At 41.1% G+C, this 576,716-nt stretch overlaps 7 protein-coding genes, 4 non-coding genes and 2 pseudogenes across 51 annotated transcripts; 8 read left to right on the top strand and 5 right to left on the bottom strand.

Annotated features, from left to right (window-relative positions):
• Positions 1-24,400: 24,400 nt before the first annotated feature.
• Positions 24,401-66,267, top strand: TEX15 (testis expressed 15, meiosis and synapsis associated). The gene is given in 10 exon segments (XM_022571402.3): positions 24,401-26,275; positions 34,581-34,746; positions 45,010-45,247; positions 47,597-47,743; positions 48,606-48,768; positions 52,904-60,231; positions 62,073-62,131; positions 64,603-64,889; positions 64,892-65,230; positions 65,233-66,267. Coding segments are annotated over 10 exon segments (9,480 nt in total). The 5' UTR covers positions 24,401-26,136; the 3' UTR covers positions 65,847-66,267.
• Positions 66,268-84,666: 18,399 nt separating this feature from the next.
• On the top strand, positions 84,667-119,470 carry PPP2CB (protein phosphatase 2 catalytic subunit beta). 2 transcript variants are annotated; one of them, XM_022571146.2, is made up of 7 exons: positions 84,667-84,787; positions 104,279-104,488; positions 106,349-106,522; positions 107,802-107,891; positions 108,005-108,166; positions 110,036-110,154; positions 114,660-119,470. In XM_022571146.2, exons 1-7 carry the CDS (start codon positions 84,686-84,688, stop codon positions 114,730-114,732), a joined length of 930 nt encoding a protein of 309 aa, XP_022426854.1. In that variant the 5' UTR covers positions 84,667-84,685; the 3' UTR covers positions 114,733-119,470. The 2 variants fall into 2 exon arrangements, with proteins under 2 accessions (XP_022426854.1, XP_089759866.1); XM_089903740.1 differs by lacking the exon at positions 84,667-84,787 and adding an exon at positions 101,640-102,931 and having other exon boundaries at positions 103,037-104,488.
• UBXN8 (UBX domain protein 8) lies at positions 106,068-157,017 on the bottom strand. Of its 33 annotated transcripts, none has more exons than XM_089903718.1 (12): positions 156,899-157,017; positions 153,605-153,727; positions 151,944-152,014; positions 145,265-145,387; positions 143,072-143,209; positions 141,584-141,625; positions 134,797-134,871; positions 125,596-131,946; positions 115,684-118,019; positions 113,121-113,182; positions 107,978-112,030; positions 106,068-107,256 (listed from the first exon to the last, which is right to left on the bottom strand). In XM_089903718.1, exons 1-8 carry the CDS (start codon positions 156,984-156,986, stop codon positions 131,779-131,781), a joined length of 828 nt encoding a protein of 275 aa, XP_089759844.1. In that variant the 5' UTR covers positions 156,987-157,017; the 3' UTR covers positions 106,068-107,256; positions 107,978-112,030; positions 113,121-113,182; positions 115,684-118,019; positions 125,596-131,778. The 33 variants fall into 33 exon arrangements, with proteins under 33 accessions (XP_089759844.1, XP_089759858.1, XP_089759860.1 ...); XM_089903732.1 differs by having other exon boundaries at positions 107,978-110,762; XM_089903734.1 differs by having other exon boundaries at positions 107,978-109,517.
• LOC115803231 (U6 spliceosomal RNA) lies at positions 137,806-137,912 on the top strand. The gene has a single exon (XR_004023916.1). It is a non-coding gene; the product is annotated as a U6 spliceosomal RNA (small nuclear RNA).
• Positions 157,018-171,758: 14,741 nt separating the features above from the next.
• On the top strand, positions 171,759-217,781 carry GSR (glutathione-disulfide reductase). Of its 3 annotated transcripts, XM_022571145.3 has the most exons (13): positions 171,759-172,070; positions 187,969-187,995; positions 190,572-190,660; positions 192,196-192,265; positions 195,364-195,511; positions 198,502-198,556; positions 203,717-203,816; positions 208,096-208,182; positions 209,649-209,807; positions 211,368-211,479; positions 213,174-213,305; positions 214,395-214,528; positions 216,841-217,781. In XM_022571145.3, exons 1-13 carry the CDS (start codon positions 171,774-171,776, stop codon positions 216,988-216,990), a joined length of 1,560 nt encoding a protein of 519 aa, XP_022426853.2. In that variant the 5' UTR covers positions 171,759-171,773; the 3' UTR covers positions 216,991-217,781. The 3 variants fall into 3 exon arrangements, with proteins under 3 accessions (XP_022426853.2, XP_089759828.1, XP_089759829.1); XM_089903702.1 differs by lacking the exon at positions 187,969-187,995; XM_089903703.1 differs by lacking the exon at positions 208,096-208,182.
• A 14,496-nt stretch (positions 217,782-232,277) lies between these two features.
• GTF2E2 (general transcription factor IIE subunit 2) lies at positions 232,278-300,333 on the top strand. Of its 5 annotated transcripts, none has more exons than XM_022571140.2 (8): positions 232,278-232,386; positions 236,695-236,864; positions 255,373-255,464; positions 261,617-261,724; positions 263,317-263,499; positions 269,055-269,148; positions 298,453-298,568; positions 299,821-300,333. In XM_022571140.2, exons 2-8 carry the CDS (start codon positions 236,699-236,701, stop codon positions 299,935-299,937), a joined length of 876 nt encoding a protein of 291 aa, XP_022426848.1. In that variant the 5' UTR covers positions 232,278-232,386; positions 236,695-236,698; the 3' UTR covers positions 299,938-300,333. The 5 variants fall into 5 exon arrangements, with proteins under 5 accessions (XP_022426848.1, XP_089759833.1, XP_089759834.1 ...); XM_089903706.1 differs by lacking the exon at positions 232,278-232,386 and adding an exon at positions 232,424-232,894; XM_089903704.1 differs by lacking the exon at positions 232,278-232,386 and adding an exon at positions 232,944-233,513.
• On the bottom strand, positions 242,380-243,878 carry SMIM18 (small integral membrane protein 18). Its single transcript, XM_089903742.1, has one exon. It carries the CDS (start codon positions 243,371-243,373, stop codon positions 243,077-243,079), a length of 297 nt encoding a protein of 98 aa, XP_089759868.1. The 5' UTR covers positions 243,374-243,878; the 3' UTR covers positions 242,380-243,076.
• LOC115803245 (U6 spliceosomal RNA) lies at positions 254,705-254,811 on the bottom strand. The gene has a single exon (XR_004023927.1). It is a non-coding gene; the product is annotated as a U6 spliceosomal RNA (small nuclear RNA).
• An 8,187-nt stretch (positions 300,334-308,520) lies between the features above and the next one.
• Positions 308,521-497,615, bottom strand: RBPMS (RNA binding protein, mRNA processing factor). 2 transcript variants are annotated; one of them, XM_089903741.1, is made up of 10 exons: positions 496,952-497,615; positions 418,150-418,227; positions 415,207-415,245; positions 413,880-413,942; positions 384,061-384,211; positions 335,466-335,593; positions 324,644-332,766; positions 322,594-322,663; positions 316,212-316,313; positions 308,521-310,372 (listed from the first exon to the last, which is right to left on the bottom strand). In XM_089903741.1, exons 1-7 carry the CDS (start codon positions 497,015-497,017, stop codon positions 332,635-332,637), a joined length of 657 nt encoding a protein of 218 aa, XP_089759867.1. In that variant the 5' UTR covers positions 497,018-497,615; the 3' UTR covers positions 308,521-310,372; positions 316,212-316,313; positions 322,594-322,663; positions 324,644-332,634. The 2 variants fall into 2 exon arrangements, with proteins under 2 accessions (XP_089759867.1, XP_022426851.1); XM_022571143.2 differs by lacking the exon at positions 324,644-332,766 and having other exon boundaries at positions 308,712-310,372; positions 496,952-497,613.
• On the top strand, positions 405,080-407,133 carry LOC111173476 (geranylgeranyl pyrophosphate synthase pseudogene; annotated as a pseudogene).
• LOC149744441 (uncharacterized) lies at positions 443,233-480,410 on the bottom strand (annotated as a pseudogene).
• Positions 497,616-527,133: 29,518 nt separating the features above from the next.
• On the top strand, positions 527,134-527,206 carry TRNAW-CCA (transfer RNA tryptophan (anticodon CCA)). The gene has a single exon. It is a non-coding gene; the product is annotated as a tRNA-Trp (tRNA).
• Positions 527,207-553,789: 26,583 nt separating this feature from the next.
• On the top strand, positions 553,790-553,897 carry LOC115803233 (U6 spliceosomal RNA). The gene has a single exon (XR_004023918.1). It is a non-coding gene; the product is annotated as a U6 spliceosomal RNA (small nuclear RNA).
• Positions 553,898-576,716: the final 22,819 nt, after the last annotated feature.

Raw genomic sequence — 576,716 nt, 5'->3', positions numbered from 1 at the left:
AATCTCTCTCTTGCCTGTTCTATTTGCCCTGAGGGCGACAGACTAAATCCGAGCAATAAATATAAATGAGTAAGTCTTGAGAAATGTGCTGGTAATCCTTAGACTTTCCCTTTGTGGAGTGCCCAAATTTTATTGTGCCTGACCATCTAGATTGGGGGTTCTCAAAATGTGGTTCCTGGACCATCAGCATCACCTGGGAATTTATTAGAAATAGAAATTTGGGGGCCTCAGCTCAGACATAATGAATTGGAAACTCTGGAGATGGGACCTAGGAATCTGTGTTTTAATAAGCTGACCAGGTGATTCTGATACATGTTAAAAGCTGAAGAGCCACTAATCCTAGATCATCAGGGATAACATGGTTTTTTCCCTTTGTTAGTCCATTGCTTCAATATAAATACCAATTACTCATGTGGGTATTACTGCCTATGTGTACTCCAAGAATAGGCAGTTTGTGTTATTAGTATTACATTGAATGGTACCCAAAATAAAATTGTTGGTGGCTTTCAGAGTTCTTTTCTATTTCCTTGTCTTTTCATCCTGCTGAGTGCCTGGAACAAGGTAGCTGCTTGTTATATACTTGTTAAATGAATAACTGCCTCCCTTCCCTTCCCAGAAAGCAAAACCACATTCTTTTAAAATTTCTTTTGGATTCTTTCTCTGCAGGAGCATTAAGTCTGAAAGTGAGGTTCCCAGTTAAGAGCACTTCTTTCTCCTAATAGTGACACTGGTTGAAAGAGATTGCTAATACTAAAAAGAAAAAGTGAAAGAAAGGAACGGTTGTTAATGTAGCTGATTGGATGCTTTCCTCAGCATTATCTACCAGTAGATCTCAAACTTAGCTTACCTCAGAATCACCTGGAGAACTTGTCCAATCACGGATTGCTGGTCCCAACTTGCAGAGTTTCTGATTCAGTAGGTCTAGGATCTGGCCAGAAGATTTTCATTGCCTGTAAGTTTCCAGGGGATACTGATGCTGCTGGTCTATGGACTGTAATTTGAGAACCACTGCCCTTGGCTCACCAAGACCAGAAATACAGGTAATTTCATGAATGTGAATGTTAGTTCCTGGTGCTTGCACACCAATGATCTGTAATCTGTAAAAGTATATATACTTGGATAGCAAACTTACTGAATAATATTTTTTTCCAGAGGTCTCTGTTTAGGTCTTCTTTCTCAACATGAGACTTCTTTTTCCAGACTTCTTTAAAAACTGATTTAAAACTCACCTGCTTAAATAATTGAATTTAATTGAGTGGAATAGATTCTTTACCCAAAACTTGCCACACTGATCACTTCGTTTCTCTGCTTTTCATCTCACGATTTGTCAAGAGTTTAGCTAAGCTACTGCATGGTATTGCTGCCTCGGCATTCATTTGGTTTGGCCAAGCAGCCTGCGGTGACCTTAAACTGACACTAGCCCCCTCATGCAAGTGCATGCCCTAAATAGTAGCCCTCAGAGTCACAAGCACATGCAGGTTTCTGATAGAACTGCCCCGACAGTCACCTGTCCCCATTGCCTTCCCCTTTTGTGCCCATGTGGCTTACCAAAACCCTGCTCTTTTGGTTTGAATTGATCAATGCAGGCTTAGCCCAGGAACCCCAAAGCACTTCACACACCTACCCTGATAAAGGTGTATGTTTCAGGTCCTGCTTCTTTCTGTCTGCACTCTGCCTTGACCTCCCCATGTGGTTTCTTGAGGTGTGTCGAGTACTTCCGTTAGGACCTGTAAATAATAAACTTCTTTATTTCATTTCCTCTTGTGATCTGTTGTTGAACCTTGGCTTACCACCCGGTACCCTGTGCTCCACTTAATTAGTGTTGATTTGACAAATTCATAACAAGCTTACCTAGTTTTCCAAAGTAATTTTATACCCAAACATGTGTTGCTTGTTTATCTTCTGGAGTTGATGTTTGTTCCTCTATTTTCTGTTCTCTAATACAACTTCCTAAAGGATGGGAAAGTTGACATTGCTTTCGGATTTTTTTCTCACAACTAAACACAGTTTTCTAGACTTGATTCCTTGTCACTTGAATTCTTACACAACATGTTCTTAGCATCTCCTGAAACAGATTAAAATGAAGTGGAACTCAGGCTTTTTTCCCCCAACTCTTTTATAAGCCATTTTTTCTTGCTAAATTGTTCTAAAGAAGAAAATCTGAAATAGGTCAACGAATACAGAATTCTTAAGTTTATTGTTGTTTGGTTTTTTGTTTGTTTGGTTTTTGGTTTTTTTGGCCACGCCATGCAGCTTTTTTTTTTTTTTTTTTTTTTTGCGGTACGCAGGCCTCTCACTGTTGGGGCCTCTCCCGTTGCAGAGCACAGGCTCCGGACGCACAGGCTCAGCGGCCATGGCTCACGGGCCCAGCCGCTCCGCGGCATGTGGGATCCTCCCGGACCAGGGCACGAACCCGTGTCCCCTGCATCGGCAGGTGGACTCTCAACCACTGCGCCACCAGGGAAGCCCCCATGCAGCTTGTATGTGGGATCTTAGCTCCCCAACCAGAGATTGAACCCAGGCCCTTGGCAGTGAGAGTGCAGGGTCCTAAGCACTGTATGCCAGGGAATTCCCCAGAATTCTTAAGTTCAATAAAAACTTTGAGTGTTTCAGCCATACCCACACAGATCAAATGCATACATCCTCTGCAGATGCAAGTCAGAGTTTCTATACTAGATAGGTTCTAGTAGAGGAAAAAAGTCTTGAAGACGCATCTAGTTCTTCTCTTAATAGAGTATCTCCCGTGAATTTGTGGAAAGGCTTACCAGATCAGTACCTTCTTTGTTACAACCTGTGGTTGGTGTTGCTCAGTAATTTCACTGTCCCCATACCAGTTTTTTTCCCCTGTTCCAGGGGTTTTGTTTGCCACTGTTTTGCTATTCCAGAAAGCCTGGATCAGCTCTGCAGGTGTCTTTATGTTAACATCCTTCCTTGAGCAACTTTCATGATCAAATTAAAAGAAAATTGGAAATGTTTATATTCTCATACATACTTGTTTTTTAGACACGCCAGTCAAATTAACTTACCAGTTTGCTTCAGATTCTTACTGATGTGTTGACTTAAAAATTATATTTTAACTTACTGTAATTATAGTAGATATACAGATGCCACTAATCATTAACTTCCAAATATACATATTATCCATATAAGTATTACTAAATATTTCATACCATTTTTGATATTTTTTAAAAAATAAATTTATTTATTTTTGGCTGCGTTAGGTCTTCGTTGCTGCGCACAGGCTTTCTCTAATTGCGGCGAGCAGGGGCTCCTCTTTGGTTGTGGTGCACAGGCTTCTCATTGCGGTGGCTTCTCTTGTCGAGCATGGGCTCTAGGCACACGGGCTTCAGTAGTTGTGGCACACAGGCTCAGTAGTTGTGACACACGGGCTTAGTTGCTCCGCGGCATGTGGGATCTTCCCGGACCAGGGCTCGAACCCATGTCCCCTGCATTGGCAGGTGGGTTCTTAACCACTGTGCCACCAGGGAAGTCCCAGTTTTGATATTCTTATGTGACTGCTAGCTCACATTATAGGATGAACCATCACTATCAAATTGCTCAGAATTTCTACTTCCTAAATTATTTGGCATTTCATTTTTATACATCAGTCTCTCATCCTTATTACATTGATACTACATGACTACGCTTACCCCCGACTGTTTTTTTTATATTGTATCCTTTTATTTATTGGGTCTCTTGGGCAGTGACACTTCATTAAAGCACTTGAGTAAAACATAGGCAAATTAGTAAAGGATAAGATTTTCTTTTGTTTATACACTGACTTTTAAAATGTGTAGTAATGGTATTTTCAAAACTGGATCTACAATGTCTGTTTTAAATACTTTTTTGTATTCTTGAATGTTTAACTTGGAGAAAAGAAAAAATCTAGAATTTGAGGTCAGTCCAAAATTTTGCTGGATGTTTTCACTAATAAAAAGTACTTTATCTTAAAAAATGTGTAGCATTTTAATGTATGGCTTAGTAACATATAGATATTACCATGTAATCAATAGTATTATCCTGAAGTCAAAGCATAAGTAATATTTCAGTAATATCCTGAAATGAGGGCATAAGTAGTATTATCCTGAAATCAACATATAAACGTGAAGCTAATTATAACAAGGTACCAAGATTTGGACTAATCATAATGGTGCATATAATCAGAGTTAAGGTTTAAATGCCTCTAGAAAGAAGCTTAAGAACTGGTTGGGATAGCATAGTGGTTTAGAATCCAGACATCATGCCTGGACTTGAAAACCAACTTCACAGTTGAGTAACCTTAGGCAAGTGTTTTAAACTTTCTGAGTCTCTGTTTTCTCATCAGGAAAATGGGAATAATACTACGATCAGTGAAAATTAAATGAGATACTGTATATAAAGTACACAGAGCATGGCATGTATCACAACTGTTTACAATGACTGTTAACTAAAATTTTGGTATAAAACTAGCAATGTTGTTTAGTGTTTTGTGCTGTATATGAAATCCAAGAGCCTGCTTATCTGCTGTGTCACAGTGTCGTTTTCCCTACTAGGTGGCTAGTGGTGAGCTGATTCTGAATAGCAGATGAGAATGTACTGAAGGGAAAGAGAAAGGCTTAAGTGAGAAAAGAGGAATGAGAGAGGAGAAGAGAATGCAAGGGTGTAAGAGAGAAGGCACTGAGACATGCAGAAAATCAACCCCTCCTTCCCCCCAAATGAAACAGGAGTGAAAGGCCAGCAGAAATCAGGAAGAAAAAAGTGGATGAAGAGGACGATGAAGAGGTGATTCTGGAAGGAACTTCTGACCGTAATTCTGTACATATTTCTGCCTTTTTGTTTTTTTGTAGACATTCCTTTGTCATTTTTCATGTATGGACTGAGTCCTGATCATAACCATATGACGGTACATTCCATTGAAGAGTGGTAAGTATTTCAAGTAATGGTTTCACTACTGCTATTACTTATAGTAGTTACTTTTTTTTAACACACCTGGGGTCAGCTCTTCCACTTTATGATTGCCATAAATAATTGGCAATAAAAAAATACCTGAAGAATCTGTGTATTTTTTCACTAACTTTATAAGGAACTATAGTTGGTGCTGGAGATAGAAAAATGGGTAATATAGTCCGGTGGAGAAGACTGGCCCATACAAAACTGACCTTAATTTAGCATAAGTATTGAATTTTTGAATCAGTTGGCAAGTCAGGCCAGTATGCAATTATTGCTTAGAACATTTGTGGTAATCAAAGTTTGGAATTGTCTTTTGAACCAGTACATACGCAGAATGAGAAACAGTTATTTGGTATCCAGATTTTTTCATTTTTATGTATTTTGAATCAAAAGTGGTATTGTCACATTTGGTCACCCACATACTAATCAGATGGGTTTTAAATGATATTTAGTTGATTCTAAAAACAAAACATCTCAGAGGATAGAAAGTGAACCAACTGTTGACATTTAAAAAAACAGAAGTGCCATAGTCATAGACAGAAGTACTCTAGGGAAATACATTTTCTTAGTCACTTGAAAGTTAGTGGAGGGATCAGGGCTGTTTAACTTATGAAGCTATCAAACTTTAATGGCATCAGCTTGCATACAGTATACAATTTCTTGCATATACATGGAACTACAGAGAAAATGTAAATAAATAGAGCCTGAAAGTGGTAGAGAGAAGGGTAGGTAGTACAGTTTACAATATAGCCTTAAGCTTTACTGAAACACAGATGAGAAGAGTAAAGCTTAGGAGCAGACATTTAGTGAGTGGTAGAATCAGGACAGGAAACCCATGTCTGCTGATATCTTGTATACTATATCATAAATACTGGTGAAAAAATTCTTTTTCAAACAAGTTCCATAAAATTTAGAAGGAAAGTGAGAAGTTGGATTAAGTCACAAGAGGGTGAACTCTCTAGCCAGGTTACCCTCAGCTACTTGTAACTGGGGCTGACAATTTAGATTTTTTCCCTTATATTTTAACTGGTCACTGTGATTAGTTCTAGACTTTTTTCCATTTGGGGAAAAATTGCTTTTTCAATGTTAGTAAAGTCTTCAGAACAAATCTGAGAGCTTCTCTCGGATTTTTACTTGGTAACATTCCATAATATATTTATTAAGATCACCCCAAGGCAGTAAGATTTTATTCTCCCCGAATAGTTCAAGTTAGTAACGTTTTACTCTAAATTTCTAGGAGTTTAAAGATGTAGTGCATTCTAACGTAAGGTATTTTCTTTGGATACAGCCGTGTCTTTCTGGGGAAGTGGTTGATTCGGGCACTGATTTCAGAAGCACACAGTTCTGCTTGTCTAAAATCTTTTAAACCTAAGTAAAACAAGTATGAGAAGAGCAGAGCTCTTCTCTTGGGGGTTGTTGCTTTGTCTTTTCTTTCTTTTTTTTTTAATCTTCCTTGTTTTTTTCCTGTAGTGAGTCCAGATACCTACTAGAATTACTGTGTAGCTGTTAAAAGCCCTTGTCTTGATTTAGAATAATGCCCTTCAGGGAACTAGGACTCAACAGATGGCTCATCTTCTCCAAAAGGATTTGATAATCTCCACATGGTGCTCTTTCTAAAAGATTCTGAGATTTGGCAATGGCAAAGTAAACATGATGAGTGGAAAAGAAATGATAAGATAGACCTAATGGCCATGTTTAATAAAATTAGAAGCAAAATAAAACTATTCTTGAACCTCCTTTGCTATTTTATTTCTAGTTTTCTATTAACTTTATGTGAAGAGGGTGGAGATGATCCAGAAACATTTTTTATTTAATAACTTCCACCTTCTGTGTATAAGACTGAAGGGCAGTTTAAAAAAAAACACAACAACTTTATGATTATCATTGTTCTGCATTTAGGCATTCCAGATGTCCCTCTCTCCTCCAGAGCTCCAAGTCACCTATAGCTAAACCTCAAGTTAAAGAACTTGAGAGAACTAAGAATAGAACTTTCTAAGTGACTACAATGAAGTCGAGCTTTCTTTAAATGTGTATGTTCACAAAGCGTTGACATTAAACCTTTTGAATAATCTCTATATCTAATGCGATATGTGACACACAATAATGGTTTCATGGATGTTGAATCTGAAATCAATAAGAACAAATGGTCTGATGCTCAGCCAGGTGCTCCTGCCCAAATTAATGGACAAATAAAGGTCCATAACATCCTTTAAGTGAAAGAAGGCAATTATTTAATAGATAGTTTTTTACTGATAGCAGCTTAGGGGCATTCTCTGCCCCTTCAACAAAATTTGGTTTCAAGTTTCCCAGCCCATGACAAACAGTGTATTGTTTGACTTTACCTCTCTAACTCCCTCCACCTCAATTCAAGAGACATTTATTGAAAATCTGTTTGTATGAAGTTAGGTGTTAACCTTTGAGTCATTAAGCATACTTTTTTTTCATCTGAGCCTTTTTGCTTCTCATCATACAGATCATAATCCTTTACTCTCTAATGGTCAGTTCAGCTTGACCAGTGGGAGATCTTCTAAAAATCCTCCAGTATTCATGTTTTCCCTCTTAGTGTTCTATGTGTTTATTGTGACCTCAGAAGGGATTTCTCCTTCCAGTTTTCTGTCATCATCCAATTCCTTTCCATGCGCCTGGACCTTTTTGCTCTTGGCCTCCTCAGTGTAGTGCTTCATTTCTGCTTGGAAACGCATTACCAGAAACTGCCACTCTTATGGGACTGCAGACGTTCTCGTAACCTTTTTGACTACCATCTCTTTTTTCCATGCCTCCCATTTCATCTCTCCCCTGCTGCTTTTTTATCTTCACTATAATCTCTACCCCTTTCACGGTTGTATTTTTTATCAGCCTCTTGGCATACTTTGTATCATTATTGAAGCTGGATTTGCCCATGGTCACTCATTCCATTTCATTAATAATTTTCCTAACATTCTAGATTTCCTTTCCCCTGAAATGCCTAGCAGTGCTAGAGAGTATCATGATTAATTCTACTGTATCCAACCTGACTTTTTTTATATTATGTTCTCAATTAGGGATCTAGTCTTGTTTCCTTAAAAAATAACCATTTATGTTGGCACCATTTAATAAATAAGCCATCTCTTTCCTAACAATTTGACACCTTTATTATGTATTAATTTTTCACAGATACTTAGATTTATTTCTGGACTCTGTTCTGGTCCTGCTGTCTATATATGTCCTGAGCCAATACTTCATCATTTTGATTATAGTAACATTATAATAAATTTAATAACAGCTAAGGATATTGGCTATTCTCAGGCAGTTACTTTTCTGCATGCATTTTTTTAATGGCCATATTATTTTATTTATTGATTGATTGGCTGCATTGGGTCTCTGTTGCTGCACACGGGCTTTCTATGTGCAGCAAGCAGGGGCCATGCCCCGTTGCGGTGGCTTCTCATTGCGGTGGCTTCTCATTGTGGTGGCCTCTCCTGTCACGGAGCACAGGCCCCAGGCACGTGGGCTCAGCAGTTGTGGCACATGAGCCCAGTAGTTGTGGCTCAAGGGCCCTAGAGCGTAGGCTCAGCAGTTGCGGCTCATGGGCCCAGTTGCTCTGCGGCACGTGGGATCCTCCCATACCAGGGCTTGAACCCACGGACTCCCAACCACTGCGCCACCAGGGAAGCCTCTGCATGCAATTTTTTTTTTTTTTTGGCTGCAGTGGGTCTTCGTTGCTGCACGGGTTTTCTTCAGTTGCGGCGAGCGGGGGCTACCCTTTGTTGCGATGCATGGGCTTCTCATCATGCTGTCTTGTGGAGCATGGGCTCTAGGCACGTGGGCTTCAGCGGTTGTGGCACCTGGGCTCAGTAGTTGTGGCTCATGGGCTCTAGAGCGCAGGCTCAGTAGTTGTGACACACGGGCTTAGTTGCTACGCGGCATGTGGGATCTTTCCGGCCCAGGGCTCGAACCCGTGTCCCCTGCATTGGCAGGCAGATTCTTAACCACTGTGCCATCAGGGAAGCCCCTTGCATGCATTTTTAAATCTTTTTTTTTTTCTAACTGCAAAAAAAAAGATCTTATTAGGATTCATAAAGGAATTGTCTTAAATATGTCTTTTTCCCTCTTGATCAGTCTTAGCAAAAGTATTTAAAAGGTATTTTTGGCTTTTACAAAAAAATAATTTTTGTCTTTTGTTCTTTTTCTCTATTATAAGTTTGTTTTCTTTCTCTTAATTAAATGAGACTTAATAATAAAGAGTGAGTTAAAAGTTATGAACTCTGGGGAATTCCCTGGTGGTCCAGTGGTTAGGACTCTGTGATTTCACTGCTAAAAAAAGTTATGAACTCTGTAAGAGAACATGCTACTCAGCAGATTGGGAGAGGTAGCAGTTATTGAAAAACTAGATGCCATTGTTTACAAATCAATGAGTGAGACTCTTCACCAAACCAATGATTCCTCCATCTTATTTGCCTAGAAATTAAAACATACATATGTAACTTAGGTCTAAAGTTAATCAGTATATTTATTCTTCTATGTAATATAGGGTGTTAGAACAGTCTTCACTCTAACCCTCTGAACTTAATATATTAGAAAATATAAAAGTAGAAAGTAAAAAGGAAATTACCAATAACCCAAGCCATAATTATTGTTTAACTTTTGTTATATCGTCTGCCAAGGTTTTTTTTCCTTGCTGAATTTACTTTGTGACGCATGGTATTTCCTTCCAGTAGAAACAAGCCAGTTCTTCTTCCTGATTAAAGTGTCTCAGACTGTCTCCTCATGCATTCTTTTTAGTGAAGAGTTGTGTGACAACCCAAACTGAGTTTGAAGTTACATGTTTACATTAAAAAGCTGTTACTGTGCATAGTTCTTATTGTGGACAGGTAGGGATGCCAAGAACCATTCCTTTCCAGGCACATTTCTAGTGAGAAAGGATTTTTTTAAACTTTGTTGATACTTTTATCATCTAATCCCTGTATCTTCAAGATTTTGTTACTTGAATAAAAGCACTTACCTCTGAACATTTTTCTTTTACATCCTAGTTTATAGTTGCTATTCTTTTAGCCTTAATTTTCTTTCTTATACAAAATACCGCTACTTTCTATTTAGCATTCGATGAACTAGACAATTCCAACAAGAGACAAACATCGCTTATAAAAATGTCAAGTGTGTTACAAAAACTAAATGATACAAATAGCCAAATAGCATTAAGAGTTGGAAAAGGACTTGGAACATTTACATGACAATAACAACCACTCCCACAACAAAAGCAAGCTCTCCCCCATACTCCTTGGGATGTTACCTGGATCTGTGAGAACTCTTCAGCATCTGATAGCAAAGTTCATATTTTTCCATCAAAGTGAATACTCTGCCTCTTTCTGAAAGATGTTACACTGTTCTTCCTAGATATTCTGATTCCTATCAAAGTTGCTGCCTCATGTAATAGCATTATTTTTTTTAATTGAAGTATTGTTGATCTACAGTATTGTGTACAGCAATAGTACACAGGTGTACAGCATAGTGATTCAATATTTTTGCAGATTATATTCCATTATAGGTTATTACAAGTTAATGGGTATAATTCCCTGTGCTATACAGTATATCCTTGTTGCTTATCTATTTTATATATAGTAGTTTGTATCTGTTAATTCCATACCCCTAATTTTTCCCTTCTCCTTCCCTCCCCCTTTCCCTCTCCCCTTCGGTAACCACAAGTTTTTTTCTGTATCTGTGAGTCTGTTTCTGTTTTGTATATATATTCATTTGTATTATTTTTTATGGAAATATGACATATAAAAACTGTTACTTTTTAACTTTTTCTTTTAATCAAACTAATACGTGGAATTATTTAAAAAGTCATAGTACTAGAGATGTATACTGGAAAACAGTTGTCCATTGTCCCACTCTCTTCTGTTCCTAGTTTTACTTCCTAGGGGCAGCCACCTTCAACTCTTAACAGTTACTCTCCTGGGTATTCCCCTCCACACTTAGAGATAATATGGTTTCAATAGTATTTCTTGATTTATCAATTATAGAAAGTATCCACTGACTTTTGTCTTTATGGTCAATGAGAACAAAGCTCTTCCATCCAGCTACCACCACTCCGCTACCTTCCCCCATTCTTCCAACATAAAATTTTTTGTTAGCAGTCAATGCTCACATTGTTATGATACAGATATTGTTTACTACAGCTGTGGCTGTCTGTTCTCCGTAGGATAATCATTGCTTTTTTTAGCCTGCTTTTCTATAAGTCTAATAATTTTTTTCTGCAAATGTACCCATAACTTGTCAGTCTTGTTTTTATTGGCTAAGACATATAAGTTCCTTTTTCTTTTTGACCAGGAGAATTGTCTCTTAGAGCCTCCATTTTTCTGCTTTAGTCTAGACTGGTGGCTTCCTAGAAGTTATGTGCCACTCTCATCCATCCTAAGATTACTACCCTGTTTGGAACCTTTCATTTTTTTTTTATCCCATGTTATCTTCATTTTAGATTCATTCTCTTTTTTTTTTTTTTCCCTAAAGCACATCTTATGGTGGCTTTCTACAAAAGGGTACATGTTAAATATATATGTATTTTAGCCCTTCCATACCTGCAGAGGGCATTCTCTGTAGTACTGACATTCTGTGAGCCAGGAAGAGCAGAAGAGCTAAGGATTCCATAACTTTAGTATGTTGTCTCTTTTCACCCCAGCCCTCTTTTTCCTGATGTTATTGGACTTGTGAAACTTTAGTCCTACCAATAAGACCAGCTGGTTTCTGGTTGCACAATCCATGTCTCTTTTTATACCAATTTCATATTCAGTGGTGATTATAGCTAAAACTATCAAAGACAACAGTATTTGATCAAAGTAAGTATCATTTGTCTATTGATAAGATTATTATATAATTCAGTATATGATATCAGTGGTCGTATTAGAGTTTTGATCTTACCTTCTCTACATGTCACGAGATCAGTGAATTTTAGAACATTGAAATGTTTTCAATTAGGATGAACACAGAGTAATTATAACTATTTTTAGGGTTATGATTACTTCTTTAACAAACTTAAAAATTAAGATTGATGTAAAAATCTGAAAATGTAAAACTCACTTAAATCATTAAAAGGTAAGTTTTTAATATACTAACATAATTCTGGTTGTACGCAGTTCCTCCTGGAACATTTAGGCCTCTGTTTGCTGTCAGTAATGGGCTGGTCAGGGTGAAGCCTAGTATAATACTTGAAGAAATGTATAAAGTATAATAGGTACAGCATGGAATGGTAAAGGGAATTGGGATTATTGAAAAATAGTACATTTTTAGTGGTTAGATTTTTCTTTTGGCAGCATTCAGCTACCACTCAGTTGTGTAACTGTCATATTTTTTCTGTTTCTGTCATATTTTTTCTGTTATAGATTGCTACTTGATATAATATCGACTATTAACCTAATAGTGATCTTTTGGTGGGGAAGATAAAAATACTACATTCCAATTCATATTGACTTTAATAAATGATTGAAAAGCATGGGAATTTGAAAAAATGTTTCCTGGAATAAAAATAATACAGTAGTTTTATCAGTCATCAATCATGCCTACATAATGGATCACCATGAATGAATGGTGACGAGGAGGAAGGATATTACTATAGGTCTGTTAAGCACAAGTTTGTCTAAACCCTTCTGTATGTACTTTTTTCTAGCCTCAGTTGTTCACCTGTGTAGGATTGAAAATTTTCTATGGAGACTCTGCAAGTTTGTTAACACACCTGAGCTAATGCTTTGCCTGCTGTCATATTTCCACTCTTACAGATTATTCAGTTTTGCATGTTTTTTTAAAGTTTATATAAATGGAATCATATTTTAATCTTTTGCAACTTGATTTGGCATTCTGTTTCATATGGTTGGGGTTCATTCATTTTCATTCGTGTGTTGTATTTCCTGGTATATATACTACAGCTTATTTATCTGCTGGTTGGTGATAGACGTCTCAGTTAGTTGTTCAGTGACAGTGCTGCTTGGAAGATTACTTACCTTTAGGAATACATGTGCAAGAGCATCTCTAGGGCAGTGGTTCTTAGAGATTTTGGTTAGAATCGGCTGTTTCCACCCTAACTTAATCAATACCATAGATTTCCTACTGATTTGGAATACCAATAATAGCATCTTAAAAAGCATGGGAAAAAAAAAAAAAAAAAAAGCATGGGGTTTTCTGGTCTTTTTCCTGACCACGGTGTTCCATTGTTTATTATTGAGTCAGTTGCACAGTTTCAAGTTGCCTATTATTCATGATCCCTTCTTTCTTTTTAATAGAATCTGGATTTGAGTGGTAGTGTACCTAGCTAATTATAATTGCTGTAACTATTAAATAAATTTTAATATTTAATAGTGCCAGTTTTCCTCCTCTAATTATTTCTCAGAATTTCATTCTGTTTTTTTCTTCCATATGACCTTTAATATTATTTTTGTCAACTTCGAGATTGAATCAACTTTAAAGGCTTAATAGGGGAAGATTTTTGCATATTCAATATAATACATACTTCTGCTCAAAGATAAAGTGCATATTATGCTTTTAAGCAAAACTTTTATAACCCTCAGAGTTTTTTGTGTGTGTGTGGTTTTTTTTTTTTTTTACAAGTCTTCATGTCAGCCCAGTCCATTTTTAAGTTTATTCTTAAGTATGTTATATTTTTTGTTGCTATGGGGAGGGAGTGAAGGGAGTCTTCACTAATAGTGAAGGAAGTCTTTTCAATTTTTAAGAGGATATACATTTACAAAGATAAAAATGAAAAGGTAATAAAGACAGAAACTGATAAATCTCCCTCCTCCCCATTTCTAAATCATCTAATGTTCCTTTCTCCACAGGCAACTACTTCTTTTGGATAATTTATGCACATTTAACCAAGCACTCTTATATTTCTATTTTTATTATGGAAAATGCAAACATACCTGAGAATAAAATACTGCAATGTGCCTGTTTTTAAGCTTCAGCAATTATAAACTATATATGTTTTAAGCAAATTCAGATACCATATTATCTCTACCTTTGTTTCCTGTGGGTGTGTATTAAACCAACTTCATTTATTTTAAATCAACTTACTGAGAATGCAGCCTAAGGAAAAAACATGAACGATATGAATTAGGAGTTAAGATACGTGAAGAATAAAGGTAGAAGTTTGAACATAGTTAACTAAAAGTCCTGTTCTGAGGAAATAGAACAATGCCACAGCAATAGTCAAAGATAAAGTTGCTGAGAATTTCATATAACTGTCAAAGATATGAAACCTTGGATACAAAAAGTCCATCAAATAGTTAGACTAGGGCTTCCCTGGTGGTGCAGTGGTTGAGAGTCCGCCTGCCGATGCAGGGGACACGGGTTCGTGCCCTGGTCCGGGAAGATCCCACATGCCGCGGAGCGGCTGGGCCCGTGAGCCATGGCTGCTGAACCTGCGCGTCCGGAGCCTGTGCTCCAACGGGAGAGGCCGCGGCAGTGAGAGGCCCGCGTATCGCAAAAAAAAAAAAAAAAAAAAAGAGTTAGACTAAAGCATCATTATGAAAATGCAAAACCCCAAAGAGAAGAATTTAAAAGCTGCCAGATAAAAAGATTGCCCATAAGTGAATGACAGGCAATTTCATTGACAAGAGCAGTGAAGGACAGTAAGTAGTGGGATAATGTTTTCAGAGTATTGAGAGAAAATAGCAGGCAGCCTAGAATTTTATACCCAGGAATATTTAACCTGTTGTAACATGCTGTAAGCATGTCTACCAAAAAACATTTATCACTCAATTGCAGAAGATTTAAAACATTCCCTTAAAAAATTTTAAATCAAGGGAAAAAAACAATGATGCCTGCCATTATCACATATTTGATGTATGTTAGAATTCCTAGCCAGCAAGATAAGGCAAGCGCAAGAACTAAATGGTATAAGAAATGGAAAGGAAGAAACACAACTGTAAGTCATTATTATATTGTCCTTCATTATTCGTAGAGGATATAGTTGTTAATGGAGAGAAATTATTAGAATTAGTAGGCACTTAACAAGGTTGCTGGATAGTTCATATGCAGGAATCAGTTTCACTGAAAGTCAGTTTGCCTCATTGTTGAATGCATTCAATCTGATGCCAAACTGCCTGGCTTTGAATTCCAGATTCAACACTTTCTAGCTTTGTGTCCTGGGGCACATTATTTAACTTCCCTGTACTTGTTTTTCTAATTTATAAATAAGGGTATCTCATAGGGATATAATGAGGATTAAATGGATCAGTCAATATCTAAAGCACTTAGATAACTGGTAGCTAGTAAGTGTTATAGATAAATGTTATCCTTTGCTATTATCATTATCATCAACACCATTTAAAACATATTAGTGAATAAAATGTAAATCTGAAAAATACATGACATGGTATACAGTGTAGTAATTTAAAAATTATAAAGTATCTTGGAATAAATTCTTTAAAACGTGTAAAACCCTCATGGAAAAAATTGTAAAACTTTGTTGAAAGATATTAGTGATGAATAAGTAGAGAGATATCATGTTCACAGATAGGAAGACTAATATAACAATGTCATTCCTCCTAAAATTGATCATTGGGGACTTCCCTAGTGGTCCAGTGGTAAAGAATCCACCTTCCAATGCAGTGGGTGCGGGTTCAATCCCTGGCTGGGGAGCTAAGGTCCCCCATGCCTCGGGGCCAAAAAACCAAAACATAAAAACAGAAGCAATATTGTAAAATTGATCATCGGTAGGTTCAATGAAATTCTAATTAAAACCTAAACAAGATTCCTTATTAGACAAGCTCATTTTAAAATGTGTTTTTAAGAGCAAAAATGCTTCAGAAGAACAAGATTTGTTTTTTTTTCTTTTGGCCATGCCCCGACGTATATCAAGATTTATTATGGTATGGTGTTGGTGCAGGATACACCAACCAGTAGAACAGAACAGAGACCATAGAATTCCTGTGTATATAGAAAGTTGATTTTTCTCAGAGATGGCATTATAGATAAATAGGGAAAGGAAAGATTGTTCTAATCAATGCTACTACAGTTTGATAGTCATAAGAAAAACTGAGCCCTACTTTCTTACCTTAGACAAAAATGAATTTCAATCAGATTAAAGACTTAAAGGCAAAACTATAAAACTTTTAGAAGAGGCTATAGGAGATTATCTTAATGACCTTAGGGATAATTATTTCTTTTTTTAATTTTTATTTTTTTATTGATGTATAGTTGATTAACAGTATTTCAGATGTGCAGCAAAGTGATTCAGTTACACATATATATCTGTTCTTTTTCAGATTCTTTTCCATTATAGGTTATTGCAAGATACTGAATGTAGTTCCCTGTGCTATATACAGTAGGGCCTTGTTGTTTATTTTATATATAGTAGTCTGTGTCTGTTAATCCCAGATTCCAAATTTATCCTTACCCCCCTTTTCCCCTTTGGTAACCATAAGTTTGTTTTCTACACCTGTGAGTCTATTTCTGTTTTGTAAATAAGTTCATTTGTATCATTTTTTAAGATTCCACATATAAATGATATTATACGATATTTGTCTTTCTGTCTCTGACTTCACTTAATATGATAATCTCTAAGTCCATCCATGTTGCTGCAAATGGCATTTACTTCATTCTTTTTTATGACTTATTTATGAGTAGTATTCCATTATGGTATATATTTATACCACATCTTCTTTATCCATTCATCTGTCAGTGTACATTTAGGTTGCTTCCATGTCTTGGCTATTGTAAATAGTGCTGCTATGAACATTGGGGTACATGTACATGCGAGTTAGAGTTTTCTCCAGATATATGCCCAGTGATGGGATTGCTGGATCATATGGTAACCCTATTTTTAGTTTTTTAAGGAGCTTCCATACTGTTCTCCATAATGACCACCAATTTCATTCCCACCAACAGTGTAGGACTGTTCCCGTTTCTCCACACCCTCTCCAGCACTTATTGTTTGTAGACTTTTTGATGATGGCCATTCTGACCAGTGTGATGTGATACCTCATTATGGTTTTGATTTGCATTTCTCTAATAATTACAATGTTGAGCATCTTTTCATGAGCCTATTAGTCATCTGTGTGTCTTCTTTGGAGAAATGTCTGTTAAGGTCTTCTGCCCATTTTCTTTTTTAACATCTTTATTGGGGTATAATTGCTTTACAATGCTGTGTTAGTTTCTGCTTTATAACGAAGTGAATCAGTTATACATATACATATGTTCCCATATCTCTTCCCTCTTGCGTCTCCCTCCTGCCCATTTTTTGATTGGGTTGTTTGTTTTTTGATAATGAGCTGTGTGAATTGTTTGTATATTTTGGAAATTAATCCCTTGTCGGTCACATCATTTGCAAATATTTTCTTCCACTCAGTAGGTTGTCTTTTCTTTTTGTTTATGGTTTCCTCTGCTGTGTGAAAGTTTTTAAGATTAATTAGTTCCCATTTGTTTATTTTTGTTTCCATTACTCTAGGAGATGGATCCGTAAAAATATTGCTGTGATTTTATGTCAAAGAGTGTCTTGCCTATGTTTTCCTCTAGAAGTTTTATAGTATCTGGTCTTAAATTTAGGTCTTTAATCAATTTTGAGTTTATTTTTGTAAATGGTGGTAGAGAATGTTTTAATTCATTCTTTTAAGTGTAGCTGTTTAGTTTTTCCAGCACCACTTATTGAAGAGACCATCTTTTCTCCATTGTATATTCTTGCCTCCTTTATCGTAGATTAATTGACCACAGGTGCATGGGTTTATTTCTGGGCTTTCTATACTGTTCCATTGATTTCTGTGTCTGTTTTTGTGACAGTACCATACTGTTTTGATTACTGTAGCCTTGTCATAGAGCCTGAAGTTGGGGAGCAGTCCTCCAGCTTCATTCTTCCTTCTCAAGATTGTTTTGGCTATTCGGGGTCTTTTGTGTTTCCATACAAATTAAAAATTTTTTTGTTCCAGTTCTGTGAAAAATGCCATTGTTAATTTGATAGGGATTGTGTTGAATCTGTAGATTGCCTTGGGTAGTATGGTCATTTTAACAACATTGAGTCATCTAATCCAAAAACGTGGTATATCTTTCCATCTATTTGTGTGGCCTTACAGTTTCCTTCATCAGCATCTTATAGTTTTCAGAGTACAGATCCTTTGCCTCCTTAGGTAGGTTTATTCCTAGGTGTTTTATTCTTTTCGATGCAGTGGTAAATGGAATTGTTTCCTTAATTTCTCTTTCTGATATTTCATTCATAGTGTATAGAATTACAGCAGATTTCTGTATATTAATTTTGTATCCTGAAACTTTACCGAATTCATTGATGAGCTCTAGTAGTTTTCTGGTGGTGCCTTTAGGGTTTTCTATGTATAGTAGCATGTCATTTGCAAACAGTGACAGTTTTACTTCTTCCTTTCCGATTTGGATTCCTTTTATTTCCTTTTCTTCCAGTTGCTGTGGCTAGGACTTCCAAAACTGTGTTGAATAAAGGTGGCAAGAGTGGGCATCCTTGTCTTGTTCCTGATCTTAGAGGGAGTGCTTTCAGCTTTTCACCGTTGAGTATGATGTTAGTGGTCTTTGTTTTGTTTCTGGCCACACTGTGTGGCCACACCTGCGCCCCCTGCAGTGGAAGTGCAGATTCTTAATCACGGGCACACTGGGGAAGTCCCTGATGTTAGTGGTCTTGATGTGGTTCCTTCTTTATGTCTTCAGCTGCAGAAGACCTTTCCTGGTAGGTTCCAGTCTTTTTTTACTGATGGTTGTTCTGCAGATAGTTGTGATTTTGGTGTGTGCTCCTGAGAGGAGGTGAGCTCAGGGTCTTCCTACTCCACCATCTTGGCCACTTTTGATAATTATGTCTCAAAGTTGATCGAAAGTGAAAAAGAAAGCACCAAACATAAAGGAAAATTTCATAATTTTGACTACATTAAAAAATTAACTTTTTCTCTTCAAAAAGTGAAAAGGCAAGTTTAAAAAACGTAGGGGAAATTATTTGCAACAAGTATAATTGGTGAAGAGTTAGTGTCTCAAAAAGATTCCTTACAGATACATTAAATAGAATAAACAGCTTTATAGAAAAGTGGGGGACTCCCCTGGTGGTCCAGTGGTTAAGAATCTACCTTCCAACGCAGAGGAGTCATGTGCGATTCCTGGTCAGGGAACTAAGATTCCACATGCCGCGGGTGCGGAGCAACTAAGCCCATGCACCGCAACTACTGAGCCTACATGCCACAACTACAGAGCCCATGTGCTGTGGAGCCCGCGTGCCACAGCTAGAGAGCCTGTGCAACGCAACTGCTGAGCCCATGTGCTCTGGAGCCCACATGCCACAGCTAGAGAGAAGCCCACGCGCTGCAACAAAAGATCCCACGTGCCAGCAACTAAGACCTGACTCAGCCTAAATAAATAAATAAAAGGAAGGAAATTTTTTTTTAAGTGGGAAAAAACTTAATCAGGCATTTCACAAAGGTGAAAACACAAATGACCAATAACCCAGTAGAAGATCAGTCTCATAAAAAACCAGAGAAGTGCAAACTAACCACAGTGAGATATTTGCATCAGATTGACAAAAATTAAAGTTTGCAAGTATCACGTGTCAGTGAGGGTATATATACTCCTGGTGATAGTATAAAAATCCAGTATACTAAAATATTCAGAAAGCAGACAACACAAAAATTAAAGTTTTGCTATGGGAGGAAAATTGCATCAACAAAATTAAAAGACAGAAATGTTGCAACACTTATGACAGGCAAAAAACTAATTTTTGTGTATATAGAGTCCTTATAAATCATTAACTGAAGACCATTTTAACAAAAAAAAAAAGCGAGAAAAGGATTGGAACAAGTGATTCACAGAAAAAATAAACAGGATGACTCAGTCTCGCTAATAATGAAAGAAATGCAAATTAAAAACACAAAGTTTTATTTTTATTTACAAAGATTAGTTTGAAAAAATACTAAAAGAAAATTTAAGAGGATATTTTTAAATTTATCTTATAAAAATGAAAATTAATTAAAACAATAATAAAGGTCAGGTTAAAACAGATGGGTTGCTAAGAGACTAAGAGAACACCACCTGAGAAGCAGCTGTAAAATCAGGATTATGATGTCACAGAAGTCAGGGCATTATTTCAAGTCAGCGTAGTGTTTCAGGAAGAGATCGGTCACAAGTTTCAAAGATAGAGAGGCCAAGTAAGTTATGAGCCAGAAACGTACTATGTGGATGAGAGACTCACGTGGAAATCATTGGTAACAAAGATTGCTGTTTACGTAGAGTAATGAAGGTGGAAATCACAATAGATTGAGGAGGAAGTAGGAGGTGTCATAGATAAGGGCAAATCTGTCTGACCCTGGCAAGTTTTGTGTGTTTTGCTTTTTACTTCATCAGGTGAGTATGTTTAAATGCTGTAGGGCTGGATACAGAGAAGCAAAGTGGGTAGGAATGAAATTCAGAATATGGTGGAGAGATAATTGAGACAATGGGAGTATAGAAGAAAAAGCCGCAAAGTGGAAATCATAAGACCTAGTTTGGGCTTCCCTGGTGGTGCAGTGGTTGAGAATCTGCCTGCCAATGCAGGGGACACGGGTTCGAGCCCTGGTCTGGGAAGATCCCACATGCCGCGGAGCAACTAGGCCCGTGAGCCACAACTACTGAGCCTGCGCATCTGGAGCCTGTGCTCCGCAACAAGAGAGGCCACGATAGTGAGAGGCCCGCGTACCGCGATGAAGAGTGGCCCCCGCTTGCCGCAACTAGAGAAAGCCCTCGCACAGAAATGAAGACCCAACACAGCCAAAAATAAATAAATAAATAAAATGTTTTTTAAAGAAAAGATTAACTTAAGACATTAAAAAAAAAAAGACCTAGTTTTTATTGTTCCAATTCTTTGATACTTAGTTATTTCATTTATAACAGGGGTTGGCAAACTTCTTCTGTAAAGGGCTAGATGGTAAATATTTCAGTCTTTGTGCACCGTAGGGTCTCTGTCATATTTACTCAGCTATGCTATTCTAATAGGAAAGCAGCTATAGACAGATAGGTAAATGAATGAGTGTGGCTATAGTCTAGTAAAACTTACTACAGACACTTAAATTTGAATTTCATATAATTTTTCAAGTGACATGAAATATTATTCCTTTTTTTTTTTTAAAGTCATTTAGCTGTGGGCCCTACAAAAACTAGTTATGGGCTGGATTTGACCCATAGGCTATAGTTTGCCAACCCCTGATCTATGAAGTGAAAAGTTGGACTAAAATATATTTCATTTTGACATCATATTGTCTTAATTGGGGGATTCTTTTTTTTTAATTTTGCCTCTTTTTTTAACATCTTTATTGGAGTATAATTGTTTTACAATGTTGTGTTAGTTTCTGCTGTATAACAAAGTGAATCAGCTATATTCATATGTATATCCCCATATCCCCTTCCTCTTGCGTCTCCCTCACCCGCCCTATCCCACCCCTCTAGGTCATCACAAAGTACTGAGCTGATCTCCCTGTGCTGTGCAGCTGCTTCCCACTAGCTATTTTATATTTGGTAGAGTATATATGTCAGTGTTACTCTCTCATTTCATCCCAGCTTACCCTTCCCCCTCCCTGTGTCCTCAAGTCCATTCTCTACGTCTGTGTCTTTATTCCTGTCCTGCCCCTAGGTTCATAAGAACCTTTTTTTTTTTAGATTCCATATATATATGTTTGCATACAGTATTTGTTTTTCTCTTTCTGACTTAAGTTCACTCTGTATGACAGACTGTAGCTCCATCCACCTCACTACAAATAACTCAATTTCGTTTCTTTTTATGGCTGAGTAATATTCCATTGTATATATGTGCCACATCTTCTTTATCCATCCATCTGTTGATGGACACTTAGGTTGCTTCTATGTCCTGACTATTGTAAATAGTGCTACAATGAACATTGTGGTACATGACTCTTTTTGAATTATGGTTTTCTCAGGGTATCTGCCCAGTAGTGGGATTGCTGGGTCATATGGTAGTTCTATTTTTATTAACTGGGGGATTCTTGACTTAATCTCATTAAATGCGTATGTAGTTTATCATATGTATGATATGATTTAACCTTTTTTTTTTTTTTTTTGCGGTACGCGGGCCTCTCACTATTGTGGCCTCTCCCGTTGCGGAGCACAGGCTCCGGATGCGCAGGCTCAGCGGCCATGGCTCACGGGCCTAGCCACTCCGCGGCATGTGGGATCTTCCCGGACCGGGGCACGAACCCGTGTCCCCCGCATCAGCAGGCGGACTCTCAACCACTGCGCCACCAGGGAAGCCCTGATTTAACCTTTTATCAGAAGTAATTCTTACTCTTAAACATTTAGAACTCTGCTGAAGAACTTAGAATTTATGTGTTTGTGACTCAGGTTTCAAGAACATTATTTATTCGTCATTTATTTATTCATCAGGAACTCTTTCCTGAGATTACTGGAAGAGGGATGATCTTTGCCATATCTGCATATCACCGTTAGAATAATGTCTTTAATATTTTATAATAGACTTATTTTTAACTTAAGTATATTTTGGGATGGAAAATAAGTAGAAAATCTGTATTATTTGGAACAAACCAAAGGTAATTGTAAAAATAAAACAGAACAGTGTCATTTGCCAGAAAATCCTGAAACTGAGTCATTGTTTTTGTTAAAAAGAGATTAGCAAACTTTTAGAGATGTTAAAGGTAAGTTAACAACAAACTGATTAATGTGGAAGTTTGAACAGGAACTGAAAAAGAAACTTTCTCATGCTTCATGTAGCTACAGTCATCTTGAGTTGCCTTATACTAGGAAACCTTTTCATAACTGATAGCAGTTGAGTCTTATTAAAGAAACTCTAGGGCTCTCTAAGTGGTTCAATTGAAACACCAAGTTCTGTAAAGTTTGTTGTTTTTTTTTTTTTGCGGTACGCGGGCCTCTCACTGTTGTGGCCTCTCCCGTTGTGGAGCACAGGCTCTGGACGCGCAGGCTCAGCGGCCATGGCTCACATGCCTAGCCGCTCCGCGGCATGTGGGATCTTCCCGGACCGGGGCACGAACCCGTGTCCCCTGCATCGGCAGGCGGACTCTCAACCACTGCGCCACCAGGGAAGCCCAAGATTTTTTGATAGTAAGCGGGTAAAAGATTTTGCAGGTTTATTTAGTAATCTCTAATCCATAACCAGTGGTCTCAAGCATTCAGGTCCTTAATTTTTAATGATAGTTTTAGGAAACTCAGTACAAATATTCTTTTAAGATAAACTTTAAGAGGCTTAAGTGTTTAGACTGGCTGTTTGACATAAAAGGGATTTATTCCTTTGCTGCTAACTTGCCTCTGAAGAATGTATTAGCATTCATAATGCAAGCAGAGTAATGCACTGCAAAGGAAGTTAGTGACATGTTGATTAACTGAGGTTAATTGGTTAATTGCAGATCGAGAATTAGAACCAATATCACTTGACTTCTAACCTAGTTATCTTTACAATACTGCTTCTGGACAAACGGTCCACCTTATAGACTTCAGGATATCACTAACAGTTCATAATAGTGTGCAGTTGTTTTTTACCGGCTTCTGCAATCATGTGAGGTATGGATACAGTTAGTCTCAGAGAAGTTAGATATTTTGCCTAACAGCATAGTTAATTAATAGTAGAACCAAAATTTGAATCATTATGATCTTTTACCTAAAATTCATTCTTCATCTGTTATTTGGGTCTAAGCTTTCTCTTACAAGCTTAGACTCATTCTGTCACTCCCAGAAATTCCCAAGCCCTTTTCCTTTCCCCTTTAGTTTTTTAGTTCCTTTATACCTTTTACTTCTTGTCTTCTGCCCTTATGAGTACCTCCAGGACACTGTTAAAAGGAAGCAGAGATAGTGGTATCCTTGTTTTATTCTAAATTTAAAAGGTAGTGCATCAGACGTTTACCAGTTTGCTATAAATTTTCGGCAGATACCTGTCATCAAGTTATGAATGTTTCCTTTACTAAGACTATTTTTTAAATTATAAGTGAATTTAGAATTTGATTAGGTGCTTTCTCTTCATCTGTTGTGATAGTCACTTGATTTTTTTCTCCTTTAATAGGTTTATGTAGTAAATGAAGTATACCCATTTCCTGTTATTAAATCTCTCTTGCATTTCTGGGATGTACTTGGCTTATTTATGATATAGTAATATCGTTTTCATTTTTAGAATCAATTTGTAACTACTAATTTAACTTCCTTTTAGTAGTAATAGGATGATGCATTATTTTAATTTCTTCTTGAATCAATTTTAATAAATTTTTTCCTGGAATTTATTATTTTGTGTAATCTTTAAATGTATTGACTTATAGTTCATAATATACGTGCTCTTAGGACCTATATGAATAGATGTTTTAGTTGTTGGGGAAGCTTTCTCTTTTTGGTTTCTTTGTTTGATCTTTAGTTCATCCGTTTTAGTATCTGTTAAGGACCTACTAAGTTCAGTGTCCTGTGCATTAACTATTCTTGAAGCTTTTAGTATTGATTTTTCCCTTTACTGTCACCTAGAATAATCCAGGACCCCATAGCACAGCCATAGAATGAACTCCCTGGATTCAAACTTTGTGATTTCATTTTTATACATAGAAAAATAAATAATATATATAAATACATAGATAATGGTTATAGGACTATTGTATATATTTTGCAATATATAACATATTTTTGCACATATATATAAAAATAAATAACATAAATAAGTGGTTCTGGGACTGTGATCTATAAGCGTGAAAAAATATATAAATTTGTTACCACTTTAATGTGGCTGATTTGTTTGGACTGAAGTAAAAGGGGTATCATTCCTACTTGAAAGATTATACTTGAAAACTTGCTGGGTACAACTTACTTGATGAAGGACGTTGAATACCTTGTTCCCTGAATATTCGTCTTTCATCAGACGATTTTTAACATAGCTACTTTGTGGCTAAGTATTGCACTGAGGAACAAAATGAGTCAATTTCAGAAGTCTTTATTAGTAAATTCTACTAGAGAAGCATTTTTTAAGGAACCATGTAGCTGAAATATCACCCATCTTACTGTAGTTAAAGAAAATACTGATTGTCACAGCACGAGACTCTTCAAGTATAAAGTATATTTAACTGATGGCTGTATACCTTTGCGTGCAATAGGTATAGAACATGATGAATTGAAGAGTTTTTTTGTAATAAAAGTTATTCTAAGTAAATTTTTCTCCCTTTTCCACCTTATTAAACTTGCACATGAACATGGCAGTCTTGACAAATATCTCTGGAGCTAGTATATGTTAAGGGTATTCTTGTTAGTAGGCTACACCACTAGTGTCTGTCCACGTGACTGGATGAGAGAAAGGCTGATTTTCTTCGCTTTCTAGAGGTCTTGGTTGGTTCCCGGTTCTGATCCATGTTTGATTGCAAGATCACCTTTCATAAAGGGTGAAGGAGTGGGGATTGTGGGGAATAATCCTTTGTGAACCTTCGATAGAATCTTTTCCTTTGTGACCCTTATGTAGAATTTTGGCACCTCTTAATTTGGATTGTGATCTAATGCTTGAACTAAGCAGTTGATAGGTATCAGGAGGCCCAGGAAACATATTATGAAATGGTATGAAAAATATATCTTTGCATATATTTCTCTGTGTGTGGGCACCATAGCTTTCCTTTGATATCCAGTATGAGTTCTACTGGAAAGGTTAATCAATGTGTGTGTATGCTTGGGGAAAAGGGTTGAAAGGAGGAGGAAGGAAAAGGAATATGTTACTAGTAGTATAACAATATATGATGTCTTAAACCATTGGTAGTAATACTGTGGAGCAATAGCCAGTGAGTGATAGTGACTGTTTTAGGCTATCAGTTGTAGGGATAGCCATGCAATAGTTGGTTTAAAACTTTTATAAGTTTCTCCCAAAGCCAAAGATACTAATTTAGAGAATATCATTCAATTCACAGAAGTGTATAGGAAAAACACTTTAAAAAATAGATCCTTGGCAAGAGCTTAACCAAATGTTAACAGAAATTGTTGTTTGGATGTTATTAAGCTTTTCGGAAACACACAGGCTTTAAATTGCAAGGAAAATGTATATTAGAAACTACAAAATAAATATTTTTATATTGTATAAAACCCAAAATTGTTAATTCATTTTCCCTTTTGGGTAACCTGCCAAATTGAGATTGAAATCTGTTGTGAGTGTGACCAAAAATATATCTTTATTCAATTTCATGTAATAACTTTTAAATAGTTTTACTGCCATTGCCTCTTATGTATTTATTGACCTTTTGTTTAATAACTTTGGGTTGATTTTAGGCCACCAGCAAAATGGAAATGAAAAAGACTGCTAAATACAAGATGCCATGGAAAATGAACTCAACTACTGAACCTTTATTTGTTACTGGTATAGATGTCAATCCCTTGAAAAAATTCACCATTCCCAAGATCAGGAGGACAGCTGAGAAAGGTAATATTTCTATGGAAGATGGGATTATTTCATAACTGTTACTACATTTCTCTGATTCTTAGTTTATGCTCGTCTTCTTTTTTGTGTGTGTGTGTTACGCGGGCCTCTCACTGTTGTGGCCTCTCCCGTTGCGGAGCACAGGCTCCGGATGCACAGGCTCAGTGGCCATGGCTCACGGGCCCAGCCGCTCCGCGGCATGTGGGAACTTCCCAGACTGGGGCACGAACCCACGTCCCCTGCATCGGCAGGTGGACTCTCAACCACTGCGCCACCAGGGAAGCCCTCGTCTTCTATTTTGACTCTACATAAAATTAGGTTGACTCTACATAAAATTAGGTTAAGTCAGGCTTTTAATTCCTTAAATACACATGTACTTTTGGTTCCACACAAAATAAAATAGACACATGTCTCCTATCCCTCCCACTAAGTACACCTAAAAACACTGGACGTCATGCATGAAACAAACATAAGAAGACTTTGAAAGGTGGAGAGAAGAAGATGGATCAGTGTGGGACCCTGGGAGTTACGGAATGATGTAGCATTAAGTTCTCTGGATTTTCAGTTTGTTTCCTCCACATCTCAGGTTGGGTGACCACAACCCAGGAATGCCAACTTTTACAGACACAAAAAGCCCTAAGAAAAGTCTGTTCTGTCTTGCCAGGGACTGGGAATGGGGTATCCTAGAATGACAGAAACCTATTTGACAGTGAACATACTATTCCTGCAAAACACTAGGGGGAATAAAAAGAAATAGGCCCTATACCTTTGTCAGCAGAGGCTAAGTGGAGGGCCTAGACTTCCACCTCTGCCTCTCCCCTTCCACCTGTGCCTCTCCCCTTCTTGGAACTTCATACGTTCCTTTCTCTGCTATCCCATGCCCCTTCAGTGTCAGTGAGTTTCCACTCTTGCCTTGTGGTGATGAGTTGCCCCTTCTCAGTGGGAGTAGAGTTAGTGAAGGCCAAGTGGGGAGCCTAGACTCTGTCACACACACCAGTAACAAAGCATCTGTCCCCCTCCCACAGTGTCAGTGGAGGCTGAGTCAGGAGCATGGACTTGCACCCCTTTCTCATGGTAACAAGACAGCTGCCCCCTGCCCCCAACAAGGGTGTCCGTGGAGACCTTGTAGAGAGCCAGGACGTCCTGGGTAAAGAGTCAGAGTTTTCCCCACCCCCAGCCTTTCCCTACTGGCACAGTCCCTTGCTGGCTTAGTTTTAGTAGAGGCTTGTTAAACCACAAGATTGAATATGATCTAGAGTCTCTTAACAATACCCCAAATGACCAAGATATTTTAAAAAATCACTCATCATACCAACAACCAGTAAAATCCCAACTCAAATGAGAAAAGATGAATCAACAGATGCCAACATCACAATAAAACAGATGTTGGAATTATCTGACAAGGCTTTTAAAACAGCCATCATAATGATGTTTCAACAGGCAATTACAAACACTCTTGAAACAAATGAAAAAATGGAAAATCTCAACAAAGAAATGGAAAATGTAATAAAGAATTAAGTAGAAGTTTTGGAACTGAAAAAATACAATAATTGAAATAAAAAACTGATTGGATGGGTTCCAGAGAAGAATCAAGAAGACTTTGGAAAGAAGCAGTGGATTTGAAGATATAATAACAGAAATTACCCAGCCTAAACAACAGAGAACACATCAAATTAACCAAGCCTCAGGAACCTGTGGAATAATAATAGAAGACCTAATGTCTTTGTCCTCAGAGCCCCAGAAGTAGAAGAGAGCATAGAGCTGAAAGAGTATTTGAATAAATACTGGCTGAAAATTCCCCAAACTTGGCAAAAGACATAGACCTGTACAATCAAAAGGTTGAATAAACCCTAAACACGATAAACCCAGAGAAGTCTATGACAAGGCACATCATAATCAAACTTCTGAAAACTAAGAACAGAAAAAATCTTGAAAGCAACTAAATGTTACTTATAGGGGGAAAAATTGAATGACAGGAGATTGCTCATTAGAAACCACGGAGCCCAGAGGAAGTGGCACAACATTTTTTAAGTGCAGAAAGAAAAGAACTGTCCCCAGAAAAAATATTCTTCAGGAATAGAACTGAAGTAGACATTCTCAGATGAAGTAAAACTAAGAATTTTTTATTGGTAGATCTTAGTTTAGAATGGCTAAACAAAGTTCTCCAAATAGAAAATGACAAAAGAAAGAAGCTGGGAACATTTGTAATGACGGAAGAACGAAGGAGAGTAAAAATATAGGGAAATACAATAGACAGTCCTCCTCTTGAGTTTTTTAATTATGTTTGACAGTTGGAACAAAAAGTATGACATTCTTCAGTGTGATTCTTGGTATATGTAGAGGAGGTATTTAAGGCAATTATAAAGTGAGATGTTACCATTGAAGGGAACTGGGTGAATAGGATATAGGATCTCTCTCTATTATACATCACAACTTCATATGAATCTGCAGTTATCTCAGAATTAAACGTTTTTTATAAAAACACAATAAATAAATCAAAATGCTGTTTTAAAAATGTTCAAGTAACCCACAGGAACTGTTGAAAAAGAAATCTCCAGGCCCAGATGGTTTCTCTGGAGAATTCTACTCAACATTAAAGAAAAGAGCTAATACAAATTCTTTACAATTTCTTCCACAAAATAGCAGAGGAGAGAATAATTTTATCAGGACAATATTAGCCTGGTACCAAAGCTAAATAAATGTAATACAAAAAAAAAAAAAGAAAACTACAGACCAATATCCATCATGAGCCTTGACACAGAAATCCTATACAAAATATAAGGAAATTGTATTTAGCAAGGTATAAAATCAATTATATACTATAACTAAGAGAGTTTTATTCAAGGGATGCAAGGCTGGTTTGGTATTTGAAAGTCAGTCTGTATTCACAGGATAAATAATAGTAATCACGTGATCATATCAATTTTTGCAGAAAAAGCATTTGACAAAAAAATCATTCATGATAAAGACTCAGCCAACTAGGAATAGAGAACTTCCTCAGCTTGATAAAAAGTATATAAAAAATACCCATAGCTAACATCATGCTTAATGATGAACAACTGAATGTTTTCTCTGTAGGGAAAGAAGGCAAGAATGTTCTCTTTTACCACTCTTACTATGAACATAGTACTGGAATTTCTAACCAGCACAAAAACTCAGGGAAATGAAATAAAAAGCATAGAGCATAGAAATTAGAAAGGAAGAAATAAGACTGTTCCTGTTTGAAGGTTACACAATGGTCTACATAGAAAATCCCAAGGGACCTACAAAAAAGAAAAAGAAGAAAACCCTGGAACTAACAAGTTAAACAGGGTCACTGAATACAAAATCAAAATACAAAAATAAATTGAATTTCTATATACTAGCAAAGAACCCATGAAAATCAGAATGATAATACCATTTCTAATAGCTCAAAACATGAAATACTTATGTATAAAACTAATAAAATATATACAGGATTTTTATGCTTTAAACCACAAAGTGCTGATGAAAGAGATCAAAGAAATTCTAAGTTATTGGAGAGGTATACTTTGCTTATTTTATTTATTTGTTTATTTATTTATTTTTTTTGCGGTACGCAGGCCTCTCACTGTTGTGGCCTCTCCCGTTGCAGAGCACAGGCTCCAGACGCACAGGCTCAGCGGCCATGGCTCACGGGCCCAACCGCTCCGCGGCATGTGGGATCTTCCCGGACTGGGACACGAACCCGTGTCCCCTGCATCGGCAGGCGGACTCTCAACCACTGCGCCACCAGGGAAGCCCTACTGTGCTTATTGATTAGAAGACTCAACATAATGAAGATGTCAGTCCTCCACAAATTTATCTGTAGATTTATTGCAGTTTCTATCAAAATCCCAGCAAGACCTTTTGTAAATAAATAAGCTTGTTCTCAAATTTACATGAGAAGGGACTTCCGTGGTGGCCCAGTGGTTAAGAATCCTCCTGCCAATGCAGGGACACAGGTTCAAGCACTGGCCTGGGAAGATTCCCACATGCTGCGGAGCAACTAAGCCCCTGTGCCACAACTACTGAGCCTGCGCTCTAGAACCCGTGAGCCACAACTACTGAACCCACAAGCCACAGTTACAGAAGCCTGCGCGCCTAGAGCCCGTGCTCTGCAACAAGAGAAGCCACTGCAATGAGAAGCCCGTGCACCACAAGGAAGAGTAGCCCCCTCTCACTGCAACTAGAGAAAGCCCACGCGCAGCAACGAAAACCCAACACAACCAAAAATAAATAAATAGATTTTAAAAATTTACATGAGAAGACAAAGAAACTAGAATAGCGAAAACAGTTTTGAAATAGAAGTGTTTAGAATTACTGTAGCCAATACTAAGGCTTACTGTGTAACTACAATAATCAAGACACTGTGGCATTGACAAAGATAGACACAAAGATAGACACTTAAATCAGTGGGACAGAATGGAGATTCCAGAAATAGACCTACACAAATATGCTCAATTGGTTTCCTTGATTTTTAACAAGGGTATATTGAGTGGAGGAAAGGTAGTCTTTTCATCAGATGTCATGGAGCAATTGAAAGCTATCCATAGGCAAAAAAAAAAAAAAAAAGAATTTCACCCTAACTTCACACAAAAATTAATTCAAAATGAATCCCGGGAAACTGTAAGACTTTTAGAAGAAAACATCTCCAGGATCTAGGGTTAGATGAAGAGTCCTTAGCATGATGCCAGAAGCACAATCCAAAAAAAAAAATGTGGTAAACTGGACTCCATCAAAATTTAAAACTTTTATTTTGTGAAAGACTCTGTTAGGAAGGTGAAAAGACAAGCTACGAGTGGGGGGAAGCATTTACATATCATAAATCTAACCAAGGACTCTCATCTAGAACATATAAAGCACCTTCAAAACTCAATAGTAAGGGAAAAGAGAGTGTTACATCCAAACAGAAAACAGGTAAAGACATGAACAGCCATTTCACTAAAGAGGTGTGGATGGCAGATAAGCACACAAAGAGATGCTCATCATAGCCATTGAGGAAGTGCTAATCAGAACCACAGCGAGGTGTCACTTCGTGCTTGTTAAAACGGCTAAAATAAGAATAGTAATGCCAAAAGCTAGGAAGAATATGGGGAAGCCAAATCAGTCATGCAACCGATGGTCAGGTAAGATAGCTCAGCCCCTTTCTGAAAAACAGTTTGATGGTTTCTTAAAAGACTAAACATGCAACTACCATATGACCCAGCAATTGCACTTTTGGACATTTATCCCAGAGAAATTGAAAACTTAAGTCCAAACAAAAATGTTTATAGCACCTTTATTTGTAATAGCCAGAAATTGGTAATCACCCTGATTTCCAGTGAGTGAGTGGTTAAAGTATGATGCATCCATACCATGGGATACTTATCAGCAGTTTTAAAAAATGAGTTACTGGAACAACAACAGCTTGGTTGGATCTCAGAGGGAATATGCTGAATGAAAAAAGCCAGTCTCCACAGGTTGAAGTACAAAATTCCATTTACAAAACATTCTTGAAATGATAAAGGGTACAGAGATGGAGAACAGATTGGTAGTTTCCAGAATTGAGAGGAAGAGAAGAGGTATGGGGTACCAGTATGACTGTATGTAAAGGAGTAGCATGAGAGGTGGAAAAGTTGTGTATCTTGATTATAGCGGTGGTTACATGAATCTACACATGTGATAAAATTGCATGGAACTACCCACACACACATAACTGCACATAAAACTGGTACAATGTTAATGAGGACTATGGATTATACCAGTGTCATTTTTCTGGTTTTGATATTTTATTATAATTACATGAAATGTTTCCACCGGGGAGTTTGGGTTAGGGGTATACAGGGCCTCTATAAGAATGTTGTGTGATCTATATTCACTTCAAAATAAGAAGTTAAACACAGGCATACATGCACAAAATCATATCTCATATCTTATGAAATGATCAAACTTTGTAACAATTAAATTGTTACAAATATTAAAGCGAAAATTAGTTTTACTTGGATTTTATTTTAATTTAATAATAGAATTTAAGATGGGAAGGGAATGAAGAATGAGGTTTTTTTGATAAATAGAGTATTGTAATATTTTGTATTAGTTTTGCCATTGTAACTTATTCTGTTGATTGTTAAATACAAAGGACTATTTATGTTAATTAGATTCATATACACGGAAATTGGTTTAAATTATATATATCGTTGTTCCTCATTATTCACAGGTTCCATATTTGCAAATTCTCCTACTTGCCAAAATTTGCTTGTAACCCCCAGCATCAGTACTCAGCAGCAGTGCTTTCACAGCCATTTGCAGACACGTGCGAGTGGTGAAAAATTTGAGTCACTTGATGCACACGTTCCTAGATGAGGCCAGATGAGACGGAGCTCTGCATCTTGTTCCAGCTCTCATTATAAATAAGTGTCCATTTAGCCACCTACTTAGTGCTGTGTTGTTTGCATTTTTGTCGGTGATGTCTGCGTTTAAAATGGTCTCCACCATATCATGCTGAAATGCTGTCTAGTGTTCTAAGCTCAAGGAGTCTATGATGTGCCTTACAGAGAAAATATGTGTCACAAAAGCTACACTGTAAGGTAAGTTATAGTGCTGTTGACCAACAGTATGGAACCTTCAGGAAAAGGAAGAGGAAATTTGCCAGTTGGTACATCAAGCCTCTCCAGAAAGTGTTAAAGGAACATGTGTGGTTCCTTTCCTGTGGAAAGGATAGAATCTAAATTTATAGATTCATGAGATGACCACCAATAAAAAGCTTGTGACGGGCTTACCTGGTGGCGCAGTGGTTGAGAATCTGCCTGCCAATGCAGGGGACACGGGTTCGAGCCCTGGTCTGGGAAGATCCCACATTCCGCGGAGCACCTAGGCCCGTGAGCCACAACTACTGAGCCTGCGCGTCTGGAGCCTGTGCTCTGCAACAAGAGAGGCCGCGACAGTGAGAGGCCCGCGTACCGCGATGAAGATTGGCCCTCACTCGCAGCAACTAGAGAAAGCCCTCGCACAGAAACGAAGACCCAACACACAAATAAATAAATAGCTTGTGGGCAGCATTGTTGTGAGGCAAAAAGCCACAGAGACTTACAGTCATGGTCCCCAGGGGCAGGAAAATGTTAGGTCCCTCTTGGCTAGTGCTGGCTGACTCACACATTTCAAAAGGTGATAAGGGATGCAGGTAGGCAGGTTCTGCAGAACAGGAGGCTGGGGGAGAATTTTAAAGACACCTGCCAAGTGTTATACAGGAAAAGGTTATGTGGCAAGTTTCCATCCCTGATGAGACTGGCTTGTTTTACCGGGATGTTGGCAAACAAACTTACTGCAGATGGCATTCCAGTTGTCAAAAATGTGACCAGAGGCTGACAGGAACCTAACCCTGTATTTCTCCTGAGATTAATAGTTCAGTGTTCACTAATTCACTCTTGGCAGCAACTTTAATAGACTATACCTTCGCCAAATAACAAGAATCAACTGTATTCCCCAGTTTCCTCCAAGTCCTCTTCCTTGAGGGTTTTATTCTTTTATGCATCTACTTAATATAGCAATGCTTAAAACACTGCTTATTGTCTTCTCAAAGTGTGCCTCTTAGTCATGCCACCACGTCAGCCAAGAGTTTACAGCGATGTTCTGGTATTTTTGCAAGTCAAAATAACCAGTTTACTAGTATATAGGTTGCCTTATTTGGGGGAAATTCAAGAAATATTCATGCACTAACAGTAGCCACCAGGTTTGTGTAGCACTGTATGTTATAGAGTCTGTACATCTTAAGTTGAAAACAAGTCACCTGAATTCTAGTACTATCTAGTATATCTGCGTCAACTTTTAAGAACTCCCTATAGATAGTGGAGAAAAGCAAGTTTCATATTTTCATTTATACGAGGTATAGGAAGTCTGTATTACTGTTATAGAATCTTAAATATAAATGCCTCCAGATGGTTAAAGAAAATTCCAAATATTTTTAAATTTTGTGTCTTATATTGATACACAGTTGTGATTGTGCAGATGTACAATTGTGTCATTTTATTATTTATGTATTTGGCTGTGTTGGGTCTTCGTTGCTGTGCACGGGCTTTCTCTAGTTGCGGCGAGTGGGCTTCTCATTGCGGTGGCTTCTCTTTGTTGCGGAGCACAGGCTCTAGGCACGCAGGCTGCAGTAGCTGTGGCGCACCGGCTCAGTAGCTCCGTGGCCTGTGGGATCTTCCAGGACCAGGGCTCGAACCGGTGTTGCCTGCATTGGCAGGCAGATTCTTAACCACTGCGCCACCAGGAAGTCCCAACGGTGTCATTTTAAACACAAATAACCACTTGCCCTTTTCTTTATTTTTAGTTTACTTGTCACCTTGTTGCACCAATACTAGAGAGTATAATTTCCTACACGATACTCTTAATCAGTGCCGGCTTGATGTAAGCTGTGACCTACAGTCTTCCTGGCAGTTTGGAGATACAAAACTGATTCACAATGAAGAGCTGGAAAAAAATTTTACTTCTAAGAGGTAAGTTACTGTGACCTAAGGAAGTTTGAGATTTTGTTTGTTTTTGATGTGAGGTTTTATACGAATCTGTTATTTCTGCCACTTGAGATTTGATAAGTATTACTAGGAAAGTAAGTACCGAGGTGTTTTATTCCTTATTTTGTTGCCATCTCATAGCCTTCTGTAATAGTAAAAAGCTAAGTGTGAGATTTGGTTAGTAAGTCCTGCACATTAATGTAGCCAGACTTCAGACACTCCCTTCTTTTTTAATCTTTGTAAGTTTTTCAGAAGCATACATCAGCACATTTATTAAGGAGCCATTTTGTAGATCCTTGTGCCTCCTGCATAATATAAAATAGCGCTTAAAATATTTAGAATGGAATTTTTTTTCTTGACTCAATCCTTCAGAGACTGAGTTGGTGTTTTAATTTGGCAGAGTTGTATCTGGCTATTTCCAACTACTCCACTAGAGCCACAATTTCTGACACTTTTAAAAAGTACCCCTTCTGGTTTTTGGGAAGGCACATTCCATTATGTTAGTTAATTAATTAATTAATTAATTTATGAATTATTTTTGGCTGCGTTGGGTCTTCGTTGCTGCGCGCGGGCTTTCTCTAGTTGCGGCGAGCGGGGGCTACTCTTCGTTGTGGTGCATGGGCTCCTCATTGTGGTGGCTTCTCTTGTTGTGGAGCACAGGCTCTAGGCACGTGAGCTTCAGTAGTTGTGTCACGCAGGCTCAGTAGTTATGGCTCACGGGCTCTAGAGTGCAGGCTCAGTAGTTGTGGCACATGGGCTTAGTTGCTCCATGGCATGTGGGATCTTCCTGGACCAGGGCTCGAACCCATGTTCCCTGCATTGGGAGGCAGACACTTAACCACTGCACCACCAGGGAAGCCCCATTATGTTATCTTAGTAAGAAAAAATAAGAGCACATGCAGAGTTCTCATTGTAAACATTTTGTATTTAATACGTTTAGATCTTGTGTGAACACAGTCTTAGCATTTTCATTTTCTGAACTTGTCTCCTTCACCATTTTGCATTTTTAACTTAGAACATAACTATAGTTTGATGGACCTACACTTAGAACTCATTTTGGAATGTTTTTGGTCTCTTTTTTTTTGTTTTAGAATCAATGCCTCTTGACTCAGACATGCTATCCCACTTGTTGTCTGTTGGGGAGAATTGGTGAGAATGACAGAATTAGTTGATGGCATATTTTTTCATCTAAAAATCACAGTTTTGAGCAAAAGTAGAATGGACTGGCTATACGCTGCCCCTTCCAGATTGAAATAGTAGTTTGATCAAAAATGAATTCCTGCATTGTTCCTTGATTTTGGTTATATTAGGCATTTTTAAATTGTGTCCTTTTTCATAATGCCCCCTGACACTTAATTTTCAACCATTTATTTCTCCCTGTTAACATTACAGAAAAGTTAGAACAACTACCCAACAATACAAGACTTGATAGAACATTCTGAATGACTAATGTGTATAGGATTTATTGGTTTCTTAGGTATCTGCCCAATTAGACAAACTCATTTATCTCCCATAGTACTTTATACTCGTTTTACACGACTTACCACACTATGTTGGTTTTGTCTGATTCCCTTACTACATTATGAGTTTTATCTTATTTGTTTGTTGTGTCCATAGTATGGAACCGAGTCTGGCAACACAGTGAGCACTTAACTGTTAAATTAAGTTACATTTTTATTTCATTGTTTTAAATCAATGAAGGTAGAAAGTATCCTTAAGTAGCCTTAGGCACAGGTAAAAAAAAAAATAAAAGGAAAAATCAGAATTGGTTAGCAGAAGAGAAAAATAGGATGGAGAGATGAAAAGAGAAAGTATTAATAACATTGACTGCCTCTAGCTTTTCTTTTTATTGTTCCCCTTAGAGGAGTTTATAAATCTGTGATCTCAGCAAAAGCAAGTAGCTCCAGAAAGATACCAATCTCCACTTCTTTGTTGTTGTTGTGTTGGCTGTGCTGCACAGCTTGCGGGATCTCATTTCCCCAACCAGGGACTGAACCCAGGCCACACAGTGAGAGCCCAGAATCCTAACCACTAGGCAACCAGGGAACTCCCCAGTCTCCACTTTTTATCCACATTGCACCTACCACTTCTTAAGTGTGAAATCAGCAAAAACACGTTAATCATCTAAATATCTGTGTATTAAGTCATTCATTGAGCATTTGAGTGCCTACTGTGTCAGATGTTGTATTTGATACCCTCAGAGAAAAATGAATGTTTTCTCCTCAGCCTTAAAGAGTTTACATTCCAGTGGAGAAGACATACAGCTAAATATAAAATAACGTTATAGTAAGAGGTAGGTGCATAGATGAGGGATTGAGTATTCTTCGTAAGAGTCTTGAGAGATGTTCTGAAGAGTTAAGAACTTGAGCTGGTCTTAATGGGTAAAAGAGAACTGAATTCACTTCTTCTTAAGTATATTGTGCTATTTGTATCAGTTTGACCCTTTTTTGTTTTAAGATAACTTACCTTTAAACATTTCAAATTTATGTGAAAGGGTATCATTTTAAAACTTGTCAGTACCTATCTTGACACTGTGGTTAAATTTGTACTTGGCATCTCAGTTTACATTCTACCCCAGATGAGTGGACTGAGCCATCCATGCTTAATTTCATCTACTTTTATCAATGATTGGTTTGGGGAGAGGGTACAGAACTAAATCAGTTTGGGCCAGTGACACACTGAGGACAGATTGGCTTGTGGGCGGGGGGGGGGGGCGTCTCTGGAAAAGAGAAGCCAATCTGCTGTGAACGAGGAAGCATGTTGCTCACCCTGTTGATGGCAGCACTCTTGGAATAATGATAACACCAGTTGGATGACCCTCGAGGTGATGACAGCAAAACAGAGAGATGGAAAAAACCTGAATCCTTGAAAACATCTGGAGCTGTGGAATAGGTCAACTGATAAAGGCTGCCTGATTTCTGAATTTCTTGTTGTAAGAAGTTAACTCGGGACTTCCCTGGTGGCGCAGTGGTTAAGAATCTGCCTGCCAATGCAGGGGACATGGGTTCAAGCCCTGGTCTGGGAAGATCCCACATGCTGCGGAGCACCTAAGCCCGTGCGCCACAGCTACTGAGCCTGCGTGCCACAGCTGCTGAAGCCCATGAGCCTAGAGCCCGTGCTCCACAAGAGAAGCCGCCACAATTAGAAGCCCGCGCACTGCAACGAAGAGTAGCCCCCGCTCTCCGCAACTAGAGAAGCCCGCACGCAGCGACGAAGACCCAACGCAGCCAAAAATAAGTAAATAAATAAATGTATATAAAAAAAGAAGAAGTTAACTCAATTTTAAGCCAGTTTGAATGGTTTTCCATACTTGAAGTCGATAGCATTTAAACTGGCATTGAACTTAGTACTGGTGTTGAACTTGGTACTTCTACTTGCTAGTGGAAGATTCTAAGATATGGATTTAACTTGGAAAGAGGGCAATAAGGATGTCTCACTGTTCCTAAATGGGAAGTTGATGATATGTGGGGGCACAGACCATATATTTTATGAGGCTGTGGTTTGGGGGGAACTTGTACAAAAAAAATTCAGGATATTGAAGTGCCCTGCCCACTTCCTGCTTAGATCCAAGAGGCCTTTAAAATTCAGATTTGGTTAAAAAAAAAAATCCTTTGTACTTATGGCCTAGTTTTACAGATCAGCTTTGCAAGATTAGCTTGAAGTAAAGAATTCATCTTTTCCAAAGTTAGTGTGAATATGGGTTTGAAAGAAAGGAGATTTAACAAGAGATAAGTATGAGGCAAATCTGAAGTAAGTATGAGGCACAAATCTGTTGCCTTCATCCTTTCCCAGATACCTCCTTTTAAGCATTTTCTACCTGGTAAATGGAACTACTCAACTTAATGCAATAAAGATATATTTTAAATGCAGTCTGGGGAAAGAAATGGATAGTTTCAAATTGTAATGCAGTGGGTAATGACCATTCTAAATTCAGGGCCTTGGGAAATGGGAGGGTCTCAGAGGCTTGTTGCCAGGAGACTGAAATTCCTAATGACAACCATTGTCTAAACAAGATCATGCTATGGTTCCTAGCCTTTGGAATTTTGAGGGCCAAGAATCCTAGCTATTTCTTTCTAGAAGGATATACTTTGTGCTAAGGGCCAGTTAACACTGACCATTGTGTCATTCTTCACTTCTCTAAATTTAGTTGTGGTTACCCTACGTTTTCTTCACCAATTTATTTTTCGTGTAGGTAACCTAACCTTGTAACCATATGCTGCCTAAATGGATGTTGACTATATGAGTCTACCTCCAGACCCACTTTAAGGGAAGGCGTATTACTCACATCATTGATCTGAAGTTAGATGCAGTAACTCGATGAGACTGGATTGTTCCCATTTTGTGAGGTGGATTGACCTGCTCAGTGTGAGCATAAGCATTTTTGAAAGTGTAAGTGTTGGAAGAAGGGTGTGACTAAAGGAGAACCAAACGAGTAGACTGCAGCCTCCCTAATAGTTCTAGATTGTCTCGTGTAATTAGTCTAAACTATTCTTTGTCCCATTCCCCTTGCCTTTGTTGGTTTACTGATGTACAAGCAGAGTCAATATGGTTCAGTATAACACGGTATGAGGCTTTCTTAGAAATCCTGGGAAGGTGAAGTCAGTGTCTCTATTGGTGTCTGTGGGCAAGGGAGCAGGTAGGCCTAGTTGCTGCTGGCAGCTCTCTTATGACCACAAGAGGAGCCAGGCAGAGATAAAGATAAAGCTATGGACAGCAGTGTAGAGAGTCAAGGAAAAGAAACTTGAGTTCCTAATATTGTTGAGGGACTAAATAAGTTCAGATTCTTCCTGTGGTAGCCAGCATAATGCTCCCCCAAAGATGTCCACACTCTGATCCCCACAACCTTTAACCTAACAAAAAGGACTTTGCAAATGTGATTGAGGTCACAGACCTTGAGTTTGGGTTTTTATTTTGGGTAATCTGGGTGGGCCCAATTTAATAATATGAGCTCTTAATCATAAAAACTTAAGAGGAAGACAGAAGAGTGAGAGACTGAAGGAAGAAAGAAAAGTATGAGAGGGATTCAGCTTGCCTTTGCTGGCTTTAAAGATGCAGAAAAGGTGTTATGAACGCAGGTATTGTCTGGAATTTGGGGATCGCTTTTGGCTAACAGCCAGCAAGGAAGTGGGATCTCAGTCCTCCAACTGCAGGTGATTGAATTCTGCCAACAAGGAAAGAGATCCTCCCCTAGAGCCTAAGAAGGAAACGCAGTCTAGATGACACCTTGATTTTAGCCCCATGAGACCCATGTCAGACTTACGACCTACATAACTGTATGTAGCAAATCCTGTATCTCCATTTTTGGGGGGCCATTTACTGGAGGTTTACTGTATTTCTTTGGTGGAGTCACGTTTCCCTGATTCTTCATGGTCCTTTAGCCTTGCATAGGTGTCTGCACATTTAAAGAAGAGACTTTATGGACTGACTTTGCTACGAAAAGACTTTCACCTGGGGTGGGGACATGCCGGAGAGTGCTGTGACCCTGGGTTAGTGCTGCAGGTGCCAAGTGGAGGGGCATGTGGTGGCTACATGTCTCGGGGATGATGGTGTAACTCAGTAGATCAGGCCATTGGGATCCACAACATCGACAATTTGTGTGGTCTTTGGCAAGCACTGCCAGGGGTCTGCAGAGGTTACAATGGCTGTTGGGGTTCTCAGCAGCACCTCCAGGTCCATAAACTAGGGAGAGGACCAGAGTAAGCAGCAGTAGTGGCCCAAGCTGGTTTGTATGCACACACTCGGCTGTGCGGGCCAGTTGCAGGTGCCTGAGTTGTGACAGGGCTGGTTATAAACACACATGTATAGCTGCTTTACAATGTTGTGTTAGTTTCTCCTGTACAGCAAAGTGAATCAGCTGTATATGTACATATATGCCCTCTTTTTTGGATTTCCTTCCCATTTAGGTCACCACAGAGCACTGAGTAGAGTTCCCTGTGCTCTACAGTAGGTCCTCATTAGTTATCTATTTTATACATAGTATCAATAGTGTATATATGTCAATCCCAGTCTCCCAGTTCATCCCGCCCCTCCTGTCCCTCTTGGTATCCATATGTTTTTTCGCTACATCTGTGTCTCTATTTCTGCTTTGTAGATAAGGTTGTCTATACCAATATTTTCAGATTCCACATATATGCATTATCATATATTCCACAAATATACGATACTTGTTTTTCTCTTTCTGACTCCCTTCACTCTGTATGACAACCTCTAGGTCCATCCACGTCTCTACAAATGACCCAGTCTCATTCTTTTTTTACAGCTGAGTGATATTCCATGTGTATCTGTACCACATCTTCTTTATCCATTCCTCTATTGATGGACATTTAGGTTGTTTCCGATAAACATTTTTTAAAAAACAAAGAAAAAATTTAAAAAAAGAAGACATAAACTGTATATCAACAAACCCATAAAAATTGAAGCTAGGCCCGCTTTCTTAGTGTAGCAGAAAAAGCCTTGTACTAGAAGCCAGAGACCAAATTTCTACTCCTGGTTCTGCCACTACATAGTTATGTGATCCTGGATGAGCTATTTTGACATCTTGGCCATTGTTTTTCTCATCAGTGATACTTATTTAACCTTTGGGGTCAGGGAGCCCTCTGAGAATTTGATGAAGCTATAGCCCCTCTTCCCAGGGAAGTGCACATCAACACAGAGCTTTGCACAGAATTTTAAGGTTTTGGGGCTCCCCACAATAGCCAACCTGGGACTTTTCCTGTGTAAGTGAACCCCAGGTCAGGAACTCATGGACAGGAGGATCATTACAGCCTCTTCCAGCCTAGTGGACTCAGCTTTGTGAATCTGCGAGCAGAAGACGATGCTGAGGAATTTACTTGAGAAAAAAGAGGAATAAGGAAGAAGAGGAGCAAAAGGAAAGGAAAAGAGAAGTTCTGTTTCTTAGTAACTCAAAAAATATCTAAGAATCCACTTGTTAGATGAACACTTACGTGAATTAAATGCAATATAATTAAATTTCATGTTAGAAAGGAAAATGTAACATGTTAACTCATTTTAAAGTTATACTCTCTTGGGAACAATACGATAACTTACAGTGAATAAAATAAAGAAAGGAAAATGGAAGCAAAAAGCATTTACTGTAACTAAACGATTATCTCAAAATGTGATTAAATACTTAGAATTCTATGATTAAAAAGAAATCAAATAAACACACATGTAGCAATGGGGGCCAGGGCAGATATCAAGGCAAGTGCCAATGGCAGGTGCACTGACAGCTTTGGTGTGGTCCTGGCTGTTGGTGTGCATTACTATGACTGCTGGATCTTGCCACGGACATGTAGCTGTGGAGGCCTGATGGGGGCCAGGGGTATCCATCACTGTGGAAGGGCTAGCTGCAGGTGAGCCTAGTGGTGCAGGCCAGTGACAGAAGACAGGGCTGGATGTGGGCCTACATGCTGCTGTAGGGCCTTGGTTATCAGCAGGGTCTTGCCATGGTGCACACATAGGAATTTAGGTGCTTTGCTAACTTATATAACATCTCATCAATATGAGTTTTATCTAAGTCTTTTACATTTACAGTTGTCCCTTGGTACCCATGGGAGATTGGTTCCAGGACCTGTCCCAAATACCAAAATCTGTGGATGCTCAGGTCCCATAGTTGGTTCTCCATATCCACGAGTTCTGCATCCTCAGATTCAACCAATCATGGATTGTAAGTTAAGTTTGCAGTCTATGGTTGGTTGAATCCATGGATGCAGAACCAACCGATACAGAGAGCCAACTGTATATTTATTGAAAATATTCTGTGTACTGGAATTCCCTGGCAGTCCAGTGGTTAGGACTTTGTGCTTTCACTGCCGAGGGTGCAGGTTCAGTCCCTGGTCGGGGAACTAAGATCCTGTAAGGCACGCACGGTGGCACGGCCAAAAAAAAAAAAAAAAGACAAAAGACTATTTGGATTCATTTTACCTATTGTCTCTGAAATGGTATTGTTGAAACTCAGAGCTGCTGTCATTTAACAAGTTAACATAGATCCTAGTGTCTGAATAACTTTGAAAGTCAACCCTTTACAAACCTTTTTAGACCTAGAAGTAGTTCTAAAGGCTAATTTTTAATTGGTAATTTTGATTATGTAAATCATATTTAGTCCTAAATTTTTTTCAAGTGTAATTCTGAATATAAATTGAAAAGTACAAAGTTTTTAACAGTATTATTACTAACACAAACCTCCAGGGAATATTTTCTACTTGAATTTATAAAGGTTTTTGGAGCCCTGGATCGGATCTTTATTAAGTTGTATTTTTTTCATTCTACTCAGTCCATTAACAGGATATAATGTTCAGCCAATAAGATGACTAGGTAATACAAAGAATTATTTGGTCCAGAATGTCAACGGCACCACTGCTCTAGGGTTTACTTTACAGGCATACCTCGGAGGTATCACAGCTTCAGTTCCAGACCACAATAAAGAGGTTCACACAATTTTTTTGGCTTCCCAGTGCATATAAAGTTATGTTTACATTATAGTGTAAGTATGCAATAGCATTAAAAAAACAATGTACACACCTTAATTTAAAAATGCATTATTGCTAAAAAATACTAACCATCATCTGAGCCTTCAGTGAATCATAGTAGTAACATCAAATATCACAGATCACAGATCACCATAACAAATATAATAATAATGAAGAAGTTTGAAATACTGCGAGAATTACCCAGATGTGACACAGGGACACAAAGTGAACAAATGCTGTTGGAAAAATGGTGCCAATAGACTTACTTGACGCAAGGTTGCCACAAACCTTCAGTTCCTAAAAAATGCAATATCTGTGAAGCCCAATGCAGTGAAGTACGATAAAATAAGGTATGCCTGTATACATCTTTATCACAACACACCTTCACATAATGTGATTCACGTGTGCTGTAAGAACCTTACAACCATATATTTTGATTTCCTCCTTCCCTCTCATGCTTTGTGCTTTTGTTGTGGGAGTCCTTCCAGATCCCAAGAAAAACCACATGAGAAATTAGGAAAACAGAAAAAAGTATTGTAATTCTTCTGTGAGAATTAAACCTTAACAATCAACATGGAGATCTTAGTGGTTTACAGAGTCTAACGTCAAGCTAAAAACAAGAGCAGGAAATGATGACGGTGGAGTTGAAAGTTAAGGCTGACATTTCCAGAACTGAGAGAAATGGTCATGATCTCATCGGTTAGTCTTGCTTGTTATTGTTGCCATGTGTTTTGTTGCCATGGGCCTGTCTACTGTAAAGGTGAATTATTTTTGCAAATAAATATGAATACACTAATGTGCATAGTATACTTATACAAATTCTTTGAGTGGTGTTCCAGGAAATAACAAATATAGGTAGCATGTGGTTTTCAAGAGCAGTTTTCCTTTTGTGGTATGCACATTACTTTCTCGATTCTGTAGCTTCTCCATTGCTGATAATCTTTTGGAATCACACTTGTGTCACAGTGGTTGAACCTCTCTGTCCTTATCACCTGCCGTGGTAGTTGCTGCCGCTGCTGCTGCTCCTGAGCGGGCCATTGTAGAACTCCCTTCCCTGGTGCACCAAGTGGAGGAGAAGGATAGGTGTTTTATATGTTTCAGTGATTCTCGTGGAATGTGGGTAAAAGTTCAACAGTGTCTGTACTTTAGATTATAACCTTTTCTGAGAATGATTTGTAATTTTCATAGTGCCAAGATAGGAGCCTGTAATCAAATTCTAGCTTGCTTCTCCCAGCTGTGACCTAGATCCCTGGAGAATAGAGAATGGCCCTAATAATTGACCATGTATAAGTGTATTGTCTATGTGTCCCTCTCTGTGTATATTTAAGAAACGCATGTCCTTCCCTTTGTAACACAAATAAGAACTTTAGCTCCAGAACTTAATGGACAAGAATTGGCACGACTCTGTCACTTTACTATTTTGGCAAGTTTTAACCCTCTGAACCTCATATTTCTCATTTTAAAAATGTGTGTAACAATGACAATAAGTAATAATAATAGCAGTAATTCAATTCTTGGGGATTTGAGAACAAAATGCATGTAACGGTTAAGTCTTAACAGTGCTGGGGACATTAGCATTCAGGAAATGTTAGCCCTTATTTCCATTGGCCTACACAAGCAGTTATTGAACTATTTCCTGAATTCTTTCCTTAGATGATTTTTCAGCCTAACTTGTTACCATAGGATAGTTACCATAACTGTAGCAAGGTAGCTCAAGTATTCATCTTCTCCTTGAAAATTCTGTTGATGTTCTCATTTAATTACACGCTGTTTGCTTTAGGTCAGAGATGCGTGGGAGTGGAAGACACGGCAGAGAACTTGAAGAACATTTCTGCTTTTTAGCACTTCCTCAGAGTGATGTGGCTGAGATATATCAGAATGGAATAAGTACCAGAACATCTACATTGAAGATACTAGGCAACCCTCTTCTTGGAATTTATATATTTAGACATGTTGATGTGGCCTTGAATTTTGCTCACAGTAGAAGCGTTACTGTAGAAAGTATTATAATTTTTAAGGTTGGTAGCACAAAACAAATACTAAATATTGTATTCAGTTTGCTTTAAATTGACCTAAATGTATTTTACTTTCTTTTTTTTGTATTTTACTTTCAATATGAATTATTAATGTTTTAAAGTTGCATTGTATAAAATAAATATTAATTATTTATTACTATCAGCATCATCATTTGAAATTTTCCCCCTTTTTTTTTTTTTTGCGGTACGCGGGCCTCTCACTGTTGTGGCCTCTTCCATTGCGGAGCACAGGCTCTGGACGTGCAGGCCCAGCGGCCATGGCTCACGGGCCCAGCCGCTCCGCGGCATGTGGGATCCTACCGGACCGGGGCACGAACCCGTGTCCCCTGCATCAGCCAGCGGACTCTCAACCACTGCGCCACCAGGGAAGCCCCAAAATACATTCTTTATATATTATGTAACTTGCTTTTTTCATTGATTATAAAATCAACATTTTCCATGTCATTAAATAAATATTCTTCTGTAATATCCTTTTGAACGACTACATAGTATTCCACTGTACAACTCTACCATAAATTTGTGCAACACATTTTTTAATGTTGGAATATAAATTACTTGGTTTTCTTATTTTTGTACTTTTAAATAATACTTTGATTATTCATGTAGGTACATTTTACACACACCTGTGATTATTTGCTAAGAATTAATTGATTAATTCCTATGTATCAAATTAGGAGTCAGAGGTATGTGTACAGTTTCACAGCTTTCGATATGAAATGCCCAGTTGTCCTGAGAAAGGTGGTACTAATTGACATTCCTTTCCACAGCCTGTGGGGGATGTCTGTTATCTCACATCATCACTAACTCTGTGTATTATATTTTTTAAAAGATATTTGCCAGTCTTAATATGTGATAGTTTCTCATTGTTGGTTCAGTTTTTTATTCTTTTTCATAGTTATTGCTGAGCTTAACATTCTGCGTATATTCATTGACAGTATTTAGTGAACTGCCTATTAATATCCTTTGCTAGTTTCTTGGTTTTTCCTTTCTTTGTTTCTAGTTGATTCATAAGCATTATCAATTCATTAAAGTGAATGTTGAGAGCTAGGCTTTTCTGTGTATAATGTTTTATCACTTATTGTTTTCTTTTTTAAATAAACATTTTATTTTGTAATAAATTGAAATTTACAGAAAAATTATGAAGGTAGTACAGAAAGGTCCTGTATACAATTTAGCCAGCTTCCCCTAATGCTAACATTTCATATAACTATAACACCTCTGTTAAAACTAAGAAACTGAAACTAACAGTGTGTATGTCAATTATATCTCAATTTTAAAAATGATAATAAAATAAAATGAAAAGAAGCTAACATTGGTACCGTACTATTTAATACAGACTATTCAGCTTTTGCCAGTTTTTCCACTAACGTTTTTTTCTCTTCCAGTATCCAAGTACAGGGTACCACATTACATGTAGTATTGTTTTCAATTTTGAATGGATTATTAGCATATTAAAAAATACAAGTGATAGAATTGCTGACTTAAATAAAATTTGTGGTTGTTTTCATATTAATTGCACTTTTTCCCCACCTTTTATCACTTAATTAGTTCATGGTTTTTAAAATTTTTATACTCATTTGTTTTCGGTGTACAGAAGTTTTGGAATATTTTACAGTGAAATTTGTTTTTAGTTCATGGTTTTTTGGCAATATGCTTAGAAAAGAATCCTCACCTGGAGGTTAGATATTTGCTTGTATTTCTTTCTACAGTGTTTATATTACTTAAATGTTTACCTTGTTTAGTATTTATTTTGGTTTATAGGTTGAGAGGAATTTAATCTTTTTCAAGTCCACACCATTTATTGAGTAATCTGGTTTTGCTTCATTTATTTCAAATGATGCCTTTAATATCATATTATGTTTTTATGGATGCTTGGACTTACCTGGGCTTTTTGTTTTGTGCAGCTTTTTCCCCCTCTCTGCCTTTTTTTGTGGTAGTACCGTTCTTTTAAAAAGTATTTAATATCTGGAAGTGCATGTCACCTTTCCTGTTCCATCATTTTCTATTTCTGACCCAAATTTTTTTCAAAAAATTGTTTCCAAAATTTTATATGTTATTCTTGTTTAGTCTTCCAGGGAAGTTTTTAAACTAAAACTCATTTCTACAAATGGATTTTCTGAAATTTTTATTGGAACTACTATAGTCTTTGAGTTTAATTTAAGGGGGAATTGACATAATTACAATAAGTCATGCCATTCATCTGGGACATGGATTATCTCTCCATTCGAATTTCTTTCCTTAAAAAAGAAGCTAGCTTTACTTTCCTAGTATGAGAGTTTAAAGTGTTTTGGTATATTTTAATTTAACTTCTTTTTGCCTTTTTTTTTCCAGGTTCTTTTTGGAAAAGTGAAGAAAATTCAGCCTTCAGTGGATAAAAACAAAGTTTCTTTGGATCCTTCTCCTAACTTTGACTGCCATATGTCAAGAAGTGTCCCCTCTTTGAAAGATACCATTGAACTACAAGCCTACAGTTCAGCAGTATGTTAACTTTTTGGTTCATTTGACAACTTGAAAGTCACATGCCTCACACTGTATGATACAAGCCTTAAAACAACTGCCCAAAATATTAAGTGGAAATCTCTTACTTCATTCACCATAATATGACCTAAATAAATAGATAGTAAAAGCTGTTTTAATATTTGTGATCTCAGAACATTAATAAAGAGGCTTCAAGATTTACAGTAAACTTCGTTCTAAGTACAGTGGCTGCTTTTGTTTAGATGTTTCATAGATTAATTCCTAACTTGCAAAACAAACAAGGCTACTTTGAAATGTTATTGATCTTCGCAAAAGGAGAAAAGGCTTATGTATTAGTCATTACATGGTAGACTAATTACTACACAGTAATTTTCTGTCATATGTTGCTGAGACACTTAGTAGACCTTTAATCTTTTATAGAAGATTAAATTATGTAATACATACTATATATAATCATATATATGATTCAATGAGGATAAATATTTTAGAAATATGCTCCCACATGTAAGATGTATTAAGCTATTGTTATTTTTCTAATTGACTTTTCCTCCCAAATAAAATATAGTGGTTCCCAGCATATGCAAACCATTGAAGTTTTAATGAAAAAATACTTTTTTATTTAAAAACAGATTGTGTCTGTTTCTGCTGATACTGGAAGCCTATCAAGGAAAAAATACGCTGTGGGGAAAAAAATTCCTCTTCGGGAAAACTAGGGTTGAAGAAGCCAGGGAGAGTGGGGCTGCATGGAAGCTGATTAATAAATAACAACATGCAGTTATCTAGATTTTTTAAAATAGGAGCTTATTCAAGTCTGCAAAAATTAATCAGCATAAAAATGTTCTCTTCCTTCTTTATCTTTTAGGTATACTTCTATGAATATAATAATCTTTCAAAGCCAGTAGATAAACCTAGGCAGTGTCTTCCATATGCAATAGTAACAGTAAAATTTATTGGTCGAAAAGTAAATAAAGGACACCTTATGACATCTTTGAGACTCCTCTCAACAGGATTTCCTAAGAGGGCTGGTAAGATGCATATATTTTTCTACTTCAGTAGCATTTGTGCTGGTCTTACAACTTCTGAATATGATTTTCTAATACATTATGAATATCTAAGCAAAATAGTTGTGCTCTACCTATTTTCGATTTTATATATCTAGAATTACATTGCAGCTATTTTTTTTTTCTTTTTCTTTTTTTTTTTTTTTTGCGGTACGCGGGCCTCTCACTGTTGTGGCCTCTCCCGTTGCGGAGCACAGGCTCCGGACGCGCAGGCTCAGCGGCCATGGCTCACGGGCCCAGCCGCTCCACAGCATGTGGGATCTTCCCGGACTGGGGCGTGAACCCGTGTCCCCTGCATCGGCAGGCGGACTCTCAACCACTGCGCCACCAGGGAAGCCCATTGCAGCTATTTTGGTTATTTCTTTTGCTCAGTGTTATGTTTGTGTGATTATTCCACGCTGATATGTATAACTGTAGTTTCTTCATTTTCACTCATATATTTGTATACACACATACACACACACACACCATATTATTCAATTTTGTGACTATACACTATTCCTCTGGGGATGTTTTGACATTTTGTAGCTTTCTTCATATTCCAAATATTGCTGTTTTAAATGTTCATGTACGTATCCCAGTGCATATGTGCAAGAGTTTTTCTATAGCGTATACATCTACATCAGGAATGTGCAACTTAATCCAAAGACAATGTCAAACAGTTTTCAAAAGTGGTTGTGTCAGGTTACCTAATTACTCTACATCATTGCCAGTACATTTACTTCTTTTTTTAAAAAAATTAATTTATTTATTTATTATTTTTGGTTGCATTGGGTCTTTGTTGCTGCAGGTGGGCTTTCTCTAGTTGCGGTGAGCGGGGGCTACTTTTCATTGCGGTGCACGGGCTTCTCATTTGCGGTGGCTTCTCTTGTTGCAGAGCATGGGCTCTAGGCGCACAGGCTTCAGTAGTTGTGGCACACGGGCTCAGTAGTTGTGGCTCACGGGCTCTAGAGCGCAGGCTCAGTAGTTGTGGCGCACGGTCTTAGCTGCTCCACGGCATGTGGGATCTTCCCAGACCAGGGCTCAAACCCGTGTCCCCTGCATTGGCAGGCGGATTCTTAACCACTGTGCCACCGGGGAAGCCCCATATACTTTTAAAAAAATGTTTCTGCCAGACTCACAGACTTCAAAAACAACTGTATGATTACCAAAGGGGAAAGGTAAGGGGGAGGGATAAGTTAGGAGTTTGGGATTAACATATACAGACTACTATATATAAAATAGATAATGAACAAGGACCTACTGTATAGCACAGGGAGCTCTACTCGGTATTCTGTGATAACCTGTGCGGGAAAAGAATCTGAAAAAGAACGGATATATTTATATGTATAATTGAATCACTTTGCTGTGCACCTGAAACTAACACAATATTGTAAATCAACTATACTCTAGTATAAAATAAAAATTAAATTAAAAAAATGTTTCTGCCAGCCTAGTGAGTGTGATATGTTATCATTATCACCTCCAAAAAAGAGACTCTTTACCCATTGAAAGCTCTCATGTCCCTTTTTCCCTAAGCCCCCCACGACCCCTACACAGTCACTAATCTGCTTTCTGTCTCTATAAATGATCCTATCCTGGCCTGGCCATTTCATTAAGTGAAGTCATAAATAGTAGCCTTTCATGACTGGTGACTTTCACTTAACAGTGTTTTCAGGCTTCTTGCATGTTGCAGCATGTATCAGTACCTCATTCCTTTTTATGGAAAAATATTCTGTTACATGGATACATTACATTGTGTTTATCCATTCATCAGTTGACCATGTGGGTCACTTCCACCTTTTGGCAATTATGAATAATTATGCTAAGAGCATTCTTGAACAAGTTTTGGTGTAGACATGTGTTTTCTTTGCTCTTAGGTGTATAGCTTGTTCCTGAACCTCGGGGCAAAGTGTTCATCTTTCCCCAGTAAATATGATGTTAGCTGTGGGGTTTTTTTATGTCCTTTACCCTGTTGAGGAAGTTCCCTTCTATTCCTAGTTTGTTGAGTGTTTTTATCTTGAAAAGGGCAATTACTTATCCTTTAGAATCTTTGCTATCTAAAAGGTTTTTTAATATGAATCTTCTCGTGTATTTAGTGGGGTTGGACGTCTTTTTGTGTTTGTTGACAGTTTTTACTTAACCTGTGATTTTCTTGTTTAAGTACTTTGCCCAACTATCTATTGCATAGTCTTTTTATTAATCTTTTGAAGATATCTGTATATTCTTTATGTACTCCAATATATGTGTAATTATGTACTAAGTTTGTCTCATTCAGAATATTCTTTTCACCAGTTTATTTTTCTAAGTTTTACCATGGGTTTGACCTATTAAAATATTTAATGTGTATGTAATTGACATCATTTCTCATTTTTGGTTTTCTGACTTCCATCCATGCTTAAAAAGTACTTTCCTAGGGCTTCCCTGGTGGCGCAGTGGTTGAGAGTCCGCTTGCCGCTGCAGGGGACGTGGGTTCGTGCCCCGGTCCAGGAAGATCCCACATGCCGCGGAGCGGCTGGGCCCGTGAGCCATGGCCGCTGAGCCCGCGTGTCTGGAGCCTGTGCTCCGCAGCGGGAGAGGCCACAACAGTGAGAGGCCCGCGTACCGCAAAAAAAAAAAAAAAAAAGTACTTTCCTATCCCCAGGATTATAAAACTATCCCTCCATGTTTTCTTCCAGTATTTTTATGGCTTTATTTTTTAATGAATTTTGTTTTATTTCAGTATAAGGAGGTATAGGGATCCACCTTTCCTTTTTTTCTGTCCACTCCAGCTTAAGCACTACATCTCTATATTTTCTTTTTTCTTTTTTAATTTTATTTTTTATTTGTTTATTTTTGGCTGCCTTGAGTCTTTGTTGCTGCACGCGGGCTTTCTCTAGTTGAGGCGATCGGGGGCTACTCTTCATTGCAGTGCACGGGCTTCTCACTGCGGTGGCTTCACTTGTTGCGGAGCACGGACTCTAGGCACGCAGGCTTCAGTAGTTGTGGCACGTGGGCTCAGTAGTTGTGGCTCCCGGGCTCTAGAGCGCAGGCTCAGTAGTTGTGGCGCATGGGCTTAGTTGCTCCGCAGCATGTGGGATCTTCTCGGACCAGGGCTCCAACCCGTGTACCTTGCATTGGCAGGCAGATTCCCAGCCACTGCACCACCAGGGAAGTCCCACATCTGTATTTTCGAACATATTTCCACTATAGCTTACTCTAATTAAAAGGATAATCACAATAGTTGTATAATTTAGAAATCTTCAACAAAGCTACTTTTTAACATTCTGTGAAAAAGAACTTCATGGTACATTCCCAGTGATATGATTATAACTTCATATATTGTTCATGAGCAACTTCTCATTAATAATCTGTTTTAACAATGGTATTTTCATGGTATTAGTTAGCTATGAATGCTTTGTGAACATTTTACCTGCTAAATATGTGTTTTTATAAGTTCCTTTGTTATTACATTGAAGTGCTTTATGAAATTTTAGGAATAAATCTCTATAAATTATAAAAAGAAAATTTGCTTCTATTTTCCAGGTTTTTATTTATATTTATTATTTGCCAGAATATTTATTTCATAATGGAGCAGGGGTAGTGGTTTGCTTTGGCTCCTGGGAAGGATTTTGTGCAGCCTTTTTGATCTTTTCCCCCTCCTGCTTCTTTACCTCGTTCCTCTTTCCTTTCCAGTTTTGTTCTCCTGTGGTAGAGGGAAAAGAAGCAAGGTAACAGTAGGTGGAGGGAGACAATTTTACCTAATAATGTATAGGTTCTATTATTAAATATCTGTGTATAGGAAATTAATCTAAGAATTACCTAGTCTGTGAGCAGCATGGTTTTATTCCTAGTTAATTTTTCTATTTCTTAGTATTTGTCAAAATTCAAATTTTTCATGGCAAGTACTTATAATGGGTCTATAGGGCAGAATTTCATGCTATGTCATTTATACTTTATCGGTCGGTTACTCTTCCTCTTCTCTTCTTGCTTTTTCTGCTGAGAACATACTTTAATCATTAGGTTATTTGATGGACTTTCAGTTAAAACCGCTTATGACATAGTTTACTTGCATTAATAGAGTTGCCTGAAGAAACACTTTTTGTTCCTGTTTTTCCTTATTTTCTTATTGTTTCCACAGAAAGAACATGGTCTCTGAATAACTGTACAGTGGCCAAAAGAATTGGAAAAGGAAAAGATGCTACTGTCATCTTTGAGCATTTCAGGAAACCTATAGATCCATTTGTTCAGGAAAACTGTTCATGCAGTGCACTAAATTCAGAGATGAATCCTTACAACTCAGATATTTCTAACTCCCATGGAAATGTGCAAAATGAAAACATTTCTGTACTTGAAGCGTACAGTGGACAGATGGAGCACAATTCAGCAGAATGTAGAGACACTTCTCAAGTACATGCATGTGATTCAGGTCCTTCATTTACTCCCAGTGTTACCAGAGAAAGTGTTAATAATGATGACCTCTTAAATTTGACACATCTTAAAGATGTTTTAAGTGGTTTTGCTCCTGCTTTTCCCCTTCATAACAATATTGGCTCAAGCACAGTTATTACTTCAAAACTCATCAAAGACCCAAGACTGATGAAGAGAAAAGAAAGCATGGGAAAACATAATACTATCACAGGTTTAAATGAGATCTTGCCATTGGAGAAGAGTTTAGGTTTTGCTAATTCAGAAATAAACCTATCATCTATGCCAACTAATCCTGCCTCACCATCTGAAGTCATGCCTGGTGATCAGACTGTTCTTACTAATTATTTGGATGCCCCTTGCTTCAAAATTTCTTTGAATGAGTCACAAACCCAGGCTCACAACATGGGCTCTAAGACCTATGACTGTACAGCGCCCAGTAAAATCACCATGACAGAACAGTGTGAGAGCCACGACAATTCTTCCTTCCCAATGTGTGTGTCAACTGTAGTCTCAGAAGTTGAAATCCAAGAACACAGTGGAGAAAAAGCTCAGAGATCCCAGCAGAGAAGCAACATTCCACTTTTAATTGAACAAAATAGTGAGCCACGTGACTCTTACGAATCAGTGAATACTTGTACAAAAGTATATAATAGTGACGTCTCTCCAGAACCACAGTCTTCTAACTTTAAAACTGTATATCAGGCTGTTCACCAAATGCCTACGCTTTTTCCGCTCGAAAGCAAAGAAAACATACGTGAGAACATTCAAGATATTGGAAAGATGAGAAACTTCACTGGGCCAGAAGACAATTCCAAACGTGAAGAAAAGCAAAATGTATGGAAAGAAAGTGATCATTCTTTTACTAATAAAACAAAAATCAGTCCAGTAGATAGTTACATTTCTTTGCATCAAGACGACAAAGAGAGTGAGAATCTTGATTATTTGGTGGAAAATTGTGATCAAATATTAATTACTCAAGGGTTAGAAAAGCCAAAATCTTTCTCATCTACCACAGAGGAGAAGTATGAGCTAGATCACCTAGTATTGGAAATACAAAATCATCTTACTCCAAGACTGGAGAACCTTTCACAAAAGCATCCTCAGCACTCTTTAGAGTACAAAGATAGCGTTCATACAAGTTTTACCATTTCTCAAAAACGAATGGAACTGAAATTGGAAAAACCAGATCAAAACTGTGTTAGCGTTATGACTGATGCTTTGCAGGAAGCAAAAGACCTTCCCCAGGCCAAACAACTGCCAGCTGTTACTTCATCTCATGACATTAAAACAGCTCATAATGCAAATTGCAGCATAGCTAGAGAACATATATGTGTTAAAAGGAGAAATGGAAATGATCCAGTGTCCTTAGCGAACAGTGAAAGAGACTGCAAAGAAAATTCTCAAGTTAACAGTAAAGGTCAAGATCACACTCAGTTCTGTAATTCACAGTTGAACAGTGATGTGCACCTGAATGTTGATTGCAGAGAACAGAGAGATAATGATAAAGAAAACCAGAATGAGGCTGAAGTGGAAGACATTGCTTTGTCTACAGAAAACAACATAGGGAATATACATGGAGATGAGAAGCAGAGTTTTCATGCAAACAAAAATTTTACCACTGTAGATGAAAGGAGGGAGAATAAAGATTACAATAGCATAGAAATTCTGAGTTCTGAAGAATTTTCTACTACATTTAATTTGACTTGGGGAAAAAAACATGTGTCCACAGAATCTACATTGTTAGAAAATGAAGGTACCGTAACTGCCATAAACGAAAAAGATACTGGAAGGACTGTAGAGCATTTGGTTTCCACAACATTTCCCCAGGTTGCAGGTTCTTCAGGGCATGTAGCCTCACATGCTGTAGTTCAGGTAGCTGATGCTCCAGTGCCGGCGTTAGGCACAAATCTCGAAGATCACCGAAGATACCAGTTTAAAGAAACTTGTTCTTCTGAGGGTCCAGATTTTGGTTTGTTAGTAAAATATAGGGTTTCTGATTGTGAAACAGATATGGATAAAAATCAATTACACAACTCATTTCATCAGTCAGTAAGTGACAACTCAGCTCTTCAAAGCATCAAATTGGATAATGAGATTGAAGTAGGATCAGAACAGAGTGACAGTGCTTTTCTATTTAAACAGGATGCTCATAGCCATGGAAATGTACTCTATGAAGATTTCGGGGCCTCATACGAGGCTCTGAAGTCTCGCATCGGTTGGGAAGGTCTGTTAGGAAGCACTAATGGGGAGACAGAAGTTTTGAAAAGCACCACAAGGAGGGAGAATAGCGATCAGCATTGCTCTGAGGAAAGTAGTTTTTACTTCTCTACAGCAAAAAACAAAGCAGAGCTCTTCAACCGAATTTTACTTCCTGATCTAGAAATTAGGATTACTAATGTATTTATGCAAGGATTCAGTCCTGCTGTTGAATCCCTTGCATTGAAAGATAATTCCTGCAAATATAGAACTGAAGCCATAAAATCAGAAATAAAGGAGGAGGAGGAAGAAGTTCCACGATTTGAAATTCATTCCCAGTGTTCTGGTGAAAATTCACATCATCCATCGGAAGGTGAATTTGGTAATGTAAGGCAAGAATCAGGACTAGTGAGTAAATCTGAAACCTCACTTTCTGAAAAGCAAAACAAGGGACCTTTGCTTACTGAACCTTCTAATGTCACAACAGTAAATAACGAAAGCAGGCGTTCCTTTACAAAGTCAAAAACCAATTGTGATGATACTGGAAGTAAAAAGGACACAGAATCAAGAATTAGCCAAAGAAAGCCACATACACCTTTTAGGGACTACAGTATACCACATAAAGATTTACGACATCACAAAATTTGTGGGAATAGGAGGAGGCTAACCAGTCAGGACTTGTTGGAACGTTTTTCTTCATTATCCCAAGGACGAACTGAAACCTCTTCACGGTCAGAAAAACACATTAGGAGTGTCCCGGATATTCTAACTAGTGAAGCATCTTTATGCAAAAGCAGATGTCTTTCCAGAAAACTTGACAGAGCTGTTCGTCACTTAAAAAAAGCTCACAGAAGAGTTCACACGTCTTTGCAGCTTATAGCTAAAGTGGGAGAAAAAAGAAAGGGCCCTTTACCAAAAGCATATGCAGTAATATGCGATAATTTCTGGGAAAGTTGTGACCTTCAAGGTTATAGTTCTGTGTCTGAAAGAAGATATTACTCCACTAAGCAATTTTTGTCAAAAAGAAAATACGACAAGCCTGGAGAGAAAAGGACTTTGGGATTTGAAGTTGATAAATCATTAACTCATGTATCAAACCACAAGTCTTATAAAACAAGTGGAGAGAGAGTCACAAAGTGCCTTTCTGAGAAAAATGTGTCCGGTGTCTCCAGAAGTCCCACCACTATTCGCATGAGAGGATATTGTGATCGAGAGTATCCTGAATCACAGTTAGCCCTCTGCTCCAGGTCCCAAAGTACAAGTCAGTCAGCTTATAGCACTAGCAGTTTGAGAAATCCCAGATCATCAGAACTTCAGCCCTTTTCTAGAAAAACTGGGTGTCCCTCTTTCCCAGACTGCCCAGATGAGAAACTAACTAAAAGAGAAAATCAAGTCGATGCAGAGTTTTTATCTAACGTTAGTAAATATGAAAAGCTTAAGAACCATTCAGCACATGGTAATATTAAGGGTACAACAAAAGAAAACAATTCTGAAGCTAATGAAGTAATAAGTAAAAGGAATTCAGCATCTTTAACTTGCATAAAAGAAAGCAACGTAAATTTTAGTGTGGACAAAAATTATGATGCAACTTGTATAGCCCACACAAAGGTGAAAACTGATACAGTTATTTCAGTCTTAGAATCAGGTGTGACGCATGTTTTTAATATTGATATCAACAAACCAAATAACCTTATTTTATCTGGTTATACAAGAAACCTGGAAGTAAATTTTCCTATAGAAAAATGGACAGCTCCTAATGAGAGCTCCAAACCAGGCATTATTACAGGAAACTTCCTTATGGACCCATTAAATCTAACTCTGATAAAAAGCAAAAAGTGTAACAGTATTCCTCAATTGTTATCAGCCACTCTAGTGACAGACAGTGAGGGAGAATCTTCACAATCTTACCTGAATAAACAGGGCATTTTTGCTGTAGATTCTTCAGCAGTGTCTACCATTGTACCACACTGTCAACAAGGATGTGCTGGAAAGGAGCTGCTAAAGACAGAACATTCCTCTTCAAGTAATTGCTTCCGCATAGACGGGAATGGAACAAATGTTATTGAGAATTCTGAGTTGGATTTCACATCAGTAAGTGAAGAAAGTAAGGACAATATGAGGAAGAAACTATTTTCCCATGATAGTTTTCTGCTCTTAAAAGATAACATAAAGGGTTCTTCTTCCCCAAAATGGATTGCAAAGAAAGACATTCAGGACAGAAAAATGTGGAAAGATAAACAAGCAGAGAAAGCAAAAGATTCATTTCACAAAACCATGGCTGAAGGATCAAGTGTTAAGACTGAGTACAAAAATCAAAAGAATAAGACATTAGAAGAATCCTCCTACTTAAGTGAGAAAACAGTTAAAGACAACTTGATCGATTCTCATTTAAGCATTAAAGGTGCTACTGAGGCAGTCTCTTTGAGTAACACTGCTTCTAATCAGCTTAACAAAAGAAAGAAAGAGGAGGGAAAAGTTAGTCATGACTCTCAGTCTGACTCCACAGTGCACTCAGGAAGAGCCTGTAATTCCAAACCAGGCATTAAAGGAATGAATCATATGCCTCTTCTACATGCCCACTCTGAAACCTCCAACGTCTCTCCTCCTCCGAAGATGCCTACATCATACATGAATGAATTAAAAGAAGAACACTGCTTAACTAATAATTTGGCTCCTATAGCTAAGATAGCTCAAATTTTGAAGAGGGCAGATGAAGCATCATCTTTGCAGATTCTACAGGAAGAAACTAAAGTTTGTCAAAATATTCTCCCTTTATTTGTTGAAGCTTTTGAAAGAAAACAAGAGTGTTCATTTAAACAAATCTTGATTTCAAAAGACCTGTTGGTAGAACAAAACCTGTGGTATAACTGCAGACGCAAATTAAAACCGTGTGCTCTTGACTCCTTGGTAGAACTTCAAATGATGATGGAAACTATTCAGTTCATTGAAAACAAAACAAGGCTCTTAGGAGGTGAGCCAACATTCCGAAGCTTGCTTTGGTATGATGAGACATTGTACAGTGAGCTGCTTGGCAGACCACGTGGGTTTCAACAACAATCCAATTTCTATCCTGCTTTTCAAGGCAGGTTAAAATATCATGCATTCTGTGAGTTGCAAAACTATCATGATCAGTTGGTTGAAGTGTTTGAAGAAACCAAAAGGGAAATCAGTTCATACTACATGTTCTTAAAATACAAACGACAGATTAACGAGTGTGAGGCAGTAATGAAACATTGTTCTGATTGCTTTGACTTTTCTCTTTCTGTTCCATTTACCTGTGGAGTTAACTTTGGAGATAGTTTGGGAGACCTAGAATCCTTGAGAAAAAGTACATTAAATCTGATCAGTATATATGGGGACTCTCCCCCAAAAGATTCCTGTCCAGGAAAACAAGACCATCTATGGATTATTATAGAAATGATCTCCTCAAAAGTTAATTTTATCAAGAGCAATGAGGCAGTAAGTATTAAAATATCTCTTTATGGTCTGGAACATATCTTTTTTGATGCTGCAAAAAGTCTTGTTTGGAAAGAAAAGAGAGAGTCTTTCTGCAAAAAATACTCAGGAAAGAACAGCAAAGAAATACTACTCAAAATAAATCAACATGCTTTTTCTAAGTTGCAGAAGATATGTGATACGTTGTCTAAAGGTTTAAGCAGTGAACGCATTTCCAGTACTGGGCTTGAGAATACTATGATTGCTTCCAGAAAGCCAAATGCTCTAGTAAACAAAGCAACAATTAGCATAGAAAACTCTAGGTTTAACAGTACTTTGCTTTCACATCCAGATATCTGTTGTATTAGTGAAATATTGGATCAAGCTGAATTTGCAGACTTTAAAAAACTACAGGAACTCACTTTGAGATGTACCGATCACTTAGAAATTTTAAAAAAATACTTTCAGTTACTGCAAGAAGATAACATAGATAATATTTTTATCACACAAGAAAATGTTTTGGACATGGTGAAAAACCACAACCATGAGGCAGTAATTTTAAAACCTGCGGCCATTGAAACCTATATTGAAATCGTCATGCTCTCAGAAACAGTTCACTTTCTTAAAAACTCAATGGCAAAGAAACTAGACAAACAGAGATTTCGAGGTATGCTTTGGTTTGATTTGTCACTTCTTCCTGAACTGGTTCAGTGCCAAGAAGAAATGACTTCTTTCTCATTTCTTAAAGGTAATTCAACAGATTGTCTTTGGAAAGTGATAGAGACTGCTATTTCTGAACTTAAGAACGATCTGGATATTATCTACAAATTTAATGAAGCTGTTAATTGCTCCTATGCTCTTCATTTGCTCTCAAGAGAACTTGAAGAACTTTCAGAAATAAAAACACTTCTAAAGAAGTCTAAGTATTCTCTTTCCACATACATTGACTTTGTGCCATGTATAGCATCCATAAATTACGGAAGCACTGTGACAGAGTTAGAATACAACTACAATCAGTTTTCCACCCTGCTCAAAAATGTGATGGCTGCCCCTCGGAAGGACTTAGGGAAAATGGCCCATGTTATGAAAGTCATGAAAACTATTGAAGATATGAAGATAATATGTGCTAAAAATGCTAAATTAACCATTTCCTTTATCCTGTGCCAAATGCGACATAACAGAAAGAAGACTTTGCACCTGGAGAGAAAGGAAGAAATGAATATTCATGTAAAACCTAGGAAGAATATCAACAAGTCCAGTACTTGTGTGAAGGTGCCCGCAGTTTCACAGTGCATAATGAAAAACGTTTCAAATTCCTCTAAAAAACGACCTTTCACTGTAGACAAGTGTGAAGACCCTCAGGAACAAGAGGAAAATACTACCGTTTCCAGTTGTAAAAAACAAAAGGTAACAAATGTTTTAAGCGAAACCTATGTAGGTATTCTTTTTGAGAACAAGGCTACTCTTTAAGTAAACAAGTACGTAGTTTGCAGAACTGTAAAAATTGAGGATGCTTTAAATACTGCCTTGCAAAATGAATTTACTAACTGAACTATTGGATTAAACAATCCATATTATCTATAAAATGATGTGAATGATTTGTATATGTGAGAGATAGCCTTGCAAATGTCTACTTCAAATTAATTGTTTTATTTAGAAAACACTTCTAGGAAGGGTGTGAATTTTAATAACGGCTAAAGGAAAAGTACATATTATGAATGTGAGTTAAGCAAGTGACCAAGTATTTATTGAGTAGCTTCTGTATAATGAGGCTATACTTAATGTTGTGGATATTAAAAATTGACAGTGGAGTCTGTGTTCTTGACCATTATCATCCACACAGAGAAATAGTACAGATTAAAATAGATGATTATGAAGGAGTTAGTCCTGCATAAGTACATTTTATTTAACAAATTTTATATAGCATTTATTAAATACTTGGCAGCATTCTAATGAATGTACAAACATTAGCTTTTTCTATTCTTCACAGAATGCTTATGATGTAGGCACTGTTATTATCTTATTAAAAAGTACAGAAACTGAGACATAGAAAGGTTAAATAACTTTCCCAAGGTCACAAAGTTAGTAAACGGAAGCGCCTACATATAAAACAAGGCAGTCTAGCTCCAGAGCCCATATTAATAATTGCCCCTACTCCACCCTCAGAGACTACTCAAAATTTTTTGAGAATTTCTCATTTCAGAAGTGAAGAAAGAGAGACCTATACGCAAAATGAAAAGTAGGGTTCTTTCTCAGCTTACTCTAATTGTATTCGTTAGTTAAACTTTAGTTCTAGAGACTAGGAAACAAATCATTTATTGCACTGTGTTTGTGGGAAAATGCTTAATTAACAACCAGTTTATAAACATACTTCCAAAACACAAGAACAACACAAGTTGTGTACTCCACATCAAGAGTGAAATGAGGGTATTACTAAAAAGGTGTTGTAAGTATAGAGAAGAAAAGCAAAATTTTTTAAAAACAGAAATTTATTCATTGATTTCACAGAAGGACACAGATCAAAGCTTTACCTTAAAGGAAAAAATGTTATCAGATGAAGGTAAAAAAATGAAGAGGGTATCCAAGCTATGGAAAATAATGTGACCAAAGACACAATGCTTATTGGCATTATTTGAGAAATGAGTTTAACATTAAGTCTGGAACAAACATTTTAACTTAGTGGACAGAAGTAAGCTAAAGATAGAGAAGCATATCGTTTCAGATAACAGAATGTTCTAAATATAGGCCTGAAGAGTTTGAACTTCGTTCTGTACGTATTGAAGGGTAGTGTCCTGTAAACTGTTTCTTCAGTGATTTTAAAGAGTAGAGATTTTGAGCATAGTTAGAAGTAGGAAGTCATCTGGGTCTTAGAAAAAGGTGCTGTTTTACAGAATAGGAAAGGAAAATCCATACTTGACAGACATTACTTAAAAGTGGCACTGAGTGACTGGTTGATTAAAAAGGGCATAAAATAGGAAGCAGTCATAAATAGACGTGTTGTAAGATGTGGGTAGAAAGAATGTTGCAGATTGCTTTTTTAAAAAGTTTCTCCAAACATTTATGAAATATGGGAAGTCCAGCAGAGTCACTGAGTTTTGAAGGAGAGGATCATTAATGAATATAGTTTCAGACAGTGCATTTTAGATGATGACAGAACAAGCAATTGCAAATGTCTGATAATTAAAATAATAAATATTGTACTTTAAACCATCAACAATGTACGTTTTCTCTGTGTTTTTTAAACATAGGTTAACATGAAAGATGTCACAAAAATCAACAGAGAAAAGGCAACGTTCAAGCATCCAAGGTAGGAGTTGCCATCAGCCCCGTCTGAAGAAAAACTAAACAAAATTGAGCACATATTAAGGAACAAGACTAAAACCTTTATTTATTACCTCTGTTGGGTTATACATGTAACTTAGGGGAGAAGAGTTAGCTAAGGAGGGAGAAGAAGGTTCAGATTATGCAGTGTCTTAGGTAAGGCCTAAGGAGTTTGAATTTCATTCTGTAAGGATTGAAAGGTAATATCCTGTGAAATGCATTTTCACAGTGATTTAAAGGGTAAGGAGATTCTAAGTACAGTTAAAAGTAGTAAGTCAGCCAGGGCTTAGAAAAGAGTGACACTTTACAGAATAAGAAGGTAAAAGTCGTATTTGACAGACATTATTTAATGAATTGATGGGGCTTAGTGACTGGCTTATTACTAAAAAGGACATAGAATGGGGCAAATGATTAGATTTTTTTTAAACTTGCGGATTTTATAGACCTGTCGAATTTCAAGACTGGCTAACGAGATAAAAATTGACAAGTTTTATTCCTAAGTGGGAGCTTAGTCAAACACACTCACATATTATAAGTATACTACTGTTTCATGAAAGGATGTATTAACACCACAATATATAGAAAGAACATGATTTCAGAATAAAGGCTAGTTCTTTAAATTCTTTTTGAATTAGTTATTTTTATTAAAAACCCACTACATTATTTATGTTTTTCTCATTTTGACGTGAAGTGGCACCACTGGACTTGTTGACCATCTCTTGTTTCATTCAACTCTGTAAGATTTTCAATTTATGACAAGCTTCATTTTTTACCATCTTTTTTTCCATCCTATGAAGGAAAATGAATAATATGAACTAAAAGAAGATAAGCATTCTCATTTCTGTCTTATTTGGTTTTGCTTCTCTAAGTATAATCTTTAGGGCTTCCCTGGTGGCGGCACAGTGGTTAAGAATCCACCTGCCAATGCAGGGGACACAGGTTCCAGCCCTGGTCCGGGAAGATCCCACATGCCGCAGGGCAACGAAGCTCGCGCGCCACAGCTACTGAGCCTGCGCTCTAGAGCCTGCGAGCCACAACTACTGAATCCCGTACACCTAGAGCCCATGCTCTGCAACAAGAGAAGCCACCACAGTGAGAAGCCCGCGTACCACAACGAAGAGTAGCCCCCATTCAGCACAGCTAGAGAAAGCCCGTGCACAGCAACGAAGACCCAACCCAGCCAAAAATAAATAAATTAATTATTTTAAAAATTAAATATGATCTTTAATTTACTACATTTCTAGAATCTTTTTCCTGGCACAGATGACTCTTTAAATAATTGTGTAGTGGCATAAGGCTGAATAGGCTATCAGAGGCATAACATAAACCAGTTCTGTAATCATCTTAGTTTTGTAACTAAGATGATTTGTTTCACTTAGTTTACAAAACTAAGTTTTGTAAGTGCAGGTAGTATTTGCTGCTCAAAGAATCGAACTGTGCCTCAATTAGCAGGAAAATGAATTCTAATATAAGGTGCCATGGTCGTGGAAGAACATCCTCTAAGAGAATGGGTAAAAGGATAGATCACACAGGCAGCTGTCAATCTGTAAGGTTGAGACATCACTGAAACATCATTGGAAATGTGATAAAGTCAAAATTGTCCTTTCTGGAAACTGTCAAAGTATTCTGTTGGGTTGGATGATGATGTAGGTTGTCATTCAAGTGCCTTTTAAGGAGGCTGGGTTAAGTAAAATAGGGGCTTTTAGTTTCGTGAGTGGGATACACAAATTCTAGGCCAAAGGTTAATTTCTCTTGACTGTGGAGGAATGGTTACTTCTTTCTTTCAACATGTTCTTTTCCACTTGTAATTTGAAGAATTTGATGAGACACCAAAAAAATATAATTGCCCTGGAGACCTGCATTAACTCTCTGGCTCTAGACCTTCAATAATGAATGCTTCGTTCACCCTGATTGAGACTGTCTAGATTTAGATAGGAATGCCAAGGATATTCACTTGGCAAGAAATTTTTGAAGTCTGCTTTTCCTACTCTCGACCTTGAACAGACAAAATATCTCGATACTTTGTGACAAGATAGTCTTTTGGGGGTAGGGGTCACAGCTAGTGGTTTCACCAGCTATATATGGCCATTTGCAAGTAAAGAAGATTGTCAATAGGTTGGAGGTATATGAATTAGAAACTACTGCAAAAAAATTGAAATCAGGAAGTGTCCAAAGCATAACATGATTTATTACAATATTGGCAGCACTCGGTATTTTCAGATGTATTGGAAATATATTTGAAATGTGGAATATATCACCTTCAGCAAGAAAAGTATCTAAATTCAAACCAAGGGAGGAAAACTGGAGAAATATGTTTCTTGTATAATGCCAATACAAAGAGGAAAATGTGAATCTTAAGAATTCTTTTCCTAAATAAAATTTTCAAATCTATATTTATATTGAAATTTTGTGACTCTGTATATTTAAAGTTGTTTGTATGTGTGTTACACTTAATAGGACTATGAGATCTCATCCCAAAAGTGAAAATGAAATAGGACCAAGTTCATCTGACAATCTGAAAAGAAACCATGTCTCTCCAAAAAAAGTTGAAATTCAGCTATCACTACCTGGCTCACTTTTACCTTTAAAGAACCTAAAAGACACTTGTATGTCAAAGTTAGAGGGCAAAATAGATTTAACTAATATTTCATCTGCTACTTCAGAAGATTTCGGTGGACAACAGGGAAGCTTAAATAACATGAAGGAAAGAAATGTAAATTTTAGTGTTGCTGAAACAAAAAGTGATAAGATTGTTCTCCTTTGGCAATTTCTGACCAAAAACGTGTAGATGGCACACTTTCAAAAGACCAGGAGATAACTTCTCAGAAATTTCTTAAGAATTCCTCAGATCCTGCAGAGAAATCTTGTCTCTCAGACATAAAACCAGAAACTGATGCTTCTCTTCTGCCTAATGCATCAATGCTCTCAAAGCCTATTTTCTAATTTGTGAGGGATATCAATGCCAATTTAGAAATGCATGACACTGACTTTGAACCTCAAGATAATGAAATATTAAATTCATCCATTAAAAATTCTAAATGCACCAGTTCTCCAGAACCCATACATGTCCAGAACAAAATTCCTGTTCTGCAAATAAAACACAACCTGCAAAAACTGAGTCAAAAGAAAAACATAGGAAGGATACATTGAATTCCAGTACTACACCTGTTGAAGCATCTGAGAACATGACCCTTAATGTGAATCAAACAGTAGAATACTCTTTTTCTGAACAATAGAATTCAAAAGTTTTAACTCAGAATGCTGCCACATATTGGAATGAAATTCCACAGTCTGCATGTACCCCAGTATATAATTCTTCTGAGCAGTCATTTGGAACTTCATATCCTTACTCTGCTTCGTGTGTTTATCATTACAGCAGCAGCAATGGCAGTTCCATTACCCCGACATACCAGGGAATAACATCCTATGAAGTACAGCCACCTCCTTTTGGGATGTTGACTGCAGTTACAAGTACTGTTCAAAATACGCATTCTAATCTTTTGTACTCTCCATATTTTGCTTACTTTGCTGGGGAACGACAAGCAAATGACTTTGTGCCAGTGAGTGGACATTTCCAATCTCAAATGCCTGTTTACAATTTTCAGCAGCCAGTTTTTTCACAGTATGTTCACTATCAACCGGTCACTGCATACCCTTGCTCTCCTGATTTGAAGGTGCTTCCAGAAGCTCCTTGGACTTAACGGTGAGTTTCACAAGTTTAGTACTTGCTTTGTAGAGTTTTCACTTTTATCTTTGTACATTTATGTAAGTGGAATTTACAACAGGTGGTGATAGATGGCACATTTTTCTGTGTAGACTTGCAGAATTGTTTAAAATCAGGCAGAGTTGAATTACATTGTCAGTGGAAAACTAGTTGTCAAAGACTGAGAAAGAAAGAATTGGTAATATCACTAAATATGTCCTTCAATAAAACGCAACTTCAAGGAATAATAGTTAAGTAAATTATAGTTATTGAAATATGCAACCATTGAAGGGTTTATAAAAGTTTTTAATGACAATTTTAAAAACTATATTGTATAAATTTACTTACATAAATAAAGAAATGCGTAGAGATACGGAAATAAAGTACACTAACATTTTAACTTGTCTCCCTGTGAGTGATAAAATTTGGAGTTTGTGGAGAGTGTTCATTATTTTCTAGATTTCCTATTGTGAACATACATTTTTTGTTAAATGAAGGAAAAAAATAGAGTAAATAGGTGGAAAAAGGAACTTCAATCAGATAATACAGTATCTAATAACAGTATTCTAATATAGTATCGTGGCATAAGTGAATGGAGTTAATTGAAATGTGTTAGTAGAACAACTTGGTAGTTTGCCACGGGGACTTGAAATATTTTCTCTGTAACACAATTCTGTTTATGGAATATCGTGATTAGAATATAATTTTTAATTAAATTGACATGTATATTTACCATAGTTAAAGCAAAATTTTAAAACAATTATTAATAATTCTGCAAAAACTACATTAGCACCCAAATATTCTACCAACAGAGGTAAAATGTACTGTGTATAAAGTTAATCATCTCTTAATGTCTTAAACAGAGAAATGCAAGGAATTTCTTTAAATTGAAAAGTTGTTTCTCAAGGAAAATCAGTTTTGTAGGTTGTGTGTGTCTGTATATATATAAGGTAAAAAATACCACATGCAAATTCAGCCAAAAAATATTTTTAAAGCTTTGATTTGGCTTTTTGCCTCAACTTGGTATTAACTGCAATATAAAAGAAGGAAGAAAACCTATTAAAACCAAGAAGGTTTTGTATTCATTAAAATATTTAGAGAGTTCAGTAAATGTGCTGAATTGTATTTTTTAAAAAGTTCTTTCTCAGTCCTGGGTTATCTTACAAACTAATAAGTAGAAAAAATTAATTGAATTAATTAATTCCTTAGTCTGAATTGGACAAGAAGCAGGCTGTTAGTATAGTTCTATTTCTAATTAAGAAACCTTTTGACAGCAGCATCTCTACATTGGAGTTGCCACTGGTGCCCTATAACCTATGGGATAAAATTCAAATACTTTAGCTTGGAACACAGGGCCCTTGACAGCCCTGCATAGACAGCCGCATTTCCCACCACTTCCACTCTGTATTCAAGCCACATTGAACTTCTTACTGTTCTCTCATGTGAGAATGCCTCTTCTACTTCCACAGTATTTTTTTTTTTTCTTCCACAGGATTTTTGTGTGCATTTCTCACATATGAGTATTTTGTGGTGGTGTAATTATCTATGTATCCTTTCCTTTCCTCCCTGCCCCACTAAATGAGTTTAAACAGGACTGGAAGTTTTTCAGCTAAATCATAGCCTGAAGAAAAACTATAAAGGAGGTGAGAAAGCAGGGGCAAGGTATATGACTGCTTTTTCCTTTTTGATTAACATATTGCTGTAGCTGCTGTAATGATAAGCGCACCAAGCATAGTAGATGCGGCAAACCTACAAATTAAAGACATTTTAATTTTTGAAATAGGAAATCTTGAATGAAATTGTTTCATAAAGGTCTCATGGTTTGAGCTTTCTTGTGTTCTTAATAATTAAGCTGTTTGTGATGCTAAGAAAGCTATCTGGAATCAAATCCAGCTTTGATTCTCAAAAATTTTAATTGTTATTTCTTTGGTTGTATTACAACGAACTACATCCTTCTGAAGATGTGAAAATCCCTATGACCCACTTCCAACTGCTGTGCTCATGATACTTGTATTCAGCACCATAATGGAAATAAAGGAAGGGCTGAGAGAGCCCTGTGTGCGGGCCACATTACATCCTTATTCTGTTTAATTCTCACAAGATACGTGAGAGAGATGCAGGGATGTTATTGCTCTTTTACAGATGAGGAAAATACTCTTTGGAGAGCCTTAAATACTGCAATACTGTTAAGTTTCTTGGGATCCCATGGCTAGTAAAGAGCAGATGTGCAGTTTGAACTCTGATCTCTTTGGCTCTAACTTAACTGGGTTCTTTCCACTATCCTATTACGTACCATCCGTCTGCTTCATTAATTCATCTCAAATCTTTGTGCTTTTTTTTTTCTTCCAGTTTCACGGTATCAAGAACCCCTTCAGCCAGGACATTGAAGATAGTTCTTTTGTCTACTGAAATAAAAGAGGTTTAACAAGTTTTTCCAAGTACTTTTTACTTACATATTTTTTTATTTTAACATTTAAAAATAAACGTAAATGTGGTAAATTATGAACCTTATAGCCCTTGATAAAATGTTTAGATGCAAAAGTGTATCATATAATGCAATAGGAAGTCAATTTCTGGCATCTAAAATACCAAAATAATTTCCATGCAGTTATTGTAGCGACTCTGTACTAGGCTATTTTTCAGTACCTACCTAGCCTTCAGAAACATTAAAAATATTGTGAAATTTATTTTTTTTGAAAAGTTGCTATCACAGCTATTACAGTTATATAAGATTTTATTTGGGATTATTCTAATGGAATAAGGAGAGTAAATGTAACATTTAATATGATTAAGGGTAAGCAATAGTAGTAAAATCTTCAAAACAAGATTTTTGTCTCATATTTTTTGATGCATTGTTTATGATAGTGTCGTGCCATTTGACTTAGATTAAAGTAGGATTTTTTTTTTTACTTAGACTGATCATTAAACCAATAATTTTATAATTCCTGACACTTTATGTAATTTACCATTCTGTGTCTAATGCGACAAATTCCTTTAACTTCAATATTTTCTTTTTTTTGTTTGTTTGCTGTACGCAGGCCTCTCACTGTTGGGGCCCCTCCCGTTGCGGAGCACAGGCTCTGGACGCGCAGGCCCAGTGGCCATGGCTCATGGGCCCAGCCGCTCCGCGGCATGTGGGATCATCCCGGACTGGGGCACGAACCCGTGTCCCCTGCATCGGCAGGCTGACTCTCAACCACGGTGCCACCAGGGAAGCCCAATATTTTCTAATTTTTATTTGAAAAATATATTTTAATAGGGAACTAGGTTTACATATTTTCAGTGTTTGTCCTTGAGGAGAGATTTTTAAAAAATATTTATGTTTGAAGCAGTTTTAGATCATTATATTGAAATTAAAGCACTTTTAACACCTTTTTCCATAAGGGCCCTTTCCACAAGATTATTTTTTTTGTATTTGTATTTTACAATTTAAACGCTTCTTTTAGTGATTTTATAGCAGATAATAGGGAATTATGTCTTTAGCTTATGCCATTAGTGTAGTTGTATTTCAGTAATTTAAATAATGCAGCACAAATACAAGTTTTTTAATGCTGTGATCATAGATTTTTTTTTCCTTTTCAACATTCCACGAAAGTAAAAAGTGTTTGAGGCTTCCCTGGTGGCGCAGCGGTTGAGAATCTGCCTGCTAATGCAGGGGACACGGGTTCGAGCCCTGGTCTGGGAGGATTCCACATGCCGTGGAGCAACTAGGCCCGTGAGCCACAACTACTGAGCCTGCGCGTCTGGAGCCTGTGCTCCACAACAAGAGAGGCCGCGATAGTGAGAGGCCCGCGCACCACGATGAAGAGTGGCCTCTGCTTGCCGCAACTAGAGAAAGCCCTCGCACAGAAATGAAGACCCAACACAGCAAAAATAAATAAATTAATGTAAAAAAACAAAAAGAAAAAAGTAAAAAGTGTCAGTAATAATCATCGTTAAACAACAGGGCTGTAGTGTGTAACCGTGGTCTTCAGCAACCTCTCTACCCACCAGCAACCATTCCTAGTTTCTGTAAGATCCAAGTCAGAAAGATCCCTCACAACTGGATAGACTCTCAAGTGCTAGTGGGCCCTAAAATGTGATAAGAGATTTACATTGGCTAAATCTGAACAGCTAGGTAGCAAAGCTTCAGTGTTTTCGCAGCCTTTTTGTGTTAGCAAACTTTTTATGTTATCTAGTACAGGCATCCAAAGAGAGTGTGATTCAGCTGCATTTATTATAGAGTAGCTAATTTTTCAATTTAGAAAAACACTAAGATCCCCCAGGATAAGCCTCATTAATCACATTAACCAAATAGGATGGAGTCCAGAGTACTTTAGGGTTCTTCTCTAACAAACAGATCTTAAAAGGGGAAAGTCAAGCAAAGAACTGCAACTGAACAAAACAGGAATTAGAAAAAATACTACAGAATTAAAGCAATATCAAAATAACATATTTTTTTGTCCAGATAGTTGTTTTATTTGGAAATATTCTGTAAAAATCAGAACTCCTGAACAGGTATTAAAGCAGTAATAGCAACTATTATTCAAAGAATGACTTTGCCTCAGCCATTTGTTTTATATTTGGTTATGGAAAGATATTACGGGTTTAGTATTAACAATGTTTCTATTAGGTAAACCGAAAGTTAAATATTCTAATTAAGGATGCTTGCTTTAAACAACTTGCAGATTCTGTTGATATTGTCTTTGTGATGTTTTTATTTCCTGAGTTTTATTTTCTTGAAAGAAAGATAATGAAAAAAAAAAACCTTGTAAATATTTAGTTACATTTTAAAATCTGCACTTTGAAATGGAACATGGGAAAATGGAGTGTTTTTTCCCCTCAAGTATGTGTCTTGGTTCTAAAAATTAAAAAAAAGAACAAATTAAAATTTGAGTGAACGTTATTTTTAAAAATACCTGCTTGTCTGTAAATATTGTTTTGGAACTTGAAGAATTATCTGAATAAGCTGAATTCCTTCTAGTCCTTCTAGTTTCAGGGGTTTTTTTTTCTCCTTTTGTGTTTCTTGACTAATGAGCAAATATACGGATAATCTTTTGTTTATACGTATACTCATTATAAGAAAAAGAGTCCACAAAGAACTGAATTTGATTAAATAAACTGCTGGGACACTCCATCCACTCCAGCTGCTTCCACCTTCATCTCCTTCCTTCCTTTCCCCTGACTCTGACAAGCTTCATTCCTCCCCGGAGTTTCATAGGACAAGCCAAAGTTCTTGCCCTTATGCCGTTCTCATTCCAGTCAAGAGAGACAAGGAATAAATATGTAAGTACAGTAGTTTATTTCACATCGTGAGGAGTGACATACACAAAACAAAACGAAGTAATAGAGAATTACTGGATGATCCGTAAGCTGAGATGTTCAGGGGAGCCTCTTTGATAAGGTAATCAAACTAACTTTCATATTCATGTATTTCAGTTACATCAGTCTGCCTTCTGTTAATATGCATAATGTAAAAGTGCCTCTAAAACTTGGCTTCTGAATCTAGCCAAATGTAAGGCTGTACTTCCATTTCCCCAATGAGAAGATTCCTCAAAACAAGTTTTTTGGTAAGCTGAAATATATAAACTTTTAGAGATATAAATGAAATGTTTAAATTTCAATTGTATGTTATATAAAAATACTTTAAATTCTTCTTTTTTTAACACATAGAACAGTTTCATTCGGTGTCCTCTCATGCATCTTTGATATCATCAGAGCTTTTTGGAGCCCTATGACAGAGTTTTCCAAAGCGTATCATCCTCACTTCTAAATTCTTTGAGATGTATGCTTTTTAAACCTGTGAACGTATCTAAAATTACTTTTGGTTGAAGTCATTTCGAGCTAATTTCCTCCCCAAAGACCTTCCTTAAAGTAATGGGCTTAGGTCTTCAAAATAGAGTAAGGCTCCATATTCTTTTCAATGGGAGTAATTTTAGGAGAAAAATTAACTTACATTCAGGTGTATGTGGTACTTTAAAGCTATTAAAATTTTTTACAGGCATAGTTTGATTTCAATTCATACAATGTTGACATTGCTTGAGTACCATGATAAACTCCCAATTATCTGTGCAGTTTGAAAAAAAGGATTGTGGAGGAAGAAAATTAAGTTATTCTTAGAAGACAAGCATTCTTTAAACTAGATCTGATGGATACAATTCTAGGAGCAGTGACTGCAAATTCTTTTTTTTTTTTTTTTGGCTGCGTTGGGTCTTCGTTGCTGCGCACAGGCTTTCTCTAGTTGCAGCCAGTGAGGGCCACTCTTTGTTGCAGCGCGGGCTTCTCATTGCGGTTGCTTCTCTTGTTCCGGAGCACAAGCTGTAGGCTCACAGGCTGAGTAGTTGTGGCTTGCGGGCTTAGTTGCTCCACAGCATGTGAGATCCTCCCGGACCAGGGCTCAAACCCATGTTCCCTGCATTGGCAGGCGGATTCTTAACCACTGCGCCACCAGGGAAGCCCCAAGTAACTGCAAATTCTTAGTTAGCAGTGCTAATGAAGAGAAACTGAGAAGTTAAGTAGTCATTGATTAGTAATGCCATGTGGGAATAAGATTTAAAAGAACTCATTAGAGAGAGATTAAGAGAGGAACGTTTTGTGAGGATATAAATTTTACTCATTTCTTGGGGTGAAAGATTTGCTGTCTGTTTTTACTGTTACCATCTTGTTTCTGAATCTTTTAACCGTTAAAAGAATCCCTCTGGTATTTGTAAGAAGCCTCCTTTGAAATATCCTGTGGAACCCTTAAATCTCAAAATACACTGCATTCTAATTTGTTGTCACAGGAAACTCCATTTATCTTAGGATTTGTAATTCCTTTCATTTTTAAAGTCTATTTTCCTTTGTTAGGTAAGAATAATTTAGAGCTATGACAGATTTTTTTTTTTTTTGGTCACACCATGCAGCTAATGGGATTTTAGTTGCCCGACTAGGGATCAAACCCAGGCCCTTGGCAGTGAGAGCGCAGAGTCCTAACCACTGGACCACCAAGGGATTCCTTCATTTCTTTTTTTTAATGTGAGAATCTATGTTTTGAGAAATCTGGTCTAGTTAATTGAGCATGGTTAATTAAAGATTGTATTCACTTAGCAATTACTGAACATATGATTTGATTTGTGTTAAAGGTATGCTATTCTGCTTGTGTGTGTATCAACTAATCTTTATATCAACGCCATAAAGGAAAATGTTAATTCCTTATTTTATGAATGCATTCATTCAGAAGGCCCTTCAAGATATTTTGCACCTCAAGTCATGAACATCAGTTAATATTTTCAGTATTGTTGGTTTGAAAAGAATATAAGATTTGTCTTAATCTCTCTCCTTTGACATGTTACTTGCTTTTTAAATTCCAGCCATCAACTTGTGAACCTGATACATAATCCCTTCTTTTAAATTTTGAATATAGAATGTGCAAAGAGCAATACAGTAATTTGAGATTTTTCACATTTGGTTAAGAAACAATTTCTCTATGTGCATACAAATAATTCTAGTCCCTTGGCTAAGATTATTTTAGTTATATTGAGAAGTGAATGTATTTTTCTATTGGGAGTTACGCTAAATCAAGTAACTAATGACTCCTAATCCACTGATTCTCAACCAGGGTGTTTTACAACTGCATCTGAATATTAATGAAAAAGACAATTTTCTCAAAATTGACTGTGCTCCCACTTTCTTCAAATGCTATCTTGAAGCTTATCCTCCAGTAACCTTTGGTGAAAGGCAGGCTGTCTACCTTCCATTCCTCCTTCCTTATTTTCAAAACTATCTCAAGACCATTAATTTCTGTGACAGTTTCTAGAGATACACCCACCCTCTTAACCTTTCTTACAGGTCAACCATTAAAAAAATGTTTCAAATATGCCATCTATTGAAAAATGCACGCGTAGAACCTGCTGAGTCAGCTAGGCTACTTTTGTGGTCTTCCACCAATTTTTCAGGGTAAAATATTAGGTCAGACTAAAAACTAATTTTCTTACCCTGCTTTCTGGGTTCTTGACCCAGGAAACTGCAATAATGAAAAAATTTTTCCTATAACCGTCTACTGGTATCCATCAAATGAGAAAGTAAAAATAATCTGTTAATGAATGACATTTCATCATGAGTGTTTCTTTTGGATACAAGTCAGAGTCAAAAAAATTCAAAGAAAGATTTGAGGGTGAGAATGACAATAGTTTGTTTACTTTCATAAAGTCAGAAGTGAAAATCCATTCCATTCAATGTAGATACAGTACCAAGTTACGAACAACCAGTTTTTATGGAGCACTTTCTGTTGTTGCTGGGCTTAGCTGTATGATTGGACGTTTGGAATTGAAAAATCAGTGAGACATTTCTCGCTTGGAAGGTCTGTGTAGAGTGAGAGAGGCATGCAAGAAACCAACCGTGAAAATAAAGTGAGGTGTGATAGATGCTAGTGCTTGGTGTACAGGTCTTAAGAGGATTACCATATAATTAATCATATAATGAATCCGACTGGATTTAGGAATGCTTTTTATGAGTAAGACAACCCTAAGGTGAGTCTTGAAAATCTGTTTGAGTTATACATGCTGGAAAGGTGAGAATAAGGTCTTTAGATGGAGGAAACACATACGAGAATATAACATAAAGCATTCTACTGATACGGCATTTGTGGGTGTAGGTATCATGGGGAAGTGAGAGGGACATACAGCACACCCCCCTCCCATGGGATGATTTAAGTTGATAAAGAGACATGGTAGGGGGCTTCCCTGGTGGCGCCCCCAGTGGTTGAGAGTCCACCTGCCAATGCAGGGGACACGGGTTCGATCCCTGGTCCGGGGGGATCCCACATGCCGCGGAGCAACTAAGGCCGAGCGCCACAACTGCTGAGCCTGTGCTCTGGAGCCCGCGTGTCCCAACTGCTGAAGCCCACGCGCCTAGAGTACGTGCTCCGCAGCAAGAGAAGCTACCACAATGAGAGGCACACGCACCACAGCGAGGAGTGGCCCCCGCTCGCCGCAACCGGAGAAGGCCTGTGCGCAGCAGCAAGGACCCAATGCAGCCAAAAATAAAATAAATTAAAAAAAAAAAAGAGATATGATAGACTTCACATTCTTGAGGGTCTGTCAGTGTAGGGCAGTGACTTGGCATCATCCCTTGGCCCAACCCTGGGTTTGCCACAGGAGTGAAAGGAAGTACAGGCTCATCCCACAGAACGTATCCCTGGTTAAGGTATTCCTGGCAGGGCTCCCTTTTTATTTTTAATTGTAGTGACACGAAATTGACCATCTTTTTTTTTTTTACATCTTTATTGGAGTATAGTTGCTTTATAATGTGTTAGTTTCTGCTGTACAACAAAGTGAATCAGCTGTATGTATACATATATCCCCATATCCCCTCCCTCTTGAGCCTCGAAATTTACCGTCTTAACCATCTTTAACAGTGCAGTCAGTAGTGTTACGTAGATTCACATTGTTGTGCCACCAGTCTCCAGAACTTGTATTTTACATTTTGCAAAACAAACTGTAAACCCATTAAACAGCAATGCCTCCTTCCCCCTCTCCCCCAGTCCCTGGGAACCACCATTCTACTTTGTGTCTCTATGATTTCGACTACTCTAGACTCCTCATAAATGAAGTTGTACAGTATTCATCTTTTTTGTGACTCACTTATTTCATAATGGCCTCAAGGTCCATCCATGTTGTAGCATGTGTCAGAACTTACTTCCTTTTTAAGGCTGAAAAATATTCCATTGTATGTAGAGACCACATTTTTATTCATTCATTCCTGATGGACATTTGAGTTGCTGCCACCTTTTGGCTATTGTGAATAATGCTGTTGTGAATATTGGTGCACAAATATCTTTTCAAGACCCTGCTTTGTTATATTCCTTGATATGTTTTCAGCCAGTTTAATATTGGAAAAAATATTTATGTCCCCCAAGCTTTTTTTTGTTTTTGTTTTTGTTTTTTTTTTTTGCAGTGCGCGGGCCTCTCGCTGCTGTGGCCCCTCCCGTTGCGGAGCACAGGCTCCGGACACGCAGGCTCAGCGGCCATGGCTCACGGGCCCAGCTGCTCCGCGGCACGTGGGATCCTCCCGAACGGGGGCACGAACCTGTGTCCCCTGCATCGGCAGGCGGACTCTCAACCACTGCGCCACCAAGGAAGCCCTATGTCCCCCACGCTTGATGTAACGTTTTAACAACGTGATGTATAGGAAAAGTCTTGGTCGAAATACATAGAATATTACATTAGGATCACAGACATTTTTTTTTTTTTTTGGCCACACAGCATGCGGGATCTTAGTTCTCTGACCAGGGATTGAACCTTGCACCCCCTGCAGTGGAAGTGCAGATTCTTAACCACTGGAGTGCCAGGGAAATCCTTACATTTTTAAAAGTGCTCCGAGTGTCAAAAACAGGATAGGTGTCTTGATATCACAGTTAATACTCAATGTGAACCTTTCTCAACTACTGTATGTTTGTCCGAAAGGCTTTTTCACCACATTTAAAGCTTCATGTGTAGCCCTTGGTTTGCATGGTGTGTTATGAGTCCCATACCAGATGAGAACACGTTAAAGAAAATTGTGGAGAAAGAAGCAAAGCAAGTAAGACAGTGATTATGATAGACAAGAAGATGCTACTATAATCAAAGCTAATGTTTTTTAAAACCATATTGTTTGGTGAACAGAACGCTATATTTTAAGCATTTTAGATTCAAACATGATAGCTTGTTATTTATACAAATACTAAATACAGTATAATCACCATTTAGTGAAAGAAGTTAGAAACAATGAAATGTACAGGACTATAAGAATATATTTATATGAGTATTAAGTACATAATACTATATATTTTACATGGATAATTTAAGTATATATACCAGAAACATTAGAGGATACGTTTCAAGGAAGAGAAATGAAACTGTGTATCAGGGATGAGAGGGGAAAACGAGTTTTTGCACAGACATGTTCACAATGTGCCATAAAATGAAAGGATTAATTATACTCGTGCATCTGAGGCTCAAAAGAAAGTGGAGAGTTAATTTCCATAGCAAACTATGAAAGAATATAAATTATATCCATGCATTTAAAAAATTGTCATGTAACTATGGCAACTTAAAATTTATCTTTTAAAGTGTTAAGATGACAATAAGTTAAATATAGTTGTAACCGAGACTGTAAATGTCATAAGTTCAGCTGTCAAAAGATGTGTTAAAAACTGTTTAATAGTTTTTTAAATTACAAAAGACATTTTAAAACTTAGTGTGTTGCACTGTTCTACACTGAGTGCTTGTAATTCAGTTAAATTCTGACACTACATGGAGTTAGCACAGAGCCCACAAGAGAAGTGCAAAGGCCTACACAAGACTGTCCCCACTTGAGGCTCCAGCCACAAGCCTCAGGTGTACCCTAACTAGGCTATAACTTTGGAGGTTCCCACAACCCTTTCAGGTTCAGTAATTTGATTGAACAACTCACAGGATTCACTGAGACATTATACTTAGAATTACAGTTTTACTATAAAAGATACAGGTCAGGAGCAACCAAATTGAGAAATATTCTTTAGGAGTGGAGGAATATGCAAAGGTTCTACGTCCTCTCCTGTGGGATCCAGGCATCTCACCCCACCACCACATCAATGTGTTCACCAACTTGGAAGCTCCACAGAGCTGGGGTGACCAGAGTTTTTACTGGAGTTTCGTTAGAAGCATGTGTAATTAAATCCTTGATGACATGGATGAGTTCCATCTCCAGCCCTATCCCCTCCCCTAACGTCAGGCTGACCCAAAGTTGGCTGACCAGTCACAGGGTTGGTCTTTCTGGTGACCAACCCCGATCCTGAGTCACCTACCTCATCAGTATAACAAAGATACTCCTCTCACTCTGGAATTCCAAGGGTTTTGGAAGCTCTGTGCCAGAAACCAGGGTCAAAGACCAGATATATTCTTTACTATTACCACTGTTGCTTATAAAAGATATAAGTGGAATTTAAATCTTATACTCTAACATTGGACAAAGAGTTACCAATTGCCCTGTAGAAAAGAAGACTGGTGATAATACCGATAAGCAGGGACTTCCCTGGTGGCACGGTGGTTAAGAATCCGCCTGCCAGTGCAGGGGACACAGGTTCATTCCCTGGTCCGGGAAGATCCCACATGCCGCGAAGCAACTAAGCCCGTGCGCCACAGCTACTGCGCCTGCGCTCTAGAGCCCGCGAGCCACAACTACTGCGCCTGCGCTCTAGAGCCCGCGAGCCACAACTACTGAGATGGCAATTATTGTTTAAATGGCTACCAAGTTGCTGTTTGGGATGAAGAAGTCCTGGAAATAGTAGCGGTGAGGGTTGCTCAACACTGTGAATGTTCCTAATGCTGTTGAATCATATGCTTAAAAATGGTTAAAATGTAAATATTTTACCACAACATAAAAGTTGCCCAAATAACTTGTATTGCAAGGGAATTTTAGTATAAAATGTACAGTAAATTCTATATGTCATTTATGTATGTCTATAAAATACATAATAAGATATCCATGTCATCTTGGGGCAGAGGAGACTTTTTAAACAGCCTTAAGCAAAGTTATTGACAGGATGGGTGGCAGGGTATTACAGAACTTGGAGACCATCGGCTCTGACTACCTGGCTTCATTTCCCAGCTCCAAATGAATGAACTTGGGCGAGTCACTTATTTTCTCTACCTCAGTATCCTCAGTTAATTAATTGAAACTCTAATAGCAACTTCTTCATAGGGGTGTAGTGAAGTGAATAATCGAGGCAATAATCTAAGTACTTAGAATACTGCCTGACAATAAATACTCTTGTTAGGAAAAAAAAAATTTTAACTTCTGTATGGAAAGACTCTTACAGACAAATATAAAATCTATGTAACACACTGTAAAATATTTGGAACATATCAAGCAGCCTGTAAATAATAAGGGTGTGAAAAAGCTAGTAAAATGGTGAACACGATTCACATACACAGTATAAACGTCAAAAAAAATTGAAAAATTTCTCAATCTGACTAATTGTTTTAAAAAAATCATATGAGGGACTTCCCTGGTGGTCCAGTGGTAAAGAATCCGCCTTCCAATGCAGGGGATGCAGGTTTGCTCCCTTGTCAGGGAACTAAGATCCCACATGCTGTGGAGCAACTAAGCCCGTGCGCCACAACTGCTGAGCCTGTGTTCTAGAGCTCGCGAGCCACAACTACTAAGCCTGTGCACCTAGAGCCCGCAAGCCACAACTACTGAGCCCGTGAGCCTAGAGCCTGTGCTCCACAACAAGAGAAGCCACCACAATGAGAAGCCCGTGCACAGCAACAAAGAGTAGCCCCTGCTCGCCACAACTAGAGAAACCCCTCACGCAGCAACAAAGACCCAATGCAGCCAAAAATAAATAAACAAAGACAGTTCTTTCAGGGCTTCCCTGGTGGTGCAGTCCCTGGTGGTGCAGGGACGTGGGTTCGAGCCCTGTTCCGGGAAGATCCCACATGCTGTGGAGCAACTAAGCCTGCCCCACAACTACTGAAGCCTGCGTGCCCTAGGTAGGGCCCACATGCTGCAACTACTGAGCCCGTGTGCTGCCACTACTGAAGCCTGCTCACCTAGAGCTTCTGCTCCAAAACAAGAGAAGCCACCACGGTGAGAAGCCCGTGCACCACAACGAAGAGTAGCCCCCGCTCACTGCAACTAGAGAAAGCCCACGCACAGCAATGAAGACCCAACGCAGCCAAAAATTAATTAATGAAAAAAAAACAGGTCTTTCAGTTCCAGTTTTATAAATGTCTAAGGGAACTTCTGCTCCAAAAGAACCAGACCCAGGACAGGACACATTTTTCTGAGGCTTCAATGGTATTGCAAAAGTAGGATAGGTCTCCATAGATTTCCAAAAAAATAAACTAGTGTGAATTTAGTCTAGAATGAGAAAACCTGGGGCTAGAGTGGAAAGAATCTGGTGAAGGTTTGAGAAGAACTGGGTGCTAAGGACAAAACAGCTGGAAACTGAGGCCACAAGGCCAAGAGCCAAGGCCTGAGGTGAACCAGCAGGGAGCCTGACTAAACAGGATGGCAGGCAGATGAGTGAGCTGGCTGAGACTGGATTCATATAGACATGCTGCTGTAGGGACTCTGCACCTTGAAACAGCAGTGAGGTGGGGGAACTGACACTCTCATTCTGAGCCACAACTCTTGCTGGAGTGGCACTGGGTTAACGCTACCAGAGATATAGAAGCAAGCTTTCTAGAGGAAAGCCTCCCAAGGAAGGCAAACAGTACTTCCACCAGATCTGTTCAAGCCACTATGAGTAAGGTCAGCAGAAGCAAGAGAAACATCTTTAGTCGCTTAAGAACTGGCAGTGTTGGCATTGTCAGACACACAATATAGAATAGCTAGGTATTGGGTGAACAAAAGGGGGGAAATGGGTCAAAAGGTACAAACTTCCAGTTATAAAATAATTAAACCCTGGAGATATAATATATAGCATAGTGACTATAGTTACTTACACTATACTGCATATTTGAAAGTTGCTAAGAGTAGTTCTTAAAAGTTCTCGTTACAAGAAAAAAATTTTGTAGATTCATGTGGTGATAGATGTTAACTAGACTTGTAATCAAGCAGGACCCTATGGGGCCTTCCTGGGACAGACCCCTCCCCCTTGTCCTCTGCTTTACCTCCTCTCTGAAGTACCTAGATAGCAGTATCTGATGCACATTTCCCAAGTTGTTTTACAGGTGCTAAAACCCCACCACATGGAAGAAGTTAACTACCTGATGACCATGAGAACATAGCCCCAAACCTACTGGAGTCTGAGTATTGATTGATAATGTTAACCCTTGTGACACCACCCTGTTACCTCACCATCAACCAATCAGAGTACTGTGCACGAGCTGATCACATACCCTGCAACTCCCCTCCCTCACCTGGCCTTTAAAAAATGCCTCCCTGGCAAATTCCCTGGTGGTCCAGTGGTTAGGACTCTGTGCTTCCACTGCAAGGGGCATGGGTTCGATCCCTGGTCAGGAACTAAGATCCCGTATGGCAAAAAAAAAAGCCTCCCTGAAACCGATCAGAGAGTTTACGTGTTCTGAGCACTAGCTGCCTGGACTCCTTGCTTGGCCCTGCAGTAAACACTGCACACACCTTCCTTCACCACAACCTGGTGTCGGTAGGTTGGCTTTATAGTGTGTGGGTGAGAGGACCCAAATTTGGTTGGGTAACAGACTTGTAGTGATCATTCCACAATATATACAAGTATCAAATCATGTTGTACACCTGAAACAATATAATGTTCTATGCTAATTATATCTTAATTAAAAAAAATAGCCAGGTATAAAATGTGTAAAGATAAAGAACTCCACTGTGCTAGGGAATTTGAACCAAGTCTCCTGAGGGCAACCGCAAAAAAGGACAAAATATTGAACATCACATCTGCACTGATTCCTTTATCTTCAGATAATTCCATCTCGTAATTCCCTGGTGGTCCAGTGGTTAGGACTCCTTGCTCTCACTGCCGGGGCCCGGGTTCAATCTCTGGTCCGGAACTAAAATCCCGCAAGCTGCTCAGTGCAGCCAAAAGAAAAAAAAATTATTTTTTGATACTTTTGAAAAGGTTTTTTTAGAACCATGTTTCTTGAGCAGTAGGGTGAGAACACCTACTATGATCTCTTTATTAACAGTGATTTGTAGTTTTTAAATTCAAAGAAAGCATTTCCAAATTGACCCTGTCTTTTAAAATCTCATCATTATTGATTGAGTTTCTGTTGCAGAGTTCCATATATCAATTTCTTTTCTTTTTTAGATAAATAGACTTTTTTTAAATAAATTTATTTATTTATTTATGGCTGCGTTGGGTCTTCGTTGCTGTGCACGGGCTTTCTCTAGTTGTGGCGAGCAGGGGCTACTCCGTTGTGGTGCATGGGCTTCTCATTGCGGTGGCTTCCCTTGTTGGGGAGCAAGGGCTCTAGGCGCGTGGGCTTCAGTAGTTGTGGCACGTGGGCTCAGTAGTTGTGGCTCGTGGGCTCTAGAGCTCAGGCTCAGTAGTTGTGGCGTAAGGGCTTAGTTGCTCCGCGGCATGTGAGAACTTCCCGGACCAGGGCTTGAACCCGTGTCCCCTGCATTGGCAGGCGGACTCTTAACCACTGCGCCACCAGGGAAGTCCCTCAATGTTTACATATTTTAAAATAACCCAGACAATTGTGTAGGAACAAAATCTAAAATGTAATTTTAAGGCAAAGGGTTGTTTGCTGGAATTAATGATTTAAGAATTCTGTGACCAGAAGGGAAGAGGTAAACAAAACAAAAATACAAACACTTCTGGTTGTCTCTTTGAAAACAAAGAAATTTAGATCTGGTCTGCAAACCTAAGATTAAATGCAGCGTTGCATGACAAACGATTAGCAAGGATTGGAGAATAATGGTTATGTTCCACAGCAGAAAACACACCACATATACATATACAACAGAAGCAAAGAGTGAAGAAAGAAAGATTTTAAGAATTATAGTTTTTATCTTTAATTAAGATGGCTTCATAACCAAAATACTGAAAACTGATATTATAATCACCAAGAAACCTCCAGCTTTCCGTACTCCCGTCCAGACTGCAGAGGTCACGTAACACAAATGGCAAGAGTGGAAGTCAGACAGACTGTTTCCTCATCTGTAAAATGGAGGGTAACAACAGCCCCTGGGTCATAGGATTATTGAAGTACTAAATACATTCGAAACACTTAGCAGATAAGAAGCACTCAAAAGCATTCTTACTTGCTCTACAGCATAACCTGACTAAACATTTCAGAAGCCCTGTTCTCGCAAACTCACCTGTCTACTCTCAGCTCTAAGAGTGTTCTTGCACATTAATCCCAAACACATTTGCTTCTATGTCAAGGACCTCCCTCCCTAAACACTATTCATAGTTCCCATTTCTCCTCAAGGTATACTTTCTGTTCTCAGATCCTCTGTAGGAACTCCAGAAATACCATTCTTCCTCTCATTCTCATTCTGAGCTTTCCAGGTTTACCTGAGATGCAGCCTCCTTTCAACATTTACAGACTAACCTCCTCAGAGACTGCAAATCTGTTGCAATCATGCAGGTTCCCCTTCTGTTCAGTACTGTTTCACCATCTTTTCATGTCCTGTCCTTCAGTTGGTTTGCTGCTATTTACAAGTCACTTGAGAACAGCTCTTTCATCCTTGTTTCCCACCATATGACTTATTTCTGTTGCTACGAGTATTTATAGCTTTACAAGCTGACCACGGTCTTTCACACATTTGTCCTCTGCCACTCTCCAAAAAAACGTTTCTTTCCTCTTCTCCAGGCAACTTCAAGGTTTTGCCTGGGGAGAAGGTTCAAAATTCAGTTCGAGGGCTTCCCTGGTGGCGCAGCGGTTGAGAGTCCGCCTGCCGATGCAGGGGACACGGGTTCGTGCCCCGGTCCGGGAAGATCCCACATGCCGCGGAGCGGCTAGGCCCGTGAGCCACGGCCGCTGAGCTTGCGCGTCCGGAGCCTGTGCTCCGCAACGGGAAAGGCCACAACAGTGAGAGGCCCGCGTACCGCAAAAAAAAAAAAAAATTTCAGTTCGAATGCCACCTTTCTAAAGCTTTCGGTAGCTGTTGCCTAGGAAGGATTAGGCAACGAACACGGCTCCCATACTGTACTATTGGATAAGCACTTGTAGACTTTAATCATCACAACTTAAAAGATAGGCCTCGCCGCGCCCTTTTAACAAATGAGGAATCTGAGGCTGGGGGCGATCCGGTGATTGTCCAAGGACATGGCTAGGAGGCTGGCAATGCCAAGAGGGAGTCCTTGCCTTCTGATACAGGACGTTGCTTGCCACTTGGGTTCAGGCAACATCCTGATAGAGGAAGTATGCTTGGTTAGCACCTGCGCTCCAAGGGACCTGGCAGTTAGCAGTTGCTCGTTAAATGTTCGTTGAATGAACAAATCATCAGAATTCAGTAAACACTGCATAAACGCGGTGAAGAATGCTGGAGTTGGAAGGGACACATTGATACCACAGAGCAATCGGCTCGTCTTTCTGATGCTGAAAGGGAGGATTCGAGATGTCAGTGCTGCACAGCTAGCTAATGACAGAGCTAAGACGGAAAGAATTTATTTATTTATTTATTTATTTATTTATTTAATAGATACGGAATGCCTGCTATAGGAGAGTGCTAGACTCTCGGGTCTATGTGGTCGAGGAGAGACACAAGCTTACCAATTCCCTCCTCAGAGCGCTAAAAAAAAAAAAAAATGAGAGAGAGAGAAAAGAGAAAGCACTGCAAGAGAGTAAGGTGGGGACAGAATTCCCAGAGAAAAGGATGTGAAGGAAGAACCTGGAGCGCTTGGTCCGGACCCGAAGTGGAAAAGGATGGTACAAAGTGGAAGAGCGAGAAAGCGGCGCGACCCTCGGCCCCTCGGCCCGTTTCTCCGCCGAGCCACACGGGGGCGCTGCACCCCTCCCCGCGTCCCGGGCCCCGGCGGCGCCGCCTGCTCGCCTTTTCCCGGCGGAAATGCCCGGGCGATGACGGACACCCGGAGGGAGGGGAGAGAAAGAGCGAGAGACAAGGGGCAAGGGAACCGGGAGCGGCCGGCGGGCGGGAGGCGGCGGCGGCAGGTGCCCATCGTCCGGCGGGAGCTGCGCGGAAGCCCCGCACCTCCCCGCGCCCTTCACCGACTCCTGGGGCGCGCGGCCCAACGGGCCAGGGCGGGCAGGGGTCTCCCGGAGGCCGTGCGCCCGGAGCCGCCCGCGGGGCTTGGGCGGGGCGCGGGGTCGCGCTCCCCGGCTCCTTCCTCTCCCGCTGGGAGCTGGCGGCGGCGGCGGCGCCGGGCGAGGGGAGCGGCGCCCGGGGCTGGGGCGCGCGGGGGCGGGGAGGGGGGCGGGAAGCAGTGGGGGAGGGGCTCGGGCCACCATGGACGACAAGGCGTTCACCAAGGAGCTGGACCAGTGGGTCGAGCAGCTGAACGAGTGTAAACAACTGAACGAGAACCAGGTGCGGACGCTGTGCGAAAAGGTAAGAGAGAAAAGGGGCGAGATGCGGGCGGGGACCCCGTTCCTCCTCCTCCTCCCCCTCCTCTTTCTGCCCTCCCCCCACCCCCTCCCGGAATGCCTGCCCTGTGTCCGGCGCGCCGGTCCGGGGACCCGCAGGGCTGCGTCTCCGGTTTGGGCATCCTTCCCCGGGTGGGGTCGGGCCCTTCCAGGATCCCCGGGAACCCAGCCCACGATCCGGACCGGACACTCCCGGTCCTGGCCTGTGGGGTCCGGGGTAGGTGGGCGGGGGCATTGTGGCACCCGGAATCCACGCCCTGAGTGTGATTGGGGTCGCCAACGCTATTGTGGGGGGACTGCTGACACCCCAGCATTTTCCGTGCGGACTAGCCATCCCGGCGCTTTAGCTGGCCGGCAGATGAATCTCGTGCGGTCTCGAAATTGAAAATGCACCGAAAACGAACCTGGGTGTTGTGACTATCAACGCGCTCGGTAATACACCCAGGCTTTTTCTCAGGTGACTCGGGCCCATCAAAAATCGGTAAATTGGTATGCGTGAAGCATTTGTTTGTAGCGAGGTGGGTGTGATGACAGACTGTGATTTTTAAAATAGAACTTGACTTTAGTTGAGACAGATGGTGACTGGTCTTCACGTTGAGAGGCTCTTTGGAAGCAAAAAATTGTTGATTTTCAGAAACAAGACGGCAAGTCTTAAGTTTGGCAACAGTGCTTGCCTGAAATGTTTAATGGGGTATGTGTTTTTCGTGCAGGCTAGCACTTTTCAGAAAGTTATTTCTATTATATGTAAGTTTTTTTTCATTTCCAGAAAGTAATAAAATATGCAGGTGGTTTACTGTTTACAGTTGCTGTTGATAGTGTGATCTGAGACAACTTTCTGAATTCTGTGTGCATTGTTTTCTTAACCACTGTAATTATTTCGGACTTTCCATCTTACTTTTCTCATTCATCTTTTATGTAGTTTGGACTAAATTTTTATGTAAGAAGGTCCTATGTGAAGGAGTAACGAAGTTATTTATTTTTTAATGTTTTTGGGTTTTGGGGGAGGGGGTTTAAGCCAAAATCCGTAAGACTTTCTTCATAATTGTGTTTGGAAGTCAGGATGCCTCAGAAAAGCACTAAAGAAAGAAAGATTTTGTCATTATTATTTATAGGGTACCCTTAAAATTAAGCATCTTAGGAATGGAGGAGTAATAGCTAATATTAAGTAGTTAGAATAATGTTTTTTAACTACGTGTAATGTTGCTTAGGGTCTTTATGTATTAAATAACTTTTTTTGAAGTATAGTAAATTTACAATGTGTTAGTTTCAAGTATACAACAAAGTGATTCAGGTTTTTTTTGAATTTTTGAATTTTATTTTATTTATTTTTTTATACAGCAGGTTCTTATTAGTCATCCATTTTATACATATTACTGTATACATATTAATCCCAATCGCCCAATTCCTCACACCACCACCACTCCCCACCCCCCCCCACCCCTGCCGCTTTACGCCCATGGTGTCCATACGTTTGTTCTCTACATCTGTGTCTCAATTTCTGCCCTGCAAACTGGTTCATCTGTACCATTTCTCTAGGTTCCACATATATGCGTTAATATACAATATTTGTTTTTCTGACTTACTTCACTTTGTATGACAGTCTCTAGATGCATCCACGTCTCTACAAATGACCCATTTTCGTTCCTTTTTATGGCTGAGTAATATTCCATTGTATATACGTGCCACATCTTTATCCATTTGTCTGTCGATGGGCATTTAGGTTGCTTCCATGACCTGGCTATTGTAAATAGTGCTACAATGAACATGGGGGTGCATGTGTCTTTTTGAATTATGGCTTTCTCTGGGTATATGCCCAGTAGTGGGATTGCTGTGTCATATGGTAGCTCTATTTTTAGTTTTTTAAGGAACCTCCATACTGTTCTCCATAGTGGCTGTATCCATTTACATTCCCACCAACAGTGCAAGAGGGTTCCCTTTTCTCCACACCCTCTCCAGCATTTGCTGTTTGTAGATTTTCTGATGATGCCCATTCTCACTGGTGTGAGGTGATACCTCATGGTAGTGTTGATTTGCATTTCTCTAATGATTAGTGATGTTGAGCAGCTTTTCATGTGCTTCTTGGCCATCTGTATGTCTTCTTTGGAGAAATGCCTATTCAGGTCTTCTGCCCATTTTTGGATTGGGTTGTTTTTTTAATATTGAGCTGCATGAGCTGTTTACATTTTGGAGATTAATCCTTTGTCCATTGATTCATTTGCAAATATTTTCTCCCATTCTGAGGGTTGTCTTTTCGTCTTGTTTGTAGTTTCCTTGGCTGTGCAAAAGCTTTTAAGTTTCATTAGGTCCCATTTGTTTATTTTTGTTTTTATTTCCATTACTCTATGAGGTGGATCAAAAAAGATCTTGCTGTGATTTATGTCAAAGAGTGTTCTTCCTATGTTTTCCTCTAAGAGTTTTATAGTGTCCGGTCTTACATTTAGGTCTCTAATCCATTTTGAGTTTATTTTTGTGTATAGTGTTAGGGAATGTTCTAACTTCATTCTTTTACATGTAGCTGTCCAGTTTTCCCAGCACCACTTATTGAAGAGACTGTCTTTTCTCCACTGTATATTCTTGCCTCCTTTGTCATAGATTAGTTGACCATAGGTGTGTGGGTTTATCTCTGGACTTTCTATCTTGTTCCATTGATCTATGTTTCTGTTTTTGTGCCAGTACCATATTGTCTTGATTACTGTAGCTTTGTAGTATATATAGTCTGAAGTCAGGGAGTCTGATTCCTCCAGCTCCACTTTTTTCCCTCACGACTGCTTTGGCTATTTGGGGTCTTTTGTGTCTCCATACAAATTTTAAGATTTTTTGGTTCTAGTTCTGTAAAAAATGCGATTGGTAATTTGATAGGGATTGCATTGAATCTGGAGATTGCTTTGGGACAAATATCAACAATATTGATTCTTCCAATCCAAGAACGTGGTATATCTCTCCATCTGTTGGTATCATCTTTAATTTCTTTCATCACTGTCTTATAGTTTTCTGTATACAGGTGTTTTGTCTCCCTAGGTAGGTTTATTCCTAGGTATTTTATTCTTTTTGTTGCAGTGGTAAATGGGAGTGTTTCCTTAATTTCTCTTTCAGAGTTTTCAGCATTAGTGTATAGGAATGCAAGAGATTTCTGTGCATTAATTTTGTATCCTGCAACTTTACCAAATTCATTGATTAGCTGTAGTAGTTTTCTGGTGGCATCTTTAGGATTCTCTATGTATAGTATCATGTCATCTGCAAACAGTGACAGTTTTACTTCTTCTTTTCCAATTTGTATTCCTTTTATTTCTTTTTCTTCTCTGATTGCTGTGGCTAGGACTTCCAAGACTATGTTGAATAATAGTGATGAGAGTGGACATCCTTGTCCTTTTCCTGATCTTAGAGAAAGTGCTTTCAGTTTTTCACCATTGAGAATGACGTTTGCTGTGGGGTTTGTCGTATCTGGCCTTTATTATGTTGAGGTAGGTTCCCTCTATGCCCACTTTCTGGAGAGTTTTTATCATAAATGGGTGTTGAATTTTGTCAGAAGCTTTTCCTGCATCTATTGAGATCATATGGTTTTTATTCTTCAGTTTGTTAGTATAGTGTATCACATTGATTGATTTGTGTATATTGAAGAACTCTTGCATCCCTGGGATAAATTCCACTTGATCATGGTGTATGATCCTTTTAATCTGTTGTTGGATTCTGTTTGCTAGTATTTTGTTGAGGATTTTTGCATGTATATTCATGAGTGATATTGGTCTGTAATTTTCTTTTTTTGTAGTATCTTTGTCTGGTTCTGGTATCAGGGTGAGGGTGCCCTCATAGAATGAGTTTGGGAGTGTTCCTATGCAAATTTTTGGAAGAGTTTGAGAAGGATGGGTATTAGCTCTCCTCTAAATGATTGATAGAATTCACCTGTGAAGCCATCTAGTCCTGGACTTTTATTTGTTGCAAGATTTTTAATCACAGTGTCAATTTCATTACTTGTGATTGGTCTGTTCATATTTTCTATTTCTTCCTGGTTTAGTCTTGGAAGGTTATACCTTTCTAAGAATTTGTCCATTTCTTCCATCTTGTCCATTTTGTTGGCATAGAGTTGTTTATAGTAGTCTCCTAGGATGCTTTGTATTTCTGTGGTGTCTGTTGTAACTTCTCCTTTTTCATTTCTAATTTTATTGATTTGAGTCCTCTCTCTTTTTCTTGATGAGTCTGGCTAATGGTTTATCAATTTTATCTTCTCAAAGAACCAGCTTTTAGTTTTATTGATCTTTGCTATTGTTTTCTTTGTTTCTATTACATTTATTTCTACTCTGATCTTGATGATTTCTTTCCTTCTGCCAACTTTGGGTTTTGTTTGTTCTTCTTTCTCTAGTTTCTTTAGGTGTAAGGTTAGATTGCTTATTTGAGATTTTTTTTGTTTCTTGAGGTAGGCTTGTACTGCTGTAAACTTCCCTCTTAGAACTGCTTTTGCTGCATCCCATCAGTTTTGGATCGTCGTGTTTTCATTGTCATTTGTCTCTAGGTATTTTTAAATTTCCTCTTTGATTTCTTCAGTGATCTCTTGGTTATTTAGTAACATTGTTTAGCCTCCATGTGTTTGTGTTTTTTACGTTTTTTTCCCTGTAATTCATTTCTAATCTCATAGCGTTGTGGTCAGAAAAGATGCTTGATTGACTGAGGCTTGATTTGTGACCCAAGATGTGATCTATCCTGGAGAATGTTCCGTGTGCACTTGAGAAGAAAGTGTAATCTGCTGTTTTTGGATGGAATGTCCTACAAATATCAATTAAATTTATCTGGTCTATTGTGTCATTTAAAGCTTCTGTTTCCTTATTTTCATTTTGGATGATCTGTCCGTTGGTGTAAGTGAGGTGTTAAAGTCCCCCACTATTACTGTGTTACTGTTGATTTCCTCTTTTTTTTTTTTTTTTTTTGGTATGCGGGCCTGTCACTGTTGTGGCCTCTCCTGCTGCGGAGCACAGGCTCTGGCGGCCATGGCTCACGGGCCCAGCCGCTCTGCGGCATGTGGGATCTTCCCGGACTGGGGCACGAACCTGTGTCCCCTGCATCGACAGGTGGACTGTCAACCACTGCGCCACCAGAGAAGCCCTGATTTCCTCTTTTATGGCTATTAGCATTTGCCTTATGTACTGAGATGCTTTCTGTGTTGGATGCATATATATTTATAATTGTTATATCTTCTTGCATTGATCCTTTGATCTTTTTGTGGTGTCCTTCCTTGTCTCTTGTAACGTTCTTTATTTTAAAGTCTATTTTATCTGATATGAGTATTGCTATTCCAGCTTTCCTTTGATTTCCATTTGCATGGAATATCTTTGTCCATCCCCTCGCTTTCAGTCTGTATGTGTCCCTAGGTCTGAAGTGGGTCTCTTGTAGACAGCATATATATGGGTCTTGTTTTTGTATCCATTCAGCAAGCCTGTGTCTTTTGGTTGGAGCATTTAATCCATTCACGTTTAAGGTAATTATCAATATGCATGTTCCTATGACCATTTTCTTAATTGTTTTGGGTTTGTTTTTGTAGGTCCTTTTCTTCTCTTGTGTTTCCCACTTAGAGAAGTTCCTTTAGCATTTGCTGTAGAGCTGGTTTGGTGGTGCTGAATTCTCTTAGCTTTTGCCTATCTGTAAAGCTTTTCATTTCTCCATCAAATCTGAATGAGATCCTTGCCAGGTAGAGTAATCTTGGTTGTAGGTTCTTCTCTTTCATCACTTTAAGTATATCATGCCACTCCCTTCTGGCTTGTAGAGTTTCTACTGAGAAATCAGCTGTTAACCTTATGAAAGTTCCCTTGTATGTTACTTGTCATTTTTCTCTTGCTGCTTTCAGTAATTTTTCTTTGTCTTTAATTTTTGTCAATTTGATTACTATGTGTCTTGGCATGTTTCTCCTTGGGTTTATCCTGTATGGGACTCGCTGTGCTTCCTGGACTTGGGTGGCTATTTCCTTTCCCATGTTGGGGAAGTTTTCGACTGTAATCTCTTTAAGTATTTTCTCGGGTCCTTTCTCTCTCTCTTCTCCTTCTGGGACCACTATAATGCGAATGTTGTTGCGTTTAGTGTTGTCCCAGTGGTCTCTTAGGCTGTCTTCATTTCTTTTCATTCTTTTTTCTTTATTCTGTTCTGCAGCAGTGAATTCCACCGTTCTGTCTTCCAGGTCACTTATCCGTTCTACCTCAGTTATTCTGCTATTGATTCCTTCTAGTGTAGTTTTCATTTCAGTTATTGTATTGTTCATCTCTGTTTGTTCTTTAATTCTTCTAGGTCTTTGTTAAACATTTCTTGCATCTTCTCGATCTTTGCCTCCATTCTTTTTCAGAGGTCCTGGATCATCTTCACTATCATTATTCTGAATTCTTTTTCTGGAAGGTTGCCTATCTCCACTTCATTTAGTTGTTTTTCTGGGGTTTTATCTTGTTCCTTCATCTAGTACATAGCCCTCTGCCTTTTCATCTTGTCTATCTTTCTGTGAATGTGGTTTCCATTCCACAGGCTGCAGGATTGTAGTTCTTCTTGCTTCTGCTGTCTGCCCTCTGGTGGATGAGGCTATCTAAGAGGCTTGTGCAAGTTTCCTGATGGGAGGGACTGGTGGTGGGTAGAGTTGGGTGTTGCCCTGGTGGGCAGAGCTCAGTAAAACTTTAATCCGATTGACTGCTGATGGGTGGGGCTGGGTTCCCTTCTTGTTGGTTATTTGGCCTGAGGCAACCCAACACTGGAGCCTACCTGGGTTCTTTGGTGGGGCTAATGGTGGACTCTGGGAGGGCTCACACCAAGGAGCACTTCCCAGAAGCTCTGCTGCCAGTTTCCTTGTCCTCACAGCCACAGCCACCCCCTGCCTCTGCAGGAGACCCTCCAACACTAGCAGGGAGGTCTGGTTCAGTCTCCCCTGGGGTCACTGCTCCTTCCCCTGGGTCCCGATGCGCACAGCACTTTGTATGTGCCCTCCAAGAGTGGAGTCTCTGTTTCCCCCAGTCCTGTGAAAGTCCTGCAATCAAATCTCGCTAGCCTTCAAAGTCTGATTCCCTAGGAATTCCTCCTCCTGTTGCCGGACCCTCAGCTTCGGAAGCCTGACGTGGGGCTCAGAACCTTCACTCCAGTGGGTGGACTTCTGTGGTATGTGTTCTCCAGTCTGTGAGTCACCCACCCAGCAGTTATGGGATTTGATTTTGCTGTGATTGCGCCCCTCCTACCGTCTCACTGTGGCTTCTCCTTTGTCTTTGGATGTGGGGTATCTTTTTTGGTGAGTTCCAGTGTCTTCCTGTCGATGATTGTCCCGCAGCTAGTTGTGATTCTGGTGTTCCCGCAAGAGGGAGTGAGAGCACGTCCTTCTACTCCGCCATCTTGGTTCAGGGCCAGGTGATTCAGTTTTACATATATATATATATTCTTTTTTAGATTCTCTCTTGTATTAAAGGTTATTACAAGATATTGAGTATAGTTCCCTTTGCTGTACAGTAGGCCCTTGTTGTTCATTTATTTTATATATAGTAAGTGTGTATACGTTAATCCCAAACTCCTAATTTATCCCCCCCATCCACTTTGGTAACCATAAGTTTGTTTTCTGTGTCTGTGAGTCTATTAAATAACTATATGTTGACTCAAGAGGATTTAGCTCTGTAAATAGAACTGCCAAGCAAGTGGTATTTTTGTGTTTCTGAAACAAATTGTTTACTTACCGCTTCAAATTCGACGTTCGGTTTTCTTGCATGATAAACTATAACTTCATGTCTTAGAATATATGTTTTAAATCGATCTCTCAGGCTATAGTGTCAGGTGAAATAGCCAGTTCTGAAATTAGCTGAGTCAGTTAACCTCACTGTGAACAGTAGATGTAGACTTGAAGTTAAGGGCAAAGTTGGTAGTTGAATTGGTTTTACCTTTGACTCTCTAATAATTTTAAGATGTCTTCCTGGAGAAGAATGTTGTACCCCTGCTCAGTCACACTTGAGCCTTAACCACTTGAGCAAGCTTTCTGAATTTGCCCAGAGAGATTCTTTTAACTTCAGCTCCTAAATAAATTGGACTACCCATCTCTAGGACCTCTGAGGCATATTTCAGCTGGTATCTTATCCACTTCTTTCTTTGTATACTCGTACTTTTCCATTAAGCATGATTTGTTTAAGTGAAAATCTCCTGTCATTCATCTTTGTCCTCCACCCCTTTGATGGGGTTGCCGACGGGCTGGAGAAGAGTGACGGTAGCCCTTCCTCGCTACCCCCCTGAGCAGTGCTTAGTGCGGCAGCCCCCTTCTAGCAGCTGTGGTGAACCTCTGTGGTGTATATTTTCTGTCTTCTAGCCTTAGTCTAAAGTTCCATTTCATTTCCCTACCTCTACCCGCCTTTTTCCTGCCAAGTGCAGTGTTTGTTTATAGCAAACTCTAGTAGGCAGCCTGAGTTCAAACCCTGGCTCCACAGCTTGATGGCTGCCAGTCTCTGCACCTCTGACTCCTTATCTAAGACAGGGATGATCGTACTTGCTGATCTCCTGGGGCGGTTGTATTAAGATACTACTGGTGTAAAGTGCTGACCAGAAATTAGCAATGAGTATTAAATGAAGAAAAGCTAAAAATAAAAGTAGCTATTTTATCTTGTTTTAAATGTCATCCTATTTTTTTTTGGAAAAAGATGCAAAATAAGTAGAAGTGTTGATATGACTTCTCTGTGGAGAATGTACTTCAAAAGAGGTTTTCTATAGAGTGGTTCTAGAACTCTGAAAAATGCAGTTTCATTATATCTTTTTAAATTTTTATCATTATTATTTTTTGGCTGCGTTGGGTCCTCGTTGCTGCGCGCGGGCTTTCTCTAGTTGCGGTGAGCGGGGGCTACTCTTTGTCACGGTACACGGGCTTCTCATTACAGTGGCTTCTCTTGTTGCGGAGCACAGGCCCTAGAGCACGCGGGCTTCAGTAGTTGTGGCACGTGGCCTCAGTAGTTGTGGCTCGAGGACTCTAGAGCGCAGGCTCAGTAGTTGTGGCGCACGGGCTTAGTTGCTCTGTGACATGTGGGATCTTCCTGGACCAGGGCTCGAACCCGTGTCCCCTGCATTGGGGGCAGGCATATAGAAAAAATGTAAGAGACAATAAAAAGTCAAACCTAATTGTAAATATCTTTTTGTTTAATTCTTTGTGACTAGATTTTAGGTTTTTTTTTTTAAGTAACATGATTTTTTTGGAGTCTGTTAGAAATACTGTTCTATAGAAAGGTACATCATTGTGAGGGTGATTTCTCCCTCAAAATTAAATTCCTATTCTAGCTCAGATTGCCTAAAACGTGAAGGAGTCAGCTGAAATTAAGACCAAAGTGGCACTGGAAAAAGCCCTGTTTTGAGGTAGTGGCAAAAATAAAACCCATCCTAATGCCAATTGGAGAACAGCTACAAAAAATATGGGTATGAATGATAAGGCATGTCTGGCCTTCAAGGTTAATTTCTGTCTACGGAAAAACTGTTTGCATAAAGTAGTCAAGGCATGCCTTCCAAGAAGGCGACTAGCTCTTAACATGAACTTAAATTAGCAGTCCAGCTTTGGAGCTGATTGCACATTTGACTCGTCTTACGTGTGTAGAGAGATTGCTTCTGCCATTTGTTTCTGCAGCAGCAGTATGCACAGTGATTTAGAAAGAGAGTGTGCCTGGAGAGCCGGTCTGGCACTGCCAAGGACATTCTGTGGCTAGAACTTTTTTTTTTTTTTTTTTTTTTTTTTTTTTGCGGTACGCGGGCCTCTCACCTAGATAGCTCGTCTCTTTCTACTATAACAAAGAATGACATGATTACAGTGGAATATGAGGTTACAACCCAATTTTACTGACTGAACAAATCATCATGTTCCGTGCTTATCTAAGCCAACCTTTCATAGCAGACAGGTAAAGTAACTAAAGCAAACTAGACTAACATAAACTACTGCTAATGACTAGAAAACAGACCTTTTAAAATCGATTCATCATTTCTCAACTTTACATATGATGTGTAAAATCATGTTCATAGATAGAAAAAATGAAGATACATTATAAACGTTTCACATGGAGTAGTTTTATTTGCAACATGTGCCTTTTATTCTACTTTGAAGATCTTGCAGAAAGTTTTCCTTCAGTGTTTTTTTCAGGACAAATGCTCTGAAGGACTTGGTGAATGAAGTCCTCTTTGATGAAAGGAAACCAGAATACCAGAAATTGAAGATAAAATTAATGCCAAAACAATCACTGCACTTTAGACTATGTAAACTATATTTCTGAACTTAGATTTTCTAAGAAAAATGGCATTAAAATCACTGTCATCTTCAAAGAAGGCTAAGTCAGAGCTGCAACAGCATTTCACATTTAGTTTTGGGGTTTTCCTCATATATATATATATATTTTTTTTTAATATTTTTTTATTTATTTGGCTGTACCGGGTCTTAGTTGCAGCACACGGGATCTTTAGTTGCGGCATGCGGGATCTAGTTCCCTGACCAGGGATCGAACCTGGACCCTCTGCATTGGGAGCCCGGATTCTTAACCACTGGACCACCAGGGAAGTCCCTCCTCATATTCTTTTTTGTTTGTTTTTTTTTTTTGCGGTACGCGGGCCTCTCACTGTTGTGGCCTCCTCTCCCGTTGCGGAGCACAGGCTCCGGACGCGCAGACTCAGCGGCCATGGCTCACGGGCCCAGCCGCTCCGTGGCATTTGGGATCCTCCCGGACCGGGGCACGAACCCGTGTCCCCTGCACTGGCAGGCGGACTCTCAACCACTGCGCCACCAGGGAAGCCCGCTCCTCATATTCTTAAATTGAGATGTAATTCACATCCTATAAAAGTCGCCCTATAAAGTGTACAGTTCAGTGGTTTTAGTATATTCATAATGTTTTGCAACCATCTCCACCATATAATTGCAGAACATTTTCATCACCCCAGAAAAGAAACCCCCTGCCCACTAGCAGTCACTCCTCATTCTCCCTTCCCCCCATCCCCTGGTAGCCACTGATTTACTTTCTGTCTCTATGGATTTGCCTGTTCTAGACATTGTATATGAATGGAATTATGTAATACGTAATGTTTTGTGTCTGGCTGGAGATTCTTCCATGCTGAGCATGTGTCAGTACTTCATTTCTTTTTGTGGCTGAATAAAATTCCCTTATATGAATATGGCACTGTGGTTGTTTTTATAATTAAGTTATTGCCATCTGGAATTTGTTTTGAAGTTTAAAAAGTTATTTTTTTCAGATTGAAAAAGTAATACATATTTGTTTTTTAAAAATTTGAACATCTCAGAAATGTAGGGGAAAAGCAAATGCTCTCAACTGTTGCACCCACCTTCCCTGTCCACTACCATCCTGCCTCAGAGGCAAACATTAGGTAGTTTTCCAGGCCTTGTTCTCTGTGTGCAAAAAACATGGGTTTTGGGGGGTAGGGAGGATGTTTGTGGTGTATTGTTTTCATTAAAGTGGGATCACAGTTATACTAAAATCTTTTTTTTTAACCAAAACAATCTGTCTTGGCCTGTGTACATACATACAGTTCATTCTTTCTTAATTTCAACAGACCATATGATTTATTCTTGTGTTTCCAAGCTTGACATTGCCTGGCATACAGACTCCTGACTGTGGTTGAACTGAAAGAAAAGGTTTATTTCTTTGTATTGAAAAAAAAAAAAAGGTCAGTTCTCATTTATGGAAGAACCTTGTAACTGTAGGAGGACAGGCCACCCTACTTACATTAACCTAGCCCTGTAGGATTTGGAACTTCATTTAATCTCATCTGTTTTGAAGATCACTCTGTTCTATGGCTTTCTTTAGATGAATTTGCCTAGGAGTAAGAGGTAGACTCTAATGTTTTATAGCAGACTATTTATGTGTAAATAGAGGGGAAGGAAAAGAACTTGTATACTGGCTCTGCCAAAACCAAATACGGTAGCCTTTTGGGATTATGGCTCTGGCAGTGGGCACCAACACAAAACTAAAAATAGAAAGTCACCTGTTGAGAAACTGGGGAGACTTGACATTTATATATTCTGCATTCTTAAAATGTGGGTAGAGGAAAAATAAAGTATTATATGTGAATGTCATTCCCAAAGCTTTATTTTTCTCAATTCTCTTCCTAAGATAGATTTGACTTTATAGCAACAAGAAAGAATTTGTTTTAAATGGGTGAGAAAGGAAGCAAGTTTGAATGGATAGGTATACAGCGACGCATTAAACTTGCTGGTATACTGTTAAGCTTTATGCCTGGATGTGTCTGTGCCGGGTGGCGTTTACCATCACCACAGTCCTTCACTTCACAGTTTAAACTTGGTCTTGTCAGAGTCTTAGAGATAATTAAACTTTGGGTGCTAAGTCACATTAAAAAGCACTCGTGAGAATTATATATAGAATTACACGGTGTACAGAAAAGAGTGTAGCAGTCCTAAGACCACTGTATGTAGAAAGGCCTCATTTCAAGGTTGTCTGGTGTCTGGAAACTTGGATTTGGGGAGGCTTCCCACCATTCCCTGTTAAGCGTGGCTCACTGTGCCTAAACTGTTTATGCAAACAATGTGATTTATGCGGAACACGTGCTTTTCTTTTGAAGTCTGGAGTTTTGGTACATGCTAGGCAGGGGGTATCCATGTGACCAGCTCCCCTTTACAAATCCTGGGCACGGAGCCTCTAATGAGCGTCCCCGTGACTGACGGATTTCACACGTGTAGTTTCGGCTTGTTGCTGCAGGTGTTGGGCTCACTCTCTCTAGCTCTGCTGGGAGAGGACTCCTGAGGCTTGCGCTTGATTTACTCAGGGCTGTGCCCCATGTGCCTTTTTTTGCTGATTTTGCTTTTTTGCTGTAATAAATCATAGCCATGAGTACAACTACGTGCTGAGTTGTGTGGACCTTCTTTTATGAATCACCACCAAACCTGGGGCTGGTCTTGGGGACCCCTGACACACAAGGGTTTTTACACTGAGAATTCCAAGTATCAGATGAACTGTATACTTACTTCTGCCAGTCCAGCACATTCTTTCCTTGAAGGCAAGCCAGAGTGATCTCACAGTAAGATCACTTTACAATAAAGGGTGTTAGCTATAAGTCAAGTGTTTAGAAACATCAGGAATCTGTACAGTAAAGATAAAAATATTGGAGGGGGGCTGGCTCTGGCCTGACAAAGTACTTCACTGTTATGTAGATAAAAGCTTAGGAAGTATTATGGTAAAGCAAACACACACACACACACACACACACACACCACACACACACACACACTGTAAATCACATATCTTAACCCATCCTCATAGTTTTATAAAACCTGTGCTGGGTTAAGATAACCATATATCCTTAAAAGAACAATTGTGGGACTTCCCTGGTGGCGCAGTGGTTAAGAATCCACCTGCCAATGCAGGGGACACAGGTTCAAGCCCTGGTCTGGGAAGATCCCACATGCCACGGAGCAACTAAGCCCGTGCGCCACAACTACTGAACCTGTGCTCTAGAGCCCGTGAGCCACAACTACTGAGCCCATGTGCCACAACTACTGAAGCCCACACGCCTAGAGCCCGTGCTCCGCAAGAGAAGCCCGCGCACAGCAATGAAGAGTAGCCCCCCGCTCACCGCAACTAGAGAAAGCCTGCCTGCAGCAACGAAGACCCAATGCAGCCAAAAATAAATAAATTTTTTTAAATTGAATTGGATAATATTTACATTTTGGGGCTTTTTATTTCTATATTTAAAGTGAGACAGTAATGATAATGTTCGTATATGAAGCAGGTTTCCTTTTTAGAGTTGGAACCATTGGCTGAGTTTTTTTTTAATTAATAATCACAGAAATAGACATCGGGTCCAATTGAACTCTAATGACTTACGCTCTTCAGTTTGATTTTTTTTCTGAACAAAATTGGGAAGCTATCTTATGAATAAACTTGGTAAAAATGCTGTTTCATTTGTGATCTTGGACATTTCTGGCCGTTTGCCAGACCTTTAAGGAGATGCTTGAAAATCTCTAAAATTTCCTTCAGTTCTAATTGGAATTACACCTTGTAGCAGCTCTGCCCTCATTCTCGCCCCATCCCAGTGACTGACTGGGCAGCAGGGAGCATGTGTCTCAGCTGGCCAGTGAGAATTCTGGGAAAACTTTGTGAGATGGATAGACTAGACTGGCATGTGCCCTTTGGCCTTTTGCCCCTTCTTGCTGAGTAAGATACCAGATGCAGTGCCTACAGATGCATCATCATTTTATGACCATGAGATGGTGATTCTGTTTACTAAGGATGGCAGAGAAGGTGAAGGGAAAGAGTCTGCTGCCCCAGTGGTCCTTGAGAAGCTGCACCAACCCAGCGCTGCCTATGTCCAGGCTTCTTGTTACATGAGAAAAATAAACCCACAGTTTATGTCTTCTCTTCCCCCCTGAGAAAAAGATACTTCAGTAACATGATGATAATAAAATAATGTATTTTGCCACACAGCTAAGAATCAACCCTTAGAGAATTTGAATTTGGAAAAGCATAGCTATTTCCATATTACACATGTGGAAGGTAAGACTTCACATTTTAGAGAGACACAGACTCACAGATACCTAGTCTCAGTGAAGAAACTGAAGTGTATATAGGTCTTAGGGTTACACAGTTAGATTTCAAATGGGAGAACTCATTTTTCTGGAAGACTTCTGCACATACCTCATTCTAACTAATTATAGGCAAAGAGAAGAAAAATATGGACTACACTGTTCATAACTCTTGGGAAGTTTACGAGGCTAACTTAAGCAGAAATGTCATTTGCCAGAAGAATGTTTAGTAGCCTAGAATCAGAAGGCAAGCTGGAGAACCAAGCTTGGAAATTTTGCAGAAATTGAAGAGAGATTGGAGCCGCAGTCAAAATCATACCATAGAAACGATTTAGAATGCTGGAGAGAACACCTGTGTGGGAGTAGAACTTGCCTTTGTCTCTACTGCTTAGAGTCACTTCAGGTTAAAAGTCTGGGCTAGGTGCATCCAGTTGGCATAGATGAACCTGGAGGTAGACTGACTTTCTTTGTGATTCTAACAGTGTGTATACAGACTTTCGTTGGGATTTTGTTTTATGTATTCTAACATCAGTGTTTTGGATTGGTGTAATAGGACGAAATAGTCGCTGAAAGCAAGTTGAGGTGAATGATACATGTCTTTGTAGTAATGTGAACCGACTTACCCTTATCTTTCATCTTACATCTTACATCTTACATGTAGGTCAACAGAACAGATGCATTAATATAATGATTTCCAAGCTTTTTAGTCTCGTGACCCCTTTTTACTTTTAAAACTTAAGGAGATCAGTATAGTAAGTGAATAAAAGTTTTTCAACAAAACTTCATAGTGTCACTATTACAAGTTTGGGAACTAATAAAGCCATCAGTGTAGAAAATCTCCCTACCTAGACTTAAAAATTAACTTTTTGATTTAAAATACAGAAAATATAACTTTACATTTTAAGTCAACTGTTATAAAAATAGTTTAAAACCTTCTTTCATTTAACAGTTTAAACAGTGAAGGCTAATTCAGAGCTTTATATTCTCAAATGCTTTCATATAAATAGTTTTCTTGGGCCTCTCAAAAATGTGACCTCTTAATTAGGATTGACTGAATCAATTATTTTTGAGGCATATTGTAACTTATTCTACAAATATCTGTATACTACAGATGTCAGTATTATTGTTATCCTGTGTGCTGTAAATATTTCCCCAGGCATTTTTCTTTTATCTCTTTCTGTAAACAGAAGTTTTAATTTTGTTTGGTTTGAGCTCATCAAAGCCAGCGTGTTTGAGATGGAGAGTTTACCTGTTCTTTTTATCTCTGGTGCCTGGCCTATAATAGACACCTGACAGATGTGACATGGATACATGAACCTTACTCTTCAGGAATATTTTGATATGTCACGTGATTGCGGTGTATGATGTACATCAGAGCGAGTGGTTTATCAGCCTCCTGACTTGTCCTGTGTGGGAACTATATATTAAGTAATCTTTCCTCTGTTTTTGGTAATACTTCCTTTAGTAGGTTCTTTAAGTAGGGTGAGCTTGTTAAAAATTCTTAACGTTACATGACTTGAGGATTCTGTTTTAAATATTTCTGGAAAATGTTGGTTATTTGCTCCCATTTGACTTGAAAAACAAATTACCTGATGCTTGCTAAGCAGATGACATAGTGATCTTACTCACTTTTAAGCTTGTTGCCATGACTGTTTTCCAGTTGTTAGTTCCATTGCGGGAGGTTATGTTGCTCTTGAAAGACCTCTGCTACTTGTTTTCTCAATCTTCAGCCATTATACTAGGATCCTTTTAACTTTGGGATTTGGCTTCTATAAATTGGTTTTTGGTTTTTTTCAGAGATTTTTTTCTTTTTTTAATGTGGACCATTACTAAAGTCTTTATTGAATTTGTTACAGTATTGCTTCTGTTTTATGTTTTTTATGGTTTTTTGGCCACAAGGCATGTGGGATCTTAGCTCCCCAACCAGGGATTGAACCTGTACCCCCTGCATTGGAAAGGCGAGGTCTTTAACTGCTGGACTGCCAGGGAAGTCCCTATAAATTGGTTTTTGTATTAAGGACTTTTTGTCTTTAACCCCAGTTCATTAATGCTTTGGGCTTGACTTGAAGGACTCTGCTGTGAAAGTTTGGTCCTGTGATCTGAACCAGCTATTTGAAGAACCTAACATGATCGTGTCTGAAAATTGTTAGAGCAGTTTTCTTGGTGTGGAACTCCTAGACAGTTTTTCTTGTTAAACAGGGGATCTTGTAGTTTTGTGACTTGCCTTTTTCATTTATATACCAGATACCCATTATATCAAATATACTTCTATAACATTCTTTTTTTTTTTTTTTTTTTTTTTTGCGGTACACAGGCCTCTCACTGCTGTGGTCTCGACCGTTGCGGAGCACAGGCTCCAGACGCGCAGGCTCAGCGGCCATGGCTCACGGGCCCAGCCACTCCGCGGCACGTGGGATCTTCCCGTACCGGGGCACGAACCCGTGTCCCCTGCATCGGCAGGCGGACTCTCAACCACTGCGCCACCAGGGAAGCCCTATAACATTCTTAATGTCTACTTAGTATTCCATTCTGTGGATGTTTCATATTTGTTTTCTTAACTATCCAGTGTACATTTATAGTTTTGTTTTTCGTAAAAGCAGTCATTCCTTTACTTATATCCATACATATTTATCTGATTTTATTCATAGTGTAGATGCCTAGAAGTGGAGTTGCTTGGTCCAATGTGTAACCATGTATCAGTTAGCGTTAGGTTTGGTTTGTGTAACAGAAAATCCAAAGTAATAAAGGCTTAACCAAGGTTGCAGGTTGTATTTCTCCATGTACAGGAAAATCTGGAGATAGGCAGTCCAGGGGTGATAACTCCACTGAGGTATCAGGAAACCAGACATCTTGCTGTGTTAGTTTCCTGGGGCTGCTGTAACAAATTACCACTAACTGGGCGGCTTAAAACAACAGACATTTATCCCTCACGGCTCTGGGGGCTGGAAGTCCAAAACCTAGGTGTCAGCAGGGCCACGCACCCTCTGGAGGCTCTAAGAGAGAATCCGTTATTTGCCTCTTCCAGCGTCTGGAGACTGCTGGCACTCCTTGGCCATGTCACTTCAATCTGCCTCTCTCTTCACATGGACTTCTCTGTCCGTGTGTCTGTCTCAAAACCCCCTCTCCCTCTCTAATAAGGGTATATGTAATTACATTTAGGGCCTATTGGGATAATCTAGGATAAGTGCTTCCCCCAAGATGCTTAATCACATCTTTTTCATACGAGGTAATATACACAGGTTCTGGTGATCGGGAAGAGAGTATCGCTTTGCAGTGTGTTTCGTCAGCCTGCCACATCTTCCAGCACTCTGCTTGCTCTTCCTAGGGAGCAGCCCCTCTTTATGGTAGAGGTGGCTCCTGGAGTCCAGCCATCACATATACATTCTAGGAAACAGGATGCAGAGTGATGAAGGGCACATCCCCTTTTTAAGGAAACTTTCTGGTTCCCACATAACACTCCTTACATCACACAGACCAGAACTTAGTCTTACAGCCATTTGTAGTTGCATGAGAGGCTGGTGCTATGGACTGAATATTTGTATCTTCTCAAAATTCATAGGTGATGCCTGATCCCCAGTGTGATGGTACTTGGAGGTGGCGCCTTTGGTAGGTAATTAGGTCATGAGGGTAAAGCCCTCATGAATGGAATTAGTGCCCTTTATCAGAAGAGACGCTAGAGAGATGACCTCTCTCTCTTAATACCATGTGAAGAAGGCATACACAGCAAGAAGGCGTCCCTCTGCAAACCAGGATGAGGGTCCTCACCAGGAATCGAATCAACCGGCACCTTGATCTTGGGTTTCTCAATCTTCAGAACTGTGAGGAATAAATTTCTGTTGTTTAAGCCACCTAGTCTGTTATTTTTTACGGCAGCCTGAACTAAGACAGCTGGGAAATGTAGCTTTTCAGCTTGGAGCATGGCTATCTAATTGAATACAATGAGTTTAATTATTGAGAAGGAAAGGGATAGTGGATATTGAGGTTAGGCAGTCTTTGCCTCAGATCAGTTTACATTTTGTTAGCTTTCCAGATATGTGCATTCCTGCCTATAGGGTATGAGAATAGGCATAGAAATCCCATGCCCCTTAGTTATTACCTCTCGGCCCTAGGCAACCCTAATCTTCTGTCTCTGTAGATTTGTCTGTTCTAAACAATTCACGTAAATGGAGTCATACAATATATGACCATTTGTGACTGTCTTCTTTCACTTAATATGTTTTCAGTTATAGCATGTGTCAGGACATCATTTCTTTTTCTTTTTATTATTGAGTAATAGTCCATTGAATGAATAATACCATATTTGTCTGTTCATTAGTTAATGGACATTTAGGTGGTTTCCACTTTTTGGCTATTGTAATGCTGCCATGAACATGTGTAAACGTAAGTTTTCATTTCTCTTAAGTATATATCTAGGGATGGAATTGCTGAATCACATGGTAATTCTATGTTTAACACCTTGAGGAACTGTCAGACTGTTTTCCATAGCAGTTGTACCATTTTAGATTTTCACCAACACTGTGTGAAAGTTCCAATTTCTCCACATCCTCAAAATCACTTGTAATTCTTTTTTATTTAGCCATCCTAGTAGGTGTAAAGTGGAATCTTGTTGTGGTTTTAGTTTTATGATTTTATAATACACATTCAGGTGGTTTTTTCCTCCAGATTTTCTTTTAATAGACAAGAAATGATGCCTTCAGATTTGTGATAGGAGCTTCCCTGGTGGCGCAGTGGTTGAGAGTCCGCCTGCTGATGCAGGGGACACAGGTTCGTGCCCTGGTCCGGGAAGATGCCACATGCCGCAGAGCGGCTGGGCCTGTGTGAGCCATGGCCGCTGAGCCTGCGCGTCCGGAGCCTGTGCTCCGCAATGGGACAGTGAGAGGCCTGCGTACCAAAAAAAAAAAAATTTGTGATAGAATTTTTTTTTTAATTGTTGATTTCATTTTTTTTTAACAGGCTAAGGAAATTTTAACAAAAGAATCAAATGTGCAAGAGGTCCGCTGTCCTGTTACCGTCTGTGGAGATGTGCATGGTCAATTCCATGATCTTATGGAACTCTTTAGAATCGGTGGGAAGTCACCAGATACAAACTATCTATTCATGGGTGACTATGTAGACAGAGGTTATTATTCTGTGGAGACTGTGACTCTTCTTGTGGCATTAAAGGTATGGTTGATGAAGTTTATTTATTTATTTTTCAAGCTTTAATAGGCAAAAGGCAAGAGTGGCGGCATTGCATATCACCTGTTCTAGTTTATGATCCATTCACTTTATAGCCCCTTAAAATAACACTTCATTTTACATCTTTTGAGAGAGAGACATGAAAAAGATACATTAAACCTCTCCTGCCTACTTCTGGTAAATTATTGTTGTAGGTAATCCATAGCTGAAGTCTTGGAATCATTTTTAGTCAACTTATCCCTCATATATAGTCAACTAATAAGTTTTTAAAAAATTCTTGCCTTGCAAAATCTGTTATTCCTGTCTTTCTATTTTTACTATCATACAATGTATATCTTCATCACTTCACACTTTAATTAGTGCAGTAGTGTGGTAGCTAATATTTCTGCCTCCAAGATCTGACCCCTCCAGATCCACCTTGCATATGCTGCCAGATTAAACCTCTCTCATTTAACATTCATCTTGTTACTTCGCTGTTCCCAACTCTTCAGTGATTCTGTGTTACCTGCAGAATCGAGCTCACTCTCCTTGGCTGGAGTCTAGTAGAGTCTCCTCTACTGTCTAGCCTGAATTTGCTGCTAGTAGTTGGTAGCATAAACTCTTTGCCTCAGATCAGAGTATTTCAGTGCTCTGGCTGTCTCCAAATATTTACCTGATTTCCCCAAACGATTACTCTGTCTTTGATTTCTTACCCTTCTGCCAAGACTCAGCTCAAGTCCTACTTCTTCCATGAAGCCTTCAACCACCTTAGCTTTACTCCTTCTACTCTAAATTATCGTAAAATGTATTCTCCCATCCCTTATTTATGTTACATAGTGGTGTATTGCCTTGTTTCTCATACTTCCTTAAGTGAAATTAGTCCCTAACCAGCAGAATTCATGTACTATATTTGTGTGGACCTGGTACTAGATTTGAACTCTGTGCTTACTGCTGGACACATAACAGGTGCTTAGTGAATACGTGTGAAGTATGCATTTGCAGCTTTTTGGTTTGCAGAATCTGATGCTTTTTTATACTTCTTATCAGACACATTGCTAACCAAAAAGTATGCCATAAAGTATGTCTCTATGTTCTGTTATGGAAAGGAAACTATATAAATACATTTGAAATCTTGCCCACATTTGGCAGGGCCTGTTTTGGGGTTTTTTTTGACATGTCTAAAATTTCTTTTTCCCCCCCCAAATTGTCAAATATTTAATTATTTATGAAAATTTTTAACAATACATGTGCATCATAAAAAGTTGGTTTTCAACATAATACTGTAAAATATACAGGTTCTAGGAAGTGAACTAAAGCATAACAAAGATACATTTAAAAAAGTTATTCATTCCCTTCCTACACCTCACCATCTTCATCTCCAGCCTGGCAGGGCCTGTTTTTGTGTTCTGTTGGCAAATACATTCTTCTGTGGGAAATAAAAGGGAGGGAGAAGTTAGTCTGTAGAGAGTTTGTCTTGGGTCCAGATCTCTTTTGTGTCTGTGGAGCATTAAAAAGTCATAGTGTTCTGGAAAAACTAAGAAGACTAGTGATAATTTGAGTATGAAAAAGATATTGGAGACAAAGAGTCAGATACGATTTTATTATAATAAAATAGTTACCAGTTAATAAGGATTCCAGTGAGGGGAGTATGGATACACAGTATGAAGAAGGATGGCCATAAAAAAATACTTCAAAGGTTAATCAAGAGGACCTGGTGATGAATGAGAAAATTTTTTATTCTGAAAAAATTTACATTTAATCTACTAGCAGACTGAAGGGCCATTTAAAGAAATGGGTCAGAGGTTAATGTGCTTAGCATAGCACTAGTAAAAATACTTCCATGGGTTTCTTTGCCTTTTCCTTCAGGTGCGTTACCCAGAACGTATTACAATCTTGAGAGGAAACCACGAAAGCCGACAAATTACCCAAGTATATGGCTTTTATGATGAATGTCTGCGAAAGTACGGGAATGCCAATGTTTGGAAATACTTTACAGATCTGTTTGACTATCTGCCACTTACAGCTCTAGTGGATGGGCAGGTATGTATGTGGGGACAGATACAAGTAGGAAAAGATTTTCTATTAGTACTTTAGGGTCTAGATTGACATGACATTCTTTCTGCATCTCCTTGGCCTTCTCTGCCTCTTTCCCTTATACTTAAAGTTTCAGAACAGGGAACTGGCTAAGTTTTATACACGTTGAGACCAGCAAGTTCTTCCTTTCATCCTCTCCATCTTCCTGCTTCCCTTTCCATCTATTGATATATCTGTTTATACACCATGTGTTAAGTGACATTTTCTGATTCTGAGTAGTAGGACAGATCTACCTCCTTGGGAACTTTCACAGTCTTCTACTAACGCTCATGAAATAGAAGTCATTTCTAAATGACCAAGTGGAAGTATAGTGTAAACCAAAACTTTTAGATGTAAGTAAGGGATGAAATGCAAGGAAATGCATTTATTTATAAATTACATTTAACTCGAAGAATGAAACAGTAAAATAAACTTGGATTAATTAAAAATAAAAGCAGAAATAGATACCAAAAATACATAGTTGATCAATATGGCCCAAAGCAGTTTTTGAAAAGTCTATTAAAGAAATATAATAGTCAAAACTCATCTAGAGGGCTTCCCTGGTGGCGCAGTGGTTGAGAGTCCGCCTGCCGATGCGGGGGACACGGGTTCGTGCCCCGGTCCCGGAAGATCCCACATGCCGCCGAGCGGCTGGGCCCGTGAGCCATGGCCGCTGAGCCTGCGTGTCCGGAGCCTGTGCTCTGCAAGGGAGAGGCCACAGCAGTGAGAGGCCCACATACCGTGAAAAAAAAAATATATATATATATATATATATATATATAAAAATAAAAATAAATCCGGTATAAACATTGAGAACAAAATAACAAAAATATTTTTTCAAACTCTTAGAAAACTGAAAAACTATTACAACCAATAACAGGAATCAGTAGGGTCTTTACTGTAAGAGAAATTTAAAATTTTTATATGTCAGCAGTAACCAACAGAAAAGTTAATGGTGGGTCACAAAGCACGGAAATCGCATTCTAGAGAAAGTGGAAATATACTATATAAAATACCTAGGATTATAAAGAAAAAAGAAGTGTATTTTAAATGTTAACAGCTTTCTCTGATCATGCATTTTTTGTTTTTTTCCACTGTGTATTATACATTTTCCACTGTGAATATTATTAAATGCTATTTTGAAAAGAAAAGCTACTAGGATTGACATTGGTAACCATTATTTACTCTCCATTAACTTTTAGCATTTAATAAAACAAATTCATTTTCTTTTTAAATTCATAAACAGATATTCTGCCTCCATGGTGGCCTCTCCCCATCCATAGATACACTGGATCATATAAGAGCCCTGGATCGTTTACAAGAAGTTCCACATGAGGTAAACTTAGTTTTAATGAAAAAGAAAGCAATATAACCACATTGTGGTAACCCTAGATTAGTTAAATATGAATACTCATAACTTACGTCGCATACTTCCATTTTCTTTGCCAGGGCCCAATGTGTGATCTGTTATGGTCAGATCCAGATGATCGTGGTGGGTGGGGTATTTCACCACGTGGCGCTGGCTACACATTTGGACAAGATATTTCTGAAACGTTTAACCATGCCAATGGTCTCACACTGGTTTCTCGTGCTCACCAACTTGTAATGGAGGTATGTCCTTTTCTTATAGGATGATGATCTCTGTTTCAAATAAATGTCTCTCTAATAAAGCTTCATGACTTAGAATGTCAGAAACATTCCTCCCCATTACCTAAATGAAAGGAAAAAAAACTTGGCTGATTTTAGCAAGTAGGGAAAGTACTAGTTGGCCAAAGCGAAATTATATCTCACTTTTGTAATTAATTTAGACTTCAAGAAAAATTGCAAAAAAATAGTAACAAAAAATTCCTTTCTGTCCTACACTCAGATTCCTAAAATATAAATATTTTAATATTTGCTTTATCATTCTCTCTCCCTTCCTATTCCCCTTTCCCCTCACACATTACTTTTTTTTTTAGCTGTTTGAACATCAGCTGAAGGTGAGATCCTCCTTTACATCCAAATTTCCATGTGTGTTTTGTAAAAATAAGGACTTTCTCCTAAATAACCACAGTATAGTTATCAAGGTCAGGAAATTTTCATTGATATAGTACCATTATCTAAGTGCTTTATTCAGGGACTTCCCTGACGGTCCAGTGGTTAAGACTCTGTGCCTCCACTGCAGGGGACACAAGTTTGATCCCTGGTCAGGGAACTAAGATCCCACAAGCCTCGCAGCACGGCCAAAAAAATAAAATAATAAAAAAAATTTTTAAGTCTATAAACGCTTTAGTTAAATTTTTATTATCTCACCAATGTCCTTTATAGCAGAATTTTTTAATAGCAAAATTTAATAATGTGTGTGCACCTATAATCTCATCCAGGATCATGCTGTATTCAGTCCCCTCGGATGTGGAAATTCCTCAGATTTCCTTTGTTTTGCATAATCTTGACATTTTTGAAGACTACAAGCAATTTTATTTTGTAGAAATCGCCTTCATTTATGGTTTGGCTGATGTTTCCTTATGATTGGGGATGTGCGCTTTTGGCGGGCATATCACAGTATGAGGATGTGTCCTTCTCGGCACATCGTGTCAGGTCATGGGATCTTTCCCAGTGCTGGTGCTATTAACTAACTTGGATCACTTAGTTAAGGTGGTGCCTGCCACATTTCTCTACCATGATGTTACTATTCTTTAAACATTAAAGGAATATAAATAGAATATAATCCTTCCAAACCAGTAGGGAGTGGCTTCAAGATGTTAGAGAAAATTTCACTAACCCAACAGAGGCAGAAGGGGTAACAGCATGGTAATAAAGAACGTAGATTTGTACAGTAAAGATAAACCTCATTATAATCATAAGGAATGTGAATGGATAAAAATTTTTACTTACCTAAAATACTGAGAGTCTCAAATTGGATAAATAATCAAAAAATTCACCCATTATTTGGGATTTATCTAAAACATGATGATACCACAGACTAGAAATAGAGGGATGGAAAATGGTGTATTAATACATCATTAGATAATTATCCAAAATATAGTTAATAATATGAATCAGAAAAGGCTGTAAGACAGTAGTATATTTAGAAATAAAAAGAGGTATTTTGCTGATGAAAAGTGGCCCAGTTATATAGGAGAGAATAATTCTAAATTTTTATTTACCTAGTAATACAGTCAAAGTACGTAAAGCAAAAATTGACATAATTTATGAGGAAGAATTGAGACATCTTCCATCATTGTGGGAGAAATCTGAATACACATCCTAGCCTCGATCTCAAGCGTAGATTAAGCAGAAAAAGTTACTAAGCTCCATAGCTGAATCTCAGTGCAGGTGTACATATTAAAGATGGACACCACATAAGGTAACACAGAAGACTGCATTTCCACAGAGAATACTCGTGTAACTTTTGAGTTTAGTTTTCTAAACTTAGCTATGTCAACATTATGATTTTATGGTGAAATACTGATTTTTTTTTTTTTTTTTTAAATGCTGCAGGGATACAATTGGTGTCACGATCGGAATGTGGTTACCATTTTCAGTGCACCGAATTACTGTTATCGTTGTGGGAACCAGGCTGCTATCATGGAATTAGATGACACTTTGAAGTATTCCTTGTAAGTAATTTTAAATTTTAATTGTATGTAATCACTTTCAGAAGGAAAATTGCAATGTGGATTATTAAAGTTAGAGGTAGAGGAGTTTTGCTTCTGGAATAGCGGAGTGAGGAACATGGCAAACCCTCTCCCCAGTAGGAACAAACACTGGACTGGAAAACGTTATTTTAAACAATTGTTTCAAGTGTTTGGAATTTGTCCTAAATGTATACAGCAAATACAGAAACACTTATTCTGGATCTGCTAGCTCTCAGTATAACACCAGAGTCTGTGGAATTTGAGTCACGAGTGTTTCCTCCTGTTTCCAGATCCCCTGTACAGAAACTACACTGCAGTCGTTCTGTCCCGGGTGGGTGTGGTCAAGAAGATGGGGCTTCTCCCCTCCCCCAGTTCCCAGTCCAGGGCTGTTGTTTCTCCCCCCTGGGGGGCAGGTGCCAGCATATCTCACCTGTCCCAGTCCAGGGTTACAGAGGCTCTGCTCCCAGTGGGTGCAGTCGGTCAGGCTGAGACTCCCTTCCCCTCCCTGGCTCCTAGGGTGGAGGCTCTGTTCCAGTCATGTGTGGCAGGCAGAGAATGCTGTCTCCCCAGTTCTTGCCTCAGTGCCTACTCTAGAACAGGGGATGTCACTAAGAAGTGGGCCATCATACCTGCCTGCAATTCCGGAACAGTGGCATAGAAGTTCTGTTCAGAGAGAGATGCAGAACAAAAAGTTCCTTACCTCTCTGCCTGAGGGGGCTGACCTTACTTAGAACAGAGGGTCAAGAATTGCACGCCTAAGTATTTTGTTGAAGACAGTGGGTATTATGGTGGAGACCAATGAAGAAGGCTCTCATAGCTCCCATGATACTAGTAGCAACAAGCAAAAGAGGAGAGCAAGGAGAACTTTAACAGGTAAAAGCAGGGAAAGAGATAGTGAAGAAGAGCTTTCCTGAGATCATCACAGTCAACTCTGGGAGACAAGATGGCTGTGCACGTACATTAGGCTGTACCCACACAGGAGCAGTCAGACACATCATGGTCAAGATGTTGAGAGTCTAAAAGAAATAATCTTGAAGGCAGTAAGAGAAAAATGACTTACAAAAGGGAACCTCAATCGAATAATCAGCTGACATTTCCTCAGAAAGGCAATGAAACATACTCAAAGTGCTGAAAATAAAAACCAAGGTCATGTCCAGCACAACTTCGGAATGAACACAAAAGAAGGGCATACCCAGATAAACAAAAACGGAGGGAATTCAGTGCTGGCAGACCTGCCATACAAGATATACTAGAGGGAGCACTTCAGGCTGAAAGCAAATGATACCAGAAAGTAAGTCAGCTGCACACACAAGGTAGTAATAGTAGAAGATGGTAGAATTGCACCTTCTTAACTGATTTAAAAACCAGTTGCATGACACAGTAAGGATATACTTGTAGTATATAATTGAACTTAAAAGAAACAGAATATATAGAAATGCAGTCGTAGATTTGATAGTAACAGCACAGAGGAGGTGGGTGGGAACAAAGCTGTACTAAAGAAGGAAGTAACGCCAGATGGTAACTTGAATTAAAGGAAGAATATGAAGAAAATACAAACGAGAAGGTTATTTAACAAAATCTATAAATATACACTCACTCTCCTTCTCTCTCAGCTTCTTCAGGGTCATAAGAGTATATAAAATAGTAATTATATATTATAGTAATAATATTAAAAAGTGTATATAATAATTTTGGGGGTTTGTAACATATACTGTGTATAACAGCAATACCGAAAACGGGGAATGGAAATGGAAAGGAGCTATATGCTATCTAGGAGTAAATACCTCTTAAATCACTAGAATTTATAAATCTGAAGTAGAATTTCATAAGTTGTGTATTCTGAGTTCCAGAGCAACCACTAAAAAAGAAAAATAATGGTAAAGTTATTAAAGGAATTTAAATACTATGTTAGAAAATATTTTACTAAAAAGAAAGCAGTTAAAGCAGAAACCAGTAAACAAAGAAAGGCATATTTAAAAAAAGAAAAGAAAATGGCAGGTATAAATCCAGTCTTATCAATAACACTGAATGAGTCATCAACACAATGCAATCAAAGGGCAGAAGTTATCAAGTTGGTGTTTTTGTTTTTAAATATCTAGCTTTATAATGTCTACAGGAAACATAATTTAGATTCAAAAACAAAAATAGGTTAAAAATAAAATGGTGAGAAAAGATACATCATGCAAATAGTAACCATAAAAGTGCTGGGCTGAATATACTAATACCAGACCAAACAGATTTCAAACCAAAAACTGTTACTAGAAATAAAGAAGAACGCTTCACAATGATAAAGACTCAGACTATTAGGAAAATATATCATAAACGTATGCACTTAACAATGGAGCCCTAGAATATACGGAGCAGAAATGAACAGAACTGAAGGAAGAAACAGACAAAAATAGCTGGAGACTTTATTATGCCACCTGCAATAACAGAACTAGACAGAAGATCAGCAAGGAAATAGAAGACTTGAAAAACACTACAACTTTACCTAACGTCTGCAGAACACTCCACCAGGCAATAGCAGAGCACAGAGTTTTCTCAGACGCACATGGAACATTCTCCAACACTGACCATGTGCTTGGCTATAAACCCTAAGCCTTAGAACATTTAAGATTGGAGTCATACAAAGTATGTTCTCCAAACACTGTGGGATGAAATCAGAAATCAATAACAAAAGAAAAACTGGAAAATATACAAATAGGTACAAACTAAGACACTCCTAAATAACCTTTGTGCGGGGGGGTGGCCAAAGAAGAAATCACCAGGGAGATGAGAAGATACTTTGAGATGAGTGAAAATGAAAACACAGTGTACCAAAACCTGTGGGATACAGCGAAAGCAGTGTTTGCAGGGAAATTTATAGCTGTAAATGCCTGTATTAAAAGTCAGATAGAATTAGAAGTTGACAATATATAACCCAGAAGAGGGCTCTCACCAGAACTCACCCATGCTGGCACCCTGATCTCCAACTTCCAGCCTCCATAACCTAACTGTACACCTTAAGGACCTAGAAAAAGAAGAGCAAACTAAACTCAGTGCAAGCATATGGAAGGAAATAAAATTAGCAGTGGAAATAAAATGAAATTGTACAAAAACCGTAGAGAAAACCAACGGAACCAAAAGTTGTTTCTTTTTGACAAAATTGAAAAGCCTTAACTAGACTGGCCAAGAAAAAAAAAGAGCGAAGACTCACATTACCAAAATCCCCACAAGCCTTACTGAAAGAAGAAGAATTGTAAGGGAATACAATAACTATATGGCAACAAATTAGGTAACTTGGATAAACTGGACAAATTCGTAGAAAGACAAAAAGGAAAACTACCAAAACTGACTCAGAAAATCTGAATAAACCTATAACAAATGAAGAAATAAAATTAATAATTTTAAGACTTCCTACAAAGAAAAGCCCAGGCCCAGTTGGCTTCACTGGTGAATTGACCAAATGTTTAAAAAGGAATTAACACCAGTCCTTCACAAAGACCTACAAAAAACAGAAGAGGAGGGATTACTTCCCAACCAATTCTTTAAAGATTGTATTACCCAACAACAACAACAAAAAAGATTGTATTACCCGACTACCAAAATCAAAGACATTTTAAGAAAACTACAGACCAATACTCTTTATGTGTATAGACACAAAAATCTGCAACAAAATATTAACCAAATCCATAAGTATATAAAAAATTATACACGGACCAAGTGGGATTTAGCCTAGGAATGCGAAGTTGGTTCAAAATATGAAAATCACTTCTTGTAATAAACCATATTAATAAAGGACAAAAACCACATGATCTCATTAAGGCCAGAAAAAGTATTTGTCAAAATCGAGCACCTTTTCACAATAAAAGTATAGTTGACCCTTGAACAACATGGGTTTGAACTGTGTGAGTCCACTTGTATGTGGATTTTTTTTTAGTACTCTATAAACACTACAGCACTACAGGGGCTTTGGAACCACAGGTAGGGAGGAACCGCGTATACGGAGGGCTTGGCTTTAAGTTATACTCGGATTTTTAACTGCAGAGGGTCGGGACCCCAACCCCGTGTGGTTGAAGGGTCAGCTGTACTCAGCTAGTCAAAGAAGGGAACTTTCTCATCCTGGTAAATGTCATCTACAGAAACCCCACAGCTAATTACATCATTCATTCTTAATAGTGAAAGACTGAATGCTTTTCCTCTAAAATCTAAAACAAGCATGTCTGCTCTCTTTACTTCTATTCAACTGATAGTAATACTACAAACCGTTTATGCCAGACATGAACCAGACATCTTGTCTGCCTAAATCTTCACCGTGGCTCTGTGAGATAGTTTTGTGAAAGAGAACACCTGCAGTGACCTACCCAGGGTCACTCCAGTCATAAAGAACACAGAAAAGGTGGGAGACGAGGACTGCTCTTTCTACCTCGGTGTCTTGTTCTTTATTGATTCGTTTGCCTGCAGCGTCAAATCCTTTAACCATTTGCTTTCTTTTTTGCCATTTATAGCCTTCAGTTTGACCCAGCACCTCGTCGTGGAGAGCCTCACGTGACCCGGCGCACCCCAGACTACTTTCTGTAAATTCCTCCAGGGAAAACCTGCCTTTGTATGTGGAAGTATACCTGGCTTTTTAAAATATATATATTTAGAAACAAAACAAAAAAAAGCAACAGTAATCTATGTGTTTCTCTAACAAATTGGGATCTGTCTTGGCATTAAACCATATCATGGACCAAACTGTGCCATACTAATGATGAGCATTTAGCACAACTTGAGACTGAAATTAGTTCAACACTATGTTCTAGATCGGTCGGTCTTAACAGTTTGCCTGCTGTGTTTGTAGTAACCATTTTCCTTGGGACTGTTAAAGCAAAAAAGGTAACTAACTCCATCTCCTTTTGCACTTACTTGGAAATTTTAGTTAGAGTGTTTAACTGGCATGGATTAATAGGGTTGGATTTTTATTTTTAAGAAAAATTCACAAGCTAACTTCCACTTAATTCATTACCGTGTATTTTATTGAAATGTATAATTAACTGAAAAAAAGATTCTTGGGAGTACGTTGTCATAACATTTAAAGAGATTTCCCTTCCTTTAAACTAAATTACTATTTTATGTTGATCTGCATATTTCTGTATATTTGTCATGACAGTGCTTGCATTCTATTTGGTGTACTGAGCAAATAAACTTTCCATTTTAAACAAAAACCTGTTGATTTACTGTGGTACACTTTAAATGAAAGTTTTAGTCTTTTGTAACTTCGTATGAGATCTCTTGACCTGTAATAAATAGTTGTGTTGAGGTACTTTAAATGTAGTGTTCTTTGTTTAGGACTTATTTTCAGAAGAAAAAAATTTTTAAGAATACCTGGTGACTCTTTCTTAGGCCATGAAAGACATTCTTATTTCTAAACATCATTTCATTAGGTAATTTGTATTATTCACATTTTAAACTATGGATGATATGCTAAAAACTGTATATCATATGGCTGGGTAGAATCTTTTAAAAACCAAAATGTTATTTTATCTTTACCTTTTGATCTAGAAATGAGAATAAATTAACCTCCACATAAAGTTTAGTACAAGTCGTAGTGCTGTTTAAATGTACAGCATGAATTCCGGATGGCAGAAGAGAACATGCTGAGTCTGCAGGGGGGAGATGATGGAAGACACAGAGGAAAACTAAACTCTTTTGTCTTTATATAAGAAAACAAGATGGTAAAAATAGGTATAAACATCTCAAAATTACAATCAGCGTAAATGAACTGTATCCTCTAGTTAGAAGACAAAGGGTAAGAGTTGGTTTTTTAGAAAATCCAGCTATATACCTGATTACAAGACACACACCAGATGCAAAGTGACTTGGATAGGTTGAAATTAGAAGATGGGATAGACCAAGAAAAGATACTAAAAGGAAAACTAGAGTAGCTATATAAATATTAAAATAGACTGAGGCAAAATTTAAGAGCATAGAAACAATACAAATAGTTATCGCATAATTCTAAACCTGAATGCATATACCAAAATAGCCTCAAATATGTTAAAAACAAAAAGCCTTACAAATGCAGAGAAAGCTTGACAAGTTTTCATTACAGTGGCAGATTTCAACTCTCTTCTCTGTTATTATAAAGTAAAATACAAAAACTGGAAGATTTGAACAACACGTTTGAATAAGATTGATATAATAAACATATACATCTCTGTATCCTAACAGAATACACATTCTTGTCAAGTTTATATGGAACGTTTATAACAATTGGCAATTATTAGGCCATAAAGCAAGTCTCAAAAACTTTCAAAAAATTGACATTCTCTATGGTGCAATTAATTTAGAGGTTAATAGCAAAAATATAGAAATACCTATATATTTTGAAACTTCAAAAATAAGGGTGAAAGAGGAAGTAAAGGAAATTTAAACTTCCATAAAACAGAATTTAGAAAAACTGGTTATGAAAATACATATAAAATTATGTGGATAAACTAGAATAGCCAAAACTATTTTGAAAAACAAGAACAAAGAGCATGTTCACTTCCCTGTGTCAAAATTTAACTTTTATAAAAGTACAGTTTTCAAGACAGTGTAGTATAGGACTTCCCTGGTGGCACAGTGGTTAAGAATCCACCTGCCAATGGAGGGGACACGGGTTTGATCCCTGGTCTGGGAAGATCCCACGTGCCATGGAGTAACTAAGCCCATGTGCTACAAGTGCTGAGCCTGCGCTCTAGAGCCCACGAGCCACAACTGCTGAAGCCCACACACCTAGAGCCTGTGCTCCTCAACAAGAGAAGCCACCGCAACGAGAAGCCCGCGCACTGCAATGAAGAGTAGCCCCCGCTCACCACAACTAAGAGAAAGCTTGCACGCAGCAACAAAGACCCAACGCAGCCAAAATGTAAGGATGGACATAGAGATCAATGAACAGAATTGAAAGTCCAGAAATAAATCCTTACATTTATAGTCAAATAATTTTCAGCAAAAATAGCTAGGCAATTCATTAAGGGAAGGATTGTTCAACAAATGGTGTTAGGAAAATTGTTATATGCAAATGCAAAAGGATGAACTTAGATGCTTACCTCCCATCATACACAAAAATTCACTAAAAATGGATCAAACTTTAACAAGAAAATACAGAACCTCTTTGACAACGTGGGTTAAGCAGAGATTTCTTAAATAACACCAAAAGAATGGTACACAAAAATTTTAAGTTGATAAACTGCACTGTGAAAGAATTCAAAACTTTTGTGCTTCAAAGGACAGAATTAAATGAAAAGACATACACTGAAAGAAAATATTTGCATCACACATCTGATAAAAGACTTGTATCCAGATTTTAAAAGAATTCTTACCACTCAATAAGACAATCAGAACATGGGCAGAAGATGTGAAAAGACATTTCACCAAAGAAGATACGCAAATAGCTAATAAATACATGAAAAGATCAACATCATTAGTAATTAGGGAAATGTAAACTAAAAACAATTGAGATATCACTTCACACCCATTAGAAAGGGTATAATAAATAAGCCTTTCTTATTTATGAACAAATAACAAATATTGGTGAGAATGTGGAAAAGTTGGAACCCTCCCACATTGCTATTGATAAATGTAAAATGGTGCAGCCACTTTGGGAAACTTGACAGCTTCTTAAATGTAAAGTAACTATGACCCCGCAATTCCACTCGTTCATAGCTACCCACGTATATGGTTAAAATACATGTTCAGGGCTTCCCTGGTGGCGCAGTGGTTGAGTCCACCTGCCGATGCAGGGGACACGGGTTCGTGCCCTGGTCCGGGAAGATCCCACATGCCACGGAGCGGCTGGGCCCGTGAGCCATGGCCGCTGAGCCTGCGCGTCCGGAGCCTGTGCTCTGCAACGGGAGAGGCCACAACAGTGAGAGGCCCGCGTACCGCAAAAAAAAAAAAAAGTTCATACAAAGACATACATGCAAATGTTCACAGCAACGTTAATTATAATAGCTGAAAGCTGGAAACATTCTAAATGTCCATCAACTGTTCAGTGGATAGACAAAAATGTTATACAATAGTAAACCAGCATTAATAAAAAGTAGTGAGCTGAAACATAATACAACATGGATGAACTTCAAAACATGCTAATGAAAGAAGCCAGACATGACAAACTACACATATTCCATTTCTATGAGATGCCCAGAAAAGGCAAATTTATGGAGAAAGAAGGAGATTAGCCCTGGGACTTCCCTGGTGGTCCAGTGGTTTAGACTCCACGCTCCCAACGTAGGGGGCCCAGGTCCGATCCCTGGTCAAGGAATTAGATCCCCAATGCCACAACTAAAAGATCCTGCATGAAGCAACTAAAGACCTGGCGCAGCTAGCTGAATGAATGAATGAATGAATGCCTGGCCAGTGGGAATGGGAATTAACTGTAAATGGGCATGAGGGTTCTTGTTAGAATGATGAAAATGTTCTAAAACTGGTTTATGGTCATGATTGCGCCTTTTGGTAAATTTACCAAAAATCTTTACCCTTGAAATGGGAATATTTCATATGTAAAATATACCTCAATGAAGCTGTTTACAGAAACAAAACTTGTGCAGTGCAACCAAACCAGGCTTTACAGGGAAATTTAGAACTAAATGCTTGTATTGTAACAGAGGAAAAGCTGAAAATTGAGCTAAGTGTTTACTATTCCATAAAAGTTAAAAGGTTAAGAGCAAATATCGAAAGAAAAGATTCAAAAGAAAATATCAACAGAACCAAAGTTGGTACTTGAAAAGATTAATAAAATGAAGGAAAACATTCAGGGGCACAAACAAAAGCATGAATTTGCAGAATAAAAGAGAAGTGATTAAAAAGTCTAGAGGGTACTATGAATAATATTTGCCAATAAATTTGAAAACTGAGCAAAAAAGAAGTACTGAGCAAATTACTAGGGTATTTTGACCTTATCAAACTGACTCAAGAATAAATGGAGGGGGGCTTCCCTGGTGGTGCAGTGGTTGAGAACCCGCATGCCAGTGCAGGGGACACGGGTTCGAGCCCTGGCCTGGGAGGATCCCACATGTCGTGGAGCAGCTGAGCCCGTGTGCCACGGCTGCTGGGCCTGCGCTCTGGAGCCCGCGAGCCACAACTACTGAGCCCACGTGCCACAACTACTGAAGCCCATGTGCCTGGAGCCCGTGCTCCACAACAAGAGAGGCCACCGCAGTGAGAAGCCCGCGCACCACAACAAAGAGTAGCCCCTGCTCGCCACAACTGGAGAAGGCCTGCACGCAGCAATGAAGACCCAACGCAACCAAAAATAATAATAAATACACTTAAAAAAATTTAAAAAATAAATAAATGGAGGGCTTCCCTGGTGGCGCAGTGGTTAAGAATCTGCCTGCCAATGCAGGGGACACGGGTTCGAGCCCTGGTCTTGGAAGATCCCACATGCCACGGAGCAACTAAGCCCGTGAGCCACAACTACTGAGCCTGCACATCTGGAGCCTGTGCTCCGCAACGGGAGAGGCTGCAACAGTGAGAGAGGCCTGCGCACCACGATGAGGAGTGGCCCCTGCTCGCCACAACTGGAGAAGGCCCTCGCACAGAAACGGAGACCCAACACAGCCAAATAAATAAATAAATAATTTTAAAAAAAAGAGAAATCTAAACACTACTTTAAAAAAAAACACTACATAGAGAACAGACCTGTGGTTGCCAAGGGGGAGGGGGGGAGGGGAGGGATGGACTGCGAGTTTGGGACTAGCAGATGCAAACTATTATATATAGAATGGATAAACAACAACGTCCTATTGTATATTCAACATCCTGTAATAAACGATAATGGAAAAGGAAAAAAAATGGAGTCTTACTACTGTTACTATTAAAGAAACTGAATCACTCATTTAAATCTTACAAAGACTACACTAGGTACCAATGGTCATACTAGTGTTATTCACAATAGCCAAAAGGTGGAAAAAACCCAGATGTCCATCAACCGGCAAGTAGATAAAGAAAATATGGTATATACGTACAATGGAATATTATTCAACCATAAAAAGGATAGATTCTGATATATGCTACAACATGGATGACCCTCAAAGACATGCTAAGTGCAACAAACCAGGCACAAAAAGACACATATTGTTTAATTCCACTTATATGAGGTACCTAGAATAGGCAAATTCACAGATACAGAAAGTAGAATAGAGATTACCAGGGGCTGGGGAAGGAGGGAAGGGGGAGTTACTATTTAATGTGTAGTATGTTTGCAATGATGAAAAAGTTCTGGAAATTGTTGGTGGTGATGGTTGCACACCATTGTGAACGTACTTAATGCCACTGAATTATATACTTTAAAATGGTTAAAATGGTAAATTCTGTATATTTTACCACAATAAATTTTTTTTCTTTTTAGAATCAGCTTGTTATAGTCACACACGTAGGAGAAGAAAAAAAACAAAAACCTGCTGGGCTTTTGACCAGGATTGTAGCATCTATCACTTTGGGGAGAATAGATGTTTTCACATGGAGTCTTCCACTCCATGGAGATGGCATATACCTCCTTTAAGTCTTCCTTAATTTCTCTCAACATCGTATTATACTATTTGGGGTATTATATTTTGTGTATAAATCTTGCCATCTAGGGCTTCCCTGGTGGTGCAGTGGTTGAGAGTACGCCTGCCGATGCAGGGGACACGGATTTGTGCCCTGGTCCGGGAAGACCCACATGCCGCAGAGCGGCTGGGCCCGTGAGCCATGGCCGCTGAGCCTGCGCGTCCGGAGCCTGTGCTCCGCAACGGGAGAGGCCACAACAGTGAGAGGCCCGCGTACTGCAAAAAAACAAACAAACAAAAACTCTTGCCATCTAATCGTATTTCATTTTATTTATTTATTTATTTATTTATTTATTTTTGCGGGTTTTTTGTCTCTGGGGTCCTACCAACCTCAACACTTGGAATCCTACACATGTTGGAACCAGGAGAAACCTTAAAAATCATGTAGCTATTGCCTTCCTCCCACCTTTTCCAGAAGGGTTGATTGTGGTCCAGTTTTCATGTATTTGCCAACAATTTCAATCTTATGTCTCCAGCCACAATTTCTCCTCTGAACTCCAGACCTAGTTAGCTGCTTCTGCAGCCCCTCATCCTGGATGCCCCATGGTACCTGAATCTGAACATGTCCAGAACTGGGCTCAGCACCTCCCCGACCTGGTCCTCCTCCAGGCTCCCCTGACCTGCGTGAAGAACATCACCACCACCCCCTGCTGCCAGGGCCACAATTTTGGGAGGCCCCTTGCCACCTCCTATGGCATCCCACCGCCAATCAAACATCAAGGTTACTAGTTTCTTCTGCCTAAATCACAAAATCTCTCCAAGTCCCCTCTGCCTCCTTAAGTTTAAATGTCCCATGGCTCTCAATGGACCCCTGCAAAAGAATCCTCATTAAATCCCCCAAATCTGCTCTTTTCTTGTTCCAATCCATGTTCCCTGAAGCCAGAATGCCTTTAAAAAATGCTACTTTCTCATTTAACTCCTTTGTTGATAGGCTTCCAACAGCTCTACTTTAAAAAAAATTAGTATTATTATTATAGTTAACACTTATTGAAAATTTATTACATCCTAGGACTTGTTCTAAGGACTTTATACATAGTAACTCAGTTAATCCTCACAACTCTAAATATCCCCATTATACAGATGAGGAAACTGAGGCTTAGAGAAGCACCTCTAAGGCTTTTGCATCAGCTCTTTCCCCATTCTTGACTCTTTGATCTGGATGACTGCTATTCAAACTTCAGATGGATACCTTGGGGAGCATTCTAGGACCTCCCTCACTAGGTCAGGCCCTCCTATGACACACATCCCAGTTTGTAATTATATATTGTTTTGGTGATGGAGGATCACTGGATTGATGTCTGCCACCCCAATCGGCTTTAAATTCTATGTTTTACTCTTCGCTGTGTCCACAGTATTCGACATGTAACAAACTCTTGCTCAGTATTTGTGAAATGGATGGATGAAAAGGGTTTTCAATCAGAGGGGGAATGTGGTCAGATGTGCTTTAGAAGGATTTCTCTAATGTGAAAGTTTGGAGGTGGTGAGACCCAGTCACTGCCAGCCACTGGATTCAGGAGTGAAGAGGGTTGTCTGGAGGAGGGGAATGGCCACAGGGATGGAGAGCAGACAGTGAACCTGGGGAGGGTTTAGGAGGAAGATAGGGCAGGCCCTGATAATTAAATGGATGGAGGAGAGGACAAGGGAGGGGTCAAGAGTGACTCCCACGTTTCTGGCTTAGACACCTGGTACCTTGACTCCAGGTGGGGAGCACCTGGGAGGAACGAGGCAGGTGGGGTTGGCAGAGCAGGTGGTCCCTAGACCAAGTCAACAGAAACATGGAAAAGTTCTCAAAATCTTTGTGCCCAAACTCCTCTGTGCCTAAACTCTATCTAGTTCGGTCCTGTGTACTTGTCCAGTCTCACCCCAGACTCAGGGCACGTAGCCCACAGCTCCTCTCCCAAGCTCCACTCTTTCTCCTCGCAGGGGGCCTTTGAGACTCAGCTTCAAGAACATCTCCTCTGGGATCCCTCCCCAGTCCCTCCACCCCTCCCTGAGATTAACATGTTCTCTGCTGTTTCCGAGATTCACTGTATCAGAAATGTTTCTCTGCCTATCTCTCCTATTTGATTTTAAAATGCTGTTGTAAAACATGATACCATTCTATTGTAATTTCTAATTGTTTACTGATAATAAATAAAAATAAAAGTGATTTTTAAAGTATCGTGCTTGCTGCTGGTGGGAATGTGAATTGGTACAGCCACTATGGAGAACAGTATGGAGGTTCCTTAAAAAACTACAAATAGAACTACCATATGACCCAGCAATCCCACTACTGGGCATATACCCTGAGAAAACCCAAATCCAAAAAGAGTCATGTACCAAAATGTTCATTGCAGCTCTATTTACAATAGCCCGGAGATGGAAACAACCTAAGTGCCCATCATCAGATGAATGGATAAAGATGTGGCACATATACACAATGGAATATTACTCAGCCATAAAAAGAAACGAAATTGAGCTATTTGTAATGAGGTGGATAGACCTAGAGTCTGTCATACAGAGTGAAGTTAGTCAGAAAGAGAAAGACAAATACCGTATGCTAACACATATATATGGAATTTAAGAAAAAAAAAACGTCATGAAGAACCTAGGGGTACGACAGGAATAAAGACACAGACTACTGGAGAACGGACTTGAGGATATGGGGAGGGGGAAGGGTGAGCTGTGACAAAGCGAGAGAGAGGCATGGACATATATACACTACAAAACGTAAGGTAGATAGCTAGTGGGAAGCAGCTGCATAGCACAGGGATATCAGCTCCGTGCTTTGTGACTGCCTGGAGGGGTGGGATAGGGAGGGAGGGAGGGAGGAAGATGCAAGAGGGAAGAGATATGGGAACATATGTATATGTATAACTGATTCAGTTTGTTATAAAGCAGAAAGTAACACACCATTGTAAAGCAATTATACCCCAATAAAGATGTTAAAAAAAAAGCAAAACATTTGCACCTAAAAAAATAAAGTATCGTGCTTGTATCCAGTAGCCATATTAAAGACACTTAATTCTTTTTTTTTTGCGGTACGTGGGCCTCTCACTGTTGTGGCCTCTCCCGTTGCAGAGCACAGGCTCCGGACACACAGGCTCAGCGGCCATGGCTCACGGGCCCAGCTGCTCCGCGGCATGTGGGATCCTCCCGCATGTGGGATCCTCCCGGACCGGGGCATGAACCCGCATCCCCTGCATCAGCAGGCGGACTCTCAACCACTGCGCCACCAGGGAAGCCCAAGACACTTAATTCTTATACTTAGAAATTACTTTGGATTTTTTTAAATTACAAAATCATGTTGTCTGTGAATACAAAGCTCTTTTCTTCCTTCCTAATCTTTGTGACTTTTCTTACATGTTTCATCATTGTATTAGCTAAGATAACCAATATTTCATATTAGCTGTAGTTTTTTTTGGAGGTGTTTATCCATTACCACTGTTTTTTTAAGGCAACATACAGTTGCGTGCTAATCTTTAAATCCAATTTAGGGACTTCCCTGGTGGTCCACTGGGCAAGACTCCACGCTCCCAATGCAGGGGGCCCGGGTTCAATCCCTGGTCAGGGAACTAGATTCCACATGCATGCCACAACTAAGAGTTCACATGCCTCAACTAAAGATCCTGCATGCCGCAACTAAGACCCGGGGCAGCCTAAATAAATAAATATTAAAAAAAATAAATCCAATTTAACACTCTGTCTTTAACCGGGGGTATTCAGACTATTTACAATTAATGTGATTATCAGTACAGTTAGGTTTAAGTCTATCATCTTGCTCTTTGTTTTCTATTTGTCCCATACATTCTTTTTTTCTTAATTCTTCTGGATTAATTAAGTATTCTGTATTCCATTTATCTTTTTAGTGACTTATTAGCTTACTGTTTTGTTACTCTAAGTGGTAGCTTTAGGATTTGTGGTATACCTTTAACTTAACACAGTCTATCTTCAAGTAATATTATACCATGCCACATACCGTATAAGAACCTTATAATATTTCTGTTTATCCCTGCCCAAACTTTGTGCTATTGTCATACATGTTGCTTTTGCACATATTAAAAATCACAGGGACTTCCCTGGCGGTCCAGTGGTTAAGACTCCACGCTTCCAATGCAGGGGGAACAGATTTGATTCCTGGTCGGGGAACTAAGACCCCACATGTGGTGCAGTGCTGTGTGGTGCTGGGGGGGGAATGGGGGGAAGAGAGACCAAAAAAATTTTTTTTAATGAGAAATAAAAATCACATAGAACGTTACTGCTTTTGTTTAAACAGTAGATTATTATTTAAAGGGATATAAATAATAAAAATCTTTAAGAATTTTATATATTTAGTCATTTAAATATAGACTATTTCCAGGGCTCCTCATGCCTTTGTTTAGATTCATATTTCGCTCTGGTATAATTACTCTTCTGCCTTAAAGATTTACTTGTAGTGCAAGTCTGCTGGTGATGAATTCCTTCAGCTTTTGTATGTCTTAAAAAATATTTCTCCTGCCTGACAGCCTTTTTGGATGTCCAGTACTGCACCTGGCAACTGAAATCTGATTTTTCTTTTTTTTTCTGCCAAAATGATTTTTTTGGCCATGCCACATGGCTTGTGGGCTCTTAGTTCTGCATCCAGGGATTGAACCTGGGCCCACGGCAGTGAGAGCACCAAGATCTAACCACTGGACCGCCAGGGCATTCCCTCATGATTCATTTTTTGAAAGATATTTTCACTAGGTATACAATTCAGTATCACTGACAGTCTCAGAGCCTCAGGCCTATGGAGGCCTCAGATTCCACTAACGGTGGGCTGGCTGCTGTTACCTTGTGCTCAGGGCAGGGGCTGGGTGTTAGGCTTCCTGTGTCCCTGTGCCCCCCTCAGCTTTCCATGGTCCCCACATACCTGTATCAGAGAGAGGGTCCTCCTCCATGCTCTGACCCCGCCCCAGTTGTAGACAGCTGTTGCTTGTGGCTGGGTGCTAAACTCGTGGTAGGAGCAGGTGACACGCTGTTTGTTCCAATTTGGCCTCAAATCTCAGGCAGGCCCTTTGTACTTTGGCTTCAGGGGTGAGGTTTTCTTGGCATTCCTGTTCCTCCTACCTGTGGCCTCCAAACTCGGGCTGATAACTGTGGTGGGTCTGGGGTGCTTGTTCTTTGCGCCACCCGTAGCAGGACAGCCATCATCTGGTATCTGTATCTGCCCCTCCCCCAGCAGCAGAGACTTTCCGCTTCTACCCTTCCCCCAGCAGCAACAAGTCTTCGCCTGCGTCCTGGAAGAGGAAGGTGGGTTTTGCTTTTACTGTTTCTCTAGAAACAGTAAATCTTTGCCAGTGTCCTGTGGCCACAGTACCTGGTGTACCACCCCCAGCACCTTAAGACTTCGGCTCTGCGGGGGAGAAGGATCCGGGGAAGCTAGTGGGGCTTTGAGCTTGTTCCTGCACAGGCACCAATCACCTCCTCGTTTGCACGGAGGTCGGCAGTGCTCTCTCTCCTTCTGGCGGACACCTGGTGAAGGCGGAGGGAGGGCGAACAGCTTTCAGGTGAGTGGGAACCGCCTTTGCGTCTGAGCACTGGCTTCAAGGCACATGACCTGTGCACTCACAAACAGCCCACGCTTAGAAGGTCCTTGCGTCTGGTTTCATGCTCTGCTGTCACCATCCTGAAGTCTTCATTTTTGAGCAAGGGTTCTCGTATATTCATTTCGCGCTAAGACCCACAAATTAAGTAGCCAGTCCCGTTCCAAAGTGATGCAATAGCCCACGCTTGGCTTTTACAAATGTTAAAATCTTAGCTAAATTTTTCTTACCTGCTTATATAGCAGCTACCTTTTCTCCCATTGATGTGAGACAGAAGAGAGTCTGTGTGCCCCGTCTCTCCTCTCAGTGGATTTTCCCTCTTCGGAATTCAGTTTCTGTGTCTACCTCGCAGCCTCAGTCACCTGAGGGCTCAAAAATGTGACGCTTTTGTCTGTCATCCAGCCGTTTCTTGTCAGGGTGGGAGAAACATTTTTTGCAGCTTTCTAAGTGGATTTCTTCAGATCCTAAGTGGAAGTCCAAAACTGCTGTATGGTTTAGAACTTGCTCTTTTCAGGATCTCAATTTCAGCTAGCGGAACAATGAACTCATTAAGGCTAGTCTCTTCCCCTACACCCCACTCCCCGCCCCTTTAAAGAGGAATGTCACATTTCTTTTAAAATTTCCTTCAAAAAAAGATGGCTTTATGCTTTTTATTTTCTTTTCTCCCCACAACAAAATACGCCTTAGTGTCACTGTCAATAGTAGAACAGCCTGAAATGACATTTATAGGTTGTTTCGATAACAGGCATCCATTGTATCATTAAACCCAATTACTCAATTGATCTCCCACATCGGTCCATGACAGTGAGGGAGAAAGTTACGACGTGAGGCAGGAACAGAGAGGAAGAGTAATAAAAGTAGGGGAAATTCTCTAAATAAGGATATGTGGCTTGTGTGCTAGAGATAAACAGGTTATAGAATGCACTCCTCACCATGCTGACTGCACACTATTTTTAAATACCCGTGCCAACTACAAATTGGCACTTGCCATCTACCTCTACAAGGATTAAACCATGTGCTGCTGCAACTGCTGGCTTTCAACACCCCCTGAAAGGAGTTCAGCGTGGAGAGCAGGAATGAGGCCCTCTGCGCTCTGGGAAAAACTGGCGGAACAGGTCTTCAGAGAGTTCGATATTTTCAGGAGACGATTTTAGGAGCCCAATTCTTGCATCTCCTCGTATCTAGAAAAGCACTGAAATCCCTGATGGTGACGTCTGCTCCTCGTGACAAGCTTCTGCCAAAACGCGTGCTTCACCGCACGCACCCCGTCACTAAAGTCACGGGGAACACCGACCTCCCCCCGCCTCTCTGCCATTACAGTTTCTCAGAGCTCCCTGAAATGCTCTCTCTCCCTCCTGGGCGATAGTTCTCATTTTGCCCCAAATAAAACTTAACTCACAACTCTCAAACGTTGTGCATTTTTTTTTTCAGTCGACACTCGGAATATTCTTTAGTATATTTAAGATGTAGGTCTTCTAAATTTTTCAGTATTACTCCTTCACTGAAGGATATTATTAAAAACAATAATAAACAGGCTAAGCTGAAAGAGGATTCAAGTTACTTTTCCCTGGGGCTATTCTTTTAAAAAATCTAAAGCTATTTTAAGTCACACCTTTCTCATATATCACTTGATGAATTACAAGTCTGTCCCCTTTTTTATCTTAAGCTATTGATATCTTTAAACATCTTATCGTGGAAAACTATACAAAAGTAGAAATAAGAGTATAAGGTACCTCAATGTACCTTTTACTTAGCTTTAATATTTATTCATCGATATCCCCACATACTGTCCTCTCTCTCACCCAACCACAATACCATCATCACACCTAGAAAAAATAATTCCTTAATCATGTTTCTAATTTTTCCAACTCATTGCACGAGGACTACAGTATAAAAGAATAGTATTATTAACCAAGAATCTAAAGATTTAAGGCATCTGTAATTTCCCTAAATTCAGAGCAAGAATTAGCTTTTGTCACCAAGGAAACAATTAACCATCTATTTTTAGCCCTTTACCTGTACACATGGCTGATAGTGTTTTTTCTTTGTGTTAAAGAAAAACGTATTGCCAGGCAAAGAAATGGCCCTAATGTTTTTGTGTTAGAAATTGGGGAGTGGGGGGCTAGAGGAACCTTTATTCCACAAATTTTAGGACCTATTTGTTAATGACTGAAATTTTAGCTTTTTAAAAGATAACACAGATCTTTTTAAAATGGCAATAATTCTTTTCTGTAGTCAGTACCCTTGGAAATGGATGTGGATGGACAACTGAAAATAGAGCCTGTGATCAGAACAGGTAAATACGGAAATGTTTGGATTTTTTTCTTTTGCATTTCTATTTGCATTTGAGTCTATTTCAAAGAATTCTTTGAAAGGAACCCTGATAAAGAGATATCAACACCTAGAGGAACCAAAGAATCTATCCAGAAAAGTAAAAGTCATTCCTAAGGACATCTTTATATTGTTGGGGGAAATGCCCTGAATATTTCTTGTACTAGTTATTTATTGCCACATAACACATTTCCCCAAAACACTATAGCTTTACACAACGTGTATTACTAAGGACATCTTTATATTGTTGGGGGAAATGCCCTGAATATTTCTTGTACTAGTTATTTATTGCCACATAACACACTTCCCCAAAACACTATAGCTTTACACAACGTGTATTACCTCTCCCACCATTTCTGAGGGTCCGGAATCCAGGAGCAGCTTAGGTCTCTCATTAGGCTGCAGTCAAGGTGTCGGCCAGGCCTGCAGTCTCTGGATATGATTGGGGCTGGAGGATTCTCTCCAAGCTCACTTGCAGAGCTGTTGGCAGGAGGCTCCCATTGCTTGACACGGGGTCCTCTCCATCGGGCTGCGAACAGCATGATTCCGTCAGAGTAACTGATGAGACACAGAGACAGAGAGAACCAAGAGAGAAGCAGCTGTCCTTTGTAATCTCACCGAAGAAAGGACATATCATTATTTCCGATTAATTCTGTTGCTCCTGTGATCAACCCTGGTACATCGCAGGAGGGAACAGCAGGAAGAACAGCGTGAACACCAGGACACAGGGATCACTGGGGCCATCTGGGAGGCTGGCTCCACAGCCCACCCCCTCCCAAGGGACACAAAAGTCTCAACCCACTACGGCATCAGCTCCAAGTCCAGAATCTTACCTAAATCAGGTCCAGGTGAAGATGGAACTACGGGAGTATATGTAGCTCGTAAGCCCAGCTCTCAAGCAGTTCCTCCAGATCTGTAGGCCTGTGAATAGAAACGTTATTCCCCCTCCCCTTGCCCAGTATAAATGCTGCTCAGACAGCATGATTCCTGCTCAGACAGAAAATGAACGGCACACAGAAGTTACTGGTTGGTGAGCAGTTCTGAAATCCAGCAGGGCAAGTGTTAGAAATTCCTTGACTAGAACTCAGTCCTCCTGCCAGAAAATGACTTTCCAACGGCTCTTGACTTGGCCTTCGGAGGCCTCGGACTCACCTTCCGAGTCATTCTTTTACTGGACAGGTTTACAACCGAGCCAAGCCGTTTTCTCAGCTTGCTTCCCAGCAGTAGAATTTGGGGGGTCCACAGGCCTCTCTTCATTTTCACTTCTCTCTTTCAGTCCAAGCTGGCCAGGTTACCGCTGATGTATTTTTTTAAACTTTGAATCATCTGTGAGTCTTATTCTGAGGCATCACCTTTGATCTGTCTCAGATCTTAACAAGGGATTTTACATTTACACTCTTGGCTTAATCTTTAGACTGTGCTCTAGATTTAATCTTCACTCTGAAGGCATTTAATTTTGCATTATTTGGCATCTTGCAAACCAGTGAGCCTGGTTCCTCTTTAAGTCCCTTCTTTAACTTCTCTCTTTGCTCACACATTTTACTATAAGCAGCAAGAAGAAACCACTGGTATTTTCAATAATCTGGTTGGGAATATATTTAGCTAGATCTCTTAATTCGTTAGCTCCATTGTCCACTTCCCACATAACTGCACAAGCCCCGGTGCTGTTGGCAAGCTTCAGTTCCATGCCACACAGGCCTCTCTCCAGGAGGCTGCCCGCAACACGACTTCTTCCCCCATGTGAGTGACCGGACAGACAGACACCGAGACAGAAGCCACAGTCTTGTATAACCTAATCTCAGAGTGACACACACCATTTCTGTTCACTTTAATTGGCTGCACAGACCAACCCTGGTACAATGAGGGAGAAGAGCACACCAAGATGTGGCAGCCAGGAGGCAGGGATCAGCGGGGACCACCTCAGAGCCTGCTATCACATTTCCTAAGTAGCGTAATTACTTGGTAATCGGTTTTTCCAAAATGTCTAAAAATATGAGGTCTTTTGTTCTTTTTTTAATCGATGGCACGTAAGCATAGAAAAGTCTGGCAGAACCAGCAGAATCGTAATGTCAGTCATGTTTATTTCTGGCTATTGAGATTATGGGTGATTTTATTTTTGTTTCTGTAACTTGGTTTCCCAATGCTTTTATAATTAATTTATAATCAGAATTTTTTTTCATCTTTTTCAATGTGGAATATTCCAGAGACAAAAAAAGGTAAAGGTTGAGACAACTTATTATTTTCAAACATTTTGTATGAAGCATTACTAGACACTAGGTATTTCTGAAGGGGAAAAAGGATATAATCCTTGCTTTTAAGGAATTATGTATTTAGGAAGACAAAAACACAGCTATAATACATGTAATAAATTCTACAGAAGAGGAATAAAGGAGCATTAAATAAAGGGCAATACACAGAGGAGCCAACTTAAACTGACTCCTTAAGACAGATGGGAAAGAGAAAGGGCGTGGCTAGAACAAAGAGCCTTTATACCAGCCTTGGAGTTTGGACTTGGCATTACAGTGCGTGGATGCACCATTACAGGAGTATAAGCAGGGAAATGAAATGACCAGATATATTTTAAAAACTCACCTACACTGGTTTCATTGTTTTATCTTTAAAAATACTGATCCACCTGGAATGTTGTAAATGTTACACTTCAGTGCAAGACAAAATGAAATAAATCTCAAACATTAGTTAACATTAATACATACAATGTTTACTATCAAAAAGAACTTTAAAGCCTTAAAAGAGCTTTGACATGCCTTCAAAGTTTAATTTCTAGAATTACAGCAGAAAAAACATTCCGGCTGATAAGACTTTAAAGAGCTTGGCTGAACTGTGAAATGTTCAATGTGGCAAAACAGACGGAAGAGGCAGAAACTGACAAATGGCATCAGCTAGCAAAAATACAAATGAACGAGCACCTTACTGTATATATTTCTATCTCGTTCTCATTTGGTACACTGTAAGATGGCACACTCCAAAAATTATTATATGCAGAGAGCAGTCCTTTTCTAATCCTTTATGTCCATATATTTCCATGGAGATCAACATTAAAGTGTTTACTGCCTTGAGTGCAATCAAGGTATGGCATGATTTTAATGTGAATCCTTTATTGTCCTGTAAGGTCATGGCATAACTGATTTCATGTAGAACAGGTGGTTCGCATTTCTTAACTAGTTGCTCTCTTCTTTCTCTTCCACGTTGAGTACAGTATCCACAGTTATTCCTACGTCCTGCAGTGACCAGCCTCTCTCCACTTCCAGAGTCCTTCTGGGAAAGGAAGTGGAAAGGCTGTATAGGGATGTGTGGTACCCACTTTTCATCATCCAGTCAAACAAGACCTAAAAGATAAAAAGCTTAGTTATCAAATACTGTACAAAATTGTGTCCCTCTAGATCACCATAATATTTTACGATTCTTTCATTGTTAAACCATGCCCCTAGGAGTCATGAAACAGAACTTTCATACCTTTCAAAGGAACTTTCAAGAGTTTAAAGGAAAAGAGCATGCCATGAATTTTGAGATGTGAATGACCTTTAATACCTGTTGTTTCAGAGAAGGCCTAGGGACTACTGGCACCTACAGACAGCAGAAGCATTTAACAATTAGGAAAGCCCCAACCAAACAGGAATGGAAAGATTATCCAATAAAAAGGTTAAGAACAAAAGGTTAGCATTTGGGAAAAAAGTCATTTAGATTATAATCTAAGCCAACAGTCCACATCGAAATCACCCAGGAACTGTCACAACAGACATGTCCACGTCCCAGAGACTCTGCCTTTTGATAACCCAGTATTCAATGGGCCATCCCTATAAACGTCACATTTCCTTTCATGAAGATTCCCTTAGTAATTGTCCAAATTTCCACTTATTATTGCCTAAAAATAATGCCTGCTAAAGGATGGTTTGTTGCTTTAGGAAGAAAGCTGAATGATAGAATGTTCCCAGGGGATGGTGGTGTATCAATTATAGATAATCCCTGACTTCTACCGCCATCCATGTACCTACTGATATTCCATGTAATAAATGTGTACTATGTCATAGAGTGCCATAATTTTCCAATACATGAATATGCCTTCTTTTAACCAATCCTTCCATAAACACTTATACCTTTGACCATTTGTCTTATTTCCAAAGAATAAGTTCTCATAAATGGAATTACTGGGCCAAAAGATGTATTTTAAAATATATACTGATAAATTATCCCACAGAAACAGTGGTCTGACTTACATTCACATGAACAATTAATAAGAATCCCTGTTTTCTGCACACACTGCCCAAAACTGGGTACTATTCTTTTTGATCTTTGACAACTTGATAGGTAGAAAACGGTATCCATTTTAATCTGCATTTTTCTGATTCTAAGTGAGGCGTAACATTCCACTGAGGTTTTTTTTTTTTTGGCTGTGTTTGGTCTTTGTTGCCGCGTGCGGGCTTTCTCTAGTTGTGGTGAGCAGGGGCTACTCTTCGTTGCGATGCACGGGCTTCTCGTTGCAGTAGCTTCTCTTGTTGCGGAGCACAGGCTCTAGTGTGCAAGCTTCAGTAGTTGTGGCTCGTGGGCTCAGTAGTTGTGGCTCATGGGCTCTAGAGCGCAGGCTCAGTAGTTGTGGCACACGGGCTTAGTTGCTCCGCAGCATGTGGGATCTTCCCAGACGAGGGCTCGAACCTGTGTCCCCTGCATTGGCAGGTGGATTCTTAACCACTGCACCACCAGGGAAGCCCACTAAGGTATTTCTTTTCCTTGATTTACATAAGCTCCTTATAGAAAAAAATAACTTTTCCAAATTTTTAACTTGATGAACTTTATAGAATTTAAAAATTTTTATGTAGTCAAATCTGTCAGTATTTTCTATTATGGTTTATAGTATTCTTGACATAGAAGGTTAAATGTAACAGTAAGGATAGAAAATTAGTTAAATAATAACAGAAATTTTTAACACACACATAATATGTTCAAATGCACTTAAAAGTAGAAATACACCCAAATATTAGTAATTGGCTTTGGTGCCAGACTGCAGATTAAAATTTCTTTCTACTTTTCTATATTTTTCAAATTATTGCTAGTGAACACAGTATTGTTTTCAAAAGAAAAAAAGAAGTCTATTAGAACAAAAAGGAACAAGCTTTAAAGAATGACCTGAAAACTACATACAAGCAATGGGGTTTACGTTAATAATCCATCAGGGATAATAAGAACAAAGTTAATACCACCTGCTTCCAAAAGCTTTGAAAGCATCTTACCCACCAAGCTGTGAAAATGTAATTAAAACAAAAAACAAATAAAAAAAAGGAACTGAAAAAAATCTGAATGCAAAAATCACAGTTCAAGAAGGCTCAGCATACCTAATTCTCCAAATTTCTTCCACATAGAGTACATATAAATCCCATTTACCAGGCCTTCCCTGGTGGCCCAGTGGTTAAGGATCTGCCTGCCAATGCAGGAGACACAGGTTCAAGCCCTGGTCCGGGAAGATCCCACATGCTGCGAAGCAACTAAGCCCGTGTGCCACAACTACCGAGCCTGCACTCTAGAGCCCACGAGCCACAACTACTGAGCCCATGCGCCACAACTACTGAAGCCTGTGCACTCTAGGGCCCATACTCCACAACAAGGGAAGCCACCGCAATGAGAAGCCCGTGCACCGCAACAAAGAGTAGCCCCTGCTCGCCGCAACTAGAGAAAGCCCGCACACAGCAACGAAGACCCAACACAGCCAAAAAATAAATTTAAAAAGAAAAAAAATCCCATTTATCCTCACCTGATGGGGGTACAGACAACTTATAACACCTCCTCCCTGCATGGGAATAAACTATTGCCAAATTCAACACAAATATTGCTCCAGGGCTTCCCTGGTGGCGCAGTGGTTGAGAATCTGCCTGCTAATGCAGGGGACACGGGTTCGAGCCCTGGTCTGGGAGGATCCCACATGCCATGGAGCAACTAGGCCCGTGAGCCACAACTACTGAGCCTGCGCGTCTGGGGCCTGTGCTCCGCAACAAGAGAGGCCGCGATAGTCAGAGGCCCGCGCACCGCGATGAAAAGTGGCCCCTGCTTGCCACAATTAGAGAAAGCCCTCGCACAGAAATGAAGACCCAACACAGCAAAAATAAATAAATAAATTACTAAACTCCTACCCCCAACATCTTCTTTAAAAAAAAAAAAAAAATTTCTCCAAATATGATTCTCCTCACCTGTGAACTGCAAGACTTAAAAAACCTTCTCCTCAGGACACGCCCACTTGGACATCGAAGAGCAACAGTCACGACCTGAGGAATAAAAATGTTCAAATGAGAATTCCAACCACTGCTCTTTGCAATTCCAAAACCACTACTCCTACGAAACACCTGTACACAGTTCTAAGAGCTCACAAGAAGTTTTGTAGGAATTTAGCTCTGAGAGTTGTACACAAAAATTAAGGTCCAGATAAAATTCACCCTAAACACAGAAATAATTCTTCTAAACCTGAAAAACATCTTCCCACTGATTGAGGAGACCAGTGACAGAGCCTTCCAGAGAGGACACCGAGACGCAAGGCTTCTGTCTGCCAGACAACATCAAGACTGCAGCCGGGCTCTGAAAGTGACCTACCAAACCAAGAAGATCCAGGGACACTTCAGAGTCTGCAGACAAGACAAACACTAGACTGGAAGGAAACAAAAAACTACCCTTTTCACTCCAACACTGTAGGCTGTGCTCCATGCCTACATCATGTGCGCAAATGAGAGACAAGCCTGGAGCCGGTCCTGGTTGCTGGGGCTGCAGGAGACCCTCCTCCTGGGAGCAGCTTTGTCCGTTTTACATGTTGAGTTTCCCCACCATCTTTCCTCTGATAAAAAAGTTAAACAGCTAAAAAGAGCTTGCAACGTGCTAGTATATTAAAGGACACTCTAAGAAGAAAAGAGTGAGAGGGACCAAGAGATTATCACACTAAGTGGAGTGAGAAAGACAAATACCATATGATATCACTTGTATGTGGAATCTAAGTATGATACAAATGAACTTACAAAATAGAAACAGACTCACAGACATAGAAAACAAACTTTATGGTTACCAAAAGGGAAAGCAGGTAAGGGGAGGGATAAATTAGGAGTTTGGGATTAGCAGATACAAACTACTCTATATAAAAGAGATAAACAACAAGGTCCTACTGTATAGCACAGGGAACTCTATTCAATATCCTGTGATAGGGCTTCCCTGGTGGCGCAGTGGTTAAGAATCTGCCTGCCAATGCAGGGGACACGGGTTCGATCCCTGGTCCAGGAAGATCCCACATGCCGCAGAGCAGCTGCTGAGCCTGCAAGCCACAACTGCTGAAACTCACACGCCTGGAGCCCATGCTACGCAACAAGAGAAGCTGCTGCAATGAGAAGCCTGTGTACCGCAGCGAAGAGTAACCCCCGCTTGCTGCAAACAGAGAAAGCCCACGCCCAGCAACAAAGACCCAACTCAGCCAAAAATAAATAAATAAAGCCAGAAAAAAAAAAAATCCTGTGATAAACCATACGGAAAATATGAAAAAGAATACGTGTATATATGTATAACCGACTGACTTTCCTGTACACCAGAAACTAACACGACACTGTAAATCAACTATACTTCAACTTAAAAACAAGAAAAGATGACGATTTAGTTATTAATTCTGATGTTCGTTATTTACTGTTAGGAAACCCTTTACTATGGTCAACATTATCCCAACTGTCCTGGGAGTTCTGTTGGCAGCACAGTTTGCAGAAATGGTGGTGTTATAGCAGCACCCGCCACCCTTCAGGAAAGCCATGTTAGAAAATATTTCTATTCAAGTAGGTAAGGTGTTTGACTCATACCCAAATCAGTGCAATCTTTAGCTCTGTCACTACTTCTACTAAAGAAAATTTTATAATAAAACAAAGAAATCACAAACTAACAATCACTGATTAAAAGCCAATTATGTTTATTTTTAGAAACAATAAAACTTAACTTTTACAGTGAGGTTTTGTTCAAACTTTAATGCTCTGATAGGATACTTAAAGCCAAATGCTTTAAGAAAAACTAAGGTTAAAATACAGTGAGTCAGGACTTCCCTGGTGGCACAGTGGTTGAGAGTCTGCCTGCCGATGCAGGGGACACGGGTTCGTGCCCCGGTCCGGGAGGATCCCACGTGCCGTGGAGCGGCTGGGCCCGTGGGCCATGGCCGCTGGGCCTGCGCGTCCAGAGCCTGTGCTCTGCAACGGGAGAGGCCACGGCAGTGAAGAGGCCACAGCAGTGAGAGGCCCACATACCACAAAAAAAAAATTTTTTTTTAAATTATAAAAAAATACAGTGAGTTAACATTTTCTATTATGATTAAATACTTAAGAGAAATGAACTATCGTTGTTTGAAACCCAGCTACTGTTCTGTTATTACAATTACTGTGAAAGGTGGGTGTCCAATTTCTCCTAAGATTACTGACAGTCTAGTGGACTGGCCTATGAATGGGTAAAAGGCCTGGACACAGTGTAAATTGGAAAGTAAATCACTGTCCCAAATACAGATTATTAAATGAAATCTAAATGAAAAGTAGCAGCAATAATTAAAATGTAGTTCCCTTTAGAATGAAATAAGATAGCATACAATAATGAAAATAGTTGCTATGGTATTATGGTAACAATATGATGATTTACAAAACTATTTTCCAATTATCTTAAATTCTATACTTATTGTCTTTTCAATTTAAAAGTAGAAGAGTAACATATGGTAACTATTCCATTGTGAATTCTAGACTACCATGAGTTAATTCTCCCTGTCATTTAAAAAAATCTTACTGTATTATTTTAGAACTCTATGGATAGTTGTAATACGAAATACATAACAGGCACTTAAAAAAATCAGGGTATAATGCTTAAGAATTGCATTATGTTTCGGATTCCCCACTCCCTTATCAGGAATTCATGTTAGCCATTAGTTCACTCATCTATTAGTCTGCTCCTAAGTCCAAGCAGGCTTCCACTATAACAGGAATTTTCTCATATGGCTCATTATTATAGAGCCACAGCTACTACATATACAGAAACACACACACACACACACACACACACACACACACACAGAGTGAAAACTTCATTCTGTTCTGATAACCTTTAAAATGAATGTTAGTCCCTTCCCGAGCAACAAAGAATTATAAAGATGTCCCTCACAGCCACTATGGAGAACATTATGGAGGCTCCTTAAAAAACTAAAAATAGTGCCCGCTTCGGCAGCACATATACTAAAATTGGAACAATACAGAGAAGATAAGCATGGCCCCTGCGCAAGGATGACACGCAAATTCATGAAGCGTTCCATATTTTAAAAAAACCTAAAAATAGAATTACCATATGACCCAGCATCCCACTACTGGGCATACACCCACAGAAAACCGTAATTCAAAGAGTCACATGCACCCCAGTGTTCACTGTAGCACTATTTACAATAGCCAGGTCATGAAGCAACCTAAACGCCCATGGACAGACGAATGGGTAAAGAAGGTGTGGTACATATACACAGTGGAATAGTACTTAGCCATAAAAAGGAAAGAAATTGGGTCACCTGCGGGAACATGGATGCACCCAGAGACTGTCATACGGAGTGAAGTAAGTCAGAAAGAGAAAAATAAATACCGTATAACATCACTTATATGTGAAATCTAGAAAAATGGTACAGATGAACTGGTTTGCAAGGCAGAAATAGAGACACAGAGAACAAACGTATGGACACCAAGGGGGGAAAGTGGCAGGGGGGTGGGGATGGTGGTGTGATGAATTGGGAGATTGGGATTGACATGTATATAATGATGTGTATAAAATAGGTAACTAATAAGAACCTGCTGTATAAAAAAATAAAATTCATATATTAAAAAAAAAGATGTCTCTCAATGGCCTATACGGGAAAAGAATCTAAAAAAAGAGTAGATATATGTATAACTGATTCACTTTGCTGTACACCTGAAACTAACACAACATTGTAAATCAACTATACTCCAATAGAAATTAAAAAAAAAAAATGTCCCTCTATTCTGTGGGTGACACCACACATTTAATGGGCCTAACTAATAAGGAAATAGAGAATTTCTTGAAAATTATAACCTCCAGTATTCCTAAAAGTGAAATTATTCTTTTACATATGGACTCATGAAATAGTTGTGTAGCTTGAGGGTTAAAATATATTAGTTATGATGGGGCAAGCTTTTTTTTTTTTTTTTTTTTTTTGCGGTACTTGGGCCTCTCACTGTTGTGGCCTCTCCCATTGTGGAGCACAGGCTCCGGACGCGCAGGCTCAGCAGCTATGGTTCACGGGCCCAGCCACTCCACGGCATGTGGGATCCTCCCAGACCGGGGCACGAACCCGCGTCCCCTGCATCGGCAGGCGGACCATCAACCACTGCGCCACCAGGGAAGCCCCAGGGCAAGCTTTATGTATGATGATATATCATGATTATGATACCAGAGCAAAGTTGCAAAGTTGGCCAAATACAAAATGGTACTTTGCAGAAATCCAGAAACAATATGACTACATGCCTTACAAACATCCTAAAATCTTGGGTAACTGTGGCAAAGCACTTATTGCCTACTCCAAGTGTGCCTTTTTAACTTTGAAAACACTTCTTTAGGGTGATAGGGTGAAGGATGGGTTAGAAAGGTACACTCCCTAAACTAGAATGCTTTCTTTTTCTTGTTTTTAACTTTGATGATGACGATGACACTCCACACTTAAGGTCTACTTTCACTATTAGGAAACAGTCAACCACAAGGGAGGGGAAAAGCCAGGCAGATGTCCAGAGGGACCAGGCTAACTGCCCAGAAACAGGTCATTAGATCAAGAGTAGGATAACAAGGTCAATGAGAACAGGAGCGTTATTGAAAGAGGGACTGGGACACCGAGACTCATCCAAGGAGGTAAAACTAATGGCTGGTGAATGGTTAGCGGGAATTAGGAATTTATGCTTTGAATTCTTAGAAATCTGAGCAGTAGCAACTGCACAGGTGGAAAATGCCTTGCCCAATGATGATTCTAATAGAATCAAAATCTTCCAATACTTATTTGCTTTTCTTGATTAGTGTAGAATACACTGTAAAAGTATCAACCAGTATCAGCTATATATAAGCAGCACTCTTCATAAAGCTTCATTACATAATATAAAGTTGCTTGTACCTCATTAATACTATATATATATATACACACACACAGTACATTTAACTATATATATACTATATATACGGTGCATACATTTAACATGTGATTTTCAGGTAACAATTATTTACCTTAATTTTGTTGACTTTATTAACCAAAAAAAGAGCAAAGAGGACCAAAAATCAGAGCAGAGCCAGAGGAAGAGCAAACAGGAGCAGGGAGAAGAAAATAGGGATCGTACTGCTCATAGCAAAAATAAAGGAGAAGTTCTGGCATAGCCAGAGGGCCAGGGCTCTCCCAGCAGGGACCTTGGAAACTCCTGCCTATGGCTTCAGCTTCAAGTGAGGAGACGGGAGGAGATCTCATTTAGGTTCATTCCAGCTCTAAAATTCCATTACTCTGACATACACTTTACTAAGTGTAGCACAAAATGTCATCTACCCAGTATGGGAAAAGGGTAGAAAAGAAACAAAGTGGAATAACTATGAATAACTCTTATAAAGAGGAGAGCAACATCAAATGCCTCTGGGTGGAGGTCTCTTGAGGTCTCCTAAAAGGGCACAGACCTGAGATTCTGAAGAACAACACTGTCCTTCTACCTATAATCACAAAAAGGTACAATTTCAAAGGATTCACTGACAATCTGATGTCTATCATCACCTTTGGTGACAGACTGCTGTCCTGTAGGAGTAACATCATGTGCTTTGAAGCCCCAGTAACTTCTTAAAAGGTGTTCCCTGTCAAACTGAGCTGTACTTAATCACTCCTGTATTGTAAGTGTTTATTATGGATACCAACCCAGAGCTTAAGGAGAGGTGAGGGTGCAGGAGGCTCAGGACAAACATGTCATGGGTATGGATTTGATGGGTGTAACAGGGAGGAATTAGACGTTTGGTTTTTCCTTAAATTGAGTTTCTCCCGGGGACTGTGATTCTCCTGAGGATTGATCGCACACTTCATTGTCTCTATTTCTGTATGACTTTCAGATTTTCCTCAGACATCCAAAATACTAAACTTAAATGTTGCAAATGTGTTGACAAAAAAGAGACCCTCCTACGGCTTTCATGGCTGCCTCAAAAATGGTTTTCAGGGAGTGTAACAGTCGCTGAGCCTCAGGAAATGGAAAACCATCCAGCTCTCCTTTGCCTAAGCCACTTCGTGGTTTTAAGGACACATGTTCCCGTACATTAGAGACTGTCTGAAACTGAGCTGGGCAACCGCAGGAAGGCAGCATAGATTATGACAAAGTTGGGCAGAGGGCAGCTCAGTGCAGGGGGCAGGGCTCAGTCCAACCCCGCTGTGCAAACACCAAACCAGCCTTCAATTCTAACACCTACAAAGTAGCTGCATTCTTCATTTTCTCTTTACGGGGAAAACTACAATTTGAAGTCATCTGCCTATTTTGATTCTGTTTTAATAGGTAACTCATTTGCTGACCTAAAGTTTTGGAAAAGCCCAAGTATCCTATCTCTGCCTGATGAAGTGGGAGGGCTTTGAAACACAAGCTCGGCAGACGGCAGGCTTCCAAAATAGGACTCGCGATGAGGAGTTTGATATTATCCCATATTCAAAACAAGATCTAATCATAGTGCAATCACATAAGCACTGTGCTGTCTCTCCTCTCTAAACCCAAGTTTATTTATTTATTTTTTGGCCACACCTCACGGCCTGTGGGAACTTAGTTCCCCGATCAGGGATCAAACCCAGGCCTCAGCAGTGAAAGTGCCGAGTCCTAACCACTGGACCACCAGGGAATTCCCATCTAAACCCAAATTTAGATAAAATGTACTTACTTGATATTAAAGAAAATAGAAAATACATTTAATTTTCAAAGAGAAAAAAAATAAGCTTACTTCTTCAGCTATTTCAGGAGGCTCCTCAGGTAAATCAAGAACCTAAAAAAAGGTAAGTATTTAGTAACAGGAATGTAAACAGTTTGAAGAAGAAAAAAATAACCTCAACATGAAGAGTTCCTTTCGATATAGTGTTTGGACATATCGTTAATGAAATATTTTCTTTTAATATATATTTATAAAACATTTACAGTGAGAATGAGACTCACTTAATGAACATTTTTGGATAAGCAACTTTGTGCTAACAGCAGATCATAAAAGCAGGATTTGAGACGATAGCTACCAATCTATACACATTTAAAAACTCCGTGTTTATGATGTTCCAAGACATTAGACAAAAATGTACTATTTACAGAAACAGAGGGTAAATATTAATTAAGTTCAATAAAACCCCCAAATTATTTTGGTTCATACATATACACAGTAAGATGAGGGCATATTTATTTTTCTTCACCAGCATCTTCTAGGGGACTGGATAACCACCATTCACTTTGGTTGCTTTCATGATTTACTCATGTTTCCCTATTTCTGTTAATCTATTAAAAAAACAGATGTACGGACCATTTTCTCTCATTAAAACACTTGTTATGAACAATTTCACCTCCCCTCCAGGGATGCTTTTTATTTTTTAATACCATAGATTCCATGTTTTATAACATTTTGTCTAACAAACATTAACTGCATTTATTAAATAAACCATTTGTTTTTCTTTGGTATAAAAAGCGTATGTGACGGTCAACCGAAGGTTACCATCAGCATGAGATAATCTGTGCTATTAACAAAAAGCAAAGAATCTTGAAATTTTAATTAGTCCTATGGACTAAATGTTAGACATAGTTCAATGATCTGATTCTTACTCTCAAGCTCCATGAAGGGACCAGGAAACCTCAGACTGAAAAGCAATATGTTAGAAACTACTTTTAGGGACTGGATAGCCTACTAGCTTTCCCTAAGACTCAATAAAAACAGACTTATTTCAACCTTAACCAGCTCCAAATCATAGTCAACCTAGGGATTAAAGATTTGAGAGAAAAAAAAGGACTGATAAACCTGGGCATCATTCCAAAGTGAACAGTTGCTAACTCATTCCCTAGAAGGGCCGCTGAGGACAGTGCTACACTCATGTTAATAATATTAGCCACTCACTAAATATGACTTCATTGTGTCTTACCTACCCATAGGAATATTTCCCTTAGTAAACATAATACTTTTCATTTCTATATAATTTAATTACTTCCTCAAAGAGAACTATTTTCTAAATTTATCACCATTTAGCTTCCTAGATTCCTTCTAAAGTTTGGCTCAGAACATTAATATTAAACAGGAAAAGTGATTCTTAATGAAGCTGAAGCTTAATGAATCCAGATGCAGACACCATCTGGATTAAAAGCCAGTCCTAATCTTCCCTCAGTATAACACTTTCACCCACAGAACAATACTCTTACTGCACGCGGATACAGCTCAGTGAGCAGGCATTAAGTAATGAACCTCCTTCTGCGTGGGCTGTTCAGCGGGTGGTGAAACTTTGGTTACAGGCTTAGGCAAGTTCCGTCTCTTTGCTGCTTCTCTGTTTGATGTTTCAGAAGATGTTTGACTCTCACTTTCAAGCACCAAATCTTCATGACCCTGGTCAAAAACAAGACAAGTTCTAAAGAGATGCTCTCTATCGACTTTATTCTATTCACAATGGTTATTTCTTTTACCCTGATGGCATTTCAGTAAAAAATATATAATTAAGTCATTATTAGACCCAGAAATTTAAAGCATTATCTCCTTAGACCAAAAACACATGGAACTTAACTAACATCTCATAGAAACCACCCTGATCCAGCTCTGGGGCTCCCTCTGATAGTACAAGGCTGAGAGGGACTGTTCCATTTTAATTGACCCCTAAGTTTTTCAGTAAGAAGAAAGAAGAAAACCTGAATATCCTTTCCTCCCTGCAGTAAAGGAAGCAAAGCAGTGCAAGAGACTGTGTCTTTAAAAGGCTGTGAAAATAGAACATGTGTGTAAAAACACAGGTCTATGCACGTGACCAGGCAATACTTCCATAGCTGCGTGTGGCCCTAGTATCTTGTTATATATAAATATATTTTAGCTCTCAAATTCAAACTTTGATCTTCCATTTGAATTAATCACTTTAGGAGGGATAGGATTTTATTCCAGAAATCTTAAAGATTACTTTTTATTATCTATTAAAACTTTTTCCTTAGCAAGATAATTCACTTAAATGTCAAAGTCTCAAATATATACTTATTAGTTCAATAATGCCTTTCTTCTATATGTACTGACCTTTGAAAAGTTCTCTTTATCAAACTAAAAATGGGCACCATTTTGGTGGGCTGTTTACCCCATTCCTTTATCCTAAGAGAATTTGTTGGAAGGAGCATGGGGCATGGGAGTCAAGAGATACTGATACTAGGGCTTCCCTGGTGGCGCAGTGGTTGAGAGTCTGCCTGCCGGTGCAGGGGACACGGGTTCGCGCCCCGGTCCGGGAAGATCCCACATGCCGCGGAGCGGCTGGGCCCGTGAGCCACGGCCGCTGAGCCTGCGCGTCCGGAGCCTGTGCTCCGCAACGGGAGAGGCCACAGCAGTGAGAGGCCCGCGTACCGCCAAAAAAAAAAGAGAGAGATTGATCCTGAACAATTAACTGGCCAAACTTAAGCCGCCTCACTGCAAAACTAGGGGCTGCATCAACAATGGGTACACTTTCCTTCCTAGAGTCTCAGGTCATAACACCAACAGTCTACTCGCTCCCTGACTTTCTTTTGTCTCCATTAATTAGGTTAAAATATATACTAGTAGTACCATGGAGACATAGCCTAAAAGCAAGGGGCAGAATGACTAATTCACACCGTGACCATTTCAGAAAGAAACGTGGCAGGCTAAGGTCAGGCTGTCAACGTCTAACATACAAAACTAACAGAAGACAAATGCAACTCAGAAGCGAAGTCACCACATAGAGTAGTTGCATTTTACGTTGCCGTCTTTCACATTAATTTTATTACCCACGCTTGATTGTTTTATGACGTATTTACCATTATGAAATGAACACAAACACTCTGCTTCACTGTCAGAATCCTGCTTACCTCTACTGGATCATTTTCTTTACAAAATGGTGAAAGGTGCAGTATAAACAGAAAGCAAAACAAAACAAACAAAAATGTCTTTGGGACAGAAAGGATCTTACACAAAAAGTCTGCGGCCAGTTCTAAAACTGAATTCCTTTATGAATAGCCTTTTTTTCTCTGTAAGAAAACTTAACATTGTAAACATCCATTAGCAAATGACAAAATTCATACTCAATGCCAAAGGAAAAAAGAGTCAAAGGTCAATTTGGCTTTAAAAAAACAAAGCTAAACATGATGAATATTATGAGAGCTTATAATACCTTAGAGATCTGAATTCCCTCAAATGAAAGATGTGATTTGGTCAACAGTCTTCTCAAAGACTGCCTTCTGTTAGAGCTTTTCGAGGATCTAAGTTATATACTCTTTAGACATCAGAAACCACTTAAACACATGTGACATGCTAATATGCTAAATAAAAACTGATATACAATCATTATAAATAAAGACTCCTAAAAATAGACTGGACTAATCACTTGTAATTTTTTAAAAGTCAACACATGCTAAAGAAAACATAAGCAGTAGCAGGATTCGAAATATAGTATTTTCTAACCCCAAGTTTATGACCATTGCTTAACTTCCAGGTTTCACCCGTCATATGATAAAAGCGTTCTTCCAGCTTTTTCAATTTCATTTCCTGGTGTGGTTTTAGAACATTCTCTATGTATCTGCGGGCCTGTTCCAAAAAACATAAATTAGGTGGTGTTACTATACATTAACATTCCTAAGATCTTATTTACGTTGTCTATAATGTTGTAAATAAGAACCAAGTAAGAAACGGTGTTTTCACACTAATTCAATTTTGCCAAAAAAGCCACATCCTCCACTTCTGCATCACTCTCTAAAAATCTGCATTCGTGTTTAATGCAAATAAAAACAAATGTTCTACACTTCTGCTTGTATGGCAGTGTACCTATATATCCTTTAATGTGTTTTCAATGCAACAAAAAATTTACGAGGGGCTGGAATACAAAGATGTAGAGGACAAGGCCTTTGACTTCCAGGAACTTAAACCCAAAGCTGTTTGCTCACGGCATGATGCCTAAGGCATGAACTGGTTTGGAAGAGCATTAATTAAATGTTGCTCGATCATGGTAAAGTAGAAAATATTTTTAGACTCAAAAGACATGGAGATTCTGGTTTTAAGATGACAGAGTGAAATTATTTCTGCCTCCCCTGCCTCTTGAAAAATCACCCCAAAACAACCAAGGGAACAAGAAACAGAAACCCTAATTCCATCACCAATGAAAAACAGAGAAACACTATAACCCCCAAACCACTATATGTAAGGACAGATAGAGGAATGATAACTGATCTGAGTGAGAAAACTGCAACCTAGGTGCTTGCAAAGGATGACAGCAACAGGAAGCCAGCCGTGCACGCCACAGACTGGAACAGCTCAGGAAGAGAGACACCAGGTTCCCTGGCGGGGACACAGGTTGAGGGGCAGAGCTAATATTGGGGGTGTCGGAGGAAACCATGCATCAGCCAAGTGCTACCAACCTGAGTTCTGGGACTCTAATCAACAGAGTTGGTAAGAAGCCAGATGAGAAATTCAGGCAACGTTTTACTGGGACTCCTGCTGCAGCACCTGGGAGCGGGAACAAGTAGCAGGTTCCCTTGCTCACTCCCTGGGGCAGGGGGGTGAGCTGGTCCCTTAAATAGGGTGAGGGGAGGCCTGGAGGGGCGCTTAGGTGGCCTGCCCACCCCCATGGTGGTACTGTGTGCAGGGGTCACGAGCAGTACCCTGCTTCTGCTCCTGGCACCTCAGGAGAGGCAGTTGGATTTTGACCTTTTTGTATCTTATTGTTCATAATTTGTCTCACTGCACAGGCATGCTGTTATTTTTAGTCCCTTATAGTTTCTTTGGATTCTGTTGCTTTGTCCAGGGGCAAGAACTGCAGTAAAGGGTCCCAGGTCCCAGCCTGTCTCACAATGAGTTTGTACTGAACCAAGGATTAGGACTATTCCAATTCCTTGCATCTGAGTTTCTTAGAGAAAAGGCGGGAAAATTATAAAAGAGTTATTGGACCCCCAGACCCACTACTCTACCACACATCCAGGCATGAAGGTTTATTCTCTGGGAATATGAACCAGAAAGGCTGCTGAGTCACAGATCCAGGCCTAGTGGAGGGCAGGAATGCAAACTAAAACAGAAAGAGCACATGAAAATGCTCCCACTGGAAGGTGACACTCCCCAGCCCTTCCCAACTTGACTCAGATTGCGGGCAGCCAGGCCTTAACAGCGCCCCCCCCGCCCCCCCCACCCCCACCCAACCTGGGAGAATGGAGATGCATTGTCTAGAGGAGGTGAATTGCAAAAGAGAAACCCGGAGATACTGACAAAGCTAACTTACTCCTCAGTAACCCTACAGTTAAATTGGTGTCTACCCTATATCAGCAGACAACCCATCAAGCTTTGCTCCCATACACAGAAATTCCAATTAGCTTGATTTTCCTTTTTCTTTGAAGTAAAACACAAAGTTTGATGACATTTTACAAATACTGACACCATCAGTTAGCTTTTAGTGTACGATTCTTAAACTGAAAGGACGGAGCCAAGAATTACCAGATGATTAAGGAAAGCCTCCGACGCGAAAAATGGAGACTAGAACTAACAAACAGAAAAACGGAACCTGAAAAACCACACTGGAATTTTGAGGCTAATGGTGCAATACTTCAGAATTCTGATGATTTTCAACCTGTAATTCTATACCAAATCAAACTATCAATAATGTGTCTGAGGAGAAAAGTCACCTTTTTAGAATCCAAAGACTCAAAAATGTTAGCATCACCAGGCACATGTCTGCCCAGGCTGGGCACTTCACCACGTACACAGATACACTGTGAGATACTGATTTATTAGTTTCCCTTTGTCCAAAGAGAGAAGACAGAGGGTTAAAGTTTTTAGACTTTTGCCAAACAGAAGAATCCCAACTTTTTTTTTTTTTGAACCCTCAGGAATTACAGATGCCAATTAGTATATAATTGGCATATAGATGGAATTATAGTTAACTAATCCATCTCACATGCAAATCTTTAAAAATGAATAGTAACTTCCACAGGAAATAACATTAAACATTAGAAGCTCAAATATTTACGAGAGAACTTCTTACAAAAGATCTGGCAAGGACACTTTCCTTGCTACTGAATTCAGATCAGGGTAGTTACAGATATATTGAACAGTAACTACTCCCACCCCCTAACAAATATATAGGCTTTTACTCTTGGGATCTTCTTTCAGCCTTCACTTGTTTACTTAAAAAAGGAATAATCTGCTCACCAGAAAAACAAGTGGTAGATGTCAAAATTTTAATGCCTTTGTACCTAGGCCTTTGTAAAGGGTTTGTGTTTTTAATATTTAGGTAAAAGTCCACGATGAGTCTCCTCTTTTACAAAGGTCAATCATCAATCTGGCAACTGCCCAAATGCTACCTGACATTTCAAGGTCACGAAAATAACTGTTAGATAATCATCCATGGTAAATGCAATTCCTAGCTAGCAAAACCAAACTTGGATGGGATGTAGCAAAAGCGGTGCTCAGAGGTTAAGTTACAGCTGTAAATATCTAATTAAAGAAGAAGAAAAGATACCAAATCATTAACTTTACACCTTAAAAATCTTGAAAAAGAACAAATCAAACCCAAAGCTAGCACACAGCAGCAAATAATAAGGAAGAGATAAACAGAGAATAGAATAGAAAAACAACAGAACCAATGAAACCAAAAATTGTTTCTTTAAAACGATCAACAAATTCCAGAAAACTTTAACTTGACTAAGAGAAGACAACTAAAATCAGAAATGAATGTGGGGAAATTACTATCAACCTTACAGCAATAAAAAGGATTATAAAGATGTACAATTGTATGCCATCAAATTAGATAACCAAGATGAAATGGACAAATTCTGAGAAACACACAATTACCTAAACTAACTGACTCAATATGAAATAGGAACTCTCAACAGACCTAACGACTGTGTCAGTAGTTAAAAACCTCCCAACAGGGGCTTCCCTGGTGGCGCAGTGGTTGAGAGTCCGCCTGCCGATGCAGGGGACATGAGTTCATGCCCCGGTCCGGGAAGATCCCACATGCCGTGGAGCAGCTGGACCCATGAGCTATGGCTGCTGAGCCTGCGCGTCCGGAGCCTCTGCTCCGCAACGGGAGAGACCACAGCAGTGAGAGGCCCGCATACCGCAAAAAAAAAAAAAAAAAAAAAACCTCCCAACAAAGAAAAGTCCAGGACCAGATGATTTCACCACTAAATTCTATAAAACCTTTAAAGAAGAATTAGCACCAATCCTTCTCAAACTCTTCCAAAAAACAGACGAGGTGAGAACAGTTCCTAACTCATTCCATGAGGTCAACATTATCCTGATACCAAAGCAAGGCAAAGACACTACAAGAAAATTAAAGACCAATATCCCTATGAATACAGATGCAAAAATCCTAAACAAAATACTAGCAAACTGATCCAACAGCTTATTGAAAGGAGTATATACCAATGCCAAGTGTAATTTATCTCAAAAATGCAAGAGAGTTTGACATAAGAAAATCAATTAATGTAATACATATTAATAAAACAAAGTGGGGAAAAAACCACATGATCACCTGAATTGATGAAGAAAAAGCGTCTGACAAAATTCAACACTCTTTCATGATAAAACTATTTAGAAACAAGGAATAGAAGGGAACTTGCTCAACATAACAAGCATCTAGGAAAAAAAATCCATCGCTAACATCATACTCAATAGTGAAAGATTAAAAGTTTTCTAAGATCAGGAATAAGACAAGGATGCCTACTTTCATCACTACTATTCAACACTGTTTAAAGTTTTAGCCAGAGTGATAAGGCAAGAAAAAGAAATAAATGACATCACTTTTGGAAATGAGGAAGTAAAACTATCCCTATTCTCAAATTATACGAGCTTATACATTAAAAATCCCAAAGAATCCACACACAAAAACCACTAGCACTAATAAAAAATAAGTAAAATTGCTGCACACAAGATCAACACACAAAAATCATTTGTGTTTCTATACACTAGTGATGAAAAATCAAAAAAGAAAATTAAGAAAACAATTGCATTTATAATAGCAACCAAAAGAATAAAATACTTAGGAATAAATTTAGCCAAGAAGGTGAAAGCTATGTACACTGAAAACTACAAAACATTGTTGGAAGAAATTAAAGACAGAAATAAATGGAAAGATATTGCATGGTTATGGATTGCAAGAATTAAGATGCCAATACTCCTCGCAGCAAAGAAGACTTAATATCATTAAAATGTCAGTACTACCCAAAGAAATATCCAGATTTAAGTGCAATCCTTCTCAAAATCCCACAGCCCTTTTTTGCAGAAATGGAAAGGCCAGTTCTCAAATTCATATGGAATTGCAACAGGCCTCAACAGCCAAAACAACACTGAAAAAGAAAACCAAAGTGGGATGACTCACATTTCCTGATTTCAAAACTTACTAAAAAACTACAGTAATTAAAATAGTATGGTACTGGCACAAGGATATATATATATAAAGCAATGGAATAGAAGTGAGGGCCCAGAAATAAACCCATATATCTACGGCCAATTGATTTTCAACAAGGGTGCCAAGACTATTCAATGGGGAAAGAATAGTTTCTTTAACAAATGCTGTTGGGACAACTAGATATCCACATGAAAAAGAATGAAATTGGACTCTTATCTCACACCATACACAAAAGCTAACTCAAAGTAGGTTAATAACCTAAATATAAAAACTAAAACTATACACTCTTGGAAGAAAATAGAGGGGTAAATTTTCATGACTTTGGATTTGGCAATGGATTCTTAGATATGACACCAAAAGCGTGAGCAACAACAAAAATAATAGATAACTAGACCTCATCAAAACTAAAAACATTTTGGGCTTCCCTGGTGGCGCAGCGGTTGAGAGTCCGCCTGCCGATGCAAGGGACACGGGTTCGTGCCCTGGTCTGGGAAGATCCCACATGCCGCGGAGCGGCTGGGCCCGTGAGCCATGGCTGCTGAGCCTGCGCGTCCAGAGCCTGTGCTCTGCAACGGGAGAGGCCACAACAGTGAGAGGCCCGCGTACCGCAAAACAAACAAACAAACAAACAAAAAAAAAACTAAAAACATTTTTGTGCATCAAAGGACAATAACAAAAAAGTGAAAAGCAATCCACAGAATGGGAGATAATACTCACAAATCAGATATCTGATAAGAGTTTAGTATCCAGAATATATAAAGAACTCCTATAATTCAATAACAGAAAGACAAACAACCCAATTTAAAAACAGGCAAAGAACTTAAACAGACATTTCTCCAGAGAAGATATACAAATGTCCAACAAGCACTTGAAAAGGATTTCAACATCATTAGTCAATAGGGAAATGCAAATCAAAACCACAATGTGACACCACTTCGTATGCATTATGATGAGTACTGGGGGGGTGAGGGATGGAAATAATAAATGTTGGTGAGGATGCAGAGAAACTGGGACACTCAGAAACTGCTGGTGGGCATACAAAATGGTATAGCCAGTGTGGAAAATAGTTCAGCAATTCCTCAAAAAGTTAAAATATAGAATTACCATATGAGCTAGCAATCCCATTTCTATGTATATACCCCAAAGAATTGAAAACAGGTATTCAAATACTTGCACAAAAATATTCACAGCAGCACGATTCACAATAGCCAAAAGGTGAAAACAATCTAAATGTCTATCAGTGAATGGATAAACAAATTCTGATCCATCCATACGATGGGATATGACTCAGCCATAAAAAGGAAAGAAGTACTGATATATGCTATATGGATGAACCCCAGAACACATTATGCAAGTGAAAGAAGCCAGACACAAAAGGTCACATGTTATATGATTCCGCTTGTATGAAATATTCAGAATAGATAAACCCATACAAACAGAAAGCAGATTGTTGGTTGCCAGAGGATGGAAGGAGTGGGGAATGGGGAAATAAATGTTTAGTGGGTATGGGGTTTTCTCCTGCGGTGAAGAAAATGTTTTGGAACTAGACAGGGGTAGTAGTTGCACAACACTGTGAATGTTCTAACTGCCACTGAATTATACACTTTAAGATGGTCACGTCATGAGAATTTGACCTCAATAATAAAAAAAATCTGAACACAAACACATAAAGCAACAGACCTAAATTTAAAATGCCCCAGACATTTTTGTATTCTCTTTATATACTCTCTGAAACGTATGCTTTACCTTTTCACCCTGTGCCTCTTGCTGTTTTTTCCTCACAAGTTTTTGCCTTTTCTCATTCTTCTCTTCTTCTTCTAAGACATCAAAACATATAAGTACTTTTTAATTCCCAAGTATCAGTACGTTGAATGTTATTTTCTCTGAAAATCTTCTGTAGATCTTCACATTTTGGGAGAGAAAAGCCTTCAAAAAACAGACTGTATTTTTCAAATAATGAAAATGAGATACACACAGACAGTTGAAACAAGGAAATCTGCAAGAAATTTCTTTCTGTAAGAAAAGGTCTATTCTGAAAACTAAAATTCTCTGACATGTATTGTGTGTTACAGTTTTGGTGAGGAGACTTCAAGAATAATCATGGGGCTTCCCTGGTGGCACAGTGGTTAAGAATCCACCTGCCAATCCAGGGAACACAGTTTCATGCCCTGGTCCGGGAAGATCCCACATGCCACGGAGCAACTAAGCCCATGTGCCAGAACTACTGAGCCTGCGCTCTAGAGCCCGCGAGCCACAACTACCGAGCCCGTGCCACAACTACCAAAGTCCGAGCGTCTAGAGCCTGGGCTCCACAACAAGAGAAGCCACCGCAATGAGAAGCCCGCACACTGCAACAAAGAGTAGCCCTGCTCACCACAACTAGAGAAAGCCCGCGTGCAGCAACGAAGACCCAATGCAGCCATAAATAAATAAATAAATAAATAAAATTTAAATAAATAAACAGTAAAACAGAACATAATGCACCAAATTCACTATTGGCAAGCTTCTTTCTAATAGGATATAAGAAAGTAGACATCAGTTTCAGGATTCATCTGTTCTGAGGTGAACTACAATATTGTTTTTTGTTTTGTTTTGTTTTTTTAATAAATTTATTTAGTTATTTATTTTTGGCTGTGTTGGGTCTTTGTTGCTGCGTGCAGACTTTCTCTAGTTGCAGTGAGTGGGGGCTACTCTTTGTTGCGGTGCATGGGCTCTAGGCACGCGGGCTCAGTAGTCGTGGCTCGCGGGCTCTAGAGCGCAGGCTCAGTAGTTGTGGCACACCGGCTTAGTTGCTCCATGGCATGTGAGATCTTCCCAGACCAGGGCTCGAACCCGTGTCCCCTACATTGGCAGGCGGATTCTTAACCAATGCGCCACCGGGGAAGTCACTACAATATTTTTTTAAAAGGCTTCTAACACAACTTTTACTTACCACAAAACAAAACAAAAATAAGAACAAGCATGGTTTCCTAAAATTAAGAGCACTTAACTATACATACGATATAAGTGCGTAAATAAAAACTGCCAGAATGGAATGAAAAATAAATTATCTTTAACTCTTAATCTTAACGATAGATATATTTACCATTTGTAGAACAGTTTACAAGCTGTACGTACCAAACAGCAGTTAAGATGCACAAACACACAGACAATTTAAAATTAGCAAACGTGCAGAAATGCTATAGTTTCAAATGTATATACAAGAAAAAAGTATAATTTCTCATAAAAATATTGGGATTTATAGCCTATCCAAAATTGTAACTAAAGTTGTAATGATTACTCTACCTTGAAATTACACAGCACAATTTAATGGTAAAATGATTCTTATTGTGCAAAGTTCTAGAATAAATAAAGGAAAGAAATTTCGGTAGAAAAGTATAAAAGGGTAGCATAAACAATAAACTTACCTTTCAGATAAACTTGGGAAGATTTAAGCAAGTTAACCCATGAGGTAGTCACAGAAATAATTAATGTAAGGAGAGTAAGCAGTAAGAAAATCCGGCCACACAGCAAAATTAGATCTTTGATTCCTTATAAAGGTTAAAAAAATACAATTAAAATTCAAAACATTTTTCTTGATACTAGGTATTAACACATTAGAAGATCATTTGTACTGGAAAAGTACAGTAAAAGTTAAGGTATGCAACTGTCTTAAGATTTTTCATATAGTCTCCTTTGGGTGCCAAAATTCATAATGACTGTCATTACCAGAGCAAGTTTTCAGAAAATGATTCTAGAACATCTTATGTCTCAGGAATATAAGGAGAATTCGAGTGATTGGCTACATTATAAATATATGACTATCAATAATGCATAAATTCTGGTTTCCCTTCTTCCCAGAGAAGGGAAGAAAATTATCCACATAATTGGGAGTTAAATTGTGATGGTATCATCTTATTAAATTATAGTTCTATTTAAAAATAGTCACTCTCACTGAAACAGCAAATTCTTATTTCTGACAGTTAAATTATGGAACTCTGTACTTCTCTATTTCTCAATATTTATTCTATCATATGTAAATAAAATTACTAGATACATGTTTGCCTAGAAAAAAAGTAAAAAATTTGGTTTTGTATTACCTTAAGAACCAAGATGAAAATTAATCAGCAGAAATGTAACAAGTACCTACTTTGTGTAATACAACTTGCCAAATGGTGAGGGAGTGTGGATATAAAGTGGGATGAAAAATGGTTTCTACCCTCCAGGAATGTTTAGTTTTGTTTTATAATTCTCAAAAGTTACCAGACAGACGTACAGAGGAACCATCTTACCAATGTGATGGGGGCTGGCAGTTAGCCAATTAACTGAAAATTAAAGAAGGAATTATATATACAGACTTAATTTTTAACTGAAAACATATATATATATATATATAAAATCCTTTTTTAAAAAAAAAAGTAGTTTCAAGTTGTTTAGCAAAGTTTTTTTTTTTTTTCTTTTGCATTACAGCCCTTCCAACCTTTGCCAGCATTACTACTGATTCAGGTATTGCTCAATATGACACATGATTAAATCTCAGGTAACTGTGGTCATTTCAAAAGCAATTTGACACCTAGAGTATTAGTATTTAGAGAAACTGTTGTGTTATAGGATTTATGTTCCATATATTGCTTTTTGTTCTAGCAAGCAATTTCAAATGTCATATGTGAATACAAAAGAACTAGATTAACGTGTGCACCTCTCAATTAAAAATTTTTAAAAGTAAGTTGAGGTGTTTTGTTTTGCTTTGTTTATACCTGTTCTCAAGAGCCCATATGCAGGGCACTTCAAAGGATAACAAACGTGAGGAACCAGCATTAAAGTATTTAGCTTAAGTACAAGTAAAAATGTATCAGCAATGAAGGCTTTTACAGAGTAGAAAAAGACAGGAATCATTTTTCAATACATGTCCAAAAATATAGCCCAGGTGAATGAACACTCCTCTTCCCTTTGGTAATTCAATAGGAGGAGATGGAGGGGAGAAGGGAGAGGAGGGGAGGAGGGGAGGAAAGGGAGGAGGGGGAGGAGGGGGAGGAGGGGGAGGAGGGGGAGGACGGGGAGGAGGGGAGGAGGGGGAGGAGGGGAGGAGGGGGAGGAGGGGAGGAGGGGGAGGAGGGGGAGGAGGGGAGGAGGGGAGGAGGGGAAGAGGGGGAGGAGGGGAAGAGGGGGAGGAGGGGAAGAGGGGGAGGAGGGGGAGGAGGGGGAGGAGGGGGAGGAGGGGGAGGAGGGGGAGGAGGGGTCTCTGGTCTCAGGAAGTTCGTTCCCCTGTGGTCAGAGCTGATCATGTGAACAGATCTCCTTCTGCAACCCTGAGTAAACACCTTCTCATTGACTAGTGACTCAAATATTAGTGCAAATGTAGAAGATTCTAGATGAGCAGAGTAAGGGTGAATTCTTTAAGGTAAGGGAGCAGGTAAATTCTGGAATAAGTGTGAGTTTAACATTTCTGTATATCATTTGGATAAAGGTCTTGTTAGATTCCAATACTGCTTGAGACTTCTGGAGAATCTCTGTAGATTTTTTGAAAAGCATTTTATTTTAATTTCTTATTTCAAGCAACATTCTGGGTACCTGACTTCTTGGGGGTGGGGAGAAAGAGAGGAAATATACAAAGCTCGGTTTCATCACAGTCTCTAATTTTAGGACTGAGTTTAAAGAGGGAAACAGACATGTAAACTGATCAATAATATGTCCAAAAATGAACTGATTCTCCACTGGTCCACCAGTTTCCTTTCAGTTTTTCCTTTATCACTGGCACCACCAACAACTTGCGGTTGTTCAACTCCACATGTAGGAGCCATCCTTGAATCTCTCCTTTCCCTCACCCGCATCATTAATCCATCAACAAATCCTAGTTGGCTAATATCCCAAATCTGTGCACATTTCACCTCCTCTGTTATCCTAGTCAGGCCAACCATCAAACAATCATCACGACTTCCCTACTTCAGAAGCCTAAGATGCCTTGCAGCTTCCTTACAAAACATTCTGCACACAGAACCCAGTGACCTGTTTTAAAACCTTAGGTAAGTCCCTTAACCTCCCTATATCTCAGTTTCCTCAACTGTAAAAAAGGGATTATAATAGTACCCACCCTCTGATTGTAAAGCGGATTAGATGAGATAATGAATAAACACTTAGACTTTGGTTTACAGTACGTGCTAAATGAATGTTTCTATCTTGAGCCAATCTCCCTCTTAAGTCAGTCTCCTTGATCCAGCCTCAATTTTCTTCATCCTTTTCCTCCAACACATCACAATTCCTTTGTCTGGAATGTTTTCTCCCGGCTTTTCAAAGTGGTGGTTCCTATCATCATTTAAATCTCTGCTTAAATTCCTCAGTAGGCCTACATCACATCAACCTGTTTATTTCCTCTTGAGCATTCAACACAATTTGAAAGTCGTGTATATGCTTGTTCATGTGCTTTCTGCCTCAGTTCCCTTTCACGCAAAACCTCACCAGACCTGGAGAGATTTTTTGCGCCAAGGGGAGTCGGCCGCGCCAAAGGGAGTCAGCCTCCCCAAGGTGAGTCGGCCTCCCCAAGGCGGCGGAAGTCTCGCTCCCCCCAAGGATCCGCGCCGGAAAAGGGAGGCAGGCGCGGTGCAGCCTGGGAATCGTAGTCAAAGCTGCCTAGAGGGGACGCGGCTGGGAAACGGAAATTCTACGCAACGTTCACGGGACCGTCACCTGGGTATGAGCACCAAGAGGGAAAAGCCAACACTTACCCAGATCTGGGATTCCACGCTGGAGCTCCAAACACAAGAGCGGGAGAGCAGCAAGGAGGAAAACGCCAACAACGCCACGAGAAGCCATAGTGGAGGGCGCCCCGCTTCCGGGCGGAAGGCCCGCCCCTTCCGGTTTCTCCTCCCTTTGAAGGTGGAGTGGAGGAGCCCTGCCTAAGGGAGGAATTTGGGGAGACAGCTAGACTCTAAAGTCAGGTCTTTGGTAGGACTGAGAGAAGACCAGGTTTTTGAACTAATAATCTGTAGCCTTAGAACAAATACAGATCACCTCCTTACGTCACGTGATGTCCAGGGGAGCCGGCCTTGCTGGCGCCCGTCTAACCTAGTTCTATGAAAGCAAAACGTGGGCTCCGGTGAGGCTGGCTGCGCCTGCGCCTTTGGCCATGGGACTCTGGAGACTGAGGAAGAGCTCAAGAGTAAAATGAGGGGCTTCCCTGGGGGCACAGTGGTTGAGAATCCGCCTGCCAAAGCAGGTTACAGGGGTTCGAGCCCTGGTCCGGGAGGATCCCACATGCTGCGGAGCAACTAAGCCCGTGCACCACAACTACTGAGCCTGCGCTCTAAAGCCCGCGAGCCACAACTACTGAGCCCATGTGCCACAACTACTGAGGCCCGCGAGCCTAGAGCCCATGCTCTGCAACAAGAGAAGCCACCACAATGAGAAGCCCATGCACCGCAACGAAGAGTGGTCCCCGCTTGCTGCAACTAGAGAAAGCCCGTGTGCAGCAACAAAGACCCAACGCAGCCAAAAGAAAAAAAGTAAAATGAACCTGAAGAGAAAGGGCACTGGGTGTTGACGCTGTTGGGGGCAGCCTGGCCCCTGGGCCTTGTGTCCGTAGTGGGTGATTGTGGGCTTTTGGGTCAGACAACTGAGCACCACTCTCTGCTGAAGCACCTTCTTTATCACCGCAACGATCCCTGGCCCCGTTCATGGTCTCTAGTACCTGAGGGAAGATGACTCAGAAGTGGGGCCTGGCACCGAATCCTGGAGACCCACTACCCCTTGCTCCGCTTCTCGTCAGTTTTGCCAGCAGGTGTTACTGTTAATGACTTAACTCAGCCTCACCGTTCTATTACCTCATTGCCATCCCATGATACACCTCTGGTGCTTCTGCCAACCTGCAACGCAATTAAGCTACAGAGATCGTCACAATTTGCAAGATTTCTTGCTTGAAAATTCATTTTCTGACCTAGCCATCAATTTTCTCACCCTTCAATTTACTTCAGCTAACATTTATTGAGCCCCACAATTTGGTACAGAAGGACTCATGGAGACTCAAATATGTGTAAGTTACTGAATTTGTCCTCAAGAAGCTCAGAAAGTCAGTTTAGTGGGTAAGAGCCCTGTAAACAGATATGTACAGTGCCTGAGTGTTGTGATTAGGATGCGCACAGGGGTCTGTGGAACCCTATTCCCAGCGAGGCCTTGAATGCTTTCCTGAAGGAAACCATGCCCAAATTGTGCTGTAAAGTTTAGGAATTGGGGAAGGGGGAAAAAGGAAGAATGGGATTGCAAATTTAGGAAACTGTGAATGCAGAGGAACAAGCAGCAGTTTAAAATATTGCAGTTCCAAGTTTGAGTGGAGGTGCATTAGTTTGGAGCTAGGACCAGAGAGGGCTTGGCTTTGTGTGTAGGCTAAGAACTTTATCCTGGAAGTGAAGTTGCAAGATATGAGCGCACAATCTCAAAATCAGTCGAGGTGAAGTAATACAAATTCTAACATGACATACCAATTAAATAATTAACTATATTGACTCATTCAGAGGTTCTCGTCTACATGAAGACAGGAAAGAAAGGAAGTTCTTCACCTCTTAAACGTCTTCATTTTGGTATGATTTCCTCCTTTAGGTATTTTTCTTCCTCTTTCTATATTCCTAGTATAATCTGTTGACACCAATGAATCTCTGTCAGGACAATAAAGTGGCGGCTCCCACGTACTCCAGATCTGCATGGGGTCTTACACATTTCCCAAACTTTGTTGATTGTGAAGTCTCTTCACTGCATTTATCTACTCTTACCCCCCTCCCCAAACCACCAAAATAACCTATTCATCTAAAACCAAGTTTCTCACTTACTGATTTAAGGGAGAACACTGTTGTGACATAATCTCTGTAGTGACTCAGAGGGGAAGTCAAGGGTGATTTTTATAGGGTTTTTGGAGTCTAGGTTGGAGTAGTTTAAGGTGGCCTTTTCGATGTGGGGACCTTACTAGGATTGGACATAGTACATGGTATAATAGTTTAGGGCTGCTGGACACAGCAAGATGAGGGACTTGCAGTCAGATCTGCCCCCTTTTTGATAAGAAAGGGCATTTGCCCAGTTGAGATCAATTCAACTTCTCAGTGCCTGAGAGGGAAGCTTTTTATCCAGATTAGCAACCTGTTGTTCAGATGAATGGATTTTCAGCAAGCTTCTAAAGCTAACAATGAAATTATGTACTGATTTACAGCCTGTCCTTGTTGGCAAGAATTTCCTGGAACAAGCAGTAAAGTTATGTTGATTTAAGGTCATAGTTTTCAGTGATCATAATTAAGCCATGGGTTATAGATAGCTCAGTTCTCACAATAAAATCTTATGAATACCTTGAATACTGTATAAGAGGAAGGGACTTTTAAATCTTGATAGTTTATATTAAATCATTTTCTATTAACATTCTTCAGACACAAATTTCACATTTTTTTAAATTTAAGAAGTGATGCTACTTGTTTTCTTTATGTATAAAGAAATAGGATTGTCAACACATTTTTAATTTACTTTTGGCTGCACTGGGTCTTCATTGCTGCACACGGGCTTTCTCTAGTTACGACGAATGGGGGCTACTCTTCGTTGTGGTGCAGGGGCGCCTCATTGCGGTGGCTTCTCTTGTTGCAGAGCACAGGCTCTACGTGCACGGGCTTCAGTAGTTGTGGCATGCGGGCTCAGTAGTTGTGGCTCACGGGCTTAGTTGCTCCGTGGCATGTGGGATCTTCCTGGACCAGGGATCAAACCCATGTCCCCTACACTGGCAGGTGGATTCTTAACCACTGTGCCACCAGGGAAGTCCCACATCTTAAAAATATTTATTTATTTATTTATTTATTTGGTTGTGCAGGTCAGTTTCAGCAGGTGGGCTCCTTTAGTTGCGGCTCCAGGGCTCCTTAGTTGCGGCACATGGGCTCCTTAGTTGTGGCATGCGAACACAATTGTGGCATGCATGTGGAATCTAGTTCCCTGACCAGGGATCGAACCCGAGCCCCCTGCGTTGGGAGCGCAGAGTCCTACCCACTGTGCCACCAGGGAAGTCCCGACACATTTTTAAATTACATATAATCATATTTGGTTGGGGGGGACAAATGTTAATTAAAATGTAGCCTGAATTGTATGTATTAAGTGTATCCAAACTGCTTTTGTGACCTAACATTTGGAATTTTTGCATTAAAAAAATCAACTAGTAAAGTTTTCCTATATCTTATTATGAAAATTTTCAGACAAAAAAGTTGAAAAAAATTTACACTAACTATCCATATACCCACCACATTTTATTATATATATTGTCACATGTCTATCAATCTATCCATTCATCAATCTGTCTTATTTTGATGCATTTCATAGTTGGAGACTTTAGTACACTTCCCCCAAAATACTTCAGTGTCATATCATTAACTATATTATGTGCATATGCATATTCATATGATATGTATATTTCAGCATGTATGTCATTAACTACAGTGAAATGCACACATCTTAACCCTACCATTCCTTGAGTTCCAATATAAGCATTGTTAAAAGATAAACTAAAACATGTTAAATTTTTTAAGAGTTTATTTGAGCAAACATTGATTTGAATCAGGCAGCATCCAATATAGCAGATAGAAAGGAGCTCTGAGGAGCTGGGGCTGTATAATGAAAGACTTTTCTAGCCAGAAGGGAGCAGGGACAAGGAAGTTATTCCAGGCAAAAAAGTGGGTTGGTTATTGCAAGTTTACTTTCCTTTAGGGGATGGCAGGGGTCCAACAAGCAGATTACCTAACTAGTGCTGATCAAGCGATTCCATTTCTGGGAGAGCCCAAACTAATTAAGTTAATTCTGCATTTGCTGGTGTGGGGTTTAGCATAAGCAACTCCATTTTAGGCCTCTTGTCTTGTTTCTTTTTTTTTTTTTTGTCTTGTTTCTTAACAGCATATACTAGAGCAAGATAAAAGATTTTGTCCAGAAAGTAACCACTGTTTTGATTTTTTTTCCACCATAGATTAGTTTTGCCTCTTCTAGGACTTCTAGAAATGGAATTATACAAAATGTGCTGTTTGGATTAGGCTTTGTACACACATCATAATTTTTAAAATCTTTTTATTTTGAGATAATAATTATAGGTTCACAGAGGGTTATAAGAAATAATACAGAGAGATCACATGCATTCTTTACTCAGTTTCCCCCATTGGCAAATCCATGCATAACTATAGTACAATATCATAAACAGGAGATTTATATTGACACAATCTACCAACCTTATTCAGGTTTTACCGGTTTTACATACACTCATTTGTGGATGTGTATTTAGTTGGATGCAATATTATCACCTGTGCTGATTCATGTGACCACCACCAGTCAAGATACAGAACAGTTCCTTCAGAAGAGTCTCTTGCACTACCCTTTTATAGCCACAGTTACTTCATTTTCTATCCTTCACTAAACCCTGGGCAACAACTAATCTGTTCTCCATCTCTTTGTCATTTCAAGAATATTATGTAAGTGGAATCATACAGCATTCATTAACTACAATGACATGCACATATCTTAACTGTACCATTCCTTGACTTCCAATATAAGCATTGTTAAAAAGACAAACTGAGGCATATTAAAGCTTTTAATATTGGCCTTTGAGATAGCTTTTCCTTTTTTTTTTTTTTTCCACACCTTGTGGCTTGCAGGATCTTAGTTCCCCGACCAGGGATTGAACCCAGGCTCTGGCAGTGAAAGCGCCGAGTCCTAGCCACTGGACCACTAGGAAGTTCCCGAGATAGGCTTTTTTACTCAGTATAATCCCCTTGACATCCATACAAGTTGTTATGTGTATTCGTTTTTATCGCTGGGTAGTATTCCTTGATATGAATGTACCATAGTTTGACTAACCACTCACCTTTGGAGGACATCTTGATTGTTTCCAGGTTTGGCTATTATGAATAAAGCTGCTACAACCATTTGTTTACAAGTTCTTATGTAAACTTAAGTTTTGATCCACAAAAGGATCAAATTGATCCATAAGTAACAACTTCCTGGGAAAACAAAGACCAACACTTTTTAAATTCAGACATTCAATATCACAATGTCAACCATTAAATTAAAAAATTACTAGGCATAACAAGAAGCAGGAGAAGGTGACACATAAGCAGAAGAAAATCAATGGAAACAGACTCAGAAATGACATAGATGATGAATTAGGAGACATAATTTTAAAGTAGGCCAACAAGGAAAAATGGTTACATCAGAGTGGTGAAATTATGGATGATTTTTTAAAACTTCTAAATATATATATAAAGAAAAGTTTTAAATATTAGCATATTATGTATCTCTAAGTACTATAATGTTGTTTAGCATATTTTAAAATGTCATATATCCTTTTCTAATTTAATGTTAATGTTAGATTGTTCCCAGTTAATTTGTGTAGCCCTAGTTTATTTTCATTTCCACATAATGTTCCAGTATAAGAACATGAATATCTATTTTTCTGATGATGGACATTTATTTCCAAGAAAAGAGAAGTGATAAAGACCAAATTTAGGATACTGATTACCTCTTAGGGGAGGAAGAGAGGAAAGAGGATGGGACAGGGATAGATATCTGGAGCTATGCAGTGTGGTAAGACTTCATCTCTTAAGCTGAAAGGTGTGGATGTTCATTATTCTTTTTTTCCCTTTTTAAAAAATTTAGATATAGTTGATGCACAATATTATATGTTATAGGTATACAACATGGTGATTCACAATTTTTAAAGGTTATACTCCATTTGTAGTTAGTATAAAATTTTGGCTGTATTCCCTGTGTTGTACAATATATCCTTGTAATTTATTTATTTAATACATAACAGTTTGTACTTCTTAATCCCCCACCCCTATCTTGCCCCTCCCCGCTTCTCTCTCCCCACTGGTAACCACTAATTTGTTCTCTGTATCTGTGAGCCTGTGTCCTTTTTGTTATAGTCACTAGTTTTATTTTTAGATTCCACATATAAGTGATATCATACAGTATTTGTCTTTCTCTATCTGACTTATTTCACTTAGCATAATACCCTTCAAGTCCATCCATGTTGCTGCAAATAGCAGAATTTCATTATTTTTTATGACCGAGTAGTAGTATTACATTGTGTGTGTGTGTGTGTGTGTGTGTGTGTGTGTGTGTGTATCTCATCTTCTTTATTATCCATTCATCTGTTGATGGATTCTTAGGTGGTTGCTTCTATATCTTGCCAGTTGTAAATAATGCTGCTATGAACCTTGGGGTGCATGTGCATGTATCTTTTTGAATTAGTGTTTTTGGTTTTTTCAGATATATACCCAGGAGTGGAATTGCTGGGTCATATGATAGTTCTGTTTTTAGTTTTTTGAGAAACCTCCATATTTTTTTTCCACAGTGGCTGCACCAATTTTCATTCTCACCAACAATATAAGAGGGTTCCCTTTTCTCCTCATCCTTGCCAACATTTGTTATTTGTGGTCTTTTTGATGGTAGCCATTCTGACAGGTGTGAGGTGATATCTCATTGTGGTTTTAATTTGCATTTCTCTGATGATTAAAGACGTTGAGCATCTTGTCATATGCCTGTTGGACATCTGTGTGTCTTCTTTGGAAAAATGTCTATTCAGGTCTTCTGTCCATTTTTTAATCGATTTTTTTTTAATGTTGAGTTGTCAGAGTTCTTTGTATATTTTGGATATTAACACCTTATCAGTCATATCATTAGCAAATATCTTCTCCCATTCAGTAGGTTGTCTTTTCATTTTGTCAGTGTTTCCGTTGCTGTACAAAATCTTTTAAGTCTAATTAGGTCCCATTTGTTTATTTTTGCTTTTGTTTCCCTTGCTTTAGGAGACAGATCCAAAAAAATATTGTTATAATTTATGTCAGGGCGTGTTCTGCATATGTTTTCTTCTAGAATTTTTATGGTTTCCCATCTGTCAGTTAAGTCTTTAAAACATTTTGAGTTTATTTTTGTATATGGTGTGAGAAAGTAGTCTAGCTTGATTCTTTTGCATGTAGATGTCCAGTTTTCCCTACACCATTTATTAAAGAGGCTGTCTTTTCCCCATTGTATATTCTTGCCTCCTTTTTTGTAGACTAATTGACTATGTAAGTATGGGTTCATTTTTGGGCTCTCTGTTCTGTTCCATTGATCCATGGGTCTGTTTTTGTGGCAGTACCATACTGTTTTGATAATTGTAGCTTATTAGTATAGTTTGAAACCAAAGAGTGTGATACCTCCCACTTTGTTTTTCTTTCTTAAGATTGTTTTGGCTGTCCGGGATCTTTTGTGTTTCCATACAAATTTTAGAATTATGTGTTCTAGTTCTGTTAAAAATGCCATTGGTATTTTGATAGGGACTGCATTGAATTTGTAAATTGCCTTGGCTAGTATGGTCATTTTAACAAGATTAATTCTTTCAATCCATGAGCACAATATATCTTTCATTTGGTCTTCAATTTCTTTCATCAATGTCTTATTGTTTTCCAAAATACAGGTGTTTTACCTCCTTAGTTAGATTTATTCCTAGGTATTACATTCTTTTTATTTTTTTTATTTTTTTATTTTTTGCGGTATGCGGGCCTCTCACTGCCTTGGCCTCCCCTGCCGAGGAGCACAGGCTCTGGACGCGCAGGCCCAGCGGCCATGGTCCACGGGCCCAGCCGCTCCGCGGCACGTGGGATCCTCCCGGACCAGGGCATGAACCCGCGTCCCCCGCACCGGCAGGCGGACCCCCAACCATTGCGCCACCAGGGAAGCCCTATATTCTTTTTGATGCAACTGTAAATGGGGTTGTTTTCTTAATGTCTCCAACAGTTCATTGTTAGTGTATAGAAACACTTTGTATCCTGCAGCTTTACTGAGCTCATTTATTAGTTCTAATAGATTTTAGGTGGCATATTTAGAATTTTCAAAATATATTATCATCTGCAAACAGTGACAGTTTTACTTCTTTCTTTCCAATTTGGATTGCTTTTACTTCTTCTTGTCTGATTTCTAAATTACTGGTTCACTTTCCTTGCTGGTAATTAGTCTGCTCATATTTTGTAATTCTTACAGATTCAGTTTTGGGAGAGTGCACATTTCTAGGAATCTGTCCATTTCTTCTGGGTTGTCCATTTTATTGGCGTATAATAGGTTGTAGTAACCTCTATGATCCTTTGTATTTCTATGGTGTCAATTGTAACTTCTCCTTTTTCTTTTCTGATTTTATTGATTTGGGCCCTGTCTTCTTATTTCCTTGATGAGTCTGGGTAAAAGTTTATCAATTTTTTTTATCTTTTCAAGAACCAGCTCTTAGTTTCATTGATCTTTTCTAATGTTTTTTAGGTCTCTATTTAATTTATTTCTGCTCTGATCTTTATTATTTCTTTCCTTCTACTAACTTTGGGTTTTGTTTGTTCATATTTTTCTAGTTCCTTTAGGTATTGCTATAAAATTCCCTCTTAGAGCTGATTTTGCTGCAGCCCATAGATTTTGGATCATTGTGTTTCTATTTTCACTTGCCTCTAGGTATTTTTTAAATTTCCTCTTTGATTTTTTCAGTGACCCATTGGTTGTTTAGTAGCATATTGTTTATCCTCCATGTATTTGTTCTTTTTTGCATTTTTTTTTCTTATAGTTGATTTTTAGTCTTATAGTGTTGTGGTAGGAGAAGATGTTTGATATGATTTCAGTCTTCTTAAATTTATTGAGACTTGTTTAATCTGTTACTTAAGCCAGTGTTTCCCTGTTGATTTTCTGTCTGGATGATCTGTCCAGATATATCTGATAAGGGGTTAATATCCAAAATATACAAAGAACTCCAACAACTCAACATCAAAAATCAAACAACCTGATTTGAAAATGGGCAGAGGATCTGAATAGACATTCTCCAAAGAAGAGATACAGATGGCCAACAGATACATGAAAAGATGCTCAATATCACTAATCATCAGGGTGATGTAAATCAAAACCACAATGAAATATCACCTCATACCTGTCAGAATGGTTATTATCAAAAAGACAACAAATAACAAGTGTTGGCGAGGATGTGGAGAAAAGGGAACCATTGTGAACTGTTGACGGAAATGTAAAGTGGTGAAGCCACTATGGAAAACAGTGTGGCGTTTTCTCAAAGAATTAAAAATAGGACAACCCAGGCTTCCCTGGTGGCGCAGTGGTCGAGAGTCCGCCTGCTGATGCAGGGGACATGGGTTTGTGCCCTGGTCCAGGAAGATCCCACATGCCGTGGAGCAGCTGGGCCTGTGAGCCATGGCCGCTGAGCCTGCACGTCCAGAGCCTGTGCTCCACAATGGGAGAGGCCACAACAGTGAGGCCCGTGTACCGCAAAATAAAATAAAATAAAAAAATAGGGCAACCCTATGATCCATCAATTCCACTTCTGCATATTTTTCCAAAGAAAACAAAAACACTAATTTGAAAAGATATATGCACCCCTAAGTTCATTGCAGCCTTATTCACAGTAACCAAGATAAGGAAGCAACCTAAGTGCTCATGGACAGATGAATGGATTAAAAAAATATATATATAATGGAATATTACCCAGCCATAAAAAAGAATGAAATCTTGCCATTTGCAATAACATGGATGGACCTGGAGGGTACTGTGCTATGTGAAATAAGTCAGGCAGAGAAAGACAAATATTGTATGATTTCACTTTTATGTGGAATCTAAAAAACAAAACAAATGAACAAACGAAACAGAAACAGTCATATACATGGAGAAGAAACGGGTGGCTGCCAGAGTGGGAGGGGATGGGGAGATGAGCGAGATAGGTGAAGGAGATTTAGAGGCATAAACTTCCAGTTACAAAATAAATAAGTCATGGGGATGAAATGTACAGTGTAAAAAAAAAAGTAATTACAGAAATCATAATACATATTTAGATCCAGAATAGGTATATTAGTGTTATTTCTAAAGCTTTTTTATGATCTCCCCCACCCATATTCTTTGAAAATACATTGGTAAAAAATTAGAGATCAAAAGGGTGAAAGAGCTAATCAGTGCATGTGTGATTTCTCTCTAGACGTGTCTTCTAAGGTAGTAGCCCATTTTCCAACAAAGCAGACTTGCTGTTTCCCTTGGAAAGATTCCTTCCTCTTATTGTAAAATTTGCTTTTTGTTAATCTCACATTCAGTTATAATTATTGTTGTCTGTCTTTTCAGTGTTTATTCGTTGCCTCAATATTAAACAATGAAACTGCAATTTAGTAATCTTTATTTAATTCCTTTTCTCGTATTATATTTATCCTTCTTATAAATGACTGAAATTATTTTCATATATGCGTCATGAGAAATACATTTCATTGAGCAACCTAGATGTGCAAGCTTCTTTACGTATTACTATTTCCTGTACAGACTTCGCAGATCGTCTGTAAACAATCTATAAAAGTACTTCTATAAAAGTACCATTTCCACCTTCCTTCTAACATAATAGCTCTTGACCTGTAACCTTAAAAGAACACAGAGTTGTAATATCAGTGAGTTACTTATGAGACATGAATACATTTCCTATAAATTACACTTTAGGAAAAAATGCAGAGGGAGGGACTTCCCTGGTGGCTCAGTGGCTAAGAATCCGCCTGCCAATGCAGGGGACACGGGTTTGAGTCCTGGTCTGGGAAGATCCCACATGCCATAGAGCAACTAAGCCTGTGCGCCACAACTACTGAGCCTGCGCTCTAGAGCCCGCGAGCCGCAACTACTGAAACCCGCGTGCCTAGACCCTGTGCTCCGCAACAAGAGAAGCCACCGCAATAAGAAGCCCACGCACCGCAACGAAGAGTAGCCCCTGCTCGCCGCAACTAGAGAAAAGCCGGCGTGCAGTAACGAAGACCCAATGCAGCCAAAATTTTTTTAAATAAATAAATGAATAAAATATTAAAGGATCTAGAACAGTGTGTGGCATTTGCATCATGTAATTATTTTTTAAAATGCAGAGGGAGACAGGCTACAATTTTTTTTTTTTTTTTTTTTGCGGTACGCGGGCCTCTCACCGCTGCGGCCTCTCCCGCTGCAGAGCACAGACTCCGGACGCCCAGGCCCAGCGGCCATGGCCCACGGGCCCAGCCGCTCCACGGCATGTGGGATCCTCCTGGACCGGGGCACGAACCCGGGTCCCCTGCACCGGCAGGCGGACTACCAACCACGGTGCCACCAGGGAAGCCCAGAGGCGACAATTTTTTAAATGAAATAAGTGATGTTCAACATTTTCTCCTTCAAAAAATACCATTAAAAAAAAAATCTTGGATCTTGTATTTTCACCATAGGACAATATCTTTGATGGTTTCTTTCCAGTAATGGTTAAGAGAATAGGCTTCAGAGTCAGGCCTCCAGGATTTGAATCCCAGCTCTGCCATTCACCAGCTGTGTAATCTAATACAAGTTATTAAGTCATTTACTCTCTTTGAGCCTTAGTCTATTTACAAAATGGGGGTAATAATAGTATTTATTTCTTGGGTTGAGGAGGAGGTAACAGAAAGCTCTTAGCATCGTGCCTAATAAAGTTCTTAAGGACAGTGCTTAGTTCAATCTATACTAATCGTTGGCTTATTATTTTGACAAATATTTCAGTGTCTTTGTGGAAATCACCTAAATTTGTATAGTGTTCAAAAGAAAAATTTAATGATGGAATTATTAAAATGTGAAATAATCCCTTGGGGCTCTGCTGTCCCTCACAAATCATGCTAGTTTATAATGACGTCATAAGACTGCACACTTGAATGATAACTTAGTCGATTTTCATTCTCAGCATTTAATATCCTGAAACTACCTCTTATTAACTACATTGACTAAATTTTTACTTTAGCTGATATTTCTTTGCTTGAAGAAGAGAAAGTTTAGATACAGTCTGAAGTCTTCAAGTGTTGGGGATATGGCTACCCGTTCCCCTTCCAACCTAAGTCAGAAGTTCAAAGAGGAAAAACATTTACATGAATGTAAAATATTATAGTCCCAAATAATACCTTATGAACCTTTGGTTTCAACATATTGCATGGGATTATGTATTTAATGAAAATGTTGATGAAAAGTTCTTTCCTCTGTTAAAACTAGCAGAGACGTAGACCTCCTTTCATCTTCTTTATGTTTGCTTTATGGCATCATTGTCCTTCCGTATCTCCTGATTCAAGACTTGTCATCTTTGACTCATACCCTGTCAATTTCACTTCCTTATGTCTGTCCAATCTGTTTCTTCCTGCCTGTTCTCAATACTGCCACCTATTACCTTTGCCTCCTACACTGCCAGTTTCACCATTTCCAATCCATTTCATCTATTTCCAGGGAAAGACGCCCCTGAGAAATCTCCAGAGACTCCTTATTGCCTCTGGAGTAATGTCTAAACACCTTACCCTGGCTACTAGCAAGGCTTTCCAGGACTCCACCCACCTCCCATTATCCCCTTTAAGTTGCCGACAGTTCAGCTGGTCGGCACTGCTCCGCTTACTTCCTCCAGTTACTGCTAGCTCATTTCCTCCACTGTAAGCTATTCTTGTTTGACAAGCCTGTCTCCTTTTTGTCAGCCTTCCTACTTCGCGCGAAGAAACTGACTCTCAGAGGGATTAAGTGACTATGACAGCACCTGTGGGGGGATATGAAACCAAATTTCTCTGACTCAGACTCTTTACTCCTAGATACTTGTGCATATTTCTTAAGAACAAGGATATTCTCTTATTTAGCCACAGTACAATTCTCAAACTCAGGAAACTTAACATTGATGTAGTATCATTATACGTTATACAGGCCATACTCAAATTTCACCAATCATCCTTTATAGGAAGATTTCCCCATGCAGAATCCCATTCAGGATCAAACCTTGCCTTTCATTCTCATAATTCTTCAATCTTCTTTAACCTGGAATAGTTCCTTAGCCTCGTTTTTTTTTTTTAAGTTTTAAAAAATTTATTTATTTATTCTTGGCTGTGTTGGGTCTTCGTTGCTGCGTGCGGGGTTTCTCTAGTTGCCGCGAGCAGGGGCTACTCTTTGTTGTAGTGCGCAGGCTTCTCACTGCGGTGGCTTCTCTTGTTGCGGAGCACTGGCTCTAGGCGTGCAGGCTTCAGTAGTTGTGGCTTGCGGGCTCTAGAGCTCAGGCTCAGTAGTTGTGGCGCACGGGCTTAGCTGCTCCACGGCACATGGGATCTTCCTGGGCCAGGGCTCGAACCCGTGTCCCCTGAATTGGCAGGCGGATTCTTAACCACTGCACCACCAGGGAAGTTGAAGCCTTGTTTTGTTTTCAAGGCATTGACAGCTTTTAAGGAGTACAGGCCAGTTATTTGAAAATTTCCCTCAATGTGGCTTTTTCTGAGTGTTACCTCACGAACAGACTCAGGTTATGGATTTTTAGCAGGAATATTACGTAAGTGAAGTTGTATACTTCTTACTGCATCATATCACCAGGCACACGATGACAGCTGCCTCATTCTCAGCAATATTCACCTTTGACCACGTGGATAAGGTGGTGTGTGGCCCACTGTAAAGCCACCATTTTCCCCTTTGTGATCAGTAAGCAATCTGTGGGGACATAGTCTGACTGTAAACAACCTTTTCCTCATCAAACTTTCACCCAGTGGTTTTAACATTCACTGATGTTTAATGACAGTGATCACTATGATAGTTGTAAAGTGATTTTTCTAACTCTTGTTTAGTCTACATTTATTACATAGCAGCCTAGTGGAAGGAGGATCTTTCCCTTTTTTCCCTCTATTACTTTTTAATCAGGAAAACAAAACAAACAAAAAACCTAAAAAAATAACTGGATACCATTCTAACTGGCATGCGGTTGGTCCCCCTTCCCCTTCAGCGAGCTGGGCCTAGCTTCTGAGACCCGGACCTTTACTCCTTTGCCTCCAGTGCTCACAGCCTTGTGGGTGATGGGCGTCAGCCACACAAACTGACTGACTTACTATTTTGTTGTGCAATTGGTTGCTCCAGATATTCTAAAATGACACCCCAGTCTCTACAGCTTGGGAGGAAAATGCTTTAGTGTCTCCATCTCTACGCTATCTTTATGCTTCATCTGTGGAACACAAAAACATTTGTTCCAAAGCCTCCCAAATTAAATGTGCTGAAAGCCGGGGTGGGGGGTATTTAAAATGTAGATTGCTGGGGTCCTGCTCCAGAGGGTCCGATTTAGTAGATCTGGGTTAGGGCCCAGGGATCAGGTGGTCTGCGGATCAAACCTTGAGAAACATCACCCTCAAAATGATGGTGGGCAAGTCTCCCTTCCTGGAGAAGTCGGCGCCACTGGCAACTCCCAAAGGGCCCGCTAAGAAAAGGCTGGGGGAACAAAAGGGGGCGTTCATCCTTCCTCGCCCCATCAGCCTTCAGAAACGTACATTCGGCTGATGCCACTCGGGCGCGGGGACCCAGATGCTGGGGTGAAGACGGAAGCGGAGAGTTCCCAGAAGAGAGACCCTCCCTTGGAGCAGGGCGGGCTGGCTCGCGCACAGCGGGACGGAGTGGGGCGACTCCCCCTGCCCCGGTCCGGCCAAGCCGTGTAGCCCCATCGCCAGCCCGCCCCGCACGCCGCCGCGCGCCGGCTGAGTGCTTAGTCACCGTGAGGCTGCGCCGGCCCCCGCGCACCCTCCTCCTTCCCCGGGCCCGCCCACGGGCCGCACCCCAGCGGCGCGCACTTCCGCGTGCATGGCCCTGCCGGCCCGGACTCTGAGCGCGAGCGAGGGGCTCGGCTGGAGGCAGGCGGCGCGCACCTTCTCCGGCTACGCGCCACCTTGGGCCCGGGCTGCCTGCGCCTTCTCCCGCGCCATGGCGTTTAGGCACGGGCCGCAGTCTTCGTGCCCGCCGCCCGCCGCAGGCGTCGCGGCCTGCTACGACTACCTGGTGATCGGGGGCGGCTCGGGCGGGTTGGCCAGCGCGCGCCGGGCGGCCGAGCTGGGCGCCCGGGCCGCCGTGGTGGAGAGCCACAAGCTGGGCGGCACTTGCGTGAGTACCCGCTCGCTCCCGGCGCTTCTCTTCATGCCTGGGTTCCTGCAGCGCCGCGTCCCGCCGTCCCGCTTTGTCTCAGCCTCTCTCTGCAGGAACAGCCTGTGCCCTTGCCTAGTGCGACCTCCCCCGACTCCCTGAGGATGGGCCCCCAGCTCTGCGCTGTCCGCTTTCCCACGCGGGTCGGAGTTAGGATCCCAGCGGGGTTTGATGAGACAAGTGTAAAGGGGCTTTTCCGCGGACCCCGAAGCTGAGCCTGCGTCTGTTCCAGCGCAGGTATCATAATAACGCTGGCCGGAGATGGTGAAATCTAACATAACTTTCCTGCATCCTCACTCCTCAAGGTGGAAGGGTTCCATGCTCGATCTCATCACCAGATCCATGAAACATAAAACTGCATCTAGAATAGTTGCAGCTGGTCTGAGCCTCTGTGGGGAGAGGGGAAGGGAGGATGGAGCCCGTGTCACTGAATTAGGATCCCGGTCCTCTCCCTTCAGTTTCAAGGGCAGAATTTTCAGCAGCGGTTCTCACTGTTGGCTGCACATTGGAATCACCTGAGGAGTTGAAAAAATTCTGCTGCCTGGGTGCAGCCTCGGCTTTGGGTGATTCTTAATTGCAGCCAAGGTTGAGAATCACCAACTACAGTTGACATTGATGTAGGATTTATCGTTAAATGACTTTACAGACCTTTTGTTTTGTTTTGGAGGGATTTTAAAACTACCTACCCCCAAAAGAGGGTTGTAAATCCTGCGATTCAGGAACTATTACTTTAAAAAATAAGTTTAGTTCCCAAGTTATTGGTGTGGGCTCTTCTGTCACAAGACTTGGGCGAGGTACTTGCTGTTAGTATTAAAATGTTGTATCCGAGTGTAACCTGGGCTTGGGCATGGAGTTCTCGAAGTTCCTTTGAAGAGGGATGCTTAAATTACACTACACTGGGAACTCCTTAAGGGCAGAAATGGGTTCATATGTTTGCAAACTCTCATCGCCTTAACAAAGAGCTTGCTCAATAACCGTATGTGAATGAAACTCAAAATTAACAGCTGTGAAAGGGCTGTCTCCAGTGTCCCGTGCTCACTTTTTAAGTTCAAAACGGAAGCGGGAACGAGGAAAGGAAAAATCCCTGTTAATTATCAACTTGCACCTTGACACCTTAGTCTAGACAGACTCTTAGGAGAAGTCTGGCTCTGCAGAAAGCAGATGGAGGGGTGCCACTAAGAGGCCCCCCGGGCAACTGGTGACAACACTTGATAACTGCTCATCTTTGTCCCTCTCTACTTTTCTGTTTTCCTCCTTCGCCATGTGTGTCATAATCAGCTTGTGGCAGCCTTCATCGTTGCCTGGTTCCACTGGTATTAATCAAGGAGGGGCTCACGCCATTTTTAGGTTCCTGTTTAGAAACGTGAATGCTTTAAGAGATCAACTACTTCCGAGGGCAAATAAAGGACAGCTTAGGAGTCAACCATTTACTGCTTCCTTATGGAGTGCCTGGCCTTGCTTATCTCATTATGCTGCAACTTTTAATTTTTAGTAAGCATTGATCTCTTGGGGTAAATCCCCTATTTAATATTTTTATTTCATTCCATTTGGGCTCTTCTCAAACTGCCTTTTGGTTTTGAATTCAAGGAAGGATGTAGTATGCCTTAGAATATCAGAGAAGAGAAAACCAACTGATAAGACCTGCTTAGATTTGTCTCAGTATTCTAGTTATCTGGGTTATCCACAGATGCATTAATAAACTTCTTAGTGCAGGGATTTCCAAACAGGTGTTAGGGAAAATTGAGGCATTCTGAAGCACATTTCATTTGTTGCTGTCTTCACTTCTCCTCTAATGTAAGTGCTAAGTGTTTGATTGGGGCTGGTTGAGGTAAAAGGGTAGATACCAACATTTGTAAGACAAAGGTCCCTTCCCTCAAGGAATTTGCGATAAGGTGGGGGGGAAGCAAAATGTAGACAGTCAACCCCAGAGTGAGGGGGTCTATGTTAATTGCTGTTATGGTAGTTGAGAGAAGAGTGTAATTATCACTTCTGCTTGGGCACATTGGATAGTTTTGGGATGGAGATAGTATCTTTGTGAACTTGAACTGGATGAATATCATTTTTTGACAGGGTAGGTCAGGGGCAGAGGCACAGAAGCAAGGTATGTTGTGTAATCAAATTTGACTGGAGGGCTTCCCTGGTGGCACAGTGGTTGAGAGTCCGCCTGCCGATGCAGGGGACGTGGATTCGTGACCCGGTCCGGGAGGACCCCACGTGCCGCGGAGCGGCTGGGCCCGTGAGCCATGGCCGCTGAGCCTGCGCGTCCGGAGCCTGGGCTCCGCAGCGGGAGAGGCCAACAGCGGTGAGAGGCCTGCGTACCGCAAAAAAAAAAAAAAAAAAAATTGACTGGAGCAGAGGGCGTCTCCTATAAAGCTGATGGTTAGGTGGTAGTAAAAAGGTAGAGTTTCTGGAAGCACAGTGAACTGTGGAAGGGCTCTGAGCGGGAGAGTGACACAATAAAAGTGGCTTTGTACTGGAGATACCATTGAGAAATGTCCCTTGGGAAAGTCAGAAGTTTCTTTACTGTTGACTCTCCAACCAGGTTTTTTTTTTTTCTAAATGTTAATTAATGCATCTTAATTCTAAAGCTTGGTAAAATTTTTAAGTTGCTGTGGATACAAGTTTTTGTTTTTAGCCTTCCTCCATGAAAACTTAGACTCATGGACTGATGGAGTTGGAAGTGATTTTGGAGATCTACTAATCCAGTCTGACTATAGTTGTTTTTTGTTTGTTTGTTTTTTAATAGGAAGCACTTACATAAGCTTGCTGACTTAATTTTTTTTAGAGTAATGACCATTAAAAAAATTCTTCTATCACTATCATTTTTATCAAGAACGATTTTTTGATTAAAAGTAGGAAGCTTATAATTTCAAGTAAGGGATAGCCCTTTATTTATTTAACTCTTTTTTTTGTGGTGGGGGCTGCCACGCAGCTTGCAGGATCTTAGTTCCTCCACCAGGATCAAACCCGTGTCCCCTGCAGTGGAAGCAGAGAGTCCTAACCACTGGACTGCCAGGGAAGTCCTGACTGTCCTTTAAATTGAATACTTTTAGCTTTATAAAAACGGAGCATGGGCCCCATTGCTTTCATTTCATTAAGGATCCAACTTACACAAATCCTTATAGGAATTTAGAAGCATTGTTCCAGCCCTGGACCCTCATTTTTACCAAGGAGCAAATTGAATGTCAATTAAAATGTGGTTGAAAACAAACCAAGTGTAGAATAACCTATGGAATTAGCATAGGTTATTAGCTGTGTTAATTAGCAGCCAAACCATGCCTTCTGTGTAATTGTGTGGAGTAATTTATGATTTGATGAACATTTTTAAGCATTCTTCTCAGCTACAGGCGAGGAACCTTCCTACTTCTGCCTCTTAGGAAACAGTCATTATTTACTTTAAAAGCACTTATCTACTAGGTGGGTCTCCACTTCAGAGCTCCTGATCTAGTAGGTCTGGAGTGAAGCCCCAGCAGGTGTATTTTTAAAGAGCCCCATTCTGATTCTGGTGTACCTGAGCCCAACTCAGCGCCAGGGGTTTCATGGGGAGCAGGAACTGTGTGAAGACTTTAACCCTGTGGAAGCATTAGAATGAATCTGGAGAACCCTGCACAGTTGTGGGCATCAGATGGTAATGAGTTTGGGCCTAGAGTCATTCATTTCCTTGTTTCATAATTTCATGCTTCTGGAGTAAGAGCCTTCCATGGGGGTCTATATGGTGTGACTGTTTGCCTTGATCTCCTGACTCCTCCTCAGTTTTCCTTTTCCGGAATGCTTTTTTTTTTTTCTCTTCTGTGATACAATGGAGTAGGTCCCTTCCGAGCAAACAGGTATTTTCAAGATGAGTGACCTGTGTTGGTGTACCTGAGAGTTCACTTTTCTTTGATGGAGTTTATCACTTTAAACTGTTAAGAAACTCAGGTATGAAATGACTTTGCTCTGTATTGTGTTAGGGGAGGAAAAACTTTCTCTCTTCCCATTTATGTTCAGTAGCTGGGGCCTGCAAATTAAACAGAAAATGGACAGATTATGGGAGAGAAGGTTTATTTCATATGCACACATGAGTGTCACAGAAAAGAAGTGAGAAAAAAAGGAACTCTTAGGCCTGGGAGCTTAATGCCAACTTAACAAAGGGTGACAAATTGTGGAAAAGTGACTAGACAGAGGAAAGGGGGCTTGGGCTTCTAGAGGCGGTAAATTGTGGGAAGGTAAATATATGGGGGGAAACTAATGGAAGATAAGGGTTACTTTAATAAGGTTTTTTTGTGCAGATTCATCTCAGTGCTACCTTTCCATCTCCAGTGATAAGGGTTTTTCTGCTGCTGGTACAGGATAAGGGTGGGAAACACCTTCATAAAGGGAAATTTAAGCTTTGCTTTTAGGTAGAAAGGGGGAGAGCAGAGTTCCTCCTGTGTCTGCTGTTTCTTAATTGTCTTCACCTCAAAATAATTTTTATGTCAAAGGAGCATGTTTTGGGGTGGCATATTCTGATCCCCTCAAGTTCAGAGTGAAATAAGCAATGAGAGCCAGTACTGCTACTAAACTTCTGATGGGTAAACTAGGTCAAGAGGCAGGTGTAGCTCTAATAACATTCCACTCTTTTTTTTTTTTTTGGCCACATCGCGTGCAGCATGTGGGATCTTAGTTCCCCGACCAGGGATCAAACCTGCGCTCCATTCAGTGGAAGCATGGAGTCTTAACCACTGGACTGCCAGGGAAGTCTCCAACATGATTCCACTCTTTTTTTTTTAATTTTTGGCTGTGTTGGGTCTTCATTGCTGCATGCGGGCTTTCTCTAGTTGTGGTGAGCGGGGGCTACTCTTTGTTGCGGTGCGCAGGCTTCTCATTGCAGTGGCTTCTCTTATTGTGGAGAACGGGCTCTAGGCACGCGGGCTTCAGTAGTTGTGGCACGTGGGCTCAGTAGTTGTGGCGCACGGGCTTAGTTGCTCCGCGGCATGTGGGATCTTCCCAGACCAGGGCTCGAACCCGTGTCCCCTGCCTTGGCAGGCAGATTCGTAACCACTGCACCACCAGGGAAGGCCCAGATTCCACTCTTAAATTACTCTTTATTTTTCTGGATCAGGCAAAAAATTATAATAGTACTAGGTTAGGCATTAAAAAAGGGAAACTGAAAGAAATCATCTGTTTTTCTAGGATTCAATTAAAAATAATCTTTTAGTGCCTACTGCGATTAAGTAATTTCTGAGAGCAGAAAAATACATGAGTTAATTTTCAAGTTCAGTTTTTGGGAGTCTCCAAAAAGGTAAATATAGGCATAACTCCTAGCACTTTGCAGGTTCTGCTTTTTTTTTTTTTTTTTACAAACTGCAGGTTTGCAGCAACCCTGCGGTGAGCACACCTGTTGGCACCATTTTTCCAACAGTATTTGCTCATTCATGTCTCTTTGTCACATTTTTGTAATTCTTGCAATATTTCAAACTTTTTATTAATTAATTAATTAATTAATTTTGGCTGTGTTGGGTCTTCATTTCTGTGCGAGGGCTTTCTCCAGTTGCGGCAAGCGGGGGCCCCTCTTCATCGCGGTGCGCAGGCCTCTCACTATTGCGGCCTCTTGTGGCAGAGCACAGGCTCCAGACGCACAGGCTCAGTAGTTGTGGCTCACGGGCCCAGTTGCTCCACGCCATGTGGGATCTTCCCAGACCAGAGCTTGAACCCGTGTCCCCTGCATTGGCAGGCGGAGCCTTAACCGCTGCGCCACCAGGGAAGTCCCTAAACATAACTTTTATATGCACTGGGAAACCAAAAAAATGGTGTGACTCCTACGATATTCACTTTATTTCGGTGGTCTGGAACTGAATCTGCAATATCTCCAAGGTCTGCTGGTACAATGCTTCTCATGATCAAGTGCAAACCAAGAAGAAATGCACAGATGGCCCAAAGCCAAGGTGAATTAGAGCCTTCTGGGAGCTTTGTCTCTGCTATTCAGGGCGGTTCAGTTCTCTGCCCATGTAGATACGGGAAGAGTCAGGTTGAGGAAAAAGTTCCTTCTGACTTACTATTCCCTTTGCCCCAGGCCTGTAGGAGCATGTGTTCCAGTGTTCTTTCTGCCTGTACTGATTCTGTGGTAAAGACTGACCCACTTCTTGTGGTACAGGCGTACAGCTCTTACTAATAAGGACTGATCACCAGACAAAACCTTTCTTTTCCTAAGTTGCAGTATAATTGACACATAACATTGTATTACTTTGAGGTGTACACATAATAATTCGTTATTTGTATATATTGGGAAATGATCACCACCTTAAATGTAGTTAGCATCTGCCACCATACATAGTTACGAGTTTTTCTTGTGATGAGAACTTTTAAGATCTGCCCTCTTAGCAGCTTTTATGGACAGCTACATGTAAAAGAATGAAATTAGAACACTTCCTAACACCATACACAAAAATAAACTCCAAATGGATTAAAGACCTAAATGTAGGACGAGACACTATAAAACTCTTAGGGGAAAACATAGGAAAAACACTCTGACATAAACCACAGCAAGATCTTTTTTGACCCACTTCCTAGAGTAACGGAAATAAAAACAAAAATAAACAAATAGGACTTAATTAAACTTAAAAGCTTTTGCACAGCAAAGGAAACCATAAACAAGACAAAAAGACAACCCTCAAAATGGGAGAAAATATTTGCAAATGAGCCAACAGACAAAGGATTAATCTCCAAAATATACAAACAGCTCATCATCAAAAAAATAAACAATCCAATGAAAAAATGGGCAGAAGACCTAAATAGACATTTCACCAAGGAAGACATACAGATGGCCAAGAGGCGCATGAAAAGATGCTCAACATCACTTATTATTAGAGAAATGCAAATCAGAACTACAATGAGGTATCACCTCACACTATCAGAATGGATACTATCAAAAAATCTAGAAACAATAAATGTTAGAAAGGGTGTGGTGAAAAGGGAACCTTCCTGCACTATTGGTGGGAATGTAAATTGATACAGCCACTATGGAAAACACTACGGAGGTTCCTTAAAAAACTAAAAATAGAACTACCATACGACCCAGCAATCCCGCTACTGGGCATATACCCTGAGAAAACCATAATTCAAACAAGAGTCATGTACCACAATGTTCATTGCAGCACTATTTACAATAGCCAGGACATGGAAGCAACCTAAGTGTCCATCAGCAGATGAATGGATAAAGCAGATGTGGTACATATATATAATGGAATACTACTCAGCTGTAAAAAGAAACGAAATTGAGTTATTTGTAGCGAGGTGGATGGATCTAGAGTCTGTCATACAGCGTGAAGTAAGTCAGAAAGAGAAAAACAAATACCGTATTCTAACACATATATATGGAATCTAAAAAAAAAAACGGGTACTGATGAACCTCGTTGCAGAGGAGGAATAAAGATGTAGACATAGAGAATGGACTTGAGGACACGAGGTGAGAGGGGGAAGCTGGGACCAAGTGAGAGTAGCATCGACATATATACACTACCGAATGTAAAATAGTTGGATAGTGGGAAGCATCAGCATAGCACAGGGAGATCGGCTCGGTGCTTTGTGATGACCTAGAGGGGTGGGTAAGGGAGGGTGGGAGGGAGGGTTAAGAGGGAGGGGATATGGGGACATATGTATGCATATGGCTGATTCACTTTGGTGTGCAACAGAAACTAATGCAGTATTGTGAAGCAATTATACTCCAATAAAGATCTATTAAAAAAATAGTGACAAGCCGTGTAAACTGCAAAGTATTGATATAATGATCTTCTTTTAAGTGAACATTTTTGCTTGCACATAAAGTATTTTTATGAATGTGAATCTTTATTATTAAAATTTAGTGTCTTATTTTTTCATTTAAAAATTTTTATATCATTAAAAAAAATTACTTTCCATTTACAGTTATTACAAAATATTGACTCTATTCCCCATGTTGTACAATACATCCTTGAGCCTATCTTACACCCAATAGTTTGTACCTCCCACTTCCCTCCCCCTATGGTCCCCCTCTCTCCCTCCCCACTGGTAACTACTAGTTTGTTCTCTGCACCTATGAGTCTGCTTCTTTTTTGTTGTACTCATTAGTTTGTTGTAATTCTTAGATTCCACATAGAAGTGATGTCATTCAATAAAAAATACATCTATGGAATACATCAGTGTTATTAACAATAGTCACCGTGCTGTACGTTACATCCCCGTGACTTGTTTTTTGGGCGGTACGCGGGCCTCTTACTGTTGAGGCCTCTCCCGTTGCGGAGCACAGGCTCTGGACGCACAGGCTCAGCGGCCATGGCTCACGGGCCCAGCCGCTCCGCGGCATGTGGGATTTTTCCGGACCGGGGCACGAACCCGCGTCCCCTGCATCGGCAGGCGGACTCTCAACCACTGCGCCACCAGGGAAGCCCAAGTTGTTTGTTTTATAACTGGAAGTTTGTACCTAGCAAAAGCCTTCTTGATCATTAATGTCACAGTGAGCTGTGCTGTACACACCAGTTGGAGAGGCCAGCAGGAGGAGCGGGGGCTTTGGAAGAGGCCTGAGAAACAGGCCACTTGGTGGGTTGTTTGTATTCATCTAGGCCGAAAACAACTACTCAGCGACATGTAAATCAGAAACTAACTTGGAGGTGATAGCGTGTACTTTGGTATTATAGTGTCTGTATCCCCAGTAGGCTGAACATGCTTTTCTTCTTCTTTTTTTTTAATGGTAAGAATACTTAACTCGAAATCTACCCTGTTAACAAATTTTGAAGCATACAGTACAGTATCGTTGACTGTAGGTACAACGTTGTACAGCAGATCTCTAGAACTTACTCATCCTGCTTACCTGAGATTTGGGGCCCATTGATTAGTAAATCCCCATTGCCCTCTCCCACTCCCTACCCCCCCAGTCCCTGACAACCACTGTTCCCTGTTTGATCCTATGAATTTGACTATTTTAGATACCTCATATAAGTGGAATCACGTAATATCTGTCTTTCTGTGACTAGCTTATTTCACTTATATTAGTATGCTGTTCCAAGGTTGAACATGCATTTTTATTTTTTTTAATGTTTTTTGACAGTGTAATGGTTTTATTCATAAAGTTCAATATAGTATTTTAAGGCAATGTCGTTTGGTGTTAAAACATCCTTTCTTATATGAAATGAGCATGATAGTAAAGAGTTGTATGTTTTAAAGTAGGTATTAGCAAGTAAAAAGTTGATAGCCTGTGTCAGTCTGGTGATATTTTGTTCATAAATCGAAAAGTCTGAACAAAGATGAGCAGACAAGAGTGGATGTCGTTTATGGGTTTGACTTGGAAGGAAAACGGTGCTGGGGAACTGAGATTATCATTATTGTAATGATTGTCGTGATTTTCATTCCTTTTGTTCCTCATAAACAAGGAGCAGCATTAAGTAAGGACTGTTTTCAGAAATGTTTGGGGATTACAGAACCAAGTTCACCTGAATGTGCTAAACCACATATACTTCATGTACTACAGCAGCTTCAAAAATGTTTTTCATTTTCTTCTCAGTAATACTGGCTCATTGTAAAAAGTTAATATAGAAGTGAAAGTCCCTTCTATTTGAACGTGAATTTTTAAATGGACATTTACTAAAAGGAGATCTCAGTTTAAGGAGCCCTGCCATTAGTTCCTTCAGTATTGACAAGGATCCCTCAAAACCAGAAAAGAATCCTAATTTGTTTCCTGGGTTGAGAGTTTCATAAAATGCGGCACGCCTGTGTTCATAAATGCCAAAGAAAGGAGTGATCAGAAAGGGTAGGGTTAGTTCAAGCAGGCAAATCCAATTATTGAAATTTGTCTTTTGATTTACCTTATTTTTTTTTTGAATTTTATTTTATTTATTTTTTTATACAGCAGGTTCGTATTAGTTACCCATTTTATACATATGAGTGTATGTATGTGATTTACCTTACTGATTGTTTAATCTTTTGCATCAGTCTTAGTAATACTGCTTTGCCGTCTGCCTCAGGACCCACTAAATCTGCAGGGCCAGAAAAGGAAAGACTTCCTCTTGATCCCTCAGAGTTGCTGTTTCTTTGCGAAAGGTACCTTGAACAAGTAGCAGCAGAGAATTTTTCTGGTAGAGTGGAATTAAAGGAATTTTACAGAAATTCTAATGACCTTCCGCGTTTGTAAGTGGATTTCAAACAGTCATAATTAGTAACCATTTATTCATTGGGTGTTACAACATGAGATATTAAATAGGATATGGGATCCCAGATCCTTTTTCTTTTGAGCGGGGGAAGCAAGAGATTTGGGGCCAGATATCACTCAGTGGGTGTCAGGTGGTAGAGAAAACTGACACTCCAGAGCTGTGTCAGAACTGACACTCTTGTAGCTGTGTCTGGGTCTCCCCGGTTGCCCCAGAGTAAGAGTTCATTGAAGTTTGATCCCTGGGACTGGAGATTTCACATTCATCTAAAGTTCTGCTGAAATAAGAATTGAACCAAAATAATTTTAGTTCTAACATTTGAATATTGTATCAGCTCATTTTCTTACTTTAGATTCTGCCTTACACAGAATACTTTCTCCTTCTTTCTTTCTTTGTCCCTTTCTTTCTCCCTTCCTTCCTTCCTTTCTCTTTCTTTCTTTCTTTCTTTCTTTCTCTCTCTCTCTTTCTTTCTCTCTCCCTCCCTCTCTCTCCCTCCCTTCCTCTCTCTCTCTCCCCTTCCTTGCTCCCTCCCTCTTTCTTTCTCTCTTTTTCAAGGTAGATGCCTTCCTGGGCTAACCTTTATCTGAAATTTGAAGGTAAAGACATGGATGTTGAATGTTTAATACGTGCCAGAGTGTGATATTGGATTTATAATAAGAAATATGTATTTGGTCTTTGTACCCATTTCTAGCACAGAGTTCCTGGAACCCTTGGAATTTACTACATGCTGAGGGGTAAGGGTGTCTGGATATTGAACCACACCTGAGTTTGTGTTAATGAGGTGTCTTCTGGAAAGAACATCAAATGGGGGCTGGTTGGTAGAGGAGCCAGCCATGTGATAGAGGGTTGGAACGTCAGCCTTAACCCCCTGCCCTTGGCAAGGCGAGGACAGTGTCTGGAGGTTGACCGTCACCAGTGGCCAATGATTTAGTCAGCCGTGCCTATGTAACGAAGCCTTCATAGAAAACCGAAAGGACAGAGTTCAGAGAGCTTCTGGGTTGGTGAGCACATGGGGTTTTGGGAGGGTGGCCTGTATGCCCAGAGAGGACACGGAAGCTCCACACCCCTTCCCACGTACCTTGCCCTGTACATCTCTTCCATTGGGCTGTTCTTGAGTTACATTATAACTTTTTATAATAAACTGGTAATCTAGTAAGTAAAATGTTTCATCACATGTTTCTCTGAGTTCTGCGAGCCACTCTAGCACATTAATCAAACCCAAGAAAGGGGAAGGGGTCTTTGGAACCTTGGGTCTATAGCCGGTCGCTCAGAAGCACAGCTGACAACCTGGACTTGTGGTTGGTGACTGAATTAGGGGCGGGGGGGATAGGACAGTCTTGTAGGACTGAGCCCTTCACCTTTGGGATCTAATGCTGTCTCCAGGTAGATAGTGTCAGAATTGAGTTAATTGCTTGATTGTGTGGAGAAATAAAACACACATCAGAGTTAGTGTCAGAATTGTGAAAGGACATGGGCAAGTGGTGTCCAGACAGCATCTTGCTTGATAACTGTTGGTGTAAAGCTGATAAATACAGGGGTCTTTATCTGTTCTGGTCAGCAATACCGAGCCCCTAGAACAGTGTCTTGCACAATCTGAAAGAATGTGTTGATGAACCAATACTGTTTTGCTTAGTGAATGATGACTGGTCATCTTCTAAGTGCTCCTTCCTCATATCAGTCCTGAACTTGATAGGAACCATTAGGCAACTCTGTGATGGGAAACAGAAAGGGGGAAACCAGAGGAAGGAAGCTTCCTATTGCTTAAGCACAGGTGACATTCTTGACAGGTGAGGTTATAAATTAACCAGTGACATGGGCAGTGTGCGGTTTTTACTTATCTGGGCAGAATTGAAGGTAAGAGCGCCAGCCCTAGGGAAGTGGAGAACCTCTGAATTTTGCCACAGGTACCATCAGACTCCTCACGTGTTCTTTCCCTGTTTGGAGAGGCCCCCGTCCTCACTGTGAGCCGGTGCTGGCAGGCCCACGGAACAGAAGGATTCTGAGCACTAGATTGGAAGAGGGAGTTCTCAGAGATGGACCATCAGTTTGCAGAGGGAGGCAGAGCTGCAGGAGTCTCTCTGGCACTGGGTTGTCTCTGTTCCTATGGCTTATTGTTGGTGAGTGCCCACCTAGAGAATGCGGGCTCTGCAGGGGGATTTGCCAGGTGGAAAGCATGGTATGCTGCAGGTCTTAGCTGTGTGCACTCCTGGGAGGTCAGAGCCCTGACAACCCGTGACCCTAGTGCCCCATTCTGGAAGGCAAGCTTTCTTTGCCATCTGTTGATCTGTTTCTGAAAGGGAGCCGGCCACCGGGGAATTTATCTCCTCTGTTTGCCATACGGCTTTTGTACCCATGGGGAGCTGGCAGACTGCAGGAATAATTCAGAGGGGTCAGTGGCATCACCACACCTATCATGAATTAGAAAAGAGGTGCTTTACATACATTATCTCTGATCTTCGCAAAATCTCTGGAATGTAAGTATTATCATTCCTATTCTATGGAATGGGAAATTGAGCTCAGAGGGGTTTAGAAAGCTACCCACCAACTTCCAGGAAGTGAAGGATTCAAACTCTTGTCTGTCTGACTCTATGCCCGAGCTCTCTTTCTGACAACCTAAAGCAACCTCAGCTGGAGAACGAGACGGAGGCTTGAACAGGACTGCACAGAGCTCTCCACCCCGGCTTCCCCAGCTTTGTAGGTAACCAATTGTTCTTTTCTTCCCTTCCAAGTCAAAGAGCCATCTGATAATCAGTTGTGTTGCGCTGAAGTGTTCGAGGTTTCTGAAACCCGTCGGAAACCCTGGAGGCCTATCACTAGGAACTGCCAAAATAGGAGGAGTGCTTCAAGGTCAAGGGCTTCCATTCAGCCATAGCCCCCGGACCCAAAGTGTGCTGTGCTGGAATACAGATTCTCCAGCCCCCGAAGCTCACAATTTTCTACCACCTTCTTCCTCTGATTTCTGGCTGAAGACTTGGCAATTTTAGGGAATGTGGCTGATTCTGCTGCTGTCTCTTGAGCCAGCATCTTGGATAGGCTGAGCACCTCTCCGAGGTCAGGACCGTGGGCTCCATGAGAGCAGGGACCATATCCACTGAGTGCTCTGATTTGCATAATGCCTGACAGCAATGAGTGAGCACTTCATCAGTACTTCTGAATGAATGAATGGTCGCAAGTTAAAAAGTTCAGAAACTTCTAAAAAATTAACGTTAGTCATACACTTGGCACCAGACCTGTGTTCTTTGGACACCAAGAGAGCCCACCTCTTTCCTTATGGTCATGATCAGCAGAGCTTACAGGCACCTGACATAAGTTATGTCTAGAAGGCATTTGTTTCCATATAAAAGAAAAATAATTGTATTATAAAAAAATATTGAAAATAGACAAGAGAGATCAAAGAATCACCCATCTAAATTCCACTACCCAGATAAAATCATTTTGGTTTATTTCTTGGTCTAAATGAATTATACAGTAATGAATGACATTATAAAAAGTATTTAGAGTAAAATATGAACGTTTTCTCCCTCCCCAGAGATGACTGCTAAGAACATGGAATATTTGCTCAAACTGTTTAAATGTATGTGTACATTTGCAATTATATATAATGCAGATTGGAACATGCAGAACAAATTGTTCTGCAGCTTTCTTTTTGTCACCTAATACCCTAAGAACACCTTCTGTAACAGTAAATAGAAATCTACTGTGTCCTTTTAAATGGCTGCAGAGTATTCCATAGGCTCAGTGTACAATAATTTCCCTGTAATAATGCTTCCGTACTGTTGGGTAGTTAACTTGTGTCCAGTTATTCACTGTGACAGCACTACAGGGAACATCCTTATACATGTATCTTTGGATGCTTGAACATAACATGTGACTCTTTCTGTGTAATAAATTCCTAAATTTAGAATTGCTCAGTTCTAATGGTATGTGCCAAATGGTATGTGCAATTTTAATCAGCCTTACTCTTTAAAAAAATATTTTTTAATTGTATAAGTTTGACATGTAACATTGTGTAAGTTTAAGGCGTACAGTGTGTTACTCTGATACATTTATAGGTTGTAATATCGCCCATGTAGCGATATTTATCATATTACATAATTACAGTACAATGTCATTGTCTAAATTCTAATTAGTGTTACTCTTAACCACAATTTTTTTCCAAGTTATTTTAGGATGCGATCAAAAGGAAAAAACAGATGTAAACAAAAATGTGTGTATAAACATATACATCACAGTTTACAAGGACTGTTGCAAGGAATTTTTTTCTAGTCTAAGGGGTATGAATACTTACTTTCTTAAACAACTGTCTAATTTTTACGTGAAATCTTACAACTACTTGTGTTTTCCTTTGTGTGTAGGCTGCCAGAAGGCTGAGTCAAGTTTGTGTCTATCTCTAACAAGTATATAAGCATGGAGATAGATCAATAGCTAGCTGGCTAGATAATAGCATGGATGAACTTGACTGCTTGATTCATCAGTTGTCCTTTGATCTTGAAAAATAATGTAGTTTTCCACTAGAGATTTTCTCAAAGGGGACATTCTGGGTGTTTTACCCAGCATAGGCCATGGTAAGTTTCCCAGAAATCCTTTAGGACAGTTGCTCAAATGGTTCAGTTGCCTTTATTCAGCTGGTGGGTCCTCTCACCTCCGTGCTGCTGTTTCTCTCTGCTTTGTTCCTTTGGACCTGTGCAAGCTCAGGCTTTGGCCACCTCCTGACCAATTACCATCCCTGCAGAGCATCCCCCTCCCCCGGAAATGGAATTGTCCTCCCTCCCTCCCTCCTTTCTCCCCTCCCCCTCCCCTCCCCCTCCCCCTCCCCTCCCCCTCCCCCTCCCCTCCCCCTCCCCCTCCCCCTCCCCTCCCCCTCCCCCTCCCCCTCCTCTCCCCCTCCCCCTCCCCCTCCCCTCCCCCTCCCCCTCCCCCTCCCCCCTCCCCCTCCCCTCCCCTTCCCCCTCCCCCTCCCCTCCCCCTCCCCTCCCCTTCCCCCTCCCCCTCCCCCTCCCCCTCCCCCTCCCCCTCCCCCTCCCCTCCCCCTCCCCCTCCCCTCCCCCTCCCCCTCCCCCTCCCCCCTCCCCCTCCCCCTCCCCCTCCCCCTCCTCTCCCCCTCCCCCTCCCCCTCCCCTCCCCTTCCCCCTCCCCCTCCCCTCCCCTTCCCCCTCCCCCTCCCCTCCCCCTCCCCTCCCCCTCCCCTCCCCCTCCCCTCCCCCTCCCCTCCCCCTCCCCTCCCCCTCCCCTCCCCCTCCCCTCCCCTCCCCCTCCTCCTCGTCTCTTCTCAACTGCTTTTTTTTTTTTTTTTTTTTTGCGGTACGCAGACCTCTCACTGTTGTGGCCTCTCCCGCTGCGGAGCACAGGCTCCAGACACGCAGGCTCAGCAGCCACGGCTCACGGGCCCAGCCGCTCCGCGGCATGTGAGATCCTCCGGGACCGGGGCACGAACCCGTGTCCCCTGCATCGGCAGGCGGACTCTCAACCACTGCGCCACCAGGGAAGCCCTCAACTGCTTTTCTTGAGAAAATACTCATAAGTAAAATTCTCTGCCTCCTCATACAAGGAAAGTAATGTTCCTATGTTTTCCAACTCTAATAGAAAAAAGGAAGTAGCTGTAGAGTGTGACTTAGAACTCAAGGAAGTCTCCTAGGTTGATGCTTGGGATTCATCTCCTGCATGTTTGTTTGATGATTTGAGTTTAATAATCTTAAAATATGTGCTTTTTATTTTTTTTCTAGGTGAATGTTGGATGTGTACCCAAAAAGGTAGAACTTTTACTTCTCCTTCCTTCCACACTCCTTTGACATATTTGGTAAATCATGATCAGAGTAAGGATGTTTTCAAATGTGCCAGTTAAAATTCTTGCTGCAAAAAATAACTGAGAAAGCTACTAAAAGGGCTTAAACAATAGGATAGTTTTTTTTTTAATTTACTTAATTAATTAATTTATTTATCTGGCTGCATTGGGTCTTCGTTTCTGTGTGAGAGCTTTCTCTAGTTGTGGCAAGTGGGGGCCACTCTTCATCGCGGTGCGCGGGCCTCTCACTATCGCGGCCTCTCTTGTTGCGGAGCACAGGCTCCAGATGCGCAGGCTCAGTAGTTGTGGCTCACGGGCCCAGTTGCTCCGCGGCATGTGGGATCTTCCCAGACCAGGGCTCGAACCTGTGTCCCCTGCGTTGGCAGTCAGATTCTCAACCACTGTGCCACCAGGGAAGCTCGATAGGATAGTTTTTATTTGTATTTTTAAATGTCATTTATTAAGAAGCCTGGAGGAAGAAATAAAGAGGCCTGGAGATAGGCAGCTTCTGAGACTGGCTTAGCACTTAAGGATATCTGAAAGAACCCTGGCTTCTCTCCATCTTTCCACTCTGGTATCCTAGGTGTATGGTCAGTGGTAACCCCTGCCCCCTCATGGCCACAGGATGGCTCGTGGACCTCCAGGCAGGGTGTCCTCACCCAGCACTGCCCCTGCAGATTGCTTTAGATTCTCCTGGCCAGGATGAGCTACCCCTGCAGGGGAGAATGGGCAAGTGAGTGGCATTTTCAGCCAGGAAGAAAGGAGGGAGGGGCTGCTGGAGAGATAACCACAGAAATACTAGCTCCTGTATACTAATTGCATCATATATACAAAGGAAATTCATCCTGGCCATGAACCTTGTGGTTAAGTTCCCATAGTGACAAAGTCCCTGTGGGAACACAGAGGGGAGATAACCAGGAATGGAACACAGTGTCTGGTCTCAAGCTTCTGATGGTCTAGAAGGAACAAAGACCAACAAAATGTTTATAGTCATGGTGTAAAAGAAAAGCACTGTCCATCTGCAGGGGATAACTTTTTCTCAATAGAAGATCCAGCCAGGAAATAAAAAAGTTTATACCCCACTGTAAGCCCAAGTGCTGATATGACCAAGACCAAGTAGATGATGGTGGCAGATGGATGGATGTCCCTCCTACATGTGGCTCTGGTTAACTACATGGAACCTGGGTGACTTTGCACGGAGTGAGGTGTTTGCCTCAAGCCATCTGGTCTTTCACCTGCTCCAGGGCATCTCTGAATCAATTTTTCCCAGAGAGACAAGAATAGTTTTTCTCCTGGAAAGACGTGTCAAGATTGTCATGGGTTTTTTGTTTTATTTTGATGTTAGTAGTTTTTGTTTTTAAACAGAAATCTATTTCCCTATAAATTATCCAAGTTAAAATCATATAGCCTGTGACGTTGGGTATCTCCTGGCCACTCTAAAATTGCATTTCTCAAGTTGCTTGAATGATGTTTCTGAGGACAGTATTTGGATACCATTGTGGTAAGCAGTTGATAGAATTGCACCTCAGTTAAAAGAATCCAGCACAGTCATCAATTTATTCTTCTTTAGGCATAAAGGGAGGAAGGTACAAAGAAGGAATCAAAGGCTTGTCAAAAGTCGTGGGACTTCCCTGGTGGCGCAGTGGTTAAGAATCCGCCTGCCAATGCAGGGGACACGGGTTCGAGCCCCGGTCCGGGAAGATCCCACATGCCACAGAGCAACTAAGCCCGTGTGTTACAACTACTGAGCCTGCGCTCTAGAGCCCCCAAGCCACAGCTACTGAGCCCGTGTGCCATGACTACTGAAGCCCGCACGCCTAGAGCCTGTGCTCCTCAACAAGAGAAGGCACTGCAGTGAGAAGCCTGCGCACAGCAAGGAAGACCCAAGACAGCCAAAAATAAATAAATAAATAAAAGTCATGTCTCTGGCGTGTCTGACAAAGAAGATGGTAGTTTGTCATCTAGAGTTCTGGATGCCAATTTCAATTCAGTTCTCATGATGATCAGTTGGTTTACAGATTACAGGCTACATCCCACAGGAGACGCAGCTAACCTTTGAGTTCCACATGTCTGATTACATATATCCTTACAGGGACACGTTTGTAGTTAATAGGAATCCATTTTCTTAAAGTTTCCAGTGCTCAATTTTATCTAATAGTTTCCTTCTAAATCTTAAAGTTACAGATGCAATTCTATTTCTTAAATTGAGCACAGAAGGCAAGGCTTAAAGAAATTTGAAACTTAAAATGAATGTAAGCAGTAGTAAATTTGAATGGAAGAACTGTGAGACATAATATTCTGCTTTTACAGAGTATATAAACTGGAATTCAACAGTAGAATTAATTTCCCCCAACATTTCAGAAGTCTCACTATGAAATCTATCTGGTCATATTTCTGAAGTTTCTCTTTTAAAATGTTTAGTTTTGTTTGTAAGTTAAAGGTCAGTATCTTTATCTACTATTATATAGTTACCTTTCTGTAGAAAAAAATTTCTCTTTTTTCTCTGGACTCATGCACTACTGTCTTGGGTACTTTTTTTTATAGGTAATGTGGAACACAGCTGTCCACTCTGAATTCATGCATGACCACGTTGATTATGGCTTTCAAAGCTGTGAGGGTAAATTCAGCTGGCGGTAAGTGTAAACGCTGAGAGGGCTCTGTTTACAAACGTACATTTTTTCTTTCATAGTGAAGTAAGCCATAAATTTTTTGAGGGTGTATTATTGTGGCAAAATGTATATAACATAAACTTTTGGAGGTAAAGGATATGTTTTTGGCATTGATTGCAGTGATGACTTACTTGTGCATATACTTATCTCTAAACTCATCAAGTTGATACATTAAATATGTACAGCTTTTTGTATGTCAGTCATACATCAATAAAGTGGTTTTAAAATACACAACACAACATGAAAGGTTCATTTTAGCCCTTTTAAAGTTGTCAATTCAGTGGCATTAGGTATATTTATATGTGCAACCATCACCAACATCCATTTCCAGATTTCCACCATGCCAAACAGAAACAGTGTACCTGTTAAACAGTCTTCCCTTGCTCCAAACCCCTGGTATCTCTATTCTGTTTTCTGTCTCTATGAATGTGACTATTCTAGGTACCTTATACAACATCTGTCCTTTTATGCCTGGCATATTTCACTTAGCGTAGCACTTTTAGAATTCGTCCATGCTGTGGTATGTGTCAGAATTTCATTGCTTTTTAAGGCTGAATGCTGCTCCCTAATATTTATATACCACACTTTGTTTCTTTATTCATCCTTCAATGGACTCCTAGGCTTTTTGCATCTCTCGTCTATTGTGAATAATGATGCTATGAATATTGGTCTACAAGTCCCTGTTTTCAGTTGTTTTGGGACTATCCCTAGAAGTGGAATTGCTGGGTCATATGGCAATTTATATTTAACTATTTTTGAAGTTTTATACCTTTTATTTATTTTTTTAATTGAGGTATAGTTGATATACAATATTATGTACGTTTCAGATGTACAACATAGTGATTCACACCTTTTAAAGGTTTTACTCCATTTAGAGTTATTATAAAACATTGGCTATATTTCCTGTGCTGTCCAATATATTTTTGTAGCTTATTTATTTTATACGTAATAGTTTGTACCTCTTAATCCCCCGTGTTTAACTTCTAAAGGAACTGCCATAAACTTTTTTTTTTTTTTTTTGGCCACGCCTTGCGGCATGCAGGATCTTAGTTCCCAACCAGGGATCGAACCTGAGCCCCCTGCAGTGGAAGTATGGAGTCCTAACCACTGGACCACCAGGGGAATTCCCTGCCATGAACTTTTCTAGCCATAAATTTTTTTTTTAATTTTAGCATATTCATTCATTTATTGAGCAAATAATGAGTGGCCACCATATACTAGGCACTGTGCCAAAGCAGCTCTCCTTGCCTTCTTTGCAGAAAGAAATTTATGAACCTTGCGTGCCAAGTGAACATTCTCCAAAGAGTAGAATAAGGGTTCTGCACATACGGAACGCAGACGGACACAGGGGAAGGTGTGCCTGTCTTTAGAGACACTCACTCCCAGGGCTCTTATGGACAGTCTGATTCTCTGCTCCGAGGTGTTCAGGGTCAGAGGCCCTAGTTACAACTGAAAGAGGAGAGTCCAGATCCTCAGTACTGACTCCGGTTTCATTGCAGGGTTATAAAGGAAAAGCGGGATGCCTACGTGAGCCGCCTAAACACCATCTATCAGAATAATCTAATCAAGGTGAGCATGCCAGGTTTTGAACTTTGAGAAGAAGCTGTTCTCTGCCAGAGAACCAAATCTGACCAGACATAGCCTTTACATTTATCTCTTGTTTCTTTTCTTTCTTTTGTGATTACTGTGTTTTTTTTTTTGCGGTACGCGGGCCTCTCACTGTTGTGGCCTCTCCCGTTACGGAGTACAGGCTCCGGACGCGCAGGCTCAGCGGCCATGGCTCACGGGCCCAGCTGCTCCGCGGCATGTGGGATCTTCCCAAACCGGGGCACGAACCCGTATCCCCTGCATCGGCAGGCGGACTCCCAACCACTGCGCCACCAGGGAAGCCCCTGTGATTACTGGTTTTGATATTGACCTGTAAGAATGTAAGTCGGACTCGGTAGGCCAGTCTCATTTCTATTTCTACAGAAAGTGGGACGTATGTGCCTAAGTCGGTGAATCAGGTCTCACCTGATGCCTGCCTGCACCTGTCTGACCCTCCACTTAGTTCCAGAAACCAAGCACATAAGAGCCTGATGATGTAACAATGTGCCAGTTTATGGATTAAAATCAGGACCATTATCTGGCTGGAAACCTGCCATAGCTCGTCTGCTGAGAACGCCCTCGTCCTTGGTGGCTAAATCTACTCAGGACACCATGTTATGGTTCAGAAGGACGTTTTTGGGAATGAAGTCCAATCAGGAAAATTGGGCAAAGGTGTGTTTGCCTTCAGCTAATGTATGTTGTCCTTTGCTCTGCTGAGGCTTTTCCCACCCTCATGCTTTGATGTCATTCCTGTTCCACTGGACTGTACTGAAGCACCATCCAACTCTCCTTTTTCTTTATTTATTTTTGGCTTCGCTGTGCGGCTTGTGGGATCTTAGTTCCCCAACCAGGGATTGAACCCACACCCTTGGCAGTGGAAGTGCGGACCTCCACTGGACCTCCAGGGAAGTCCCAACTCTCCCTTTTCTTGACAGTGTGACTCCCAGCACCCTTAATTGGTCTCTGTAGTCTCACCCTGCAATTTCTAAGACATCAACATAGCTTAGGTTATACTAGATCAGTATATTTGGGACGGTATTTGGGCCACTGTAATCTCATTAGCACGTGTTTATACACCCCTTTTTAGGGTGAGTTACTTGTACAGATGGCTGACCTCATAATTTTTATATTAATTCTTATCATTCATTGGGTTTATTTTTTCGGAGGGTGATATTTTCTGACCTTAACCCCCAAATTCAAGGGGAAAGTATTTGGTCTTCAGACCCCTGTGCACTGAGTTCAAGAGATTTTAAGGTGGCTAGACATGAATATGAGATGCCATTTGCTATACTACAACACCCAAATAAAAAAAAATTTTTTTAATGGAGCTAGCTTAAAGTACTTTTGCAAAACAGATAGGAAAATTACTTAGGAAATAGCATTTTTTAATACTCAAAAATCTTGGTGTGTAGCAGAATTGACCATGACCTTATGGAAAAGGAATCACAGGCAATCCAGAAATTCGGAATAGGAAACTTTCTGTGAAATATCCTAGGAAATGAAAATAAAAATTTCATCAGTTTCTTCCCCAAGCGATTACCCATATTATTGCCACTCGACTCAGTCTCCTTTTTGTCTAGCACCCGGTAGGAAATCATTACCTCCTGAAGGAAAGTTTTTCAGGAGCCTTGTGGCCTTTGGCATCAATCTTGATTCACCTTGACTAAGCAGGGCACCTGCAGAACACGCCTGGAGGGCTGATTAGAAAGGAGGAAATAGCTCAATTCAGAACCAGGTGTGTTCCAAAAGGTTGCAACGCTCCATTCTGTGATCGTGCTTACAGGATCCCATTATCCTTGTGAGTTGCCCACATTTCTTGCCAGTATGTGTATCCTGGCAGGCAGAAGCTTGCTGGCAGTCCAAACTCAGGCCCAGGCACAGAGGCTGCCAGGAAGAGCAAATGAAGTCTGAGTTCTCGACACCTCTAGTGTAGAGCTTCACGGTCATGGAATTTTGTGGTATTCTTCCCCCCTTCGTTTGAGCAAACAGAAACATTGCTTTTCCCTCCGTTGGCCAGAGTATTTCCCTTTGGCCTCAGCTCCCTGCACCTTTATCCTTTTGTTTCCTCAGCCTTCTTTCTTTCCTCCAGACGCATCATTCCTCAGGGTGTTTTCATTCTAAGTGAGGAAGGCTTTCTCCTTCAACTCTTGGGGACAAAGATGTAATCTGCTTCCTTGTGGGAATGACTTGCATACATTTTTTTTAGTCTCTGGGTTTTGGCCCAAGATAGTCCCTTTGTTTTTTCTTACTGCATACTTCTAGCATCAAATGGCAACCCCCAACCTAAGTATCAATTAACAGTCAGAAGTTCTGCAGAGACTCGAACGTTCGAGAGTTGTCTTAGCATCAGCAAACCATAAATCACAATCCTCAGTAGAGAATGGAAAGATGTAAGAAGTTGCAGCAAGTTTTGTTGTGTGGTTTTTTTGTTTGTTTTTTGGGTATTTTTTGACCGTACCACACGGTTTGCAGGGTCTTAGTTCCCCGACCAGTCCTAACCACTGGACAGGGAATTCCCTTGTTTTATTTTTTAATCTTTTTCTTCTTCTTTTTTTTTTTTTTTTTTTGCGGTACACGGGCCTCTCACTGTTGTGGCCTCCCGCTATTGTGGCCTCTCGCGTTGCGGAGCACAGGCTCCGGACACGCAGGCTCAGCGGCCATGGCCCACGGGCCCACGGGCCCAGCCGCTCCGCGGCATGTGGGATCTTCCCAGACCGGGGCACGAACCCGTGTCCCCTGCATCGGCAGGCGGACTCTCAATCACTGCGCCACCAGGGAAGCCCCTCTTCTTTTTTCTTAATTTTATCAAAGTATAATTGAATTACAACGTTGCGTTAGTTTCTGCTGTTCAGCAAAGTGACTCAGTTATACATATATTTTTTTTCATGTTCTTTTCCATTGTGTTTTATCATAGGATATTGAATATAGTTCCCTGTGCTATACAGTAGGACCTTGTTGTTTATCCATCCTATATATAATAGTTTGCATCTGCTAATCCCAAACTCCCAGTACTTCCCTTCCCCACCCCTTTGTTTTTTAATCTTAAGAACAGGCTAAAGTGACCATGCTTCCTTCTCCAGTCCCACATAGAAATCATCCGCGGCCATGCAGTATTCACAGGTGATGCCCAGCCCACAGTGGAGGTCAACGGGGAAAAGTACACTGCCCCTCACATCCTGATTGCCACAGGTGGCGTGCCCTCACTTCCTCAGGAGAGCCAGATCCCTGGTGAGTCTTCCAAAGGTGTATGCTTGTTAACAATAGTCAGAAAGAATTTACCGTTGTTTTCCACCTTACAAGCCATGCCAGGGGATCTGCCCTGTACCAGTTCTTTGTCTTGGACACATGAGAGAAGGTCTCTGCAGAACCTAAATGTAATTGGCCTAAGTGGTACCTAGTGACGGGGCAAAGGAAGATATTTCATCCAGCTCCAGGCTCAGACATACTACAGTAACACAGGGGGAAGAATCAGCAAAAGCCCCATCCTTCCCTTCTCGGCACAATAGAGATTGTTTTCAGCCTCAGTTTGTCATGAGATATCTACTGTTTTCTTTAAGAGAGAGAAATCTTGTAGAGATGTAACTTCATCAGCTAATTAAGCCTTCTTATATGCATATTTTTCTCTCATATAAAGAATTAGAAAATTAAAGAAGTAAGGAATCTCCGAGACAGTCTTGTCTACCTTTGTATACACAGGGATGAGTTATAACATACTGCCTTGTTCTCTCATAGGAACCATTGTCCGTATCTTTTTCGCCAAGTAGATTATAAGGTCTTTGTGGATGGTGATCATAGTTTATACAACTTCTTCTTAAGACCCATGACCATGGATTGGCTTCTTACGACCCATGACCAACCTGAATTTATATGGAAAATTTTGAGTGTGTGTGTATTTATGTATTTTTTTCTCTGGAGAGAGGATCGATAAAATTTCACCAGCTTTTAAAAGGGTCCGTGACTCCCCAAAAGCTAAAGAACAACTACTGTAAAAAATGTGAAGATGCTGTTGTCAAGTAACTTAAAATTTAGTTGGTAAGATTGGATATACACATCTTTTTTTTTTTTTTTTTTTTTTTTTTGCAGTACGCGGGCCTCTCACTGTTGTGGCCTCTCCCATTGAGGAGCACAGGCTCCAGACGCGCAGGCTCAGCGGCCATGGCTCACGGGCCCAGCCGCTCCGCAGCATGTGGGATCTTCCAGGACCAGGGCACGAACCCGTGTCCCCTGTATCGGCAGGCGGACTCTCAACCACTGCGCCACCAGGGAAGCCCCAGTTTATGTCTTTTTAAAAAGACAGGGAGACTGTACAGATGCACTAGGATCTCTGGAAGGACACTCAAAACCCTGCAGTGCCAACTCCCTCCAAGGAGAGGACCAGAGCTCTGGGTTGGGAAAGAGACCTGCTTTTCACTAGATGCTCTGTGGTGCTTTTTGAATTTTTTAAGATATACATTTATTGGGCTTCCCTGGGGGCGCAGTGGTTGAGGGTCCGCCTGCCGATGCAGAGGACACGGGTTCGTGCCCCGGTCCGGGAAGATCCCACATACCGCGAGGCGGCTGGGCCCGTGAGCCATGGCCGCTGAGCCTGTGCGTCCGGAGCCTGTGCTCCGCAATGGTAGAGGCCACAGCAGTGAGAGGCCCGCGTACCAAAAAAAAAAAAAAAAAAAAAAAGATATACATTTATTAATTTAAAACATGTAATAAAAAACAAATGCAAAGAAATAAAATAAAAGGTAAGTGTTCCAAGGTGATTGCCAGACAGTGAGGGTCGGGGTCCTCAGAGGTGGGATGGATTACTATGAGCTGTCATGGACCAAAAAGACTTCCTGGGAAAAGGGCTTACAAATTGAGCACCATGTGCCGAAGAAGAGAAAGACCAGAAGAACCAGTGGGTAATAAATAGGTCTTTAAAGGACATTCAGTCAATTAAACCAGTTTTTCTGGCAGTGAAATCTGGAAGCAAGTACATTGAACTGAAACTGGAAGAAGGTTGGGGCCAAATTGTGGACATTTATGAAGTCAAATTAAGGAATCTCCGTCATTCACGAAAACCAGTTATTAATAGCCTATAAATGGGATAGTGACAAGACCTAAGTGATAATTATAGAAAACTGATCTGATAGTGATCTACAGAGGCGGAAGGCCAGTTAGCAAGTTGTTGCAATAGAATGTACAGGAGGTGGTAATAGGTTCTGAACTACGGGGTTAGCGTCTGAAATGTGGTGGAAATACTCAGTTCAGCTCTGCAGACAGTTACTAAGCCCCTGCTATGTGCCAGGCGCTAGGAGGAGAGGACAGACATAAGAGACACAGAAGGATGAATCGGCTAGTATATTTCATTGACTCCAAGACACATTAAAACCTCTGAAATCAGGATGGGTCCTTAATCATTGTGCATTGAATTTGGCAAAATGCAGTATTTTAAATAACTGATGAGCTGGCCATTGTTGAGAGAAGGAATTACGGATTGATAATTCAAGACTTTGGCTTATTGATGGAAGGTAGTCTTTTCAGCTGAAGTGGTAAACAAGAGAGGGATATGGCTTGGGAAATCAAGTTAAGATTCTATTTTGAAAATACTGAGTTTGAAACAAAGTTAAATGGTATAGAAAGACAGTTAGAAATATGGAACTAGAACCTGGGGAGAAGGTCAAAACTGGAACTACACATTTGGAAGTCTCCCACAATGAAGGGAGAGTTGGTTAAAACCTTTGAAGGAAAAAAGCAGAGAGAAGAGAACCAAGGCTGAGCCCATTTGGGGGCGGGAGAATGAAGCAGAGCCAGCAAGGAGTCTATTCATGAGAGCTGAGGAGATGTTTTTTTTAAAAATTAATTAATTAATTTGGCTGCCATTGGGTCTTAGTTGAGGCATGTGGGATCTTAGTTCCGCTACCAGGTATCGAACCCGAGTCCCCTGCATTGGAAGGCGGATTATTAACCACTGGACCACCAGGGAAGTCCCAAGCTGAGGAGCTCTTAATTCCTCAAAGAAATTTAATAGTTACTTAGTCATCAGTACTCTTATTTCTACAGAGGAAATAAAAATGTTGACTCAGGGAAGGTTTGATTGGCAGCTTCCCAAGTGGAGACTTTAACAGAACTTGTCGAAACAGAGAGTGTGATGGCTGAGAAAGTGTTTGGTTCGTACATAAAATGTTGTGATTATTTTACAAGAGAAAACTCCATCTGTGTGACCTATATTGCATTTTCCTACATAGGTGCCAGCCTAGGAATAACCAGTGATGGGTTTTTTCAGCTGGAAGAGTTGCCTAGGTAAGCTGCTTTTCTTCCTGACCTCCGTGTTCATTCTCCCTCAGTTTCTACCTCCTCTTCCCAACTATTAAATGTAGGAATTTCCAGAATTCTGTTCTACCTCTTCTCTTTTTATGACCTTGGGTATCTCATCCATGAGTAGCCCACAATAAATGACTCAAATCTTTCATGCTTTTGGTCAGAGGCCATTGTAAAATTTTTAGGAGCAGAATCAAATGCAGGGTGGTTTTGAGAATAAACACTCAAGTCCTAAAACTGTTTTCTTTCTTCAACTTGATAGAGCATCAGTTGATAATGTGTCTAAAGTGATTCTGGTCTTCAAAGCAGCTAGTACAGAGGCATCTGGATAAACGAAGGCTCTGTCAGTCTCACAAAAATAGGTTTTCTGAAATTGGCCTTTATACATGTTTGTCCTAATAACCTTAGTAGACTTCTGTCATGGATTTAGATAACACAGAGAGAAAAAACATAATGAGGAGGATTGTTTCTCTAATTTGAAGAAGCTGCCAATTGCAGGCTTCCTTGATTAGAGGGGTCCTCCCTTCACTCATGATAAGTGATAGGGCACCTGGGAACTGGAGGAGGGACCCTGTTAGCCCAGAGTTTGGCCTTTAGTTCCCTCTGAGTAGCACTCACCCTGGAGTCATTATTGCTCAACTCTGCTGCTCTCTTGGTAGGTACTGCCAGTGCAGTAGGAAGTCTTAATCCCGCGCTTTTCCATCAAGGCCTTTCTGGAGGGTGACTAATAATCCCTGCTTGTTCCTTTACCTTAATTCACCTGGAACCACAAGTGGTTCATCAGGGACAAGAAGGCATCTTGGCAGTTCCATAGCTGCTGTGAAAATGTCCTGTTACGACATTCAGACCAGGTCATCTTCTGACTTTGAGAAAAGCAAACAGGCATTTTAGATTTGCTGTCTGTGGGGCAGGGCAGTGTGTTAGAGAGCAGCCTTTCTTTCCTCGTGATCTGTTTGGTTTTAGGTGTGAAGGATATGAGACATGTGAGAATATATGCAGAAATGTGGTCATGACTCATTGTGTTTAAATGATACAATTCAATCTGGACTCAAAGAAGCTTCATTGTAGATATCTGTCCATTACCTATTTTTAAACCATTTATTAAACTTGTGCTGGTAGCACTACAGGTTGAAGAAAGGAATGTATGCGTGTTATAAACAAGACTCTGGGAACATAGGAAAATGAATTAACAATTGGTATATGATTTTTGTCTTCTTTTTTTAAGACTCCTTTATCATTGTTATGTTGGTAAGTAAGTAAATAATCAAAGAAGGAACAAATTTATAGGCGAGGTAACATGTGCTCTGGGCTGTATGATCCAGCTTTTACCCTCATTGGGCTTATGGTTGAGGGGAGGCTGGAGCATGGAGCCTGTGGAACATTGTGGGACAAGAGGTTCTGACGGCCATAATGAGGGAAAGAGAAGTGCTCTGGGGACTCAGCAGAATATAAGATCGTTTCTAGGTGGTGGAGGACTCCCAGGTGTGGCTGCCAAAGTGTCTGTGTCCTCAGGGTGAGCCACGGCCTCCCCCCTCCTCTCCTGGAGACTCTCCAAGACCAACAGGCGTTGAGGGCACGAAGGAGATTGTGCTTGGTTCACAGTTTTTACCTAACTTACTGAGTTTTTTGTATACTGAAGACTGGTGTTTTAAATCAAGACTCCAGGGGCTTCCCTGGGGGCGCAGTGGTTAAGAATCTGCCTGCCAATGCAGGGGACATGGGTTGGAGCCCTGGTCCGGGAAGATCCCACATGCCGCGGAGCAACTAAGCCCGTGCACCACAACTACTGAGCCTGCGCTCTAGAGCCCGTGAGCCACAACTACTGAAGCCCATGCGCCTAGAGCCTGTGCTCCGCAACAAGAGAAGCCACCGTAATGAGAAGACCGTGCTCTGCAACGAAGAGTAGCCCCCGCTCACCACAACTAAAGAAAGCCTGCACGCAGCAACAAAGACTCAACACAGCCAAAAATAAATAAATTAATTAATTAAAAAAAAATCAAGACTCCAAAAGCCTGGATGTCAGCTCCCCAGCCTGAGCTTCAGCTTGTTAAGACCATGCCATTCCTCTGGCAGTCTCTGTATCACAATGCAGAGCTTGGGAATGAAGCCAACATGAAGTGCAAAGCTGAGCATCTTTAAGGGACCAGGTCCTGACACATCATTGGAACACTTAGATGCAGCCATACCTGAAGTCAGGACTTCTCGGTTACATGAATCAATAAATTCCTTTTTTTTTTTTAAACCAAAAAGAAAAAAAAAGATTGTTTCCAGTGGTTACTTTAGTGGTACGAGGTGGACTAGAGGGGACTGTGGAAGCTGAGGGGGAAACACTGAGCTCCTTGCAGATTTTTGTCTCCTCTCTGAAGAAGCCAAGACGTTTCACACGTGTTTCTCGTATATCCATTCTACTGGGAATACTTCTCCCAACCCTTGCCAGAGCTATTCATCTTTCAGGAATCTGGAGTGTTTCTGAGCCCTCTCCCCTGCAGGAACTAAGTGTTGCCCTCTGAGCTTTAACAGACCCCTGGGCATGTTTCCCCTCAGGAATTCCTCAAGGACAGGGATCGCTACCCATTGTGTCCAGCGCAATGCTTAACAGAAGTAGGACTTACATGAGAAGTGTTTGGGGAAGAGAGAGAAGATGGAGAGAGGAAAGAAGAAAGTAAGGAGCGAAGACCCAAAGAAAGGAAAAGCGGTCAACATATAATAGGAGAGAGGATGGTAGAGATGGAAGAAGAGCTACTTCCTAGTTTCCAAACTAGACATTTCTCTTTTTATACACTGGGCTGTAGGATAAGAGCATCCTTACCTCTAATACATAGCCATTCAGGTTCATACCTCATCCTCCATCCAGACCATAGCCCTCTGAAGGCAGGGAGTCACAACATAGGTACCTTACTTGTAGAAGGTACTAAAGAAAGATTTCCTTTCTTCTTCCCTGATTGCTTTCTTCTTACCCAAGCATTGCACCAGTGGTAGGACCATGCTTTAGAGAACTCTGGCCCTGAAAGGGTTAGCTCCAGCTGAAGGGCACTTATTCTGTATGCTGCAGCGATTGCTCTAGGGCTGGGCTCAGCTTCTCCACCATGGACTCAGACCTTCACCCAAACATTTATCTAGTGTTTAAGATGCTTTTTTAGACCAGAATTTATTCAGGGCATCTAGTTTCATTGCAGATCTGTGCTACAAGTTAAAATGGCTTGCTTAAATTGGCCTTGCATCATATTGCAAAGATTGATAGAATTTAGCAATGATCAAGGGAAAATACTGAGCCAGAGGAGAATAACGGTGGTGAGGATTGTGATGCCAAAGAAAGGAACAGAAGAGATACTTGAAGCAATAATGACTGTCACTTTCCCCAAAATTAATGTCAGACACCAAACCACAGATCCAGGAAGGTCAGAGAACACTAAGTAGGATAAATGTCAAAAAACTATACCTAGGCATATAATTTTCAAACCGTAGAAAATCAAAGAAAAAATTCTGAAAGAAGCCAGAAGGATGAAACACACCTGACCTATAAGGGGAGCAAAGATGAGAATTACAACAACTCTTCAGAAACTATGCAAACAAGAGAGTGGAATATTTAAAGTGTTGAGAGGAAAAAACCCCACCAACATAGAACTCTTTACTCTGCAAAATTACCCATCAAAAGTGGCGGAGAGGGCTTCCCTGGTGGTGCAGTGGTTGAGAGTCCGCCTGCTGATGCAGGGGACGTGGGTTCGTGTCCCGGTCCCGGAGGATCCCACATGCCGCGGGGCGGCTGGGCCCGTGAGCCATGGCTGCTGAGCCTGTGCGTCCGGAGCCTGTGCTCCACAACGGGAGAGGCCACAGCAGTGAAAGGCCTGTGTACCGCAAAAAAAAAAAAAGAAAAAAAAGTGGTGGAGAAATAAAGACTTTCTCGGACAAGCAAAAAAAAAAAAAAAAAATTATGGTGCCAATTTTAGTTTTAGGTGCAAAGATCTCTGCATAAGGAATCGTCTCTAGCTTCAAAGGGTTTCTATTTCCTCTCTGAGGAAATGAAGCTAAGGAATTTTTAAAACACCTAAAAATATATTTCTGTTCTACAGAAGGATATTTTCTATTTAAAATTACTGTGTTATCCTGGATTTGATCTTGGGACAGAAGAAGGAAATGAATGGAAAGACAGGTGAAATCTGAATGAAGTCTGAAGTTTAGTCAACAGTAATGTACCAGTGTCAGTTTTTGTTTTTAGTTATTTTTTAAGCAGTACTCGGGCCTCTCACTGTTGTGGCCTCTCCCATCGCGGAGCACAGGCTCCGGACACGCAGGCTCAGCGGCCATGGCTCACGGGCCCAGCCGCTGCGCGGCATGTGGGATCTTCCCGGACCGGGGCACGAACCCGTGTCCCCTGCATCGGCAGGCGGACTGTCAACCACTGCGCCACCAGGGAAGCCCACCAGTTTCAGTTTTGACAACTGTACCATGGTTTATAAGATGTTAACTTTATGTTTTTTTAATTGAAGTGTCGTTGATTTACAATGTTGTGTTAATTTCTGCTGTACAGCAAAGTGACTCCCTTATACATATATACACATTATTTTTTGTATCTTTTCTATTATGGTTTATCTCAGGACTATATATTGAATATAGTTCCCTGTGCTATACAGTAGGACCTTGTCCATCCATTCTACATCTACTAACCCCAAACTCCCAGTCTATCCCTTCCCAAACCCCTCCGCCTTGGCAACTACAAGTCTATTCTCTATGTGAGTCTGTTTCTGCTTCATAGATAAGTTCATTTGTGTCGTATTTTAGATTCCACATGTAAGTGATACCATATGTTATTTGTCTTTCTCTTTCTGACTTCACTTAGTATAATCTCTAGTTACATCCGTGTTGCTACAAATGGCGTTATTTCGTTCTTTTTTTATGGCTGAGTAGTATTCCATTGTATATATGTACCATGTCTTCTTTATCCATTCATCTGTTGATGGACATTTAGGTTGTTTTCATGTCTTGGATATTGCAAATAGTGCTGCTATGAATGTAAGATGTTAACTTTAGGAAAAACTGGGCAGGGGGTATACTATCTGTACTCTCTTTTAAACTTTTCTGTAAATCTAAAATTATTCTAAAATAAGTTTATTTAACGATCTTAACCCTCTACTCTCATGGTAGCCGCAGTGTCATCGTTGGTGCTGGTTACATTGCTGTGGAAATAGCTGGGATCCTTTCTGCCCTGGGTTCTAAGACATCACTAATCATACGGCATGATAAGGTAAATTCTATCCTTTTCCTTGATGTTAATCCTTTTAAAAATCTACAGGGAGAATTTTCTCTTATGTTGTCATTAAATACTAGGGTGCAAAGCATGTGGAGCTGGTTGGTCTGTTCCACATGGAGCTGCTTTGAAGGCATCTGAATAAGGGCTTACATCCTTCCCAGCCGCCAACTGCTAGTTGATGATACTGATTTAGATTTGATCAGACTAGCTGGTGTTTCCATCATGAAGTGGTAGATAGCATGCCTTAATACAACATACATCCTTAAATATAAGTATTAGTTAAATTGAGCAGACTGTCAGGTTAATTTCTTATTCTGAAAATCAATTTAACATGATCAGATAGTGTTGGATTATTAACACTCAGTCAAAAAATTTACTAAATTCTTTGCATTAAAAGGAAACGTATCAAAGATATTTGCACACCTATGTTCATCGCAACATTATTCACAATAGCCAGGAGGCGGAAACAACCTGTGTCCACTGATGAACGGATAAACAGAATGAGGAATATCCATACCATGGGATGTTATTCAGCTCTAAAAAGGAGGGACATTCTGACACATGCTGCAACATGGATGAACCTTGGGGATATTATGCTAAATGAAATAAGCTAATTACAAAAAGACAAACACTATATGATTCCACATATATGAGGCACCTAGAGTAGTCACACTCATAGAAACAAAAAGTAGAAATGGGGTTGCCAGGGGCGGGGGGGAAAGGGAATGGGGAGTTATCGTTCAATGGATACAGAATCTCAGGGTTTTTGTTTGTTTATTGAAGTATAGTTGATTTACAATACTGTGTTAGTTTCAGGTGGACAGCATACTTATTCAGTTATATATGTATATATTATTCTTCAGATTCTTTTCCCTTATAGGTTATCACAAAATATTGAGTGTAGTTCCCCGTGCTGTACAGTAGGTCCTTGTTGGTTATCTGTTTTATGTATAGTGGTATGTATCTGTTAATCCCAAACTCCTAATTTATCCCTCCCCACCACCCCCAGAGTCTCGGTTTTGAAAGAGGGAAAAGTTCTGGTTGCACAACAATGTAAATACACTTAACACCATGGAACTTCGTACTTAGAAATGGCTAAGTTGGTAAATTTTTTTTTTTAATTAATTAATTTTATTTTTGGCTGCGTTGGGTCTTCATTGCTACATGCGGGCTTTCTGTAGTTGCAGCGAGCAGGGGCTACTCTTCGTTGTGGTACGCGGGCTTCTCATTATGGTGGCTTCTCTTGTTGCAGAGCACAGGCTCTAGGCGCGTGGGCTTCAGTAGCTGTGGCGCACGGGCTCAGTTGCTCTGCGGCATGTGCGATCTTCCTGGACCAGGGCTCGAGCCCCTGTCCCTTGTACTGGCAGGCGGATTCTTAACCACTGCACCACCAGGGAAGCCCTAAGTTGGTAAATTTAATGGTATGTGTTTTTCACCACAATAAAAGATAATAACAATAAAAGAAACTTATAGATCATCTCATCGACTGGAACCTCATTTTGTAGATGAAGAAATTAAGGCCAAGTGAGGTTTCATGACTGCTAATTAATATCAAAACTGAGAGTCAACGAAATTCTGAGAAAGCTCAGGCCAATATTCTTTCTGCTAAAATTCAGCCTCCATGTTTCTCAGTACTTGATTAAGTGTTGCTTTATGTGTTTTGTTGATTAATCGTGACCGAGCACCACTAGGTCGTGGCACCGTATTGGAGCTTTCAGAGACACCATGTGGGGCAATAACAAGAGTGTTGGCCTAAGAATCTGGTCCCTAAGAATCTGGCCTTCCCCAACAAGTGTGTGACTTGGGCAAGTCATTTAATGCCTTTGGAACATTTATCAGATCCCTGACAACTCAAATGCAATGACTCAAATTCCTGAGTATTTGAGCAAATAGGGGGGCAGATGAGGGAAACCGATAATCCTGGTCAGTGTGGACTCCAGAGGACTTTCTCTTTGGCTTTTAGACTTGTCCTAAAATTAACCCCCAGGAGATTTTTGTCCTGAAGAATGTTTTTCATAGGTCAGTATTATTTTGCATTGCTGGAATATGTCCAGCAAATTAGATGGCAGGAGAAAGGCAGAGGTATAGGTAGCCTGAATCTAATATATAAATAAGTAAATAAATCACATCAGTTTATCAGTAGAGTGGATAATTCCTGCATTTGGAAAATTAGCTTGTGGCAGAGAGCCACATATATCTGGGCTTCCTGCCCTCCCCCACCCCCAGTGCATTCTCCATCTTCTCCCCTTCCTGGTATAACTGCATTCTAGAGCTACTCTATGAATAAATCACGACCTCCCACCTTTACCCCACCTGTGTGTTATCCCAAAGAAATCTCTAGAGAAAGAAGGAGGAAGTCTAAGTAAAGAAAAGTTGCTAGGGACTTCCCTGGTGGCACAGTGGTTAAGAATCCGCCTGCCAATGCAGGGGACAGAGGTTTGAGCCCTGGTCCAGGAAGATCCCACATGCCGTGGAGCAACTAAGCCCGTGTGCTGCAACTACTGAGCCTGCGCTCTAGAGCCCGCGAACCACAACTACTGAGCCTGCGTGCCACAACTACTGAAGCCTGTGCGCCTGGAGCCTGTGCTTCGCAACAAAGAGAAGCCACCGCAATGAGAAGCCCGTGCACCGCAACAAAGAGTAGACTCCACTCGCTGCAACTAGAGAAAGCCCGCGTGCAGCAACGAAGACCCAACGCAGCCAAAGATAAATAAATAAATTTATTAAAAGAAAAGAAAAAAGTTGCTAGACAGTAACAACTATTATTATTATTTTTTTTCTTGCGGTACGCGGACCTCTCACTGTGGTGGCCTCTCCCGTTGTGAAGCACAGGCTCCGGACGCGCAGGCTCAGCGGCCATGGCTCATATAGAACAACATCTAGCATTCCAGAAGAAAAACCACAGTGTTTTCAACTTTGTTGGGAACCTTAATTGGAATGGATCCCATTTTTACCAAATTTAGAACCCTAAAATACATAGCTTGAAACCTTAAACAAATACTAAGACTAGTATTAAAAAAAATCTCTAAGGCCATGTAGTTGACTTTTCTGCCTAGAATAGGAGATTTTGTTCAAGAATCTTCCCTTAAATTGTATCAGCAGGAAAGCTGGCCCTGGAATACTGAAAGGGGAAAGAGAATTTCTGGTCCCTATTCTTATGGAAAAGAGAAGAGCTTGGGAGGAGAGGAACATGGCAAAGACAGTAGAGGCGTGAAGGTTGCCTGTGGATTTAACTCTAGAACAGGAGTGGGTGAAGTCAGGTGTAATGCAGACGTTGGTGGTGATGTCGGAAAACAGACTTATTAAAACTCCACTCACCAGAGAAAGACAAATATTATATGATATAACTTATATGTGGAATCTAAAAAAATTATACAAATGAACTTAGTTACAAATCAGAAATAGACCCACAGACATAGAAAACAAACTTCTGGTTACCAAAGGGGATAGCAGGGTTGGGGGGGTATAAATGAGGAGTTTGGGATTAACATATACACACTACTATATATAAAATACATAAATAAGAAGGACCTAGTGTATAGCAAAGGGAACTATATTCAATATCTTATAATAATCTATAATGGAAAAAAATCTGACACAGAGTGTGTGTGTGTGTGTGTGTGTGTGTGTGTGTATAACTGAATCACTTTGCTGTATACCCGAAACTAACACAACATTGTAAATTAACTATACTTTAATTTTTTTATAGCAACTTATTTTATTTATTTATTTTGGTTAAATCTTTTCTTTTTTTAACATCTCTATTGGAGTATAATTGCTTTACAATGGTGTGTTAGTTTCTGCTTTATAACAAAGTGAATCAGCTATATGTATACATATATCCCCACACCCCCTCCCTCTCGCGTCTCCCTCCCACTCTCCCTATCCCACCCCTCTAGGTGGTCACAAAGCACCGAGCTGATCTCCCTGTGCTACGCGGCTGCTTCCCACTAGCTAGCTATTTTACATTTGGTAGTGTATATATGTCCATGCCACTCTCACTTCGTCCCAGCTTACCCTTTCCTCTGCCCGTGTCCTCAAGTCCATTCTCTACGTCTGCGTCTTTATTCCTGTCCTGCCCCTGGGTTCTTCAGAACCATAATTTTTTAAAGATGACCAAAAAGAAAAAAAACTCCACTCATAGTGCAGCCGTGAATGAAGAAGGACATAAGAGGGGGGTTGATACTGAAATTTCCCTCCCAGTTTTGTAGCATATCTTTAATGAAGTTTTATCCTTTCCCACCACCCATTCCTCTGCTGCCTGTGTATACAGGTGCTCAGAAGTTTTGATTCAATAATCAGTTCCAACTGCACTGAGGAGCTGGAGAACGCTGGCATAGAGGTGCTGAAGTACTCGCAGGTATGACCGAGCCGAGGGCGAGCTTACGGCCCTTGGTCGTCTATCTGTTGTGAACCCCACTAGCTTTATAAACACAAACTACCTCTACCCCAGTCAGTTTATTCTTTTCTAGAGTATTACCAAGACTTTTCTTTATCCTCAGAAGCTGCATTTCACATTAATGTTTTAATGAAATCCAAGGTATAAAAGATTAGAAATCTGGAAGTTGAATTTAGTTTAGTTAGAACTAAATCCACAATTTTTGTGCTCAAAGGCCTCATTGAACATCCTTATTTTTCAGGTTTATATTTATTTATTTATTTCAGGAAATATTATTATGGAATCTATTTTTTTAAAAGTCTTTATTGAATTTGTTACAATATCGCTTCTGTTTTATGTTTTGGCTTTTTGGCTGTAAGGTATGTGAGATCTTAGTTTCCCGACCAGGGATCAAACCCACACTCCCTGCACTGGGAGGTGAAGTCTTAACCACTGGACTGCCAGGGAAGTCCCATGGAATCTAGTTTTGAAAGAACACCTTTGGGTTTTGTAGATGGAAACAATGACAAAGTTACTTTGTATTTTTTTTATTCTCAGGGGATCACCTACATGTCAGATTTTTCCTGGAACATTAGCCGTGTAAAAATGACTTTCTTCCCCAAAGCTTTGCCCTTTCAGCATAGGCCATATCATAAGTAAAACAATAAATGTGAAGTTGCTCTGTAAATGCTGAAGTCCTGGACTGGTGGTTAAGGTCAACATCAGAATCCCCTTGGAACTTGCACTGAACTCTGTCTGCCCTTCACTCTCTGGACCTGATCTTACCCTCCTCCCCCAAGTCCTGATTAAGAATGTCCAGGGAGGAGCAAGGATGGTGCAATTTTAAGAACTCTCTTAATGATGCTGCTTCAGCCGTTTCCTCCCCCGATTCCAGCTGCAAATCACTGTGCTTAGATTTGTGGTTTCAAATTTTATCACAGTTTTGAAGAAGTATGCTTTAAAATACTTTTTTTTTTTTTTTTTTTGCGGTACGTGGGCCTCTCACTGTTGTGGACTCTCCCGTTGCGGAGCACAGGTTCCGGACGCGCAGGCTCCGCAGCCATGGCTCACGGGCCCAGCCGCTCCGCGGCATGTGGGATCTTCCCAGACCAGGGCACGAACCCGTGTCCCCTGCATTGGCAGGCGGACTCTCAACCACTGCGCCACCAGGGAAGCCCAAATACTTTGTTTTTAAGCTGAAGCATTAGGGTCTTGATGTGAATTGACGCTTCTGGCTGCTGGCTGATTTGGGGCCACCTAGGATATCATCTTGGTTCCAGAGAGTTCCAGTGTTGGTGGCTTTTGGGCAAAACTAAATGTGTCAGCATGTAAGACTCATATGTAGGATTCAGTGGAGAGTTTTTAAATGTTAAGAATTCTAGTTTCCTCTTTATTTGCTTTCCTTCCCATCCCCACACCCCCAGTTAACAAACTGTATCTCCCAATAGGTCAAGGAAGTTAAAAAAACTTCTTCAGGCCTGGAACTCTGCATGGTCACTTCAATTCCTGGTAGGAAACCCACCTTGACCACCATTCCAGATGTTGACTGTCTACTCTGGGCCATTGGACGGGACCCAAACTCCAGGGGCCTGAATTTAAACAAACTGGTAAGCTGACCTGGTCTGCCTACGATGTTCTATTTTTTTTCCCCCAGTTTTATTGAGAAATAACTGACATACATCACTGCATAAGTTTAGGACATACAGCACCATGGTTTGATTTACATACATTGTGAAATGATCACCACAAGAGAATCAGCTAACATCCATCTTCTCATGTAGATACAATAAAAGTAGAAAAGAAAAAAGGAAAAAATTTTCTCTGTGTGTTGAGAACTCAGGGTTTACTCTCCTAAAAGCAGTGTTATCTGTAGTCACCGTGTTGGATGTTATATCCCTGGTATTGTATTTATTTATATTGTAACAGGAAGTTTGTACCTTTTGACCACTTTCCTTGCCTAAAACCTTCTTGAATCGGTCAATAGTCCTGTGATTTCCCCTGATCCAACCCCAGACCCCCCAAAACTTGAGTGGGTTCTGTTGGATTCTTTTCTGTTTATTCCATGTGTCCAGTTTGTCATTAAATCCCATTGCTTCTGCCTTTGGAATGGAAATAAAGGGTTTTTTTCCCCTTTCTGGTGTCATCACCCTAGATCAGGTCATCGTCTCGCCATTTCCTGACTAGCCTTCTCCCTACAAATTTCTTTTTTACTATGATACCTGTCTCTTTAAAGCCCTATAATTATTTCTTATTGTCTGCAGCTCTAATCCTAACGGATGGTTGTGTGACTCGTCATGGACATTGTGGCACTCGGGGATGGGTACAGATGTGAAGCTCATCTACCAGTGCTATAGTTAGCATTCTTATTTGTTCTTTTAAATTTTGAAGGACAGTCAAGTATAGTAGCCTGGGGTGTGGGTCAAGTATTTGTTGATAAATGGGTGGTCTCATAACTAGTAAGTGGCAGAGCTGGGACTTGAACCCAGATCTCCCAGCTCCAAAGGTTTTACTCTTAACCACTACACTACCTACTCCCTATGCCTGCTGCCCTTCTACTTCTCACATGGGAGTATATACACCGGGGATCTGCAAAGCCACAAGATAAGCATGACACATATTCTTGGGGCAAAAATTTGACTCAATGTATAGGGAGAAATCTTGGTTAAAGGAAACATTGATATCTTTTAGAGTAGAATACAAATTTTGCTTGGATTTTTAAAGATAAAACTGTAAACTTCAAAGAAGTCTACTTTTGATGACTGCTTCAGGCTGTGCCTGTCTAAAGTATGAGTTAGCATGCTTCAGGAGGAGCGCTTCCAAGGAATTGAAAATCACTGTCTTAGGTGGACTCCACGGGGATGCCAGGTACCATGTCTGATAGTTGAGTGATTCCTTTTCAGGCTTGCCTGGCCAGCTGAATCGTACAATGCAAAGACAAATCCTGTTAAAACTCCTCAAAACTGAGTTAAATATTTACCTTTTAAATTAAGCAAAAGATGTGAAGCCTGCCAGCTTGCTAAGATGTTTTTCATCTTGTGGTTGAGTCTTGTGGTTTCTTGGAGATTCAGGCTGAAGAGGTGCCTGAAGTGAGGCGGATCCAGAGATGTGAGCTGCTGTTTTTCTGTAGATGGGCCAAATACTTACATGATGTCCCTTTACAATTTTAGGGGATTCAAACTGATGACAAAGGTCATATCCTAGTAGATGAATTCCAGAATACGAATGTAAAAGGTGTCTACGCAGTTGGGGATGTGTGTGGAAAAGCTCTTCTTACTCCAGGTAATGTTTCTTCTTTTGGGGGCTAAGGGAGGCTCTGTGTGTTATATAAAACTGTTCAGGGCTTCACTGGTGGCGCAGTGGTTGAGAGTCCGCCTGCCGATGCAGGGGACACGGGTTCGTGCCCCGGTCCGGGAAGATCCCACATGCCGCGGGGCGGCTGGGCCCGTGAGCCATGGCCGCTGAGCCTGCGCGTCCGGAGCCTGTGCTCTGCAGCGGGAGAGGCCACAACAGTGAGAGGCCCACGTACCGCAAAAAAACCAAAAAACCCAAAAAACTGTTCAGCTCTTCATAGTCAAATCAGCTCAAGCAGAGTTAAAAGGCTGAGTGTCTTCATGTCATCAAAATGGTAAAATGTGTTGAGATAGATGTTGGTTGGGAACCTGACATGTTATGAGTAATATTCATTTCTTCCTTTAAAAATGCTTTGAATAGTATTTATTTTCCTTTAAAAGATTTTAAAAATGCTTGGTGAAGACTGAAATTTTTATACAGATGATACAGTCATCTTCTGAAGAATGCTGTAAATTAGAATCCAAGTTGTGTTGGTGACAGTGGAAGGAAGTGGTATTCTTTTTTTTTTTTTTTTTTTTTTGCGGTATGCGGGTCTCTCACCGTTGCGGCCTCTCCTGATGCGGAGCACAGGCTCCAGATACGCAAGCTCAGCGGCCATGGCTCACGGGCCTAGCCGCTTTGCGGTACGTGGGATCTTCCCGGACCAGGGCACGAACCCATGTCCCCTGCATCGGCAGGCAGACTCTCAACCACTGCGCCACCAGGGAAGCCCAGAAGTGGTATTCTTATATGACTGTTTAGTCTTGATACAACCTGATCCCCATCCTCAGAATCCCATACTTCAGCCTACTTCATGAGTTAACTGGCGTCATTTCAAGCTCTTTGTCCTGCTTCTGCTGGTGGTATCCATCCATCTGCTTTCACCTGTACCCCTCCGGGGCCCCACCATCCTTTCCAAAATGGCCCGGGTCTTACTCAGAATGGAAACACACCCCCAAAGCTTTTTAGCTCTTTAAGGAAGCTCTCTCCACAAAAGCAAACTAACAAGCAAAGTTTCAGAACCTTCATAACATAACCTAACAGCTGAAAATTTTGTCGAGGTGAAAAATATTTCTTATGTATCCTACTGATACCTTATTTTGGAAAAAAAATTATCAATTTGAAGTCAATAAAATTAGTAACTGATGCTTTTACTGAACTCAGAGGTTTGTTTTTTTTTTGACCATTAGGAATAAAAACAGGCTAAGGAGGATAAACTTTAAAAAAAACAGTAAGAAATAAAAATAGTTTTAAAAAGAAACAAAATATTCCTGTGAAATGACTGTGGTTATAAAGTAGAATTGAGGATGCTCGAAACTAATGTAGTTTGCTCCATAAATATATCAAAAAGCTAATATCTGCATTAAGAGGTAACTTGCCAGATGGTTGGGAACTTGTAAATGTGTCTTTTTTTTTTGGTCATAATAGAATGTACAGAATTGACATAAGCCAATAGTTTTGAATTGTTAACTAAGGTATTGATAGGTCTTTTATTATATTGAACTAGATATTGTAATGAGCATTGACAGAAGACTTTGTCAGAACTTTGTATGTTAAGCCAGATGGATAAACGGTTAGTAGAATAATCCTGCTATGTTAAGATGAACAATAAGCTAAACACTGATTTAAAAATATCTTTGTAGTTGCGATTGCTGCTGGCCGAAAACTTGCCCATAGACTTTTTGAATGCAAAGAAGATTCCAAGTTAGACTATGACAACATCCCTACGGTGGTCTTCAGCCACCCCCCTATTGGGACAGTGGGACTCACAGAAGGTAGGTGTTTAAAAATAAAGGTCATTTATGGTTTCTTCCCTTCCTCTGCTAACGTTAAACTAGGTGTGTGTCAGCTGACTAAATCTATCTTAGCCCCCGAGTTATATTTCTTTTTAGCTACTAACTTCTCATCACAGGTCCAGTTTCCTCCCCAGCTACTAGTACTTCGAGAGTATAATTCCTTTCCCCACTCCACCCTATCTGTTTGATTTTTTAAGCTTTTTTACTTGAACTAATTTCAAATTTAAAGAAGAGTTGCAAAAATACTACAGAAGACTCCTGTCTACTGGTAACACTTTTGCTGTATCATTTTCTCTCTATACACATGCACACACACTTCAGTATCTGTTTCCTAAGAACAAGGCCGTTTCCTTACAGAAGCATAGCTTCAAATGAGAATATTTAAGTGGATACAATATTATCTAAACTTTAGACCTTATTCAAAGTTTGCCTGTTATCTCAAATAATTTCATTTTTAACATTTTTCCCTTCAAGTCCAGGGTTCATTCCAGGATAATGTAGTATATTTAGTTTTGATACCTCTTTGGTCTCCTTTAGTCAAGAGAAAGAACTCCTCAGCCTGTCTTTTGTCTTTCATGACATTGACATTTATGTTGTAGATTGTCCCTCATTGTGGGTTTTTTTTTTTAATATATTTTATGAGTTCATTTTTGGCTGCACTGGGTCTTTGTTGCTGCGCACAGGCTTTCTCTAGTTGCAGCGAGCAGGGGCTGCTCTTCGTTGCAGTGCACAGGCTTCTCATTACAGAGCACGGTCTCTAAGTGCACAGGCTCAGTAGTTGTGGCTCGTGGGCTCTAGAGCGCAGGCTCAGTAGTTGTGGTGCACGGGCTTAGTTGCTCTGCGGCATGTGGGATCTTTCTGGACCAGGGCTCGAACCCGTGTCCCCTGCATTGGCAGTCGGATTATTAACCAGTGCGCCACCAGGGAAGCCCCAGCTCATTGTGGTTTTGTTTATTATTTCCTTGTACTTTGATTCAGGTTATGTATTTCCGGCCATCTCGCTGATAGCTCAGTGGAATTGTTTAAGTTTCTGATAGATGCTTTTTTTTCCCCCCCTGTGCATTATAGATGAGGCCATTTATAAATATGGAAAAGAAAACGTGAAGATTTATTCCACCACCTTTACCCCAATGTATCATGCAGTTACCAAAAGGAAAACAAAATGTGTGATGAAAATGGTTTGTGCCAACAAAGAGGAAAAGGTATGGGAAAAATCCAGTAAGCTCAAGACTGTCTTCAAGGTTGGCAGGGATGGGGTATTTTGGTGAGGTGGGAAGGGAAGACCAGGTAAAGCTTTCTCTGATTCAACTGGCACAGTCCCTTTATCTGTCTCTCTCTCTCTCTATTGCGGTTCTTCATAATATTTCACATAGAAAGAAGGTTCCACTACTTTAAAAACATAAGTGGAGGTGGGGGGGGGAAATTCCCTGACAGTCCAATGGTTAGGACTTGGCACTTTCACTGCTGTGGCTCAGGTTCAATCCCTGGTCAAGGAACTAAGATCCTGCAAGCCACACGGTGTGGCCAAAAAAAGCATGTAAAATATAAAGGGGAGAGGTCGGGATTGTCATTCACCAGTAGGCCAGAATAGATAGGCAACTCAGAAATATTGGTAAGTGTAAGAATTTAATGTAAAAAATTTAGACTTAACATATTAACATAACCAATCAGTGAGGAAGAAGTTTATTTAGTAAAATGTTCTGAGATAATCAGTTATCTATTTTTGGTTTAACTTTTTGAGGAACTGCTAAACTGTTTTCCAAAGTGGCTGTGTCATTTTATGTCCCCTTCAGCGACGTGCGAGGGTTCCAGTTCTTCCTCACCTCCGTCAACACTTGTTACTGTCTTTTTTTATTGTAGCCATCCTACCGGATGCAAAGTGGTATCTCATTGTGGTTTGAGTTTGAATTTGAACAGGTTTTTTTTTTTTTTAAATAATTTTTGAAATAGGTGTTGTTTTGATATTAGGTCAGCCTCTTGGGCTTTTCTATAAACTGAATTAAATATTAAAGTGGAACTTAGCAATATGCCTTGGGAACATGGCTTTGTGAGGAACAGTAATTTAACTGAAGATTCAGGTATGGTTTCCAACTTTTCTTATTAAAAAAGAACATAGTCTGTATCTAAATCAGTGGCCCTTACACCGAAAGCCACAAGATGGTCCCTGGCTTCTGGCTTATAAAAATCAACATCACTGACAGTTGACAGAAGCAGAGAATCAGTGCAAAGAGAAGAAAGTAAGTGGTTTGGCAGGAAGATAAAGGTTGCTGTTTCTTGCCCTGAATGTTCCTCAGTAGCCTGAGATTTCCAGTTGTTGAATCAGCAAGGTCCTTACTTATCTCCTCATACCAGTTATTTCTTTATGCCATTTATCATTCATTCATTTGGTAAACATCACCTGACAATCAACTGAAGAGTAAGAACTGGGATACCATATGGAGAGAAATAACATAAGGCTCCTGCCATCACCAGAAGCTCTTTGTAAATTCAGTTTAGATCACAATATCTAAAAATTTGGCTGAATGTATATACAGTACATGATTTGGGATTTCTTTGTCTTGAGATATACTTTTTTTTTTAATTGTAAAGAAACGTATAACATTAAGTTTGCATCAATCATTTTTACATGTACTGTTCATTAATATTAAGTATATCCTTGATTTGTTTTTAAGCAACGTATTTAGTTTATATTCTCTAACTTTGCTTTTCAGTAGTCTACTGACCTTAAAAGTATTTGCTGGAGGTGAATATTAACTAGTCATTTTAAAATATATTCAGAAACCTGACTGAAAAATGTGATTTGAAACAAATGCCTCTTGTTGGTCATTTGTCCAGGCAGCCAGCACGTATGGGCTGAGTGCCTCTAAGGGCTGTCTTTGTGCTCGGCCAGGAGGGTAGAGTGAGGAGCAGAAGTGCGCAGGGTTCCCTCCATCTAGAGATTAACATCTCCTGGGAAAGATGGACTGTAATTGTCCAGTCCCCAGATGAATACAACTTTGCAATTGTGATAGAACCGTGATGGAGAAATATTGGGACTGAGAGCTCACATGATGGACAATTTAACTCGGTCAGGAAGGCAGGTGTAGCTATCTGAAGAATGAATGGGCTTTAACACTTAAAAGAGGGGAGGAAAGAGTGTCCAGACAGAGGGAACAGCCTGTGCAAAGGGGAGAGCATGGCGAATACTCAGGACAGGAGGAAAGCTGGTGAGTCCAGAGTGGGGAGAGCTGAGTGAGGTAGGCAGGGGGAGGGACGTCAGGGCTGCGCAGGCCATGTAGCTGTGTTATGCTATATTGGAATTAGAGATGTAAGTTTTTTTTAGAGGTTTTTAAATATCAGGTATCTCTCATGACTAATAAAAAATTTATTAGTGTACCTGATAAAAAAAATTGTGTGTGAGTGTGTGTGTGTGTGTGTGTGTGTACCTAGAAGGAGATTTATTACAAGGAGCTGGCTCATACAATTATGGAGATAAAAATTTTTACTTGAAGGATTTTTGTCTTTTCTGTCACAGGTGGTTGGGATCCACATGCAGGGAATTGGATGTGATGAAATGCTGCAGGGTTTTGCGGTCGCAGTAAAAATGGGAGCAACAAAATCTGACTTTGATAACACTGTTGCCATTCATCCTACCTCTTCAGAAGAACTGGTCACACTTCGTTGAGAACCCAGAGACTCGTATGGCCAGCAGCTGGACCACTAGACCTTCAGAAAGGAGCCATATCATCACATTTACTTACCATTCCCATTGTATGTATTTCTTTATTGTAATCAGGATCTTCCAGTAGTGGAAATTTTCAGTAAACTTATTTATGTAATTAGAAATCTGTTTTGTTATCCAGGATTGATTTTCATTTGATTACATCTCTCAATAATTACTATTTGTTTTATTAATAGCTCTGTGCTAGCTGTTTTTTGTTTTGTTTTTGCCTCATCCTAAGTATAAAACCATATGAAGTACAGTGAAATTAATGTACTTGAATGAATGTCACTTGCTAATTTTTATAGAGGAAGATGACAGCTGCTCTTCACATTTAAATAATGCAAGTACAGTCTTTTTTTTTTTTTTTTTTTTTTTGAAGCCAGTACTGCGCTCTGCATATTACAAAGCTGCTCCAAGGATGTGAGTTTTCTCTAAAAGCATGTAACTTGAGAGGCCTGCCTCCTGTATTTTATTCTTTCTTTTGTTCTAAATGATTAAAAATGGTTTGTGTTACTTTTATGAGATGAAGTTCATCAAATTTGGGAAAGATTTGAGGAGGCTGGTTGCACAAGTGAGAGGGACAGTTTAGAAGTGATCTGTGTTTTCAGATGTACTTCAAAAGTCCTTTCCTCTGCTAAGAGTTCATAGTTCGGTGAATGATTTCAGTTTTTGTATGTATTCTTGTCATTTTATTTTTTGAAAACTATTTCCAAAATCTGAAAATAAAATTACAGTCTTTTCTTCTTATAAAATTTGTTATGTGTTTATGGGTAACAGTTCATTTTCTAAGAATATTTCACATTGAAGGGTCAGATGCCAATAGTGAGCTACCCTAAGTTGGCTTAAGACCTTATGGGGGAGAAAAGAGATTTCACTTTTATAAATAAAGACCAGAGGTATAAAAGAAACATTTAGCAAATTTAATGGTTGAGTTGGAAGCACAGTCTAGAAATCATATAGGTTTTAATTTTAATTTTAATTAATTAATTTATTTTTTTGCGGTGCGCGGGCCTCTCACTGCTGTGGCCTCTCCCGTTGCGGAGCACAGGCTCCAGTCACGCAGGCTCAGCGGCCATGGCTCACAGGCGCAGCTGCTCCACAGCATGTGGGATCTTCCCAGACCAGGGCACGAACCCGTGTCCCCTGCATGGGCAGGTGGACTCTCAACCACTGCGCCACCAGGGAAGCCCAAGTTTTTAGCATTGTATTTCCATTAGCCTTTACCAGCTACGTAAGCTGGTTAAGTTTTTCCATGGCTTTCAGCAGTGAGTTAATGCTACTGACCTCTGTCATTAAGCTTTTACTGAATGTCTTTCTGGTTAGCCATGGCTAGGCTGCTGCACTGACAAATTAAGTAAGTCCAGTCTCAAAGAAAGAAAAATACCACTGGTAACCAGGTAATGTAAATGTTGCAGCAAGCAAACAGGGTCTAAAAACCTGGACGTAGACTGACATGACACTGCCCCCTCTTCTCCACCAGCCTAAAAGGTAGTGGACCATGGTCCTGAGCTCCGCTGACCTGGTGGGTTTCTCACTCTGCATAGGGCCCAAGCTTTGGGTGTGATTCCAGAAGGAAAAAGGAGAGGCCCCAGTGGTCATGTGTACCCTCACACCAGGTGTTTTTTTCTTTTTTTTTAAGTAATTTTATTTTATTTTACTTATTTACTTATTTTTGGCTGCATTGGGTCTTCGTTGCAGCGCACGGGCTGTCTCTAGTTGCGGTGAGAGGGGGCTGCTCTTCGTTGCGGTGCACGGGCTTCTCACTGCGGTGGCTTCTCTTGTTGTGGAGCACGGGCTCCAGGCACGTGGGCTTCAGTAGTTGTGGCACGTGGACTCAGTAGTTGTGGCTCACGGGCTCTAGAGTGCAGGCTCAGTAGTTGTGGCGCACGGGCTTAGTTGCTCCGTGGCATGTGGGATCTTCCCGGACCAGGGCTCGAACCCGTGTCCCCTACATTAGCAGGCAGACTCTTAACCACTGCACCACCAGGGAAGTCCACACCATGTGTTTTTTATCTCAGGAACCCTCTGCACTGCTTTTTCTCTGGTTCTGGAGTACACCAACCTGGAAGTAACCTTTTCCAAGGGTGGGTCTTCGTTCTCATCAGTTCTCGGCTCAGTCCAGCCCGCGAGCTGATCTGACCCTTTGCCGCCTCCATTCCACAAGGCACTGGGGAAGGTACAGGTACACAAGACAGCACACTGTAGGTGCTCAGTAGATGTTTATCGGAGGAAAGACATGGCACTTGCTTTCTTTGAATAACCATATAATCTAGAATAGGAGAAAAAGTTCTACACAAGTAACTGCAGTTCAAATTAGTGCATTAAGCACGGGGTGACTGTATGATTTATTGACTAGGATGGGACACTTTGGGGAGTGAGGGGGCCCCCGTAAATTAATTGGGACAGTAGACACAGATTTGTACTGTTGGAGGAAAATGGGACAGTGCCACCCTAGGGAGGCATTGGAGAGGTGGAAGTATACAAGTTCAGAGAAGGCAGAAAGTACCATTTTGCTGGGAGAACTGAAGAAGGCTATGAGAAGGAAAGAGATCAGGTAAGATCTGGAATTTGGGGGTTGTGCAGGAGGTCAGAGCGTGGGGCAGGCACAGTGGGGCAGACGTGGGCCACGTATCCGTGGGGAATGATAGAGCTCAACTTCGTTGGAGCGCAAGAGTATGTGATAGCCTTGTATGGAGTGTTCTTCCCCACTTGTGAACCTCATGATCTGGTTATATATTGCCACAAAACAAACTACCTGGAAACTTACTGGCTTAAAATAACAATCATCATATCTCATGATTTTGTGGGTCAGAAATTGGAGCAGGACTGAGCTTGCAAGGATGATTCTTCTGTTGATGTTGATAAAAATCACTTGGTGGTAGTCAACTGGAGGATGGGCTGGTCTAGAGAGTCTAAAACAGTCACCCATGTGTCAGGCACTTGGGCAAGGATGACTGACTGGAAGGCTGGCCTCAGCTGGGACTGTCAACCAGAGTTGCCCACGTGTGGCCTCTCCAGCATGGTCGTCTCCGAGTTAGTGGACTTACATGGAAGCTCAGGGCTCCTAGAGATTGTTCCGTGCTTCCTAGGCAGCCGCTGCAAGCTTTATGACCTAACCTTGGAAGTTCTAGAATGTCACTAATGCTAAGTGTTATCAATTAAGCAAGTCACAAAGGATTTAAGAGGGAGTGAATTGGACTTTGGCTCTCAGTGGGAAGAGTGGTCAATTTGTGGTCACCTTTAATCACACACACTAACAGCAATCTACTCATTTTACAGGGCTTGACTAAAAACACCTTTGTGAAGACTTTTCTTTTGTGGTCTTATGCATGTATTATGTGTTCCCATAACACCTTGTCACATACGAGGTCTACACTCTGTGTTCACCTTGTGTATGTCTCTACTTAGTGTCAATCATTTCTATATTCTTTATTTCAGTTTCATAATATTCCTGGTATATCATACAGTAACTTTGGCTGCAAGAGGACAAAGGTTTGTTATTGTGTGATTTTTTTTTTTTTTGTGGTACGCGGGCCTCTCACTGTTGTGGCCTCTCCCGTTGCAGAGCACAGGCTCCGGACGCAGAGGCTCAGCGGCCATGGCTCACGGGCCTAGCTGCTCCGCAGCATGTGGGATCTTCCCGGACCGGGGCACGAACCCGTGTCCCCTGCATTGGCAGGCGAACTCTCAACCACTGCGCCACCAGGGAAGCCCCTATTGTGTGATTTTTGACACTAGGATCTATAGTATAAAAAAGAGCCAACATTTTAATCCTTAATCTTTTTGAAAAATGGTAGGCAGGATTTTCAGGTCTTCAACAAACTTTGCATGAATCTTTCCGTGAATCTGACCTCCCGGATATAAATGAAGGGCTGTAAGAGGTGGATATAGAAGATTTCCATTGTGCCCTACTCTAAGAAATACTCTTTTATTGCCATTACCATTGATACAGTAATTTAGCATGTTGATTCATCAATCAAGACCACAGTCAACATTTTAAAGGTAAGAATAATTGTATACAGTCATTTCTGGGTTTTATATAGTATATTTTAAGTGCTATTTAATGTGTTAGGAGCAGTTTCAAAAAATAAAAAGTGGTGGATGGTAGAGCTGGGGTTAAATGTAGATTTTACATAAAATTTTTATGCAAAGAATTCCCCTTTAAAGTTCTTTCTCTGTAAGTTGTGTAAGTAGACATTTGTCCTTTTTGCCTGTTCAACCTCAAGACTCCATAAGTTTGGGGAATGCCAACCTTGTGAGCCTTGGAGACAAAGCCCAACTCCCCACATAGAACCCCAAAATGCTAGGTGCGTGACTTCTCAGGGTCCCTTGCAGCTAGGGAGGAGGCATATGACATAGGCTTGGCCAATCAGATGCACCCATTCCTGACTATTCAGAAACCAGTGATGCAGGGAAACAGGTATAGGAGAATCCGTTCTGGTGGCAAGTGGTGGCAGTTGTGGTAATAATATCAAGGGCAGCCTGGCGGCAGTCCCAGTGCCTGCCATGTTGGTTTCTAGCTACACTGCTTACAACACCGTGACAGCAATGCTGACCTCACTGGCCCATTGCAGAGTCATGGTTTTGGCCACTGTGTCTCTGGCTGCCTAACTTCTGACCCTGGGTCACCCGCCCTCCCAAAATTCTGTGAGGTACCGTACATAGTATACCATTCCTTTGACTTAAATTAGCCCATGTCAATTTTCAGTGGTTCTCTAAGAACTGTGACTGATACAGTTTTATTTTCTTAAATTACAAGAAAACTTATCCATCTATTACAGCACTTGTGCATTGCCATTAAGTATGTGTCCATGTACCTGTCCTTTGCTCCTTTCAAAGCCAGGGAGCACGCCCTACACATCTTTGTACTGTGTGTTCCTCCTGTTTACTGCAGTGCCCAGTACTGTTGAATTGAATGACTGGGAGTAGTGGAAGATGACACTAGAATATTAGGTTGTGATGTTTGGAGAGGACCTTGATAAATGGATGAAAAGATTAGCAATAAGGAATCATTGAAGACTGTGAAAGGAGGAAATGCCGTCCAAGTGGGATTGGAAGATGAAGGTGGAAATAGCAAAAAAGTAGAGACTTGGGTGGGGATGAGCAGTGAGGCTGTGACTGTCTTTGTGTGAGTTCATAAAGGGCCTGGACTAGGGTGGTGGTAGTGGGAATGGAAAGGAACACGTGCAAGAAAATTTGCAATAGAAGAATCTGCAGAATTTGTGAACTGATTTGAGTCTGGGGCTTGAGGGAAAGGGAAGAGTCAAAACAAGCCCTGACCTTTCCAGCATGAGAACTGGGAGAAGGATGATACCATTAATAGAAAGACCATTAATAAAATACCAAGACAGACAGAAACTGGTTGAAAGGGAGCAGGTGCTAAGTTTTAGACATGTTGAGTTTGTGGTCTCAGTAGGGATCTGGAAATAAAAAAGCTGGAATTTGGGAGAAAAGTCAGGACTAGGGAGACAGATTTGTGCGTTACACACCTGGAGGTCATAGTTAAAGCCACGAGTATATCCATGACCCTTAAGACAAGGAGTGTGAAGAGAGAGAATAGGCCAGAGCATCAATAATGCCCACATTTAAGGGATGGATAAAGGGCGAAGGCCTCGGAGGAAAGGGACAGAATAGAAGTAAAGTCGTGGGGAAGGAGCTCCAGGAAGAGAGAGAAAAGGGTCTTAGGCCACTGAGCCTAAAGGCAGAAGAAAGTTCACAGCAGTGTCAGTGTTCTTCAGCCAAAGACCACAGGAATCTCTGTCTTTGAACAAGGTGGGTTATTACTTGGTGGTGGTGAGGAGTGACATAGAGTGTTGTGGGGCGTGTTAGTAAGAGTTCTTTCTGACAGAACCTATTATAGGATATGGGCTTTCACTGGGTATCTTTGGGGAGGGTCTCAGGAAGCAGAGGTTGGCTGTAGACTGATAGCAGAAAGCGGGGGGCAATTCTATGACTGGGTATTGCAGTGGGGCGGCAGCTCCCCTAACCCCCATTACTAATAATTGGTAAAGAAGCAGCATTAACTCATTCAGTAAGAGAGGGGATGTTTGGTATTTTGTGCTGCACAGCGACCTTGTCTAAATCTATGAGATTTTTGTCCAACAGGAGAACGATATGGTTCAGCTGTGAGCCTCAGATCCATTCTCAGACATCAGGGCTGTTCTTTTCTTTCTCAGGAGGTTATTGGGGACTTTTGAGATTCCAATTTTAGTAGATTTATAGGGAGAAAGAGCAAAATAAAAGTGGCTAAAAGGAGATTCCTTGGTTGAGAAAGCAGCAACTTCAAACTACTCACTCATTCAAAAGAATTCATTTTCTGCCTATTAAGGCCCATCTCTGAAGATAAGAAGATTGCTAGGGAGGGCTGGGTGAAACTATTTGAAGATGAAAAAAAAATCTGCGTATTTTTCTTGAGGGGATGGAGCCAGTAACCAAGGAGGGAGGGGAATTGATGCTGACACAAGAGGTGATAATGGAAGGAATAGACTCTTTCACAACAAACCACAACAAACACTGAACATTTTTTAATGCCTCTTTTATTTTTTGGCCACACCACGCCAGCTTGTGGGATCCCGTTCCCCGACCAGGGATCAAACCTGGGCCCTTGGCACAGTGGAAGCACGGAGTCCCAACAACTGGACCGCCAGGAAATCCTCTTTTAATGCTTTTTAAGATGTCTTTTTTTTTTTTTTTCATTTTGTGTGGGCAAAAAGATCTGTTTGCTTCAAGATTAGGGATAATGATGTGTTTATCCTTATTAATGCCATGCCAACCTCCGAGATAGATCCATGGTTCCTCAGATAGACAACCCCAAACTTGAACACTGGCCCCAATCTACCTTTCCAGCCTTATGTCCCATCTCAGACTCCACATTCCAGCCAGACTGGCAGGACAACTCTTCCATCCTAGCCAACACCTTCTGTCTGGTAAAGATAGTGTATTCGCCAGTTCCAGCACCATCTCCTCTCATGGCCTCTTCTGGGTCTCTGCCTGTGCTATCCTGCACTTCCCTTCCATAGCGCTGCCTCCTGTCTCCCGGCCAAAGCACATTCTCTGACCTCTTTCCAAAGCACATTCTCTGACCTCTTTCCAAAGCACATTCTCTGACCTCTTTCCAAAGCACTTTTCTTTTTTTCTTTTGGCCTGGCCTCGGCTTGTGGGATCTTAGTTCCCCGACCAGGAATTGAACCTGGGCCCCAGTAGTGAAAGCGCTGGTCCTAACCACTGGACCACCAGGGAATTCCACGAAGCATTTTGATTATACCTTCTAGAGGACTTTTCACAGCCTGACTTGCACTCAAGATCTTTGTTAAACTCTCCGAAGACAGAAAGCATTTTTTTTTCACTCTAGTATTTGTTTATTCCTCCTCACACTCAAACATCACAGATGATAAACGTTTATTTGTGGAATCAAAGTACACCGGGGACAAGTGAATCAAATTATCCCAAAACATTAAACTTCTCCCTGTTGATAAAGTTAACACTTTTTGACAGGTCTATCTATCATCTATCTATCTAGAGATTTCTCCAGTATACTGGTATCCAGTATATAGTATATACTATATATAGAAATAGAGATGTATCTATATAGAGCTCTCTCTCTTTCTGTATATATATCCTATAAATTAATGAGAAGCTGTTCATTTAAAGTAGGCAAAAGAAATGATCAGACCATTCACTTAAATGAAAACTGAATGGCTGGTGTATGAGAAAATGTTCAACTTCTCTAGCAATCAGGCAAATAAAAATGGGTATAGATGCCCATTAGGTTTAAAAAATATATGTCTGATGATATATTCTTCTACATACATGGGCGCAGACCGTGGTGATTATCTGCTCAGTAATTAATCCCCTTCTTAGTTCTGTTGGCAAAACCTCAATTTTGTTCTAAATTTCACTTTGCTTATTCCTGCACTCAAAAAAGGCTACTCCCTTCCCACCCACAGAAAAACGAATCATGTTTGCCTGAGGTTGTCAGTGGTTTCTTTCCCTTTAATAGTGATTGGTTTAGGCAAAGGTATGAATCAATAACTTCATCCCGGCCAAGAGCTACCCAGGAGGAAGTCTGTTTGTGTGTCGAGGTAGGGAATCAGAGCTCTGGTAGAGGTTTTCTTTATCCATTAAAAGTGATACAGGGGGGCTTCCCTGGTGGCGCAGTGGTTGAGAGTCCGCCTGCCGATGCAGGGGACGCGGGTTCGTGCCCCGGTTCGGGAAGATCCCACATGCTGCGGAGCGGCTGGGCCCGTGAGCCATGACCGCTGAGCCTGCGCGTCCGGAGCCTGTGCTCCGCAACTGGAGAGGCCACAACAGTGAGAGGCCCGCGTACCGCAAAAAAAAAAAAAAAAAAAAAAAAAAAGAGTTGTCTAGGCATTCTGTCAGTTCTCAGGCATTCATCCCCACCACGTTATGGAAACTGCCCTTGTGAAGGTCACCAATGACTGTATGATACGAAACCTAATGGATAATTCTCGAGTATCATCTAGCACGACCTCCCACCAGTATTTGACATTTGGTCAACATTTCCTTCTTGAAATATTTCTTCACTTGTCTTCTGGGACACCCACTCTTTCTTGGTTCTCTTTCTCTTCACTGCCCCCTTCTCAGCATCCTTGGTGGTCTTCCTTCGTGGGTCCTAGCGCTCAATCCTTGGCCTTCTTTTCTTCTCTATCTTCATTCACTCCCTAGATGAGCTGATCCAGTTCCATGGCTTTAAGTACCGTCTCTAAACTAACTCCTATAGCCAACTGCCTACCCAACAGCTCCATCTAGGTAGCTAATAGGCATTGTCAACTTAATGTGGTCAAATGAACTCACTTCCTCCTCCAAACCTGCTTCTTTCCCGGTGCTTCCCATCTCAGTACATGGATCACCGCTCACTCAGTTACTCAAAATAAAGATTTGTAGTCTTCCTTGAGTTCATTCTTTAAGTGAAAGTTTTTTTGATGGCTTATAATGAAGGCGCTGCCAGGCAAGGGGTTATTGGGACAACTCACTTTCATACTATGGACCCTAATTGAGAAAAGGATGGTGTTAAAGTAGAGAGAGACTAACTATAGATGTTGTGTGGGGAGATCAGTTGACTACTTAGGAAGAGTTTTGATGAAGTCAGTAGGACATAGGTTGGTACTTAGCTTTATGGGAGCAAAAGCTAAAAAGTTTCAGTGCATTCACACTCTGTCAGGCTAGGGATGAACTCAGTGGCTTTCAACCATGAAGTTTATTTCTCATACATGCTACATGTCTATTGTGGATGGGCCATAGCTCTGCTCCATGTCATCTTCACTCCAGGATTGGGTTGACAAAGTACCCCAATCTGGAATATGGCAGGGGAAAAGCAAGACGGTGAATCACAAGCTAGCTCTTAAATTAAAGCTTCTCCTTAGATGTTACACATGTCCATTAGCCAAAGCAAGTCACATGCCACTCCTATGTTTAGCAGGGTGGACAGTATAGTCTTCCTTCAGGAAGAAGAGGTGAATCATTATGAACAATTATACAACCTACCACAGAGGCCATTGGATTTGGCAACTGGGAAATCATCAGTGACCTTTGAAAAGAATTTAACTGGAAACTTGGGTTCTAAGAATAACTGTAATTTAGTGATTACCTGCTATAGTCCACATACTGTGGTGAGTTTTTTACATTTATTATCTCATGTCATCTTTGTTACGGGCTGCATGTTGGTGTCCCCCTCAAATTCATACATTGAAACCTAACGCCCAGTGGGGTGGTATCGGGGGTAGGGTCTTTGGGAGGTAATTAGGTGGGTGGAAGCTTCATGGTGGGGTTAGTGCTTATAAGAAGAGACAGGACAGGGACTTCCCTGGCAGTCCAGTGGTTAAGACTCTGTGCTTCCACTGCAGGGGGCATGGGTTCGATCCCTGGTCAGGGAACTAAGATTCCACATGCCACATGGCATGGCCAAAAAATGAAAAAAAAAAAAAAAGAGACAGGAGAGAGCTTGTTTCCCACCAGACACTGGTTCTTTTGCCACCTTGATCTTGGATTTTCCGGCCTCCAGAACTGTGAGAAAGAAATGTTTTTTGTTTAAGCCACCCAGTCTATGGTAATTTGTTATAGCAGCCCAATCTGAGATAATCCTTTCCATTACAGGTGAGGAAATGCAGGTTTACAGAGATTAAATATTGGTTTAAGGTCATATGACTACTGGTAAGTGGTAGAGCAGAGATTCAGGCCAGTTCTGGCTCCAAGGCCAGTATTTTAACCCTTGCAGATTGAAACTTATCAAGCAGAGGCAATAGCAATTTTTTTTTTAGAAAGCTTGTGAGAGAGAGGATTGTAGGGTCACAGAATGTGCCAGCACAAAATATGCCACCTGGGCTTAAGGATTGTTTTGAGCTGAAGACAACTGAGGAGAAGCAGATATAAGAAAAGCTCTCTGTCCTCCCCCTATTTGCCTAAAAGTAGGACATAAATTTGTGAAGGTGTGCCCCCTCCTCTCTCTACCAGGAAGGACAAAAGTTAATCAATGGAGACAACTTTATACCCTTCTCACCCCAGAGATGGCACCAGAGGAAGCTATATAACAAACTTTACTAACTAGCCCTTATCTTCCATTAGTTTCCCCAAATGTTTACCTTTACACAATTTACCACCCTAGAAACTCAACGTCATTTTTGCTCAAAATCTCGTCTCTTCTCTAAAAAATTATTGTTCTTTTGTTAAGATGCTAAATAAGAGAATTCCTTAGCAGTCCAGTGGCTAGGAGTTTGCGCTTTTACTGCTGAGGTGCGGGTTCAGTCCCTGAATCCCTGGTCTGGGATGTAGAATCCCTCAAACCGTGGAGTGCGGCCAAAAAAAAAAAAGATGCTAAGTAAGCTTTAGTTCTAACCACCCCTTCTTTGCATCACTCATCTCTTGGTACTGTGTGTGTGTGTGTGTGTGTGTGTGTTGCACATGCTAATAAACTTCTGTTTGCTTTTCTCTTGTTAGTCTGCCTTTTGTTAGTCTAATTAGAGGGCCCCAGCCTGAGAATTTAAGATGGATTGAGAGGAAAAAGACTGTTTTCTTCCCTCACGGGATGAATGCTTGAGACAGAAGTGGAGTCCTAGAAAGATATTTTCAGGATTGGGCAGCCTGCATCAGAAAGCCGGGCAACGGGGCTTCCCTGGTGGCGCAGTGGTTGAGAGTCCGCCTGCCGATGCAGGGGACGCGGGTTCGTGCCCCGGTCCGGGAAGATCCCACGTGCCGCGGAGCGGCGGGGCCCGTGAGCCGTGGCTGCTGGGCCTGCGCGTCCGGAACCTGTGCTCCGCAACGGGAGAGGCCCGCGTACCGCAAAAAAAAAAAAAAAAAAAGAAAGAAAGCCGGGCAAAAGCCTCCAAGGGAGCAGAGACTGTCGATGCTAGAGAAATCTAGGACAGGTGATGAGCAGAGTATTGACTACAGCTCTTGATCTGGGTAGATGTGGGCTAATTTGTCTTTGTCGGCTATTTTGAGAATGCAGTTATCTGTTTAATTAGTTGAGATGGATTAACTGGTGAGGGGAGTTGAAAAGCAGTTCTTGTTTGATGGCAAAATGAAGTGAATTTATTTGCCTTACCTCAGTTTTCCTCTACCAAGCAACTGTTTAATGCGAAAAATTAAAATGTAAAATTAAGCCACCGCATTAAAAAAATGAAGCTCTGATACATGCCACAACATGAGTGAACCTTGTAACCATTACACCAAGTGAAACAAGCCAGCCACAAGAAGACATATACTGTCTTATTCCATTTATATAAAATATCTAGAATTAGGGTAAATTCATAGAGATAGAAAGTAGATTAGAAGTCACCAGGCGCTGAGGAGAGGAGGAAATGGGGAGTTATCCCTTAATGGGTGCTGAGTTTCTGTCTGGGATGATGAAAAATTCTGGAAATAGTGACGATAGTTGCACAGTGTTGTGAATGTAATTAATGCCACCAAACTGTACATTTTAAAATGGTTGAAATGGCAAAATTATATCCATAGACCACAATTAAATAAAATAGTAAAAAAAATTTATGCACCATGTTGAATTAATCATGTGGTTATATTGAGTTGTTTTGGGGGATGGGGGGGTTTGGACAGGCCAGGAGGAAAGGATGTTTTTTAAAATATGCAAAGTATATTTCCCTGAAGAAGTCACCACACTTTCTACCAAAGAGTATGCAGTGTATTATAAGCATCCATGAGATAAGACATAAATTGTTGTTGCGTGAATAGCTTGGATCCTTCTTCATAGAATTTGACATTCACCACACCCTTCTGATCTGGAAATACCGAGGCTGCCAATATGTAGATGGTTTTAATTATTATAAAGGTTTATTTTATTTAAGCATCAGTGGTGGAGACTTTGTGTATATTACACAAACAGCCGTGTCTTTATAAATAGTCATGGCCCTCACCTCAGAGTGAAATGTTTTTCATATGCCTTCCCTAAGCTAGAGGCTGCTTCAGAAGCAATTCACATGGTGTCTATATTGTGTAACAAGGATGAGAAGGCAGAATAAAAGTCTATATGTTTAACTCCAAATCATGAATTCTGTGAAATCTAGCTAATTTGGGCTGATGTTTGGCCACGTGGTTATCATGCAAATCATCATGTAGTCAACATTACCAGCAGACAAAACAGAATCCTTTTTTAGTTCATGTGTAGTGTGGTGTCCATGTATAAGTACATTTGACACAAAAATGGCCTAATTACGGGCCATATAGGGAGCACATTTTTCTCTTCACTTGAGTACCTTCAGAGTGCAGGAAGTCACACCAAAGTATTTTGAATGAGTGTAGTCATCGCTTTCAGTGCAATGACCTAGTCACAGGCAACAGGATGTATAAAGAGGAGTGATGCCACTGCTTGATGACATTGATCATGTATATATTTTAATGGTTTGCCGGGGTGTGTAGGGGAGGGTGTCAAGTTGGGCAATGATAATAATGGCTAATATTGGGGTAAAGGCGGGGGCAGTTGACATTTGAGGGTTTGGATTATAAATAACATATTCTAATACTGGCATTAGAAGGCAGTTAAGTGTCCTATAGCTGTTCCAACTGGCTGAAATGAGACAGGACATTGAAATAAAGGAATACTTGTGAGCATTTTGTCCAAGTAATTAAACAAGGAGGCCATAGACTAAGGTGGCTCCAGAGCCTTGGTAAGTCTACACGTGAAACCACAACCTAAGTTGGAGTCACTGGAATCCGAGAAAACAAAATTTAAGAACAACTAATCACAAACAGCCAACCAGGATTTCCGACTAAGGCAACTGCTTAAGAGCTGTAGCCAACCAATACTTTCTTTTATTTGCTTCCTCCTCTTCTCTGTAAAAACCTTTCCCCTAGCTGCTGTCAGTGGAGTGTTCCTAACCATTTTTGTTTGTTTGTGGCTGATTTGAATTGCTATTTGCTTAAACGCTTCAAAATTTTAATGTACCTTAGTTTATCTTTTAACAGTTCATTGTGTGCTCTCTGTGTGGTAGATCTACTTCTGTAAAAGCATGAGTCGCTAATTGTTAAACTCCTAAGTTTCAAGTGACTAGGTAACGAGCATGTGTGGAAGTTTTATTAAACACAGTGGAAATAAATGAAGACCACTCACGTGAGAACAGAGACTGCATCCCTTGCTATGTAGCAAGAGATTCAGCCACCATCTCTTTGGCAGAGACTCAAAGGCAATCACAGAGAGGGGAAGTGTTATAGTGCAAAAAAGGTGGGGGGGATGCTTCTGGTATGTTCTGATTAAAGTTTGTTGGCAGGGGAAGCTGGGGGAGGGGTGTCTGAAATAGGGAAGTTGGCAGCCTTTGAGTAAATCCTGACCATTCTGAGCTAATTGCTGCAAAGGTTGTGGCTTGGTTTTTTAAGTGGGCCAGAGTTTTATTATCATATATGGTCTAGCCATTGTCCATTTGTATATAAAGTCTCTCATTCATTAATAAGGAAGCTAACAGAACGGTAGAACTGATTCCACAAGGATATGGTAAATTGGGATTTATAAAATCATTGGGGAAAGGATAAGATAAAACTAAATTGATACAAAACTGGCTCATGTTTCTCAGGACAATGCGATTTTAAGCTTTGGGATTTTTTTTTTTGCAGTGGACACCTGCTGCTCATTACACCTCATCAGTTTTTTACCAGTTAATCTCTGATTCTCTTGGGTTATAAAACCTCTGAGTCCTCATAAACTGTTACACAAATGAAGCTACCTTTCCTGAGGGTGTCAGATGAACATCAAGTGAGTTTATTACAAAATCCTGTAGAAAGAAATCAATTTTAAAAAGACACACAATCGTCTTTTGGCTTTATTTCCAAATTTTGAGTAAATATTTACGTATTATCTCATACAATCTTCACAACAGTCCAATGAAAGTAACGTATTGTGGTAGTACAATTATTATTCCCATTTCCCAGACCTGAAAACCGAAACGCATAAGTAACTTGAGGAGTAACCAGCACTAAGTAAACGACAGCTGTAGAACAGTTGAGCACTGGCTATGCGCAGCTTCAAGTTGGAGTGAGGAAAGGCCAGCCACACGAAATTTGACACCCTCCAATACGTTGCAGGTCGTGGGCAAGGCCAATTATCTTTTCCGTCGCCTTATTTCTACCCCTTATGCAGTTTCTGAATCCGAAATCCTTTTCCAAGAGAGTTTACACGGGGGGCGGTTGGGAGTTCAGAAACTGAACTTCACGTCAGGATTTGCCTTTGCTAGCTGTGCTGTCCCGAGCAAGTTATTTAGTTTCACTGGGCCTCTTGTTTCCTCAGTTGAAAAAGAGAGAGCTGGAACAATGTTCTTCGAAGTTTAGGTGATGGTGACTGACATTTGATGTAAAGTCACAGAACATCTGATAGACAGTAACTTGAAAGATCTCGTCGCCATTTGGGTTAAACAGATCCCAGAGCACGCTGCAGGAGGATTTAGTAGCTTTACAGTTGTATTTCTGTGAAGGAAAGATTTCTTCCCTCTCAGCTGCGGCTACTTAACTCCCACTTAAGCCCCGCTCCCAACCACCCTCCCGTTGTCATGGAGACCAGGGACGCCCCAGCTCTGGATTCCCCTCCCCGGGCGGGGTACATGAGGACGCATGCGCGTTCTCGGCGGCCGAGGGGCCGCGGTGGCTGCCGGGACTGAGCTCCGAACCCGCGGATCAGGAAGTGGCGGGCGGAGCCCGTGGCCGAGTAGCTGCCTGAGTCGCCGCCGCCGCCGCCGCCAGTGCGGAGACCCCGACCTGGCGGGGTAGCGCTGGGCGTGCGTGCGGGCGAGCGGGGGCGCTGACGACGAGCAGGAAGCGGCGGCCACGCAGGCGTGTGCGGCTGTTGAGGAGGAGGCTCCGAGAGGCGGCGGCCGGGCTCGTGGGGCGGCCCTCCTGGCTCAGGTAGGGGCTGCAGCAGCGGGGTGAGGGGCGCGGAGCCCCGGCCTGTTGTTCCTCCGGGCCGCCTCCGCCCGGGGGCGAGCGGGCCTCCCACCCCGCGGGAGGCTGGGGCCGCCGTTCCCGGCGCGAAACGCTGAAACCTGCTAACAGCTTCTCGGGAGCATCGTCTTTTAGGCCGGAGGTTCATTGAGCAAAGTTTTGGGTTAGAAAGAGGGGAAATTCACATCGGAGAGCTGATTTGTGCCTCTTTCTGGCCCCCCAGCTTGCATTAGCAGCTGCCGTAGGAACCAGGTGTGTGGAGTTTGGGGAAACGGTGCCCAGCCACCCAAAGGCTGGGATGTAGGTGCTTTTTCCTGGACTGTTTTCAGCTGCCTTTTGGAGACCTACTTTGGAATGATTCCTAAGCTTGAGTTATAATGGTTGTTTCCTGCAAAGCCTAAAGACATTTCCCGAAACAAATAGCTGCGCTAACCACTTTTCCGTCCACCTCTACGTTTCTGTCATTTAAGAGGTGAGCAAGTGTCTATTCTCAGCTCGCCGGCTATTCATAGCAGTGTTGGCACCTGCGAGGCGCAGGCGGGAAAGAAGCGAGAGAGGAAAGAGCAGAAAGGTTGAAAGAAGTCAAATGATAAAGTGGAAAGAATGTGGGCTTTGGAGCCAGAAGACTTTCTTTTTATTTTTGGCTTCTTATTGGGGGAACACATGGACTCTCTGAGTTGTGGTTTGTTTTTTGTTAATGTCAGATGGGCAGGATGATGTGTCCTGTCTACAACACAGGTCAGTACATGTAAAACTCTACAGGTACTGCGTAGTCTTGTGAGGAAAAGTTAGGCGGAGCATGTGACGGTGAAAGACCTTAAACCTGTTCTACGTGCCATTGAACTTGACCCATAACCACACAGGTCGCCTTTGCTTGGGAGGCCTTTACCAGTATTTCAGGTCTGGAGTGAGGGGCACCTGATTTAGGAGTCAGGATATTCGTGTCCTGGCTCAGGTACTTTCAGCTGTGTAACCTTAACGATGCCTCTTCACTTCAGAGTTCACGTATTAAAATAGAAATAACGCGAAGTACCAGTTACCTCGTAGAGCTGTGAGGATCAAATGCTGTAAACATCAGGTTTTTGTAAACTGTAAGGCTTTTGTTTAAATCTGTGTTAAAATCATGGTTATAACAGCCGGGGTTAGTTATCTGTCTTTACAAGGTGAAATAAACAGATAACAGATGTTTCCTGTTTTAGGCTTGTTGCCCTCCCCTTATCACTGGGGAATTCTCCTTTCTTCTTCTGACACTTTTCCTCCCCAAGACTGCCTCCTGCCTTCCTCACCCCAGTGTAATCATTCGGTTACTTCTTTTCAGATCTAGCTCGAAATAATAGTACTGAAATGACATATATTTTATAGCTTTACTATTTAGAAAATCATTTTCACAAACATTTTCTCAGTTTATTCTTACAGTTGGGCTAGATGTAGACAGCATTGGTAGTACCCTTATTTTACTTATGATAAAATTGGATTTAGGGAGGTCTAGTGGATTGCCCAGGTCATGTTGCTATTAGGGATTAGAATGGAGGGAAGAAGGCAGGTCTTAGATTCGAGGTCCCGTGCCGGTGATTCTTGTTTTTGTTCCTTAGCTGAAGTTTACTCTGATTATTTCTTATCAATGCTTTTATATATGTATATATTTTAAATTTTATTGAAGCAGTTGGCTTACGATGTTGTGTTTAATTTCTGCTGTCTGGCAGAGTGACTCAGTTATACATATATATTCTTCATATTCTTTTCCATTATGGTTTATCTCAGGATATTGAATATTGTTCCTTGTACTATACAGTGGGACCTTGTTTATGCGTCCTACATATAATAGTTTGCATCTGCTAACCCAAACTCCCAGTCCTTCCCCCTCCCTGCCACCCCCCTGCTTGGCAACCACAAATCTGTTCTTTATATTTGTGAGTCTGTTTTTGTTTCGTAGATATGTTCATTTGTGTCATATTTTAGATGCCACATACAAGTGATAGCATATGGTATTGGTGTTTCTCTTTCTGACTTCGCTTAGTATGATGATCTCCAGGTCCATCCGTGTTGCTGCAAATGGCATTATTTCATTCTTTTTAATGGTGGAGTAATTATTCAATGCTTATATTTTTAACTTTTAGCATGCTAAGTCACGTTTTATTTATTTGATTTATTTATTTTTGGCTTAATTGGGTCTTTCGTTGCTGCGCGTGGGCTTTTCTCTAGTTGCAGCGAGGGGGCTACTCTTCGTTGTGGTTTGCGGGCTTCTCATTGCGGTGGCTTCTCTTGTTGTGGCTCACGGGCTCTAGGGGCGCGGGCTTCAGTAGTCGTGGCGCACAGGCTCAGTTGCTCCGTGGCATGTGGGATCTTCCTGGACCAGGGATCGAACCTGTGTCCCCTGGATTGGCAGGCGGATTCTTCACCACTGTGCCACCACAGAAGTCCCTGTTCATTGGTTTTTAACCGAGGTGCTCAGTGCTTTCATGTTCTCAAATGTAAGCTTATTGAAGGCAAGGATTTATCTTCCAGAACTTTTCATAGTTTGTAGTACAGTGCCTCACAAACAGAAGAAATTTTTTTTTAATATATTGGTTTTTTAAAATTAATTTATTTTTTAAAATTTTATTTACTTTTGGCTGCGTTGGGTCTTTGTTGCTGTCAGCGGGATTTCTCTAGTTGCCTTGAGCGGGGGCTACTCTTTGTTGCGGTGCGTGGGCTTCTCATTGCGGTGGCTTCTCTTGTTGTAGAGAATGGGCTCTAGGTGCGCGGGCTTCGGTAGTTGTGGCTCGCGGGCTCTGGAGCACAGGCTCAGTAGTCGTGGTGCTCGGGCTTAGTTGCTCTGTGGCATGTGGGATCTTCCCGGACCAGGGCTTGAATTCGAGTCCCCTGCATTGGCAGGCGGATTCTTAACCACTGCGCCACCAGGGAAGCCCAAACAGAAGACATTTAATAAAGGATTGTAAAACCATTAACAATGAGGCTAGAGCAATTTAAAGATGTTCTTCTGTTCATTATTCACTTAAATATTTATTGAGCTACCCCATGCTTGAAGGCTTTCAAAGTATAAGAGTCTTTTTCCTCTGGGACTTTGTTTCCCAACTTACGAACACTAGTCTTAGTAGTATAGAAATCATTTTTGTAGTCAGCTTGTGTACTTCTGAGACTCTCCATGGGGTTCTAGGGAGAGTTCAGACAAGAGAGGAATGTTTTAAAATACTTGTTGAATGACCTGTGGCTTCCCTGGTTGTACTGAAGTTGCTTAGAATTGTAGAGTTGTTTTTTGTTTTTTTTTTCCGGGATGCGGGCCTCTCACCGCTGCGGCCTCTCTCGTTGTGGAGCACAGGCTCCGGACGCGCAGGCTCAGCGGCCATGGCTCACGGGCCTAAGCTGCTCCGCGGCATGTGGGATCCTCCTGGATCGGGGCATGAACCCGTGTCCCCTGCATCGGCAGGTGGACTCTCAACCACCGCGCCACCAGGGAAGCCCAGAATTGTAGAGTTTTAAAACTGGAAAAAAACCCAAAGAAGTCTAGTCCCACCTCCTTCCAAATCAGGAATTTCTGTAGGTATTTCTAACATATTAATCCAGCCTCTTCACTACTTATGAGAGTCCACCAGTTTTAAAATATACCTTTTAATTTATAAGCAATTCTGATGGTTCTCATTTTTTTGCAATGAGCCTAAATTTGTCTCCTAATTTCCACCCAGTAGTCCTGCTGTTGTTCCTAAAGCAGCATTGTCCAATAGGAATACAGTGTGAGCTGCAAGTGTGAGCCACACATGTAATTTAAAATTTTCTAGTAGCCATAATTTAAAAAAGAAAAAATAAGGGAAATTAATTTAATATTTTACTTAACCCAGTATATCCAAACTATTATCACATTAGCGTAATCAGTCTAAAATATTTCAGTAATTTAAAAGTTCTTTTTGTTGTATTGAGTCTTTTAAATGCAGGTGTATTTCACACTTAGAGTACACCTCAACTCTAGCCCCATTTCAGGCCCTCTCTCAGCACTTCTGCCAGTGGCTGTTTGTTTTATTGAACAGTGTAGTTCTAGAGCTTTAGAGAATAATCCTATTTTTCTTTACTAGTGCCTAGCACAGTGCTTGGCATATAACAGGCACTAATTAAAGAATTTTTTGAGTGAATGAGTAAGTGAATAAATACAAGTGCTAGAGAACTAGTAATAAAAGGTAATTCTGTTTGGGAAATAACTCTTGTTGAGACCTGTGGATTTGGCACATAGATTTGAGTTGCTGGAATCTGTATTAAAGAAACTTATTTTTATCTTTGCAGCATTATGGATCCAAGTCTCTTGAGAGAACGGGAGCTGTTCAAAAAACGAGCTCTTTCCACTCCTGTAGTAGAAAAACGTTCTGTATCTTCTGAGTCATCTTCATCATCATCAAAGAAGAAGAAAGCGAAGCTAGAACATGGAGGATCATCAGGCTCTAAACAAAATTCTGGTTAGTAGAATTGACTCTTTTTTTTTTTTTTTGCAGTATGCGGGCCTCTCACTGTTGTGGCCTCTCCCGTTGCGGAGCACAGGCTCCGGACGCGCAGGCTCAGCGGCCATGGCTCACGGGCTCCGCGGCATGTGGGATCTTCCCGGACCGGGGCATGAACCCGTGTCCCCTGCATTGGCAGGCGGACTCTCAACCACTGTGCCACCAGGGAAGCCTGACTCTTTAGGACTGTTCAGCTTTTATTTTTTGGGAAACCATTTAGTTCATTTTTCAGTTCCTCATTCATATTGTTTGTTAGGTACTTTGTTAAGTGTAAGGGATGGGATGATGAGAATTTTTTGCTCTTCAGATGTTAATAGTTGTTTTGTAGTTAGAATTTAGGTTATTATCTTTAAGAAGAAAAAACACTTCACTGAGGTTTAATCTATATACTGTACCGTTCACTCGTTTTAAGGGTATAACTCAAAGATTTTTAGTAAGTTTACAGAGTTGTGCAACAACTATTACTACAATTGAATTTTTGTTCCCCCCTCAGCCTCTGATAATTAGTAATCTACTTCTTTCTCTATATATTTGCCTTTTCTGGACATTTCATATAAATGGAATTGTACAATATGTGTTCTTCAGTATGTGGCTTCTTTTACCTGGCATCTGTTGAGATGATAATGTTGTTCTTCTTCTTTGTTAATATGGTATATTACATTAACGGATTTTCAGATGTTAAACCAACCTTGCATTCTTGGAATAAATCCTACTTGGTCATGGTGTGTAATCCTTTGTTGTGGGATTCAGTTTGCTGACATTTTGTCCAGGATTTATCCATGTTGTAGTATGTATCAGTATTTCATTCCATTTTATTGCTAAAGAGTATTCCATTGTATGATATATACCACAGTTTATCTGTTCACCAGTTAATGGACATTTGGATTATTTCCACTTTTTGGCTATTATGAATAGTGCTGCTGGGAACATTCACATACAAGTCTTTGTATGGATGTGTATTTTTTTCCTCTTGGATAGAATTCCACTTAAGAGTGGAATTTCTTGGTCATATGGTAAATTTATGTTTAATTTTTTAAGAAACTACCAAAATGGCTCTACCATTTTACATTTTCACCATCAATGCATGTGGGTTCCATTTTTTTTTTCTTATTCTTGCCAACACTTGTTATTCCGTGTCATTTTGATTGTAGCCATTCTGGTGGGTGTGAGGTGGTATCATTGTGGTTTTAATGTGCAGTACCCTAATGACTAATTATGTTGAACATCATTTCATGTGTTATTGATCATGTGTCTTTTGGTGAAATGTCTATTCAGAATTTTTTGCCCATTTGAAAAAATTGGGTTGTCTTCTTCCTACTGATTTGTAAGAGTTCTTTATATATTCTGGGTACAGTTTCTTGATCCAATATCACAAGTGTTCTTGGTGTCATATTTAAGAAATCTTTGCCTAACCCAAGGTCATAAAAAAATTCCTCCTGTGTTTTCTTCTAAGAGTTTTATAGTTTTAGCTCTTAGATTTAGGTCTGTGATATGTTTGAGTTGATTTTTTTATGTATGGATTAACATAAGGGTGTAAATTCATCTTTTTGTGTGTGGTTATTCGGTTATCCCTGCACCATTTCTTGAAAAAACTTTCTTTTTCCCATTGACTTGCACTGGCATCATTGTTGAATATCAGTTGACTACAAATGAGAGTTTTTTCTGGAATCTAAATTAGGTTCCGTTGACTCATATTTCTGTCCTTATGCCAGTATGATATTCTCTTGATTGCTGTAGCATTCTAGTGACATTTTGAAATTGGGAAGTGTGGAAGTAAGTCCTTCAGTTTTTTCTTTTTTTCAAAGTTGTTTTGGTTTTTCCTGGAGCCTTTGCATTTCCATATAAATTTTAGGATCAGCTTGTCAGGTCTCATCTGTAAAAGAGCCAGCTGTGATTTTGATAGGGATTGCATTGAGAATTGCTATCTTAACAATATTAAGTCTTTCAGTCAATTAACATGGCTCTCTTTCCGTTTTTTTAGGTTTCTAATTTCTTTCAACAGTGTTACGTAGTTTTTAATGTATGTCTTGCTTTGTTAAATTCTAAATATTTTATTCTTTTTGATATTGTGAATGAAATTGTTTTCTTAATTTGATATTTGGTTTGTTAATTGCTAGTATATGGAAACACAGTAGATTTTTGTACACTGATCTCAAACTCTGCAACCTTGCTGAACTCATTATTTCTAGATTTTTGTGTGGATTTTTTAGGATTATCTATATGTAAGATTTTGTCATCTGCGAATAAGAACAGTTTTACTTCACCTTGCCAATATGAATGCCTTTTCTTTCTTTTTCTTGACTGTTAACATTGGCTAGTAATAGAAGTAGTGAGTGTGAATATCTTCTGCTTGTTCCTATCTTAGAGGGAAAGCATTCAATCTTTCACTATTATGTATGTTAGCTGCAGGGTTTTTGTAGGTGCCCTTTATCAGGAGTTCCCCTCTATTTTTAGTTTGTTGAGAGCTTTTAATATAAATGGGTAGTGGATGTTGTTAAATGCTTTTTCTGCATCTATTGAGGTAATCATGTTTGTTTTTATTTTTTATTAATATGGTATATTACATTAATCTGTTTTCAGATGTTAAACCAACCTTATATTCTTGGAATAAATCCTACTTGGTCATGGTGTGTAATCCTTTTTATTTGTTGTGGGGTTCACTTTGCTGAATAATCTACTTATGTAATACTTTGTACAGAATTTTTGCTGATATTTTGTACAGGATTTTTGTATCTGTACTCCTGAGGAATATGGTCTGTAGTTTTCTTCTCTTGTGCTTATTGGGGTATTTCTGGCCTCAAACGATTTGTGAAGTATTTCCTTTTCCTCTGTTTTCTGGAAAAGTTTGTGAAGGTTTGATATAAATTTCTCCTTAAATATTTGATAGAATTCACTAGGGAAGCCATTTGGGCCTGAGCTTTCCTTTGTGGGATGCTCTTGGTTGAAATTTCTTCTTACAGATCTATTCAGATTTTCTATTTCTTCTTGAGTTAATTTGGTAGTTTGTCTTTTTAGGGGTTTGTCCATGTCATTATCTACATTGTCCAAAGTTTTTTAGAGTATTCGCTTTTGATTTCTATAAGGTCAATAGTGATATCCCTCCCTTCTTTCATTTCTGATTTTAGGAATTTTTTGTTTGTTTATTTGTTTTTGTTTTGCTTTTTGGTTAGTCCAGTTTAAAGGTTTGTCAATTTTGCTGATCTTTTAAAAAAACAACTCTTTGTTTCACTGATTTATCTGTTTTTCTGGTTTTTAAAAATTTCATTTATTTCCACTTCAGCATTTATTATTTCCTTCCTTCTGCTTATTTTGGGTTTAGTTTACTCTTAGGCTATTATCTTTTAGACAGCTAGGTCAGTGCAACTTAACTCACAACAGAAATTATTTACCTCCTTCAAAGTGTAGCAGTGTAATCTTTATTGATGTCATCTTGTTAGATGTTCTTCAAGCTGTTGTACTGATGTTAAAGCAGAGCCAGTCTTTCTACCAAAGGAGGTTTATCATTCTTGTTAGCACGTGCATTAGGTTTGATTATCTCTCATTACAATGAAATTTACATGAATTCATAATAAAATTTTACAAATTGTTTTAAACATTAGCAGAGATCTACTCTTAGACCTGGTCTCTTTGATCTGCTTAAGAATATCTTTGCTCCAAAATCTCAGTGGCTTAAAACAACAAAGGTTTGTTTCTCTTTCATACCACATGTTTATCATGTGTTGGCAGGGGTCTTAGCTCATTACAGTCACTCAAGGACCCAAGCTGATAGAGTAGCTGATATTTCAAATGTTGTTGGTTTTGTTTCAATGCCCGAGGGAAAGAGACCTCTGGAAGATCTTGCCTGGCAGTTAAATGCTGTGGTCTGGAGGTGATACACATCAATTCCTCTCACAGCTCATTAGCCAGAGCTAGTCACAGGGCTCTACCCAGCCAGTTCCATGTGCTCAGAAAGAGGGGAGCTGGAAATACTGGGTGTAAACACTGAAGACTACCATACCACCCTAGCTCGGGGCACTACCATTGGATTGCCCAGTCAGCTGCTTGTCAGGTGTCCTGGTTTAGCTTCCCTACTGGCCATTCTCTGTACAAGTCAGTGATTTTTCTAATCGTGAATCTGATGATGTCATTCTCTGCTTAAGGCTGATCATTGCTTTTCAGACAAAGCCCACCTTTTCCTGCAGCCTACATGCTGTACTTGATCTTGTCCCCCTTATCTATTGTGCCTGTATCTCATTTTTCTCCTTGTACTCTGTCCTAATGATACTGGCTTGTTGCTACTCTAACATGCTTCACTCTCTTGCCTCCTGGCCTTTGCTCATATTATTTCGTCTTCCTGGAACGTTCTTTCTTACCTCCTTCCCTCTTTCCTTTGGTTAACTCCTATTCCTCTTCTAGGTTTCAGCTTTAAAGTCATTCCCATTTTCCAATTTGTGTTTATTGCTTGGCCTTTGAATTCCCAGAGCACTCCCTGTTTCTGACAAAGCTATTGTGTGCCACTGTGATTGCATGATTACTTGTTTGCCGTTGTAACCTAATCCCTCACACATGGAAGCACTCAGTACCTATTTGTTAAATGGCTAAATAGATTACAGGGTAGGGTAGGGAAAAGGTAGTGTATGTTACCAAAAAATCTAGTTATCAAAGGACCTGTATGCTTCCCATCTATGGCAAGGACCCCAAAGTTTTCCATTTATGAAAATGTGGTTTTAACAAGTGCTCAGAGTAGCTCTTGGTTACCAGAATATTTTGTATACCTAAGTTCCACAAGTCCTTTGAAAGTTGGTTATGTTATTTTTTTTCTAATGTTAGAAAAATATGTAAAAACATTGTGTGGAAAAGTGATTTCAGACTGGCATGTAGGGCTCTTTAAGTTGAAAATGACAGATACTTATTTTTCACTTCCCATATCAAGTATTTTCTGTTTTGCCATAATTTTCAGTTGCTTCTTAATGTTGATGAGACACATTTAGTTAAGTGCCGTTACTTCCAATTATTTTGTTATTTTGAGTAATGCTATTGTAAACATCTTTGTATCTTCAGTTTTTTCTTTTGAAGTAATTTCTCAGAATAAATTTCCAGGAGTGACATTTCTGGTCTAAGGGCAGTTATAGTGTAGTGGTTAAAAGCATATTTTGGTTTGCTCATGGGTAGCAGCAAAATAGTGTCAGGGTTATAAAATATAATACTGTACAGCCTTTGGCATTCCAAGAAATAAGATTGCCATATTTCTTAACAGGTGTTAAGTGGTCCTAGCTTTTGACTTGCTCTTGACTTTTTTGGCAGTCTTTTTTTTTTTGGCCACACTGCGCGGCTTTCGGGATCTTAATTCCCGGACCAGGGATTGAACCCAGGTCCCGGCAGTGAAATCGTCCAGTCCTAACTACTGAACTGTCAGGGAGTTACCTGGCAGTCTTTTTGCATTGGGTATCTTAGTCCTTGGGAGTGTGAATGCGAGAGACATAATGAAAGAACAAGCTCAAGAAATGCAATTTAGGGGGGTATGCTAGAAAGTTTTAGTTTGAAAACAGCTCATCTTAGACCATGTATTTCTTACTAAACAGTAAGTCAATTTTATGAAAAGTTTATGCAAGTGTCCTTGTGACCTTGCTGAGTGCTTTGAGTCTTTTTTTTTTCACACTAATCCTACATAAAACTTAAATCTTTAAAAATATTTTAGTTGTCTTCAATAAACTAGAAAGTATTGCTTCTTAGTAAGTAGGGACTTGCGTATAAGTGGGAATATTATACTATGGATTTAGATGAGTATTTTAAGTAGCATTTTAATTACCAAAATATATGAAGGATAGTACTCTGTTTTTTAGTTCACATGGTTTGTTTAGGTATGTTATTTTGGGATCATTAGCCTTTCTTTTGGTTTCCAGTTTACTTTTTAATGCCTAGTATTGAGTTCTAGGAATCTTTTAACTAGTTTTTGAAGTGTTATTTTAAATAGATTGGTAAATTATTCACATTTGTGAAAGTTTTACAGTATATTTAATGAAATCGATACACACACAGAAAGTGCATATTTAACTTGTTTTTCCCTTCTAGTAGAAATCTTTTAATTATTCGTAGTCGGTTTTGTAATAACGGTTGACCTCAGAAATTTTTCTTTTTTCCTCAGTAATTGACGGCTGTTTTCAGAGCTTTTGTTCATCTTATGTAGAGTACTAGACCACTTCAGTTTCACGTTTTCTGATGTTGTCCATCATACTTCTAAGAGGGTTCGGTTCATTTTTCAAGTCTTTCACAGTTTTGTTTTTTACACAGCAGCAGCAGTCAAGCGCTTCATAAAGGAAAGCCAGCACCACTAAAGATACCACTGTAAATATAAATAAAAGCAGAATGACAAAGCAGGCAGTGTTCCAGTTATCATGGAAGGGGTAAATTTTTTGAACTTGAAAACCAAGGTACTGATAAACAGATGTAGTTGTTTCATTCCAGAGGCTTGAGCTCTGGGAGGCCATTCTTAGAGATTCCACTTCTTATATAGCTCGTTTGAATCTGTAGAAAGGTAGAAAATGAATATATGTAACCAAACTCTACAGATTGGTCAATTCAAATGTCAGTTTCTAAGATTTGTTAGTAAATTTATATAGGCTGCATGAGTATTCCTTATTTTCTGTCAGAATTAATGTCTGAATGGTATGCTTGAAATTTTTTCGATATCTATGCAGTGTACTATGTAAACGATACTATGTATTTTTAAATTTATTTTATTTTTTTATTTTTATTTTTTTGCGGTACGTGGGCCTCTCACTGTTGTGGCCTCTCCCGTTGCAGAGCACAGGCTCTGGACGCGCAGGCTCAGTGGCCACGGCTCATGGGCGCAGCCGCTCTGTGGCATGTGGGATCTTCCCGGACCAGGGCACGAACCTGTGTCCCCTGCATTGGCAGGCGGACTCTCAACCACTGCGACACCAGGGAAGCCCCCATACTATGTATTTTTTAATGTATATCATTTGTTAGACAAATATTTATGATCAAGCTTCATATACAGAAATTAACTGCTAATGGAGGGAGAAAAAAGGCAACTGAATTGGTTTAAAATTTGATTAAAGCACTGGTCAGAGAGCTGTTATCTACAAAAAAAATCTTAGCATTTTAAAGTTGTGTTCTTCAAACTGTCTGCAGAAGAGCTTTTCCCATTACCCTTGTGGATCCTTCTCACCTTCTTGGTTCAGTGTATTTCTGTCTATTTCCACTCCTTTAAACTTCCAGGACAGGTGATCTGAATCAGGAAATAATGGCTGAGTGAAAAACAGTAGAGAAAGAAAAGCCAAATAATGACAGTTTTCAGAATAAGGATAAAACAGTTTTAGATTAAAGTTGCCTATGAAGAGACCTTAATCTTAGGATTTTTTTTTGGTTATGTATATGATAGTCTTAAATGTTTCATAATACCTAAATGACCTATGGACAGGAATATTAAAAACAGGCAAATGCAGCATCCCAAAGGTATGTATTATTAAATTATTATTCCATCTCACAGAATTAGCCAGTGAGTTAAAGTTTCACTGTCCTTGCATTAAGCTTTGCTCTTGTTGACCTGATACTTGTTGGGCCTTAAGTGGGACTGTAAAGATTGAAGATTTGATAGTATTAAAAATAATAAATGATTTTATTATCTTAATCATTCAAAAATATCTTTTTAAGGGGACTTCCCTGGTGGTCCAGTGGTAAAGAATCCACCTTCCAATGCAGGGGACGCAGGTTCAGTCTCTGGTTGGGGAACTAAGATTCCCACATGCTGCAGGGCTACTGAGCCTGCGTGCCTCAACTACCGAGCCCACGCGCCTCAACTAGAGAGCCCACGTGCTCTGGAGCCTGCATGCCCAACTAGAGAGAGAAAGCCTGAACACCACAACTAGAGAGAAGCCCACATGCCGCAATGAAGATCCCGCGTGCTGCAACTAAGACCTGACCCAGTCAAAAATAAACAAAAACCCCCAAAATATCTCAAGTTTTTTGAAAAAATTATAAAATACCTCTATATACTAAGAAACTTCTTGAAATGAGAGGAAAAAACCCCGTAGTTCCACTTCCCTAATTCAGTGACTGTTGTCAGTTTGTGTGCTTGCTTTTATGAAAGAAATGAATTATTTTGTGTGATTTTTTTGCTACATAGTTGTAAATAGACTTTCATTCTTGTAAACAAATGTTTATTGATTACCTACTGAGTAACAAATCCTTTTTAGAAAAATATTTATTTATTTGGCTGCGCTGGGTCTCAGTTGTAGCATGTGGGATTTTTGTTGGGTACACGGGATCTTTAGTTGTGGCATGCGGGATCTTTAATTGCGGCACGTGGGATCTTTAGTTGCGGCACACGGGATCTTTTAGTTGCGGCATGTGGGCTCTTAGTTGCGGCATGTGGGATCTAGTTCCCTGACCAGGGATTGAACCCAGGCCCCCTGTGTTGGGAGCGTGGAATCTTAACTGCTGGACCACCAGGGAAGTCCCAACAAATACTTTTCTAAGTGCTGGAGATAACTTGTGTGTGAGAGTATGTTTCATTTATAGAAAATTTCAAGGTACTACAGAAGTATGAGTATAATAAACACCCATGTGCTTATAACACAGCTTCATTGATCAATTCTTGGCCAGTCTATATCTCTGCCCACTTCAATTCCATGGATTATTTTGAGGCAAATCCCAGACATCATGCCACTTCATCTAGGAATATTTCAGTATATATCTCTTAAAAGGTGAGGACTCTGTCTTTAAATATAACCACTATATCATTTTCACACCAAAAAAGATTAAAAACTGACTTAAACCCCCCCAAACATAACAATATAATTCCTTAGATTTCTGTTTTCTTTATAAATATAATTTTAAAACTTTGGGGTTAATAAACTAATATTTTCTAAGGGTTTTTTTTTCGTTTTTCTTTAAATCTGATTTGCGTGGCAGATCATCTCACTTCTTTGGATGGACTTGGTCTCTTCCTTTTTTCCTTCATATATTTTGAAGGTTAAATTGATGATCTGAGGCCAAAAGTATAGGCTTAATAAATTCATTTTTTCTTGTTGGATTTAAGAATCCATTTATGGTGCTTGGTCACCTTTCACCTTGAAATGAGGGACAAGAGACTAATGGACAGTAATTGAATTAATTGCTTCTTTTCCTGGGACATACAAAAATGCATTGTCTGGAACACAGGTATTTGAGTAACTTCCCATTACATTACAGTATTTCAAACTATGTCAAGAGACCCAGCCTTTCAAAGTTACTCTTTTTTTTTTTTTTTTTGCGGCACATGAGCCTCTCACTGCTGTGGCCTCTCCCATTGCGGAGCACAGGCTCCGGACGCGCAGGCTCAGCGGCCATGGCTCACGGGTCCAGCCGCTCCACGGCATGTGGGATCCTCCCGGACCGGGGCACGAACCCATGTCCCCTGCATCGGCAGGCGGACTCTCAGCCACTGTGCCACCAGGGAAGCCCTCAAAGTTACTCTTTTATCTTTTGAATTTTTCTCTTCCAAGCACACCCTTATAGAAAGCAGGCTGCTGCATTGTACAGCTCTGGGGAGCACTAGTCATGTTTTGTTGTGGGGTGGGTGCCATTCAGGTAGAATACAGTGTAAATTGGGGTTGTGCAGTGTGGAGTCCTGGTAGGCTACCCCTCCACCTCTGCGTTGTTGCTGCCTCTGAACTTAACCACCTTTTACACAAATAGTCAAGTAACCTATAGAAACTAACTCAAACGGAGACAAAAGTTAAGTCCTTTTTGATCCAGCCTTGCTGATAGTGTCATGAATGCATGTGCACAGACACACAAATGCCTGAAAAATGTTCAGCTTTGGAACTCCCTTAGGATTTTTAGCACTGCTAAAATGCAGATATTCCTGGGAGGGGTAACAAACATTGTTACAATTATTTTTACTTCAGTGTGAATGAGTTTCAGGTGCTTTTTAAAAAGCAGAGCTAATAGAGGAGAGGGAGAGGAAGAAGATTAGGACCTTGGTGAAAAGGGGGATTGTGCGACTCATGTGGGTAGGTAAAGAACAGGAAGAATTGCTTGAGGGTCTGTCTAATAATTTTACCTTGGCTAACCTAGCCCTCTTCAGCACTGATTAAAGTATTCCTTAGACTTTCTGTTAAGGCCTTTCAGGTTGATTCCTTTTTAAAATTTGGGAATTTCTTTTGAAGATTTCTCTGGCATTAGAACTGACTGCAGGGGAAACAATGGTAGGGGAGGGAGGAGAGAGTAGAGTGAGGTAATTTCTACATTATGCCTCTGAAATTAATCTACCCTATTAATTAACATTAATTTAAACTGCTATTTCATTACTGATATCAAAAATATCATTATAGCAATTTAAAATAAAAATTAAAAGCATCACCTATGGGCTTCCCTGGTGGTGCAGTGGTTAAGAATCCGCCTGCCAACGCAGGTGACACGAGTTTGAGCCCTGGTCCGGGAAGATCCCACATGCTGCGGAGCAACTAAGCCCGTGCGCCACAACTACTGAGCCTGCGCTCTAGAGCCTGCGTGCCACAACTACTGAAGCCCGTGTGCCTAGAGCCCGTGCTCCACAACAAGAGAAGCCACTGCAGTGAGAAGCCCGCGCACTGCAACAAAGAGTAGCCCCCACTCGCTGCAACTAGAGAAAGCCCGCAGCAATGAAGACCCAACGCAGCCAAAAATAATAATTAATTTTAAAAAATAGCATCACCTATAATCTTATCTCTGTAACATATCAAACTTGTGAGTTTTTTCTTTTATCCTAGACATTGGCTGTATAAATCTATAACTCATACCTGGTTGAAATTATACTGAATTTATTACTTTGTATTTTAATTTATTATGAGCAGGCCTTTTTATTTTTATTTATTTTAATATTTATTTCATTTATTGTTATTTTTATTTTTGGCTGTGTCATGTCTTTGTTGTGGCGCGTGGGCTTCTCTCTAGTTGTGGTGTTCGGGTTTTCTCTTGTTGAAATGTGCGGGCTCAGTAGTTGTGGCATGCAGGATTAGTTGCCCCGCGGCATGTGGGATCTTAGTTTCCCGACCAGGGATCAAACCCACATCCCCTGCATTGGAAGGCAGATTCTTTACCACTGGACCACCAGGGAAGTCCCATGAATAGGCCTTTTTAAATTTATGGTGACTTCTTAAGACTGGGGAGAAATTGTAAAGACTAATAATGTAAGTTACTGTTTCAAAATGAAATTTTAGAATGATTAGAAAGTTGGCTTAAGGAACTTTATATTCTATTTATTTTTGAGGTACAAGTGAACTGCTTAAAAAATTTTCAGGTCCCCTTGCTCCTAAAAAATAGAGCGGGAGGGAGGGAGGGGGAGAGATGGGAAGGGAGAGATAAGGGGAGGGAAGAAGGGGGGCAGGCAGACAGACACACAACTAAATTCACTTACTTTGAAGTTAACTTGTACCCATCAATGAACTGTTCTTCTGGTTAAATTAATGTAGTATACTCACACAGTCGGCTGTTAAGCATGAATGAGGTGACTGTAGTGACATGGAAAAATTTCTAGGATATGTTTTTAAGTAAACAAAGTGCAGGAGGAAAAAGGGAAATAATATCTATTTTTAGTTGCTTGTATCTGCACAAAAATCTTGGGGATATATAGAAATTAATAACAATGATTATTTGTGGGGTTGGTTGGAGAGTAGAGTCGGGAGACCGGGATGTGTGTGAGACTTGTCAAGATGTACCTTGTTATATTCCTTTGGTTTTTGAACCATTTGAGTGTATTATTGATTCAAACCCAGAAGTACTCCTTGCCTTTGGTTTTTAATAATCCATTGTGTTTGGATTACTTCTAAAAAATTAGGATTAGTAAATTGTGACTTTGGTAAGACTGTGTACTTTATCCACACACAAATACGCTTATGATAATTATACTTGTGATAGTGACTGGATAGCAGTATGTGCCATTTCCAAGGGTACTTGTAAGTTTTGTTAGGAGCATCTAAGCAGTTTTCAGAAAGAGTATATATACATGTCAGGTTTATGTTGTGAATGATGACAGTGTGCCATTTGTGAGTGTGTTGATAACTGATGAGCATCTCAAAACATTCACTTTTTGTTAGCTCCTGGGCATATCTGGAAAAAGTAAACCCTGTAATATAGATTCATTTTCTACCTTAAACTTAATGTGGTTTATTCTTTCAGAGTACGGTAGAGCTCTAATAATTTTGTGTGTTAAGTTTAGGATAAAATCTAAATCTTGCTTTGATGAATTAGACATAATTAGATACATAGAAAGATATTTATCATTAGGATTTTCTTGTATTTTGAGACTGTCTTTGAAATTAAAATGTAAATTTATGTGAAGCAAATGCCGTAACATGCCTTACGAAAAATGAGAGCAAACAGTAAAAAATAGGAACAGTCTCTTACATATATAATTTTTAGTTTATTATTATTTTCCAATATATTCCCATCATCTATTTTTCCTCCCATTTTAAAAGGCCCTAGTGAAATATTTACAAGGATAGGACTTGGAACTGTTCTGGAACCTTGAATTGCCAGATCAGAATAAAATTATGCTTTTGCTCTATTTGTGGAAAAAGGCCTTGAATTGAATTCTCTAGTGCATTTAAGCATATCACTTTGAAATATGATCAATTAATCGTAATAGCCCTTATATATAGAACAACGCACCCAACGCTGGAACTCTCTGGCTTAGGCCATGTCTTTAGTTAGTTTGGCTAAACAGCAATGAGCCTCCATCTGTACTAACTATAGATATATTGCCAGTAAAATGTAGGCTGATTATAATGTTTAAAAAATGTGGGTGGCAGGAGTTTTGTCTACAATTTACCTGAAATTTGAGTTATGAGTTAACTGTTTTATTTGACAAAGTTATTTTTATTTGATCTGAGACTTTTTTTTTGAGCTCCCGTACTTCGTATAGCAAACAGGAATGTTTTCTAGGCAGTTAACCACATTGTACTGAACCTGGAGAGATCTAATATCTTCTTACAGCAACCTTTGGGCTTTGTAAGGGATACTTTGCTCATGCTAGCAGAACACTGGTTAAGAAACAGAAGGAATAAAAATTATGAAAAAAAAACCCTTTAAAATTTAAAATAGATTTACCAGCAAAGAAAAGGACAGAAGTTGGATCTTAGGTCAGTATATATAGGTAATATCCTGGAACTCTAGCATTTACTAAATAATTATTTTTTCATGCTTTAATATTGTAGAATTAGAAATTCGGTCAGCAGTTGAATAATAATTTTTAGTAGGCATGAATGATTGCTGTTAGCTATGAAAGTAATCATATTACCTTGAAAGGTACCCTCCTTCCTCCCATAACCAATTCTTCTTAGAGCATATTTTTATTTTAAAATTTAGTTTATCAAAACGACTTACTGTGTATTTATTTTAAGTTTGGTTTAAGAATAACTTTAATATTATATGGAAATACTGTGATAAATGTATATTTTTGTGGCATATAGAAAATGAAACACTGCTTAAGAAGGTTTTTATTTAATAGCATGATTTGTATGTTATAGTGATAGAGACTTTAAAATTTGACTGTAGGGAATTATTTTAATGAAAATGTATGAAAGTCTAAAGCTCTATAAATGTCTCTTTGGTTACAGTATAATGCAGCCTACGTAATGGTACCTTTATGGTCTTTTTATTTTTATATAAAAATCACAGTGTGATAATTTATTGGCATTCTCTGCATCTACACTCAAAGTCAAATAAAATTTTGAATTATTTTCTCATATTCCTTAAAATACAGCAAACTTTCTTATAAATAACTGCTTTAAATTTGCACATATAATCAGAAAGCTTTAGTCCTGGATTTGCTTTTAGTCTAGATTTTTCTTTAAGAAAAATCCTTTGTTAAGACAAACCAAACTGCTGAAATGAAATAGGTCGGAGAAAATGAAATTTGCAAGTAACCTCTTAACATCACATGCATGTGGTTTACTCTGAGGTCTGGATATAGATTAGGTTCATAGAAAATGTAATGATTTTCTGTTAAGGCACAGATGGTGAGGGTGCTTATCAAATAGCAAAGATAGTCTTCATATTTTCATAATAAAATCCTACCAAACAATGACATGAATACATTTTTTGGGGTCTTCAGTAGGAACAAAGCTTTCTGCTTCGTTTTTATGGTAAAATATTTATATTGTATCATAAGGACATGTATTATTAAATGAAAAGATCGTATAACCTACCTCTTGTCTGAAAGGCTGCAGTTGAAGCGATGGTATCCGTCTGTTTGTAATGCAGTCTAGTGCACAGCCAAGATGGAGCTGTGCTTCTATTGGTTGAACCACAATGCAGCTGACAGTTTCCTCTACGTGCATTTGCATTAAGTCCTGCCACCCTAGGAGTAAATCATTCATAAACTTGAATAGAGCCGTCTGGGTTCTCAACTGTCACCCCTTATTTTGGCCTTATTTTTTTGTCTTTAAGCTAAATTTCTGCACAGAAATTTGTGAGTTAGTAACAAATTGATGATTCCATAGTGCTTAGCTGTAGAATTTCAGATCCTTCAGTGATTATTTCAGTGCTAGGGCTAGAAGATAATGTCAAGAGAGGCAGTAACCTGGGAAACAAACAGTCCAGGTTTACCAGCGTGGTGTTTCCTCCATGAAGTGTGCATAAGATCTCATAAATGATAATTGCTTTCTCTCTTTCTAATACTTGTTATTTACGTAAATCTTGCTCTCTGAAAGTGATTATTTCTATGTGGTGGTTTGATTTAGATGAAATTCTGAGGAAGAAGAAAGGAAATAAGGTTTTTATTTCTATTATTTGGGAGAAGGGTAAGTTTTGGTAGGTACACCACCTGTGTTAAAAAAAAAGCAGTCTGTGAAAGTTAAATTGCAAAAGAATCCTCAGTTGGATGTGTAGAGATAGAATGATTTTCTTACAGTGTATTAGAGTTGTGGTCTAAGCTTAACAGTCAAGGGTTTTGTTTTTTTTTTGCGGTACGCGGGCCTCTCACTGTTGTGTGTGGCCTCTCCCGTTGCGCGGCCATGGCTCATGGGCCTAGCTGCTCCGCGGCATGTGGGATCTTCACGAACCCGTGTCCCCTGCATCGGCAGGCGGACTCTCAACCACTGTGCCACCAGGGAAGCCCAACAGTCAAGGTTTTTATTTATGGGAGTGGCTACTAGAACAACAGCAGACTGGGTAAATGCTATGCAGACTTATTTTTTAAAATTATGGATAATTGGCACATTTGTTTCTAGGGCCAATAAAGGGGTATGTGGAAATATTCTTATTATGTTCATTCATTCAGTCAATTAATATTTATTGTTGACTGTGCCTGGCATTGGGTTAAACACTGGAGGCCTTATGGTAAACAAAACTGTATGTGCTTCATGATTGACCGTATGTGTGGTGCTTATCCTTAGCATATTGTCCTTAACTGTTATTTATAGTCTTTCCAGTTAGTTTATTTAGTAGTGTAGGATAAATGTAGTATTATTTTCCTAAAGTCAAACAAGAATTCCCCAAATATGCATTTATGAATTTCTGTACTGTGACAAAATATCCAGTTTGAGATGGAATAACCTGTGTTAAATATTAGTTAATGATTCTTACACAAGACATATCGGAGTTTACAACTGGATTTGAATCTTTGCTCTGCCACTTATTACTCTGAGCTTTCTGAGGTTTAAAATGAGACAGTAAAGGGGCTTCCCTGGTGGCGCAGTGGTTGAGAGTCCGCTTGCCGATGCAAGGGACGCTGGTTCGTGCCCCAGTCTGGGAAGATCCCACATGCCGCGGAGCGGCTGGGCCCGTGAACCATGGCCGCTGAGCCTGCGCGTCCAGAGCCTGTGCTCTGCGGTGGGAGAGGCCACAGCAGTGAGAGGCCCGCGTACCGCAAAAAAATTAAAAAAAAAAAAAAAAAAAGAGACGGTAAAACCTCCTAAATAGGATTTTTAGGAGGGATTAAATGGGAAAATCATTTAGCACGGGTCTTGGCAATAGTAGGTGTTCAATAAATGTTAGTTACTATTATCATTATGAGTTTCCTGAAACCTTGGGAAAATGAACCATGTAGGAAGTATTTCATAATTGAAGTAGTAAATGTGAAAGCACACCTGTAAGTCATTCTTTGTTTTTTTAGAATTTTGCCAAGGGAGCAGAGTTTTATTATTTGTTTGTTCGTTCGTTTGTTTATTTATTTATTTATTTATGGCTGTGTTGGGTCTTAGCTGTGGCACGCAGGCCCTTGGTTGTGGCGCGTGGGCTTCTCTAGTTGTAGCGTGTGGGTTTTCTCTCTCTAGTGGTGGCACACGGCTCCAGAGCGTGTGGGCTCTGTAGTTTGTGGCACGTGGGCTTAGTTGCCCCACGGCATGTGGGAATCCTAGTTCTCTGGCCAGGGATGGAACCCGCATACCCTGCATTGGAAGGCAGATTCTTTTCCACTGGATCACCAAGGAAGTCCTCGTAAGGCATTCTTAATATTGCTATTTTTGAAAACATAGTAAAGAAGGCTTTAATGTGTCAATTAAGTTATTATATTATTAAAATTGTGACAAAGTTTTGTTGTTGTTGTTGTTTTTACACGGGGATATGCGGGCCTCTCACTGCTGTGGCCTCTCCCATTGTGGAGCACAGGCTCCAGACGCGCAGGCTCAGCGGCCATGGCTCACGGCCCCAGCCGCTTTGCGGCATGTGGGATCTTCCCGGACCGGGGCACGAACCCGTGTCCCCTGCATCGGCAGGCGGACTCTCAACCACTGCGCCACCAGGGAAGCCCAACAGTTATTTTTAAAGGAAAATTGCATATGAGGTCTCAAAAAATCATTCAGTAAAGCCTTTTCACTAATCTCAAAGGAATATTATGTTGCCTTCTAGAAGCTGTTCCTGTGGATCTCTGACAGTTGTTAATTTGACTTGTGGTTATTCTAATGCATTCTTTTGTTTAAATTATTATTACCAAACTGGTGCCAGAAATTGACTCTCCCCCCTTTTATTTAACCTCTTCCTTTGTGGATCAGCCACATGGGAACTTTATAATATCTGATCTGATGCCTGGCTAATAGAATGTGTACTTATGAAATGTCTTCCTGGTATTTACAGTGACTTTTTTTTACTCTTCCTGCCTATGGCTAATAGAATGCATTTGTGATGCAATGGTAGCATTAGGATTTCTGCCTGTAAATATGCAACAGAATGGTATATGTTCTGAACCAAATGATCTTCTATGTAGATTGCTCCTTGTTTCATGCTACATCCTTTTTAAGTATCCACGTTTATGCAGTGGCAGTGCTTATGTGTTTTTTTTTTTAACGTCTTTATTGGAGTATAATTGCTTTACAGTGGTGTGTTAGTTTCTGCTTTATAACAAAGTGAATCAGCTATACATATACATATATCCCCATGTCTCCTCCCTCTTGTGTCTCCCTCCCACCCTCCCTATCCCACCACTCTAGGTGATCACAAAGCACTGAGCTGATCTCCCTGTGCTATGCGGCTGCTTCCCACTAGCTATCTGTTTTACATTTGGTAGTATATATATATGTCCATGCCACTCTCTCACTTTGTCCCAGCTTACCCTTCCCCCTCCCCATGTCCTCAAGTCCATTCTCTACATCTGCATCTTTATTCCTGTCCTGCCCCTAGGTTCTTCATAACCATTTTTTTTTTAGATTCCATATATATGTGTTAGCATATGGTATTTGTTTTTCTGACTGACTTTACTGTGTATGACAGACTCTAGGTCCATTCACCTCACTACAAATTACTCAATTTTGTTTCTTTTTATGGCTGAGTAATATTCCATTGTATATATGTGCCACATCTTCTTTATCCATTCATCTGTCGATGGACACTTAGGTAAAAATATGGAATGATTCACGAATTTGCGTGTCATCCTTGTGCAGGGGCCATGCTAATCTTCTCTGTATTGTTCCAATTTTAGTATATGTGCTGCCGAAGCGAGCACAGTGCTTATTTTTTTTATTCCTAATATAGCTTTAAAATTTACCTTAAAATAGTTACTGTATCATACTTTTTATTAATTCCCATTAATCAATACCCATTTACTTTTTTTAAGTTGATAAGCAGAAATTGATGTCATTGGTGATAAATTGAACTTTTTATCCCTTAGAAGTAATCCACTCACTTCTCATGGTTTTTAAGGTTGTTAGAAAAGCACTATGGATCAGACTGAGATTTGTATTGTCCTCTTGTTTAATAAACCTTGCTTTTAATTATGGTGGAAATCTAATCAGACTTAAGGAAAGGGTGAGATAAAGGTACTTATAAAAGAAATGTATGTTAATGCCTTTGAATTATTTATACTTTGCTTCCATCCTTGGTGAGAAAAGTTATTATGCATGCAGATTTTGAATTTGTCACCAAAATTTTATAGGGTAGAATTTACTAGATAGGAAGACTCCAAAACAAATATTTTACCAGAGTTAAATTCATCTTAGTTGCTTAAAAGTCAGTGATCACATCTAATATGAAAATGTCATAATTGCTTTTTGAACCTCATTTTCAGATCATAACAATGGATCATTTAACTTGAAAGCTCTATCAGGAAGCTCTGGATATAAGTTTGGTGTTCTTGCGAAGATTGTGAATTACATGAAGGTAAGTACTTTTCTCAGCTAACAGAAATTCTGTTGACTTTTGGCGGAAGTAGGGGATTGGTATTTTCAGAAGTAAATTTGTATATACATGTCAAAATTTATCAAATTGTATGTTTCAATATTTGTCGTTTATGTTATGCCTATTATACCTCAAAACTGTAAAAAAAAAAAAAAAATTTACTGCCTGAAGCCTTTTACATTATATCAAGTTAGCATTGCAGTGAGTCATCTAAGTGTATTTGATTTACATTACATTACATTAGTTCAAGTACACAATTTAAGCCCACCATTTCATTTAATAAAATTGTGCTCAGGCAGTAGATATAGTCACCTCTTAATTAGTCAATACCTGCTGACCAAACCAGTGAGAAAATGTGAACGATTTACAGGATATTACTTCCATTGATGTGAGAAGTAAAAAGCTACATAGTTCAGGCAGATGGTGGCTTTTCTACATCTTGAAGGACAAAATTTGAGAATTACTGAGTGTCTCAGAAAAACTTTGACTCACAAAAGAATTGGAGTTTAATGTTTGATGAGAGATTTAGTATTTCTTGAAGTAAATTTTGAAGTTTTGATGGTATGACATTTTGACTTTACTAAGGATTCTGAACCCTAACCTAATTTATGAAAGTGAAATTTCATTTATAGCTAAAATGGCTAAGTGATTTCAGATTTACCCCCCTTGTCTGCCAAACTCTTATTCCCATTTAGTTACTAGTTGTATCTCTTGAAAAAAAGTCAAAGAAAGTACTGTATTTGTTATTATTTCAAATTTCAGCTATTCCTTAGTATATAAATCAAATTTTATGTGAAGTCTTTTCTTTTGTAATTTAAGAGACCTGGTGTCTGTCTAGCTATATCTGAAATCTGTGGTTTGTATTTGATTTCGGGTAGAAATGTGTTAGTTTACAATTTCCCATTATCAAATAATATACTCTGACACTGAGGCATTTAACCTTTCATTCCATCCATCCATTCCCCCGCATGGTAAGCAATACTAAAACCTACTATCTGCTATTATGGCACGAATGGTATGAATACCCAGACAAAATGTATGCCCTTGAGGCTGTCAGTCTTTTGAGGGAGACTGACATTTAATGTCATGTTTTTGCTACTCTGCTAAAAACAGTTTTCATTTATCTAGAGACCCTTATTGCTTTGTTAATCTATGACAACGATCTTCAAATTTTTACTCCTGTGTTCCCTGAAACAATTTTGAAAAGCTGTGTGTTCCATTCCACATATTTAAATTGATAAGTGTAATTTTTCAGCAAAAGGTTTTTTTTAAATTGAAGTATAGTTGATTTACAATGTGTTAGTTTCAGGTGTATAGCAAAGTGATTCAGGTATACATATATGTATATTCTTTTTCAGATTCTTTTCCATTATAGGTTATTACAAGATATTGAATATAGTTCCCTGTGCTATACAGTAGGTCCTTGCTTATCTATTTTATATATAGTAGTGTGTAGCTGTTGATCCCAAACTCCTCACACCCCTCCCTTCCCCCTTTGGTAACCATAAGTTTGTTTTCTATGTCTGTGAGTCTATTTATGTTATAACAAAAGTCTAAATAGTGACACAGGATGCAATTTCTGGCATATTGTAATATTTCAGTAAAATACAGCACTCTTAAATTTATCTAAGGGAATCTAAATGCCATTTTTTAAAAATATGAAAACAAACTTTAGTGGTTGGAAATTTTAATTATTTTCCTTTCAACTTGTATGTCAGTTCTGTTACTCCCACTGAATTTTATCCTAATGTTATGTATTTTAGTGTTTGGAAATCTTCTATTGATCATCTGTCAAACTCCTTTGTCACAATAATATGTATATAAATTGAAATTAGGGATTTCCCTGTAACCATAAGGCTCTAAATATTTTCTGGTTTGAGCCATCATTATAATTATTATTACCACATAGTTGATTAGAATAACATAAATATATTAAAATTTTGATTAAAATTCACTTTGTATGTAATAATTATGCAACAGAAATCCATTTTTAATGAAATAAATGGAGCTGTCTTATCTCTCCAGTGGTTCTTGTGTCTGGAGATAATATGTTATTTACTGATAGAATGAAACAGAATTTGGCACCAATTTCCTGTCTTATTTTGAGATCTTGTAGGTTTAAGTGCTGAGAAATAAATGTTCATATAAATAAGTTTATTCTAATTTTGTGATAGCAAAACCTTCCAAGTTGTATGCCAGAAATTACATGGTGATTTATCATCAAACATTTATCAGTGGACACTTCTGTTAGGTCCTTCTTCAGTTTTGTTGAAAGCAAAAGAATGGGAATCACCTAGCTTGCCAGAGGATTTGTTACCTGGTCCTTAACCATCTACTTAGCTTCTAGGACATGTATCAAAAAGGTTTGACCAAGACTCAGTAAATGTCTAATTATATCAGCTTCCTCTTCTTCCCCATATTGGTACTTTGGTTAATCTGATATATTCAGAAGCAATTGAGAAAATAAAAATACTAGTTTCAACACACCTTTGCAGTGCAATTTTTTTTGATGAAATACTTTTATCTTAGGTGTATAAATATATTTTTGCCAAAACTGTCAGGTTGAAGGTCTAGCATACTCAGTTTATGGAAATTATTTTCTGGTTAACAAAGCTAGTCTCCATTGTCAGACCAACCAGATATACCAAACTTATTTTTTATCATATTTTAAGTAATATAAAAGTCACTTAGAAATATAGTATGGAATGAATACTAACAGATACTACTAAGGTAGTTGAGATTAAAATTATAAGGATCAAAAAGAATGAATTTTTCCATTTTTATATAATGTAAAAAATAAATACACAGTCTACCATCATGTAACATTGCATCATTATAAGTAATCAAATGTTTATGAAGCAAGGATGTGTTAAACAGTGTGTTATTCCTTTTCTAAATGTGTGTGCTTGTATCTTCCATCTCTGATATTCAGCTTTTAGATATAAATAAAAGGGAATGATTCAAAAATAACTGTAAATTTTATCTTGGGGTGATTAATGAAGGAGAAGTATACCTATTGCTAAAAATGAATTGGTTTTACAGCTAGCTATGACTTATTTTTTTAATAGGAGTTAGAAATATTAAATATTTAAAGCATAATGAGAATTGACTAATTAGAATGAAAAATTCATGATATGATTTGATAAAGTAGGTTTTAACTACCACATTGAATAATGCAAACTCAGTCTGAAACAATTCCTGTGTGGTTTTTGTCTATGGGTTTTATGTAGCATGATTTGAACATTTTGGTAGTCCAAGAAAATATTTGTTATACTTAAAAGAATCAGCCTCCTTTATTGATACTGCTTCAGTTCTTTAAATGTGCGTTTTCTTCAGGCTAATAAATATTCAAGGAATGGATTTTGAGAATTGCTGAAGAGAATTACTTATATGAAAATACCTGAAAAAACCTATATTTATCATTAGATACTTCTTACCATGTTCCCTTTATTTGGAGATTCTCCCCTAAGAGTGATGCATTCTTGGACAGTATGGCATGGAGGTAGGGTGTGTGGGGATGGAAGAGACAGAATTGTTTACAGGGAACAGCTCTCAATTGCCCACAAACTGTAATTCATCAGAATTTAGAATGTCATAGCAAGGGCAAAATATCCTATTTTTAACTCCTAGAAAAATATTTAGGACTGGAAGAGACAAGAAGCCCCGTCTATAGTGGATAGTTTGATACCTCAATTTATCATTTATGAAGGCTTCCCCAAAACAATATTCTTTTGACTTGCCCTTTTGGTTGAGTCCCTGGAGTTTAATATACCTCCAGGTATTGCAGTATAAATTCTGGGTGGAGGTGAGAGTTATACCTTTTTTTTTTTTTTTTTTTTTTTTGGTAAAAAGGGGACAGGCCTGTTTTGAAAGGGAAAGAGTACATTCGGAAGTGTACCTTTTGTACCCTTTTTGAAGAGCTGATAAAACCAAGAACTCAGAAAGAAAGGAAAAAGGCAACACAAAATACTCCTCATAGTTTATTCGTTTACTGATGGAAGAGCTCTTTAATTGCTCGATGAGAATTATGTAGAAATTATATGGAGAAGGTTCAAGAGATACTGTTAGGTCCGTGTGAGACACTGCTCTAGTTCTAAGATGACAAATCAGTTGTGCACTTTGTTTTTGATGGAATGATTTTTCTCTTGATCTCACTGTTATCCCTTTATGTGGTTGTATCTCAGTTATGTAAAAAATCATGTTGAAAAATTTGGTTAGTTTGGTTTAGCCTAGCTCATTGGTTCTCAATGTGTCATTCTCCAACCAATGGCATCAGCATCTCCTGGGAATTTGTAAGAAGTGCAAATTCTTGGGCCCCTTCCTAGATCTACTGATCTGAAACTCTGGGAGTGCAGCTCAGCAGTCTGTGTTTTCACAAGCCCTTCCTTCAGGTGATTCTGACGTACACCACTGTGCCACTTACATATGTTTTTTCTTTCTTTTTTTTTTAATTAATTTATTTTTGGCTGTGTTGGGTCTTCGTTTCCGTGCGAGGGCCTTCTCCAGCTGCGGCGAGCAAGGGCCACTCTTTATCGCTGTGCGCGGGCCTCTCACTGTTGCGGCCTCTCCCGTTGCGGAGCACAGGCTCCAGATGCGCAGGCTCAGTAGTTGTGGCTCACGGGCCCAGCCGCTCCGCAGCATGTGGGATCTTCCCAGACCAGGGTTCGAACCCATGTCTCCTGCATTGGCAGGCAGACTCCCAACCACTGCGCCACCAGGGAAGGCCCTACGTATGTTTTCTAACTTAATGGTTTGTCCTGGTACATCTTTCCAAATTAGCACATAGAGAACCTCTGTATTTTCTTTTTTTTAACATCTGTATAGTAGCATAGATGTGCTGTAGTTTATTTAATCAGTCCTCTATTGATGGCCACTTGAGTTTTTCCAAATACAACTTAGTGTTGTAGTAGTTCTAATAGTATGTCTTAATAAAACTAATGTTTCTGATTTTCCTTTTACAACAGTGCTGCTTTTCTACATTGTGGTTTATCTGTAAGGTAAATTCCTAGAAGCCGACTTGCTGGGTCAGGGGTTTCAATGCATTTATATTGCCGAATTCCCTCTGTAGGAGTTGTATCAATTTGCATTCTTACCAGCAGTGTGTGAGAGGGCCTGTTTCCTTACAGCCTCACCAGTAGAGTTGTCAAGCATGGAATTTTGCCGGTGTGATAAGAAATACCTTAGTGGAAGTTGAGTATCTTTTCATATGTCTAAGGTCATTTGTAGCTCTTTTTTTGTGCTTTTTGTGTTCCTGTCTTGGGTCATTTTCTTGTTAAGTTTTTGGACCTGTTAAAATATTAGGAAGGCTAACTCTTTGTGATATGAATTGCAAATTTTTTTCTCAGATTGTCATTTGATTTTATATAGCTACAAGTTTGAACTTGGTTCTGTCTGATTTTTTTTTTTTTTTTTTTTTGTGGTACGTGGGACTCTCACTGTTGTGGCCTCTCCCGTTGTGGAGCGCAGGCTCCGGACGCGCAGGCTCAGCAGCCATGGCTCACGGGCCCAGCCGCTCCGCGGCATGTGGGATCCTCCTGGACTGGGGCACGAACCCGTGTCCCCTGCATTGGCAGGCGGACTCTGAACCACTGTGCCACCAGGGAAGCCCGGTTCTGTCTGATTTTATAGTCCATTCTTTTCATCACTATAATTGTACTGCCTTAAATAATACACATTCCGCATTCCTGAATAGATTAATTTACTGCTAACTATTATTTAATGCATCTAGCATTTTACCTTTTTTTTTTTTTTTTTTGGCGGTACGCGGGCCTCCTACTGTTGTGGCCTCTCCCGTTGCGGAGCGCAGGCTCAGCGGCCATGGCTTACGGGCCCAGCCACTCCGCGGCATGTGGGGTCTTCCTGGACCGGGGCACGAACCCGTGTCCCCTGAATCGGCAGGCGGACTCTCAACCACTGCGCCACCAGGGAAGCCCGCATCTAGCATTTTAAAAGTGTCTTCCAGGGAATTCCCTCGCAGCCCAGTAGTTAAGACTCTGTGCTTTCAGTGCTGAGGGCCTGGGTTCAATCCCTGGTCAGGGAACTAAAATCCCACAAGTTGCACAGCGTGCCCCCCACCCCCCAAAAAAAATCATTAAAAAAACCTGTCTTCTAATAACAGTTTCTTGCCGCAATAGACACGGCATCAGCGAGGAGATACACATCCTCTTACTTTAGAAGAAATTTTGGATGAAACACAACATTTAGATATTGGACTCAAGCAGAAACAATGGCTAATGACTGAGGTAAGAATAGGCTTAAATTATTGTAAAAAAAAAAATTGCTCTAACTAGGGTTTTCATATACTGAGATATGATAATTTTTGCTTTTTCTTAAAAGAATTGGTATAGGGTTTTTGTTCTTTAAACATACACATTTTGAGATTGACTTACTTTCATACAACCTTATGTATCTATTTAAAAATGTCAAAGACTTTAGCATAAAGGTTATAAAGAGGTCAGTCATTGTACCAGTTTTTAACTTTTTACAGAATAATTGATGCTTATTTTGAATTGCTGAATTTATAATGTACATGTTGGCAGGTTGTATTGTTTCTATGTTTTAGGACATTTAAAGCATGAGGTATTATAGGGAAAGCAAGGTATTTTGTTAAGCAAGATACTTGTTATACCGCTACTGCTATTATGATTTGATAGTGATGTTACTGCCTCTAGCAGATTACTTGGAAAAATAATCATGAACATTGTAATATGTTCCACACAACACTGGAAGAAAAGGAATCCCCAACCATCAGTGACCACGCTAATTTGGAAATGAGTAGCACTTTAAAAGTTGAGATATTTGTCTCTTTTCTGTTTAAGTATGAAATGACAATTTAATAAGACAACTTTCTAGGACCAGTGCTGATTCTAAAGACCAAATGTAAACTTCCTAAAATAGAATTTAATTTATTTTATCGAGCAAATATTGTTCTTGATTTTACTAATGTAAAATGAACCAGTTAGTATCGTTGTAGCTCATTATATTAGTGATATACAAATAGTGGTAATCCACATTTAAATTTTGATGCTTTACCTAATCTTGAAATTTCATGGACTACCCACATTAGGTAAAGTTTATTTTAATTACTATTCTATTCTCCTTCCTTTCTTCTTTCTGTTTCTTCTTTTTATCCTTTCAGGATCAGGCTGGCAGCTGTAGAAGAAAATTAATAGGGTTGCTTTTTCTTGAAGGGCTTTCCTTCTGATACTAGCTATACAACAGGACTGACTAGAAACATAATTATATTCAGTAATTTCTGCATTCCTACTCAGTTTCAATCTCAGCTGACAACATTATAGGTAAATTTCTTATACACACTAGTCTGGTCCTTTTCAGTTCCTTCCATAGCTGCTAGTGCCATTTGATACCATGTGGAGCAGACTGACTATTGGTATTTTCATCCCACTGTAATGTTTCTCACATTATAATCCCAATATGTGATAAACTATACTTTGAGGGTGGGGTAGGCAGTACCCATTTTACTTTGTCTAGTGATGTTAATAGGTGTTTTATTGATCCTTACCTCTTTTGTCTTCTGAAAGAATATGGGTACAGCGTTCTTCAAAGCAGTTGTAATAAAGTGGTTTCTTTCTCATCCAAAGAATCTATATAAATAATAAACAGTTTCTTTTATAAAAAATGAGCACCATGCTGGTTTCTACCTGTTGTTTTGGATCCTGGATGTCCGGTGTTTTAGATCTTTTGATATCCACAGGATACTTTTAGTTTGCCACTGTAATACGAGTATTGTGGTTTTTTAATAATTGGTAGAATTAAGTAATGTATATATGGTATTTCCTTTTGTTAATATGTCCAAATTGTGTCACTGTTACAGGCATTAGTCAATAATCCCAAAATTGAAGTAATAGATGGAAAGTATGCCTTCAAGCCCAAGTACAACTTGAAAGATAAGAAGGCCCTACTTCGGCTTTTAGATAAGCATGACCAGCGAGGCTTAGGAGGAATTCTTTTAGAAGACATTGAGGAAGGACTGCCCAATTCCCAGAAAGCTGTCAAGGTAACCTCTCTTTTCTTTCTATGCCTTAATATAATTTGAATTAATAATATCTTTTGGTTTTAAAAAATATCATGACTTAAAAAAAAGTTATTTTTAAAACCTCCTCCATCATATATACTTGGGGTTGTTACGAGCCAGTTAAAGATTTGAAATTTGTGTTTTGTGCTGTAGAGCAGGACAGAGCATAACCATTTTTGTGGAACTTTTGACAGCTCCCTTTTGTGTTGTTGTGTATGATTGATTCTTCAAAATATTTCTGGAAAGATTTCCTCAAAGACAGTCTTTTTCTTATAAGTCGTTATGTTTGTATTTAAGAACTCCTTCAACAACGCTTGTGCATATTGCTAACCTGAGGGAATCAGAGGCATTAAAACACAAGAACATTTATAATTTGGTTGTTTCGAATTCCTAAAGGGGCCATCAGTAAAAGTGATAGAGTTTACATTTCCTGTTTAAATTTTCAACTCTCTTGGGAAGGCTGCGAGTCTCTGTTATTCAAAATTGCTAACGATTGATGTTAACCTGTAAGCAGGTTCATTCTTTTTGCTACCTGTGGAGAAAACGTGCTTCTTTCTCTACTTCTTGGTAATTCAGTTACACATGTTAGCCTTTTTGGTATTGTCCCACAAGTCCCTTAGGCTGTGTGTGTGTGTGTGTGTGTGTGTGTGTGCACGCATGCGTGCTTTTGGACTTTGTTGTTGTATTGATCTGTTGTTAATTGTACTTTTTTTTTTTACCTCCAATTTGTTATTAAGCCCAATTGGTTAATTCTTTATAGATTGTATTTTCAGTTCTAGACCTTTCTTTTTTTTTTAACAATCCCCTCAAGAGAGGTTTTTTGTTTTTTTTTTTTTAATATTTATTTGGCTGCACCAGGGTCTTATTTGTGGCATGTGGGATCTAGTTCCCTGACCAGGGATTGAGCGTGGAGTCTTAACCACTGGACCACCAGGGAAGTTCCATCTAGACTTTTCTTTTCATTCTTTCTTAGGTTTCTGTTTCTTTTCTGAGATTTTGTTTTTTGTTTTTCTTCCATTCATTACAAGCATATTTTACATTACATCCTGCGTGTAATTTCTTGTAGCTGCTTTAAAATTCTCCTAATTTCAAGACCTGGGTCATCTTGGGGATGGTCTGCTCTGAGACTTCGTCTCTTGAGTACGGGTCATGTTTTCTTTCTTCATGCACCTAATTTCTGTTGAGTCTTGAACACTGAATTATATGGCTCAGGATTCTGTTATATTCCTCCAAGGAGTGTTTTTGTTTGTTTATTTTGTTTTTAAGTGGGCATTTGTCTTGACTAGAGTCAAACTTCAAACTTTGTATTCTCTGTGGTGGATGGCATACGACACATCTGTTTTGTTCTTTTAGCTCTATTCTTTTTAAAATGTCTTGTCCAGAGATTAGTATAGTAGTTTTCTTCCGGTGGGCTGATCCCTTAGGAGCTACTTGGCCATTACCAGATGAAGAACTATTTTTAAGATTTTCACTTAAGTGTCTAAACTTAACCTGCACAAATGTTGCAAATAATATGTGACCAAAGTTGATAAATTGTGCACTATTTATAGCATGTTGAAAGGTAGAACTACTGAATCCTAGCTTAACAGTTGGGAGTGCTAGGTACATTTCCTGCTCTATTCTTTTTCCCATTTTGATACAGGCTAGTATTGTTACTCTTTGGTAGGCTTTATATTACATTCTAAAGTAGAATAGTAATGTAAACTGATAATTGCTTTTTCTATTTTAAATAATTTTGTGATGTAAAGTCACATTGTCACCCTATTTTTTTTTTTTTTTTAACATTTGGCTTCCACTTTTTTTCTTTTGCTTTTTTTTGGCTGCGCTGGGTCTTCATTACTGCACGTGGGCTTTCTCTAGTTGCGGCGAGTGGGGGCTACTCTTGGTTGCAGTGTGTGGGCTTCTCATTGTGGTGGCTTCTCTTGTTGCAGAGCATGGGCTCTAGGTGCGCAGGCTTCAGTAGTTGTGGCATGTGGGCTCAGTAGTTGTGGCATGTGGGCTCAGTAGTTGTGGCTTGTGGGCTCTAGAACACAGCCTCAGTAGCTGTGGCACACGGGCTTAGTTGCTCCGCAGAATGTGGAATCTTCCCGGGCCAGGGATCGAACCTGTGTCCCCTGCGTTGGCAAGTAGATTCTTAACCACTGCACCACCAGGGAAGTCCCTGTTACCCTGTTTTTGATGGCTCTCTTCCTTAAGGAGTAGAGCTGAAAAGGGGTCATGAAAAGCACACAGTCTGTCATTTGCAAGCAGTATTATTTCTAAATTGTTCGAAGCCCCAAGTTTTAAAAAATCCTCACATTTTAAATATGTGAAGATATGTTCTAAGTAATTTCTCAAGGGAGAAATTTGGCCTAATTAAGTTAAATCCCTTCTGTGTTGTTTCCTTTTCTTCAGTTCTTGGTGGAGATAGAAGATAACTTTTACTGTCATTTTGTTGACCATATAGACAATGAGAAAAACCAGTGACTGTTCCAGATTATTCATCTCTCAGTAGTTGTTTTTTGGGGGTTTTCTAATAATTAAATTAACTTCCAGAATAATTTTAATAACTCTGTGTTTGTGATATGGTTTAATTTTAAGATGGTGTATTGAATCAACTAAGGGTTTTTTTAATTAAAAATTCTTTTTAATTGTAAAAAATGATCATAGTAAGTCTGGTTAAATGCGTCACATACATAGTTATCAAAAAAATTATTTTGTGATAAGAACTTTTAAGATCTCTCTTAGCAACTTTCAAATATGCAATACAGTATTATTAACTATAGTCATCATAATGTATAGTGCATCTCTGTGACTTATTTTACAACTGGAAGTTTGTACCTTTTGACCCCTTTCTTGCATTTTGCCCACCCCTTGACCCACTCACTGCCTCTTGGAACCATCAATCTGTTCTCTGTATCTGTGAGCTCATATATATATATATATATATATATATATATTTATTTATTTAAGATTTCACATATAAGTGAGATCATACAGTGTTTGTCTTTCTCAGTCTGACCTACTTGACTTAGCATAATGCCCTCAAGGTCCATCTATGTTGTCGCAAATGGCAAGATTTCATTCTTTTTTATGGCTGCATAATATTCCACTGTTTATATATAACACATTTTCCTTATCCATTCATACATCATTGGGCACTTAGGCTGTTTCCATATCTTGGCTACTGTAAATAATGCTGCACTGAACAAGGTGGTGCATATATCTTTTTAAGTTAGTGTTTTCATTTTCTTTGGATAAAAATACCCAGAAGTGGTATTGCTGAATCATATGGTAGTTTAATTTTTTGAGGAACCTCCATACTGTTTTCCAAGGTGCCTACATCAGTTTACGTTCACACCAACAGTGCACTAGGGTTCCCTTTTCTCCATATCCTCACCAAGACTCATACCTTTATTATGTTGAGATATGTTACCTTGGTATCCACATTGTGGAGAGTTACCATAAGTGGATGTTGAGTTTTGCCAAATGCTTCTTCTGCATTTACTGAAATGGTCATATGATTTTTATCTTTCATTTTGTTGATGTGCTGTATCACATTGATTGATTTGCAGATATTGAACCATCCTTGCATGCCTGGAATAAATCCCACTTGATTGTGGTGTGTGATTCTTTTAATGTATTGTTAAATTTGGTGTGTTGACTATTTGGTTGAGGATTTCTTGCATCTATGTTCATCAGGGATATTGGCCTGTAATTTTCTTTTCTTGTAGCATACTTTATCTGGTTTTGGTATCAGGGTAATGCTGGCCTCGAAAAATGAGTTTGATGAACTGCTTCAGTTTTTTGGACGATTTTAAGAAGGATTGATATTCTTCTTTGTTCAGTAGAGTTCACTAGTGAAGTTATCTGGTCCTGGACTTTTGTTTGTTGGGAGATTTTTGATTACTTATTCAATTTCTTTATTAGTAACTGATCCGTTCAGAATTCCTATTTCTTCATGATTCAGTCTTGATAGCTTATATGTTTCTAGAAATTCATCCATTTCCTCTAGGTTGTCCAATTTTGTTGGTGTACGTTCATAGTAGTCTCTTACGATTCTTTGTATTCTGTGGTATTATTTGTAACGCCTCTCATTTCATTTCTGATTTAATTGAGTTTTCTGTCCTTTTTTCTTGGATAGTTGAGCTAAAGGTTTGTCAATTTTGTTTATCTTTTCAAAGAACCCGCTCATAGTTTCATTACTCTTTTCTGTTGTCTTTTTAGTCTCTATTTAAATTTATTTCCACTCTAATCTTTGTTAGTTCCTTCCTTCTGCTAACTTCATGCTTCATTTGTTCTTTTTCTAGTTCTTTGAGGTGTAAATTTAGGTTATCCGATATTGTTCTTGTTTTTCGATGTAGGCATTTATACCTATGAACTTTCTCTTAGAATTGCTTTTTTTTTTTTTAACCTCTCATAAGTTTTGGTATGTTGTATTTCCATTTTCATTTTTTTCAAGGTATGTTTAAATTTCTTCTTTGACCCAGTGATTAGCAGCATATTGCTTAATTTCTGCATATTGCTTAATCTCTGCATATTTGTGAATTTTCCATCTTCTTATAATTGATTTTTAGTTTTACGTACCATTGTGGTCAGAAAAGGTGCTTGATGTGATTTGTTAAGGCTCGTTTTGTGGCTTAACATATTAACTATCCTGGAGAATGTCAAGTGTGTACTTGAGAATAGTGTGTATTCTGTTGCTCTTGGATGGAATGTTCTTTATATATCTGTTAAGTCCATGTAGTTCACACATGGATGCCTAAGGCTGAGATTATTGTCATCTGAAGGCTCATAGATTGAGACTTTATTTCTGTGATGAATTTTACCATCATCATTATAGTCCAGATTACTGCTACCAGGCTTTCTGCATTCTTCTCATTAATTAATAATAATGAAATATCTTATATCAATTTTCTTGTCATTGCTAGAGTGGTAGAAAATGAAAAATTTTTAATTGTCAACTGTGCTCAGTGAAAGCTAAAAGATAGTAAAGACTACTCAAGTCTTTTATATTTTCTTTAAAGATGATGCAGTATTTTGGGCAGTGCAGGAAGAAAACTGAAGGATGGCTATTTATCTCATAGTTGCACACACATTTTTAGGTGATTTAATCATTCTTCCATTTTCTTACTGTTCTAGCTTTTCAAAGTATAATTGGAAATGATAGATGGATAATGATGAGTAACAAAATATTTCAAGGTAAAGGAAAAGTAAGAACAATGAGTTTCCACAGTTTTTCTCACAGATTAATGAAAGGGTCCAGTAGACCCAAATTGTAATTGCAACATAGATTGAATTTTGTTCTATTTAAAACAATTTTTTTTCTTTATGTACTTTGGATGATCTCTAAGAATAAAAGTCTCAAAATATCAGTTCTTAAAAACAGAACTGCTCAAGAAAGAAACTCAAGAATTAAAATTTGGTCTAGTGGACCCTAATGGTGTACTGAGGGTTAAAGGAAGTGGGAGTCCTTTGTTGTTTTAAAAAAAAAAAATTTTTTTTTTCTTGGGTGATGTAATTTGGAGTTAACTGAAAATTTTTTCTTTATCTTTAAGGCTTTAGGGGACCAGATACTATTTGTAAACCGTCCTGATAAGAAGAAAATTCTTTTCTTCAATGATAAGAGCTGTCAGTTTTCTGTGGATGAAGGTGAGCCTTTCTGTATAGATGCTTTCTTTAATTTGCAGACATGTTACAAATTTAGGGTGACAGAATTTATAATATTATAATACAATTACAACTTAAATTTTATAATACTGCTTTTTTAGCATTATCATCTCAGCGCTAATAACTTCTATGTCTAATGTATTGTTTCTCACAATGCAGTTTGAAATGTGTAATTTGAAAGATTTTAGGTACAGTCATAGTATAGCAGTTCATGATTTCTTATGCTCATAGCTCAGCTGTACCAAACAGCGGTTTATTTCTGTTGTTTTACAAATATTACTTCATATCTTGATATGAAAGCTTGTTTCAGGATGGGAAAAAGAATAAACTTTTTGTGGAGACTGATATTTTCTTAAATAACTTAGAATTTTTTGATTATGAAATTGGATAAGAAAGGAGATTAATTTTTTCTTTCTGGCAATTTTAGAGTTGTATGCTAAGCTGTATGTTGTCTTGTACTAAATGTGTGATACTTACATTTTGGATTTTAGTTTAAAATATTTCATCAATATTTTCCAGTAAAATAGTAATTAAACAAGGGTTTAGTCACAAGAAATTTCTTTTCTATACAAGTAGATATTCTCATGTAAGCAATTATGTTTTACTCTAAATTTGTATTAATTTTGAAGTTTTATCAAAAGGCTAAGAAAAGGATTGAATGTCATTTTAATTATAAAATTTCAAAAGTGATACAAACTCCCAGCAAAATATTCTAAAAATATAGAGGGACATATAGTACGATAGTAGTATAGACTGCAAACAGTGAAACTATTGCTGTGTCAACCTGGTAGTCATATTGACTTTTTTTTATGACATTAAATGAAAGAGTTTCTGTTGAATGAGTAATTTTGTATAAGAAGTGCATTTACAAATCTTGTCCCTATAGAGCCCAAACCTGTCTTGATTATGACTTGTAATTTGTACAGTAACCCTAAGGTTTTCTCTTATGTGTTATCTGGCTGTAGATAATCAGGCTTGTGGTGCTGTAGTTTCGTCAACCTAAGGTTACTTAGATGACCATGATTTTTTGTAGGAAATAGAATATTGTATTTTTGGGAAAATCTTCATCCAGAATACCTTGTATTGATATATAGTTGGTTCTCGATAAATGTTTGTTAATTAAATGAAATTTGCAAAGTATTCCGGCTCTTCTGTAATGCCATTTCTAATAAATAAGGTAAGCTTCCTATATGTAAACAAGATAGTAGTCAGCTCCTTCTGTACATTGTAATGATAGGTGCTCATTTAAGAAAGATTTGGCTGAGCAATGTTTGTATTGCCTGAGTCTCTATTACTTGGAATTTTGGTGTTATGTAAACTTTTATAATTGTCAAATTGATTTCTTCCTTTTAAAAACTTGATTTTTAAGTCCTTCTGAGTTTAAACAAAGAAACAACCGATTCCTTTATTCTTAAGCATAGTTAATCCATTTGAAGAAGATTTTCACAGTATTAAAAAAAACTTATCACAAGTATCACATGTTCAAATAGTAAGGAAGATCTTACCATAAACAGCAGATGTGCTTTTCCTTTCTCTAGTTCCAGTCCCTTTTTTTTCTGGCAAGTAACTTAACTGGTTTTATTTTAGATTCTTCTGGTGGTTTTTCCCATCTTTCTAAATAATATGCTCATACTGTTATTTTTTTAACTTGAAACATCGTCTAATGACTTATTCTTTATCATCTCTCTGATTCCAACACGTATCTCTCTTTTCTACTTCCCAATATAGTACATCACTATTTTTAGTTTCTCTTTCATTTATCTTGGCACTTTCAACAACGTAAACCTTCTCAGTGGGAATTTTTAGTATTAAGTCTGTTCTGTAGATGGCAGCATAGTGTAGCGTATCTGTTCTGGAAGCAGATGTTTAAATTGAGGCGTTTGATAGGAGAGAGATTGCAGTAGCTCTGTAAGAGTAGCATGAAACTGTAGGATTTCTTGATGGTATTTCATTGGAGAAATTTTAGGAGTATACTTGGATTTAGCAGTAACCCTCATAGTACTCCTTACACTAAGCCATTGTGATTTTTGTGTGCCTTGTGTGTGCTTTCTGTGGATACTATTGTTTTAACTTTGGTCAGTGTTTTCCTGTTTACTTTTATTTTTTATTTTTTTTTCGGTACGCGGGCCTCTCACTGCTGTGGCCTCTCCCGTTGCAGAGCACAGGCTCTGGACGCGCAGGCTCAGCAGCCATGGCTCACGGGCCCAGCCGCTCTGCGGCATGTGGGATCTTCCCGGACCAGGGCACGAACCCGTGTCCCCTGCATTGGCAGGCGGACTCTCAACCACTGCGCCACCAGGGAAGCCCCTGTTTGTGTATTTTTTACCTACAGTTCTGTTCCTTAGTATTACCTGATTTCATTTGCCATGTTATATGGCCTTTCGCAAGGCTTAAACTCCTCCCATCTCCTCATTACTTGGCTATAAAGACAAAATGAGGATTTTCACTTTTTGCACCTCAGATTATAAAAGTAATCATATATGCTTTTTAGTAAAATCCCACACATCTAGAAATAAGTGCTGTAAATAGTTTAGTGTTTATTTCTCTAGTTTACTTTCTGTATACTACAGGTATTCAGTGATGCTGTGTGGCTATTTATTTTTAGGATATTATTTATTTTATTGTTTATTTATTTATTTTGGTTGTGCCAGTCTTAGTTGTGGCACATGGGATGTTTGTTGTGGCATGTGGACTTCTTAGTTGCGGCATGCGGGATCTTTAGTTGCGGCATGCCTGGGGAATCTCGTTCCCTAATCAGGGATCAAACCTGGGCACGCTGCATTGGGACCACAGAGTCTTACCCACTGGACCACAGGGGAAGTCGCCCTGTGTGGCTATTTAGTATTCTGTTTTATAGGTGTCTCTGATGCATGGATTTTTAAACACTTAACATTGCTGCAGCAAATATCCTTACAGACCTGATATGGTGGATATATGTATATGTATTTTTTATGTTAATGAAACAGCCATATAAATCAGGAAAATATTGGGAAGGTAAACAATAAATTATTTTTGCATCTTTTAAAGATCTTTACTGCTATTGGTGAAATACATTACTAGATTTCTCAATATTGAACCATCCTTTTAGTCCTAGATTAACCCTTCTTTGACGCCTGTATTTCTGAGTTCCTTTTACTAATGTATTTAAGGATTTTTGCCTTTTTCTTTTTTTGTGTGCTTTCTCAGGATTTGGTATGGGTGTATGCTGGATTCATAAAAAGAGAAGTGCAGATTTATATTTTTAAAATTTATTTCGATATTTGTAATTGTTGATATACATACTCAGATATAAATGGAATATAAATGAAATAGCTGTTTACATTTTTATATAGAATTACCATTGAATGTGATAGCTACAAGTGAACTAATGAAGGTGTGATTCATTGGCAACTTATATACCATAATTGGTGTTTTCCTTAAGTGATAAAGAATTCTTGGTAAAGTTCTAAAAAATAAAAAGTGTAGCTTTTCTGTGATTACAAAGGTTAATCATACTGTATTCATATACATTATACACTTTATATTCTTAGAAAATCAAGTGTGTATTAAACCAGTATAAGAAATACTTGGTTTATATACATAAAACAGAATTGGGTTCTAGGCTCAGTTTATTATAAATTGGTATTTATCATTAATCTGTATACTTTCTAATAAGGATAGTTGGGAGGATGCAGGGTTTTTCAGCCTTGGCAGGATTGATACTTGGAGCCAGATAATTTTTTTGATAGGGTTGTCGCAGTGCATTTTGGGATGATTAGCAGTATCCCTCGCTGCTTTAGATGCCATTAGCATCCCTTTCCCCACAGTGTGACACCCAAAAATGTATCCAGACATTACCAAAAATTCCCTGGGGAGCAGAATTGCCCAGGTTGAGAGTTATATTAAAGGTACAGTTTACGTTTATAAAACAGAAATATTACGATATGTTGTCTTCAAGCTTCTTTTCCTGCGTTCCTTCATTCAGCACATTCAGTGATATGAGGGATAGCAAAGTGAATGAGATTTCTGTCCTTGAGCCCAGGCGGAGGGTGGAATGACATGGGTACGCATATGGTACAACATGTCACTGTGGTGTTCATACAGTGCTGTAGAGACCCTGGGGCTCACAGCCACCCACAGGAACCTCAGGGGTAAGATGCTGTTCTTTTAGTTGAAACTGTCGGTATTGCGTAAGTCACTAATTTTAAAAACGGAGGTTTTTTGTTAATGATTTAAATTATGTGTTTCCAGAGAAAACCTATTGAAAACAGATGCACATCTTTTTATATATATATAAATTTATTTATTTATTTATGGCTGTGTTGGGTCTTTGTTGCTGCACATGGGCTCTCTCTAGTTGTGGCGAGCGGGGGATACTCTTCATTGTGGTGTGCAGGCTTCTCACTGCGGTGGCTTCCCTTGTTGCAGAGCACGGGCTCTAGGCTTGCGTGCTCAGTAGTTGTGGCTCGCAGGGTCTAGAGCGCAGACTCAGTAGTTGTGGCGCAGACTTAGTTGCTCGGCGGCCTGTGGGATTTTCCTGGACCAGGGCTTGACCCGTGTCCCCTGCATTGGCAGGCGGATTCTTAACCACTGCGCCACCAGGCAAGCCCACAGATGCATATCTTAACATTTGTCTTTCTCACTGTCCACCTGTCTGTCTTTTTTTGTATTTTATTTCTCAAAATAATTACGCTGATCAAGTTATTCGTTTTAGCTCACTAGGTGGCAGTCTTAGCTATAGAGAGGAAATGTTGAGTGGGCAAGCTTTCAATCACACTGAAGATTCACCCTTCATTCTATCTGTGATAGAAGCAAATGTCCAAAAATGAGATATAGCATAAGTAAGGAGAAAGTCTATTGTGTAGTAATTAAAAAGAATTAAATAGGTAAGTGAACCCAGAGTAGTTGGACCTAGGTATGTGTTTTATTTCAGAGGTATTTATTTTCTTAAATCAGAATCTTATTCATTAGAGGCAGTATAAATGCAGTGGTCAAGGGGATGGCTGAGTAGTTGATCTGTAGGTTTAAATCTTGGCTCTGCTCCTTACTAGCTTAGGCAAGATACTGCCTAGTAATACTTAACCCCTCTCTGTCTGAGATTCCTCACCTATAAAATAGGAATAGTGGTATCTGTACTTCAGTGGTCCTTATGGGGATTAAATGAGCTAATATAAGTAAAAATGCTTAGAGCTTGGAACGGAACCTGGCACATAGTAAGAATAATAGTATCAGCAGGTTAACTATTATTAGCAACATTAAAAATATAAAATAGTACCAAAATATTAGGTGTTTTAATCTTACTCATCTGGTTACTTTATTCCGCTATCTGGTTATTAACTCAGTGGATCTGTGGTTTTGCAGTTGGTTAGACAGGTAGCAGAGAAGCAGAGTCAGTTCAGTCGGAGTGCTGATGTGTGGCAGTGACATACTGTTAGGTGGTGTTTCTGTATGAAGTCCGATAACAATCTGACTGTCCCCCCATTGCCGGTAACTTGTTCTTTTCTGCCTGGAAGCTTCAGCGATTTCAGCTTTATCCTTAAAATCTAGGACTCCTCCCAGTAGCTACTCCCCTGGGGCCCTGATGCTGTTTTAGGTCATTTTTTAATAGCTATGTGGTATTCCAGATAGGGACATACTTTAAAACACTTTTTCTTATGCTCCATAAAGAGAAACTTAGTGTTTGTTTTATTTTTTGCTATATGCTATTATAAATAATGCTCAGTCCTTGCACATAAATATATGTACACTTGCTTGGTTATCTCCTTATTGTAGTTTTCTTAAAGTATAATTGGTGGGTCAAAAGATAAGGCATGTTTGAAAAAAATTTCAGTAGCCTGCCTAATGCCCATCCTAAAGTTTGCACCAATTTTTGGGACCAATTTATATGCGAAGGTATCCATTTCTTTATCCTCACTAGATGTTTTTAGTTGACTTTGCCGGCCTCACATAAAATACAGATTATCTTGATTTTAATTTATATTTTCTTGCCGTGATTTTTATAAAATTTACACCAGTTAATTTCTCTTTGTACCTCTGTCAGAAAATCTGAGCATTTTCTGTCCCTACAAACATTAACAAGTAATTAAATTTGGGATCTTGTGAGATCCTGTTTCTAAAATTAGGCCCTGCCTTCCAGTGTTCATCTTAAGTATTTATGCAGCTGTAATACATTTACACAATAGATGTATTATTTAAGTACTGCAACAGCATTGAGCTAAGGAAAGCCATGGATTAAAGGAGAAGTGTTTCATTGAAACAAAGACATTGAAGAGTTTTTATTCAGGTATTTTCCTCCGAATACAGCTCAAGTGATGTTTCTTTTAGCAAAAGGAGGTAGTTAAATTTTGTTTTAATGTCCTTTCAATTCCACTGTACTATGAAAATATATAGTGTTGTATATTCTTTTTGGTGGTACAGTAACACAGACTGGCTTTCCAGACCATTCCTGTCATATTGCCTCTGTCCTTGTGTCGTAAGTGGCCTGAGGTGTATAAGCTCTGTACACATCAGGTACAAAGTGAAAGTAGTTTCAGTCTTCAAGGAACTGAAATTTTGCAATGCTGGTAACACAGAGGTTTGGTAAAAAGTGAACTGAGTGAAGTTTAACACTGAATGAAAGGTGTTTTATTACATGTATTTTTTTCTCCTTACCTTTTTGTTATACAGAGAGAAGTACACAGTATAGTTGTTATACAGTTATATCATGTATTACTTATTCTAAATAGTGAGTACAATTTTTACACGTTGATAGTTAGAATTTAACGTCATATTTAAAACGTCAGAACTATTGTGTGTGACATAATTCCTTCAGCAGCTATGTAAATCTGACATGTAAATTCCCTGATACGGTGTACATTTTAAGATAATTTGTGTGCCTTTTTGGGATTAGATGTTTTTGTTGCTGACGTGGAAGTTTGACCTGAAGCTGTTTTCTCTCATATATGCCTGATGTGAGCAGAGCTAGCCATGTTAGTCACATTGTTCTCAAAGCTTGGCTAAGAAGTAGATAGTTGGGGGCTTGTAGCTTTCACTTAGAGAAAGCTGGAGAGAGCACTGTTCCCACTCTTGCAGCAACAACAAACCCTGGGCAGCTGCAAAGTTGCAGTTTTCTTGACTCCATCAGAGAGCTGAGGTTGCAGGGCAACCACCTAACCTGAAATGGAAGGAAAGGCAGGCACTTCCAAGAAAAAGGTGGGATGGAAACACTTGTTTACCTGGCACAGGGAACATGACCACTGCTCAGAAGAATTCAGTTAAAATGTTTAATGACCTGCTAAACGCTTAGTGTGGACTAGCAAACGAGTATAGAACCCCTGGGGGCCACAGACACATGAGAGTTCGCACCCACTCGCAGGCTGTTCTCCGCAGACTGCCCTCGCTGCTTACAAAGCAGAGGCCAGGGTGGGGGGAACTGGCATTATAGGGCAGGTCTGGAGGAGGGGAGCAGTAGACGCTTCCGAAAAGACATGAAGCCCTATCTGGCTTCTCCTTCCTCCCTGTCTCCTATGAGACAGAAGCCTTCAACTCCTGTGAGAAGAAAAGAAAGAAAAACCCTCTACCTGGGGGAAGGGAGGAATATATGCTGGGCCCAGAACTTTGGCAGAGGGGGCAGGGCAGGAACACTGAGAAGGCTACCCCCAGACACCTCGGAACATAGGGCTTGTCTAAATAAAGCTGAGGCTTAATCGGAATATCAGAGAACTCCCACCCACCCCCATACGGGCTGACAGATTTGGAGTAACAGGTAGCAGTGGAATTCCGTGAGAGTCGCAAGAGCATGGAGACTGACAGACCATCCAGGGTGCAGCATAGGGAAGACCTAAAAGAGCAGGTTGAGCAGACACTGAGGAAAAACCCTCTGGCAAAGCAGGCTCTACCCTAAACACCCTTAGGTATGGCTAGAGGCATTTGGAGCCTGTGGTGCATTGTGGGTAACCATAGCAGCAACAAATTCCAAACCAAGTTCACATTCTGACAATAGAATGCCTCTACCTCCACACGCTGAAGGCCTAGCAGAAGGAAAGGCGTGCCCATTTCCCAGCACAGAAACTATTTACCTCAGTCTCAGCTGTCCTACAGAGGATATCCTGCTTTCAAAAAAATTATGAGGCATAGAAAGAAGCAAGGAAAAGCAAAGCACTTTTGAGACAAGGGAATTTACAGAACCAAATTCTTAGGGCACAGATATTGGAACTGTCAGACATGGAATTTAAAATAACACTGGTTGATATGTTAAGGCCTCCAGTAGAAAAGGCAGACAGCGTGCGTGATTAGGTAGGACATTTCATCAGAGAGATAGACATTATAAGAAAATCAAATGAAAATTCTAGAAATGAAAAGCACAGTAAGAGAGACAAGAAAGCTCATTAGTCAACTTGGCATAACCAAGGAAAGAATCTGTAAACTGCAAGATAGGCCAGTACAAATTAAACTGAAATGCAGAGACAAATGTGGAGAAATGCAGCAGAGTCTCCAGGAGCTGTGAGATGACATCAAATGGTCTGAATTTCTAATTAAAATCTCAGAAGGAGAAGAGAAAGAGAATGGGAGAGAAGAAATAATGGCTAAGTATTCTGTAAAATCAATGATAAACACCAAATCAGAGGTCCGGGAAGCTCAGAGAACATGAGGCAAGATAATCCCCCAAAAGAAACAAATGACAGAAAAAACACCTAAGCATATCATTTTCAAACTGCCAAAAACTGAAGGTGAAGAGAAAATATTGGAGTAGAGGAAAAAGCTCATTACAGAGGAAAAAAGAATTACAGCAGACTTGTCATTTGACCCTGTGCAAACCAAAACACAGTGCAGTGACATCTTTAAAGCACTAAAAGGGAAGACGTTTTCAATACAGAATTCTGTACCCAGCAAAAGTAATTTTTAAAAAACGAAGGATAAATATTCTCTCAGAGGAATATTCTCTCAGTATCACAGAAACTGAGAGAATTCGCTGTCATCAGACCTGCATTATCAGAAATCCCTTAAGGAAGTTCTTAAGGCAGAGGGTATGTGATACTAGACAGGAAGTTGGATCTATACAAGAAAGTAAGTGTGCTGTAATGGAATAAATGAAAGTAACTATAAAATTCATTTGTCTAATTAAAATTTTTAATTAAAGATTTTTAATCACTCTGAAAGATAGCTGACTATAATGCAGAAATATTAGACATGAATTTGTGTTTAGAGCACATGTAAAAGTAACATTTATGGGCTTCCCTGGTGGTGCAGTGGTTGAGAGTCCGCCTGCCGATGCAGGGGATGCAGGTTCGTGCCCTGACCGGGAGGATCCTACATGCCGCGGAGCGGCTGGGCGCGTGAGCCATGGCCGCTGAGACTGCGCGTCCGAAGCCTGTGCTCCGCAACGGGAGAGGCCACAACAGTGAGAGGCCCACGTACAGCAAAAAACAAAAAAGTAAAATTTATGACAGTAGCTCAAAGGTGAGGAGGGAATATACTATTATAGCATCTTTACATATGATCTGGTATAATTTACTTGAAGTCAGGCTCTGGTTAGCTAAAGATGTGTATTGTAAACCCTAGGACAACCACTGAAACCATTAGAAAGAAAAAGTATAGTTAACAGTACTATATTGTATAGTTGAAAGCTGCTAAGAGAGTAGGTTCTCATCACAAGAAAAAGGATTATGACTATGTGAGGCGATTTAGGTTAACTGAACTTACTGTGGTAATCTCTTCACAATATATACATGTATCAAATCATTATGCTATACATCTAAAATTAATACAGTGTTATGTATCAATTATATATAGCTCCATAAATAAAACTATAAGTAATAAGACAATAATAGAGAGAAAATGGAATCATAAAAATATATTTAGTTAATCCAGATGAACACAGGAACAGAAGGAAAAAGGGAGGAGACAAAACATAGAAACAGTGAGCAAGATGATAGATTTTATTCCAACCACATTAAGTGATAATTATGTTAAATGTAAATCATCTAAACATACTAAGACAGATTTTCATCTGTCTAAACATACAAAATCATATAACATACTTTTCACTGTAAAATCATCTAAACATACTAATTGAGATAGATGTAAATTGCCTAAACATACTAAGACAAATTTTCAGATTGGATGCAAATGCAAGACCATAGTATACGCTGTCTATGAGAAACTTTGTAAAAACGTGGGTTAAAAGTAGAAGGATAGGACTTCCCTGGTGGCGCAGTGGTTGAGAGTCCGCCTGCTGATGCGGGGGACGCGGGTTTGTGCCCCGGTCCGGGAGGATCCCACATGCCGTGGAGCGGCTGGGCCCATGAGCCATGGCCGCTGAGCCTGCACGTCCAGAGCCTGTGCTCCGCAACGGGAGAGGCCACAAAAGTGAGAGGCCCGCGTACCACAAAAAAAAAAAAAAGTAAAAGGATATAAAATGATGAATCATGCAAACACTAATCAAAAGAAAGCTAGAGTATTAGTATCAGGCAAAGTAGTCTTCAGAACAGAGAAAATTACCAAGAATAAAGAGGAATATTACATAATGATAAAGGGTTCACTTCTCCAAAGATATATAATAGTCCTAAATATATGTATATTTAACAACAGAGCTTTAAAATACATGAGTTAAAAATAGATACAGGACTTCCCTGGTAGTCCAGTGGGTGAGACTCCGCACTCCCAATGGCGGGGACCCAGGTTCGATCCCTGGTCGGGGAACTAGGTCTCGCATGCATGCCGCAACTAAAGATCCCACGTGCTGCAGCTAAGACCTGGCACAGCCAAAATAAGTAAATAAGTTTATTAAAAATACAGCTATAACTGAAAGGATAAATAGACAAACCCACAATTAAGATTGAATTTCACAGCACTCCTCTCTCAGTAATCGATTGAACAAATAGATGGAAAATTAGTAAGGATATGAAAGTCTTAAACAATACTATCAACCAACTTGACCTCATTGACATTTGTAAAACAAGACTACCCAAAAACAGAATACATGTTTTCCATTGTACATGGGATATTCACCAAGACAGATGGTATTCTAGGCCACAAAACCTTAATGAATTTAAAAGAATTGAAAGCATATAAAAGATGTGTTTGGATCATAATGGAATTAGACTAGAAATCAGAGATATATTTGGAAATGCTCCAAAGTATTTGGAAATTAAATAACACTCTTAAATAACTCGTGGTTCAAGGAGGAAATCACAAGGGAAGTAAAAAAGTATGTTGAATTAAATGAAAGTGAAAGCACAAGATATCAAAATTCATGGGATGCAGCTACAGCAGTGCTTAAAGGGAAATAGAGCATTAAATGCGTACATTAAAAAAGGACATTACATTATGGATATACAACATTTTATTCATCCATTCATCAGTTGATGGGCATTTGAGCTGTTTCTACTTCTTGGCCATTGTGAATAATGGTACTATGAACGTTCATGTACAAGTTTTTGTGTGGAAATAATTTTTCATTTCTCTTAAGTACATACCTAGGAGTGGAATTGCTGGATAATATGGTAATTCCAATGGCTAACTTTTGAGCAATTGCCATACTGTTTTGCAAAGTGGCTACATCATTTTACATTCCCAGCAGCAGTGCGTGAGGGTTCCAATTTCTCCACATCATTGCCAACACTGATTTTAGCTGTCGTACTGGGTGTGAAATGGTATCTTATCATAGTTTTGATTTACATTTCTCTAATGATGAGCATCTTTTTGCTTAATGGCCATTTGTATGTTGTCTTGTTTTATTTTTTAAATTTTTATTTATTAAAAAAATGTTTATTTTTATATTGGAGAATAGTTGATTTACCCTGTTGTGTTAGTTTCAGGTGTACAGCAAAGTGATTCAGTTATACATGTATATTATCTTTTGAGAAATGTCTGATTAAATTCTTTACCTATTAAAAAAAAATTTTTTTTTCTTTTTTTTTTTTTTGTGGTACGCGGGCCTCTCACTGTTGTGACCTCTCCCGTTGTGGAGCACAGGCTCCGGACGCACAGGCTCAGCGGCCATGGCTTACGGGCCCAGCCGCTCCGCGGCATGTGGGATCCTCCCGGACCGGGGCACGAACCCGTGTCCCCTGCATCGGCAGGCGGACTCTCAACCACTGCACCACCAGGGAAGCCCTAAAAAAATTTTGTTATAGAATTTTTTTCCTGTGCTACACAACATACCCTTGTTGCTTATCTATTTTATATGTAGTAGTTTTTGTATCTCTTAATCCCATCCCCGCAACTTGCCCTTCTCCTCTTCCCTCCCCCCACTGGTAACCACTAGTTTGCTTGCTATATCTGTGGGTCTGTTTCTGTTTTCTTATATTCATTCGTTTTATTGTTTTAGATTTCACATATAAGTGATATCATACAGTCTTTATCTTTCTCTTTGTCTTACTTCATTTAGCACAATACCCTCCAGGTCCATCCATGTGGTTGCAAATGGCATTATTTCATTCTTTTTATGGCTGAGTAGTATTCCATTGTATATATGTACCACATCTTCTTTATTCATCTGCTGATGGACACTTAGGTTCCTTCCATATCTTGACTATTGTAAATAGTGCTGCTGTGACTATCGGGGTGCACATATCTTTTTGAATTAGTGTTTCATTTTCCTTGGATATATACCCAGGAGTGGAATTGTTGGGTCACATGGTAGTTATATTTTTAGTTTTTTGAGGAACCTCCATACTGTTTTCCTTAGCGGCTGTGCCAAGTTACATTCTCACAAACACTGTACAAGGGTTCCCTTTTCTCCACATCCTTAACAACATTTGTTATTTGTCATCTTTTGATGACAGCCATTCTGACAGGTGTGAGGTTATGTCTTATTGTATTTTCCTGACGATTAGAGATGTTGAGCATCTTTTCATGTGCCTGTTGGCCACCTGTATGTCTTCTTTGGAAAAATGTCTATTCAAGCTTCTGGTCATTTTTTAATCAGGTTGTTTATTTTTTTGATATTGAGTTGATAGAGTTGTATGAACCATTTATATATTTTGGATGTTAACCCCTTATCTGTCATATTATTTGCAAGTATTTTCTCCCACTTGGTATGTTGTCTTTTCATTTTGTCAGTGGTTTCCTTGGCTGTACAAAATCTTTTAAGTTTAATTAGGTCTCATTTGTTTATTTTTTATTTATTTTTTTAACATCTTTATTGGAGTATAATTGCTTTACATTGTTGTGTTAGTTGCTGCTGTATAACAAAGTGAATCAGGAGGGCAGACAGCAGAAGCAAGAAGAACTATAATCCTGCATCCTGTGGAACAAAAACCACATTCACAGAAAGATAGACAAGATAAAAAGGCAGAGGGCTATGTACCAGATGAAGGAACAAGATAAACCCCCAGAAAAACAGCTAAGCGAAGTGGAGATAGGAAACCTTCCAGAAAAAGAATTCAGAATAATGATAGTGAAGATGATCCAGGACCTTGGAAAAAGAGTGGAGGCAAAGATCAAGAAGTTGCAAGAAATGTTTAACAAAGACCTAGAAGAATTAAAGAACAGGGCTTCCCTGGTGGCACAATGGTTGAGAGTCTGCCTGCCGATGCAGGGGACGTGGGTTTGTGCCCCAGTCTGGGAAGATCCCACATGCCATGGAGCGGCTGGGCCCGTGACTCGTGGCCACTGAGCCTGCGCGTCCGGAGCCTGTGCTCCAAACGGGAGAGGCCACAGCAGTGAGAGGCCCTCATACCGAAAAAAACAAAAAAAACAAAAAAAAAAAACACCTAGAAGAATTAAAGAACAAACAAAGATGAACGGTACAATAACTGAAATGAAAAATACACGAGAAGGAATCAATAGCAGAAGAACGGATAAGTGACCTGGAAGACAGAATGGTGGAATTCACTGACATGGAACAGGATAAAGAAAAAAGAATGAAAAGAAATGAAGACAGCCTGAGAGACCTTTGGGACAACATTAAATGCAACAGCATTAGCATTATAGGGGTCCCAGAAGGAGAAGAGAGAGAGAAAGGACCCGAGAAAATATTTGAAGAGATTATAGTCGAACACTTCCCTAACATGGGAAAGGAAATAGCCACCCAAGTCCAGGAAGCGCAGAGAGGCCCAGGCAGTAGAAACCCAAGGAGAAACACGCTGAGACACATAGTAATCAAATTGACAAAAATTATTGAAAGCAACAAGGGAAAAACGACACATAATGTACAAGGGAACTCCCATAACGTTAACAGTTGAGTTCTCAGCAGAAACTCTACAAGCCAGAAGGGAGTGGCATGATATATTTAAAGTGATGAAAAGGAAGAACCTACAACCAAGATTACTCTACCCTGCAAGGATCTCATTCAGATTCGACAAAATCGAAAGCTTTACAGACAAGCAAAAGCTAAGAGAATTCAGCACCACCAAACCAGCTCTACAGCAAGTGCTAAAGGAACTTCTCTAAGTGAAAAACACAAGGGAAGAAAAGGACCTACAAAAACAAACCCGTAACAACTAAGAAAATGGTAATAGGAACATACATACCGATGATTACCTTAAACGTGAATGGATTAAATGCTCCAACCAAAAGACACAGGCTCACTGAATGGATACAAAAGCAAGACCCATATATGAGACCCACTTCAGACCTAGGGACACATACAGACTGAAAGTGAGGGAATGGAAAAAGATATTCCATGCAAATAGAAATCAAAAGAAAGCTGGAGTAGCAATACTTATATCAGATAAAATAGACTTTAAAGAATGTTACAAGAGACAAGGAAGGACACTACATAATGATCAAGGGATCAATCCAAGAAGAAGATATAACAATTATAAATATATATGCACCCAACATAGGAGCGATACATAAGGCAACTGCTAACAGCTATAAAAGAGGAAATCAACAGTGACACAGTAATAGTGGGGGACTTTAACACCTTACTTACACCAATGGACGGATCATCCAAACAGAAAAGGAATAAGAAAACAGCTTTAAATGACACAATAGACCACATAGATATAATTGATATTTATACGATATTCCATCCAAAAACAGCAGAATACACTTTCTCCTCAAGTTCTCATGGAACATTCCCCAGGATAGATCACATCTTGGGTCACAAATCAAGCCTCAGTCAATTTAAGAAAATTGAAATCATATCAAGCATCTTTTCTGACTACAACACTATGAGATGAGAAATGAATTACAGGGAAAAAAATGTAAAAAACACAATCACATGGAGGCTTAACAATACGTTAATAAATAACCAAGAGATCACTGAAGAAATCAAAGAGAAAATCAAAAAATACCTAGAGACAAATGACAGTGAAAACATGATGATCCAAAACCTATGGGATGCAGCAAAAGCAGTTCTAAGAGGGAAGTTTATAGCAATACAAGCCTACCTCAAGAAACAAGAAAAATCTCAAACATTCTAACCTTACACATAAAGGAACTAGAGAAAGAAGAACAAACAAAACCCAAAGTTAGGAGAAGGAAAGAAATCATAAAGATCAGACCAGAAATAAATGAAATAGAAACAAAGAAAACAATAGCAAAGATAAATAAAATTAAAACCTGGTTCTTTGAGAAGATAAACAAAATTGATAAACCATTAGCCAGACTCATCAAGAAAAAGAGGGAGAGGACTCAGTTCAATAGAATTAGAAACGAAAAAGGAGAAGTTACAACAGACATACAGAAATACAAAGCATCCTAAGAGACTACTACAAGCAACTCTATGCCAATAAAATGGACAACCTGGAAGAAATGAACAAATTCTCAGGTATAACCTTCCAAGACTGAACCAGGAAGAAAAAAATATCAACAGACCAATCACAAGTAATGAAATTGACACTGTGATTAAAAATCTTCCAACAAACAAGTCCAGGACCAGATGGCTTCACAGGTGAATTCTTTCAGACATTTAGAGAAGAGCTAACACCCATCCTTCTCAAACTCTTCCAAAAAATTGCAGAGGAAGGAACACTTCCAAACTCATTCTACAAGGCCACCATCACCCTGATACCAAAAGCAGACAAAGATACTACAAAAAAAGAAAATTACAGACCAATATCACTGATGAACTTAGAAGCAAAAATCCTCAGCAGAATACTAGCAAACAGAATCCAACAACACATTAAAAGGATCATACACTATGATCAAGTAGGATTTATCCCAGGGATGCAGGGATTCTTCAATATAAGCAAATCAATCAATGTGATACACCATATTAACAAATTGAAGAATAAAAGCCATATGATCATCTCAATAGATGCAGAAAAACCTTTTGACAAAATTCAACACCCATTTATGATAAAAGCTCTCCAGAAAGTGGGCATCAAGGTAACCTACCTCAACATAATAAAGGCCACATACGACAAACCCACAGCAAACATCATTCTCAGTTGTGAAAAACTGAAAGCATTTCCTCTAAGACCAGGAACAAGACAAGGATGTCCACTCTCGCCACTTATTCAACATAGTTGTGGAAGTCCTAGCCACAGCAATCAGAGAAGAAAAAGAAATAAAAGGAATCCAACTTGGAAAAGAAGAAGTAAAACTGTCATTGTTTGCAGATGACATGATACTATACATAGAGAATCCTAAACATGCCACCAGAACACTACTAGAGCTAATCAATGAATCTGGTAAAGCAGCAGGATACAAAATTAATGCATAGCAATCTCTTGCATTCCTAAACACTAATGATGAAAACTCTGAAAGAGAAATTAAGGAAACACTCCCATTTACCACTGCAACAAAAGTAATAAAATACCTAGGAATAAACCTACCTAAGAAGATGAAAGACTTGTATGCAGAAAACAATAAGACACTGATGAAAGAAATTAAAGATGATACCAACAGATAGAGAGATATACCATGTTCTTGGATTGGAAGAATCAACATTGTGAAAATGACTATACTACCCAAAGCAATCTACAGATTGCAATGCAATCCCTATCAAATTACCAGTGGCATTTCTTTTTTCTTTTTTTACAGACCTAGAACAAAAATCTTAAAATTTGTATGGAGACACAAAAGAACCCGAATAGCCAAAGCAGTCTTGAGGGAAAAAAACAGACCTGGAGGAATCAGACTCCCTGACTTCAGACTATACTAGAAAGCTACTGTAATCAAGACAATATGGTACTGGCACAAAACCAGAAACATAGATCAATGGAACAGGATAGAAAGCCCAGAGATAAGCACCTGTGGTCAACTAGTCTATGACAAAGGAGGCAAGGATATAGAAGAAAAAACAGTCTCTTCAATAAGTGGTGCTGGGAAAACTGGACAGCTACCTGTAAAAGAATGAAATTAGAACACGCCCTAACACTGTAAACAAAAATAAAGTCAAAATGGATTAGAGACCTAAATGTAAGACTGGACACTATAAAACTTAGAGGAAAACATAGGAAGAACACTCTTTGACATAAATCACAGCAAGATCTTTTTTGATCCACCTCCTAGAGTAATGAAATAAAAACAAAATAAATGGGACCTAATGAAACTTAAAAGCTTTTGCAAAGCAAAGGAAACTACAAACAAGATGAAAAGATAACCCTCAGAATGGGAGAAAATATTTGCAAACGAATCAACGGACAAAGGATTAATCTCCAAAGTATAAACAGCTCATGCAGCTCAATATTAAAAAAGCAACCCAATTGAAAAATGGGCAGAAGACCTAAATAGACATTTCTCCAAAGAAGACATACAGATGGCCAAGAAGCACATGAAAAGCTGCTCAGCATCACTAATTATTAGAGAAATGCAAATCAAAAGTGCAATGAGGTATCACCTCACATCAGGTAGAACGGACATCATCAGAAAATGTACAAACAATAAATGCTGGAGAGGGTGTGGCAAAAAGGGAATCCTCCTGCACTCTCGGTAGGAATGTAAATTGATACAGCCACTATGGAGAACAGTATGGAGGTTCCTTAGAAAACTAAAAATAGTACTACCATATGACCCAGCAATCCCACTACTGGGCATATACCCAGAGAAAACCATAATTCAAAAAGACACATGCACCCCAATGTTCATTGCAGCACTATTTACAATAGCCAGGTCATGGAAGCAACCTAAATGCCCATTGACAGACGAATGGATAAAGAAGATGTGGTAAATATCTACAATGGAATATTACTCAGCCATAAAAAGGAGTGAAATTAGGTCATTTTTAGACATGTGGATGGATTTAGAGACTTTCATACAGAGTGAAGTACGTCAGAAAGAAAACAACAAATATTGTATATTAACTCATATATGTGGAACCTTGAAAAATGTTACAGATGAACCAGTTTGCAGGGCAGAAATAGAGACACAGATGTAGAGAACAGACGTGTGGACACCAAGGGGGGAAAGTGGTGGTGGTGATGGTGGGGTTGGTGGTGGGATGAATTGGGAGATCGCGCTTCACATGTATACACTAATATGTATAAAATGGATAACTAATAAGAACCTGCTGTATAAAGAAATAAATAAAATTCAAAAATTCAAAAAAAAAGTGAATCAGCTATATGTATACATATATCCCCATGTCCCCTCTCTCTCATATCTCCCTCCCAACCTCCCTATTCCACCTGTCTAGGTGGCCACAAAGCACCAAGTTGATCTCCCTGTGCTATGTGGCTGCTTCCCACTAGCTATCTGTTTTACATTTGGTAGTGTATATATGTCAGTGCTACTCTTTCACTTCGTCTCAGCTTACCCTTCCCCCTCCCTGTGTCCTCAAGTCCATTCTCTACGTCTGCGTCTTTATTTCTGTCTTGTCCCTAGGTTCTTCAGAACCATTTTTTTTAAAGATTCCATGTATATGTATTAGCATATGCTCTTCGTTTTTCTCTTTCTGGCTTACTTCACTCTGTATGACAGAATCTAGGTCCATCCACCTGAGTACAGATAACTCAGTTTTGTTTGTTTTTATGGCTGAGTAATATTCCACTGTATATATGTGCCACATCTTCTTTATCCATTCATCTGTCAATGGGCACTTAGTTTGCTTCCATGTCCTGGCTATTGTAAATAGAGCTGCAGTGAACATTGTGGTACATGACTCTCTTTGAATTATGGTTTTCTCAGGGTATATGCCCAGTATTGGGATTGCTGGGGCATATGGCACTTCTATATTTAGTTTTTTAAGCAACCTCCATACTGTTCTCCATAGTGGCTGTATCAATTTACATTCCCACCAACAGTGCAAGAGGGTTCCTTTTTCTCCACACCCTCTCCAGCGTTTATTGTCTGTAGATTTTTTGATGATGTTCATCCTGACTGGTGTGAGGTGATACCTCATTGTAGTTTTGATTTGCATTTCTCTAATGATTAGTGATGTTGAGCATCCTTTCATGTGTTTGTTGGCAATCTGTATATCTTCTTTGGAGAAGCATCTATTTAGGTCTTCTGCCCATTTTTCGATTGGGGTGTTTGTATTTTTGGTACTGAGCTGTATGAGCTGCTTGTAAATTTTGGATATTAATCCTTTGTCAGTTGCTTCATTTGCAAATATTTTCTCCCATTTTGAGGGTTGTCTTTTCATCTTGTTTATGGTTTCCTTTGCTGTGCAAAAGCTGTTAAGTTTCATTAGGTCCCATTTATTTTTGTTTTTATTTCCATTTCTCTAGGAGGTGGGTCAAAAAAGAATCTTGCTGTGATTTATGTCATAGAGTGTTCTGCCTCTGTCTTCCTCTAAAAGTTTTATAGTGTTTGGCCTTACATTTAGGTCTTTAATCCATTTTGAGTTTATTTTTGTGTATGGTGTTAGGGAGTGTTCTAATTTCATTCTTTTACATGTAGCTGTCCAGTTTTCCCAGCACCACTTATTGAAGAGGCTGTCTTTTCTCCATTGTATATTCTTCCCTCCTTTATCAAAAATAAAGTGACCATATGTGCGTGGGTTTATCTCTGGGCTTTCTGTCCTGTTCCATTGATCTGTATTCCTGTTTTTTGTGCCAGTACCGTATTGTTTTGATTATTGTCACTTTGTAGTATAGTCTGAAGTCTGGGAGCCTGATTCCTGCAGCTCCATTTTTCTTTCTCAAGATTGCTTTGGCCATTCGGGGTCTTTTGTGTTTTCTTAGAAATTGTGAAATTTTTTGTTCTAGTGCTGTGAAAAATGCCATTGGTAGTTTGATAGGGATTGCATTGAATCTGTTTATTGCTTTGGGTAGTATAGTCATTTTCACAGTGTTGATTCTTCCAATCCAAGAATATGGTATATCTCTCCATCTGTTGGTATCATCTTTAATTTCTTTCATCAGTGTCTTATAGTTTTCTGCATACAGGTCCTTTTTGTCTCCTTAGGTAGGTTTATTCCTAGGTATTTAATTTTTTTTGTTGCAGTGGTAAATGGGAGTGTTTCCTTAATTTCTCAGAGTCTTCAGCATTAGTGTATAGGAATGCAAGAGATTTCTGTTCATTAATTTTGTATCCTGCTGCTTTACCAGATTCATTGATTAGCTCTAGTAGTGTTCTGGTGGCATGTTTAGGATTCTCTATGTATAGTATCATGTCATCTGCAGTGACCGTTTTACTTCTTCTTTTCTGATTTGGATTCCTTTTATTTCTTTTTCTTCTCTGACTGCTATGGCTAAAACTTCCAATACTATGTTGAATAATAGTTGTGAGAGTGGACAACCTTGTCTTTTTCCTGATATTAGAGGAAATGGTTTCAGTTTTTCACCATTGTGAACCATTTTGCTGTGGGTTTGTCATATATGGCCTTTATTATGTTGAGGAAAGTTCCCTTTATGCCTACTTTCTGGAGGGTTTTTATCATAAATGGCTGTTGAATTTTGTCAAAAGCTTTTTCTGCATCTATTGAAATGATCATATGGTTTTTTTCCTTCAGTTTGTCAGTGTGGTTATAGCATTGATTGATTTGCATATATTCAAGAATCCTTGCCTTCCTGGGATAAACCCCACTTGATCATGGTGTATGATCCTTTTAATGTGCTGTTAGATTCTGTTTGCTAGTATTTTGTTGAGGATTTTTGCATCTATGTTCATCAGTGATATTGGCCTGTAGTTTTCTTTCTTTGTGACATCTTTGTCTGATTTTGGTATTGGGGATAGTGGCCTCGTAGAATGAGTTTGGGAGTGTCCCTTCCTCTGCTATATTTTGGAAGAGTTTGAGAAGGATGGGTGTTAGATCTTCTGTAAATGTTTGAGAGAATTCACATGTGAAGCCATCTGGTCCTGGGCTTTTGTTTTTTGGAAGATTTTTAATGACAGTTTCAATTTCAGTGCTTGTGATTGGTCTGTTTATGTTTTCTATTTTTTCCTGGTTCAGTCTCGGGATTTTGTGCTTTTCTAAGAATTTGTCCATTTCTTCCAGGTTGTCCATTTTACTGGCATATAGTTGCTTGTGGTAATCTCTCATGATCCTTTGTATTTCTGCAATGTCAGTTGATACTTATCCTTTTTCATTTCTAATTCTGTCTTCTCCCTTTTTTTCTTGATGAGTCTGGCTAATCGTTTATCAATTTTGTTTATCTTCTCAAGCAACCAGATTTTAGTTTTATTGATCTTTGCTATCGTTTCCTTCATTTATTTTTCATTTATTTCTGCTCTGATCTTTATGATTTCTTTCCTTCTGCTATCTTTGGGTTTTTTTTGTTCTTTCTGTAATTGCTTTAGGTGTAAGTTTAGGTTGTTTATTTAAAATTTTTCTTGTTTCTTGAGGTGTGATTGTATTGCTATCAACTTCCCTTTTAGAACTGCTTTTGCTGCATTCCATAGATTTTGGGCTGTCATGTGTTCATTGTCATTTTTTTCTAGGTATTTTTTGATTTCCTCTTTGATTTCTTCAGTGATCTCTTGGATATTTAGTAGCATAATGTTTAGCCTCCATGTGTTTGTATTTATTACAGTTTTTTTTCCTGTAATTGATATCTAGTCTCATAGCGTTGTGGTCGGAAAAGATACTTGATAAGATTTCAGTTTTCTTACATTTACTAAGGCTTTGTTTGTGACCCAAGATATGATCTGTCCTGGAGAATGTTCCATGAGAACTTGAGAAGAAAGTGTATTCAGTTGTTTTTGGATGGAATGTCCTATAAATATCAATTTAGTCTATCTGGTCTATTGTGTCATTTAAAGCTTGTGTTTCCTTATTTATTTTCTGTCTGGATGATCTGCCTATTGGTGTAAGTGGGGTGTTAAAGTTCCCCACTGTTTTTGTGTTACTGTCGATTTCTCCTTTTATGGCTGTGAACATTTGCCTTATGTTTTGTGGTGCTCCTATGTTGGCTGCATAAATATTTATAATTGTTATTTTTTCTTCTTGGATTGATCCCTTGATCATTATGTCATGTCCTTCTCTCTTGTAACACTCTTTATTTTAAAGTATTTTATCTGATACGAGTATTGCTACTCCAGCTTTCTTGTGATTTCCATTTGCATAGAATATCTTTTTCCATCCCCTCACTTTCAGTCTGTATGTGTCACTAGGTCTGAAGCAGGTTTCTTGTAGACAGACAGACATATTTAAATGTCTTGTTTTTGTATCCATTCAGACAGTCTTTGTCTTTCGGTTGGAGCATTTAATCCATTTACATATAAGGTGTTTGGTGATATGTATGTTCCTATTACCATTTTCTTAATTGATTTGGGTTTGTTTTTGTTGGTCTTTTTCTTTTGCGTTTCCTGCTTAGAGAAGTTCCTTTAGCATTTGTTGTAAAGCTGGTTTTGTGGTGCTGAATTCTCGTAGTTTTTGCTTGTCTGTAAAGCTTTTTATTTCTCCGTTGAATCTGAATGAGATCCTTGCTGGGTACAGTAATCTTGGTTGTAGGTTTTTCCCTTTCATCACTTTAAGCATATTCTGCCACTCCCTTCCGGCTTGCAGAGTTTCTCCTGAGAGATCAGCTGTTAACCTATTGGGGGTTCCCTTATATGTTATTTGTTGGTTTTCCATTGCTGCTTTTAATATTTTTTCTTTGTAGTTAGTTTTTCATAGTTTGATTAATATGTCTCTTGGTGTGTTTCTCCTTGGATTTATCCTGTATAGGACTCTCTGCACTTCCTGGACTTGATTGACTATTTCCTTTCCCATGTTAGGGAAGTTTTCAACTATAATCTCTTCAGATATTTTCTCAGTCCCTTTCTTTTTCTCTTCTTCTTCTGGGGCCCTTATAATTTGAATGTTGGTGCATTTTATGTCCCAGAGGTCTCTGTGACTGTCCTCAATCCTTTTCATTCTTTTTTGTTTATTGTGCTCTGCAGTAGTTATTTCTGCTATTTTATCTTCCAGGTCACTTATCCGTTCTTCTGCCTCAGTTATTCTACTATTGATTCCTTCTAGAGAATTTTTAATTTCATTGTTCATCATTGTTTGTTTGCTCTTTAGTACTTCTGGGTCCTTGTTAAGCGTTTCTTGTATTTTCTCCATTCTGCTTCCAAGATTTTGGATCATCTTTACTATCATTACTCTGAATTCTTTTTTAGGTAGACTGCCTATTTCCTCTTCATTTGTTTGGTCTGGTTGGTTTTACTTTGTTCCTTCATCTGCTGTGTATTTCTCTGTCTTCTCATTTTGCTTAACTTACTGTGTTAGGGGTCTGCTTTTTGCAGACTGCAGGTTCATAGTTCCCATTGTTTTTGGTGTCTGTCCCCAGTGGGTAAGGTTGGTTCAGTGGGTTGTGTAGGCTTCCTGGTGGATGGGACTGGTGCCTGTGTTCTGGTGGATGAGGCTGGATCTTGTCTTTCTGGTGGGCAGGACCGTGTCCGGTGGTGTGTTTTGGGGTGTCTGTGAACTTAGTATGATTTTAGGCAGCCTCTCTGCTAATGGGTGGGGTTGTGTTCCTGTCTTGCTAGTTGTTTGGCATGGGGTGTCCAGTACTGGAGCTTGCTGGTCGTTGAGTAGAGCTGGGTCTTAGTGTTGAGATGGAGATCTCTGGGAGAGCTCTCTCCCATATTATGAGAAGGCCAGGAGGTCTCTGGTGGACCAGTGTTCTGAACTTGGCTTTCTGACCTCAGAGGCTCAGGCCTGGCACCTGGCCAGAGCACCAGGACCCTGTCAGCCACACAGCTCAGAAGAAAAGGGAGAAAAGAAAAAACAGGAAGAAACAGAAGTTATTAAAATAAAAAAGTAATTAAAAAAAGAGCAATTAAACAAATAAATCCACCAATGATAGCAAGTGCTAAAAACTATACTAAAAAAAAACCGGACAGACAGAACCCTAGGACAAATAGTAAAAGCAAACCTATACAGACAGAATCACACAAAGAAGCATATACATACACACTGACAAAAAGAGAAAAAGAAAAATATATAAAAAAAGGAAGAGAGCACCCAAATAAATAAACAAATCTACCAATGATAATCTCTAAATACTAAACTAAGATAAACATAAAACTAGAAACAAATTAGTTGCAGAAAGCAAACCCCAAGTCTACAGTTGCTCCCAAAGTCCACCGCCTCAGTTTGGGGATGACTCGCTGTCTATTCAGGTATTCCACAGATGCAGGGTACAGCAAGTTGATTGTGGAGATTTAATCCGCTGCTCCTGAGGCTGCTGGGAGAGATTTCCCTTTCTCCTGTTTGTTCGCACAGCTCCCGGGGTTCAGCTTTGGATTTGGACCCGCCTCTGCATGTAGGTCACCTGAGGGCATCTGTTCTTTGCTCAGACAGGATGGGGTTAAAGGAGCAGCTGATTCGGGGACTCTGGCTCACTCAGGCCAGGGGAGGGAGGGGTACGGAGTGCGGGGCGGGCCTGTGGCGGCAGAGCCCAGTGTGATGCTGCAATAGCCTGTGGCGCGCCTTGTGTTCTTCTGGGGAAGTTGTCCCTGGATCCCAGGACCCTGGCAGTGGCGGGCTGCACAGGCTCCTGGGAGGGGAGGTGTGGAGAGTGACCTGTGCTTGCACACAGGCTTCTTGGTGGCTGCAACAGTAACTTTAGCATTTCATGCCCGTCTCTGGTGTCCACGCTGATAGCTGTGGCTTGTGCCCGTCTCTGAAGCTTGTTTAGGCGGTGCCCCTCTCCTTGTGCACCCTTTTAGGAAGTCTAAGGTCTTCTGCCAGCATTCAGTAGGTGTTCTGTAGGAGTTGTGCCCCATGTAAATTTATTTTTGGTGTATTTGTGGGGAGGAGGGTGATCTCCACATCTTACTCCTCTGCCATCTTGAAGGTCCTATTATAGAATTTTAAAGAGTTCTTTATTCTGGATACAGGTCTGTTAAAAGAGTTATGTTTTGTGAATATTGTCCATTCTATGAGTTGTCTTTTCAGTTTCTTGTTGGTGTGCTTTGAGATACAAACGTTTTTAATCTTGATGAGGTAAAATTTATGTATTTGTCTTTTTGTTGCTTGTGTTTCTGTGTCATATCTAAGAAACCATTCCCTATTCCAACAACACCAATATTTACTTCTGTTTTTTCTTCAAAGAGTTTCTGTTTTAGCTCTTATATTTAGATCTTTGATCATTTTGAATTAATTTTTGCATATAGTGTGAGGTGTAGGTCGTCATATTTATTAGTATGCTGTAATACGTATACTGTATGTATGACCCAGCCGTACCACTTTTAGGTTTTTACCCAAGTTCACTCAAAATCCATGTGCATATCAACTTTATTCATAACAGCCAAAACATGTAAACAACTCAGATGCCCTTTAACAGTCCCTTCATTGCCCCCAAGTGTGGTACATCCTTACAATGGAATACAGCTTTGCAATAAGAAGGAACGAAGTACTGACATGCCCAACAACATGGATAAATCTCAGATGAGTCATGCTTATTGAAAGCAGCCAGATTCACCTGCCTTCCTTAAAGGCATTAACACTCAGAAATAAGAGATGATAGACCTCAGAGGATGATGGTAACTATGACGGATATAGATAGTGCTTTTTCCTTTGCAGGCATTATTCTCAGTGCCTTATAGATATTAACTCATTTTATCCCCACATCTTTATGAAATACATATTATTATCCCAATTTTACAGGTCAGGAAACTGAGGCAGAGAGGTTAAGTAACTTCTCCCATGTGACATAGTTAGTAAATAGTGTCACTGGGTTCCACATCCAGGCCCTCTGTCGCCACAGTCTATACTATTCTGCTAGTTTTGTATTTCATAGGAAAGCTTTGGGTGTAGCCAAAATATGAATGAGTTATTTGGGAATTTAAGCAAAGCCTTATTAATGAATTTGCTTATTTTCTTTCCTTCTCTGGCATACTTTCTGTTACACAGTTTTCATTCTTAGCTCAAGTAGGACAGGGTTCCCTTCAGTTGAAAGGGTCAAATCTGAGTTTTAAAATTCTAGCCTTTCTTTTCTGTTAAAAGACAGCAGATTTTTAAACAATTCCTATTTTATTTACCCTTATAATTTAGAGCCTGACTGACTTTCATGATACTTGGAGATAATCTCCTAAAACAAGTCATTTGTCTTTAAATTTCATGTCCCCTAATCATTTGCTGTTTTCAAAAACATAAAAGTGATTGCTAGAAAAAGAGACTAGGATGCCTAGATCTTGGTTTCGAAATACCATTCTCCAGTAAAAGGAGTCAGGACTCCTTGGCGAAGAGCTGATTCCAAGTTTGGGGAAATGCAAGATGAGCTTGGAACATGTTTTGGTACCAGAAAGTAAGAAAATGCTCAAAAAAACCCCAAACAACAAAAAAGGGAAGCAAGTCAAAAGGAGCCAGGGACAATTTGAAGGGACTCAATGACCAAAGCCAGGATATTTGAACAAGAAAATAAATCATGATAGTAATGGGTTATAATCCATGAAATAAAATAAATATCCATGAATCCATACTAAGTTAACAATTGAATAAATAGATTGGCTCGAGAATCTGATCCATTTGTTCAGTAGTCTTCCTTATAGAATCCTAATCCATACGCATGAAAGGAATGACGGAAGTAACATGCCGTTAGGCAAACCTACAAGTATCAGTTGTTGTAGGCACGAGCCATCAATGGATGCTGAAATTAGTGAGATAACGTGTGCTGAGAAACAGGGTGTTTAGGCATAGTCTCAGTAGATCTCCCCACAGGGTGCTTATTAATTACAAAGGGAAAAATAATAGCTTCATGGTGGAGAAATCTGACAGACACCACCTTAACCAGTGATCATTCTGACCGCCCCAGTAATAAGCCATGTGAACATCATGGACCCTTGATGTTAGGTCCTGAGAAGGGCACAATGTCTTCTCTGTGATGTTCTTGCCCAAAATGTATAGCCTCAATTTAATCACAAGGAAATAGCAGACAACCGCACATTGAGGGCCGTTGTATAAAATAACTACAGAAACTCCTCAGAAGTGTCATGGCCCTGAGAGATGAGGAGACACTGGGCACACTTAGAGCCTGGAACAAGGAGACACGGCAGCTAAACACAGTGGGATCCCAGGTGTGGTGCCGGACCAGGACGACCAGGACGGGGACGCAAGTGCTAAAACTGGTGACATGTGAATAAGATCTGTAGATTAGTTAATAGGCTTGTATTCTTAGTTTAGATAATTTTACTAAGATCATATACAGTGTTAACATTAGGGAAAGCTGGGCAAAACCTGTACTGGAGTTCTGTGTACTAATGTTGCAACTCTTCTGTTAATGTAAAATTATTTTAAAATAAAAAAGTTTAAAAAATGTAAAAAGAAAACAGATACTCTGTGATGCCCAGAGAATAACATTTCATACGTTCAGTGATCAAACTGTTGAGGATGTGCTAAATTCAGTGCCAACCATAGTAGGAAACGTACAAAAAAAAATATCCACTCCGAGGAGCTTATAGCCCTTCAAGGGGCTGAGAAAGTCATGCAAACAATTGATTGTCATCTGTTAACTGATTTCTGTAATCTATGCAGATGAAAGTTCAGGGAGCATATAGGAAAAAGAACTCTTAATGTATTGAAAGAAATAAAAAAAAATTTTTTTTCTTTTTAATTTTATTTTTGCGGTACGCGGGCCTCGCACTGCTGTGGCCTCTCCCGTTGCAGAGCACAGGCTCCGGACACGCAGGCTCAGCGGCCATGGCTCACGGGCCCAGCCGCTCCGCGGCATGTGGGATCCTCCCGGACCGGGGCACGAACCCGTGTCCCCTGCATCGGCAGGCGGACTCTCAACCACTGTGCCACCAGGGAAGCCCTAAAAATTTTTTTATTTAGAGATGTTTTGGATTGAAATAACTTTGTGCCCAGGTTGAATTCTTTGTAGTAGATTGTCATTTTTGCATTTGGTCACCGTCAGCAAAAATCTTTCCGTGTGTGGCAGAAAACAGATTTCCTAAGTATCACTGGAGCCCCAGCCGTTAGAGCATCATTTGCTTCATGTAATACGTATTGAAACAGGAAAGAGGAGAACAGTCTGGTCCAGCACAGTATCTCATGCCTACTTTGTTTACAGCTTGTGAATGGACCCCTCTCCATTGTCACTTTTTATCTGAAAGTAAGGCAGGTGCCGGCGCCACCTGGATTAGGCCTCCGGGATGCCATGCCAGGGAGGAGGGTGGGGATGGGGGTAGGTGGTGTTGCAGTGTGAGTGGGCGTGCGCATGCGCATGTGAGAGAGGTCTCTGGTGAGCAGGGGCCCAGCCCCCAGCCTCAGGGCACCCAGCGAACTTGCCTCTTTCACCATCCAGAGTACAAATGTCTTATGATTTGCCATCATAAGACATTTTTTGTGTGTTGGAAAGTAGATGTTAATAATGACGTGAAACCTGGTTATTTGAGCCTCTCTTTAGGGACAGAATTTAAGATGCATTCGAGTTTCATTCTGGACATGTCCCAATTGTGATCTCTTTTGGTTGCAGAAATGGTGGTGTGGCAAAGGGGCCGGGGTCTCTAAGAACGAGGAGTAGGCTGGATGGAGGGCCTTTTTCCTTTGTCTTCCAGGGCATGTGAGACAGTGTTACTGTGTCAGTATTCCTCCCCTCACTTTTATCACCTCTTAGTCACCCATCCCCCATTTGTTTGATTTCAAAAGGCCTTTTTTGCAAATAGGCTGTTGTAACTCCTCCGTATAAAACTTTGGTTCCTCATCTCCCTGTTTCTCTTTTCCTGTAGGAGAGGAAGTGGGCTATACTGAGCTCATGAGAGATGATCAGGAATTTGAACTATTTCAATGGAGAACTGATTTCTGGGATTAAAGGAGAGGGTCAACTACCTTTCTTCCCAGGAAAGCTGGGAGGCTCAATCACATGGCCTTCATTTATAGGCTCTAAAAATAGAGCAGTGCTGATCTGGTCTGTAGGGATGCAGTTCGTGTTCCCAGGCCCTTCTGCTGCTGTGTCCAGCATCTGAATGTTCCTGTCTTCCTTTGTTTTTATAATGAAATCTCAGATGTGCTCATTGAGATCAGAGGAGATAATATCGAAGCCTGATTTCGATCACACTGAGATGTTATAGCTTGTAAACATCTATTGTACAGTAACTACTGTCTTGTTGGCACAGAGTTTCAGAAACTGTGGAGGAGTGTCACTGTGGATTCAATGGATGAGGAGAAAATTGAAGAGTATCTGAAGCGACAGGGTATTTCTTCCATGCAGGAATCTGGACCAAAGAAAGTGGTACGTACTTTCTAGAAGAAAATGTAATCTTCTGCTCTTTGAACTGTTAGCCTGCGTCCTGTGCAGCTCTCGGAAGAGCAGGTAGGTAGTTAGTTCTCCCTTCCAGTTTTTTCTGTGTCCTAATCCTGTGACCTTGGTCAGATGCATTCAGATCACGTCTGGTGTACTGAGGGCCAGCGGATCTCTTTGCCCTCAGGGGCTGCTCGCCAGGTATGTGAGAGCCTCCCTGGCAGGCTGCCTGCGCTTAAGCTCCAGCCATAGGGCGTGCAGTGCCCACGTGTTGTGCTCCCAGTTTCTGCCAGGGGCTTGCTTCATCGTTCTGGCCTTTATGGTCTTCACCCCACCCCCCACCCCTCTTGCTCCCGGAGCCCGGTGGTCTCGGTGCCTGGCTTTGCCTTAACCCTGATCACACTGAACTATCCTTGTTGACTTTCAGATCCCTTAGGAACCAGATATTACTGTCTTTATAGCCCCCAAATCCTGCTCATTGGAGGGATTTGTAATTGAATGAAGACCTGTGAATTCCTTTACCAGCTAACCAGCTCTCTGCGGCCCAGGGTCAAAGCCAGGACGAGAAATATTTCACTAACACCCTCCTTCCCTGTCCACCATCGTGCCTTTGTAGCTTGACTTGTCTGTGACTGTGTTTTATTCAGTGAAGTTTTAGGACTCCTTTAAAAGGGAAAATTTATTGCCAGTGATCTCCAAGAATTAGTGTGATTGCAGCACTTCATGGTTTCCCGTCATTGCTTAGTTTGTTAATATTATGTGATATTAGTATTTCAGGTATACAGTGAAGAAAAGAGGATAATATTTAACAAATCTTTCTGTGTTGATCCACTTCCCAATTTGCCCATATCTCTATATTTTGCTGTATTTGCTTCAGGTCTTTGTTTTATTGGTAATTAATGGTGGATAAAATTTTAAACCTGATAATAGAGATGAAAAACAAAAGAGATTTACTGTCTCTCTTTTTACCCACTTCATGCCTACAATAGTTCTGGTTAGTTTTCGTGCCAGCCCATTTATTCCAGGTGGAGGTATGCACTTCACTGTAACAGAAAGCCCTGGTTTGTGTTTTAGAACAAGGATTGTGTGGATTGGTGTGTGTGAGGCTGGGCTGCAGAACAGAAGAAAGGTCACAAACCCTGCATCTCTTTGCTGCTGGTTTCTGGGGCATCTTTTGTAAATCCTCCCCATATTACCGCTCTGAGTAGCCATTGTTTCTAACTGTCTTTACCTTTTCCTGTAGGCTCCTATTCAGAGAAGGAAAAAGCCAGCTTCACAGAAAAAGCGACGGTTTAAAACTCACAATGAGCACTTGGCCGGGGTGCTGAAGGACTACTCTGACATCACTCCTGGCAAGTAGTGGACAGTTTTGTCTGAGAGCAAAGAGTTACAAAGTCAAGATCTTCCTTGCTGACGCTGGGATCTGAAGACTGACTGTCTTCCCATTCTACTTCTTAGGACCGAGGACAGGAGCAGTTCAGTTTACAGAACTAGTGCAAATTACCAAACTTGAAGCTTATTTTCATTAATGGGCTAATGAGAAATGTTATGTCCCCTGTTAACCTCCTTCTTGGGGGAAAGGCGCTCAGCATGGCATGCAGGTGACTTTGCTATTTATCTCTACTTCTAAGTGGTTCCTGGTTCCATTTTCCTTTTCATTACCTTAGAACAGGTTTGCCAATAGTCTTGACTGCAGTATTTGTTTATTCCAAAAGAGCATATTTATAATAAAATCGTTGTAGAAGGAGCTCTGAGATGTCAGTGAGTTCAGTTTGCTTCTTTCCGTTCTTGGCAGTGACGGGTGGCAGCTTGTCTTTGACTCCCACAGGTGGTGTCTGGAATGCTGTTGGAGACCGAGGTCTGGGCTGCGTTGCTGAGCGTGTGGATTTCACAGTTGGAACCTAAGGTGTGCCTCTTGGTAGCAGATGAAGCAGTAAAGGTACACTACATGTGATTTTTTAATGCTTGCTTTTAAAAGGATAAATCAGTATTTAGCCTCTTGGATTTCGCAAGTCATGTTCTCATGCCATCTCTAGCAAGGATGAAGACATGACTGTGTCCCAGCCCTGATGGGGCTTGGCCCTGAGGTTCTTCTTTCAGAGACTCCCTCTGTCTCCCAATCACTGGCTGAGCTCAGGAGAGCTGCTGTCACACATGTGGGTTAAGAGTTGTGATGACTTTTGGGGAAATCTGTGGCCATTCCATCATTCTATGGTAAACTACCCATTTTCCTTATCTGTGCTTGTTTTATGGTCTGTGGTGGCCCTTCGGGGTGATTGTTATGGTTCTCATATCACATTGTGGTAGATTATAAAAGCAAGGTTTGGTGTTCTCAAAAAAGGTATGATGATAGCCCAAAGCAGTAAGTACTTTGTGCAGATGACAAGGAGCCTTTTTGCTGTTTTAGTTTTTATCCTTTTTGTTTACTTCTCATCCATTTTCAGTGTCATCCTATTTCAGTGTCATCTTACCTCTTTCTTATATACAAGCCCGAAAATATGGCATGAAAAGGTGTAAAACTGAGACTCCTCAGGATAATTTAGAAAATGGGAAACTAAATCTGTCTTGCTTTGTAGAGGATTTTTGCTAGTAAGGAAGAGCTTTAATATTTTATGGCATAAACTAGTTCTCTTTTTAAAAAAAAAAAAAATCTGGAGCTGGCTTGTCTCCAAGTATACCTACTTTTTCTGGTCTATACATACCCACCCCCACCAGTTTTATTGAGATACAGTTGACATACAGCACTGTGTAAGTTTTAAGATGCACAGCATAAGATTTGACTTACATACATCATAAAATGATTACCACAGTAAGTTTAATGTCACTCATTTCATATACATACCAAAAACAAGCGATGAGAACTCCTTAGAATTTACTTTTAACAATTTTCACATGTATCATACAGCAGTGCTATCTGTAGTCCTCTTGCTGTACATTACATCCCTTGTACTTATTTATCTTAAAACTGTAAGTTTGTACCTTTTGACCACCTTTGTCCAATTTCCCCTCACCCTGGCCCACACCTCTGGTAACCACAAATCTGATCTTTTTCTGTGAGGTTTTTCTTTTAAGAATCTACATATAAATGAGATCATTTGGTATTTGCTTAGTCTGTATGACTTACTTAGCATAATGCCATTAAGGTCCATCCATGTTGTTGCAAGTGACAGGATTTCCTCCTTTATTATGGATGAATAAGGTTCTATTTGTGTGTGTGTGTGTGTGTGTGTATCTGTGTGTATCCATTCATCCACTAGGGAACAATGGGGAACACGTCTTGGTTATTGTAAATAATGCTGCTGTGAACATGGGGGTTCAGATATCTCTTTTTTGACTTAGTGTTTTTGTTTCCTTCGGATGTATTCCCAGAAGTAAAATTGCAATATCATATGGTAGTTTCTGTTAACTTTTGGAGGAACTTCCGCCCACAGTGGCTATACCAGTTTACAACCCCATCAACAGTGTGCAAGGATTCCATTTTCTCTACATCTTCACCAGCACTTGTTATCTCTTGTCTTTTTGATACTAGCCATTCTGACAGGTGTGAGGTGATAGCTTATTGTGCTTTTGATTTGCATCACTAATGATTATATTAATGATGTTGAGCATTTTTTCAGGTACCTGTTGGTCATTTGTATATCTTACTTGGATGAAGGTCTATTCGGGTCCTTTGTCCATCTTTTAATTGGATTATTTTTTATTTATTTTTTTGTTATTGAGTTGTATGAATTCTTTATATATTTTGGATAGTAACCCTCTTATCATAAGATAACTGGTTTGCAAATATTTTCTCCAATTCCATAGATTGTCTTTTCATTTTATTATTTCTTTTGATGTTCAGAAGCTTTTTAGTTTGATATAGTCCTACTTGTCTATTTGCAATTTTGTTGCTTGTGCTTTAGTTGTATCCAAAAGTTTATTGCCAAGACTCGTGCCAAGGAGCTGTTTTCTTCTAGGAGTTTTATGCATTTTGGTCTTACATTTAAGTCTTTAATCCACTCTGATTTAATTTTTGTGAGTGGTGTAAGTTAGGGGTCTAGTTTCATACTTGTACATGTGAATGTCCAGTTTTCCCATCACCTTTTAGCTGTGGACTTATGTGTCCTTTATTATGTTAAGATATGTTCCTTCTGTACCTAATTTGTTAAGAGTGTTTTATCATGAATGGATGTTGAATATTTTGGAAAGCTTTTTCTGCACCTTTTGAGATGATCATATGATTTTTTTCTTTCATTCTATTAATGTGACATACCAAATTGATTTATGTATGTTGAACCATTCTTGCATCCCAAGGATAAATCTTACTTGATGATGGTGAATAATCTTTTTAATGTACTGCTGAATTCAGTTTGCTAGTATTTTATTGAGAAGTTTTGCGTCTATATTCATCAGGGATATGGACCTTTAGTTTTCTTTTCTGGTAGTGTACTTTTTTGGCTTTGATATTAGGGTAATGCTAGCCTTATAAAATGAGTTTAGGAATGTTCCCTCCTCTTCAGTTTTTTGGAAGAGTTTGATAAGGATTGGCATGAGCTCTTATTTAAATGTTTGATGAAGTTCCCCTGTGAAGCCATCTGGGCCTGGGCTTTTCTTTGTTGGGAGATTTTTTTTTAAAAATTTATTTATTTGCCTACGCTGGGTCATAGTTGCGGTGTGCCCGAGCTTTAATTGCAGCATGTGGGATCTAGTTCTCTGACCAGGGATCAAACCTGGGCCCCCTGCATTGGGAGCACAGCGTCTTAGCCACTGGACCACCAGGGAGGTCCCTGTTGGAAGATTTTTGATTACTGTTTCTAGCAATTGGTATTTTCAGATTTTCTATTTCTTCTGATTTGGTCTTGGTAGGTTATATGTTTCTAATAATTTTTCCATTTCTTCTAGGTTGTCTGGTTTGTTGTATATAGTTGTTCATAGTAGCTGTTTATGATTCTTTGTGTATCACTTGTAATGTCTCCTTTTTCGTTTATAGTTTTGTTGATTTGGATCCTCTCTTTTCCTTAGTGTAGCTAGAGGTTTATCAGTTTTGTTTATCTCTTCAAAAAACCAACTCTTAGTTTGGTTAATCTTTTCTACTGCTTTTCTGTTTTATTTATTTCTGTTCTAGTCTTTTTTTATTTCCTTCCTTCTGCTAACTTTGGGCTCAGTTTGTACTTTTTCTGTTTCCTAAAGGTGTAGAGTTAAGTTGTTTGAGATTTTTCTTGTTTCTTAATGTAGGTGTTTATTGCTATGAACTTCCTTCTTCGAACTGCTTTTGCTGTATCCCATAAGTTTTGGTGTGTTGTGTTTCCATTTTCATTTGTCTCAAGATACTTTTAAATTTCTCCTTTAATTTCATTTTTGATCCATTGGTTGTTCAGGTGAGCATTATTTTCATATGTTCAAGAATTTTCCAGTTTTCCTCCTTTTATTATTTCTAGTTTCATCCCATCTGGTTGGAGAGGATACTTGGTATGATTTCAGTCTTTTTGAATTTGCTAAGGCTTGTTTTGTGGCCTGACATATGGTCTATCATAGAATATATTCCACATGTGCTTGAGAAGAATGCCTATTCTGTTGTTGGGTAGAATGTTCTGTACAGTTAACCTTTGAAAAACATGGGGGATAGGGGTGTGGAAGCCCCACACAGTCAAAATTCTGCATGTAACTTTACAGTTGGCCCTTGTATCTGTGGTTTCAACCAACCATGAATTGTATAGTACTGTAGTGTGTATTTATTGGGAAAAAAAAATCCACATATAAGTGGACCCATGCAGTTCAAGAGTCAACTGTATATGTCTATTAGGTACATTTAGTCCTAGTGTTGTTCAAATCCTGTTTCCTTACTGACCCTCTGTCTGGATGGTCTGTCTATTGTAGAGAGTGGGATATTAAAGTCCCCAACTATTATTTTATTGCAGGTTATTTCTCCTTTTAGTTTTATTAGTTTTTGCTTATATGTTTGGGTGCTCTGATTGGGTGCATAAGTATTTACAATTGTCATGTATTCTTTTTTGTTGTTGTTTTTTGGCTGCGCCACATGGCTTGAAGGATCTTAGGTCCCTGACCAGGGATTGAATCTGGGTCCTGGCAGTGAAAGTGCCACGTCCTAACCACAGGACTGCCAGGGAATTTCCAACAGTTGTTATATATTCTTGATTGATTGATCCTTTTATCATTGTATAATGACCTTGTCTCTTTTTACCATTCTTAAAGTCTATTTTGTCTTACATAAGTATAGCTGTGCCTGCTTTTCTTTTGAATACCATTTGCCTGAAATACCTTATTCCCTTTGCTCTCAGTCTGTGTCTTTAAAGCTAAAGTGAGTCTCTGATAGGCAGCATATCATTGGATCTTGTTTTTTAATCCATTCAGCAGTTCTGGGTATTTTGATTGGAGGATTTAATCCACTTATGTTTAAAGTAATTATTGTTAGGTGAGGACTTTACTGTTTCCATTTTGTTAATTGTTTTCTGGCTGTTTTGACATGTGGGGAGGGATATAGTCTTTGTGGGAAATTGTGATACGAACCCAGTTGTGTTTGAGGGTTGTAATAAAAAGAAAGAAGTTCTTTACCAGTTCTTCTGGGCACCTAGAAACATATCCACCAGAAATTCAAGTTAAAGTCAAAGTCACGTTCTTACCTCTGCCCGTTTCTGCTGGGTCTGTGGCCTGTTTAACAGAAGGAAGTTGGAATGGGCGTGTCTGGGTGTGTTAAAAGTTTAAGACAGTCTGTAGTGCATTTGATCTATAATTCATCACCGTAAGCTGAGGCTTTTAGGGGATAGCTGAAATATATTTGAGCCCAAAAGTGTAAAAAATGACATTTGACTGTTGCTGTTACATCCTCTAAGTGTGGCGAGATGATGGTGGGACTCGGGTTGGAGCCGCGCTTGATACGTGTGGAGCAGAGTCTCAGCGATAAGGCAGGGCAGCTACTTCCCGTTCCATTGTTTGTAGCAAGGGCACTGCAGACATACAGCCCTTGGTTCTTTTGTGAGCTGACTGAAGTCACTAGCAGAAAAAACGTTTTGGATGTGGGAATGGGGCATTTGGATTTATAAGTTCCCCAGTTCATATCAGCTAATAATGGTTTTCTGAGGCATAGAAAATGAGACTTGGTGTCCCCTCTTCCTCCTAGCTACTTGCAAAAATGATTTATTTTGTGTTTTTTAAGGTTTTATTGACTGTTCTTAACAAGCTGGGTCCGGCACTGTTGCTGTGTAGCGAAGCTGGGGTGCTGTGTGTGGAGACAGCGCGATGACCTGTATCATGTGTTGCCGCCCTTGGAGCTTCACGTGGGACAGTCCATCCTCTCCTCGGGTGTGTTTTTTGGGCTTGTTCTGAGAGACTAGATGTTCTGTGGGGAGCAGAGGGTGGGGGAGGCCCAAGGACCTCTTGGAAACCACTTCTCAGATGAACCGGACTTTGGAACCCCTGTCCCTGTCCTGTGAGCGTCATGTTGAATGAGCACTTTGGAAACACAGAGCTAGAATAGGCCCTGGCATTGTGCTGTCGACCTTCCTTCTGGCCACAGTTCAAAAAGCAAAAGCGCATTTTCCTTCATAATGGGATTTCCATTAGAGGTGTGCTGGTGCTCTCAGGCGAAGTGGCAAGGCTGCTGCCACGGGCCCTTTGGACAGTTAGGCCTGTAGCACTTGTCCAGCTCTCCTGGTTTGGAGATGGGCCAGCACGTTCCTGTGACTCAGACCATGTGGTCTCAAGACCCTGTGAGAACCCAGTGACTTTCAGCCACCCAGAACTTTGCAGGGGTTAAAGGACGTTCAGTGCAGACTTACCTTAACTTTTTAAAAAAATAAGTGAAAACACAGAAGGATACTAATAGGAGACACTGCTGTAAATCATAGCCTGACCTTGGCAGGATCAGCTTCAGAAACACCAAAGTCAGGTTTACCTTGCACTTGACTGTCATATGAGATTTTGAACTTTTCTGCGTTCTGGTTTTAGGGGAAAAGTGCTCTTTTGTCCAGGTAAATATTTTAACCTGAGCATCATTTCCTGTTCCATGTAGGTGTGTCCTTTTGCCCAGAGGAGAAGTTTGGGTTTAATTTAATCTAGCCTAAGTAAATTTCTAATTTACTGTTAGTTAGCATGGTGAGAGTTTCACTTCAAATGAGAGACGGGTGTGAGCAGTGGGGAGTGGAAGGCTTCCCTGGGTCTTGATTTATGGGCATGTTGTTACGGTTCATGGTCACAGGGCCCTTTCCCCTCATAAAGCCGGGAAGTGTGGTTTGTACTGTGGAAGCCCTGGTGAAGCAGCACCTGAGGAAGGTCAGGAAGGTTTCTCACGGCATATTGGCATCTGGGGGCTTGGGGTGGTTAGAGCCAGGCCAGTCTAGGGGAGTTGGGTACCAGCCAGGACGTTCTGCAGCAGTAGACAGAGCTGCACTGTGGCAGTTAAATGTTTTCCTGTTTAGAGGGCCTTATCAGTTAGCTGACTCAGTATGGTTTTTCAGCATCACAGTCATGAGTTTCAGTGTAGGCGTTTTGAGGACCAGCATTTCAGATGACACATCACTAGTAACACACTCTTCTGCCTTCTCAGAATGTTGTCCAGTTGTTTGATGTCATGAGGAGGTGTGATAGAACAGGGATGACATTGGAAGAGTGAGAGAGCAGCTGCGTGCTGAAAATTCTCTTCACACTGGGTAAGAATACACTTTTCACCTAACAGTTGGACGTCCCAGTGATAGATGGGGGATACAGTAGGAAGTCTGCTTGTATTCCTTGAGCTAAGCATGCCTTGCCCAAAGCACTCAGAAATAACTAGTTGATTCCTGTATGTCACCGTGACACAGACACCAAGAGTTCTTGGGGTGTCCAGTCATGCTTCCTCTCCTATGAAAGTAGGTTTGGACATATATTCAGGTACTGGGAATTTGAAGCCTTTATGATTATACTGTAACTTTCATTTTGCAAGTTTTAAGGTTCTTTTCCAGATTCCTTTAATTTTTAATTTTGTTATAGAGGTAGAAGGCATAGTACTTAATTTTAGTACTTAATGCCAGTTTTATGACATTAGTCCTGTGTTCTAAGCGGCACATCTCCCCTCCCAATGGAGGGTTTACTTGGTAACAACGGATGGCTTAGTTATCATCTTGCTGGAGTCTACAAGACTGGGACATTATGCGCAGAAGTAAGAGGGAACAGACAGACCTGCCCTTATCGCGAATTCCCAGTTCCAGTGTTTGTGCTCCGTGGGGTGACACAAAATGAAGCTGGTGTTCAAGTGTTCAAGTGGGGTTGTGTCTGGAGCTCACGCTAGACAGGTAGGTACTGTCCAGACTTGTCACTTGCACAGCAGTGGTGACCCAGGCACTCACTCATCCACCCCAAGGCCCTTTGTGCAAAAACCTATGGCAGTGACTGTGTTCAGCCCTTCCGGGGGAGGCACCCTCAATACCTAGGCTGTCTGGCTCGTCTCTGGTGCCTTGGAGTTGGGAGGTCCCAGATGGGCGGAAGGCAAAGTGCACCATCAAGCCTGTCCCAGAGCCATGATCCCAGAGCCATGGCAGATGTGGCCTGCAGAGCCTGGGCAGGGCGCTGAGCTGTGTGGTCCTTTTCTGCCTTCACCCACTTTTGGTGGCTAGTCTTCTCTGTAAAAGGAACGTGAGATCCAAACCACAGAACCAATAACGTCAGTGCCCAGCGAGACGAATAGTTGCTCGTGGTGGTTGCCATTAGTTGGAATTGAGTGCTATGGCCCCCTCCCCCTTTTGGGGGAAGAGGAGTTGGTGAGAATATATTTATATAAAGCACTTTATGGTCTTGGCTATCAAGGCCTGGCTTCTCAATAGAATATATTTCTTACTCTAGGTCAGTAGAAAACCACAACTACAGATTTCAGATAGGCCTGAGCTAAGCTTTGTAGCCTGGGGAGGATGTGGGGTCTGCTGAGCGCAGTAAAAGGCATCAGGAAAGGGGTGTGAGTCTCCCCGGCGACCCTCCTGTGGGTCGGGAGGCTCTGGTCACGGCCGCTGTGTCCCATCAGTTAGCAGGCGCCCCCAGTAGAGCCTTGGCATGGGCTGTCCAGGCTCTCCCATCCCTGCCCCTTTCTTCCCTTAGCCCCTCTGTCCTGGGCTCAAGGGCCAGTGCTTAGCTCTGTCCAGACCTGAAAATGGGAGCAAAAACGCTGCTCCCTGGTCTGCAGTGTGGATGCCCTGGGTTGGTCTTACAAAAAGGAATATGGCAAGCAGTGGTGTGACAGCTGGAATTAGCACTTTATTCTTAAAAATGACAATAGAAAAGTACCTTTAAACAGTTTATAAAAGCATAATAGACTGGGTGGAAGTTGCTGTTTTCCTTAGAAACAAGAGTACAGAACTGTCACCACGAACCAGGCGGCGATGAAGCCCTAAGCAGGGCTTGGGTGTGGCAGGGACGTTCCTTCCTGTCATTTATTGTGAGGGTGAGCGCCCCTCACCCCTGGCTCCTTTCGTTTTTTTGGTGATGAGCTTCTAAAAGTGTCTTGATCTCTTTACTTCTGATGGAAAATAATGAAACTAGAAAACCTGACACCAACCATGTATAATATACTATAGTCATTAAAACATCGAAATCTTCAGCACGGCGTGAGCAGATCAGTAAGAAAGCTTGTGGTCATGTTTAGCTATATCAGCAGTTAAAAATTCTTAGGTCAATATATTTTTACACCCGGCTCTTCTCCAACAAGGGGGAGAGTGAGCTGCCACAGACTCTGGAAGTGTCGGCTTACCACGCTAGACTGACTGGCTTTGACGGAGTCTTGAAGCAAGCTGACGAGTACTCATTCCAGATGCCACTGGTTGCACACCTCCCCCTGGGCCGATGGGGCAGGTAGTGTCACAGTGAGCACATGGGATTCAAGATCATGTTTTAAGTGGTGTGTCTGGCCTGCTGCTGCCAAGGCTCAGGAACACCAGCTCAGTTCAACCCATGTTTTGCAAAATCACTTGGGGGATGGGAGCTGCCCACTGCAGCCAGGTGGGCCGGGCAAAGGCGGCTGCCTCCTGGGCCCGGGCTGGCCTCCCAAGCCAAGGCTTCCCCTTAGACTCAGCACGTTCACCGGGGGAGTCGCGCGTCAGCTGGGCACACACAGGAGCGTGCTGGTAGAAGAAAAACATAAGAAAACGGCAAAACCCAACACTCAGCCCACAGTTCGTATAGTTACCTCGGGAGCTGCCGGGCTCTTCTAAGTGAGGAATGTGCACCAAGGAAAGGCTGCTTTGCCCAGCTGGGAACCTGCCGCCGTTAAGATAGATAGAAGCTCCTGGAGGCCTTTGATTGTCTTGCAGGGTGTCCTACTAGACCTGGAAGTAAACCCCGAGTACTGCACTAGCGGTTCTAACATCTAACGCTGCGTTACTCATGGACCCTGGACTCAGGCCAGGGAAACAGATTTCTATACATTCACCATGATTCTGGAAATTTTGATAATATTTAAAAACATGCCTTAAACATGCAGTTTCTTTTAGAGGAAAAAAATAGATATTTTAAATTACAAGCATTCAAAAGTCAAGCACAAAATCTGTGATCCAATCCAGTGTAAGATCATCCATCCTGTCGTACTTAAAATGTTTGGTATAAAAATACTCACTCTCTTGATTTTATCGTTGACATCTTTTATGTTTCATTCGAAAATATCTCCAAACTGTACAGAAATGGCAGACCATGCGTTCACAAATAACACGGTTTCTTACAAATTATACAGTGTAAAAGAGTAAAACATTTTTATTGTATTTTTTTTCTTCGAGAAAAACAGATGTGTGATAGAGGCTGTGGCAGAGTCTTGAAGGGACCAAAACTGGGCGGGTTCCAGCCTGAAACAGAAAGAAAGCATGTAAGGGCAGTGGGTCTCACAAGTGCGTGGTCTTCCTCTGAGCCACGGGGCTGTTTCGGGACACCAGTGTATAGAAGCCACGGCTCAGAGACTCCTGGTGATTCCCTACAACGGCGCATGTGTACACCTTTCTGTAAACACGGAGTATCCTCATTGACCCTCCAGATGAAGACCACTCACAAGCCAGACGCTCAGTGGTCTGGCTTTACAAACACGGGGAGTGGGTATTTAATTTCTGTTTATCTTTCTCTTACTAGAATCTTTTCAAGCCCTCTCTCCCCTGCAAGGAAACGTTCATATTTGTTTTTGCTTCGTGGCAGAATAAAGGGCCTTTGGACAATCATCTAGACTTCGTCCCTGGCACACCCCCGCCCTGGTCCCAGGAGTTTCTTAAACACTTCTCAGCTCCTTTGTGTCTGGATTTACTCACTTACGTGAAGGCTGCATTGTAGATGCTCTACTCTTATTCTGTCACTCATTTTACTTTCATCTCTCCAACTCCCCAGTCCCTTGTTTTCTTGCCATCTTACCAACAGGTCAGACTCACATAAATCTGTGATTGCCGGAAAGGTATACGTAGAAGTAATCAGCATATACTACTAGAATTTTCTATGTGGGAGGAAGCCGTCCTTGCTGTTAACAGCCCCTGTCCTGCCCTGAGTTAAACTCTTTCAGACACAGCTAATTGGACGATCTTAATGAACACTCCTCTTCCACCCAGATCCATCCAGTGCCAGCTGGATCTAAACTATGTCCCAGTATATCTTGTCAGAGCCTAGTTTTTGGTTGACAGTAGAAATGGGTAAAACTAATGAGCCACAAGTCAGAAGACCAAATATAATAACCACAAACCTGTGGCCCATGGAAAACTCCATGGGGAGAAGGTAGGACACTGCTCTCAAGAGTAGGGATCTGGACATCCAGAACCTCTTCTCTGAGGTCAGGTTAACACTTACCTGTCTCTTCAGCTTGTTGTAACTATTAAATTAGTCCTCGCCTATCATTTAGTTACGATTATAGAAAGGATAACGAGTGTCCCCTTCAGTTTAGAAATGTTCCCAACTCGAGCTCTGGGGAGCCAGGTCCCCGTGTCCTCCCTTCAGCTTCTCCGAGTTCTCATTTGTCCAGCAGGAGGTGGTCACCTCCTTTAGGAAAATTCCTTTGCTTCCCCTGGTGCCCAGCACAGTAGTGGGGATCAGCCCCCCAGACTCGCTCAGTGCCGGAGGAATGGAAGTGGGCCAGGACCCTTCACTCCCCATCTTTGGTGCAGGTCACACGTACTGTGACACTCAGCAGGGCCAGCAGAAGAACCCCCCCCCCTCGTGAAAGCTACATCTCTTCTCCTGCCTGATTTCTACCCAGCAGGGGGTGGGGCACCAGGACCCCCGATCCAGCCCAGGTGTGCACGGCCTGAAGCAGGCCCGGTGGGTGGCAGGAATGCACGTGCCCAGGGTTATGGGGGGAGTCACAGGGCCAGGCCTGGTCTTTGGTGCTGTAGCAGCTGACGTTCTCTAATGAACTCACGAGCCTCAGTCCCCATGAGCGTCTGATCTGCGGCCCTCTGGCTGCCAAAGGGGCCTCCCCCACCTGCCAGTCTCTGTCCGTCCACGGAGGAGGGAAACCAGCTTTGGGGACCCGGAGACGAGGCCAGCTTCCTTCCTCCTCAGTCTTGGCTTGTCAGGCCTGGAATGACAAGTCCCACGTCATTCCAAACTTGACCCCATGCCAGCAACCGAAGCCGTGGATGTCGTCGATTCCAGGAAACCAGTGCCAAGGAACAGCAGTTCCCACTTCGGAACAACTCACAGGGGACAGCAGCGGGCAGCCCGTAGGCTCTGGGAACTTGAGGGTCCTCTCACAGAGCATGGGTTTGGAGAGGGCCGCCCACTAGTTTAGGAAGGACAAAGCTCTTACAGCCCCTGGCTCGGTGAGGCAGGGCCTGCCTGGCCTAGGTCTGCTTGCTTCTCCGGAGCTCAAAGGCCACCTTCAGGCAAGTGCACGTTGCCAGCTCCCGGGCAGTTCTCCCCATTCCCATCAGCTCTGCCCTGGGCGTTTCTGCCACGACCTCAAAGGCAACGCGTCTCTACCAAGACTCACCACTTGGCCTTCACACGGATGCGTCCCAGACACGCCCTGCACTCTCAGGTCACTCTGACACCGCCATCACCGGCTTGGTTCGCCTCTCCTGGTACGTGTTTCCACTAGACCATGCCTTTTGCTTTGGGCAGTAAGGTGACAATTCCTAAAGCACCTCCTGCTACCTGGCTCAGATCCGCTGCCTCCCCAAGACCCTCAAAACCTTCATCAAAATCCATTTTCCACAAGACCACACAGTCATTCTTACGTCCCCCGCTTCTGTTAGTGTATTTCCGCATACACAAACCCTACTATCTGTCAAAACTCAGTTTAAGCACCACTTCCTCCAGCCTTTCCTGATCCCTTCAGGCTGCAGGGCTTTCTCATCTCCTGGCTGGAGCTCTCACGGTCCAGGCCACTTACTTGGCTTTCACAAGGATTACTTCCCTCCCTGAGACTGTCTCCACCATCCTCTACTCCAGACACAAGTCACTTGCATGTAGCAAAAATGCAGACACCTGGACTCTAGGACAAATGAAACGGGAACGATGGGCTATTAATGGGATGTGGCCCCCAGCCTTGATAATGCCCAGGCTAGGCTGAGAGCCAGGAGACTGTGCCTGGGGCCCACGTGGGGCTCTGCACATCGGCCCTGACAGGGCCTCTACAGAAAGCTGATGCGGGGACTGGGAAGGCGCCCCAGCTTTCTGAGGCGATAAGCAACACACCCGACTTAAGGGTCCTCTGTCCCCTTCCTGGGCCCCTGAGCAGGAAGAAAGATGGACGGGGCTGGTTAATCTAAGGCTGCGTAGAAAGTCGGATCTTTTGAAGTGAAAAAGAACAGGGAGGGAAGAAACAAAGGGGTGAGTCGATAGTTTCCTGAGCTTTTCCGCTTTTCCATAACTGTGCTGGGTAAATGCAGTTCTCACATGGGAAAAGAATGCGTCCGCATTGCCATAGATGTTGCAGACTGAATAGAAGGTCAAAATGTGGCTATTTCAATCCCTGTAAACAAGGAAAGGGGTTTAGCTAGGAACGGAGTTCAAACCTTGGAATGTATTAACAAGGACATTTTAAACAGAAAGCAAAGACATCCGGGAACACAGAGCACCATGGGGGGTGGGAGAGAGTCAGGCTCTGTTTACAGAGCAGACTCTCCTCACAGAACCTTTCCGGAAAGGGGGTCAACTATGACATGCATGTGATGGGATAAACAAGGGAAGAAAATGTGTATAAAATCTTGTCTGAAGCAGGTCACCACTGTCTCTATTTGAAGACAATGGAGAGTGTCTCCCTGTGTCTTAAGGAATATTACACAATTCTAAACCAGTTCATTTCAGCTGTCCTTGATGGAGATCACTGCGTGTCCCTCAGTGCTTGGGGACAGCTGCCGATGGGTATGGGTCATGGTGCCGGCTGCCCTGGTGGGGTTGGGGGTGGCCAACGCTGAGACCCACAGGAGAGGCTGCTCTTCCCCGAGGCAGCTTGGTAGGTTGGTTAAGTTAGAGTGTGTTGATCCAAGCGCCTTGTGAGTGTTTTCTCCCAGCAAGAAGAAAATCCTCTTTCTGTTTTCCCCCAATCCATTTGTATCTATACTTGACCTATTTACTAATGATTTTTTCCCCAAGAGTTTTTCTAACATTTATTCATTTTTACTATAAGTCAGGTAAGAAATATTCCCTTCCATCCAAATCCCAACATCATATGACTAAGGTTTATTAATAAGAGTGGTTTAGTTTTCATTTTATACCCGTCAGCTTGACTTTTGAAAAATCAAATGCTGGTACTAATTTGTAACACAAAGACTAACATTTTAAAAGCTTCACAGTCTATAGAGTCTCCAGGGAACAGTCCTCTGTGGTTAGAAACTCCTCCCTACTCTAAAGATGCATGCCCTGCACCAGTGCACCACTGGCCACGGACACGAGCTCACGCTGGCCGCCCCCCGCTGTGGCCCTGGGTGGACGCCAGCCCTCACCCTCAGGAGGCCCGCCCTCGGGGCCAGAGATCCTCCCTCCTCACAGGCCAGGCCTATCTCTGCAGTGCTGGCTGACTTCAGAGCTGGGGAGGGGAAAGCCTCCTCCACACTCTTGTAACCGATGGGTGGCCTGGGGCTGGTAAGCCCCACCGTGAACACGGCTAGTGCTGAAGACCCCGTCCACGCGGGCCACCCAGGACCGAGCCGGTTCTCCTCCCCACTGTCACCAGGCCCTTCCACTGTCTGCAGAGAGTCACCACGTGCTCCAGCTGCTGCTGCTTCCCGACAGGGCTCATCCGCGTGTGCCCCAGTTACTGAGATCTGGGCTGATTTACTACACTAAAAAAAATAATAATAAAAAAATAAAAAATCCCTACTCTAAAGCTGCTTCTAAAAAATTGTATGTGTGGCTTCTAATTGGTCCTTAAATTTCCCCAGAGGAGGAGAGAAAGCAAAGCGCAAGATCTTGTCTTTTTAAACAGTTTTACTGAGTGGTAATATCCATAAGAATACTGTGGGCACTTCTGTTAAGGACCATGAGAAGAGGAAAACCTGATCGATTAGAAGGCTGTAGAACTAGTGGGATATCTCTTGGCTGCCCTGTGTGATGTGGAAAACTCTTTATCTGTTGGTCAGTTTCGTTAGTGTGAGAAACAGACATCAGTGGGAAAAAAGACCCCAAGTGCCTGATGCCGGCCCCCCAACCAGGCAGGGTGGGCAGGCTGCACGCGCCCACTACACGCGCCTCTGGGGGGCACTGAGAGGTGGTCTTCTGAGCACGAGCTTACTTATGCCCCAAATGTGGTAATGACCTCCTAGGCCCAACTGCCTGGTTCTCTGCCCTTAGCAGGAATCTTGTTCTCTTTATGACTCATCTTTTCTTTATAGGCCCCTCGCAGGGATGAAATCTGCCACCTTATTTGGGCTGGGACATAACTGCTGCTGGCCTGCCCCTGGCATTCCTGCTGTTCTAGGTCAAGCTTTCCAAAGAGACTGGAAGCCCCACATGTGGTGCCCAGCAGGCAGGTCGCCTCCTGGAACCCTGCTGCACGACTGTTCTGAGACAACGCTTACTGCCAGAAGTGAAAGAACTGAGCAGTGACAGCTGGTAGCGACGGAGAAGACGGACAAATCACCAAAGTCTTCACCACTAGAAAAGCCCCGCAGTTTAGAGGAGTCCACTTAGACTCCATTATAATTCAGTCATGCCCAAGGGCAATCGCCCCGTTTCTTTAGAGGCTCAGAATGTCTCCAAGTCATCAAGAAAGGGCTGCACTATACTCCGTATAACTGGATTAACAGATCAAAAGGAATATACACACTACATCTGAAGATTTCCACCAGAATGGTTAAAAAAAAAAGCCTTAGCGCTTCAAGGGAAAAACTTCATTCATATATATGTTCCCTTTGATGGAATACCTCATACCCGGATACTGCTGGATGAGAGGTGTTGACAGCCTCGCCCAGCAAGGCTGTGAGGACCAAGCGCTGGGTGACGTGCTCTGAGAGCCCGCAGAGCTCACCTGCTACCCTGGGACGACTTTCCCTCAGCAGACGGCAGCTGGAGGAGACGAGCGCACGCCGATCCCGAGCACCCACACCAGCAGGTCTCAACTCCGAGCGCCCACCGCAGCCCCCGGAGGGGCCCCACCCCCAGGGGATGCTGGTGGGATGGTCCCGACTACACCACTCCACGCGGTCGTGCCCTGCCCGGGACACGCTGCTTCTTGGGAGGAACCGTTCAGTCTCTGAGTTTGGAACTCACCAGCGCGCTCCAGTTTTGTAGAACAGCTCGAGAACAGGAGCCACTTGAAGATTGCGTTAATACCCACAAGACAGATTGCAGCCACCATCACACACCTGGAACCTGGGGTGGAGAAAGAGATGAGCCGTTAACACCCGCGGTGACAGCAACCCCGGCTGCCGGCTTCCCCGGGCCTGTTCCGAGGGTAAGGAGCTGCGAGGCAAAGGCACCAGCACCAAAGGCCTCCATTGCTGAGCTTGAGGACAAGCTCCAACTGGGAGTGCCACGAAGAGCTCTCACTGGGACGTGGTGCAGCCAGCGGGAGGCGGCTCTCGGGGGCCGGGGTGCCCCCCAGGGACTCCCTGGCAGCAAGCCCAGTGGGGAGGGCACCTGGAGAAAAGCGTGCCCCTTCAGGAGCACCAGGGCATAAGCCCCCCGGGGGCAGACAGGCAGGGCCTCTGCACACACGTCCCCCAGGACTAGACAGAGGAAAGGCACGGCATCTGAGGGCCCCCGAGAGCAGCCCGAAACCTAACCAACTCCAGGGGCCACCCCAGACCCCAGGGACAACTCTGGTCAGCCCAAGGCCACAGAAGCAACCCTCCAGGAGAACCCTGTGCTATCACGTGCACCAATGAACTCGACTTTGCTCCGGGCACCTACTAGGAAACAAAACCCAAAAGCTAACGCTTGTGAACATACCCTGCTATTCCCAGTGTCTGAGAATTCTGAGACAGGAAGAGGCAGACACTTAGTGAGCAACACATTTTTAATATTCTTCCTGCAGGCATGGCTGCCTCCGAGCTGGCTGGTTTCATCAAGAATTCCTGGTGCTGAGGAAGGCAGGCCTTCGCCCAGCACATGGACACCGGTGCCCGATTCCCCGCTAACGTTCCTCAAGTCTTCAGCGCTGCTCTCCTTCCCGGGACAGAGAACCTGCTTTTGGCGCACAGGGCTTTGTGGACAGGAGCGTACAATGTGCTGTGGAAAGCTGCCCCGGGATGCTGCAGGGAGACCATGCCCTGCGCTCAGACGGCCTCTGGGGTGATGCGGCAGGCTGAAGGAAAGATCGCCTTCCCAGGGCATCTCTCTTCTCAGAGTCAGGAAAAAAAAAAAGTTTTCCCCAGAATTTCACTATAAAAACATTGAAAGATGAGTAGATGTGATTCTAGTCTCCTGGTAGAAGTTGGGTTGAGGACAGAAAAATAAATGTTCACCCCTGGAAACAAAACCTATCATCTGACCCAAGTTTCCCCGACCGTGTCCACACTTGCCGGGCACAGGCAAGGAGGGAGGAAGGGTGTGCCTGCAGACCCAGGGTGCCTCCTGGGGCGGCCAGACCAAGGCTGCCTTTTTAGGATGCTTGTCGTTTAGGAAATCACACTGATGACCAGATTCCTCTCAGCCTCTGGGCTGAAGCTAGTCGGGAGGACTGAGGACTGGTGGTTTAGGAGTTCTGGGACCCTGGCTTCTGGGGCCGGGTTCTGGGAGACTAGGGTTTTATCAGCAAGCCACTCTTTGCAGTTACTGTATCAACAACACTTGTCCGCACGCCGGGCTCACCGGGTGGGCAGAGAGAACACATGGGCCAGAGTCTGCTTTGCAGAGACCCCGGGAGCGGACTCCCCAAAGAACACAAAACACCAGAGGGGAGTCCCAACGCGTTCACCTCTATGTAGCGCACGCCGGCCTTCTGAAGCTCTCCTTTCAGCCACGCAGAGAGCTGATGGCAGTGGACGGTCGGCTCCTGCAGGTGGCCCTGCCCTGCGACTGCGGAAACGCCGAGGCTCAGTGTCCTGATCTTAACATGCGGCCGCGATCTGTGACCTTCCTCCAGGGGCCGGGCCGGCAGCTCCCTGGTGCACGTACTCGGGGGCCTCCGTATCCCAGCCAGACTCACAGAATAGACCACGGGTGAAGGGGGAGCCACAGCTGACTGTGCTGGCTGTCACAAGAGTCCTGGTTGGCACATGGCTCAGCAGGTGCTAGGAGGTGGTTAGCAGAAAGCTGGAAGGGACGCCACCACCCCAGTACCTGGCAGGAGGCAGGTTCTCAGGCCCGTCCCTACTTTCTGACTCACACGGGAAGCAAAACAGACCCCGGGGCTCAGGGTGAGGGAATCAGAACCAGGGCACGTGGAGACCCCTCTCAGGGAAGGGCTCATCCACTCGGGCCGCCGGGCACCTTCTGCCAGCGCTGCCTTCAAGCCCCACCCAGCCCAAGCCTGTTCACTTGGATGTAGCAAAAGGGAGGGGAGAAGAGGAACAGAGAAGTTAAACTGTCCTCTAAGCTTGAGGAAAGTGAGGTCTGTTCTGAAAAAAGAACCCCATATAAATCTGGGAGAGCTTTCATCTCTGCTCCCGTGTGCAGGGAAGCACCTGCTGACCCCTCACAGTCGCCGTCTTTCCTTGATTGGCATTTTTCCATTAGCCCTTCTCACCACCCGACCTACTGTTTACTTTAGTATTTTATTACTCTTCTCCCTGTTACAGAATGTCACCTCCACCAAGTCAAGGGTTTTGTCTGCTTCTGTCCACTGTTGTATCTGCAACGCCCAGAACAGTACCTTATATCCCGCAGATGGTCACTGAATATGTATTGTGTCAATCGCCTTACGTGTGACTGAAAGACCTTGGTTCATAGAAGACAAGGGAAGGACCCTGGGGCCTCTTCTAGGCAGAAGGCAGGGGGTGAGTGCCTGAAGCCACAGCAGCTGTCTGGGCTTCCATGAAGACTCTGCCCTTCCCACCCTGCTAAGCTCTAAGTGCTGCTGCCTGGACATCCAGCAGCTGGGGCTCTCCGGATCGTGGCCGCATCCCCAAGGCGCTTGTGCTCACAGCCAAAGACAGACTAGGCCATTCCTCCCCAAAACTAAACAAGAGGAACAAACAGGTTCAAATTCTTATCCCTTGCCATGTTCTCCTTTAGTTCGGTGAGGCCGTGACTACACGTGCTTATAATTTCTATGCTGTGGTCTCGGTCCCCGGCCAGGGAAATTTCATGAGTTCTTTAAGAACACCCTCCCACGTCCACTCCAACTCTAATTCTTTCTCCCCTCTTTTTTCTGATTTATTTAACTACATTTGGATACCCAACCAGGAAGACTGCGTAACCCTTATTCCTTGTAAGGAGTGACTGCAGAGTTGCTCATGCTTTTCTATCCTCAACCCATCTGGGAAATTGATCACTGCCAATCGTTACTGTGTTTCCTGGGGTTCTCGGGCACATGGCTGACCCATTAGCAAAACTCTGTAGTGATGTGCACACGTTGTAACCAGACTGAACACCGTCTGTCAAGCAAGATGTTGAACAAATTAAAACGTAACACCCACCCCTCTGACGACCACCCTTCTGGTGGCCTTACTTATGCCGCTGATGGCGGTCCGCATGCACACCCACATCCTTTGGAGCGCTCCTCTCTTTGGAGCATCCTGGGCAATAATTCTCCTTTCTCTTTAAAACGTGTGTCCATGGCTCTTGCCCCTTAGAACTGAAGCTCTTCAGGGGCACAGGCCTAGTTTCACACTTTTTTTTTTTTTTTTTTTTTTGGTGGTACGCAGGCCTCTCACTGTTGTGGCCTCTCCCGTTGTGGAGCACAGTCTCCGGACACGCAGGCTCAGCGGTCATGGCTCACGGGCCCAGCCGCTCCGCGGCGTGTGGGATCTTCCCGGACCGGGGCACGAACACGTGTCCCCTGCATCGGCAGGTGGACTCTCAACCACTGTGCCACCAGGGAAGCCCTCACACATTTTTATATCTACCATATAGTAGATAAATAACACACGTTTAAAGAATAAAGAGCTTGTTTACTTTTCTAGTCTAGTCACTGATTTCCCTTTAGAAATAAGTGCTCAGAGTGGGTCAATTAAAAATCCCTGAAGGACCTCCGGGAGAACAGGCCTGGAATGTTCAGGATCCAGGAGGAGGCAGCCCTGACGTTCCACACATCAGAAGTGACGCCGGTCTGCGTACAGGTCCTTATGTCTGATACCAGATGTCACTCCTGCCCCTATTCCGGTGCCATCTTTCCAGGGGGGAAGAAAGCCCCTTCCACTGAGTACAGGAAGGCCATGTGGGCCAGCGGTTCCACTGGTGGCACTTACCCTTTTCTGGAGACTCATCTTGCTCTCAAATGTTTGTTATTTCATCAGCACCACTGTTTTCAGTTCTCACTTACGTCTCCTTAAGATTACACAGCCTGGATTATTAACTGTCTTGGAAAGGACTTGATCCAAGAGACGAGAAGGAGCCTGGGTAATGGAGCCACACTGAGCTGGTCTAACCTCAGGCAGGATGGGAGACTGCAGTCCCAACCCCAAGTGCAGTGTAATGAGTTCGGTGATCTATCCTCCTCCCGAACTACCTCCTCTCCCCAACTCCCTTCAGACCCCAAGGAAGGAGCCTGGCCCATGGCCCAAGTTTATCTCAGAACGATGATGCACCCACAGGAGACATGACATCTTTATGCAGATCCTACAGTATTTCAGAAGCCATACTTCCAGGGCAGCGGGGAGCAACTGCTGGCCCTTCTCTGGTAGCCACGCCGCCTCTAGATCTCTGGGTAATGGAGGTAGATCTCTTCGACTGCTTACCAATCCTGCCTTCTCTTTCCTTGGGCCCTATGCCACCACCATCTTTTGCCAACTGGAACTGCCAAAATCTTACTCAGCTTTCCTACAGCATTTGACGCTGCAGAACAGGCAGCTCAACACTGCCCTCCCCGGGCGCCGTGCCGCCCCTGTCCCTGGTCACTCTTCACTCTCAACAAGCGGACCCTTTGCATCCAGGAGAGCCTCCAGGTTCTGTCCCACCGACCTCGCCTCCGATTTCATTCATTTCCTCAACTACCAGCTTCTGCAAAACATGCCAGATCTACATTTCACCCCATGAACTCTTTCACGGGCTTCAGAATTTCCGGCTTTCTTACCCTAGACACCTCTAGGTGAATACCTACCAGCCTCCAAGAATTAAGAGATAAACACTGTCACAGAGAGGTACCTGGGAACAGTGCCTTCCGGAGCCGTATAACACGACAGCGCTAGACCAGCGTCATCCAGTAAAGGAGAAGGTTCCCACACAACAAACGCCGAAGGCTTTTCGGAACAAAGAAACAATGGCCGGGGATACATCAATCAAATTTAAAAATTAATTATGGGCATATGGACATGGAGCATGGACTTAGGAAATTCTGGACTTAAAGGGACTCCAGAATATACCTCAAAAGCTTAAAATTTATATTTTCAGGGAGAAAAAAGTCACCCTTAAATAGCAAACTAAGATTTCACACAATAGTAAAACATTTTAAAGAACATTTTAGGTGTCTAGCACGGACGGCTGACTTCACCTTTCTAAGAAAGGACATTGGAAACACACTGTCACTAACATTACCATTTCATTTTAAAAGGGTACTTTAACACACAGAGAAGAACAATTTCAGAATAAGGGACAAATACAAGTAGCTTTAAGGAAAGAATCCTGGTTTTCCCCCTGTAATCACATATTAGTGACAAGTGTTAACAGGTAACTCCTGGTCCAAGGGTTATACGTATGGGTGCCCCTGGTGTAGGTTCTGGATAAGAGGTGAGGGCACGGTTTCCCAAGGTGTGTGCTATGTAAAACATTAGTCTCCTAAGATTGTGCGAGAAAAGGGTTTCCTGGTCTCAAATAAGTTTGAAAAATACTGCATCCTAGAGTTTCCTAATCTTCAAGATTCACGATGCTCATATTGTTATAAAGGCTCTGAGAATCGTTTGGTAAAAAATCTTTTTAACTCCGACCTTAGAAGCGTGTTAAGTCTCTGTCCACGGTTACACCCGAGGCCAAGTGCTCTTTGACCACACTCAGAAATATGTCAGCTTAGGGGAAGAAAAGGTACAATCCTAACTTATTGAAGTTGATGTCTTAAAGTACAAAAGTGTCATCCTTTGACTTACTTATTGCCAGGGCCAGAGAAAGAATCCTGACTGGTCGGGGTGTGGGTTGACTGGCCCCTCCGACGCTCCTGTGTGGGATTTCTGGTACTCTGACACCCAACACTAATCCTTCTGTTTGGTGAGGCCCTTCCTTCTGACCTAGGACCGGAGCCCCCTGGAAGCGCTGACCTTTTACGGTGCTAAGAACTTCAGTAACTGAAATCTGCACTCAGCGGCTCCCCTGGTAATTGAAATGAAGGTGACATGAGCCACCAACTGAAACTTCAGGTCAACAGGGCAACTTGCCTGTGCAAAATAAACCCCGGAACTCTCTGGGCCACAAGGAGTTTGTCGGGTGACTGTTAACAAGCATGGACAAGCCCAGGAGTAGGCGCTGAGGCAGGATGACAGCCACCCAGTTATCAAACGTCTGCTCTGGTCTGGGCTCGTCCAGGCACTGGACACAGTTCTCATTGAAACCAAGTACTTACATGGGATTCAGCAGAACTGACGGGACTTCCAGCCCTGAGAAGTAGCCTCGGAGGGAGGGAGCCAGCGCATCTGGAAAGACACAAGGGGAGAAGGTGTGAACCAGGGCGCCCCCTGCCCGCCCGTACATCCACACTCCTCACAGGGCATCCTGCTGGGCTACTGCCCCCTTTACTGTCCCCAGGCAGCGCCCACTCATCCTTGCCCACGGGCAGCTCTCCCCCCCAGGGGCTGGAAAGCATTGGAGCCGCATCCTGAGGAATCCTCCACAGGACCAAGCTCTCACGGAGCAGCCGGGGTCCAGCAGCTGCCCCGCTCCCAGCTTCCTTCTCCGCTAACAGCCACTGCTGGGCTAAAATCTGGCCCAGCGAGCCCCCTTTTCCATGCTCACTCAGCAGCACCTAGGCTGGGGGCCAGGCTGCCTAATGGCTTTCTGAGTAGCCTGTGGCAACACGTATCAGCTTTGATAAGGAAGGGATGCTTCCCGACACCATCCATGCCAGTGGTCTGGCCAGGAAGCCTTTTGAGACTCTGCTCCTATTCTTTTAGAAAGGGTCCTGGCCTCTTGGCCCTGCGGGGTGTCTGTCTGCTCACTCTGCTGAGCCCCACCGCCCCCATTAGGTTTCCAAAATGAAAGGCCAGCCCCAAACACAAATGGATGGTGATGCTCTGTGCACTGGCAGAATGTTCCCATCCTGTAATGAGGAGAATGTGAAAAAACAAACAAAAGGGCGAGTGCACTATGGCTTCGACAGATGTCCATCTATTGGCACCGTCAGTTTTGACCCTGAGCCTTTGGACAGAGGCGAGAGATGCCCGTTTACCGCTGTGTCTGTTTACACCGAAGGGGGACGACCTCCCCGCCGGCCTGTGAGCAACACAGGAAGCAGCGCTGGGCGTGGTGGCGGGAGAGCAGATTACAGCGAAGGGGGAGGCTGCCAGCACAGGGAGGTGGCATACGCCCAAGCATGGCAGGAGGAAGACCGCTCTTTACTTGGGTCTGGCCCAAACCGGTTCACGTGAGAACGTTTCTAGAGTGGAATGTGATGCTGGGAGGAATTTTACCCTGGCAAATCAACTTCCGTAGTTTAATGAGAGAAAATCCGCAGCAGAACCCCTTTTTCACATGGCATCTCATTCACGTCTCCAAAGCGTAAACAGATGAAGCAGCAGTCTGGCTGACGCAGAGGTGCAGGGGGCCTAGGGCACTGATGGAGACCTTCCGCCTCATCTTACCTGACTTGTACAGGTGGGGAAATCAGCTGAGGGCTGGGTTTTCTGAATGATGTCCACCATGGTCACAGAGCCCAGTGGGCTCGGGGCTGGGTCAGAATCCAGGGCTCAGGCTCCACCAGCTCTAACTTGATTCCAAAACCTGGGCTGTCTAGGAATGGGCCCGGGAGAGCCCACGTAGTACCCCTGGCCTCTCCCCCTGGTCCACATGTACAAGTGCGTGGAGTTCCCTTTGACCCCATGGGCCTCCTTCACAGAGCGGCTACTTCCCTCTGGCTGTCACTGCAGGGAGAGGGGCCACACTGGGGCACTCTGTCCCAGCTGGGAGGAGAGGTGTCTGGCCTCACTTACTCAGGAGGCTTCACAGGACCAGGGTGCAGCTTCTGCCTACACCAGGACTCCATTTCGGGGAAACCGCTGGGCCGGCTGTGCCTTAGAGACCCGCCGGAGCAGCACATCAGATATGACTAGAAATCAGTTTACCAGCCAAAGTGGGCCCCCGCGTTGGCAGAGGGCAGAGCTGTATTCCTTGGGAGCCACCAGCTGGTACTGAAGCTCATTTAAGACAGAGCCAGAGTCCTTTCAACACTCATAGCAATTAAGGGGACGGGGACCAAAAACACTGCATGCAGGTAGGCTAAATACATGTCACGGGGGGAACTTAGGGGGGTAGGCAGGGCAAAGGGAGAGAAAGAAAGAGGGGACGTGTGGAGGCAGGAGGCCGGGAAGGGAGAGGGAGGGTAGAGTACAGGGGAGGAGGGGCAGAGGGCAGAAGGGAGGGAGGGGAGGAAGAGACTCAAAGAAAAAACTCATACCTACCCATGGCTTACGGCTTTGGGCATCTGAATCCACTTGCTCACTAAGCAAAGGGCAGAGGTGGAGCTGCCTTCCCGAGACAGGTGGTAAAGGATGGGGTGGGGACTTGGAACCTAAGCACACACTGGAGGGGGCGGGTCCGTGCGCACCGGGGTCGGGGGAGCGCGGTGGTGACGGCTGGTGCTGCCCGGGTGCTGCCGGGTGCGGGGCGGGAGCGCTGAGCCCAAGGAGGCCAAGACGCGTTGGTGGTCAACGGAGGAGGCACGGGACAGGGGCTGCCCGAGGAGGGGAGAGCCGCAGAGTGGCTGGCAGGAGCCTCGCTTCGATGCAGGTGAAGCCCCTCCCGCCCTGCACGCCCGCTCCAGCCTCTCCACGCACACACGGCCTCGCACTCTCCCCGGGCGGGCCGGCGGATGCTGAGCCCCGGGCTCCGGGGTAAGATGCGCTCGGCCGAGCAGAGGTGAAGTCGGCCCACTGGCTGATTCTCAGGGAGGGTGTAGCGGCCACGCAGCAGACGCGCCCCGAGATCCATCCCTCTCGTGCCCCACGTCTGGACACCACCGCGCCTGCCTGCGTCGGCTCTGTGAGGCCGCTTCCTCAGAAGGCAGGTGGCCGAGCCCGCATTTCTCATCAGCACTGGCCCTGGGCCCGCAGAGCGCAGAGCAGCAGAACTCACTGGGCAAGCCCGAGCTCAGGCAGCCAGCCCCGGGGAAGACGCTGCTCTGTGCTAATCACCGCTGTCTGGGAAAACACGGTTCTTCCGCAACACCCACTCAGGCTGCTCTTCTGCTGTGGTTTTTGGCCCCAGGTCACTCGCGGCCACTCCTGCCCAATGCCTAGGGGCTACTTAGATGCGTCACAAACACCGGGGAGACCCATGATTCCCCGACTCCAGCTCCAGGGACAATCCAGCAGGGATGCAGTCTACGCAGCTGACCACCCTTGTAAGGCAACGGTCCTGTCTGCAGAAAAATGCACGTGTGCTCAATCACACATACACAACTGCACGCTCACAACCGTGTATGCAATTCCAGGGGCCTCAGAAATCCCTGCAGGAGCCTCTAACATCATTCCTACGGTCCAAGCTAACACTGATCTTTACTCTGTGCCAGAGACTGCGAAGCATATCACAGAAACTGTGACATATAAATGAATAAGCAACACAGAAGACGCTGGGACCCTTCCCCCAGAGCTTCATAACGCCGACAGCTATTACTGTCACGATTCACTATCCAGGGCCCACACTAGGATGCCACCATGACACTCCTGCAGGAACGCTGCTCTCAAATGCAGTGGCCCTGCAAGAGTAACACTGAAGTCTCCATCACCTCAGCCTCGTACCAGCTCCTGTGACTGGGGACAGACTGGTGACAGACAGGAGGGCAGCCAGAAAAAGAAATGACTCAGAGCAAAGATAAAGTGGAGCGCTAGAGAGAGGAGAAGGAACCCATAGAGATAATTCCCATCCTCTTCCATTTGTAGATGAGGAAACTAAGGCCCAGAGGATTAAAATACATAAACTTCATGTCCCCGGTAGTGTTGCCAAGGACAGGAAACCCTGACTGGGCTCCAGGGTGGGAGCCCTGCCTGATGCACTGGCCCCCGTACAGTGGTTTGTGGGGAGCACAGTGTAAAGTACCGAAAGGGTAATCATGTACACTGTACTATCCCCGAGTAGTGATGACTCCCATCATCCCACATGCCTTTGGAAACAGTCATGAGAAGTGCTTACCAGGCAGCTGGCTCAACTCATGGCAACTACCCTTAACAGATACCCCTTGGTTTCGCAATGTTCTTCTCTGTGGAATAAAGGGACAAGTCTAGACCAGTGGTTCTCAAGAGTGTGGTCCCTTGACCCCCAGCATCACCTGGGACATATATCAGAGATGCAGAAACTGCAGGGGTAGGGCCCAAGCACCTGCATTTAACGAGTCCTCCAGGAGTTGATGATGCATATGTATGCTCCAGTTTGAGAGACACTGCTCTTGAACAGGTTTCCAAAAGTGTGTCCAGAAGAAGTGAGATGCTCTGCAGTCAAGTACGTTTGAGAGAAAAATGCACAGTCTCAGCAGATTCTAGATACACATTAGCACATTAAAGGCTCTGAGAAGTTTAAACAAACCTGTTTGACCTGATTTAATCCTGGGTTTCTCAAGTGTATCTGATCACGTAATCTTTTGAATTACACAGAAGTGTTGAGAAACGCTGGTCTGGAAGGCCCCTTCCAGTGGTGACATATGGTGGATCCAGGAGGCTGAGGCACGCTGACACAGCATCCAAGTTCCCAGCTCTTAACAGAACTAATTAGGACTGGAAGACAATCACCAGACCAGCTGGTACCCTGGATGTCTAATCTATCAGGAGCACTGAAGATATTCTTACCTTTCCTAATGCAGGTGCTGTACCTGAATGCAGATTTCCCAGCACCACAGTCAGAACGAAGCTTCCTCTCCTTTTTAAGGCATGGATATTCTTAGGCAGGTTCCCACCACTGTCCCCAAGAAGGAGCCCTGAATACCCTGCCAGGGCCTTCCCAGCATTGAGCCATTGGCCGCCAGCCACTCACACATTTTAATTATAAGCAACTCTGCCCCACTGACTCCCAGCTCTAAGGATCCGCTCTTACGCAGCATCACCAAATAAAGCATGTCAGGTCCCACGGCAAACTTCGTTGCAGGCTGCCAGGCTGAGGAGAGGCTGCCAAGGCAGAAGCACCCTCTGGTCCAAAAAACTCCAAACTCACCAAATAGACTGGAGTGGTAATTGCAATACAAAAAAGATGACCCTCTTTATGGGACCAATTATAGGGTTCTTTTAAATAGCAATCCTCCCAATTTCTAATAAAGCATTCACCCAAGCTGGAAGAACGCTTTCCAGGAATTCCTCTACTTCATGAAATGAGGCCCGTGAAGATCACCCTCTAAAGGGACATCCACACCCACCGGTCCCCTCTGCCCCCTCACACTCTTTCTTAGCAGACAAGGAGGACACGAAATGCAACCAGCATTCTTTACGCTACTTGTTTAGCACCTAGTACTCCTTGCCTAGGGCAATTAAACAAGTTGCCAACACCTAGACAAAATGTCAAGGTTTACAGGAACCGGTTCAAAGGTTTAAGTTTGCCATCCGACCCACCCGGAGAGCTGGGGAGAAGGCCACGTCCCAGCCCAACCCCGTGACCCCGCCTGATCTCCCAGTCTGAATGGTGGGACGGTGCTGAGGTCTGAGCCCAGGCAGCGACAAGGTCTAGACCTCAAAAGCAAGGTCCTAGGCCTGTGAGTACCTCCCGCTAAGAGCAATCAAGGCTGGGCTTAATTAAACATAAGCCTTCAGGATTAATTTTCTCTCTTGGGCTTTTAGACTCTTTCCCCATCTGTCCCAAGCACAAACCAGGCTCTTGCTTCCAAACAGGCAGGTGAAATGTGCTCAGACATCCCAGAAATTCACTCAAGACGCCACTCGGGTCGAGGGCACCCAAGCATGTAACACCCTGTGTCAGATTAAGTCCACAGTGGTTGCTTGTCATCCATTTTTAATTTTGTCAGACTGTTAATTTTTAACTCTGTTTGCTATCAAGGGCCATTAGAGATTCTCCAGGAGCCGAGCTCGGTGAAGCGAGAAGCACTTCGTGGCAGAGTGGATGAGTCTTGAAGTTGGGTTGTCCCACTTTGCCATCCAAGTTCTGGCCTTGCCCACTGGCAGCACAAATCTTGAATAAAACATGATCCCATTTGGAGCTGATTTTCCTTTTTACCCCTGTCACAATTGGTTTTCTTCACGGAGTTCACTTTCTTTTTACGGAGGCTACATTTTACATTTCCAAAGTTTCTCTGTAGCCTTGGTTTTGTTTCCGAAGCAGTTAGAATTCACGTGCTTTCAGATGGTATCTGGGTGACTATTCCCACCAAAGGAGACCAAACACCCTGGGTGGACGGCCAGCTGACCCCACCTGAGCCTCCCCTCAGCTCACACCACAGCGACAGGCTGCCCTCCTGGCCCGGCCCCAGCTGCTTCTCTTCTTCTTTACCGAAGAGTGAAGCCTGGACCCTCAGGTTTCTGCTGGCGGGGTACCAGTCCTGAGTCCATGCAGCCTAACTGCTTCTTAAGCTACAAAGGTGCTCTGGGGCCTCTGGGTCACGCCTGAAGTTCTGATCCCCTCACCCCAAAAAACAAGAAAGAAAAGAAAAAGAAATGAAAGAGCTATTTTATCAGTAATTGCTACTCTATGCCAAGCGCTTTACTCTTTCCCTCAAAATAACCCCAGAGAACAAGCGTTCATTCTTCCTCCTTATAGATGAGGAAACTGAGGCTCAGGGAGGTTACAAACAAACAAACAAGCTTGCCTAAAATCCCAAAGTTAGCAGAACGGATGGAAATTGTCACTAAAATTCGACCTGCTGGATTTTAAACACTGAGGGCCCTACTAATTACATGCCAGGCCCTCGGCACATCCTGCTGTATGGGCGGACGGCTCAGCAGTCAAGAATCCCAAAGGGGAGGCAGGCTCGCAGACAGCACTTACAGGGGAGACTCACTGAGACTCGGGGACAGGCTCTCCCTGCTCGTGAGGTCGGGGAGAACACACACAGCATCTAGGGAGCGTAGCTTTACAGGAGCAAACGGAACACGCTTAAGAAACCTGGAAAACACAGCGCACCAAACGAAGGCAATCCTGCTGCCGCCCCCCAGTCAGGAAAGCCACCCAGTAAGGGGAAGGCTGGGCCTCAGTGGCGTAGCAACAGCTCTGGCCAAAGGAACAACTAGACCCAACAACTCTGGAAGAATGGCTCTGCACTGCTTCTGAGAGGCCAGTGAGGACGGGGTCAAGGTTTGTGTCGCTGCTTTATTAAGAGGATCCTTAGTTCTTCAAATACCAGACAGCAAGAGGAGTGGAGGGAAGGGACGGATGGGACAGAGAGGGTAAAAAGGGACAGAGAATTTGCTTGGCCAGGAGTTGGCCCCCCTGGGGGTTGGTTCAGCCACAGGACTACGACGAGAATAATCTGCCCCCAAGGCACAAAATGTAACCCCATCGCCTGGAAATGAGGCTGGGCAGAACCCTAGTGGAAAGACTGTAGGAAGAACGAGCTAGAAAGCCCAGGGATGAACAGACCGGGTGACCAGCAGCTGGAGAGTTCAGGGACAACAGCTCTGAGTGAAGCAACACACACGAACCACTTGGTCTCTCTGGGAGTCCAGCTGTTTCCCACTCTCGATCTATTTCCTGTCAGGGACAGGTTTTCTTCCGACAGGCGTGTCCGGGCCTGGCTGTAGGGACTTCCTCCGGGGGACAAGTTCTCCCAGTGCTGGCACAAGCTGCAGAGACCGCACCGCTGGGTGCAGGGCAGGTGCCGTCGCTCGGTGACGTCGGTGGCTGTCATTCGAGGCCTCATCTTGCTCCCCTATTCCTCATTCACTCTTTCCAGCCTCTGGTCTTTCATTTGGCTGCAGCCCTGAGGACCCTGCAGCCCCATGAGTGTCAAGACATGCTCGATGTCCTTAGTGCTTGAACTAGCACAGCTTCGTGGGTAGCCAGTCCTGGGCTTTCTTCTCCTTGAAGATTCAAATGCTCCTTAAAAGGCTAATGCTTTCTAAGCCCTTACTGTGCGCCAGGCACCCTGTTAAGTGCTTTAACACGAGGGACGATTAGCCCCACTTCAGGTTGAGGAGCTTGTTCGGGGAGGTCGTGTAAATGGCAGCGCCTGTGTCTGACCAGGTAGCCCCAGCAGAGGCCAGGCCTCGAGGGGCAGGCAGAGGAGGAGGCCCCCCTGGGTGGGGGGAGGGGCTGGGAGAAGAAAGGGGGGCCCTGTGCTCCCTGGAGGCTGGCGCTGGGAGCACCGTGCCTGCCCCGCCTGCCTTCAGGCTCTTATGGGAGTTAGGCCAGATGCTCCTAGGTGACCAGAAAGCCAAACAAAACAGGGAACTAGACAAGGCTGGTACATGCAGGAGACGGAACACCAAGCAGCGGTTTCTCCCCACCCTCTGACCTTCACGGAGCTGCAGGTTTAGAGAGAAAAGTAAATGTCAGAGGATTAACAGTTTCATCTATGGCTGAAAACAATTCAAAGCCTTGAGCTGAACGGCCTCAAAGTCAGCGCTGCGGTCCTTCGAAGCCGTGGTCTCTGTGCCGGCCGCAAGCCCCGGGCTGCAGGCAAGGCAATACACAATACCCGTTTGGGAAGGCCGGGCCTCCAGAATGAGGACGTCCAGGTTGAGCGTGGATGCCGCGCAGGAGGCGCACAAGCAGGGCGCGCAACTCCTGCCCCCGCCCTGCCCTCCGACAGGCTGGCCGTCTGGTGAGGGGCTCAAGCTGCCTCCCGTGGGCTCTGTTCACGGGCCCGCCCCTGCAGCATTGGCTACTGCCTTCTGAACAGGAGGGAGAAGCTGAGAAGTCAAAGTCCTTCCCACACGCGCCTGGGTGGGAAGCACGGCCGCCCTGCCGCTGGGGCTGTGCTCCACCGAGTCCGCACTCACGCCTGCCCTGTTCCCTGCGCCCTCGACACACTACCTCTCACTGGCTCCGTACTTAAATCAGACTGACGCCGGCCAGGACCTCCTTCTTCCTCTCAGTATTCGCTATGGGACGCAGGGACAGAGGAGATGCCTAATGAGATGCGCTTTAAAGAGAAGTTCACACACGCAGTTCTTGAACGCTGCACAGTGAACACCTGGCCGGGGGTCCCGCAGTCAGGCCACCCATACACCATCCTAGGCTTCTCTCTCCTCCACGATCTCGCTTCCCTATCTGCCTGTGTCTTCTCCCCCATGGTTCATTCTGGTATTTGTTTTAGGTCTAGCCTTTAAATTTTTTCCAGTGTGTCACAAGGGACCTCCCTAGGGGCACGTCTTGCCCCGGGAAGTCCGTGGTATGATTTTAAAACCTTTTGTTTATGTGCAGGTGATGCGTTCCAGTTACAAGCTGCACAGCAGCCCTGGGAGAAGGTCTGCTGTTCCTCAGGGTCATTGAGGCCTCTGAGGAAGAGACGGGCAGTCAGGACTTGCTCTCTCAGTCCCACTTACCTGCAAAAGTTTCAGGCCCAACAGTATGATGCTGGTCAAGGGAAATAGTATTGTTTCTAGAGTGTCGTGAGGACAGTGCATTTTACTGGCTTTCTCTCAATCCCAGCAGCAACAAGACTAAAAGCAAAAATGAACCCAGACTTAAAAAGCTGAGATTGTGTGACTAGGAGGTGAGAGGAACTGTCTGGACCTTCTCTTCGGAGCATAACTTTCCTAAAAGTCATGAATGAAACCTTCCTCTGCTGTTCACAGTGACTCACATAATATATTTAATAAACTTCAAATACCATGACGGTGAAAGTAAGCAGGATGATCATTCCTTACAATGTGAACCATCTTCTTAGAAATCGGATGCTCTTAGAAATAGATGTTCTTTCATCCCTAAAAGTAAAAAGGCAGTACTGAAGCTTACAGTCCGACTACGTTATCCAATAAATCTTTAAAAGATGGGATTTGATGTCACATAAGCATCTTCAATTTAGAGATGGAGGCACACGACCTCAGATGGAAGCTGGGCAGAAGTAGAAATATGACGCAACTCCTTCTCGATGACAATTTCTGTCTCTCCTGGGTCCTCCTTCTGGATCACACAGACTGAAAACGCTTCTGCCCTCGTTGAAGCGAGATCTCCTGGCAGATGTGACACATGGATGCTAGAATGAGAATCTTCCAATATGCAGCTCTTGAGGGTTCAGGAGCCCAAGAAGATATGAGCAGCAGTGAGGCCTCGGCTCTGGACCAAGTCTCCCTGGGATGCTGAGTCCTTCTCGCATATAAGGTATACTGAGTGTCACGGGCCCAGGTCTCCCAAAATCTGAGATAACATCTTAGCTCCAAAATCGCATCAGCATGAAAACAAAACGCTGCAGTCTACTTGAGATCGTTTTTTCTCTAATTAAAATTTTTATTGAAATCTCAAATGTTACCAAGAAATAGTTTTTGCAAAAGGGGGAAGAAAGAGCTAACAAGCAAATTCAACATGGGAGCTCCCTCTGCTGGTCTGCAGTAGGTTGATATGTTACAAACACATTCCCAGAGACAAATCTAATTTGCTGGAGAAGTGGACAAAAGACAGGTGTGTTGGGCTTTGCCTCAGGAGAGAAACACTAGAAGAAAAAAAAAATCCACGTCTCAAAACAGAGCACAACATCACTAAGAAAAGCAAAATTATTTAAAAGCTGATCTCCAAAGACATAATACGATTTCCAAAACAAAAATGGAATTAGCCACTAAGAGGACGCTCCATTTTGGTCTCCCCTCTGCTCTACCTCCAGTTAATAAAAATTCTCTCAGGCCCTCTGGGTGAAGGTTAAGTTCTGATTCCCTCGTCTCTGTCTCCAAGTCTCTTCTTACAGGCTTCCCATCTAGTTACAGGAGAAAGATCCAAGGAGTCACTGGAGCAAGGCCTTTCCAAAATTCCATCAAAGAATTAGTCTTTGGTGAGCCAGCACTGAGGTGTGGAAAGAGCTGGGAGTCAGGTGAGCTGGCTCTGGTCATGGCAGAGCCACTTGCGACTCTGGACAACTCTCTCCTCTTCTCCAGTCTGTTTCCTCATCTGTAAAATGGGTCAGACCAGCTGATCTGTCAAGCCTCTCCCAGTTCATTCTACGATTCTCACACTGGACAAAGACATTTAAATGACCATATTTGTTCATCAGTCTTTAGGATACAGAACCCAAGCTTGCACTGGGGATGACCCCAAATAAGAAGAGGGGTTGAGCACAAGGATCTCACTGGTATCAGAAGAGAGTCCCACCAACTGTAGGACTGATGTGGCAGGACCAGGTGGATTCCTGGCTGGGAGAGCCTCAAGGTCAAGGAAGAGCTCACGGGGAAGGTGCCACCATGGGTGATACATCCCAGTTAAATAAGCATAACGGTTGAGTCCATGTAATCTTGGCACTGTCTCTCCTCATCCTTTCTCACAATGGCCTGGGCTTTCTGATCTCTTAAGACTTTTTACCCTCCTTCTCCCACCGTATTCCCCAGAATGACTTTTGATTTCATCCGTTATATGAATGAAGCAAGGGCAAATTACCCAGACATCACGGCCAAAAGCCGCCATTCGCAGTCCTTTCTGGCCACTGTCAACTCCTGCTTTTCCAGGACAGTGGTGAAAGGCTTTGGTACTGATTAACCAAAGCCATGGATATTTAGAAGACTAGGCAAACTTGGCACCATTTCATGGTATTATTAACATTTGCCTCCGTTGTCAATTGGTCTGTATCTAGGCAGCACAGGAAGAGGTGGGTCACATATCCCCAGATGGCAGGGGTGGGCCACAAACACAGGGGACTTTCTGAGTTGCTCCACGGCATCTACAAAATCATCTAAGGTCACTACGAGTATTCTGATAACTCAGCAGAAGGTATCAGCCCGTTTCCTTTCCCTCTGCCCTCCCCCGCTACCTGCCGTTGCAAGGGTGACCAAGCACTGACACAGACAAAGGTGGAAAATGCAACAGGGAAGGAAAAGCAGAAAGCACAGCGAATCCAGAAACTGGGTCATCAGTCTCGGAAGAACCCCCGTTACTTTGTTTTCGGTGCCAAATACTCTCCCCACCACCACCTTTCTCCTCACTACTTGTACTACTTTCTACCCCCTTCTTCCAACACAAAGGGTGAGCACTTCCGAGGCCCAGGCACCGAGGCCTTCTCTTTGTAGTTTGCCTGCACGGTCCCTGGGAAGCTGGGCTGTCCGTGCACATACGAAGCATCAACAACTCAGCTGAGAGAGAATGGAAGGAGGTCCAGCTAAGAACACTCCCGACCCCATGGCCTGCCTGGGAGACCCTTGCTGGGGCCGCTTATAGGTGTCTTGCACAACACAGTAAGTTGTGGACAACGTAAGACTTTTAATTATTTCACCCAGCCTGGTACACAAGCACTAAGCAAAACAAACAAAAACCCCACCTGTCCAGGCTGGCAGCTTTTTAAAAACAGGCTTTCCTGCTTTTAGAGGAGTTACACATGCAGTACGACAGACGAGAGCTATATGCTTTCTATCTTATTTGTTATTATTGATCATCACGCTGAATCCCAACCTTGATGACTACTACTGGTACTAAAAGCAAAGCTAAGAGAAACATCGTTTCCAAGGGAAGAGAAAGGGTTGGTAGGTAGACAGTAATCTTTGTGAAGAAACAGCGGAGTTTGTTTGTAAAGCCCAGGCTATTTTAACTAAGAAAGCAAGCTGGTCAGAAGAGATACCTCTACCTTGACCTATAATTACATTTAAGACACTATACTGTACCTCCTTTTCTACAGGGTCTCTTAAAAATGGAAAAAAGGAACCCTTAATCTCTTCTTTAACGTATGTATCATAGCACATGACCTTCCTCCTGGAAGCTCCCAGCTCGCTCCTTCGTCCCTAGAGCTCCCAGAACACAAGAGAAGAGACCTCAGCACACAGGAGCACACGCAGATAGGTAGCTCTTGTAACAAGCGCACGCCTTCCTCTGCAGCCCTTCCCCACAGCAAGGCACACACATCTCTGCTCCCGTGACACCCTCTAGCTGGCTGGGGAGGTGACCTGGGCCCAGTCTCTCGTGTGTGATATGAGGGTGAGATCATTAAGGAAGAGAGAGGTGTTGTTTGGGGCAAACATCAGGCAGTGGGTGATATCATTGCTGTCAGACGGTCCTCGGAAGTCCTGGAGGAGTGTCAGCTTGATTCAGAGGGGATCAGTAATCTCTTGAAGGCGGATCTGTTAGCTGGATAGGGGTTAGTTGTATGGTGTGCCCTGGGGAACCAGGTTTGAAAGGGCTGCTGGTGGAGTGAAGTCGTGGCCGATGGGTATGAATTACCTGGGCATGCAGTGAGGCGGGGTAGGTGAAAGCAGGAGGTAGAGCAGGCGCTAGCTCCGCTGGGTACAGAGGGTACGGGGCCCACACTTCAGGGCTACTGGGGTAAAGTGCAGGCACTGTGAGCTCATCTGCAAGAAAAGAATAAGGGAAGAGTTAGTGGTTACCAAACAGCTGGCTGCAAATCAGAAACAAAACACCCAGTGTAGCCCCGAGCCCCAATCAATGTCAGAAGTCAAGTCGCTCTCATTCTCTCAATAACCTGTTGGCTTCGGTCCCCCCAGACACTAAGCAAGAGAATGGTAAATACAAAATGGACAAAAAAAGCAAGAAATCTGCTTCCTGTCTGGCCTGCTGAGATCTCAGGCCCGGGCTCCACCCTGGACACTCTGATGTCTTTCCAACTGTAGCTCGGGGGAACCCACGAACAGTGGGGACTTCCTGCACCAAACAGCAAACGGGGTCCTCCGAGGAAAAGAGGAAGAAAGAACTAGGAGGCGATCTCCCGTGAAGACTCACTGCAGAGCCTTTGGGAGAACGGCGACAGACCAGGAGGACGGGAGGACTTGCCTGTGAATCGGCATAATTACTACCGACAAGCATCAGGATCAGCAAACGTTTTCTGTTTAGAAGCACAAGGCCAGACACTGTGCCTACAGGGCACGTAAGGTGCTAAAAGTTCAGAGAATGGAAGTGCAAAGCCTGGGGTATGCCGGTTAAAGTTAAGCCCCACAAAAATCCAAATAAGGACGTTCACAATTGCTGTTTACACAGATTTTATTTTCTAGGGGAAAAAAGATGAGTCATGTTGCCAACTGACTGGTCTAAAGGGACCTCGTGGACCTCCGATTCCACTCAGGTCACGCTGCAGTTTGCCGGGTTGAAGGGCAAGTGCCGGGCCTCAGCATGGATCAGGAAGCAACCCATTAAAGTAACAGCAAACACACAAGGGAGCGTCTCAGCAAAGGCAAAAATAACCTCAGTCAATAGTTCTGAATCTGGAACCCGTAAAGCAGCCATCTCAATACGTGCTTTTATCACCTGTCAAAGTCTGACATCAAGTAGGCCCGGGATGCCCCCCAGGGCCACCGAGGAAGTCAGGAAAAGGTGACCCGGTGAAGCCATCAGTGCCTGTGCCATTCAGGACGTCCCACAAGGGTACAGTGCACGCGACCCAAGGTCAAGAGAGTCCCTTCACTCCCTCCCACCATCTAAAGCCAGCGCAGGCCTGCATTGTAGGTCTCCCCCCATCTCCCCCAATTCTGACCCCGGGCAGGGTTTTCAGCGTGGGAAGGGGGTTAGACACAGAAAACCGCTTTGCTGAGTGTGACGTGGGGACTGCTCTACAGAACCAGCGGAAGGCAGCTGAGGCCGTGTGCACGTCTGCGCCAGCGGACAGGGCGTGCGCACGGCTCCTGTGCTCAAGAGCTTCCAACAGGCTGAGAGACGGTCCAGAGCTGACCAATCAGGACGCGTCAGGGGGCAGCCGGGGATGCCCACAAGGTGGGGTTATACATGTGGCCGCCCCGACTCCCTCTCTCAACAAGGCAGTTGAAACGACCTCCTCAAGACTTGGTGATGGGAACACAGATGGCCTGTCTATCTAGGCTGGGAAGCCTAGGCCAAAAGAGCAGACTAATAGTAATTATCTGGAGAGGAGAATACACACACCATAGCCCTCTTTAAAGTGATCAGGTCTATACCACCTACTTCCAGTTCTAGGGTGTGTAGGTGTCTGCAGTTTCTGTAAGGAAATTCCTGACAGAGGGGTTAAGAGAACGCTTCACAGACCCCCGTGTTTCCTGTCGTGATGAGATCACACGATGTCCAGTAGGGCAACAACTCCTGTGAGAGCCCAGCTCGTGGAAACCAAATACCCCCAGAACCAATGCCTCAGATTTTATTTTAAACAAACAACCATTCTCAGGAATGGCAAGCTATTACTGTTGCTGTTATTGTTATTTCAGCTACCATGCTATTTTAAGACACTGAGTCTTTTTTTTTTTAAAGGCAAGAGTCTCAAGACCCAGCACACACTAATTTCTCAGCCCACGCTTGTCCAGCCCCACTGTGACGGCAGAAGTCTATCAACCAGCATCAGAGGGGCTGTGCCTGGCCTGCAGCCTGACGGGCTAAAGGTGAGGCTGGCTGCAGGGCACCCTGGGGCTTCCTTTAGAAAGGTTTTCAAATGTGTGTCTTTTAAGATATCTGATCCTAAAGAGACAGTCTGGGTTTCAATCACAGCCTGATGGAATTTACGATTTCCATACATTTCCACATTTTATCCTAAAGCATGACTTCACACTGGGCCTATACAAATGCTTGGAGACAACTCACTGATTGATATTTGCATAAAACCTAGCCCAGCTGAACGAGGTGGGAGGGCGGGCGGGGGGGGGGGGGGGGGTGTGCGGGGGGAAGCCTGCTTCCAAATCCTCTAAACCCAAAGTTGCAGAGTAATAAATAGTATATAGTCAGGTAGTGAAGCAGAGGCCTAAAAGAGACTAGGGGAAATGCACACGGGATAAATCCCTTCTTCCATCATCTCCTCTCAGGATGGGTCTGGAGTTACGGTCCGGAGGAGGATGCACTCAAAATATGTCAGCGGTGATGCTCTGTGTCGCTGAGAACGGGGAGAGGACGGCAGGGAGGGGGTTACCGACGACACATGCTGCGGGCAGGAGCCAGGTCTCACTCAAGTCTGCACCCCTGGGCCAGCTCTGACCCTGGCATTTAGCCTGCAGTGATGCTTGTTGTACTGAATAGTCCCCGACAGAAAATTCTACAAGTTGTTTAAAGATACACCACTGTTTTCTTTGTTAAAGGAACTGAGGGAATATCCATAGGAACTAGATCTAAAATTTCTCAATCCTTGCAATATTTATCCTATCCACCAAAAAAAAAAAAAAATGGAGCAAAGGCAGAGGCTCAAACAAGAGCAAGTGCTTTTGAGCAAGAATCTTCAAAGTGAAAAATAAAAGCGATGGAACCTTTCTTCAAACGTGTTTCCCAGAAACTCTTGTTTACTAAGAGTGCAGCAGTTTGGGTTGACTTGCTGGTGGTCGTGGGGACGGCTGGAGGACCTCCACCCCTGTTGAGTCCCCAGAAAGTACACCAGGGTTCCGGAGAAAACAGATTGAAAACCGCTCCTGCAGCTGCTCTCACCCAGGGACCGGTTTTTAAAGTAAGCTCCTCTTCAAAATCTCCGAAGTCTGAATTCATTCCTGTAGCTCCTGGAAGCCCAGCTGAGAGAGGACGGGCAGGTGGGCAATGAGTAACCAGAGCGGGGTGGGGAAGAAAGAAGGAACAAGGAAACACCTGGGAGAGGGAACGAAACAGGCTCTCTTGACGAACTTCAGTGGCCAAGGTACCCTGAGCCCCTGGAGGGCCCAGGGGGAGCCTGAGAGAGCTTTAATGGCCTCGCAAACTGAGGTGTTGATAAATCTGACCCAAGCAGTACAGCGGGTAAAATAACAGGAAGAAAGGTAAACAAGCCAGGTGGAGCTATTCACTCCCTCCCCCATGTCCCCAAGCCATAGCTTCCCATCAGCACTGCAGCTCCCGCAGGTGGCTCCCTGGACCAGCAGAAACAGCAGCAGGGGGCAAGGGGGGGGAATGCAAATTCTCGGCTCACCCCAGACCTACTAAACCAGAAATTCTGCCCTCCAGGTGACTCCGACGCACGCCTAAGTATGAGAGCCACTGCTATCTTCCTACTTGTCTTTCTTATTCTATTATGAGCTGCTTGAGTAAAGTGTTAGGCATTTTGCTTTCAAAGTGCCCAGGATAGCACCTGTTACACAGTATCTGTTGAATAAATGAATGAAACACTCCCGGAGAGAAAATGCAAATGACAGCGATAATCCTGGACTTGTTTTGGGAGTGAAACTGGAGGGTCAAAGCAGACCCAGCCTGACATCCCTTGCTTGGCTCAGGGCCACCCACGAGTGACAGAACCACACAGGCACAGCAGAGGCAGCCGGCCCCGGTCAGAATCACACCGGTGGGAGAGCAGCCCTCATGGACGCCTGCATTTCACCATGAGGCTGCAGACTCCCCGAAATGGCACACACTCTCCTTTGATGGAAGAGGGCAGTGAGCTGCATAAGCTTTGTGCATCTGTATGCTCTTTTTTGTTGCTAATGTGGTCTTGAGAAAATTACAGCAGCTAGAGACAGGTTTTCCACAGCACAAGCGCTTTGTACGACTCCCGGGTGGAAGGAGAGGCGCCAGCACCGCTCAGGTGGGCTTCACCTTCTGGAGTCACTGCGCAGCCTGCTCTGACTTAATAGGACGGGAAGGCTGATAAAAGAAGAGAAAGTTTGCCGCCCTAGGCCCATTGGGATGAACTGGAGTCGGGGAGGGGGTTATGGTCCCCTAACAAAAGAGGCTCTTGACCACCCAGAGTGAGCCAGGCCCCAGTGAGCAGAAAGAGATCAGAAGCCCAGGGCTTTTGTCTGGGCCTCATCTGACCCTCCTGAGAGGCTGGGTCAATCCTTTCCCTTGGCGCCAGATCTGGCTACATCCTTTCCTCCTTTTGCACCTCTGAGGATAACGTTGTTGAGGGCTCACAATATACATCTGAATAGGCCTTCTTCTTAGCATAAGAGTATGCAACCGGGAGAGTTCAAACTGAATTCTAACCAACAAAGACTAGAAACGTCCCCAATTCCAACCTCCAATCCCTTTGAAAAGAAAGAACTGCAAAGTCTGATGAATGTTTAAACCAAAAGAGCTCATGAAGATCACCTAGTCTGCCTTTTCATGTGGATGAGGAAACAAGGATGCAGACAGGCGAAGCTTCCAGTCTAAGGTCACATTGAAACGGATAAAGGTGAATGACTCTTAGGAACAACTGAGATAAAGAGGAACAAGGAGAATCTTTAATGGAGCAACGTTAGGATAGTTGCGAACACATGGTCCAAGAACTTTTAAGTCAGTATTTACTTTGTCTCTTGGATATTTCTATTTGGAAATATTCCACAGCAATCTCATGCTCAACATGTCCGAAACGAAACACACTCCCTCCAATGGCCTGTCTTCCTTGGTTCCAGATTTCAGTAAAAGATGCTGCTTAGTTGCCCAAGCCAGGGTGACCTGGAAGTCACCCCACCTTCCCTCACATTCAATCTCTCACCAAGGTCCTATTGAATCTATCCTATCATCACTGTGATCCTAACTCCCATCACCGGATTACCGAAAAGGGCCTCCTGAGCCGCCACACTGCACCTGGGTCAACTTTAAAAATACACAATTTAGTAATGTCACTCTCCTGCTTAAATAACCTACGATTTCTCTTTGCTCTCTGGACAGGATGTGACCATAGCCTAGAAGACCCCGCATGATCTTGCCATCACCACCCACCTCTCCAGCCCGGCTCTCACCTGGTTTTCCCTCCCGGTCTAGGATCCATCAGCCATTGTCCTGGCTTGACCATACATGGTTCCCTTCCCACTTCTAGGTCTAGTACACTCTTCTTCCCTCTGCTGGGAGTGTTCTTTCCTTTCACCTGGCTTAACTCTTATGCATTCTTCAAAGGATTCCACTTAGATGTCACTTCCCCGGGGGTGGAGGTGAGGTGAGGCTGGCCTTCTTGGGAGCAATCAGTGCCCTCTACGCTCTGCTGCTTTCTGCATCTCCCAGGGCTCTAAGTGCTCACTCTGCTTACCCTGGTGCCCACCACCAGAAAGTATCAGGAAGTCAACCACTTGCTCATACTTGATAAAAGGAATGGAGAAAAAAAACAATACCTTGCCCTTCAGGAGGAAATGAACAAACTCTAGGTTCATTCACTTCCGTGTGGGAGAGAAATAGGTACTGAAAGAGGATGAATGTGAGAGCATGCCAACGCTACTTAGATTACATTTCAATCCTGTTTTTTTTTTTTTTTGCGGTACGCGGGGCTCTCACCGCTGTGGCCTCTCCCGTTGCAGAGCACAGGCTGCGGACGCACAGGCTCAGCGGCCATGGCTCACGGGCCCAGCCGCTCTGCGGCATGTGGGATCTTCCCGGACCGGGGCACGAACCCATGTCCCCTGCGTGGGCAGGCGGACTCTCAACCACTGCGCCACCAGGGAAGCCCCTCAATCCTGTTTTAATAACGCCTATTTTCATACTTTTTATACACAGCTGCTGAGAGCTTGTATGTCATTATTCCGGATCCTCATTAAAAGCTCTGGAGAAAGGGGCAGGAATGGGTATCTCTTTTTTTGTGTGTGTGGTACGCGGGCCTCTCACTGTTGTGGCCTCTCCCGTTGTGGAGCACAAGTTCGGGATGCACAGGCTCAGCGGCCATGGCTCACGGGCCCAGCCGCTCCACGGCACGTGGGATCTTCCCGGACCGGGGCACGAACCCGCGTCCCCTGCATCGGCAGGCGGACTCTCAACCACTGCGCCACCAGGGAAGCCCATGGGTGTCTCATTTTAATGATGAGAAAAGATCTATCCAAGGTCTCATAGTGTCTGAACTGGGATTAGAATCCAGGTCTCATGTCTCATGGTTCAGGCTCCCTGTCACATACCATCCTGTCCTCCCTGACATGGGGATGTCCCCACTACTGGTGGTGGTGACAGGCCCCTGGAGAGCAGGTGGTCTTCATCTCTAGCTTTTAGCATACTCGGTTTACTAGAACAAACTCAGGGACAGAGTCCTCCAGGAGCGCTTGCCTGAGAGATGAAGAATTTGGCCAGAAAAAACAGCAGCCATGACACAGAAGACCCAAGATTGATGAAAAATTCCAAAGAAAAATAAATCAAGGATTCTGTTAAGCAATTAACTCCTACTCACATACCTCTGCAAGTAGTTGATCCAAGTTTGTTAAGTAAACCCTTGAAAAACCAGCCTTAAGAGGCCCACTCTCTTTTGAGGACTACCCCATTAGGACATGCTCTTCTGGTGTGAGGGCTAAAAACATAGCACATTCCCCGTTTCTGTGGCAGAGCAAAGTGCACACAGCTCCTGCAGAGGTTTGAACAGTGCCCCCCCCCCCAAATTCACATCTGCCCAGAACCTCAGAATGTAACTTTTTGAAAACAGAAATTTTGGAAATGTAATTATTTAAGGATCTCAAGATGAAATCATCCTAGATTGGGGGGTCGGGTAAATCCAATGACTGATGTCCCTATAAGAGGAGAGGGGAATTCTCTGGTGGTCCGGTGGTTAGGATTCTGCACTGTTACTGCCAAGGGCCCCGGTTCGATCCTTGGTCGGGGAACTAAGATCCCACAGGCCACGCAACGGGGGAAGAAGAGGAGAGGACATAGAGAAGAAGGTGAGGTGAAGATGGAGACAGGTTGGAATGATACATCTACAAGCCAAGGAACGCCAAGGACTGCCGGCACCACCAGAGGTTAAGGAGAGAGGCATGGGACGGTTTCTCTCTCAGAGTCAGAGCCTCTGTAAGGAACCAACGCTGCGGATGCCTTGATTTCAGACTCCTGTCCTCCTAAACTGTGAGAATATATTTCTGTTGTTTTCAGCCACCCAATTGCTGGGAATTTGTTGTCACAGCCCTAGAAAACTTTCGGTTCCCACAAAAGGTAACATACTTCATTAGCTCTCCAAGAAAGTAAGTGTAGGGGAAGAATCAAAAGATTTGGTGAACGTAGAGAATGGACTTGAGGACACGGAGAGGGGGAAAGGTAAGCTGGGACGAAGTGAGAGAGTGGCACTGACATATATACACTACCAAATGTAAAATAGCTAGCTAGTGGGAAGCAGCCGCGTAGCACAGGGAGATCAGCTCGGTGCTTTGTGACCACCTAGAGGGATGGGATAGGGAGGGTGGGAGGGAGACGCAAGAGGGAGGAGATATGGGGATATATGTATATGTATAGCTGATTCATTTTGTTATAAAGCAGAAACTAACACACCATTGTAAAGCAATTATACTCCAGTAAAGATGTTTTAAAAAAGATTCGGCGAAAATCTCAAACGATGTGTTCAGCACCACTCAGCACAAATCACGACTGTAGTTTTTGTGTTCTGCACCGGGAACCAACCGTACTAAGTGCAGGAGACACCAGGAGAAATCAAGTCTGTGTTCAGTCCTCTTCCACTCTACCTGTTCTTTAATCCCGTCCTGGGCCACTTTCTTTGCTTCAATTACTAATTCTGTTTAGGATAATTCATAAATCTACAGCTTTGATTTCCACTCCAACGCAGACATCCTAAACACATCCAAGTCAATTCACACAAAAATGCACTCTCAAATCAATTCCTCTTCTTACCTCCCCACGTCCCTTTATCCCATTCATTCAGGTCCAAAGCCTCCTTCATTTCCCATATCCAAACCACTGCCAAGTGCTAATACAATAAAGGATAACAGCAGTAGTAAAGTAGCTAATGTTTGCGGAGCATATCTTATATGCCACACACTGTGCTAGTGCCCCTTGCGGAAGGTACTAACACCAGCCCCTTTACATTATGAGGAAAGAGACGCACACAGGTTCAATACCTAGCCCACTGACTCACAGCAACCGACAGAACCAGGGCGTGGATCAAAGTCATCTCCGTCCAGAATCCAGACCCTTCACTTCTCTGCCTCTCCACACTGATGACATTCCCTCTGTGCCTTTCACACTATCTTTTCCCTTCCATCCCTACTTCTACCACCCAAATGCATGTTCCCACCTGGACTTCTAAACTGCCTTCCTAATAACTTCCGCTATCTCTCCACTCACATTTTTCTCTCGGAACACACATTCCTAGAGCAACCCTTGAAACCTGCAGGCAAACCCAGACCAACAAAATATGCCAAGGAAATTCCAGAAGCAAGCTGGTCTTTATTCAGCTGGCCCAGAGTCACCTCCCCCCCAGCTAATGATATTCTACCATGCCTCCAAGCAGTCACTGCTCTCAAGGTCCAGTTCCTGCCTCGCTGTGCAGCTGGCCCCATGCCAAAATACCTTCCAACCCGTGGTTTTAAAAGGATCTGACTCTTGATCTGAGAGCTGAAGGGAACCCAGAGAATAATAAACTGGAAGAAAACTGTTCCTCTGGGGACCTGACTGAAGTCAGCACTGTTATCTACGCTTGCTCATCACAATGGGGCATTTTCATAGCTCTTCCTTCCTGAGACCTGCAACTGCAGGGTTGAGGGTCACTCAGAGCTTCCCCAGGCAATTCCCTTCCCAGACACGGCAACTGAACTTTGAGGTCATCTCTCTGAGGGCGGGTCGTTAAGAAACTGACTGCAATCAAATCTGGATGTTTCACAGGAGCTCTATTTCCAGGAAACATTGGTTTCATATTATATAAACCACATAAAAACATTCGCCCAGCCCCACTCTGCTAGAGACCTAGGTAAGCTTCATGAGGGTAGAATACTCTCATGTATTCACTACTAGCTATTCCCTACTAGTGAACACTACTAGCTATATTCACTAACGTGCCCTTTCACAGTGTCTGGAGCAAAGGAGACACTCAATAAATATTCCCTGAAGGAATAAACCCTCCCTTTTACACAGCACATCCCCTTCTTCGTCTTTTCTAGTCCAGAACTGCACTGTCAGTTAAGATGTTTCTTCTGCCTCTTTTGCTGCCCAAAGAGCCTTTTCCATCTGTGGTAGGTAATTTAATTACAAAGGGATTTCAGAACTGTACATAAGAGTGGCTGTGTGGCCATCTATGGGACTAGTCACATAACAAATGGTCATAATAAGGATATTTATACAGTGCATACTTTGTGCAAAATACTTCTCAGACTTGAACCTGTTTATTCGCCAGGACATCCTTATGAGGACTGCTGTTATTACTCTGAGTCACAAAAGCAGGATGCTACCTAAGGGCTTGGAGATGAAGTGACAGGCTCAAGGCCACGCAACTGGGGGGAGTGGAGCCATGATCTGAATACAAGCAGTGTGGCTCCAGAGCTCAGGCTCTTACCCACTGTTAAGATGGTGGTTTATTCTACCCAAACCGTAAAGCTTAACTTTCTAAGTGAGAAGAGACAGGTCACCACCTTCAAAAACGAAAAAGAAACAAAACCCTACGTTAGGGCAGATAAATAACACACGAGGTTATTTTGAGAACAGGACAATTCTGCTCTGCTTCTCTGGCACTGATGGTACGTAATGAATACTTAATTTGTTAAATTTATAATAAAAAGAAAAGCATATTCATAAGGTAATTTTGACATGAGTTTTACAAAACTAGTTGGAGACATACTATGTATACATAAACACTAAGTAAGGGCGAAAGGAGACACGAGAAATTACAGGTTTGGATCACAGAGATGGCAGATGAGAGACGCCAACAACTTGTGCTTGACTGAGAATACTGGCGGGAGTAGAAAGGAAGGAAAATAAATTTCTTCCTCCATTTAAAAAACATTTAAGGGGCTTCCCTGGTGGCGCAGTGGTTGAGAGTCCGCCTGCCGATGCAGGGGACGCGGGTTCATGCCCCGGTCCGGGAAGATCCCACACGCCCCGCGGAGCAGCTGGGCCCGTGAGCCATGGCCGCTGAGCCTGCGCGTCCGGAGCCTGTGCTCCGCGGCGGGAGAGGCCACAGCAGTGAGAGGCCCGCGTACCGCAAAAAATAATAAATAAATAAAATAATAAATAAATTTTACAAAAGAGGATTTAAAGTTGAGAAATAACCCAAATGGTTTAAAATTTAGCACATTCCCTCGACGTTTAAGAAAATATCAGTCTAACTCTGCACAGGCAGCGCTCCTGGGCAAAAAGGTAGAAACTTTAATAACTTGTCAGTTTTCAAGAGACTGCAGCTGACTTAGGGAACTGATAAAGCAAAACCTCAAAATACACCTTAAAGTACAGATAACACAAATCCACACACATACAATAATAGCACGCTGGCCTCTGGGGCGCGTGAGGAAATTTCTGAATGAAGCTGTGTGTCTGAGCTGAGCCCCTGCTCTCATCCCTTCCCTTCTCCTGCTCTATGAGCTCAGCAGCCCTACCCAGCCCCCACCCACACTTTTGGTTCCCCATCTATGTTCACGGGCTGGCCCTGGGCTATTTGCCCTTGATTTATCCACAGGGAATGTTGAGAATATTCACAAGCCATGGGCAGAGCATGATATCCCGGCTGCACAGATGAGAGGTGGGTGTGGGCCACGCTGGTAAAACCTATGTCATCCCTGCTTCCTCCTTCTCTGGTTTTCTCTCATGTCAGATCAATCCTAGTCTGTAGTTTGCTATCTTGAAAATAATTCTGAGTTAAATATGCATGGCTATGTCAAAAAGTTCCAAGCATACTTTCTAGTACTCAAGAAAATATATCCAATCTTTTGGGAAAAAAATACGGCACTAGCTTATGCTAACATCGTGTTTCTCAAGGGGCCTTTCCGATCACTGACAAGGTACAGCCCACAGACTAAAACACAAATGATAAAGACCTACTGAAGTAAAATGTCATCATCTCTAGAGATAAACAGATAGAAATTTTATAGTTTCTCAGGTGATACTATAATCTGGGCTCCTAGAAATTCAAGTTCAAATTGCAATTATATATGGGAACATATGTATACGTATAGCTGATTCACTTTGTTATAAAGCAGAAACTAAGACACCATTGTAAAGCAATTATACTCTAATAAAGATGTAAAAAAAATAGATAACCAACAAGGATCTACTGTATATAGCACAGGGAACTCTGCCCAATATTCTATAATAACCTAAATGGGAAAATAATTTGAATAAGAATAGATACATGTCTATGTATAACTGAATCACTTTGCTGTACACCTGAAACTACCACAACATTGTTCATCAACTATGCTCCAATATAAAATTAAAAAATAATTGCAATTATAAAATTGAACACATCAACTGACTTAAGAGGGAACTGTGTGTATCATTTATCACCTTCCTGACTGAGGTGGCTTGGGCACTCGACTACTACCACCACTACCCGCTCCTGACTGTCAAAGCCCAGGCGCTATGGTAGCCGAATCGCAGGTGTGGTAAGTGCCATAAAAGCCCCTACGTGAACATGCTTTCCCAAACTATTCCTGCTCCAGCCTCTGAATGGTACTTGGAAAATAAGGAGGATGACACGAAAGAGTAAGGCCATCTACCCCTCATGGCACTGTGTTGATCATCACTTCATAGTATTAAAAAGTGAGCCAAATGCCTGAAATATCACTATCACTGTCTTTACTTAGCATCGGTATCTCAGCACCACAATGCTGATGGATATGGCCAAGGCTGCTTCAACATTTCTCTGTGCTGAGGTGTTTTAACATTTCTTCCAGGAGGCCAGACATCAATCACTTAAATATGAAAAGTCTCATACCGCCAATTACTGTGAACTGTGAAAAACCTATTGGAACAAAGCCATCAGAACGCTCAGAACTTCCTGTCCAGGGGTAACAAAGTTGATAGCACGCAGAAAACTCAGAAAGTTGCTCTCCTGTTCCGTCTTCTCTAAACTTGCCTTTCTTGATTCATCCAGTTTTATAATCTAGTGACCTCAGAGTAAAACTTCTGTAAACAAAACTCCCCTTCCAGAAACTTTTGTTGCAAGAACTGCTTTCCTTGGTCCCTCTGTGCTCTCAGAGGTGACACAGGTCCCACATTACCACTGAAGCACAGTTCCACCTGCACACTCTAGGATGGTGCTGAATAAAATCTTTTCTAAGAGGCTTGAACCATGAGCCCACAAGCTGGATGAAATAATTGAGCAGTGTCCAGTTAATAACAACAGCAAGAGACTAAACTAGTTCTTTTTTTTTTTTTCTTTTGCGGTTCACGGGCCTCTCACTGTTGTGGCCTCTCCCGTTGTGGAGCACAGGCTCTGGAAGCACAGGCTCAGCGGCCGTGGCGCACGGGCCCAGCCGCTTGGCAGCATGTGGGATCTTCCCGGACCGGGGCACGAACCCGTGTCCCCTGCGTGGGCAGGCGGACTCTCAACCACTGCGCCACCAGGGAAGCCCTAAACTAGTTCTTAAATACAGTCAGCATGAATGAACAAAGCCCACAGGATGCAAAAATGTCAATTTAGTCAGGGCTACTTTCTCTCCAATTTTATCACATCTCTGTCAATGTCTTCAGCAAATATTTTCTAAGTGCATAACTGTGGGCCAGATGCTACGTGAATGCCATCATTTGAGATTTCTCCAGCCCAAATTTGGGACAGTAATGCTGAGCCCCAGGGGCAGGCCTCATTATCTACAAACGTGAAGGGTAATTCCTATTTAATTGAATGTATCTTGGTGATCCTGGGTGGGGAGAAGAATGTACTCGAAAACAGCTATTTGGAAATGGAAGTCCTTATTAATTTCAAGATGGCAGGCTGTTAGGAGGATGCGATTTGTCATCTGGAAAGTGCTGGAAGAGCTGTAAACTCTCCGGGGAGTCAGCAAATGATGACTGAAAAGGACTGGACAAGAGAAGAACAAATGACCTTCTTGGATCAGTATTACACATGACGTAATTCCAGAAATGCGGTGAGAGGTGACTCAATACGTTTCACCTGAAAGTCAAACTAGTGTTTCTCCTCTTTAAGTCTTAGCTGTAAACGTTGCTAGCTGTGCAATCTTGGACAGTTTATCTAATTTCTCGGAGCCTCAGTTTCCTCAGAGAAAAATACAGGCTATCACATAGGTTCATTACAAAAAGGAACTGAGATCTCGAGACGCGTATAGTAAGTGCGCTGCATCGCACACAGTGTTACGTAACAACAGCAACAACTACTGACGCTGATATAGGAAAGGAGGTGAGGACACAAGCTGGGGGTGTAAACAATATCTCTGCTATAGGAACTCTATCCTATTTACAAGAAAACTCCTTGGTTCGTCAAATTGTCTGGGGCCGAAGCTGCTGGGAGGAGGCAGTGGTGCACTGGAATGTGTGCCCTCAGCCACTTTTCATGTGTCTTCCTCATTCTTTTGTGCCCCACACGTACTGTTCAGCTCTTTTTACCAGGAATAAGCTGATGATCACTAGAGGATAAAGCTTTGTTAACTACATGGCATTCACTTTTTTATTTTTGAAACAACAGCGCTCTTTCTTAATAGCACAAGGCTTCCTTTAAAAGAAGTCTCACTGCCCTTCAGCTTCTCTAAGAGAATCTGATCTGCTCAAAGGTCCATTTAATCTCATAAATAAAAGTGGCCAAGTGGGCTTCCCTGGTGGCGCAGTGGTTGAGAGTCCGCCTGCTGATGCAGGGGACACGGGTTCGTGCCCCGGTCCGGGAGGATCCCACATGCCGCGGAGCGGCTGGGCCCGTGAGCCATGGCCACTGAGCCTGCGCGTCTGGAGCCTGTGCTCTGCAACGGGAGAGGCCACAGCAGTGAGAGGCCCGCGTACCGCAAAAAAAAAAAAAAAAAAGTGACCAAGTACCTTTGGCAACTGTGATCTACAGCTCCCCGGTCACCCAATTCCACCGGCTACAACAGGACTAAGTTACAACAGCAGCTCTAGGAGTTGATGCACCTCAGCCCCTGACTGGCCAGACTGTATTTTCCCTTTTTTCGCCATCTCTATGCCTCATAAAAATCAGAAAGATTTAAGCACAAAGTTTAAGAACAACCATAACAAAAAGCCTAGATCTTAATTGTGCAGGAGGTTAACAGTCGCACTGTTGACTTTGCAGTAAGACCAACAGTAAAAACTTGGCAAGCACTACTGTATACTATCCCCCCTCCTCCACTCATTCCTGAAGACTACTCATTCTTGGGATGTGAATGACAGGAAGAGTTCATCTGAGAGAACAGGGCATCCTAACCTGGTCAGAAGCCCTGAAATACCAAAACAGAACTGGAGGGGTTAGGCTAACTGAGCTTCTTCATTTGAGGGGAAAAGTAACTCTATCTCCTGAGGATCTCAGGTCTGTGATGACCAGATTACCTTCAAACTCTGAAAGGTTGCTTGTTAGTGTAAGTCTTTTCCAGTGTTACGCTGATATACAAAACCAGGGAAACATGAGAGGGTCAGCAGGAAGGCTGGCTGGCTACGGCCTGACTCCTGAGCCTTGGTGGGCAATCCAGGCAGGAGGAGTGGGGAGTCTGTGGGCTTGCTTCACCTCTTCAGAGTCAGGTACCAGAGCACCTTAACAGTAGAAAGGACATGCCCGAAGCCACCCCAGTGCCAGTGAGATCGCTCACAAACCTAGAACTGGCAGCTGGTTAAGCATTATGAAGCAGGTCATGTGAGGTTTGTTTTGCTTCTTTGTAACTGAGGGGGAGGAGGACCTTAATGTTCAAATCTAGAGTCTGGTTAAATAACTATAAAACGGCATATTATTATAGCCACTGAAAACGATGTGATAAATCTGCATTTACAGATACGGAAAAATGTTAACAGAACACTCAGTGAAAAAGAAAACAGGTTACAGAACAACATGGATAGTATAATCTCCCTAATAACGCACACATACACGCTTTGCATGAGGGATTGGCACACTTCTTTGGTTAGCGGTCCAGGATTTGAGCTACTTATTAGCTATGTGACCTGGGGTAAGTGAGTAACTTCTTTAAGGCCAAACTTCCTCATCTGAAAATTTTTAAAGAGAAAGAAGGGGAAGAGAAGGGGGAGAGGAGTACATGTTCTCATAGGCTGTCAGGAGAATTGCATGAGATACGTAACGGATTTAGAAAACTCCTTGCGAATATAACACATATTCATTGATATTATTGTGATTATCTCTGGATAGTGGATTTTGCATATTCTTAATTTTATACTTGTTAAATTTTATACAGAAGAAAAATATCTAAACCCCAGCAAATGACCCATTTAAAAAACTACTCAAGAAATAAGAGGGGATATATGTATAACTGATTCACTTTTGCTGTACACCTGAAACAAACACAGCCTTGTAAATCAACTATACGTCAATAAAAATTAAAAACAAACAAACAAGCAAACACAGCTACTAGGTATTATGTGTCTCAAAATAACCTTGAAGGGCAGGTATTACTGCTTCTACCTTAGAGACTGAGAAAACTCAGGGTGAGAGAAGCTGAGTAACTGGTCCTTGTCCCACAGCTGACACGTGACAGACCTGTAGTTCAGAAACCAAATCTGCCTGACTCTTCTAAGTACTACTAGAAAAAGCTGGTGCAATGCAGAGTTCGCTGCAACAAGGGCTGAAGACAGGAGAGTCCACCCTGGGGTGGTCCTCAGCTTAGGCTGTAATGTATACGTGCCAGTTAAAACTTGGGCTCTGCACAACAGCCAAAAGGTGGAAACAACTCTAGAGTCCATCGACCGATGAATGGCTAAACAAAATGTGGTATATGCATACAATGGCATATTATTCAGCCATTAAAAAGGAATGAAATTCTAACACATGCTACAACATGAACGAACTCTGAAACATTAAGCTAAGAGAAAGTGGCCAGACATCAATGGCAAACATTACATGATTCCACTTACATGAATGATATAGAATAGGCAAATTCAGAGACAGAAAGCAGATTAGAGACTCCTGGGGGACTGTGGGGAGGAGGGAATAGGGAGTTATTGCTTTATGGTTAGTTTCTGTTTTGGGTGATAAAAAAGTTTCAGAAACAGATATTGGTAACGGTTGCAAAACACTGTGAATACAATTACTACTACCGAACTGTACACTTAAAAATGGTTAAAATGGCAAATTTTATGTCATACATATTTTACAACTTAAAAAATTAGTAATATACAAAAAACACATTGAACTGTACACTTTAAATGGGTGAATTGCATGGTATGCAAATTATATATCAATAAAGCTGTTTAAATAAACACAAATACCTTGTGCTCTGTAGCCCGCCAGACCTGGTTTTGAACCCCAGATGGGCACTCGGCCAAATGTGACACCTTGGACATATTTTTAAAACTCTCTGAGTTTGATTCCTCATTTGTAAAATGAGGATAACCACTGTATTTATGTGACAGGTTGTTGTGAAGAGTAAATGAGATAAGGAATATGAAGAGCTTAACAAAATGCCTTGAGTAACAATGGCTGCTGTTACTATAATCGCTATTATTTTCAAACTTCTCACACCTGAGGATTCCCAAAGGTCACACATGCTCTACCTATTGACTCCAGGTTTTAACAGCTCTCACAACTGTATAAGACCTGAGACCCACCTTGATAGTAAGGAAAGATAATGCCCTAGTTCTCCAACCAGAGTTCATTAGGCGAACAGGCTCGCAGGAGCGCCACCCTTCCTCATGCAACATCAGCTCACCTCTCTTCGCCACCAAAATTTCACAGCAAATCAGAGGAGGGACAGGAACACAGGCAGCTTAAGATCCTATTGAAGAGTCTGTGTGGGCAGCTCAGACCACTTTGTCCTAAGTAATGTAACATTCTATATAAAGAGTCCATCACTAAACAAGGAATACAATTTTTTTTTTTTTTTTTTGTGGTACGCCAGCCTCTCACTGTTGTGGCCTCTCCCGTTGCGGAGCACAGGCTCCGAACGCGCAGGCTCAGTGGCCATGGCTCACGGGCCCAGCCGCTCCGCAGCATGTGGGATCTTCCCGGACCGGGGCATGAACCCGTGTCCCCTGCATCGGCAGGCGGACTCTCAAACACTGCGCCACCAGGGAAGCCCTACAATTTTTTTAAAGTATCTTTATGGACAGTACTGTAACTATGATGAAAATGAAGCAAGCAAAGGGACCGCTGACTATTCTTCTCAACCTCTCTATCTCCTTCTCAGAGCTAAACCCACCCAGTTCCTTCATTCTTTTCGCTTAGCAACTCCTCTTTCCAATCTTTCAATCATTTGCTTTGTGCTGGATCCCCTCCAAATTTTTCTCTTCTCAAACAGTGCTGAGGCCCAGCGTGGGATGCAGAGGCTGGGAACAAACTGGTAAACAAATCATAAAGCCCACGGCACATACTGTGCGGGGCTTGGATGGTAAAATATGAAAAGACTAGGCTGTGAATGTAACCAATGGCCGCAGGCCAGCTAGTGGGTGACAGGACAGTAGTTTACAAACGTTTCACAGACAGAAAGGACTGTTTGGAGAGTTGTCTCTGGACCTTTCATGAGAATTGATGAAAAGAAAGGAGAATGGGAAGTTTAGCTCAGAGACCTGTAGAATTAGTGGTTGGGGGAAGAACAACTTCATCCAGAGTGAGGCTGGGAGCCCCAGAAGAGGCCTCTTAGGGCAGCTGTGAGACCACAGCTAGGGCCAGGCTTCCATGGTGTGGAGACTTCACACCAGCTCGCAGAACCGTTCCATCTGTTAATTCCTCTGTCCCTGCTGCAAACATAGAGCGAGAAGCTGGCCTGAGGGTTTACAATAATTTATCTCAAGGTTTTGTTGGAAAAGTTACTTTTTCCCACACTCAGAATATCTTTAGATGAGAATCAGGTCCAAAGGGGCAAATGGTGCTGGAAATAAATAGAGGTGGGGGGAGTACTGGGAAAGTTTCTTGAGAGCATGTGTCAGAAAAACAGGCTAACATGCCCTTTTTAGGATGGAGCCACAGAGCGTTATCTGAATCATCACCCTGGCACTTTTGATGATGCATTTTAAATCATTATGCTTAATTTGGGGAGATGAGAAAGTACCTAACACAAAGCTACCTCCTTCAAAACCTAATGCTGAGTAATTACCCTTTTTACACATTTCCAGTAGCTCCCAATTCTTTTTTTTTTTTTTTTTTTTTTTTTTTTGTGGTACGTGGGCCTCTCACTGTTGTGGCCTCTCCCGTTGCAGAGCACAGGCTCCGGACGCGCAGGTTCAGCACCCATGGCTCACGGTCCCAGCCACTCCGCGGCATGTGGGATCCTCCCGGACCGGAGCACGAACCCATGTCCCCTGCATCGGCAGGCAGACTCTGAACCACTGCGCCACCAGGGAAGCCCTCCCAATTCCTTTTGAATCAAAGGTAACTCCTAACTGTAGTAAGGATTTCCCTTTGCTCCTTCCTTCCTTCTTCCCATGCCCCCCACACAACTCACCTCTAGCTGGGTAAAGTTAGTTATGATTTCTTGAAAAAAGTTATTCTTGCCACTGAACTTTAAAACCAGTTCTTCCTCTTGCCGGGAATGTAATTCGTCTAAATCGGGGGTAGCCACACAGCTCAGAATGGATTGCCCAAGGCTGTGTGTGCTTCCAGAGCCAACTTCAGGGCTTCCCAGTTATTAAAATAAAATTGAGCTTGAAAATTTGATCTCAGTGGAATGTCTTTACTTTTAAGAACTTCTTATACCTATCATCCAACTTAAATGTAGTCAGTATTTACACGATCACCTTTATTGTCTTCCTTCCTTCATTAGAAGGAAAACTGTAAGATCTTTGCTTACGCTTTTTCAGAAGGAAAGCCAGGCTTTAGTCTTCTCCCAGTGACAGCTCTTCTACAAGCAAGTAAGTATGTTCTGCCCATGTAATAAGAAATCACTCTTTCTGGAATATCTCACTCTTTCTGGAGATCCATCTGCCAGAAATCTAGACTCTGAAGGACCATCATGTAAAAGTGGATTAGACTTGTATTGTACCATGAAGCCCAGGGATTAAAAATAGGTTGCTGTGTGGAAGTGTCAGGGTATACAAATTTTGGCCATTTAGAAGCAGAACTGGAGCAAGAATTAATTTAGCAAGTATTTATTAAATACTACTGCATCTACCACAACATCCAGTCTTATTACTCAAGAAACTTAGAGACTACAGATGGGGAGATGGAGAGTAATTAGCGACTTCAATACATTATACAGTACTGAATATATAGTATGACGAGTTTTCTCTAAAGGAATAAACACAGTTCTATAGCAGCGACTAATCTAGCAGGGCAGTTAATCCAGAAGGACAGTTAATTCCTCCTTTGAATAGTCACCCAGGCTTTCCAGAGGAGGAGACTGTTAAGGTGACTTTTACAGGACAAGTAGCTAAAGGACTGAATTTATGGCCAGGGAATGGGCGCTCTAAGCAAAGAGCCCAGGGGCAAAGAGGGGACATGATCTGCCAGTGCAGACTCCCAGGGGCTGTGTATTGCTGAGGTACAGATCACAAAGGGCTGGGGCACCGTGGTAAAGAGGTGAGACTCTACCCAGAGGGCAATGGAGCTCTTCTCAGACCACTACAGAGATCTATTAAAAACAGCTTTTCATCAAAAAGCTTTTTAACTGCTATCATAACTGCTGCTAGGGACTTCCCTGGTGGCTCTGTGGTTAAGAATCCGCCTGCCAATGCAGGGGACACGGTTTCCAGCCCTGGTCTGGGAAGATCCCACATGCCGCGGAGCAACTAAGCCTGTGCGCCACAACTACTGAGCCTGAGCTCTAGAGCCCGCGAGCCACAACTACTGAAGCCCGCGCGCCTAGAGCCTGTGCTCCACAACAAGAGAAGCCACAGCAATGAGAAGCCCGTGCACCTCAACGAAGAGTAGCCCCAAGCCGGCGCGCAGCAACAAAGACCCAACACAGGAAAAAAAAAAAAAAAAGATAACTGCAGCTAATCTGGGATTTAAATACATCAAATATTTTAAACAAATCAATACATTGCACCTGAAGGTTTAGGAACTCTTTGACACACTGTACGGTATTCAGGGGAGAATTCAACAGAGAAGTAGCGAGAGGCTGGGAAGGCCAGCTGGAGGGGCGGTCACCAGTGGCAGAGGTGGAAGCTCTATTTGGCTTCATCCTGAGATTAGCAACCTACCTGCCCTTAGAAGGGTCTGTGCGCCAAATACCTTCCTCTGTACCAGGATGTACCTACCTACAGTCTCCTCAGGGAGCGTCCATTCTCCGGAACTGAAATCTCATTACTCATTTGCTTAAAGGAGTAACACAATCCCTTCCAGAAACTGAAAAAAAAAATGCTCCTGTGGTTCCGCTTAACCATTTTAAGGCACTTAATGTTTCCCAAGTATAAACTCTCACACTTTTATCTGATGGTTTGTATTATGGCTGCAGAATTTTAGATGACTTCAGAGCGGAAGCCAGTGAACTGTGAAAGGACATCATTTACATTTGTTTGCCGTATCAGGTGGCACTTAAAATATATAAATAGGGAGATGTGGGGAAGAAAAACAAAAAGATTTCTAAAGTTTCCACAGATTTACTGTAGATCCTTTTTATTTGGGGGTGAGGTGGGGGTCAAGTGGAAAAATGATTATATGATTTAAAACATTTAAAAAAAGAATCACATAGTTTCCTGTTTGCACTTCTCTTTTGGCATTTGTTAATATCAGTCAGAGTCTAGGTCTTCAGAGAGGCCCGTATATTTTAGACTTTTAAAAGTTCACTTAGATTTGAACTAGAAGTGGAAGACTGCTAATTGCTAAATTTAGCTTCTATGCAAAATCCCTACATTCAAAACTTAGCTCAACCTTTGAGGAGTAAGTATTTGCCAGAAGTCAAATTAAATTGCTATTTTAGTAAAAGAACTTAAGTGGAACAAGTTGAAGAAACATTTACCATATGACAAAATGGCTTTTGAAATACCTTTAAATGACAAGGTTTATTCTTGTTTATTAAATTTCTTCATGAATATATCTAGACTAAATTACTTCATAAATACACCCACTGATAAACTAAGAGAGAAGTGTTAGGAAAAGTGGTATGTTAAGGTGAAATGATGGACTAAACTTGTCATGTTCCCATAGGATTCCAGCTTTGGTATTTATTATTGTGTTAAAAATGGTCTTTAAAGGGCGTGGGAAAAGGTGCTACAAAAATGTAGTTTTTCTGGCAAAGTCTGAATTAAGATGCTAAAGCCACTAATGTTTGGTTAAATGTATATTTTGAAACATACACAGGATCAGGCAATAAATGAGACCTAAGTAATGATAATCAATGGCCGGAGAAGCAACAGAGAGTCAAAATGACAGGATAAACGGGGGAAGGCTCTGGAAGTCAGTTTTGTATCTTTAACTCTCCTGTGTTAACTGTTCAGTTCCTTTCTTTTAATCTCTCACCTTACCTTCTTTATCCTTTCCATCATTTCTCCTAAATGAAGATGAGCTGTGGTTAAAGAAGAGAAGAAGGAAGCTGGTGTTATGTATGAGATTGAGGCAAGACTCGTATGTTGAACCCTCGATACCATACTTTGTGACCCTGGGGAAAACTGTAACTCCACTTAAGCCTTAGATACATCATCTATAAAGAGAATTAAAGTTTATGTACTCTGATACATGGCTGTACACTATGTAAATGGTTCTAATGTTTATACAGGGCTATCTGGCAAATACATAAAATGTTTTTAAAATTCCACGAAATACATTAAAATAACCAAGGTAAGTAAATAATTAAATATAAAAGGAATGGGCTATTAGGTAACGTTCATCAATGGCTGTTAACATTACAAAAAAGAGATCAGGATACAACTAATCGTTAGGTGCAAGTACAAACTGCTAGTACTTATAAGGCATTCTTGCCCTCCTACTGCAAATTCAAACCTTAATCTGATCAAGCCTTCCATAAGGAAACTACTAATTTACTGAAAATCCAGAAATAGGAACATCCTAAACAATACCACGGAGATGCAATCAGCAACATCCATGCTATAGGAAGTTATGGGACAAATAATTTGAGTTCTTCAGTAACTACACCGTGAGGAAAAAGGAGAATGAGAAAGGAACAGAGATTACCACATCGGAAGTGATTTCAGAGACCAACCCAATGTAAAGATTGTACAGATCTGCATCTTGATTTAAACTGTTAAAAACATCAAAACATTATGCAAACAATTTCTCTACTTTTGTGTAGGTTTGAAATTTTCCATAACAAACAGTTAAAAATAAAAACCTAGAGGATTGCCATTAAAAATGGTGACCTTGAAAGATAACAATTTGTAAATGTAAACTCTTTCTTGTCTATCCTCTGGGTTATTTGATTATTCCCCCAGTCACCAGAGTGTAACATACCAAGAGACCATTATAATAACACAATTTGTGTCTATATTAAGTGTAATGAAACTTAGGGACTTTGTAAGAGCCCAGAAATTAAGAAAAAGGTATTTCTAGAGGAACTAACTGCATTCTAAATGACACTGTGTTTAAGCCGAGTTTCACGTCCTCCTGGTGAAGCAGTACCATTTGCAATGTGCCATTATGTAGTGCTTAATATATTTCAAAGCACATTATCTCTTTTTTTTTTTTTTTTTTGCGGTACGTGGGCCTCTCACTGTTGTGGCCTCTCCCGTTGCGGAGCACAGGCTCCGGACGCGCAGGCTCAGCGGCCATGGCTCACGGGCCCAGCCGCTCCGCAGCATGTGGGATCTTCCTGGACCGGGGCACGAACCCGTGTCCCCTGCATCGGCAGGCAGACTCTCAACCACTGCACCACCAGGGAAGCCCCACATTATCTCATTTTATCCCCACTATAGCTCAGTGAGGCCAACCAGAACAGGGAGTTCATCGCTACTTTAAAGGGAAACCACTAGCTGTGATGGGTGCTCATGTTATCATTTTTTCTGGGGGAAGAAAAAAGAAAACACAAAACTACCAGCTTCTTCTTCAACCAAATGATAAAGAAATTATCCACTGAAAATCAACCACACTAGTAAAGAAAGCACTGTTTTTCTAACATAGACATATCACTAAGGGAAACAAGGAACAGATAAATAGAAAAATACCACTCTTAAATGGCCAATGAGCATACGACAAGATATTAAGTTCATTAATAAACAATTAAATGCCATGTCACTGTGGCCTATCAGACAGAATGAATCAGTTTATGTACGATAATAGCCCCAGTTGAGGGGCACAGTCAGGGAACTATGCATTTTTAAACCAAGTGCCCACTAAGTTTCCATCTCTGTGCCAGGAACCATATTTGTTGATGGAATCAATCTACTATTCATAAACATAAAATGAAAAATCAAGTAAGCTCAACCTCAGACTCAAGTGTCTAGTCTTTCTGGGGGAATAGTCAGTGAACCCAAACAGATCATTATGGAATGACAGATCCATACTGTCTTGATTCTAGAGAGCCACCAAATTTTCAATGGTATTAAAGAGAGTGCAAAGAAACAACTAAAGGCTTATACAAACAAAGAGAAAATGTCAAACAAACCCACCCACATCACTGAGTGTCTTCCCGTCTATACATTCCATTTCAGGGACCAAGGTCAGGTGTTAAAACAAGCAGAGAAGACATGTTCCAGGAATACTCCATCAATGGCACACTGCTACAAAGCTAACATTTCACACTAATCTAAATATTTAACTTTTTGCCCCCGAGCTTATTTTAAAGTATCTAGTCAATATCATTGCTCAGTCTGTTTTACGTTTATTTTACGTGCATAATTCAAAGACACTCGTTTTATGAGATAAATTTCATTTCTTTTTGAGGATGATTCTGGCTGTTAAATGTCCCACGTTTCCATTTTTAGTTTAATTTCATGGGGAGAAATGGAAAACTACTTTTCATTACTCTTCTGCTCACATATTTTTTAAATTAAGAAGAAAATATCCAATCCTATATAATGACTAGTAATCCCAGTGCTCTACTGCAGTTCCTAATTAAGTAATCTGAAGAATTTAAAAAACAACAATCTCTTTTTCTAAAAATCTTATCCTCAGTGAGGTCGTATAAGTGGCCTTTTTTTGTGTGGATTAAAAAAATCTGATTTGACCAAATACATGTCCAAAGAAACTCTTTATACTCCAACAATGACATGTCCTACTGAGCACTTGGGGAAGTATATGAAAAAAAGTGCACTGTTCCATTCCTGAACCACCAGGCGGGGACAACCCATCACTCCCCAAGAATAATGGACATAACAAAGCTCTGCACATTGAGGCAGTCTTGGAATTTCTTTCCATCAAAAAGATGCTGCCCCACAGTGAAAACAATCTTGAGAAAGAAGAATGGAGCTCGAAGAATCACGCTCCCTAACTTCAGACCATACTACAGTATAGACAAAGCTACAGTAATCAAAACAGTATGGTACCGGCACAAAAACTGACATAGAGCTCAATGCAACATGATAGAAAGCCCAGAAATAAACCCACACATTTATGGTCAATTAATCTACAACAAAGGAGACAAGAATATACAACGGAGAAAGACAGTTTCTTCAATATGTGGCCCTGGGAAAACTGGACAGCTACCTGTATAAAAATGAAATTAGAACATTCTCTAACGCCGTATATAAAAATGAACTCAAGGGCTTCCCTGGTGGCGCAGTGGTTGAGAGTCCGCCTGCTGATGCAGGGGACACGGGTTCGTGCCCCGGTCCAGGAAGATCCCACATGCCGTGGAGCGGCTGGACCCGTGAGCCATGGCCGCTGAGCCTGCGCTCCGCAACGGGAGAGGCCACAGCAGTGAGAGGCCCGCGTACCGCAAAAAACAAACAAACAAACAAAAAGAACTCAAAATGGATTAATGACCTAAATGTAAGACCAGATAGTATAAAACTCCTAAAAGAAAACAAAAGCAGAACACTCTTTGACATAAATTGCAGCAATATTTTTTTGGATCTGCTCCTAGAGTAATGGAAATAAAAACAAAACTAAACAAATGGGACCTAATTAAAAGCTTTTACACAGCAAAGGAAAGCATAAACAAAATGAAAAGACAAACAAAGTATTTGCAAACAATGCTACCGACAAGGGATAAATTGTAAAAATATACAAACAGATCATGCAGCTTAATGTCAAAAAACACACAACCCAATCAAAAAATAGTCAGGAAACCTAAATAAATATTTCTCCAAAGAAGAATACAGATGGTCAAGAGGCACATAAAAAGATGCTCAATATCACTAATTATTAGAGAAATGCAGATCATAACTACAACGAGGTATCAACTCATACCAGTCAGAATGACCATTGCTTAAAAGTCTACAAATAATAAATGCTGGAGAGGGTGTGGAGAAAAGGGAACCCTCTGACACTGCTGGTGGGAAGGGAAACTGATATAGCCACTATGGAGAACATGATGGAGGGTCCTTAAAAACTAAAAATAGAGCTACTGGAGGCAGTCAAGATGGCGGTGTGGGAAGACGCAGAGTTAGCACCTCCCCACAACTAGAGCGCCTGCTGGCCGCTGGTAGCGTACACTGATGCCCAAGGAGACAGGAGGAACCCCAAAGTGAACCAGTAGGACGTAGGGGAGCTGAGAGGGGGAGGAGAAGCGGAGGCCAGACAGCATCAGCATCCCTGAGGCCGGGGAGATCAGGAGAGGCAGGCAGGAGGGACCCTCCGGAAGGAGCAGAAGAGGAGTGGAGGGTGATCGCCCGGCCTACTCGGGCCCAGGGAGCCTGCTGAGCTCCCAGTCTGGTCCCCTGCCCTCCAAAGCCCCCTCCAAGCCACGTGGCTCCTTGGGGGCATAGTAGGGAGGCCTCAGAGATCAGGAGAGGCAGGCGGGAGGGGCCCTCCCAGACCAGAGAAGCAGGAGAGGAGTGGAGGGCATTTGCCCTGCCCACTTGAGCCCAGGAAGCCTGCTGTGCTCCCATGTGAGGTCCCCCACCCTCTGAGACCAGGGGTGGGGGGCACGCCTGGGCCCCTTCTGTTCCTTGAGCCTAAACCCCACCCGCCACAGTCCCCAGGGCCTTTTCCAGCCCTGTGGGTCCTGAGCATAGGCCCGCCCACCACCCAAACCGCACCCTTGCTTAGGCCCCACCCTCCACAGCCAAGGCCTTTCCCACCACCACCACCACCCCACCTTTTCTTCTTTTCCCTTCCCCTCTTTTTTACTGTTGTGGTACTGATGTACCTTCAAGTTGTTGAGTCATCTATATTTTTATTTTTGTATTCTTTCCAACATATCTGTTAGTTTCCTAGTCTAATTTTATGTTTTACTTTGTTTTTTTTTTTTTGCTACCCCATGTGGCTTGTGGGATCTCGGTTCATGAGCCAGAGGTTGGGCCGAAGCTGCTGTGGTGGGAGCTCCAAGTTCGAACCACTGGACTAACAGAGAACCTCAGACCCCAGGGAATATTCATTGGAGTGAGGTCTCACAGAGTGCCTTATTTCAGCACCATGACCCAGCTCTACCCAATAGCCTACAAACCTCCAGTGTTGGAAGCCTCAGGCCAAACAACCAATAAGACAGGAACATAATCGCACTCATTTAAAAAAAGAAAACAAAAAAAAAAACGAGAGAGAGACAGCAAAAAAATATGTCACAGATGAAGGAGCAAGGTAAAAACCTACAAGCCCAAATAAATGAAGAGGAAATAGGCAATCTACCTGTAAAAGAATTCAGAGTAGGGCTTCCCTGGTGGTGCAGTGGTTGAGAGTCTGCCTGCCAATGCAGGGGACACGGGTTCGTGCCCTGGTCCAGGAAGATCCCACATGCTGTGGAGCAGCTGGGCCTGTGAGCCACGGCCCCTGAGCCTGCGCGTCCGGAGCCTGTGCTCCGCAACGGGAGAGGCCACAGCAGTGAGAGGCCCGCGTACCGCAAAAAAAAAAAAGGATTCAGAGTAATGATAGTAAAGATGATCTAGAGTCTCGGAAATAGAATGGAGGCATGGAGTGAGAAAATACAAGAAATGTTTAACAAAGATCTAGAAGAACTAAAGAACAAACAAACAGAGATGAACAACACTATAACTGAAATGATAAATACACTACAAGGAATCAATAACAGAATAACTGAGGCAGAAGAACAAACAAGTGAGCTGGAAGACAAAAGGGTGGATATAACTGCTGAGGAGCAGAATAAAGAAAAAAGAATGAAAAGAATTGAAGACAATCTAAGAGACCACTGGGATAACACTAAACGCACCAGCATTCGAATTATAGGGGTCCCAGAAGAAGAAAAGGAAAAGAAAGGGTCTGAGAAAATATTTGAAGAGATTATAGTCGAAAACTTCACTAACATGGGAAAGGAAATAGTCACCCAAGTACAGGAAGCACAGAGAGTCCCATACGATACAGGACAAACCCTAGGAAAAACACACCAAGACACATATTAATCAAACTAACACAAATTAAATTCAAAGAAAAAATCTGAAAAGCAGCAAGGAAAAATAAAATAACATACAAATGAATCCCCATAAGTTTATAAGCTGATTTTTCAGCGGGAACTCTGCAGGCCAGAAAGGAGTGGCAGTATATACTTAAAGTGATGAAAGAGAAATACCTACAACCAAGATTACTCTACCCAGCAAAGATCTCATTCAGATTCGATGGAGAAGTCAAAAGCTTTTCAGACAAGCAAAAGCTAAGAGAATTCAGCTCCACCAAACCAGCTTTACAACAAATGCTAAAGAAACTTTTCTAGGTGGGAAACACAAGAGAAGAAAAAGACCCACAAAAACCAACCCAAAACAATTAAGAAAATGATAATAGGAACCTACATATCGATAATAACTTTCAATGTAAATGCATTAAATGCCCCAACCAAAAGACACAGACTGGCTGAATGGATAGAAAAACAAAACTCATATGTATGCTGTCTAAAAGAGACCCACTTCAGACCTAGAGACACATACAGACTGAAAGTGAAGGGACGGAAAAAGACATTCCATGCAAACGGAAATCAAAAGAAAGCTGGAGTAGCAATACTCGTAGCAGATAAAATAGACTTTAAAATAAAGACTGTTACAAGAGATAAGGAGGGGCACTACATAATGATCAAGGGATAAATCCAAGAAGAAGATGTAACAATTTTAAATGTTTATGCACCCAACATAGGAGCACCTCAATACTTAAGGCAAATGGTAACAACCATGAAAGGAGAAATCAACAGTAACACAATAATAGTAAGGGAGTTTAACACCCCACTTACACCAATGGATAGATCATCCAAACAGAAAATAAATAAGGAAAGAGAAGCTTTAAATGACACGAAAGAGCAGACAGACCAAACGTGGCAAAATACACTTTCTTCTTAAGTGCACACGGAACACGCTCCAGGATAGATCACATCTTGAGTCACAAATCAAGCCTCAGAAAATTTAAGAAAACTGAAATCGTATCAAGCATCTTTTCTGACCACAACGCTATGAGACAGGAAATCAATTACAGGAAAAAAAAACTGTAAAAGAAACCCCACAAACATATGGAGTCTAAACAGTGAGCTACTAAATAACCAAGAGATCACTGAAGAAATCAAAAAACAAATAAAAAAATACATAGAAAAAAATGACAATGAAAACATGATGATGGAAAACCTATGGTACCCAGCAAAAGCAGTTCCAGGAGTGAAGTTTATAGCAATTCAATCTCACCTCAAAAAACAAGAAAAATCTCAAAAAAACAATCTAACCCTACACTTAAAACAACTAGAGAAAGAAGAACAAAGAAAATCCAAAGTCAGTAGAAGGAAAGAAATCATAAATATCAGAGAAGAAGTAAATGAAATACCAATGAAGAAAACAATAGCAAAGATCAATAAAACTAAAAGCTGTTTCTTTGAGATGATAAACAAAACTGATAAACCCTTAGCCAGACTCCAAGAAAAAAAGGGAAAGGGTACAAATCAATAAAATTAGAAATGAAAAAGGAGAAATCACAACTGACACTGCAGAAATACAAAGGATTATAAGAGACTACTACAAACAACTATATGCCAATAAAATGGACAACCACGGAGAAATGGACAAATTCTTAGGAAGGTACAATCTCCCAAGACTGAACCAGGAAGAATTAGAAAATATAAACAGACCTACCACAAGTAATGAAATTGAAACCATAATTAAAAATCTTCCAACAAACAAAAGTCCAGGACCAGATGGCTCCACAGGCGAATTCTATCAAACATTCAGAGAAGAGCTAACACCAATTCTTCTCAAAGTCTTCCAAAAAATTGCAGAGGGAGAAACACTCCCAAATTCATTCTACGAAGCCACCATCACCCTGATAGCAAAACCAGAAAAAGATATCACAAAAAAAGAAAATTATAGACCAACATCACTAATGAAAATAGATGCAAAAATCCTGAACAAAATACTAGCAAACTGGGCTTCCCTGGTGGCGCAGTGGTTGAGAGTCTGCCTGCCGATGCAGGGGACATGGGTTCGTGCCCCGGTCTGGGAAGATCCCACATGCCGCGGAGCGGCTGAGCCTGCGCGTCCGGAGCCTGTGCTCCGCAACAGTGAGAGGCCCGCGTACCGCAAAAAAAAAAAAAAAAAATACTAGCAAACAGAATCCAACAGCACATTAAAAGGACCATACACCATGATCAAGTGGGATTTATCCCAGGGATGCAAGGATTCTTCAACGTATGCAAATCAATCAATGTGATACACCACATTAACAAATTAAGGAATAAAAACCATATGATCATCTCAAAAGATGCAGAAAAAGCTTTTGAAAAAATTCAACACCTTATGATAAAAGCTCTCCGGAAAGTGGGCATAGAGGGAACCTACCTCAACATAATAAAGGCCATATATGACAAACCCACAGCAAGCATCATTCTCAGTAGTGAAAAACTGAAAGCATTTCCACTAAGATCAGTAACAAGACAAGGATGTCCACTCTCTTATTCAACACAGTTTTGGAAGTCCTAGCCACAGCAGTCAGAGAAGAAAAAGAAATAAAAGGAATACAAATTGGAAAAGAAGAAGTAAAACTGTCACTGTTTGCCGATGACATGATACTATACATAGAAAATCCTAAAGAGGCCACCAGAAAACTACTAGAACTAATCAATGAATTTGGTAAGGTTGCAGGATACAAAATTAATGCACAGAAATCTCTGGCATTCCAACACACCAACAACGAAAAATCAGAAAGAGAAATGAAGGAAACACTCCCATTTGCCGCTGCAACAAAAAGAATAAAATACCTAGGAACAAACCTGCCTAAGGAGGCGAAAGACTTGTACTCAGAAAACTATAAAACACTGATGAAAGAAATCAAAGATGACATAAAGAGATAGAAAAATATACCATGTTCTTGGACTGAAGAATCAATATTGTGAAAATGACTATACTACACAAAGCAATCTACAGATTCAATGCAATCCCTATCAAACTACCAATGGCATTCTTCACAGAATTAGAACAAAAAACTTTACAATTTGTATGGAAACACAAAAGACCCCGAATAGCCAAAGCAATCTTGACGGAGAAAAAAGGAGTTGGAGGAATCAGGCTCCCCAACTTCAAACTATACCACAAAGCTACAGTAATCAAGACAGTATGGTACTGGCACAAAAAAGAGAAATAGAGATCAATGGTACAGGACAGAATGCCCAGAGATAAACCCACACACATATGGTAACCTTATCTTTGATAAAGGAGGCAAGAATATACAATGGAGAAAAGACAGCTTCATCAATAAGTGGTGCTGAGAAAACTAGACAGCTACATGTCAAAGAATAAAATTAGAACACTACCTAACACCATACACAAAAATAAACTCCAAATGGATTAAAGACTTACAGGTAAGACCAGACACTATAAAACTCTTAGAGGAAAACATAGGGAAAACACTCTTTGACATAAACCACAGCAAGATTCTTTTTTGATCCACCTCCTAGAGTAACAGAAATAAAAACAAAAATAAACAAATGGGACTTAATTAAACTTAAAAGCTTTTGCACAGCAAAGGAAACCATAAACAAGACAAAAAGACAACCCTAAGAATGGGAGAGAATATTTGGAAATGAAACAACAGACAAAGGATTAATCTCCAAAATATACCAACAGCTCATGGAGCTCAATATTAAAAAAACAAACAATCCAGTTAAAAAATGGGTGGAAGACCTAAATAGACATTTCACCAAGGAAGACATACTGATGGCCAAGAGGTACATGAAAAGATGTTCAACATCACTAATTAGAGAAATGCAATTCAAAACTACAATGAGGTATCATGTCATGCTGGTCAGAATGGCCATTATCAAAAAATCTAGAAAGAATAAATGCTGGAGAGGGTGTGGAGAAAAGGGAACCCTCTTGCCCTGTTGGTGGGAATGTAAATTGATGCAGCCACTATGGAGAACAGTACGGAGGTTCCTTAAAAAACTAAAAATAGAACTACCATATGACCCAGCAATCCCACTACTGGGCATATACCCTGAGAAAACCATACTTCAAACAGAGTCATGTACCACAATGTTCATTTCAGCACTATTTACAATAGCCAGGACATGGAACCAACCTAAATATCCATCGACAGATGAATGGATAAAGAAGATGTGCCACATATATACAATGGAATATTACCCAGCCATAAAAAAAAACGAAATTTGAGTTATTTGTAGCGAGGTGTATGGACCTAGAGTCTGTCATACAAAGTGAAGTAAGTCAGAAAGAGAAAAACAAATACCATTTGCTAACACATATGTATGGAATCTAAAAAGAAAAAAGGTACTGATGAACCTAGTTGCAGGGCAGGTATAAAGAGGTAGACATAGAGAAAGGACTTGAGGACGTGGGGTGGGAGGGGGAAGCTAGGGCAAAGTGAGAGTAGCATCGACATATATACACTACTGAATGTCAAATAGTAGGATGGTGGGAAGCAGCTGCATAGCATAGGGAGATCAGCTCGGTGCTTTGCGATGACCTAGAGCGGTGGGATAGCGAGGATGGGAGGGAGGCTCAAGAGGGTGGGGATATGGGGACATGTATATGCATATGGCTGGTTCGCTTTGTTGTGCAACAGAAACTAACACAGTATTGTGAAGCAATTAACCTCCAATAAAGATTAAAAAAAAAATTATATAGACTTTCCATCAGAACTTGGAAATGACCTGGCAAATTTGTGTGTAGTTTACAATAAAAAATGTTCTTCTAATCCTTGGAATGAGCTTCCCCCAAGGGCGATTCAGTGAAGTGTTCTGCATGCAGAGTATCTCATTACCTGACACAAACAAGTAGGGTACAGCTGATGTCAGTGTCTAGTGGTCCTAGGAAATAAACTGTTTCTGGTAAAAAAAAATAATAATAATAAAATTAAAATAGAGCTACCATATGATCCTGCAATCCCATTCCTTGGCATGTATCTGGAGAAAACTCTAACTCAAAAAGATACATACACCCCAATGTTCATAGCAGCACTATTTACAATAGCCAAGGCATGGAAGCAACCTCGGTGTCCACTGACAGATGACATATAAAGAAGATGTGGTATGTAATATATACAATGGAATATTACTCAGCCTTAAAAAAAAGAACAAAATAATTCCATTGGCAGCAACATGGATGGACCTAGAGATTAACATATTAAGTGAAGTAAGTCAAAGAAAGACAAATATCATGATACCACTTATACGTGGAATCTAAAAACAACATAAATGAATTTATTTATAAAACAGAAATAGACTTACAGACATAGAAATCAAACTTATGGTTACCCAAGGGGATGGCGGGGGGGGGGATAAATTAGGAGTTTGGAATTAACATATACACACTTCTATATATAAAATCGATAAACAAGAACCTACTGTATAGCATAGCTAACTATATTCAATATCTTGAAATAACCTATAATGGAAAAGAATCTAAAAAATAATATATAACTGACTCACTTTGCTGTACACCCGAAACTAACACAACAATGTAAATTAACTATACTTCAATTTAAAAAAATGTTTTTTTTAAAAAGATGCTGCCCCTTTGCTGCCCTCAGGTATCAGAAAGAATGACTGAAATAAACTGCAACACCTTGAAAATATAAAAACGTGAGTTCGTTATGATGCTGAAAAACATGGAAAGTGAAAGGAAAAAGAAGTGACAAAACCCCCCTCAAAACAGTGATCATCAATATAGACAACCAGGTACCTATCTCTTAGGCTCAAAATTGGCAATGAAAGGGAAATAATCCACATTTATTCTGCATTTTTTCTGCCTTGGATGAACTAACTGTATTTCACAGTAAACATATATAATTAGTAAACTCACCATTTTTCAACCCCAAATGAAGTAGTGAGGTGAAGATCAGTAGATGAAACCAGGGAAATGAAGTTGAGAGACATTTACAATGAAGAGATTATGCCACTGCTATGCAAATTCACAGGTCCATCTTAGCATCACCAAATGCAGAATAGCCCATATGTTAGTTACTTCATAATGCAATGCCATACGAAGCACACGGCACCGCCTATGATGGTGACACTTGACAAAAAAAGGTGAACATGGGGGCTTCCCTGGTGGCACAGTGGTTAAAAATCCACCTGCCAATGCAGGGGATGTGGGTTCGAGCCCTGGTCCGGGAAGATCCCACATGCAGTGGAGCAACTAAGCCCGTACCACAACTACTGAGCCTGCGCTCTAGAGCCCGTGAGCCACAACTACTGAGCCCGCGTGCCACAACTACTGAAGCCCGCATGCCTAGACCCCGTGCTCCACAGCAAGAGAAGCCACCGCAATGAGAAGCCCGCGCAGCGCACCCTAGAGTAGCCCCCGCCCACCGCAACTAGAGAAAGCCGGCGCACAGCAAGGAAGACCCAACACAGCCAAAAATAAATAAATAGAAGAAATAAGTTTAAAAAAAAAAATTAAAAGGTGGACCTGAATTTAACCATACCTTTCAAATCTAGCCTTTCAGTTTGCAGTAAGTAGAAGGAACAGAGGAACAAGTAAAAGGACACAAAGAAATAAACAGAAAAGCCCAGCAGGACGGTTTTTTCTCAGGAAGGCTGACACTTTTTTCAACAAGTTAATGGCATAAAAAAGAGAGAGTGGGGTAAGGGGACTGTTCTAGATTAAAAGACACTTAAGAGACTTAACTATGCATTACATTGACCTGGTATGAACACTTCAACTGTAAAAAGACTTGATTTACATATTTTAACACCTGTGATGAAAAGCCATACAAATGTACACATATTGATATTGATATAAATGGGATTATATATTACATGATGCTCTGATACTTGCTTTCGTTCTCAGCTCTAGGCCTCATTTCTGCATATCAAGAAATATACAGCTGATCTGTAACAATGGATTACCATGTATCAAGGGCTCTTTTCCTTGGGGAAAAAACTAGTAGAAGTGGTGGTTGCTCGGAGCGTAAATGAAATGAAAAACATCAGGCTCGAAGTGTAACGTAGTCCGTGCTTTGTCATACTCCTCTGAATTCCACAATGTGTGCAGCTACTAGGATTTTAGCTGTCCTGAGAAGCAACGGAGCTGGAGCCAGAAGAAGCTTCTCTACTTGAACAAAACAGTCTAATCAGTGGCTGAGGGTGGAGAAGTGTCTTTCTGTCTTTTAATTAAATAACTCTCAGGAGGTCAAGGAGCTCACCCTGGCCAAACATTAACAGCTCTGTACAGGAAATTATGGTGTGTTCCTGTGCCGATTTTCCCACTTGAGTTGAGCAAACATTTGAGGAGAGGTGAGATAAAAAGTGGAATAAGGTCCAGTTCTGCTCTTGAGATGTTTACACTTCAGTAGGAGCAAAAGGCCTGTAAGTGACTGAGATAGAAAGAAGGCAGAGCAAAACTGAATGTATAGACAACGCTGTGTGCAAATGATGAAGCTGACGATTATGCATCGAATGTGGAAAAGACCTCCTGGAAGCCGGCTGACCTAGTAGATGAAGGTGAGAAGATTTCAGAAAGCAGAAAATGTGCACAGCGATCTAAAGACTGAAGGGGTGGCTGACGTGATGATGAAGACGGTGAAGGAACAGTATGGCAGGAAATCACAAAGGAGCTCGAGATTTGCTGAGGAGGAATAGTGCACAGAAGAAAACAGAGGGTGACAACGCTGGACGGGGGTTTGGGCCAATTCAAGGAAATCCAGATGAAAGGTTTTGTTCTGTGAACAGGAAGAAACCGTTTTAGGTTTGTTTGTTTTTTTTTAACTCCATCACAGAGTACATCTCTCCAGGATCTCAGGTAAGCATTTACAGAAAAAGCAAACTGATAAAGAAGTATGGATTAGGGGACTGAGGTTTAAAACCCCATTTCACAGATTCTATTGGTCAGAATTGCAAGCACAGGTCCTCTGCCTCTGGTCTCACAAGCCTGAGATAAATGGGTTGAGGGAGCTGTCATCTCATCTAATCTTCCATGCCCACACATCTGCGGTAGATTTAAGGATCTAGAGGTGTAGGCAACCGAGTATGATTTTTTTTAAAGCTCATTTAATTGAGCCACTACCATGTGCCCAATACAGGCACATAAGTACACAATCACCTTTCATCACAACTGTGCATGACAGTATTATCCCCATTTGATAGATGGAGAAAAGGGTGCAGAGATAAGTAGGACGCTGTTTTGTTTTGTTTTTTTCTTCCTGATAAGCAGAGGAAGATTCTCTCTGGCCGTTCTGCCTACCTTTTGTCCATTATCCAGAAGCCTGAATTTAATTGGAAATGAAAGCTTTATTAAAAAGTCTCATTACCCACAGACAAAAAAACCAAACTGATGGTTATTATCAAAGGGGAAAGGGGGTGGGGGAGGGATAAATTAGGAGTTTGGGATTAGCAGATACACATGACTATATATGAAGTAGATAAACAACAAGAACCTATCTTGTAATAACCTATAATGGAAAAGAATACGAAAAAGAATATATATATATGCCTATACATATGTGTATGTATGTGTACACATACATATACACACACACCCCCAATCACTTTGCTGTACACCAGAAACTAATAAAACATTGTAAATTAACGATACCTCCCTCCCCTCCCCCACCAAAGTCTCATTACCCTGTGACTCTAAGGACTGGGGTGAGGCATGTTTGTATAAAGAAAACGCTGTGATGAAAACATTCCCTGGATAATTTAAATCACCTGCAGCTTAGGAACCCATCTCACAGGGTTAGTGATTCCTTGGCAACTTTACAAAAAGAGATAATTTGCTGCATTTAACTTCTAAGGTATACAAATAGTACGCTAAATAAAAAGTTATATTATTAAAAACCAATGAACATGAGGAAAACACATGTACATTTTTAAAGCTGTTAAAATGCCTTGAGCCTTTGTACTTAAAAAATTTGTAAACTTGTATGTTAAAAAACACAAAAGAGGGCTTCCCTGGTGGTGCAGTGGTTGAGAGTCCGTCTGCCGATGCAGAGGACACGGGTTCGTGCTCCAGTCCGGAAAGATCCCACATGCCACGGAGCGGCTGGGCCCGTGAGCCATGGCCGCTGAGCCTGTGTGTCTGGAGCCTGTGCTCCGCAACGGGAGAGGCCACAACAGTGAGAGGCCCGCGTACCGCAAAAAAAACCCAAAAAAACAAAGGAAATACAAAAGAGTTTAATAGCATGTACCTTTAGGTTTAGGAACTCAAAAACATTAACTTTTAATAACTCCCTTTCTATCTTTTCCCAGTTTCTTGAAATGAGCTTGTATTGCATTTGGTAAAGGGAGTGTGCAGGGGGAGGAATAAGCATTTCTGAAAGGTACTCAGTCCAGGCCCAGGCCTGTATGAGGTTCTCTGAGAATGAATGGGTGGCATATCATCCAGCTGTTCAAACCACCGCTTAACGCAGTTATTCTCGGGCTGGTCTCTAGACAATAAGCAGCAGAAGTAGAAGGTCCTCTCACAGCTGAGGCTGGCATAGGAGCCTGCAAGGTCCCAGGCACTGCAGGGGCAATGTTTCCCTCCAGTCTAGACTGAATGGCTTTAGTTGCTGAAGCCAAATAATCACCTGCCCCAAACCTACAGGAGTCTTCTGGTAACTGCAGATCTCCGTGCCCACTCTATCCAACCAGGAATAAAATATTAACTTTAAATGTTTAAGACCAGTGTTTTCTAAACTTTAGCTTCAATACCCCTTTACACTGGTAAAAACTACTGAAGACACCAAAGAACTTTTGTTGCTGTGGGTTATATCAATTGATATTCACCATATTAAAAATTAAAACTTGAAAAACATTAAAACCAAATGATTACATATTAAAATAAATAAGATATATTTTGTGAAAAACATATTTCAAAACAAACAAGGAAAAACTTAAATTCTACATTTTTGCAAACCTCTTCAGTATCTGGTTTAGTAGAAGACAATTTGCAGATGACATGATGCTATACATAGAAAATCATAAAGATGCTACCAGAAAACTACTAGAGCTCATCAGTGAACTCGGTAAAGCTGCAGCACACAACATACATACACAGAGATCTGTTGCATTTCTATACACTAACAACGAAAGACCAGAGAGAGAAATCAAGGAAACAATCCCATTTACCATTGCATCAAACAGAGTAAAATACCTAGGAATAAACCTACCTAAGGAGGCAAAAGACCTGCACCCCGGAAACTATAGGATGCTGATGAAGGAAATCGAAGATGACACAAACAGATGGAAAAATATACCATGTTCTTGGATTGGAAGAATCAATATTGTCAAAATCACTATACCACCCAAGGCAATCTACAGATTCAATGCAATCTCTATCGAACTACCAATGGCATTTTCCACAAAACTAGAACAAAAAAATCTTAAAATTTGTATGGAGACACAAAAGACCCCGAATAGCCAAAGCAATCTTGAGAAATAAAAATGGAGGACTACCCTGGTGGCGCAGTGGTTAAGAATCTACCTGCCAAAGCAGGGGACACGGGTTTGAGCCCTGGTCCGGGAAGCTCTCATATGCCACGGAGCAACTAAGCCCGTGAACCACAACTACTGAGCCAGCGAGCCACAACTACTGAAGCCCACGCACCTAGAGCCTGTGCTCTGCAACAAGAGAAGCCACCGCATTGTAACAAAGAGTAGCCCCCGCTCACCGCAACTAGAGAAAGCCCGCACGCAGCAAGGAAGACCCAACACAGCCAAAAATAAAATGTAAATAAATAAATAAATTTAGAAAAAAGTGAAGAATACAGTGATTACTAGTACAGTTTGGTGCCACTGTCTTGACATGTACTAAGGTGCCAGTAGCTGTGTCTACCACTACACAGTGAGAAAAACAAACTCTTCTCATGAGAATAGTTTAGACCTTGTGTACTCCCTGAATGGGTCTTGGAGACCAACCAGGGGTTGGCAGACCAATACTTTTGAGAATTGTTGTACAAGAAAAAGTGTCTCTGTATTTGAGGATTACAAGTGTATGAAAAAGCAGAAGAGAGAAACAGAAAGCCTGCATCAAACTTTAACGAAGAAAGAGATGCTTCCTTTTTTTTTTTTTTTGGCAGAACGCGGGCCTCTCACTGTTGTGGCCTCTCCCGTTGCGGAGCACAGGCTCCGGACGCACAGGCTCAGCGGCCATGGCTCATGGGCCCAGCCGCTCCGCGGCATGTGGGATCTTCCCGGACCGGGGCACGAACCCGCGTCCCCTGCATCGGCAGGCGGACTCTCAACCACTGCGCCACCAGGGAAGCCCGAGATGCTTTCCTTTTAATGAGCAGGTAAAGAGGGTACGTGGCCTTAAAAGAATGAAGTCTGTGGTGTCTGTTTCTCTGGACTGTACCAGTAAATTAACTCCCTTTATTCTCTCATTTCTCTGCAGAGGTAATGAATAATACGAGTTTACAAAACACTAAAGTTGGGTCAGTTATTTGCATTATGAAAGAATTCTGTGATTTCCAAGGAGATGTGACTTCCTGAGTTCTTAAGGCATTTGTTTATAGCTGATCAGTGATCAGATAAACAAGAAACAGAAATTCAAAGCAAAATCTTAACAGCCATTGCTAATCAAAGATAGGCTCTTCATTATATCATAACGTAAATAAATTGGACCAAATTAGCTGATCTACTGATACTGTAATAAATACCTCCCATATAAGATATATCTATGTGGAAACCACTCTTACCAAATCCACTGCCTAATATTTTAATATTACTGTTACATTTAATTACTAAAATTATTGCAATTATACACATTAAGCAAAAACTAGGAATATGTGCAGGTTTGAAGAGAAGAGATGGAAGTGGGCTGTAAACCTTGGTGTGGCTCAGTAAGTGTTTGATTCTTCTTTTTATAAGGAAAACAATACTTTTGCTTTTTCAGAGTGGGACATAGGTGGAAATAAACATTAGTTTAGGTCTCTGGTTTCTAAGAGTATTTTGCTGTCCTTATTCACAGTGGTTTTGTTCCATGGTTTTATTTCTCAGAATGTCCAGGGGCCTAGGTGCTCTTATATATGCTGAGTGCCGAATGTATGTCCTGACTCATAACAATCGGGAGTACAAAATGCCTGCTGGGGGCTCTTCCCTGGTGGCGCAGTGGTTGAGAGTCCGCCTACCGATGCAGGGGACACGGGTTCGTGCCCCGGTCCGGGAAGATCGCACATACTGCGGAGCGGCTGGGCCCGTGAGCCATGGCCGCTGAGCCTGCGCGTCCGGAGCCTGTGCTCCGCAACGGGAGAGGCCACAACAGTGAGAGGCCCGCGTACCGTTAAAAAAAAAAAAGCCTGCTGGTATTGCTGGGGTGAGGGTGTTCGGAGAGCGCTCAGTGGGTTACTCAAACAGTAGGGAGTCTCAGTACACAGAATGGAAGTCACTGGCATGTTTCATTGAACATCACTTCTGACAGCTTCAAACTGGTCCAGAGCAAGGACAGAAAGCCTTGATGGTCCCCACTGCAGAGCTGCCTCGGAGGCAATGGGTGCTTGAAGCTCAGCTTTTATATATACTCTGATGTCCTCATCTCCTTTCCTCTCAGCAGCCGGCTGCCTCCTGTTTCCTCCCTGTGTCCATCTCCTGACCTGTACTACTTTCCTTTACTACTACTTCCCAATGCCTCTGACTGGCCAAAGACTCCTCACTACTGCTGTCTTTCTCCAGAACTTCCTCTTCACCCTTGGGCTCCCTCCCATCAAAACCCTTACCAGCAAGGACTGGGTTAGGCAAAACAGGCGAAACAATGATTTGTGTCCTCACCATCACCAATTCCTCTTCCATAATCTTGGTGGAAGGGGTGAGTGGAGAGGAGGATGGCTTCAGTCCTAAACACGCCACCTCCCTAAGGTATTTCCAGGGGCGTTCTGAGTCAAATTTGGCAAAATTGGGGCAAGTGCCTTCTTCCCACGACCCATTTTCCTTCTCTACGTAAAAGATTTTATGGTGTTCTGCTCCCTTTCCTGTCTTCCCAATGCAGCTTCCTAGAGCTTAAAGAAGGAGAGTCTGCCTTGGTAAAGTGTGAGACTGTTGTGTTCAATAATCTCCATTCTCTCCCTACAAGTTAATTTAGAAAAAATTCCTTAGCCTGGCACTAAAGGCCCTCACCACCACGCCCATACCCTTCACTTATAAAGAGCCTTTAAAAATAATGCTCTGGTTTTACAATCCTGGATGGAAGGGTGTTCAGGAGGTAAGGGAGAACTGATAAAGACAGCATGATCCTACGTTGTAACCAAACAACAACAACCTGCCACACTCTGTATTTTTTTATGCATATATAGAGAGAAATGTATAGAAATGTATATAGAAAGATACACAACAAAATGTTAACTGGTTATTTCTGGACGGGAGGAAAATCTATCATTTTAACCCTTCAAATTTCATTTATGGTCTCCTTACTTTTATAACTAACAATAAAATGGGTCAGGCATCATCATTTTCCAAAATGAAATAAAAATACAATTTTATAAGTTTAAGTGTAACGAGAAGATTCAAGAAAACAGGATGGGCCGATTTCTCAAATGCAGATGGGCTCAGATTGTGATCATATGATCATCATACTTCTGTCTCCAGGGATGGTCCCTAAAATAGACTGAAACCTTTGATCTCCCCAAGTAACAGATCCAGTATCCAGCTAGACAATCCCTCAGTTCCGTGTTAGCTTTCCTTTAAAAAAAAAATACTGCGGGACTGGGCCTCTCAATTTTATCTTTTACATAAAGAGCAGGCAAGGTTTCTTGCTGATCTGTTCAATCGCTTTGAAAATTAAAAGGGAAAAATGTCCTGCAGATTGTGTATCAGCCTCTTGGAACTTTACAAAGAGGCACCACCTATAGAGCACGCTATCTGCTTAACCATAAACCGGTGAGTATTTATGCTGGTTTCATACTATCAGTTTCAAGGAGTGGGCAGGTGAGGTCTTAGGACCCCAGACAATGTAAATAAAACAGGGCTGTATCGCACGCCTTTCCACCCATGCTCTTTGCCATTTCTATCTGAATGATCTGAAAAACGTCCTAAGCGACCCGTGTGCATGTCCTCCAAGTATAAACAAAGAAGTCAAATATCCTGGCTGACGATGCCATTATTTATTGAACTAAAATACATAAACTGTTAAAAGTGGTCACTCTTATTTTCTGAAATAATGACTTAGAATTAACGACACCACAACTAAATAAAACTGTCCAGTTGTTCAAGTTGGTCAACTGCTTAAGAATACATTTTAGAGTTAATGGACCCTGGCCAGCCAAATCTGATACTTTAAAGAAGCCTGATTTGCACTAAGTAGTGACCTGCCCTGAAATCTTGCCCTCACAACTTGATGCGGGCCTCTGGGGTCTTTAAAATCAAACCTCTGAAGGTTTATTAAAGTACCTCCTAAGGAATATCTTAAAAACAGTGATAGCACCTGTGGGCCGTAAGTTAGGTGGTATGGTATGGTGAGACCAGCAGTGGGTTTAGAGCCAATTAGGTTAAAAATGAGCCGTGTGACCTTGGGAAGGAAAGTAAGTATTTTACACGCAGTTCTTAAAGGAATGGCATAGTTGCTCAATAAATGTTTCCTCTCTTCCCATGCATTTAATAAAAGCCTACGGGTCATTCAATCAACCACCTGAATTCCAGCAGTTCAGGAGCTTGTTGGACTCACTTGAGACCTCAGATCGTTAAGAAAGACAGCCCAGTAGACATGTCTACCACCACTCCTCTGGTTTCTAGCAAGGTATCTGTGCCACCTGAATACATAGTGCCCTACAGTAAGTGCAACACAGAGAGACCGTGTGAAGGCTTGTGAGGGCCAGATATTACTTCTGCCCGTTCAATCTCAGTGCGCATCAGAACTTTGTCCCAAAGACAAAGAGGTGAATTAACGAGTTTGAAATTCAAAAATCAGAGATACACTTTCATTCTAAAGGCATGGAAGGACAGACACCAAAATGTTCATGGTGATTGTCTTGGGGTGGTAGAATTTTAGTGACTTATTTTCTTCTTTATATTTTCCTGGACTGCCTAAAAATGTTTTTCCTCTCAGAAGCATGTACTTTTACCATCAGAAAAAACTAAAACTATTTGCATCATGAAACATAAAAAACAAAAATGCAAGGGAGCTGCTTTTCAGAGTAAAAACAAGTCTTGCCCTCCTCCCCACAGAACACCTGCAACTTTGTCTTTCCCTTGCCTCCCTCTGCCCAGCTTGGTTAGGTCTTCCTCAGGCCCAGTCACCATCTTTCTAGGTGACCCCACTTGAGGACAGCAGGTGTGGGATACACAGCCCCCGGTCCTGGTGGCACTCAGTGCACTTTCTGAGCAGGGGCGGGGACGATAAAGACACCCTTGGTTTTCCAAGCAGCACATGCTGTGCACGCTACCCTGGAAAATGCAGGCATGCTGGCTCTGTTCCCTGGGCACAGGGAGCTTCAGTCCAGGCCCTGGAAGGCCCCTATGCCACAGAGGTGATGGCTAAGAGATTTCATATTTGCTGAGTGTTGTCCCTGGGAGGGCACTTGCCAGGTACTTTAAAGGCTTTTGTGAACTTTCACAGGATCTCTTCAGACATAAGTCAGAAAGTTCACTTCCCGAAGGCTGGGGTCAGTACCGGACAAATGGGAAATTCCAGTGGTGTGGCAGGAAAACTAGGAAGTGGTTTGATTATTCACCAAAGGCTTATGTGCTTACTAGGTGTTTAAAAGTATCACTCTTACAAAATAAAATTCAAAAGAAAAAAAAGAAGCCATTAAGATAATCCAGGGCTTCCCTGGTGGCGCAGTGGTTGAGAGTCCGCCTGCCGATGCAGGGGACACGGGTTCGTGCCCCGGTCCGGGAAGATCCCACATGCCGCGGAGCGGCTGGGCCCGTGAGCCATGGCCGCTGAGCCTGCGCGTCCGGAGCCTGTGCTCCGCAACGGGAGAGGCCACAACAGTGAGAGGCCCGCGTACCGCAAAAAAAAAAAAAGATAATCCAAATACAAAAAATAAAATAAAAGTATCACTCTTAGAGAGCACTGGCTTTCTTTGTGGGGAGGAGATGTGTGTGAGGCTAGGGTCAGGGAGGACAGTGAGTACTGAGGGGAACTTAACTTTACAATTCCTTGCTCTGCGGGTGAGTCTCAAAAATGATTGTGTATCAGAATCCCCCAAAGAACTTTTAAAAATACAGAGCCTAAGTCCTAGACCAGACCCACAGAATCAGAATCCTCAGGGCTGGACTACAGGAATCTGAATTCTGCCAAGTTCTATAGAGCCTTTTGATATTTGCTCCATAAATCTGAATCGAAAGGGGGAGGATCTGTCTGACCTAAGGGCTCTGTTGAGCACTGGCTGCTTCCACCTTCTAATGGCATTAGAATATGGTATGCTGCAATGTAAACAGATCAAGAGCATTTATTCAATTAAATTCAACATGTATTATGACAAAACTTACCAAATTAGACACTTGAAGTATGTGCATTTTATCATATCCCAATCATACCAATTAATGCTGTGAATTTTAAAAGTTCCAAATGAAAAAGCAGAAAATGAAATCTGTGGCATCTTAAAACATTCCACGTATTTTTCTAGGTGCTAGGATACTGAGTATACAAAAAGCAGAAAAACTATAGGTCTCACAACAAGAGACGAACATACATTCTTCTATGCATATAGTAACCATCACTGAGTACTCACTATGTGGCCCCTCTTCCAACTTTTACATTTGTCAATTAATTAATCCTCACAACCGTACGGGTATGTTCAATTATTGCCATTTTATAGTTGAGAAAACTGAGGCACAGAGAGGTTAAGTCATTAGACCAAAGTTACAAAACTAGTTAAGTGACTGGTCAGAATTTATTAAATCCAGGCTCTATCGCTTGATGCATTAGACTGCTCAGGCTGCTGTAACAGAATACCACAGACCGGGTGGCTTAAACAATAGAAATTAATTTCCTCATAGTTCTTGAGGCTAGAAGGCCAAGGTCAAGGTGTCGGTAGGTTTGGCTTCTCCTGAGGCCTCTGTCCTTGGCTTGCACTGTCCTCACATGGGCCTCTCCTCTGTGTGAGCACATCCCTTATGTCTCTTTTTCTTCTTATAAGGTCACCAGTCATATGATTAGGGTCCCCCCAATGGCCTCATTTTAATTTAATCACCTCTTTAAAGACCTTATTTCCAAATATGGTGACATTTGGAGGCAACGCCCAACTGGGGGGTTGGGACTTCAACATATGAATTTGGGTGGGAGGGACACAATTCAGCCCCAAACACCTGATGACTTGTGAAACCTCAAGAAAGTTACTGAAACTTCCTATGCCTCAGCTTCTTCACCTGTAAAATAGTGCTACTGAGAATCAAAGGAGATAATTCATGTAAAATGCTTATTAGCAGAGTGGTCTGACACACAGTATCATCATTTTAAAGATGAAGAAAACAAAAACTCAGAGACGGTGACTCGCCCTGCATTCATCTCTAAAGCGGAGTTCTTACACTTCAGAACACTATTTTCCTGTATAACCAAATGTATAATCCAGCACAATTTTATATAATTTATAAATTTTATACATCTCTTAACTTCCTGCTTTTGCACACTTATTTTTCTTTATTACATAAGAGGGAGTAAGAGAAGGAGAAGCTCAAATTAATAAGAATTTAGTTAGGGAAGTATACTACTTTCGTGGGATTGTATATGAATGTCATTCATCTTTTCTCCTAATTTGTAAAGACAACTGGCTATAGCCACCCAGTGATGACACCTCAGAAGATCAAAACCTACGTTTAACTATCAGGAATGAAAAGCAACTCATTTTTTTGTGAAAAATTAAGATTGTCCTTTACATTTGCCTAGTACTCTACATATATTTACACCCATTTAATCTTGAACACAATCTTATAATATCGTATTTAGCTCTCATAACAATCATGTGAGGAAGGTATTATTCCCATTTTTCAGCAAGGGAACAGGAGCACGGCAAGGTCAAAGGTTTTTCTTTAAGTTGCAATATCTGGTTTCCTCGTTTTTCATGCTTGGCACAGAGCAGGTGTTCGGCAAATAAGGCAGATGACTAGCGGCAATCTAGACTAAGCTGCAAGGCATCTCTTTTATATCCTTTATATGGGCCAACTTTCCTGACAACTTTGATCACCACCAACCCCTTGGATTGACAGCTCTTTTAAGGCAGAAACCACAGTCCCCTTCTTCCCCAGTGTCTAACACACCTGGTGCTCATTTAAGTTCAATATTTGAGAAATGAGAGTTCAAGTCAATATTTGTTTGTATAATCGAATCCTAGCACATTCCTCCTTTAGTGATGGCAATGAGTACTTTTCAGCCACCATCATATAAAAAACATCAACAAAAAGAAGCATTTATAAAACCTCTCTCTCATGGCCTGAAAGAGAGAAGGCTACAGGCCTTTTCCAACCCCCAAATCCTATGATTCCATCATAGTCTACTCCTGACAGGTAGTTAAACTCACCACCTCTAGTACCAATTATAGGCAAAATGCAATTGGATTCGCCAGTACAGAACCACTACAGTGTGTTTTGCTTCAGGGAAAACAACAATTTTGCACATGTGACAGAAAAGTTCACAATTTCCAGAGGTAATTGTAATGGATAAGGTCGATCTCAGTGGACGGTATAATTGCTGTCCGTCAAGGCCCCTATGTCATAAAAAGGAGCTATATTAAGAGAAATCAGGCCAACTTATTTTCTCAAGAATACACTGGTGTTTGCGTTTTTTTTTGTTGTTTTTTTTTTAAACTTCAAAGTCTGTTTGGCCATGAGCAGTCAGGCAAGTTTTGACCCTGACATGGAAACTATCTGACCACTTCTGAGCGGTTCAGTACACAGGGAAGGGTGGTAGGTGGAGCCGGCCAGAGCAGTGCTCTGCACTCTGTTCAAAGCTCTCCTGTAACTTCAGGGACTTATGGGTGTCCAGTTTGTTCATCTATCTTGCTTTCATGTACCCTACTGTGAACTGGCCATCACCTCTCTGGCTAACTACTTCACAGAGCTGTTGTAGCAAATTTAGGGGAAAAAAACCCAAAAACCAAACTCTCAGAAAGAAAAGAATTCAATAAAAAACTGAAAGGATAAAAGTATTGCATTACACTTCCTGTCTGAATTAATTTTGTCCAAATACTCTGAGATGTGAAGCAGACAAATTCACTAAGTAAAGAGTTACTCTAGGTTGTCTTTTCTAAGTGAAAGTATCCTACAAATACTCTTTTCTGATGCCTTCAAGAGAGAAGAAATTTCAGAAAGAAATGAAGAGGCATACAAATGGAATAATTCTGCACATAGCCAAATTAAAATACTCAATTTATCGTCTTATCATCACTAATAAATATTTACTAAATATATACAATGTACAAAGCACTGGGCTAGATGCTGTTTAGAATACAGAATTGGTAAGAAAGGTCCATACGTCCTCCTGTAGTACAACTGTACCATAAGATGAAACTTTTGTTTAGATTTCCCAAATAAACAAAGGTTTTAAGTTCCCCTAGGACACGGAAGAACAAAATATTTTTTTTCTCTATTATGATTTCCTGGCTTCATAGAAAAACTATAGAACACACCGAGGGAGAAACTCTTCTTTTATCTATTAGTTTCCACTGATAAGCAGCAGCTTTTCAAGAGTGACTGAGCTACAGAATGACTGTAGTTTCCACAACAACCCGATTAAATCTGACACGCACATGACACGGGGGGGGGGGGGGGGACCCACCCACGTGCCCTTCGATTTCAATAAGAAAAGTTGAAGCGTATTGTCAGGGAAGGCAGGGAGAAGATCAAGATCATGTGGCTTAGAAAGAAGATTAAGAATGATAGGACGTGTGACCGCCTGGGAGGGTGGGAGGGAAGGAGACGCAAGAGGGAAGAGATATGGGAACATATGTATATGTATAACTGATTCACTTTGTTATAAAGCAGAAACTAACACACCATTGTAAATCAATTATACCCCAAAAAAGATGTTTAAAAAAAAAAAAAAGAATGATAGGATGGAAATATTCCAAGTAACGGCAAGGCACTTGGGATTCCTTGAATGTCCTGCCGTATTCAATAACGTATGGCCATGCACTGAAAGGAAAAGCTAGAGCCCATCTCACGCCTCACTTCTGCTACTGACTGAGGTTGAGAAAGAAAATTAAGACAACATTTTCAAGTTACTCAAAGGCAGAAATTGTAGCCTGGACATTTAAGGGAATTTAAGCTCATTAGGTGGGGTAAAAGACTTGTTTTGCAATTAGTCAGTGTCTTTACCCAATTAATTTAAAACGGGAAGCCCCGAATTTTCTTAAAGCTTTACTGGTATTAGTTTGTTAGAACTGACCGTTCTACTATATAAATTCTTTGTGTATGTTTACTTTCCCTCCTAGATTTATGGCCAAACTGTTCTCAAAAACAGAACAAACTTCTTATTATCTGCTTCTTTCATATTTAATATTCTATTTCCCTGAAGCCACAGAACTGATATTCTTCAACAGATGAAGTAAAGTGAATGCTGACAACCAGCACTCATGGTCCGGGGATGGGGAAACGAATAAGGATTTAAACCCCAAGGCAAACAGGGCACACTCACCATAAGGTTGAGATCACATTAAGGAAATCTATAGCACTTGAAACGAAATTTTGTAGTTACAGTTCTGATCAAGCTGAACCATCTTTTGGGACAGCCAATCATGAACAAGATTGCTGTATTTGGAATTCAGACAGCAAGAAAAGGCAGTCTCTTCTCAAATGGAAAATGACACTCAGCCAGCTCTATGTCCCATGGTGTAATCTCACATAAAGTACTTGAACAATTCTTATTTTTTTTTTCCAAAATGAAAAGTAGATCAACTTACATGGCTCTCTGGCAATGAACTGAGGTACAGTGTTGGGCAGAGGAGTACTAGGGTTTGGAGTCCCTACTAGTTTGTTCTTGGCCATCTTCGTGTTTGCCTTAGCAAACTCTAGTCGTAGTGTTTGTGGAATTTCAGGATCGAAGCGGATGCCCTTTGGAAATAAAGAACAAATGGAAGATGTTTTCATTTCCTTAGAGTCAAACCGGAATGGTGACAAAATAAACACACCAGTAAACCCGGCCTATCAGGAAAAAAAAGTTAGTAAGAGCTCTCATTCTCACTACTTACACAGAATACACGAAAACCCGTAACACAGCATGTCCACACAGTCAGGGAGATTTAGTCTACTGTATTAAAAATTGAGTTGCATGGTTTTTCATCTATTCCTTTTCTTTTTGGACTAAAACGTTCAGGTTCAAATTTTAAATCTGGACCAGCAAATGCCTAGCATAGTTAAAAACTAATTAATGGCTACCAAGAAGAATGAATTAATGTAAAGCCCTGTGTAATACTGGAAAAGTCTAACACCTGAAATCGTAAGAGGCAAGGCTTTGACCAGTGTTTAAAACAATGTTAATTCTTCAATGCCTCAGTTTCATCACCTCTAGAGGGGGAAAATTCCCGTCCCTTTCTAACTGGAGAGCTTTCATACTGGTGATACACGTACTCTGAGTTACTAAGTAGACAGGAACTAAACAGTTTTAAGATTTCAATATAACTAGTGTTACTTAATTCCAGTTAGCTTATAAATTCATATGAATGTCTTGAATGTGGTATGGTCCTGATTTTGGTTATAGCTGGCTTACTAGCTACATGGACAGACAGACCACAGATTATATGGGCCTAAGAGAGGGTAGTAATTTCAATTACCTTTAACCCTATTATTGCAGTTTACCTAAACCAAATATATTCAATAAAATAAGTCACAAACACTATAAAGTACAAGATTTAGGACAAGAAAAATCTATTCTGAAACCCTCCCACCATTTAAGAATGCCTCTACTACTGAGCATAATGAATAATCTCATGATATTTACGTCCAATGCTATGATTCTGGACCCCAACAATAGTATCAAAAATGCATAAACGTGCATTCAGAACAGGCTTAGGTACCATGTTTGTTTGTATGGCATGTTCTGAAAAAGGAGTGAAGTTCTGAAAATGAGTACCTTAAGAACACAGGTTCTCAGTTTAGCACCCACGTGGGCCTGGGCGCCCCAAAGCCCCTTTCTTCTTTTTATAAGCTTGAAGACAAGAGCAATTTCCACAAGAAATTAGTAAGAGTCTCTAACTCTGTAGACCAGGATGAACAACTCTGAACTTCTCAGGCTCAGCTCCAAAGACGGGAGGAAGAGCCTGTGACGTGACGGGAGCGGCAATAAGAGAAATAAGGGGGTTAGGGGGCGGGGAGCGGAAGGAAAGCGAGGCCCTCAGGGAGGCACAACTACAGCCACAGAGCCGTGGCCCACTGATGTCCTGGAGTGGGTGAAATTTCCAACTGAAGGCGCAGACAGGTGCGGGTGGACAAGAAGAAAAGGAATCCTCTGGTGCAGCCCTAACCAATGACGAAAAGTGAAAAGGGGGCGCCAGGTATATGAGATATAAAAAGAAATTCTTTCTTTAACTGGTCTCAGTTTTCGTTTTAATTTGAGAAGCCTCAGTATTAATCTTGAGAAAAATGTACATAAGGGGAAAAAGACAAAGCAGCACCCTGAAGCAGTGTTTGCTTCCATTCACTTCCACTACGAGCATTTCACTCTATCAAAGCTGCTATCAACAACAGAGTGAATATTTCCAAATACGGATCTGAAGAGCTGTGGCCTTTGCTGGGAGACGAGCACAGTCCCCGCTGTCATTTCAAGGTATGCTGTGGAAGGACTGGCTTATTCTCATCACACCCCATCCAACTACACACAGAAGCAACTTGCTATCAATTTCCAAGTGTGTCCAAGTGTCCTCCTTGGCACTTAACTCCCCCATCCTTCCTGTGAAGCAGCAGCTTTCCTAATAACCCTGAGCCCCCATCCACGTGAGCAGCATGGGTAACATGAGAAGAGTACCCTGGGACCTGTCGGGGTCCTCTGGAGTTTCTAGTCTCAGAGAATGGGGCTGGACGTCTGCATTCTATGCCTCAGCTCCTTCACTGAGGTGCCAGAGCTGTTCATCGAGGCTCCATACAACGTGCTTGCCTCTTACACAACCTGGTCTCATGACTCAGGTCCTAAAACATGCTTAACTGAGTCTCCTCTACTCCCCACCCCCGTCTTCATACCCCTCCTCCCTGTGTGAGCTAAAATAACACCACCATCATGTTCCAGATCAAAGTTCCAGCTCTTTATTAAAAAAAAAAAAAAAAAAAAAAAGCTCAGAAGTTAAAATGACCTAATTTGTTTGGCAGCTTATTCAGAGGCCGGAGGCTTACAACAAGTCACATTCCTCTAACATCTTTAGCAGCAATACCATATTTGGTAATCAATATCCTGCTCAGCTCAGTTTCTGTCCAGAGGGACCAGCCAAGCCAAAAACATTTTAAATGTTAAAGGATGAAGAGGAGGAGGCAGAGTGGGGCAGGGGTAGGGAGAACATGGAAGCGAAGAGGAAGAATGAGGGGAGAAAGAGGAAAAAGAGGGAGACAGATAGGAAGGAGACGTGAAAACAAAACAAAACAAACAAATCCCCTTGTGCTTTTAATTAAAGCCCAATAAGATTATTCTCTGGCCACAGTGACTTCTCATTAAATGCTGTCAGGAAAAGATTACTACTAAATCAAAGGGGGAATCTGTGCCTTTCAAAATCAACTTTTTCCTCTCTTGCCTATAATTCACCAAAACCCTTCTGGTAAGTGAACAGAAACATTTCTCTTGCAATTGTAAATGGTGTCTTATTTCCTTGGTGTCCAAAAAGGACAGTTTCTAGGTATCAGTATGATATCAGTTTGAGAAGTTACTTAGAAGCAACCCAATCTGACTGGCTATAGAAACAGCCAATAGTCTCTGCAAGATGGCCTAGAACACTGTGACCAAAGCAACACAGGTTCACTGTGATCTACAAAGGCTAAACTCCCTACCCAGGGCAAACTCTGGGAGATAGAAAGTATCCTTAGTAGCCTACTATACCTAAGAGTATATCAGGGCAGCAGCAAATCCACATGCTTATGTGTCACAGACTGAATGTTGGTGTCCTCCCCAAATCCATGTTGAAGCCCTAACTCTCAATGTGATGGCATTCAGAGGTAGGGCCCCTACGAAGGGATTAGCGCCCTTGGGAGAAGAGGAAGGGACTCTAGAGACCTCTCTCTCCAGGAGTACACACCAAGGAAAGGCCACGTGAGAACACAGTGAGAAGGTGGAATCAGCACAAACCAGAAAGAGGGTCCTCACCGGATACTGAATCTGCTGGCAACTTGATCTTGGACTTTCTAGCCTCCAGAACTGAGAGAATTAATGTTGTTGATGCCACCCTATCTGTGGTATTTTGTTATGGCAGCCAGAGCTGAGATACCTTAATGACACGGTTTCCTTTCCTGCACCGTAGTTCCTAAAATACCTCACAGTACTCTTTCTGAACTTTCTACAGTCTCGTCCAGGTAACTCTCCTCTTCTCCACCAGCCTCATCCCCAGCCCCACCTGTTCCCTCACTGCAAGTGACTCAGCCTATAGGAACACTTTTATTCAACCACCTTGGTTGATACATGTGATTACTGGAAGTCCTAACAGTTCAATCTCAAAAGCTACAGAGAGCAATCAGAGGCTTGAAGGACAATTCAAACCCTGCATTTGCATACTGTAATGCTCTAAACTCAAACAGAGTATATTATTGCATTTAGGACTCTGTTGAGGGAAGTTTTTAAAATCCTCTTTTTTCCTCCTCCTCTGTCTCCTAAAATTAAAGCTTAAGAACTCTCTGTAAACAGAAAATCTTGAAAAAGAGAATTTTCTGAATTGTAGACCTAGACCCCTCAATGCAAATTTGTGCTTCCTATTTAAATTGAATTAAGATCCTCAGCAAGTTACAGAGCTTTAAAATGCCATTTTAGTGCTCTACAAACTACGTCAAAGGCCGGAGTCCTAGAAGGATAAGGCAAGAGCTAGTATATAATAAAACACAAGGAAATGGGCAAGGTAAAAGGAAATCACCAAATCCTGAAGACCCAAGCCTACAGGAATGTAGAGAGTCACTGTAAATGACCTGCAGCTCTTTCAGTGACTTTCTGGAAGACAAAATGGAGAAGCTATTAATTAAATGTGCTGCAAAGCTCAGATCCCAAGTAGCTCTCCTGTTTCTCTAGCTGTGGTGATACTGGCTTCTTATGCACATAGGCTGTGCTGGAAAGGATTTATTGGCTGCAAATCGTGGATTTGGAGTCATATAATTATGCTGAACATAAAGGTTCAAGACCATTCCAAGTCCTTAGTAGTGTCCCTGGTATTAATGTCATGCCACAAGAGTGGAAATATTAGTCAGGAGTTTCTTCATTGAATAATGGGGGAAAAAAAGAGAGAGAAGGGCTATTCTAGAATGATTAAAATACCCTTAGGGCTTCCCTGGTGGCACAGTGGTTGAAAGTCCGCCTGCCGATGCAGGGGACGCGGGTTCGTGCCCCGGTCCGGGAAGATCCGACGTGCCGCGGAGCGGCTGGGCCCGTGAGCGGCTGGGCCCGTGAGCCATGGCCGCTGAGCCTGCGCATCCGGAGCCTGTGCTCCGCAACGGGAGAGGCCACAGCAGTGAGAGGCCTGCGTACCGCCAAAAAAAAAAAAAAAACCCTTAGAGGCCTACCCTCATATGCAATGTGTGGTCCTTGATTGAACAACCAGATATAAAAGACCTCTCGTGGGAAAATGAAGAAAGCTGAACACAGAATGGGCATTATGTGATATCTGGGAATTGCCCATTTTATTAGGTGTGATAAAATGGTAATGTAGGAAAATGTCTTTAGTTTTTGTACTGAAATACAAAGAAGATATAATGACAAAATGTCATAATATCAGGTATTTACTTTAGAATACTTAGAAAAAAATGGAAGCAAATGCAGCAAAATGTTAAGTTGGTAAATTCTGATGGATTAATGGATGCTCATTACTATGCTCTCTACCTTTTGGTATGCTTGAAATTTCATAATAAAAAGTAAAAACAGAACAGATTCAACCAAGCACATAACGTTTGTCATGTACTAGAGACACAAGGATCAGTGAAAATAAGTCCCTGCCTTGAGGAGTTCAGATCTCAGGCTCTGGTGAGGGAGCTGTACAGGTACACTGATGGTTAGATAAACAAACAAACACAATGTCTAGGACTCCACGGGAAACAGAGCCACGGCCCTGAGTGACTGGGGACCAGGAAGGCAACACAGAGGAAGTGACAGAAGAGCAGAAATTTACCAGGTGGTAGTCCAGGAAAGAGCTCAGCAAAGTTCTGTATGACAGGATGTGAAGACGGTGTGGGTGTGTGTGTGTGTGTGTGTGTGTGTGGGTGGGTGTGTGTGTGTGTGTGTGTGTGTGTGTGTGTGTGTGAGTGTGTGTGTGTAAGACTGCATAAGCACTGGGATGAGATCACGAGGAACTTTCAGGTCATGAGTGAGGACTCTGGAGTATCTGCATGGCTGAGCCGCTAAAATTTTTTTAACTGGGGAAATATTATGATCAGATTTATGCAGTAGAGCGTGATCCTCAAATGTTAGCACGTATCAGAATCATCTGGAAGACTTCCTAGACACAGAGTGCTGAACCCGCGCCTCCAGTTTCTGATTAAGTAGGTCCTGGATGGGACTTGAGAATCTGCGTTTGTAACAAGTTGCCAGGCTGACGCTGACACTGCTTGCGTAGGGACCACATCTGAGAATCACTGCAGTGGAGGCTAACTCTAGTGGTGGAAGGGCAGCTGGACTTAAACAGACTGGAACACACCAGACGCGAAGCAGTTCAAACAGCCCTGGAAAGAGGTTGACTGGGATAACTGCTCTGCTGGCTCTTCTTTTCTGGGAAGCGCCCAGAGGCCAACATCCAGGTTCTGTGCCCTCACTCCCCTCGTGACAGCTGACTAGTTAAGGAACAGATAGATGTGGCCATCAGTGACCAAACATGTTTTTTCTTCTGAGGATTTCAACCTTGAGTATAAAAATACAGAAAATGGAGGTGGCTGGAGCTGAGTTACCCTAACAGTCTCCCACTAGAGAAAAGGTCTCTAAACTCCTGTCACTGAGGTCTTCAGTGCTGTCCTAATGCCGGATGGAGTCTTCTTTATTTGGGACATCCTTCAAATCTGTGAGCTATAGCCCAGTGTCTTTACAAATGGTTCTACCATTAAAGTAAGTGGGTTTATCAGCCCTTGACAACTAGCTTTAGAGACAAAGGAAGCATTCATTTAGAGGGGGAAAAAGGGAAAGAATGAGGCAAAAATATATATATTTACTGAGAAAGATGTCATGGCAATATGAGGTTTAAAAAAGAAAAAGATACTCAACCATGTTTAGTAGCCTTAGAAGGAGGAGCCTTTGTGTATGTACGAGTGTGTGAACCCAGGAATGTTTATAATGGGACAACCACCCCGTTAATAGTGGTAACTTTGGTGGCAATGTCACGGTGGGGACGGGATTTCTAGTCTGTATGATTTTGTATAGTTTGAATTTATTACAAATATGTATAATTTATAAAGTTATAATTTACAGGATCTGACACAGGTTAAAAGAAGAAAGAAGAGGGAGAGAGCGGGAATAAAAGGGTTCCTGTGGAGCGCTAGCAGAGCCAGAGCATAACTAACAGTAACAGATATCCTGGCAGACAGCACTCAACCAGATATGTTGGTGCTTTCTGCTTACTTCTTTTTTTTTGCCGTACGCGGGCCTCTCACTGTTGTGGCCTCTCCCGTTGCGGAGCACAGGCTCCGGACGCGCAGGCTCAGCGGCCATGGCTCACGGGCCCAGCCGCTCCGCGGCATGTGGGATCTTCCCGGACCAGGGCACGAACCCGTGTCCCCTGCATCGGCAGGCAGACTCTCAACCACTGTGCTACCAGGGAAGCCCTCTGCTTAGTTCTTAAAAAATACCTACTTTGAAATAATTTCATATTTATGGAAAAGTTGCACACATAGTACAAAGAATTCCTGTGTACCCTTTGCCTAGATTTCCCCATACACCTTTGTCCTCCCTGAACTGTTTTAAGAATATGTTGAAAGCACTATACCCTTTACCCTTTACAGTTTGGCTTCCTAAAAGCAAGGACATCTCTTTGTGCTGCTGATTCAGGATCTAATCCAGAGGCATACATAGCATTTAGTTGTCATCTCTTTAGTCTCCCAGAATATTTCCCTCAGTCCTTGTCTTCCGTGACCTTGACATTTTGGAAGAGTACAGGCTATTTTTTTTGTAGACTGTCCCTCAATTTGGGTTTATCTGATTTGTTTCTTGATTAAATTAAGGTTATACATTTTTGGCAGGAGTATCACAGAAGTGTCATTCTCAGTGCATCGTATCAGGAGACACATGATGTCGTTTTTGTCTCATTACTAGTGATAATAACTTTGATCACTTGCCAAGTTTCTCCACTGTGAGGTTACTATTTTTTCTCTTTTTAACTAATAAGTATCTCATAGGGAGATAACTTTGAGACTAAATATTTTGTTTCTCAGATTTTAACATCTATTGATCTATTGTTTTAACATCTATTGATAATTCTTACCTGAAGCAATCTTTACTGTTGTGATTGCCAAATAGTGATTTTTTCTAATCCTATCATTCCTTTCATATTCATTAGTCTTCTACTCTAAGGAAAAGCTTACCCTTTGGCCCTGTTTATTATTTATTCCTTTCTACATTCGTTTGTTCATTCATTCACTCACACATCAGTACAATTCATACCTTATTTTATGATTTATAATTTATTACTATTATTTGTTTCGGTGCTCAAATTGTCCCAGATTTATACGGAAACACATACATGCTTTCACATCCGTATCTATTTCTCTACATCTATTTAGATATATTAAAAACATAAGTTAGTACTGATACCTCCAATTCCAATCCAACACCATTAGGTTAATTCTAGCCTTCCCTCTCCACATTTGTATCAATAACTCCTTCTGAATCCTAGCTCTCATTATCCACTATACATTTACTTATTCGCTCAACACGGGAACGAAGTTTCATAATCGCTAAACAATATCAACATAAAAAGGAAACCTATTAACTACAGTTCAGTATATATAGTTCTTTTTGTCTTAGGCCTGAAAGTATATAACCGATATGTACATTCAATAATTATTTGGGTCAGCTCTCCCCATTCTTCCCAACTTCACTGTGGTTGTATTATTCACTTGAAATAGATTCATTTGTTTGTATCTGCATTGTTTGGGGTCTCCCCGCATTCTGTCGTCTTCACTTTCTCTCTCTGTATATTCATAGCAGGTAAAACTGTTTTACCACTTGAAAAGTTAAAGTTGATTCATCAACCCACTCATTTTTACCCATTTCTGAATTCCTGGTTATGAATTTCTGAATAATTTTACGTATGTTGCCTAAAAGGCTGAGGACTCAGAATTTTAACATCCCCCCAACCTGCCGTGACTTCCTGAGACACCCAATCTTTTGAAGGAAGTTTCTAAATAACCAAGGTTTTCAATGTTGTTTATTGAACTTAATTTTTTAATTAATTTTCAATTTCTAATTGAAATATGTCAAAATGTTAAAAAAAAGGGGGGGGAAGGGGTAAAGACAACTGGGGCTAAAATTGCTGTAATAAATATTGCTATAAAGGTTCAGTTAAGTTCGAGGCCTGAATGAACCTGGGTTGATGCCCAGGCTTTTCCTATTGAGTCCTGGGCCAATCGCCTTTACAGTGTCCCGATATGTGCAAATTCAAATGTTTAGAATACTATTCCATTCGGGTGAACTACATGAAACTCTACTGGAAAGCAACAGGTTGCCCCTACTGTTCACTCCACCGCCAGTGGACCCTGCTCTCCTCTGAGACACAGCCGCAAGTGACCCATTTCTTCTAGAGCTAAGGTCATTTCCTATCAGAATCTCCTGGTGTTTCACACACACACCCCATTCTGACCCAGTAATCCAGTGGATCTGAGGCTTCGGTATTGAACCAGATAAAACTACCTTCTTGTGTGTAGAATAAAAATAGTAAAGTAGCAGCAATCTCCTAAGAGTCAACTTCATATCATTGCTGAGATTCCTGGTTGAGTCTAATAAGCTTCTTACTGCCCTTTAGTCTATACCCCACTCCAAACGAAGACCCACTGCTGCTGTAAGGAATGTGGAGTATCCAGAAAGCCCTGCCTAGCCAGGTGTCTGTGCTGAAGGGGAGAAATAATGTTCCTCGTTCAGGTTATAGGTTTTAACCAATTCATTCGGACTTTCTAATACAGAATGAGAATAATTTGTCACCAGAAACTATGTATGTTGAACAACAGTATCCCGGTGTAGGAAAATCCTAGTATTCCTTTTGTATTAATCGGCTCGGTTCTTCCCTAGCCTTCAGGACTTCCTTTAACCTTTACAGATGAGGTTAATGAAACCCCCCATCTTGTGTCCAGGAAATAAGGAGCTCAAATCAAGGTCAAACTTAGTACTAATACCCCTCTGATCTTGTAATAATCTCAGTACCTGGATCCTATCTCCCTGCTCCACCACACCACCCGCCTTATCTCGGTTTCTGGTACTAAAGCCCAGGTCATCTGAGGGCTGGAGTTCTGATATGCCTCTTCAGGTTTACTCAGAGACCCCGGTAAATCTCCAGGGCTGCTTCAAAAACTGCTGTCAAAACCACCAAGACTCGGAGCTCCACCAGGTGGCAGCTGATATACCTGATGCCCACTGACCTTTCTATTACTGAGGCGTGATTATGATCCTACAAGACAGAAGAAATCAGAGAGCATAGTGGGATTAGGGGGTGGGGTGGTAAAGTGATTTCCTTCTAAATGATCAGAATCATCAAGCATTCAACAGAAAAGTTGAACCAACACTGCTGATTTCTGTAAACAGTAGTATATAAAACAAGATCCATAGGGAGGGAAGAATTAAATCAGTTCTCAGGAGTAACTAAAGAGAAAGGCATACTCTGCTGAGGCTGTGGGGATTTTGCAAAGCACTTATATTCCAACTCACTGAGATCATGACTTGGTTGAGCTTTAGTAAACAACTACCCAGCTTCTCAGCAACTGAGAAACCAAGATGGCGTCCTCATAAACTAACCCTTAGTGCTCCAACACCAGTTCCCTCCACTTCAGTTGACTAGAACAAGCTAATAAATTACTTCCTTCCCCTACTGCTGACTAGAACAAGCTAATAAATAAATGAGAAAATGGTTCTTATTACTTACTCTTGTACGCATTGTACTCAACAGATTTCCAGTCATAATAGTATGTGGGGGAAGATACAGGCAAGGTATTCAGAGGTTGGAGATGGCACAATTACACCATGCTACCTTCAAAAGGTGCTTCATTCAAGCACAAAAATGTATTTAAGTCCTTTCTTGCTAAGTGACCAAACACTGAGGTCTCTTATTTATGACTTAAGTTTCTATTTAACGTTGACTTAACTAAAAATTCAACGCTCTTGTTTTTAAAGTTTCTGGAATAGTTTCCGCTATTATAGATATACTTCATACAGCTGGTGCTACAAATAATTCACATACCATAAAATTCACTCTTTTGCATTAAATGTCAAGATCTTTAGTACAGTCACAGAGTTGGGCAACCATCACCACAATACATCTTTGGAACGTTTCCGTCACCCCAAAAGGAAACTGCACCCATTCGCACTTCCTGCTCATTCCTCCCTCTCCCTCTTCACTCACTCCCCTCCCCCAACCACTAATCTACTTTCGGTCTCTGAGAAAGTACCTATTCATACTGGATATTTCCTATAAACGGAATCATACAACATGAGGTCTTTTGTCACACTGGTTTCTTTTAATCAGAATGTTTCCAAGGTTCATCCACTGCTTACTGCTGAATGATATTCTACTGTACAAACATAGCACGTTGCGTTTATCCTTTCATCAGTTGGACACTGGGTTGTTGTCACTTTTTTGGCTGCTATGAACACTGTGTACACGTTTTTGTGTGGATATGTTTTCAATTCTCTAGAAGAACTGCTGTAGCATATAGTAACTCTATGTTAACTTTTTTTTTTTTTTTTTTGCGGTACGCGGGCCTCTCACTGTTGTGGCCTCTCCCGTTGCAGAGCACAGGCTCCGGACGCGCAGGCTCAGCGGCCATGGCTCGCGGGCCCAACCGCTCCGCGGCATGTGGGATCCTCCCGGACCGGGGCACGAACCCGTGGTCCCCTGCATCGGCAGGCGGACCCTCAACCACTGCGCCACCAGGGAAGCCCCTATGTTAACTTTTTTGAAGAACTGTGAAGCTGTTTTCTGAAGTAGCTATACCATTTCAATCCGACTATCAATGTATGAGGATCCCAATTTTTTCACATCCTCACCAATGCCTGTTATTGCCTGTCTTTATCTTCACCATCCTAGTAGGTGTGAAGTGGTGTCTCAACGTGGCTTCGATGTCCATTTCTCTATGCTTGTTAAATTTTAAAACATTTTGTAAAGAGGACTGAAAATAAAAGCTTTCTATTTTCAAACAGCATTTTGGTCACAAGGAAAGGAAATAACCTGGGGGCCACAAATCATTCAACATATAAAAGGGAATGAAGCTGGAAGAATTAACATTTACCTTTTAGAGTTAAAAAGAAGTTGGAAATATTAACTGTTTTCTGAAAATTATTGATAGACATGTCACTTCCATCAGAAACTCAGAGGAAGTAAATACGTCCTTCAGAGATATTCTGACGTCTCAGGGGACCAAAAAATATATTTACAGTTTTCTGAATACATTCAGCTTTCTCTTCTAAAGGCAGCATAAAACATTCAATAGAATTAGAAACAGACTCTAGGCGAGGTACATGCAGAAGTTTCCCCAGGATTCTGAAAACAACTGCTACATTCAGTCAGGGCCTTAAAATGGCTCAATGACAGGCCAAATAGAAACACACACCTGGGTAACCTGTTACTATGGAGTGGATGGGGCTCATTCAGAGACAACAGTGTGGAGGGAAGTTAAGGGAAGAGCTGTATGTTATACATAAAGAGAAGGTAAGAAAAGAAAATTGGGGGGGGGGGACCTCCTAACCTAGTAGTTTTCAACCATGTGTAGTGTTCCTCACTGCACCTGCCTCCTACCCCCACTATCCCGCACACTCCTTAGGGATATTTGGAAATGTATGAGAGCACTCAGTGGGCAGAAAATAATAAGGGTGTTAAACTCCTACGATGGGCAGGGTAGTCCCATACAATATAAGAACTGCCTCATCCAAAGTGCCATACGCTCCCCAACATACATGAAGAAATGAACATGGAGAAAAGTCACGTAATCTGCCTAAATTCCCAGTTAACTACTGGTAGAATAAAGATCGGAATTTAATTTTCATTCCTGTTGATTGTGTGCGTGTGTGTACATTACAGCTCTGTGAAGTTCCTTATATTCCAAAGACTACATTATTTTCACATAAAGTGGAGGTTGTTGTTCAGTTTCCACTGTGCTAAAATTTAGATAGACGTGAGTTCCAACAGAAAATGAACAAGTGAGGAGAAGAATCCATCAGATGTAAAACATATTTCATGTTATTCCTAAAAAAGGGCATTGCTTGCAGAAATATCAGTACTGTTAATACAACAGCTTGTGCTACTGGGTCATTGTCCGTTGAGAAACTATCAGACCAATTACGCCTTGTTCTTTTTCTTAATCCAGCTACCTCAGAATGCTTGCCCTGGATTTACCTAGAATAATCTGATTTACTACTCACTCCTCCTCGCCTAAGCAGAGTCATTTGGAAAGAAGGCGTCCCTCTCCATTGGTAACATATCTAGACCATACTTTAACAAAGAGACCCCTTTCCAAAGGGCTCTCTGGGCTTATGTGGCTATGTGAGTTGGAGCTGGGCTATAAGTCCAGGTACAATTCCTGCTCCACTGACTAATTTAAAAGTCTTCCAATAAGTATTAGGTTTCTAGATGTCTTACAGCCCCTCTTTTTTAACCCCTTGAATTAAAAAAAAAAATCGTAGAATTTTTTTTAAACCAGATGTTCCATAAAATACAATGAAACTTTATCTTGTTTGGAAATTTTTAGTGAAAGGAATATCCACGTCTACCCTAAAATGTCTCCAGAGGCTTACCCTTGATTTGAAGCCTATGTAATTCCTCCTCCGATAATACTGTGGAGCAAGCTCAGGTGAGTGTTATAATGGAATCAGCTTGGCTGTGATAGAGAAACCCATTCTCATTCCTCACTAGCCAACCTGAGCCTGGAATAAAAGAATTTTTATATTTCTTAGTGACTCAGCCACTTTTAAAATACACTTCCAAGGGGCTTCATTTTCATGTGAACAAACTGTAGAACTCAAATTCATACCCTCGCAACACTAAGCCACACTCTTAAGGTAAAACCTACAAAGTGGTTACCATTAGGACAGATCTGACCCAAGAACAAAATGAGGGAAACTTTGTTTCTGACCACCCCACTCCCCTAATCCAGAAGGACTAGAAAAAAACAAAAAGAAAATGGTCTTGGTGGATCCCCTGCCAATTACTGGTGAAAGAAGCAAGAAAACACGTTCTCCAGAGGTACCATCAGTGGCAGTGAATTAAAGTGACAATTATAAAGGAGATACCCCACTCAAGGACACAACCAATTTTGGGTAGAACCTCCCCCCAAAAAAGAGGCTTAAAATGTGGCAATTGTGTGGGCATTCATATCTATCTCCACTACCGATCCTGGGTATGTTTATTTAACCTTTTTCTGTGCCTCAGTTTCCTCATCTGTAAACTGGGAATAACAGTCCGTACCTCATAGGGTTGATTGTAAGAAAAAATGGTTAGATTAATGCTGGCCTATGAAACACTCCTGTGGCCAACTAAAGAGCTGTTCCTCCTAACATGGACTCATAGGGGTTTCTTCGCCTTTGGACCTTCTGGAAAGGTGTTTCTACCACTTGTAAAAGAGAAGGATGTGATTCATGCTCAACTATGAGATTTCCTCCAACTGCAGAAAGTGGGATACCTGAGCTGCTGTTTTGAGGAGATGGTGCTGTACAGGTTCAAAGAATTCTTTTATTCTACCTGGTTTCATTCCCCCCACAGGGAACAGATGTGTATCCTGCTTCTCTTGCCCATTTCTATTGCAATGTTCTCACAGTCTGAGTAGCTCTTGGGAGACTGGCTGGTAACTCCAGAGACGGGATCCACTATGGAGGAGAATTAGGTAAAAGTACCTAATTCGGAGATATCTGGGTCTCCATTATCTGGTGACTTGACCATTCACCACAGCTAAATTTCTTTCTTTTCCACTAAAGCACACTTTTTGTTAGGCAGCCACCCCCTGTGTACATAACCATGCCCGGGAAGAATCTGCTTTGTATAGGACAACTATAAAGTCATGACAGGGCCTTTGAAGAAGCTATAAACTCAATCTTTAACATGTCAAGAGAATCAGAGTCAAACGGAGTTTATTTTCCACAGGGTCGAGAGGGCATGATCGTTTGAACTTCTGCCACTATGCTCTCAAACTGTCCTGAAAAGGATGACTGAGAGAGCTGGGCCCTGACAATGTTAGGAAGAGGATGTCTCCACTTCACGCACAGTCAGTTACCCGTTAAAGCAGTATTTTACAGCGACACTTTGAAATAGATAATATTACACGGAAAGAAACACAGGACAGAGTGCACATAGTATTCTTTCATTCAAGAATCCCGACGTTAACGTTTTTACCCTGAGGACTCTGAAGGTAAACAGGGGGTCAACTGTTCTGGTAGGGACAAAGGCGTCTCTTGGAATCCTTAACCCACAAATGCCAAATGTGACTTGTGCTGCCAGCAGTCCCTTTTACTGTCTAGTCCTCAAGCCTCTTTCTCTCCTACCTCATTGTTGGGACAGAGACCACAACCATGAGCATCTCCTCTTTCCCCTGGGGTTAAAGGTAATAGCTGAATGACCGCCTTTCACTCCTGCTATCTGCCGAATGACGGCACTCAAATAGCACTCACAATGAAAGCTTAAAAGAAAGCAGATTCTAGGCAATGGTTTTCATTTAAGTGTTTGAGAAGATCTTGAGGTGATATGGGGCAAACCTACAGACAAACTTTTGATGGTCCACATCTGCTTAATATTGGTCTGTGACATCTAGTCCGATGTCTGTTGCCCCACTGAACACCAGAGGAACCGCAGAATTTTGAGGTTAACTTATTTGAGAAATCAACAAAGAGGTTCTGCCTCAACCAGGTACTTCCCTGTACTTGTCCACAACCTTATGGCTGCCACAGCAAAAATTTCAGGGATGAAAGAGACAGCCTAAAGAAAGGTAGGGGGTAAACCATGCTGTGCCAGTGTAAATGATTTTCTAGGGTATGTAGTTTGTCTCTGTAAAGCCCAGATTGTGAGCTTAAATCAGCGAGTGTGGCACTGAAGAAAAAAGAAAACTAAACAATAAAACTAACAAAAGAAATCACACCCTATTGCTAGCCACAGTCTATATTTCTACACCAACCAGTCTAGAAAATATACACAGTTGGTCACATAGTATATTTGATGAAAAAGCAAGGGTGTTTATGTTCAAATTCCTATCAATTACAACTATTAAAAAAAAAAGCTTAGGGCTTCCCTGGTGGCGCAGTGATTGAGAGTCCGCCTGCCGATGCAGGGGACGCGGGTTCGTGCCCCGGTGCGGGAAGATCCCACATGCCGCGGAGCGGCTGGGCCCGTGAGCCATGGCCGCTGAGCCTGCGCGTCCGGAGCCTGTGCTCCGCAACGGGAGAGGCCACAACAGTGAGAGGCCTGAGTACCACCAAAAAAAAAAAAAAAGCTTAAATCTCTTTTCCTAGTGATGGCCACACATGTGTTCATACAGCTTGAGGAAATCACAAAACCCAGAATTAAACTGGGAATGGCTGTGTCTCTAAATGCTTACTAATTCCACATCCAATGTATCATTAATAGATGACTTAGTCCTTTAAAGATGAAAAGGTTACTGGTGTTGAGACCAGAGTTTAGTGGTGGTGTTAGCTCTTCAAGGCAAACAATAATCATACTAATTACACACTAATTTTCTAATTAATGAAAAGAAGGAAACCAACCTGCTTCTGCACCGAACACGTATTAGGTGCATGCCAGGAAAAATAAGACAGTGGATATATGTGTGTGTGTGTGTGTGTTATTAAAGTACTTTCTGAACTCTGAGACAGCCTGAATGATTAACACTCTGCAAAGTAAACAGCCTCAGAATTATAACAACCAACTATTTCTGTGCCTACGTAGAAAAGCATATGAAGAATAAGTCCTACTTGCGAGGTAGGCAGGAAGAGAGAATGTATTTAACACACTCTTCTTTCAGGTTCACCTAAAGTGTGTGTTAGATCATCTGAGCACCCACCTTAACTTTCTGTATGTGCTTTAAGCATCATTCTGCAAAGTTTCCTTTGAGTCTTTATTAGTGGCTGGCGTAGGAGAAAAAAGGAGGGAAGAGGGGAGAACAGTGCTGATGTAAACGAACCCTATAACTGAAAAAAGACAGTTGCCTAAACGTTCCAAAATCATTTTGAAAAGACTTCCGTTTAAAGATCAGACACAGGGCTTCCCTGGTGGTGCAGTGGTTAAGAATCCACCTGCTAATGCAGGGGACACGGGTTCAAGCCCTGGTCCAGGAAGATCCCACATGCCGTGAAGCAACTAAGCCCATGTGCCACAACTACTGAACCCGCGCGCCTAGAGCCTGTGCTCCGAAACAAGAGAAGCCACCGCAATGAGAAGCCCATGCAATGCAACGAAGAGTAGCCCCTGCTCGCTGCAGCAACTAGAGAAAGCCCAATGCAGCCAAAAAAAAAAAAAAAGATCAGACACAGCCCACAATAGACCCCAAGTATATTTTTACAGCCCTGTTTCTGCTTTCCAGTTTGTCAGCAGTGAACATCCCTCATCCCAATAGGATCCAGAGGACTCTCCCACACTGCGCGTGTATAACCATATTTAGGGTAATCTTAAAGTTAAATACTGAGAGGAGGCGAAACATGTACATCCTAGCTATTGATTTTTAAGCTACACATCAGGATAATGACAAGTCCTTAGAGAAGAAAGGTTTCATTATATTTAAAGATTAAAAGTATTTTTAAAAGTCAATGATGTTATACCCTCAACTTTACTGAGGATAGAAATGAGTGCCAACTTTACCAATAAGTTACTTATTTGGTCCTCAAAGTCACTTACTAACACCATTACAGATAAATCGATCCGTGGTGGGAAATCTGTTCTCTGATGAATACAGCAAAAATATAGAAATTAAAAAAGGACGGTAGCATTTGCTCCTTAAACTTGTTTTTTTAAAAAAACTCTTGCTTAGACCATCAAATGGCTTGTGAGCTCTTTCCAACCAAGAATTTGGGGCTTAAGCAAGAGTTGGTTGAAAAGAATGTAAACAGTGAAGTCCAAACTTCGGAAGTTCACTGCAAAGTACTTCCTGTGCTGCGCGGGGATCCAAAATAAACCGTCAAAACAGATCTCGCCTCTGAGCAACTTTAATCCGCACTCTTCCTCCACTTTCATGCATCACCTCAAGGCCACTTACTGGTGATCTGACAAGGCAGAGGCTGAATTTCTCCCTCTCTAATAGGCTGCCTAGACAAAAAAACTTTAAAGAATCTCACTGGCTGTTAAACAAATTAGTTTATACGGAATTGAGGTGGGGTTCTTTGGTTTGCAACAGATTCAACTGGAACCGGAAATGGAGAAAGACATGCATTGTTAGCTTAATAGGATAAAAGGGAGATGAGAGTGTGCTTGTTGGGCTCACGATATTTTGAAGACTTGAGAACATTAAGGACAACACTGTTACTCTGCACTCTGCTTCCCTAAAAAACTCCAAGGAAGCACTGGTGAATCTACTTCATTAATCATACTATAATACAAACCGATGTTTATAAAAGTACTCTGAACCCAGGAGAACTCGGGATTCTACAGAAATTCTATTTAAATCAGTCTGTAGAAAAGGGGACCTAAGGAATTAAAACCAGTTCCTTGTGTAAGTCATCATCACCATCAATTATCAGAATTTTTACCATTTACTGAGTTCTATGGCTTTAAAAATACCTATCTCATTTAATTTGACCCTCTCACCTTTTGTGATAGGTACTGTCAGTCTTAACGGGAGAAAACAACTTTGGATTAGTAAGTGGCAAAATCTGGATTTGAGCCAGGTCAGTCTGACTGACACCTTTATTTATTACACTGCTTTTGACCAGAAAGCCCCTCAGACGTGATAAATGGTTACCAAGAAGACACACTTTCCTTGCCCTCCCCTTAGCTGCAATTTAGAGATTCAGTACTTTTTCACAGGTATACATTTAATGTTATGCACAAATACAAAAAAACACCCTAATAAATCAAATACACACCATACTTTTAATATCAGTGAATTAGAATTCATTCTTAGGGTTGTGTTAAGTATGTTTTTAGAATTTGGTGAAAGGCCCCACAGATAAACCAAGAACACAGAGTGGAGGCTGGCAAAAATCAACATCTTACCGTGGACTTTTCTAAGCCTATATAAAAGACTTTCCGTTTCTCCTTTATTCAGCATTCTAAGATGTGGAAAACAGGCAGATTCTCTTTCATAATGCGGCTGTTTGCTTTTTTCATTGAGGTGTATCTATGACCTGTAACCGTGAACAGTCTTTTTCCACCTTCTATTCAATTTTCCTTTATTTGCACATTACACTGGCCTTCTAAATGAATACCAAAATTCTATGGAAAATTATAGTGTAACAATCCCATTTATCGTCACATCAAAAAAGAAAAAAATACCTAGGAATAAACCTACCTAAGGAGGCAAAAGACCTGGACTCAGAACACTGCAAGATACTGGTGAAAGAAATCAGGTGACACAAAAAGATGGAGAGATATACCATGTTCTTGGATTGGAAGAATCAATATTGCCAAAATGACCATAGCACCCAAGGCAATCTACAGAGTCAATGCAATCCCTATCAAATTACCAATAGCATTTTCCACAAAATTAGAACAAAAAATTTTACAATTTGTATGGAAACACAAAAGACCCTGAATAGCCAAAGCAATCTTAAGACAGAAAAATAGAGCTGGAGCAATCAAGCTCCCTGACTTCAGACTATACTACAAAGCTACAGGAGTCAAAACAGTATGGGACTGGCACAAAAACAGAAATATAGATCAATGGAACAGGATAGAAAGCCCAGAGATAAACCCATGTGCCTATGGTCACCTAATCTATGACAAAGAAGGCAAGAATATACAATGCAGAAAAGACAGTCTCTTCAATAAGTGGTGCTGGGAAAACTGGACAGCTACACATAAATGAATGAAAGTAGAACATTCTCTGACACCACACACAAAAATAAACTCAAAATGGATTAAAGACCTAAATGTAAGACCAATACTATAAAATTCTTAGAGGAAAACATAGGCAGAACATTCTCTGACATAAACTGCAGCAAGATCTTTTTTGATCCACCTCCTGGAGTAATGAAAATAAAAACAAAAATAAACAAATGGGACCTAATGAAACTTAAAAGCTTTTGCACAGCAAAGGAAACCATAAACAAAAGGAAAAGACAACCCACAGAATGGGAGAAAATATTTGCAAACGAAGCAACCAACAAGGGATTAACCTCCAAAATATACAAAGAACTCATGCAGCTCAATATCAAAAAAACAAACACCCCAATCAAAAAATGAGCAGAAGATCTAAATAGATATTTCTCCAAAGAAGACATACTGATGGCTGAGAGGCACATGAAAAGATGCTCAACATCGCTAAGAGTTAAAGAAACGAAAAACAAAACTACAATGAGGTATCACCCCACACTGGTCAGAATGGCCATCATCAAAAAAGTCTACAAACAATAAATGCAGGAGAGGGTGTGGAGAAAAGGGAACCCTCCTACACTGTTGGTGGGAATGTACATTAGTACCAGCCACTATGGAGAACAGTATGGAGGTTCCTTAAAAAACTAAAAATAGAGCTACCATATGATCCAGCAATCCCACTCCTGGGCATATATCTGAAGAAAACCATAATTTAAAAAGATACACATACCCCAATGTTCACTGCGGCACTATTTATAATACCCAAGACATGGAGGCAACCTAAGTATCCAGCAACAGAGGAGTGGATAAAGAAGATGCGGTACATATAGAAAATGGAATATTACTCAGCCATTAAAAAGAATGAAATAATGCTGTTTGCAACGACATGGATGGAACTAGAGATGGTCACACTGAGTGAAGTAAGTCAGACAAATATCATATCATATCGCTTATATGTGGAATCTTTAAAAATGGTACAAATGAACCTTTTTACAAAACAAATAGTCACAGATGTAGATAACAAAGCTATAGTTACCGGGGGGGAGGGGGGAGGGATACATTGGGAGATTGGGATTGACATGTACACAGTATGACATATAAAATAGATAACTAATAAGGACCTACTGTACAGCACAGGAAACTCTACTCAATACTCTGTAATGGCCTATATGGGAAAAGAATCGAAAAAAGAGTGGATATATGTATATGTATAACTGACTCACTTTGCTTTACAGCAGAAACTAACACATTGTAAATCAACTATACTCCAATAAAAATTTAAAAATTATACTATAATGATGTGTGAATTCTAATTTTTATTCCTACTTTTGAAAGTGCAGAAACGCTTTTATACTTTGCCTGTTTTTGCTCCTTTGTTGTAAACTTTCTGCTTGAGTGAATTCTTTTCCATCTAAACTTATTTTCATTTCCCATAATACATTTCTATACTCTTTAAGTTCTGTATATTTATTCATCCATTCACTTTTGAGTGATATCTTGTGTCAGGCAAATAAAGAATAAAATAGATTAAAATGGTTTACACTAGGAATTTTCTACCCAACTGTATTTTCCAAGGAAATTATCTAGATCTTTTAATTTTAAAACATTAATCTTTAGGGACTTCCCTGGTGGTCCAGTGGGTAAGACTCCATGCTCCCAATGCAGGGGGCCCAGGTTCGATCCCCTGCCAGGGAACTAGATCCTGCACGCCACAACTAAAGATCCTGCAAGCCACAACTAAAGAGCCCATGTGCTGCAACGAAGACCCGGTGTAGGTAGGTAGGTAGGTAGATAGATAAATAAATAAATAACTTGTCCACTATGGCTAGAAAACAAAAACTTACATCCTTTTATGCAATGTCAGGGTTACTCAAGGTACCCCTTAATTTTTCTCAAATTGTTTTCTGCTGAAATTTATCACTACATTTTTAGAAGAGAAATTCTAGTCTTAAAAATATAGTTCACGGGATGGTGCATTTTCTTGCACCGAGTAATGCGGTGTTGCTGCCAGGTGAGGAGGGCGGAGAGTTCTATGGTGAAGTGAGGGGAGGGATTCATGCAGGCGTCCGGGGGAGCCTTGTTCTGAACTATAAGGTGGGAAGTTGATGCTGGGTACTGCTACTCCCGGACCCCCAGCATGAAAGTTGTGATATCATCCTCGAACCATCAGCTTTGAAATTAAAAAACAATGAAGAATACTCAAGAAACAGCCCGAAGAATTCTTCTAGAACCTTACAAGTACTTACTTCAGTTACCAGGTAAACAAAAGTGAAAACCAAACTTTCACAGGCGTTTAATCATTGGCTACAGGTTCCAGAAGACAAGCTACAGATTATCATTGAAGTGACGGAAATGTCGCATAATGCCAGTTTACTCATCGATGATAGTGAAGACAACTCAAAACTCCGACGTGGCTTTCCAGTGGCACACAGCATCTATGGAATTCCATCTGTCATCAATTCTGCCAATTATGTCTATCTTCTTGGCTTAGAGAAAGTCTTAACCCTTGATCACCCAGATGCAGTAAAGCTTTTTACCCGCCAGCTTTTAGAACTCCATCAGGGACAAGGCCTAGATATCTACTGGAGGGAGGATTACACTTCTCCCACTGAAGAAGAATGTAAAGCAACGGTGCTGCGAAAGACAGGTGGACTACTTGGATTAGCAGTAGGTCTCATGCAGTTGTTCTCTGATTACAAAGAAGATTTAAAGCCACTACTGAATACACGTGGGCTCTTTTTCCAAATCAGGGATGATTATGCTAATCTACACTCCAAAGAATATAGTGAAAACAAAAGCTTTTGTGAAGATCTAACAGAGGGAAGTTCTCATTCCCTACTATTCATGCTATTTGCTCGAGGCTTGAAAGCACCCAGGTACACAATACCTTGCGCCAGAGAACCGAAAATGTAGATCTTTAAAAATACTGCGTACGTTATCTTTCTCTGAGAACGTAGGTTCGAACACACTCGGAATACTCTTAAAGAGCTTGAATCTAAAGTCTATAAACAAACTGATGCATGTGGCGGGAACCCTGAGCTAGTAGCGCTAGTAAAACACTTAAGGAAAATGTTCAAAGAAGACAGTGAATAATATTAAGTCATTCTTGATTAGGCCTGATAGGTTAGTTGACTTTTTTTTTTTGTCTTTTAGCCTATTACCTTTTTTAAAATTTGGACCAAGCTGTTAAGTCTCCAAAAACTGAGTGATAGTGGTGATGTGAGTGAGGTTGTTTCAATATAGAATCCCTGCGTACAGATAATCATCATGGTACCAAGGTGAAGGAATCAAAAGGAGCCACATTTAAATAAGTCTAATTTGAATGTTAGAATGTGCTGTGTTGGGACGTTGTGGCCAACTCGGCCACGCGTGTTCTGTTGATTCTGTCAATAAAGAAGACGTCAGCTTTTGCGGGGAGGCGGGGGGGAGAAATATATATATATTTCATGGTTTATTTTTATAAATATTAGCCTTTTTAGACAGATTTTATTATTTTTAAGATTCTAGACTAGCCTAATGTTCACTAGAATTCTGTTTTATTTCTTATCCTATTCCCATGTTTATAATGCATTAGATATATTTTCCATATCCTAGAAGGATTTACTCTATTTCCTTGCCTCTTCTTATTTTTACGTACAAAAAAATCCTTGACTATTTGTGGTTCTCTCATTTTAAAAAATGTTTCCATGTAATAAGTACTAAAGTCTACTGAAACAGCAAGAAAAGTTTGCATTTAATTATAAAGAAAGAAATGCTGTATGTATGTGTAAGGAAATAAGAATAGAATAATTAACAAATGCCCTGTCAAGATAACCTATTCCACTTTAAGGGGGTTAAGTCCTACCCTACTCCCCAAGGCTTTAAAATGTTCTAATGCATTCTAATTACAGAGCAAGACAAAGGGTTTCAGTTTTGTGGACCAACAGTTCAAATCTGTGTAGATAATCAGAAACATAAAAGCCAATGCTGAAGGGAGATCCATAGCCGCTTGTCATTATGATGGTTTGATCATTCACTAAGGAGTAGAAGAGTAATTCTACAACAAAGACAGTGACTTAAGGCACCAAAATGTGCTGCACTGCAGAACGATCAGTAACGTACACGGCCTAGGGAGTCAAGATCTTTGGTTCTAAAACTAGCTTGGCTTCCTTACGGACAGGAATCCTAGCAAATAACTCATTCTTTGCACTTCAGGTACCACGAACACTAGCTATATTTTCTACTTTCATTTACAACAGGGGCAAATACCTTCTCAGCATTTCGAAATGCCTGAAGAACCATGGAGTAAGGGCAAGGCCAATACAAGATAGCATTTTAAAAAGAGAGTTTAGAGAAGTTTAAACAAGTAGATCCTTGAAGAAAGGCCACAATGCAAAGTCTGAGGGCAGTTTCACACAGCCGTGTAATATCTGATGAACTATTTTACCTAGGGAAAAACTGGGCAACCTTGAGATCTCCACATATACTTGTCATTAGAATACAGACCGGTTTACGTGTGAGAACCTGTGCTTCTTCCTGAGAATTTCCTTGGGGAAAGGGTGATGCTAACACTTCCAGCTACTTTTCCTTCTTCAAACTTCCTTAGGATTTCTTTTACCAGCATTTTATTTCCTACTTTCCTATGTGAATGCTTAATAGATCTAAATAACCTACTTTTCTTCAGGCAAAGACTCTAATTGGGAATTCAGCAAATTCCTCACGTTCACCTTCATTTGCTCTTTCAGAACCACTTTTAAATTATGTGCCGCACCATCCTTGAGAGATTTTATAACAACCCCAAATTGCAAGAAAGAACAGAGCACAGCACTCCCTCCCCTGCAAAAAAAGGGGCTATTTCAAATTTCTTGGAGCGGGGCTAGGCAGATTAAGCTGTTTGTCAAGCCCCGAAGTGCACGCAGTCGTTGAGAAAAAGAGGAGAGTCCAACAACCCTGCATTATGGCGGCTCTAGACCGACACGGGCATAGTCCCCAACCCAGTGACATTAAATGGCTGCTTTAAAACTGCAAGTCAAGAGTAAGCAGTTATAAACAGATTTAACAGATAAACACTAGATCAGACTCATGATCTCATCTGGCAGCCCTGCATATTTCCCATCCAAAAGTCCCAGCTGGGATCACAGTAATTGGGCCTCTTCAACTACTTTGAGCTAAGAGAAATTTAGGGAGAAATTTTTAAAACTGATAAGAAACATATTGACATGGTGCCTGGTGAACAGGGAGCTGAGACAAGCCATCTGGATGCTTGTGTATGTGAAACGTTTTGTTTAGTGGAAATAATTCATCTAACCCACAAGCTGTACAAATATTACAATAAAAAGTCCTGACTCGCACAAACTGTCAGAAGAACCTGTGCTACAGGAACCAGAGACTGTAGTCCAGACTTCTGTTTCCGTGTGGCCAATACCTGTTCTCGAGTACCCTGGTATTCCTCTGTACTCAAGAGTTTGTACCAGGACTTTATGGCTACATCTTTTCACTGAGAAAGTATATTCATGGTACGGGTTCACATTTAGGACATTTGCAAGTGTTTTTGCTTGGTGATTTCCCTTTAATGCTGTTGGGAGTAATACCCCGAATTTCACAGATGAGAAACCTGGTATAGGAATAATGAATTTATTATATACAAGTGTTTTAAAACTTATTTGGAGAGCTCAAGCTATTCAACAAAACAAATTATGCACAAGGCTGAATCACTGTGTTATAAATAACTACAGTGTTTACTTCAATGCCAGGAATTTATGGAGATGGAGAAAACTATTTTTCTGATTATGTCGGTTTTTTCAACGTGTGACACTACCAAGTACCTTTTCAGCATGCTTTCTTACAAACTACTAAAGATTTTTTAAAAAATTCTTTTTACCTCACACTATTGAATAAATCTCCTCAGTAACCAAGAAATAATTTAGCACTATATATCCTCAAGACCTCTTCATTTTCTGCTTATTAAGATGACCGCCACCTTTTTCTTCCTCAAAACCAAACTACTTTTTTCTCTTTAATTCAAAGTCTATTCAGACCTTAAGAAAACACCTTTCCTTCCTTCATGCCTGGCATAATGTATACAAGAGAATACAAAGCCCAAGTCTTCTCTTATTAAACCAATCATCCAAGGGTTGGGTTTTTCCCTCCTTTCTTTTATGAACAGGTAAACTATTTAAGGGTAACACAATTCTATTACACAGAACTGCCGTCACAGAAAAGAAACGTTACTAATCCCCATTAAAAGAAACAATATTTTAAGTCATATGGGGTTTCAAGAGAAATCAAATCTACTACTGAAATTAGTCAAAAAGTATTTATCAAGAAACCAATTACCACTTCACGCCTAGTAGGATTGCTATAATTTAAAACAACAAGTATTAGTGAGCACAGGGAAAACTGGAATTCCCATATATTGCTGGTGGGAATGTAAAATGGTACAGCCAATATGGAAAAGTTTGGAGGCTCCTCAGAAAGCTAAAAACATAAATACCGTATGACTTAGCAATTCCATTCCTAGCTGTATGCCCAAAGGAATTGAAAACCAGGGACTCACACATATTTGTACCCCAGTGTTCACTGAAGCATTATTCTCAACGGCCAAAAGGTGGAAACAACCCAAGTGTCCACCAATAAGACGAATAAACAAAATGTGGAATATCCATACAATGGAATATTATTCAGCCATAAAAAGGAATGATGTTTTGATATCTGCTACAACATGGATTAATCATGAAAACATCATGCTAAGTGAAAGAAGCCAGACACAAAAGGACAAATATTTCAATAGCTAAAATAGGCAAATTAATAGAGAGAGAATATAGATTAGAGGTTACCAGGGGCTACAGGAAAGGAATAATAGGGAGGTATTGGTTAATGGTTACAAAGTTTCTGTTTGGGATAATGAAAAAATAGAAATAGACAGTGGGGATGGTTGCACAACATGGTAAATGTATTAATGCCACTGAACTGTATGTACACTTAAAAAAAATCATTAAAATGTCAAATTGTTATATATGTTTTATATACTCAAAAATAACAACATACCCAAAATCATTGAATTAAATACCTTAAATGGGTGAGTTATAGCTCAATAAAGCTACTTATAAAAGAACCCAATAGACTTGAGGGTGCCACGATAACTGGAGATCACTAACATCAGTGAGTCTACACTGAGAGTAAAGCAAATTATTGTGACAGCCTAAGCAATGTTTAGTTGTGAAGGCAATCTGTAGTAATGCACCTAGTTTGCATCCGACTTCTTTAGTTCTGATAAACTTATAATAAAGCCTATGATAAAACTTAGGCCAATAACTATTTAAAATTAGGGGAGGAGGGCTATCAATCAAAATGGCACATATACTCAACAGGCCACACGTAACCTTTTTAAATACTTTACGTGAGTGAATCTCAAACACCAACGTAAGACAAAGCCTGTCATGGAAGTGTACACAATCAGGCCTGCAGATATCACGTGTTAACCACAGTCTTTCTTACTTACGAAAACACGATTTCAGCTACACAACAATGGCAACACTGGGGTTTTCATAGTTGGCAGGAAGAGCCAGAGATGGCTTATTCCCACCTCTGCTCAGGGTCCTTACTGCCAGGCCTGCCTTGCTTCCTGTGTGTGTTTCTTCTTAAAATTTCCACAAATCAAATTTTTACTAAACCAGACTATAACTGTCAATATCACTGTAGTTGATTTACATTCCAAAATTATAAACAAATCCTAAAAATAATTTGATAGTTTGGATTATCAGCTCCCCCTTCCATTAGCACGGAAAATGGAAAACTGCTGGTATAGAAATTATAACTGTGTGTGAAGGGTAAAGGATAGGTTAGATATTTTGCTGTCGGGTTAAAGAATGGATGGGGTTTCTAGTCATATGGATTAATGTGACCACAGATAACCTGAAGGGAAGTCTGGGTTTGGGTTATTTTTAGCTTAATTTGAGAGTTTTTGCTATAAAACCAAAATATACTGTATTTACTTTAGAAGATTTAACGAACACCCTGATATAAGTTCAGTGTTACCACTTAATTCAATCTGAGCATGTTTTTCCATAAAATTATCAAACTGACTAAAGCATACTCCAAAAATGGAAGAAAATAAATGGATTTTAAAATCATTTAAAGTCATTTTGGGAAAAGACTTAATACTAATAACTGAACCAGACAAGAACCAAGACAGGGAAACAATAAGAAGAGAAGCTCTAAACATGGACAAGTGGTTTATAACACTGTGAGCTACCCTATATAGAGGAACTTACTGGATTGAGGCTTACGTTTCTCAATAGTGGAACAAAACAAAACATTACAACATGGAACTTTCCCCCAAAGGAATGTGAGGAAAAGCTTTTAAGAGAAGCTGGACGAATGACATGAGGAAAAAATTTTGTAATGGCTATGAGCATCGGATGTTTTTAATTCACCAGGTTAGAAAAAATGATCGTGAAAAGAGCATGTTGGGTCACAGAGATGTGGCGGTTTCATAATTAAATACATTATCCCGAATGGGCCCATTTTCTCTGCAGAGAGAAGAAACCCTGCTCCACGGTCATGTACCAAACTTTACTGTGGACATTTGTCCTAGACAGTGTGATTTAAATAGTCTGTCGTTGCAGCAACATTCCATGGAACAAGCAAACAGCAAGAAGTTACATAAAGTAGACAGAACTAAGACACAGGAGGCTTCCTTCTAGTTGTAGCTCTAAACCTGTACTTTCTGACTGAGCCATCCATCCTCTCTGGTCTCAGTTCTCTTAACTGAAACAGGACAGTTTCTAAGGTACAAAAACCTCTAATACTTTTATATAAAAGTTAAAAATATCGAGAAAGAGATGACCCAGGACCTTAATAGATGCTCTAAACTCACAAGCCAACCTCTGAGCAGAAGAAAGCTCAGGTATAATACGCCACAGGTAAATCTTAAGAGTTACTCTTCTTAGGTCCACAGAATAGAACAGAACGAGACCTGTTTCACTTGGAGTTCTTCCCAAGTTATTAATATATGAGCAACAAACACTGAGCCTAAAGCCAGACCTTAGGACAAGAGAGCATAATGATCTGGGGCCAGCTGGCACAGGAATGGGCTTAAACACCTCTATCACAATGTTACTGCATGTCTCAATACCGGTTGTGTGTAATGATACAACCTTCAGTACTAAGAAAAAGTGAAATGATGTTAGCTATACTCTGCCTAATAAGGCAAGGAAACACAGTTTGACTATGACCATTTAAACATCTAAAAAATAAACTTCTGTTAAAAAAGATCAAGCTATAAACAACCCACCGTAAAAACCTACTGTTTTTCAGACAGTGGGTCAGTGACATGTTTCTACCCAGAGCAGAGATGATGAAGGGCAATGGAAAGCCCATTCTGTGAACAAGCTTCAGCTGCTGTTATTTCCTTTATAAGAACAGGAAAAAGAAGCTGGTGAAAACTTCAATTTAGAAGGACCCAGAATATTTCTGCATTTAGAAAGATGCCTCCTGTGGGGGGAATGCAAATTGGTGCAGCCACTATGAAAAACAGTATGGAGGTTCCTCAAAAAACTAAAAGTAGAGCTACCATATGACCCAGCAATCCCACTCCTGGGCATATATCTGGACAAAACGATAATTCAAAAAGATACACGTACCCCCATGTTCATAGAAGCGCTATTCATAATAGTCAAGACATGGAAACAACCTAAATGTCCACTGACAGATGAATGGATAAAGAAGATGTGACACACATATACAGTACTCAACTATAAAAAAAGAATGAAATAATGCCATTTGCAGCAACATGGGTGGACCTAGAGAATATCATACTAAGTGAGGTAAGTCAAATGGAGAAAGACAAATACCATATGATATTGCTTATAAGCAGAACCTAAAAAAAAGAACCTACTTACAAAATGCTTACAAACCAAATACAGGTATCTCTACTCAATTATAGTCGACTATCTTTTATTATACCACAATGCAGAATGTCTTCTGGGAAAGCAGTATATGCAAGTTTTTAATCAATCAGAATAAAGACTACAACCTGTAAATTTGTTTTTTTAAGCCACATACCTTAAACAAAAACCTCACGTGTTAAGGAAAGCCAAGATTTTCATCTATTCTTGACTTAGACTTAGCCACTGAGAGTATAATGATGGTCAAACTAAACTGTACATTACCATGGGATGTGACTGGGCTGAATAAAGACCCACATCATCGGGTATTTTGAGCACTACAGTCAAAGCTAGAGAAGAGCAAAGTGTTACTTAATAGTTTGCACATCTAACCACAATTTTAGGAAAAATTTCCTTAGAGGGCTAATTAATTAATCCCTTGCTGTTAGATCGAGCAGTCCTATTCCTTCCATTTGATTTCCTGTCCAAAGAGGTTCTATTACTTCCTACCACCTCATAAGGAAGCCCCCAAAGATTAACATCATTAGTACTTACATTCAAAGCATTCTTTGCAGCTTCTGCTTCTGAGCGACTGTCAAAACTGACAAAACCTACGGGCTAAGGAAAGAAAAAAAAATATGAAGAAAACAATATCTGGGGATGTCTATTTTTCTGGGTCAAAGGTGATATCAAACTGAAGAGCTAAGATACAGAAATCACCACAGGCAATGGGTAGAAACAAGAAAGCCAGTCCAGAAGAATCATGACTCAGTGGCTTAGCCAAATTTCTAACACGAATCAAAGGGATTGTGAGGGTGGTTCTTCAAGGGCACAGCTGGAGATTTAGAGAATCATAAAAAAAAATCTAGAAGGGGCTGGAAGGTGAGCAGCAGTGAACAAGGGAACAGAGGAAAACTTGGGTGGAAAGGCTCTACTTTCCTAAATTGAATTCACTGTACCTCAGTTTCTTCATCTTTTAAAATGGAAAGAGAACCGAATCACCTTTTGGTACACTGTAAGTGCAAGGAATATAATGACACAATGATAAAAGCCCTGTATTCTCACTGCATGATCAAAATTATATCATGAACATTTTAATCTCAAACCCCAAGGGATGCCTTTAAAAAGCTGTGTGTTTAATTAGGTGTATAAACCATACTGTTCCAACTAAAGAGAGGGGTCACAATTCCTTTGGACTCAGTATCTTTCAGTCCAGAAGGATGGTTGCAACATAGCTTATTCTCTGATGAACCAGAGAATACCTTATTGAGAGATGAAAAGTGACCCAGAGGGAGGATGCTGGTTGCTCAGCATTTAAAAAAAAAAAAAAAAAAAAGAAGCACATAGCTACAAATTTTCAAGACACCTGCAGAAACTATCAGGGTCATTGGTTACTACCTCCATTCTAGACCTGAGACTCTGCCTGCGGTTATTAAGGGTTTAAGAGACAGGCTGATTCTTCGTCATCAGATTCCCATACTGATTGTGAATGAAAAGTTTGCCTGTTTAACGTTACAAAAAAACAAAAACAAACAAAAAAAAACACCCAGGAAAAAATTGGCAATAAAAGTGAATTTGGATAATAATCAATAATTTCTTTTGAATATACAGATCAATCCCAATATAACTATGCTGGATGCATTATATTTACCTTCCTTGAGGACAGACTCAGACACTCTAGCTGGAGGCTATGGAATTAGGAATCACTTTCCTGTGCTAATTCCTAAGCAATCTCACCCTTAATTTTAGAGCAACAACAACAACAAAATAAAATCTTAATGGAAATAAAAAAAGAATGTCGAGCCCTAGTAACATTCCTGAAGAAAGCCAATCCAAACTTACTGTGGACGCGATCATTTATGTGCAAGTCTGAAATTCTTACCTGCTTAGATGTGAGCTTTATAAGAGAACCCTCGTAGCCCTGAAAATAAAGAACCAAACTTAGACCAGAAATAAAGAGTAATAGGAGAAAAGATCAATTGTAACAGCATCCTGCTCAAGTGAAAATGAGTCCCTTATGACTACTGACCAACTCTTCTCACAAACGCCTGTTCATTGGGAAAACAAATTTTATACACACACGCACGCATGATGTATACGCCAATCTTTGCATACTTGGGCCTAAAAGAAATCAAGCCCTGAAATTCATGCACTTATGTTTCTTATCTCTATATATTTTATGAAATTCAGAAAAGAAACATAAGTGCATGAATTCATGAAAATGCATAGGGAAAAGAAACATAAGTGCATGAATGCACTTATGCATAGGAAAATGGTGTCTATGTCAACAGCAGGTCTTTTTCATTTTATAGAACTAGGAGAGGGAAGGGGATAAATTAAGTTAGGAAGGTCAGAGTGTGTGATGACTTGGTCATATATTTGCTATAAAACCATAAAACATTAAGATCGTACTTGGTAGAACTTAATGAAAATTTCAAAACTTCCAGGAAAGGTTAAATAGGCAGTGATGCTAAAATCTTTTGAGTTCTTTTGCTTATTTATTGCAGCCATCAGTTTTTCACATTGGTATTCTGATTGGGAGATGTGAAAATTCCCTGTTGGGTTTTTACTCCAGCTCATCCTCAAGGAAGATGGAAACACTCCTTTCACTCCCTCCCTTAAGCCCTCCTGGCTCCCCAGGATAAGGATAACAAAGTCTGTTTATTTCTGAAAATAATCAATGACTGTTAGCTTGCACTGATGGATGACACAGGAGGGGAAAAAACAACACTTGACATGATTGACCACCACACGTATCGGTGCAGAGACAGATTTGCAGACGAGGGTCAGACTCTGGGGACTTTAATTAAAAGAGGGTTAGTGGGAATGTACCAGGGTCCTGACTTCAGCGTTTGGGTTTCTGGGCAGCATGTTGGGACTGATTCATCCTCCTATTTTCCCAGCAGAGAACGATGTTACTAATTAGCTACTGTAAACATTTTACCTCCAAGGCCTTGAGCTCTTCTAGCCAGAGAGGTCGTGATTCACAGCCCCGCCTCTTCCTTTTTCAAGGTGCTTTCACTCTTTGAAAAGCCTGAAGGTTTAAACACCCTGAAGGCCTCAGAGGCAGAGGACAAATGGATATTTCACTCAAGTAAAAGACCACCAGTAGGGATATACTGTCCTCTCGAGTCACAAAAAGAGAAGCAGTATCAAATAATAGTTCAGATGAGGGATGACTGCTTGGGTTTGAATCCTGGCCGTGCCATTTATTATGTGTGTAAACTTGAGCAAAATGTATTCAACTGCTCCAAGTTTCATTTTCCTTATTTGAAAAAAATGAGGCTAACCCACTTTAAAGGACTGTGATGAGAATTAAATGAGATAATAATTCTTAAGGGGCTTGCTGGCTAAATCTCTCTGTATGTATACAAAAACATAACTATTTATGTTATGTTGGATACATACTATTGGATACATACGAGGATCAGTTAGCTTTAAAAAGTCCTCATCCTACAGAAGAGACAGACAGTAAAAACTACAACCCTGCAGAAGAAACTCGGGAAATTCTATAAAGCTGGCACTCTCCCCACAATACCTTCTCTTTCTTTCCCACTTCCTCTAGCCAACCTCATGGCTAACCTTTCTCCTTCCCTCTGTAATGTCATCATTATTGTTGCATTAAAAGGAGAGCTGTCAGAATGGAGTTATGTCCATTATTACACGCTGCCTTTGGGGCACATAAACTAGACTGTTTTATCTTTGTTGGTTTTAACTCGCTGCCTGCTCAACCATCCTTCTCCTTCTACTACCCAACTGTTTTCAGCTGTCGCATCCTACTCTCTCCCCCTAAGAAGTTAGATATTGTCCCTCAACCTGTCTTGCCTCTGTGGCTGGGGTCCTGCTTCAAATCAGGATGGATCTTTAACCATCAATCAAGGTGGCCCATCACGTGATCGTAAGTGTGGCCCCGGCCAGGCACTGTTGCTGACATGTCCTCAGGTGACGTGACCAGGCCAGACACAGGCCCTGAATCTGTCATGACTTCCAGGTTCACTCCTTGAGAGCCAAAGCCTTCAGCCCACATCATGCCCAGCCCCAGCTACCCTACCCTACCCTACCCTACCCTCCAAAGGCTAACCTTCAAGGTTTCTCCTTGGAGCATGGTTATTTCAGCTTTAGTTCAATTTCCTGTTAAATTTTCAATCCCAGCTACATTCATTATCTCTAAAATAGTTTTATCTTGATAGTCACAATGGACAGACAACTTGCATTAAATATTTCACGAAGCAACAGGAAAGATTTCCCTCAACTCATACCGAGCAATTCTTTAAAATTTTGTTTTACTGTTTTTGCAACTTTGGACATTTTGCCCATGGCAAAAATAATGGTGTTAGTTAGGTTCCTAGTCTAGTTCATAAAAGCCTACTTAACCTATTATGTCTCCAAACAATAGTATTAACAGCAGTATTTCAACTGATAAGGAACCTCCTTGGGGTAGGGCTTGACTTTTACTGCATTTGAAATATAAATACAGAATAAGTCATTGATAGTATTTTTGGTGATCTGTACTCAGAAGAACACCCCTAATTGGCAAGAGGATAAACAGGGAGGACACTAAAGCTGTTCTGTAGAACAGAAACAGATGCATGTCCACCTCGGTAAGAGACTTCTCCAGATTAGCTACTGGGAGGACAAAAGGCAGTTTCAGTCCTTCCAAAGTGAAAATGTATATTAGGACCGAGTTGTCAAATCTCCTTTACTCACTAACCTTTTAAAAACAGTGCTTTCACAGACATTTCATTTCTTTCTACAAAAAGCCCCAGGAAGCTTATACACACACTCTTTGTCTCCTTTTACAATTTCTGAAAGATAGAAAAGGTACCTTAAATGGTCTGAAAAGCAGATACAGCTCCCGAGGTTTGATATCCAGAGGGAGACCACTGACAAAGAGAGTCCGGACCTAGAAGATAAATACAAGAAGTGATCATGGGAGTGGACAGTCATAGAATAGCTCACCTGAAATCCCCCAAACACATTTCTTCAAATACTCCTCGACTCCTACCTAATTCATGCTCTTTCCATGACACAATGACTGCTCTAATGTTAAGATGCCATTAAGCCAACTCTTGAGTAGCCCTGTGTGATTCATCAGAGTGAATCACTTCTAGCAGATTTAAACGTACAAGCTGACTTCTTTCCTAGCCATTGCCTGGTTCTAAACATGTGAAGGGAAAAGAGGGTCCATAGGGCTTCCCTGGTGGCGCAGTGGTTGAGAGTCCGCCTGCCGATGCAGGGGACGCAGGTTCGTGCCCCGGTCCGGGAAGATCCCACATGCCGCGGAGCGGTTGGGCCCGTGAGCCATGGCCGCTGAGCCTGTGCGTCCGGAGCCTGTGCTCCTCAATGGGAGAGGCCACAACAGTGAGAGGCCCGCGTACCGCAAAAAAAAAAAAAAAAAAAAAAGAGGGTCCATAATTAAAACATTAGCTTAAGGAAAACAAAAATGTCATGAGGACAGTAAATCTACCACTCCCCTCCGCTCTAATCAAATGAACACAGAATGTGCTTCAAAAATACAACTGAACCAATTTTTTTGTCCTACTTTGTCTTGTCATTGCTTCCCTCATTGGCATTGATAATTACAGTAATTTTAATAAATGTAGAAGTTTATTAAACAATTGAAATGTGTCTAAATAGTAGCCAAATGCATAACCCTGTGTCTGTTCAGTTCTGAAACAGCAGGGCAGACTTGGCTGTACCGTAAGGGCTACGGTACAAAATACGTACTTAATGTGTGCTAAAATACAGAACACGGATGACATTTCCAGCTGGGAGGATCAGAGTAAACGTGTGGGCATCTGAATGGAAACTTCAAGGATAGGTAGGATTTTACCACATAGATATAAAAAGGTGAGGTGGGGAAGAGGCACAGGCAGATAAAAAGCATTAACCAAGGCAATGAAGAGGGGGATGACAGCGCAGTGGATTCTGGGAGAAGGGGAGCCAAAAGTGAACAGGTAGTGGAAGATCAAACCGAGGGGGGATGACGTCATCGGCTCAGGAATATGGTCTTGATTCAATAGGCAAGGAGTAAACACTGAATCATCATCACTGCCACATTTTGTTTCTACTTATTTTAGTGAGTCTTTAGTCAGACCCACCCCCCAGCTTTGAGATATAGTTGACACATAATATTAAGTTTCAAATGTACTTTTTGACCTAATAAACTTTTATGTACATTTCAAAATGCTTACCACTACAGCATTAGCTAACGCCTCCATCACACCACAAAATTACCATTTCTCTTTTTGAGATGAGAACACTTAAGCGCTCCTCTCAGCGACTTTCAAGTACACCTATAATGCAGTACCTTAAATATACTTACAATACTGTGCATTAGATTCCCCAAAACTTGCTCAGCTTCTAACTGGAAGCCTGTATCCTTAGGTCAACATCTGCCCATTTTCCTCACCCTCCAGATCCAGGGAACTAACTACTCTGTTTTTATGAGTTCGGTTTCACCCCCATGTTTTCTATTCCTCTTCTCTACTCAAGCTGATACAACATGATCGAGTTTCTCATTAGAAATCACGTTACTACTCAAAGGAAAAAAAAAAAAAAAATCAATGCTCAGTTGTAATGCCATTTGCATGTAGGTGTACAATAAACACTACGATCAAGTAAACAGCCCCAGAATCATGAGTGCCTTTTTATTATTTGCTTCTTTATATCTTAGACAGCTTTATTGAGGTATAATTGACACATAAACTGTACATCTTGCTTTACAATACGTTTTGACATATGTATAACCTGTGAAACCGTCACAGCAATCAAGATAATGAACATATCCATCACCCCCAAAAAAGTTTCCTTATCTCATGCTCCTTTAATCTTCCTTCTACCTTGTCCTACTATCCTCATCCCCACGCAATCACTCATCGGCCTTCTGTCACTACAGATTAGTATGTATGTTCTAAAGTTTCATACAAATGGAGCCATAAAGTAGGTATCCTTTTTCGTCCGACTTCTTTCACTTTAGCATAATTATTCTGAGATTCATCCACAGTGCTGCATGTAACAATAGTCTATTTTTATTTCTGAGCAGTATTCTGTGGTATGAACACTCACAGTTCATTTATCCATTCACTTGTTTATGAGACATCAGGGTTATCTCTCGTTTTTTGGCTTTTACAAATAAAATGACTATGAACGTTCATGTATCGATTTGTACAGGTCTTTGTGTGGACATATGTTTTCTTTCTTCTTGGATAAGTAGCTGAAAATGGAATAGCTGGATGATATGGTAGGTATATGCTTCAACTTTTAAAAAACTGCCCTTCAATTCCTTGTTTTACAGCCTAGAACATGATAAATGTTCTGTGTGTATGTAAAATAAATGAATATTCTGTTGCTGTTGGGTATAGTGTTTCATACATTTCAATTAAGGTCAAGTTTGTTGTTCAGTATACCTTTTGCCTCCCCCTTCTCTCTCAACTTTGCCAGTGATAAACACTCTTTCCACAGAACTTTCTCTATCAAAGCTGCTAAGGCTGAATTACTGACAACTGCCGAAGACATGCACAAGGGAATTCTGCTATCCTGCGCACCCTCTCTGCTATCCACATCCCTCTTCCCACGTTCCAGAAAGTGAACACCATGTGTTCTACTTGGCGGCTCCGGCCACGACAACCTGGATAGAGAAGGAATCCCAGCTTCCACTCATTCAGATTTTGTTGAGTGCCCATTGTACCTGGCACTATGCCAGGTGGTGAATGGATTACACAGCGTTCCATGGAAATAATGATAAGCGGAGCCTGTGTTTTTATCACTACAGTACCATTTGTCCAGCAGGAAAGCTTAGCCATGTGACAGGTATCAATTAGGATCTGGGGAGTTAACTCAGGAAATCAACTATCATTCCTAGCACTATTCTAAAGAAAAAGGCTTTAGAAGCTTGCAAGTCAAACAATTTATCAAAAAAAAAAAAAAAAAAAAACCAATAGAAATCTGGGAGTTAAATGAAAGATTACTTGGTATAAATTAAGGTTCATCTACATCCATAAAATGTATTACGCAACCAATAAAAATTATGTTCAAGGAAAAAGTACATTCAGTTTTATTCTACAGAACAAAAAGCCAACACATGTATGTATACGGAAAGGGGGAAAAATACACCGTAGGATATATATGCCAAAAGGTTTATATCTACATTACTTAGTCCTGAATGGTGGAATAATAAGTGATTTTTCTTTTTTCTTTTTGGCTGTGCCATGTGGCACGCGGGATCTTGGCTCCCCGACCAGGGATTGAACCCATGCCCCCTGCAATGCAAGCACAGAGTCTTAACCACTGGACCTCCAGCGAAGTCCTAATAAGTGACTCTGATATTTTTTATTAGCTTATTTGTATTTTCTATCTTTCTATAATAAGCATGTTTTAGAGACTATAAATGCATTGTTAGGCTGAGAACAGCCTACATTTTTTTATTACTTTATTTAGGAAACCATAAATAATGTCAATATTTGTATCAATAAAAATTGTGAAGTTTATACACTTTTTTATATATTTCAGAATTAGAAGATTCTTATCTCAGTATCTCAACAAAAAAAACCTGTTAAACATTAAAAAAACAACCAAAAAAACCCCACTGAACTGATAGGCCTAAATTTGCCTCTCGCCCATGCATTAAAAAGAGACTCAAGGCCACTCTGTTTTGTTCATCAAATTAGAGGCAACTAAGATGTCTGACACTTTATTTATACATGGACACGAATTACATTTCCTAGAATCTAGTGAAGCCCATTATTGTCTCAGAAACCTGCCAAGACATCTTATCTCTCAATGAAGAGCTATTCTCTCCTCTGACAGAACAGATAGACTGGCTAGGAAAAATAACTCTTAAATACTTACATTATGAAGTTATGAGGACAACTAAAGGTCTCTTAAATCCAAATGCTTGGAATCTATGTGTTCTGAATCCTTTCTAGACCTCCTCAGACTGGGAAACTTCATTAAGTTAAAAAAAAAAAAAATCACGGATAGTGAATGGAAAAAAAACCCTCTTCCTGAATATCTAATTCATGCTTTTCTATGGTAACTGGGACCTAAAATCACGGGGATGTTTTAAAACATTTTAGTTTCCCTACTCTTCTCACCACCACTCGTTTTATCTGAGCCATTAAATAGTAAAGCACTTCTGGGTTTTGCCTTTGCTATGTCTATGGAAATCGCAAAGGTTAGACATGATTTTTTTTTTTTTGGCCGTGTGGCATGCGGGATCTTCGTTTCCCAACCAGGGATTGAAACCACGCCCCTGGCAGTGGAAGCGGGAGTCCTAGCCACTGGACCACCAGGGAAGTCCCTAGACATGATTTTTTTTTTTTTGAGAATCGATTGTTTAATCCACATTGATTGATAGTAAATCAAACAGATGAGAGGAAAAAGGCAATCTAATTCTGAATTTAATTGGCCATTCGGTTTAGTCAAATACCATGTGACTGCACGTGTGGACATGTAAAAGACATCTGCTCTGTCTGCTGGATTCCCTGATAGCCAGCAGTGCCGGGCAACAGCCTCTGCCTGAGGGCAGAAATACATGCAGAGAGCCCCGAGTATATGCCCACCAACAGTGCAGGAGGGTTCCCTTTCCTAGACACTGATTCTTGCTTGCAGGGAGCTTACTGTCACTGAAGGAATATGCAGCTTTCTGTGACAAGAGGAAGCTTAGCTCATTCACAAAGTAAACAATTAGAACCCAAACAATGAGATCAAAGTTTAAGAGACATGTAAGATCCATGATCAAATACTCAGAAAAAAGCGCCCCAAAACAAATGAACGATGCCAAATGAACTTTGTCGCAGGTCAATCGTCTTCCAGGGCAACCCTTAATCTAACAGCATTGTCTATGGACACAGATGTGCCTGGCACTACGCCTTTAGCATTGCAGATGTCTACTTTATCAGACACATGGGGAAACACATTTCTCAGTCAAGGACACAACATGCCTCATAGAAGTTCAAGATGTGAAGCTGCTGACAGCTCTGTCCCAAAGGGACGCTAATGGATTCTGTGGATGTACCTCCAACTTCATTTCTACCCCAACAGGACTGAAAGAATAAATGCTAGGAGAAATCGTCCTGTGCGGGTCAGTTAGAGCAAAGGCCTTCTTGGCTCAGCCATTATCAACCATTCCTGCAGAGGCCACAGTTACATTTTGGATAACACCAGCTGTGCGTTCTTAAATGGCACTGCCAGCTCCCACGGGGAAAGACGAGCCACACTTCAGTGACTGACTTCTAAACTCTAAGTCAGTAAGTAAAGTCACTGTGTCCGTCTTGGGCTTTCCTGGACAGAAAGGCCAAAACAGGCCCTGAAATGGAAACGCCCTCCCTTTAACAAAGAACACGCATGATCTTATAGGTAATCTAGACATTAAAATAAAAACCAATAGACAAATGCTTGTTAAATTCAGTATATAATTTCAGTAGAGAATAATCATGCACACTTTTCAGTAAGCGGCCACAGCCAGTAAACACACAGTGTCCCAAGACTATGGGCATTTTCTGTGGACATTTTAATCGTTTGTAAAAAAAAGGTCTGAGACATCATCTCTAGCTGCTATGAGCTGACGTCTTGAGGTTCCTCTTAAATCCTAGGATTGGGAAAGGCACCTTCACATTTTCTAATGACTCATGAATAACTGTATAATCATTTATTTGAAATATCCTAAAACCCATGGGGGTGCTTCTGTGGTCATCTATCCTCTGCAAACTTTCTCTCCACCTATCCACATTCTCACACATACAAATGTAGACTCCTAAAAGCAGCTTTCAAATGTGTTGTATGTTTAAATCATTCTTTTGGTGTAACTGTTTTTTGAAACATATGCAAGTGGATTCCCAGGTAAGATCTTGCAGTGGGCATTTTAGAGGGTGAAAGTGCTTTTCTGGGTAGTGTGTAGCACAGTCCTAAGCACACAGTATAAAATTTTCCCTTGATTTTAGAAGTCTGCAGAGTAACATTGTATTCATGGGAAACAGTAAGTGTTTGCTTGTCAACGCCTCTGGTGATGACATGGCAAACAAAATGAGGTGATCATACTTCCCAGTCACAATCATATCAGTACAGTTACAACATCAAATGATAAACACTCGTGTGACAAAAAGTCAGAAAAAATTAACGTTGTAAGAGACAGAAATTTAGATGAGAAATGAGACAAAAAGCAAGGGAGAAAAATGAAAAACAGACTGAAATCACATAAAAATCGCAGACATAAAAAGTCATAAACAGACCACAGAAAATTCAGGACTGTACACCTATTAACAAGGAGAGAACGATCAGGACATGGGAAACAGTAAAATCACATTTCTACTAATGACGACTGAAACGTACTTTTTGTTTGCTTAAATAAGTCCAAGTTCAAAGGTAAATGAGTAATTCACAAAAAGTTTGAGAAAATGCTCAAACTCTTGCACATTTAAAATGGTGAGTAGATATCCTTATCTACTGATATAGAACAAGGTTTCTGATTATTAAGTAAAAAAGCAAACACCAGAAATTGCCCATAATCCCACTAATTCTTTCAGTGTTTTTAAGTACATGCGCAGGTAAAAAAAGAAAAAAAAAAAAAAAGGTACTAAAAGAATATATAATGCATTAACTATTAAATTAATAATGGGGAGGGAAGGTGGGATTACAAAGAACTTTCATTTTATATGTTTGTACCCTCTGGCATTTAACTATTTATAAGCATAAACTATTTCTTAAAAAAGAACAAACACAAGCCCAAACAGATCTCCTTTCTTTGAAAATATAAACCTTGGGTCCTTCCCATCCACTTTTGTCCTTAGAAATTCTCATTTTCTGCCTGTCCTTGCTCCAAAGGGACAAACTTGATCTAGTAGAAATACACATTTACGTAACTTGCTTCACATTTCTATTCTGACCGTCAGTGAGTGTTTCTTTGTACTTACTCTAAAAATAAAATCGAACCCAAAAAAGGGCACTAGTGACTCTAAGCTAAGGCCCTAGGCGCAGGAGCCTTCATCCTAGCTTCAGGCAAAGGGGTGTTCTTGCTTTGTGATCAACCTACTTCTCACTAGGACAAGAACAGAGGAATCACTACTCACTTTCCAACATCCAAGAAGTGCCTTATCTCTTGAGACCATGAAATAAACGTGGTTTCAGGGGCAGAGAAGTTAAAAAGAGCTCCACGTATGTGTGGCAGTATAAGTCCCATAGAGCTGGGTTGTTTAAACACACGAGGCTGGGGCAGGGGATCTGAGTGTTCCAGAGCCCTGTAAGTTTTACACTCTGGTTAAATAATAATAAATTATTTTATTCTTTTTAAATAAAGTGTAAGTAGATTTAGTTCTTTGCTTATTCTATAAGCACCAGCTGAAAACCCAAACTGCAAGACTGAACCACACTGAGGACTGCTGGTCCTCTCAGTTCCAAAGAAGGCTTTGCTGGCCTGCTATGATTTCCCATTCGTATCTTTTTTTTAAAAATACATTTATTTATTTTGTTTATTTTTGGCTGCGTTGGGTCTTCGTTGCTGTGCACGGGCTTTCTCTAGTTGCGGCGAACAGGGTCTATTCTTTGTTGCGGTGCATGGGCTTCTCATTGCGGTGGCTTCTGTTGTTGCCACCGGGCTGTACGGGCTCTAGTGCACGGGCTTCAGTAGTTGTGGTGCACGGGCTTAGCTGCTCAGCAGCATGTGGGATCTTCCCGGACCAGGGCTCGAACCCATGTCCCATGTATTAGCGGGCGGATTCTTAACCACTGCGCTACCAGGGAAGTCCTCCCATTCGTATCTTGCCACCACAGAAGTGGATTACCACAATCATTAAAATGGCCTGCCAGGTATTTAATTCTGGTTGCAGCTCAGCAGAAACTGACCAGCCTTTGGTCAAGCTCCAGTTTCTTCTTGGCATTGGCTTCAAATTGGACAGGTGGTCAAGTTCCTTTTTCCTGACAATGGCCCCCTACTGGACTTAAAGACTTGCTCCTTTTCAGGCCTGAGAAAGTATGTTTTGGTTCAGGAGGCCAGGTTGCTACGGACACCAAGGACTGACTAACCATAGGATAAAAGGGCCACTAAGCTGTTGTTATGGACTCCCAGCTTTGTTTTAGCTTTAAATGGATAATTGTTCTATCCTTTCTAAAGAAAAAAGCCACATAATTACCCACAATGCACGACTCCCTAGTTTTGAGGGATCCACTAGTGTTTGCCCCAAGTGCTATTCAGTTGGATATCCTATCTGTATAACCAAATTGATAGCTTTATTTAAGGCCCATGGAAACCAGGGTCCCCCTTTGCCAAGGTGATCAGAAAGTTTCCACTAACTTATGAGGTAAAGGAGGAAGATTCAGGGGAGAACATAGTGAAGAAAGAGAAACATCACGTTTCATAAACTCGTATGTACAGGGCTCAGAAAATGGACAGAGAACTGGGCCACAAGTTAGCACTAGGTACACCATGCTTCTACTTTCATTCTGGAGGATTACCCCAGTCCAACCCAATATCAATTTAAAATCAGTTGGTCTCAAAATCTCACCTTGATAGGACTTCTTAAAACCAAAGTCTAATCTAGGCCATTCCTCACATCTGTTATATTTTTAAAAGGATAAGACAAATCAAGAATTTCTAGGGTTTGAAACTGCCCAAGTATAGGCAGAGGTGTCTGTACACATAAGCGCTTAACCTCATTAAGAAATTTTCTTAGTGCTGTGAGAGACAAAGAGAGGTGGGTACCAGAGGCAAATTAGGAATTCAGGGTCTGAATTAGCCTAGATAGGAAACTAGATTTATATATATATGTATGTGGGGGGGGGGGTGTGTGCGCGCGCGCGCAAGTGAGAACTTAGCCACATTATTAAGAAATTCACTGAGTGCTGTCAAACACAATATATGGTTGTCAAGTCCTTCGAGTTCAACAAGAAGTTACTTATAAAGGTAGGAAGCTTTACCCTTTAACACCCCACCATGGATTCTCCAAGTTCCTTTAGTCAATTTTCTGATGGCTTATTCTGTTTTAACACTGGTTAACCCATGGAAGCGTACTCTTTATCCAATTACACTGCACTGTTTACATTGCTAAAACATGAAGATTTTTCATTGGATACGTTATCCAGTACATTATAAACAGAAGTTTGCATTCTGATGCCCCAAAGTGCAGTTACCCTTAGGGTTTTTTAATCCTATAGTGTACCCTAAAATTGTATGTCAAAAAGATCCCTTGGGCTACCCATAATACAGACTATTCCATGGCCTAACAAAATGAAATATAAGACAAGAATATACAGAAATATTATCAAAATTCTAAGACCTCTCTCTCTTTCTCTTTCGGCAGAGTTTGGGTGACTGTGATTGTCATTTTACAAAGCAGATCTCTTGGGGAAAAAAAATTTTTTTACTTCATTTTACTCCTCCCAAACTGCAGAGGAAAACTATCGCAGATAGCACAGGGTTCTTCATAGTCACTTAAAGTACTGGAAAAAATTAGCAGGGGCAAGATTATGGTCCTAACACTGCCCAGGGGTCTAATGCATTTATTGCTTTTGATATCAGTAGTGGACAAACTCCATCTGAGGAAGTTGATCCCACTGTCAACTTTAGTTCACAATGCATTCTAAATAACCACCCACAATGCACCATAGTTCTAACAACTACAGAAGGTGTGAGAACTGCAAAACTAAAAGGCTATGGGAAAAATGTTTGCTTCCCAATGTTTAGTCATGGGAAACTACCCAATATACACCTTGAAATTCTTTGCTGCTAGGTCAGTACACCTTCAAAATCAAAGTTCTTCCCCACACGACAGTGGTGAGCATCCCAGTACTTAGCAGTAGATGCTAAGTATCTACAGAATGAACGAAATGAGTGAATCTAAGTATTAAGTCACAGTACTAGGAGTGAGGCATAAAAGAGGCAAGTAACCCATAAATATCCAGTTGTGAATGAGTATGAAGAAGTGAAGTCACTGTGACTTTTTAATGTGTACTCAGGAGATGAAGTACTCAAGGCAGTAAAGCATATGTAGTAAAAACAAAATGAAACAAACAAACAAAAAAGAAAGACAAAGAAAAGGAGTCACATGAGCCAGGCTGCTGAGACTTAAACCCTACTTCTCGAACTAGCTATGCACCTTGGACCAGTCACTTAACTTCTCCATTCACAAGTTTCCTCATCTGGAAAATCGAGACAACACTGGTAACCCAGGTGTGGCAGTTTTAAATTATGTCCAGAAAATCTTTGACACTCCTCCATTCATAACGTAGAACTTAATTCCTTTCCCCTTCAGCACGGGCTTCACTTAGTGACTCACTTCTAATGAAAAGAATATGGCCGAAGTGACACTGTGTGACTTCTAGCAACTGGGTAAAAAAAGGCACTATGGGCTTCCCTGGTGGCGCAGTGGTTGAGAGTCTGCCTGCCAATGCAGGGGACACGGGTTCGAGCCCTGGTCTGGGAGGATCCCACATGCCGCGAAGCAACTAGGCCAGTGAGCCACAACTGCTGAGCCTGCGCATCTGGAGCCTATGCTCCGCAACAAGAGAGGCCGCGACAGTGAGAGGCCCGCGCACCGCGATGAAGAGTGGCCCCCGCGTGCCACAACTAGAGAGAGCCCTCGCACAGAGACGAGGACCCAACACAGCCAAAAATAAATATAAATAAAAAAAGGCACTGTGACTTCTTCAGTAGAAAACTCTCTTGAATCATTCACTATGGGTGAAGCCAGGCACCATGTCATGAGGATATCCAAGAAGCTCTATGGGGAGGGCTACATGATGATGGACCAAAAGCTACACAAGCAAGTCGTCCTGGAAGCAGATTTTCCAGCCCTAACCAAGTCTTCAGATGACTGCAGCCCCAGCTAAAAATGTCTTGAGGTTTATCAATTTTGTTTATCTTTTCAAAGAACCAGCTTTTAGTTTCATTGAACTTTTCTATTGTTTTGTTTCTGTTTCATTTATTTCTCCTCCGATTTTTATGATTTCTTTCCTTCTGCTAACTTTGGGTTTTGTTTGTTCTTCTTTCTTTTGTTGCTCTAGGTGTAAGGTTAGGTTGGAAAGAGGGCTCAAATCAATAAAATGAGAAATGAAAAAGGAGAAGTTACAACGGACACCACAGAAATACAAAGGATTATAAGAGACTACTACAAGCAACTATATGCCAATAAAGTGGACTACCTAGAAGAAATGGACAAATTCTGAGGAAGGTACAATCTCCCAAGACTGAACCAGGAAGAACTAGAGAATATGAACAGACCAATCACAAATACTAAAATTGAAACTATGATTTAAAAACTTCCAACAAACAAAAGTCCAGGACCTGATGGTTTCACAGGTGAATTCTATCAAACATTTAGAAAAGAGTTAACACCTATCCTTCTGGAACTCTTCCAAAAACTTGCAGAGGAAGGAACACTCCCAAACTCATTTTTTGAGGCCACCATCACCCTGATACCAAAACCAGACAAAGATACCACAAAAAAAAGAAAATTACAGGCCAACATCACTGATGAACACAGACCCAAAAATCTTCAACAAAATACTAGCAAACCGAATTCAACAGCACACTAAAAGGGGCATACACCATGGTCAAGTAGGATTTATTCCAGTGGTGCAAGGATTTTTTCATTGTCTGCAAATCAATCAGTGTGATACACCACATCAACAAATTGAAGAATAAAAACCATATATATGATCATCTCAATAGATGCAGAAAAGGCTTTTGACAAAATTCAACATCAATTTGTGATAAAAAACGCTCCAGAAAGTGGGCATAGATGGAACATACCTCAACATAATAACAGCCATATATGACTAACCCACAGCTAACAACATGCTCAACAGTGAAAAGCTCAAAGTATTTCCTCTAAGATCAGGAACAAGACAAGGATGTCCACTCTTGCCACTTCTATTCAACATAGTTTTGGAAGTCCTAGCCATGGCAGTCAGAAAAGAAGAAGAAATACAAGAAATCCAAATTGGAAAAGAAGAAGTAAAACTGTCATTGTCTGCAGATGACATGATACTATACATAGAAAATTCTAAAGATGCTACCAGAAAACTACTAGAGCTCATCAATGAATTCAGTAAAGTTGCAAGATACAAAATTAATACACAGAAACCTACTGCATTTTTATACACTAACAATGAAAGTTCAGAAAGAGAAATTAAAGAAACAATTCCCTTTACCAGCACATCAAAAAGAATAAAATACCTAGGAATAAATTTACCTAAGGAGGCAAAACACCTGTACACTGAAAACTATAAGATGCTGATGAAAGAAATAGAAGATGATACAAACAGATGGAAAGATATACCATGTTCTTGGATTCGAAGAATCAATATTGTCAAAATGACTATACTACCCAAGGCAATCTACAAAGTCAATGCAATCTCTATCAAATTACTATGGCATATTTTTTTTAACAGAACTAGGACAAAAAAAGAAAATCTTAAAATTTGTAATGGAGATACAGAAGACTCCGATTAGGCAAAGCAATCTTGAGAAAGAAAACCGGAACTGGAGGAATCAGGCTGACTTCAGACTATACTACAAAGCTACATTCATCAAAAGAGTATGGTACTGGCATAAAAACTGACATATATATCAGTGGAACAGGATAGAAAGCCCAGAAATAAACCCATGCACATAGGGTCAATTAATCTACAACAAAGGAGGCAAGACTATACAATGGAGAAAAGACAGTCTCTTTGATAAATGGTGTGGGAAAACTGGACAGTTACATGTAAAAGAATGAAATTAGAACATTCTTTAACAGCATACACAAAAATAAACTCAAAATGGATTAAAGACCTAAATGTAAGACCAGATCCTATAAAACTCTCAGAAGAAAACATAGGCAGAACGCTCTTTGACATAAATCACAACAAAATCTTTTTTGATCCGTCTCCTAGGGTAATGGAAATAAAGACAAAAATAAACAAATGGGACCTAATTAAACTCAAAAGCTTTTGCACACCAAAGGAAACCATAAACAAAACGAAAAGACAATCTACAGAATGGGAGAAAATATTTGCAAAGGATGGGACTGACAAGGGATTAATATCCAAAATTTGCAAACAGGTCATGCAGCTCAATATCAAAAAACAAACAAACAAACAAAGAACCCAATGAAAAAATGGGCAGAAGGCCTAAACAGACATTTCTCCAAAGAAGACATACAGATGGCCAGGAGGCAAGTGAAAAGATGCTCAACATCGCTAAGTATTAGATAAATGCAAATCAAAACTACAATGAGATATCACCTCACACCAGTCAGAATGGCCATCATCAAAAAGTCTACAAACAATAAATGTGGGAGATGTGGAGAAAAGGGAACCCTCCTACACTGTTGGTGGGAACGTAAATTGGTACAACCACTATGGAAACAGTATGGAGGTTCCTTAAAAAACTAAAAAAAGAGCTACCATATGATCCAGCAATCCCACTCCACAGTATGTGTATATATACACACAAACACAAACACACACACACACACACACACACACACACACATATACACAGTATATATCCAGAGAAAACCATGGTTCAAAAGGATACATGCACCTCAATGTTCACTGTTCGCTGTTTACAATCACCAAGACATGGAGGCTACCTAAATGTCCATCGACAGATGAATGGATAAAGAAGATGTGGTACATATATACAATGGAATATTACTCAGCCATTAAAAAGAATGAAATAATGCCATTTGCAGCAACATGGATGGACCTGGAGATTATCATACTAAGCAAAGTAAGTCAGAGAAAGACAAATATCATATGATACCACTTATATGCAGAACCTTAAAAAAAAAAGATACAAATGAACTTACAAAACAAACTCACAGACTTAGAGAATGAACTTATGGTTACCAGGGGGAAAGGGTGGTGGTGGTGGGGAATAGATTGGGAGTTTGGGACATGTACACACTAGTATATTTAAAATAGATAACCGACAAGGACCTACTGTAGAGCACAGGGAAAAAAAATGTTTCGAGTCCACCCTCATGAGAGATCCTGAACTAGATGCACCTAGCTAAGCATCCTAGATTCCTAACCCTTAGAAACTGAAATAATAAATGTTCATTCTTTAAGCTGCTAAATTTGGGGGTAATTCTTTACACAGAGTTGTCACTATGATTAAATAAGCTAAATAAAGAGTTCAGTGCCTGGTTCACAGTAAGGGCTCAGAAAATGTTACCTATATTAAGGTGGGTTACAACAATCAAAAAGGAAATGTATTTTCATGCTCCAAAGGCAACTCTAAGAGAGGCTGCAACTGACAGTACTATCACACAACCGTTATAAACAGGCTTAAAGTGGACAAGACAGGAAATAAAAATATGTTTACAGAGCAAAAGAAACTAACAAGTTAAACTAGAAGTACTGTCCAAATTATGAATCCCAATAGTGTGGCTCAAAGTCCCTTCACTACCCTCTTTCTCCTCTTTAGAAGGCCATGAGTACATCACATTCTGACCAGCAGCCCAGCCTCCTGCTATTAATGCATCCTCCTAGACTCCTTTTCTCCTTCCTTTCTTTCTTGTTCAGCTTCCATCACATCAGGAAGTTCTCTTTTCATTCTATTTCTGAGATTGAAAAAAAATCAAGTCTGATAGGTTCAAGCATTCCTATCAAAGAAAAGTAGTAAGGAAAAGGAAAAGTAATAAGGAAAAAGAATGTTAACAAATTGTGAAGTGGTATTAGGCAAATCATCGGTCTCTAAAATCTTTAAACTTGGACATAGTTGTTATAAAGCAGAAACTAACACACCATTGTAAAGCAATTATACCCCAGTAAAGATGTTAAAAAAAAAAAACAAAAAAAAACTTGGACATAGTAACACCTGCCTTCTTCCTACTTACTTTAATGGTAAAATTAAAAGTAGGAGCTAACTTCTTGATTAAGTATTAATATTCAAAGTATATTAGAAGTACATTTTATTCAATTTCATAACACTTGATCTATTTAATTACTACTTTTTATTGGAGATAATGTTAGCTACATTATACATTGATTAATGTCCACAACTCATTAAATTATCCATTTGATTAATATTCATATCAGACTGTATCATCTCATAGGACATAAAAATAATGACAATACTGTGCTGGTGAGGATGTGGGGAAAGCGAATCTCTCATTCACACTGCTGGTGGGAATGTAAAAAGGTACAACCACCTTAGAAAATATTACCGTTTGGCAAGTTCTTTCCCAACTAAAGGTGCAATTACCATATAACCTAGTAATTGCATTCTTGGGCAATTATCCCAGAGAAAAACTTATGTTCACACAAAAAAACCTGTACACAAGCATTCACAGATGCTTTATTCATAACAGCCAAGAACTGGAAATAAGCCAGATGTCGTCCAATGGGGGAATAGTTAAACAAACTGTGGTATACCAGTATCCATGGAATACCACTCAGCAATAAAAAACTGTTAACACAAATAAGTTGGATGAAACTCAAGGGAATTATGTTTAGTAAAAAAAAAAGAAAAAAAGAAAAAAAACCAGCAATTCCTAAAGGTTACGTACTACACAATCCCATTCATTTAACATTCTTGAAATGACAAAATTCTAGAGATGGAAAACCGATGAGTCTGTGAAAGTCAGAGACAAAGAGGGAGTGAGGGGTGAGAAGGAAGGTGTATATTACAAAGGCAATTACAGGGATCCGTGTGGTGATGGGACTGTTCCACATCTTAACTGTGGTGGTGGATACACAAACATACACGTGGGATAAAAATGCATAGAACAAAACACGTACATGTAAAACTCGGGAAATCTAAATAAAATGAGTGGATTGTATCACTGTTAATTTCTTGGTTGTGATATGGTGCTACAGTTTTGTTAGATGTTATCATTAGGGAAAACCAGGCAAAGGGCACACAGGATCTCTCTGTATTACTTCTTAGAACTGTATGTGAACCTACAATTATCTAAAAGTAAGTTTAAACAAATTTAAGTGTATATTTTTTAAAACTTTGACATAAATAATTATATAAACATCAGTCAAGAGACTTACATCAGTTGGTAAAACTAGCCGGTGAAACTATATGGTTATGGATTCACATGCATTTCTATTTTAAAGTACTATCAGAAGAAGACCGGTATTTTTCCTATTAAATTTTTAATTGATAAGATTCCATATTGTAAAAGTCATTAGAATGAAACAAATGTGACTTTTTTAAAAAAAGAGTGTATTGGGCTTCCCTGGTGGCGCAGTGGTTGAGAGCCCACCTGCCGATGCAGGGGACACGGGTTCGTGCCCCGGTCCGGGAAGATCGCACATGCCGCGGAGCGGCTGGGCCCGTGAGCCATGGCCGCTGAGCCTGCGCGTCCGGAGCCTGTGCTCTGCAACGGGAGAGGCCACAACAGTGAGAGGCCCGCGTACCGCAAAAAAAAAAAGAGTGTATTTTACTCAATTTATAATGTTCCTGATTTGTTCAATCACTACCTTTTATTGTACTACATATCTTAGCTATATTTTATTATATTATCCATACCTCATTTAAAATTCATCTCATATGATATAGAAAATAAAAATTGCAAATATATAAATTTAAAATATTTTAAACTACTACCAGGTGAAAAACTTGGGAGGGTCACAGAGACTCCCACAGAGCACAGATATATATTATATGCAGGCTATATTTTGTATTAATAGGGCTTTAGGTGAACTTACTAAGAACCACCCACTTTTCTAAACCTATTTCTACATGAGAATTTCAGCCAATATTTGTTTGCATTTAAAATGCCACATGACTGAAATACAAATTTTTAAAATACAGTCTATTCTAGGTTGGCTACCTCCTCTAATTTATAAACTAGTTAGTTTACTGCAAAGCCCAGTGCTTATAACACATTCTTCCAGTAAAAGAGAAAACTTCAATGTTCAAGTTTGGATCACCTCCTAGCTTTTCCAATGGTAGGAATTTTCAATTCTAGAATACATTCTATATACTTAGGCTATGACTTATAATCTCCCAGCCTACTATAGGAACTACCTCTCTAGTGATACATATTTGTTTCATTTGATAACCACCTATAATCATATCTATTTCCCATTTGTGCAGTCATTTCAATCAAGTCAATATTGAGCTTATATATTACTTATGTGTATGTATAATTATGTAAAGGGATGCCGGTCTCAGAACACTTGGCATGGCTTACAAGCAGGACTGTATGTATTGGCTGGAAGTACTGAAAGATATAACAAATGTCAGAAGAGAAACGATGAGGTTTGAGGTTGAGAAATAACTGAGATTAATAAAAGTATAATATATGCTTTCCAAATGGATCTAAAATGTTTCAAAGTTTATTAGATATTCTATCTGGGTTCTCATAGCACTGTAACTTTTCAATTTCTATAATGGAAGGAAAAGACCACTAAATTGAGCCAAGTAATTTAAGTCACATTTCTGCTTCAGAACTAGCTGTTGAGGGCTTGGGCATGAACTCTCTGAGCCTCAGTTTGCTTATTTATACAAGGAAGGTGTGGAATAGTTCATCTCCAGGTTCCATCCCAACTCCAAAGGTATAGTGAAAGGAAAAGAAAGGCTTTTGGTGAAAGCATACTGGGGTCAAAGGACATCAGTCAAGAAGACCTAGTTCTTGCCATTGAGAACCTCTCAATCAAGCCCTTGGAATATATATTTCATTGTTTTTACAAGTATATTTTTTTAATTGTGTGTTTTTATTCACAGTAATAAAGGAGAATGTCATCTTAAGCCACAAATTTAAAGAATTCAGCAGAATTGTTAGCACAAAACAAGGTAAATGGGCTCCAGAGTTACTGATAGATCAAAGAATCTGATGAACCGACAGCAGAACAGTCATGACTGAATCCATCTGTGTTGGTTTTTTCCCTCCTGAGAAAGAGTGACTAAGTAGAGCACAGTGTTTCAGCCCACAAACTCTGCAGGCAGACTGCCTGAACTTGAACCCCAGCTGACACACCTATTAGCTAAATGGTCTTGGACAACACAGTAACCAATTGGAGCCTCGGTTTCCTCACTGGTAACATGGGGGACAGAATAAAACCTACTCCATAGGGTTGCGAAGAAGACTAAATACGTGAATATTTGTAAAGCATATAGAAAAGCACCTGGCACATAGTAAGCATTATATAAGTTTTGGTTAAATAAGTAAATATAACCCTTCAACTGCTATGAGGTAATACTTTTTGCTGGCGGGGCAAAATGAACACTAAAGAATGAAATTATTCAAGTCCAAAACTTAGGACTTCATTTAGCCAAAGATACTTAGAAAAATTACCCATAAAACAGTTTTTCAACAATAGCTATTAAGGAAAAAACATGACCACCGAACAAATTGCATTAAGACACAAATATTCCCTTATTAATACTGAATCTCCAGAGTGAAATGCTGCTGCTCACGCTACCTCCACGCCCTTTCAGGAACTTCTTATAGACTTCCTTTTCAAGGTTTAACGCGTGAATGAAAATATGCATGTATAATACGACATATTTGTAAAGAACACAAAACAGTACTCTTTCCAGAAACCAGCTCTATATTTTCCATTTTGTGAACTTCAAACAGCTCGGGCAGGTTCCAAAACTGTTCTTCTCCAACTGAGGAAGAATTCTCAAAATTGTCAGAACCCGGGGGCATGTGAAGGATCTTTCCTAGTGGACATGACTTGACCTGTCAGTGATCTCCCTGGAACCCAGTGTGCCGTCCAGGCTCTGGGTAGGACACAGGCTGAAATACGCACAGCCAAAACAGTTTTCACAGTGCCAGAGCCTGTGTTCTGATAAGACCAAATAAAGGTACAAGCAACTTTCCAGATTGTGCTGTCCTGTGGTGCCAAAACTTCTCACTCATTCTTCCAAACGGCCACATCTCAGCCATTAAAGGATAACTTATTTGGAACCTCGTGAAAGACGCTCCTAATGTATACATTCTATACAGCAGAATATAAAAACGTCATCAGAAAAATAAAAAACATTGAGCTACAATATACCAATGACTTAAAACCTTTTTAGTGTAGTTAACACTACACATCACATGCAATACACTTTTTTGCTAAGTGAAATGTGTCCCAGGTACTAGGAAACCAGGGAACCTCATCCCTTTAACACTATCCAAGCGTAAGCAGTGCTTAGACAACTGGCCCGTAACTCGCAGATGACCCTGCAAGGCTGGCACAAGCACCATTTTTTTTCCTCCAAATGTCATAATCTGTGCTAGAGAGTGTCCCATTCATCAGAACATAATAAAATTTAAAACTATCAGAAATTTAAAATTTTATTTGCAATGCCATCTTATGGCTCAAAGATGTTAAAAACAGAATATCAGATACACATACACATACATTTGGTTTTGGAAATGAATAAAGACACAAACAAAATTACTGTTTTTCTAACCTCACGATCAGCACTGCTAATAACATGCATCAGTTTCTTCCAACTACCTGAAAACAAAATTCCCAAGCCTCTGGCCTTCAAATATTCATAATTATGATTCCTTCCTTTTCTGCAACATTTCTTCCCTAGGCTCTACTAAGTCAGTCTTAACATCCATCATACTCTGCTTGTTCCTGACTGAAAGCCTCTTTTTTTTTTTTTTTTTTTTTTTTTTTTTTTTTTGCGGTACGCGGGCCTCTCACTGCTGTGGCCTCTCCCGTTGCGGAGCACAGGCTCCGAAAGCGCAGGCTCAGCGGCCATGGCTCACGGGCCCAGCCGCTCCGCAGCATGTGGGATCTTCCCGGACCGGGGCACGAACCCGCGTCCCCTCCATCGGCAGGCAGACTCTCAACCACTGCGCCACCAGGGAAGCCCCCCTCTTCTTCTTTTACAGTTATTCTTTACTTGGGTAGAAGGCTCACTTCTGCACTTAGAAGCCCCAATCAATCAAGTCTCCTTCCTTCTCCAAAGCAGTAGCATTCCGTGCCTGCTTCATTATTTCCTTCCTTCTTCGCTGAACTCCTGTTGCACTGTTTGTAACAAGGTCATATGTCTTATTCTGTCTCTATTTGTTTCACAGGCTTTAGTTAAGTCCTTTCCAATTAAACTATAAATTCCTTGAGAGCAGGCACCTTACCTTATTCACCTATCACTGTAGTCTTGAATTAGGAATCTAAATTTCCTAAGGTTAGGGATCAAAGTTTCCTTCTGAATCTGACATTTACAGATGACACACTCACTTGGGGAAAACCACAACTGGATAGTACTTAAATTATTTCACAGAAATGGTCAGGATCCTAACTGTAAGAGAAGACGACTCCCTTCCTATCTATCCGTCAAAAACAATAATTTAAACCCGTGAAGTGATTTATAAAGTGTAAGAATTTGAGATCCCAAATTAAGTAACATTATCTAATAGTGGATTTACACAAACCAATAAATTCAGTGACTTCTAAGAGAGTACCATTAAGTACTTGATAATTTATTTTTGTTTTAATGCTCAAGACCCAGAATTACTCTAATCCTAAATTAGAGGTCGACACAATTTGTTCCTTTCCAAGAGGAAAGAACCAGCTTTCTTCTGCAAAAATTCAGAAAGGATAGTACATGAACAATTTAATTACAAGAGAAAGAAAGCATAAGTCATTTCTCTAAATAATATAGTAACAATAACAAAAGTTTATCTTAGGTTAAAGCACATTCAAGAGTTAAATGCAAAGGAGCTCTGAGATAAGAGATGACAAATCACATGTTTAAGCAAGCCCCATGCACACACATCTACCCCTCAAGTATTTTACGGTGCTTCATCATTTCACCATCTTACATCTTCAAAACACTTGCCATTTTGATAACATTTTCAAAGGACCATAAGTAGTATGAAATAACGTTAATTTTTAAGTCCTTGAAAAACAGTGTTATGCAGTACTTAGTTATACATATTTCAGTTCTAAACTGGCAATCCCGAGCTACCTTCTTTACTGCTCTCGGGGCAATATATGGTCAAGAAAACATAAGGGACAACAAAAAATATAATCAGAAAGGTAATCTGCTGAGGGAAAGATCGGATAATTCAGTGTTTCTCAAAATATGTCTGATTACAAAGATGTCCAGGGTGTCTTAAAAAATAGGTTGCTGGGATTCTCCCCCAGAAATTGATTCAGTTGATCTGGAACGAGGCTTAGGTGTCTGAACTTTTAAGAAGCAACACAGATGATTTTCCTGTTCAGACACATTTGGGAAACACTGATATGGCAAGTTACCACATCCACAGAAAGGTTTTCTAGTTTTAAAAGAACATACAAAGCAATAGTCAATTATGCTTCCTCCCACTGAGATGAGGTTGTGGCCTTGAAAGCTCCTCACTGCCAAGGGCCATGGGGGCTGCTGGGAAGAACTTCACTTGACCTGGGAGCAGAGGCCTTTGAGCCAGGCCCAGAGTGAATCTCACACACGCAGAGAATTAGACCCTTTCCTATGAGATACAGATCTGTGATTATATTTTAGGAGGTACTTCTGCATTTATTTAGGAGGAGATCACTAAGTCTGTGCTTAAACTAGTGACACAGTGAACTCTCACTATAATTCTTCATTGAAAATAATAGAATAATTCTCCTGAGACACTCCCTAAAATTTCTGAGTTGTGGCTGTTTTGTTTTAGAAAAGGAGAATATCTGAGAAGCAGACCGACGAACCAATAGGCAATGATTAATTACTGAGAGCTTACTACTTGTAAGGAGTTGTAAAGCGGTGTGCTCAAACTTGAGTGTGCATATTATCTCATAGGAATTTATTAAAATGTAGATTCTGATTCAGTTGACCTAGTGTAGGGCCTGAGATTCTGCATTTCTAACTAGTTCCCTGGTCCAGAGAACATACTAAAAACGTTCTACAGGAATGACTGCCCAAACTTTAATGAGCATGAGGTTCACAGGGAGGACAAGACGGTTATGTAAAATGAAGATTCTTGGTCTCCATTCCTGGATATTCTAATTAATTAAGGCTGGGCCTCTAGAATGTCCGTTTTTAAATAGGGTCCCAAATGATACTGATACAGGCAGCCCATAGAACACACACTGAGAAGTACTGCTATAGAGGTCACAAAGATGAATAAAGTTTGGTATGTCCTTCTGAGGAATTTACAGGGTATGGGAAAGAAGACATCTGTGCCAGGTAGCCATACTTCAAAGCAGTATGAGATACTCGGTAAGAACAGTACTCACAATTTGCTCTAAAGTTCGTAGATATGGATATTTTAGAAGGGAAAAGGTTTTGAAGTTTTGACTAGCTAACAGAAACTATTAAGAATAGTTTTTAGACAAATAGCATAAGTATACCTCATAGGAAATAAACAAATGTCAGGAATCAGCTCCAAGTCTCTGATAAGAAACGGCTTGACAAATGTAAAACAGATAGCTAGTGGGAAGCAGCTGCACAGCACAGGGAGATCAGCTCGGTGCTCTGTGACCACCTAGAGGTGTGGGATAGGGAGGGTGGGAGGGAGACGCAAGAGGGAGGAGATATGGGGATATATGTATATGTATAGCTGAGTCACTCTGTTATAAAGCAGAAACTAACACACCACTGTAAAGCAATTATACTCCAATAAAGATGTTTAAAAAAAAAAAAGAAAGAAAGAAAGAAATGGTTTGATGCTGAAGCAATTTGTCCCTGTATACGTTCCATAACAGAAAATACTACAAACACCTCATTGATGGGCAGGAATTTGAGGCCTAAGAATCACTTGGTACTCTTCCCCACCGCCCAGTCATCATTACAGAGGTCAAAGATGATAGAACGACAGGTACTAAACCAAAAGAAATGAAAGAAGGACCAATCCTATACAAGAAAAAAAAATTCTTATGGGAGGGGCAGTAGAGGCGGAGAGAGCTAATCAATCTGGACGCAACGATCTGTTCATCTAGTGTCTGAACAAACGCCAGTGTGGAATATCTAATTCCAACCTAATGATTCTTCACCTCTCCTCCTCTAACATCTAACATTTTAAAATTACAGTTTGGATGCCTTCTCTCTGAGGGGTAATGCCCGGTACAACCATCTCTGCACATCAAACATGAATTACTCATTCCTTCCTGCCTTCCTACAGGCTGGACTTGATGGACCTGGGTTTCTCGGCCACCTCTGAATAGAGATAAAAGGCCGCTAGGATGCCTATATTTTTCATGACAACTAAGCAAAGATGACTGTGAAATATATTTCTGATTACTGCCCTCCTCTTATTGAAGTTCAACTGACGCTGAACTTAGTAGACTCTACTACTCGTACTGATGATCTCTTAGAAACAGGAATGCAGCCTCGAGGGAGCCCACAGAGGAGGAATGCAGAGGGATATGGAGGAAGAGGCACTTCAGGGAATTGTGAGTCCTACACTCGAGTACTAAACACCTCTGACCACTGCTTCATCCCTCAAAACTGTTTTCTAGGGATGTGCCATCTTTCTGAGGATCCTTGAAGTAAGACTGTAACTAAAATAATGATGGAGAAGAAGCCTGGAAGCAACTACTTTATAGTGGTTCCAGGCCAATATCAATTCCTGAATCAACACTGCACCCAGCTGCCGACTACTCTGCATTCCCTAGAAGATGGGAACAATTTGTAGCTAATTTGATTCTTAAAAACAAATGGGCTAAATGCCCCCATAAATAAAATCAGCCCCCAACTGCACAAAAATCTCCAGTTTCTCACTTGTTCTCCGTTCTTATCAGTATATCCATCACTAACAGACTGTTTCTTGAGGGAAAACATCAGTAAAATGACAGTTTTCCCTGAGAAAAGGCACTAAACTAACCCCATTCATACTTCTAGGGATACTGAAATAACGGGAGCTACTTCCAAAGAGAAAACTGTTTGGGGCTCGGGGGAGATAATCCGTATCTATCAAAATCTCAACTTAGTTTCTGTGCAAAGCCTTCTTGCTTTGCTTGACAACCTTCACACTACCTATATTAAAACACCCACTAAATAATGAAAGACAGCTCAGTCTTGCCTAATCAACAAAGCCCTATGAGTACAGACCCTGTGTCAATAGCTGTAGTAATACCTGATATACATTTTATACAAGAAGTTTATTAGATATTAGCTTAGGGAGGTATGAAAATGAAATCTTCTGAGGCTTAGGGTACTGGGATGGCAGGTGTGAATCTAAAGACCTCAAAAGCCCAGGCCAGTGAAACGTGCTGGTCTGCCTACTTCTGCTACAGAGCAGGTTATGAAAAACAAAAGGACTCCTATATTGCAGCACCCAGGGCCTGTTCAAGACCCCAGGACTGGAACATTTCAGGGCGTGCAAATGATTAAATATTCTACCTCCAGGGCTTTTAAAGCAGTCTACTTTTTTTTCTTTTTCTTTTTCTTTTTTTTTGCGGTACGTGGGCCTCTCACTGTTGTGGCCTCTCCCGTTGCGGAGCACAGGCTCCGGACGCGCAGGCTCAGCGGCCATGGCTCACAGGCCCAGCCGCTCCGTGGCATGTGGGATCTTCCCGGACCGGGGCACGAACCCGCATCCCCTGCATCGGCAGGCAGACTCCCAACCACTGCGCCACCAGGGAAGCCCAAAGCAGTCTACTTTTAAAACAAATATTAAAATGCGTGCTAGTCACCATGCTCACTGTATGTTTTCTACTCATTTCAATATATGTGGTAGGATTTTTACTAAAGAAATACACCTGCCTTTCATCAGTGAGCATCATAAATTGCTAAGGAAAAATAATTTTACTCCAAAGTTTCTCTACTATTAAAGAATGTTTTCTTAAACTGAAGGAAAACCTAACTTTTATAGCTTTCAGTCAATGGGAAACCCAATAAAACCAAAAATGACCGATAAATTAATAGCTACGTTCACCCACGATGCTACAGGAGACTATGCCAGCTTTTAGAATGCCAGTTATTTTTTCACAGTCATGCTGCTCTGGAAATATTATGCAGCATTTTATGTGATGACTTCTTCCCACTCAAGCGTCATGAGTTCCAAGGCAGGAACTGAGACTGAAAGCCTGAGCTGGTTGGAGGGAAACTATCAAAAGTTGCTATTTGGGGCTTCCCTGGTGGCACAGTGGTTGGGAGTCCGCCTGCCGATGCAGGGGACGCGGGTTCGTGCCCTGGTTCGGGAAGATCCCACATGCCGCGGAGCGGCTGGGCCCGTGAGCCATGGCCGCTGAGCCTGCGCGTCCGGAGCCCGTGCTCCGCAGCGGGAGAGGCCGCAGCAGTGAGCGGCCCGCGTACCAACAACAAAAAAAAGTTGCTCTTTGTTCCCCACGTTCCCGGCCAACACCACAGGTATGGGCGTGGTGTTCTGCTCACACCCTTCCAGCCCCTATCAGAAGTGACCTCCCAAGGTGTCTGTCCTACCCTTCTCCTCAAAGTCTAGTTCTGGGTATAAGGAATAAAAGCGAACAAATCAGGTTGTAACCATCCAGAGTTTCCATCAGACTGAAAGGAAGTCTACTTGATAGACTTTGCAAAGTAGTCCATCTCCAAGTCCATTTCACGCTGAACGGCTTAATTATTAATTCTTAGGAGCTAGCATGCAAGTGATTAAATATTCTACCTCCAGGGCTTTTAAAGCCATCTACTTTTAAACAAATATTAGAATGTTGGCTAGTCATTGCGCTTCTTGACTGTAAAGTGACTAAACATAGCAATCTAAAGTTTCGTCATTTTAATCCATTCTCCTACCCTTCATTTTAAGAGGAAACTTATTTGGGAGAAGGAAACTATGCATTAATTTATTTTGATGTGGCAACCTGCCTTCCATCTGTGTCCCTTGTAATACCTCCATTTGTTTAAAAGAAAGATAAACTGTTCTTTAAAAAGGCTTGGAGCCCTGCTTCTAACAGGACATCCTAGTTGACCTGGAGTATAACTAAACGTAAAATGTAATTTTTCACGATTTTCTGTTGAAACTAAACTCTGCCCATAAAACTGTAGACTCTGGTCCTGAAGGAGCGCTTTCCAAAACAATGGAAAAGTACTCTGAAAGACAAAATGCCTAAGAGACTCTCAGAGGGGCAGAAACCCCCTAGAATCTGGTCTCCAGCCTGAGCAGTGATGCCCCTGCAGTGAATCTCCCTGAAGCCCAGTCTCTCCCTGTTTGAGGTGCGGTCACAGTGCTGGCATCTGTCTCCTCCTGAGAGGAGGTGGTATGTGAGGACAGGCTCCACGACCTGTGGAGAACTAAAGGCGGAGGAAAAAAGGGGAAATGATTTAGGTTGCTTCAGGATATGAAAATATGAGACTAAGTCAGAAGAGGAGGACCATGTGAGAGAATCCTAGTATTTTAACTAAAAATCCAAGTTTATACATGCTATGATGTTTTTTTGTCTGTCACATTTTCCTCTCTTACTTTCTTTTCTTTCATTCAATGAGGCTCAGCAAAGCATTTAAGGAATAGATACCAGAGTGGCAAACTGTTCAAAAGTCTGAGAACGTGGAGTTAGCACTGATCTAAATGCCGTTTCCCCCGTAAAAGGTACCTATCATTCTTCTCCAGTGTTCCCAGCTGAGTGAACAAATATGCCAAACCCCCAGATTTCTAATCCTGACTTCAACTCCAGGGGCAGGGCAGGCTTGATAAACAGAATAGAGAGAAAAGCTGCTCCAGTGAATATGGCCTCACAAAGTTTTGATGAATTGGATAAAGAGAAGAAATAAAGGGTATGCAGAGTTGTAAAATACTTTAAAAATACTGCCAAACATTTTACCACATGCAGTATTTAATCCCAACTCCAACCAGATCAACTAGGTCCTATTTCTGTCTCCACTTTATAGGTGAGAAAACTGAGGCTCAGAAGGCTTAAGTAACTTGTAATAAAACTACAAAGTGATACAGAGCCAAGACCTGATTGTCCTGAGTCCAAGACCTCTAATCCTTTATACCCATTTCTACCCACTGTTCTATGTACTTTTCCAAATTCTTACCAGTTTATACCAGTCATCCTTTCTTTTTCATGCACCGCTGCTTCCATTTCAAAAAATTCTATACTTGATAGATAAGGTGTCTTGAATTTGAGAGGCAACACCGTAAAGACGGTAAAGAATGGAAAGGGAGCTGGTTTTAAGACTAGTACTGAGAACAGTGGTAGAGCTAATCCTCATGCCAATGGTAAAAGGGGCACAGGGGCCAAACACCAGGAGTGCACCGCCTCACAAGTATCCTGCCATCTTCCACCAAGAACGTCATGCTGAACATTTTTAAAAAACGCGCAAGTGACTTCACACATCCTTAATGTTACAGCGTTAAGATAACGTGAAAAATACCAACTCTTCTAATGCTTTACTGACATACAAGCTAATCCATTAAATTCTAATATTCTAATTAACATGAATTATGCAAAAATGATCCAGAACTAGAAAACAGATTTTTTAATGTTTCATTCTGAATTTAACAATGGACACTATAGTTGTAAAAACCATCTCAGGGCTTCCCTGGTGGCGCAGTGGTTGAGAGTCCGCCTGCCGATGCAGGGGATGCGGGTTCGTGCCCCGGTCCGGGAAGATCCCACATGCCGCGGAGCGGCTGGGCCTGTGAGCCATGGCCGCTGAGCCTGCACGTCCGGAGCCTGTGCTCCGCAACGGGAGAGGTCACAGCAGTGAGAGGCCCGCGTACCAAAAAAAATAAAAATAAAAAAATCTCAATTTTTGTTTGTTTGCTTTTCATGCCAACACCCTCTTACTTCTAACAGCGTATGTATTCTCAGAGAAAATCAGGAACACTGAAAGACCAGGCTATAGATTTCTGAGGCAAGAACAAAACGAACTAAGAGGCTTTATAAGTCTCCGGTTTTGATCAGGGAACTATCCATAATTAATCAACTAACAAAAAAATGTAATCACAAATGAAGTACGTGACAGCTATATTAACAGCATTGTTTAAAAATTCCCCAAATCGATTAACAGATACACACTACTGTATATAAAATAAACAACAAGGATCTACTGTATAACACAGGGTACTATATTCAGTATCTTGTAAAAACCTATAATGGAAAAGAATCTGAAAAAGAATATATACGTATAACTGAATCACTTTGCTATACACCTGAAACTAACACTGTAAATCTCTAATTTAAAATCTTTTTAATTAAAAAAATCCCCAAATATATGCTAAGTAACATTTTTTAAAGTGAGGTAGATCTACATTGCTGATAGAGAAAGATGTCGAAGATACAAAAACATGATGCAGGTGCAATTTTGTATACTGACAAAATAAAGCTCTAAAAGTATTTATTTCAAAGCCAGTTAGATGAAGGACTTTTACTTTCTAATCTTTACTGAATTTAGTTTTTAAACCATGTGCTTTTTTTTTTTTAATAACAATTTGTCCTTACAAAGTCTTTCCTAAATTAAGAATTAGAGATCCTTCTCTACACGTGAAGATTTGTAAGGAAATGTTTTTCAGGGATACCCAAGACTGGTGATTTATAGATCCCAATGGCTGTATAACAGAGGTGAGTCTTTTTTTTCTTTTTCTGGCTCTGCTGTGCGGGGATCTTACTTCCCTGACCAGGGATAGAACCCCGTGCCCTCTGGACCACCAGGGAATTCCTGGGTCTTTTTTTCTTTTGGTAAATACTGACAATGACGAGTATTCAACGTTAACAAAACACTGCACTTAATATTACACACGTTAGTAGCAATGGCCAGTTTTCTACAGTATCTATTCTTCCCATTTTACAAAGTAATATATTTTTAAAATTTATTTATTTTTGGCTGCGTTGGGTCTTCGTTGCTGCGCTCAGGCTTTCTCTGGTTGCGGCGAGCGGGGGTTACTCTTCGTTGCAGTGCTCGGGCTTCTCACTACAGTGGCTTCTCTTGTTGCAGAGCATGGGCTCTACAGCGCAGGCTTCAGGAGTTGCAGCACGCAGGCTCAGTAGTTGTGGCTCACGGGCTCTAGAGCGCAGGCTCAGTAGGTGTGGTGCACAGGCTTAGTTGATCTGCGACATGTGGAATCTTCCCAGACCAGGGCTCGAACTTGTGTCCCCTGCATTGTCAGGCAGATTTTTAACCACTGCGCCACCAGGGAAGTCCCAAAGTAATATATTTTAGCTCGGTACACGATTTGCCAAACTCCCTTGCTGGTTAAGGTTATATTTCTAAGGTCTGCGCATGGTGTGGGCAGAAGCAATGCCTGCAAGTTCTAAGTTGTGCCCATAAAGGGAGCATATCGTCCCTCTTTTCTGTTGCAGAGAAGATATGACGGTGAGAACTGGAGCAGCCATCTTAGACCATAAGATAAAAACTACCTGTTGAAGATGGCAGAGCAACAAAATAGAGACCCTGATGAATACGGACCAACCACACAGACCATGGAACACTTTTCAGGTTTTCATGTGAGAGAAATAAATGTCTATTATGTTCAAGCCACGTTACTCTGTTTTTTCGTTGCTGCAATGTCATACTGCGTGCATGGTGGGCATACACACACATACACTCATGCTATAAATATCTCATGTTAAAAACAAACTTACTAAACTAAAAACTAAAAAATAATCTACCTGTGTTAAATCTTAAGATAGAAAACAGAAGCAGAAGAACCTAAGATATCTTGGTTTCTTCCTTAACCTCCTTGGTTTTTGAGCAGCAAGTTTGAAACAAAACAGCCTCACCCTTAGTGATTGCTGGCCTTGATTCCTACTTGTTAAAGGAGTAAAATATAAGATTTAAAATACTGTGAGACTACTAAAAGTAAAACATACCAAGTGACCTAATGCACCTCACAGATTACACAAAAAAGAGAAAACTGAACTAGAAGGAATCACCAAACACAAACTATAAAATCATCTTTAAAATTAATAACCCACCTCACTATGATGTGAAGCAGGAACAGAGATAAATTTATACAAAGAAACAAGGCTTTACTTCAAGGTGATTTCTGCCCATTTAGATCTAACTTTCCAAGTTACTTTTAATGTGCCACATTGGTATGTCTTAAGGAGGCAATGAAATCCGTTAACAAAATCCTCACACAAATGTATTTATAGACAGACTAAAGATAAATGATAAACGTTAGAGAAAAAGAAAAATCTAAAACCCCCAATATCAGCTTCCCTTCTATAGAAATCAGTTATTTTTAGGAACTAATGAACTACTGATTTATAAATGAGTAAAAATGAAATCTGTAGTTCTTCAGAGAACAGATATACTTCAGCAAATTAATCTAAAAATTATTCTACTGAAGTGCTTAAATACCTACGTATATAGTTACTTTTGTCAATATGTCTGTTTCTTACAGACACAAGGATAGTAACATTTCCTCTAAAATTTTAAATTTGCCCTTCATAGAGTACATAGTTTCTGTGTACAGTATCTGTCTTATCTTTTCAAAAGCATACATTATTTTTTCAAACATTCCACATTCTCTTTTTGGTCAGGCTCTGACTGGCAGATATATGTACTAGGTGAAAAAAGGATGAAAATCTAGACATCTACTTATTTTCTACTATAAGCGTCAAGAGATTTTTCAATGGATTTTAACAGAATAAGACGTGCCAGACCGCTAGACTTTCAGGCCCATTGTAATACTAACCATGAGTTCATACGAGACAACTAACCCCACAGTCCTAAGCTCAGGAGGCTCCCTTCTTTGTAAAAGAAAACTAAAATCTTAGGAACACTTAGGTTACTTAAAATTTAAGATTTTTCTACATCAGATATTCTAGAAATGATTCACTGGCAGCAAACCAGAGCAAAAGATTAAGATTTACAGGGTGGCTTTCTGTTCTTAATGTGTGCTTAACAGCAGAGGCAAATGAAAGCAGAAGTCACAAACAAAAGAAAATATTTCAGAAATCTGAAATCTTTGAAAGAGATGTTCTTTAAAACAATTGTTCAATGAGGAGTCAACTGGTAGGCAAGACAAGATGGCAATTAAGAAGAACACGGCTATGACCCAGCAATCCCACTCCTGGGCATATACCTGGAGCAAATCTTAATTCAAAAATATACATGCACTCCAGGGCTTCCCTGGTGGCGCAGTGGTTAAGAATCCACCTGCCAATGCAGGGGACACGGGTTCGAGCCCTGGTCCGGGAAGATCCCACATGCCGCGGAGCAACTAAGCCAGTGAGCCACAGCTACTGAGCCTGCACGCCTACAGCCCGCGAGCCACAGGAGAGGCCACGACACTGAGAAGCCTGCACACCGCGACGAAGAGTACCCCCGCTCGCCGCAACTAGAGAAAGCCCGCGCACAGAAACGAGGACCCAACGCAGCCAAAAATAGATGGATAAATAAACTTATTTTTAAAAGATATATATATGTACATACATGCACCCCAATGTTCACTGCAGCACTATTTACATAGCCAGGACAGGGAAGCAACCTAAATGTCCACCAACAGAGGAATGGATAAAGAAGATGTGGTACATATATACAATGGAATATTACTTGGCAATAAAAAAGAACGAAATAGTGCCATTTGCAGAGAAGTTGATAGACCTAGAGACTGTCATACAGAGTGAAGTAAGTCAGAAAGAGAAAAACAAATATCATATAATATCACTTATATGTGGAATCTAGAAAAGTGGGTACAAAGGGAGACACAGGTGTAGAGAACAAACTTATGGATACCAAGCAGGGAAGGTGGGGGTGGGATGAATTGGGAGATTGGGATTGGCATATATACACTACTATGTATAAGACAGATAACTAATGAGAACCTACTGTATAGCACAGGGAACTCTACTCAGTGCTCTGCGGTGATGTATACGGGAAGGAAACCTAAAAAAGAGGGGATATATGTATACGTGTGGCTGATTCACTTTGCTGTACAACAGAAACTAACACAACATTGTAAAGCAACTATACTCCAATAAAAATTTTAAAAGAACATGGCATGTTTCTGCTCCGCCCCGTCCTCTATCTTTCTTATTCTTTTACAATTGGAAAAAGGGGTAGACCTGAAACCCAAATGAAATGGTAATATGTGCAAAGTACATATAATTATGTGACCCCCCACCATATTCACTTTAAACCACAATGATTTAACTATTCTTATAGTGACAAGCCAAAGGTCCTAAAGTATAGAAAGAACTCAGTTCTGCATATAACTAACATTAAAACGGTGCTTACAAATGGTTATGTAGGGATCCACAGACCCTCATCCAATTCCAAAACCTAAAAGCTCAGAAGGCCTAAAATTGTGTGCGATGGGGGGAGAAGGGTCGTATATGTAAATGCACCGGGTGGCAAAACATCACCTGAAATGACTAGTTTTCATTTCTCCCACTTAGTGTAACTGTTTGTTTCACTGGAGAAATAGTAGTCTGCTTAATTACTAGGCTCTACCTTAGACCTCACTGAGGGTATTGTGTTCAGTGGGTTATACACTGTGTTGTTTTTTTTTTTAACATTAATCCATTCATTTTATATTTAAGTTCACAAGTCACATCCACATTATGTCCCTAGTAAAAATTCTGAAAGTCCTCAGTAAAAAGCAGGAAAAGGTCACCTCCATAGGAGTGTCTGTCTATGGGCCCATATTTGCTTTCCAACCCCCAAAAGAAAGACCTGACCCAGGACCCTCTGGGAAAATCAGCCTTTGATTCAGAGATGCTTGTTCGGTGATGATTATTACAGCCCTAGCCATACCATCAGCCCCTGGGGAAGTCTGTAACGGAGGCAGGCAGCCAGGAGGAGAGAACCTTCCTCTCACCAGGAATTAACTAGCTCCAAGCAAGAGATGGGTGACTTGGTGCCAGGGGGAAAGACAATTTAGCCATTGTGTTCACGATGAGCATTCCCATTCACTCATGGAAGCCCTTCAGTGTCACTGGTGCCTGGAACCAAATGTAATCCTCCCAGGCTGTAGCTGGGATGGTGGGTCGGCCACGGGGTAGGGTCACAGCCAATCTGTGGCCCAGGCTGGGCACTCTGTAGTTGAGCTTGGGTCAAAACCAGTCTTCTCCACAGTCGTGGTGACCCTGTGCCATGACGATGGTGCCCATGAGTAGAAGAACCTTCAGCTCACTGAAGGCATCAGCCATGAAAATGGCTCGGAAGAGGCGGCACAAAGAAGCTGCTGTGCTCAGGCTCGGGTCCATGCTGTTGGGGACCAAGCAAGACAAGTCAAGTCGTAGAACTCCTCGGGACTGAGGGCATTGCCCCCAAGGAGGGTCAGCACCCGTGGTACTAGAGTCCGGGCAAAGAGACCCTCCAGGTGGCTGAGGAAGCTCTCCAGTTCTGCCAGGGTTTGCTGACATTTCCTGCTGCTCGCCTCAGCAGTGGCCCGAGGTTTCTTCTTCACCACGTCCTCCGTCCTCCGTCCTCCGTCAGAGACTGCGGCCAGGGGCTGCACTTCCGGCTCCGGGGCGTCATCACGACCTCCTCCCCGCTCTCCACGTGGTTTGAATCTGTGTTACCTTTTAAAATCTAAAAGATTTTGAAACACATCTAGTCCCAAGGATTTCAGAGAAGGAAGTGTGGACCTGTATCAACTCAATCACCCTTATCACAACCCTCTGAGATGGGAGTTAATTTGCAAACGAGGTTAACTAAGGGTTAAGGAACCTCCTCAAGGTCAAAAAGTTGGTAAGTGTTAAAGCTGAGATTTCAATTCAAGCAGCTCAGAGCCTGAAGTCTTAACATTATGCTATGCAGTCTTGTCTTCTCTCTTTTATAGCATCCAGATGAATGAGGTTTTGGATTTTCTAGTCATAATTACCAAAGTTATTCATGCAGGACACAAAAAAATCTTAAAAACCATATTGAGGCTTCAGGAAAAGAACAATAAGTACTGCATTTTAGGAAAAAGACTGGGCCTATATTTATGCCTGTATTTCATAAACCACACCCACACAGCGCATTGCTCCAGATCAGCGTTGTGGGTACAGGGCAGAGCTCGAATGTGCTCTGTCACAGCCATCTTCGGTTATCAAGGAGCCATTGCCAGTGGGTGTGGAGGAAGTTGTCTAAGCACACGCTTTTTTTCAATCGCCCCTACTGTCACAAGTGGATGTTTCAGGGGACATTAACATCGACACTATGATTGAAGAAAAATTATTATGGGGGGTAAAAAAAAAAAGGTCACGATTAAGAGTCATCGCATCCGTGGTGACAGCTAATGGCCAAGCTGTTTACCATTTCCCTGGAAACCTTAATTCAGTTACTAATATCATCCCCAAAGCCATCCTGACCTTCCCTCTTCTCTCCGCAGGAAACTTAATAGGTCTCTTACTTGGTGCCCTCCCACTCTTGACAGCAGGCTCGGGCTCAGGCCCAGCTGGTGCCCTCAGCCCCGCTACCAAGATGGCAGCCGGAGGGGTTTCCCGCCACCAGAAGAGCAGCTGCACACCCGACACAGCTTCCGGCAGTGGGGACTGCTCTCCGGTGCCGCATGCATCAGTCCAAGGAAGAGAAAGGCAGACGGCAAACCGAGGGCCTAAGGGGCACCATCTTTAGCAAAACAGGAAGACTTCAGGGAAGACGGCAGAAGTAGGGAGAATGTAATTAAGATGAGAAGGCTGTGACCAGCCGGGAGGGTTTACAGAAACAAGATACAGTGCCACCAACGCCGCATTTGGGAGCTGCCAGAGTCAGAGGAAGCGAGAAGAGGGAAGAAAACCTTCAAGGGACACAGGACTGCTACAGAACGAAGGGAAAAAGGGAAAAAAGCGATGAGGACCTGGAAGTGCAGAGAATGAGAAAACGGTGTGAAGAATCTCAAGTGTTTTATTTCATTTTTTGGCTTAATTATGCCTATATCACCAGAGGGAACATTTGGCACAGTAAAGGTCCAAAAAGGTATCGTTCAAAATTAAGTCACTACTTGCTCTTAGTTCAGTAATTTCCCATGTTTTTCTATCCAAGTTACTTGTTTCTCTAATATGTGTAGTCTATAGGAGGCTGATCATGTTGTTGCTGATATGATTAAGAGGATACACGAATAAATAAACAGTACAGTGGAAAAACTCCCAAAACATTAGATTTTTTTTCTATTTCTGGAGGGTTCATTTTTTTCCACATTTAACAGCAAGGAGACAATCTTGATACTACCTAGCGTCTGTAACAGATAAACGACAGAAACTAGGCATTATGATGGAAAAAGTGAAACACTGGGGAGTTGAAGAGATCCACCACCTTATCCATCTTTCTAGACTGTTCAGTCTCTGGAACATTTCCATTCATGGGCAAGAAACATCCTAGTGCACTATGTACACCTGTTATTTGTAAACTCTATGACATGAATCATGCTTTCCCCACAATCTGGTCTACTGAACTTGACTTTTTTTTTCTATCAGCCTAATACCTGTGCCAAGTTTGAGGTCTGCAATTTTAGCTACACAATGTTCCACTGCTTTTTCTACCCTGGTTAAAAATTTCCCTACTGGTTTTGCTAAAAATCAAGAAGAAACAATATACCAGACCTATTAAAAGCAAGTTAAAGAACAATTTAAAACCCTAGCTTTTTAGAGTACACCCGAATCTCCTATTCGGGTACACTCAGGCACTCAAAAATTATTCGATCATTATGGTTAGTGTGAAAAATTGATAATTACTATAAAAAACGAAGCAAACAAAATAACAAGTGCTGCTGAAAATGAAGAAACTGGAACGCTTCTTCACCCTTAGTGGGAATGCAAATTGGTGTAGCTGCTATGGAAAACAGTACGGCAGTTCCTCAAAAAATTACACATAGAATCACCATATGATTCAACTATCCCACCTCGGGGTATATATCCGAAAGAACTGAAAACAGGATCTTGTAAAGGTATTTGCACACCCACGTTCATAGCAGCATAATCCACAATATATCCAGGAGGTGGAAGCCATCCAAATGCCCATCAACAAATGGGTGAACAAACAAAACAAAATGTGGTCTATACATACAATGGAATATTATTCCCCTTTAAAAAGGAAGGAAATCCTGTCACCTGCTACAACATGGATGAACCTGAGGACATTATGCTCAATGAAAAAAGCCAGTCACCAAAAGACATACTGTAGGACTCCACTCACACAGGATTACCTAAAGTAGACAGAAACAGAAAGTAGAATGGTGGCTGCCAGGGGCTGGAGGGAGGGGGGAAATGAGGAGTTGTTTAACAGGTACAGAGTTTCAGCTTTGTAAGAAAAAAAGTCCTGGAGATCTGTTGCATAACAACGTGAATATACTTAACATTACTGAACTGTACATTTAAAAATGGTTAAGACGGCAAATTTTGTGTTTTAACCACAATTTAAAATTTTTTTTAATTATATAAAAGAAGAAACAATTAGCAAGAGAGAAGCAAATTGAAGATTACCTCTACAGAAGAACTTTTTTCTTGTAACTTTCAGAATGTCAAAAGATTTCTAACAACATTCCTTTGAGACATTCACTGCAAGTCAGCCTATTTAAGGTTCTCTTAGGTCCTATTATAAAAGGTTCCTTGTAAACCACGAATCAGTGCCTCCACATCATTATGCTATCCTGAGAAAGGACTCCCAAAGGAGAAGGTATTGCTTTATGATTTATCAAAACTACTTTTAACTTCTTAGAAATTGCCGACTCAGGACTCCTCCAACTCAGCTGTAAGATTCGACAGGAAACACAGAAGAACACATCCTTTCCTCCTGGCTTTAGGATTAAAGTGATTTACTTTTAACTTACACACCCATAAAGTTTATCCCCCAAACATTATTTCACATTAGTGACTGATCACAGCTCACATTAACTTCAACTAAAATTAGGTCAAAATAACCACTAGTATTACAGTATCAGAGTATGTTTGACACTTCCGAGTAAATTCAGATATTCCCCCTCTACAAACAGACATTTCAAATAAGACCGTATCTTTCTATTTCTAGCTCTGTATATAAATACAGACTTGACATAGACAGTGGCACATCTACGCTATTTAATAATATATATCATTAATACAAAGGGAAAGAAAAACATAAAAAGGTAGAGTAGTATAGTCTGTACTTGAAATACCTCTCCCTTCACTCCACCCCCATGTGTTAGGATAAAGAAGTAAAATAATTTAATTCCAACTGCAGAAGTAAATGGTAATTCTTAATCCTCTGTGAAAGGTAATCAGCTACACCTTTTTTTTTCCGGCCGCACCATGTGGCTTGTGGGTTCTTAGTTCCCCAACCCAGGCCCTTGGCAGTGAGTGCAGAGTCCTAACCACCGGACTGCCAGGGAATTCCAGTTACACCCTTGCTTGAATAAGTGTTTCCTCTACCAAGTCACTTAGAAGTTTCAGGTAAAATGGCATTCTTGGCTGCTATCGTCTTCCCTACCCCTTGCAATAATGACCACCATCAACTTCTGGTTCCACGTACTGTCAGTCCACTTCACTGCACAGGTAGGACAGATGGGGCAAATCTACTTAGTTATACTCTGTATCTGATAAAGGTTATAATGACCACCCTAAAACTCGGGAAGAAGGGTAAGACTAGCAGTTGGCTCAGAAATTTTACAATTATTTAGAGAACCCTGTTGATTAGTTTTTATTTTAACAAAAGCCACTAGGTTATTTATCAGCAAGGGAAGAGGAAGATGGGAATGAATAGTAAGCAAATAAATATCTAAAATTGTGCTCCAAGACAAACGTCCATAATAGATAAACCATTTCCTAAGTAAAAACAACAGTTTATTTTTTTTTAAAGCACTCAGAGTTCAACACAAAATTCTTTTGAAGTGAACTTGCTTATCCAAACGGCAGGCTTTGATAATATCAATTTTAACGTTTGACCTATAATCCCAACAACTCCAGGTCAAACTGCTACACATATCATGACGAGGAGTATAAATGTATAAAGGTTCATTATTTATTCAATTCAAATGTTCTTACTTATTCAAATGTTCAAGAGACATTAAATCCCATGAGCAAGGATCTCTGCTAGTACAAAGTCCAATCGTATGAATTCAACACAATGAATCCATCTTTCTTTTGAAAACAAAAACACAAGCAAACCATAACTGCATGAAAAAATGTAAGGGCACCAGCAAGCTGTGGCAACCACATATCCCAGCCTTGGAGAAGCAGGGAAGCAGGATGACTGACATGTGCTGAGAAAGCTAATGTAGTCCTAAGTGACAGTGATGTTAGATAAAGGAATGTAATGGTGCCAACATGTTCTGCATAGAAGGACTGTACTCAGAGCACGAAATCCCATCTGAAGACTTCCCAGAGAAGAGCAAGCAGGTCAGGAAATCAACTAGAAACTATGGCATATAAAAATGGTTGAACAAAGTAGAGATGTTTATCCTGAAGGGAAAAATACAAGGCTCAGGAGAAATTTGACAGCACATTTAAAATATTTACAGCTGCCCTGTACAAGGAGTAGGTTAATTATGTTGTCATCCAACTAGGCAGGAATAGTACTGAGCATGGAAGTCACAGCTCTAGGAGTGCAGAACCACGGAAACTGTCCCTATTAAAATGGGCTACCTTGGAGAATAGAAAGCTCCTGGCAGCAGGAAATGTTTAAAGTGTTCAGAAAAGTGAAAAGAAAACCTGGAGTAATTACTTTTCCAAACCTCTAAACATCTTCTGGTGCCAGGAGCTTTCTATTCTCCAAGGTAGTCTGTTTTACTATGAACAATTATTTTCAAAGAAAAATGGGGATAATTATTGGAAATAACTAAATTCCAAATAAGGACTTAAGGAAATGTCAGAAAAATTGTTGCTCCTTCCCTGAATTTATCCATATTCCAAACATTTTTTCTATCTTGAATCAATATATCACTGACTTAAATAATCTAACCAAAGACTGTTTTTCTCCCAGTCACCAACTTACCTTTGAAACCTCTTCAAGATTATTCCTGATATAGTCTTCCCTAACTCATCACTCCACCACCACACACACACAACCGCACACAGACTGTGCACATATCCCCATTGGCTGCTGTCTCTTTAATCTGTGTATATCATCAACACAGTACTCACGGTCCCATAAGGATTACTGACATGAACAGAATTCCAAGTTACAGCAAAGACTTTGAATTTAGAAAGTCATGTACCATAAAGTACTAGTACTACTCAATTAGAAAGGTCTATGAAATTTATGAAAGAATTAAGTAAATCAAAAAGCTATGCACCTTATATCCAGAGAAAACAATAACTCGAAAGGGTACATGTGCCCTGCAGACACACGTTCACTGCAGCAGTATTTACAATAGCCAAGACATGGAAGCAACCTAAATGTCCATCGACAGATGAATGGAAAGAGAAGATGTGGTACGTACACGTACATGCACGCACACACACACACACACACACACGAATACTACTCAGCCATAAAAAAGAATGAAATAATGCCATTTGCAGCAACATGGATCTAGAGATTATACTAAGTTAAGGTAGTCAGACAGAGATAGACAAATATCATATGGTATCACTTATATGTGCAATCTAAAAAAAAATGATACAAATTATTTACAAAATGACTTACAAACACAGAAAACAAACTTATGGCTACCACAGGGGAAAGGTGGGGGGGATGGATAAATTAGGAATTTGGGAGTAACATATACACGCTATTATATATAAAACAGATAAACAAGGACCTGCTATATAGCACAGGGAACTATACTCAATATTTTGTAATAACCTACATGGGGAAAGAATCTGAAAAAGAATACGTGTGTCTATATAATTATATGTATAAAACAATCACTGTGCTGTATACCTGAAGCTAACAGAACATTGTACATTGACTATACTTCAATAAAAAATTATTTTTAAAAAAGCAATGCACCTAAAAAGACGGCCAGAGAGCATGTGTTCCAACTTGACACCTTCACAAGGAGTTAGCAACCACTTGGATGGTATGGATATGTGTCTTCTTTGGACATGTGTCCTTTAGAAACATGTTTTAGGATCTTCTTCATTTTCAGCCTTGCTTAGATTGTAAATTTCTTAAGGACAGAGAGGTCTTCCTTTCCCTGTCCCACAAAAGCCCTCCTTAGGAGCTGGTTAAATGAAATTCCATAAACTGCTCACAAATAGAAAGCTTACACTTGGAGAACTAAATTGTGTGATAGTGTGTCTGTGTGTGTGTGTGTGTGTGTGTGATGAGGAATTATTATTTTTGAAAATCTGGTAGAATGAAACACAAAGTTCTTTTTTTCTGTTCTTAGTGGAGAGAAGAGACCACTGATAGTAACTCCCTTACCTCCAACTCTCATGTAATAATCCCTGATACACCTGATTTCCTAAGAGTTGAGGAAACTAAAAGCTCCCAGAGTTCTAGTACTGGGTTTAGCACCAATCACAGAATTCAGAGTTAGAAGGTAACTTACAGACCATCCAGTGTAGCTCCCTCACTTCACTGCTTAGAAAAGTCATGATGCAGGACTCTATAAAGAGTTTTTTCCCTTTTCCTTTTTAAACCACAAACCAAATATGGGCTCACTCACCTCACAGAAGTCACTGCATTGGTTTAGGACCACCTGAGACTCATGACTGCTCACTTTATTCTTGAAGTAACCCACACTTGGAAGTCATCTCTTAGATAACATGGGTACAATGACAGGTCTTACGTATACCATGGCAAAAATCAGAACACGGGCGTTCTAGGTCAAGTTGATAATTATAATAATAATGACTCAATTATAATAAGAATAGCTATCATTTCATAAACTCCGGCTATACTTAGTTGATTCAATCCTATGCATACAATCTCTCAGGTACTCATCTCAATGATCCTGCTACGGCAGATAGAACCACCCGATTTACCCATGAGGCTCATTATGCCCAAAGACAACACCTCAAAGTGCAGAGTCTGGATTTAAACCCAGGCCTGTCTGACTTCAAAGCCTGTGCATTCTCTGCTGTGCCACTTTAAATACTGTCTTGCAGTTCCTCAGAGCCGTTGCAGTTCTCTAGGACGTTTCCAAGTGTTCAGAAAGGCATACACAATAAAAAGTGGTCTGGTTCGTTGCAACAAGCAAGGGCTTAGAAGCCAGGCCCACCAGGCTTAAGAGTGCTGATACCATCGCTCACTGGCTCTGAATAACCAGGGCACATAGAATAGAGAGGTATTATGAGAAGCTTAACGGCAAATTTTAAGAAATGAAGTCTTACTGAATTAAAGTTATTCATAAATCATCGCCCTTAAAATTCACAGGATTGGATGGAACCCGATAAATCATTCCAAACAATGTATGACAACCCTAGAAAGAAAAATCTCACCCCTCCCCAAAAAAAAGGTATTTTAAAATCCAAACATAAGAGAACTCTGTATTTTGCCTCCCTTGTGGGTGTTTATTTTGTTTCACAATTAAGTGGCCACTGGAAGAATAAGTTTTTTCAAAGTTCTGGAAAGTCATCTTAAATTAGGCCCTGGAAAGAAATGGAATCTCTTTTAGTAATGACTCTTGTTTTCTTTGAAAGTTCATGTTTGGGTCAGCCAAGTTGTAAACGGTAAAACTATATTGCTGGGTTGTTATTCAAGTTTGGGGGTTGGGTGGGGATGAGGCCGCTAGCTATTTGGATCACTGTAGGACAGCTTATCTGGTTTCTATACTGAAAGAAGGGTCTATTCTTAGGCAAAAGACATCATCATTTTAGAGAAGCAGAAGCGTGCATTGGATTCCTGTTGAACAATCCGCATGGGAAGACTCCAGAAAAGTCTCTCTCTCTCCAAATAAAAGCTGTCTTCAGAGCTTGTGTGATTTTTCTTGAGTCAATGGAATGTCTAGGCTAAAGGGTTCTTCTTTTGTTGTTTTCCTATGTTGCAATATAGCCAGATAGAAAACAATTGTGTAAGGATTTTTTCCCCATTTATTTATTCTTTGCCTTGTTATAACAAGAATAAAGCCACGAATACTAACAAATAACTGAAACTACCGCTATGTTACGAATGAGCCAGAAGCTGTATTTGGGGTTTTTGGGTTTTTTTGTTTTTTTGCGGTACGCGGGCCTCTCACTGCTGTGGCCTCTCCCGTTGCGGAGCACAGGCTCCGGACGCGCAGGCTCAGCGGCCATGGCTCACGGGGGCAGCCGCTCCGCGGCATGTGGGATCTTCCCAGACCGGGGCACGAACCCGCGTCCCCTGCATCGGCAGGTGGACCCTCAACCACTGCGCCACCAGGGAAGCCCTGTATTTGGTTTTATTACAATAGCTATTACCCTGAACTTAAACTGTTAGTCATATGACTAATATGCAAACCACACTCTCACGCTCTATTAATGAAGCCTATCTGATTTTAATATTACCCTCTGCTTTTAATACAACTACCTTCATGGACGTACTCATCGCAGTCATAGGAGCAAAGGAAGTGGTGTCGGTGATAGGAATGCAAAACAGGTAAGTGACACAAGTTAAAGCAACACTCCTCAATGGATAAAAAACATTTCACTCCAAGGAAGGTTAAAGTAGCCCTTGGCACCAACATCCTCAAGGGACATCAAAAGAAGTCATGAGCAGCACCTCTGTAGTCAGTACTGTCAGCACCAGATCAGAGGTCCTGGTGAAGATTTCTTGCTTAAGGGTAAAAATTCATAATAATAATAATGCAAATGAGATGCAGGGCTAACTTGTCTACAGTTTTTCATCTAACCAAAGACTGAGGACACCTCATCAAAAGGGTGAAAAATCATTACTTTTTTTTTTTTTTTTGGTACGCGGGCCTCTCACTGTTGTGGCCTCTCCCGTTGCAGAGTACAGGCTCCGGACGCACAGGCTCAGCGGCCATGGCTCACGGGCCCAGCCGCTCCGCGGCATGTGGGATCCTCCCGGACCGGGGCACAAACCCGTGTCCCCTGCATCAGCAGGCAGACTCTCAACCACTGCGCCACCAGGGAAGCCTAAAAATCATTACTTTTTGACCAGAGAGTCAGTTTCAACAACTATAGGCTAATCTGTCAAATTAAAGTTTGGTTCTAAAGAAAAGTGATCTTTGGGACGTTAAATAAAAAATTTTAAAACTCCTTTCTTGACAATAGAACTGTATGATCAGTAATACGTATACTGATGAGCACCCTTATTCAATGAGAGAAGAGAGATGAGATGAATGGAGTAGGCCTTGCTCATTTTAAAACCACTTTCACTTATATATTAAAAGTAAATCATAGGGGGCTTCCCTGGTGGAGCAGTGGTTGAGAGTCCGCCTGCCGATGCAGGGGACACGGGTTCGTGCCCCGGTCCGGGAAGATCTCACATGCCGCAGAGCGCCTGGGCCCGTGAGCCATGGCCGCTGAGCCTGCGCGTCCGGAGCCTGTGCTCCGCAACGGGAGAGGCCACAACAGTGAGAGGCCCGCGTACCGCAAACAAACAAACAAACAAAAAAGTAAATCATAGGGACTTCCCTGGTGGCACAGTGGATAAGACTCCACGCTCCCAATGCAGGGGGCCTGTGTTCCATCCCTGGTCAGGGAACTAGATCCCAAATGCCACAACTGAGGAGCCTGAGAGCTGCAACTAAGACCCGGTGCAACGGACAAAAAAAAAAAGTGTTCATTAAAAAAAGTAAATCATACCCACAAATATTTATCCTCCCGCATTGTCATTATCTGCTTTACTTTTCATCATTTTCACTAAGAAAATGGCCTTTTTGTCTTTAAATTTCAGCAGCTTACACAGTGCCAAGCACATGGTAGACACTTAATATATCTTTTTGGAGTAAGTGAACTATAAGAGATAGGTATTTTTAAAATTCATAGCACTTTCACCCATATCTCAAGAAAAGTAAGTGAATATGAGGCAGAGGCTATAATTTTGGCCTTTAGGAGAAACTACTAAATAGGGTGTTAGTACGTGTCTCTCAAAGATATCCAGACATGAGAATATCTCAGACATGTATAAAAGGATTGTTGCATGATTATTCTACCTTCTCCAATTAGTAACTGAGATAGCTACCAAGAAATCAAACACTAGTCTCTTCATATAACACTTAAATACCACTAATTTTTTAAATGCTGTCATTTTGTAGCAGGAGGTATTATGGTGATAGAACCGTTTTGTATTTTGACTGTGTTCATACATACCTACATATGTGATAAAATTTAGAAAACTAAGTATAAACACACAACAAGTATAACTGGTAAAATCTGAATCATGTCAGTGGATTAGAGCAATGTCAGTTTTTTGGTTGAGATATCAGATTTTATACTGCAGTTATGCAAGATGTATCACTGGGAGAAACTAGGTGTAGGGTACATGGGGATCTCTCTGTATTATTTCTCACAACTGCATGTGAATCTACATAACAGTACATCGTGTGCCTTGGAATAACCCTTATGAGGCAACAGTGTCAGGCTGCAATCCCCAGCATTCATTAATAGAAAAGGAATATCGAGAATACCAATTTAACAATTGCAGTGAATTAATCGGTCCTTATTAAACTACATCTTGAATACAGTGTCTCCAGGAAAACCAGGAAAAAAAAGCCCAAAACACAAAAAACTTAAATCCATTAGTCAATGAAAAGTACCGCTTTGTTGCTTGTGTTGGGTACCAGAGCACATCAGTGGCATTACTGTAAGGGACAAGGATTAGGTCTTGCACCACTAATACGCGTATGGTAAATTATCCAACTGCTGTGTGACTTGCCGGGCTGAGGTTGAACAGAGTCTCTCTACCTGCTCTTACCTTTATTGACCAAAAAACAAAAGAAAATATGGATTTCTGGTGCTTGGGAAACGTCAGGTTGTTTAAAAGAGTGGGAGAGGGCTTCCCTGGTGGCGCAGTGGTTGAGAGTCCGCCTGCCGATGCAGGGGACACGGGTTTGTGCCCCGGTCCGGGAAGATCCCACATGCCGCGGAGCGGCTGGGCCCGTGAGCCATGGCCGCTGAGCCTGCGCGTCCGGAGCCTGCGAGTCCGGAGCCTGTGCTCCGCAACGGGAGAGGCCGCAACAGTGAGAGGCCCGCCCACCGCCAAAAAAAAAAAAAAAAGAAAAGAGTGGGAGAAAATGCTGCACGTGTGGATGGGAATCATTCTGTGTTTTTGTTGTGGTAGTGGTTGTTTCTTTGTTTTTAATTCATTACTTTAAGCTCTATTCAAATAAATTATATTTTTAAAAAATGCTGTCATTATTGCATTTCTGTTCATTGATATGACATACTTTGTAATGTACTTTAGGGGAATGGGTCAAGTTATTCAACAACTCACCAAAAGATTAGTTCTCTTTATAAGATCTGAAAAATGTGCCAAACAAGTGCATTTCAGGGATATACACCATGAAGCCTCTTCTTTGTTTTCACCTCTCAAATATCTTATTCCACGTAAAGCAGAGAACGATCAAGACATGCAACTTGTTGTTTCTTATAGAAATACTACAGGTATAGAGCAATAAGTATGATTCTCTCTATACTGCCAACAGTGGCAAAGGGACTTGTGCGATTTCATATTTTTTAAATTTGCCAAGTTTGTGTGTAGATTATATAACCAGTTACAAACAAAAATATTGTTCTATGAATCAAGTTACTAGGGATAGGGCATTTAATTTACAAATTACTGTGATTCAATTTCTTCTAAAAGCACTTTCCCCTCCCCCTCTTTCACTTTAAAAATAGTTTAAAATTCACAAATTGACCTACATTTTGAAAAAGGAAACAACAGCAAATGTATACCACTTTTTAAAGCATGGAAACCTGGAGATAACAGTACCATTTATTGGGCTGCCGAGTTTAGAAACTACGTAGACACCAAGAAGCCAAAACATGAAGGAAAACAACTTCAAGAAATTAATGAAAGGGATCTTGCTGGGTAACCTGAGGCCCCAATTGCTAAGGATGTATTGAGACCTACTGTAACTGATTAAACTTTGACTACGAAATAAGATTATAAACTTTTTATATTTCACTACAAAAACTGGGGGACATGTATATCAATCACTGGATGATGTGGTTAAGGCTTGCAACACTGTCATTTGCTTAATTGTTTTGTTTTTTTAAAAGGGAAAAACTAAATACCCTTCCAGGAGGCCTGGATTTCACAGCTTTTAATTTAGGCATAATTTAGTTTTGAAAGCACAGAGAAGATACTGCCTGGGGAGTCCAGGAAGACTTTCTAGAAGCAAGGTGTGTGCTCGAAGGCAGAAAGGCGGTCCTGCACAGAGAGCATGGGCACTCCAGCAGCCCCTCACCCCGCGCCAGCCACATGGCCATCCATGTGACTCCACGTGAGGGCTGATGGCATAGACCCATCCCACATCCAGACACAATGTTATATGGCAAATCAAGCCACTTTTTTGGACCTCAGTTTCCTTACTTCTGAAAGGAGAAAAGCCTAGACTAGCAACGTTCCTTCCAGTTCTAAAACAGGATTATTACATTTATGACTTTAACATCATGTCTCCATCCTACCTACAAATAAAACACACACAGGAAAAAACTCCAATGACATTTTTTTCTCACCACCTTTGACCTGTCTTAGAAGCAGAAGCCAATGCTTTTGTGATTAAGTGTTACTTATGAATTCCCACAGGGCTGAATGTCACTGGTGGGGCTAAACATGGTGGTGACCCGCTCCATTTCCCAAAGCCTACTAGGGCTGCTCTGAAAGTGATGTGAAAAACACAAGGTTGTGAACACATTTAAACTGTATATTAAAAGTGTGCATTTCCTTAAAAAAAAAAAAAAGTCTTATATTCCCACAGTATCTACTTTTTTTTAATCTTTATTTTATATTGGAGTACAGTTGATTAACAATGACGTGTTAGTTACAGGTGTACAGCAAAGTGACTCAGTTATACCCATACAAGTAACCATTCTTTTTCAAATTCTTTTCCCATTTAGGTTATTACAGAATATTGAGTCAAGTTCCCTGTGCTGTACAGTAGGTCCTTGTTGGTTATCTGTTTAAAATGTAGTAGTGTGTACATGTCAATCCCAAACTCCCAGTCTATCCCTCCCTCCCCCGCTTTCGCCCTGGTAACCATAAGTTCGTCCTCTGAAGTCTCCCACAGTACCTACTTCTAAGTGCTTTAAAGCCCTTTCATAGATCACAGTTAACATTAATACAAAGAGATGGGTGGTAGACTGAAAGTACGGTGTCCTACCAAGCCTCTTGGGGTGCCCTACAAATGTTAGATTGATTTATTTGATCTGTGCTGGTATTTAAACTTGGACAATACAGAATCGACTAAATTTCTTGAAATGTTATCTCCAATTATGGCTGGATTACTTGGAGTTTTTCATTCACTCAATAATATTACAGCTTAATGCTATGATTAATCATGATGTTTAACATTTGCTGACTATTGTGTGCCAGACACAATATGCATTGATTCACGTCTCTCTGTCCACCCTTCCCCAGAAGCCTACAGATGTGGAAACCGAGGCACAAAGAGACGGAAGTCATTTCCTCACAAGGTCACAAAGTCAGAATCTGAATTCCGGCATCCTAACCCCACAGCCTACCTGTTTAGACGCTGGATGGCAAACATACCTAGCACCTAACACCGTTCGGGGTGATCAAGATGATTAAGACAAGTGCTTGGTTTACAGGCAGTGGAGCCTGCCAAACATATAAAAAATAATTACAACATATCGTGTGTGTGCTGTAACCCAGGCCTTTAAAAATTGCTATGGCAACGCAGTGGAGAGAGGGGCCTGCTGGGGGAGCTCAGCAAGACTTCCACCTGAGCTGGGCCCTGAAAGATGAGCACACATTCCTGGGGTGCAGGAAGGATGGAAGGGCATTCCAGGTGGAGAACAACGTGTGCCAAGGTACATAAAGGTGAGTGAGCGCAGGGAATCCAGTGTGGCGTGAGGGGACAGAGGGCACGGCTGCAACGGGGAGAGTTTCCAGGCTCGCTCACTGAACCCCTTTCTGCCTCAGTTCCTACAGGGCTAATGGTGGCTAGAAAGCAGGGTCCACTTGACAGTTGTCTCCTACAGGGATAGTATCTGGTGGAGTTTGAAGGAATGTTTTTTCTTCCCTTCTGAGATTCACTTCCCAGAGACAGGAAGACTTTAAAAAACAAATGGTCCTGGGGTGCAAGCAAGAATGTATGTGTAAACTAACCAGTTAGCTGAATTTTAGAGCCAGGAAGGCAAAAGATGGCACACATATGGGGAGGGGCGGTAAGTGGCTCCCATGATGAATTTCCAAATACGGTCTGTGGCCCTTAAGGGGTTATGAACAAAGGGGTGTGTGTGTGTCTGTGTGTGTTTTCTGGGGAGAGTACCCACAGGTTTCACCAGATTGTCAAAGGGATCAATGACCCCCAAAATCAACAATCACTGCTTTCAAGCAGGCCAGACCTCCCTGCAACTTATAACACCTGGGGCAACCCTAAGACACCGTAAGTTAAAAAAGAAAATCAGGGCTTCCCTGGGGGCGCAGTGGTTGAGAGTCCGCCTGCCGACGCAGGGGACACGGGTTCGTGCCCCGATCCGGGAAGATCCCACATGCCGCGGAGCGGCTGGGCCCGTGAGCCATGGCCGCTGAGCCTGGGCATCCAGAGCCTGTGCTCCGCAACGGGAGAGGCCACAACGGTGAGACGCCCACGTTCCACAAAAAAAAAAAAGAAAATCAGTGCAAGCAAAATGAGAAAGTACCCCTGGCCTCTTGTGCCTTACTTGAAACGCTGACAAACACTTTAGCTTAAGGCTCTGTTCAAAAGGCCTTTAAGATCTGAGATAGTTATGTTTGCCTAACTTTATTCAGGTCCCATTATGCAAGCCTGCCACCTATTCAGGACCCCAAATGTTCATGATTTACCGATAAGGTAAAAACTCTCCAATTTGTAATCTAATTCTCCTAAGAAAACCTGCTCTCTGAAGAAATCCAAGAAGCTGGATTCACAGGCCAGGTACTTAATTAACTTCTCTAAACTAATATTTAAAAGAAAACTTAAAAATAAACCACACCTCAGTGAGACTCACTCTTAATTTTCTACCACAAGATTAAAAGGATGACTGCCCCCTGAGGAATAATAATCACCAAGGAATCCGAACACAAGAAAGCTTATTTGCAGACTGGTGACGGGGTCCCCTGGTGGAACGTGAACATTGCTAACCCAGCATCTGTCATCATGGTCACATCTTACATCACCAGCGTTTCAACATATCACGATTCTTCCATTGTCAGCATTTATTCTATTTCTGTTCAGCTCCATGCTGCTTTCTTTAAAGCAGTGCATAGGCCAAGGGAACAGAAGCAACTTTTCATGAAAGACACAGAAAGAGAGACACGCCTTTGGGCACTCAGATGCTGGGCAGCAAGGAGCAGAGTGGTGCTTAAGAAGAGCGGTGCTGGGGGCTTCCCTGGTGGCGCAGTGGTTGAGAGTCTGCCTGCCGATGCAGGGGACACGGGTTCGTGCCCCAGTCCGGGAAGATCCCACATGCTGCAGAGCGGCTGGGCCAGTGAGCCATGGCCACTGAGCCTGCGCGTCCGGAGCCTGTGTTCCGCAACGGGAGAGGCCACAACAGTGAGAGGCCCGCGTACTGCAAAAAAAATTTTTTTTAATTAAAAAAAATTAAAAAGAAGAGCAGTGCTGGAGTCAACAGCTCCCTGGGTTCGATGCCAGCCTTCTCACGAAGCTGTGCAAGCTCGGGCAAGTTACCTGCCCTCTCTGTGGTTTCTTTACCTATAAAATGGGGATCATAGTTGTATTTCCTCATAGGATTGTTATGAGAACTCAGTAAGTTAACGTTCGTAAGACGTTTAGAACGGCGTCTGGCAACTAGTGTTTGATGAATACACTAAATCTTACCAAAATTCCTTGGCTAAGGAAACTAGCTGTTTCAACAAAACCGAGAAAGAAAAGCCACGTTTGGTAACATGCCAATATCCAGGTTAACACGCCCTCTGTTCACTGTGAAATAAAACACCAAAATAACCACTACAAGTGCAAATACTTTAAGTCTCCATGAAACAAAAACTATTTGTAAAAAGAAACATTTAGAAATCGGAAAATCAATCTAAGTTAAAGAGACATTTATTGAGCTACTACCACATGTTAATCGCTGTGCTAGATGCTGGTGATAAAGAAATTAAAATTACTCTACATATACGTCTTTAAATCCCAGGAGCAGAGACTACTGAGAGAGTAGGATTCATGCTTTTATCCACTGCAATATATTGAGAAGTAAGCCTTAACTTTTGAAAGAAAACAAATTTCTACCCAAGTAATAATGGAGTAGTGTTATTATTTAATTATGGGCTAACGCTCTTGTTGGGTATGTACGTTTTCTCCAGAAACATACCGCAGGAGTGTCAAAAATTTTGGAAACAACCATATTTCCAGGGACAGAGTATGATGATGTAATTGTTACTGTAGCATTAATTGCTTTTTTACCTTAAAGTTTACTAAGAATTAAAAATAAGATCCTTTCTAGGACAAGCTCTGTGCCAGACACTCTGCCACATGTTTTACACACAAGACCACCTTACAGTTCCACGAAGTAGATATTACCATCATTTTCTTAAAAATAGATGAACTATGGTTTAGAAAGGTTAAAGGTCACCCAGCCAAGAGAAGAAACACACCATGAACCTAGTTATGCATCTAACCTAACTGAACCCGAAGTAAGTGATTTTTAATTAAATTTTCTGTGTCACAAAAGCTGGGCTTATTGGCTGATTTCTCCATAACCTGTCCTCATCCCACTTCTCAATGATAACCCCCTTCCAAATAAATAATAATAGCAGCTTTGTACTTGTTGAGCACATATTTACATTCTAATGAGGCATACTCTCTATTACTATTGCTACAATTTGTATTATGCAACCCTATGGGGCAGATTTTGTTATTCCCAATTTACAAAGGAAGACATAGCCTCAGAGAAGTCAAGTAACTTGCCCAAGGTAACACAGCTCATAAGTGACAAGGCCAGGATAAGAAACCAGGATTCAAAACCTACACTGGCCCACTCCAAATCTCAAGGCACTCTGAAGAAGTGGAAAGCTCATCTAAATTTTCTGAATGTAAACCTCTCCACCAGGACGCCCTTCTTCTCAGCTGCCCCATGAGGCTGGTCTCTGAAAAGCGAAGATATTCTTCCAGGAAGTTCCCACCCCTCGACGCGATGGACTCCGCAGATTCTTTGGTCCCGGTGAGCACCCGTGGGCCTGAGCTAGAAGCTGAAATGAAGAACTAAAAAGGGAAGAAAGAAATAGAGGGAAAGAGAGTAAAGAAGAAATGGAAGGGAAGTGGCTGTTTCCCAGCAATAGATTTTCCCTGGGCCCCTTGGAGCTCCGCCCACACTGGAAAACAAGCAGAGCGAGTCTAACTCAGACCTCTCCAGGCTTCCCCTTCCAGACCCTTCCTCACTTCGTCCTTCCTCCGAGGTAGCTAGGCAACCAGACCCTATATACACAAAGAGGAAAGCGATGCCCAGCCCTGCCACACAGGTCTTCCAACAAAAGCAGAACTGGTGACTTATAAATACCCGCAAGGTGACGGAAACACAGAACAAAAAGATAAGGGACAAACAGTACAGATGTTTGAGGGTCTGGATCTCTAGTCCGGGTAAGAATTTTAAAAGCCCTGGTAAGACACTGGTGGACAGAAAGTTGGAGGGCTCGGCTGGGACACCAGATAGCAAAGCCCATGGCGATTCAGTTCAAGAGCAAAGAGACTGGAAGTGAGGTTGAACAGCTCTGATATTAACACAGCAATGAAGGTCTGGGGCATGGACACTATAATATACATTTATTTCAACTGCTCTGAGGCCTTTGGGCCAGGTCCTCATTTTCATCCCTAGTTTGGATAGTGGAAATCAATGGATACACGAACGCAGTCAAATGATTCGCTATTTAACGAGTTCCTCGAGCATAAAAAGTAGACAGAGGGCTTCCCTGGTGGCGCAGTGGCTGAGAGTCCGCCTGCCAATGCAGGGGACACGGGTTCGTGCCCTGGTCCGGGAAGATCCCACATGCCGCGGAGCGGCTGGTCCCGTGAGCCATGGCCGTTGAGCCTGCGCGTCTGGAGCCTGTGTCCGCAACGGGAGAGGCCACAACAGTGAGAGGCCCGCATACCGCAAAAAACAAACAAACAAACAAAAAAAGAGTAGACACACAGAAATTGAAAATGGGATTTTGTTTCAGCAAAACACATCCATTCAATACCTCTAAGAATGTGATCTTTCCACTTCAAGAAGGTGCATTTTTGATGTATTTCTTCTGCAACTTCTTGTGTGTTAGCTTACATAATAAAAAATTATGGCAATGAGCCCAAGTAGAAGGATTTCCAAAATCTACCCTCAGATGTCTAAATGTGTCAGAAACAGACATTTGGGTTTCTCTTGTACATTAAGTTCCTACAAAAGGAAGTGCCATGGAACTCTCATACCTCAACAAAGCCCAGGTTTGTGTATAAAGTAACAGTAGATAATCCGACACATCCCAGCCCAAATGCTACTGCTTCTAAGCAGCTTTCCTCAATATCCTAGCCAGTGATTTCTCTTATCTGTTACAGCAATTAACCTTTTCTAACCTCAGTTTACTACTTTCCACCTAGTAGCCCACAAGCCACCTGAGGGCACTGCAATGCTTGGCACAGAGTAGGTAGGTACATAGAAAACTTCTAGAAATCATCTATTGATGTTGTATGTTCAAATTTAAGAATACTAAATATAGTATTTGCATATGACATTTGTACTTTAAAGAGCTTTTAATGGGAAAGACATATATGCGCACACCAACGACAAAAACACTGTAGAGGATTCATGAAAACATCGCCAGAAAGAGGAAGCCAAGTAATTCCTACATTTGCTTGAAGAAATTTTACTTCAATAATGATTACTGCAGATGTGCCTGTCCAGAGCTAAAGTTAAATTAGCCTGGTAGCTGCTGCCTGGTGATAATTCTCTTAGTGTCAGGAAGCTGGTCAGTATGTGATTAAACACGATTCTGCTCTTAGCCCCACCCTAGATGCTATCAGTTCCTTCAACAGAAGGTTCTGCAGCTGACCAGCCACACTCAAAAAAATAAAACAAAAAAACAAATCAAGCCAAATTTTCATACAAGTAACTACAAATTCTAAACACCCCCTTCCCATCCGTGCACCTTTTACTCGTCTTTACAGCTCAGCACACATTTAAAGCATAGGGGGGAATAAATTTAAATCGGCCACTCTCGTGACTCACAACAGATCAACATTTAAAATTTTTAACTTACAATGGCAATAAAATACTAACCAGCCTGTCAATTGATTCCAAGTTTCTAAACCATTCCTACCTCCTGTTCCTAGATATGCCCCAGGACTCTCCTCACCTTCCACCACCACCCTTCACCCCTAAACTATTCAGCCACGTCCGCGGGGAAAAACACCAGAACATGAAACACACATGGACTTGGCTGACTTGTATGAGCATCTTCCTTTTCTAACCTCTATTCAAGCTTCGTGAAATGTCCAGCAAGTAGATTCTTTGAGTGCATATTTTCCTTAAACTACTTTTTTAAATGGCAAAACAAGAAATCCCTAAATGGAGTTTTGCTAAAAGTTAGAAGAGCATGCAATCAGATTAAAAACTGAGAAATACTTTTAGACTTCATGAAAAAATGTCCCTAGCTAGCGCTATGACTCTTAGCTGGTCATTTCACCTTTCTGGACTTTACTGTCCTCATTTAGTGATTTGTCTCTTTCAACTAAAATGTTGCACTATTTAAAGATTTTTTAAAACCATTTTGAAATGGATTTTGATATCTGGTGAGGAAAGTCCCCCTTCATAGTTCTTCTTTTTCAAAATTTTCTTGGCTGTCCATACATTTATAAGCCCAATTGAACTTTAGAACCAGTTTGTCAAATTATTTTAAAATTACTTTGAAATTCTTATTGGAATTATATTTAATTTATAAATTAATTTGGAGGAAACTGGTAACTTTATGATACCCATTCAGGAATATAGTCTTTATCTCCATTTATTCAGGTTTTTATGTCCTTTGGAATACAGTATTCTGCAGGTAGTTCTTTCAAATTTGTTTTTACTGTTACCAAGAATGTATTTTTTTAAATTCTGTTTTCTAGTTTGATTAGTACTGCTTTCCTATGCTGGTAGGTTAAAAAAAAAAAAGCCTTGCGATTTTGTGTTTATCTCGTCTGGCCAACTTATTGAAGTCTGTTATTCTAGGCTTTGTTTCAAATAATAACAGTTTGGGCCTATCCTTAAAAGACAAGCAAAAAACTAGGGAAAATATTTCCAAAATACTTTAGAAAGTACACACATGAAACAATGTTTATGATATATAAAGAGTGCCTAGAAATCAATACCTTAATAGAAAAATTAAGAATACAAATACAATAGTCCCCCCATTATCTGCAGGGGACATGTTCTATGCCCCCCAGTGGATGCCTGAAACCATGGATAATACTATGTATGTTTCTTCCTATCCTAACTGGTGGGTACATGTACAACATGGATATACTGGACAAAGGAATGATTCACATTCTGGGCAGGACAGAGTCGGATGGCACAAGATTTCATCACACTACTCAGAACAGTGTGCGATTTAAAACTGATGAGTTGTTTATTTCTGGAATTTTCCACTTAATGTTTGGTCCACAGTTGACCATAACAAACCACAGAAAGCAAAACCATGGATAAGAGAGGACTACTAACCAAGCTGTTTAAAAGCTGAAAACCAGTGAACATATGAAAATGTTCAACTTCATTAATAGAAATACAAATTAAAATGATGAAATGCCTTTTTCCCAGCCAATGACTGCAGAGGAATAAAGACAATTATCTGATGCTAGAGAGGTGAAGAAACCAACAGCATATTAATAAGTCTTTTTAGAGAGAAATTCAGCATTATCTATCAAAAAGTTAAGTGCACATAACCTTTTCTTCCAGAAATTCCAATTCTAGTGATCTCTACATTATACTCGTGTTCCAGAGTTAAATTTTTTTTTTTTTTTTTTGCAGTAGGCGGGCCTCTCACTGTTGCGGCCTCTCTCGTTGCGGAGCACAGGCTCCGGACGCGCAGGCTCAGCGGCCATGGCTCACGGGCCCAGCCGCTCCGCGGCATGTGGCATCTTCCTGAACTGGGGCACGAACCCGTGTCCCCTGCATCGGCAGGCGGACTCTCAACCACTGCGCCACCAGGGAAGCCCTAGAGTAAATTTTTAAATGGCATATGGAAAAAAATCCTTAAATATCCCTTAACTTGTCCAAGTGTATGTAATTCATTAATTCCAACATGCCTAATAGTATACATAAATATAAATTTATTTACCGAGGTACATATATCATAAAGAACACAAAGTAAAATTTTACATTTTTCATTATGTAAGAGCATATTATGATTGAGTTCTACTAAGTTAAATGCATAAAATGCAACTCTATTACTCTGTTAGAAATACCAGCACACCTGTGTCTGAAGACGTATACATAAAGATGCTTCCTGCAGTAGCATTAGTAACAGCAAAAAATACTGAAAAATAACTCAAATGTCAGCAGAAAGTGGTAAGACATTAGTGTGCATCCTTACAACAGCTACTATATAACTATTAAAAAGAATGAGGTACGGCTACACATTCTGATACACAAGATCTAAGATTTATTGTCAGGTTAAAATAAAGAGAGGGAGTAAATCATATGTATTGCATCTAAAAAAACATTTTAATCTGCATCTAAGTGCATAGAAAGATGCTTATTTTACCATTAACTGTGATTACACTTTTGGAACAGAATGGGGTGAGAGATTGAAGGGAAAATTACATTTTTACTGCATGTACTTCTGTATTTTTACATTTAGAAAAATCACAAGCCTTATTACTTTGTACGTTTTTGTTTTTTTTTTAACAACGGAAAAATGAGGGAACATGGTATTTATGGTCCTTTGCAACTCTCCAAAAGTTTATGAAAAACAGGTTTTCTGAGGAGTCTCCATGTTGATTTCAGTCACTGATAATGTCAGTTATCTGGTACTGGGTAGTGATGATTGTCTGGGAGGTGCAGACAGTGAGAAAGAAAACAGAAGGCATCCAACAATTCCAAACATTCTGTAAACGCTTAAATATCCAGTCAATGTGATCTATTCTGTCTCTATATGAAAGTAAACCATCTGAACATTTCAACAAACTTTTCACAAATCACAAACACCACCAAAAGATTTTATTGTATTCTGAGATTAGGCAACAAGATGTATCTGTCTCTTTGAAGTACAAGCTTCCCCCATGAAAAGAAAAAATATATGAAAAACATCAAGGCAGTAGAATGAGGGTCAGAAAGTGGATCTGTAGGACTGAGGAGTGAATAACATTCTATTTCCTAGGGATTAACATTTACACAAACATTGACTTCACTAATGGAGGACCGTTTCTACCCTTTATCATTTTGTTTAGTTTATCTGGCCAGTATGATGCAAAACAAACCCAAGATGAAGCAGGGGACATGGCTACTATATATGCAACTCTTCTAACTCATAAGTCACTAGTGTATCCAGAAACAACACTCTACGTCCAGGCTCCACAGGGATTTCCCAACTCTGAAAATCCCAAATTGGGATGGAATGTCACAAAAGGGATTTATTGTATTACATGAAAATACAGGCCTATCCACAGTCATTTTAAGTATAAAGCTAACACAAAACCAAACTGACAAACCTCAGACACACTTAATTTTTGATGAAGAAATCAGATGTCCCTCCCTCTGCCCAATGTGCTTCCCACATAGTCCTTCCAAGGAGTCACCATCCTTCAAAGCCCTGCAGAAAGGCGAGCTGTAGTACTTACTGCACGCCTTCCACAGGCACTGCACTAGGCACAGTATGTTCTAGTCCCGCCATCTAGCACACGAAGTAATGAACTGCATGATCCTGGCCCAGGTTCTCCCAAAGACAGAGCCATTACAGCCTTCCAGGGGAGCCCAGTCCCAGGTGTATCTTGACCCCTTCCCCATTCTCCTTGGAGCATGTTGCCAGAACCTAGCATTTGCCATGGTAGATACTCAATAAAAATGCTTACTGAATAAATGGACGAGATGGTGAATTACTAGAGAAGTGAATGAAGCTCAGTATGATTAAAAGCAGAATCTGCAGGAGAAAAGTGTCACAGATGAGACTATCTGGTGAGGGGACATGATCAAAGGTTTTAAGCAGAAGAATGGCAGAGCATATTTCCAGTTTTTGAAAGGTAACCCTGGCTGTCCCGAAGATCGAGAACTGTGGAGAGGCAAGGCTGGAGGGCAAAAGGTGTTTCAAAGCTGGCCCAGCAGCGCAGAAAGTTTTGATGGTGGCCCTGCTCTGATGGTAGCAGGGAAGATGGAGAGAAGGCAACAGATTTAAGAGACACATGGGAGGATGAATTGCTGGATTTGGCAATAGACTAGTTAGGGAGGGAGGGGGAAGAGTTGGGCACCCCGGTAAAGGGTGACTCAGATGTGGAATACAGGGGAGCAAGTTTGGGGGTGAGGATAATGAAATCAGTTACTGGACATGTTAACTTTAAGTTTTTGAGAGCCATTCAACTAGAGGTGGTGTGGACACTTGGATAATTGAATCTGGAGCTTAGGACAGAAGTCTGGCACAAAGGACATCATCCATGGGAGAGCAGGATAATGAGAAGTGAATACACAGGACAGAGCGCTAAGGAATACTATCACTTAAGAACCAAACCAAGGAAAAAAAAGATGAAAAGGAGAATGTAGGAGTGAGGTCAGAGGTGGGAAGGGGGAGAAGAGGCGGGGGAGTCCATGGTATCCTGAAAGCCAAGGAAAGCAACTGTCAAGAAAGGGAAAAATCCAAAATGTAAAATGTGTCAGTAGTGGGATACGTGGTTTTTGTTTCCTTCCTTAAACTTTTCTGTATTTTCCTAGGATCCTTGATAGATACATACTTTGTTATTCACCAGAAAACTTTAACTGTGTAACATGTCTAACTGTTATGATATCCCCATAAATGAAAGAGCCACAAATAGTCTTCTATCCTCAGGGCATGTGTTTTGAATTCATTCTCTGGGTCTGGTGATCTATCTGCTCCAGCTTCATGACCAGTGACACACATGGCCCAGCCTCCCGGCCAGGGTCTGGAATCCCAACAGAGCAGAGCTGGCTGGCCTATACACAGATGGTCCAGTGACCCTGGGGTCATAAGCATACTGTTCAAATCAAATGGCTAACCAGCAACAGACCCAGCCTACTGTGTCCCACTTCCCACCACTAAGGCCAAAGTTCCCCAACTCTGCACCATTTCTTATAAACAAGATAGCCTATAAACATTCACACAGATACAGGAGGTCCAAGGCTCACCAAAAATATTTGTTCATTGCCTCTAAAAAGGACTTACGTTTACTTACAAGGTCCTGCCCTGGCAAGCAGAAGTGTATCATTAATGAAAATGATGGTAACCCACTGAGCCAGCAGAGATAGTTACCAATGACTCCATACCTACTGTTCTGATGATACTTTAAAAAAAAAAAAAAGGAGGGGAGGTTTTACCCAAGATTACTTCTAGAGGTCAACAAGGATATAAGAAATAATATTCTAACCTTCTACCCCTCTCTTGACCCCAAAACAACGTTTTGGCATATTTACACCATTTACCTTAATAGCACCCTCTGGGAGTAGGCTGAGAGTGGCTATCATCCTCTTTACTTTATAAACTAACAAACTCAAAATATAGGAGTTATTTTACTTGACATAAAGGGATCCAGAGAGAGATGACAGCTCTTTTTCCAGAGAGAGACGTAGGGGTCAATTAGAACAGCATGGTCTACTTGAAAAAGGGAATGGGCTCCAGACCCAAACTTGAGCTTCAGCTGACTCACTGCTCAAGGGAGTGTGTTGAACAAAAGCACTTCCTGGGTCCCTTCCAGCTCCAAAAAGCTCTGATAAGCATAAATGGGTATGTTATAACCCTGACAGCCAGAGTGAGAGGAAAGATCTTTAAAACCGGGTCTTAAACATGTAAGTTTCCATGTTTACATACCACTGTTTGAAAAGCAGTCTCTGTTTCATGAAAGAAAAATGAACAAACGTTTGTAGTCATCTAGATTGAATATCTGTGCATTTTCATTCATTGATTTGAAAATAAGGAGCACTATTGGAATGTTGTATCTGCTATTTCTTTTTTAGATACAGCATCTTAAAAAAAAGAATGCATTTACTTCAAAATAATTCTTGGGATGAGTAGCCTTTCCTTTCCAAAAAAAGAAAATTTAAAAACTCTGCCTGGATTGTTTTGTTCAAATGGATTTTACTATACTTGGTTTTCACAGGGAAAGAATCACGGACATGGGGTGCTAAAAATAGATGCAATAAAGCTGAGGGAAAGGAAAGTACTCATGAGACTGACACTAACAATTAGCACAAAAAAAAAAAGTGGTATCACCAGCATTAAAATAAGAAATCTGAGCCCATTCTGGGAACACTGTCACAGACTGCCACGGCCATCTAGCTTCACAGGCTGGCCCACCTCCCCAACAGAAGTCCCTCAACCCAGGGGACAGCCTTATAAGGCAACTATGCCCAGAAAGGAGATAAGAACACGAGGCACTTAACATTTCCAGAGGCCTCTACAAATGTTAACTCGTTAATACTCATGGTGCTCTGGGAGAGCCATGCCACTACCATTTCCAAAAGACACTGGGGAAGCAAGACACCTGCCATCACGTGTAATTATGGCCAAGTGGGTAAGGAGATGGCAGCCCTTCTTGGGCGCCTGGTTCGGGGCGTGACGTGCCTCAGTTTTGTCAGAAACTGAATAAACGCTTTCCTACTCATGAACAGGAAGGGGGAGGAAAATTTCTCCACTCTGACAGTAAGTGAGGAGAGGCCTCCTCCCTCCCCCCTCTTTCTCCCACAGATTCCAGTCCTTGGAATAATTAAGACTTCAACTTGAACAGCCTAGGAAAGGAGCAAGACGCAGGCGAGGGTCTGGAGGGAAGACATGGCACATAGGAGGATGTGAAGATACTTGTTCTCTCCAAGTTGGTTTCTAGTCTCCAAGGGGACACTTCACACACATCCTTTCACCTTCAGGAATAAACTCGGCCACTGTGATTACAGTGCCAGTAAGAAATAAGACAGCAACCTATACCTTTGGAGAGGATTAAGTGGCTTCATTCTGTTTTTAAAAGCTAAGAAAAGTTCAATGCAATAAGTATCTAATAATGTTTACTGAGAATCTACACTGTATGACAGCTTGTAGCCAGGTGAAAATATAATATAGCAGTAAATTATATATGTGTGTTTAAAAGTCACCTAAAGTATAAGCTCTGCTTGAATCTTAAGTCTCCACAAAGGCCAAGGCTCTTAGCCTTGTTCATTGATTCACCCTAAACTCTACATTTGTTGCATGAATTATCTTTAAAACTAACAAGCAAAGGAGCTCGAGGTCCAAAGACAAACATGTAGATATTCATGAAAGGACAGAAGTAAAAATATTAGGTAGCATATTCAGTGTGCTAAGTCAGAGACTGACTTAATAGTTCCATGAGGGGGAAGCCACTTAGGCTAATACTAGGAAAGTCCAGAGGGTAAGCCTGGGGGAAAAATGTAAATGCAAGGAGAGGATGAAAGAAGACATTCTAGGCACAAGCTCGTCAGGAACCTGGAGGTGGAATCATCTTTGTAAGAACAGGGTGCCCAAAAAGTGGCAACAACTCAAACGTTCAACAACTGATGGACAGATAAACAAAACACAGTATATACATACAATGGGAATATTATTCAGCCATAAAAAGGAACAAAGTACCAATTCATGCTACAACACGGATGAACCTTGAAAACAGTATGCTAAGGGAAGTAAGCCAGACACAAAAGGCCACATTTTGTACTATTCCATTTGGATGAAATGTCCCCAAAAGGCAAATCCATGAAGACAAGATTATTATAGCTGCCAAGGGCTGGGAGGAGGCGTTGATGAACACAGGTTTTATTTTGGGGGGGAGAGAGGGGGCTAGCAAAAAGTGTTCTAAAATTAGAGTTGTGATGCTTGCACAACTCTAAATATGCCCCCCAAGAGACTGAATTGTATGCTTTAGAAGGGTGAATTTTAAGTTTTGTGAATTATACCTCCATAAAGTTATTAAAAAAGAAAGAACAGGACACCACCACCACCCGACTAGACGCTGGGATGGAGGTAAAAGAGAGAGAGTGCACACGTGCAGACAGCAGACACCAAGTCTGGAAATGCAGGGAAGAGCCTCATCACAGGCAGCTTTAAATGTCAGCTACAGAAATCTGCATCTTACCCACTCACTACAACCCAGAACTGGTGGTGGGCAGTGTTCTCCAGTTTTCAGAGTACTTTCCTAGACGTCAGATCCTTTGACCGAGGAGCCTCCAAATGTCTTCAGGTGCTAGCTGATTTATGGAGAGTAACACCTTTGGAAGAGGTACCTCATCTGCCCTTTGTGTGAATGGACTAAGGTGAGAGAAAGCCAGTTGAGGCTCTGAGGGTCTAATTCAGAGTCCAGACAGGTAAGATGGTGAAGGTGGGACAGATTAGACTGTGGCAGGTCGTCACGGGCCACCCAGATTTTCTGAAACGAGAGATGCTATATGTAACTGGGTGACTCACATCCTTGAAAAGAAGTTGCCACAGTACTCACCACCGGGGACTTAGGCAGGTACCGTATCTCAAATTTCTCTACGAAGGCAAGATCCTAAGGGGTACTAAGCCCCAAAGATCTCTTGATCTCCTGGGTATAAATTTTTCGAAAGAAAGAGTACTCCAGACTGACAGTGACGTTTAGTATAAGACAACAGATTCTGAACTAACTGTGTAGGTCAAATCCAGACTTGGCAATTCATCAGCTGTGACCTAGAGCAAGTTATTCACCTCTCAGCTCCTCACCTGTGCATTAGGAATAATGATGGTTGGTACCTACCTGATATAGTGTTGCGAGGGCTGAGTTAACATACACGAAATGATGTGAACGGTGCCTATAACAAACTAAACGAGGCCCCTCGTTACCCATCAGCTACGCTTTTCCTTATCACAGTTTATAATTTTATATTTACAGGTGCTTTTATTTAATATACACTTCCCCACTACACTGCAAGTTCCAGGAAGGTCAAGGACAATGTCTGCTTGCTGCCCATTGTATCACTAGGGCCTAATACATTAGGAGTTTAATAACTCTGGAACGACTACATCACCTGGGAATTACACATTCCGTTTCTAAGGCTGAGAGCCACCATGGCTGATCAACAGCCCGGCTACTGCAGAATGAAGACGAAAAGAAACAAACGCAGTCAAGGGGTAAAGGGCTCCATCCAGGAAGTTGAGGGGAAGAATCAAAGAGGAAAATGTTTTATTTTTCCAGTATGCTAACCTGATTGGCGAATGTGGCTCTGCAAGCCTAGTTTAAAAAAAAAAAAAAAAGAAGAAGAAAACGCTTAGCATACCGGCATTGCGTTCTGCAGGTGGTACCTCTGTGGCCTATGCAACAGGCCTGGTTGGGGAACCAAGGACAACTGATAAAAATTCTTTAAAATATCCTCAAATCTTTATCATTACTCATTCACTCATTCAAAATTCACAGCCAGATAAGGCTCCTCTTTGCCACAGAAATATGCCACATTCATTCCTACTCCCAAAACCTTTATGATGGTGGAACTCTGCTATCACAGCGCACATCTCTATTTAAATCTGCCCAGTTCATTAAAACCCATCTCTTTCTTCACTTTCTAAAAAGCCTGTTTCCCTCTCATCCACACAGATCTCTCTGAATTCCTAAGCCCTCTGTCTATGTTACACAATAGTGTCAATTGACATAGGAACTCATAGTATTTTCCCATTGCTTTCTGTGTTGACAGAGGCTTTCCAAGTAGGCAGGAAAACTGCTTCTCTGTAAGCACTTCTACATCCCACCTAAATGGTCAAGACAACAAGGACCAGTGAGAGTACCCCAGCGAGTTGTACCTCTTCACCACTAATCAACGTTCTCTCCACCAACTCCTTCCCCATCTGTCAACCACAATCAAGGACTCAAGGAAAAGGCATGTTTTTATTTGCAAAAGAGTTTCCAGTTCCTTGGAGAAAGGTGCTGCGTGCGTAGAAATTCAGTATTTCATAACCTCAGTGGGAATTTACCCTGAAATACTTGGAGTAAACGCTAAATGAGGTGCAACTTCCATTCATATGGGACATTCAGGATGAGTCAAGACTGAGGTCTCCAATACATCTGCTCATTTTCTAGAGTCGCACTCTAAGAACATCTGTGTAGACTTTGTGGAGAGCGTGTGCTCTGCAGGAATGTTCTGGTAACAATTAAAGAGGTCTTGTGGGCTGGGGTTAATGGTGATTGCCCGGCCCACATGGGGAGACCGGAGCCCCACTCCTGAGCTGTATGTGGCTCTTGGGACATTGTGGGCATTGATCGCAGTGAAAACAGCCCCTCTGGGGTGGATGAGAAAGTCCTGATGGTACCTTGTTCAGACTGAGAAATACTCGTGACAGCTTCTACACTGGAGTCCAGGCCCCCTTCTCAATTTAGAGGGGAGGAAAAGGACCACTGCAGGGTCCACACCTAATTAAAGGCATTACTGTTTTAACTGTGTCTATAAAATTTCCTTCCAGGAATGTAACTGGCTAGCTGTCCACCAAAACTTATGTCAAATTGACCAACGTCTCTCTGAGTGTCTCTATCCTCACCTCAAGAGCAAGCTAACCATGTGACCAGAAAACTAGAGCTACAAGGCTCTGACACACGTTTCCAACAAGTAACATCTACTGAGATCGGGATGCATCTTACAAAAGAGTTTATGCAGCAGTGTTATGGGTTCACTTGACGTTGCAACCAATTCAATGAAATTCTGTACATGCACACACAACACCCAAAGTACTGGCCTCATCACCCAGTTATCACGTTTAAAGCCGGCAAAACATATCAAGGGCCTATTACATAAGATCACAAAAATCAACACTTTTCATTGTGTTCAAAGAACTTGAGAGTAACAGCTCCAGAAATTATCTAAGCATTTTAGTGCCTACAAGCAATACTCAAAATAACTAGGAGATGTCTTGAAGGGGGGTTTAAAAAAGTCAATACGGGGAACTTCCCTGGTGGCGCAGTGGTTAAGAATACGCCTGCCAATGCAGGGGACACGGGTTCCAGCCCTGGTCCGGGAAGATCCCACATGCCGCGGAGCAACTAAGCCCGTGCATCACAACTACTGAGCCCACGTGCCACAACTACTGAAGCCCGCGTGCCTAGAGCCCACGCTCCGCAACGAGAAGCCACTGCAATGAGAAGCCTGTGCACCGCAACGAAGAGTGGCCACCGCGCGCCGCAACTAGAGAAAGCCCACGTGCAGCAACAAAGACCCAACACAGCCAAAAATAATTAAATAAATAAATAATAAATAAATAAAAAGGGAATGTAAGCCCTTTGAGCCAGAAATTCCACTTCTGAGAGTCTAGGCTAAGGAAATCACTAAGGGTGTATACTCCAATTTAGCTAGGAGGATGTATAGCACTGTTTATATCACGAAGCTGGAAACAAGCTCCTGGCTCGATAATAAGGAAAGGGTTAAATACATTAAGGTACATCCTTACTACGGCATAGTATAAAGAATTAAAGACGGGGCCAGAATGTATCCACTGGCATGCAAAGATATTCATAACGTAATGTCAAGTGAAAAGAAAATCAAATGTAAGCAAACACTATTATGGTATGATCTCGTTTTTGTAAAAATAGAGGGGAGTGAGTGTATGTGTGTGTTTACACTCGTACACACAGAAAAGGACATATATAAGATAGATACTAAAATGTTCACATTAGCTGCAGAGAAAGGAATTGTTAAAATTTTAATAAATTTTATAGCTTCTGTTTTTTGTGGGGGTTTTTTGCTTACTTTTATTTTTGGAATGGGGGAAGGGAAAGGAGGGGATAACATAGGTGAATTTATTTGCCAATTAAAAAAAAAGATGTTATTTCGAGGGGAAAGACGGTGAAAAGAAATTTGGGCCCAATGTCATCCAATTAGGTAAACAAGTGGCTTATGCACCTTGGTAGTCTCAATAACAAAAACCAGATAAAATAAAAATCCAATGGAGTTATTTTTTTAGTGTTGGGAGAAATGACTGCAGAGTTAAGTGCGTAACACGATTTAAAATATGCGACAATATCCCAGAAGATAATCTCCGCTGTACACTGAAGCTACGCTGTGACCCACTGCTGTTGGAGTGGGTACCACAAACGTCCAACACAACAACAAAAAATGGCATTAATATCCTAGAGCTTTCGATAAAGGGAAGTCATCTCAGGACTTTACTATGAACAATATGCTTACTCTTTATCCCAACCCTATATGAAAAATGCCCCAATTTGTATGACTGCAAATTAACCCTTTTGGGGTGGGGAGGGCAGTGACGTATTCATGGTACATTTTCCGAGGAATATGACTGCAATTTCATTTTGGACAATATAATGCTTATTTAGTTTTGTGGAGAGATTTCGGAGAGCACTGGGATAAGGTGGAGGACCGAGGTCAAATTGCTGGATTTCTGTGCCTGGGTCTCCTGCTCCAAGCAGCACCCAAGCTTTCCTGGGCTGACTTCATTAGTGAATAAGGAAACACAACACTGTTTCGTGGAGTTCAGAATAAGCTCATACCAAAAGGATTTTTCTGTATAATCATGACCCATGATTTATAATAATAGTAATAAGAGCAATTTTCATGTTGATTAATTGTTAATTTAAAATGGGGGGCTTTGGGAAGGCAGAGGAAGGGACAACTTAACGGTTAAAACTTCTCAAATGATCACCTGCCAAAATCAGGAACTCAACATATTCCAAAGCCCCACAGGTGTTTTTGAGTCTTCGCTCCCCTCCCTACTGGCTTTTGTTTTTAAGATACAGAGTCAGCAGGCTGGGTGCACTGTGACCAAACGGCAACAGAGGCTAGTCCTGCAAAGGGCAAGACTCTTCCCTTTGATCATCCAAGAACATTCCTGATCAGGAAATTCTCACTTTTTGATTCAAGGTTTACCAGTAGTTGCACGAATGGAAAGAGCTACAGAAGAAGCTGTTCCTCCACCCACTACAATCAGACACGCTTCATTCCCAAATCCATCTAAACCACAAAGTAACCCACGTAAAGCATGCAGGTTGGGAGTATTTGGTCCTAGTCACCAAAGCTGATGCAGAAACGGTTCTCAATGCAAAGAATTCTACCGCCAGACATTATAGCTATAAGTGCTTAAATGTAGAGAGCAGATCATCACTGGTATTTTAATCTTTTCTTTGTAAAAATGTGTGATGTTACACAGATAATAACCGAAAAATAACTGATCTTCTACAAATGAAAAACAAATGCCAGAGGTATACCATATAAGCCTCCAAATGAACGTAAGTCAATATATATCTTCATATCTGTAAATTACTAACACTACAACATTAACCTTTCTCTCAAGTGTACTTATTAGGAAAATGAGAAAACCTACCAACACATGAGACACTGGAATTTAAAAATTTTTCCCTGTAAACCTTTACAGCAATTCTACACTCCTCGATTCCTATTTAAGATACAGAGTCTTTCAACACATGTAATATCCAAATAAAACCCTTTCATACTGGGATCTGAGCATCCGCTTTAATCTTATCTCTGCAATTCTGTTAAGTGTCTGGTGCCCGTGATGTAATCCACCTCTCTACCCCCAACACACCACACTGTATCCACCAAACACATCAGCAGGCCTTTCTAAAAATATAGTTACAATATAAAGCCTAAAATAGTAGGCTAACAATGTTTCTTTGAGATGTTTGCCGTTTTCTGAAAACAAAGTAAGCCACAAAACCACTTGCAACAAAAATGTGTGTTTCTAATTATTAGTGGGAAGATTTATATTCCTAAAAAAAAAAAAAAAATGTGTGCCTGGAAGAAGTTCATTGCTGCAAGTCAGCAAGAATGTAAAGGCAAAATAATTTTGATAAGACAGAACCACTTTCCTCGCAATATAAATTCAGCATCTTGCCGTATAAATACTGATATAATGAATGGTCACTTTAGAGTGAAGAGAAGGTGCATTCCAAAGCAGGGGCAAGGCCCCACATTTCTTCACATGGGCCTGCTATCTAACACAGAAACGATTACAAATGCCTTCTGTTAGTCAACCGGCAGAAGTCACTGACTCTTAGCAGTTAAGATTTAGAAAAAATGAAGGCGGTAGTTAATGCAGTATTCAAATCTTTGATTTACTTATAGGGTCTTCATTAGCAAATCACAGCACCCCAACGAATAGATCACACAAAAATATCCCTTTCTTCTCCTTTCCCCGTTCTGTATTTCTGCATCCTGCTGGTGATGGGTGTTTCAAGCAGCAGCTGAAAGCCAAGGTTAAAGCTGAAGGTCACGGTGGGTATAATTCTGCCCAACCTGGTTCCTTTTTGCGTGTTGGGGTTATGAAGCCACACTGTCCCAAGTGTGTCCCACCTTACTTTGAACCTCTCTGGCACTCACCGTGGGTACTGCCTGGCACTTTAGACATTTGGGAGGGTGAGCAGGGAAGGAATTTTCTCCTTTCTCCCTTCCCTCCCTTAGCATGGCTAAAGCAGAGATTAATTTCCTAGCTCTGGTTTTCTGTATAACCCCTCCTCAAAACACAAAGACTCAGGATGGGCCTTAAAGAGTCCTTTTGTTTAGAGAGGGTCATTTCCTGCCGTTAGCTCACACCCAGAAACTCCCACCCATTTCTCCAGGAGGGGCACGGATTTTCTCAGTGAAAAACAAAAACAAAACAATCTCAGGCTTAAAACCATTCCCCGCAAACAGCCTATCCCCCTCCACCCCGATGTATCTGGGCTGCCGCGGTAGCACAGCACAGGGGAGAGGAAAAGTGGGATGAAGCAGAAAAACCGGCAGAGGAGTTACAGTTCTCTTAATGCGTAGCAGGTGTTGTCTGTCCACCCCTATGTTTTAGTTCGGGAAACGAACACTTAAATGACTTGTCCTACGTCCCTTAGGAAACAAAAAAAGGTGTAGTAATTTAAAAAAAGAGTACTGATGATTTGGTCAAGAACCAACTAATACAAGGATTTATATACCACTGGTTATAAGGGTATCAGACAGTGGATGATGGTAAAGTTTAAAAAGTTTGCTCAAGGTCAACTATTACGACATAAATGCCACAAATGAGGATAATCCAATGGCCTGCACTTTCATGAGGGCCTCAGTGAGCTCAATTAACAGGCAGTCTGATGACCAAAGTAAGGATGACTTAGATGTCTACATCCTGACAGTCACCTGTTGTGCTTTACAAAGTGAGGAAACACAGCTCCTGAGTCTGTGAGGCTGACTAGTGGGTATAATCTGCGGCTGTGAGGTGCCGGCCTAAGGGTTCACAGGGCTCAGGTCAGCCGCTGCCTGGTAGCTACCACACAGGTGCTTACAGGCTGGATTCGGCTAGCTAGAGCCCGCCTTATCCTGAGCTGCGTGCCTTTTTTCCTTTGTAGGCCGAGGAAGGAAAGCACATTGAGCTGGAGGCTAGACTAACTCAAAGGGCTGAGAGTGCTAAGTCTATCTCCAAATCAATTCCACCTGGGTTATTAACATTAGCTCTTTGCAACCCAACAGCACATCTGCAAAACAGTAATCAAAGTCATCTTGCCCTACTTTTACTTGTCACTCCATGGGCGGCCCACATTTCACTCTTGCTTCTGTGGAAATACGTACTTGGTTTCCATTCTAACTGGACAAAGGATTCCTTTACGTATGAAAACCTGTTTTCCCTCCCCAGCCCCCATCTCCATGGGATCAATCACTTACCATCCAAAATTTCTGGCTTAACAGCAGGCGGTAATTGTACTTTCTGAAGTACAGGGGGATGGGGACCCAGAAATGATCATCTTGAAGGCCGCATTAAAATTTAATCTAAAAACTGCTGGAAAAGACTTAGGACCATGTGGTATATTGTACAGGCCTCAGAATTTGACAGGTTGGTTTGTATTCCAGTCATTTAACAAATAACAAACGTTGGGCAGTTCTAGGCATTGTTCTAGGCATTGGAGTTACAGCCCAAAACAAGACAGGAGTCACATTCTAGGAGTGCAAGACTTAAGTACCCAAGGTAAAGTCAGTAAGTAGAAAGTACTCTCTGGGAAATAAAATAAGAGGGATGGGACAGTGGTTGGGAATGTGGGGATACTTTGAACTTGGAGGTCAAAGGTCTCCCTGGATGACATCTGAATGAATGCCAAAGACGAGGCTGCCATAGGAACATCTGGGTGTACAGTTTCCCAGGCAGACAGAAGAGCACACGCAAAGGCCCTGAGGCAGGAACACATTTGGCAAGCTGGAGATACCTAAGTAAGGCCCAAGCAGCTGAAGCATAATGAATGAAGCTGTGATTCTTGGTGGATGAGGTCAGGGAGACCAGCAGGGCCCAGATCACATGAACCTTGCACCTGGCTGGAGAGAGTTTAAGCTCCTACCGCTAGTTGCAAATAAAACCTCAGACAAATTACTTAATCCCTCAGAGCCTCAGTTTCCTTATCCCTCAACATGGGATGAGAATACTTCACTGGGTTAAAAAGCGCAGTGCTTAATGTAAAATGTGCTATATTTAAAACATATAACCAAAAAGGACCTACTGTATAAGGCAGGGAACTCTGCTCAATACTCTGTAATAACCTAAGTGGGAAAAGAATTTGAAAAAGAATTGATACGTGTACAGGGATAACTGAATCACTTTGCTGTACACCTGAAACTAACACAACATTGTTAATCAATTATACTCCAAAATAAGATAGAAATTAATAATGTGCAATGCTTAAAACGGTAGACACTACTCAGTAGATGCTTAGTGAATTAATGTGCCAAAAATCCATACATGCTTTTACAAGTTTGATTATATTTGGACACGCACCTGATCTTCAATTCTCCAATTTTCTTACACATACGCAGTAAGACTGAAAAAAAAATTTGTAACAAAAATGGTCTCAGCACTAGCTCTAACCATTATTTTTTTTTTTTTTGCTCATTGCTGGGAAAATGCTTGGAGGTCTTGGTAAAGAAGGAAACAGGCTTAGAAGGGTAGAGAGGAGAGGAGACAGAATCAGAACACGGCAACTGGACTCCAGGACAGCTCATGTTCCTTCTAAGGATAAGCCAGGCCCGGAGAAGCAATTATCCAACATTTTCAGTCTCCTGTCACCCAGCATCCCAGGGCATGCACAGGACAGAAGCGCGCGTGCGTGTGCGTGCGTGTGCGTGTGTGTCCCTTCCCTGCCCCAGAACACATCCTGCTGGCTTAGAGGGATACTGTTATTTAAAAACAGATGCCTCTTTGTAAACTCACACATTTTAAGTCCTGTAAATTGCACATGCTGGGTAATTACACTTTTGTAGCACTTCCCCTCCCAGCACAAAGGAAATTCTGCTACTTCTATAAAAAGATAACACTTTCTGTGCTGTCCCTTCTCTCATGAGGCCAAAACTATCTATCCTATAGGTGGGCATAAGAGAAAAGTTCACAAAACAGGATCCTGGGGATTCGAGGGAAAAAAAAATGTTTTATCTCTAGGATTTCTTAGAATAATGTTGGCCTTCTGCCAGCATATCTACCTGATGACATAAGAATTTAGGAAGCGCAGAGAAAGGAACGTCATTTTTTTAAAAAAAACTCACAAGAAGTAAAGGCTAACTGAAAGTGGAAATTAGTCTCTAACTTCTTTTCATGGGTTGGTGAGATGTACCTCAATTCTGAGACTCCTGGGTTTCTCTGTACCTTTGCAAAATCCTAGGGGCTGACATGATTGAGCTAGGCTGCTTTGGCATTCCCTCAGCGTTTTAAATTTGTGTAACAATACTGTATTACAGCCTGAAATTTGGAACCGTCTTCCTGGTGTGATTGGCCTTTATTACTGCCATTTCTGGGTTTTTTCTCCAGTATTCTACATAATGTGCATTATAATAGCTGCAGCAGGGTTAAAACCTATGAGAAATACAAACGCAATTAAATTCCTGGACCGTTTTTCTTTATTCACGAGTTGACACTTAGCTGTGAGCAGAAAAAGTAGCTAACTTTTAGGAAAGCACGAAATGAATAAATTGAAAATATGACCCACGGAAGAGATGACTTTGGGCTCTAGCCAAAGGCTCATTCTAACTCCCCCCACCCCCATAAAATGAAATAAAGAACAAAGCAACTCAGGCAAATTTTTTCTTATAAAAATACTCAAGCCTCTCCGGGCCTTCCATCTTTACCTCCCAAACCCATCTACAAATTTTATGTCCCTTCTAGGTACAGGGTTGGGAAAAGAAAAGGTTGTAAGAGCCTGAGAATTAACTGCAAATTTTAGAGGAAAACAATTTGCAAAGACTGTTGATAAAAGCAAAAAAAAAAAAAAAAAGTATATGAAATACACTATATATACACCCAGTGTTTTAAACTCCCCCGAATCGGGCTTTCAAATGGTTAAATGTCCTGAACACTATTATAACTAGACAGATATATGCAATACATTATGTTCCTGAATTAAAAGAGTGCTTTAAAAAATTTGCTCCAATTTTTCCTGAGAATTTCCAGTTCTCCACACACCCCTTTTTTTTTTTAAACACAGCTTCAAATTTTAAGTAAACTGTCCATCTTTTGTTGCCTACCCTCACAAGGTTTCCTAGGAGCAGGGGTCCCACGCCCTCTCTAATTTTCTGGGCACTCAGTTCATAGTATACAGCTTTTCGATTGCTAGCTATATAATCTTCAATTGTTCTGAAAGACCTCTCCTCTGCACTTCAAACCCAACCCTCTCGGTTGCCTCTTTCCCTTCCAGGTATTTTCTGCTTCTACAAATACAACCACCATTTAGCTAGTCATCCAAAAGAGAAACCCAAGAGGCTCCACGGATGCAACTCCTAGGCTTCTCTCCTGGTCATCTGACAGTTACTGCAGCCCCTGAACACCTCTCCCCCCCGGCTCAGTCACCACCGCCAGCCACTGCCTAATTTTGAGACCAGGACTCCTGCAGTGTTATAGCCTCCAAATCCACTGCATCCCCTTTGCCACAGGAACATCTCAGAACGCCAAGACCCCGCTGCACAGAAGCCCAGCTCCCATCACAGGAAGTCTTTCCTGGTCCCTGGCATGGAAGCAGAGCTCCTCTATCCTTCCCCCGCCAATGCCTCCCTCCCCTTTCCCATGTCTCCCTCCCCCTCATATCCTGACTTCCCTTCCTCTCCCACTTGTTTTCCCTTTTAAGCCTCTATCTTCATTGAAGGTCAATCCCTTTGACTAGACAATCTTTCCCCTCCTGTCTCAACCCTTCTTCAACTGGAAAACAAATCTCAACCATCACCTCTTTTTTTAAAGCTTTCTTTGACGTATATAGCTCCGTCACCCTCTCCTTCTGTTGCTGACTGGTTCCCAACTCAAACTACCGCCTCACTTAACTCAACACAGTGCTTTACTGTACCTGTTTACACAGGGCCATCGCCACTAAACCTGGGCGCAACTTGGAGTAAGAGCTTTGTCCCAGATCTTGGGCCCCCCAGAATCTGAACGTGAAGGCCCCAGTCACTCAGCCTCTCAGTGCCTCAGTCACCTCCCCATATAATGAGGGTCCTCATCACCGCAATACCTACATCAGCTCATTGTGAGGATGAGTCACGTGGTACATATAAAGTGCTTAGCCAGTACTTGACACAGAATACTCAGAAGTTAACAATTCTTACCTGAGTGAACAGCTAAAAAGATGTCTGAAAATGTCCCAGGATCAAGTATTTCAGTATTTTCTTTTTCCGGCGCTCAGCAAAGACGACTAGGCAACAAACTAGGCAACTCTGTTCTGATAAGCTCCGCAGTTGAGCACTCCCCGCTCGCTCCAACACACAGAGTGCACTGAAGTGGTTTGCAATATCCTCCCCGTACACTTAAAGATAGGGACGTGGGTTCAAGGAATCATACCCAAGTCATCCCCATGGACAGATAAGCTCATCCCCCATGACGCCCTCATATCAACATAGCGTCAATTTAAAGACCTGGTCCCTGCTGGCCTCAAGCCCAGAGAGCCAGGCCGCCACTTTTGCCCCAGCTATTACTAAGGTTCATTCTCTTCATTCCTTCCTACATTTTTTCTTTGACCAAAGCAAGCACTGTTCAAGAGGAACATTTGCATTCCCTTTCCCCTACCCCCAAGGCAGACACTAAGGTGCCAAATGAAACTGAACACAAACATTCCAAAGTGGCCATCACACAGGGCAGCCTCGTTTGGGAATGCTGTTCTAGCACCATTGACCCAGAGCTTCCAGAAGCCCCTGTCCGAAAGGTCAAAATGAATCCCACAGCAGAAACCAAATTCTAATAGTGAAAACCCAACTGCACCTCGAAATGAACGGGCCCACATTGGCAGTGGCTGTCGGATGAACCAAGCACACTGGCCTGTGGGCGCAGATGGAGGCTGCAGGTGACAGGTGGGGGAGGTCATTTACCAGAGGATCCGTCCATCCATAACCGGCTCTAAATCCCACATTAAGGAAGTGGCTGCTTTGTGACAGCTTACCTATTCAAAGTCATCACCACCATCCCCACCAGTAAGGATATTTCATATGCTTATAAAGAATTATATGTGCATACATGTGTAAGTGTGTGGTACTTACCTTGTGCTGGGGTACCAACTTTGGGTAGGTGTTGGGGATTGGAAACACTGTGATAAGACAGCATAGATCTTAAAGGGAAAAAAAAAAAACCCCAAAAATGAAATGTAATGATCCAGGAGTTAAACGGAGATAACATATGCATCTCCTGGAATTCTAAGGAAAAGCCTCTCTTTGGGATAGGGCATTCAGGTGATGAGATCTTGCAAAATGTAGGCTGAAACTTGACTTCTGCCTGGAAAGCAGTTCAAGCTAGACCAAGAGGGAAAGGGTGGTTGAAACAAATGGTGTGCAGAGTACGTACGGAGGTACCTTAGGAGGAAGCTTGAGTGTCATATTTGGACTTCACTGAGTGCTGAAGGAGCTAGGGCACCAGAGGACCCAGCAGTGTGTGTTAGAATGGATTGAGAAAGCACGTTATACAAGGAGAGCAGCTGAAGATCACTAGGAAAAGACAGGATAAGGGAATGAGATAAACATTATGAGGAAAGGCTGTGAGGATCAGAGGCCTGATTCCCCAGGCCAGGCTTGGCAGCAAAACAAAATGTGACCAACCCAATGGTTTTGTGACACCTACAGATATTTCAAGGGCATTTATTGAAATCTAAGAGAAAAGACATAAAATTGCTTTTGTTCCTATGTTCATTATAGAAAATTTAGAAAACACAGAAAAGCACCAGAAAGTAAATAAAAATGATCTGTAATCCACCAGATAGTTTTTTTTTATTAATGTTTGGTTATTTTTTAAAATTGGCATCACATAATATAAAACTTTTATTTTTGCTCTTTTCACTTTATGTCATGAGAATTAACCCCTCAATTAAAATGTAGAAGCTGGAAGAGAAAGTCAGATTCTCTCCTACAGCATTCAGAGGGAGCAATACCAACACCTTGACTCCAGATTTCTAGCCTCCAAAACTGAGAATAGATTTCTGTTGTTTTAAGCCACCAAAAAAAAATTTACACGCATGCACGCACACACGTACATTCTTTAAAAATGTGGCTTTTAATGGCTACCTAATATTCTCTTTGAGGAATTACACCATGATTTACTCAGCAATTTCGCTGTTAGGCACAGAGTCTCTGTGAATTTTCCCTATCATAAATACCTCTAAGCATCATCCCTTTAAATAAATCTTTGTGCATGCTTATTATTTCCTTCGGGTAAATTTCTAAAAATAAAAGCGCGGAATCAAAGGGCTTGAAATTTTCATATACAGTGCCAAGTCCTTCCGAAAGCTGCCGTGATTCATATCCCCATCGCAGTGCACAAGAATTCCCACTTCACTGCCCCATCACAAACGTCAAAGGCTTCGGTCCTCAAATAAGAGCATCCAATCTATCTATCCAACAAACAAATACCGTTAGAAACAGATGACAAGTGAGCATAAGGGTTTATCAGGGAAATTTTAAAACCACTACTGGAAAAATAACTCAGAAATGCATGCCATATTGGCAGTGGTCCTGCAGCAACATTTTACTATGAAGTCACCACATTTTCATCCAAGACACTGTCACCAAATCCTATTTATGATTGAAATATAAGTTTATTGCATTTGATTTGATTTGGAGTAACAGACTCCAAACTTGGTTAAACTGTACAAAACCATTTTGTATTTTCCCCAGGTCATAATGTAGATTAATCTTATTGCTCAATGAAAACCCGCTGTTGCCGCATCAAACTACCACGGTACCCCTTCTCTGTGACAATTACATAAGAAACAACTCCTTCACGACCCCAATATTTGGGCAAAATTACTAAGTACTTTAAAAGGCGGAATGCGAGGTAAAAGATTTGTATTAACTTCTGAAGACCTGACTCTGTGTGATTTCTGCCCAACATCTGACAAACATCTTTTTGATCAATAGTCCAACAAGGCCAGGTTTTTCTGTTTTAGTTTTAAGTACAAGAATGTTCAAAGCAATTTAAGGAGAAATTACTCTAATACCAGTGCTTCGACATAATAAAACACCTTTCAGCAATGATTTGTAATCAGCCTGAAAAGTACCCAATGACACAGACAACATAAAAGTAAAAATAAGACCAGATTACTGTTTATCTGATTTCCATTTTGAAAATTCAGTGACCAAAAATATTTTCTATCTACTACTAGAATGTCTCAATATACGAAACTTAAACGATAAGACAAATAATTATGTCTGTTACTTATATATTTATTAACTTTAGTAAAGTCGGTCAAGTGAGAACTGCCAAGTGTTTTAAGAGAATACCATCTAGTCCAAAATTAGAGGCAAATTCTTGGAATTATTTTATTAATTGTAAAGTTATGTAAGAAATTATCTACCGCCCTATACATACATATACAGAAGCCTTGTAAATCTCAGATCCCAGGGAGATTTTGACAACTGGTTTTTCTTTACAGGGACAACTTGCATAGGAACACATATGTACAGAATACTAGAAGTCAGAAAACCAGATGTATTCTTACAGTTGGCTAGCCAAATCTTAAAATTATTTGACCTCAAAGTTTTAAATACTACCCAGAGCAGAAGACTACTTCCTGCCCAAGTTCTCAAAAACTTCCAACCCTAAAAAGCTGCAAAAATTCTCCTAAGTCCTAGACTGTTCCTTCTATTCAACTGGAACCAAAGTAAGTGTCTCAAGCATCACTGTTTCAGAGTGAGCTTTAGAAGCTCTCGATCAGGGCTGAAATGTACTGGAAAATAAAAGGAACTCACTTTTTTAGAAACGTAGAAAAAAACCCCTGGATTTTATAAAGTGATAAAGTCTAAATTACCCTGATTATCTATGAAACTATTTTCTCTTAATAATGAGTGGACCACTCTTCCTCATCTGCTCAATGGCTATCAGAAGCTACAACAAAACACATTTTTCCTCTCTTGTCATCACGTGTATATACATTGTATATGTGTGTGTTCTGTTTACTGGAATCCTTGGCCACGGCTTTGAAATGTGTTTGAGAACAAATTGCTGATCCCTGGGTGGGCAGGGAAAGGGTCCAGGGCGGTGGTTTTGTATATTGCTGAGCACATTAATGGGACTCACCAAATACCATATTTATTTTACTTGTGGTTTTCAGGGTTAGGAAAGAGAGGTTAGGAGTTTTTCAAAAACGAAACATAAACCCCAAACAGGGAATTAGGGCAAAATTACCTAGATCATTCAGGCCAACTTACTTTCTTTTCCTGAATTTTTAACATTATAAAACTTCTCTCTTCATGGTGTATCTGTTTTGTCTGTTCCACCTCTTGTACAACTTGGGTTCTGAAATCTTTTAAACTGTCCCCTTATTTTTAAAATAACAAGTATCTTGCTAAAACTGATATTTTCTAGAGCCACATGCCATTCCCACTGGTTAAGAGGCAGTGATTGTTACTGGGATCATCTGATTCTATCATGCTAGTACCCAAGCCTCACACATTAAGACGCCCACGATCAGGGCAGACAACTTGCCAGTGCTGTCGGCAGTTAAGCTGTATGGGTCTAGCAGAAAAATGTGACTTTTCTCTACCTAATTCTGTCAAGTAGGTTATGGTTTGGGGTCACTCAAACAAAAAAAAAATCTTTGGTTTAACCTGATTAACTTTCCAAGTTCTCAATCAGGTGAAGAGAGAAAGACAGTCTCATGTAATATATTCTTACCCTTAGAAGTCAACAGATCGCCAATCTAAGAGACACAGAAAGGTTTCTGAAGCCATTATTATCTTGGTATGTTAGCTGAATTAGTTAAACACAGCAACTCCTTAAAAAAGCAAACTTATTTTTAAAATTTTATCTCAGTGGTAGGGAAAACAAATAGCAAAGCAGCAGGTAAGTTTCAAGAAAAAAGCGAAACATGCAATTCAAGGCTCCATCTCTTTGAAAAAGAAGGAATGTCAGTAGTACTCCACTTGCAGTTAAAAAACAACTAGCATGTAAGCAACGCTTTCCAAAATAACAGTTTAATAAAGGCAATTTCCTCAGGTGAGAAGGCAAATTTCTGGCTCACAGTAATTCACCTGGGGTTCACGGCAATTCACCTGGGGCTCACAGCAATTCACCTGGGTTGCACTACCTTACAATCGTGTTAAGAGTAAAATCTTGTGTTTATTTTGCATTGTTTTGCATGGGCTTAGGGCTCCCCTCCGCCTTCCCCATTCAAACAGTTCCTATCTTACAAGTGCACAAAGTGCTGAGGGCTTGTATGTTTTAGTTAAATCCTCCGCAACCTTTGGTTTCACTATCAGAATTTTAGTTTACACACAACACAGTATCTCCATAATAATCTCAACATCCTAATCGCTTTAGAATCAGTTTACCTTTCGGTTAACCTCATACATCAGCATGCAATACCTGTAAAAACGCTTTTACCGAGACTGCATACTTCCTTGCATCTAAACATAAAGTTCCTTTTAGAATGTTTAAAGTCGGTTTCGTGGGCTTCTTAAAAAGTAGGCGGAAAGTATTGTTTACTGGGCTCCAGATAATGTACCTGCAGGAACTGAGCCATTTAACAGGATATTACAAATATCCCAAGTACAAAATTCTGAAATGTTTGTTCAGGAGTTCCCCCCACGTTTATCGAATTTTGTTTCCACCAAAGGAACGCTCTGCAGCCGTTAACATATTTACGGTTCTTACGGACGCACCACATGAAATTGACGCTCAAACGTCAAAGTCCTACTAAAATAGCCTGGATCGTCACTTGGTGAATTGCAAAGTTTGAAACTCTTGTATTCAACTTCTGCTCCCCACAACCGCAAAGCCCCTAAACTTACAAAACCTAATCATCCAGGTTCGGGGTCTTTGACTCATCAGAGAAGAATGCGGCTGAAGAGTTATCTATTAATCCAAACTGCCTCAGCTGAGAAGATACTTCACCAAGAACTTTTCACATTGAAAGGGAGGGGGCAGGGAACCGAAGGTGTCTTTTAACGAGAAACTTTACCCGATTTTCTTCCTTAAGCCACACAAACACACCCCACAACTTGCAGCCCCAGACGCAGAGCTAAGTGCTGACCCTCCCGGTCCCAATCATCTGAGGTCACCCAGGAGTCAGCTCTCGATTCCGCTTTTAAAATCCGGGGCAAACAAAGCTGAGCATTATACTTACAAAGGTCTCAGCAAAGTCCTCAAAGTTACGCAATTTTAGGCACGCAGACGCTCGTGAACCCACAAAAACACACTCTCCGATGATACAGCCTCCCGGGGCCACAGTTTGGGGCGGTGTCTCGGGGCCAGGACGATTCCCAAACCCTCGACCGCGGCGTTCCCTCCCCGGCGCAGCCCGGCGCCCCGGGACCCGCGCCCCGCCGGCCGGCCGGCCGCCCGCACTTCGCAGAAAGCCAGCGGCCGCCGTCCCAGGTCGTACCCGCCACCGCACCGAGCCACTCCGTACCTCTTCCTCCTGAAGGTTGGCCTCGTTCGGGGTGTTCTCCTTCTCGGCTTTGCTGCCGTTGTTCATCTTCCCGGTCCTCCCTCGCCGGGCAGGGCTGGGGCGCGGGGCTGGGCGAGGGCGCGCTCGCCCACTTTTCCCTTCCCCGGGCGCTGCGGGGGCTGGAGCCGGGGCAGCGGCGGCGCGGCTCGGCTCGGGCTCGGGCTCCCGCGGCGCGGCGAGACAGCGGCGGCGGGCGACTCAGGAAGTGCGAGGGAGAGACGGGGCAGGGCGAGGCGCCGGCGGACCGAGAAGGGGACGGAGACAATCGGGACCCGAGAGGGAGACCTGGAGAGGGCGAGCGGGCGCGAGGGGAGGAAGGAAGAAAGGATGGGGTGAGGACGCGCGTCCCAGGAGTGAGCCCAGAGAGTTGGGGATGTGGCCGAGTAGGGGCCGGGGGCGGCCGCTGCCCGAGCGTAGCAGCTGCTGGAGGGAGGGGGCGAGGGGTACCCGGAGAGGAAGAGGAGAAGGAGGTGCGGGGCAGCGGGGCGCGGCTGGGACCCGGAGAGCCGCTGAATGCGCGCTCCTGGCTGGCTCTGGGAAGTACGGGCTCCAAGCAGCTCCCCTTCTCTCGCCTGCCTCCCTCTTCTCCCTCCCTCCCCTCTCTCCTCCTCCCCTCCTCCTCCTCTCTCCGCCCTCCCTGGACGTGGGCTGCCGGCTGGAGCCGGGAGGAACGGGACGCGGGACGGCAAGCCCCCCGCGGGAGGAGGGGCTGTGCCGAGGGCGGCTACCCTGCGGCCGGATGGCGCGCGCCTGGGAGGGGCGGCGGGCGGCGGGCGGAAGCGGCGGACCCCAGCCCCCGACGCCGCGGTAGGTCGGAGGGCGAGGGCCGAGGAGGGGGGAGGGGAGAAGGTCAGGTCCTACCGCTTGCACGGTCCCTGGGGGTCGCCGAGCGTTTCGCGCAGCTTGGAGAGGGGCTTCGGGGAGGCAGGCCCTGCCCGCGCGAGGACCTGGAAGTGTGATGTGCTACTTTTGTTTGCTTGCTCTTCACGAGGGATTCGCACCCCAATCCCTACCCCTCCTTTTCAGTACCGGCCTAGACCTATTTCTTCCCTTCCTAGTCGGCAGCTTAAAATGACAGGACGCGAGAACTCGAGTGACATCCGGGGGCAGCCCGCTCCGGGCCGGCGTTTTCAGGGCGCAGCTTCAAACCCACCTCCGACGCCGGACCCTCGCAAACCTCTCCAGCGTCTCCGAACCCGCCGCCCCTGTTCAGACTCCTCTACAGCCCTTTTCTGACTGTCCTGGAATTGTTTACGTGGCTGCTTCTCTTTACTCTTTTGGGAGATCCTTTTTGGAAGACGAGACCGGGCCCTGTTTATCTTTTGAATCCCATGGCTATTTGAGTACGCTATCTGGTATACAATAGGCGCTCAATAAATACTTGTTGTCTGAGGGAATATTTCTCACCGCCAGGCGAACTGGAGGCCAAGACAGATGATATTCAGAGGGTCAAAGCCGCTGAAAGAAGGGAGACTCAGCGTTCTGGGACGTCGGCGCACTATGCTTGTTTACGCACCGACCTCGGAAGGAAGAACTGCCTGTTTCTGTTTCCTCCTCTGAAATGGAAGTAGTTCTATTTATCTACCAGGAGTTTGCTATTAGAGGAAATTATAGGTTGATAGATAAAACTATAGCACCTGGCACCCATTCGGACCCAGTTAAGTCTACCATACCTGGGAGCTGACATGATTAATTTCCACTTTCCCTGAGCCATCGAGAACTTTTACAATATTGTATCATTTAAGCTTTCAAACTTAGTGACTGCTACAGACACATAATTTAAAACTCCAAACATCGGTAGATTTCTTCCTCACTTCTCACTCCCAGGAATTCTCTCTGACAGCACGCTTTTCCCTTCCAGCACGCGACAATCACAACTTCTAATTATTATTAGTTTGCTTCACTGTTTGTCTCCGCCCCCAACCCCCCCGACCTCCTCCCCCACTAGACATTCTTTACCCTGGACTGGTTTAAGTGCTCCTGGGTATGGGATGGGGGTGGCGGCGGAGTTGAAGATAAGGCTTCTGCTTTTAGGGAATTGAAAGTGGTGCTGTGGAGACAAGATACCCCAAACAACTCCGCGGCAACGTCACCGCCGATCCTGGTTCAGATGGTAAAAAGCAAAGAAAATATTTGCTTTAAGAGCATTTTGAAGAGAAAAAAAAAAAAAAAAAAACAGAACTGATACTTGGATTTACATATTGGATTTTTCTGGTGTTGGGGGGCGTCTGGAGATTTTGATAAAGAGATTATATTGATGTCATATTGTCATTTCTCTCTACGGGGGAAAACAAATGTCCCCCGGATGAAAATAAACCAAGAGTCTATTGAAATTGCAACTGAAGTTCAGAAGAGGCAAGGGTACAGTTATTCTTCCTTCAGTTATATAAGGAACCACGAGGGGGCAATGTCTTTCTGAGCAACGGCCGAGTGGTGGTCTTGGGCCCCTGTGCTGACCAATAATGCCGGCACTTTGCCCTCCTTGGCCATTCTTGCCTGTTCCTGAATACACTCCACAGAAAGGCATTGTCTTCATGGAGCCTGGCCGAGGACCAAGAAAAATAACAATTGACCTAGTCCTTGATAGTCCCCATCAGACTCCACTTACAAGTAGGTGGATGTTGGGTGGTCCTAGTGTGCTTGGAGAACCTCCCCTACCCCCATCCAAGGAAATGTGGCTTAATCTCAAGCAGAGAACCTGATTCCTTTGTCTTGAAGCCAAGTTGGCACCTTGTCCATTGTTAAAAGTCAAAACCCTCTGGAATAAAAAATGAGAATAAGTTCCATGAGAGGATCCTTGTCTGGCTTGTTTATTCTTGTGTTCACAACATTGAGACAGTGCCTAACACATAGTAGGCGCTCAATAATTATTTCTGAATGAATGAACACATTCTCATCAGGTACTGATTCTAGGGCTTGAATGATACGAACAGATCCTTCCAAGACCTTGCAGAAGGGACTGAATTAGCCGAGGTGTCTCGGCATGGAGAGCACCACAAAGGCACTAGGCAGATTTCATGGAAGTGGACTTCAGTCGTTATTTTGCTGCGGGAGACCCTAGATAGAGAGCTTGTGCAGAATGGGACAGCTGATGAGATTTCAAAAAGTAAAAAATAAAATCACACCACTCAGCACAGGGGCCCAAGACCACCACTCAGCCAATCAACTGACAGACACATCAGGCAATTTACAATAAAGCAGGGAAATCTATAACATACAGTCAATGGTGAGTGTGAAATTCAGCATATTTTCAGAAAACACCCTGGGGATGGGGTAATATACCAGGAAAAGAGGGACTCCTATTTTGCCCTTTCTAAGAAGAATGGTTTAGACTTATTTGGAAGAACAATCGAGTTAAGTTGCCAGCAAAACTCAATGAAAATCTATAAATAGACTGGGTATTTACACAACTTTGTGAGTGAGGCAAAAGAGTTGGGGGAGGGGATGTACATTCATTCAGGATATAAATGATCTTTATGACCTGTTTACTACTTCAAAAAAAGAAAGTTTCAACATGAGATCTCCTCGGTAGCAATAGTTTCTAGACATACTAAGACAACAAAGGGATTTTATATCCTAGAAAAACAGGGCTAATGACCAAGAAACACCTGCTTTTCCCCCTGCCCACCACTTTACTTCATTGCTTCTGGCCTGGAAGGTTGCTTGCTAGATTGATAGGGACATATTCTATGCACCTGTAGTTTTCATTCCTCATTTCTGTTTCTCTAGCAGTGTTCATTTTGAAGTTTGCTTTAAGAAATCCAAACCTATAATTATGCCTTAAATGTTCGTCTCTGGGAATTGCAGGCGTTAAAGGTCTATTCTGAGGCAATTTGCATGGCATGGGCTTTGTAACTCTGTTAGCACCTTGGCAGAAAGCTGCAGTATCTAGCACATGTGTTGTGATTTTCTGTTAACTCTTCTACATCCTCCGCTGGACCAAAAATGTTTTTGAAGCCAGAGGCTGTGTTTGATTAGTTTTTGTCATTCTTAACACATCTCTCTCCCTCACCCCTGCCCCCACCCACCTCCAGGCCATCACCACCCTCCCCTGATTTTATCTATTAATTTTTAATTGTGGCTAAACACACACACAACATTGTATTTACCATCTTAACCACTTTTAAGTGCATGGTTTAGTGATGTGAAGTATATTCCCATTGTTGTGCAACATCCTGATTTTTACCTCCTAAAATAGTTCTGAGATTCAATCACTTCCCTCCAACATTTATGGAAGCCCATGCAGCCATGTGGAGAGGCCCACTGGAAGAGAATTGGGTCCCCAGCTTACAGCAGGGCTCTCAGCAGACAGCTGTGGCCAATTCCCAGCCTTGTGAGTGAGTTATCTTAGAAGTGGATACTCCAGCCCTAGTTGATCTGCCCCAGCTGACACCACATGGAAGAGACATGAGCTGTCTTCACTGAGTCGCCCAAATTGCAAAATTCTTAGCAAAAAAAGTGACTGCTTTTGTTTTAAAACACTAAGGGGTTTTTTTTGGAGTATAATTGCTTTACAATGTTGTGTTAGTTTCTGCTGTACAGTGAACTGAATCAACGATATGTATACCTATATCCGCTCCCTCTTGGACCTTCCTCCCACGCCCCCACATCCCACCCATCTAGGTCGTCACAGAGCACTGAGCTGACCTTCCTGTGCTTTATAGCATGTTCCCACTGGCTAGCTATTTTAGACATAGTAGTGTATATACATCAATCCTAATCTCCCAATTCTTCCTCCCTGCTTCCCCACCCTGTGTCCACATGTCCATTCTCTGTCTATGTCTCTATGTCTACTCCTGCCCTGCAAATAGGTTCATTTTTCTAGATTCTACATATATGCATTAATATGTGATATTTAAAACACTAAGTTTTAGGGTGGTTTGTTATACAGCAGTAGATAAACTGAAACATAATTCGCATACCTAGAAATGGGATCCTGCCATTACAAAAACGCAAAACATGTGGCAGTGGCTTTAGGATCAGGTGGAAGATGGAAGCTGGAAGAACTTTGAAGAGTCTGCTAGCGAAGAGCATTGGGTTTTTTTTTCTTTCTTTCTTTCTTGTGGCTGCACTGACCAGGGATCGAACCCGTGCCCCCTGCAGTGGAAGCGCAAAGTCTTAACCACTGGACTGCCGGGGAGGTCCTGGAGAGCATTGTTAAAAGACAGTGAGAGTATTGTCACTGCAGGCAGGAGAAAAGGAGACCCCATATATGTAACGGAAGAACAATTAGCCAAACTAGCCTGCTATTACATGAAAGAAGAGATACCTTATGAACATGTGGATCTAGCTAGATCTGGATAGAATGTCAAAAGGGTTGGATGGTTTCTTGTAGATGCTTATGATTTAGCACAAGAGAAGTGAGGTGAGCTAAAGAAAAAAGGAACTGTTCCGTTTTCAGTCAGAATCTGGAGGAAACCTAAAGAAGCCAGGACTTGCTGGATTTGAAATAAAACTTCTTCGTTCCTAGATTCTGCAGAAGACAAAACTCTCAAAATAAAAAATGGCCTAGGGGCAAAGGTTAAACCAGGAAAACCTGGCCTTAGGTAAAGTTCAAGACAAGGATGTAGCTAGAAGACCCCATGGTAGGCAGCCTCTACGGTGGCCCCCCAGTGATCCCCAACCTCCTGGTGTTCAAGCACTTGTGTAACCCCTTCCCTGTGAGTGTGGGCTGGACATAGTGACTTGCTTCTAATGAAAAGAGCATGGCAAAAGTGATAGATATCACTTCCAAGGTCAGATTATAAAGAGACCACAGCTCCCATTTTACACACCCTCTCTTGCTCTCTCACTTGCTGCCTTTGATGGAAGCCAGCTGCTATGATGTGAGCTTCCTGATAGAGAGGCATATGTGTCAAGGAATGGTGGAGGCCTCCATCCAAGGACCAGCAAGGAACTGGGGCTTTCAGTCCAACAACCCACAAGGAGCTGAATCCTGCCAACAACTATGTGAGTAAGCCTGGAAGCAGATCTTCCCCTAAGTGCAGCCTTAGATGAAACCTGTTATGGACTGAATGTTTGTATCCTCCCCAAGTTCATATTGTGAAGCCTTAATCCCCAATGTGATGGTATTAGGATGTACAACCTTTGAGAGGTAATTAGGTTTAGATGAGATCATGAGGGTGGAGCCTCCATGATAGGATTAGTGCCCTTGTAAGAAGAGACACTAGAGTTTCTGCTCTCTCTGCCATGTGAGGTTACAGATGGCCATCTGCAAGCCAGGAAGAGGGCCCTCACCAAACGCCAATGGCTGGCACCTTGATCTTGGACTTTCCAACCTCCAAAACTGTGAGAAAAAAAAATGTCTATTGTTTAAGCCACCAATCTGTGATATCTTGTATGGTAAACTGACATAAATTAGGTTGACAAGATCATAGCCCTGGCTGACATCTTGGTTTATAACCTTTGAGAGACCTTGAGGCAGAGGGACCCAGCTAAGCAGAGCCTGGATTCCTAACCAACAGAAACTGTGAGATAACAGTTTGTTGTTTTAAGCCATTAAGTGTTGGGGTAACTTGTTATGCAATAATAGATAAGTTAATATCTCAGAAAAATTTAAGGTAGTACCTCACAGATCCTTTCAACTAGACAGCAGGGCTTCTGGGGATCTAAATGACATTGTCCTACAATAGTGTCAAAAGGTAGAGAAGGGACTGTCTTGGCAAGAAATATGAGTACAGCTTTTGCCTAAGGGAGATGATTATAACTTTAAGTGTAAGAAACCTCTGGGGGCTTCCCTGGTGGCTCAGTGGTTGGGAGTCCACCTGCTAGTGCAGGGGACACGGGTTCGAGCCCTGGCCTGGGAGGATCCCACATGCCGTGGAGCAAATGGGCCCGTGTGCCACAACTACTGAGCCTGCGCTCTGGAGCCCACGAGACACAGCTGCTGAGCCGATGTGCCACAACTACTGAAGACCACGAGCCTGGAGCCCATGCACCGCAACGAGAGAAGCCACCGCAATGAGAAGCCCGCACACTGCGGCGAGGAGTAGCCCCCGTTCGCCCGCACTAGAGAAAGCCCACACACAGCAACAAAGACCCAACACAGCCAAAAATAAATAAATTTTAAAAAAGAAGAAAAAAAAGAAACCTCTGGCTTTTTAAGGATCTCTACTAGCTTGCACTGAAATAGACAGAGCCTACTCATAATGAAAAGAGGCCTCTGGACCTTTGATGTTATAGGCAGGAAGCAGGCTGAGGAAGCTACCCATTTGCAATTATGAGCTGTTTCCAAAAGGGAAGATAACTCAAGAAGGATGAAAGAGCCACTGAGAATTATTCCCAAAGAGCAGGAGTGAGCATAAGTAAGGAAGTGATATCATTTGACAAGCTGGGTTTCAGAATTGCTATGGACCAGCTTCCATGCCCCTCTCTTATTCTCCCCTTTTTAAATGGGAGTATCTATTATAGAGTTTCTGTCCCTACCTTACCATTAGATATTGGGTATGTGAGAGACAGATATTTTGTCCCCTTAGTCCACTGGTCTTCAGATCAAGAGGAACCATGTCTGAGGAGCCATAGTCAAGGAACCACACCCAAGAAGCCACATCTGTGCTTGGATCTGACTTAGATGCTGATATCCTAGGCCAGGAGCTGGCAAACTTTTCCTGTATAGGGCCAGACAGTAAATATTTTAGGCTTTGCAGGTCACATGTGTGATCCCTGTCACTTAGTACTCTTTGTTTTTGTTTTTTATAATCCTGTAAAAAATCTAAAAACCATTCTTATCTCAGGGGCTGTACTAAAAGAGCCCACAGGTTAGATTTGGCTCAGGCTGTGATTTGTTCATCCCTGTCCTAGACTATGAACTGATGTATAAGGGGATGAGAGATTTTGATATCTTAGGGAAGGAGATAAGTATATTTTTCATATGGGAAGGAAATGTATTATGGCCAAAAGGTGGATGGTAGTAGCTAGTCTTCAAACACAGCCCCCCAAAACTTCCCTTTTTTGGTACATGCACACCACTCCTGCCATCAAGAGTTAGAGCTTATGTGCCCTCTCTTTGAATCTGAGCTAGGCCTGTTTCTGCCTTGAGCAATAGAATGTGGAGGAAATGGCATTCTGGGAATTCTGAGCCCAGGCATTAAAAATTTATGGCAGCTTCTGTTTCCTCCCTTTTGGAACCCAGCTTCCATGTAATGAGAAAGCCCAAGCAGTCACCTGGAGAGGCCCACGTGGAGGAAATTCAAGCCCTAGCCATGCTCCCTCAACCCCCAAGGCTTTATCTGAACTCCCGGCAACATCCAGCATGAGCAACCAGGCTTCTGAGTGAGCCGTCTTGGAGGTAGATGCTCTACCTTGAGCGCCCCCCAAGATGACACCACATGGAACAGAGACAGACTATCTTAGAATATTGCCCCAATTGTAAATACACTTCTGAGCAGATAAATGATTATTTTTCTAAGCCACTAGGTTTGGGGGTGGTTTTTTATGTAGCAATAGACAATGGAAACACTGGGGGAGGGAACAGTGGGAGCAAAGCTCTGGAAACCAGGAAGCACTGGGCATTTTTAAGGATTAGCCAGTGTGGTAACCCTTGACCCAAGAGTTAGATTTGTAAAACAACAAAAATCACAACTGCCATTTCTAGCATGTACTGTTCATTCTAAAAGACAGTAAAATGGAATTGAAAAATACATGTGCTCCCTTCAGAACCTCAATAAAAATTACTAAATACATGATGATACGTAGAAAGCAACAAAGCCAGATTGCCGTGTGGTGGTGGGATAGTTGGAAGCACGCTTATAATTAAGTGACTTTTTTGTCACCGACTTTATAGCTGTGAATTGAACTTGTGCTTCAGGAAAATAGTAAATTAGCAAATGTCTCTGGCCTTTTAGAGACTCACTTTTAAACAGTCAAAGGTCAAATGCTAAAGTAAACGCTTGTAAATGTCTACTGTACTCTACCCTTGTCTAGAATGTAGAGAACCTCTACATGAGTGTTAAGGATAAGGCTGAATATGTAGTTCATTTACTCATTATCAACAACTACCCTTTAGGAAGAAATCTTCAGTGGCTAGTAAGGTAGATTTGAGTGAGGTGAGATGGGAGATGGAAAACAGGGATGTTGAATGGTCCACGGACAAGCAGAGAAAAAAGGATGGAAATGAGAGCCATTTCCAAGGGGGAAGCTACGTGGTTTGACAAATGATTGAACGGAGGGGCTAAGGGAGAATAAGGCATTTGACCTAAAAGCCAGGTTTCAAGGCTTCAAGGATTCGGTGATGCCAACTCCAGAAAGAAAAAAGAAAAAGAAAAGAAATAGATGTCTGGAGGAGAAGAGTTGGTTGTATGGATAGATGAGCATCAAGTTCAGCATCAAGCTTCTAAGGTTCGCAAGTGTTGGGATCATGCTAACGGTTGAAAAGTGGATCTCTAGCCCAGAAGAGATAGGAGTTGGTATGTATATTTCGATGCCCTCTGTATTGGAATCATAGGTGAGCTTAAAAAAATAGGAGGTTGGAGGGCTTCCCTGGTGGCGCAGTGATTGAGAGTCCGCCTGCCGATGCAGGGGACGTGGGTTCGTGCCCCAGTCCGGGAAGATCCCACATGCCGTGGAGCAGCTGGGCCCGTGAACCATGGCCGCTGAGCCTGCGCGTCCAGAGCCTGTGCTCCGCCATGGGAGAGGCCGCAACAGTGAGAGGCCCGCGTACCGCGAAAAAAAAACCCAAAACAAAACAAAACAAAAAAAATAGGAGGTTGGAGAACAGAATCTTAGGAAGTATCTATGCTTAGACAGGACAAGGAGAAAGACTAGCCAGAAGAGGCAGACCAAGCAGTCTGATTTAAAAAGGGAACGAGCACACTAATAAAAATAATAGCAGCTAACAGCACTGACCGGGGAACCGTGCTTCAAATTTTATGTGGATTGTCACATTTTAATGTTTGAGGGCGGCGAGTGAAACATACACGTTTCTATTCACTCTGTTCCAAAACCTCCAATAAAAACACAGAAAAGATTTCTTGCTGTTGTTGTTATTATTTTAAGACATACATTAACAAGGATAAAGAGAATGAAAGAAAACAACAGCAATAAAATTGGGGGAGCTGAGAAAATGAAACCCTAAGCCTGATGGGAGAAAATTGAGAAGCAACCTTACGCTGAAGAATCCCCCAAAGCCTTGACAGCAGCTGGCAGCGCAGAAGTGAGAGTGAAAATGGGGCTGTAGCTGGACGACTGATCGAAAGGAAAGTGCTTTGTACCCAGATTCCTCTTTTTTTTTTTTTTTTTTTGGTACATTTTATTGTTAACATTTTAAATCTCTCTCCTCTTTCTAGGAATATCCAGCAGGAAAAAGAAGAACAGGCATTTTTTCCTTTTCATCAGAAGTTTATTTCTCTTCCTATGAAAAAAGCCTCATCGAATCAACTTAAGTATAAAATAAGTATATATATCTCTAAGAGGCAAAAAAACAGGACTAATTAGGTAAGATAAACATCAGTGGCTGAAAAGATACAAAACTAAATCTTTCTGTGTGTGTGTAACTTTAGGGTCCCAGTAATACTAAGCATTACTGCAATTTTCACCCTAAGTGACCCACTTTAAAATGTATGTGTGACTAATCTTTGTAAATGTAAACTGGACATTCTCCGACTGAAAAGGTTCAAAACTAGTGGCTGGATATATCCATCTTGGTCCAACATGATTTTTGAACAGTTTGTTTCAACAACTTAATTGGTTTAATTGTCTTAAATTTGTTTTTTAAATCAATTTTAACATGCATTTTAAATGACATTATTATATATTAATGCTCTGTATCTGCTTTTTAAATTAATCTTGTCATAAATATTTATCCATATCAAGACATCTTGGTTTTTCCTATCTCATCTTTTTTAAAGCTTTGAAGAATGCCACTATGTGTGCACAACTTCTATATGGATGGGCATTTAAGTTGTTTACAGTTTGTGGGGGTTTTTTTTGCGGTACGCGGGCCTCTCACTGTTGTGGCCTCTCCCGCTGCGGAGCACAGGCTCCGGACGCGCAGGCTCAGCGGCCATGGCTCACGGGCCCAGCCGCTCTGCGGCATGTGGGATCCTCCCGGACCAGGGCACGAACCCATGTCCCCTGCATCGGCAGGCAGACCCTCAACCACTGCGCCATCAGGGAAGCCCTGTTTACAGTTTTTAAATTATCCATAGACAAATGTCTTTATACATTGCCTGATTATTTCCTTAGAATACATTCTAAAGAAATTGCTTGGTCAGACGGTAGGCACATTTTAAACGTTGATATTTATGGCTAGAAAGTTTATACAATTTATACTCACTCCTACAGTGTGCACGAGATTGTCCATTTCATTACAACATTCCCAGTATTGAAAAGTTCTTTTTCATTTTGCCAATCTGTTGGTGAAAAGTATTATTCTTTTCATTTGCATTTCTTGACTGTCACAGGGGCTGACCATCTTTTCATCTGTTTATAACCATTTGGAAATCGTCTCTCATGTCTTTGTACATTTTTCTAGTGAGGTGTTTGCCTTTTCCTAGTTGATCTTTGAAATTATTTTGTTTCCAATATCCTACAACTCCTTCGTGTGTTCCATAGATATGACTGCTAGGTACCATCTAGGTTCTTAGGATACAGTGATGAATAAGAGAGACACAAGCCTGACCTGCACGGGCTAACTGTCTGAAACAGTTACAATAGAGTAGAAAATGTGCTCTAACTATGGAAGTTCACGTTTCTACGGACATCATAAATGTGGCAAATACATAATCTGGGTGGTCAGTAATGGCTTCTAGGAGGATGTGACATTTCACCAAGTCCTAAAGAATGAGCAGTAGTGGCCAGGTCAAGCAGAAGTGGTAGGAGTGGAGAGGGTTCCAGTTAGAAACTAGGGAAGGAGAAGACTTTGGGCTAGAGAACTGAAAAAACTGAAGAATGCAAAAAATGGTCAGAGATTAGCTTAGAGAGGTAAATGAGGGCTAGATAATTAAGAGTTTAAGAACTTTATAAGTTATAGAAAGTAATTTTGACTTTATTCTAAGGCAGTAATAAAAATGTATTCATTAGAATGTTTTCAGCTGCAAGTAGCAACAACAAAAAATTTGATGGGGGACTTCCATGGTGGTCCAGTGGTTAAGACTCCACACTTCCACTGCAGCGGTACGGGTTCGATCCCTGGTCAGGGAACTAGGATCCTGCATGCCACATAGCGTGGCAAAAAAAAAAAAGGATGGAAAGTGACTTAAACAACAAAAACTTTTAAAATTTCACGTAATGAGAAGTGTAGTCCCTGAGTTGATTCATCTTTTTACTCTGCCATTGTCAATGCATGTGGTATGTCTCCTTAGGACCCCATGATGTCTTCCTTTATAGTCCCCAAACAGTTGCAGCAATTCCAAGCATCACATCCTTACACAATTATGTTCAATGGCGTGGAAAAGGTAGGCAGAGTCTGTGTTAATAAGGAGGAAGGTCTTCCCCACCTCTCATTGGCCAGAACCAGATTACATGGGAACCTCTAGCTGCACTGAATGCTGGGAAAGTATCTGGCTTGTTCACCCTTTGTGATGGGAAGTGGCTTCTGTCTGCAAGGAAGAAAGGAAAGGGTAAGAGCTATTGGGTAGGAAACCAACAGCGTTATTCTCAGCTTCTCAGGTTTACATTTAGTTCTCTATCCCTCTGGGTCTTCTTGCTTCTTTCACTGTACTATCCGTTACCTCCATCCTCTACTCTCAGCCGCCACTTTTCCAACTAGTTCCCCTACTTTTTTTCCCAAGCACATTAATCCCATTCTTTACAACATCTCTAAACATTCAACATGACACTGTTTGATTTAATCCTGATATAATTCCCTAAGACAATTATATCTTTGACATGAATACTTTAGAAAGTGCCTTAGTTGATCCAAAACAATATTCTAAAAGAACTAGTATTGGGGGTTTCAAGTATGCTCAGGGATGCCTGGTATTGCCAGTGCTATGTGAACTAAAACTTACTTCATTTTCATTATTAACTTGAGAAAACGGTACATTCACTTAGACTGTGTGCCTGGAACATAGTTGATAAATATTTGTAGAATGAATAGCTTTTATTTATTTTTTTAAAGATTTTTTTGATGTGGACCATTTTTAAGGTCTTTATTGAATTTGTTACAATATTGCTTCTGCTTTATGTTTTGGTTTTTTAGCCGTGAGGCATGTGGGATCTTAGCTCCCCGACCAGGGATTGAACCTGCACCCCCTGCATTGGAAGGCGAAGTCTCAACCACTGGACTGCCAGGGAAGTCCCTGAATAGCTTTTAAATAAATAGTAGTCCCTTATCCAGGTCTTTACTTCACCACCTTTTAAAAAATGAGAGCAAGCATATGAATTATGCTGGAATGTTCATTGACTTTTAAAGATGAAATAGTGACATAATCTCATCTGACACTTCCATTATATCTACTTATGCCATATTTAAAACATGTGAAAAACATTACAGGCAGACTTGGGTAAATGGTTCTTTTTCTTTTTTTTTTCACCATGATGCAAATCCACTGAATTGTCTTTCAAGTCTGATGCCACATCAGTTAAGCATTCTAGAAAATGTTTCTTGAAGAGCATTGTTTGTTCTGAAACTGTCTGGAACTTATTTTACAAGTGCTGATCTTGATTTCTAGCTGACCATAGATAATCAGACTTGCTGGCACAGATTCTGGGCTGTAACCTATAACCTGGTCTGATTCAACATATTTTGTGTGTATCTTGACTATCAATCTGAACAGAACATCATCTAATCAAGAAATCTGGAGGAGTGTGCACGAGGAGATTATGGGAAAGGCTTTATTGTTCAGCTTCTGTCATATAATCACTAACAAACATTTTAAGTACTTGTTGCTACTTCCAATAAATATTAGATGTTCAGAAATGAGTTACAAATGAGTACTTCATACTAGCTATTATTGAATGAATGAGCTTCCTGAGCTACAGATCATAACATATGAACAATGGTTTGAGACCACAGAGTTACTGCTTACTGCTGATTTGTGATGTTTTTGAGTGAGTCTGGTATCGTGGAAATTGCAGCAAATTTAGCGATGGTGCCTCTATGTTGAGCCCAAACTCTGCCACCTATCAGAATCAACTTTGGGAAAGGCGCTTCATCTTGTTTAGATGTGGTTTCCTGACTTGTAAAATTGGATTAGTGATAATGGCTCAGGTCCTCCTCAAAGCTGCTGTCAAGACCATAGGAAAGAGCATATATTTTATTTTAACAGAAGTACAGACATAGTTAGGACATGCACTGCCAGTCCATAAGCTCCTTGATGGATATGCTTGTACACGACCACATGAAATAAATTTGCCGTGAGCAATGTCTCTGCAGTATGCTGTGCAATGCTACAATAGAGCCTGCTTTCTGGAGATTAACTCAGCTGAGGACTTGGTGTGCTTCTTCCACCTTTATGAGGAAATACAGACTCCCTCTTAAAAGGTTTATCCTTTTTGAAAAGGTTGACTAGGATGGTTCTTAAAAAAAAAAAATCCAGATGATTAAATTTAGGTCTGAAGGCCATTCTGAGAATATCCTCTGGCTCTGGGCCCACAGTACTATATATATCTTTTTTTTCCAGTACTGTGTTTTTTATTGGATTTTGAACTTCATGATATTTCTTTACTTTAAACTCTTGCTTTTCACTATGTAGTTGTTTGTGAGATAGTGGCAATAATCACATTGACCTATGCAGGCCTGCCTCCTTTTTTTTTTTTAATATTTATTTATTTGGCCGCGCCGGGTCTTAGTTGCGGCATGTGGGATCCTTTGTTGCCACATGTGGGATCTTTTAGTTGCGGCATGCGGGCTCTTTTAGTTGTGGCATGTGGGCTCTGGTCCCCTGACCAGGGATTGAACCTGGGCCCCCTGCTTTGGGGAGGGTAGAGTCTTAACCAGTGGACCCCCAAGGAAGTCCCTGCCTCCTTTTTGGATTGATCTATTTTCTGTTATGTTTTGCTAATTAATACAAATGTCACTTGCTGAGGTACTTTCACTAAAGGCCTGTGCAAGAAATATTGATATTTTACAACCACACGAGCATTTTTGTTTCTCCTTTCATTTAAAGGCTTTTCTTTCATCCATTTACCACAAAGAAGTGTCTGAGTATTTGAGTGTTCCGCCCTCTTCCCACATCTGACTATAAATCTGTCACTCTTCTGGCTTTCCCCTGTTTATGATTTTTTTTTTCTTTTTACTTTTTAGTTTGAAATAATTTCAAACTTACAGAAAAATGACAAGAACTGTACAAGGAGTTCCCATATACTGTTCGCCCAGAGACACCATCAGATTTCATTAACTGTCTCAATAACGTCCTTTAAAGCAAAAGTATCCAATCCAGGGTCACACGTTGTCATGTGTATATATGTCTTGTTATGTCTCTTCAGTTTTCTCTGACCTGGAATAGGTCCTCAGTTATTTTGCAGAATATCCCTCAGTTGGGTTTGTCTGGTGTTTCTTTTCTCAGGATTAGATTAAGTTACCCACGTTTGACAGGGACATCAGAGAAGTGATGGTGTGCTTTTCTTACTGTACATCAGGTAGCTCATGATGTCAGCTGGTCTGAAAATAATAATAGTGTCTGGTGGTAAGGTTACTCTTTTTCCTCTCATAATTACTCACTATTTTGTAAGAAGGAACTTTGAGGCTGTGTAAATATCCTGTTCTCATCCAACTTTCACCTTCCAGTTTTAGCATCAACTGCTGTTTCCTGCCTGAATAATACTAGCATAATGATTGACAAGGGGTAATTTTCTAATTCCATCACTCCTTTTAAACGTATTAGTTGGCCTTCTCCCCATGTATTTACTCATTTGTCTATTTATATCAATGTGGATTGGTGGATTCCTTTTCTATCCAGTGGAATGTAATGTTACTGTCATTATTTATTTTGATGCTCAAATTATCCCAGGTTTGTCCCAGATTTGGGCCCCATTCAAGGTGACTCCTGTGTCCTTTTGATATGGCACATCAGTCTCTAAGCACTTCCTTACTTTCTGGTACAAAACATTGCCGACTCAGTTTACACTTTCCATTCCCCAGACCTGGAATCAGCCATTTCTACAAGGAGTCCTTTTAGTGGAGAAAAGGAATTTAGATACCAAGATCTAGGCTTTAGGTGTGCTCATTGCTACAGGTCCTCTTAGTGGACAGAGCAAGGGGATATATAAATGTGTACACACTCACACTTGTATTTTCTGCACACACACACACACACACACATATATACAAACATATATATCTGTTTCTACATCTCTATATTCCATACCATTAGTTCACATCAGTCCCTGTAACCCCAATGCAATACATAATGCTCACTCTAGTTTTTTCCTTTTCTTTATTTGTAATTCCCTTCTCCTGCCTCTCATCATCCTCAGTATATTTACTTATCACTCAGTTCCACTGTATGTGCTCTTCTAATGCCTGCCAGGCTGTCACCCTGCTTGGCTGCCTTCCTTATGTGAACTCCAACCACCTTGCATGCTAGGACCTGCATAATGTTTTGTTTTAATTAATTAATTAATTTATTTATTTATGGCTGCATTAGGCCTTTGTTGCTGTGCGTGGGCTTTCTCTAGTTTCAGCAAGTGGGGGCTACTCTTCATTGCAGTGTGCGGGCTTCTCGTTGCAGTGGCTCCTCTTGTTGTGGAGCACGGGCTCTAGAGCACAGGCTCAGTAGTTGTGGCGCACGGGCTTCGTCGCTCCGCGGCATGTGGGATCTTCCCGGACCAGGGCTCGAACCCGTGTCCCCTGTATTGGCAGGTGGATTCTTAACCACTGCACAGGGAGGTCCTGCATAATGTTTTAAAAATTAAATTATTGAGGAAGAAAGGAAAGAAGTTTTCTCATGATTGTTAAAATGTTTAAACTAATTAACTATATTTAATATCACTAATATTTAAGGTATTTTTCAATAACCCAATAAAAAAGTGGTCAAAGGACAAAGAGAGACAGTTCACTTAGCAAATGTAATATGTAGGTGTTACACACAACCTTGATATTCAGAGGTAGGGGATTGCATAAATAAATTATATTAACACAGTGTGTACTGGGCAACCATTAAATAGGATTAACATAGATCCTTATTCTTTGATTTGAAAAGATTTCCATGATATATATTACATTCACATTGTTACAAAATATTATCTATTTTATATGCTATTTTGTGTGTGCGTGTATATGTGCATAGAAAAAAGAATCAGGTTAAAAAGGAAAATATCAGCACTGTTCCTCTATCTTTTTTTTTTTTTTTTTGCGGTACGCGGGCCTCTCACTGTCGTGGCCTCTCCCGTTGCAGAGCGCAGGCTCCGGACGCGCAGGCTCAGCGGCCATGGCTCACGGGCCCAGCCGCACCGCGGCTTGTGGGATCTTCCCGGACCGGGGCACGAACCCGTGTCCCCTGCATCGGCAGGCGGACTTTCAACCACTGCGCCACCAAGGAAGCCCTGTTCCTCTATCTTATATTAATAGATATTACGAGAGATTCTTAGGACATCCTCTGAAACTACCATTTAATGACTTTTCCCCTCCTTTTGCAAAGCACATAGATTTAATAAACGTTGACTATTTAGCTAGGTCTGTGTGTCTTTTTCAAGAAAACAAAACTTCTTTTTCAAAGAAAGAGAATATATCACATTTGTAGAATTCTGTGAGAAGTCCTTTGTGAATAAAGAGTGCTTGACTGGTGTTAAATAGTTTTATTAGAGAACAGAGACAGACTCATCCCACAGCACCTGGATGAGGTAACAGAGTTGTGCTTGGATTTCACTGTTTCACCACCTTACATGAGGTAAGAGAGTTGTTTGCCATGGTTTCCACCTGAGAGAAGGTATTAAAAATGTATATAGTGGAGAACCAACAAGTACCTACTGTATAGCACAGGGAACTCTACTCAATATTTCATAGTAATCTATAAGGGAAAAAATCTGAAAAAGAATATATATATGGAATCACTGTGCTGTACACCGGAAACTAACACAACGTTGTAAATCAACTGTATTTCAATTTAAAAAAAAGTATATACAGACCATATCTCCATCCTCGAGCAGGGCTGTGGTCGTACATGCCAGTGGAGCTTGGCAACAGGTGCATGTCCAGATCCCACACTGTTTTTTAGCTTTATTGAGGTATATTTGACAAATAAAATTGAAAGATTTTTAAAGTGTACATAGTGGTGATTTGATATATGTGCACATTTTGAAAGGATTTCCCTCACCTAGTTGATCAACACATCCCATCACCTCACATATTTATCTCTGTGTGTGTGTGAGAACATTTAAGTTCTACTCTCTTAGCAAACTTCAATTCTACAGTACAGTGTTATCAACTATAGTCACCACATTTTACATTTGAACCTCAGACCTTATTCATCTCATAGCTGAAAGTTTGTACCCTTTTACCCACCTCTCCCTATGAGTTTGACTTTTTTTTTGCTTGTTTGTTTTAGATTCCACATAAAAGTGATACCATGCAGTATTTGTCTTTCTCTGTCTAGCTTACTTCACTTACCATAATGCCCTCAAGATCCATCCGTGTTGTCACAAATGGCATGATGTCCTTTTTCCTTATGGCTGAATAATATTCCATTGTGTGTGTGTGTGTATGTATACATATATATACATATACATACACACACACACATACATACCACATCTTCTTTATCCGTTCATTTATTGATGAACAGGTTGTTTCCGTATGTTGACTGTTGTGAATAATGCTACAGTGAATACGGGATTTCAACTATCTCTTCGATATCCTCTTTTTATTTCCTTTGGATGTATACCAAGCCGTGGGATTGCTGGATCATATGGTAGTTCTTTTTTTTTTTTTTTTGCTTTGGCCACGTCACGCAGCATGCAGGATCTTAGTTCCCCGACCAGGGATCGAATCTGTGTCCCCTGCAGTGGGAGTGTAGAGGCTTAACCACTGGACTGCCAGGGAAGTCCCGGTAGTTCTACTTTTAATTTTTAACATCGGAATGTTGCTAAGCATCATCAGTAAAATGATTTACCTTTGATGGGTCTCTGTCATTTGGTGTCCTGAAACTTTCCTCTCATTGTGACTAAAAGAATCAGAGTAAGGGTCTCTAATTTTGTTTTCACTTTCTTTAAACTTTTATGTGCTGCCTGATTTTTAAAAATGAGTATAACTGCAGTTCTAAACAGAAATCAATAAAGCTCTCATTTTGAAATTCAAGAATGTCTTAAGAATGTTCAAAACACAATAAGAGAGCAATGAGCTAAAGATCTGAACAGCTACTTCAGCAAAAAAGATACATGAGTGGTGATTAAGCTCGTGAAAAAATGCTCAAAGTAATTAGTCATTAGGGAAATGCAAATTAAAACCACAATGAGATAACACTACACACCTATCAGAATGGCTAAAATTTTTTAAACTGAAAATACTAAGTACAGATGAGGAACTCCCATGCATTGGTGTTTGGAAAACAATTGAATAGCTTTTTACGAATGTACCTTATACACTCCTAGGTGTTTACCCAGATGAAATAAAAACTTATATTCATTTGAAAGTCTGTATGTGAATGTTTGTAATGTCTTTATGTATAACCTCCAAAGATTGGAAACAACCCAAATGTTCTCCAACTGGTGAAGGGATAAACACACTGTGATATATTCATATCATGAAATACTACTCAGCAATAAAAACGAACAAACTGCTGATTTGCTCAACAACGTGAATGAATCTCAAATGCATTTTGCTAAGTGAAAGGAGCCAGACTCAAAAAGACGACATAGTGTATGATTCCATTTACATCTATGACATACTGGAATAAGGACAGAAAACCGAGCAGCAGTTACGAGGGGCTGGCAGGTGGAGGGAGGGTTTGACTACAAATGATTGCCAGGGAATTTCAGGGAGGGGGAGAGTGATAGAAATGTGGTGGTATTTACACAATTGTGTCTTTCTTTCTTTTTTAAGAATTTTTAAATTTTATTTATTTATTTAATTGAAATATAATTGACATATAATATTGTGTAAATTTAAGGTATACATGATCAACTGTGACTTTCAAATCTCCTAGAACTGTACTCTAAAAAAGTAACTTTTACTGCATGTAAATTATACCTCAATAATAATTTTAAAATATTTTAGTTTGGGTTTCCCTGAAATAGTTCCTGAGAGATAAGGATTTGGGACCAAGTTGTTTATTAACAAGGAAGTATGGTGAGGGACCGGGGAAATGTAGGGACGAGACGAAAGACTGTGCTTATGAGCGGTGCTCATCGCCACTGGGGTCCCTTTGAGACTGCAGAATGCACCTAGGGGCTGTCCTGCCAAGGGGTGAGAACACTGGGGTATTTATCCACCAACTCTCATCCCTCGTTGATTAAAATTGCTCTTGGGTTTTTTCCCCCCTGATACTTCCAGCTTGTCTGGCACATGGGCTGAGCACACCTCTGTACCCAGAGAAAGCACTCATGAAGAGACTCAGGTGCTGCAGGTGACCTTCGGGGGTACATCGAGGGGATACTGGTGGATGCCAATAGCACCCTCTACAATATTTCAATTAATTAAAACTTTTTTTTTTAAGTGAAAGAAGGTTTATTGAGGGAGATACACACTCCATAGACGGAGTGTGGGCCATCTCGGAAGATGAGAGAGGCCTTTTTTTATGTTTTATTTTTGTTTGTGTGTGTTTTTGTTTGTTTGGCCACACTGCACGGCATGTGGGATCTTGTTTCCCTGACCAGGGATCGAACCTGCGCCCCCTGCATTGGAAGTGCAGAGTCTTAACCACTGGACCGGCCAGGGAAGTCCCTCCAATTAATTAAAACATTTTCAAGAAAACTCTCTCCCTCCTGTCAAAGCAAGATTTGAGAACTGTACAGTATAACCCTTGCTGTTCTGAGTAGCTCAGAAGACAGTCTTGTTAAGCCTATTAACACCACATAATTCTGTTGCCTCCTGCACGGCTAGGTTTGTGCCCTTGGGGTCCCTACTCCTTTCATTATTCACCCCATTCTCTGTGGTTCTGTGGAGCCAAAATCCATGTATCTCTTTTTGATATTAAAGTAGAGGTGTGTGACAAGAATATTCCTGGTGTGGATCAGGGCATCTGGTGCCCTTAAGGAACATTATTACCACTTGGGACAACCTCAAAGGTAAACATTTCTCCATATTCCTGTTATGCTGGTTTGATGATATTTCCACAGGGAAAAGAGTAGACAGATGGCAGGTGGACTCGCTAGGTTGCAGGTGACAGACAGTCTAGGGCACCTGACTCAAGAAGACATTTATGGCATCTTGGAATCCAAGAAAGGTTTGATACATCAAGATGAGGAAGCATTAAGAGACATGTAGGTCTCAGGAACAACAGGAAGCAGTCCTAAATGTCCCTGCTTCTCTGTGTCAACTGAATCTCTTGTAAACCAGCTTCTCCTCCTATCTGGACATGACTGCTGACAGCTCCCAGTTTTATCCTAGAACTCCAGTCACTAGAAAAGTTGAGCTGACTTGTTTTGGTTCCAAGGAAAAAATAATTGGGAGGACCTCAATGGCCCAGCTTAAGTCAGGTGTGCTGGTCCGGTCAACTGTGGGCTGTAAGAACAAGCCACTCACTTATAGGGATCGTGCCTCTGGAATAGGAGGTATTTTTTCAAAGTACGGGGTGGTGAGGCTTGGTAGGCAAAATAATGAGTAAGAGAAAGAAAAATAATGTCAGAGTCAAGAAACAGTGCACTTTTATGTTGTCCAAATGAAAAGAGGATAGGTTAGTCAATGCTGCAATAACAAATCAACTCTCAAAGTTCCATTGTTTATTACTCATTCCCACAAAGTTCAATGGTAGTAGGGTGGTTCTCCTCAATATTGTAGCAACAACAGCAACAACAAAATTGTAGCAACACCATCTAGAGCACAGGATCCCCACAGTAGCGGAATCAAGGGTGGGGGGGAAATGCATCAGTTCTTAACTGCCTTGGTCCTATTCACACATGTGACTTTCTCATAGTCCTCTGACCAGAGCTAGTCTCATAGCCCCAACCCAACCGCAAAGGGGGCTGGGAAAAGTGGGGAGCACTTGGGTGTTTGGTGAACACTAACTGTCAAAAATCATTGTTTCTAATCAATGATCAAATAGTTCACAAGGGAGGATTGAGCAGGGGATGCTTCAGAGAGAAGAGAGATTTTGGTTTGTACCTTAGAGGAGACTGCTGACTTGGATAATTGGAGAGAAGAAGGAAAGCAGTAGAATTTTGTGGTGCTCTTAAAGGACAATAACGAGTCCGGTTTAGTGGGGTGGAAATTTGTGTAAAGGTGAGGTCAGAGAAATGAATTGGAACAAGATGGCAGAAGGCCTTGAATGTCCAGCCGAGGAATACGGACATTAATATTTAGGAAATGGGGTACTACTGAAAGCTTCTGATCCAGAGACTAACATGAACAAGGCAAAATTTCCAGGAAGGTTAACTTGGCAGTGACGTGTAGCTTGGCTTGTATTATTCTGGGCACAGTCTAATTGCAAGCATTCGGTTGACCTCAAAAACACTTTTTGGAGGACTTCCCTTCCTGGTAAAATGGGAGGCTAGATAATCTGAAAAGCTACTCCACTACAGGACACCTCAGATACAAGGAGAGACAGATCAAGATGGCTCTGGAGGTTCATTTCCTCTCGCATTTCTGTAGCTTAGTAAGGAGCTGCTTCAGCAGGTCTGTACTAGTTCAGCAAAAGGACAGCTTTACCAGAAAATGAGCTCTAGAAGTTCCTCTTTGGAATAACCTAGTTTCCTTAATAAGGAAGCTTTTATTCTCATGGTCTAATTTCTCTATAAATGAGCTATACCTTGCCCAAGCACACTTATCCATAGAATAGAGAGAGGATGGGGGGAGGGGGCCATGCAGTCTGCTGATTCCCTGCCTGTAAGTTTCCCAGTAAATGTCACATTATATTTATACCACATGTCGCTAGCGGTATACGTATCTGTGCCCTTTACATGGCAAAATGAACATCTTTTAATGCATTTCCAAGCTGGTAACAAAACAAGGGATAGCCCAGAGGCCAAAAGCAGAATGCCACAAAGCAGAAGATATTTGCAACTAACAAAGAATTAGTATCCAGATTATGTGAACAACTCAAAAACCAGTAAGAAGACATATAGTACGTATAGTACAATGGGAGGAAATGGACAAAAGACAAGAACAGGCAACTGACAGAAGAAAAAACACGGAACTTAGGAAAATCTCATTAGTAACTAGGGAAATAGAAAATTTAAACCACAATATTATTTTATTTTGGTAGAAAATTTAGAGTCTGGCAATTTCTCATACAAAATGCATCTCAGGGTAATCAAGTAATTGATGAGCAGAAGTTGCTCTTTAGAGAAATATTCTAGCTAATAAATGAAAAGGGAATGATAGCATCTCACAAGTTGGCAACCTCCAGTGAATTAACGAACTAAGCAATGATCATCAATGATTGTTGCCTTTCCAAACAAAACAGATACAACCTCCTGATGGAAGAACACACCACCACTTATAAAGTGCTCTTGCCAGAAATTTGATCCTGAATCTGATCCAGTCTCTGGATTTAACAAACACACATTACTGGAAATGAGGAACAGAGGAACATGTGAAACGGTACCGGGAGAATACCTCCAACAAGACTCAGACAGTGGGAAGCTTCAGGACAAACCACTTGCTTTGTTCATCAAATAAACTCCAAGGACTGGAAACGGGTGGCTTTTACTTGGACCCTGGTTTGAGCGGAAAGCAAAACTAACGAAACAAAAACAAAAGCAGAAGAAATTTGAACATTGACTGGATATTTCATGCTACTAAAGATTTGTTACTCAATTTTAGGTGTGATAGTGGTCTTGTTCTTACGTTTTTATAAGGTCCTACAAGAAGGACCAGAAGGTTTTCTGGGTGAACTGGAAGCATTCTAGATCTGGGTGGTAGTTTCACAGCTGTGGGTACATGTGAAAGTTCGCCATTCACTGAGCTGTAATCTTAAGATTTGCATACTTTACTGTATGTAAGTTTTACTTCAATTTTTAAAAGGTAGCGTCCTTATTTTTTAAGGATACATTCTGAAATTTTTACAGGTGAAGTGATATTATGTCTGGAATTAGCTTTAAAATACTCCAAGATGACCCATGGCAGATTGGCCATGGTCAGTAAGTGTTGAAGCTGAAGAATGCTCATAATATAATTCTTGTATATGTTGGAACTTTTCCATAATATAAAGTTTAAAAATGTCTGGCAAGATAATGTTGCCAAGGTTGTGGAACAGTGGAAATCCTCATACACTGCTGGTGAGAATGTAAATTGAACAACTATTTCATGTTATGTAGAAAAAGTGAAGGTTGGTATATCTTATAGCTCTAGCAGTTTCTCACTAGAGATAATAGCACATGTGCTCACACTTATGTACACATGTAAGACAATTCATACAACATTGCTTATGATACACCAAAATAAAAGGGGAAGGAAACAACTCAAATATCAATTGACAGGAGAATGAATAAATAGATTATGATATACACACACAAAGGATTTCTAGCTCTACTTATGAACATGGATGAATCTCACAAAATTAATGAGCAAAAACTTTACAAGTTGCAAAAGAACAGTACAATAGTACTACTAATTAAATGTTCAAAATATGCAAAATAGAATAATGTCTTTTGGGGTATATTTATATATATGCAGTAAAACTATAAAGAAAAGCAAGTGACTGATAAATACAGGATAGTACAATTGGGTAGAGGCTTCTAAGGGCTTCAAAGTTTCTGATAATATTCTACTTTTCAGCTGGGTGATGGGTGTTTAATATCTTTTTTACCCCACATATATGTTATAAAAAACTTATATGTGTAGAAATATTTTACAATATTTAAAAAAAATTTCCTGGTGTTTTTCAGCAGTCTTAAGACCTGACTCATAGGTGGTGACGAAGTATGACGCAAAGAACCCGCTTGAATATACAAGCGTGAGTTGTAAATCTCTGAGAGGAATACAGAATTTTCAAAAGTAGTTTACCACAAAATCAGGTTTATCTGTGTGTGCATAACCACTATTAAAAAAAAAACACAGTTTGGAAAATCCTGGAATAGTTTTTTTCTAAGGTCTCCTTCAACCTAACCTTCAATAAATCTATATAACAGTATGGAGGTTCCTCAAAAACCTAAAAATAGAGTTGCCATATGATCCAGCAATCCCACTCCTCGGCATATACCCAGACAAAACTATAATTCAAAAAGATACACGCACCCCTATGTTTATAGCAGCACTATTTACAATAGCCAAGACAAGGAAGCAACCTGAATGTCCATCAACAGATGAATGGATAATGAAGATGTGGTACATATATACAATGGAATACTACACAGCCATCAAAAAGAATGAAACATTATCATTTGCAGCAACATGGAGGGACCTGGAGATTATTATACTAAGTGAAGTAAGTCAGACAGAGAAATATAAATACCATATGATATCACTTATATGTGGAATCTAAACTATGATACAAATCAACATATGTACGAAACAAAAATAGACTCACAGATATAGAGAACAGACGTGTGGTTGCCAAGGAGGAGGGGAGCCAGGGAAGGGAAGGACTGGGAGTTTTGGATTAGCAGAGGCAAACTATTATATAGGATGGATAAACAACAAGGTCACACTGTATATAGCACAGGGAACTATATTCAGTATCTCGTGAGAAACCATAATGGAAAAGAATATGAAAAAGAACATATATATATATGTATAGCTGAGTCACTTTGCTGTACAGAAGAAATTAACACAACATTGTAAATCCGCTACAGTTCAATAAAAAAAGAAAAAAGTGTAGTAATAGGGACGGAAAGGGAGGGACACAGTCAGAAAACATCGCTAAGTAACCATGAAGCAGGGCAGAACCAAGGCCACCCCTTGCCTGGTTAAACTCTACACACCAGTGCTGGTCAGGCAAAACCACAGTGTTTGCTCCTACAGCGATCAGTTAACCACTCTGAACCTAGCTGTGGCTTTGCAACGTGTGGATATTTTTAGTATAGGAAGGGCCCATCGGGTTCAGTTCTTGTGATTGCACGTGAACATATTGTGTTCCAGAGTTTGACTTCCCCAAGGTCCCATAGCTCATTAGAGTCAAGAGCAGTGCAGCTCCAGCCTCCCGATTCCCAGGCCAGCCTCTGCACCGTGACACCCTGACATCCGAATATGTGTGCGGAGTGTGAGTGTCTCACCAAGGACTCAACCTAGTTTGTATTCACTTCAATTTCAGTAATGATCTTGTGCCATATAGCACCTATAAAGTGAGGTGGTTGTTATGAATTCCAGTGTCCCAGAACCAAGACAGGATAATGGCTGCTTTCACCCTGCATAGTCATCTCATATCTGGTATTAGTGACATTTGAGAATGTATTAAGGAAAATCTGACACAAGTTGAATAAATAAATAAAAAGAGGAGAAGAGACAAATCTCCCATGTATAATTCCGAATAATTTATACAGATACTCTGCCTGCAAGGGAGTGGGGAGCATAACTCCTCTTTCAGTGTGGGCTACGCATGGTAAATTCTTTCCAAAAAGTAGTATGGAAAGTGAGGGAGTATATTTACAGTGGAAAAGGCTGACAAACAATACCTCAGCCAGGTGATCAAGGTCAATAACAACAGTGATAAATCATGTGGATAATATGTATCTTTGATACGATGTGATAAAAATGGCATTTCACCTCTGTGTTCTTCCTCTCCCAAACCCATAATCTCACCCTAATGTGACATGAGAAAAACATGAGACAAATTCCAATGGGGGGAAATCCTACAAAATACCTGGTCAGTACTCCTTAAAACTTTTAAACTCATCAAAAATAAGGAAATTCTGGGACTTCCCTGGAGGTCCAGTGGTTAAGATTTTGCCTTCTAATACAGGGAGTGTGGGTTTGATCCCTGGTTGGGGAGCTAAGATCCCACATGCCTTGTGGCCAAAAAACCAAAACATAAAACAAAAGCAATATTGTAACAAATTCAATAAAGACTTAAAAAAAATGGTCCAGATCAAAAAAAAAAAAATCTTAAAAAAAAAAATAAGGAAAGTCTGAGAAACTGTCACAGTCAAGAGAAGCCTAATGGGGCTTCCCTGATGGCGCAGTGGATAAGAATCTTCCTGCCAATGCAGGGGACACAGGTTCAATTCCTGGCGCAGGAAGATCCCACATGCCGTGGAGCAACTAAGCCCGTGCGCCATAACTACTGAGCCTGTGCTCTAGAGCCTGCAAGCCACAACTACTGAGCCCACATGCCACAAGTACTGAAGCCCGCAGCCTAGAGCCCATGCTCTGCAACAAGAGAAGCCACTGCAGTGAGAAGCCCATGCACTGCAACGAAGAGTAGCCCCCACTCGCCGCAGCTAGAGAAAGCCCCCGTGTAGCAACGAAGACCCAACGCAGCCAAAAATAAATAAATAAAATAAGAATTTAAAAAATAATAATAAATAAATAATTTTTTTAAAAAAAGAGAGAAGCCTAAGGATACATGACAAATAATCATAATGTAGTGATCCCTGGGTTACCTTTTCTGTCCTGGAACAGAAAGGGGACATTAGGTCAAAACAAAGGAAATTTGAATAAAGTATAGACTTTAATTAACAATAATGTATCAATATTATTCATTAATTATAACAAATGTACCATGCTAATTTAAGATATTAATAATAGAGGAACTGGGTACGAGATATATGGGAACTCCCTGTACCGTCTTCTCAATTTTCCTGTAAGTCTAAACCGTTCTAAAAAATAAAGTCTATTTTTTTTTAACTGCCCTTCTCCTCCCCCACCTCACACCCCCAAAATCTTCAGAATCAGGTAGTTTAACTGGAGAATTCTACTAAACACTTAAAGAAGAATTAACATCAATTTTATACAATCTCTTCCTTCCTAACTAATTTTATGAAGCCAGTATTACCCTGGTAACAAAACCAGACAAAGTCAGTACAAAAAAAATAACAGAACAACATCTCTCATAAAAAGAATTATGAACCATGACCAAGTGGGATTTATTCTAGTTATACAAGGCTGGTTCAACATTCAAAAATAAATCAACATAATTGATTCAACAAGCTGAAGAGGAAAAATCATATGACCATATCAATTTGATGTAGAAAAAACATTTGGTAAATCCTAGCATTGATTCATGATAAAACTCTCAGAAAGTTAGAAATAGAGGGGAAATACCTAAACTTAGTAAATGGCATCTACCAAAAAAACCCCAGAGCTAACGGCGTACTTAATGATGAAAGAATGAATGTTTTCTCCCTAAGATCCCAAACGAGGCAAAGAAATCTACTCTCACTCTTATCAACATAGTCCTGGAAGTTGTAGTCATTGCAATAGGCAAGAAAAATAAATTTTTAAAAAAGGTAGATGGATTAGAAAGGAAATAAAACTACCTCTATTTGCAGATAACATGATTGTCTATGTAGAAAACCTCAATAAGTCTACCAAAAAATCTCGTAAAACTAGTAAGTGAGTTCAGCAAGGGTTAAGGTATAAGACCAACACACAAAAAACTATTGCATTTCTGTTTGACAGTGAACATACAGAAACAAACTTAAAACATGATGCTACTTACAACCACTCAAATAAAGCAAAATATTTAAATATACATAAAAACATGATCCGTATGCTGAAAATTACAAAACCTCAATGAAAGAAACCAAAGGAGACCTCAATAAATGCAGACACATATTGTGGTTATGGATTAGAAGGTCCAACATAATTAAAATATCAATTCTCCCAAACTGATGTATAGATTTGATACAATTCCTATCAAAATCCCAGCAAGGTTTTTTGCACACATGGGAAGCTTATTCTAAAATTTATATAGAAAGTCATGGGCCTAGAACTGCTAAAACAATCTTTACAAAGAATAAAGTGGGAGGAATCACTCACCCAATATTAAGGCTTACTACATAGCTACAATAATCAAGAAAGTGAGGTACTGGCAGAGAGATACACAGCAATGGAACAAAATAAAGATTCCAGAAATAGATCCACAGAAATATGGTCAATAATGTTTTTGTTTGTTTGTTTGTTTGTTTTCTGCGGTACGCGGGCCTCTCACTGTTGTGGCCTCTCCCGTTGCGGAGCACAGGCTCCGGACGCGCAGGCTCAGCGGCCATGGCTCACGGGCCCAGCCACTCCGCGGCACGTGGGATCCTCCCGGACCGGGGCACGAACCCGTGTCCCCTGCATCAGCAGGCGGACTCCCAACCACTGCGCCACCAGGGAAGCCCAATAATGTTTGATAAAGGTGAAAAAGCAATTCAATGGAAGAAGGATAGCCTTTTCAACAAATGGCACTGGAACAATTGGTCATCCACAGGTAAAAAAACAAAGTTTGACCTAAAGTTTTTACATCTATACAAAAATTAACTAAAAATGTATCACTGATTTATTTATTTATTTTTAATTTTATTTATTTTTGGCTGCGTTGGGTCTTCGTTGCTGCGCACAGGCTTTCTCTAGTTTCAGTGAGAGGGGGCTACTCTTCGTTGTGGTGCACAGGCTTCTCATTGTGGTGGCTTCTCTTGTTGCAGAGCACGGGCTCTAGGTGCGCGGGCTCAGTAGTTGCGGCATGAAGGCCCTACAGTGCGTGGGCTTCAGTAGTTGTGGCTTATGGGCTCTAGAGCGCAGGCTCAGTAGTTGTGGCACATGGGCTTAGCTGGTCCGCAGCATGTGGGATCTTCCCGGACCAGGGATCGAACCCTTGTCCCCTGCATTGGCAGATAGACTCTTAACCACTGCGCCACCAGAGAAGTCCCATGGATCGCTGATTTCATGTAAAATATAACTATAAATTTTTAGATCTAAACATAGGAGAAAATTTTCTTGGTCTAGGGCTAGGCAAAGAGTTCTTAGATTTGACACAAAAGCGCAATCCATAAAAGTAAAACTTGATAAATTGGACTTCATCAAAGTTGAAAACATTTCCTCTGCAAAAGACCTTATTGAGAGGATGAAAAGAAAAGCTACAGACTGGGAATGAGTATTTGAAAATCACATGTCTGACAAAGGACATGTGATTTGCAAATACTGGAACACAGGAAAACCACACACACACACACACACACACACACACAGAACATGCAAAGTTCAATAGTAAAAAAACAAAGTAAGTTAGAAAGTAGACAAAAGAGGGACTTCCCTGGTGGTCCAGCAGGTAAGACTCCATGCTTCCAATGCAGGAGGCCCAGGTTCGATCCCTGGTCAGGGAACTAGATCCCGCATGCATGCCACAACTAAGAAGCCCGCATGCCGCAATGAAGATCCCGTGTGTTGCAACCAAGACCTGGCGCAGCCAAATAAATTAAATAATTTTTTTTTAAAAAAAGAAAAGAAAATGGGCAAAGGACATGAACAGACATTTCAATGATGAGGATATACAGATGGCAAATAAACACATGAAAAGATATTCAACATCATTAGCCCTCAGGGAAATGCAAATTAAAACCACAATGAGATATCACTACACATCTACCAGAAAGGCTAAAATTAAGAAGTCTCAACACTAAATGCTTGTGAGGATATAGAGAAACAGAATCACTCATATATTGCTGGCAGGAATGTAAAAAGTACAGTCAGTCTGGAAAACATTTTGGCAATTTCTCAGAAAACTAAACATGCAATTACCATATGACCCAGCAATTGTACTCCTGGGCATTTATCCCAGAGAAATGAAAACTTATATTCACACAAAAACTTGTACATGATCGTTCATGGAAGTCTTATTTAAATAGACAAAAACTAAAATCAGCCTAGATGTCCTCCCACAGGTTAATGGTCAGATAAACTGTGGAACATCCCTACTGTAGAGTACCAGTCAGCAATAAAAAGGAATGAACTACTGATACCCAGGACACCTTGGATGAATCTCCGGGAAATTATAAATTATACTAAGTGAAAAAAGCCAGTCCCCAAAGGTTGCAATACTATATGATTCCATTTATGTAAAAAAAATTTTTTTTTTTTTTTTTGCGGTACGTGGGCCTCTCACTGTTGTGGCCTCTCCCGTTGCGGAGCACAGGCTCCGGACGCGCAGGCTCAGCGGCCATGGCTCACGGGCCCAGCCACTCCGCGGCATGTGGGATCCTCCCGGACCGGGGCACGAACCCGTGTCCCCTGCATCGGCAGGCAGACTCTCAACCACTGCGCCACCAGGGAAGCCCTATGTAACATTTTTAAAATGACAAAATTTTAGAAATGGGGAAAAGATGGATATCAGAGTAAGGAACTTGGGGTTGGGGGTGGGGTAGGGCGGGAAGGAGATGGATGTGGTGTAAGGGGTCTGCACGAGGGGCATCCTTGTGGTGTTGGAATATTCAGTACCTTGACTCTGGTAGCGAATACATGAGCCTACACAGGTGATAAAATTGTGTAGAACTTAATAAACACACAGACATGCAAACAAATGAGTATCAGTAAAGCTAGGGAAATTTGAATAAGATCAGTGGATTGTAGCCATGTCAATTACCTGGTGGTAATATCATACCATAATTTTGCAAATTGTTGCCATTAGGGGAAACTGGCAAAGGATAAAGAGACTCTCTGTACTATTTCTTACAACTTCATGTAAATCTACAATTATCGCAGCAAAAAATTTCAATTAAAATATGTTGTGTAAATACCTAGATGCCATGGTTTTTGATTTTATCAATACAAGAGCTTAGAAGAGTAAATGATGGTATGCAAGAGGAAGAGGAAAGAATTTGGAAAAGGCAATTGAGAAAAACAAAGAAGAGAGAGGCTATAAGAAATGCCCAACAGCGTCGCTGACTTTTGGAAGTATAGATAACATACTAAGTTGCTTTAAGTACTGAAAATCCCTCTTCATGTATTGCCTACTTTTGATTTCCAACACTTAGAGCAGCTGGTCTATTTGTAATATACAGGTATGAAGCTCTAAATGCATCTGGATCTAATTTGAGGGAATTCTCTCCATTTTAAGATGGGTATATCTTATTCCCCTGACTTTCAGTATCCAACTCAAGCAGTTTTAAACATTTCTGGCACTGATTCATTTACTTTTGATTTGTCGTGTGCAATCCTGTAATTATCGGTTTTCCTTCCAATCTTTTGACTTTGTGCTTCTTGACGTAAATGGTTTACCTTGAAAATTGTCCAGTGTTTCGTAAAAGTATCCATATAAGGCGTGATCAAACAATGATGCCTCCTCATTTTTATCTTCCTTGTCAGTGATCAGTCATTTGCCAAAAATTATTCTTTGATGTCCCCGAATCTCCTGTTTCTCCTTCTGAAATTACCTTAAGGACCAATGGTTGGGAGCTAATTAAAAGGCAAAGTGGTTTTAGCTCAGCTGCATCTCATGATCTACAGCCTCTTTTAAAACTGTCAGCTGCTAGGCCCTATCCCATGCTTACTAATTTTATCCCATTAACAATTACTTGAAGTAGGTTACTGTTATTATCCTAATTTTATAGATGAAGAGGCTGAGGTACAGAAAAGGTGGATGACTTGTTCACAGACACACATTGTAGGCCAGGGAGCTAGAATTTGAACCCAGGCAGTCTGATTCCAGAATCTATACTTTTTTCTTTTTTAAAAACTTTTTATTGGAGTATAGTTGAATTACAATGTTGTGTTAGTTTCTGCTGTACAGCAAAGTGAATTGGTTATATATATATAGCTATCCACTCTTTTTTAGATTCTTTCCCCACATAGGTCATTATGGAGTACTGAGTAGAGTTCCCTGTGTTATACAGTAGGTCCTTATTAGTTATCTATTTTATATATAGCAGTGTGTATATGTCAATCCCAATCTCCCAGTTTATCACCCCCGCCCCGCTTTCCCCACCCCTGTAACCATAAGTTTGTTTTCTACATCTGTGACTCTATTTCTGTTTTCTAAATAAGTTCATTTGTACCATTTTTTTAGATTCCACATATAAGCGATATCACATATTTGTCTGTGGTACATATATACAATGGAATATTACTCAGCCATAAAAAATGAAATAATGCCATTTGCAGCAACATGGATGGACCTAGAGATTGTCATACGGAGTGAAGTCAGAATCTATGCTCTTTACCTCTAAGCCTCTTATACTTCCTGAATCAGAGTCTCTAAAGTGTTGGTGTCTGACTATCTCTTACTTTATAAAACAAATCTCCACAGTGCCAGGTTTGGGGACCTCTAGGTTAAAAGCTATTCTATTGGAGATGCTCATGGGCTAAGGGAGGTGCTTACACTCAGTCAGGAGCTAAGAGTTTCCCGCTGACCCACCTGGTTGTCTGAAATAGGTACCATCTGCTGTGGTTAAGAGTCTGACATCCATTTTCTCCTTACAACTGCCCTTCAAAGTAAGTATTGTTATCCTTATTTTATAGAGGAAGAAAATGAGTTTTCAGAAGATAACCCACCCCAGGTCATTCTCAGTAAGTGGCGAGGCAGAATTCAGGCTCTTAACATCAATCCTGCCTCTTACATTAAGGTCCACCAGTCAATCTCGATCAACTGGTTAGAGCACCTGCTCTGAGGTATTAGGGAAGAAGTCGTCCCAGAGGGGCTCTGCAATCTTCAAAGCAGAACCATAAACGTGATTAGCTTTCAAGACTCCAGGGGAAAATTGCAATGGTAGAACCTCAGGCATTGTGATAAATGTATAGGAAAGACATAGGGGGACCAGGAGGTCTGCTCCGCACCTTCTAGGATTACAGCACCTCTGTGGAAGTGCAGCCTGTGGGTACCCACCCACGCCTCCCACAGAGCTTCCCTCCAGTGAAATAATAAGCCAAGGAGTTGGCTCTGACTCCCGCACTGTGAATTCTCTCTTCCTATTCCTTTTTTCGGATCTACCATGAAACTTTGCCATGTGCCATAGAGTGTGGAGAAGGTTTTAAAAAAATGCTCTGTGTATGATTGTTAATGTTTGCCCAATTAAAATAAACCACTGTTCATTGTATTGTACATAATGATGAAACTCATTAACTGCAAAATGGCTTTACGCTCCCTGGTCTAAAGTATAGAATATGCTCAATATTAAAAATTAAAATTGATCCATCAAAATCTAATGGCTAAATAGGGATATTAAAAAGTCAGAGGTGGGCTTCCCTGGTGGCGCAGTGGTTGAGAGTCCACCTGCCGATGCAGGGGACACGGGTTCGTGCCCCGGTCCGGGAAGATCCCACATGCCACGGAGCGGCTGGGCCCGTGAGCCATGGCCGCTGAGCCTGCGCGTCTGGAGCCTGTGCTCCACAACGGGAGAGGCCACAACAGTGAGAGGCCCGCGTACCACACACAAAAAAAAAAAAGTCAGAGGCATTATTTGAATCCACGTAAAATTGTCATGGGATTCATGAAAATCATTGGCAAATTTTGACACAGGACAGAGCCTGAGGTAAAAATAATATCTCATGCAGACTGAATCACAGATTTGTGATGTCCATTTAGTATAAGGGTTCATCTCATTATACCCTGGTCTCAGCTTGATGGAGTCATTAGCTCCATCCCACCTCTCAGCCAGCTCTCTCCCAGGGTCACCTGAGGTACATGCGCTAATCGGAACAGGGGTGATCCCAACTGCAAATCAGCCAAGGGCTTCCCTGCGCTGGCATTGTCTTCAGTTCTTTGTAGTATTTTAATCATTTCAAAGTCTTTCTGGTTGGGTCTCTGCCTAACTAACTGAAGCCTCTGTTGCTACTTGTTATTAAAACTTGTTTCAATTTCACTGCATTGGTGTGCTGAGTCTTTACATAACTGAGCAATAAATAAAGCACTGCATATTTAGTTTGGGTAGATTTATATGACTAATTTTTTATATTAGTTTAATACTAACTTCAAGACTTGGGGTTTTCTCCTCATTCTTCAGGGAGTTACAGTTGATGACCCATGAATTCTTGGTCATTTATCAATCTTTTTAATCACACTGGTGCTCTCAAGATGTAACAGAAAGAAAATACCATCTTTGAAAATGGAAAAAGAAAATCTTTTATTTTACTCACTAATCCAAAAGAGGAATATGGATTTGGTCTTTTTGAACTATACTTTTTTAAACTTTATTTTACAATTATAATGTAATACAATATATGCTCATTTTAGAATATATGAGAAATAGATAAAAGTGAAAAGAAATAACACATAGAATTCCACTGGCCAAAGATTATCTCATTTGAAATTTTTTGTTTATTTATTTAAAGTGATTTTTCTCTTCTGCACACAATTTTTCTGAACTATACTCATAACAGACATCCAATTTTGAATCTAGTTTTTTAAACTTAACATTGTAAAAAAGTATTCTCTTGGGGGTTTCCCTGGTGGCGCAGTGACTGAGAGTCTGCTTGCCAATGCAGGGGACACAGGTTCGTGCCCCGGTCCGGGAAGATCCCACATGCCGCGGAGCGGCTGGGCCCGTGAGCCATGGCCGCTGAGCCTGCGCGTCCAGAGCCTGTGCTCCGCAACGGGAGGGGCCACAACAGTGAGAGGACCGCGTGCCGCAAAAAAAAAAAAAAAAAAAAAATTATATAAGTAATATTTTAAGAAATATAATATCCTGTTGAATAAATATATATAATAATTTGCATAAGCATTAAAAAACTGTTGGACAGCTTAGCCTGTTTTCAAGTTTTTACCATTTTATAAACAATTCTTCAATTAACACCTTTGCATAGAAAACTTTCTCTCTGTATGCAGAATCTCATTTAGGATCCATTTCCAGAGGTAGAACTTTCTCGAAAATGAGTGTTCAATATTCTGGTGTATTTTATGAAATGGCTTTCTAAAAGGATTGTACTGATTTACGTTGCCAGATTGCTGTTCAAACGTTTCTAATTCACTACATCTTCAAAAACATTGGTTATTACACAGGTTTAAATCCTCTCTAGGAATCTCAGTTGCTCATTGCCCTGGGTAGACTGGGTTCCAAGTCTTTTACAAGCCAAGCCAAGGTAAAGACTAGAACTTTCAGCTTTCAAATCAATCATTAAAAACATGAGAGTTCCTGACACATATTAGGCAGTGAGAATTCAAATTTAAAAAGGAGACATTGCTGAGGAATTTGCGTCTTCTTCCCACAGTGAAGGGGCATTTCCCCACAATTGTAAATCCACACCTTCTGCATGTCCAAAAACTTACTGGGGACTTCCCTGGTGGTCCAGTGGTTAAGACTCTGCGCTCCCAATGCAGGGTGCATGGGTTCGATCCCTGGTCAGGGAACTAAGGTCCTCATGCCACCTGGCGTGGACAAAAACAAAACAAAACAAAACCCCACAAAACTTACTGGACATTTCCACCTGAATATCCCTCTCCTTTCTTTGTATGTTTCTTCTCTTTTTTCCTAGTTAACGCCTACACATTTACAGATTTCAGCTGCCACATCCTTTCTATAGCGAAGTCTTCCCTGACGCCCTCCTTTGGGCCCACATAGCTCCCTCTACTTCCTTCCTTCAACTTACCATGAGTTATTATGATATATTGTCTGATCACTTGATTAGGATCTATTTCCCTTCTAGGCTCTCATGGGAGCCACGGGGCCGTGTCTGTTTTCCCCACTCTTGTGTTCCCCGACAATTAGCACAGTCCCCAGTCCTCAGAGACATCTGGTCAATATTTATTGAATAAGCGAAAGGCAAGCTCAACTTGAACTTCCTCTGTTAAGCCAGAAATGCTCTCTCCCTCCTCTGAAATCCTATGGCTCTTGAGTCCCCCATCACTCACTCCGATGGCCTTTACGGTACGCTGCCTGGTAGTGTGGCTAATTGTACGTGTCTTGTCTCCCCAGCTAGATCGTGAATGCCTGTGGGCCAGAGATCAGAGCTTCCATGCAACTGCCACTCTCATAGTGCTCAGCCCAATTTCCAGCATTTGACATGTGCACAGTAACAATTTATTCAGAGAACTAATAAAGATGTTGGCTTTTCTTTTTCTGTCCCTAGCAATGTTGGTGGTGACGGGAGGAAGTTATAATTCCCTGATGTTTGGAAATACAATAGAGACCACATTTTATAGGTTACAGCTAGGAAAAGATATTAGGATGCCGTCCTTTTATTGCAAGAACATCTCTGCCAATTTGCTTGGCAAAGCAAAGCCTTTTCTGTAAGCACAGCAACTGGTTCTAATTTTATGCAAGAAAGGGAAAATATAACCCCAAAGCTGTATCTCCACACAAAGGTGAGCTGTTTTTATTCATTCGTTTGAGCTACATTATGTTTATTTGCGAATGATATATACGTTCTCATCACAACTGTAACTATTTCAACCTTCAGCTTTGCACTCACCTTCCGTAGTGGAAGATGCTGGGCAAGGGTGTCAGAAATGTGGGATGAACAGGTCAGAACCAAGGGTGTGGACAAACACGAGGAGGACCCGATCTCTTTTGGGGACGCGTCGGCCAGGGCCTGCCTGCAGAAAAGTGCAGAGATTCTCTGCGCTGGGCCAAGCATTCACCCTGAGGCATGGTTTTCAGAGAAAGTGCTGTGTCAGAGGAAGATGCAAACCCAGCCCAAGGAGACCTGGACTGTGAGGGTGGGGGCGTGAGAAGGTTGCCTGGTGGAATGAAGAGAATAATGCAGGGAACAAGGTACAGCGAGGGTGAGGCCCTTGCTTTCAGTAAGACGAGTCCTTGAATTTGGGAGCATCCAGTGGACACCTCTTTCATTCAGACCCAGGCTGCAGGAGAGCTGGGGCAGTTCCTCAAGGGTTCCAGGGTAGACCATGAAGCGGGGGCAGGGGCCCTTCTGACACATCCCTGTGTTTGAGATGCTTACAATTTGATTCTTCGCAGATGGTCAAAACCACGACCGACTTTAAGGAAAGACACTAAATTACACATGGGAAGGCACACGTCTGGATGCATACTCCGAAGCCCAAGATGCTGGGTGAACTGTGACAAGAGAGTGTCAGAGCTCCTGGAGTTATACATTCAGGACCGGATCACTGGAGGAGGAGGTTAGAAAAAAAGTCACGTTATGTATTTCCTCCTTACACATTAAACCTTCTGCCCTCACCTTCCAACTTGCTCTGTTTGCCCTCTGATGGTCTTCTGCCTGGACTCTACCTCCTCATAGGACCTTCACAACGGCGCTGCCTTTTGAGTGGGTGTTTTTATTCTCAGCCCTATCTCGCTACTCACACTTAACTCCATAGTCTGTGTCCTGGAGCAGGGTGCTCCCCTCCCCAAGCCCATGTCAAACCAACTCCGATCTGGATGAGCAATGTGCACATTAATAACCTGCTTGCCAGTGATACTGAGTTGCATACTGTTCAAAGTGACTTAGACACTTAGACACATTCCTAGACACAGAAGAGACATAATAACTGACTACACACCAGAGGAAAAGGCAATGAAGAATTCATATTGTGAAAATCAAAGGGATCGTCATCATTCTCCCTTATCTACTGGAAGCCTCAAGCATCACCCCTATGTGGATGATTACTAAATCTCTGTCTCCAGGCTTACTGCCTTACTCAACTTCCAACTGGAAATCTGCAATTGTGTCTGGTACATCTCTGCTCAAATATCTCATTCTCCAAGATGGGAATTTCCCACCTTAATGCATCATTCTTTGTCCCTTTCCCAGTATTTCTCTTCTCAGCTGGTTTGTCTGTACCTATACCAACCACGGACATTCTGTTAGCATTTTACAGATTATAAAACCTGTCCTCAACTTGAATTTAGTAATTTCCCCAGTTACCTAGGTTTGGAGCCTAAAACATCAATATTGACTCCTGTTTCTCTTTCATCACATTTTCTACCCACGTCCTTAGTTCAATCTACAAATAGTGTGATTATCATAACTCTTTTTTTTCCCCTTGAGAAAAAAGAATGATCTCTTTTTTTTTTTTTTTTTTGCGGTACGCAGGCCTCTCACTGTTGTGGCCTCTCCCGTTGCGGAGCACAGGCTCCGGACGCGCAGGCTCAGCGGCCATGGCTCACGGATCCAGCCGTTTCGTGGCATGTGGGATCTTCCCAGACCAGGGCACGAACCCGCGTCCCCTGCATCGGCAGGCGGACTCTCAACCACTGCGCCACCAGCGAAGCCCCTCATTTATTTATACGGAGAGAGCCAAAGGGTTTTTGCAAATTGAGATATCTGCCATTGAGCTTAGGCAGTGCTGCAAATTTGAAACTAGGCCCCAGTGCAATGCAAGGCTTACTAACATAATGGACTATCAATGGGCTATTTGAAGCTGTTCTTGATTATTGATTTGATGCATATACAACATACACATAATAAAATACCACATGATTGTTTTAATAGAAAACTGTGTTTTACCCCAATGTGCATAGCAGCACTATTCACAGTAGCCAAGACATAGAAACAATCTAAATGTCCATCAGCAGATGAATGGATAAAGAAGATGTGGTACATATACACAATGGAATATTACTCAGCCATAAAAAATAAAGAATGAAATAATGCCACTTGGAGCAACATGGATGGAGCTAGAGATTATCATACTAAGTGAAGTAAGTCAGAAAGAGAAAGACAAATACCATATGATATCACTTATATGTGGAATCTAAAAATATGACACAGGGGACTTCCCTGGCAGTCCAGTGGCTAAGACTTTGCCTTCCAATGCAGGGGGTGTGGGTTCTATCCCTGCCAGGGAGCTAAGATCCCGCATGCCTGGGGGCCAAAATATCAAAACATAAAGCAGAAGCAATATTGTAACAAATTCAATAAAGACTTTTAAAATGGTCCGCATCAAAAACAATCTTAAAAAAAAAAGTAAAATAAAAATATGACACAAATGAACCTATCTACAAAAGAGAAACAGACTCACAGACACAGAGAACAGACTTATGGTTGCTGGGGGTATGAGTTGGGAGTTTGGGATTAGCAGATGCAAACTGCTATATAGAGAATGGATAAACAACAGGCCCTACTGTATAGCACAGGGAACTATATCCAACATCCTGTCATAAATCATGATGGAAAAGAATGTGTACACATATATAAATATATATATAAAACCGAATCACTTTGCAGTACAGCAGAAATTAACACAACATTGTAAATCAACTATAGTTCAATAAAGTAAAACTTTTCTACAAAGTAAAGAAAAGAAAAGGAAAATTGTGTTTTAGTAGACCCTTCTACAAGTTAAATGACATCTCTCATATATTTACCCTCATAGCAACGGGTATATCCACCCCAGATGAATTCTCTGTACTATTCCCCCGCCATAAACTGCCCCCCCTTTTTTTCTGTTTTTGGTTGGGGGATATTTTCCCACTTAGAACCCTTCCAAACAGCACCAAGAAGGCATGTTAAATTCAACATTTACTTTTTCTATCAGAGAGCTAATTGGAGGAGGAGAAAGACTAAAGGCAATAGATTTCTGGGGAAAGGAAGGAAGAACCCCAGATAAACAGGATTTTGAGAGAAAGGCAATCCAGTAGACTAGAAGTTAGATTCATTCATAGACAATTTCCCACGGAGGGAGATGACTTGAACTGAAAAAAGCCAGCGCGGTGAAGTGCAGTGAAGACAGTGGCCACCTCCACAGATACGTCAGCTATTCGGGGAGGATATCTGGGTGACTTTCTACCTTTCTGAACCCTAGGGTTGGCACTGCTAGCCAGTGGAAACATAAGTGTCAGCAGTACTAAGTAGGTTTAATTCGTTCAAGGAGTCTCATGTTAAAAGCAACTCAAGAAAGTGTTTCAAATATTTTCTTAATTTGGAAGCTCTGCTTAGTGTACAGCTTGACAAGAGAAGGGCTGAGATTCAAAATTACTGATAACAACTTCTAACAATAGAAAATTATAACATACTCATTTACAAAGCTTGTATTCTTAATATGCCTTAACACCAGATTCACATGTATATCACATTTATAAGAATATAAATTGTATAACAAATTATACATTTATCCAGACATTTCAGGAGCAATTCTGAGCCCATGAGACACACTGTACTTTAATTTTTGCTAAACTAATCTTTTATATATGTGGAAAAAATTCATTCAGGTACCAGATTCTTTCATATTTAACTTCCCCCTTTGTTTTGCTTTTGGAAAACTCCCTAAAAGTCCATTTGGCTGGTTTTTTTGGTTTGTTTGTTTGTTTTTAATTTAATTAATTAATTTTTTTGCGGTACGCGGGCCTCTCACTGTTTTGGCCTCTCCCGTTGCGGAGCACAGGCTCCGGACGCGCAGGCTCAGCAGCCATGGCTCACGGGCCCAGCCGCTCTGTGGCATGTGGGATTTTCCCGGACCGGGACACGAACCCGCGTCCCCTGCATTGGCAGGCGGACTCCCAACCACTGCGCCACCAGGGAAGCCCCATTTGGCTGTTTTTGATCACTTTAAAAATGGTGAAAATGTTTGTTTGTGGGGAAAAAAGACACATGAATTTTTATACTCATAACTAAAAATTGCTTTGTTTTTAATAACGTTGGCATGTACTAAATTTGGTTGTAGATGAGGAATAAGACATTATTTAGGGAAAGTCAATTTTGAGTACCTTTATTTGTAAATGTTAAAAAAATTTATTTCTGTACAGACCCAATGCAGTGTGCTACCTTTATTTAAGTACATTACTGTCCTTTTGCCTGTGTTTACTGTAAGCATGACTCAGTGATGACTTGCTTCTGTAAACCACAAAATTTGAAAAGTACATTATCTGAGTCAATATGAATTTTTAAAAATAATTAGATATGACTTTATGAGACTAGGTTGTAGATCTTCACAATACTTCTGGCCAATAGAGAAGCAAGAAAAGGGTCACCTAAATGATCAAATTTGAATTACAGAATTCTTCATTATTAAGAGATCATCAGTTTTATCACTTAATAAATATACAGTAGCTTGAACCAATGACTATCAGGGTGCTGTAGAATACAGGACTGCTGTTTGGTAAGTGCAGACAACATTGAGTACTTGTTATCATACCCAGTGGCTTGAAGGTGAGTGGAAATTGAGACATGCCTGTCTTTCCAGAACTGGGACTTTCTTCTTATTTTATTACCGCCTGACCTTTGTGGGAAACAGTATCATACAGTTACTTGGTGATGATGGCAGGCAAAGCCCAGGCATACCTCTCTCCCAGAGGACCAGAGCCCATAGGAGAGAAGCCCAGGAATGAGGCCCCCGGTGTTGATGAGAGAGACCGTGAAAGACCTGGTACCCAAGAGTACCCTCCCCCTGGAGAGCCTGACGGAGGTGCCACTGTCTCATATGGAAAATAATTGCATTCGCAAACAGCTTTTGCTTTTAGAAAATGCATCATTTTATTGAGCAAATTTTTGCCTAGTTGCAACATCCAGCCTTCAGCCCTATTCCACACCACACCACCCATACTGTATCTTCAGATTGTGTATCTTTTAAATATATATATATTTATTTATTTATTTGGTTGTGCTGGGTCTTAGTTGCGGCATGGGGGACCCAGCTCCCTGACCAGGGATGGAACCCAGGCCCCCTGCACCTGGAGCACGGAGTCTCAACCACTAGACCACCAGGGAAATCCCCAGACTGTGTATCTTTTTAAAAGCTACCTCTGGGAATTGTGCTTTCACTGCTGTGGGCCTGGTTCAATCCCTGGCTGGGGAATTAGGATCCCGCAAGCCCTGCAGCGCTGCAAAAAAAAAAAGAATTCCAGGATCAGACACACTAAAAACAAAAGCCTAAAGGCTACCTCTTTAACCATGAACTTGCAGCCCACTAAAAAATTCCCAGAATTTCTATCTTTTTAATCTAAGTTGATATTATGTTCATTCTCCCATAGCCTACCCTTTGTCTGTTTTAAGATAAGGTGTGTATTTGTTCTATTATATTTTATGTTTTGCATTTTTAATCTATCAATCTCAGCTATAGAGGTAATATTGAATCCTAGTACTTTCTAAGATTAGAAAGAAATCCGCATTTATTGAAGCTCTCTCCTGGGTGTTTCACTTCTGCTGTGTAGTTTAATTCTTGCAAAGCCTCTAGAAGGTATTCTCACGTTACTGAGACTCGGAGAAGGAAATTGAAGTTCACAGAAGCTCCTGCATCTGGTGAGTGGGTGTGTGGACGCCTGGGTGGCACCCTCCAATGGGTCAGCAGTCCCTTGGAACGTGGGTCAATCATAAACATGATAAAGTGGTCCTCCAGGCTAACAAAAACAATTCAATGGACAGGACTAGGGACAGACACTTCAGAGTGGGGATCCCTCTTCAGGCTCATACAGGGTCAACAGCCCACTCAGGTTGTTCAATCATCCATGGAACCCACCACCTCCACGTGGAGCCCACGTATCTCCTCTGACCAAGAGACCCTGAGAGATTTTGTTATACATCTATCACAAATTATGGTAACACAGTACACAGCCTTCCCTTATTTTTAAAAATTAATCTCAATTATTTATTTATTTTTGGGGCACGGCATGTGGGATCTTTGTTCCCGGACCAGGGATCAAACCCGGGTCCTTGGCAATGAGAGCACGGTGTCCTAACCACTGGACCACCAGGGAATTCCCTAAAATCAATGTTTAAAGAAATCTTTTTGAATAACTGAAGCTAGTTTGGTTGTATCTTTCACTTGTTCCTTTTCTCAGTGTTTACTTACCATCTGTTTTTCATCAATTTTCAGGGTTTGCTGGGAAATCAAACAAATTCTGGTCTACATTCTCTGGAATACATTTTTCTTCCCTTGTTGAATTTTTGCACATTTGGTTGCTATCTGTTTTAAGTGTGTAAACGATTACTGAGAATGGCTCAGATTACATTTTTATACAACCATTGGAGGTACTTCATGTTGTGTTTTTTAAAAATTGAGGTATAATTGACATATAACATATTAGTTTCAGGTGTACAATATAATGATTTGATATTTGTATATATTATGAAATGACCGGCACAATGAGGCTTGTTAACATCTGTCACTATACACAGTTCCAGAATTCTTTTTCTTGCGATGAGAAATTCTAAGGTCTACTCTCTTAGCAACTTTCAAATATGCAGTACTGCATTATTATATTTTAATACATTTATTTATTTTGTCTTTGGCTGCGTTGGGTCTTTGTTGCTGTGCGTGGGCTTTTCTCTGGTTGTGACGAGCGGGGGCTACTCTTCGTTGTGGTGCGTGGGCTTCTCACTGTGGTGGCTTCTCTTGTTGTGGAGCACAGGCTCTAGGCGCATGGGCTCAGTAGTTGTGGCACGTGCACTCAGTAGTTGTGGCTCGTGGGCTCTAGAGCGCAGGCTCAGTAGTTGTGGCGCACGGGCTTAGTTGCCCCACAGCATGTGGGATCTTCCCGGACCAGGGCTCAAACCCGTGTCCCCTGCATTGGCAGGTGGATTCTTAACCACTGTGCCACCAGGGAAGCTCAGTAACGTATTATTATCTATGGTAATTATCAGAAGCTGTACATTACATCCCCAGGACGTATTTATTTTATAACTGGAAGTTTGTACCTTTTGACTCCATTTCCCCATTTTACCCACCCCCAGCCCCTATCTCAGGCAACCACCAATCTGTTCTCTGTATCTGTAAGTTTGGGTTTTTTAAATTTATTTTTATTTTATTTTTCTACCTTATTTTATTTATTTATTTTTGGCTGCATTGTGTCTTCGTTGCTACGCACGGGCTTTCTCTAGTTGCATCGAGCGGGGGCAACTCTTCGCTGAGGTACATGGGCTTCTCATTGCGGTGGCTTTTCTTGTTGCAGAGCATGGGCCCTAGGCGCATGAGCTTCAGTAGTTGTGGCACGCAGGGTCAGTAGTTGTGGCTCACGGGCTCTAGAGCGCAGGCTCTGTAGTTGTGGCGCACAGGCTTAGTTGCTCTGCGGCATGTGAGATCTTCCCGGACCAGGGCTCGAACCCGCGTCCCCTGCATTGGCAGGTGGATTCTTAACCACTGCACCACCATGGAAGTCCCTGGGGATTTTTTTTTAGATTCCACATGTAAGTGACATCATACGGTATTTGTCTTTCTCTGTCTGACTTATTTCACTTAGCGTAATAGCCTCTAGGTCCATCCTTGTTGTCACAAATGGCAAGATCTCATTGTGTTTTATGGCTGAGTGGTATTCCATTGTATTTATATACCACGTCTTCTTTATCCATTCCTCTGTTGATGGGCACTTAGGTTGTTTCTAAATCTTGGCAATTTTAAATAATGCTTCAGTGAACATGGGGGTACATATATCTTTTCAAATTCGTGTTTTTGTTTTCTTTGGAAAAATACCCAGATGCTGGATCATATGGTAGTTCTATTTTTAGTTTTTTGAGGAACCTCCATATAGTTCTCCATAGTGGCTGCACAAATTTACATTCCCACCAACAGTGCATGAGGGTTTCCATTTCTCATGTTGCTTTGATCTTAAAGTGACAAAGTTTTCATATTAGAAGTGTCTCTGCTATTCCTGATCCCATTAGAAAGCCATCTTTCTCTTGTAATACTATTTTAATGCCCAGGGTTTTTTGTTTTCTGTTTTTTGTGGGTTTTTTTACTGACTTCAGGGTTACCTCTCTATAAACAGAGTCCAGGACTTTCCTGTTACTCTTTTTTCTTTTTTTTAATTTATTTTATTTATTTATTTTTGGCTACATTGGGTCTTCGTTGCTGTGCGCGGCCTTTCTCCAGTTGCGGAGAGCGGGGGCCACTGTTCGTTGCGGTGTGTGGGCCTCTCATTGCAGCGGCCTCTCTTGTTGTGGAGCGTGGGCTCTAGGCACGCAGGCTTCAGTAGTTGTGGCACATGGGCTTAGTTGCTCCGCGGCATGTGGGATCTTCCCGGACCAGGGGCCCAAACCTGTGTCCTCTGCATTGGCAGGCAGACTCTTAACCACTGCGCCACCAGGGAAGCCCCCTCTTACTCTTTCATTGGAGATATTCAGAACTGAAATAAGTGTCAATGAACCTCTGGGAGTCATGGCTGTTTTGCTCAGTCTTCCACAGAACCCTAGAGTGTGAGTCAAGTTCAAATTCGAGGGCAGATTTACCATTCTTCTTTGCAATCTCAAGTACATGGGTGATTTCTCTTCCAACTTTCTTGTCATGTAAGTGCCCAAAAAGCCAGTGAGATGAAACAGCAAAGGACTGGCATTTTGCTTTCCAAACATCTGAGGGTTAGGTGAGTCTGTAGACTGCTCAGCCAGGTTGAGCAGAGTGGTGCTGCCACTGAAGGACCTGCTGGTCCAGATGCATTCACTTAAGGCACCGTAATCACTTATGTGCTCCCTCATTTCAGCACGGCTCTTCCTGCATTCCTGACAGCACTTAGCTCTACCTAATGGACAGAATGTGATTCCCAGATGATGCCGCCTCATAAATCCAACCTACTGACCATACATTAACGTCTTCAGCGGGCACAGAACCTATGGCGTGCTCATTCCAGGAGTCTTACATTTTGAGATAAAGCAGTTGCCCTTGCAGGGAATTTGAACAACTTTAGAGCAAATCCAGTTTCCTTTACTATTTCCACAGGTGTAGGTTGGGGTGACCCTGCTCAACTAAGAGAACTCCCCATTGGCAGGACCAGTGGGAGGTTTGTCTGTAGCCGTGAAGTCGGCTTGCCTCTGTGTCATCTGGAAAGGTTGCCAGAAAGCCTTGACCAAGGAAAGGAGAGTGTACATGCTGCCTTGAATGAGGACAGAAATAGCCCAATTATAGGAAAGTTCTTAGAGCCAGATACCTGTTCACTCAGTGCATTGAGCGCCTAAAATAAACAGTTCTGCTCTAAGCTCCAGAGAGGGCGTTAAAATATACATGATGGGGAGCTTCCCTGGCAGTCCAGTGGTTAAGACTCCAAGCTGCCACTGCAGGGGCCACGGGTTCAATCCCTGGTCAGGGAACTAAGGTCCTGCAGGCTGTGTGGCATGGCCAAAAAAAGAGATAATAATTAAAAAATAAATAAGTAAAATAAAAATAAATAAAATATATGTGATGGGCTCCGACCGAAAGACGAGTTTAAGCTTGTCCTTCGGTTTTGGAGTTATGCTTTGTGTTTGGCAGCGTGCTACGTATGTCTTTACCTTCTTCTATGTGGTAGTCTCTCCTCAGCCTTCAGCTCTTGGGATTTGTTTACCTGCATGTGTAGTTTCTGTCTCATATACTTGTTTATTATCTCACAATCTCAGGGACCCTCTGTGTTTTTCTTTCTACCGTATCCCCAATACATAGCACACAATGCCTAATTGGTACTTAGTAGATTCTTAATAAATACTGAATAAGTGAATCCATCCATTCAGTAGCTAGCACTACTGAAATTCAATGATGAGATTCCTTATTTTTTTAAAGATTTCATCTAGTTGTTATAAAGTTGCATATATTTTATTATAAGGTTTTATTCATCATGTAAACTGGTCTGAGACAAGTTGCTGAAACTGCAACTCCAGTGCCTACCAATAGACTTAAATGTTTTTCAGACATGGTGGTACTATATTTATTAGCTATCCCAATTCTCTTAAATCCCGATGCGTTTGCTCCTACTGCAGCTGCGCCAATGTTATCAGACTGACCTCTCCGTTGGCAAGAGCTATGGTGTCTCCAGTGAGTATTCACACTGAGGCCGGGGAGGGAGGGGTGAGTGAAATGATCCAAGGAGTTTGGGGAGAAAGTACTAGAACTTTTGTTTATGTACTTTTACTTACAGATAAGAAAGATATTAAGCTTTATGACTATTTAATATGTTTTGACAGTAGTTCATGTATAGATCTGTACATTAACAAACAGACATTAGGGGTACGTGTTCAATTTTTTTTACTGATGAGGTTCTCAATTTGAAAAGTGTAGGGACTTCACTGTTGGTCCAGTGGTTAAGTCACCACACTTCCACTGCAGGGGGGCGCATAGGTTCGATCCCTGGTCGGGGAACTAAGATTCCACACGCCGTACAGCACCGCCAAAAGATAAAATAAAATAAAAAGTGTAGAAGCCACTAGACCATAATATCACGTTAATGTAAGTTTCTTAAAGGCACAATTGTTTGTTTGATTAACGAGGTCAAAAATCACGGATGCTGCACAGTTCAGGATAATTCACTTTCCACTGGAAAAAATGAAAGCATTAGGTTGCACCTCTGGCCTGTCTGTAGTTCTCCACAACATCACTTTGTAAACACTTAGGATCAGTCCTAGGAAAACAACTCAGAATGGAAGCCTCACTGACAGTGGGTCAGTAGAATTATCTTAGTTTATGAAGGGCAGAATATTCTATTTTTACCATATGCTTTTCCCTCAGGGCTTCATGAGTCAGAGAAACTGTGTCTGTTCCCGAGTTGATGCCTAATCCTGCTTGAGTTGATGAAGGTCAAACTGGAGGGTCATTTATGTGATGGGAACTTACATGCTTCGCTTGCATACTTCTGGTGGCGTGGGACTCACTGCCTCTTGAATGACTCTCCTCCTCATATTGACTTGAACTCTGCTCTTCCATAACTTCTGTCCATAGGTCTTCCCAACCCTCCAAACAAGCCCAACCCTCTTGCACATGAATGCTTCCCAAGGGCTGGAAGAGAGCTTCTTGGGTCTCTCATAGGTTTTTCTGCTTCAGGCCAGATATTCCTAGGCTTTTCAAGTTTTCCCCAAATTCCACGGCCTTTAGAAACCACACACCCTAGTTATCCTCCTTGAAATGAGCTCTGGTTTATCCGTCTCCCCTGCAGTGCGGTGCCCAGAACTATATGTAGTTACAGAGAGATGGCCTAGTGAGTATAGGCCAGGCACCCTCCCCCGCATTGCCCTGAACACTGTGTGTGTATCAAGTACATGAGCGTACATGAGCGTGGAGCTGGCTCTTCTTGCAGACACATTATGTTGCAGACACACACTGAGCCTCGGGATTAGGAAATCCCCTCTCCTCACCAGGAACAAAAGTGAATGATGGACCTTTTTTTTCATGGTACTCTGGACTTCAGAGGGGAAAATATGCTATAAATTTAGAGCAGTAACTATTTGCAACATCCTGTTGGCTTCTGATCCTTATCGATGAGCACGCAGGCTGATTTATGTCAGCAGCCAGAGTGTACATAGTCTTTTGCATTCTTCTCTTTTCTCTTGTGATTCTCTTACGTGTGCATTTCGATCTATCAACAGAATCTGTAAACTCGATTCCCTTTAAGAGCAACATGACATTCCATTGTCTTCATGTACCATAGTTCGCATAACCTTTTCTCAATTTGGGGCATTGGGTCACACCCCATTTTTCGACGGCTGTGAATGGTGTTACCGTAAACCTCTCTGTGCTATTTGCTTTCTTTTCTCTTTTGCATATTACCCTGAGGGATATTCCACAGTGGGACGATTGGGTCAAAGTGTATGAACACTTTTATAGCTCTCTTTATATATTGCCAGGCTGATCTCCAGAGGGGATGGATGGTTTTCAAAAGTGCCCAGTAAGACAATGGGGCCTGCAGAGATTGTAGCTTAACTGGAAAGGTTGGTCCTGCATGTTGTCTCAAGTCCCCTTTCCAGTCCCCTTTCCAGCACCGGTGATCGAAACGTGAGGGAGGGGACTCTAGGAAGACCAGGACCCTTTGTACCCAGAAGTGTTTACCCAGAAGTGCATTTGCTTCTTTTCTCTGAGGGGATTTGTGTCTTCTGAGAGGAGGTTGCACAGCCTGACCTAGGCTCTAATCCCAGTTTTACCACCCCTCACTGTGTGCTCTTAGACAAGTCCCCTAACCTCTCTGAGCCTGATTTCTTCCTCCTCTGTGCAGAGGTTAAATGACAGTCCTTACTCAGAGGGCTTTGAGAAGGTCTGGGCTCTTGTTATCACCTATGACTCGCTTGGTGTGAAGGCTCTATGTGTTTCCTCCTTCTTTGTACTGCTAGGGGCCAGCTCTGTGCTTGTCCCGTGGTTGAGGGCAGTAAATGTCTATTGTGGAATGCACGGATTGTCTTCACCCATGATCTCGCTTCTAGGTGTTTAGAAACTGGAAAAATGTATTGGGAAATTTTATGAGGTATTATGTCTTTAACATGTAAAGAAAGGCCCAGACTTGAATGTTTGTAGGATGTGCCGGGTTTGGGGCCTGTGATTTGGTTTTCTCCCCAATTCTAATATGTTGCTGCAGGAAGAGCATCTCCAGTTTTTCAAGACCTCCAGAGGTATAAGAGTTTGTAGATGAGATGGGCCGAAAGCTTAGGGAGAGAGGTCAGAGACAGCTCTTCGTTTTAGAGAAAGGTGCTCACAGGGAAGGGCCTGGGTCTCTGGGTCTCCGGGGCTGTTTGCAGCACCCCCGAGTCTCTGACAGGGGTTGGGAGGATTACATCCTGCCTTGCATCTCTTCAGTCGTCTTCCTGTTCCTGCTGAGAAGTGAAAAGATGCTTCTGCAGGTAGCCCTCCTCCACTGGGTAGACATTTCTTCCATTCTCCGACGGTCTAGGTTAATGGTGACCACAAATGCTCGCTACCTCTCCCACGGAGAGGTGGCATCTTGTGCCTCTAACCTTGGAGCTGGCCTGGCCTTAGTGACTCGCTCGACTAGTAGAATGCTACACGAGTGACGTTCTAGAACTCCTGGGGTAAAGACATAAGAAGTTTTACAGCTTCCACCCAGGTCTCTTCGAACACTTCCTCTGGGAGCCCTGAGCCACCATGTAAGGGGTTGACTGCCCAGGGACTTCCATGCCAGGAGGTCTCATGAACATGCAGTTCCAGCCAAGCCCACCAGGCTCTGGGCATGTGAGTGGAGGAGTGAAGCCATGGACCCTCCAGATGAGGCCTCTGCCAGCTGACTCCTGAGTTGATGCCACGTGAAGCAGAAAAATTGTCCAGTTGAACTTTCCCAAATTCCTGACCCACAGAGTCATGAGACCGACTGTTCTTTTAATCTGCTAAGTCCTGGGAAAATTTATTGTGCAGCAACGGATAAGAGAGCACCAGGGCTACCTGGGCTGAGCCGAGCCTCAGCTCTGCTTCATTCCCTTCCCTCAGCTCCGCGCAGCAGAAGCAACACTGGGACGTGTGATCTCGCTTCTCCCTCTTTAGACTAAATATCAGAGGCCGTGCAGGGGTCACTGACGTCAGCCTTTCTATTTGACAGGATTCCCCCAATGTGTTTTTGGCCTAGAGTCTATTATTTATGATCCCTTGTTGAATTTTACAGTCAGATAGGACAGGAAGAATAGGCAGTGTTCCAGAATCCCAGCTAAATGGACTTTTCTGTTGTATTTAAAGAGGAAATGACAAGGCAAAAATCTCTAGAGCGCTTCCTGTTATACGAGTCCCCCCGTTATTTGTGGGGTGACTCGGTCCTCTGGCAGCCCTGTTCTCAGGGTCTCAAATCCTAAATAAGGACCTGTTTAGAGCACCCAGATATTCAAGGAAGTCAGTACATATTCTTTTTTTCTTTTAACTTTTTAATTTTTTTGGCCTCACCACGAGGCACACAGGGTCTTAGTTCCCCAACCAGGGATCGAACCCCTGCCCCCTGCACTGGAAGAGCAGCGTCCTAACCACTGAACCACCAGGGAAGTCCCCAATATACCTTCCTGACTATGCTCATACCTCTTCTGGTAACTCAGGAGATTTTATTTACATTTATTTTATTTGAATTTATTTAAACACTTCAGAAGGTTAAAAATGCACCTTCCCTTGCTGATGTTTCCACATGTCCCATGGTGACGATTAGCAGGACCCAGACACGCAGGAGAATCCAAAATAATGAAACAATTGTCATTTCAGTTTTCAGGCTTCTCTGCTATTAACTAAGAAATTAATCATTAAGGGCATTCATGACATCGGCCCAACTGTCTCATTAGGCCACATTGCTCCTTACACAATGGAGCTGGTTAACTTCTGGCCTTCCATCCCTTTCCTAGCAACGCTGCTTCTCTGTGTATTTTGAAGGGAGCCAACTCTTTTTTTTTTCACTGCTGTGGCCTCTCCCGTTGCGGAGCACAGGTTCCGGACACGCAGGCTCAGCGGCCATGGCTCACGGGCCCAGCCGCTCCGCAGCATGTGGGATCTTCCCGGACCGGGGCACGAACCCACGTCCCCTGCATCGGCAGGCAGACTCTCAACCACTGCGCCACCAGGGAAGCCCGGGAGCCAACTCTTGTATTTCCATCTACTTCCGTGGCTGTACTAGTGACTGCTAGAGGCATCAAAACCAGCACTTCCTCTAACCTTCAACCCTTCTAAGCACATTCTCAAAGGTCAGTATTTCTATAGTGATTCATTTTTTCTTCATTCAATTATTTTTTGCCATCCACACATTTATTTACTTATTCAGTAAGAATTGATTTAATGCTTGAAATGTGCCAGATACTGTGCTAGCCATCTGGGATGGAAGAGGAAGAACACATGGCTCTGCTTTACAGGGGCTCACTGTGCTTAATAGATGCTCAATAAACAGGTGTTGAATAAGTAACCCCTCTCCGAGAGCCCGTGCTGGGAATTCTTGTTGGGGAAACTGAAGCTCTGAGTAAGTAATGAGCGCAAAGCTGGACAATAACAAGGCAGGAAGGAACAAAGGCACGTCTGACTCTGCACGCCGACCACGTCACTGTATTCCTTTCCTCTCCTGCTCTGTTCTTCCTGGTCCTTCCACTGCAGTTAGTCATACATTGATTCAAAGTCTGAGACTTCGATCCCCTGGATTCTACCACACTGTCTCCTGGCTTCAAGGCAATGGTTATGAGAGGATCCTACTGCCAGTTAGAGAGCATTCTCTGCTAATCTGTTATGGGAAAGCAACAACGGTATTTCAGTGAAAACAAAAGATGGCTCAGAAGAAATTTTAGCCCAGGAAAGATGCAAAAGGCCCTCTCAGAGGGCAAGATAAAGCCAACCTTTATCTTTGGAGCTAGTGAGTTGGTTGGCACTGAAACCTTGCTCAGAGTTACTGTCACGTGAGGAGGCTGGAAGTCCTGAAGCCCGGGGCATGACTGTGCTGAGCATGGACCTTGGAGACCTTGAAACTGAGAACAGTCTGATACCCAGCTGATTCAAGAGCATTAAGGGCATTGCTGTTGACTCTACACCTCACCCAATCTATTTGAACATCACTCAATCCTTTCTTTAGAGCCTTTTTTCCTTCTTCCATTCTGATCATAGACATGGCCAGTCAAGGCCGAGGTTTCAGAAGACAGGTGAATGGAATGGGGCAGTAACCGAAGCAATTCCCAGAGGCAGTTACTAAAGAGGGTTCACATGTCAAACATCTGTCATGGCTCACTTTCAAACTGTGGTTTGGCTGCCCAGGAGGCAGGAAGTAATACACAACCCCAAGGTGGCAGATGAGAAAGTTGCCTGAGTTTCAGAATAGACGCTGGAGACCCCATCCAGCAGACCTGCTGGACACTCAGCCTTGGTGAGTGGTGTTGACCCTGGTGTCTGCTCTACGTGGGCTCTGGACCTTTCCCTGCCCTTTGCCCCCGTCTTCGGTTTCCCTCTCAAGAAGCACCCGGCTGCTTTCTACTTTCGATTCCTGGTCTTAACTCTGTACTAACAGGCAGGCATTAGAATGGAAGGAGCTTCATTGGTCCAGTCTATGCTGATGCTGACCTGCTCTCTCACCCAATAACTGAAAATTTTGCCCGTTCTTCTGCCATCTCTCTTGTTGATGGTGGCTACCACTTGTCAAGGGCTCCCTCTCAACCTGTTCTCCATCTGATGTCTTGTACCCCATCCTACAACTCCCCAGGGCACATGAATAACATCTTGCTGTGGCAATATGGTGAATCATCACAAATTGGTCTGAACCAAGTTGATTAGGAAATATTAGACTTATGGAGTAAAAAGAGCTTGTGCCTAGGAACAAAATCATGTTTTTAATGAGAAAAAATAGGACATAAAACTGTACCACGTAGCACAGACTTAAGTTATTATGCTTAGTAACTTAGACTTAGGGGGTTACTTAGAAGAAATAACAATCTTTAATGCATGTGTGCCTAACAACAGAGCACCAAAATACGTGAAACAAAACTGATAGAATGTAAGGAGAAATTGTAAGGAGATGAATCCACTATCATAGTTGGAGGATTAAACAACCCTCTATCAGAAATGGACAAATCCATGAAGCAAAAAATCAGTAAAGTCATAGTTGAACTCAACAGCACCATCAATCAACTGGATATAATAGACATCTATAGACTACTTCATCCAAGTACAATGGAGTATACATTCTTCTCAAGCTCACATGGAACCTTTACCAAAGTAGACCACCTTCTGGGCCATAAAACACACTTTAACAGCTGTAAGAGAAGAGAAATCATACAATGTCTGCTTTCAGACCACACTGGAATTAAACTAGAAATAAGAACAAAAAGATAGCTGGAAAATCCCAAATACTTGAACATTAGGTACACATTTAAACAACACATGGTTCAAAGAGGAAATCTGGGCCCTGGAGCCCGAGGGGAGGGCGGCCTCACTGAGGCTGCCGGCTCTGGAGGGGCCCCAGCAGCCAAAGCCGCGACAGTCCTGGGGACCGTGGGCCGGTTGTTTCAACAAGTAACTTAAAGACAAAATGGAAAAACAAGGAGGTCTGTGCCTGAGATCATGTTGATGTGAAACCAGGGATGGCCACCTTGTCCCAGATCACTCATCCTGGGGTAAGCCAGCTGCCATGTCATGAGGACACTCAAGCAGGACTAAGGAGAGATCCATGTGGCAAGGAACTGAGGCCTCCTACCTACAGCCACATACTTCTAAATATTTTCAAAACATTTGTATGAATTTTCATCCTTAGCAGCAGTGAATGAGATTCAGGGATTATACACACTCTTGTCAAACTTGATAATACCTGTCATTTTCATTTGAACTTTGTGGCTGTATTGGTGATGATGGGGTGCTGTGAGAGATATGACGTCATTAAACAGAATAGGTCAGGAGCCTTGGTCTCAATATCCCTGTTTAAAAAGTGTTCTCACGTGTCTGCCAGAAAGAATTGCTGATGATACTGGAAAAAACTGAGAGTTATCCTTAACAATTAACGGTTTTTCAGCAACATGGATGGACTTAGAGATTGTTATGCTGAGTGAAGCAAGTCAGACACAGAAAGACAGATATCATGTGCTATTGCTTATATGCGGAATCTAAAAAAAAAAACAGTAGAAAAGAACTTACTTACAAAACAGAAATAGAGTCATGGATATAGAAAACAAACTTATGGTTACCAGGGGATAAGTGGGGGAGGGATCATTTGGGAGAATGGGACTGACATATACACACTACTATATATAAAATAGATAAGTATTGGTCTGGACCTGCTGTATGGCACAGGGAACTCTACTCAATGCTCTGTACTAGCCTATATGGGAAAAGAATCTTAAAAAAAAACTAGGGTTTGAGGATTATATAATAAATATATATGTGCAAAACTTTTAACGTGAAAGGAAAAATAAATTAACCCTGTGGTCCCTGTTATGGTATAAACATTTTATACCTCTAATTTTCAAATTTTGAAACCCAGTTCCCTTGTTGATGGTATTAGGAGGTGGGGCTTTAGGGAGGTGATTAGGTCATGAGGCCAGAGACCTCAAATATGGGATTAGTGACCTAATAAATGTAGCACACAAAAGATCTTATGCCCATTACATCATCTAATTACAGAACCAGAAAACCCACATTATGAACCAGAAATTTGGCCCTCACCAGACAATAAGTCAGCTGGCAACTTTTAAAAAATAAATAAATAAATAAATAAATAAATATTTTTTTAAAAAAAGAGGAAATCTGAAGACCAATTTTAAAATACTTTGAACTAAATGAAAATGAAAACACAACTTAAACTATGTGGGATGCAGAAAAAGCAGTGTTTAGAGGGAAAGGTTTAGCATTAAATGAATATATTAGAAAAGAAGAAAAATCTAAAATCAATAATGTAAGCCTTAGGAAACTAGTGAAAGGAGAGCAAATTAAATCCAAAGCGAGCATCAGAAAATAAATAAAAATTAGAGCAGAAATCAATGATATTGAAAACAAGAAATCAACAGAGAAAACTGACAAGACCAAAACCTTGTTCTTTGAAAAGATCAGTAAATTGATAAGCCACTAACCAGGCTAACTAAGAAAACAAGAAAGACACAAATGACTAACATCAGAAATGAAAAAAAAAGGATGCCATGGCCATAAAAAGGCTAATAATGGAATATTATGAACAGCTCTATGCCCACAAACTTGATAACCTAGATGAAACAGATCTACTCCTTGAAAGACGCAATCTGCCAAAACTCACAGTAGAAGAGATAGACAATTTGAATAGACCTATATCTAATTTTAAAGATGAGCCAACAATTAATAACTTTCCAAATCAGAAGGCACTAGGCCCCTATGGATTCACTGGGGCAATTCCACCAAACATTTAAGAAAGAATGTATACTCATTCTCTACCATCTCCTCTAGAAGATAGACGCAAAGGCGATACTTCCTAACTTATACTATGAGTCCAGCGTTACTCTAATACCAAAACCAGACAAAGACATTACAAGAAAAGAAAACTACAGACCAAGACCTCTCAGGAACATAGATGGAAAAAATCCTCAGCAAAATATTAGCTAGTCAAATCCAGCAATGTATAGTAAGAACTATACACCATAACCAAGGGGGGTTTATTCCATCTATGCAAGGCTTATTCAATTAATGTAATCCATCACATCAACAGGCTAAAGGAGAAAAATCACGTGATCATATCGATAGATGCAGAAAAAGTATTTGACAAAATCCAACACCCATGCATGGTAAAAAATTTCAGCAAGCTAGGAACAGAGCAGGAACTTCCTCAATTTGATAAAGAACATCTACAGAAAAACTATGGCTAATATAACAAATGGTGAGAAACTACATTCTTTCCTGCTAAGATCAGAAACAAGGCAAGGATATTTTTCTCCCACCATTTCTTTTAAACACTGTATTGCAAGTCCTAGCTAATGCAACAAGACAAGAAAGGGATATAAAAGGGATACAGGTTGGAGTGCTCACTTCAGCAGCACGTATACTAAAATTGGAATGGTACAGAGAAGATTAGCATGGCCCCTGCGTAAGGATGGGCACACAAATTCGTGAAGCGTTCCATATTTAAAGAAAAAAAAAGTATACAGGTTGGGAAGAAAAAAATAAAACTGTCTTTGTTTGAAGATGACATGACTGTCTATGTAGAAAATCTGAAAGAATTGACCAAAAAAACCCTGGAACTAAAGTTGGGTGATTATAGCAAAGTTGCAGGATACAAGGTTAAAATACAAAAGTCAATCACTTTCCTATATATCAGTAATTTGAAATAAAAAACAATACCATTTAAACTAGCACCCCCAATAATGACATATTTAAGTATAAATCTCAAATAACATGAACAAGATCTATGTGAGGAAAACTACAAAACTGTGATGAAAGAAATAAAAGAACTGAATAAATGAAGAGCTATTCCATATTCACAGATAGGAAGACTCAACATTGTCAAGACCTCAGTTCTTTCCAACTTGATCTATAGATTCAACGCAATCCCAGTCGAAATCCCAGCAAGTTGTTTTGTGGATACTGACAAACTGATTCTAAAGTTAATATGGCGAGGCAAAAGATCCAGAATAGCCAACACAATATTGAAGGAGAAGAACAAAGTCAGAGGACTGACACGAACTGACTTCAAGACAGTAATCAAGATAGTCTTTTATTGGCAAAAATTAGACTAATAGATCAATAGAACAGAACAGAGAACCCGGAAATAGACCCACATACATATAGTCAGCTCATCTTTTTTTTTTTTTTTTTTTTTGTGGTGCGTGGGCCTCTCACTGTGTGGCCTCTCCCGTTGCGGAGCACAGGCTCCGGACGCGCAGGCTCAGCGACCACGGCTCACGGGCCCAGCCGCTCCGCGGCATGTGGGATCTTCGCGGACCGGGTCACGAACCCGTGTCTCCTGCATCGGCAGGTGGACCCTCAACCACTGCGCCACCAGGGAAGCCCGTCAGCTTATCTTTGACAGGCAATACAATGGAGAAACGACAGTCTTTTCAACAAATGGTGCTGCAACAACAGACATCCACATAAAAACAAAAAACAAACAAGCAAAAAACAAAAAAAAAAGAAAGGGAAAAAAGGAATCTGCACACAGACCTTACACCCATCACAAAATTAACTCAAAATGGAACATAAACCTAAATGTGAATGCAAAACTATAAAACTCTCCTACAAGATAACAGAGGGGAATATCTAGATGACCTTTGTTATGGCAATAACTTTTTAAATACAACACCAAATGTATGTTCCATGAAAGAAGTAACTGATAAGCTGGATTTCATTAAAATTAAAAAAAAAACTTCTGCTCTGCAAAAGACTCAGTCAAGAAAATGAGAAACCAAGCCACAGAATGTTATAAAGTATTTGCAAAAGCCATCTCATAAAAGGATCGTTATCCAGAATATACAAAGAGCACTTAAAACTCAACAATAAGAAAACGAACAACCTAATTTTAAAATGGGCAAAATATCTGAACAGACACATCACCAAATAAGGTATAAAGATGGAAAATGAGCATGTAAAAGGGTGCTCAACATCATATGTCATTAGGGAAATGCAAATTAGAACAACAGTGAGATATCACTACACACCTATTCGAATGAAAAAAATCCCAAACTCTGACAACATCACCTATTGGTGAGGATGTGGAGCAACAGGAACTCACGTTCATTGCTGGTGGGAATACAAAATGGTACAGCCACTTTGGTGTTTTTTTTTGTTTGTTTGTTTTTTTCCGCGGTACGCGGGCCTCTCACTGTGTGGCCTCTCCCGTTGCGGAGCACAGGCTCCGGACACGCAGGCTCAGCGGCCATGGCTCACGGGCCCAGCCGCTCCGCGGCATGTGGGATCTTTCCAGACTGGGGCACGAACCCGTGTCCCCTGCATCGGCAGGCAGACTCTCAACCACTGCGCCACCAGGGAAGCCCAGGTACAGCCACTTTGGAAGACCGTTTGGCAGTTTCATACCAAACCAAATATACTCGTACCCCAAATCCAGCAATCATGCTCCTTGGTATTTACCCAAATGAGTTGAAAACTTCTGTCCACACAAAAACCTACACACAGATGTTTATAGTATCTTTGTTCATAACTGCAAAAACTAGAAGCAATCAAGATGTCCTTCAATAGGTGAATGGTTAAAAAAACTACGGTACATTACACAATGGAATGTTATTCACTACTAGAAAAGAAATGAGTTACCAAGCCATGAAAAGGTATGGAGGAAACTTAAGCGCATATTACTAAACGAAAGAAGCCAATCTATAAAAGCGATATACTTTATGATTCCGACTATATGACATTCTGGAAGAGTCAAAACTATGGAGACAGTAGAATGTTCAGGGGTTAGAGGAGGAAGAGATGAATAAATGGAGCACAGAGGATTTTTAGGACAGTGAAACTATTCTGTTTAACACTATAAAAGTGGGTATGTGTCATTATACATTTGTGAAAACTTGTAAAATGTACAACACCAAGGGTGAACCCTAATGTAAACTGTGGACTTTAGGGGATAATGATGTCAATATAGGTTCATCAGTTGTATCAAATACACCACTGTGGTGCGGGATGTCAACAGTGCGGGAGCCTGTGCGTATATGGGGGTAGGGGAATAAGGGAACTCTCTGTACCTTCCTGTCGGTTTGGCTGTGAACCTAAAACTGCTCTGAAAAATAAAGACTATTTAGAAACAAGCAAGAAAACCCAAAACATCAAAAGAAGCAGAACATAAAATAGGATAGCATAACATAAACTCAGACTGGAGAAAAGGAGACTAAAATGTTAATAGTGACTACTATCTCTGGACAGTGGAATTATAGATTATTTTAATTTTATATTTTATTTTGTCTTCCAAATTCTCTATAAAGAATATGTACTACTTAGATAATCATAGAGATTAGAGGACCTAGAGATGATCATACTAAGTGAAGTAAGTCAGACAAAGACAAATATCATATGATATCGCTTGTATGTGGAATCTAAAAAAATGATGCAAATGAGCTTATTTACAAAACAGAAACAGACTCACACATAGAAAACAAACTTATGGTTACCAAAGGGGAAAGGGGGGAGGAATAAATTAGGAGTATGGGATTAACAGATACACACTACTATATATAAAATAAATAACAAGGACCTACTGTATAGCACAGGGAACTATATTCAATATCCTATAATAAACCATAAGGGAAAAGAATCTGAAAGAGAATATGTATATATTGATACATATATGTATAACTGAATCACTTTGCTCTATACCAGAAACTAACACTGTAAATCAATTATACTTCAATAGAAAAATAAATTTAAAAAAAGAATATCACTTAGATAATCAGAAAAACAACAATATTTATTTTTAAATAACAGGAAATGAAAGAGTACAGACTTTGAACTCAGGACTGAATTCAATCTGGGCTTCACCTCTTACTAGCTCTGTGACCCACAGACCTTTAGCATTGCAAACCTCAGTTTCTGCATCTGTAAAATGAGGATAATAAAACCTACCCCACAGTGGTTTGCGTGTGTGCATTTGTGTGTGAGTGAAGCTAAAACTATACTAGGAATGAATGTGCAAGTCGCCTGAGGGATGCTCAATGCGGATTAATTTCTGAGCCCTTTAAGGATACTTGGGAGTTCATAGGTTCCAAGAAGATTTTGCTGGGCATACACAAGGCCTGTTGTTCACCCTTCTCCCTTTCCCGCCCCAACATTCCTGATGAAACAAACAACCAGCCTGGGCAGCCCACCGCCCCAGGCGCTAAGCGTCTCCATTTTGGAGGAGAGAGGGGAGTCCTGGAAAGGAAGCTGGAGGAAACTTTTCTACTTTGAAAACCCCAGAAAGTGCAAGGCTCTGGAACGAGCTGACGTTTGTTCTTTTTATCCCTCTGCCATCCTTTAAACAAGATTCTGTGCTTCCTGTTCCAGCCTGAGGGGGAAGCCAAGGGTACACGTCACCAGAAAATAGCTTCGGGCCAAAGTCTTACATGAGGATTTGGATACGGAGTGGGCTTCTGACAGACAGGGAGGGGACCGTTGCAGACCTGGGACGGCGAGGAAGGGCGCCCAGGGCCCAAAGGACTACAGGAACAAAGGACTTAGTCTCGCAACAAGCCTGGGCCACGGCAGTCGTGATCGTGATCGGAAAACAACCCGACCCCCTCCAGCTAAGAGTGAGGTGTGGAATGTGAGAGGAAGGTGAATGGAATGTAATGAAGCGACTTTGGTTCTTATTCACATTCAGTTTGACTTTGAAGCATTCCAAACATGGTGGGAACAAAGCCTGTTTGGAGAGGATTGTTATCTGAGGTCCGGGCAGGATGGAAGGGAAGGGGTGGGGGGGGGGCGGTGATGGCTGACAGCTCCAGAGAGCATTCCAACTTGCAGATAAGGGAAGCCAGAAAGTTAGGAATGATTCAATGGACGTCTACAGAACTGCTCATTCCACTCCTGAAGAAATGAGATAAATCAGAATTTTCAATGCTACGTGGGTCCTTCTGTAATGCTGGAATTGATCAGTGGCTGTCAGATTTCAACTAAAGACGGTTCCTCTTACTCCAAATTTGAATTTCAGAAAACTTGCCTATTCTCTTTCACTTCTCTCATTTTCATTGGTAGGATAGGATTTTAAAAGCTAAGAAAATTCGAATTAAAGCTACCAGTGATTGTCATGTTACTGGGGCGATCATGACAAGAGGGTGGCAATAGATGATGATAAGATTCCATAGGCACCTTCCAGTGATAAACTTGACTCCCTTGTCTTTGTTGCCTTACCTGCCTCCAGCCAAATTCCCTTTTGTCCCATGGGCTCACAGGTACAAGCCATTTCTTGGAGTGGAAATGAAAGAAGATAGTGGCTAATGTACCCTCAGCATCACACATGTTCACTGAGCACCATGAGGGTATAAAGAGGTAAGGGACTCCTTCCCTGCTTTCAGTGACCTTATACTGTGTATAAGTCGGGAAATGGAAGAATCTCCAACACTTTAAATGGATGGACTATGGGGTTATGCAGGACACCCATGAGAGGCGGATGGGTCATTTCTGACCCTACTGCGTCATTCTGCCGCTGACTCTCTCTGCTTGACCTCCCCGGCTCACTATATTAACCCACCAAAATGTTATTCTGGAGGAGAAAGCAGGGCCTTTGCACTTGCTGTTCTCTCTGCTGTAAAGCCCTTCCCCCAGATCTCAGCATGGCTCACCCCCTCACCTCTCACCTTCGGGCTTCTGCTCAAATGTCATCTTCACAATAAAGCTTTCTGATATGGGTTGAATTGTGTCCCTTTGAAAGATGTTGAAGTCCTAATCCCTAGTGCCTGTGAATATGACCTTATTTTGAAGTAAGGTCTTTGCAGACGATCCAGATAAAATGAAGTCATTCATTAGGGTGAAATCCTAAGCCAACATGACAGGTGTTCTTATAGAAAGGGGAAATTTACAAACAGAGACAGACACATACAAAGGGAAGGTGGTGTGAAGTGACAAGGAGAAGATAGCCATCTACCAGCCAAGGAACACCTGAGGTTACCAGAAGCCAGGAGAGAGACATGGAACGAATTCTCCCTCACAGCCTCAGAAGGAACCCTGAGGTTCCTTAGAGACCCTACCAATACCTTGGTTTCAGAGGTCTGTGAGACAATATATTTCTCTTATTTAAGGCATTTACTTTGTGGTACTTTATTATAGCAGCCCTGAGGAGCTAATATACCTTCCTTGACCCACACTATTTAAAATTGCACTGTCTGTACCTCTTGTTTTCTCCAGAGTACTTATTACTGTCAAATACCCTCTATATGTAGCTGTTTACTTGTTCACTCGGGTATTTGTTTATAGTCTGTCTCCCTCCACTGGGATGTAAGTACCATGAAGGCAGAGATTTTTGCACGTTTTCTTCATGGATTCCCTGTACCTAAAATGAGTACTGCCCTTACCCACCGTAAGCTGCAGGAGGCCCTCTCTGGCCCTCCTCTGGTCCTCCCTCCCTCCCCGCTCCCCGCTGCAGAGTCTGTGTGGCCAAGTGGATATGCCACACGGAGCCTCCACCCCTCCTTCCAGAACATGTACCAAGAGCCCACACTTTGGCCCCAAGCATACTCCCAGAGTCTGCATAGGCCTCTTCCTGGGGTCCATCCTCCTTTGACTCTAGCCAGATGGGTGTGGACGGAGCTTAGACAAGCTGACTGGAGCATCTACACAGTTTGCACAGGGCCCTTCCTGGTGTGGGATAAAGTCTCGGGGAGATGAGAAGAGGGGGACACAGGCCAGGGTCTTACTTTGTCCTCTGCCTCATGCCCCACAAAAGGTAGGGGATTAGGGGTGATTCTGCCTTGAATAATGCTGGAATGTAGCAGGCACTCAGTGAATATGAATAAGTGAATAAATGAATGTGGGAGTTACTCTTAAAAGCTGTTTTTTTCCTCTGACTCACACAGTCCTTTAAAAAGAACATCAAAACTTCAGTGATTCAAATGGAACAGAGGGTGTATTCCTTGCTTTCAAATCCAACCCAGCCTCCTACAACAGCGAAATTGACAAGACACTCCCATCACCCAGGGCCCTTCATCTTTGCTTATGATGGGTTTATTGGGACGTAACCACAACATAAGTCGAGGAAGATCTCTAATTGTTAAATAAATCCACCCATTTATAGATTTATATTTATTAGGGGCCTACTCTTTGCCAGGCACTGTTCAAAGTGCTGAACACAAAGAAAAATAAGACACTCTCCATTTCTCTAAGGACTCTCAGTCACGTGAACCCTCAGAGGACAGTTGGGAAGATGTGCCCCTGGAACCGCGTGGAGAACAGGCTAGTCTGAAGGACATTTGTGGCTAGAGAGAAGGAAGGAATGTAGCCTGCAACTCTGCAGAATTTCTCTGGTGGTCTCAAGTTTTGGATATATGATCAACTTTTTTGATGTATATGGTCCAACTTGGTTGCTCACATTTCATAGCAAAAATGGTTTACTTTTCTGGTTGAGTGCTCATTGAATGTTAAAATGTTTCCTTGATCATCACATTAAAACCCCAGTTGTATTAGTTAGGAATCTTTTGGTTGCAGGTAACACAAAATTCAACCCAACCAGTGTACACAATAAATGGAATTTTCTGGCTCATATAACTGTAAAGTCCAGATATATGGTGGTTTTCAGGCAAACCTTGATCCCAGGCTCAATAATGTCAAAACTGGTCCAGTTTATTTTCATGCCTTTCTCTGCCTGTTGTCTCCAGGCTGGCTTTTCCATCATCACAAGATGACTACTAGCACCTTTTCTGGACTGAATCTTTTCTTTAATATTTATTTATTTACTTGTTTGTTTATTTGACTGCGCCAGGTCTTAGTTGTGGCATGCGGGATCTTCGTTGTGAGATCTAGTTCTCTGAACAGGGATTGAACCCGGGCCCCCTGCATTGGGAGTGCAGAGTCTTAACCACTGGAGCACCAGGGAAGTCCCTGGACTGAATCTTTTTCATTCTTGTCCAGGTGGAAAAGAGCATCTTTGGAGGTCACTTCCATAGAAAAGTAAGAAAGTTTCTATCCTTGCAAATCCCCAGCAAATGTCATCTCATCTTGCATTTCATTGGCCTGGAGTGGAGTATTTGCCCATCTTGGACCAATCACTGTGGCCAGCAGCATGGCAGGATGTGATGATTGGCTTAAACTAAATAGGGCTTGCCCTTTGTGGTGGTTGATTTGCTGTGTCAACTTGATGGGCACGGGGTTTCTGATATTGGTCAAACATTTTTTCTGAGTGGTCTGTGAGGGTGTTTCTGAATAAGATGAACATCTGAATCTGTAGACTGAGTAAAGCAGATTGCCCTCCCCAGTGTGGGTGAGCCTCTTCTAATCCGTTGGAGGCCTGAATAGAACAGAGGGCTGAGGGGGAAGGAAGAATTTTCTCTCTACCTGTTTTTGAGCAATGACATCAGTTTCCTCCTGTCCTTGGACTTGAACTCAATTCATGGGCTCTCCTGGGTCTCCAGCTTGCAGATGGCAGATTGTAGGGCTTCTCAGCCCCACATGAGCCAACTCTTTATAATTAATCTCCATATATATGGGTTCTGTTTCTCTGGAAAAGCCTGACTAATACACCCCTGGAGCCAGGAGTGGGATCAGATTTTTCCCAAAGGGCATTGACTGCATGAGTGAGGAATGGATAAATGATGAAAATTGGGATTCTGTTATTGTATGGAAGGAGGGAAGAAAAAAAATTGGTGAGAGAAAAAGAACAAGCATCTGTGACACTTGCATCTCTCCTGTCTTTAGTGGCAGAGCCCTAGTACTTACTTCTCTACGCCCCATGCTGCCTCTTATTATTTATTGCCTGTCCTGGGTAACTCACTGTGCTAGGTGCTGTGGAAAAATAAGGCCCCCAAATGTCCAAGAAACTACAGTTTAATATGATATAGAAGGCATCCACAAATAGCTACAGTGGAAGGTAGTGTAATAATACATGTTATCAACGAAAAATAAGTAGAGTTCCCCCTGTAGAAAAACTTTGCCCTATAGACACATGGTACTCCCCTCCGTAGTAGGGTTACACACCACTTTTTGCACTGTGTGCTGAGAATCCTTACCCCATGGACAGTGGGTTTCACAGAAACAGCACATTGCACAATCTTTCCTAAAAATTAACATGTAAGATGAACACATATGGAGAAAATACAAATCTTTCATGTCCAGGACTCTCACCACGTCCTTTAGAGGAACTGGAGGCTTAATTGAGTGGTATATTATGCAAACTTGAGCTTTAAAATGTGCCCTTTAGCCTCCAGATATATTCCTGAAATATTTTTCCCTACATGAGAGAATATCTAGCGAGAACCTTTCTTCCTTCCCTAATTCTAAAATAGTTGTTTTTTTCCCCACATTTCCCTGCTCAACACTAGAAAGAGGGCACAATTCTTCTGACTTTAATGGGTTATGTGTTTAAAAATGCCTAGCCTAGTGCTTTGTGCATAACAGGTCCTTGATCAATGCTGGCTGAACCTGAGTCTACAGCTACAGATGGTTATCATGTCTGTCTTCTCCTTAAGATATTCTGCTGACTCATGCAGCTCAATATCAAAAAAATAACCCAATGAAAAAATGGGCAAAAACCCTAAAGAGACATTTCTCCAAAGAAGACATACAGATGGCCAAGAGGCACATGAAAAGATGATCAACATTGCTAATTATTAGAAAAAATGCAAATCAAAGCTACAATGAGATATCACCTCACACCAGTCAGAATGGCCATCACCAAAAAGTCGGCAAACAATAAATGCTGGAGAGGGTGTGGAGAAAAGGGAACCCTCCTATACTGTTGGTGGGAATGTAAATTGATACAGCCACTATGGAGAACAGTGTGGAGGTTCCTTAAAAAACTAAAAATAGAACTACTATATGATCCTACAATCCCACTCCTGGGCATATATCCAGAGAAAACCATGGTGCCAAAGGATACATGCACCCCAGTGTTCATTGCAGCTCTATTTACAATAGCCAAGACATGGAAGCAACTTAAATGTTCATCGACAGATGAATGGATAAAGAAGATGTGTCACATATATACAATGGAATATTACTCAGCCATGAAAAAGAATGAAATAATGCCATTTGCGGCAACATGGATGGACCTAGAGATTATCACACTAAATGAAGTAAGTCAGGCACAGAAAGACAAATATCATATGATATTGCTTATATGCGGAATCTTAAAAAATGATACAAATGAACTTATTTACAAAACAGAAACAGACTCACAGACTTAGAGAAGGAACTTATGGTTACCAAGGAGGAAGGGTGGGGAGGAGGGATAGATTGGGAGTTTGAGATTGACATGTACACACTGCTATATTTAAAATAAAATGCCTTTCCGTGAAAAAACAAAGATATTCTGCTTAAGCAACACCTGACTTCCAAGTCTTCCTGGCTAAAGGTTTCATTCTCCTGTGCTATTTACAGGGAAGTTACCCATCTCCTCATTGGGCTCATTCTCTTGGGTACCTAATATTATCATCCTCATCAAGGGTTGCAAGCTCAAATGGCTACAGGGGCTGAGCAGATAAACAAAATAGTGAAGCAATTACGGTCAGCTTTCCATAAGTAGTCTGATACCAATCTTGACATCGCATTCTTTATTTTTTTATATGCCCCTCAAACAGAGACATTGAACACAATAACGAGAAATCATTAGTGAACAGGAAATTTTATGGAGAGAAGGGCAAAGCATTTGAGTGCCAAGAGAAGGGATAATCAAACTCTCCACCTTTCCCCAGAAGATCTTCCCTGCCAGCTACCTTCCCTCTCTGCCTCCTCTTTCCCACATAACCTCTATATGGAGGTAGCAGAATCGGAAATAAAACGAGGACAGAACTTGACTCAGTCAGGTGCAGATGCCCATGTCTCTCGAGGCAGATTCCCCCCATGAGGAATAAAGTGTGGTGAATACTCTGTATATCTGCCGTGATGGGAAGTGGGACCACAGGGGAAAGGTCACCCATCAGATGTTTCCTCTTTCCAAGTGTGGAGCTCAGATATGGACTGAGCCTTTTCGGTACAGGACGGAAGAAGTATTTAAGAGACTCCAGACTGGAAATTCTGCTCACTTCCAAGTCCTTTTAGAATTGTTTGCCTTGGGACAGTTATAAACTTCTAGTCCTCCCCAAATCGTTAAGCATTTGACTGACACAGGGCAGGTGCCCTTGTCTCACAGCAGAGGATGCTGTGTTGACTTCCCCTGAGAAAGATGACACTAGCTGGAGGCCTGAGGAGCAAGCGTTCACTCTATGTGGCTAGACCTTGTTCTTCGTGGTGAGTTAGGTTACGCAGAGATACCCTTTGGCTAAGAGCATCTAAAAACGATGAGGAAAAAAAATTTTCAAATTCTTCATAAAAGCATCAAATTACTGATCAAATAAAAATGAAAAATCTGGCCAAAAGCTAAGAGAAAGCAAAAATCCAGAGGTAAACAGAGAACTCTGAACTGCTTTTGTCCTCACAGTGTTTGCCAGATTGGTCGGAGGAACTGAGCAATGGTTTTCACATGCTCTCGGTGTGAGAGGGACAGAAACTCAAGTCCAAGACTGCCTAAAGGCAAAGGTTTAATGGAAGCCTCCACAAGAAGTGGCACTTTCAAAGGTGAAGCCACCTCCCTGCTTCCACCTCCATGGGGTTGGAGGAGATTTAACTTGGACAGAAGGAGCAAAGGAGAAAAAAAAATGCATAGAAGTTGTAATTATAGGTAGTTACTACCATGAATTCAAAAGACTGAAGAGAAATCTCAAACCCTGAATGAAGTTTAAAGTGGTGCAAGACAGAAGGGTACCTATGTGCCCGAAAGAAGCAAAGACAAATTCAAATTCTGCTGAAGAAGGGTACCTTCATCTTAGGCCACAGAGCATCTCCACAAATCATTTAATAAGGCCAGTGAGCAGCATATAATTTAAAATATCCAAGCGCACAAGGAAACCAACAGAAACAACAGAGGACCATAAAAAGACACATGTAGATTTTCAATTATTAAATTAGTGGTTATAGGGACTTCCCTGGTGGCACAGTGGTTAAGAATCCACCTGCCAATGCAGGGGATGCGGGTTTGAGCCCCGGTCTGGGAAGATCCCACATGCCACGGAGCAACTAAGCCCGTGCGCCACAACTACTGAGCCTGTGCTCTAGAGTCCATGAGCCACAACTACTGAAGCCCGCACGCCTAGAGCACGTGCTCTGCAACAAGAGAAGCCACCACAATGAGAAGCCCGCGCACCACAACGAAGAGTAGCCCTCGCTCGCCGCAACTAGAGAAAAGCCCACGTGCAGCAACGAGGGCCCAACGCAGCCAAAAATAATAAATAAATAAATAAGTGGTTATAAATTATAAAACATCCATGCTTAGTGTTTAAAGTATATATTTAGTAATATCTGCAGAGATCGGTAAACTATAAAAAGTGTCACTGGATTTTTAAAATAAAGTTTAAGTTTTAACCAAAATTAAAAATTCAGGGCATAGATCAAGACACAATTGAAGAAACAATTCATGAAAGAGCAACGAATTTTTCTGAATGAAACACAGAACCAAAAAGATGGAAAATATGAAATAGAGGTTAAGAGATGCAAGTAATGTTAAAGAGGAATTCCAGAAGGAGGGAGAAAAGAATTGGGCAGAGGCAATATTTGAAGACATAAGGCCCAAACCTCTTCAGAACTGCTCCAGATATTTATCCAGAAACTTAAGAAACCCATTGAATCCATGCAAGATAACATTCTTAGATACACTTAGATACATCATAGCAAAATTGCAGCAAACTAAAAAAAAAGAAACTCTTAGGACTTTCCTGGTGGCACAGTGATTAAGAATCTGCCTGCCAATGCAGGGGACATGGGTTCGATCCCTGGTCCAGGAAGATCCCACATGTTGTATATAGAATGTACAACAAAAAGAGTGAAAAGCGAAGAAAATGGTAAATGCAAATGAACATTGACAATATAAAACGGTAATTAATAATTCTTTGTTGTGTTTTAAAAGTTGAATTAAAATGTATGAAAAAATCAGTTTATAAGTAAGTAAGGGGGAATGGAATTTAAGGTCCTTATATTGCCTGGAAGTAGAGTAAAGATACTGATTAACTTAGATTTTGTAAGTTCAGTATGCAAGTTGGAATTTCTAGGGTAACCACCAGAAGAATAGCAATCAAGTATATAACTTCCAAATTAGTGTGTGTGTGAGAGAGAGAATAATTTAAAATTCTCAGTTAAACTAAAAGAAGGGACACAACAGGATAAGCTTCCGAGATTGCACCATTGCCATCTAGTTTTGAGATATATTGGAGGCCTGGAAAGAGGAGGCTGCCCAACTCAAGTGATTCTGCTGTGGGTCACATCTGTACTGTCTGGCTGTCCACAATGGGTAGAGACACCTGACTCCAGCTGTGCTAATAAGATTCTCTCACAGGAACTTGAAAACATGACCAGGATGATAAGTAGGGCTGAAACACATGATAGCAGCAGCTCAGAAAAAATATCTATGAGCTTTGGCCCCTGAGGGCCCTGGAGGAGCCCTGGTCCCTGTCCCCCTGTCCTTTCCAAGGCCTAGCTGGTCAGCTCTTTCTTTGAGTCGGTGAGCTCTCCCATGTGCTTCCAATACAGTCTCCCATTAATCCCTTCCCCCACATCCTCCTTTTTTGTCTTGCTTAATCGGCCTTGATTTGCTTAAAACAAAAGAAACTTAACTGATGCCAAGAACCATTGCGGCTTATGCCAGAAGTATCTTTGCTCTCTTACATAAAAATCCAAATGTTTGGCATGGATGGTGGGGTTGTCTTCTTAGAAACAACTTAATCTGAACTGCAGCTGGGTTCTTTAACTTATATCAAACATGTAAGATGAACATTCCCAAGATGTAACCCAGATGGGTGGGCCTCTCATGGGGGCCTATGCCTCTTACTTTACACTCACTTTGAGGCCATACTCACCACTTTGTCATATCCTGCAAAACACATCCAATACAACAACATACTAATGAGAAAACTGATGCTTTATTGAAGATTCTTTGAAGCCTGTGAAAGAGAGATCACATCCCACACATATCACTGGGCAGAAACTGAATCCATTACGCCAGTGGACATCTTTTCTCTTCCCACCAAAGAGCCCAGCTCTGCCGGTTGCCTCTTCCCTCTTCTTTCTTTTCTCCCACCAAACCTTAGAATTTCTCTTCGTTATCCTAAGAAAGTCAGTCTTTGCCCTCAGCTTGTATACTCCACTCAGCAAAACAGAAGCCCTGGTATTTGGCAGACCACATATCCCTTGGGACTGGGGATCTTGGTTTCTTTTACCACCTTATCGAACATGTTATTCCTCAATAAACTTAGTCCGTCTATAGCACTCCTAGCATCTTTTTTTGTTCCTCTTTTAAAATTTTTAATTATTAAAAATTTTTTATTGGAGTATAGTTGATTTACAATGTTGTGTTAGTTTCTGCTGTGCAGCAAAGTGAGTCAGTTATACACACACATATATCCACTCTTTTTTAGATTCTATTCCCATATAGGTCATTACAGAGTATTGAAGAGAGTTCCCTGTGCTAGTCAGTAGGTTCTTATTAGTTATCCTATATACAGTAGTGTGTATATGTCAATCCCGATCTCCCGGTTTATCCCTCCCCGCTTCACCCCTAGTAACCACAAGTTCGTTTTCTACAGCTGTGCTCCTGCACTTTGAACAGTGTCTGTCACAACAGGCTTTTCAGAGAGTCACTGAATGAATTTATACATCTTTGTAAATCTCATAGAGCCCAGAAAGGTGCATCACAGGGACTATGTGCTTGACAATTGGTCCTTGAATAGATGACTGCATCACCACTATTTAGGAGATTGTAAAAAGACTAAAGGTTGTGACACTTGCCTAAGCACTACAATGTATTCAAAGTTAGAGGCAATCAAATTAACAATGGGCATACTAACAGAATAGAATATTAACTCAATTTATCTGTTGATTAAACTGTGATGCTTTAGGGTTCCAGCTAAGGATGTGAGCCATATAGAATAAAATTTGGAATTGAGAAGAGCAGTTGAAATTTCCATTTCAAAGATAATGGAAAGGTAAATAAACCATGGGAAGGGCTTCTTTTCAATGGATATATATCTTTTTAAAAAAACTATGGGGGGCTTCCCTGGTGGTGCAGTGGTTGAGAGTCCGCCTGCCGATGCAGGGGACACGGGTTTGCGCCCCGGTCCGGAAAGATCCCACATGCCGCAGAGCGGGTAGGCCCGTGAGCCATGGCCACTGAGCCTGCGCGTCCAGAGCCTGTGCTCCGCAACGGGAGAGGCCACAACAGTGAGAGGCCCGCGTACCACAAAAACAAACAAACAAACAAACAAAACTATGGGACGTCCCTGGTGGTCCAGCGGTTAACACTCCATGCTCCCAATGCAGAGGGCTGGGGTTTGATCCCTGGTCAGGGAGCTAGATCCCGCATGCTGCAACTAAAGATCCCTTATGCCGCATTGAAGACCCAGCACTCAGCAAGGAAGATCCTGGGTGCCACAACTAAGACCCAGCGCAGCCAAATAAATAAATATGTTTAAAAAATAAATTAAAAAACCATTATTGGCCTAAAAATAAAATTCACACTGTGTCTATACAAGGCCAAAGCATCTAACCTAAGCAGAATTACCAGATAAAATACAGGACACATGGTTAAATCTGAATTTCAGATAAACTACAAATAATCTTTTAGTATAAGTTTGTCCTAAGTATCACATGGGAAATACTTATACTAAAAAAAGAAAAATCATTGTTTATTTCAGATTTAAATGGGCATCATATATATATTTTTTTTCTTTTTTCTTTTTTTTTTCTAAGTCTGGCAACTCCAAATCTATGGAAAAAATATTCAGTCCATGGTCTAGACATTTGACCTGTCATCTGGATAAATGAATCTCCTTTTCATATAGATGCTAAATATGTTCTGCTACCGTGTAAAGTGTTAAAAGCTCACTTTCTCCCATCCTTACATCTCGTTGCTCCTTTCTTCTCTTAACCATAAGTGTTGGTTGAAACAAAAGATTTTTCTTGCCATTCCCCCAAATTTCAAGGACTCAAGGAACAGAGGTTCTGGGTAATTCAGTTATTATTGACTTTCAGTGGAGGTGACATTGATAAAAGGGGTCAAAATGACTACTCTGGATATTAAAGATCTCAAAGTGTGAAAAAGCTCAAAGTGAGAAAACCAACTCATCCTTGACTTACTTTCTAATCTGAGTCTCACAGCCCTGGCCATAAGGGACCATGCCAGAAAAGCCAATCTAAGGAAATATGTTCATAATTTTTCATAATGAATAATGATCAATATGGGCAAAAGAAACAAAGACGCCTTTCACATAGCAAATCCACAAGTGCTGGGATTCAAGGTACAGGATGTTGATGAAAGTGGAAGAGAGGAAATTGGTCAAAATACAAGGAATTTGTACAACTGAAAGCTATAATGGGGCTTGATGCCGTTTTTTCACTGGGGGCCAGATATATACACATGGAAATTTCATCAACCAATTTTAGTTGGAGGTAATGTTTATCTAGATTAGAGAAAAGTTTGATTTTACGGGTCCTTTAAGAAACAATCAATTTTCTTCCCTTCAAGTATATATTCTCATCGGAATGAGGTTGACCACGTGGAATTATTAAAAGTCCTACTTTGGGCTTCCCTAGTGGCGCAGTGGTTGAGAGTCCGCCTGCCGATACAGGGGACACGGGATCGTGCCGCGGTCTGGGAAGATCCCACATGCCGAGGAGCGGCTGGGCCCGTGAGCCATGGCCGCTGAGCCTGCGCGTCCGGAGCCTGTGCCCCGCAACGGGAGAGGCCACGGCAGTGAGAGGCCCGCATACCGGAAAAAAGAAAAAGTCCTACTTTGATGAACTGGTAAGAAAAAGGTACATGGTTAAAATAACAAAGAACCAAAAAAAAAAAAAAAAACAACCACCCTAAGTGGTGACTGACTTGTTATGGCACTACTACATAATTCTTTTTGATTAACAAAAATATTAATAACACAGGTTTGTTATAAATTTATTGGATACAAGAGTGTTATACTACTCAGCCATAAAAAAGAATGAAATAATGCCATTTGCAGCAACATGGTTGGACCTAGAGATTATCATAAATCAGACAGAGAAAGACCAATATCATACGATATCATTTATATGTGGAATGTAAAATATGACACAAATGGACTTATTTATAAAACAGAAACAGACTCACAGACATAGAAAATAAACTTATGGTTACCAAAGGGGAAAGCTGGGGGAGGGATAAATTAGGAGTTTAGGATTGACATATACACACTACTATATATAAAATAGATAAACAACAAGGTCTTACTGTACAGCACAGGGAACTATATTCAAAATCTTGTAATAACCTATAATGAAAGTGAAGATGAAAAAGAATATATATGTAACTATATGTATAGCCGAATCACTTTGCTGTACACCAGAATCTAACACAACATTGTAAATCAACTATACTTCAATTAAAAAAAGAGTGCTATAATTCTTGGGGTACCTGCCTGGCTCATGAAGTTTCCTCTTTTCTAAAAATGGCTCCAGAACTCACGGGTGAGCTCCTAATAGAGTCATCCAATTCCCTGGCCAAGCTGATTGGTCCAGGGCAGACCCCTGACCTAGGCTGGACCAATCAGAGTATTTCTCTAAGACTTTTTTTCAAACTGCAACTTGAAATCCAGCCCTCTTTGGAGGTGGAAGCCTGGTACGTGAGTATTGGGAGCTAAGTGCCATGCAGAAGGATCTTGACTGCAGCAGGAGAATTAATGCAGAGAGAAGCAAATTTATAGAGCTAGCGTCCTGCTGAGTTCTAGTCCCTGGTTCCAGCTGTCCCCGAGGCCCAGCTGTTCTCCTGTATCCTCCACGGCTGTGTGACCTGCTGTGTTTGTTTATCTAATACGTTCTCTCTTTTTTTTTGCCTGTTAGCTATGTTCCTGTCATTTGTAATAAAAGCATCCCTAATAGTCCAGCATTGTGTGTCATGAGCTGTGCTGCTCCTAGGGGGCATGCAGAGGTGTGTAGACTAGGATCTGTACCCTTCAAAGAACTTACAGTTTTGTGTGTCAACTACAATACGGGGTGGAAAGTTATAAATGTTGCAAGAGGCCTCAAAACCTGTAAGAAAGCAAAGGTGGGAGAAATCACTTCTACTGGGAGGGCTTAGGGACAACTTCGTGTCTGAGATGGCTTTTGAACTTGCCTCGAAGGTAAGATTAAAATTTGCTCATGTGGCCATGAAGGAGAGAAGGCCCTCAAGACAGAGAAAAGAACAGGAGCAAAGATTTAGCAGCAGCCAACGTGGGGTATGTGTGGGAAACAGCCACGCCTAGCACGTCAAAGCATTTAGCGGCAGTGGGGAAACATGAAGATTTTTAAGCAAGACAGGAATGTGGTCTTTGGAATAATAAATCCAACAGTGGGTTGGAATGGAAGAGATGATGGACTCATGCAGCTAGGAGGTTATTTCAGTGTGCCAAGTGGAAAATAATAAATGCTCTTTTAAAAAAATTTTTAAATTTATTTATTTAGCTGCTCCAGGTCTTTAGTTGCAGGACGTGGGACCTTCATTGCAGCATGCGGGATCTAGTTCCCTGACCCCCTGTATTGGGAGCCCGGAGTCTTATCCACTGGACCACCAGGGAAGTCCCTAATAAATGTTCTAATGAGGAGAAGGCCAATAGGGAGTGGGGGACAATGAGGAAACTCCTCACTTCAGGTAATCACAATATTTTCAGTGCAGAAGGGCATCTGAAGAGCAGGGGACAGGTATGGGCCGGTGGCTCATGGAATGAAGTAAAGGCATGAGGAGTGAATAAGGGTTGCAAAGGGTCACTGACATCTTCCTCCAGGCTAAGTAATAAGAAGTAGAAGAAAAACCAGGAACCAGCCTGCTTGGTGGTGGCCTCACAGCAGAGGAAAGAAAGTGGAAGGTGCAGGCTCCCCATAGCAGGGACCTCACGAGGTTTGTGAAAGAGAAACGCAAAAGAATCAAAGAACAGGAGTGCGGAGGGAGAACCCTGTAGAAATGGTGGAGGCTGGGAACTGCTCACCCCGGGGGATCCCGTAGCTCAGAAGTGGGAAGTCTCCAGCCTGGGTGGGGATGCAAGGAAAGCCAGCAGGACACTCAGAAGACAGTGAGAGGGGCTGAGTAGGACGGAGGGAATGTAAGATCCTGCCGAGCTGAAAGGAGAATGTCAGGGCTCCAGGATATGGGCCGGAGCGATCCTGTATGATTGTCTGCTTGTGTCTTGAAGACATAAAAGCAGTGGAGATAAAGGTCTCTAGCCCCGGGGACGCTGAAGATCTGTAAGAAAAGGGTATCTATGGATGTTTCCAGAATGGGGAGGAACAAGAGACAACTCCCTACAGAGTGGGAGGCAGGAAGAAGGACTGGGAAAGGTGAGGAAATGGAACGGCGGCGTGGATTTCCTTAGAGGCTGCTGAGAGTTCGTGATGCACAAAATAGTCAGGAAAAGGAACTGGGGATTGAGGAATCAGGAGACGCATGTCAGTTTGGAATGGGGAGGGTGGGGAAGGGAGGTATGTGTGTGGAATGCTGTGCAAAGAGAGGAGGAAAGTATCCTCCTGCAGATAAAGTCAGATTTTGATGAAAGTGAGGGGATGAAACGAGCATTCGAAGCAAAGATTAAGGATATCAGATGGTTTATTTCCAAGAGATGGCTGGTTGCCCCAGGGGCCCAGAGGAGAGCTCAGACTGAGCAGCAGAGGACAAGAATGCAGGGAAAAAGATGAGCACGGCTGATAATTTTTTATAGTAAGTTTAATGAAGTGAGAGGTAGCTCAAGACTCACGTTAATGATAAAGAGGCAGACATAGGAAGGAGTGGGGGAGGGGAGCTGGATGAAGAGGGTCAAAAGGTACAAACTTCTAGTTACAAGGTAAATAAGTTAAGTACTAGGGATGTGATGCACAACATGATAAATATAACTAGTCCTGCCGTACGCTATGTATGAAAGCTAAACCCTAAGAGTGCTCATCACAAGGAAAACAAAATTTCTACTTCTTTAACTTCACATCTATATGAGATGATGCACGTTCACTAAATTTACTACGATAATCGCTTCATGATGTAAGTCAAATCGTTATGCTGTACACCTTAAACTTATACAGTGCTGTGTGTCAATTACATCTCAATAAAACTAGAAGTGAAAAAAGAAATCAATTTTTTTTAAACTCATAAAAATCATATTTTTTTAAAAAAGAAGCAGATGTAGGAAGATAGGTTCTCCCAAAAATTCTTTTAAAAAGACTGTTTTCACGAGTATGGACACATTCCACCCCTGCCATGCTTGAGCCCTTTATTGGCTTGGAAAATCACGTGTGTGTGCATACGCAGGTATGTGCATACGTGTACATGTGTGTGCATGCAAGATAACGAGAGCTCACCAGACCTTTGCTGTGTTTGGAGATAAGGGACCTGTGTCCCCCCGCTTTTGATCACTGCAGTAGACAGATGAGCATAAAAGATTCCAGAGCAAATAGATGTTTCCCTGACTCTCTTCTTCAGTTTTGTAGCAAAAAAAAAAAAAAAGGAATGCCAGGGCTGAAAGTGGAAGCAAAGGTTATCTAGGGCTACCTTCTGAGATAAGCCCATTTTCCCTTAATGGCCTGTCTTTCCCAAAGCCTCATGATCTGAAGATTATCACCCCTTTTGTCTTCTCCCAGCAGCATGGATGTAAACTAACCCTGCTCCACTCATTTTGAAACGCCCATGGCAATGCTCTGGGGAGGCTCCAGCTCCCGTGTCCCAGATGCAGGGAACCTGCTGGGTGAGGGTAGAGTCCTACATACAGGGAATTAGGTGTGGGTTCCAGAGCTATGCCCAGGGTCCACAAAGCACTCTTCCGATCCCTCCTAGCATCTGCCACCTGTGTCACTAATGGGGTGGCAACACAGTGCAATGCTCAGGCTCCCCAGCTTTATCCCCCGTTGACTATGACCTCTGGCAAGGTTTGACTTCTCAGAGCCTTGCTCTCCTCACCTGGACCGCAGTCATCATGGTCGTCTACCTCATTTGTGATGACTAATGGACATGGAATACCTACTTAGCACAGTGCCTAGGAGGAGTCAGCAGGTTGTTGTTATTATTATTATGGATGCAATAAACTTTCAGGGGGAAGCAGGAGGCATGGCGAGCATGGTGTACCCCATCCTTGAGTAGTACAAGGACAGGCATGTAGACCAGGAGCAAAGTGCCTAAAGCCGGAAGAGCCCAAGTCCACGGAGAGGATGAGAAGTCCTACAAACCCAGAGGGGCAGAGGACAAAGTGTTCAGGTGTGCCCTGGGTGGTTCTGTGTTTCTATAACAAGGTCCCCCGGGGCCTCAGTACTCAGAGGGTTGTGTGGACTGGAGCACTGGTGTCCCCTGGAAGCTGGTTAGAAATACTGACTGTCAGGCCCCACCCCCAGCCGCAGGAAGCAGCAGCTGCATTTTTTTTTTTTTTTTTTTTTTGCGGTACACGGGCCTCTCACTGTTGTGGCCTCTCCCATTGTGGAGCACAGGCTCCAGAGGCGCAGGCTCAGCGGCCATGGCTCACGGGCCCAGCCGCTCCGCGGCATGTGGGATCCTCCCGGACCGGGGCACGAACCCGTGTCCCCTGCATCGGCAGGCGGACTCCCAACCACTGCGCCACCAGGGAAGCCCCGCATCTGCATTTTTAACAAGATGTTTGGGTGATTCGTGCGCACTTTGGAGTTCAGAACTGAGGGACTCTACTGGCTCCACTTATTAACCACAGCACAACCTTCCCACGAAGGTGGGTGAACTCACAGCCTCACACTGCTTCTGGGCTGGGGTGCCTGAGAGAAGATGCTGGTCGAAGAAGAAACTAGAAGAAACTGCCCCCTACTCAAATACCTCTCAGTGGCTCCTCTCCAGGAAGATCATTAATATGGAAAAAGGTGGGACAGACCCTTTGGAACACTCAGTAGTGCCTGGTGAGCTGAGGCATTGAAATACGTTACAAATTAATGTAGTGGCAAGATTAAAAGCACCACAGCCTAGGTCAGCCTCCAGAGGCTGTTTGCAAAGTGCCTAAAGCCTTATTCCTGTGTGTGTGTGTGTGTGTGTGTGTGTGTGTGTGTTGTAAACAGTCCTCTCCACTATACACACGGTGAGGAGAAAGGTGTGCTTTCTTTCATAAACAGAAACACTGTGCCTGTGTACAAGGAAATAGCAATACTATTGGATTAAGACATCTTCTGAGGGTACAGAAACCTCTCTCTCCAAAGTTTTTCTTTGCTGTGAGGTATAACCGGTCTCTGAATCCAGCTTTCTCTTTCTCACTGCCCTGTTCACAAGAGTTATTCTTTCTGTTGTTATTTTTTAACAGAGAACCTAAGTTTCCAGTTGACAGAGTCCGGGAATCAGCCCCTTCACTGAACATTGCACAAGCGACACAGACCTCTGGCTGTCCCCATAAACAAACAGGGCAAGGGGACACCAGAGTGTCCCAGCAGCAGTGCTACCCCAGCCCGGTCCCTCCCCAGCGCCCCTGCAAGGCACGAGGCCCTTCCTAAGGGTCCTCCTCCAGGGAGCGGTCCTGGTGGGACCCGGTGGGACCCCTGAGCCTGGGGCCAGCCCTGTGTGCTGTCAGCAGAGGCCCCATCCATCAGCATTCCTCTGGGATCTGTCCTGTTTTAGTCAGGAATGTCCCTCAGATAAAGAACCCAGCGGAATGCAGGCCCTCAATCAAAGTGACCCAAGGACAGCGGGTCTTTATCATGCACTGGGCAAGGGCAGGCAGCCACTCAGTGTGAAACCCCGAAACAAGGATGACACTGACTCAGGGAACTGAATCGCAGGAAAAGAGGGTGCCACTGGTGCTTCCTCCAGCACACCTTTGACCTGGAGCTGCAAACACCCACTTCTTTCCCGGCCTAGCTCCTCCCCTTGACCCTGGGGACTGCAGATTACTTAACAGTTATATTTAGCAAGCCCATGGAAGGGACTAGCCTTCCAGCCAACGAGTCCTCTTCCTTCAGAGATCAGGATTCTTTTGTCTTCTCCCTTCCCCTCCCCTCCGATTCCTTCCTTCCGGCAGCTGACTCTTAACCCCTTCGTGGCTTGAGGGTTCGCCTGCAGGCCTCACCCTTAGGCAGAACAGACTATGAGAGGTGCCACCCAAGTGCCCTGGGACCCAAACTCCTGCCTCGGCAGCCTGAAACTCTGCTCCACAAATCTCTCTTGGAGCCTGAATATTTTTTATCATCTGGTGTTTCCTCATAAAATTATGCAAGTACCCTTGGGAAGGGAAATGACTTAAGCTTTTCTTGTATCGGCTCACAGACTCTGAAGAATGGGCACAGGTCAAGGCTTTGGAGGAGAGAAG

This window comes from Delphinapterus leucas, chromosome 21 (assembly GCF_059928025.1).
Source record: "Delphinapterus leucas isolate spDelLeu-1000000601 "Yukka" chromosome 21, BTC_Dleu_Yukka2, whole genome shotgun sequence".
Taxonomy (NCBI): domain Eukaryota; kingdom Metazoa; phylum Chordata; class Mammalia; order Artiodactyla; family Monodontidae; genus Delphinapterus; species Delphinapterus leucas.
Note: the sequence above shows the minus strand (reverse complement) of the source record. Positions and strands in the feature narration are given on the sequence as shown.

Excerpts from the sequence above, each read along its gene's own strand:
- RBPMS (XM_089903741.1), bottom strand. The coding sequence starts at position 497,017 with ATGAACAACGGCAGCAAAGCCGAGAAGGAGAACACCCCGAACGAGGCC. Across the intron at positions 415,246-418,149 it reads TGCTTTTCAGACCATTTAAG|GGCTACGAGGGTTCTCTTAT; the intron begins GTACCTTTTCTA and ends CTTTATTTTCAG. Across the intron at positions 332,767-335,465 it reads CCGCCTCACTGCATGCCCAG|TGTTTCTCTCCTGAGGCAAA; the intron begins GTAATTCATACC and ends TTTTTCTTCTAG.
- UBXN8 (XM_089903713.1), bottom strand. The coding sequence starts at position 156,986 with ATGGCTTCTCGTGGCGTTGTTGGCGTTTTCCTCCTTGCTGCTCTCCCG. Across the intron at positions 153,728-156,898 it reads GCGTGGAATCCCAGATCTGG|GAATCAAAGATCTAATTTTG; the intron begins GTAAGTGTTGGC and ends AACCTTTATAAG. Across the intron at positions 152,015-153,604 it reads TTCCCAAGTTTATCTGAAAG|AAGAAGAAGAGAAGAATGAG; the intron begins GTAAGTTTATTG and ends TTGATGTCTTAG.
- SMIM18 (XM_089903742.1), bottom strand. The coding sequence starts at position 243,373 with ATGGCCTCCCAGAGCTCAAGCCTCTGGAATGAAACAACTACATCTGTT.
- GTF2E2 (XM_022571140.2), top strand. The coding sequence starts at position 236,699 with ATGGATCCAAGTCTCTTGAGAGAACGGGAGCTGTTCAAAAAACGAGCT. Across the intron at positions 236,865-255,372 it reads AGGCTCTAAACAAAATTCTG|ATCATAACAATGGATCATTT; the intron begins GTTAGTAGAATT and ends CCTCATTTTCAG. Across the intron at positions 261,725-263,316 it reads AACAATGGCTAATGACTGAG|GCATTAGTCAATAATCCCAA; the intron begins GTAAGAATAGGC and ends TCACTGTTACAG.
- PPP2CB (XM_022571146.2), top strand. The coding sequence starts at position 84,686 with ATGGACGACAAGGCGTTCACCAAGGAGCTGGACCAGTGGGTCGAGCAG. Across the intron at positions 104,489-106,348 it reads CTCTTCTTGTGGCATTAAAG|GTGCGTTACCCAGAACGTAT; the intron begins GTATGGTTGATG and ends CTTTTCCTTCAG. Across the intron at positions 106,523-107,801 it reads CAGCTCTAGTGGATGGGCAG|ATATTCTGCCTCCATGGTGG; the intron begins GTATGTATGTGG and ends ATTCATAAACAG.
- GSR (XM_022571145.3), top strand. The coding sequence starts at position 171,774 with ATGGCCCTGCCGGCCCGGACTCTGAGCGCGAGCGAGGGGCTCGGCTGG. Across the intron at positions 172,071-187,968 it reads ACAAGCTGGGCGGCACTTGC|GTGAATGTTGGATGTGTACC; the intron begins GTGAGTACCCGC and ends TTTTTTTTCTAG. Across the intron at positions 190,661-192,195 it reads GAGGGTAAATTCAGCTGGCG|GGTTATAAAGGAAAAGCGGG; the intron begins GTAAGTGTAAAC and ends GTTTCATTGCAG.